This window comes from Rhinolophus sinicus, linkage group LG07 (genome assembly GCF_036562045.2).
Source record: "Rhinolophus sinicus isolate RSC01 linkage group LG07, ASM3656204v1, whole genome shotgun sequence".
In the NCBI taxonomy this organism is placed as follows: domain Eukaryota; kingdom Metazoa; phylum Chordata; class Mammalia; order Chiroptera; family Rhinolophidae; genus Rhinolophus; species Rhinolophus sinicus.
The window spans coordinates 26,992,576-27,408,948 of record NC_133757.1 but is presented as its reverse complement, the minus strand read 5'-3'; the positions used below and the strand labels follow the sequence as shown (position 1 = coordinate 27,408,948).

The following is a 416,373-nucleotide window of genomic DNA, read 5'->3' as shown; positions in this document are numbered from 1 at the left end:
AAGATTCATATAACCTATGTAATGCGTTTAGATGGGTGTCTGGCCATCGCACTACATAAATGTTTGCTACTATCATTATTATACTGTGTACCAGCCAGTGTGCTTCCTGGATATTTTCTCATTTGATCCTCATAGCCTTATAAGAGAGGCACTATTACTAATCCCTATTTTTCAAGCAGGAAAACTGAGGTGTGGTTTAAGTGGTTTGCTCAAGGTCATACAGAAAGCAGTGCAATCAGGATTTGAACCCAGGCTCAGTGTTCATTCATGCAACACACATTTATTCAGGAGTTGCATGGCAGACATGTGCTGGGCCCTTCGGTCACTGCAGAAAACAAGTAGGCAAAGCCCCTCTCCCATGAAGCTTCCTTTTTAGTGAGGGAGACAGACAAAGTGAATAAATAAACATCATCTGTAATGTGAAAAGTAGAGTGAATAAAAGAAAACAGGGTAATGTGCAAGGGGAGAGAAGAGTACCTTGTTAGATTGGGTTCAGAGCTAAGCACTGTACACCATCCTGACCTCCTCCAGCCCCCTCAGTGTTACAGAAAAGGAATCGGAGAAGGGAAGCTGCTTGCCCAAGGTCACAGAGCCAGCAAACAGCAGGCCTGGAACTTGCTCCCTCTACACCTAGCTTCCCACCTCCCTACAACAGCCCTGAAGTTAGGGCAGTCATCCTTGGCCTGAAGACAACTAATGTTGGTCAGCTGCCCTTGGCAAGAGACGTCAGCCAGAGCACGTTCCAGGTTAACAGGCTGTGTGTGGCAAGGTAAAGACAGGCTTTGGTGACTGCACAGGTGATGGCAAACGCATCTGCTATCATTCTGAGATGTCAGGGAACAGGAGCAAATCTTTTGCTGAGCACCTGTTGTCCTCTGCTGTGTAAAGAAAACATTTTTCAGAAGAGTCCTAGCTGGCTGAGAGCTTACTCTACAACTGAAGAGACAAGACACCACTACAAACCTACTCAATCTAGGGAGCCCTCATCCCACGCCTCTTTCCCCACTTGCACCTCATCCTGCTGCTTTGCAAAGCACACTGGACTAGGAATCAGGCTTCCCAGTTTCTACTCTATTAACTTGCTCTATGATCTAGGCAAGACAGTTCCTTCTGGGCCTATCAAGTAATAAAATGGCTTTTATCAAGCACGTCCAGTCTGCTACGCACTATTCGGTACTTGTGCTAAGAGCTTTACCTGCATTAACTCACTGACACCACACAACAAGCCCAGGAGGAAACACTATCATTATCTTGAGGTTCTCCACAGAGAAGGAAAATCACAGGTAGAGAAACTAAGTGAGCCGCCTACCTAGCAAATGCAAGGCAGCACCATTTAGAATAGCAAAAGAAAAAAAAAAAAGTCAAAATAATTCCAATATTCAATTGAGTGTATTGGATCAGAAAATTACAGTACAACCATATGACAGAATACCATACAGCCCATGCAGCCATGCAAAATGAAAGAGTATAACGACACTTATCAACACATAAAGATGCTCATAATAAATTATTGAATGGAAAAGTAGGTTGAAAACTAGTTTTATACTGCAATTCCATTATCTCTAAAAGTTCTAATGGGATTATGAGTATTTCTTGCTCATCTATATTTTTCTGATTTTTTTCCTTCAAAAACGTCTATCAAATTGTTCAATGAAAACCAAACAAAATAATTTTAAAATTAAAAACCAGAATCTACCCATGGAGATCAGATCTATAGGCAAGGCCATCCCTATAAGTGGGAAACTGCCTTGAGGAATCTTAAGTGAGGCCAAAGTCTTCGAGTCATCCCTCAAATGTTGAATTCCTCTGCTGGTTCCAGTCGGTATGACTGTTGCATTTCTCACTGTAAAACAGAACATTATCATTAGCGTTTGTGAGCTAACTAGAAAAATACTGGAAGGACAGGAAGGAAGAGAAGAGGGGAAAACAGAAAGAAAAATCCTATCCTTCAAGACTCATCACAAATGTCTCCTCCAAGAAGTAGTCAGAATCATGGTCTAATAACATTTTAACACTGAAAGCAACCCAAAAATCATCAGAGGTAATCGTGTCGATTCATTCTTATCTCCAATCACCAGGTCATCTGAGTAGTGGGCCCTGTGCTAGATGCTGGAGACACTTGGCTCCCTACCTCCCAAAGGTTCCCCGTTGAAGCAGAGACCACGGGAGAGCCAGGTCCCTGGTGTGCAATCTGTGCTGAGAAGGTCCCATGCTCAGTTTATGGCTCTGCTCTCACTATCTTGAAATTCTTCATTTTTCAACAAGAGGCCCACATTTTCATTTTGAACTGGGCCCTATAACTTATGTGGGCCTATCCTGGGGAGGAGAAACATCAAGGTCTTATCAGTGTATCAGTGACGGAGCCTGGAGTAAAAGCTCAAGGCTTTCCACTCTACATCCCAACGGTTCTCTTATATCAACCGGTCTCATTCCTGGGTCCCCTGGGAAATGTGAGCTCTCCTGCTTTCCAGCTCTACAGCTTCATGTATTCCTTTCTCGTGGAATTTACCATATTTGGCATTAACTCATGTATGTATGTGTGAAGCCTTAGTCCGCATCTTATCTCCCCACCAGACTGTAAATTCCATGAGGTCTTGGCTTGTGTCTGCTCATCTCAAACAGTGCTTAGCAGTGTGCTTTACACACTGTTTAAAAAAAATGTGCTTAAATTTAATCTTATTAGTAACTCCTTGTTTTCTCTTCATGTGCATGAGATTATTCCCAGTAGTCTTTCCACTGTTGGAGAGAAATAAAAATGTCAGGCAGGAGAGTCAAGCACACAAACCAGGATCATAAACGTGCTGGAGGAAGCATTCCCCAAGCGGGCCGTGAGTGTGAGGAATTAGAAGAGGGAGCAGGATTCTGCAGAGAACAGCACAGAGTTGTCATCCTCTCCTCTGTCGTCAGGGTCACACAGACTGGAAGGAGATGATTGAGATGGTGGTCAGCATAATGGTTAAGCCTGTCGGCAGAATCTTAGCTGCAACGTCTAAGATGGATCACTTACACAGGCTCTCAGATCCCTCATCTGTATCATGGGGAAAACACAACCCTCTAAGGTCTACTTGTGAGCTGTATGCATGTCAAGTGCTTACACACTGCCTCTCACATAAGCACTCAATAAATGAACAGTGTTACTAGGAGGCCAAGTCATGAAAGATGCGATCTTAAAATGTGTTGGTTTTGGTAATTTGTTTACCCAGTTACCCAAGAGATAGTCATTTGCAGACACATCAGCTGGAGAACACCAGGATGGAAGAAAAAAAATCAAATGAAACCAAGGGAATTATGAATCAAGGAGTTTAGTTGTTATATCACTAAAACCCTGGTGATCATTTGTACCTAATTTCTTTTGTAGCATCTTGAAGAATGTGACGCAAGTAGTGTAAAGAGCAAAAGTTCCTTAAAGAACCGATTTTCTTGTTTCTTACTGAGAAAAAGTGAATCTACATTCTCATGCTGTATAGATTACTGAGGGCACAGAACTGATTTAAAATCGTGGAACTCCAGATTCAAGAATTCCACATTCTGTGGAGGTCAATCCTGGGGATGTGGCTGTAGGGCAGTCCGGTGAGATGGTGGAGGTTGGTCAGGAGAAGTCTGTGGGGCCTGGTAAAAATGAGGGGAGCTGTGGGGATGGCTGTGCTTGGAGGCAAGGCCAAAACGAGTATTAATCTGTAACCCCAAGAGTCTAGTCACAGGCCTCTGTTTATCAATCTACGCGTATATATACTCACTCCAATGTGTCTTGTATTATTGCTTAGATGAAAACGTGTACATAATAGCATCCCAATTCTATACAATTGTACTGTATTTGACCAAGTGTGTAAGGTTGGACTTTGAGATTGTTTTATGCTATTAAATAGTCAAAGTAAGACATTTAAATGTTGACCTGGATGGACCTTTGAGAGAAATCAAAAGTACAGAAGACACTGCTATCCATTTCCACTGTATTAATAGAAAGACCTGCCTTAGGTCAGGGGGTGGGGTGGGGTACAAAAGGAGGGGACAGTCTGAAGGCAGCTGCCCCCTCCATTTTTTCTGACTGAGCAGGGGATTCATCAATTAGAAGATGCTGAGTGTAATTTAGAAGACTTACTACTCTGAAGTAACTTAGTTAATGAAGTATTTACCTGAGAAAACCATTTTTAGGATTGGTGGATAGAAGCCAGAAAGGACTATGCAAGGAGAGAGGAGAAAAAAGAGGGTGGCACAGAGAAGGAGGTCAGGGGAACGGCAAGAGAGAAGACGAGAGATCATTACACGACCTGAAGAAAAAAAATACTACTTCAGGCTACTAGCCTCACTAAACTAATGTCACCATAACAAGGTCAAAAAATCAACAACAATGTTGTTAAAGGGATAACTGACATGCTGGAAGGTGCTGGAAGCTTGTCAGAGGTGACTGGAAGAGTTCACTGAGGAAATTCATTACACAAGGCCTAATTGAGTCACATGGGTACCTTGGGACAGTTAATAACACTTGGTTAGCATTTACCAAGAGGAGATGCCCATTGCAGGGTGGAGAAAGGGCAGAGAAGCAAATGGCATCAGTGCCTATCAAGTGACAGCCCCGTCTCCATTACCTCAGCAAGTCTGTCCTATTCCCAGACAGGCTTGCCCTGTCTCCTAAAACTGTCTCCTAAACCTTCACTTACCTCGACCCACTTCCATGAATGGCAGTTTAGTGACCATCTCTAGTCACTGTGCCACACCCCTCAGGGTATCTTCCCACCTGCTTCCCCAGCTGGCTGAACCTCGTGGCTCTCTGTGACAGGAGGTCTGGGAAAGTCACCTATTTCCAGGGACATTTGGAGCGCTCTTAGATTTGAGATCTAAGCAGCACTTGCATGGCCTGTTTATCTGGCTCTGGCTGTAAGAAGGAGATAATCTGAAAGAATCATGTCCTACAGCCAAGGGAGTAAGGGCTAGTGGACTTAGTACAAGCGAGACGTGAACAGAGATACCTGTCTCCTTCCTTAGGTCAAATGAACCACAGGCTTCTTCATTTGACCTGACTAGAAGTAGAGCAGAACCAGGCAGCATGTCAGAACCAGGTTCCGAGAATTCGCTGTAGTCCAGGCTGCCACCTCCAAAGAAGGAGGGCTATTCATGGTGAACCCTCCAATAGAAGGGAAGTAAGGACTCTTGAGGGGCCAGTGGCATACCCTTTGTTTGACTCACTGTGACTCCTGAACAAGGCTCAATGGGGTAGAACAATGTAATTCTATCAGTTGGTATTCAAACCATAGGCTGCTCCACTCTTTGGTTCCAGACTAAGTGTACTAGACCTGCACCAGGGCTTCGAACACCCAGAGGGTTCATTGAGAGTGGGAGCAGAGTCAGCCAGGAGCCCTGGGATTGTGGGGAAAGAACTCTTAAATCATTCAACTAACCAATATCACGTGCCTGCTCTGTTCCAGGTCCTCTACTGGGGAACCAGAGAACCAGGACAGGACTTTATCCTCAAGACACTCACAATCTAGTGGCAGAGAGACCGATAATTATATAGGGAATGACAAGACAGTGTGATAGATACACTTCTTAAAAAATTATAATACAATTCACATTCCAGAATATTCACTCTTTTAAAGTGTCCAACCCAGTGGTTTTTAGTATATTTATAAGGTTGTGCATACCATCACCATTTAATTCCAGAACATTTTCATTACTAATATATTTTCTGTTTCTATAGATTTGCCTATTTTGGTCATCTTATATAAATAGAATCACACAGTATACGGCCTTTTATGTCCGGCTTCCTTCACTTAGCATAATGTTTTCAAGGTTCATCCTTGCTGTGGCATGTATCAATCAGTTCTTTGTTCCTTTTTATGACTGAGTAACATTCCATTGTACGTATGACCACAATTTATTTATCCTATCATCAGTTGATAGACATTTGGGATGTTTCCACTTTTTTGCCTATTATGAATAATGCTGCTAGGAACATTTGTATGGACATATGTTTTCAATTCTCTTGGGTATATACCTAGCAGTGGAATTGCTAAGTCATGTGGGATATGTAAGTCTAACTTTCTGAGGAACTGCCAGACTAGCTTGAGCCAGGTTTCTATTATTTTAACTGGCAGAGGCCAGTACGCCTTGCTGAATGAAAAGCATGGACCACTTTATTTTTATGTGTATTATTACTTTAAGTATTTTTATAAAAAAATATCTGAGGATAAGTATACTACTAATCATTTTAGACAATTTTGAAAATACAGAGACATTTGAAGGGGGAAAAAATGAAAATCATCCACATCCCTACTGCCCAAAGCCTACCATTTTGCTTCCTTTTTTCCTTTTAATCTTTTTTCCCCCTCTGTATACTTTTAATAAAGCAATGTCATATTGTATGTTTAGTTTTATATTCTGCATTTCTCTCTGGTCATTATATTGTAAGTAGTTCAGTATTCACTGTTTTATAAACTAGTCTTCAAATTTATTTCTTTTATGTTTTTCCTTTTAAAATGTTTTCTTTATGTTTCTTGCTTTTGAAGAGGGGGCTAAGGTGACAAGGGGGGGGACTTGAGGGAAAGAGGAGGGAGATGCCAAGGAGAATACATGAGCGAGAAAGAAAAGAGAGCAGAGACGACCCCTGTTTGCTTTCTTATAGGTCTGTATTTTATCCTGCCTGGTTGCAGAAAAAGATTTAAGGCACTGCTGTCTTTGTGGTCTTAGAACAGCTCTCCAGCCTCTTTTTCTGGTGGTGGTGGCTGCAGTGGCTGCCGTTGTTTCCCTGTGCCTGTGGCGGTGAAGCTGAGCCAGAGGCCGCTTCTGCAGGCTGCAATTCAAGACGCCCAATTCGCAATCCTAGCAAAATCAATCTATTGGAAACTAATGAGGCACAAATAGTTCATGCACTTTGAGGCAGATCTGCCAAATGAGATGAACGGGGCTCAATCAGCAGGGAAAATCAATGATGCAAAAATGCATTTCAGTCTAGCGTTACTTCCTGCTGGGGTGCCCGCAACATCTCATTCTATTGTTCTGATGCTTCTGTGGCAATTCTGGCTGAAGCTTCTGTAGGCCAGGCCAGGAGAACTCCCTCACCCAGGGTTTCATATGCCCAGGGGTTGGTAAATGCCAAGATTTGGTGATTGTAACAAAGAGGCCCGGGCAGCCAACATGTGTGAGAAGTAAAGACTTTCAGTTTTGTAAGCAAACACTAGCCTCTAATGTGTCCAAACCACTTTCTTTTAACAGGTCGTGTAATTAGCAAGGGACATAATTATAACTTTCCAAGAGGGTAAATCACAAAAGTATTGTGGCATTCATTCACATTTATAAAACAAAATATGGAGTGATAGTTTTAATATTCTTTCATTTTTTTTCTGCCACTAAGTTTATTTTCCCTGAAATATTCAACTTGTAAAATGCAATCATTGTGAAAAATTTAGAAACTATTGATAAGCAAACAGAAAAAAATTAAATCATCTCTATTACATTTTATTTATATCTTGCCAAAATTCTCTCCATGTAAAATCATTTAAAAAAAAATAAGACCATGGAATACATAGTGTTCTATAACTTTTTAAAAATTGTAACATTCTAAATAAGCCTTTTCAACAGTGTCCTGAGGTTGCCTAGACAGTAAAGCCTCCCTGTCAGTTTGGAGCCCACTTGGTCCTTGGGAGGCCTGATTATAACAGTTTGGGTCAAGGAAGTGGGGAAGAGACTAGGTAACACAAAGTCTGATCCCAGATATTGGGTGTCCTGCAGGAACTGGGGCTCAGGCAAAGAGCTAATCCTGACAGGCCTGGCCAGTCAGCTAGCTCCAAGACAACCATTAGGGATAAACAGCACCCCGATTTCTCCTGTGGGGTCAGCATTTTAAGCCCAAGGGTGGTCAGAAATCCAAGGGCACAGGCTAAAGACTCAAAGCCCAGTCTGACCAAGTAGGATTAGACTGAGGCCATTCCAGGGTCCTGGAAAGCCTGTCAATCACCTGAAGTAGTTGACTCTCTCCTCAAGAGCAAGGACTGCATCAATTTTTTGTCAGCAGTGTGGAAATTCAGTAGGTATTTGTTAAATAAAGGAATGATGGTTCTGCTTCTTGCTAATCATGCTTCTAGTCTTAGCTTAGATAGCATCTCCTCTGAAGAACAGATTGAAATAGGAACATCAGTCCAGATTAAGGGAATGGCCTGAAGAGAGTCATAGAGCTAGTCAAGTGCAAGATGCGTGAGATGAGACCAGAGGGTTTAGGAATGTGGGTACTGTAGTTTTAGGCATAAAGCTAGAGATATTAATTGGGGCTGGAGTGCCATGGCCTTGAAAGCTAAGCTCATGATTTCATCTGGTAGCCAGTGAAAAGTCACCATAGGTTTTTAAACAGGGGAGTGGAATGATGGAGGTGGCATGCAAGGACAACCTGTCTGGTGGCAGCAGCAAGATGGATTAGAGCCGAGAAAGGCCAGAGGCAGAACAACCAGTTGAGAGGGTACTGTAATATCTCGGTGGAATAAAGGCTAGAACTAGGGAGATGACTATGGGGAATGGAAAGGGAGAGACATTTTATTTATCTACTCATTCATTCATCAATCACTGAGAACCAGGAACTGTGCTATATCTGGGCACCAAACTCACAAAGGAAGACGTGGCAAGACTTGCCTTCTGCTGGGATACATGATGCCAAGCAGAAGGTAACCAAAGATGACTCTCCTAGATGACTAGGATTATGATGGTGCCATTAAAAGAAACGGAGAAGGCAGGAGGCAGTCCTAGTTGGGGCATCTAAGAAATAATTCAGAATATTTGATGCTCCCATAGCACAGAAAGATGGAACGATGCAGCAGGCGGGTGGAAAAGTAGAACTTGAGCTGGAGAGGGAAGTCAAGTCAGAAGGTGAGATGTGGGTACCTCTGTGCGGAGAGGAGCTTCAGATCCACAAGAGTCCTATGACTTAGGAAAGTCTGAAGCCGCCTGACTGAGCCTCATTCCAAGCTCAGAGCAGGGAAAGAACAATGTAGACCTGGTACAAAACCGCTGTCCCTTTCCTGTGATTCCTGACACCACGGCCACATCACACACATGGAGATGACTTTTCAGAAGTTGATTATTGAAAGCCTCCAATCTGACTCCTGTTTCACCTCTGGCTTGAATAGTGCTCTTCCCCCTCTCAGTTCGGAAAGGGTTACTGCAGCCAGATGGTAAACTGTGAACAGAAATAAACTCTTTTCACAAATAGGAAGTATATTTATATCCAATCCTATAATATCACTGCAGGCATAATTATAGCCAATTCTGTAATTGCATTGCAGGTATCAGGCATCAAAAACCAACCAGATGTGCCACAGAGACGGGGAAGATATGGCTGTTCAGACAGGGAGCTACAGGGCCAGCTGCCCTATGAGATGATTGGGTGACACAGGGCAGGGCTATTTACAGTTTATCCAGGGTTCTATCAACAAAGGCAGGGAGGGAGGTCATAATTTTGTGGGGTACACAGTTCAAACTCCTGTTTCAGTAGTACTGCATGCTTTTAGTCTTATTTCTTAAAAAAGTCTTATTCATTGTACAAGGTTCAGGAAATATGGAAAATTATCCATAATTCCACAATCCAAAAGTAGCATTGTTAGAGGGTATTATGCTAAGTGAAATAAGTCAGACAGAGAAAGACAAATACCATATGATTTCACTTATATGTAGAATCTTAAAAAACAAAATAAACGAACAAACAAAATAGAAATAAACTCCTACATACAGAGAACAAACTGATGGTTGCCAGATGGGAGAGAGGATGGGGGGAACTGAGTAAAAAGGGGAAAGGAATTAAGAAGTACAAATTGCCAGTTATAAAAACAGTCACAGGGATGTAAAGTACAGCACAGGGAATATAGTCAATAATATTATAATAACTACGTATGGTGTCAGGTGGGTACTAGACTTATTGGGGTGATCACTTCATATGCTATATAAATGTCTAACCACTACGTTGTACACCTGAAACTAATATAATATGGTATGTCAACTATAATTGATGTTTTCATTTAAAAATAAAGATGAACTGTGAAAAGAACAGCATTACTAACTTTTTTGTATTTCTCATTGCAGCATTTTATTTTGTGTATATGTGTTTTATATCATACTGTAAATAACATTTTACATCTTGTTTTTCTCGTTTAGTATTATGCATACTTCCTTATATCATAAAGATGTACCCAAAATATTATTTTAAAAGTTTCTATTTGTATATGCATATGATGGCAAACTATACATCAGTTAAAATGAATAAACCAAAGCTTCAATGTATCAAGAAATAATTCTTAATATAAGATTAATAAAAAACATAATTTGCAGAGTCATAAGTACAATTCAATTTTTGAGAAGTAAAATATCAAAAACAATATTATATATTGTTAATGTTATCAGATATGTAAAAAGTGTAGACAAACAGATAAAAGGAATTTTCTCTGGGGAAGGAGGAAAGCGGTTGAAATTAGGGAGGGGTGTGCAGAGATTTGGTTTCTATAATTTATTATTTCTTTAAAAAAAGATCTGAAACAAATATGGCAGTATCTTAAGATTTATTAAATCTTTGTGGTGAATCAATGTGTGTTCATTACATTCTCTCTTTCCTCCATGTTTGAAATATTATAGATTCTCATTTCTTAAATTAACAAACTTTACTTTTTGGAGCAGTTTTAGGTTTATAGAAAAGATGACAAAAAAGTACAGGGAGTTCTCATATACCTTCTCACCACACCCCTCATCACACACGCGCACACACACACACACACACACACACACACACACTGCTTTCCCTATTATTAATATCTTGCCTTAGTGTGGTATGTTTATTACAATTGGGCCAATATTGGCACATTTTTATTAACTAAAGTCCATAGTTTACATCAGAGTTCATTTTTGTGTTGCATATTCTATAGGTTTTGACAACTGTAAAATGCCACGCATCTATCATTACAGTATCGTACAGGATAGTTTCACTGCCCTAAAAATTACCTGTGCTCCACCTATTTGTTTCTCACACCTCCCTCCCTCCACCCAAACCCCTGGCAACCACTGATCCTTTTACTGTCTCCACAGTTTTGCCTTTTTCAGAAATGTCATATAGTTGGAATCATACAGTATATAGACTTTGCAGGTAGGCTTCTGAATAAATTATTTCAAAATCAACCATTTAATGAAGAAGACAAAACCACCAGGAATTTCACTATTTTGAGATAATTACTGTCAATCATGCACACAATGTATCTTTTTTCATGTAAATGGCATCATAGTGTGTAAAATATTGTTACCTTTGTTTCCTTCACAAAGAATATATTATGAAACTTGTGTGATTCAAATTCTCTCTTTTTTAAGGCCTTTAAGAATGTTTTGTGGTGTGGAATATTAAATCACTGAGTTAACCAATAGTTAAATACTATTGGACTCTTAGGCTGTTTTCATCTGTGGCAGGACTTTTTTGTAGACTTGGGGAGCCCCTCTTCAGCTGGAAAAGGCCCTTGAAGTCTCCAGAGAATTGGGAATAGTCAGCCTTCCAGATATGTGTCACCTGGACAACAGGCTTGACATTAGCTGTGAGTTCCCTCCAATCAGTGATATTGTTTACCTATTTTCCTGCTCCATTGCCAAACAGAGTCTAACGCACAGCAGGTTCTTGGGAGAACGTGGATCGAATGGATCCGAAGTGCCCCTAATCAATTTACCGTGGGGCCCTCTCTAAGGAAATTCCTGGACCACAGAGAGAACTGCCTTCTTCAAGAGCTTGTATTGTTCACTAGAAACCCAAGAAAGAGATCAGGGAGCCCTGTTTTGTAGAGCAAAGCTGCATGGGCGCCGTGAGGAATTGGGAGGCTGGGATTGGGTGGGAGCAGAGGGCTGTGGGCGTGTCTGCAGAGAGGCTCCAGCCGTGGGACAGTAAGAACCTGCCCACAGCCCAGCCCGGGGACTCCGGCAGTAAGTGACTGGAGTCTTGTGTAGTTGGAGGAAGTGCTCGTGCGCCCCTGAGAACATTGTTTTTTTCAGTCAGTTTAATCATACTGGTTGAGAACTTGGGGTCTGGTATGGGACTTCTGGTTCAAACCTCAACTCAGCCACCTCAGGATATTTGACTTTGGTTAAGTGGCTAAGCCATAACGGCCTCAGTCCCAAAAGGAATGAACACCACCTCAAAGAGTTTTCGGGAAGGTTAAATGAGATTATAGATGCAAAGTGGGAAGCAAAGTGCCTGGCACTTAGTAAGTGCTCAGTAAATGTTAACAAAACAGCAACAACATCAGCTGAGCGTCTGTTCTGTGAAAAAGTAAAGTGATCCGTCCGCAGGATCGTGAGATAGCCAACCCAAGAAAGTCAGCATGATGCTCACAAAAACACTTTCCTTCTAGAGAAAGGCCCAGCACATTTCACAACACCAGGCATGGCCTAGATTCAAGTGGGTGGGGAACTATAGGAGCAGGAAACAGAAACACCCTACTCGGTAACTCCAGAGGAATCAGAGCTACTTTAATGATTTTTGTAAGCTACCCACCAGTCGATGTACATTCCCTTGTTTTTATATTTATTTGCATATGTAGCCATCGCTAGCTCATACCTTTTGTTTGGTTTCTAAATCCAGCCATCTCAGATGGGTTTTTAAATGGACACATCCCCTAGTTCTACTTCCCAACCAATGAGGGGATATTTATCCATAATAGCCCTACATGTGCTCGTCTAATCTAAGAGATATTCCAGATTCCTCTCCTTCAGGCATTTCCAAGCAAAGCGTGTCAATTCCACCTTCAAAACAGATCTTAAATCTCTCCTCTTCCTGCTATCACCATTGCCACCTTTCTTCTTCCCTCATCTAGACTCCTGGCCCCTAACTGATCCTACTTCCATATTTCTACCATACAGTCTATTCTCCCCCAGGAACCAGGGTACGTTTTCAAAATGTAAATCAGATCATGACTGTCTCCCTGTGTTAGGCTGAGTTCCCCAGAAGGGGACCCTAGGACAAGGATTCATGAGCAAGTGTTTTATTTAAAAAGTGCCTCAGGAGAAACCAGTAGGGGCGTGGGGGAAGCTGCACCGGGAACCAGAAGACCCAAACAAGAAAGGTGCCTGGAAGCCTGGACTGCCTCCAGACTTGTTCCTCCTAAGAAGGGTTGGGCTTTCATACTCCCTCTCTACTAGCCAAGCCCTGGGCCAAGGAGGGCTGGGAGGCACTCTCTGAGCATATGAGCAAAGAGCTCCTGTGGCCCAGGGGAACGATGATGCAGGATCTGGTCCTTGTCGCACAACTGCACAGCAGCTGGGGACTGACACACAGAAACCGCAACAGGGATCCTTGGCGAAGCACTGGCAAGGTCCACTCCACTTCCCTCTCTTACTTCCTACCTCGGGTCCTTGTTCATTTCTTTCATAACATAGGTCATGATCCATAAGTAGTCTGTATCATTGTCTCTATATTGGCTTATTATCTGCTTCCCCTATGAAAATGAAATATCCAGGAGAGTAGTGAGTGTGTTTGTCTTGTTGCCTTTTCTATGCTGGCCCCTAGAATAGAGATGGCACATTGTGGGTTCTCCCCCAAAATTTGTAGGGATGGATAAATGGATGATGGCAGTTTCTACAGTGTCAAGCAGCTCCCCCCACTTCCAGAAAGCCTTAACTGCAAGTCTGACTCATGGCTGAGCTATAAGCAGCTTCTGTGTCACAACAACCAGTCTCCTCTCTGGAACAACTCAGGAGATGATTATGTCTTCTATGTCAGTCCCTCAAATATGCAATGTCCCACCTTTCCCTCCTCCAGACTAATCAACGCTGGCTTCTCCAAAGGTTCCTCATTTGATGTGGATTTTAGAGCCACTGGATCTATAATTTCACTAGTCTGATAAAATTCTTTTCCCCTACCCACACAACACATAACAATCCCTCCCATGCCACCCTGAATACACCCAATCTTGGAAGGTAAACTGGGTTAAGTCAGATAAGAATTTGGAGGAGCAAAGCTGAAGATTACCAGCCAGCGCTCCAGAGCCAGCAGGCCAGGGGTTGAATCCCAGCTTCACGTATTGTTAAATGACTGATTTTGGGCAAAACTTTACTTCTTCATTTGTATAAGGGGGGAAATAAGAGCAACTACATAACAGAGTTGGTGTAAGGGTTAAATTTAATAACACAGTGACGGTAAAGCACTTAGTAGAGTGCCTGGCACATCTTTAAGGACTTGGAGCTTCCCCAAAGCTGACCTAATAGGTCTCTGTGCCCCCACAAGCTGCTTTCCCCAGTCAAATCCTCCTGCTAACCCAGCTCCATCACAGACACCTCCAGACTCCTTCAGTCATGCTAAGGCTTCCAGGTCCTGTATCCAGATGTCTTCCTGGCTCTTAGATCTTCCCATTTTCTCATCCTCACTCTCTGCCTCCGGATTCCGCGTCTCTGTCCTAATCCTGGCTACTCATCCACATAGCCAGTCTCCCTTTCTCTTGTGCTTGTCCTTCTTGCTCACTTACTTCTTTCTTGCTTTTTGTTCTTCTCCCTCCATCTTTCTTTATATCATGGAAACTCTAACCAGTAAGGTTATTTTTTTCATTTTTCATTTTCTATTCTTCCTCCTACCTTGGCTCCAGATAGCCAAGAGGAAATGGTCAACCTGGGAATAGCAAAGTCGGGAAATGCTAGTTCTCTCACCACAGGCCTCTTACGCTACACAGGCCATTTTTCATCTGCTCCTTGCCACAGACTAAGTGGTAAAAATCAAGGCCGGAAGGAGAGCCACTGGCAGCAGTGAGGACAGAGAACAAATAGGAAGCTGTCTTTCCCGCTCATCTATATGGGTGTGTCTCACTGCTTTCCTAGCCCATTGCGTCAGTAACAGTTGTCTGTTACTTGTCTGTTACTACAGTAAGTTGTCTGTCTTGTTGCTGATTTTAATGGAAAGCCCTCTGATATTTTTGCCATTAATAATGATTTTTTTTCCCTAGGTTTTGTGCTCAATAGCCTTTATCCAATGGAGGGAGTTCTCTTCTATGTCTCGTTTGCTAAATTTATATAATATGTAGTGGTGGTTATTTAGCTTACGTTTCTAGGTTGGAAGCATAGCACTGAAAAATCAAGGTGATATGTAGGCTGGCTTGGGAGGTACCCTGGGAATAGCAGAAGAAAGAATTGAGGCCAAGCGGGCAGGCTGGGGGATGATGGAGCGTCCTGTCCCGCGGGATTGTCATGGTGTGATAGCAACTCCTCATACTCTGCTCTTTAACTGTGGCCTTGCGATTCGCACTCCACTGGACCTCAGAGGGTAGCAACGCAAAACTTGCCTCTAAAGTTCTCCTTTCTTCTTTTATTAACATAAATAAGCAATTCTGGATTTTCAAGAAGCGTTTGGAGCTTCTTGAATTGGAGCAGATAACTGAAACTCCATCCCTTTTCACGTGAAAGCTTTTTGGAGGTGGATCTGATTCTGGTTTTCCATTCCAATCAGCTGCTGTGAAAGCCACTTGTTCTTGCTGTGGGCAAATCAAGACTCTTTTTCTCCCTGATGGAAATTCAGGAAGGAAACCAAATAATTCCCAACAGAGACAAGAGTTGACCACAGTACCATCCAAAACGGCTTTTAAAGATTTCAATCTTGCATGTGAGAAGTTTGGCAGCCGAGGTTGGTTACTCGCTCTACATTGTCAGCTAGACAGAAGGCTTGGGAGGAGATGTGGTTCTGCCATTTTGACAGGAAAATCTTTTCTGATGGAGAAGAGGTTGCAGCTGAAACATTGATGAGGGGCACTTTAACACTGTAAAATTTCTCTGAAAGCGTTTGTGACAAGCATCCAAAATAAAATACGAAACACTCATAGGCAGATACTTCTCAATAAACCAACCTGCTCATACCGCAGGATTGGTGAAAGGAAGGGACCTTCTGACATAAAATTACCCAGTGAGGCATCTATGGATTGCTATTCTACCCCGTTATATGATAGCTCTGGGGTTTTTTGTTTTGTTTTTACCATGATTGATGGGAAATTGGCCACCATGTCCCTGGAAAACCAAGAGTTGACTGTGCTTTGTTTCTTTACTGAGTTTCACGCTTAACTCCAGAGAGTTGAGGAAAATAAGTGCTAAGCAACCTGTCATAAAGGGAGAATTTAAACAAACTGCTAATGTGTCCGACAGCTTTGGAATAGTCTCAGAGGTGGCAAGTAAATAAAATCTACGAAGAAAAATTGAAGGAACTGGTATAGCTCAGCCTTAAAAAGAGAAGGTGACAGGCTTACCTAGTAACTGTTTCTAGTACAGTAAATGAGACCATCTACACACTCCAAAGACACCTTCTGTGCGCAGCTGATGGTGGTGTACTGGAAAATCGCAGTGGGCTTAGCTTAGGAAAACTATGACCCAGTCTCACTCAGTACCAACAGGTGACCTTGGCAGTCTCCCTGTCTACCTCAGTTTCCACCTCTGTAAAAGTAAAAAGCTGGGTGCCTTTGGGGTTCCCAGCCAAGACTTCCTTTAAGGTTCACAAAGGAAATGTTTGGACATTTCGAACCACTCCAAAGATACAGTACTTTGAAATTATTACATAATAAATGCATCTATTTAGTGAGCAAAATCATTCAAACACGGAGCTCTTTAGGAAAAAGAACAATAAAAGAGGTGCTCAGTGAAGAGAGTTTGGGGACCAGGCTGTGAGACACTCTAGAGGAAGGGTGGTGCCTGTTTCATCTCAGAGAACTCAGCACTCAGTATAGTACCTCCTTAAATACTCAGGAAGTTTCAAACGTACGCAGATGCAGAGAGAACATATGTACCTATCACCCAGCCACTACGAACTCATGGGTTTAAATGTATATAAGGAGTTTGAGTTCAATGATGTTATAATCTTTATTGATTACCCCATCACTGGCCACTGAGATTGCGGGGTCCTCTAATGTGCTCCTCGGCCCTTTCGGCCCCACTCCCGTGGTGTTTGAGGTTTTTCCTTTCTTGTTTCTTTCCCGTTTCATTGAGATATAATTGACACCTAACACTGCATTAGTTTAAGATGTGTAACCATGATTTGATAGATGTATATATCCCAACATAATTACTACAATACATTAACATCCGTCATCTCACACAGTTATCATTTTCTTTCTCATGAAAACTTTTAAGATCTACTCTCTCAGCAGTTTTCAAATATCTAATACAGTATTATTAACTACAGTCACCACGCTGTACTTTAACAGCCCCAGCACTTATTCATTTTATAACTGGAAGCTTGTAATAGGTTCATACTTTCTGTGGACTCCGCTTCTGAGATACTGTCTCAGAGATAATGTCCTTCTCAGCAATGCCCTCAGACCACAAAAACAGGAGCCTCGTCCTTGGCTTTGCATATATACACTGAGATACAAAGTGTTGTTTCTTCTTTTTGGGTCTCATAGGAAAGTGTTCTGTAAGGTAGGTAAGGATTGTGTCAAGGAGGAAGGGGATGTGTGTGGGCTCAACTGGTCCCCTTTGGCCAAGGATGAGAGCGAGACTGCCAGTGAGTGGGATGGGGTGTGGGGGATGGGCGATCAAACCATAGCTTCTGGGGGCCGGCCCGGTGGCTCAGGCGGTTGGAGCTCCATGCTCCTAACTCCGAAGGCTGCCGGTTCGATTCCCACATGGGCCAGTGGGCTCTCAACCACAAGGTTGCCATTTTAATTTCTCGAGTCCCACAAGGGATGGTGGGCAGAGCCCCCTGCAACTAAGATTGAACACGGCACCTTGAGCTGAGCTGCCGCTGAGCTCCTGGATGGCTCAGTTGGTTGGAGCGCATCCTCTCAACCACAAGGTTGCCGGTTTGACTCCTGCAAGGGATGGTGGGCTGCTCCCCCTGCAACTAGCAACGGCAACTGGACCTGGAGCTGAGCTGTGCCCTCCAAAACTAAGACTGCAAGAACAACAACTTGAAGCTGAACGGCACCCTCCACAACTAAGATTGAAAGGACAACAATTTGACTTGGAGAAAAGTCCTGGAAGCACACACTGTTCCCCAATAAAGTCCTGTTCCCCTTCCCCAATAAAATCTTAAAAAACAAAAATAAAAACCATAGCTTCTGCATTGGGGAATCAGGGAAAGAGTACCTGCTTCAGGTTAAAGCTGGCCCCTCAAATCAACCCGAATGGGTACCTAGGCAGAACTGATTTCCCCGTGACTACCTCCTGGCCCATTCTCCCTCCCCCACTCCCTGCTGCACAGTTGGGATGGTGTAGTTTGGGAGGCACCTAGAACTGGAAAGTAAGGTGTGGGGGGCAAGGACAACCTGCCGCCCTAACTCTAGGGGCGCTTGACTGGGTTCAGTCCCTATTCAGGTTTTGGGTGCATCCAGTCACCAGCCGGGAGTCCTGGGCCTAAGGCCCGCCAGCTTCTGCCCTACCCCCTGCCCTAGGATATGACTCAGGCATTGGGAGCGACCCAGGCAGAACCTGGTTCCTTTAGCTTCCAACTCTCAATGAAGTGGGCTATGGAGGAAGAGAAAGGCTTGGTTGGGAGCATGGGACAGAGATGGGTGGACCTCGATTTATAGTTTTTAAAGATCTAGATATATGATACATGGGATATATGATACCTGGCACTTTTGCAAATGTCAGGGCAGCATTAGTCCTTCTGGCTGAGACATTCCAAGTCAGTGTTTGGATACCCAAAGAAGATGTAGACTTCATATTGTGTTTCCCTGAAAATAAGACCTAACCAGAAAATAAGCCCTGGCATGATTTTTCAGGATGACATCCCCTGAACATAAGCCCTAATGTGTCTTTTGGAGCAAAAATTAATATAAGACCTGGTGTTATGTTTGGGGAAACACAGTAGTTTAGCTCAGTCCCTTGCCCCAGTCTGTCCTCTTCCGTTCCCCGTCATCCTGGAAAACAGATTGCCTATGGCATTTCTGAATTCTGAGCATGCTTAGCATTTGGCTTGGGGCTGCTGCTTTTCATTTAAAGGTGGAAACCAGCAGTTTGAGAGGAGCATGGTGGGAGGATGAGACACACCTAGGGCTCCCCATCGTTCCCTGCTTTCCTCAGAAGGGTCCTGATAACCAAGGGAGATGCTTCTCCATTGCTACATCTGTATGACCTTGCCACAGCTGATTAATCAGAGTGTGGACACCTCTCCCAAATGCTCTCATCTGGAAACTCCAAAGAGAGAGATGCAGAGGCTGAGCATTTCTGAAACAAATCATATCAGTGGCATGAGGTCCATGGATGCTGGCCGCTGAGGTGTCTGGAGTTGTCCTAAGTCCTTCTTTGCCTTAATCTTCTTGTTAATCTCTTCCTTCAAATGGTGACACACTCAATAGCCTTCCAAAAAAATATTATTTTTGTTTATCAGTGTGAGCTAACCTACATCAGTTTCTATTGCCTGTATGCATACCCACAAACAAACAAAAAACCCTTAACTAAAACCATTATTAGAAGGAGCATTGGATAAGCCAAAGCACTTGGATTCACCCCTTTCACACTGACAACTCCATCCCTGTCATCACAGCTTCAAATCCCAGACTTATCCTCTGCCTATAACCAGAACTGAAGCAATAAGGTGAAATAAAAATTATAATGATGAAAAAATAATAATGATGGTAATAATAATAATACCTTTTTAGCACTTTTTATATCAAGAATTGTGTTAAGTGCTTTACATAAATTATTTTATTGGAGCTAATACTCAAAACAACCCTGGGTTCGTTAGGATGCTTTTGACTCTACATAAGAGAAATCCTAAACTCAAAATAGCTTAAGCATAAGGAAATTAGTTATTTCATGTGTAACAAGATGTCCTTAGCAAGGGCAGCCCCAGGGTTGGTTAAATTAGAGGCTTGATGATGTCATCAGGGACCCAGGTTCTTGCCATCTTTTTGCTCAGTTGGTTTGGGTCTCCAGACTAGCCCTCCTCCTGACTACAAAATAGCTTCTGAATTTCCAGGCATACAATTGCACATGATAATGGTTAGCAGAGGGATGGTCTCTTCCTTGTATCTCTTTTTTAAGTATAAGGAAAACTTTCCTAGAAGCTTCCAGTGGATCACCCCTCTCATCTCAGTTACTGGGACTCAGTCTTGCACTCATGCCTAACACAACCATTGACCAGGGAGCAGGATTACTCTGATGGGCCAAGTTCAAGAGTAATTCACCCTTGAGTTAAGAGGGGAAGAGGTAAAACACTCTGAAAAAACAAATGAGGCCTTTTTGAGCAAAGAAGAAAGAAAATTGTTAGGTACTTTACAAACAGCATCTGCTGCAAACCTTGTGAGATACACAGGAGACATAAAGTGACTTGCCCAAGGTCAAACAACCAGTTAATGGCAGATGTGGGATCTGGACTCAGAATTATCTGTGTCTAAAACCTGCTCTCTTAACCTATATACTCTGAGAGGCAGTCCTCACTAGATTCTTTTGCCTCTGAGGAACTCAAGTCACTAAGGCTATCCTGGGCATCTCATGAGAACTGGGGTGGGAGCTGCTAGTCATCAGATTCAACAGACCAAGCAATGGATCAGACTTACTAGCTAGTCCAGCATCTCATTCAATCTCTTCCCCCAGGGGGAATCTCTTCACTCCATTCTCCTTCTCATGAAGTGGAGAGGGAATTTAGAACAACGTAAACTCAGCGAGCAACAGGCATCAGTCCCAGAGTCCTGGCTTTCTAAGTGAGCATTATAAGTGAACAAACATCCCTTTCCATGTCCTTCCATTTCCCCTCTTATTCTGTTATTGCCCCCTTTGGGGAATTCCTTCTCCCCAACTTCAGTCATTTGGTTCTGGTGGGGCTTTCAAGGACAGTGCCAAAGGGTGACATCAAAATAGTGGACAAATGGGAAAGCACAGACACCAACCATTCAGAAGGGTCACTTGCCACAATGGTAAAGCAGGAGAAGGAGGCCCCTGGCTAAGTCAGCAAACCCTTTAGTTGTTGGATCATGGGGAAGCCAGGGTGTCTCAGGAAGGGCCAGATGGCTGTGGAGGTGGAAGATAGGGAACTTAGGAGGCTTGGGCCAGTAGGTATTTACCAAAGGGTATGGAAATATTTCATTTAGTAAATTCTTAATTTTGGATATTGCATTTATCAGTTCTAGAATGTCTATATCTGATTCATCTGATTCTTTTTTCAATAGAGTCCAATTCTCTGTTGAAATCTGTCATCTTTTCATATATTATGTTCTTTTCCTCTATTTTCTTTAACATGTTTATAATACTTATTATAAAGTCTTTGTCTGCTAACTTCAATATCAGAATCATTTGTGGGTCTGCTTCCATTTGCTGCTTTTTCTCTTAATTATTAGTCATACTTTCCTTCTCTTTGCATGTCTCAAAACTGTATAACAGAACCACAGAGGTTGTAGATGATGTTATTTTCCTCCATTGATGATTCTCTTTTTCTTCTCTTAGCAAATGTCCCATGGGGAAAACTGGCCATGTGTTTAGAGCCCCTCTAGATTCCAATGTTATGTTTCTCTAGATCACATTGACATTCAAAACCTCTACCAGTCTCTCTCTGTCCCCATTAAGACCTCATGCCCAGACCAAGTTCTATCCTAGGCCTGAACTAACATTTGGCAAATGTCCCCAGGAAAGAAAATGGTCAGAGATGATCAGCTCATTTAGAAAAGTTTCTTTCCTCTCCAGAATCTTAGTTCATTAATTTTAGTTACTGCTACAACTCTCCAATGTCTTTTAAAAATGTGATTTTTGTAAAGTATCCAATTTTTTCTAGCTATTTCAGCAGGAACATTGGATTACTACTACATATTACATCCTAGCCATTAGAAGTCCTATGAAATTATTTAAAGATTTACCCAAGGTATGGTCATGTAGGTATGACCTGAAATGTCATGATAGATGGCTGAATGAACCCAGTCATGCCCTGGCCCTCCTCTGTGTCTCACTACAGTGAGGACAGGTGGCCCATGTAGATCAACCAGATGGAAAAGCGCAGACAGTTCCTCACTGGAACTGGTGGCCAACAGACTTCTCATTTTTGCAGTGGGTGGGAAGTGGGACAAAGCTGTGAAGCTTCCACTGGTTATGTCCCATGCTCATGGAAGCAGCCAGTCTCCAGCAGGAGGAAATGAAGCCCTCACACAGAAAGGAGAGGCACAGGCACAGCCAGGGGATGGTGGAGTCCCTGATTCCTGTCACTCATGCTTACTGTGGTTTGCTTACTTGAGCCCCAAATTTCTCCTTTTTGCCTGAGTGAGTTCCAGTTTCTTGAGAGGCTAGGCCAGGTGTTTTTGTTTTTGTTTTCTGCCCTTGGGCTTTATGAGACACCTTATGTCTATATAATACATTATCTTTTTCTTCTTAAGCAAGGTGGAGGTGGTTTATGTTACCTGTAACTCAAACAGTCTTAACTAAGACTGCGTCTTTAATGATGGGCTGGTTTAGAAGGGCCTGGTGAAAGGTATCTCCCTCACTGCACAGAAGGAAGAGAGGGAGGATGGATGGTGATATTGCTGAGATCTCAGCTTTGGATCATGAATCCTCACCCCAGAGAGGGGCGGATGCTTCTGGATTCTGGACACGCAACCCACCATGGGAGGAACTTCAGACTTTCCTAGAAGACATCCAAATCAGCCTGCCAAAGCTATGCTCTTTCCCTTAAATCAAATGGGAAATTGCATTCTCACCCTCAACTATATTCATAGGTGGAGGGAACAGAAACAGGGGGATTCCTGTGTTTGCATATTTTACCCACCCCTGGGGCTCCCGACTTGCAGATGAGCCTCAAGTTTGCACCAGAGAGTAAACAAGATAGCTATTTGGACATCACACACCACTTTGCCAGTTTCCGTTCTCTTGAATTATTTACCATCTAATTGTCTGCATTGAAACAGAATCTGGAAACACAGAGTTTGCCATGTAGACTTAGTTGTGAGTTAGAGAAGGAAAACCAGAGTCCAGTGAAGTACCTGGAGCAGAAACGCCTCAGGATTTTCTGAAGTTCTTCAGCAAAGGGGCTGAAACCAGTGCAGCAGCAGACAGAGCCACAGGCTGGAGGTGCCCTGGAACTAACGAGTCCAGTCTCTCCTCTGAGGCCACAATCCCCATACAGGGCAGAGGCCTGGGATCCTGTCTGAACTTACCTCCTGAGCCTTGATTTCTTGTCTGCAAAAGACAGGCTGTAAAGGGGATGTGATGAAAAAGCAGCCTCTCTTTCGATTTAAAAGATTGTTATCACAAATTTATTTTCCCCATCGTACCAAGAATTTCCCAAAGGAATAAAGATTAGTAGCTATGAATACAAAAATATTCTAAAAATAATCCAAGCAGTAAAATAGAAACTTTGGAAAACTTAGAAGAGTGTAATGACAAATAAAACTCACTAGTAGCCTCACTACTCACTAAGAATTACTCAAAATATTTTGATACATTTTCTTCCAATCTTGTTTCTAACCTAATATATAGAATGTAATTGGGAAACATTAATTATACTGTTTGATAGCCTAGTTTTTTCTATCAACCCCATGTCAATAAATATTCTTTAAAAACAAGATTTTTAATGGCTAATTATTTTCAAATAGTTCACTGTAATGAGATACAAAATTCAAATATTAATTAGGGTTGCATGGATTCAGTTTGATTTCACATGAATATGTAATCGGGGTAGCGTGAAGGGTGCTGATAACAATACAGAGTCACAGACCAGACAGAGAGGATGAAAAACAGACCTAGAAGTAATTCTTCCCCACCAGGATGATTCCATGCTGCACAGTGAGCCCACACTACTGGCCCACGAACAGGAAGTGAGAGAAAGGGAATGATGGATGGATGGTCAAGGAAAGGGACAAATGTGAGCATTCAGGTGAGGGTCTGTGAGTGGGGAGCAGATCCTACGAAACTCATGAGCCTAGTCATGGAATTTATTAAGAACTGTTATTATGCTATTGCATATGCTATTACGGCCTAAAAACTATAGGCCAAGTGCCACCTTTATATTCCTTCCATTTCTCTAAATATAGTTTTTTTTCCTTTACATAGTTGAAACCTATAGTATGAATATTTTAAATATCTGTTGTTTTTTCATTTATACAAATTCAGTCTCTAGGTTTGATTTGTATGAGCTTTGGATAGAGGAAAAGGTATGGTGTATCAATTGAAAAAGACAATTTATTCATTTACTAGTTAGGGTCCTGTTTATACCACCAATTTTAACTCAAATCAATAATTTTGAAATTTTCAGAAAAAGTAGTCCACTTCATACAAATAATTTTGGGGATGGAGAATGAAGGAGGAGGTAAACACATACACAATGTGGAGAAGGCCAACACCTCCCTTTTCCTCATAGGCAACTAGGGGGAGAGCAAGGAGGTAAGTAAAGGCATGTCGGAGAAAGTTGGAGAAGCATCCACACCTGCTCATTATATCAAGTGTCTAGAGACTCTCTAAATAATTCAGGTGCAGTTGGCTCCCTCCAGGGGCAGGTGTTGAGGAGAGTTTCCAGACAAGCATCTCTTCTTGCAAAACTGGAGCAGACTGAGGATCTGATTACTTGAAAAGGGGTCCAGTTAGTCGCTATGGCAACCTCCTTCTTCAGCCTTACAACTGGCCTTGGACTAGGGTACAAGAACCTTCTGGGAAAAGACTACAGCTGCAGCCTGCTATGGTGGTTAGGAGCTTTAACACCCAGCTGTCTGGGTTCTAATCCAAGTTCCACCACTTCCTGTGTGGCCTTAGGCAACCTCTCTGATCCTCATTTCTGTACCTGTGAAACACGGATAACAATGCCCTCGCTCAGCTTGTTGTGGCATCCAATGTGAGGCTTGTATTATAGTACCTGGTACATGGTAGATATCTCTTAAGAGTGTCCCCACCTGATTTTCTAGGAAGAAATGTTTGAACTTTAAAGAGCAATGTCCAGAACTAAGCAAAAGCTCGTTCTTCGAACATAATAAATAATAATAGCTAACCGTTACTGAAAGGTTTACCACATGCTGGATATTATGCTGAGTGCTTTACATATAATCTCACAAAAACCCATATATGGATTAATATTATCAAAGTTCAGAGAAGTTAAGACTTTTCCCAGGTCAAACAGTTAGCAAGTGGAGGAATCAAGGTGCAAACCCTGTTCTGTGTCTTACCTCCCCCCCCCCCCAAAAGCCTGTGTTCTTACCTCTAGGTGAACGGGTCCCTGGAAGTTATTTACTGTCCCCGCTCTGCCTCTCCAGGTGAGCAGTCCGGGATGGCGGTGGGGTGAAGGGAGAACTGAGGGCCGGCTGACCTCCTTAGGTCCGTGGGGCCAGACTGCCCCCTAGTGGTAGAGGAATTTTGGGGCCAGATGGAATAAAGAGCGAGCTGCGACTCTTCTGAGGAGACAGTAAACACGCCTGCCTGGAGCCCATCTGTCTGGTTTGGTACCTTTCCATCGGCCAAAGGGTTTCCCCTAGAAATGGGGGTAAAATGGGTGGTAAAAACTGGGAGTTAAGGAAAAGAATTACCTGGGGGCAGAGCAGTTCTCAGACAGGTTAGGCTTTGAACCATTGGGAAGGTCTCTTATTTACAGCACTTGGCACATAGCAGGTGCTCGCTGAATAATGAATGAAGTTTTAAATCTCACTAAAGGGGAGTTCTGCCAGTAAGAACAGTTATACCGTTATTCATTGATTTTTGCCAGAAGCACTAGCAGACATTGTAATATGTAACCCACCTTCCACTCCAACAGACTCCAAGGGCATGTTCACATTCACAACTAGACGAGAGTGTTGAAACTCCTCAGGTTTTTAGAAATGAGCTGGGGTCAGCAATGATCAACCTAATATGATCATTTTAGGTTGCCACCTTCACACCAGTGTCCTTAATGGTTCAAGGATCTCAGAGAAAGCCCCCTACACCTCCATAATTTTGCCCAAGTAGTCCATTTCAATAGGTGGTCAATAGCCAAGCTATGGGAACAATCTAAGTGTTCATCAGTGGGTGAATGGATAAAGAAAATGTGACACACACACACACACACACACACACCAAAAAAGAAAAAAAAATCAAACTCATAGATGCAGAGAATAGATTGGTGGTTGCCAGTGACAAGGGGCGGAAGGTAGGTAAAATGGGAGAAGGGGGTCAAAAGGTACAAACTTCCCGCTATAACATATTAATAAATAAATCATGGGGATGTAATGTACAGCATGGTGACTATACTTAATATTCTGTATCGCATATTTAAAGGTTGCTAAGAGAGTTGATCTTAAAAGTTTTCATCACAAGAAAAAATTGATAACTACTGTGTTTCCCCAAAAATAAGACCTAGCCGGACAATCAGCTCTAATGCATCTTTTGGAGCAAAAATTAATATAAGACCCGGTCTTATATTAATTTTTGCTCCAAAAGACATATTAGAGCTGACTGTCCGGCTACATCTTACTTTTGGAGAAACACGGTATGTATGGTGACACGTTAACTAGACTTATTGTGGTGATCATTTCACAATATATACAAATATCAAATCATTATATTGTATACCTGAAACTAATATAATGTAATATGTCAATTAAGCCTCAATATAAAAATGGGTGGTCAGTGAGCACTTCTGTGCATGGTTCCTAGCTGCGCTCAATGGGGAATATAAAGACAGATATACCAGGTAGGTCCCTACTGCTAACTGTGGCTAACTCTAATAGAGCTTCTTTCATGAGATAGGTGTCCAATCCATTACCTGGTTCTCTCCTTATGGGTAGATGTTAGTCCTCTACTTATTCCAAATAAGGAAATGGAGGCTCATTTCAGTAAAACTATCTCAGCTAAGTTCACACAATTTATAGTTGGCAATGCAGGTTAATATGATTCCTGAGTGCATGCTCTTTCCACTCTGTCACTCGGGCTAATTCTCTGGAATAACAAGTTTCCTTTTCTAAAAGGCAAGTACTTCCAAGAGAATTACCCCCATCGAGCCATCAGTTTAAAAACAGATGGCTCTTCTTACACTTTGGTGGTTTAGCTTTCTCCGGCCTGATTTCCTACTGATCCTTGCTCTGTACTCTCTGGGGAAGGTCTACCACTCACTCTCTCCTCTCCAAAACTGCCCAGGAATTTTGCCTTTTCTCCATCTCTGACAAATCAATTTCGCTCTCCTCCATCCTACCACAAAACCAATCAATGAGCTCAAGGGAACAAAAGAACCTTCTAAGAAAATCCACAAAGCATTATGGGTAATTGTGGTAAACAGTGCTAACAGCTTGCCCAATAGTTATCCTTTTTTCTTCTTTATGAAGATCCTGGTTTTTGTTTGGGCAGGAATGTGCCCAGCTACAAAGTTGTATTTCCCAGCCTCCCTTGCATCTAGAGTCATCCACGGGGCCTCATCAAACAGTTCCTTCCCTAAGAGCCACATTGTTTAGGTGTATACATCCCACTCCCAGCTCCATGAATCAATTCGGATTTCTCCTCTACCCTATTTCCCTTCTCCCTTACCAACAGACTCTTACTCTTTGAATCTGCAATGTGCCCAGATTCCTTACAGATAGGGGAAGCCACAGGCCAATTCAACCCATTAGTTGGGCCTTCCTGGAAAGTCACTTAGAAGGGGCAGCTGGCACACACTCTTTTGCCCATAGTTCTTTCTCCTTCTCGCTATCTGGAAGGTAGTCCTGATGGTTGGGATACCACCGTCATGTGGATGGGGGCCTCATCCTAGGATGGAAGAGCAGAAACCAAAAGGAGCCCGAGTACCTGATGACATCATGGTGCCATCACCTCAGCCTACCTGAGATGCCTGCCTCCAGACCTCTTTTTACATAAGACAAAAATAAACTCCTGTCATGGTCATCCCTACCTGTTCAGATTTTCTGTGACATGCAACTCAAAATAATTTCTACATTTACTGTAGTGATTGATTCAGGACAGTTTAATAAGTGTGAGGCTTAGGACTTCTGTGTGCTTGAGGTGGGAGGATAACATTTCTTGATCCCACTCCAGCGCCCAAAACTAGCTTAAGCAAAAAAAAAAAAAAGAAAAGAAAAAACGGGAATTATTGAATTGAGAATTGAATCTAGGGGACTCTAGCCACAGATGGAACTAGATGAGCAGTCTCTATATATCCCGTGGCTCCCTTTCCTGTGGGGGCTTCTTACATAGGCTCTCAGTATATGGAAGGATGGATACCATCAGCTGCACACCTCTTGATACCTAGAGTTATAAGTCCAGAGAAATATTAATAGTTTATTTTTCCTAATAAGCACAGTAAAAATTCAATTCCGGTAGCATGCTGTTTGGCCAAGTTTAAGTCACATGCCCAGCCCTGAAACAATCGCTGTGAGTGAGGGAACAGAGTACTCTGACTTATCAGGCCCAAGTCACATGACTACCACTAAGCATAGTGAGGCGGGGAAGATCAGCATCCCTCCCTGAATCACAGAGACTGAGCAGAATCACTGCAAATGGGACACGGTCCCATAAACTAAGGGACATAGAGCAGACAAATAACCCCTTATGAGCTAGTGCTTGGCTGCCCATCTCTTTCCACATGAATAATTTTATAAACGTCCCCATAATGTATATATTGTGGCATTGAGACACTTTTGTCTACAAGTAACAGAAAACTTATTTTATTTAAGGAGGGCACAGCTCACAGTGGCCCATGTGCGGATCGAACTGGCAACCTTGTTAGTAGCACCGCGCTCTAACCGACCACCCATAGAAAACTTAAACCCAAGCAAACTTGGGTTGATAAATAAGAACCTTTGCTATCTTACATAATATCCCATTTGCGGGAATATCCCCTTAGTGGGAAGGTGGGAGCTTCAGGATTGGTTGGGTCAGTAGCCGGTGTTATCAGGAGTTAGCAACCAGGAAAAGGAAGTAGACCAAGATCATAGGGGGTTTCAGAATAAAAAGCCCCCTTCCTATAGCTAGGAAAAGCCAGTACGTAGTGGAAGACTGCCTAGGTGGGGATACTTGTGAGGCTATGGCTGCCTCTTGGCCCTCTTTGGGGGATCTATTCACTTTTGGTGGAAAAACAGGGAACACTGATAGACCATGGTCTCTAGAAATGGACTAAGGCTGAGGTTGCTGTATAGGGAAAATCGCCTTGTTGGGTAACTGAGCTTTACCTGTGTTTTCTAGACCAAATCCCATCCCCATTCCTTGCCCTAAGAAGGGTGGCTTCAGTTGAGATCATACCATCAGGCATCTGGGATATAATACCTTCCCATTTACCCACATGAACCTCTGCCCAAACTGGCATATTCACTGCTCGCTAGACTTGTCTGTCATCCCCACCTCTGGATGTTTGCTTGCACCAGTCCCCTGCCTGAATGCTCTGCCCACTCCTTCCTCCTATGACCCGTCTCAGAGGCCAGATCCAGGCCTGCCTCCTCAGTGGAGTCTTCCCCAAGGGCCCCAAGAGGCACTTTCTATTTTAAGACTCCCGGGGCATTTGTTGTCTGGTTGGGAGCTGATTGTGGTATTTGCCATACAGTTTCAGGCAGGACTTTGTTTATCGCCTTTTCAGGCAAGCTATGCCAGAATTCCCCATTCAGAGGCCAGGGCAGGCAGGGTAACTTGCCAGACCATGTAAGGATTTGGATGAGAGGTAGAGTTTAGAACCAGCCTGGGAACATGTTCCACAGGACACCATAAAATTCTTGTGCTCATAAAACATCCTCAGAGGATAAACATGTAAGGGAGTGCTTATTTCCTTGGAAGGGCCCCCATGAGACAAGAAATCTTTCAACTGCAGACTGTCAAGCACCAGGGACCCCAAGAACAGGAGCTGGATGGAGGGAGGGAGGTGAGGGGTTAGAGCTGTCAATGAAACAGGCGACCCCGAGACAAAGGGGCTGGCAGGGAGGGTGAAAGTGAACGAAGGACGCTGCTGTATGGGGACTGTGAGGACCGGAACATGGCATGCTCATGGCAATCACACCCCTGACTTCAGACCATCACTCTGCTTTCAGTCCTCAACTCTGGAGCCTCATCTCTGTATTTCCTCTCCTCCCTCCCAGTCCGAGTCCTTCCCCGGGGATCTGCCTGTGCTGCTCCCACCGACACTGCCAAGGTGGAGGGCCAGGCTGTCTCCCAACCAGCTTCTAGAGAAGGCACAATGTGTAAAAGTGGGGCTGGGAGGGTCACAAGGGAGGGAAAAGGAAAAAGGGGGTAACGGCCAATGGGGGAGAAAACTTGAATCCTGAACACAGGCTTTTCATACGAATTTTATTTTTTAAAAAGGGGGAAAAGAATCCAAAGTATTAAAATAATCCTCTAATTTTGTTTTGGAAGGACAGGATGACAAAATAATTCGTATAAAAATTTCAAGCGTAATTGCTGTAGATACTTCATCCTGAAACTCGCACCTCCTGTCTGCAGTTTCAGGTTCCAGCTACATCACGGGTAATGCCAAATCTCCTGGATCCAGAGAGGCTGCAAGCATCTGGAATGCTTATATTTGCTCCACAAATAAATATAAAAGGTTGATCTTACCAGCGGAAATGATTCAGTCCATTTCTGTGATTGTTTCTGATGAGAATGCTAAAAGAGCTGTCCCTCTTCTAAATTCCAAATCTTTCCTTTTCAAAGATGACTACGAGTGTGAAAGGAACTGTGGAAAGACTTGTTAGGTATGGCTGGTTCTAGTACCAACCAAATGCCAAGGGAGACTTTACCTCATTGAGGTGATAAAAAGGTCAGAAGGGGCCCTTTTTCCATTGCCTGGTATGTGGGGAAACCGCACCTTTCTGTTTCTATAGGTGAAGGGAACAGGACCGTGCAAAGTCCCTACCTGTAGCAAGTAAGCAAAGTTCCTATCATTAGCAATTATTTTCTATATTAAAAAAAGAAAAAAGGGTGAGCTGGAATGCAAGTCATTAGCCATGACTAATGTTGCCAATCTGAACCCAGAAGCATGTAGGTATACTTTCCACCAGGCAGACCCTTCCCGGAAGTGGGAAACCAGACTTGGCTCATCCCGAGATTGTTAAGCCAAGTTTAACTGAAGATCTCTAGAATAGTCCAGCTCTTCTCTGCATGCTTTCAGTTGGTGTTTCTCTGAGGAACAGGGAGGTTCTCGTGAAGGTATTTTAAACTTCCATGCTCGGAGAAATCTGAGACCACGTGGTCCTGCCCTCGCAGCAGCCACTTAGTAGTAAGTAGTCCCTCGAGTCCTACTGGTCCCCGGGCATGGATTCGTGATGTACTGATTCCCACTTCAGCTCCTGTGAAAAAGCATGGATGAGGATGTGGCTTTTCCTGGCCTTTGCTTTCTGACCGCCCACCAGCCCCATATCTCCTCATTCTCTTCATTTGGTGCCCTTTCTCCCTGCCGACTCCTGACCCATCCTCCCCAGGCCAGCTTCAGTTGCACTGTCCCCATAAATGTGTCCGCTAGTCGCCATAAATCATGATAAGCCCCCTTCTTCTAATGAAGCACAATGCGTGGGCCTCCCTTTTGTACTTTATCCCCAGTGTATTCTGACAATGCTAGAAGTGCTCTGATACCTGTTCAGTGTCTGGACTGTGTACCATAATTTGACATTTGGGCATTTTTTGAGGTGTACAATTCTTAGCACATCTCTTTTTGAGATGTGCCCCAGAATTCTTAGCACATAGGCACTCATTAGACAGCTACTGAACAGCTGAAAGAGTACTATTCATTTCCCATCCATCTTGCTTCAGGCTCAAGCGCAGGGACATCAGGGGTTTTCCTGGGTCTGCCTCGGTGTTCTCCACCATATACAGTGGAGGCAGGGGTCCCTCGTTCATCACAGTTTTACTGAGCACGTGTTATGTATCAGGCCCAGGGGATAAAGTGGTGAATAATCGATATAGATCCTGTTTTCATGGAGCTTTTACTCTTGTGGACAAGGCAGCCAAGGAACAGTTCAGCAATAATTTCATGTGGTGAATGACTGCACATGAAAGGATGAAGGTGCTGTGACAGAGTGTGTGGGGAGGGTGGCTACCACACTGTAGGGTGGTCAGGGAGCATCTCTCTGAGGAGGTGCCGTTCCACTGACACCTGACCAAGGAGGAGCTGGCTAGGGGAGGGGTGGGTAGAAAGACACTGCAGGCAGAGAGAAGAGCAAGGAAAAGACCTGAGTGGGGATGAGTTGGGGGCAGTGGTTGGCAAGGGCAAGTAGAGTGATGAGCAGATTCACATCTTGGTTTAATAACAGAGAGACCACGTGACTTTGGACACGTTGGCTAACCATCTCTCATGCTTCAGTATTTCATTGAAAAAAAATAAGGAAAACAATAGAATCCATTATGTAGAACTAAGTGAGATACTGCATATGATGCACGTAACACAGTGCTGGGAATAGAGTAAATGCTCAGTAAGTATTAATCGTCACTATTCATGCCTTTCACAGGAATTTAACTCAGAGTTTGAGCTGCTCTGAGAGGAGGATGGAAAGACAATGGAATCGCTTTTGTTCTCCTCCCCCCATCTTGGACTTTCACTTCAATGCTGGGCACCTCAGCCCTTAAACGTATGCTGCTATTTATTCTTCGAGAACGTGGAACACAAAGATCAGTGCAAGTGACGTGATAATTAAATCAAACCCCCAACATAATACAAACAGGGAACTAAAAATAAAGTGTCTAATGACTAAAAATAACTGAGTTAAAATTCCTTTCAATAATCTTTAACAACTCAGTGAGAACTATTTCTCTAGGCAGATTACTTATTCAAAAGTTCAGAGGGATTAAAATGTTTCAAGGGGTTGAAATACTTCTTGGATGTGTCATAAATGCTTTATTGGAGCTTTATAGAATGGTAATCCTAAAAACCAGAGAAGATGGTCTGAAAAATCCCTATGCTCTTGGGCATGGAGATTTTGTTATTAATGATGGAGGGGGAAGAGTGGTGTTTTTCTGAAGCTTTTTATTTCAGTCTGCTTTAGAAGTAAACCTTGCACCTCTGGGTCTACCTGTTTGTTTCTGATGCTGACATTTAACCCCAGCATAGGTCCTAACACCTTCTTTCGTCCTATCTTCATGGGGAATTCCTAGCTCTGAGGCAATCTGGCTCTGTGTCTACAGAAATGTCTGCAATGGCAGTGCTCTCAGGGACGTTGGCATGAACACCTGTCACAGCCTGGGTATGGAGACATGTGGTCTGCCCAAACAGTGATGGGCGCAACCCTGGCTTTGGACTTGCACAAATTTGGGTCTGCATGCCAGTTGCATGACTTTGGGCAAGTTACTTCGCTTCTCTCAATCTCAGTTTCCCCATCTACGAAAAAAGAAGAGTAGTACCCTTTGTAACATCTGAAATGCACAGAGCACAGGACTTCTACCAGCTCATGGTAGCTACTGTGTTTCCACCGAAAATAAGACCTAGCCGGACCATCAGCTCTAATGCGTCTTTTGGAGTAAAAATTAATATAAGACCCAGTCTTATTTTAATATAAGACCTAGTCTTATATTATATAAGACCGGGTATAATATAATATAATATAATATAATATAATATAATATAATATAATACCGGGTCTTATATAATAAGTATCATTCTTCTCTCTCATAAACCCACCCTCCCACAATTCTGTCTCTATCATCTTGATCAAGCATGTGACCATAAAGGAGAGTTGTCTCCTCTACCCTCACCATGCTCCTTGGACCACACAGTGATTCACAAGGGACTTCTACCTCCCAGGACCTGAGTCCTTCTTACCCAGTCCGAAGCGGTAACCATCAGAGAAGCGAGTACTGGCGTTCCAGAACACACAGGCACTATCTACGTGCTGGAGGAAGAACTCGGCTGTTTGCTCTGCAGCACAGAGAGGAAACTGAGTTAGGATGACCCACAGAGAACACCCCTGCTTCCAGCCACTCACCAGTGACTGACTGGGGCAGGGTCTAGGCCACTGAGGAGCTTCCCCACATATTAAAGATTCCCCACATACGAAGATTTGTGAGAAATCTAAAGAGGAAGGAGGCAAACCAGCTTCATCAGTCGCTGCTGTGGAAGGAGCAGTGGTCTGGCAAAGACTGGGTTGGAATCCAGACCACCCCTTGCAGATATACCCTTGGCGCTACAACGGCCTGTCTATACTATCTATTTATAAGCCACGGAGCCAGGATGCCTAAGTCTGAGCTCCAACTTACACCCACTGGCTGGGTGGCCTGGGCAGGTTTCCGAACCTCTCTGCACCCGAGTCAAATGAGAGTGACAACATTACCCAGCCCACAGGGCTGTGGAGAGGACAAAGTGGATTGATAGCCACAGAGCACTATTGCAGAGCCCAGCACATGGGATGCTCCGTGAATGTTAGCTGTTGCTATTGGTTGTGTTCTGATCCCCTCATAAACTGACTGTAATTCCTTGAGGGGGCCATCCTGACTTTCTTTGGAATGAATGAATGAATGACTCTGGAGAGTTGGTTCTGCCCTTAACCTCCTGAGCCTTGCTTTCCTCAGCTCTAAAATGGGTTTCTTCCCACAACCTGGAAAGATTGCTGTATGGAGTAAATGAACACCTCTAACACAGAGAGCGCCATCTCTCTGTGGCTCATTGTCTCTCCCCCACCTCCACTCACGGGGCCACTGTGCCAATATAATGAGGTAATAGACGTGAAAGCACAGCTAACAAGCAAAGGTGACATGAGGCGTTACCATTAGTCTGCTCAGATTGTTTTCCTGCAGACGAGGAGGGGCTGAGAGGAGAGGAACCACTCAGAAATGAAGGCAGAAAACGCGAACACCACACGCCTGAAGCATTTGCACACTGACCATTCTCTGTGACGATGACATCTGTATGGGAGCTGCCATACTTGTGAATGTGGTCGATGGCCTCCTGGACACTGTCCACCACTTCAATGCACAATTCCAGGTCGCCATACTCAGTTCGGAGGGACTTCACTTCAGAGGGGCTGAAGGTCAGATAGGAGGCGAACCTGGGGCCTGCGTGAATTTTCACCTGGAAAAGAGGCAGTCCAGGAGCAACACCATAAACACAGGTAAGCGTGCTCACACTTCCTCCTCCAGGACCAAACAGCGGTATGGACCTGAAGATGAGGAGCCTGCAGCGCCTGGGACCTGGACACCTGACCTAGTCCCTGCCTTGCTTTCAGAGGCAGCCGCCCGCCCTCCAGGATGGGACGCTCTGCTTCTGAACATGCTGACTGGCCACCTGCCAGCAATGGGCCCTCAGTAAAGCTGGAGCAGAGATTTCAGCAGGAGGCCTCTGAATGTTAAGAATGTGCAAGGCATTTATCAGGCTATCAACATAAGCCCCTGACTGCTGGCATTTTACTAACACAAACACTTGACTATAAAAACCCCACTGCCTGCAGATAGAACCCAGGCACTGGACTCATGCAAAGGGAGATGCCATGTACACACTTCTGTTCCCTTCACCCTGGAGAAGTCCTATGCGTGCTTCAGAGGAAAATAGTACCCGGCGGGTAACCACTTCAAATGGTGGTTACTTGTTACAGTTCCAACTTTGTCCTCTAGTCCTAGGTTCAGCTCAGCTCTAGCCTCTGAGGCTAATTCTGCTCCTAGTCAGAAGAATTTATGGAACCTGAGCCTGGTCACTGAGGGTCCCAGTCACAAGTCTGATCCCACTTAGGCCCTGTTCTCAGAGACCACTTCAGGCAGCGTTTGTGCCTTGATTCTTTGTGACTCCACTTGATTCTTTGGGACCCCACTTCCTCCAGGCCTGGCGTCCAACTATGTCCCTCAGGTACTGGAACCCCATCCCTGAGCCCCACCTCTGTGCAAGTCACCCTGCTGATTGACTTCCTACAGTACAAAGGTGCTGCACGAAGTACACATATTGACTCATTTTGATTTGGGGAATTTCAAGGCAACCTGGGGATGACTGAGGACAGAGTGGGTCTGTCTGAATCAGGAGGGGGGTTTTACTCCTGGCGAATGGAGAACTTTCCTCGTGTCCAGTCCAGTCCAGTGTGGTGCTTGCCAGAGGTACCCAATCAAACAGACCACAAGTGTAAAGGAACACAAGTGACTATGTGATCTAACTCTCTTTTAATTTGTGGGGTGCATTTTCATTTCCAAAACAACCCCTTCAGGTTCTCACTGGGACCACGTCACATTTATAAGCTGATTGGAACCTTCCTTTCCTGCAAAAGGACGGAAGGGAAGACACATGCCCAGGCCAAAGCAAACAAGGCCGGCAGTCACTTGTTCTACGGCTGTGCTAGCTTATATGATTCTGTGAGGGTGTGACGACATCAGATAGTAAAGCTTAAACTGTGTCCTAACAGAACATTTAATAGTCCACTTTTGTCTGGAGAGCAATATATTTTCTTCCTAAACTGTGTCCTGACAGAACATTGAATAGTCCACTTTTGTCTGGAGAGCAATATATTTTCTTCCAATTAGGAATTTACAATTGAACATACACGTATGTTGGAAACTTACTGGCGTTGGTTGTTTATAATCTTAATGCTAAGAAAATAATCTCAGAAAAAGAGGACATTATGGGTACAATTTGTTGACTCCCAAATATTACTGTATTAAGTACTTAATATTGGGAATTGAAGACATTTGTGGAGGGGTACATGCCATAAATTTTTGGTTTGAGAACATTTCTACACAGTCTTTTCAAATCAAATCCAAACAGGAATGTGTATTCAGAAACATAAAGTTTAAACTATGCTGCCTGAATAAAGGCTGCCAGAAATAGTCCATTCAGTGGGCTGTCATGTGATCTGTCTTATCTTTGAACTCTGTTAGTACTTAACACATTCCAATTTGTAATGCAGCTATTTATGTGTGGGTTTCTTCCATCTACTACACTGTCAGAAGGCAGGGGGCATGTCTTAGTCATCTCTGTGTACTTAGCACTGAAGTTTGTACATAGCAGATGCTCAAAAATATTGCTTCTTGGATTGCCTTAAATGGTATGGCAGCTGCTCCTGGTCTAATCCCACAGGCTTCTAAATCTCTACATGGAAGGCAGGAAGTGATGTATGAGTCCTGTGGACTTGTCTTACCTGTTCCACTCTCAACATATCAATGATCTGGTCAAACAGTGGTGTTCTCAGCAGATCGCGGTGGATTAACAGAGTCTCCAGAGCGTTACAGGCAGCTGGATATTCACATTTAGAGTCTCTGACTGAAAGGAGGACAAAGAATTGTTTCTATTGACATGATCCAGAGCCACAGAGAATCTGACAAATATGTTTGCCTGTAAAACAGGGGACCTCGTCCAGCTTACCTAGTCTGGTGGCTTTATCGACGCTGGCCTCTGCATCCACGTACATGTGGCAGATCCCTTCGCTGTGCCCCATCACTGGGATCCCCTTAGCGGCTTTCTGAATGTCTCTGACAAGCTGGGAAGAGCCGCGTGGAATGATCAAATCTATCAATTTGTCTAGGCGGCAAAGATCTTCCACTTCTTCTCTGGTATTCACCTGAAGAGGAGGGAGTCAAAAGATAAAGAGGACCTCTAACCTCACGAAACAGCAACAGCAACATCCCTTTTACAGGTGAATGTCTGCACCTCCTGAGAACGAAATCAGGCACTATGAAAACTTGTTCCAAAACAAGATCAAGTCCCTGATCACGGGAACTGACATCGTCCAGCAAATGCTTACCAAACACTGCACGTTCAGCACTGAGCTCTGCATGACAAACATGCAGGATCTGGTCCCTGCCCTCAAAGAGCTCAGTCTAGTTGGGAAGATAGGACTAAGACACAATTATCCATACGCAGGGCAGGTAAGTTTTAACGTGTCAGAAGAGGTACAAAGTGCTATCCCTGGATGTTAGAGGAGGCACCGATCATGCCAGGTGACGAGGACCACAAGAAGTGGCTGCTCTGGTGGTCCTCCAGCCATGGCCTTAATGACACGTTGGGTCTTGCTAGGGAGTCATGGTTCTTCACGATTTCTGCTGACACCCTCAACCCTGGGATGCTGACCAGACTGACTAAAGTGCTTGTGTCAGGACACAGATATGGGCATCTTTTTGTCTTCTTCATTTTTAATTTTCCCCTATATATTCATGTTACTTGTAATAGAAGTATCAATACACGTGTACAAAAATGTTCACAGCAACTTTAATTTGCATAGCTCCAAACTGGACACAACTCAAATGTTCATCAATAGAAGAAAGGATAAACTGTAGTAGTAGCTACATATAAATGGAATACCACACAGTGACGTAAAAGAAAACTACTGCTAGAAGCAACAATGTGCATGAATCTCATGGACATAACAATGAACAAAAGAAATACAACATAAAAGAGTGTGTTTTATGATTCCATTTACATGAAGTTTAAGAATAGGCCAAGGAAACTGAATGTGAACAAAGTAAAACAAGTGGTTACCTGGTGGTGGGGATGGGGCATACTGATTGGGAAGGACATATGGGAGCCTTCAGGGTGTTGGAAATGTTCTGTATCTTGATCTAGCTGGTGGTTATTTGTGTGTGTGTGTGTGTGTGTGTGTGTGTGTGTGTGTACACATATGGACAAAATCATACTTGTTCATATAAGATTTATATACTTACTGTATGTACGTTATACATCAATAGAAGAAGGGGAGGGAGGAAACCTGTTGAATTAAGCTAGGATGTGGTAGAGCTGGGATTTGAATCCCTAAAATCTGTGTTTTTTCCACCCAGTATGTTTCCATAAGAAAAACCCAGATTCTTGTCAGTGAGCATGAAATGCAGCAGGTTTGCAGACACACTCTTAGCAGCCAACAGAATCCTCAAATGTTAGAATGAGTTGGCCTCAATAAAAAGAGAGAAGATCTGGAGTCAGCCTAGGTCCAAATATAAACTACTATATAGACTATGTGATTCGGGGTGAGTTACTTAACCTCTCAGCCTACTTTTTTCCCATCTATAAAATGGGCCTAATAATTGATGGTATTTTTCTCATAGAGTTGTTGTGAGGACTAAGTGGTATAATGGGTGAACAGTGCCTTGCCCATAGTAGGTGCTGAATAAATTGTAGCTCTTACTACCTAGTTCAGAAACTCCATTTGACAGTTGAGTGTGAGACAATGGTTAAAATAATGACCATAATAGTAACAACAGCACAGCCTCATACTTACATGGTGTATAATGGTTTATGACAAACTTGCATAACATTTTTCTCATCTTACATGGCCTAAATCATTCTGCCAGTGAGCAGAACGCAGGCCTCACACTCTAGGCCTGGTATTCCTGCTGCCCTGGGACCTAAAGAATGAAAGGTAACAGGCATTCCTGTAAATCAACAGTGCCAAGACACACTGTATGAAAGTGGTCTTCCTAAGTCCAATGTCCAGGCATATAGGACTTGCTCCCCATAGAATCAAGGTTGCCCACAGAAGTGGCTTCGCTTTACATGGCCTAAGCTTTGCTTCAAATATCCAAAGACCTGACCTGGCCCCTCTGGGCTTGACTTGGCTCATTCCCAGGGACCTACCAACTGTACAGCCTCCTTGACTCCATGGATGGAGAGGGCCTCCTGGGTGAGGAGGTGAAGAATCCGGTTGCTATGTGCAGCCTCCTTCCCTCCTTTGAGTAACAATCCATTACCACTTGCAATAGCCAAGGCTGCCACCTGCAGATTAAAGAGGAGAGCAGTGAACCAAATGGAAAAAGCAATAATGTAATAGTAACGTTAGCACTCACTGAGCACTTTTTCTGTGCCACACAGTGTGTTAATTACTTTATAAGGCCTATCCTGTTTCATCTTCAAAACATTCTAGTGAACTAAGTACCTGTTTTATCCCCTGCTTTACAGATACGGACACTGAACCCCAGAGAGTTTGGTGACTCCGCTAGGTCACATAGCTTTTAAGTGGCAGGCTAGGAGCCTTGACTCCAGAGCCAAACCACCTGGATCTTAGGAACTAAACTATATGGCTTCCTTTGCATCATTAGCAAAATAACCTGAGTTAAATGGCTAGGGTTACGTGACACCCCCCTCCCCACTTTGGCCACAGTGGAGGACAGGGTGCTCAGCTGCCTCCTGACTTGGGCTGAGGCTGGGAGATGTCTCTAGCTAATTGTTCTGAGAGCTTTAAATGCCTGGTGCTGGGAACCTGGAGAAGACTAGAGCTCCCGCCAGCCCCTGCACAGCTGTGGCAGGGACTGCTGGGAAAGGAGCACAACTGTGCAAGGAGGAAAAGTGGGCCATTCAGCAGTCACCCGCTAATAGGATTAGTCAGCCTCTTAGAGCAAAGGGCTAATGACACTGACCTGATCATCCAAGGCTGAAGCTTAACTTCTGAATGCTCTCGGGTGAATGAAAATCTTCCTGTTTTTGTAACGCAGTGAAAGAAACTTTACTAAAAAACCTTGCCTGAATATGTTAATCTCCAGACTAGTGGCTCTTAATCCTTTTTTGTTCATTTCTTTTTTTTTTTTTTTAAGATTTTACTGGGGAAGGGGAACAGGACTTTATTGGGGAACAGTGTGTACTTCCAGGCCTTTTTTCCAAGTCAAGTTGTTGTCCTTTCAATCTTAGTTGTGGAGGGTGCTGTTCAGCTTCAAGTTGTTGTCCTTTCAGTCTTAGTTGTGGAGGGTGCAGCTCAGCTCCAGGTCCAGTTGCCGTTGTTAGTTGCAGGGGGCACAGCCCACCATCCCTTGCGGGAGTCAAACCGGCAACCTTGTGGTTGAGAGGACGCACTCCAACCAACTGAGCCATCCGGGAGCTCAGCGGCAGCTCAGCTCAAGGTGCTGTGTTCAATCTTAGTTGCAGGGGGTGGAGCCCACCATCCCTTGCGGAGCCCACCATCCCTTGCGGGACTCGAGGAGTTGAACCGGCAGCCTTATGGTTGAGAGCCCACTGGCCCATGTGGGAATCGAACCGGCAGCCTTCGGAGTTAGGAGCATGGAGCTCTAACCGCCTGAGCCACCGGGCTGGCCCTTTTTTGTTCATTTTTGTTGTTCATGAGTCCCTTATTAAAATAATGTAAACTTGCTCCAGATAAATGCACAAACACACTGAATTCTGCATACAACTTTTAGGATTCAAGGATTCTGTGACGCCATCCAAGGTTAAGATCCCGGGTGAGGCATTTTAGCGGTAGTTGGCTAAAGAGGAAACCTTTCTCCTTGTCAAGTGTCAGCTAAATGGATAAAAGGTAGGAGAGAAACTTCATGGAGACAGCCTACAGGACCCATTTTTACCAGCAGAGGGGAGTTCTGCAGCTCTCTGTGGAGCATTTCTGAGATAGGTCAGAAGGGGTCAGGTGCTATAGGAGTCCCTTGGTGAACAAGCTGGTTTTAGGTTATGCCAAGCAGTATCCTCTATGGAGCATTCTGGACTCCCATGGTCACTTAATGCCCTATAGTAAAGAGGTGCTGTTTTTTTGTTTTTTAAATAGAATTCTCTTTGCGACTTTGTGGCTAGTGCAAAGAAAGAGCTGGTATCATCCTACTGGATAGTCCAGTGGGGAAACGGTCGCAGATTTCTGGGAGAAAGTTTAGGGCAACAAGTGAGGCCACCCTCTAATGCCACCTTGCATTTCAGAGTATGGCTGCTTGGCAACACCTTTAACACATAGTTTCTCAACATCAGCCTGTGAGATGTCAGATTCCTTAGAGGATTGTACTCTAGTTTCCACTAATTACTAGACGTTCTTTTCCTAAGAGATGTACTTACAGGAAACCATAGGTAACACTGATAATAAAGAGGTCTTTTTCACATGGGCACAACCAGCTATGAGATGCAGGAGGCTAGCAGGTCTCTGTGGTCAGGGAACAAAGTGTCCCCGTGAGCTAAGACATTTGGACACGTGCTCTGGTACCACGGTATGGGAGAGTCATCTAGGTCCAAGACCCAGATCCGCCCTTGTAAGTATGACAGGAATATTAACATCTGTAAGCTTCAGTTTCTTCAACTATAAAATGGACACATGAATACTTACTTTAGAATTACTGAATGAATCAATAACAAATTACCTTAAGAACAATCTAAGAATAAAGTCTCAAAAATTATCTTTGGGGGAAATAAAAGATTAAAAAAAGAACCTAGGGCTGGTCTGGTGGTTCAGGCGGTTGGAGCTCCGTGCTCCTAATGCCGAAGGCTGCTGGTTCAATTCCCACATGGGCCAATGACAGATGGCTCAGTTGGTTGGAGCACAGGCTCTCAACCACAAGGTTGCCAGTTCGACATCTTGACTCCCGCAAGGTACGGTGGGCAGCGCCCCCTGCAACTAAGATTGAACACAGCACCTTGATCTGATTTGCCGCTGAGCTCCCGGATGGCTCAGTTGGTTGGAGCGCATCCTCTCAACCATAAGGTTGCTGGTTCGACCCCCGCAAGGGATGGTGGGCTGTGCCCCCTGCAACTAACAACAGCATCTGGACCTGGAGCTGAGCTGCGCCCTCCACAACTAAGACTGAAAGGGCAACAACTTGACTTGGAAAAGTCCTGGAAGTACACACTGTGCCCCAATAAAGTCCTGTTCCCCTTCCCCAATAAAAATCTAAAAAAAATAAAAAATAAAAAAAAAATAAAAAAAGAAAGTAAAAGAATCTTTGGGGAATTGATCTTGGCATTAGTCACATACCTGGGGTAGACAGTCAGGGCGAGATTCAAAGATGACCAGTAGAACTCCAATTGGGACAGTCACTTGTTCTAGTTCCAAGTCTTTTGCAACTCGGGTCCGGCGTAAAACGCGGCCCACACTGTCCTGTGAGGAGGCTGCAATCTGCCGCAGACCGATGGCCAGGCTGTTCAATTTAGATGTGGAGAGGCTCAAACGTTTCAGCAAAGGAGCTGCAAGTCTCCCTGAAGAGGTGTGAAGAATACATGATAAAGCAGTAGATCCGGGCAGGCTGTAACTGTTTTACTGAACAAGTGGCACTGTGTTAGGAGCAGACACGGAACTTAGTGGGCTCCTGAGGAAGATAATGACATGCCATTTATACAGCTTTTCTGAGGGGCACAGTTTGATGGTATGCACCATCAAACAAAGGTATGTAAAAGCATACTCTGTATGCGAGCAAGTTCAGTTCCATAAATTTATCATCTGCATGAGCAAACGTGCATGTAATGAGGATACTTATCATAGCGTTTTTATAATAGTGGGACACTGGATTCTACCTATAAATTCAGACAATGGGCTACAATCCAGTTATAATAAATACTGTGCCTATATTTACTGATATGGAAAGCTGTCCAGGATATAGTCTGTGAAAAAGGAAAACTAGAGAACAGCATGTATGATAGGATCCTGTTTATTAAGCATTACATGTATAAACATCTGCAAGGCATCAAAAACAGTAATGATCGCTGTCTATCTTTCTGCCTTATTTTAATCTTTTATAATCAATGTGTTATTTTTAAAATCAGAAGCAATGAAGATGGTTTCTTTTGAAATAAAAACTTAAATGATGGCAAAGTTCATATATAAAGTTTTCTTTAAACTTAAATACAACAGATATAGGGTGTGATTCTCTACACACACACATATTCATACACATGTATGTATATATACTCAGGATAACCATATGGAATACACATCACGAATCATTACTACGGTTAATGTTGAGATGAGATTATGAAAATTTTCTCTTTCTTTTTTATAGTCACACCACCAAGATAACAAAAAGATTTCTACTTTGGAGTGGAGAAACCAACCTTATATTAAGGAAAAACTTAAACCATCATCCTACTAACCAAATTATATCAATTAATATGTCTTTGCTTTTCCCCATGGGCTAAAAATCAAGTTTTAATTATAGTGCATGCTAAATGTTACAATCATTTTCCACCTTACAATGAATGCACATTTCCATGTTGCAAAAACTATTTTAATTACTAGTAAATATTTGAGTTAACATAGGTTAATGCACTTAACCACACTTATGTTATTAGACATAATAACATAACAACATAATACATAATAACAGGTTGTATCCAAAAATCTTTACATATAGAGCTGTTTTCTCCTCTTGAAACATTTTCTTAGGCTAAATGTCCTGAAATGGGCTTACTGAGTCAAAGGGGATTACCATACTTATATATACCCAGGACCTTGTTCTTAAGCCATTGTGTGTCCTTGTGAATTTCCAGAGACATAACTGGGATCAGAAGTCAGAGTTCTGCCAACAACTAGTTGTGTGACCTTGAACAACAGTTTTAACCTCTGCAGGTCTTAATTCTTTTAAATTAAAGAACTGGATAAGATGTCATCAAAGATTTCTTCCATTTCTGAAAATTTATTTTGTGAATTTCCAATACTGCAAAAATTCAAAAGACCAGATGTAAACTCTAAAGGAATTTCCAAAGCAATGGCTCAAACATGTTTTAAGGAATGAAAACACGTTCATATGCCTTGCAGGTTTCTCTAAAGGGAACAACACTAATTTGGATGTTTAATTTAAGGCATATTTATTTAAAAAAGGAAATTTAAAAACCCTTAACAATCAACCGATTATTTTAGGGTACAAAAGACAGAGAATTAGCAAAAGGGAGAGAGAGTCAGGGCTTGACTCTACCTATTCAGTTGTGTGCAAAGTGAGTTCAGCCGTCTCACTCACTCTACCATTAGCACCTCAAGGGCACTTCTCGATGGCACTGCTGCTAAGTGGGCAGACTACACACTGGTTAAGTCACTAGGAGATAAGCTATCCTTCATCCAGGCTGCACAAACTACTTCTGTAACGACTTCATACGCACAGTCATTCTGGGTTTGAATCCCGAATCTGTCACTGGTTTGAGGCATGTGACAACTTCTCTGTGCTTCAGTTTTCTCCTCTGTAAAACTGGGATAATAAGTAGTAGCTCCTCACAGGTGCTATGTTGTAAAGATAAAATGAGATCCTGTCTGTTAAGCGCTTAGCACAATGCCTGGCAACACAGACAGGCCTCAATACATGTGAGCTGCTGTTAGATAAATGTCTAAAATAGCGAGGTCTGCAATCTTTTTCTTTTTTGTCCTGAAATTGCCATAATAGCCATGGCTGTTGACCTGTGAGGAATGGAAACAGCCCCTTTGGGGGGTTGTACTGGGCAAGGGGGTGGAGATAGTATGTAAGTTTGAAACAGGCCAACGAACACTAGTCACCAACCCTCAATAAATAGGATGCAAAATATACAATTTCTTCTATAACAATGTTGACTTTAGGCAGACTATGATGTAAGAATTATTAGTAAAACAACGAATAAGGACCAAAACAAAACCCTCCATGTGTGTGTGGGGGGTATTTACCCTCTGCTTCCTCCAAGTCTTTTTTGTTGGCTGACAGGATTTCATCACGTTGGTCTGTCAACAGATCAGCCAGATGATGGATAATCTCTGCTCTCTGGGAAGAAAGGTAAAACATTAAACAAATAAGCAAACATGCTAATCCAAGAAGAATGCATACCTACTCCTTTAAACCTACTCTTCTGATTGTGCCGGGACTTACTCCTAAATCCAAGGTCACCAATGACGGAAATCTTACTTCGTATCATTCATTTCCCACCATTGCTCCTCTCATTTTTTCCTTCCTCTTTCCCTGCTAATCTCCCCCTATTTCTTCTTACCTCTCCTCCTCTTTCACCACTCCTGATTATTACGATTAGCAAACCATGGCCCAGCGATGGCGGAGGGGGCATGATGAATTACACAGTTCATCCATGAGACAGGCCCGGCACTCTGAATCAGCAGGACACACACATCTCAACACATTTAGTATTGCTAGCTGTACATAATTTATTTCCCAGGTAAGTTTTTACATCTAGCTTGTCTTATTTGATAATAAATGACTTATTTAATGAATTCAGTCAAAAGGGGGAAAAACCCAGCCCTGGATGCTTGGGGAGACCCCAACCCTTACCTACCCAGACTAGGAAATGTGGTAATTAATGAAGGAGTACAAGTGATTTAACAGAGAGAGAAGCTAAGCTCTTCCTTTGTTCTCCTTTCTCTACTTGGAGTTATTTTAAAATCTCTTTTCCTTTCTCAGGCCAAAGTACTCCTCAGAAGAAACCTACGTATATCACTCTCAAATCTACCCTTAAAGACAATCCTTGGGAAGCCAGCCCCCAGCTCCCACGTGATCTCCCCGCATTTCCAGCCTCATCGTGTCTCTACTTTGACTGACTGATTCGTTGTGGACAGGGCAGGACTACGACTACAGAGCAGGCTCCTGATAGGTCACTTAGGTGATCTGGATGGACTGGATGAGCCATTTTCCTCAATTTCCATGCTCAGTATGTGGCAGGATTAGGGAGCCTCCCTGGTCTCACCATTTTCATATTTTTGATCAAAACATCATAGTAATGAAAAGCTACCTTAGGCCTCAGCCTACAAAAAACAAAAAGGAAAATAAAATTTAGAAAAAGAAAAAAGGCAGAGCAAATCTGAATCAGACTTGTAACTTGGATACTTCTGGGGAACACAAGGAACAAAGGGGGAGATGGCAGGCTTGACTGTGGACTAAACCCCACAGCACGACTCACTCTGAAAACTAACAAGACTATGGGCAAGGGCTATTACCTGCTCTGGTTCCAAAGTGGCCAGCATCCTTCCTCCTGATCGGGCCATTTCTGCCTGCTGCTCAACAGTCGGGCCTGCCGGAACATTTGCAAGCATCAGATCATTGTCAGCTTAGTTCCCTGTCACTATCCCAGCACGTACACACGCTCATCACATGCCCAGGCTGTACACTTGGTGCCTTGGTGTGTTTGCGGCACAGAGATCACTCTGACCAATAAAACAGCAAAAGAATATACCAGATTAACTCAGGTATAAACACAACAAACTTGTCTGTTTCTGGGGTAGACAATGTAACTTATGTCTTCTAGAGTTCTTTTTAATTCCACTTTGGCTTCTATTTTCTAACGTGTCCGCATTTCTGAATGTAGATTACAATGCAATTCTACCTTTGTGAACACTTGAGAGCGCACATCATACCTTACGCATCTTTGCATCTCTAGTGTTTATTAGTACCTGGCATCCAGCATGGGCCTACCAAATGTTTCTGGAGACAATAGTTGCTTATATTCTCTGTCTTTAACTTAGTGCTTTTAGAAAGAATAGGAAGCCTAGTTAGGCAAGTTAAGTTTTACAAAAGCAAAGAAAAATCCAGTTTTGCAAATAGTGTTCAAAACAATACCCCATTTCATAATATTAGCACATCAATTTTGTGATCCCTGTTCCCACAGTGAGAGCTCAGCCTTCAGTCCCTTCAAGGCCATGGTATCACCAGCTATCATCCACAGACCAAGGGACTCCATGAAGAGCTACTGACCTGCAGGCTTTACTTCAGAAAAGAAGGTACCAACTTTCTTTCCCTCCACAATGTCTGTGATGACGTGCCCCGACACCTTTGGGTGGGTTCCATTGGCAATAACCACAGAAGTGCCACCTTGCAAAGCCCAGAGGGCTGCTTTCACCTAATGGGAGACATTGGATCCAAAGATGAGATTCAGACCTTTGCAGGGTCTAGTCACTGCACTTTAAACTTACAAAAAGATATAACATACAGTGTAATACTGAGCAATTTAAGTACATACAGGAATCTTTTACAATAGCTCAGAAGCTCTGAAAACACACTCAGCCCATGTACTCTTCCCAGCCCAACATTGGCACGTGCTGCCTAAAGACAAACCAATCTACCCTGTGTTCAGCGTGTCTTCTCTCCAAGACCCTGTACCAGGACTCACCACTTCTACATGGGACTTATTGTGCCTCTACTTAGTGTCTAGTCTGGTGTTTGGCCAGAGTCTGAAGCTGAGTACTCTTAGCTTTTGTAAATGGGGATTGTGTTCATCTCTGCCATTGCCAATATGCTGCTGCACATAAGGATCTAACTTCTTAGAACAATTAACAGGAGAGAAGAATTTTTGAAAGACTTTATCAAGAAAATATTGGAGCTGGTAACATCACAGGATTTAAGAATTATGAAAAATATATAAACTTTGCCCTTAAGGACTTTACAATATGGACATACTCTTTACATAATATTAATAAAAAGAATACAAATACAGCCATGACTAAATATAGGTAGAAAACGTGCATTATGCTGGTATTTATATGTGTACATATATAAGTGTATATGCCTAGAATCTGAACCATTAGCCCCCAAACAATTACAAAAGTGAAAATGACAAAATATTGTCTTGGTTTTATGATTGTAACAGGCTGTAAAAAGGCACCAGATTCTTACCTTGGCTTCCATGCCACCCATTCCCACTCTCGACTTGGTTCCAAATGTCACAGACTGCTGATCTCCGGGATAAAATATATCGATGAGCTTTGCGTCATCTGACCCTGGGGGGCTGTCAAAGAGGCCTAAAAAGTAAACAAGAGTCGATAAAACTGCTTCAATGGAAGTGAGTGTCCCCAAGACAGGCCTCCCAGGCACCTGCTAACCACTCTGTACTTGACTCATCCAGATGGATTCTGCTGTTTCACCAGCTCTAACCAGAAAAGAGAATGAGGGATCCGTGGAGTCCACTCACACTCAAAAACAGCTCCAGGAGGACTCACCTTACACACTTTTATAACAGGGCTTATTATATGAATGTTTGTCAGCATCAGAGCATGCGTACATCCTTAGCACAAAATTTATTAGCCCTGCCCAGAGTCTACCAGGAAACTGTCCTTACCTCTGCCCTTGCTACTTATGATGCTGACCCTTAAGGATGTAACTGAAAAAGATGAGCAGCTATTGCAGAAATAGTGCAGCAGGCATATGTTGTTTAAGGTGACTACGTCCCAGCAGGATGAAATGTGAAACAGATTCTCATTAACTGTCACTGTAACCTACTTATATGCCCCATGTTATGGGTGAGCCTTTGTGAAGGTTAGGCTGAGTCAGCAGAAGAGAACATGACTCTTACATTTATTACCACAAAGCCTATGTTCCTTTCATAACTGAGTAGAGTGACATAAAATAAGAGATACATCAAGTGTTACATGCATACCACCCAAGATTTAAGATCCACACAATCTCACTTTAAGCAAGTCAGAGCTTTGGAAAGGGAAAAGAGGGGCCTGAGAAAATGGAGTCACATCAAAGCCTAAGGGAGGAACGGCCTCTGGCAGGGGACTGGCTAAAGGACATTTGGGGCAGTGATGCTTTGGGTTTTAAATCACTGCTTTTCTTGTGCTAACACAGAACCCTTTGCTCCATTATTCCAAATCTCTAATATAGCCCTGCTATACACATCCTCTCCAGGACAGTAAGGGAGTCAGAGGAGGGAGGAAATCGGTGTCCAGTATAGAACAAGGCAGTGTTGAATTATGTGCAGCAATTACAGAGAGAAAAGGAACCTTTCGCAGCCTCTGTCCCACTTCAACCCAGCACCCCACAGTTCCCAGGATTTCAGGTGAGCTCTTCTTAGCAGGTATGTGCAATGAAGCCACAGACTTGGATTCTGAGGCTGTTTTGCTTTCATACAATAAACAGTATAAGCAAGGTTAGACAACTCTACGCCAAAACTTCTCCAGAGATGTCAAAGGGTTCCTAGCATTGTGATATATTTTCCCTTATGGCAGCTTCTCAAACCCATCAAGAGCATATTTAAAATACTCATATTGTTCTAAAAACCAACATTCAGTGGATAACCAATCAGAGTTAAGAGCATAAGCCCACTGATGATCAACTTTGGCATTTGAGACGGTAATAAAACTGTTTACTAGAGTCCAGTTCAAATTGGATTTTATATATTCATCTCTCATATTCACATCCTGCACCTTGACAGGCAGCACAGGAGGGAAGGGTGTAGATTTTTTAACTGAAAAGAGTTTAAGTTTAAAACTGTCCTCTGCCAAGTACTAGCTATGTGACTTGGAATATACCATTTAACTGGTGGGAACTTTATTTTTAATTTCTTCTTCTGAATAATTGGGCTAACCTACCTACTTTGCAGGGTTGCTACAAGGGTTGAATAAATTGACATTTATAAAGCACCTAGTATGGTATTTATGCACAGTAGAAATTTAACATAAAATCTGTTGATTAACCGAAATGCCTTCTTCTCCAGGGTGTCTCACTATTACCCAAAATGAGCCACTACTATCCTGAGATTTCAAATTTACAGTGGATAAACATGGTACTAAGACTTCTTGCAGGTAAAGACACTGACATGTAGTATGATATCTCTGACCTTCCACATGGGCAGGAGACTGATCAATCCATCTCTATCTGCCATGCCTCTGCTAGGCAGGCCCTGCCCTTACCTTACACCACTGGAGTGCAAACTGGAGAACATGTCCGGCCACGATAACCTGCCTTGGGTGTGGGCTGGGAACTAAACAGGGTTTTCTGACCTCCTGGGAATGTAATGGGGGAAATTGAGGGATCCTGTACATTTGGCCTATTTTGGACATAACTACCATGTTCCTTATGAGTCAAATGTAAATGGAAACAGCTTAGGAAAGTGATAAGAGTGAATGGAGAGTCAAACTGAAGCCAAGAGGGGCCCCCTTCATAAGGAAAGAGAAAGGAACAGAGTAACATATAAGAACATGGTAGCCATACAGCCTGGATTTTCTGGAGTGGCTCCAATTTAAAATAATCCGTCTCATAAATTACCTTAAAAACTGAAAGTGATCAAAAACACAATTATGTGTCACCTCACACCCACTAGGATGGCTATAATTGAAAAGGCAGAGGTAAGTGTCGGCGAGGATATGGAGACACACTGGAGCCCTCATACATTGCTAGTGGAATATAAAATGCTGCATTGTTTTTACCATTTTGGAAGTGGTTTACATGGTTCAATGGTATTCGTGGTTTGGAAAACAGTCCAGCATTTCTTTAAAGGGCTTAAATACAGGTAAGAGTTATACCACATGATCCAGCAATTCTACTCCTAAGTAAAATAAAAACGTGTTCACACAAAAAGTTGTATGTGAGGGAGGCCAGATGGCTCAGCTGGTTAGAGCACGAGCTCTGAACAACAGGGTTACCAGTTCGACTCCCACATGGGCCAGTGAGCTGCGCCCTTCACAACTAGATTGAAGACAACGAGCTGCCGCTGAGCTTCCGGAGGGGCAGCCAGATGGCTCAGTTGGTTAGAGCCCCAAGCTCTTAACAACAAGGTTGCCAGTTCAATTCCCGCATGGGATGGTGGGCTGTGACCCCAGCAACTAAACGGCGACTGCACTTGGAGCTGAGCTGCGCCCTCCACAACCAGATTGAAGGACAACGACTTGGAGCTGATGGGCCCTGGAGATACACACTGTTCCCCAATATTCCCCAATTAAAAAAAAAAAAAAGTTGTACATGAATATTCAAAGCAGCATTAGCATTGATGCTATTTATACAAAATGTCCAGAACAGGCAAATCAATAGAGACAACATAGATTGGGGGCTGCGTAGGTGCTGGAGAGTTTGTGGGGGAAGTGAGGAGTGACTGCTAATGGGTGTGGGGTTCCTTGTTGGGGTGATAAAAATGTTCTAAAATTGTGGTGAGGGTTGAACAACTGTATTAAGACACTAAAAATCATGGAATTGTAAACTTTAAAATAGGTGAATGGTATGGTATGTGAATTATATTTCCATAAAGCTGTTATAAAAAAATGAAACTACAGTGCCTGGAAATGACCCTTCAGCATTTAAACTGCATCTCCCAGACTCCCCCACCTTCTTCTGAGTCATGAAAACCCTTTGTCAGACCACATGGCTCAGACAATAACGGTCCATACTAAAAAAAAGATTAGAAAGACTCAAACAAGAAGGGAAACTCATGTGCTCCCACATGTAGTACAGTGGTACCTCAGTTTTCGAACGCCTCCGTTGATGAACATTTCGAGTTACGAACGCCATACATTTTATGGATCTATGGTATCATTAGATAGTAAAATTCACGCTAAATTTGCAGTTTTAGGGGTTGATTTTAAAGGTCTGGAACGGATTAATCCATTTTGCATTACTTTCTATGGGGAAACTGCACCTTGGTTTTCGAACGTCTCAGAACTCTAACACTCTTCTGGAATGGATTACGTTAGAAAACCGAGGTACCACTGTACTTAAAACAAAGGCTTGGTCAAGGAAACGGCATTACTTTGTACCTTCTACATCTGAAAGAACAATCAAGAGGTCAGTTTTCATTTCCACGGCCAGACGGGCAGCCAGGCTATCATTATCTTTAACACTAATAACCTGGAATGCAGGTAAAAAGTCATGAGTGAGTGAGCTAGACAGTTTAAAAAGAAGTTCACATCAGCACTCAGCTAGGATCTGGCAGGCAAAAATCAATGACCCTGAGTAAGTGGATGACAGCTTTTGCAGGCCCCTTCTGACTGTAAAACACCATGCCTACTGGCAATGCCCCTTTCCAAACATGCACCCTTCTTAAATCACTATCACACCTCACCCTGTTGAATGAAACCCTCTGGCTTCAGAAGAGCGTATGCACCACTGCTCTCGATGCCACCTTCTCTCCCAATCTCTGCATCTTGCTAAACGCCAAGCTTCCGGTGTTAGTACATGCAGCACAGCGTGGCATTAGTGCCTCCAGCATGCTGAACCCTTAGAATACTTTACCCACATTTACCCCCTGGAGATCACTATTGGGCTCAGCTGGGGGGACAACAGCATCGTTTGTGTTGACAATGGGGACGATGTTCATTCGAAGGAGCTCATGAAGTGTCCCATTGAGGTTCCTTCGCTTCTGCTCATCATGGAAATCCAAATTAGTCACCAAAATCTAAAAGGATTAAACAGATGGAAAATACAGGAAGGAGGAAAGTGATAAACTTCCCTCAAACAGCAAACAAAAGATGCTAAGGCTGGAGGAGTTCAACTTTAGGCTTCTGAGAGACGCTTATCCAGTTTCTTTTAGAGATGTGGAAAAAGAATCACTTGGAAGATTTATTGAAGGATGCTCAAGACTTCTTGCAAACATACTTCAATCCTCAGAGAGCTACCAAATTTCATTTCTTTCATAATAAAATTAATGTACCTACTTTAGAGAGATATTGGGAGAAGTAATGACTGCCAATAATTTCAAAAATATCTCTGTTATCCTAGCAGCTGATTCAGGATCGGCCATGAGAGGCACTGAAACATCTAGTGTGCGAGTGAATGAATCGTTTACCCTGCTTGGAGAAGTGTATGAGACAAAATGGAATAGGACTGTGCTGTTCTTGCTGTGCTGCCAACCACGACTGGAGTTAACAAAGACTGTATCTGAGCATGTGGGATTAATCTGAGAGGCTTATGGAAGGGAATCCTGCATAAGTCACAAAGTGGAAGAAGAGCTAGACATAACTGAGTTCAGGGAGGGGATAAGTACATGCTGCTGAAATGTGGATTGGAGAGCTGGGCGTGGGGGCTGGTAATCAGCTCTGCTTCCTTGCTTGAATCCAAGTATTTAGCAGTGTTTAGCAGGAGAGAAAGGCAAATGGGGATGATAGCAATGTAAAGGGAAAGAAACCTTGAAGCTCATGAAAAAATGGTTCACTGAAATCCCTCTGACGTTTAAGGAAGAGGGTTCTTGTGATGTAGAGCCAGCTAAGAAGGAAAGGTTGGAGGCAGACGGTCAAGAAGGAAGGTACTGAAGCCCTGAACTTGGGTTTGGCTATACTGAGAAGATAACAGCAGCCTGAATATGACATAAAAATGTAGGTGATGATGACAAAATAGTAACATGACTAAAGAAAATACTCATTTGATAAAAAGTTTACTGAGTACCTCTGAAATGCCAGGCCCTGTCCAGGCTGCTGGAATGGAGAAAAAAATGTTGATGGTTTGGGGAAGATGGAATCGGGCACATTTTTTTAAGGATAGACCATGAACTCCTTTTCAGAAAAGTTTAGACCTATAGGAAAACAGGTCAATGTATGGATTCTGGTCCTGGTGGTGAAAGTTCAAACAGTCAAAGTAAACACGTATAAGGAGAGGCAAGCAGGAGGTATAAAAGTCCATTGAAAACACCCGTTGCTCAAACAATTTAACAAACAAGAGGTACTAGGAGACAAGAGTACTAAGAGACAAAAGTATGTGCTTGAAGTACTGTATTTCCCCAAAAATTAATATAAGACCGGGTCTTATATTATAGTAAAATAAGACCAGGTCTTATATTATAGGAAAATAAAGGTAGGTCTTATATTAATTTTTGCTCCAAAAGATGCATTAGAGCTGATGGTCCGGCTAGGTCATATTTTTGGGGAAACATGGTAGGGCAATCTGTTAAGATGCAAATCAGTTTCCTTTCTATGAAGAAAAAATAAGCTGCTGTACTTGTTTAAGTCTTTAACCTGATAAACAACTTACTGGAAACTTCCAAAAGCCACTGAAAATGGTTTCCAAAGCAGGATTAGTAAAGAAAACACAGGATAAGGTGCAAAGGGACAAAATTTCTTGAAGATAAGCTCCCTGGGGACGGCAAAGGTGAAAGAGAAGCGTCCCATGGATGGATGCTTGTCAGAAGCTGGAGGGGGCAGAGCTCTGTCACATCACATCAATATTAATGGAAAACAGTAGCTGATGGGCACTGACTTTTAATGCAACTTTCATTAAAACAAACAAACCAAAAAACATCAAAGAGGGGAAAACCAGGTTTCTTTCTACTTAGTGTGTAGTTATTTAGTTGATTAAAAATACAATTAAAAATTATTCTTGAAATTTAGGTAAAGAAAAAAAAGAAGTAGAAAGGTTTTAGAACATTTGGGGTAACCACTAAAAATTTGTAAGTTCTGTGAGGACTAGAACCAGGGCTGATTTGTTCACAACAGTACCCCCAATGCTTAACAGACTCCTACAAGTGCTCAGTAAATATTTGCTGAATGAAAGCCAGCCAATAAATCTGCTTACCTGAATGTGTTTCTGCAGAAATTTAGAGAAAGCTGGCAATAGTAAAGACATGTTACGAGCCTTAAAGGCATTGAAGTCGTTAAGGTCCCTGAAAATGGCTACAAGAAATTTTAATGGGGAACCATTTTTGTAAGACATGAGTTAATTTTTTAAATCTTCACTATATAACAAGTAGTGCTAATGACTTGGTGGAATTTCTGAATGTTAGTAAAAAAATAAAAATAAATAAAAATTGCTGAATGAATGAAAAACCAACCAACCACCAGACCAGCATTCCTTTTCCCTTCAATGTTTAATAGATATCTATGATATGAGGCAACCGGGTGCAAAGTGAAGCAAGCCACCCAAGTCAAAGTTGCCACTGAAATAAAGACATTCAATTTTTCTGTCTTCAGGAGAAATGTTAGCACTTGTAGTAGTCTTAAGAGTTACTAGTATAGTAACAAGAGCTAACATTTATTGAGAGTGTACTATGTACCAGACACTGTATTAAATGCTTGTCATATATTTTATCAATAAACCCTTCCAAAAGCCCTCTGAAGTAGGCACTGCTATTCTCCTCATATTTCAGATGAAGAGACTGAGACACAAACAGGTTAGACTTAAAAGCTTCCTGCAGATGTCCCACCCAGCAAGTGGGGAAGCCAAGACTATCTCCTGGCAGGCTAGCTCCAGAGTCCTGCTTATAAGCCCCTTGCTCCATGGGAATCGTGGCTCCCACACCCCCTGCAAAGGCGAGCCTCTCACCTGGGCAGCACAGATGCTGTACTGCGTAAACATGGCTTCATACAGGGCCATCAGCCCACTCTGTCCAGCGGCTGCACAGGCTCGGGCTTCCAAGACAGGAATTGCCTGTAACACACCAACAAACAAGGTGTGGTTGAAAGTGAAGGAAGGAGGCCTGAGGACCCATTACAGGGAGTGGGGAAGCAGTACTCACCATCTCTTTCAGATGGTTCTGTCCTGAGTGCAGGGCCTGCCGCACGCTCTGAGACAGAAGGATTTCATGGCGTAAGCGTTGCTTGCCAAAGGCTACAGCTCCACTGGTCACCAGCATCATCTCTCGGCCCTGATTCTGTAGCACTGACACCTGACATTGAGGAAGGAAAACGCACCACAAGTCACTTGTAATTATCTCTTTCCTTTCTTCACAAGAAAATCAGATAGGGTGGACTACTGAGTGGATCTTAAAGATGACCAATGAGGTTTTTTTAAGTATCGTTATAAATTCATGGATTTAAACATATTTCATGTGTTTAAACTCATTGCAGTAATTCTCTTTATGATGTTAAGCTCTTCCCATCTTCGGCCAGTGGAAGTTGGCTCCTGCGCCCATCTAACATGATCAGATGCCCAGGACAAGACAGTTGACTCTACATATTAGTACTGCCCTGATCTAGAAAGCCCTTCCATTAGGTCCATGAGTGTCTCAAGCAAATCATTACCAGTTCTCCCTCCTGTTTTCATCAAGTTTCTCCTTCGCTCAGAATCTTCACTCTGCTTTTGAGATTGAACTCCAATTCCTCTACCTTGCTGCAAAGCCCTGCCTAGTGGAATGATCCACTTTATTTCCCATTCTCCTGATGAGATCACTACCGCCACTTACAAGCTCATGTCCTCCCTGGCCCACCAGCATGCCATACTCATCCCTGTCTTTGTGCCCCATCTGGAACCCACTTGTAGAGCCTCTTCTTTCCCAGAAGCATTGGGCTGCACAACTCCAGGGGCACCATTCACACTGTGCACTTAGCAGCATGGAACATTTCCCCTCTATTGGTGCAAATCAAACCAGTCAGAAAGGCCCAGGCTGAGTCCCAGCTCTCCTAGGAAGCCCCAAGAATAACTATACTCTCATCTGACTTTCCCATCTCTGGACCCATCAGTCACTGTCATTTGGGCCCACTCATCTGAATATTTACTGCCTTAAACAATCACCTAATTGTTTCCCAGTTCTGGCTCCCCAAGGGCAGAGACACAGTTAGAGGTCTGTTAAGCCCCTCACAATATAGCCCTCTGACAAATATTTGTTAAAGTGAATTGATCTGATGGATTCAATCTGGGAGGCAGATTTAATAATAATTGCTTAGTACAGAAAGTGTAAGAAGAAAATGCCATCAAGTTTTAGGTTAGCAGTTTCCTAATACCAACTGCTCAGTAAAGTTGTTTTTTTAAAACTGAAAATATGGTTATAAAGGATAGAGTTGAGTTACAGCTAGAACAGAAAAGCTCTAGCTTTATCTCCAGGATGCCTGGATGTCTGGTTTTTGACTCTTAGTCAGTGGGCAAACTACAGCTTATAGGTCAAATGTGACCTGCATCTGGTTTTGTGCACAAAGTTTTATTGGAACATAGCCATGCTCACTCATTTATATGTTGTGGCTTCACTTATAAGGTGGCTTTTGTGCTACCATGGCATAACAGAGTAGTTGAGACAGAGACCATATGACCTGCAAAGCCTACAATATTTCCTATCTGCCCTTTTACAGAAAACGTTTGCTGATCCTTGCCCTTGGCAGAGATAAGGGTAGTGGGATTTGTGACATGATGTTTCAAGTCCAAGACTCCCACTGCCAACTCCCAAGGTCAGTTTCTTTCCTGATAATCTGCAGTCAGCCTGGCTTGATTGCGTGGCCAGTGGAACATTACATCCCACTAGAAACTTTGTTTTGAGCTCTTCCAAAGCCAAAATTCCTTGCACAGATCTCCTGCAATTCAATCTGGAGACAGTGTGGTCCAAATCTCCACATAAAGACCCCAGGGGGTTCATGCATAGGGGCTTGTCTGTCTCTCACACCCCCAATGTTTGCTTGTACTCTCTCTCTGCTGTCTTGTATCCTTTGCCTTTAAATGAAAGCCTTACATGGGTATTCTCTGTGGAGTCTGGTCAGTCCTTTTAAATACTTGGACTTGGGAAATCTTTGCAATGATAATTCATATTTGTTTCGAGATTATTAAGCTAATTAAAAAAAAAGAAAAAGCCGAGCAAAATAAGAAAGAAAAAAAAAAGCTCAATATTTACACACATTCATCTGGGTTCTCAGCCCTGACTACATATTAGAGTCACCTGGGGAACTTTAAAAGCACGGGTGCTTGAGCCCCCTCCCAGAGAGATCTATTAATGGCTGGGTGTGGAGCTCAGGCATCTCCGGTCCTCAGATGATTTTCACGTGCAGCCAGGATTAAAAATCACTGATGTATATAGCTCCCTATCACTAAGGAGCCTGAGGGATGACCATCATGAGATCAGCTCTACTCTATGACATCCCCTTTGCTCGCCCTGGAATGCTATTTCCCACTGGCACCTGCATTAGGAAAGAGAGTTTCAGATGGGTTAAATCTATTGCACTCAAGTCAAGATTATTTGTGCAAGCTGATAAACCTGAACTGACAGCGTCAGAACGCTGTTTTATTTTAGTTTAGCAGAATTTTCCATCTGGGCAATTACCTGCTCAACAATAGATGCCAGGCGCCCCAGTGCCAGGCCACATTCATCTCCTCGGGTCACCACGGCACTTCCGAGTTTCACCACAATTCTCTTGGCATGTTTCAGCTCACTGCGGTGGGCAAAAGACTTGCCATGTGCACGACTGAGGGGTACAGTGATAAAGGGGATGGTGCTCCAAGAACGAACATGTCTGATGGCTGAAGGCTGGACACGATCTGTAGCCCCAAAACCAAGTCAAATGAAAAACAACAACAACAAAAAAAAAACAACCACACACACAATGTATTTTCTCATTAAAAAGATATATGAATAATATTAACCAGTCTAGTCACAAAAAAATAGCTTTCTCATTCTTAACTGAGTACAACCCGTTTATTAAAAGCCTCATCTAGCTTGTTTATCCTAGTATTGTGTGCAGTTTATATCCACTACACAGGTCACAGGTGAACCAACTACTCAACCACTGCTGGTGAAGTGTTTAAATGAAACAGTCTTTCCTGAAGACATGCTGGCAAACTATATCAAAAGCCTTAAAAATATTTGCTTCTTTTGATCCAGCAATTCCATGTTCATAAATTTATTTTAAGAAAACAATCAGATTGAGACAAAGAGATTCATCAGAAGGCTGTTTATCATTATTTATAAAGGAAAAATGAGCAGAGAAAGTGTCCAAATAAAAGCAGAAGGATTAATGAACATTTTTAGAATTTTTAATAACAGGAAAATGCTCATGATATGTTTGTCTCATAGACATGTCTAAATGCACAGAAAAAATATGGAGAAAATAAATCAAAATATATTTTATCTCTTGATGGGATTATGGATGATTTAATTTTCTTTATTCCTGTCTATGTTTTCCAAATTTATACAGTAAAAATGCACTGCTTTCATAATAAAAAAAAATGTGACCTTTAAATCACATTAAAAGAGAGAGAGTCTGATTAGCAAAGACAATTAAGAGTAAAGTAACTGGCATGAATAATAAAAAATTATAACTAATCTACCTACAAATTTTCTCTCTGACATGGCATGAATCCAGATGCCTGTAATAATGATAAAAGAAACTGGATAGCTTTCTGAAGGAACTAATGTTGGAATCATGTACTTTCTATACCTTTGGACATCGACCCCTAAGCAATCCTTTCCTGATTCCTTTTTCACGCAACACTATAGATTTCTAGGGAGGTAAAACAAAACAACAAACAAACACGATGATTAAAAAGCTGAAAATACATTCGCATAAAGCCAAAAGCATAAGAGCTATATACTGCCATCAGTCAAAAGACATTTTCCAGACTTTCTTGCTCAGCTAGATGTGGCCATGTGACTACATTCTGGTTAATGAGGTACAAGTGAAAATGTTATGTGGGACTTCTAGGAATTTCCTTAAAAAGAAAAGTGCTTCCTGAGTGAGCTCTGAACCCACAGCTACCTGATTTCAAGCTGCCGTCAGCCACATCTATTTGTGCCCATTCATGGCTGTTATTTGTTCCTAGGTAGTAAATTAAGGTTCAGCAGCTCAGAGGCCCCCAATTACTCTATATATGCAGAAACATTTGCCTCTTAAAATCTCTTCTGCTTACCCAAGGTGATGTTACCTATTGATGCCTTAATTACATTAAATGTGAGCCAAAAAATGTGAAGTCAAAAAAAGGAAAAGTGCTTCTTTCTCCCCTTCATCCAACCTGCTATTTGGAACATGGGTATGAAGGCTGGAGCGCAAACATCCATTTTAGATGACAAGAAAACATGCTAAGAACTGTGAAGCAAAAGGAAGGAACGTGGAAGCCTGATGATTTCACATAGTACTCTGGAAGCCCTGAACTGCCTCCCTTCTTTTAGGACCCTAGGCTTCTCTCAGGAGAAATAGAATTCTATCCTGTTTGAGTCATTATTGTTTGGGGTTTTCTGTTATTACATACACCTGACCTAATTGTAACTGACACAGGAGGAGACTGAGTGTACAGGCAGAGGGGCAGGCGAGGCCTGGACAGGGGAGGAGAGGCTTTCTGTGGATATGAACTGTTGACAGGTGGCCCCATTCACAGCAAATGGACCTTCAGCTGGTGGGATTCCCTGATCTTGAGAAGTGAAACAAGATGGGCAACACAGGTTCTCAGCAGGAATAAACTTTAGGCATCTCCCCCACAAGAGTTCTCTATGTATCTTTGATAAATATTCGAATTCATTACTAAAAGTAATCATTCCAAGCCACCGTTGGACCATCCTTCTATAAGTGTACTATTATGGAATAAATTCCTCCACTTGAATCAATCATTGTTACCTCCCTTTATTTACGGATTTGTCAGAATTTCTCTAGACCCACTGCCTCTATCTCCTGACCATTAGCTGCTAACTCCTCTAATTATAATCTAGCTTCTATCCTTTTTCTCTATGCTGTCACAATGGTTGGTAAGGCAGGCAGAATCTTATTCGTAGGGACCAGAAGATCACTGTGTGTTCTCCTCCGTCTCTGCCTCTCTCACACACAAATCTTAGAACATTTTTAATGAAGTAGTAAAGAATCCTTTCTTCCCTCTCTTAAATAACCATTTTGCAAACTGACTGTGTTTCAAGTCTGTTGGATATACCAAAAAGATATGGTCTTTTTTCACAACAGGTTTCCTGCAGAAAGCTGCTCAGTAAGTCCATCATCTGCGACAGAACTGGTGCTTCGCAAACTTGACAGACCCACAGGTGGGTGTTCTCTTCTTGCTTGGAAAGTCCCAAGGACGCAAGGACTGGTTTGTTGTTGGGGCTGAATTCCGTGGCAAGCTCCCTTTCTTCATTAAGTTCCTTAGTATAGGCACCCTGGCTCAATCTTCAGGGATGTCCTAAGCAATACACACACCTAAGTCTAAGCTTACAAGTTGTACACACAATAGTTCTGCCCTCGCTGATCTGACAAACGGGTATAGGGAGAGACTTACTCCCCTGGGGATCACACCTGGGATCATCAGTGGCTATTTGCAGAGCTCGGAGCAACACCCAAGTGTCACGTACCTCTTTGACAACTCTCAGGACATTTTTCTCTCTTATCCACTATAAGGCTTGTCTTGTCCTGAAAGTGTGCTGAATATGGGTGGCAGCCTGAAAGGGTGCCTCAGGGACACAGGTTGTGGCACACGCCATTCCAAGTGATCAAATGACAGAAACCAATCAGAACCTAGCAGGCCAGGTCGTATGAATGCGACTCCTGATGCAGCCTGTAGCAGGAGAGGGTGGCTTGGCTTGGTGCCAGGCAGTTGAAGGGTCACTCTGGCTACCGACAACTGGGTCACAGCAGATCAGGGCTGATGACAAGGTTCAAGAGGAGCCCACGACTAGGAACAAGGTTTCAAGTGAGTAAAAGCCCAGTTACGTCCAGTATGCTAGAGTACCAAGGAGACTTCTATGGGATCCAGGGCTTTTTGGGTCTCCTGTTCAACAATGCTTTTACCCTCCCAACTGACCCTGCCTGTCTTGGGGGCATTTTTAATATTCTGTAGTGTATTATACTTTTAATGGTCCATACTAAAGACTGAGAAGGCCTTGACTAGTTAGGAAAAATCCAAGGCTTCTGGATTGACAACCACTTCCCATCTTTGAAGGAAATTTTAGGCTCTAAGTCCCAAAGTAAGTCTGAGGGGTTGAGAGGTGCATGTGTGTGCACAGCTGGGGTGCTGGGGGTGGGTAAGGTTGCCCATATTCCTCCAAAGTGCCACGCATCATACTCCAAGGACGGAGAACCCTTTACCATGTCAACATCAGAGTCCTTATGCTCTGCAATCAATTAGGCTGTGTTCCAGGCCTGAACAAGAAGGGACTCGGACATGATTTCTCTCTCCCTTCCTGGCCTTCCATTTCCCTCTATGTTTGTATCTATATGCTTTCTCACTTTGCCTTTTTAGTTTCTTCTCTTCTGCTAACCTTGGTTTATGTACACAGGGTTCTAGACTCCAGAAAAATATGGGTACAAAAAGAGAAAAATAAATCTAGAGACAAGATCAGAAGTGCCTCCTTCTGTGAATGGGGCTATAAAAATAAACAATTATCAACAATAAAAATATTGAAGTGAATACTTAGTATACACAAGGAGCTGTTAACTGTTCATACACTTTCACAGGGCAGAAAATATGTAAAAGGACAAGTGCAGGCTCTGCAGCCAGACGGCCTGGGATGGAATCTCAACTCTTCCACTTACTTGCTGTTACCTTCCCTCTCATAGAGTTGTTGTGGGAGATGAAAGGGTTAACGCACAAATAGGGATCGGCACACAGTAAACACTAAGATACTACCTGGTATTATAAAAAAGTGTTAGCTACTACTATTATCATCGTTATCACCACCACCATCATCATCATCATCTTACTGAATTTTTGTAAGTTTTAAGCCTCATGACTTAGGTACTATTATGAGTTAGTTATTATTATCATTAGCCTCATTTTATAAATAAGGAAACTGAGGCCCAGAGAAGTCGAGTAACTTACCAACATTACTAGATTGGAAAAATGGCCACAATACTTGAAGCTTCTCCCATCAACAGGTAGAGTCTATTTTCCCACCCCTTGAATCTGGGCTAGCCCTATGACTTGCTTTGACCCAGGCAGTGTAGCAGAAGTGACACCGTATAAATTCTGAGCTTAGGCCTCAAGAGGCCTTGCAGCTTCCACACTTGCTGTTCTTGGGACCCTGCAAACATTATGTAAAGAAGCCATGGATCGCCTGCTGGAGGATGAGAGACCATGTGGAACAAAGACGATCTATCATCCCAACAGAAGCCCCCGGCCCTCAACAATCAGCTCTGAGCCAATGTAAGAACTGATACTGACACAGAACTACTGTGCAGTTGAGCCCGGTCCAAAATGCCAACCCACAGAATTGTGACCTAAATCCACAGCTGTTGTCACTAAGTTAATTACTAAGTAAATAGCAGAATTAGTTTTCAAACCCAGGGAGCCTAGTTCCAGACCCCGAACTCTTCTTTACATGAATGAGTGAACCCTTATACTCTTCCTTATATGAATGGGAAATAGAGATAATTCCAGATGATAATAAGCTTATTTGATTCATTGATAAGCAAGTCCTCTAGCAATAAGGTTTAGAGACAACTTCTGTTAAGAATTAGGTGTTATCAAGGAGACAAAAATCAAAACATAATAAACAGCCTTTCAACAAATGGTGCTGGAACTAGACATCCATAGGCAAAAAACATGAACCCTGACCTAAACATCATACCTTATATAAAAATTAACTCAAAATGATCATGAACTTAAATGTAAAACTATAAAATGTTTAGAAAACAACAATAACAACAAAAATAAAAAAACAGAAGAAAATCTTCAGAATCTAGGACTACACAGAGTTCCTAGACTTGACCCCAAAAGTACAAACCATAAAAGGAAAAACGGATAAACTGGACCTCATCAAAACAGAAAAAAACGAACAAACAAACAAAAAAAGCTTTCCTCTATGAAAGACCCTGTTACGAGAATGAAACAACAAGCTACAAACTGGAGGAAATATTTTCAAACCACGTATCTGCCCAAGGACTGGTTATCTAGAATATAAAAAGAACTCTCAAAACTCAACAGTAAAACCCCAAACAATCCAATTAAAAATGAGCAAACGACATTTCACTGAAGAAGATACACAGATGACAAACAAGCACATGAAAAGATGTTTAACATCATTAGCCACTAGGGAAAAGCAAGTCATAACCACAATGAGATTATCATTACATACCTATAAGAATGAATAAAGTAAAAAAGTGACAAAAATCAAATTTTGGTAAGGATAAAACAGAAAGTGGACCACTCATACATTGCTGGTGTGAATATAAAATGGTACAGCCACTCTACAAAAACAGTTTGGCAGTTTCTTACAAAACTAACTACCACATGGCCCAGCAATTGAACTCCTGGGCATCTATCCCAGACAAATGAAAACTATGTTCACATACAATCCTGTACATGAATGTTCATAGTGACCTTTTGCATAGCAGTCAAAAAAGGGAAATAACTAGATGCCCTTCAATGGATGAAGTGTTACACTGTGGTATACCCATACCATTAACTATTACTCAGTAATTAAAAAGGAACCAACTTATACACACAACTTGGATGAGTCTCCAGAGAATTATGCTGAGTTAAAAATAGCCATCCCCAATGGTCATATACTGTAGCATTCCATTTATATAACATTTTTGAAATGAGAAAATTGTAAGAATGGAGAACAGAGTCGAGGTTGCCAGGGGTTAGGGACAGAGAGGAGGGGGATGGCTAAAAGGAGAAACCTGAAGGATCCTGTAGTGATGGAAATATTCTTATCTTGACTCTATCCATGTCAATATCCTGGTTGAGATAGTGGGAGAAGTGGGTAAAGGGTCTAAGGAACAGCTCTGTATTAGTCCTTATATCTACAAGTGAATCTATTATTATCTCAAAATTAAATACTTAATTACAAAAAACATAATAAACAAAAACAGCATGTAAAAAATTTGGGGGGAATGAATATAGTAACACTTTTTTTAATTTTGAATTATTTATTTGAAATACTAAAAGTTGTATAAAATTAACGTATACACTTGATGAGTTTGGATATAAGTATATATCCATGAAAGCCCCACCAGATTCTATTCCATAAACCCACCTATCACATCCAAAAGTTTCACTTTATGGATAAATACAAACACTTAGAACATTTCACCAGTGTAGCCTGCTTTCTTGGAAGCTTCCTGTCTTTGTCCTTTCTGCCAAATTACTTATATTTTCCCTCCATTAAAACCTTGGTTGAAACATACTCCGACCAAACTTCCCACATACTTCTAAGTTTCCTGTGGTACATACGGTATCTGGAGAGAGCTGTGGATTGGGCCCAGGGCAGGAGACGCTGGTTGAAGGGCTGGAACCCAGAGCGGTAGACTTGACTCAACATGTTGTGATGTGGTCACTGGTCAAAGTACCTGCAGGACGCATTTTTAAAAAAATGAATAATGAAAAATACTAGACAGTTCATTTTATTTTCCTCCACTTCCCCACACTCAAAGTAAAAACTTGACCCTCCTACTTCAAACCCCTCTGTATTAGGGCAACTCCCACCTCCTCTGTATAGTGTAGAAAAGAGGGAAAAAAACCAAATGGCTCCTTCCCAGGCTCCACTCTACCCTTTTCCTAGACAGCTTTAGTTTTTATGTAAACATATAGCACTAAGGATTATGAATTTTTTTAAAAAAGATTTTATTGGGGAAGGGGAACAGTGTGTATTTCCAGGATTTTATTGGGGAATAGTGTGTTTTCCCAGGACCCATCAGCTCCAAGTTCAGTTGCCGTTTTCAATCTAGTTGCAGGGGGCGCAGCCCACCATCCCATGCAGGAGTCGAACCGGCAACCTTGTTGTTAAGAGCACGTGCTCTAACCAACTGAGCCATCTGGCTGCTCTGGATTATGAATATTTTGAGTGACAAAAAGTCTTTAAGGTATAGTGTTTACAAGGTCTGACAATTAAGTTCACGAACTCATCCTAGAAAAAAGTGCTACATACTTCATTGTTGAATATCACTACAGTCACCTTCGAAGTACTCCCCTTGGGAAGCTGTGCACTGACGCCAGCGCCTAGTCCACCCTTCAAAGCAATTTTGGAACTCTTTTTCTGGAATGGCCACCAGAACTGTTGTCGTATTACCCTGGATGTCTTGAATGTCATCAAAATGTCCTCCTGTTAGTATTTCCTTTTTCTTGAGGAAAGAAAGAAGTCATTGGGGGCCAGGTCAGGTGAGTAGGGTGTTCCAATACAGTGATTTGTTTACAGGCTAAAAACTCCCTCACAGACAGTGCTGTGTGAGCTGGTGCATTGTCGTGATGCAAGAGCCATGAATTGTTGGCGAAAAGTTCAGGTCGTTTAACTTTTTCACGCAGCTTTATCAGCACTTCCAAGTAGTAAACTCGGTTAACTGTTATGTCCAGTTCATAATGAATAATCCCTCTGATACCAAAAACAGTTAGCAACTTCGTTGCAACAAGTTTGCAAACATAATTGTCAGACCCTGTATGTATAGATACTAAGTCTTCACTATAATTCTTACACCATTAGTGAGCCTCCAACAGATCACAACAGAGCCAACATCCAATAAGCAGCCATGTCCATCTTCCTGCTATCACCCCCAACAGATCTCTGAAAACCACATATTTGACATGTCAGCATGATACTTGCTGACACAAGAAGAGGGAGGAAGGGTCAGAGGCTGCTGCCATGTCCTTCTTCCTGCTGTCCACAAGAATCTGGAGCACACTCCTGCATCCCTGGGAGGGAGTGGCAATGCTTGCAAATGGCTGGCATTTTAAATGTGGGCACATCCAATGAACGATGAATACATGGCTACAAACCTCAAAGGTGACAAAGGTCAATTTTCACCTTAAGTGAGCCTATTTGTTGTCTTTTTGCATCTAAGATAACATACCCTTGGAATGGCAGAGAAATCCTTTTTCCCCCGAGACCCACCTCGCCAAGGGGCACAACCCACCACACCAGAGCAGGAAACTACAAAATCCTTCATTGTTATCTTGTTCCCCAAATACCATCATTATGTGCTGTAAAATGCTATTAACTATCCTGTACCCACGAATGTAAAAGAAGTGTGTGTCTCCATTTTGCTTTTTATCCAATCCCAGAGATCTCCCCTTTTTGTTTTCTCCCACCCCCTTAATCTACAACCAATGGATTTCAAGTAATCTTCCTCCTTTGATTCGAGTGTATAAATTGCAAAACGGCTATTTTCCAGAGCATTTTCTCAATCCGTTGAGACTTTGCTTTGCGGTGATTGTTGTCAGTTTGGCTCAAATAAACTCTTATAAGCTTTCTCTTAGGCTGGATGTTTTTCCGTCGACGAGGGTAAAATAAACTGGGACATTAACATTCTAGTTCCATCTCCTTCATGAACCTTCCACAGCAGCTCTAGCATTCAAAATTGGATCTCATCCTACAAGTGAACTTTTTACCGATCCATGTGTTACTGTTGCTTTTCCCAACTGGATTATAAACTTCCTACTGACCGCATGGTCAACTGGATGGGGAACATGGACTTTGGAGTTGGAAAGATTTGGTTTCGAGCTCTGCACTTACTGTGTGCCTTATGGAAGATTACTTAATCTTTCTAGGCCTCAGTTTCCTCATTTGTAAACCAGGGACAATCACAGTAAGGACCTCATGAGATCACTGTGAAAATTAAATAAGACAACGCATGGAATGCCTGGTTGCAATAGATGCTCAATAAATGTCAGTTTTCCTCCTTCTGTCCTTTAGGCACTAAAGATATCTTACAACCATTTATTTCCTTCAGGACCTGTCACAGGCACAAAGGAATTCAATACATATTCTCTGATGAATATAATCACAAGTTATACTTATGGACTGTTTACCCTGCTCTTATCTAGAGTAATTTAATTGAAAGCTCTGAATGTTTAAGGTCACTAAGTTATTAGATTGAAGACTGACCTAAAAACCAAGCCTCCTGGCCTTTCCCCTGTACAGTACCTCTGACTAGCCCCCCCGCCCCCCACTATAATGAATGGTTCATCCTGCCAGAGTTTATTATGACCTCAAAAGCAGACAGCTGATTCCAGGGAGCAAAGGGTATCTGTGTCTGTGTCTAGACTCAGACTCAGCAGTTGAAACAAGTTTCCATGTTTTGACTCAGGATAAACCTCTTTATCGGTTTTAAACAGAAAACTCTTATCTTACTGATTTGGACGGAGAACTTTAGTCCCAACAAACTTCACCCAGAAACCCAGGCTCTGTATATAGTTCACTTAAAGACAAAGACAGGGTGATAAATCTCACCACCTGAGAACGGGATCATGATGGGGGTGGGGAATCTGGGTGCACATGATGTGTCAGGAACCATTCACAGACCTTGTGCCATACTGCCAAAGGAGGTCGTGCGCGGATTCCCCAGCTGCGGGGGTCCTGCCTGGTTTTGAGAGGACAGCGAAAGCCAGAAGGGCTGCGGGGCACTGCACACACAGGCCCCTGCTAGCGTGTGGCCAGTTACAAGCCAGGGTAAAACATCCACACCCAGGCAGGTGCACTGGCAGCTGGATCCGGACTCCCGCACCGAGAAGGGTCTTCAAGCCTCCACCTGGGGCAGTTCCTCCATTTGGATGTACACGTGGGCGGCCCAGAAGGTCCGGTGCCCGAATTCCCCCAAACCCTGAAGCCTCTACGCCCTGGCATATGGCACAGCGCCGGGGCCGTGCAGCGCTCCCTGAGCGGCCCAGCCAGCCTCCATCCCTCCGCACGCGCCCATGCCCACGCCCACTCGGGGGCCCGACTCCAGGCCACGTGGCTCCTGCTCCCGCTGCGCCCCTACAGTCCCCAGGGTCGTCCGCGGCCCGGCGCGCACACCATCTCTTGTCTCCGCCCGGGCGCCGCATCAGCCCCTGCAGAGGCGCCGGCGCCACGCCACCGCCGCCCGCCGCCTACCTGCCTCACAGCCGCCGCCGGGTCTCACTACCGCCGCCGCCGGCGTCCTGCCCCGATGGCTAGCTCTCAGTCTACGCGAAGCCGATTCTGGCGCCGCCTTAATTTTCTTTTTCTTCCGTCCACGTACCGCAAGATGACGTGACGTCAGCGGCGTAGGAATAAAGCCGGGCCCCGGGGCCTCCGCTGTTGACGTGGGGCTGCGGGCGGGCCCGGAGCTACGCTGCGGCAACTGCGTAGACCCCTTCTGAGAATCCCCTGCCCGCTCCACGTGGCGGGCCCCGCCCACCGAGGCCCCGGTGGACGCCGGGAGGAGGGGCTGAAGTTGTCCTGGTGAACGATCACGTCTCAGGAGAGGACCGCGGCCTACCAGTGTCGAAGAGCCGACCCATCGGACTTTTCAGGGAGGCCGAAAATTTGCCTGGATCCCTCAGCTGCTGGTAAAACCCATTAGGTGTGTGTTTTAGTGATCATTATATCCCAGGCACACCTCGAAAATAGGTTGGATCAATGTACAATTATTTACAGAGCCCACCCACACTCCCAGCAATCTTCTGCTGTGTAAGTGGGAAAATTTTGGCACTGTGATAAAATGATTTGCCCCCTAACTGTCTGGAGGTTTCCCTAAGGGTCCCAGCCCAACTCTCCTTCAGCAAGGGCATTGGTGAGAATATTGCACTTAAAAATACTGTTTCCCCGAAAATAAGACCAGGTCTTATACGAATTTTTGCTCCAAAAGACACGTTAGGGTGTATTTTCAGGGGATGTCTTATTTTTTCATGTACAACAATTACATTTATTCAACTACAGTCATGTCATGTTCTTCTGGAACATCTCATAATGTACTATCTTAACTGGGACTTATTTTGGGAGTAGGTCTTATTTTCTGGGAAACATGGTGGTTGTATTTAATCCCAGACAGCTGTAACTATTCCAGAAGTGAATGTGGATCCTCGCAAAGTTAGAGTTCAAACTCTCTTCTTCTCTCCTACTTGCTGTATATTGTTCCAAGGGTACGTTCCTGCTCAGGCTCAAAATAGTGCTGGGCGTGATGGGAGGCCAGGAGGGGTGCAGCACTTGAGTGGAGGTCGGTGACAAGGCAGGCCTCTTACCTACCCTTCTGTAGTAGTCCCTGAGGACGTTGCTGAGCCTATTCAGTTATTCCCTTCTTCATTAAACACTGGCAACTTTACATGCCAGGCATTCCCCAGGTATGTAGGACATCATTGTCCCCACCCTAGATGAGTCCACAGCCTTATGGGAGCGACAGATAGGTGAACAAATGGTTACAACATAAATGTGATTAATTCTAGAGGAGGGGGTGCCCAGGGATTCAGGCAAGTCTTTAAAAAGAGAGTAGACATTTGAATTATGCTTTGAAGGACAAGAAATAAGTAGTTCACCTAGAAGAGGGAGCAAGATCATATGAAGAGGGAATAGAATGTGCAGAGGCCTGAGACACCCTATAAGAGGCTGCATGTGAGACATGACAGGAGAGGTGGCTGGTCAGAGGCCACCATGCAAAAAGATTTCTGTGCCATGCTAAAGATTTTGAATTTTATCCTCAAAGAGAGAGAACCATGGCTTTTCATTTATTTTCATGGAATGGCATGATGAGATTTGCGTGTAAGAAATCAGTTAACGAGGAGTAGAAGCTGGGAGGTTGCTTAGCCTATTGCAAAGGCCCAAGAAATGATGGCTGGAAAAAATTGTCCAGCAGTGAGTGGGGAATATAAAGGAGGAAGAGCTGGCAGCAGTTACTACTTGGAAGTGAGAGGGTGAGACAAGGGAGGTACCTGCAAATATGGTGGTGCTGCAATACAGTGAGTTAGGAAATAGATGAGGGGAGCAGTTCTTTTAGGTAAAGGATGAGAACACCAAACGTGTTGAGTTTTGAGCACTTTGAGTTTGAAATAGGGTGGGGGATACAAAAGAAAACTGCCCTCCAGTAGCTTCATGTGGTATCTCAGCTTTTAGATTCTCACTTATCTTACTATAAGACCCGGTCTTATCTAACATGATATAAAATCGGGTCTTATTTTACTACAATATAAGACCAGGTCTTATGTTACTATTTGCTCCAAAAGACACATTAGAGCTGATTGTCCGGCTAGGTCTTATTTTCGGGGAAACACGATAGAACAAATTAGGTAACGTGGGTATAGCTAAAGCCATTAGAGGCAGAGACCTCCTTCATTCAGGAAGTCCTGTTCGTTCAGGAAGACATGGTGACTGCTTGACTGCCTTCCCTGCTAGAATATAAGCTCCTGAGAGCAGGGAAGTATATTCCTGGCACCTAACAGATGATATTTGATAAATGAATGAATTTGATTTCTTTGGACTTAGTTTTCTCAAATAAGAAATGGGCTAATAACACTGTCCATGTCTATTCTATATACTACTTGTCTGTAGGGTTCTTAAGAGGATCAAATATGAAAATCCTTTAGCATTGTCCCAACATTTTCAACTTTATTACTGTTATTTTATTTTCATTACTATTTTACTAGTAATATTCTACTCCAGTAAAGAGAAAGGAGTAGGATAGGTGACTGTGGATTGGGAAAACTCAAATACCAGAATTATCAGCTAATTTGCCTTTTCACAGAAATCAAGGAAATGAGTCAGCCACGGTGTCTTTCCTGCATGATTTTTTTTTTAAAGTGTTTTTTGATAGGAGGGATTTAACTTTTGTCTCAGCAAATGGAAGAATTGGACAGGACCAGAAAGTCATGTAGGAAGTGGACTACTTAGAATTGGACTATAAAAATGCAGGATTGAAGACGGCTTCTTTACATGCCATAGAGTACTAGTTTAAGTTATCTTAGTCTCAGCTTTAATTGCTAATAATAGAAACTTATTCAAGCAAGGCAATTTACTAGAAGGAATAACTTATAGTCTCCAAGAGCAAGAGATAAAATTGGGTCTTGTAAGAGGTGGTATAGGGTACTGTAAGCTGGGAACCAAGACTATCCTCCATCTCTGGGTCTCTTATTTACACTTCTTTTTACATATCTTTTTTTTCCTCCTTTTATGAAAATAGATTCTTCTTTAGTGAATATTTGATAGAGAATGGCTTCTTCAACCCTAAAATTTCCTTAGTGCCGATTCCCGACTGACTTCTAGACTTGGTCTCAGTTCCAGATTCCTACAAAGAAAATCTTACTGGTCTAATGTGGTCCAGAACCATTTTTGGTCATCAACAGTGGCAGGGAGAGGAGGGGGCATGCAGGTAAAGTGAACACGGAAACTGGGCCCACCCCTTCAGCAGAGTGTTAGTGATGGGAGTAGGCTAGGCGGGTAGACATATTACATGAGTTGCCAATGATAGGTCCAACACTTAAATGAAACCAGGTTCAGCCACACTATGCAACATCACTTTGTAGTTTCACAAACCAGGCTGTACTTCAGAAGCACCAGGAAAGCTTTTTAAAAATACAGATTCTTAGAGTCCCCACTTCCTAGCAGTGAATTAGAATCTCTAGGGGTAGGGCCCAGGAATCAGCATTTTTTATAAAGCACCCCAGAAGATTATGGATGTGACTGACATTTCAGGACCCCCACTTTAAAAAACAGGCACAGAATGCTAAACAAATACATCAATAAAAAAGGGAAGTTATTAACAAATAAAGGACATTCTTATATACAACAAACAAGTTCTTTCTGGATAGCAAATATTTTCTGATTATAAAAATTGGAAATGCTTATTAGTTTTTTAAAAATCCCCAATTTTGACGTTAGTCTTCCAGACTTTTTGTTTGCCTACGTACACATATGTATGTTTTGTTTTACAAAAATAGGACCACAGAGTGTATGTACTATTTTTTAGTCTGTTTTATTCAGTAAAAACAGATCATGAATGTTTTTGTATGGTAATAAAGGCAGGTTTACTGAATGTTCAGTGGTTGTACAACATTCTAATCTATGGATATAATTTAAATAATCCCTTATTGTTGGACGTTGCCCCCCCCCACACACACACACCTAGAAATGGTAATAGGAAATTATCTTTTAAAGTAGTTTTCTCTGAAAGGCAGACTCTCTGAGTTGGTCACGCAGGTAGGACCAAACCACGCTCACAGGCATGCGCTGCCCTTTGTAAGCTGCCAGTGCCGTATGCTAAACAAACAGATTTCATGCTGAACTCACTACTCATGTCAGTGCCCCACAAGTGGGATCTTCAGAGAGTCTATGTCCCAGGAAAAAAACCCAAGTCCTGTGATTTAAATTCTATTATGCTGTGTTATCAAAATGTTTTCCTTTTTTTTAAACCTCACATATATAGAAAAATAATCATGAGGCAGACCACATGTCAGTTAACTTCTATGTGCTGTTGGAATTAGAACAACAAAGCTCTCAATCAGTTTTATTTCTCCTTACCCAGTGGTGGGAAGGAAAGAGCAGAAATGAATGGTAGGGTCATTTACTAGTAGCAAAGAGGGTTGGGATTCCACATTCATTTTGGAAATTGAGTAGAAAGAATTGCTTTCCTCACGCATGCCTGGGCAGTGTGGTCCCAGGGAGAGGGGAGGAGCCAGATAAAATATATACCGGTAGCCAGCAGTTTTCTGTTCTGAACAGTCAGCTTGTTTAAAGTCCAGAGGGCAGCTATTCCCAAGTTCATCTGGGGGACAGTAGTAACATGTTCCTTTTGGTGTTGGGCCCAAGTGTGCCTGTGAGCAGATGGATGAAGGCTGTGCAAACCTTTAGCAGGCATAACACAAGCTGAAGGGCTGGAGGGGGTCTCTTTGTGTTCTTCCCTGTTTGAGAAGTACAGAACCTCGTGTGTACCTGATATTTTGCAGCGTTCTCAGCAGAGAGCTAGGGTGAATATTTTTTTATTGCTTTTCTGAAATCTCTCATGTACAAAGATTCCTTCAGTTAGGTCCTCTATTATCCTAAGTGCTCTATGGTCATTAGCCAACAGAAGTAGGCTGCTGCAGGACTTCCCATAGGGAAAACTAAAACCTGATTCTCCTTTTCTCACTCAGTCTCTAGGCTGAGAACTCCAAGTAGTAAGAGATACAAGGCAAGGATGGGAGCAACTGAGCCTTTCTGAGAGTCTGCTCCTTTGCTGAATGCCACTTTGAAAGGAAAGAAGAAGTCGAATGGCAGTTTCCAGTCCAATCTGGGTTGGCCCCGTGGAAGCTCTGGCTTCTGGGTAATGTCCACAAAGGTCACAATAGTTGTCAAAGATACTTCTTCTGTTACTTGTTGGGAATCCTGCAGTAAGAAAGTCCATGATAGGTCAGCACTTGGTACCCGTTCAAAAAGCCCTCCACCTGACTATTATTACTTTCCCTGAAGACTGAAACCAAATTGCTCTAAGCAAGAGATACCTTTTTTTCCCATATTGGTCCTATGTAGTTCTCTTTCTATGAAACACAAGGAAATGAGTTTCTTACAAACAGTCCATGACACCAGAACTGTGAACAGTTACATCTACCTCAAGACTGACTCTAGCTTCACCCAACTGGGCAGCTGCCTTGATATCAGAGAGGCCAGATGGCAAAACTGCTGCTACTGTGTGCTTAACAGCTCTACTTTATCATGTCCCAGGGGCTCCAGGCTCTGAAACGGTATACATGTACTAATGGAAGTAGCGACAATTCCATTCCTTCTTCAACTGCAGAAAGAAATTTGAAACTTCATGGAAAAAGCAAAGAACTCAGTAATGTAGATTTAAAAAAATCAGATTTACAGAATTTCAGGCTTTGAAAGCATCCTCCCAACCACCCACCAATTCAAGTTAAATAAAAAGATGCTCCCAGAAGAGACCCCGTCAAGCTGACTCAAGTGTCTGATCTAATAGACATAGCTTTTGGTAGATACAGTCGTGGCCTGATGACTGGAATCGTGTTTATCTAAAATGAATTCCCTTTGTTCTAACTGTGCTCAACAAGCAAACTTCTGATTATAATTTGACAGTAAATAAACTATCTTGTTAAACCAGCAATAAAGATTCCCTCCATTTACCTTCCTTCACTCTGATGCCACATATTATCTGCTGTGGTCTTTGACAATAAATACCATGCTAGGAACATAGTTTTGCCCAGAATAACCCTTCTAGGAACTGGGTTTTCTTTGTTGTTGTTTGTTTGTTTGTTTGTTTGTTTGTTTTACATGCATGTGGGGCCAGTGCTGTGATAATCTTGCATGTCATATTAACTCTTTGGATTCTTTTTTGTAAACAGTTAAGCTCATGAGGGACTTGGAATAAGAACTAACGTAATTTATGAGGCACCACATACATTACAAGAACAGCCAGCTTAGGCTGAAGCTGCCAAGGAAATCCTGATTCCAGCTAGGCATGGGAGGCTGGCTGAGACTAACTAGACAAAGAACAATAGTAGTAATAAACTTTCTTTGGACTTTAACTTATGAAAGGATCTACTGTTAGGACTTTTTCTCTAGGAACTTTATAATGGGAAGAGGTTATATATTCAGTTTTTGGAGCAAATCTTTGCAGTTGACATTATTGAAGCATATTGTTAATATTGTTATTGAATCTCATTTGTAGAACGCCTGATGAGCTATATTGACTGGAATGGCTAGAAATATTTTGGGATGGGAAATGGAATAGGGAATGGATTTTCAGCCTTGGGTTCAATATTCTCTAGGCGTTGATTTAATTAACATGCTGCTCTGACTCACTTCAGAGCCTTTAGGGGGAGGGCAAATTTTAAACTGCCTACTAGCAGTACATTTGGGAACTGTGGTTAGAACTGGGGTACTGGTGTTAGATGGAAGAGTGTAGTATATATTAATACATATTTTTAAGCCTATGGTAATGTTTCAATGGCTGGGAAACCCCACATGATAAAAGTTCTTTTTGAACTTTTTACAGACTAACCCAAGATATATACTCATCAAGAACTACTACTAGACTTGATTTTAAGATGGCAACATAAAGACATGTCTTCTCCCTCTGTATCTCAAAAGCACTCCAATCCAATAAGAAACAGATATAAAAAAATTAAAACTCCATCTTTACTGAAATGGAGAGATATCACAATATGTGAATATAGAAAGCAGATGGAGGCAAGGTTTCTCAGAGGGAAAGAAGGCCAAACCTAAAAGCCTTCAGAGACTAGAAGTAGATCTTTGTAGAATCCTGAAAGACTCAATAATAGGACATAACAGCAGGCAGGGATGAGGTAGGGACAGAAAATAGTTACTGAATGAAGCCCTGTCAGTACAGTCAAGCAACAACCCCTGCCCTACCTCAAGAAGAGACTGGACAATTCAAACCAGAGACATTCTGGATTTAGAGATGCTGGACACAGAAAAGAGCAAAGTGAGGTATAGAACTAAAAATAGGGAAATTAATGTGTATAACGAAATCCCTTTCTTTATCTAGCACCAAAATGCTGACGGGTGGTCTTTTACCCACACCCTTCAGTCAGGAGGGTCTTTGCTGAAGAAAATTAATAGTTCCAGCAAAATACGTAAAGATACTGACATCTGGCAGTTCCACAGCCCCAATTTCAGGAAAAGTAAAAAGTTTCACAAATATTTAATTCCTTGGCTCATCATGTACATTTATATAATCATAATGAAACACTCATTGATTTAATAAAACTTTTTGATATAACTACAGTGGGCAAGTAGGGGGAGGGATAGGAGGCGACTAACAGAGCTAAACTCACCTACCAAAATAGGAATTCAATAGATTATCTATAAACTCCTGATTCAAAAGATAACTATAAATATTGCTTAGAAATTGAGGGTAAGTACCAGAAAAAAGAGTAAGAGTTTAACAGGTAATTTCTGAAAAGCAGACAAGGGGGGATAAGATGGCAAGGGGGATATGAGACTTTTTTTTTGCTAAGAGATCCTCTTTTCTGGTATTTTTTCCCCTTAAAAAATATATGTATTTTGATAAATTATACAAAGATATATACCATTATTTAGCATTAGCCCAATCTGCAGGGGAACTCTGAAATACAAGGTAGGCTTCACAACGTGTGTTGTTCCAATCCAAGGCAAGGTAGTTGGGCTTTCATATTCTTTCACCCTTAAGTCACTGGCTAAGGGCCATCTATATTTCCAGGCACTCTACAGGCAAAATGAGTTCCAGTAGCTTGAGGACAGCCGTCCAAAACAAACAAGACAAAAAAGAGAATAAATTTTTAAAAAATTAAAAAAAAAAAAGTGTGTGTGGAGAGTTGGGGGTGAAAAATATAAGGGTTACTGCAAAATGCAAAATAATATTTGGTGATCAACAGGGTATCACGTATAAGATATAAAAGAATTGAATGAAATTCCCAAACTAAAAACGTATCCATCATCCTAATTTTCCCTCAAACTCCGTACCTAAGCAATCATGTCCTACCTATGACATCCCTAAACCTTCTGAACTCTTGTCTACTTCCTGCAGCCCTCACAACCCCCACCTGGGCCCAGGTCATCAGCATCTCCTGGGGAATTTCTAAAACTGTTCTAAGCTTCACCTCATTATTGCCCTATACCTTCCATAAGAACAGGGACAATGTTTATCTTGTTTCCCATACCTAGCACCCAGCATGGTACTTGGCCAAGAGTAAGCACTCAATAATGACTTCATTTTTGACAAATGAATAGAGGTATTTTTGAAGGCAGGAAACTAATATAAAGTAATAAGCGATAATAAATCACAAGGTAGGAAGGATGCCATAGCCATTGAAGAGCCAGCAATTACAGATCATCTTGACGCCTCATCCTTCTCACCACACTGTAATCTTAGGATCCCTAAAGGTTGTGCTTCATTCATTCATGTACTTATTTATTAATTAACATGTCAAATGAAGTGCTTATTCTTATATTAAAAATATTGTCTCCATAACTGTGTAGAGGTTTAGAATAAATGCAGGCTAGTAGATATTCCAATTAAATTAAAAGGAACTTGAATGCACTTGCTGGGTCACTAGGTAATACTGAATATTACTGACCCATTTTAAAATCTGTGTTTTAGTACCACATAAAGAACAAGCTTTCTTAGTTAAATTCAGTGTGTTATATTTGAATTCTAAAGTCTAAATTTTTCCTATTCGCATTTTAAGTTATACCTAGGCAAAATGTTTAGCATGTCCAGCAAAAACACTAGAGTGAAAAATCCCAAAAAAACAAATTCCCTCAAAGTCCAGTCATCTCATTTCTGTTATCAACACAATTAAAGGAAAGCATCAGCGCACAAACAGAAGGTTGGTAGAACGGGGCACAGTGTGGCCGCTATGTGGCCCAACCTCCCGGGGGGCTGCTGGGTGCCACGGGGAGGCGCGTTGGGGGGCGGCAAGGTGCAGGCCGAGAGCTACAGATCTCATTTTCTCTGTTCTCCTCCAGCCTCATCTTTGCCTCTTAGCTCGCCTGGATCTTGCCCCTGGGCTAAGTCAGCAACATGAGCGGCAACAACTTGGATGAGAAGGATGACTTTGATGAGCAGTTGAGAATGCAAGAATTGTATGGAGACACCAAGGATGGAGACACCCAGAAAGATCCCAGTGGAGAAATCTATTCTTTCGGGCAGCAACCGAATGATACCCCCTATGAGTGGGACCTGGACAAGAAGGCTTGGTTCCCCAAGATAACTGAAGATTTCATTGCTACATATCAGGCCAATTATGGCTTTTCTAATGATGGTGTGTCTAGCTCTACTGCAAATGTGCAGGATGTCAGTGCTAGTCCTTCAGAGGAACTGCCACAAAGAAAACCCCCTGAACCCATTGATTCCAAAAAGAAGGGAGAAAAGAGAAAGGCTGAATCAGGATGGTTTCATGTTGAAGAAGACAGAAATACAAATGTATATGTGTCTGGTTTGCCTCCAGACATTACAGTGGATGAATTTATACAGCTCATGTCCAAGTTTGGCATTATTATGAGAGATCCTCAAACAGAAGAATTTAAGGTCAAGCTTTACAAAGATAATCAAGGAAATCTTAAAGGAGATGGACTTTGCTGTTATTTGAAGAGGGAATCTGTGGATCTTGCATTAAAATTTTTGGATGAAGATGAAATTAGAGGCTACAAATTACATGTTGAGGTGGCAAAGTTTCAACTGAAAGGGGAATATGATGCCTCAAAGAAGAAGAAGAAATGCAAGGACTACAAGAAAAAGCTGTCTCTGCAACAAAAGCAGTTGGATTGGAGACCTGAGAGAAGAGCTGGGCCATCCCGAATGCGTCATGAGCAAGTCGTCATCATCAAGAATATGTTTCATCCTGTAGATTTTGAGGATGATCCTTTGGTGCTGAATGAGATCAGAGAAGACCTTCGAGTAGAATGTTCAAAGTTTGGACAAATTAGGAAGCTCCTTATCTTTGACAGACACCCAGATGGTGTGGCCTCTGTGGCCTTCAGGGATCCAGAGGAAGCTGACTATTGTATTCAAACCCTCAATGGACGGTGGTTTGGTGGCCGTCAAATCACTGCCCAAGCGTGGGATGGGACAACAGATTATCAGGTAGAGGAGACCACAAGAGAAAGGGAGGAAAGGCTAAAAGGATGGGAGGCTTTCCTCAATTCTCCCGAGGCCAATAAAGGTCTTCAGCATTCAAATTCCATCTGTGCTCCAGGGCCTTCTAGAGTAAGGCATCTTTTGGAGCACCCTAGCACATCTAAAATGAATGCTCAAGAAGCCACAGCTGAAATGGCATTTGAAGAACCTATAGATGAGAAGAAGTTGGAAAAAACAGAAGATGGGGAAGAATTTGAAGAAGATACTTCTGACAAAGATGCTGAAAAAAGTGGCCTTGAAAAAGAGGCTGAAGAAGGCTGCCTTGAAAGGAAGCCTGAGGAAGGCTGCCCCAAAAGAGAGCATGAAGACGACTACCCTGAAAGAGAGTCTGGAGAAGCCAGTCCTAAAAAAGAGTCCAAAGAGAATAGCCCCAAAGGAGAATCCAAAAAGAAGAAACTCAAAAATGGTTGTGAAGAGAATGGCCTTGAAAAGGAGTTTGAAGAAGATGTCTCGGAAAGCGAATCGGAAGCCTGCTCTGAAAAGCAGTTTAAAGATGGCTCCAAAAAAGAATTTGAAGAAAATGGCCTCAAAAAAGAGTTTGATGAGGATGGCTCCGACAAGGAGTTTAATGAAAATGTCCTCAAAAATGAGTTAGAAGAAAATGACCCTGAAAAATCAGAATTTGAAGGTGACAACTCTGATAAAGTGTTTGATGAGGAAGGCTCTGCGAGAGTTTGATGAAGAGTCAGGTGCAAAGGAAGGAGAGGAAGATGCATAAGAAAAAGTTTTTGGTGATGAGTCCAATGAAAAAGAGGACGAAGGAGATACAGATGAAAAGAGGCTTGAAGATGGTGATGAAAAAGGAGGAAGATGATGCAAATAAAAAAATGTTTGAAGACTCAGAAGAAGAAGTAGATGCAAAGGAAGATGAAGATATATAACAGATGACAAGATGTTTGAAGGTGATGAGTCCACCCAGAAGTTGGTGGATGAGGATTCCAGTGAGAAGTTGTTTAGTGACTCTGGCGAGAGGGACTGTGGGTAGTTTGGGGAATGTTCAGGAAGAAGGGCCCCTGTCCACTGGCAGCAGCTTTGTCCTCACTAGTGATGATGACGAACATGATGCTCTTTAATCCCTTAAAATAGGCTTTTGAGGGCAATTCCTCCATCTACATTTTGTCTATACTCCAGGGTAATTACCAGTAGTGTAACATGAACACGTGCATAGTGGTAGAATGCCATCTGATTAATGCATTGCCGTTTTCATTGTCACCTGTACTTACTGGTTTTAAATCTAAAATTGGCTGTTCAGTTAAAACTTCATAGTGTAATGTAAATAAACTGGATACTTGCCCTTTGTCAGATTGTTCAGTGCATGCACAATATGTTTTCAAGCATTCTGGTTGAAATTTATGATATTCAGAAATAAAAATAAGTTGTTAATATGCAGGGGAAAAAAGACAATAAAAGGAATGTGGCCAGGTCAGCCCATTTCTTTTACTAGGGATCCAGTTTTTATGTATGACTGATTTATTTCTACCGTAAGCTATAATATGCTGTTTACTTCAGAAATCACCACCACCAATTCTGTTTTAACATTTTGTGAGGTTTAGGGGATTTTTTTTTCCCTTCAATTCAGTTTACTTGCACCAAAATCCAGTTCCAAAATAAGATTTACTTTGTAACAACATGAAAAGTTTGGATTAGATTCTGTTTAGCTTTGGTAGTAAGAAATACACCCTACATAGTACTACAGTACATTTTTATAATCTCAATTTTTAAACCATTATATATTAATCTGCATGTCAAATCATTACAAATGAAAACTATCATTATCAGAAAAAAAGCTGTGGATACCATCTCTGTATGTTTTGTACCTACATGTTTTAGACTATGAACTAGGATAAATTCCTCTTTGGCTCAGGTGTGTAACTCATTATTGAGCTGAGAGAGTTTTTTTATTCTGTAATACATACAAGAACTTTGCCAGGTATGTGTATTGCAAATATTTTCCCCAGTCAGTGGCTTTTTTCTCCCATTTTTCTTAAGTGTCTTTTTGTTTCATTTTAACTTTTTTATTGAGCCATAATTTATATGCAGTAAATCTTAAGTGTTCAGTTAGTTTTGACAGTTGTATATGCTATGTAGCCAACACCCAAAACAAGATCTGGAATATGTCCATATTCTCAGAGAATTCCTTTGTGCCTCTTCCCAGTATAGTCCCTGTCCCTTTCCCAGAAGCAACTACTTTCTGACTTGTCACTCTAGTTTTGCCTATTCTACTTCATACAAATGGAATCTTACAGTGTATTTTTGTGTGTTTGTCTTCTTTCACTCAAGACAAATGTTTTTGTAATTCATCCACGTTTTTTTGTATACCAGTAATTTTATTGCTGAGTAGTATGGCATTGTGTGAATACACCACAATTTGCTCATTTTCTTGATGATGGATACTTGGGTTGTTTCCAGTTTTGTGCTATCATGAATAAGGCTGCTGTGAACATTCTGATACAAGTCTTGTTTTGGACATATGTTTTAATTTCTTAGGGGTAAATATGCAGGAGTAAAATTCCTGGGTATAGGGGAGATGAATTTGTAAAGACCAAGAGGTTGTACCATTTTTCATTCCTACTAGCGATGTATGGGAATTTCAGTTGTCCTATATTCTTACGACATTTCATGTTATCAATCTTTTTTATTTTAGCTATTCTAGTGAGTAGTCTATTGAATATTCCAGTGAGCAGTTATCTTATGGTTTTTAATTTGTATATCCCTAAAGACTAATGATATTGAGCACCTTTTCGTGTTTACTAGCCATTTGGTTTATCTTTTTTTATAAATAAAGTTATCCGTTCAAATCTTTTGCTCATTTTCAGGTGTTTTTTTTTGGGGGGTGGTGGATTCCTTGTGTTATTTATTTATAGGTGTTCTTTTTATATTCTAGACATGAATTTTGTTGTCAGACAATGCATTGAGAAATATTTTTTCCCAAACTATAGCCTGCCTTTTCATTTTCATAATGGTGTCTTTTGATGAGCAGAGATTTAATGATTTTTGTTTCCTGTCCAAGAAATATTTGCCTACCTCAAATTTGCAAAGATATTCTCCTATGTTTCTTTTAGAAACTTTATGACTCTGGATTTAAGGTCTATGATCCAGGCATAAATACTTTTTGTGTATGAAGTTAGTTGATTTACCCCCCATATGTTTATCTAGTAGTTCCAGTTTTATCCAGTTGTTCCCACACCTTTTTTTTTTTAAAAAGTCCTTTCCCATTGAATTGATTTAATTTGTGCACCTGTTTTTTTTGACTCTTCATTCTGTCTCACTGCTCTATTTGCCTATCCTTATATCAGTATCACACTGTCTTTGAGATTTAGAGTAAATCTAGAAATCAGTAGATTGAGTCCTCCAACTTTGTTCTTTCTCAAAATTGTTTTGGTTGTTCTAAGATCTTTGATTTTCACATAAATTCTATAATCAGCTTGTCAATTTCCACAAAAATGCCTGCTAGGGTTTTTTTGGGGGGTTGCATTTAAGCTACAGATCCATTAGAGATAGCTACCTTAATGCTGAGTCTTCTACTTCATGAACATGGTATATCTCTTCATTAATTCAGGTTCCCTGTAATTTCTCTCATTAATGTTTTATAGTGAAGAGGTCTTACACTCCTTTTGCTAATTTGTTCCTAAGTATTTCATGTTTTTCCACACCAGTGTGAATGAAACTGAATTCATCTTTAAAATAACATCTAGCTATTTTTAGATATTTTCCTAGTGACTTTAAGAAAGTTTATTACAAAAGTAGTAAATTAGATTGTAAAGAGTTAAAGAAAATAAGAAAAACACTATTTCTATCACTAAAAATATCACTATTAACATCTATGTCTCTATCTATACACAAGACATCCATATATGCATTGTTAACCAAATGAGATCAAATTGTACAGGCTGTTTTGTAATCTGCTTTTTTAAAAAGTTAACCTCTACCTTTTTGTGTTAGTAATATTTCTTTCTATCTAAAATATAGTACATATTCAAGTTCTCCCAACTATTCCAAAATGTGCTTTACAATTGTCCAAATCAGAATCCCAAAGCAAAAACATGAACTGCATCTGTTTGTTACATTCATGAGTCTCTTTTAATCTAACACAATAAGATGTGGTGATTTCTATTACGATGGCTAGAACTTATTTAACGATAAAGCATATTGTTAAGTGACTATTTAAAGGTACTTTTTCTTCAAATAAGTACATTATTTTTAAGGAAAAGTTAGCTTATGTATTAACACGGATTTTAGGAGAACTAGTGATTTACATAAAGTTAAACTAAGGAGAATAATAATCTCTGAAAAATAATGAATTATATATAACAGTTATACGCTGCTTAACAAAGGGGATGCATTTTGAGAAATGAGTCATTAGGTGATTTCTTTGTTGTGCAAATGTCATAGAGTACACTACACAAACCTAGCTGTTATATCCTACTACTGTAATTGTACCATGTTTCCCCGAAAATAAGACCTGCCCTGAAAATAAGGCCCAGTTAGGCTTGTCAGCCAGACAGACACATTTAGTACGTTATGACGGTATTCCAGAAGAAGATGACATGACTGTATTTGAATAAATGTAGATTGTTGTACATGAAACAATAAGACATCCCCTGAAAATACGCCGTAATGCATCTTTTGGAGCAAAAATTAATATAAGACCCAGTCTTATTTTCGGGGAAACATGGTATGTGTTACACTTTATACCACTGGCAGTACAATAGGTTTGTACAATAGGCAGTACAGTAAGTTTTACACCAGCATTACCATAAACATGTGAGTAATATGTTACACTATGATTTTATGAGTGCTATGAAGTCACTAGATGATAAGAATTTTTCAGCTCCTTTATAATCTTATGGGACCACGGCCATATACACGGTTGTTGACTGAAATGTCATTATGCAGTGCATGACAGTATTCTTCCAGATAATGTCCACATTATTTCTCCATATTTTCTTAGGGACATACATATATTGAAGGAGAAGCCAATGAAAAAATTTAAATCCCCTCACTTATTTTAAAGATGTCAATGAAATTATTGAGATTCTCAAATGAGTGAAGAGAACAAATATGTTAAAATTTGTGATTAAACATCATGTATCAGGGAGAGATCTCAAGTGGTTATACAGGTTAGCATATGGAATAATGAGCATAACTTTCAAAAGTTCCTTTAGAAAAAACAGGTAAGGCCGGCCTGGTGGCTCAGGTGGTTAGAGCTCCATGCTACTAACTCCAAAGGCTGCTGGTTCGATTCCCACATGGGCCAGTGGGCTCTCAACCACAAGGTTGCCAGTTCAACTCCTCGAATCCCACAAGGGATGGTGGGCAGTGCCCCCTGCAACTAAGATTGAACATGGCACCTTGAGCTGAGCTGCCGCTGAGCTCGCGGATGGCTCAGTTGGTTGGAGCGCGGGCTCTCAACCACAAGGTTGCCGGTTCGACTCCCTCAAGGGATGGTGGGCTGCGCCCCCTGCAACTAGCAATGGCAACTGGACCTGGAGCTGAGCTGCGCCCTCCACAACTATGACTGAAAGGACAACAACTTGAAGTTGAACAGCACCCTCCACAACTAAGATTGAAAGGACAACGACTTGGAAAAAAGTCTTGGAAGTACACACTGTTCCCCAATAAAGTCCTGTTCCCCAATAAAGTCTGTTCCCCTACCCCAATAAAATCTTAAAAACAAACAAACAGGTAAGATAAAAAAACCTGTGAACTAGGTAAGAATGTCTATAGAGGCTATTAAGAACCATAGAAGGGGGCAAAGTACTTCTATAGTATAATAATTCATTAAGAGATAGAAGCAAATAGTGGTTGATTGATCCTTGAAAAAGAAAAGACTTTAGTGACAGAAACTTTACTGACTGTACAATGATCAGGTCCACTGGTAGTGGTACTATTGTCCCTCCTTGGAAGAGAGGTCAGTTGATATTCTCCAAGCCATCAACAGAAAATAGAAATAGAACCCTTGTTTCACCAATCTAGCTACTTCCTAGCCCTCTCTTATAGCAGTTATTTCTAAATTCTAACACTGAATTATTCTTATTTTGTTTAGTGTTCTTTATCCTTCCTAATATACTGCCTATTTAATTATGAGATTGTGGCAGAAGTTCTTAGTCTGGCTTCAATAAATCAACAAATCCCTTGAACCTATATAAAGAATGTGTGTCTGTGCATTTTTCTAGTAAGTGAATAGCTTTCAACAGATTCTCAATGTGGGGTCCATAAGATTAAGAACCACTAACTATATTGGTAGTTTTTCTAGCACATGCTATTTGATTGAGATATTAAACACTGCCAACTTTCAATTATAATGAAAAGATGTTAAATAAAACAATATAATTAGCTTTAAATGTAGTCAGAGATGTATTCTCTAAAAGTATTTTTCAAATTGCAAACTGTGACCCATTAGCGTCTAGCATTTAAAAAATACGTTTACAACATACTAAAATTATTTATTTTAATGGAGCACAATCAACCAGGAATTGATGACTCCAAACTAGCTGCAGAAATAACTTTAAAAACAATCAACAGGCTCAGAGACTCTGATAAGTGTGTGACTATCACATTGAATACACAGTTACAGAAAATGTTTTCTGTGGTTGAATCAACCAGTACAGTAATACTGGTATGATAATTTAAGAAGAAATTAACCTATACCATAGTCGGTACAGGAAATTAAAAAAGCGGGAAAAAGAATACAGACTGTAGTCACCATGACAACATGCTAATTTCAGTAACCAGGCAGGGAGGATCAACTTGAAAAGAATGTCAGCTCACTCTAGCCAAAAATTGACTCTCAGAAGTTAAAAATGATCTGGTCATCAAATGGCTGACAGACACTCTAGGCTTTATAAGGCTTAGTGGTCCTTTATGAGCCATGACTTACCTGTCTGGACTGGCACTGGTATAGGAATCTGGCTCTTGATACATGAGCTTGTGGGTTGGACTGGAGGCCTATATACGCCCATAATACCTGGATCTCCAGGGAAACGGGTATGACACAGCAGGAAGTACAATGTGTAGCCTGCAGAAAGATAAAGAAGCATCTGCTTGAATCGCTGATGTTTTCTATAGTCAGTCACCATACATTTAGTAGCCATTATTTCTTAAACGTTATAAAATAACAGAAGGCTTAGAGAAAGAACACAAAAGTTCACACTAGACCACATTATTGTCCTTGATCTTAGGAAAAGTAATATTCTAAAATGGAAATTACTGATCAATTAATAAAACATGAGCCATGTACTATTTATAAGAAGTTCTCAGTGAGTGGGGCATAGTCAGGGTCATGGAATGCCAGAAGGAGAAACATCCATTTCTGCTTGAGGATGGCTTCATGGAACTGGAATGAGTAATATGTAATTGGGAGAAACAGTGATTAAAGGAAAATTCAGGCAGAGAGACATAAAAAGGTATACAACTAGAACAGCACATGATGCCATGGAGGGACATTCACTGATTAACGTGAATAATAGTTACTGAGTGTCTCCTGTGTGCCAGGCATGTCCGAGGTACTGGCCCTGAGCAGACCACGTGACTGAAGCAAAGGACCTGAACATAGGGACAGTGAAAGGCTAAGGAAGACATTTCAGCGTTAGATTAGGAAGAGAAACCAAGTAGTCTGCTTCTAGGAGGACTGATTCCAAGATGCAGGAAGGATTAATGGAAGTGAGGACATCAATCAGGAGGTTACTGTAACTTAGATACAAACTATCCTCAAATATGCCTTGAGCTTTTCTAGCTTCATACTTTATAGTAAGGCTTAGACATGGGTAATAACATGTATAAACTAGGAATAGAACCATATTTATATTTAGACCATAAATAGACCATATTTATGTTTAATGTATTAAGGAACTGTCAAACTGTTTTCCAAGTGGCTGCACCATTTTGCAGTCCCACCACCAATGTCTGAGGGTTCCAATTTCTCCTTGTCACTAACCGACCCCTTCCTGCATTCAGCCATGTATCACCCCAAACCACATTCCCTCAGTATGGCTTTGAGGTTTAAGAGAATTCAATTTGACTGCAGTTGCTTAAAGGCTGGATCAAGTATATGTGTTTTCTTATCCTCCCAAATCTCCTAAAAAGGAAAGAAGTATACAAAGAATAAAGTCATAATTGTGCTGAGAAAGGGAAACATGGCACTTTAAAAATAATCTCTAAGGGGAAAGGCCTTTCAAAATCAGAACTAAAACTCCAATGTTAAAAAAAAAAAAGACTGATGAATTTCACAACATAAAAATCAACTCTGCATGGCAAAAAACACCATAACCAAAGTCAAAAGACAAATTAACAAACTGGGAAAAAATATCTGCAAATCATACCACAGAAAAGAGCATATTTCTCAAATACATAAAGATTTCCTGTAAGTCATAAGACCAGTAATTCAATAAAAATGAGTAAGGGATATAATTAGATAATAAAGAATATACAAATTGTTGAACCATATGTCAAGAATACTCAACCTTGCTCAGAGAGAAAAATAAAACTCACTGGGATGCTATTTTTCACTTATCAGATGAGCAAAAATGAAACAGTTTGATAGCAGTATTGATGAAGGGGTAACAAACAGTCTCATGGGTTGTGGGACCATAAATTGGTACAATCCATATGGGGAATGAATTAGCAATACTTATTAAATTTTTAAATGCATGTAACCTTTGATCTAACAATTCTACTTCTAGGATTTATCACATAGGTTTATTCTCACATGTATGAAACGGTACCTGAATGAGGTTATAAAATGTTGCATTGTGTGTAATAGCAAAAGACTGAAAACAACATGAATGTCCACCAATAAAACTGGTTAAATAAATGAAATTATGGTTCATCTGTATAATGGAATATCATGCAACTATACTATGCAAAGAATGAGGAGGCTTAGTACGTACTGACATGGAACAAACTCTAAGATCAAGTGAAAAAAACCAAGGTGCAGAGCAGTATTTATGATATTATATCATTTGGACTTTAAAAAAAAGAATGTAAGAGTATTTACTTGTATGAGCATGTATTATCTGTGGAAGGAAAGAAATTAGTAACTTTGGTTGCATCTGTGGAATGGAAGAGCTGCCTTGGAGAGAAATTTTTATTTTGTACTTTTTGAATTTCAAACCAAGTGTATATATTACTTATACAGAAAAATAATTTAAACTTTTAAATAAAAAGAAATAAGATTAAAGGTACAGTTGACTAAAGTGAGGAGATGGGGGTAGGCAAAAGAAGATGATAGAATAGCACAGCAGATTTCCTTATTTTACTTAGACTGGAGTCTAGCGATATACCTGCTATACACGGATCTAGTGAGCCACCAGGAAAAGTAAGAGCTAAAATAGCTAAATGAGGTTACTTCTGGGGAGGGAGTGTCGAGGTTTTTACTTTTCATTCATACCATTCTACATGGTTTGAATTTTTAGCCTGTTAATGTATTTGTATTAAAAGTAAATGTAAAAATATGTTTTTATACAACAAACAGAAAGAACACAATTTCAACCTCAAAGAATCTATGATGACCAACATTCAAGCATATAAGAGAATATTTGGTATATAGATGAAATATATTAATATTTACTCTTACTATGAGTCAGGCTGATTTAGAACCACAGAGCATGGCCTTTATAAATTTCTACATTTTCTACCTTCAAATTTTTCCCCAAGTAAGGAAAATGTTAGGTATAAACCTAACCTGAAATAATGACATCAAAGGGGCATGATTTCTTACATCCTTCTTCTTAAGACAACTGCATTATCTTCCTTCTATGACAACCACATCATCTAGGGAAATAGGGTTGGTTTTAATTTTAATAACAGTAATTTACAAACAAAAGGGGAAAGTTGAGTCTCCACAAGATATATTTCTCTCCTTACTGAAACACTGCAGTTCCTGCTGAGGATCCTGGTCCATTCTCCCTTCTGGGCTGGGTTGGCATTACCAAAGATGGCAACATGTTCTGGTCTGGGCCTTCCATGAAGAGTCTGATACAGGTCCTGCTGCAAGCGACTGCAGTCCACATTTTTCAGCCTGAAATTAAATACCATGGAGGCTGGAGTCCAATGCTAACATAATACTGTAACCATCCTAATGTATGAATCCAAATGTTAGAAATAATACTATAGGGAGGGCCAGTTAGCTCAGTTGGTGAGAGCGTGGTGCTAATAACACCAAGATTGCCGGTTTGATCCCCGTATGAGCCACTGTGAGCGGTGCCCTCCTTAAAAAAATAAATAAAATAAGTATTAAAAAAATAATACTACAAAATAAATTGGAGGAAAATAATCCTTAGTAGGTGTAGAGGACTGTCAGAAAACTCTTAGCAATATTATTTAGATGAGACTATTCCTAACTAGCATTCTCTGAACTCTCATTCAAAATATAAAAGTTAATACCAACATAATCCCTACAGACAGAGACAAAACTGTAGGAATTGATGCAGAAGCAAAGAATTACCTGAACTTGCACCCAGACATTGCATTCACTCCAAATTGTACTTCGTGCCTCTTGACAGAGCAAGTTCCATCACCTTGGCTCTGTAAGAGGGTCATCTGAGGTGGAAAGTGATGGTCAAGGATATCATCACAGGAAAAAAAGTACGCTCTTCTTGTTTCCTTAACACTATATATATTTTATTACCATCATGATATCGTTCAAGTCACAATTTGTATTCTTCCTCCAGTAATTAAAAAACACAGAGATAATTAGTGATTTTCCAAAAACCGCACACCAGCATATAAATACATTAAAACAAAAATCAGTCACAATCCTCTCACCTTTGGGCAGTCTAACATAAGTTTTAAAGCCTTTGATTGCATCAACATTTGAGAACATAATATATTAATGGTTTGGTAAAGGAAGTCATGGATACCTAAAAAATGGGGGGACCTCAGAATTGGAAAATTCAAAAAATCAGCAGCTACAGTTTTCTCATGAAGCTGTAACAGGCCACCCAGCTCCAAGAAGGATACTTTGTGACTTAAGTCGCCAGTTAGAGCCAAGAGTGGCTTCCCCACAATATAGCCAGGATTCCCACTTCTAGGACCAGGGAGAGAAGCAGTTGTGCTCTGTTGAAAAGCCTGCAGAAAGAGTGAAGAAGAGTCACTATGGAGAAAAGCATGTTCTCTTACCTGTACTGCTTGGCTTCATGCCCTCGCTAAGGCAATACAGTAAGTTAGCTGCACTGAACAATCTGGCTTCCTTCCACAGTGTAGTATTTTGCAGAAATTTTTACTCCAATGACTTTTCCTGTTTTTCCCCCTTAAATAAGTACTGAGTGATCTGAATATTGAAATTCACTATATGCTGCTCTACCAAGGATTACAATGAAGGATCTATCAACCCTGTTTCTCAAAAATTACTATCAATTTCGGGCTATGTTCAGCCTGGCTGAAAGGAATTTAAACGTAATTTAGAAATATATTTTAATTAACTAAACATGTTCCAAAGATGAACTCTGAGAGACATGAGACTTGGATGAGGACTTGAGGGCAGAACTGGGAAGAAACCAGACTGTGCTGGGTTCAAAAAGAAGAAAGAAGTAGAAGAAAGCCTAAAGGTGGTGATCAAGATGAGAAACTTAGATTAAGTGGGAAATGAATAAAACTCTGAATGCCATCACATTATATTTTTTACATGTTCATGTTCATAAATACACACAGGCAAAAATTCATGCTCATTGTAAGCATGTAAGCTCAAAGAATACAGAAACATAAAGAGTAAAAGTAGAAAGAAAAAACAAACAAACAAAAAACACAACCAGCTGAATGCTCAGAAAGAGAAAAGCTAGTTAAAGAATTTCTGTGGGATGTTGGCTGAATTTATGATTCAAAATGACTATTTAAAAAAAGAGTTTGGAGTTGAGATTGAAGTCCTGCTTTGCTGGGGGCCAGATAGAGAATCAGAAAAAATGTTAATGAATAAATATTGTTGAATTCCTACCATTTGTAGTTAAATTCTGGGATATTAAACGTTAAGGCTTCAACTGACAGCTTGAACTAGGCCTTCATATTCTTATTCTATTTCACATGTGTTACAGAAGCAGAGTAACCATTTCTAACCCAATATTCCTTCCCCTCTCGATCCCATAGAGAAGGGCCCTAACCCTGAAACGAATGATGAAGTGTTGCTGTATGGAAGTGCCTGGCTCGACGGTCAGGTTGGTTTGTTCAAAACTGACAGAGACTTTCTGGATTCCAAAAGTCCCATTGGTCTCTATCTCATAGACGACCTGAAATACAAAAGTAGAATCAATTAATAAAAATTATTTACTGGGCCAATTATGTTTAAGACAAAAGATTTTCTGTCTTTAAGGGTTTTGTTATAATTGAATGAGGGTACAGCATGGTGACTATAGTTAACAATATTGTACATTTGAAAGTCGCTGAAAGAGTAGATCTTGAAAGTTCTCATTACAAGAAAAAAATTACTAAACTTTTGTGGTAATGGATGTTAACTAAACTTACTGTAGTAATCATTTCACAATATATACATATATCAAATCATTGTGTTGTACACCTAAAACTAATATGTTATATATCAATTATTATCTCAATAAAAGATAACTGAAGGAGGGAGGATAAACAAGTAACCTTAAAAATGCCAAACACAAATACCATGAAAAGACAAAGTTGACTTCATATTACATCTACACATTAAGAGAGACTGGACAGAGTTTTCTGAAAGTGTTAAGGGGAGAGGTGAGTTTACAGGAAGAAGTGAAAGGGAAGCAAAATAAGTTTTGATAGTGTGCGGAAAAAGGCTGAGTAGGGGCAGAGGTGATCATGGAATGGAAATATGGTTTACTTGGCTGTCCCCATGTCTTAAGAGGAATAAAGATAATTGCTGGAGATGGAAGTTAGAAGCAATTGAAGGTAATTGATTAGATTTTTGAGCATAGTCTTTAAAAATTATGCTTTATGATAATTCTTACGTCTGTAGGTTGATTAGAAGAGAGAGAATAGAGGAAAAGAAGTTGACTAGTCTATTTCAGATGTTCAGATGATACTGACTTCTTCAACAGAAGAAAATGTGGTCAGTAAGAACCATAATAGACTGCATATGGACAAAGAAAGAGGAGTCAGAAATAATCCTAATGTTCTGGACATGAAATACTGGAGGATGGTGGCGATGCAAATGACTGAACCATGGTGGGGGGTAGAGGATGGACTCCATTCTTGACATGTTAAGTTTCAGGTAGGGCACAAAAATTCATGCGGTCTGGTACTTAATGGAAGATGAAGCACCTCTGGTAATGCTGATCAACATACATCACTCCAGGACCTGAGGTCGGCATCCCTACCTGGGAAACAACATTCTGACAAGTGTTTCCAGCCAACAGAGGAGAATCAGCCTTTGAGACAAGTGTTACAGGAACCTGGAACTAGCCAAGGGAAAGAAGCAAATCAACTTCAATGGAAAGGCAGCATTTTCTCTTCTAGCTACATATCATGCTGAAATGAGTAGTTTTCATGTTCTACCATCACCTTTATCCTTCCATTGCCAGCCTACAACATAAGTTCAAGTCATTCTAAATCAGCACAACTAAGAATATATTTCTCAGAACATTAATTCTATTAGATATAAAGGTTCCATGGTTAAATAAGTTTTAGAAACACTGTATTTGATACGCGCCTCTTAGAGATTAACAAGGCCCTCTAGCATATTAAAGATGCCAAGAAGTCCACCCTAAATATAGTGTTTACCTTTATTTAACCCAATGTTTCCCAAACTTATCTAATACCTTTTGAATTCTTATTTCATATGATGCTTATTAATCATATAGCACATTAATTATATGGAAAACATTGTTTTAGATTCACACTTAACAGTTTGATTTGTCATACAGACATTTTCTTTCACTATTACAATCTAGACTGAAATTGTCTGAGATGCAAAGAGACTGAATATTCTCTCTACTTTCTTCTGATAAACAGCATCATACCTTCATATTCTGCAGATCAGTCATACCTCTTGGAACCTAGAATAAGAAAACAACAAAAAAATGACTATGCATATACGTTAGAGAAAAATTTCCAGTAGCTTGTCGTTTCACATTTAGGGAGTAGGGTGGGAATCAACATATTAGAATGATTTGCTTCCTCTCTTCTACCTGAGGCTTTACATTAAAATGCCAGGAGAAAAGCTGAGGGGAGGCTGGTTGGACTGCGATGCCCACCTACTCTGAACAGAGCTCTACTGAATGGCAAAAGCAAGAAGTTTTGGTGAATAGTGAGACCACCCCTCCCATCCTCCCAAGCCAATGTCATTAGCCTGGAGGGTGAGACTCTCTTATCTTGCTTATATAACCCAAATTCTTTCATCTTTCTTCAGATGATAGGGTTTTGTAGGCCCTCTGCCTTTTATGTAGCTCTTGGGCATTCTGACTTCCAGTTCAGTGCTTTTCCCACAACCCAAAAGTTGGAAGCTTGTTGACTTTAAACCCACAATGGTGACAGTAGGGAGAGAAGGGATACCCACCTTCAAGACTGTGAAATTATAGTAAGAGGCAGCATTGAGGGCTGGATCCAAGGTGCAGCTGTTTGCTAGGTCCTTGAAGAAATGAGCACAGGTTGTACTTTTACTCTCTAGGAAACCTTAGAACAGAAGGATCAAGGCAATGGTAAATGAGAAAGCCTATTTTAAATTGAACAAAAAGATTGGCACTTGTGCTCTGGACTCACCTGCAGGATTGTTCTCGGCACAGAGTCCCCCAGCTCCAACTCCTGCAGGTTGCCTCAGCAAGCTTATTACAGACCACTTGGAGAAGTAAGTCAAAATGGGGTCCCCAGCCTGGACAAAGTAGAACAGAAATGTATTCACAGTGAGACTAGACTGAAGTCCACCAGAAAAGTAAAAACAAAAATTAACTCAACAGCTTGTTAACGTAGACAATACTGCAATCCAAAAGAGCTAACAATGGTTTACCTAATTCCGTGTTTCCCCGAAAATAAGACCAAGCTGGACCCTCAGCTCTAATGCGTCTTTTGGAGCAAAAATTAATATAAGACCCGGTCTTGTATAATATAATATAATATAGGACCGGGTCTTATATTAATTTTTGCTCCAAAAGACACATTAGAACTGAGGGTCCAGCTTGGTCTTATTTTCGGGGAAACACGGTTGCAGCCGGGTACTTCAAAGACACCCGGCAGTTGTCAGCTGTGAGGGAAAAATCAAACCAAACAATCCCATCCCCTTCCCCAGGCTCACCCTGTAAAAAGATGATGGTGATTGTGTTTGGAATGTGGAAGTGAATGATTTGCCTTCAAATTCTGTAACCAGGGCCTGGAAGTTGCTTGCATTGACCTTTTGGAGCTCCTGGAAATAGTTTAATTTTGCTAAAATGATTTTTAAAAAGAAAAGGGATTTAGGTAAAGAAAGACATTTATTTTTAAATATCTTGCATACCAAGTAACTAATTTTTAAAAATATTTTTATTGAGGCATGATATATACATATCAAGGTGAAGTATACAAATGCACTAATCTTAAGTGTAAACTCAAAAGAATTTCTACAAATTTATATATTTTTATTACTACTACTCAGTTTACAGAACATTTTCCCAGAAGGTTCCCAATCAATACTCCATCTTCAGAAATAACGGTTCAGATTTCTATCATTTTCTAATTTATTTGTAATCTATTAAATGAATTATTGTTTTGGTATTAAGATCTGAGATAAGACTATGGCCAACGAATGCCAGTTAGTTCCAAGTCTCTGACACCAGGAATGTGTACGATTAGCAATTTGTGATGAAAAGGAGAGGCTCAATAATGCTAACATTTGCACTACACCAAGTGTGTCTCTAGTATAACAAAACAGTAGTGTTTCCATAGGAACATGGCAATATTTGATTTGTCCTTTCCAAACCCTTTTTTTGCTCTAAACTTCAACTGACCAGTCCTAGTAATAATGTTTCCATCTATCAAGTATATGGATTTATCATGTTTTATTCCTTTCACCTTATAATTCCTACATTCAAATTTCAGACACTCCAAAGGGGTACTTTCTATAACAACCCTACAATTTATTTTATAGCAATGTATAAATCTACCCAAGCTTCTGCAGCCATGTCTTTAGGGCACTGGGAGAGAGATGTAAGAAAAGACCTCTGGCATTGTCCCCTGCCCAGAGGGTGGCTGGTGATGGACAATACTCTGCTTCACCACCCAAGTCTTCTGCTAACTTGAAAAAGGAACATAGCAGAAACATGCCCTGTATGTATTCCTTTAATTCTTCAAATAATTATGGTCATTTGGACAGACTCAAATAGGTATCAAGACCTGCATCACTGAAAGCTAATGAGGATTCTACATGACAACAACTTGACCTCTATCCTCTGCAATCACAAAGTCTTAATTATTTGACTTTGCAGCTTTCTGATAGAGCTTGAAATGGAGAATACAATTCTCAATTCTGGGGACCTGCAGCTTACTTACTCTTTCTCTATCCTCTAGATACTCAAAGTGTGGTGCCCCAGCATCACCAGGGAGTTTGTCAGAAATTGAGAGTCTTAAGCCACTCGCCAGGCAAAGTGAGTCAGAACCTTCACGTTAACGAGCTCTCCCAGTGATGTGCATGCATTTTGGAGTTTTAAAAGTATTGCTGTGGCACAGGTGACACTGACACTGCTGGTTTGCAGACCACCTTCTTCTGCCTCTGATCTGAACCTTCAAACTTTAAAGCTTCCAGGAGCTGTTTAACATTTCCTCAGAACGCATACCCTGAAAACCACATGGAAGAAATACTTACCTCATAAAAAATGCAGTTATTTCTATCCTTGTAAATGAAAGAAAAGCTAAGTTAAGCTAAGAAAGAAGATAAGCTGAGATGGTAAGTATCCATCTGACTATTTTCATGGCTTAAAAGAAAAAGTTACCATTTTGATTCTCACTTTAATGCAGGGATATTGGTGCTAAGCAGGGATGATGCAGATAAGGAATATAGGCTAAGGATAATAAACTTTTATACAATTTCAAATGTGGAAGAAAGCCTAGAGGCCATCTGGCTCAATCCCATTAGGATATTTGAATCCTGAGACGTAAATGAGTTGCAAAAGGCCACAGAGCCATCTGGCAGAGGCAGGAGTAGATCACAGATCTTCTGATTCCTGGTCTCCACTGTACTCTGTCATGCTATACAGACTTTGACTAAGAACGTCTGTTATTGATGATCATTATCAGCAAATATGAAGCACAGAGTACAAACAGAGATCTGGTCCATCTTTTCTAGGTGCTGATAATTTACCTTGGAAGACACAATGTTCATATAAACATTCAAAGTATCCTATAGTTTCCAAGAGAGTGACTCTCAGGTGTTGTTGGAGGAAGAAAGTTCAGAACCACTGGTCCAGAAGCAGTGGCAGGATGGTATACGAGAAGCAGGAGGGGAGATTAAAAGGAGGGAGGACCAGTTGGATGCTAATGTAATAGCTCTAGAGCATAAGAAGGCTGCTGGAGCAGCCGCAATCTTATTACAAGTCCCCCCAAACTGAAAATTGGTTGTTTTCTGAAGTAAATATAGTTTTGCTATTTCTTTTTTACGTCAGATGAAATCAGGATGAATTAACTTTCAGGGTGTAAGGGACATTTAAGTCTGTTTTGTGTGAGAACATTATTTTGCTTCTTAGACATTAAAAAAGAGACATATAGCTCCATATCTTAAGAAATGTTACAGCTATCACCAGCATATTTCTAAGTCTATTTAAAAACCTTAATAACAACCACCACCTCTTATCATTATTGCACTATACAGTTACAGAGCACTTTCACATCCAGGGCCAGTGTTATTAATACTTTTGTCAGTTGAAGAAATGAGACTGGAAACTCTAAGAGATTTGCCCAAGTCTGTGCAGCTAGTAAGCACATGGAAAGGTCTAATACTCTTTCCCCAACACTGCTATCTCATAAAATAAAAACAAGGTTGGTACAGACTCATTTTTCAAAGATTCAAGTATTATTTGGTGGCTCCTATGTATCAGGTACTGGGGATTCACGGAGTGCTTTCATGGAGATTGTAGCAAGTGGGGGAATACAGCCTATCGGTAATTATCTGGGCTAACAGGGATGATTGAAGTTAAAGTTTTGTATGGGGTTTCTGACCCATAGCCAATAAGGGATATGAAAGTGCACATGTTCACTAATAAAAAGAGAGGGGGCAGGTGGAGAGGCAGAAGGAGAAGAAGGATGATAGAAATTCAAAGGAAAAAAAGTTTAAAAGACAAAGAAAAGGATAGAAACAAAGCCAATTTTCAATAAATGTTAGGCAATAACAACAGCCAACATATTTCTACTCACAGTTGTTCACATGGACACAAAATTGCCTAATTCCATTTGGATCCATGAAAACGCTTGAAGGAAATGGGGAATTACTCCTGAAGATTAGAGAGTTGTCCACACACACCCAACTTGAAGACCTGTGTGGAAACAGAATGAATAGACACACTTAGAAACACAGGGTTAGGTCCAAAGAAGGGTGCCCCAGGGATGTCAGTCAGATGCCAAAGAGAGGGCTCCTTGGGCAGCCATAGGACAACACGAAGGTTCTATTCTATTGGACAGGCTCGCTCTAGGGAATCTGAAGAGGGACGTCACTCCTCGGAAAAACCAAGGTAATTCCATTTGTAGGAGTGGAAGTGGGGCAGGAAGGCAGGAAGGCTAACTCTTCCTACTTCCAAATATTACCTATTCTAGGGCCCCACTCCCCTTTAGGATTCAACCTGCACAACGCAACTCACCTCACGCTGCCTGGAAGGCAGAAGGAGAAAACTGTCCTCGGATGAAGAAGATAGCAGTCCTTGTCGCAGCAGCAATTTATATCGCAGGTACCAGGAGTCAAGTCACAGACACAGATCGGCAAGACTGGGAAGGTACAACACAAAGCTGAGAAAAAGGGACGAGATCCTCCGATTCTTCCAGGTGCGAATTCCCCTCTTCTGACAGCCCCTCTCCTCACTTTGTGGCAATGCACTGTTGACAGAACTTTAGACCTAAGTCAGTCGTTTCCATCCCCACATCTCTTCTCCTCACCTGGGAAGAGGTCCGCGGTCCTATTCCCAGGCGCCGAAGGGGTGACGACAGTAGGGCCCACCGGAGAGCTCCCAGGCACGGCCCTGGGAGTTTCAGTCCCCTCGGTGGGCTGAGGTGTCCCATCCTGTGACCCTGGCCCCAGGTCCGAAGGAGTGGGCACTGCCCCTGACGGGGAGGAAGAAGGCTGAGGCCGAGCGCCCTCGGGGACCATCAGGAAGAGCACCTGCAGTAACATGAGCGGAGAAGCGCACATAGGTTAGTCGAGACTTCCAACAGTTTTAAGGTGGATTTCTGCGGTCGCCAGACGCGTTGCTAGAGGATTGAGGGGAAGGGAGAGTCGCAAAGCGTGTGACGTCATCCGCATGCGTCTGCTCATTGGCTCCTGGCTATAGCCGACAGCCTTCGGCCAATAGAAAACGGCGTTGTTCCAGGTCTTTTACCGTCGTGTAGTCTGCGCCTCTCTTCTTAGGCTTGGCCGGACACTGATTGCGTCGCTTGGCAACCGCCAAATTGGCGAAGGAGCTCTTGTCCCTTCTGTCCGCTAGATGACAGCAGAAGTTCAAGGCGGGGACCAGTAGAGTGGGTGCCGCGCAGAATTCGCGGCCCTGAGAACTGAGCCTTCCTGTTGATCAAGGGAAACCTCAGAGGCTGGAACGATTAGGTTGGTGCAAAGGTAATTGCGGTTTTTGCAATTATTTTAACCTTTTAAATCGCAATTATTTTTGCAGCAACCTAATAGAATTGCGTATTTTTCCCACTGGCTTTCTAAGCAAGGATAATGATCTCAAGGAGGAAAATACACGGAAGGTTACATACCTTAAAAAAAAAAGTCTCATCTAAATATTTTATTTTGGGGGGAAACAGAAAGATGCAGTTCTTTATATTTTAACATTGAGAAATTACAAAAAGATTTAAACCTCAATAAATGCATGAAATCATTAACTGGGGACTGCATATTTGTTACTAGAAAACGTAGTGAGAGGAGATTGAGAATGCAGTAGGGGAAAAGGTGAGAAGGCAGAATGAGTAAGTTAAGGAGAGACATTTTCTAGAAAACGAAGAGAAAGGAAGCAGTAATGGAAAGAGCCAAGGGATGGAGAAGAAAACTTTGTTTTTTACTATTATATATCATCACTTTTTGTAGTCTTCTTTAGGAAAGGAAGTTTTGGTTTTTCGTAGAGGTGGCGTGCCTCTTCTTTTTCTGTAGAGCAGCACTGTCCAACAGAACTTTTTGCTATGTTGGAAATATTCTATGTACTGTTCAATATAGCAGCTACAGGCTATACATGGCTACTGTGCACTTGAAGTGTGGCTAAGGGGACGGAGGAGCTGAATTTTAAAATTTTAATTAATTCAAAGTTAAATAACTGCATGTGACCAGTAGCTACCATGTTGGACAGTACAACTCTAGATGATCAAAATCTTGCTCCTGTAGAACCCAGTGTTTTCCTCAGTCTGCACAGTTCTTACATCAGGATTCTTTAAATTTGTTTCTTTTTGGGATATAATTAAGATCTGTTAAGAGTTATCTTAAATTTAGTACCTACTTACCTAAAATCTAGTCAATAACTCATTTTCCAAATGAATCACTTTAGCCAGATAAATTTTAGGACACCTGACCTTGTTCACATGCTCTAACAAGATATTGGTATTCCAATGTTTTGAAGTCAGTAGCTAAATACATCTTTGAGCTATAAATTTCTCAAATATATTTTCATGTGACTGAATGATGGAGTGCTATAAGAGATATTTTATTTGTGTTTGGGCATAAAACATTTATCTACCTTGTTAGTAATTTCTGTAGGAAAAAGCCGAGTTCTGATTATTCAAGTTATACACATTTATTAGAAAATGAGCTCCATGAAACGGGGTTTTATCTGTTGCATTCATTGATGTATCCCATGCCTACATCAGCACCTAGGACATATTAGATGTACATTAAATATTTTGTAAAATATTATTTTGTTGAACTCTTTAGATTTAACTCTTATGAATATTTAGATATTATATTATTTGATTGCATTTCTTTTTATAAAATTTCTATTGTACAATCAGAGACTATTTTAGTGTTCAAAGTTTGGAATTTACACTGTAATTCTCAATCAATGGTAAATTAATGATAAATTATTCCTGAATTTATTTGTGTTGGCAAAAGAATCTGTTGATTAAAGTAATTTCAGGTTTGAGTGTAAGGAAATTACATTTCAGGGTCATTCTGAGTTACTTTTTCTTGTTTTTGAATTTTAGAACTTTACAAATTTTTTAGAATACTTTTTTTCTTTTTGTTATAGTTGAGCAGAAATATTTGTATTGTTGCCATTATATGTTTGTAGGAATCTCTGTAATACAGAACTCTCAATTCTTTTGAGATCTAATATTAAAACCTGAAAGAATTTTAAGAAAGGAGAATGAAATTTATTCACATATGTCATGCAGATGCCAGTTTTAACATGGGGACCAAGTCTTCAATTGAAATAGCTTAATATGACATCACCTCAGAAGCAGAGATTTCCAAATTAGATCATCTGATACTAGCAGCTGTCTGTATTTGGTATTAAAGAGTTCAATGTGTGCTTAAAATTTTAGCAAAGAAATTGAATCAATGTGGCAAATGGGAGAACAAGTTATAGCCTCTCCAGAATCCTCTCCTTTCCAAAATCTCTAAAAATTAAAGGAAAGTTAGATGGGTACAGACTCTCATGTGCATCCATGCACATACCTTGATATTGAAAAACATGAAGGGGTGCTGTCAATGAACCAGACATTATAAGAATCCTTGAAACACAGAAGGAAGATGGGATTGTATTAAAGGTGGACAAATAAAAGTTGCATAACAGAGGCTTAATACAGAAGTGGGAGTGGCTCTTGGGAGTGTTCTAAGCACACAGAAAGAAGCTATTTGTATCAGTAGGGACCTTGGACAATTATGTGCCTTATTGATTGAAGTACCACTGTAGGGAGAGTTAGGTAGGTCAGCTTCTCTATCTTACTCCCACTTGTGCATGTAGTGGGTAGCAGAAGAACTTGCTCCTAAAGTGGGCAGGGGTAGTCCATGTAGACAATTTTGCTGAAATGGTAAGACAGTGTTCTGAATGGCTTTTGATGTCTGGGAGGAAGAGAGAAGCCCCACATCTTGAAGACTAGTGGTACTAGCTCACCTTGTCCAGCTGCACATCCAACATTCCCACCTCCACAAATCCTGGGGGCAGAACGCAAAGAAGAAAATCTACAAAAATAAAGGTTAAAAAGACATATTACCTTCAACAGATCAACAATAAGAGTCACACCTACTTTTAAAACAGAAATAAGGGAAACCATAAAAAGTGGAGTAGTGTCCTAAAAGAAGCTAGACTAGAGTTCTATACCGAGCAAACTAGCCTTAGAAAATGAAGATAAGATAAAAATGTGTTTGGAAAACAAAAGTAAGAGAAAAAATGTTACCAACATACTAACACAAAGAATTGTTAAAGTTTGGAAGTTATTTAGGCTAAAGGAAAAATGATCCCAGATGGAGGCACAAATAAATAGGATAAATTAAGAGCAATGGAAAGGACAAATACAGGGTCAGGTCAATATGTAAAACTCAATTGTATTCCTATATTATAACAATAATAAACTAGAAAATAAAAATTCTTAGATAAAATTTATAACAAAAATTAAATACCTATGAATAAATCTAAAACAGTGCAAGATCTCTACATATCAAATTGTATACTATTCGTATTTATGAGAGGAATTAAAGAAAACCTTAATAAATGGGCAACCACACCAAATTCATGGCTAGGAAACCTATTCATGAAAACATGTCAGTTCTTTGCAAATTAATATATAGATTCTGTGCAGTCCCAGTAAAACTTCCAGCAGTTTTGGCAAAAATTGACAAGCTGATTTCAAATTTATGTGTCAATATTAAAGGCCACAAATAGGCAAGAGATTATTGAAGAAGAACAAAGTTGGAAGGGCTTATCCCTACTATATATTATCTCTTACTATTAAGATAAAATAATTATAATGATAAAATGATATGGCTTTGGCTTCAAGATACACAAATAGACCAATAGTAAAGAATAGAGTCCAGAAACTGACCTACACATAATTGATAACAATAGTGATACTTTAGTGCAGTGAGGAAAGCATGACCTTGTCCATAGATTGTGCTGGGTCAATTGGATATTCATACAGACAACAGTTATTTTTTTACTCTAGCTGCATATCCCCAAACATCAATTTTACGTATAGACTTATATAAAATAGTAAAGCTACTGGATTATAACATGAGAGCATGTACTCATGATGTTGGGGTAGGCAAATATTTCTTAAACCGGACAGAAAAAAATCATTGATCATCAAGAAAAAGATTGATAAATTGTATCTCATTAAAATACAGAACTTCTTTTAATAAAAAGACACCATTCAGAGAGTAAAAGGCAAGCTTACCAATGTTTCCTTTAAAAAATAAGCTATTAATATGTGTAGAATCATTTTCATCAACTGATACTTTTTAAATTAAAATTTTAATTTTGTTATAAGTGTAAATTCACATGATGTTGTAGGAAATAATAGAGATCCTGTGTATCCTTTAAAGGTAGCATCTTGCAAAACTGTGGTACACACAACCAGAATATTGGCATTCATACAATTCACCTATCTTCTTCAGATTTTCCCAGTTTTACTTTTCATGCACATGTGCACGTGTGTGTATTTAGTTTTATGACATTTATCACATGTGTGGCGTCATGTATCTGCTACCACAGTGAAGAAACAGAACAGTTTCATCACCACAAAGATCCCTCCTATTGTCCTTTCATAACCATTTTCACCTCTTTCCTCCCACTCCCTCTCTCCAGGATGCATTTTTTAGACCATCATTAATTTTTGTGATAATAACCATGATTAAAATAACTATGTAATTTAAACAGTGGTTCCTAAGGAATTATCCAAGTAAATCAAATAAATAAATAGTGTCTAATGTTTAATAGAAAATGGAAGTTTAGTAGCTCTGGAAGAATTAATTAAGAAATTAATAAACAATGAATACATTATACAGGGAAGAAATATGTTTTCGCTTTGAAATCTTTAAAAAAATTTTTTTTAGCCATTAGTATTAATAGCAATCACTGTACTAATTAGACATGGCCTACCACTCCTAAATAGAAACTCATTTATGATGTTATTTTTTTCTTTAATGTAAGAGAGGTATCTACCTCTTCTCTTTTCTTTTTTGCTTTTTATTTCATCACTTGGAAACTACCCTAACTGCTGACCACATATCCACTCTCCTTTCTCTCTCAGACAGAACTCCAACTTTTTGCTGAGGACAATGTAGCCAAAAGATGACATTTCCCAGCCTCCTTCGTGCTAGTTGGGGCTATATCTTTAGGTTTGACCAATGAGATATACATTAAAAATTGATTGGATTTTGAGGAAATCTCTTAAGAAATAAAAGCTGTTCCCTTTTTTCCTTCCTTCTCCATCCTGCTGCTTAAATTTTGAGTGAGATGGCTGGAGCTTGAGCAGTCATTTTGGAACATGAGAAACATCCTAAGCAAAGGTAAGCAGCAAAATGGAAGAAACCTGGATCCCTGACAACCATGGAAACTTCATTCTACCCAGAACTTCCCACCACTGGACTTCTTTCATATATATGAGACATAATTTTATAAAAGACACCAGCTAGTTAAATCATAACATATTTCAGTGGCTTACCCATACTTGCATAATAATTAGAACTCTCAAAGACCGATTCACATGATTACTTTACATTCATTTACATATTTAAACTAGAATTTCTGCTAGAAACTAAGCTAGAGATTAAAGTAGAATTTAACCTATAAAAAACTAAAATCTCTGTGTTGGTATCTATTGTCTTTTTCATTCAATTTGTGATCTTCCTGTTTATTGGTATGATGAATGATTTTTGGTTAAAACCTGTACATTTTGGACATTATGAGACTCTTATCTTATTTAAACCTTCTATTTTAGCTAGCTCACTCTGACACTGCTTTGGCAGTGGAAAGGGGCTGCTGCCCCATGACTGCCAGGTGACAATGGAAGTCCAGTTCCTCAGCTGTCCTCTGTCAACATCAGAGGAAGTGGCACTGCTTGTTGCTGCTAGGTGGGGATGGGAGTCAGCTTCCTCCAAGTGTGGAATACGTAAGGCAAAAAGAAAACCCAGGGAACACACCACTGTGTCATTTCTAGGGTCCCAAGGTCCCTAGCTGGTCTGCCTTCTCCTATCTACCTTTTAGATTATTCTTATTTTTGACATACATAATGTCCAGGAATATGGAAAAATATATCTACTCCAAGTTTCTTGAAATGGAAGTATATATTCTTTTTTATTAAAGAGCAGAATTGCCAACTCCCTTATGCTGCCATAACTAGAAGTCCCTCTTTCTACTTTTGACTCTTAAACTTTATTTTCTTCTCTCCACTTTCATATTTTCTATTACTAGTTTAACGATTAATCATTTTTAGTGATCTAAGTTAACAAATATAATGTAACTTTATTCAAAGCATTCTAGTTAATATACTGGTGTGTAACAAACCATCCCCAAATTTGATGACATAAAAGGACAACTATTTTATTATCATTATGGATTCTCTGAGTCAAGAATTTGGAAAGGATACAGCATAGATGATTGATCTCTGGTTGATGATGTCTGGAGTGCCAGCTGGCAAGAGTCGGATAGCTGGGAGATACCTGAATGGCTGGGGTCCAGAATCACCTGTAGGTTTCTTCACTCATGTATCTGCTACCTGGGCTGGGAATACTTGAAGGCTAGGCTTAGTTGGGACTTGTTGTGGGGGGCGTCTGGCGGGGTCTCTGGTCCCGCTCCCCACATAAGAATGCAGGATATGGTGAGGCCAAAAAGGAACACCCACGGAGCCATAGATGGGGGGGTGGTCATACCACTATATTCTTGCTGGCGGCATCCGCCTCTCTGCAATCCGCTCTTGTTAGCTCAGCCACCATCTTTTTGCTAGCCCCCATTTTTTCTGCTTGCGTAGCCACAGCAGTTATATTAGTGGCCAATGGCTCACTGGTTACAGCTGACGGCCAACTAGCCACAGCTGAGGGCCAGTCAATCACAGTTGATGGCCATTTACTACCTGAGCCAACACCTTTCTATGTGAGGTCGAGAGCCTGGAAACTACTTTCTGGGGCTCTGTCTCCACAGGACTACTAACTGAAATATCTATATGTGGTCTCCTCCTATGGCTTAGGCTTCCTCACAGAATGGCAGCCTCAGGATAGTGGGACTTTTAAAATGGCAGCTCAGAGCTTCACAAACGAGTGTTCTAGTGAACAAGGCAGAAGCTGCATGGCCGTTTCTGACCTAGCCTTAAAAGCCAAGTAGAATACCTCCACTGTACTCTATTGGTTGAAGCAGTTACAAGACAAAGAGTATATGAACCTTCCACCTCTCCGGAAGATATATCAAAACTCTTGACGCCAATTTTTAAAACTTCCACAAAATGTATGCAAAATTTGAATATCTTTTTATACAAAATATATCAATTAAAGTAAATGTAAAAAAATATTCAATGTCTTCAAGAATTACGTTTCTTCTAATATATTCAAAGTTACCTGCTAAATTCAAAGGCAAGCATAACTACTAATGAATGAATATCAAAATTTAAATTTATTTAAATACAGTTGATACTTTTATTTCAGTTTTTTGAAATTTAATTCAGTCTCATTTAATATTTCTATAAACCTAAAACTATTTATAATTTTCATTGCTAATGTGAAGAATAGGCGTTTTGTTTCATGTTATATCTTGACTTACATATATACAAATTTAGGATACTATTGTTTTATATTGCAAATTGCTCCTCAGTTGCCACATGTAACTGTTGTAAAAACTGTGCTAAATTGTGAATAGTGGATATAAAGAGTTCAAGCAAATGAACACTCAGCTCTATTGGCAAATACTTCCTATTCAAAAATCTGTTGCAGTCATGGTATTCGAGAGGAAAGTTCTGATAAGCTAACATTTTTTTCTTACCTAATTATTTCTCCAACCCAAATTCTTTTCATACTCTGAAGCAATGTCCTTTTCTGATATCAGCAGCGCCACAGTCCTCAATTCTTCATCTGGACACAGTCATCTTTCATGGACACAGGGCAAGAGATGTGGCAGAGCATTTCTCAGGGGTTTGAATGGCACGAATCATAGCAGCAGATGTGTCGGGTTGTGAGTTGCTCAGTATCATCACTGAGCACTGGGTCCCGAGTGACAGACGGGCCCATGTGACTGTTACCAAATTCATCATGGGGGTTTCTGATTTATGGGTCCCTCTAGCAGGACTAGGGCAGGGGTCCCTTACATGAGTTTGAAAGTGATGACACTTTTCTGGGAGCAGGAACTTCAAACTTTGTCTGGTCACGCTCACTGCTAGCTTTAGTTCAGAGTTTGTAATCCAGGGAGTTTCCAAGAACATGAAGTTCCTTCAACAGTAGTGCCATATAAATTATGCCCCAGCTCAGGTTCAGGCATTGATGGGCTGCCAACTTGTCCCACATAGTGCTTAGTCCAAGGAGTCCAGTCAAATCATGGGATTTGTTTGGGCAAAATATGGAGCTCTAACATCTGGAGATGTAATCACACTTGGTACTCAGAATGTTTCCTGACCTTTAGATTTGAGTCATAGTCTTGGTACATTAAATTTTCTTATTTATTTGAAGGGAACAAAGGACTCATTTAATCAAGAGAAACTCTTGTATCAACAAGCTAGACAACCTCCAAAATGAAGACCTTCATTTGTATTTATTCTCTAGAAAGTTCTTTTCCATATCTGAGAATGGTGGGCAGAATTCAGTCTAGAGATGACCTCAAGGTATCTACCTCCTGTTTTCAAGGTGTCTAGGAATTTCCTCTGGATAACTTGTACGCAATTCATACTTCATAATCATGAATTTTTCTTTTAATTAATATTTGGTTTTTTTGTGGAAAGATTCTCTTACTAGTCAATCAACCATGAGAAGAACACAATCTCTCTACTCCCTTTCTCAGTATTTACTGGTTAGATCAATATTTATAATCTTATCAACATTTAAAATTCATTTAAGTGCAGGCATTTTCTTTTTTAAACCTAGAAATGGTATCTATTATTGTTACTTTTTTCATGGCTATTTACAACTAATTGTGGAGTAAAATAATTTGTCCAGGGTCAAAGAAATCTAAGGTATTAGCAGGCAGGTGGTAGCGTTATTTTAATTTTGATTGGGTATCTCTTAGAACCTTAAAAATAACACAAAAATAATATTATCTAATGGATTACTCCTAGCAATCTGATTCAAAAACCCAAAAACCAATCTGGAATTTCCATATTTGTAGTGACAGTTATGTAAACATCAGAGTGTTCACATAAGCATTCTGTGTAAATTAAATTGAGTGTCCCTTCCATTAAAAATGTTTTAAAATGCTAATATAAGTTTATTGTTGTTTTAGGTGTTATAAATTCAAGCAATCTTTAGCAAGTTTAGGAATATAAAAATAAAGGCTATCTAAGCCAAGATATGGAAGCCACCTAAGTGCCCATCAGTAGACGATTGGATAAAGAACTTGTGGTACATAGATACAATGGACTATTACTCAGCCATGAAAAAGACTGAAATCTTACCACGTGCCACAAGATGGATGGGCCTAGAGGATATTATGCTAAGTGAAATAAATCAGACTGAGAAAGACAAATACCATATGATCTCATTTATCTGTGGAATCTAAAGAACAAAATAAATGAACAAACTAAACAGAAACAGACTCAGCTACAGAGAACAAACTGATAGTTGCCAGATGGGAGAGGGACTGGGGAGCTGGGTGAAAAACATGAAAGAATTAAAAAATATAAATTGGTAGTTACAAAAGAGTCATGGAGATGTATAAAGTACAGCACAGAGAATATAGTTAATAATATGGTATAGTATAGTGCCAGGTGGGGCTAGACTAATTGGGGGATCACTGCATAAATTTATAAATGTCTAATCACTATGCTGTACACCTGAAACTAATATAAAATAATATTGAATGTCAACAGTAACTGAAAAAAATCATTAAAAAAGCTTATCTAACCACTAAATATTTTTCATTTTACTTGAATTCTCAGTTTTTCTCCAATACTCCTCTCTCTCTCTCTCTCTCTCTCTCTCTCTCTCTCTCTCTCTCTCTCTGTCTCTCAACACATATCAGATATTCTAGCATTTTAAATGGCATTCCTACCGATTATATTCAGAGAAACACAAATATGGACAATGAAAACGACCTACAGGGAAAATGGCTTATTTCATAGGGATTATTTTTGTTTGAAGTAGTTTCCTTTAGCTTTACTGGGAGGAGGGTTTATGCAAAAACTTTCTTTCCTGGAGTAGTGAGTCCTGAGCTGATGTATCTATTTTTCTTCTTACCAAAGTTCAGGAGGGAAATATCTGTTTCCTCAAGATGGTGTGATAATGGAGTATTACAGATTTCCTGATGTGAAGCAGTGAGGTAACAGCCAGAAAGCTAGTTAAAATAGAGTAGACTTGATTTAAGGAAAAGGGCAAAGCCTTTTCCTTCCTTACACTTTAAAATCTCCTGCTCCCACCCACCGCAAAGACTTGAAACAATAGTCAGTAATGAGACTGACATTTTACTCGTATGTTCACGCTTATGAAATCTTATTTTGTTTCCTTAATGACTTTGTCTCCACCTTCCTCTGCCTTCTTGTGTGAGGGTAACAACTGACAAATGCTTGTTTTCCTAGTGGTGGTACATTTAAAAACAAACAATATCCGCTTCCCAAAAGTTCTTTTTGAAAACTTTAAACCATCCAAATGAGTGACTACACTGGTTGGGATCTTAAGGTAGTAAGCAGTGTGATAGCCTTAAAGGAAATATTGTCTTTTGTATCATTAATTTCTTTGGGTTAGTGATATCCTGATTCCTGATTTGTAACAAGGCAGAAACTCTGAAATTCCCATTCAGGAACAATAATTATAATATTATTATTTCCTTGGATTTGGTGAATACACGTAGAAGATATTCTACCCAGTATTGCTTACTGTAATCTAATAATGCCTCCATTGTTAGACTTATTTTCTACATTAAGAGGGAAATGAAAAGAAAAAGAATTGTGAGCTTCAGCATAATTACTGGATCATCAGAAATGCTGACACACGTAAGGATAAAAGAGGAAGTGGCTAAAAGAGTAAAAGCACACTGTTAAAAATAAAAGGAAATAACTAGTGAGGAATGAGTGAAGAAACAAGATGAAGTCAGTATAGCTAAGCTGACTTAAAATGGAGTCTGTGTAGACAAGCTGACAAAACTGGTCTGAAGCGTGAGGAATAGATTTTAATTTATCTTGCCTGAGGACATAAACTTTTGAACTTTTCAGTCATGCTTCAGTGCCTGGAGATATAGATATAGATATATATGTGGATATATATATATATATATATATATATATATATATATATATATATATATATATATGTAATATACATATATATGTGTAAATCTATAGCTATCCCTCTAAAGAATTTAGGAAAGACTGTTCACATGTCCAGACCACCTGACGTACATTATCGAGGCCACTGGGCATCTGGAAGATCACTGTGTCAGATCAATCCAGAGGCTAAGAATACTGGGCTGATTCTTCTCAAGAATATATAATATTTTATACTGTAAGAACTCTTAGCTTTTCTTTCTTCTTCAGAACACTCTGGGTGTTGCCTACTTGTGTTTCTGCTTTTCATACCCCAAGACCCCGGAATAAACATTTGCCATTTATTTCTAGTCAGAGCCTCCTGACTCTTTGTGCTCAGTTGACACTAGAGAAAAAAATGACTATGACTATTTATTAGAAACTGTGTAATTAATTGAATGTAGTTTTTGAACAGTCTTTTGTGGGGGATTAGTGGTAAGAAAATAATTATATGTAATACATATTATTTATTTATAATCTGTCTCATTTAATAAAAAATTTGTGGTGGTAGATTGTTACATAAATGTCTTCCTAACTGAAAAAATAATGAAACAGAATAGTGGCATTTCCTTCCTTAATGTAGTTGAAAGTGACACTGCGTCTCATCTGTCTGAAACTGTGAAGGTACACCAACACCTCACATTTGTGATTTGAATAACCTTTGTAATTATAGAGCGTTTTCACAAGAGTTTTGTTAGGTCAACAGGACCTTATCCTATCATAAGGACCAGGAAGGAGCGTGCACTACTAAGTGAGTTTCCCAAAGTAGCATCATTCCTAATTATTAGAGCGAGAACTACAACTTAAGTCTCCTCTCCTTTCGGTGGCGCTCTTTCTACTGCTGGACTCACAGATAAGTCTTCCAAAGTGTTTTCCAATCATAACTTTCTTTGGTTTTAGTGAATACCAGGGGTGCCAAAATAATGTATACAAGTGGACACTTTGGTCAACATTGCTCAAATAGTAGTTCGCTGTAATCAGAATGTCTGGACGCTGATGGAGAAGTCAAACGTGAATTGTATTCATCTTCTGTTATCAGTACATATTGAATATTACAATTTTAATAGTTTTTTCCTTTCTTAAAATGTGTATACTCATACATTTCTTTGGCACCCTGTGTATATAAATGTATCACAGTATTTTTATAGTCAAACAGTGCTGTCCAAGATTTTAAACAGAAATTTGGAGAGTGGAAGGCAGATGAGCTGGACACTCGGTTTGCTCCGCAGATCCACTGTTTATCCTCCTCCATTCTACTTTGTGTGCTGGGAGGTCATCCAGAGTGACCTGCATAAACGGGCTTCTGGTTAGGTTCAGTAGGAGACTGGAGAGTGGGCGGAGAGCAAGGTTGGGTATTTAGTCCTCAGTTCCTTTCCTGCTGGGCCACAGGTTGGCAGTAGCTGCTATACTCCTTAACCGAAGGTGTAACAGACTCTGCGGCCCCCACTACCCTCAGTCCTCACCAGTCCGTATCCATCCACCGCGGTGACTCCTTCCTGTGTAAACACCTGCCACTCTCAGCCTGAGGCCTTTTTCTGGCCGAGGAAGCATGCCCCGCCCATGTACAGGGCAGGGTAGAAACGCTGGATAGTTGATATTCCCAGGGAGCAGCCCTTAACCAGTAATGTATGGAAATTGCTGGATAAACACCGCCACTTCCTCTCCCCTAGTTGGGAAAACTCTGAGCTGGTCTTTATACCATCTCCCAGAGAGGTTCCGATCACGACTGAGCCACAACTGCACTCAGCGCTGATCTGCTGATCTATGCACCCCGCATGCCCCTCTTCCCTGCCTTACCTCATCTACCGACCCTCTTTCAGTGCCTCCTGGGGTTGCTTCCTAAGTAAACTATTTGTGCTTGAAATCTTAGCTTCAGGATCTGCTTCTTAGGGACCCCAACTTAATACAGAAGCCACAGTTCTTTTCAGCTGTCTCCCATAGCCATGCTTACTCTGAGTTCCAGGAACCTTGATTTCCTCTTTTTGCCCCTTCAGGCCAGGCACAGTCCTGGATACCCACTGTTGCTAGTCCCAGAGTGACTCACCATCCCATGTACACACAGCTGCAAGACAGGCTGGGCAATGTACTCTCTCTGCTGGGTGGCTAAACAATGGATATTCTTTTAGTTCAGAACAAAATGAGAATAAGAGGAGTGAACATCTAGCAGTCTCTGCCAGAGGCACACTTCAAACTCTAGAATCTTTCTGAGACATATTTTGTGTTAATTAAATGATTGAAAACAACACTAATCAGGCCAACAATGATTACCATGCACTTGCCACTGTGAAGTCAATAAAAACCTCAGGGTTATCTGTGGGTTGCTCTTCAGGATGTTTGCTGTTTGAGAAGAGCTGGTTCTGCCCGGGCCATGCTCTTCTTGGAAGCATAGTTCTTGCAGTTTGTTTGTAGCACCGATATGATGACATGCTAACCTCATGCTTATTAGTTACAGCAAAGCTGCTCCACACGCAGCTGCCTCATCTGCTTTGTTTTACATCTCAGGCATTGCTGTGACAATATTTATACTCATTTGTAGCAAAAATAAATTTTCTTTTTACACGTCAATAAAAATTTTGGGGGGACTGCTAGGAGAGTTTTGATTTCTTGATTGCAGTGGTTGAGAATCCCCATGTTAGGTATTTTAGAGGGTATAAAATGAGTTATAAACAGTCCGTTTTTGAACGCCAAGTCTAGTAGTGATGGAGGGTGGGGTGAGGACTGAAGGGAAATTTGGGGAAGGAATGACAACACCAGTGTAACTGGCAGGACACTTCATTAAGATGTTAATTATTATGAGTTCCCAATCCTATCCTGGCTTATTGTTGAAATTACACAAGGTGCCCTGAAGCAATAGGGTAATAAGGAGGAAATAAAGGGGTATCATTGAAGGCCAGGAGAGAGTGGAAATTCTGCTCCGCTGAGGAGGGGATGGACGCTGGTGTGCCATGGGTAGTGGGGACCCTCTCTTGTTCTGCAGCCTTGTCCAGGTTGATGATGTCTCAGAAGGATGGCCATATGGTGCCTTAGGGAGGCTCCACTCCTGCCACCAGGGCTTCCAGCAGAGGCAGAGACCCCTCACCAAACCTCCCCCATCCCTACTTAGCTTTGGGACAGAAAGCCTGTCAAATTTCAAGACTGGGCAGTGAGAGCATCAGAAGAGATCAAGGGAAGAGAGAGACTGGAAGTCCTTTCCCCATTTTCTGATTCCCCCACTTCTCCCAGATTCTGGTGTAAACCAGGGAGATAAGGGGACTCCAGTCGTGATTGTGCTTGACTTTTTTGCCAGCTCAGGGGACTTGAGATGGATTTCAGTTGATATAAAGAAAACAAAGATAACAAAACTTGGACACCTAAATGTGGTGGTTTAAGACTGAACCTGCTCTATGAATAAATAACTGAGACAAAAAGCAGAATATGACAAGGGCTCTATGGGAGGGGAAGTGATGTAGCATAACTATAATAAAAAAAAATACCACGGGCATATTATTTGCTGTTTGGGAGCACTGTAGTTTCTTTTTCACAAAGCTTTTTTCCAGCTAGGCAGAGGAAGGAACTAGAGGGCAGTTAAATAGAGAAGGGGGGAAAATTATTTTCCTCATTGATTCTCTTCTAGTTTGCTCCTATTTCACAACACAAAGCACAATAACAAAAAAATTGTACATGTGGTAAATATTTATGTTAGTTGAGTATTAATGAAGTATTTTCCGATAATGCCCTCTACTTTTCCCTCGTCATATGTCACACTTGAGCACATCCTGTAAAATCCATGTTGTTCCCCCTCTGGGCATGGAGGCATAGAAAACACTGTCTAGCTTGCAAGGCATTATGGCACACAGTGTAGATCCCTTTGCTCCCCCACCGCTCCCTCCCACAGACACCCTTCTCCACCGGCAGCTTTCTCTTTGTCATTCCAGAGGCTTCGAGCGGAGACCTCTATGCAATTTCTATTTTTCCTGGAAGAAATTATGGCGAACAGTCGAGGGGGTAGGCTTAGAGACTTTTTCTATATATAGTCTGTATATCCTTGATTCTAAAACACTCGATAAAAAACAGAGTTTTAATGTTTTGAAATTCAGAATGTGTCTTGGCAATCAATGTCAAAAGATCTCATCTCTGTCTGTTTCCGGGCAGAACTGTAAGTTATGCTGTGTTTGTCATTGTGTACGAGCGTGCTTAGTGTTGCATGCAAGATATCTTTTTATCTGATTCCCAACTCAGATGAGTTATTTGTAACAGTTCTTAATGCAGGTGACTTTTAATTTAATTCTAGACTCCCAGTTGGCTTAAAACCTTTTAAGGTTTTAAATGAAAATTGCCTGTTACATGATGAGTGATTATTTTAAAAACAATAGGGATTATTACATATTTTGAACTAGATCAGAAAATTTGTGTGGCCAATTCATGCGTTGAGAAAGAATTTTACTTGGGAATGGTACATCTATTAAAAGCTTCTAGCTAAAATTTTCCCCTAAAATTTTAATGAAAATATTTACTATTTAGTGGAAATAATACAAAAATGTATAAAGAAAAACCAATAAACTCCTTTGCCTCCCTTCCATTCATTTCCACCCTCTCCGTTCCTCTCCCTGAGGAGAATCCTTCTGAAACCGGAGGCCAAACAAGACTAGTACAGCCTGCACCACTCCCAGGAGTTGGGTCCCAGAATAAGTGATTATTATCAGAGCACCGTTGGTCTGAGAAGGCAGCAGGTTAACACCTCCAAAAACTGCCTGAACATTCTCAGACCAGCCTGAGATATTTAAGGGAAAATCTGGACATTCCTCCAGAGGCCATGTGATGGTTCTGGGGGGTCTGCAGGGAGCCTTCCCTCAGGTGATGTGGCTCTTCAATATGGTCATTAACCCAGGAGCAGTGATGACAGTGACCTGGAAAGAATGCTAGGCCATAGAGAGAGATTGTGATCAGTGGGCAAGAGGTATTGTGATCTGTAAGCAAAGGGTATTGTGATCAGTAAGCAAGGGGTATTGTGATCATAAGCAAGCATAGATTTCAGGGTAATTATCTAAAGCAGGGAACTAGGACAGGGGATATTCCTAACTCAGGAACTGGGACAGGGGACATTCCAAGCTCAAACCGCAGGGAGGGTGTTGATCAATTTGTAAGCACTAGGGCAGCGAGAGACAAGGCCAGGGACATTGCAAGGCCTCTTTTATGGGGGTCCTAACTGGGCCCTGTTTCACTTCCATGTTTTTTCATGCTGATGCATGATATGCATATATAGGTTTTTGTTTAAAAATTGCAATGATTTTATACTAATTCCAAGACTACAGATTAGTCAGTGCTACGCTCACAAGCCCTTGGATCTCTTTAGTATTTCTGTGGTGTAGTTGCCCTCCCCACAGCCTATCCTTGTGTCTCTCTGTGAGAGGCCCTCAGGCTGCTGAGAAGGTGCTTTGCTCGGGCTCACCGGGAGAGCACCGAAGAATTTATGCCCCAACCTCCAGTCCCAGGCCAGTGCAAAATATAAACTCTAGCTCTCTTGTCCCCGTGTCAACAGTGTCAATCATTCCAGGTAATTTCCTGGATTTGTTTTGTTTCTGACACGCAAAACAATGCTACAATATGCAATTTTGTACAGATGGTTCCCAACTTACAATGGTTCAAAAGTGATATGCATTTAGGAGAAAATGTACGTACTTTGGATTTTGATCTTTTCCCGGGCTAGTGCTATGCAGGGTGACACCCTCTCTGTGATGTTGAGTAGCAGCAGCAAAATGATTTTGTCTAACTGTCGGCGAAAGTAAGTGTTCTGAGCACGCGTAAGGTAGGCTAGGCTACACTATGATATTTAGTGGGTTAGGTGTAGTAAGTACATTTTTGACTTATGATATTTTCAACTTACGATGGGTTTATCAGGACATAACTGCATTGTAAGTGAAGAAGCATGTGTACATGTATCCTTATGTATTTACCAAATATGGAGATTCTGGGTAAAAGGCATCCTCTTCTTGAATCTACTGAGATTGAGCTAAACTACTCACTACAATGTTCAGAGATAAAATTGTGGACCTAGGAGTCTGAAGAGGAATCTGAGGGAGGGAACTAGGCAAAAGAATTTGGTTCTTTCTTTCAACAAATATTTACTGATCTCCTATGATGTGCAGGTTCTATGTAGGGTCCAGTAGAGAACAAAGCAGAGGCTTTGTTCTTGGAGCGTGTGTGAGGGAAAAAGACATTAAACTATGATCTTATAAGTAAATCTTTGCAAATTGGGTAAGTGCTACGAAGAACAACACAGAGTGATCTGCAAGAATATAACTGGGGGGCTCAATTTAGAATGGCAGATCAGAAACAACCTCTCCTGGGAAGCGGCCGTTATTAGAAAATAAAAAATGTTTTACAATTTCCAATGTTTAGATTATTTACGCAATCTTAAAATTAACCCTAAAGAAGTTTATTTTATATTTATTAAACTTGAATAGACTTGAAACTGAGTTTTGCACCAAGTAGCAATAACTGCAGAACAGCCATCTTTTTGCTAAATTCCTCAGGAACTAGCTTGTCTTCTCCACTTCCCCTCCAGCCCTTCATGTTGATCTCATTTTAAAAATTGAGATAATATTTGCAAGGTGGAATTTTCTCACCTTCCAGCCCTACTTTTTCCCTGGCCCACATTGGGCTAAGTTGCTAGACGGAAGTCTTTGGTGAGGTGGTGAAAAGTGACAAAGACCCTGCAACTAAACAACAGGAGATCTATGAGAGGTGGCCATATTAGCAGGAGAAATGTTTGTCTTATAAATGTGTCATGCTGAGGTATCCGGAGGATCCAAATGCTACCACCACTCCCAGGCTGTCAGAGGAAAACCTGATGGAACTCAGTAGCTAAGGACTGACTGGGACCTCCAGAATAGGGTGAAAGGGAAGGGCATGAAATTAAGGAGACCAAAAAGACCGGGAGAACCCTGGTGTCCAGACAGTCCCTGATACACGGTAGGTGTTCAGTAAGCATTTGTTGAGCAAATGAATATATGAATGATGGTCATCGGGGGTAGATTGTACATGGACTGCTAAGCGGTCTCTTGGGAAAAAGAAGACGCTGTTTTGCATCAGACCTTGGACTCTATGTTTTATGATTAGATTTTTTTCTAGTTATAGCCTGTGCCTGTCTGGATTTCTGTATGCTATGGCTCAGGTAAGAATACATACTATCCTTTCTCAAGATCGGGGATATGTCCGATATGAATGAGGTAGGAGTTTAGGCAAATCCAGGGCCCAGGCAAGGTTGAATGCTGGGGCTGAGCGTCCAGGGCTGGGTTCAGTTTGTTTGACCCTACCAGCAGGCACTGTCTAGAGATGTAGGTGGCATCATCTTCAAGTGGTCGGTCAGTCAGCTGCCAACCCGGAAGTCCTGTGTGACTAGAGTCATGAAAGGCCAATGGTCAGGGGAATGCATAACCCTCCTGGTGACAGGGAGAAGACGTATGCTCACCTGAAACCGAAGTCTCAGCATAAGTAGGCTGGACATAATTTTGATGACTTCCTGGCTATTTTCAATGGCTAGCTAGAAGGGTAAGATGTGAAAAGGACCTGATTAACATTTAATTGGTCTTACAGAAATTTGAGGGAGATTAGGATAGCTAATCGAGGTCAGCTATTTATTAAGCACTTGTGCAAAACACTGGACTAGGTGCCCTGGGATATGGGAGGAAGTGTACGGGAAGGAGGGAAAAAGAATTTGCAGTCAGACTCAAGACTATGAAGTCAGACTCTAGAGTGTATCAATGAAACATATTACACATGAAAAGAAGCTAGCAATGCATGCCATTAAGCAAGTAATTTGTTACACATGAAAAGCTGGCAATGCATGGCATTAAGCAAGTTACAAATTACTTGGCACTTACGAAAGGGGAATTTTGTTCTCAGAATTTGGAGGATGGAGGGTTTCTGCAAGACTAAAGATTTAAGGTTTGAACTAGACCTTGAAGAATGAGCTGGGAGAACCACCTAGGTGAAATAGTGATCTCAAAAGTCTGAATGTCACTACTATCTTTTCCTGCTCTCCTATTTCTTCAGGCTCTGCTGGCCCCACTAGATGAAGGGCCTAATGTAAAGGAGAGCAGGGTGTCTGGCTTTAGTGTTGGCTCCAGGGTTTGTCACCCCCTTGCTCTCTGCAGAGGCAGAGCCATTCACAGTAACATGCGAACTTCCTGCTATAGACTGGCCTGGTATTGTGGGCTATTATTGTCTTCAAAAACTGGGTGTGTGTGTGTCCTGCTGTTAAGATCTTGAACATAAGATTCTAGAGGCCATGGTTCTTTAAATTTTTTCCCCTGCTTCCTATGACCAGCAGTGTCTGGAATTAGAAGACAGAAATGTATGCCTTTTGGAATCTTGAATGCTTTAACAAGTATAATCCTGGATACTGAGAGTTGGTTGAGTGTGGTAAATTTTCTTAACTTCAGCTTTTTTCTTCTCAGAACTACTTTAAGTTCTCTGGCAATGTTCCCATATAAGGGTGGCCCTCTGGAGAAGTGTAGGCATTTTCCTTCCTTTTATTATTCTTATTAATTTTTTTCAAGTTCTGGAGCTAGCATTTGCTAACTCCTTCCTGCCCAACCCTGGTCCCAAAGTTTCTGACTTCTCCCCAGAGACACTTATTTGGAAACTTTTTACACCAGTGAGAATTAACTTAGAGGCTTTTTTTCTTTTAGACCAATGGGAATATTGTATGTCATGGATGGAAAGATTTGAATAGTACCATTATCACACTGAGTCTATATAACAAGGTCATTTCCGTGTCTTGGCACACAGCCGGAGTTAACTTTGCTTTGCTGGATGTAGATACAATGAGTTCTGTTTGAACAAGAAATCATGTGTAACAAATGCTTTTGCAAAACCATGTCCATTTAGCAGTTACTTTAGTAAAGATATGCTTTAGCAAGGGGTTTTAGTACAACAACTGCATTTAAACACCTATATAATGTATAACAACATTTAAAACATAAACTTTTTTAGAAGAGATTTTGATTTACAGAAAAGTTGTGAAGTAGTACAGAAAGTTCCCATATACTCCATACCCAGTTTCCCTTACTATTAACAACTTAGAGTGGTGTATTTGTTATGATCAATGAACCAATACTGACATATTATTATTAACTAAAGCCCATACTTTGATTTCCCTAGTTTTTACCCAACGTCTCTTTTCCGTTCCAGGATCCCATCCAGGATTTCATATTACATGCAATCCTCATGTCTTCTTGGGCTCCTCTTGGCTGTGGCATTTTTCTCAGACTTTCCTTGTTTCTGAGGACCTTGGCAGTTTTGAGAAATACTAGTCAGTTATTTGTAGAATGTCCCTCCATTGGGATTTGTCTGTCTGTCTTTCTCATGATTATACTGGAGTTATGTATTTTGTGGAGGAGGACCACAGTGGTGAAGTGCTATTTTCATCACATCATATCAAAGATAAGTACTATCAACAAGACCTATCACTGTTGATGTTGACCTTGATCACCTAGATGAGGTTGTATTGGTCATGTTTCTCCACTGTAAAGCCACTTTCTTCCTCCCTTCCCATCTCCTCTTTGGAAGGTTGTCGCTGTGTGCAGCACACACTTAGGGAAAGCTCCATTCCACTTTCTAGAGGGCAGAGTATCTACCTCAAGTCTTTGTACTTCTTCTGAACGGGAGCTTTATTTATTTTTCTTTCTTTACTTATTCAATAATTTATATCAGCATAGACTCGTGGATATTTATTGTATACTTTGGGTTATAACTGGGTACTACTTTATTTTGTTGTTCAAATTGTTCTAATTTTGGCTATTGGGAGCTTGTACAGTGGGCTCCTGTGTCAATTTGATATACCCCCATCATTGTGGGTTGTCTTTTTAAAATTTTTTTATTACTTCCTCATTTTCTGGCACTACGAGATGCTCCAGGCTTACCTTGTATATTTTCTGCCCCAGTCCTAGAATCAGCCATTTCTCCAGGGAGTTCTGGTTCCTTGTATTGGAGAATAATTTTAGAACACAAAAATATGGGGCTAGGGGTGCTCATTGCTACTTGGGTGTCATTGCTTCAAGTGCTCAGAGAAAGGAAACAAATATTCTAAGCCTTGTATATACACAACTATAAATATTACTGTATTTATCCATCTGTATATTAAACTAAACATGAGTGCACACTGATGTCTCCACTTCTAATGCATTACCACATGGATCATTCTAGCCACCTCCCCTTACTTGTCTGAAACCTTCCACTCCAACAGGGAGAACTCTCACTCCTGTTGTCATCCATTTACTTAATGATTCGATTCCAGTATGCATGTAGTACTCTCAGAATTATGAACCTGTATTCCCATGGGAAACAGATTGATCAGGTAGAATAACATGGTTTGTCCAGTTCCTTTTGCAAAAAAAAAAAAAAAAAAAAGTCTTACAAACTTTGATCACTTCTTAAGTGCCTTAGGTCAGCACCCTTTTTCCCCAGCCACTTCAGGGAGGTTGTTTCACACATTTGTAATGCAGTTAGATTCTTTTGTCACAATCTACATTCCATTCTGTGATCCCTTAACCTCCAGTATGACATTTTTTGGTTTTGTTTTTTTTTACCACTTTTGGTAGGAACTTATTTACTCAGTGTAAATACTGTCTGTTTCCTTTTATAAGACTTGAAAAAATATCAAAATGGGATCAATGTATAGTTAATATTAACGATTCAAATACTTACACAGAATTTCCCTCTTAACTCTTTCACAAGTGTAAAAGAAATAGTGTCAAAATTGATCAGTGGCATAAATCCAAAAGGAAACATTTTTTCTGTTGAAAAGGAGGACATCCAGCTTGCAAAAACGATGGTCCCACTGACCACAAGACGTTCTTGGTTTCCCAGACCCAGGCAGATCAGTTACAACTGACTTGCTCTTTCTAGGCTTTTCCAAGCATCTTTAAGCTTCCCTACCAAGTCCTGTAATTGTTCCATGTTACAACTAAAGCTAATCTCTGCGTGGGATGAGAATCCGTGTTCTCTACGTTTAAGGTCACCAAATATACAGGTCTGTACATCTTAGGAAGTTAATTGGTTTTTATCTGATATGCCAAATGCCACGAAACATCAATTATATAAAGGGGGACTCGTCCTGTACTTCTCAGTAAGATTTCTAGAGAATTCTTATTATTCTCATATTCTGTGCAAAACAATTCTCTTCGCACTCCATCAAATGTACAGTCTTTTAGATAAGTGTTTAGAGTTGACTTGTCAGCTCTTTGCTTTCCTGCTTCCAGTATGTGAGTTGCAGCTGCTGTGTGGCAATGTTTAAACACCACTGGGTCCGTATGTTTCAAGCCTGGGTGATCTAACGCGGCCTAGTCCTCCTGGGCACCCAGCAGGCTCTGGAAAGCCACCCAGAGGAGAAGCATGAACGTACTAGAGTAGAAGGAGCCAGATCGGCCAGCAACTGGAAGCCTTTCTGCACACACGCCGAGTGTTCCTGTCAGAGGGCGCTGTGACCTTCGACTCATGCACCCCTGAGTGACTTTTTAAACATCTGTATACATTAAGGTTCATTCTTGGTCCTCTAAAGTTCTATAGATGTAACAAATGCATACTGTCATGCATCTACCATGACAGTATCATACTGACCAGTGTCACCACCCTAAAAAATCCTCTGTGCTTCACCTGGTCAACCTTTCCCCCACTCCAATGAATCTTTGGCAACCACTGATCTTTTTACTGTCTCTATTTAAATTTAACTTTTTAAAAAAATTTAAAACAGTTTTGGAGCTTTTATAAATTGATTGAGCTTTTATAGATAGTAAGTATCTTCTTTGGAAATAAACGTCTTTGACTTGAACCACGGTACAGTTATTAGTTACTGTTATGAGTTATCCTAGAGGTAACTGGTGGATTTGGGGCATGCCTCTTGAAGTAGCAATACAATCTTATCATTTTGAAAGGAAGTAACATTTCATGACCTCTGCCTACAGTTGAGGCATTTAGAGGAATCAGGCACTTGAGGTGGGGATAGTAGAATGAAGGAGGCAAAGAGGATGTTTCAACAGAAAATGTAAGATTTTAGTTCAGGCTGGGAAGGAAGAGAGAGATAGCAGTTGTAACCCAAGAGTGATTATGTTTCCGTTTTGAAACACTTGATGTAAACAAAGAAAATGCCTCTACAACACAGACTTCAACCAACTACTGGGATCAGGTTAGACGTTTACCTGTAGCTTAGGACCTTTATTTCAATTCTGCAAACTCCTTACTAAGTGTCTGCTCTGCTTGAAGTTGCTGTGCTATATGCTCTAGGCCAGGGGTGTCCAAACTTTTTTCAATGTTTTTTACCAAGGGCCATATGCGGTAAAATACACAAACAGCCGGGCTACTCACTCAAGGTGAAGTAAGTATTGCCTCACCTGGTTTATTTAAGTAAACTAAATATATTTTTGGAATTTGCTGTGGGGCAATTAACAATGGATTGCGGACTGCAGTTGGCCCACAGGCCGCAGTTTTGACACTCCTGCTCTAGGCCTACCTTCTTCCGGTACCACTGTTTGGTCACATACACATACTTCTCCTTTGAAGAGCTGGCCGTTCAGCAACATTCAAGGGGTTCCTCTCGCTCTGAGTTCAGGGCATTCCTCTCTGACTACCAAAACCACTGGCTTATCCTGGAAAAACAAAGACATGGGTTACCTACCTCAGGTCACACTTCACTCCCTATTCTGCTTTCAATATGGCCCCAGTTCCTCAGTTGCTGTTGAATATATAAGATCACTTTAGATTTGAAGAATGGGGTAGAGAGGCTCTTTGTGCCCACTGAAGCTTGAAGGAAGAAACTTCTGTTCTCATTTCCCTCCGGTGACATCTGAAAAAGAAATGGCAGCTATTGGAGGAGGGAAAAGTAAGAGACACAAGAAGACAAAGTATTGTTTAGTCTGAACATAGATCTAACATGTATTTGTTGAGTGCCAGCTATGTGTTAGGGTGTCTGTTGGAAGTTCTCACATATTTATTCTAACCCTTCCCCTACAATGACTTTATGAAGTAGATTTAAAGAAAAACAAAATCTTTATTTTACAGATAAAGTAACAGACTCAGAGAGGCTTACTAACATGTCTCAGATCACACAGAAAAGATTTGAACCTAGAATATACTTAATTCTAAAGCCCTGACAGCACATTAAAATCATCTGGGTCCTTTCAAAAATAAAATAAAATAAAAAACCTTGCCCAAACCCTATCCCAGACCAAATTAAATCCCAGTATCTAAGGGCATTAGTATTTTTGAAATGTCCCCAGTAATTATAACGTGCAGCCAGGGTTGTGAACCACAGTTCTGCTCTGAGAGACAGCACCTTTTCTCCTACAAGAAGGGAAGGGCCATTTTCTGAACCCATGTGTATTCTAAATACTCTCAGAGCACTTTTAGATCCACCCCAGCGCTATTTTCTACTCCTCACAGGGGTTCTTATCATCTCTAGATAAGTGTAAGTAAGCAGATGGAGTGGGGCAGAGGTTATTATTGATGATAGAGAAGTACAAATTCAACTGAGTTAATTCAGTCTGTTTCTCTTTTGATAAGACGTGTATGTAGTGCTGATAGATTGTCAAAGCACAATGTCAAAAAGTGTCAAGAAAATTTGATATGATTTACAAAATGTGCTGGTAATTTTCTTTGTCGAGTATTTATATACCAACACCAAATGTACTGACTTGGTTTATAGGGGGTTTAAGAAGATGGAGCTTGCGTCTATTGCTGGGGTGGGGGGAGGTCTATGAATTCCTGAGATTAGATTTGTCCATTGCAATATAAAATATATTAGATTGGTGAAAAATTGCGGTTTGAAACGTTAAAAAGAATTGCAAAAACCGCAATTACTTTTGCACCAACCTAATAACATTTTACACCACGATTTGTGAAGTACAGTGATTTAAATGCCTAGGCCTCCCTATCAATTATAAAACCCCACATTTTAGTCTTCTTTTAGCCTTGAAACCAACCATGAACAAGGACTGTTGAAAAAATATCAAAAGATCATAATGTTTTGAACACTGTATCAAAGAATATGAAGAACGTTTTAGTTATTCAAATATAATAAAAGCTGAATGGATAAATAAATGCGTTCTTGGAATTGATGAAACATGTCATTTTGTACAGTAAGTTTCCATGGACATTTATTTTAAGATACATAAAACCAGAGGACCTCCTTGCATGAGCTTTATTAATAGACTTCTGTTTTAATGGAGAATTAGAAACAATGTAGAGACCCTAATGCCCACACTCCACCTTATCCCACCAGCTACCCACACTTGAGCCCCCAGTGATGCAGGAACTACTGTTAGTATTCTGTCCAGTTTATGTAATTCCTGCTTGGTTACTGCTGGGTGTATGTCGAGTGCCTGAAGTTGTCAAACCACACTGTGGATATTGCATATGGGACAGAAAATCACACTGTGGCGATGGCCCTCCTGTTACTGAACACAAGGGGTGCGCAGCTTCCAGTGTTCCATTCAAGAATGAGACATGGTTGTCGTTAGGTAGTTTTATTTGCTTGCAGCAAGTAAAGGAGAGAGGGGATTCATATTCCAAACTCTGTCTCCCTGAAAGGAGGCTTAGCCATTGCTTATATACAGATTGGTTAATTACATATTGAGTTCTTCTTTGCAGTGGGCTACACTTACAGGTTGGGTTCCTGTTCAGCTCATCCTGTTTATAGCTGTGTCTGCAAAAGACTGTGCTACATTTTAACATTGAGCAAGAATAGCATTTAGTAGGAACTGCCCAGACCTTGAGACCTTTGTCTTACCTAACACTTCCTGACTTCTACACTTAAAGTTCCACAAAAAAATCTGAGAACATCTTGCTATTACTGCCTGATTATTGTCCTACAGACAAATTGCAGAATGATTATATATTTTCTGGCTTAATTGTGAGATAGGAAAGTCATAGGCAGTCAGGGACAGGACCGTGATAGAAGACATCAAGGCCCAGAAAAAGAGTTTCAAAGGTTTCAAAGTGAGATGGAAATGTTGTAGGCAGTCAGGGACACGGGCAGAGGACCTCAAGGCCAAAAAGAACAGTAGCTGACAGAAAAAAATGTAGAGAAGGGAACTGGGCGGGAGGGGCTACCACATCAGACGGCAGAGTCAGCCAAAGCACCAATCCAGGCGCAGGAGGGAAAGGGGGGTGCCCAATCAGCTCTTCAGGAAACAAAAATTGCAGACTCAAGGACATAGAGTCTCCGATGCAGCTTAGCCTGTGGGGCATTCCATTTTCGGGTCCCCCGTCTCTCTGGAGAGCTTTTGTCTTGCGCTTTACAATAAAACTGTGTACTGCTTAAATTTACTTCTCCATCCGTATCTTCATTCTTCTGTATCTCCATTCTTTGGTGGCTGCGAGATCACGATTCCGGGAAAACACACGTGGACACCCACGCACACCCACTCCACACCCACCCACATCAATTGGTGTAAGCTTTATAAGTTTGATCAATTTGTTCAATTACTTTTCTTTTTCTTGCAAATAATCTCTTTCATCTGACTATTTGCTCTTTAAATGAAATGCTCAGCCTATTTTGTGATGATTATCTTCCTAGATTACAGCATTTTTTAACTGAAACTTGCCATCCCTTGACCCCAAGCCAATTTTGTAAATGGCTACTCACTCAATAAATATTCAATCATGTTCTTTAGAAGCCTGGAATAACTCCCTGATATAACTTGCATATCATCAGATAATCATCTACTTTTTCACCTAAGATTCCCTTTAATCTGTTATTGCAGAAAGTTTCAAACAAAGTAGAGAAAATAGTAAATCAGATCTCCATGTACCCATTGTCCAACTTCAACAATGTTTCCCCGAAAATAAGACCTAGCCGGACGATCAGCTCGGATGCGTCTGTTGGAGCAAAAATTAATATAAGACCCGGTATTATATTATGTTATATTATATTATACCCAGTATTATATTATATTACCCGGTATTTATTATATTATATTATACCCAATTTTGTATTAAAATAAGACCAGGTCTCAGATTAATTTTTGCTCCAAAAGACGCATTAGAGCGTCTGGCTAGGTCTTATTTTCGGGGAAACTGATGGTCTGGCTAGGTCTTATTTTCAGAGAAACACTGTAGTCTTGGTTTATCTATACCTCATTTACTATTCCTCTTGTTGAAGCTAATCTCATGTTTCTTCTGTACAAATTTCAGTGTATATCACCAAAAGATAAGGACTTTTGAATAATACTATTATGCTTTAAAAATTAATAGTTTTTAATATTATAAAATATCCAATGTTCAAATGTTTTCAGGTGTCTCAGTTTCTTTTAAATTGGTTTGAATCAAAGTTTAAGATCCAGATATTACATTTAGTTGGTTTGTCTTTTAAATCTCACCTAGCTTACAGGTACCTCATCCTTTTTTCTTCCTTGCAGTTTGTTAAAAAATTGAGTTGTTTTATAGTGTTTCCTCCAGACTAAATTTTACTGATTGAATTCCTATAGTGTCTTTTAACGTGGTGTTCTGTGCTCTGTGTCCTATAAACTGGTAGTTAGATCCAGAGGCTTCCATATTTTCGGCAAGACTACTTCAGAGGGTACCATGTGTGCTTACCTTAAAAGGCCTGCAATGAATATTTGTACTTCCTTTAGTGACATCAGCAGTCATTGTTGATTATTGCTTAGCTTCATTACTTTGTTAGGTATTTGTACAATGATGATACCCTAATGCTATCAAATTTTATCTTTCATTATCTAGAATACTTTAAAGAGAAACTTTCCCTCATCAAATATTTGGTTGTCTTGTGGTACCCTTTGTGCAACAAAGGCATGTTGAGTATTGATACTTCCCCCTTTTATTTACTTGTTTTCAGAATAATGAATTGGTTCCAAAGGTGAACAATGATTTCTTTATAGTATCTCTATGAACACCTGGTTGTCGATGTATCTGATGTGTTTCAATCCATTTCAGTTATTATTTCTTATTGCTGCTCAAATTCTTACTACTTTGGCTAGTAGGGGCCACTTGAAGTTGGCTACTAAGTCCTTTTGACATAATCCTAGTAGTTTTCGATAGTGTCCTCACTTTCTGGTGTGACAAAATATTCCAGTCTCATTGCATACACTTCTTGCTTCAGACTTGGAGTCAGCCATTTTTCCAAAGAGCCTTGGTGCTGTTTTAGTGGGAAATAGTATTTAGAAATTACAATCTTGTGCTGCGGCAGAAGGTAATAATTCAGTAAAGACTTATAGGGAATAAGGGAATGAGCTGTGTGGATATTTGGGAGAACAGCATTCCAGGCAGAAGGAACAGCAGGTGCAGACTCAAGGCTAGTAGGAAAGTAGTAGAAAAAAAAAGTCAGAGAGATGAAGGGGAGCAGGCCCATTGAAAAGGACTTTAGTTTTGCTTGGAATGAGATGGGAGCCATTGGAGGGTTTTGAGCAGAGCAATGACATAATCTTTTGTGTTGTTTTAACTGCATCACTATGGGTTCTGGGTTGAGAATGGACTGAACAGGGTTAAGAGCAGAATCTAGGAGAAGTGTATCACAATAAACAAGGCAAAAGACGGTGTGGCTTGGACCAGTGTGGTAGCAGTGGAAGTAATGAGAAGAGGTCAGGTTCTGGATAGATTTTTGAAGATGGAAACCAAGTAATTCGCTAAAGAATTGGACTTGGATAGTGAGAAAAGAGGATTCACGTGTGACTCCAAGGTTTATGGTCTGAGACATAAATGAGATTGTAAAACATCATGATAATCTGATTGACATCTCTTCTGTGGGTCAGTGCTATGTTTATGGGGAGTTGGGGGAGGAGTGGAGAGAGGTCGGGCAAAGCCTCACAAGAACTAGATACTTAAGCTGAATGGTGAAGGGTATGTAGCAGCACCAGGTGACCAAGAGGGGAAAGAGCATGCCGAGTGGAGGGAACAACTTATGTAAATGCAGAGTCATGAAAGAACTATGGGTTTAGAATTAAAATTCGTTTCTGAGGTGCAAGGACCTATGGCAGGTAAGGAGTCTACAGAGGTAGAGAGAGACCTTACATATTCCATGATAGGAATGTGAATTTTATTTTATGGGTGATAAGGAGACTAGAATTTTTTAAGCCAAGGAATGACATTACCAGGTATGCATTTCACAAAGATCATCTGGGCAGCAAAGTGAGAGAGAGTGAAGATATAGATAGAAAAAAATGAAACTTCAATCATTCTAAGAATTTATCAAAGACCATTTTATCATTAAAAGAAAGATGGCTATCTTCACCTCTTTCTAACTGGTCCCTCCATCTCCCTGAGTGCAGTTTTTATTTTTTACTTCCTATTCCAAATAATAATAGTAATAATATAAATAATGGTATTTTTTTGTTCAGAAATAGGATTTATTAAGATAAATTCTCGGGCCCTTAAAAAGATGCACAAAAACCCCATTATTCTTGGATAAATGAGAAGTAACACTTACTTAACTATAGTGTTTTCATGATGCAGAGGAGGGTGTGAACACCAGAAAATATAATTAAATTGTAGTGCAGAGCATGTTACCATAAAAGCATCAAATCTCAAAAGGTTCATTAAATATGACGTGGGAGCTAAACCCATAATTTTACTACAGTATATTCAACTCCGATGAACTTCAAATTTTTATGAAGGACTAGATCTTGCCTCTTCTGGTTGAACCAGAAGTTGGGTACTTTACTCTTGACAAGTTCTCTTGGTGAAATTGAAAGAGATTGAGTCAATTGTCAAAGTAATTTTTCGTCGACGACGTGATGTCTAAGTATAACATCAGAGGAATCTTTGAATTTTAATTTTGTTTGAAAATAGAGAACTGTAGCCCCCGTGCCCAAAGCATGGCTTTCCTTGACAATGTTCAGATGTTGGCCTGTTTCTTTCACTTAACCCCTCACTCACTCTGGATCTTCCCCTTGATCATTTTTTTCTTCTTCTAGCGTTGATGGTCTGTTTTACCATTCTCTAATTCACAGGATGTTCGGTGGACATGCTCTTTTTCCAATTTTTCTCCAAAACAATGATGTCAAGACAGTCATAAACCCATTATAAAAATTGTTGATTTTTCCAAATATCCCATTATGTTACTTAAAAACAATTTTACTACAGTAGGACAAATATCAAACCAGTATTCTTTATTAGAGATGGAGTCTGAACTGGCTCTAGAGAGGGCGTCCATTGGATTTTTCATTTACTGTAATTAGTTGTTATTATAAATGCAAAATCCTGTAACTATGAACCATTTAGTAAGTTAGAGTCTTGTTGTACACACCCAGATTTCTTAAAACATCAAACATTTATTGAGCACATACTATGTACCAGGCACTGGGCAAGATAACAACAGAGATGCCTAAAGTGAAAAACACAGCCTTTGCCCTTACTAAAGTGCTATCGAAAGTACAGTCACGCACTGCATAATGATGTTTTGATCAACAACAGACCATGTATACGAAGGTGGTCCCACAAGATTACAATAGAGCTGAAAACTTCCTATCTATCTATGGCCTAGTAACCTCCCAGTCATAGAGACATTGTAGCACAAGGCATTCATTACTCATGTGTATGTGGTGATGGGGGTCTAAACAAACCTACTGCACTGCCAGGTGTGTAAAAGTACATGTATTAATATCTAGCATGTGCAATTATGTACAGTACATAATACTTGACAATGATATGAAACAACTGTGTTACTGGTTTATGTATTTACTATACTACATTTTTTATTGTTATTTTAGAGTGTACTCTTCCTACTTATAAAAAAAGGTTTGCTATAAAACCGTATGCAATGTACACTGGCAGCAGCCTCATACGTCTCGTGTTTACAGCGTCTCGATTGTGTCATTTTCTCGTGTGCTTGATTTAATCTTATGTTGTTTTCTATGGTAACATGCTGTACAAGCTTGTAGCCTAGGAGCAATAGGCTATACCACACAGCCTACGTGTGGAGCAGGGCATACTATCTAGTTTTGTGTAAGTGCACTCTATTTTTGCACAAGGACGAAATTGCCTAACCACACATTTCTCATAACGTAGCCTCATCATTAAGCGATGCATGACTGTATAATTAAGCATATATTTTCTACATAGTCAAAAACAATCTTCAATGGTCACAAATTTACTGGTTTTTAGAATTGTCTTTGGATAAAAATTCTCATGCTGGAGGAGCAACGTAGAAAAAGCATCAATGAGGAATCAGGAAACCAGACCTATGGTCCTGCTTTGCTGCTATTCATTCATTAAGTCAACTACTCATCAAATACTTACTGGGAGCCTACACAGTGGGAAAAACTGTTAGGTACTGGGAGCATGGTAGCAAATAAGAGAGAACAGCTACCTGCTCTCTTTCTGTGTAAATGTGAGTGTGTGCTTCACTTTTCCACATGTCTAACCTTGGTTAGACTATAGATATCTGAGGTTTCTTTCAAACCTAAAATGCTAAGCTTTCTGACACCCACCTGGAAAAGCTGCCCAGGCAGTCTTGGAACTTGAGGACTTACCTTACTCTGGTGGGTTAGCTCTTGTCCTGTTTTCAAAATAACTTTGTATACACAGTTTTAAAATGTTTTGGTTAGCCTCTCATCTGCATTTGGATTATCTTGGCAAAGCCTGGGTGTGGCACTTCCTGCTCAGAACACTTCAGAGGCAGGGGACCAGAGTTAGGAAAAGAGATGGACCACTTGCAGCTAGAGAGCTGTTCCCAGAAAGTAGCCTCCTCTATGGTTCCTTCTGTCCAGTAACACGACTTCTCTTGCCACCGATTTTGTCGCTTGGGTGATCCGTTGCTCTTCTTCAGGTCTAATAAGCTGTGTAAAGGGATTCGCTTATCAGGGGACGAGAGCTGATCAGCTTTATGGTGCAGGAAGCACTGTCCTTGCGTCCCACACTTTTCCCAGTGGGTATCAAGGTAACAAGTTTCATGTGTTCTGGCTTCAAAACTTACAAGTAAATAGCATTTTTGCTTGCAGCCAGGATACATTTTTCAAGGGGGGGAGAATGGATTTCTGTAACAGAGGAAGAGAGTGCGCGAGAGATATACGTTGTTTCAAGAATACCAAAAGTCACAACCTCGGGAAGCCTTCTTGTAGCTTTTAGGGAAATGAGCAGCTAGACTTCTCGACCAATCTGTCGTTCCTAGTCAATGCAAAAGACAGGGGCTGAGGTTGCTTCCGAATGGGGCCGGCTAATTTAGCCACTCCCACGAGCCTGAGGGTCGGTTATATCTCTGTTACTTGAATACCTCTCTGGCTGAAACGGACCACAGCAAGCAGAGGCTGAAAAAAAAGAGCAAAGAGGAAGAAAACAAAAGCTGCCAATTATGGAAGATGTAAAGGGTAAGAGCGAAATTGATTTGATCCGAATCCTTTAAGAACAAACCAAAAAAAAAAAAAAAAAAAAGAGGAAAAAAACCCAAACGCTCAGACTAAAAGCAAGTACTTGAAAGAACAAGAGGCAAAAAGCCCTAAATGAACTTTCCCACCCTCTCCTCCGGAGAGGAGGCAGAGAAAGAACTTTGGGAAACTTTTTAGGAAGCAAAGCCCCGCGCTTGTAGTCAAGGGTGGCTCCTGAGGCAGCTGAAGGGACTCATGAATATTCATTACCATTTGTATTCAGATCTGGTTTTTTAGAGGCAAATGACTTCTTCCGTCCACTTGCAGTTTAAGTGGCAGCTGCCTCATTTACAGTCCAGAGTCATCTTGCTTCGGGTCTGTACCTCGGCGTATTTGCTTGAAGATGCTGGGCACCGTGTTTAGATTTGTTTTGTTCTTGAATTTCCTGCGTGCTTTCCTGTTGTAAAATTAGCAGAGGCTTCTCTGCAGGGAGTTAGAGAAGTTATGTGGCAAGAGGCTGTCACAACAGGACCCCAGCGTACGTTTTGCAAAAGACTGAAAGTTTCCTGGGGTGTGTTGGGGAGTGTGTGTGCGTGTGTGCGTGTGTGTGTGTGTGTGTGTGTGTGTGTGTGTGTGTGGTGGGGAGGGTAGGATGGAAAGAAGGAGTGGAGGAGAAGAACAGTTTTATCTTTAAAAAGCAAGGCATATCTGACTGACTATATTTAGATTTTGTCTAAAAACTACAAGAGCAGCCTGGTTTGCACAGATGCTGTGCAAGCTCTGTCTTTTACCTCTTTTGGGCATTTTCTGCCTGGACCGAGAGCCCGCTGCTTGCCAGCCGGTGGGAACCAGGAAGAATCTGAGCAGCAGTGTGGGTGTGTAGGGTTGCAAACCTCTTCCATTATCTCTAGTTTTTAATATCCCCACAAGTTTTCTGTCACCTAGAACACGGAGGAATGGGAGGAGTAAGCAACAGATTGCTTAATAAGGGTAATAGTGACAGCGGTTAACGTTCACGAAGCCTTTTCCTCTGCGGGAGCTGTTCTCGGCATGTTACACGTGTTATTTATTCCTCACATCCACTTTTGAAATGAATGCTACATTCCCATTCCCACTGTGTAGATGATGGAGCTGAGATATGAGGAGACTCTCTTGCCTTGGGATCCACAGTAAGTGGTGAATTTTCAGGCTGGTGATTGGACGCAGCTTTCGTGGGCTTTTCTCCAGCACACTGCTGCTCCACTCCAGAGACTCACTACTGCCCTGACACCGTTAATTCTGGGTTTGCACATCCTTGAAGCCAGGGGGGAAATGATACTGATGACATCTCAAGTCTGGGAAGGCATTTGTGCCTTCCTATCTGGTTCACATACTTTTTTTTCATTTGGCGCTCATGACCCTTCTCTGTGGCAGAACCCCGGTATTGTCATTGTTGCCTTTTACATAAGGGAGAGAGTAAGGCCAGGAGGAGCTAGGTGACAAGAATCATACAGCTAGACTAGATCAGAAATCCCCTGGATCTGGTTTCCCTTCTAACCTGCAGAGCAAGCCCAGTCATTTCTGAACTTCTGTCCCCACCCCCAGCCACTTTCAGTTCCTGAAAAGACCTTGCTTCTTTCCTCTCTCAGACTGTTTGCAAGGAGTTCTTAACTCTGCCTTGAAGGCCTATCTGCTCTCTCCTGCCACTTTAGTCTGGAGCTAAGCTGTCTGGGTTTGAATCCCAGCTCCACTATTCACTAACCGTGTGCCTCAGTTTCCTCATCTGTTAAATGAAGAGAATAATAATATCTACTTCATAGGGTTATTGTAAGAACTAAATGAGGGATTTATGCAAGGTTTTCAGAATAGGGTCTCATGCATGTAGTATGTGCTCAGTAAATGTTAGGTGTCATGATCACTCTTTCAAGTTTCATCTTGGTTGCTAATTTCCCCTTTAAGCCTTCTCTAACCCTTCCAGCCTTAAATGAGGCTCTGTCTTGGATGTTTCTACAACATCTCACCACTTAATGCCGAAGGTGGCTTGTTGTACTTGTTCACATTCCTGCCCACTGTATTGCCTCCCCTTCCCCCGACTGTAATTCTTTATTCATCTTTGGATCTGCAGTGTCTAGAACAATGGCTAGCATATAATGGGCACTTAATAAGTATTTAGTAAACTAGGTATTATGTTAGTCGACATTAATCCAAGAGTCAGGAAGCTGGTTTAAAAGGGGACTTTTTTTCTTTTTTTTTTAAAGGAGGGCACAGCCCACAGTGGCCCATGCGGGGATGGAACCGGCACCACGCTCTAACCAACTGAGCTAACCGGCCACCACTAAAAGGGGACCTTTGAGTTTGCTGTAGCATTTCCACTAGAACATACAGGTCTTTTGTACCATCTATAAAGACGTCGCTCTAGGTGAATACACTGAAAAACAAAATGCATCCCTAGTAAGTGGGTGATATTTAGAGTAGATATGACCCCATGCCAGGGCACCCAGTTTGGCCAGTCTAGCTCTGGCTGAACTTCAGCCCCTACTCCCCCCTCAGCCAGGGGACAATTGGAGATTCAGATGCCGCATAGCACACACAACCTCCTTCTCTCTGACCAAAACATCTGGTTCTGGAAATAGTGTCTCCTGCAGCCCCATTTTATAGCATAGTCTAAGATAATGTACTCTAGTAATAGAAGAGAAACAAACACTATAGAGGTTGATCCTGGATAACATCATAAAGAACATTAAATTTATTTCTAGCACCCTCCCTTTCCTTTTCCTGGCATACCTTCAAACCAATTTGACAAATATTATTATGTGTCTACCATTTGTAAGTCCCTATGCCAGATGTGTGGGATATAAACAGTTTGCTCACGGTCTAGTGGGGAAGACAGACATATATACAACCAACTCTAATTGAAGCCAGACTTTGTGAAGTGCTACTAATAATAGCTAACATTGATTGAGTATTTATGATGTGCCAGGCACTGTAATTTTTATATGCATTATCTCGTGTCATCTTCACAATAAATCTGTGATACAGGTTTTTGCATCTTCCAGCTGTGAAGGGAAGTTACGTGGCTAAGGTCACACAGCTAGTAATAGGCAGAGGGGGAATTTAGACTCATATAGTTAGCCTGGGTTCCTAATGCATAAGTTCTCTTACCTCCCTAAGAGCTGCAATAGAAGTCTAAAGAAAATGCTGTGGGAAACAGAATAGGGAGTGATGATTTCTGGGAAAACTTCTCCAAGGATGGGACACTTGGGTTGGTCCTAGAAAGCTGAGTAGAGTCTGGTGCCCACAATAAGCCCTTCCCTGGGCCAGCAGTGCTTATAGACCTTTTCTCTCTTCTCCAAAGCCACAGCCTAGACTTAAGAGTAAGAAGCTCTTTCAACTTTTCCATTTCAAACAAGGAACCTATTTACATGTCCGTCCTAGAGATTTGAAGGCAGAAGTCCAAAGTTTAGCCCTGACTATGAGTTTGGGATTACCAGTCATGTAATCAAATAAACCATTACAAAGTAATTGGCAGCATGTTAAATGATTTCCTTAATCATGATTGTCATTAGGCACATGTGGTAAATAGTTTTTACAAATGCCTGTTGGTGATTGGTCTTGCTTTCACTTGTCTAAACTGCATTTTTTAAAAATTTTTCATTTATTTTGAGTGTGTTTTTCCAGGACCCATCAGCTCCAAGTCAAGTAGTTGTTTCAATCTAGTAGTTGTGGAGGGCGCAGCACACACTGGCCCATGCGGCGATCGAACCAGCAACCCGAGTGTTACCAGCATTACGCTCTAACCAACTGAGCTAACCGGCTGCCCCCTAAACTGCATTTTAAGAGTGTTTTCTTCCTTGTGTTGTCTTTTTGGTTGTTTCTGCACTGTCTTTAAGCAGTGATGGTGCCTAAGGGTGTTACAGTGGCATGTAATCCCACCTGCTATTTTGAGTTGGGTGGCGCTGGGCTTAGTCTGTGCAGAGAGAACATGAGACCTGGGACAAATCAGACAGGTTCTGTTCTTTGTGAGCTCTGTTCCCTGAAAAAGTTTGAAGTGAGGCAAAAATTGAGGGCAGCCTTGAATTTTGCTTCAAATTCAATCAATTTGAAGAAAAATTGATTCTTCAAATTGAGGGTTTGAAGAATCATCAAACCCCTTGATGGTTTGATGGAAGTACAGAAGAGCAGAGGTGCTAGCTTTGTCTTGGTGAGTGTGTGTGTGTGTGTGTGTGTGTGTGTGTGTGTGTGTGTTCAAAGGCAGTGTTTCTCAAACTTGAACATGCATGTATATCATTGGGGATCTTGTTAAAATGCAGATTCTGACCCAGTAGCTCTAAGGTGAGGCCTGAGATTCTGCATTTCTACCATTTCTCAAGTGAGGGTAATGCTCCCCATCCATAGGCCGCACTTTGACTAGCCAGGTTATAAGGTAATTGCAATGCCTTACTCTCAGGGCTTATTTTGGTACCAAATGACCAAGCCGTCCCCCAGTACGACTTCTCCCCTCCCCCTAAGCCACCACTTTGAGTCACTGATCAGCTCTGTCATTGCAGGATAATGTGAAGCCTCATTCATTCACTCATTCATTCATTCATTCATTCAGTCAGTCAATATATGTCCAGAATAGGAAGTTGAGGTCCCCAATTTGCCATACAAGAAACAAGTCTAAATCTTTATCGCACACAAACTATTATTACACAGAAAGGCCTTGTGTTGGGTTTCCCAAACATCTCCCCACCTTTTCTCCGTGGCTCCAAGTTTCTCTAAGCTGCTTTCATTCCCTGCCTCCAACCTGAGAGCAGAACATTTGGCTGCCTCCAGAACCCTTTGCTGGGTGTTTGGGGTGCCAGGGAACTGGGGGTAGAAGGGACTCAGGGCTCTGAGACAGGGAGCAGAGTGCCTGGGGCATTGTCTACACACTACAGAAGGTGGGACTCATCCCAGTTACAGAGAAGCAAAGTGGGTGCAGAGAGGACCAATGGAATTTTCTTTAGGTTTGGAAGATTGAGGGAATTATGAGGAAAAAAGAAGTTGTTGGAAAAAGAAGGCAGGGGAGAGTTTGCCTGACATGCTTTCCATCCTGCAATGTTTGTGCTACCGTGTTTCCCCAAAAATCAGAACAAGCCAGACAATCAGTGTCCTTTGGAGCAAAAATGAATGTAAGACCCAGTCTTGTTTTACTATGAGATATAACATATAATATATAAGACTGGGTCTTACATTCATTTTTGCTCCAAAAGACTCATTAGAGCTGATTGTCGACTATGTCTTATTTTTGGGGAAACAGGGTAGAATATCAAAATAACTTTAGAGACCCAGGAACAGTGGCAGTACCCGCCCTACATAAAGAGGTGTTTCCTTTTGATTCATAGGACGAATGTGTACAATTCCTTTCTGTCTGGTGAGGGTGTAAGTAATATGGCACATGCCCATTTAAAGAAAACATGAAAGTATAGATTAGGGGACAGAAGAAAAACAATCATTTGTGACAATACTCGTGTATTTCCTTGCAGTTCCTTTTACTCTGCCTGGGTTCTCTTCCTTTAGCATTTGCTTGACTAGGACCCTGACAAATTATGAGACAGTGTTGTGATCATTAGGTTGCATCTATGTACAATTTGAAAGCCTGGCTTTTAGTGTAGCAGTGAAGTACAGGTATTTTCCATCTTAGTTTACTAAATATTTATTTCCCATCGTCCTGGTTAGCATAATTTTTATAGTCACATAATTTATTAACAACAGTCCCCATGTTATTGAACATTTAGGTTGTTTCCATTCCCAATATACATCTTTGTGCATGAAGTTTTTCCATATGTAGGGTTGTATGCTGAAGATAGAATTCCGGAAGTAGAATTACTGGGTTAAAATTTGTAAATGCTTTTTTCAAGTCCTTGATTGCTATTGCCAAGTTGTTTTCCCCAAGGGTGGACCCTTCATGCTCCCACAAGCAGTTCCTGTTTTGCTGCATTTCTGACAGTTTTGGTGTTTTTGTTTTTAGAATAATTTTATTACTTTGATGTTGTTTTAGTTTGTATTTCTTTAATTACCAGTAACTTGGACATTTTTCACATAATGTGCTTCTTTTTTTGTATAGTGTGTGTTTACGTCTTTGCCTGTTTATTACTTATTTGGATTTTATGTTTTAAATTAATTTATATGAGCTCTTCCTAAAATAAAGATATTCAAGTTTTTCTGCCATATTTGCAATTGTTTTTCCGAATCTTCTCTTAGTGTTTTTCTACAGAGACTTATAGCTGTGAATGGATCCAATACATTTTTATCTGTGGTGTTGTAGTTCTCAAAGTAGTTCGATACTGCTTTTTTATCGTCTCTTTAATGCAGGATAATATATTTTTTAAGTTCCAAATGATTGTTATTTTTGTTTAAATCATTAATTTTAATTTTTATTTTATTTCATAATAGAGAATATGGCTTGATAATTTCTGAGATGTCTTTATACCTAAGCATACAGTGATTTTTATAAATCTACGAACACTTGAGAATAAGATATATTCTGTTTTTAAGATATAAAATTGGATATTTATAAATCTATCCAGTCATTTCAATGATATGGTAATCCCTCCCCAACCATAATTTTCTCCTTTGTGAAATAATAGTATCTATGCATTTACTTTTGCATACTTTTATTGATACCTACGAGAATTTCAGTTCCTGGAAAAAAATGAGATGTGAATCATTTTTATTGTGGCTTATTAGAAAAGGGAGGTAGTGATGGAGAGTTGGGAATATAAAAAGAAGGTAAAGTAGACGCAAAGAAGAAGTCCCAGGCAATGAAGTCTTGGGAAATATAAAAGAATATGAGATAAAATTCTCAGACTGCATCTTAGGCAGCTGAGCCTTGTACGGCTACCTAACTTTAGGAGGCATGGAATGGATGTGTGTGAGTGAAAATTACCAAGCCTTTCCCTCCCAAATACCATGGCAGACTCCAGGAGGCCAGAGCCAGGAGGTGGGTCTGAATGGCAGGATTTAGTACATAAGTGTTGGTCAAAATCTCTGAACCATAAAATTGGAACAATATTGCTCAGTGGATATAGACTCAGACATATGCACAAAAAGGCATCTGAAGTGATGCGTCATCCACAGAATAATTTTTTTAGGCATTGCACTGAAAAGGTAGGGTAGGGAGGGCCCAAAAAAGTTTCCGGTGAACAAGGGTTGGTAAATAGAAATTAATAGTGAAGTACTCATATTTTCTAATTTAAGCTGTGTAAAATGTCGTCCATTCCATCTTTTGATTAATCTCTTTTTTTATTGCTTTATTTTGGCGAGCTTAGAAATAATCATAAGGACTTTTTCATAGATTTACTTTCTTTTTCTTTTTTTCTTTTCTTTTTTGGTTGATATAGTAATTATGGTAGGCTGCAAAGATTATGGCCCCTAATCCCTAGAATTTATGAATATTATATGGGAAAAGAGTCTTTGGGGATGTGATTAAATTAAGGATCTTGAACTGGGGAGATTATCCAGGTGGGCTCTAAATGCAATCACAAATGTCCCTAGAAGAGGGAGATGACACAGAAGAAGACACTGTAACCACTGAAGCAAGATGCTGTGCTGTTGGCTTTGAATAGGAAGAGGGAGTCGCAAGCCTTAAATGCATGGAATGCAGTCTAGAAGGTGGAAAAGACTGGTCTTACAGATGTCTTGATTTCAGTCCAGTGAAACTGATTTCAGACATTGGTTGGACCTCTCGAACATAAAAGAGTAAATGTGTGCTGTTCTAAGCCACTGGATTTATGCTAATTTGTTATAGCAGACATCAGAAACCAATACAGTAAGTTTGTAATACATGGAAGTGGTGGTGGCTTTAGTTAATTAACCTACAGGTTTATGGTATATATTGGGCCACACACTGTTCTAATCACCTTACAGATAGTCACTCAGTTCTCAAACAACTATTTGAGGTTGGTGCTGTTTATTGTCTCTATCTCACAAATGAGAAACTGAAGAATGAGTAGTTAAGTGATGAAAGTCTCTCCATTAGTCATTGTTGAAGTTGAGAGTCAAACTCGTAGTTGTTAATCTTATTATTTCAAGGTATAATTCACATAACATATAATTCACCCACTTAAAGTCTACAATTCAGGTTTTTTTAGTACACAGGGTGCCAAAAAAATGTATACACGCTTTAAGAACGGGAAAAACTGGATTAAAATTGTATTACTCAATATATACCCATAACAAAAGATGAACACAAGTCATCTTTTTTTGGTACCCCTGGTATATTCACAGAATTGTGCAACCATCATCACATTCAATTTTAGAATATTTTATCACCCCAAAAAGAAATGTTGTATCCATTAGCAGTCATTTCCATTCTCTCCCTACCACCTCCTTCTCCCCTATAGCCCTAGGCAAACACCAATCTACTTTCTGTCATTTTGCCTATTCTGGACATGTCATATCACATATTCCATTGTATGAATATATCACATTGTATTTATCCATTCATCAGTTGATGGATATTTGGGGTGTTTCCACTTTTTGACATTATGAATAATGTTGTTATGAACATTCATGTACAAGTTTTTATGTGGACCTATGTTCTTAATTTATCTTGAATATACTCGTGTACCTAGAAGTGGAATTGCTGGGTCATATGTTTACGTTTAACCATTTGAGGAACTGCCAGACTGTTTTCCAAAGGAGCGACATCATTTTACATTCCCACCAGCGGTGTGTAGGGTTCCAATTTCTTCACATCCTTGCCTATACTTATCTTTGATAGTAGCCATTCTAATGAGTGTGCAGTGGTATCTGTGGCTTCGATTTGCATTTCCTTGATGGCTAATGATTTTGAACATCTGTTCTTGTGCTTAATGGCTATTTGTGTATCTTCTTTGGAGAAATGTTCATTCAGATCCCTTGCCTATTTTAATTGGTTTGGTTTTTTTTTAATTATTGAGTTGTAGGAGTTATTTATATATCTTAGATACAAGTCCCTTATAAGATATATATGATTTGCAAAAATTCTACCCCATCCTGTGTGTTGTTTTTTCACTTTTACAGTGGTGTTGTTTGCAGCGCATTTTTAATTTTGACGATGTCCAGTTTATTTATATTTTGTTTGGTTGCTGGTGTTTTTGGTGTAATATCTGAGAAACCATCGCTTAATCCAACGTCATGAAGATCTGCACTGATGTTTTCTTCAGTTTTATAGTTTTAGCCATTACATTGAGGTCTTTGATACACTTTCAGAAATTTTTGTGTATGATATGAGACGGGCTCAACTTCATGTGAATATCTAGTTCTCCCAGCATCTTTTGTTGAAAAGACCATTCTTCTTCCCAGTGAATTTTCTTGGCACCCTTGTTGAAGTTAGTTGACTGTAAATGTGAGGGTTCATTTCTGGACTCTCAGTTCTATTCCATGATCTATCTATATGTCTATCTTTGTGTCAGTTCCACACTGTCTTGATTACTATAACTTTGTAGTAAGTTTTGAAATCGGGAAGTATGAGGCTTCCAATTTTATTTTCTTTTTTCAAGATAGTTTTTGTTATTAAGGATCCCTTGAATTTCCATATGAATTTTAGGATCAGCTTGTCAGTTTCTACAAAAAAGTCAGCTGGAATTTTCACTTTATTTTCGATGTGTCCTTTGTAAAACACTGGCATTTTAAACCCAATTTGAGTCTGTTTTCATGGAGGAATTTAGTTCACACTTATTATAATTGCCATTCTTGTTTTGCTCTCTGGTGTTTAATGTTTTGTCATATTATGCTTTTCACTTCCCTGTGTCTTCCTTTCTTATTTTATATAATCTGACAATGTTAGGAATTCCAATATTGAAAATTCTTTTAGTCATTTATTTCACAGAGTTTTAACTTTTTATTTAGATATTAATAATCAAACTCACCACTCCATGAATTTAATTGACTTCAATATAGTTCTTTTCTCACTATGCCTTTTCCCATTCTTGAGATCTTAATTTTGGTTCCTTTCATAATGATCTGGTAGGAATACCAAAGTAATTTTTTAGAAAGGGCATCAGTATAGTAAGATAGTAACTTGTCTAAATACAGAAATCTTATCCCTCTCAAGTAATTGGAAATAGTCCTTCATTCTGTTGAGAAGTCTGATGCTATAAAGAAGTTTGAGGACAACTATTTTTCATTTTGAATGTTTTTTTCTGTTCTCTATTCCTGATATTTATAATTTTCACAATAAGACAACTCATGATAGACTTCCTTTCATAGATTTTTGCAAGAAATATTTAGGAGCAAGAAAGATTTCTTTTGTCATAACTTTGATCAGTATTTCTGCTTTGTTTGCTTTTCTTCTTCAGGGACCTATTATTTGGATCTCTTATCTTTGGGACCAATCTCTCCTTTCTCTTTCTTTCTCTCTTTCTTTTTCTTTCTCTCCCTTTCTGTCTTCTCTCTCTCCTTTCCTTTCATTTCTTCCTTCTTTTATTTTTCTTTGTATTCTGAGGTTATTTCCATAAGATTGTGCTCTACATCACTGATTCAGTTTTCCTCAATTATCTCCAATATAAACTTTCATTCAGTTACAGTGTTTTTAGTTTCCATGAAGTCTTTTTTTTAAATCTTAGTTTGCTCTCTTTTCACAGCAACATCCTCTTGTATCTAACTAAAAAAAATAAACAAAGAAATGTTTCCCTCTCATCACTGCATCATATCTATTTTGGAGACAAGCTTTTCCTCTATTGTTTTCTCTACTTGATTGCAAAATTTATTTGGTCTAAGGCCTTATCCTTGAAAGAAAAGCAATTCCTTTTGTATGTATTTGCAAGTGAATGTGTTTTTTACCTTATTCTAAAACTATTTAAGGAAGCATTAGGGGAGATTTATCCCACTCCAGTGTTGGAGATGGCTGGAAATTCATGGTCTAGCCTTGGCTCCCTCACATTCTGTTTGGATCCTGGAAGAATGCAATCACCAAATGCTAGATTCCCCTTCTCTGTGTGGGAAGACAATTCTCTAGCCAAAAAAAACATTGGAACCGGGAAAGACGGCAAAAGCCCTGTTGCCATATTGTCATGTTTCAGAGGCTAGAGAGGCTATGACTATCAGGCGTCTGTCCCCTTGTTGTCTAGAGGCATAAAGGCTTTTAGGAGAGACCCTTCTCTGGGCCCCTCTTCTTGCTTTTGCCTCTCCCCCACTGAGAGAAAACCTCTGTTGAACTGGGGAGGGAGCTCCTCTTCCATTTAGTGCCTTGCCTGAGTAATGCCTTTTGTTGGAGATCAGTTGTGAGGTCGCTTTATACTCATAGTAGACACATGGCTGCCAGTTCCCAGAGGCAACAACAAACACACAAACAAAACAAAGAAAAGCAAAACAAAACAACAAACCCAGGGCTTCCCAGAGTTCCCATCACATTCTGCTGCTCTTCTCCCGTAGTGCACTTTTGTTGTTCCCAACTTAATGGGTGTTGGGAGGGCCAGCTAAGTCTTACTCTGCTTACTTGGCCCTGGTCATGCTACCTTGTCTGAGAAGAGGTGATACTGGCCGTTAGTGCTATTTCTTAATTTTAATACATCAGCATTTAATTTGGGGAAAAAGAACCGTTTCTTTTAGGGTACAGATAAATAGATTTTCACAAGAATGTGGGAGAGTGTGGCAAAGTATTTTCACTTACGCTATCATCATATCTAGTGGTCATAAGACTTGGCTTTGTGAGAGCACTCGGGCAGCAGTCTAGGGAGTGAGCCAAGAAGTTGGTGAGCAATGGGAGGACCTAGTATTGGGCTCCTGCTATACTCCACTAGGTGAGAGACGATGAGGACCTGCACCTAAGGCATTTAGGGGCTGGTGGCAGGGAGATGGATGGGAGGGGCTGGATTTAGACACTATTTCTGAGGCAGTGTCTGAGGTAGAGGGCTAGGTAGTTTGTTGGGAGGTAAGGAGAGGGAGATGTCAAGACACCCTCAAGTTTAGATTTGCATGACTAGGTCAATAAATGTTTATATATAAGGCTGGCAATGGCGGGAGGGGGGGAATAGGTTTGGCAGGGGAGGAGGGAGAGTTCATTATGGCACATGCTAAATACAAGATGTTTATAAGACATCAAGGCAGAGATATTCTGTTGGTTGCTGGAAATTTGGGTCTGGAGCTTAGAGAGGTCTGGTGGACATTGACAGATAATGGGAGTTGGAGTTGGAACATGGAGCTAGTGGTTGAAAGTGTGAGCATGAATAAATCATCCTGGAAAGTGTAGAGAATGAAAACAAAAGAGGATGAACAATGGGACCTAAGGAAACACCAACATTAACAAAGGGATGGGAAGAGGAAGAATTTAAGAATAGAGATTCAGAAAGACTTTCCAGAAAGATAGGAAAAAGATGAAGAGAGAGCCTGCACCTCATAGCCAAGGAAGAGGATGTTTTTAGACTGGTTTCAAGAAGCACCAAAGTTGCAGAATAGGCAAGAAAAAAAAAAAAGAATAGATGTCTATTTTCTCCTCTTCTAGCCTAGCCCCTCCTGCCCGCTACCCCTGCCCCACAGTGTAACTGTATGTTTGGGAATTGGGATGCAGCTTATAATGTTTCCTACCCACAGCCTCTTTATGCACCCCACCCCCAGCAAAAACTCAATAAACTCTAATGGTACAATATGGTGATTGTGTTTGGAAATTTGGAGCTTATAAGTGTCCTTGGTGAAAACAGATTTAATAGCATACTTAGCCATAGTAAGAGGGTAAAGAGCAGAAGTTAAGACAGTAGGAATATTGAGCTTAGATAACTCAGGAAGTGAGTTGGTGGGAAGAAGTGGAGGGAAGGAGAGAGCTGACTTGAGATTTGAGTTGGATCAAGGGAAGAAGATTAAGGTTAGAATGAGCTTGCTTAGGTTTGACGGATAAAGAGCCAGCAGAAGGGAGATAGACTCGCTCCTTCGACAAATATTTGTTGAGCAGAGTATGTGTCAAGCACTGTTCTGAGCACTGAGGATACAGCAGGAAACAAAACAAAATCCTTAACCTCATTGGGCTTATGTTCTGGTGGATGGCTGGGGAAAGACAGACAATAAGCAAAAAAAAAAAAAAAAGGTAAAGTATATGGTATATTATATGATGATAAGTACTAAGAAGAAATTTCAAGCAGGGAAGGGAGATAAGTGTTGGGAGATTACAATTTTAGGTAGGATGGTAAGATAGAAGGTGATTTTGAAGAAAGACCTTAAAGACATGAAGAAGTCATTTGTGTGGCTATCTCTGGGAAGAACATTCCAGGCAGAGGGGCCCACAAATACAAAGTCCTGAGGAGAAATTCAGTGTTTAAGGAACAGCGAGGAAGCCAGTGTGGCTGAGTTGGAGAGAGCAAGGAGGTGAGAGTTGAGAAGTGGGTTTGGCTGAAACAGACCTTCTGGGGCTTTGCAGGCCACTCACTGTGTAGCCTTTGGCTTTTACTTATAGTGAAACAGGGAAACCAATGTGGTTTTGAGCAGAGGAATGACTTGATCCAATTCACTAGTTTTAATAGGATCACTCTGGCTGCTGTGTAAGGAATAGACTGAAAAGGGACAAGGGCCAGAAGGAGAGAAACTGCAATAATACACGTGAGAGATGATTGTGTCCAGTTCTCGGCTGTAGCAGTAGAAGTGGTGAGAAGTGACTAGATTTTGGATCTATTCTGAAGATAGAGCCAAGTGTATTTTCTGATTGAATCTGGGTGGGAAATAAGAGAAAAGGAAACTGACTCCAAGGTTTTGGACCTTATGAGAAACTGGTAGGATGGAATTGCTTCGAGCTGAGATGGAAAGAATGCAGGAGGAACAGGTTTGCGTGAGAAGATCGGGATCTCAGTTGTGAACGTTTTTGGTTTGAGATGCCTGTTTGATAAGAAATGCCTGTTTGACCTGGAGATTTTGAATTGAGCAGATGGATATACAAGTCTGGAGTTTAGGGGAGAAGACTGGGCTGAGAATACAAAATTGGGTAATCAGGTAATGCTTAAACTCAGTGAGACTGGATAAAATCACTAAGAGAATGAGTGTAGATAGGAAAGAAGTTTCCAGGACTGAGCCTTAGGATGCGCCAACTTTAAAGGCTGGGGACAAGAGGAGAAACAATTCAAGGAGAGAGAGAGGGTGAGAGGGAGAGAGGGACAGCTAATTTTGGGGTGAGGGGAAGGGGATAAACTGGAAGAGTACTGTGTTCTGGAAGCCAAGTAAAGACTATTTCAGGAGGAAGTGGTCAGCTGGGTCTAATGCTGCTTATGGGTCAAATCAGGTGAAATTGAGAATTGACCATTACATTTAGCACAGTGGAGACGGATGGTGATCTTAATAAGAGCACTTTTGATGGAGTGCTGGGGGCAAAATTCTCACTAGAATTCATCCTATTGCTTCTCCTTTCCTCCCTTCCCCATTCCCCTCCTCCGTCCCAGAACTAAGGAGGACGCAGTGACATCTGCAGAACATGACTGAGTGAGAGGGAAGCATGGTTCCTCAAAGGAAATTCAGAGCTCTAGTACCAGAAGGGGAAATGGACTCTTGGCAGACAGTACAGCAAATGTTCACTACAGCTAGAAATAGCCTATTTTTGTTCTGTGTATCCTATTTACAGTCTCCACCATCAGCTACCTGTGAAGTGTTTTAGGAATGGAAACTTTTAGGAAAAGGTGTATAACCACTGGTGCTGACAGGCTGTCCAGATTGCAAACATTTTCTGTCAGAGAAAACCCAGAATCCCTACAGAGCCAGGAAGTGGGTTTTTTACTTATCATGTTTCCCCGAAAATAAGACCTAGCCGGACAATCAGCTCTAATGCGTCTTTTGGAGCATAAATTAACATAAGACCTGGTATTATATTATATTATATTATATTATATTATATTATATTATATTATATTATACCTGGTCTTATATTATAGTAAAATAAAACCGGGTCATATATTAATTTTTGCTCCAAAAGATTCATTACAGCTGATTGTCCAGCTGGGTCTCATTTTCGGGGAAACACGGTATGTGCCTTTCTCAGTGAGCTCACTCCAGGATTTGGATTGTGAAGACAGCCCGAACCCTAGGCCCTACCTACCGTTGCATTCCCCAGACTTGTCGTAGGGTTTCAGAGGGCGTATCTGTTTGCAAAACCCAGTAATTTGGAGGACTTTGTACTTTAAGGGAGAACTAGAGTAGGGTCGTGTAGGAGTAGGAAATCACAATTTAAATTGGTCTAGGCATCTGCATTTGACATTTCAAAAAGACTCAATGAATGTTAGTCCTGGAAGGAATTTGAGTCTTCTCAAATCTCTTCATTAAAATACAATTAATTAGGGAGCATTTGAGATCTTGTTCCCCAGCATATGTCATCAGTTTGGCTCAAGTAAACTTATAAAAATTAAGAAAAAATAATTACATTTGCTATCTTTTTAAATTACACAAATAATACAAGTTTATTACAGAAAATTTGGAGTATATAAAGAGCAAATAAGAAAATTAGTTCTCTGTAGGTTCACCACTCATAACTCTTTATCATGTAAGTTCCCAGTCTCTCTTATTCTCCTACTTTTTATTGTTTGTTATTATTATTTATGGTCTAAAAACTTGGGGCTATATTATGTATACTGATTGCTATCTTCTATTTACTTTATAATTTGTCATGAAAATTGAATGGCTTTTATCATATGATTTTTAGCGGCTACATATAGTATTCCATCATTTGAACATATACCATATATTCATTTAACCATTTCCTTCTGTGGAACGTATAGGAAGTTTCCAAATATTTTACTATTATAAATAACTGCTTGTGGATGGATCTCAGTGTATGTTTGAAGATTTCTTTAGGATAAATTCCTAAAAGCAGAATTTCCAAATTGCTCTCCAAGTTACAGTAGTAAGTGACAGAAACACTGAAGTCTTGAGTTGAGAAGAAGTGTGCCCAAGCTGCACAGCTGGTTGGTGGCTGAGTGAGTTTTGAACTACAACTCCTCTGCCTTTTAAAAGACCCCTTTCCTTTATACCATGCTTCCTGTTACATTTATGCCTCTTGTTATTGATGTCCTGTAGGACTCCTTGGACCTTGATGACATAATTTTTTCCTGCAAACTCTGTGGCTCCCACTTATGCCAAGCTAGTGCTCTAATTTATCTGTGGGCGTGATCGCTGAACAATTAGAGACACAGTAGTACCTCGGTTTTTTAACGTCTCCATTGACCAACATTTCAGTTTATGAACGCCGTAAACTTAGAAGTAAATGCTTTGGTTTTCTAACACACCTCGGTAGTCGAACATGTCACGTGGCTTCTGCTGAGTGCAAGATCCTGAGGCCTAGCTGTCGGCTGTTTTCAAACATTTCAGAACTCGAATGGTTTTCCAGAATGGATTACATTTGAAAACCGAGGTACCACTGTACCTTTCTTTCGTGAGAGAAGATGGTGTCCTTCAGATACGTTTTCCCTTTAGGGCTATAAATGTTTTACCATTAGTCGAGAGCCACCACCCGTGGGCATTCCCTCATACACCTGAAGCATTCCTGAAGTTTCTCTGACTTCTTTTTAACCTAACTGGTTACATATTTTCTCTCCAAAATCCTACTTCACAGTAGTACTTCTCTACAGGTTTCAGTGGACTCCAGTGATTGAGTCCTTCTTATACCCCAGTTGGGGTTCACTTTGACTCACCCCAACCCATCTAACCAGGCTGACAGTGTGGGGGACGAAGAAACTTTCCTCTACACTTAGATAGTTTCTTTTGGCTAATCTTTTAAATAAATCGACACGAAATAGATTAATAAGAGAAAATAACCAAATTATATACATACATATGGGAACCCCACATAACATGAGAGAGGCAGAGACCCCACATACATGAGAGGTTCAGAGACAGAAGGTGAAAATGAGGCATATATGTCATTCTGAGGTAAGGATGAGATAAAGCATGTCAGGGCTTCAGAGAGGAGGGAGGTCATTTCTCAGGATGATAAGAAGAGCAGATATTCAGTAATTATATGTTTGCTCTGCCCTATAGGTAGGTCACAAAAAGTTATCTCTGGTAATAACCTTTATATTGGGCAAGGCCCTAATTTAAATTTTTTAAGGGAGACATAAGAGTTTCTCGTGAGCCTGCAGGGTCTCAATTGCCTTCAGCTCAAAATAATTTGTTTCACATGCTGAAGTGGCACATTTTGAGGAGGACTGTTCTGAACCCCTTCAGCAGAAGCACAGCTAGGCCTACACATTAAAGCAGGTTGTACTGATTGATGGCTTTTCCAAAACTGAGAAATGTTTAAAAGGCAATGACTCTTTGGCCATTTCTTCACCTATAATACCTTCTCCAGTTTTACACATGTGTTTCTTAGGTTGAACCATTTGAAGTTGACAGTTCTGTAGGTTAGAGATTGTCAGGTATTGTCAGTATCTTGTGATGCATCCTAATATGTAAAATGATCCTAGATGTCAAGAATATGCTATGCATAATATCCTAGTTTATCCTCAAGATAGATTCTGGAAGGCCTGCCATGACTCCTGAGTACCCAACCAGGGGTGTATTTCTCACATACCAAAAGGCAAAGTTTATTTTAAGCCTTAAAAATGTCCACACTCTGACCCAGCACATCTACTCTAAGAACTTAACCCTAAGTAAAGCACTGCCTGGATGTGTATATAGATGTACCCACAAGGATATTTATTAGGGCATTGTTTGTAATAGTGAGCAATTGGAAATAACCTAAAGTAATGTATATCCATACATGAAACAATAATCAAATGATATTGTAAAAGAATTTCCAAACAAGAGAAACAAGCATTGTTAAGAGAAAAACAAGTTATAAAGTTCAACAATAAAGACCTATTTTGTTAAAAAGAACTGAATAATTTAGACACTAATTATGCACAGGAGGAAGACTGCCAAGATATACAGTGCAATATTTTTTAAACAATTTTTCAGTTTTCAATTACAGTTGACATACAATATGATTTAATTTTAAAAAATTTATTTTTCAATTACCATTGATATACAATATTATATTTCAGGTGTACAACATAGTAATTATACATTTACATAACAGTGAAGTGATCACCCTGATAAACGTAGTACCCCTGTGACATTATACATAATTATCATTGACTATTAACTGAATATTGAATATTAAAGCATATTCCCTTTGCTATGCTTTACATCCTCAGGACTATTTTGTAACTACCAATAATTACAAAATAGCCATGGAGATGTAATTGTTAATTCCTTCCCCCTATTCACCCATCTCCCAAACTTCCTCCCAGCTGGCAACCATCAAAATGTTCTCTGTATCTATGAGTTTGTTTCTGTTTTTGTTTGTTCATTTATTTTGTTTTTTAGATTCCACTCATATAAGTGAAATCGTATCATATTTGTCTTTCTCTGACTTATTTTAATTAGCATAATACCCTCTAGGTCCATCCATGTCATTGCAGATGACAAGATTTCATTCTTTTTTATGGCTGAGTAATATTCCATTGTATATATGTACCACTTTTTCTTTATCCTTCATCTATTGATGGACACCTAGGCTGCCTCCATATCTTGGCTATTATAAATAATGTCGCAATGAACATATGGGTGCATATGTCTTCAAATTAGTGTTTTGGGTTTCTTCAGATAAATATCCAGTAGTGGAATTACTGGGTTCTTTGTCTCTTGTTATATAGCCTTTGTTTTAAAGTCTGTTTGTCTGGTATGAGTATTGCTACCCCAGATTTTTTGTTGTTGTTTTCATTTTCATGCAGTAACTTTTTCCATCCCTTTACTTTCAGTTTGTGTGTGTCTTTCAATCTGAAGTGAGTCTTATGTAGGCAGCATATGTAAAGGTCTTGTTTTCTTATCCATTGATCTGCCCTATGTCCTTTGATTAGAGTGTTTAATCTATTTAAAGTAGTGGTTGATAGATATGCAGTTATTGCCATTTTATTATTAATATATTTTATCTTTTCTTTTTTTTAACTTCTTAAAGAAGTCTCTTTAACATGTCTTGTAATACTGGTTTGGTGGTGATGAACTCCTTTAGCTTTTTCTTGTCTGGGAAACACTTTATCTGTCCTTCGATTCTAAATGATAGCTTTGCTAGGTAGAGTAATCTTGGTTGTAGATCCTTTCTTTTCATCACTTTGAATATGTTCTGCCAATTCCTTCTGGCCTGCAAAGTTTCTGCTAAGGAATCATCTGACAGTTTTATGGGAACTCCCTTGTAGGTAATGAACTGATTTTCTCTTGCTGCTTTTAAGATTCTCGCTTTATCTTTAAACTTTGGCATTTTAAATGTGATGTGTGTTGGTGTGGGCCTCTTTGGGTTCATCTCATTTGGGACTCTTTGTGCTTCCTGGGCTTATATGTCTATTTCCTTTGCCAGGTCAGGGAAGTTTTCCGTCATTACTTCTTCAAGTAGGTTTTCAGTTCCTCTCTTTCTTCTCCTTATGGTACCCCTATGATGCAAATGTTGGTATACTTGATGTCTTTCCAGAGGCCCGTTAAACTATCCTCATTATTTTTGGATTCTTTTTTCTTTTTGCTGTTCTGATTGGGTGTTTTTTGCTACCTTATCTTCAAATCACTGATTCAGTCTACTGCTTTATCTGATCTACTGTTGATTCCCTCTAATGTATTCTTCACTTCAGTTACTGTATTCTTCATTTCTTACTTTTTAAAAAATGTTTTCTGTCTCCATTTTTATGTTTCCTATCTCTTTGTTGAAGTTCTCCCTGATATCATTGAGCATCCTTATAACCAGTGTTTTGAATGCTGCATCTGGTAGATTGCTTGTCTTCATTTTGTTTAGTTCTTTTTCTAGAGTTTGTTCTATTCTTTCATTAAGGACATGTTTCTTTGTCTCCTCATTTTGGTTGCCTCTGTTTGTTTCCATGTACTAAGTAGAGCTCCTATGTCTCCCAGTCTTGGTAGAATGTCCTTATGTAGTAGGTGTCCTGGGGGCCCAGTGGCACAGTCTCCTGAGCTGGGTGTTCCAGGTGTGTCCCTTGTATGGGTTGTGTGTGCTCTCCTGTTGTAGTTGAGCCTTGATTGATATTGGCATGTCAGTGGGAGGGACTGACCCTCATGCTGATTTGTTGTGATGACTGGCTGTGACCACTGCATAGTGGTTGACCTTATGGAGCAGAATTCGCTTTAGCAGGTCGCTGGTGCCTGCTGAGTCTGTCCTTTTGGTGCATCATTTGTGGAGGTGGTTGGGTGGTGCTCTGGTATGGTCTGAAGCCGGTCACTGGATGTGTTGGTTCTGGGGCCTTTTAGGAGGTACTTCAGTGCAGGCCAAAGTCAGCTGCTGTCTATGTCCTGACCAGAGCCACTTGGTATGAGCTACAAAGTAATCTGCACATGGATGCCACTGTGCTGGGCGTGGTGGTGCCTGGGAGAGCCTAAGCTGTGAATTGCAGCCTGCTGCCATTAGTGCTGGGCTTGGGGGCTGCTTAGCAAGAGACACAGGGTACGTTCAGACTAGATGCTGCCTATTTGCGTTTGGTGAACCTTAGGGAGATTTTAGGAAAGTCCATAGAATAAGCCAAGACAGGCCATTTGTGTGGAAAATTCATTGGAAGCAACTTGGGCCCACAAGTTGCCTAGGGCAGGGTCTCGGAATCAACAGTGTCAGGTGAACGATGTTAGCTGGGTTGATGGAGACTCAGATATGGTGGCCAACTTCATGTGCAGGCTGCATGGAGGAAGGGCTCAACAAAGGAACAACAGCTGCTGCCAGCACTTATTTCTGGGAGAAATCTGCCCTTCCAGCCCTTGTTCTGAAGCCAGATAATTCAGTTCCTCCTCGTATGTCCCTGGCATCCCTCCATATGCTGACCCAGCATTGGAGCTCAGAGCAAGTGAGTACATCAGCAGGTAAGTCTGTGTGTGGCCCCTTTAAGAGGAGTGCGTGGGACTCCAGCAGCCCTCCACCCCACTCAGCCACAATCTCTGGTGGTTTTCACAGCAAGAAGTTATGGGGACTTCTCTTTCTGGTGCTTGAACCCGGGGCTGGGGAGTCTAGTGTGGGGCTGGGACCTCCACAATTGAGATATCCCTTCCGAGTTTTAACTGTCACATGTGGGTGTGAGACCAGCCTGGTCTGACCCCTCCGACCAGTCTCGACATGACTTCTTCTGTAGGTCCTTAGTTGTAGGACTTCTGTTCAGCTAGGTTTCAAGTGATTCTCAATGATGGTTGTTCTGTAGTTTAGTTGTAATTTTAATGCGGCCATGGGAGGAGGCTAGCACAGCATTTATGTACTCTGCCATCTTGACTGGAACTCTATTGTGAAATATTAAAAGGATTATTTATGAGTCATCAAGAGTGGATTTTTTCCTTTTTTATATTTTAATGTGTTTTCCAAATTTTCAACAGTAAGCATATAAGTTTTGAAACAATTAATTTTGTTTAGAAAAATCTGTCATGGAAAAAATTTAATTTTAAATGGAAAGTAACTAACCGATTAGTAAAAAATTAAGCACATTTAGAAAGAATATGCAAAACACAGTAAATTCCAATTAGGCTTATTTTTAATTTTCAAATAAAATTAGGATGTTAATTTACCACAAGTCTACAAACATAAGATGTCTCCCTCCTTTCTGAGAGCCAGTGCTGTAACTGAATATACAAAAATGAGATATGAATAACCTAGAAAAAATAAATTCTAAAAAAGAAAGAAACACACCTGAATTTGAAATAACAGGTGAAAATAAGAATGAAACTGGAATGAGGAAATTATCTTGGATGAAAAAAGAACATGTGTTTGCCAAACTGAAAACCATTGAGCTCTTGGAGTATCAACGTAGTAGTAAGATTGGCAACGATTCTCCTTTGTCTGCCTTGTAAATGAAGTGTCTCAGAACATAACAGCTCCACTAGAGGATATGAGGAAACCAAATAAGTCTCAAAGCAGAACAGACCTTGATAATTACCTAGTTCAGTGGTTCCTGAATTTTTTCATTTGATGAATTGGCATAATTTTTCTTTTAAAAAAGTCAATATTAACTTTTATCAAAGTAATACATGCACATAATTAAAAGTCAAGTTTAATAAGTCATAATAAAGAACTGCATTTGCTTATCCCATCACTTTCTGCCTTGTGTCTACCCTTAAGTCCTATTCTCCAGAGTAGCCACTTTTAATCTTTTTAGGATTTCTTCTGGCATTTGTTCTTTCACTGACAATTTAGGTGTTATCTATTGTTTTCCTACTGTATTAGAGTAGCTGAGTACTTTGCTTTCTGACATTCCCTCAGGGTTGCCCTCTCCACACCATCCCTATATAGTGCTATCACGACTTTTAGTTAAATCGATATCCAGTGTTTACTTGAGTAGGTCTAGGTTAAGTATTATTTGTGCCTTAGATTTCCTTTCTTGTATGACTTCTTACTTTTTACTGGCATTCATAAGGCCTCATTTCTTTATCTGCTTTGTTTTCTATGTCTCTATTAGTAATTCTCTTTTTGCAAACCTTTCAATATAATTTCCTATGTCATCAGTAACCTTTTCTTTTTGTCCCTCTTCTTTTTTAAAAACCTCCTTTCTGAATCTATTTTCCTGTTCCAGTTACTTTCCTGATCTGATGCATAGTTGTCTTCCTGGGCCTCCCTTGACCTTGCTTCTGTGTTGATTCTCAGTTTGTACATCTCTTCCTCTTTCTAGGTTCACTACCTCATTTGGGTGGAATTCATCTTTTAGTAATTTCCTGAGAAAAGGTGCACTGGAGTAAAAATGTTGAGGTCTTTGTGTCTTTTAGAAAATTAAAGTCTGATGTTCTTCTTTTTCCAAATTATTTTTGTCACTTGTTTCTCCCACCCCACCCTGTTTCCACTAAGCATTTATAATTTTTTTCTTTATCCCTTATATGCCAAAAATGTACAGTGATGTACTTTGGTGTGTGTTTATTTTCATCTATTGTGTTAAGCATTCAGTCCCTCTCATCTGTTGACTCAGATCTTTCAGTTCTGGGAAATTTTCTCATATGGTTTCTTTGACAATTTCCTTTCCCTGGTTTTCTCTGTTGTCTCTTTTTGGAAGGCATATTAGTCAGATATTATCTCTCTTGTATTAATAATTTTAATTTCTTTTGTTTTCTCTCCATACTCCTTGACAGTTGACTCTACCTTCTAGGATATTTCCTCAACTTTATTTTTCACCCTGTTTGTTAAAATTTATTTCAGATGTTATAGTTTAAATTTCAAAAGCTTGTTTTTACTTTCTGATAGTTTCTCTAAACAAAACTGTACACTTTCTTCGTTTCATAGATGCCATATTTTCTCATCTTTCTGAGAGTAATAATCGAAGTTTTTTCCCCCATTTCCTTTGTTTTGTTGTTGCTGCTGTTTTCATTTCTGTCTTTCAAGTTAAAGACTTTTTCACATATTATTGTCTTCACACAATTCTGTCAGGCCAATATTATTACCCTCATTTTATAGTTAATGGGTTTTAGAGAGTATATCATTGTTTCATTCTTCTTACCATGGATGTCTGGAAAAGTTATCATGGACCAGCCAAATCTATAGTGCAGCATTTTTTTTTTTTTCAAGGGTTAGGAAGAGGTAGGGAAAGCAGTTGCTTTTTTTTTTTTTTTTAATTGGGGAGTACTGGGGGACAATGTGTTTCTCCAGGGCCCATCAGCTCCAAGTTGTTGTCCTTCAATCTAGTTGTGAAGGGCGCAGCTCACTGGCCTATGTGGGAATTGAACCAGCAACCCTGTTGTTCCGAGCTCACGCTCTAACCAACTGAGCCATCCGGCCGCCCCTATAGTGCAGCTTTTTGATCAAGTTGGATTCTCTATTGATCCTTAAAGTCTCTTCTTACCCTCCTACACTTTACTTCCCCTAACCCCCAGAGGCAGTTGTCTTACCATATTAGACAGCTCTGTTAAAAAGATTTGATCTTTTTAATGTTTAATTGAATTATTTCTCCTTCCCTGCATCTTCCCTCTGCCATTAGTACTAGTTCTGCCCTCTGGGCCATAGAGATGGACCAAATTTAAATCCCCTTCCATATGCTATTCCATCAGATATTTGAAAAGATGCTGTCATGACTCTTCCATATCTGCCACTCCCCAGCCTGAAGAGGCCTAAACTCTCCTACTGTAGTTCACTCTTTTGTCAAGTTCTAGTCGGCTAACAATTTTGGAATGCTTTGAATCAGCTCCTGGCTATCAAGGTCTCACTTTACACGTGGTGTCTATAACTTAATACAGAGTCCAGATGTGCTTTGAAAGACTGAGACTTGAATGGGATACTGCTTTAACCTGGGAAGTTTCACGTGCTGTAAGATCTTTCCTAATAGGTGGTAGCTTTGATAAGTTTCTCATAAATTTTAATTTCTGGGACTATGGGTTGCTTACTTCTCCTTTCTTTCTTTTTGATTAGGGTTGTGGGTATGTTGTCCTTGTTGGTGACTGCTTTTACTTTTAATTCCTTTTGAAGACCAATTGCAGTTGACATTAGATATTAACCCCGAATAGAGGCACTAAAGTGATATTGAAAAATGGAAAAACCTTGTTAATGTAACATGCATAAATAAAAATTATCATGCATAAATAAAAAAACTGGGGTTTTCCAGGCACCATATTAAGTACTTTGTACACATCACTTCATTTGCCATTTACAACAATCTTCTCAGCTAGGAACTACTGCTACTCCCATTTTAGAGGTGAGGAAGTGAGGCCAATGCCATATAACTAGGAGGGCCAATGGTGTGATGCAGACTGACAAATGCCAGATTCAAGGCTTATAGAAATGAATCTCACATGTTACATTTTATGCAAATTATAGCTGATACTGTTAAAAGGAATTATCTAGTTGACCCTTGAACAACATGGGGATTAGGGGCACTGTTCCCCCCCCACACACACCGTCAAAAATCCATGTGTAACTTTTGACTCCCTCAAAACTTAACTTGTCCCTCAGTGTCTTTGGGGGATTGGTTCCAGGACCTCCCCTCCTTGAATACCAAAATCCGAGGATGCTCAAGTCCTTTATGTAAAATGGAATATATATAATATACTGAGGTGTACTACACCTTTCTCTTTTCTATAATAGAGCATACCAGACACAAAAACTTTCATTTGATAGGTCAAAGAGATGTCATTGACATTCTGAACATTAATTTTGATGGTTCTTTAAGAGCAAGGATTAGGTCTTAGTCATATTTATATATCTAGTACCAAGCACATTCCAGGTAATCAAATGTGATTCAAATCAGTGCAAGCACAAATATATGAGTACCGAATGAATGAATGAATGAATGAATGAATGAATGAAAGAAAGACGGCAATGAGTACTAAAGTCTTTAAGTCTAGTAAAGTTATTAGACCTGTTTGCCCCTACCTTAAGTCCTCAATAGACTGCTTTGCTTTATGAGTTCATATGTCTGCTCTTTGTAATTTTTTTTTCTTCCTTACTGTCAATGCTCTAAATGGAACATCTGTAGACATGAAATGTGCCTGTAGCTCTTGCAGATGCGAGAGAGTAAAAGGAAGTTGCCCACGGTAGATCATCGTATCCAAGGGAGAGGAATAAACTCATATTTGATTCAGGCCATGGCTGTATTCAAGGGCTTTGATCCGAAGTGTGAGGTCCAGCTGCAGGGGCATCTGGGGAATACATTCTTGGTCTGTGGCCAAGTCATTGGGCAAGGAGGTTTCTCTGAATGAGCACCAGGGAGGCAGTGGAAACTGACTTCAGATCCTACATGAAAAGAGTGGACTGAAACCAGTAGAGGGAGTCAGCCCCCTACCAATTTGGTCAACATTTGCGGTCAGGCTCCACTGTTAGGGTGAAAATGAAATGAAGACCAGGTCCTGGGAAGCCAAACTGTTACACACTCTGGGAAGGATTTGGCTAAGGAGGTTAGTCCAAATTCTCCCAGGAATGGGAGCAATCAGGGGTTTTCTGATGCTGTCCTGCTAGAGTGAAGAAGTTCCTAATATAACATACTCCAGGAATTAGGTGACGTTGATCCTCAGGAGACAAACCTATTCCACCTTCACCAGAGAAGGGCAGATCTGGACGGGCAGAAAGAGACAAAGTGCTATTGGAAGTTCTGTGAGTAGGAGCGTCTTTCTCTTTTGGACCTTCTGCCCTCTGAAAACATACTGCTCTGAACTGAAGGTAATACTGCAGAGGTAGTGCCAGGAAGGCACTGATTGGCAGGGGATCCATAAAGTACTTATGTTGTGCCAGGTCCATGGTACGTGCTTGACTTTCACTATTTCATTTACCCCTAAAACAACCCTTTTTGCCCCCATCAAGATATAGAGCATTTCCATCACCTCAGAAAGTTCCCTTATGATTCAGTATATACTATTTACTTACTTTTTGGTTGATTTATAGAATGAAAAACTGAAAATCACTTTATGGGTGGTACATTTCCTCCTTTCTGCATCACATTAAAGGTGAGATTTTGACCGACTGGGTAAGTGAATATGTCCAGAATAGAGAAAGATCCAGAGATCATGTCAATTAAAGAACATGGACAAAGGAGGTAGTGACAGGAATGTGACTGCTACTAATATGGCAGCTCCAAGGAAAAATTGGAAACAGTCAGGAAGTTCAGCCAAAGTATTTTAAGAGACTATCCAGTATTAGAAGAAGGGGTTATTATAGGATCATTTGGGGATGTCTTGGGTCTTAGGACAGAGAGCTATGAGCAGTGAGGATGTGAAGGAGGAAGAGAGAATATTCTTCATTGTCTTAGTAACTGTTCTACATTAGTTCATCTCAATTCTTCCCCATAGTCTTGATATTATTTTATCTATTTCGAAATTGATTCTCTGAAAGCTCTACGGCTGCTTTTTAAGCTCCCGGTCTTCTGTATCATAAATTGGTTTCCGGATTCTTGGATAATAGTAGGGATGGTGAGGTAGAGACAAAGAGAACATCTAGGATGAAAAGACGTGGGGCTGGAAGTGGACACCTTGGTTGAATTGTACATCCAGCCACATACAAGTTGGGCAAGTTCTCTTGCTATTTAGCTTCTGCTTTCACATACCTGCAAAATGGGATTATGTATGTATGTGTATCCTCTGTTGTCCTAGGGAGTTTCTCTGAGGATCAAAATGAGGGTGTGGACATAAATGTATCTGCAAACTATGATTGAGAATATCACCATGTAGTTTTACAAACATCACTATTGCTATTGTAACACTGCCATTTGCTGGACCCTGTTTAATTTGGAAGCTCCCTTATTCCCAATGATTTGTGTGGCCTTAAATGGAGGCTTTATCCATGATTTCTGAAAGGTCATCTGCCCCAGAGTCACATGAGAACAGAAAGCAAAACTTGTTTGTTAACTGGTTTCAAGTACTGTCAGCTTCAAATGGAGGTGTCTGGGAGCCCCTGGCTGGCACATCAAGGGGGTATTTCAAAGGAAAGAGGCTAAATCTTAACTAGACCTCAGAGCAAATGTGCACTCTTTTCTTTGCTATTCCCCTTTCTGAAAAGGAAAACAAATTCTACTGTTTGGGTGCATGTGAGCATATGTGTATCAGCTTGTTCCATTTTAGATATAAAATAATCTAACACTTCCATTTTTATATTATCTTCTATTTTGGGACTTTCACAGTATTCCTAGAAATTTTGTCCAAATAGCATTACACCTTCTCTATTTCACAGGCATGCATAAAAAGCCAATATTTATATTCTTCCTGGCATTCTAATGGTAGGAAAAATATCTGAGTTTATTTTTAGGGCAAGTCACATGGCAGAAAGAATAACAAATATTTGTGGTTGCCTTGGGAACCCAGCTTCTAGATATTACTGATTATGGGAAGGAGGAACAGATTTGGAGATGAAACAATTTGGTGACTAAGTAATAGAACAATAGGAGGCCCTGGAAAGAAGGGTGAAAAGAGGTAGATGTATGTAAAAATACAGGTTCCTAGTCCAATGTTTTATTTTTGTTTGTTTTTTATTACTATGTCCTGCCTTTCTGAGGAAGAATGTGATGGGATACTTTATATAACCAAGGGATTTTCTTGTTTTTTTGTTGGTTTGTTTTGTTTTAAAGATTACGGTAGCAATTTGACCATTTGCCAAATAGTCCTTAAGATAATAGGTATCAAAGGGAGGAGACACTGAAACCAGGAAACCCAGCCTTTTGTATTCCTGGATCTTTCTTGGAATAGCCTATCATATGTGACACCTAAAGATACAGTACCAGCAGCTCATGAATACAAGTTCCTTTGAATACAGATTTTATGGGAGCATAAAAATGTGGCTTGCTGCCAGCATTTCCAGCACAGACTCTCACTAGCAACAGTTTGCTCTGGCCAACCTCAGAGACACGGGGCTCCTTTGAGTTCTGATGTCTTGTGTAGAGAGTGTGGCTAACTGCAGTGTGTAGAGGCCTGGAAAAAGATTCTGGCTCTGCTCCCCAGTCACCCCAAGACCTTGGTGGACCTGGGAAGTGGAAGTTCTAGAGGTTAATACTTGGATGGCCATCTGATTGCACACTGCATCTGACTTGCTGTTCCCCCAGGAGACATTTGATGTACATTCACAACACTTACCTGTTGGAAAGCACCCCTAGGCCTCAGTGCTCCTTCCTCTGCAACTGGCAGACAATGAAGAAGGAAGGGAGAGAGGTACTTGTCGGGGGGAGAAGTAAAGCTGGAGGCTGGAGTGGGGTAGGATTCAAGAATCAGGGTCTGTTGCCACTCCATTCTATCCCGCCAAGATCTTGATGGGGTGTGTTGCAGGGAGTTTAAACCTGATGGAGTGTGTGTGTGAGGCACAGGTGACAAGACTGGGTTTGGTCAGCTGAGGTGATAGGAGTGGACAGGCCCACAAGGAAAAGTCAGGAAACACGGTGACAGGCTCTCTTGCTGCATATCTGCTGGTGTGGGCGCTCCTTTGATAAGGGCCTAGTGCCAGCTCACGTGACTAGTGACTGGACAGCCACTGTCGAGTCATCCTCTCTGATCACTCTTCCATTGTCAACACTCAGCTCTTCTCTGGTTGTACTCTGGCTGCAGCTCCTGCTGCAGTGGCGGGACAATTCCCGTCTGTTGTCTCAGATTGCATTCAAGAGGGTATCTTGTTCCAGACCAACTCTATTGATCTCCCAAAAAAAAGGAGGTAGCGCCCCAGAGTGTTCAAGCACTTGGATGAACCAACTTTCAGTCCTAATTCTGCCTCTTAACTAGCTGTATGACCTCAGGCAAGTAACTTCTCTGAGTGTTAGTTTTTCCTACAATGGGATTAATATTAACACTTAGTTTACAGCTTTGTTGTAAGAATTAAGTAAGATTATGCAAGCCCAGCCCAGACTCTGGTTCAGGCAGCAGTTTTCGGAACAATCTGCCGTGGTCAAGATCATAATAAGGTCACAGGACATGAATGTCGGCCACAAAACCCAACCAAGCACCTTATGAGGCAGAAACCACCCACAGCAACTTTTCTCGGAAGATGGCTGTGTAACTGGCCATGCTTGGCTGAAGGAAATGGGTGGTGGGGGTAGGTGAAGGGATAGAGGACAGAAGAGTTAAATGAGTGTCAGTTCCACCTAACAGTTAAGAGAGTAGAATTCCCAGAGTCGTGTTTGTGTTCAAATTCCAGCTCTGCACTTTCTGTGTGACCACGAGCATGTTACTAAATGTTCTGACCTCCAGTTTCCTCAAATGCAAAATGGGTTAATGACATCCACAGTGTTGTGAGGATTTCCTGAGTAAGGTGTGGAAAATGCTTAGCACAGTGCCTGGTACCCAGCAAGCACATACCCAAGGAGGAGAAAGACTGTGAGGATGATGGGTCTTTCCGGTCTACAGTCCTGCTACGCTGCTCTTCATCTGAGGAGGTGGGAGGACACAGGGTGGGTACTGGGTGAAACTGGGTGCTGGCAAAGTAAATGTGTCCTCTAAGCCTCTTTTCTACTTCCAGACTCATGTCCTCCTGTCCTGCTGCCAGTGCCTCCTTGCTGCCCTAAGCCCTTTGCTCCCCAGCCATCCCAAGGGGTGTTTTGCCCCTCCACTTGCTATACTACCTCCACACTCCTGTTCTTTCTGTTCAGCTTTGCCACAGCCAGTTTTGGGGAACACAGTCCATCTCAACAATTCACTCTAAGGGGCAAAGGACTACACAACTCCCTTTCACTTTTAAGGCTACTAGAGGTATTTCTTCTTTACTCCCCCAAATTGGAAATTAGTAGAGTGAGAAGCAATGGAGGGAACTTTGAGCCCAGGGACTCCCATAGTGCCCTGAAAAGTGCCTGAGAGACAAGCCTGGGGGAGGGGCAGGATCAGCAGGGGAGGAAGAAGGTGTGGTTTCCTCAGCTGCCCTACTTTACTCCCCTTCTTTGCCTGAGAAAGTGAACCCTGATTCTTGGGGCTAATGTTGCTCCCTAAAGAAGAGAGCAACTCAGGACTGGTAACCACCAAGGCAAGCTCAGTCCTAACTTCTGGCTCCCAAATACCCACTATTAGCAGCAAAAGCTGGCTCCTAAAACACCAAAAAAAGTGAGGAAAAATATCAGCAAATGCTAAAGTGACAAGAATCTTCTTATCCGCCCACTTATCTATCATGAGAAAAAAAGGAACTCTGGAAATTTGGAGGATTTAAACATTTTCAACACCACTTACAGACATAAAAAGCCTCTGGTTATTTGGGTATTGCACGTTGGAATATTTGATTTTACATATTGATGACAAATGAAGTTATGGCCTTGTGAACTACAATCATCATTACAATAAGCATCACAATCATAGAATTTATAGTGCATATGACAGTTTCTTCCAGGCCTTTTTTCCAAGTCAAGTTGTTGTGCTTTCAATCTTAGTTGTGGAGGGTGCCATTCAGCTTCAAGTTGTTGTGCTTTCAATCTTAGTTGTGGAGGGCGCAGCTCAGCTCCAGATCCAGTTGCCGTTTTCTGGTTGCAGGGGGCACAGCCCACCATCCCTTGCGGGAGTCGAACCAGTAACCTTGTGGTTGAGAGGATGCATTCCAACCAACTGAGCCATCCCAGAGATCAGCGGCAGCTCAGCTCAAGGTGCCATGTTCAGTCTTAGTTGCAGGGGGTGCTGCCCACTATCCCTGCGGGACTCAAGGAGTTGAACTGGCAACCTTGTGGTTGAGAGCCCACTGGCCCATGTGGGAATTGAACTGGCAGCCTTTGGAGTTAGGCGCATGGAGCTCTAACTGCCTGAGCCACTGGCCGGCCGGACAGTTTCCTATACATTATTTAACTTAATGTAATCCTCTTAACAACCCTGTCAAGTAGATACTACCGTTAATCCTCATTCCACACGTGAGGAAACAAAAGCTGAGAATGTGACTTATTCAAGACCCCAGATCTAGTCAACTCTAAGTTTTGTTTTGCTTTGGTTTGTCAATTTATGTAATGAGCTACCAACATTAGAATGAGGCACTGAAAGGTGCTGGGCTACAGACTTCGCGTTTTCCAATGTGAAGTATAATAAAGTATTAATTTCCAGGAAAAGAGCTGAGATGGAAGAAAAGGAGAGTAAATCTGTGATCCATTGATGTAACTTTTAGGGGAAATTTGATCAATTTAGTATTTCAAGCTTTATTTTGACCATCTTCATTTTTTTCCGAATCAAAGTTTAACTTATTGAAATAGATATACTGCTTCCACTCTACATAAACACGAAGATCTACGTGTCACAAAAAGCTTAGAAGGATGGGCCTCCTACTTGAATAAGGGCAGTGAAGTCTATCTCTTATTCAAAGACATAGATGTTTCAGGAGAGGAAGGGAATGTTAACGATATTGTTTGTTTGTATGAAAATTCAGAAGCATAAGATTGGCAGCTCCATACAGGGCTTTGGGTAATTACACAAAAGAGAGAGAGTGAAAAGGGCATTGTTGTAGTGGAGGTTTTGGGTGAAGTGTTTCTTTTACGAGTTATAAAGCAAGGACAGAAGCAAAATAGACTATGGATGGAGTATTTCAACTAAAGGAGGGCTTTGCACACTGGCTATGCAAATCAGTAGTATTTTGAAGACAGTGTACCACCTTGGTCTTGGGGAAGTTGCTTACCGTAGCCCATGTGCATTTTTCTTATCTGTAAAATAGGAACTAAAACAGTACTTAACTTATAGGACCTTGAAGAGTATTAAATGGAAAAAAAATTATGCGAAGTACATTGCCTGGCATGAAGATGGTCACAATAGATGTTGGCAACACTTTCTTCCATTACCCTCCACCCTAGCCCCTTTCAATTGTGAAATTCTGAAATACTTTATCTAGACATTTTCTGTAAATCTAGTTTTCCAAAAATAGAGTGTGTGAAAATTCTTGATTTTCTTTGAGGATACTTTTTACAAGAGATAGATATTAATGCCCTTCTTCATTGTTTTAATTATGAGTCAAAAGAAAGCTGTGATTAAGAAGGTAGTTCGGGGCCGGCCCGGTGGCTCAGGCAGTTAGAGCTCCATGCTCCTAACTCCAAAGGCTGCTGGTTCGATTCCCACATGGGCCAGTGGGCTCTCAACCACAAGGTTGCCAGTTCAACTCCTCGAGTCCCACAAGGGATGGTGGGCCCCGCCCCCTGCAACTAAGATTGAATACGGCACCTTGAGCTGAGCTGCCGCTGAGCTCCATGATGGCTCAGTTGATTGGAATGCATCCTCTCAACCACAAGGTTGCCAGTTCTATTCCCACAAGGGATGGTGGGCTGTGCCCCCTACAACTAGCAACGGCAACTGGACCTGGAGCTGAGCTGTGCCCTCCAGAACTAAAACTGATAGGACAACAACTTGAAGCCCTCCACAACTAAGATTGAAAGGACAACTTGAATTGGAAAAAAAAAAAAAAAAAAAGTCCTGGAAGCACACACTGTTCCCCCAATAAAGTCCTGTAAAAAAAAGAAAAAAAAGAAGAAGGTAGTTCATTTAGCCCTTAATAATCTCGAGGGCAATCAGATACATGACCTCAATTTTTAAGCAGGTAGAGATTTTTAAAAAATCAGAAAGATAATAAGTAAGATCTCATGGTCAGATTTGCTAAAGAACGTGGCTCAAAAGATATTAGACTCTGAAAATGAAATAACCAACTAAGTGAGAATTCTGATTATGTAGCTATAAGTAATTTTAATGGGTAAAAAAAGTAAAAAGAATTTAAAGCCCTTATTTGACCAGAGGGACTTTGATAAGGAGCTCAGAAATTATGGGTGTGTTTAATTTTATTTAACATATTTTCTAAAAATTTCTATGGTGACCATGACTTTAATAAAATAAAAAATATTTCCCTAAGGATTTGTACAATAGAGAAAAGAGATGGCAAGTAACTGAGAAGAATGTTTAGACACTAGGAGATGAGGCATGCAGGGAAAAATGCTAAAGATAACAAAAAAATGTTATTTTGGTTACGGTTCAGTACAAGAACATGAACAGGAAAAGGCAATGATAATGGATTATACAAAGAAATTGGAACCTCTGAACTTCTGTTTTGCTTCAATTTAGAACAATGCAGCTCAATAAATTCAAAATAAAACATATATCATTAAGATGTCAATGAAACAGATGGGAAGTTATTAAGAGAGCTCCTGACTTTTCTAAATGACTTTAAAGAACTTTACAGAGATGACGTTCTTTAAATTCTCAGAGTTAGTCATCTAAATCATAAAATATGGGAAAAGATGGATTTAGGAAACTCCACATGAGGTTGATTCTTGGCAGAATCTTAAAATAAATATGGAAATTTGTTAGCACCTAGAAAAAAAAAAAGCCCCAATCACTTGAAGCTGGCATGGATCTGCTAGATCAAGTTATATCAAATTAGGCAACCAACCGAATGGGAGAAGATATTTGCAAACAACACCTCCAAAAAGGAGCTAATATCCAAAATATATAAGGAATTCATACAACTCAACAACAAAAAAACAAACAATCCAATCAAAAAATGGGCAGAGGACCTGAATAGACATTTCTCCAAAGAGGATATCAGATGGCAAATAGACATATGAAAAGATGCTCACCATCACTAATCATCAGAGAAATACAAATAAAACCACAATGAGATATCATCTCACACCAGTTAGAATGGCTATCATCAACAAGACAAATAATAACAAATGTTGGAGAGGCTGTGGAGAAAAAGGAACCCTCATACACTGTTGGTGGGAATGCAGACTGGTGCATCCACTATGGAAGGCAATGTGGAGTTTCCTCAAAAAATTAAGAATAGAATTACCATATGACCCAGCAATCCCTCTCCTGGGTATCTACCCAAAAAATCTGAAAACATTTATCTGTAAAGATATATGTGCTCCGATGTTCATTGCAGCTTTCTTTACGGTGGCCAAGACATGGAAACAACCAAAGTGTCCTTTGGTAGATGATTGGAAAAAGAAGATGTGGTATATATACACAATGGAATACTATTCTGCCATAAGAAAAGGTGAAATAGTGCCATTTGTGACAACATGGATGGATCTTGAGATTATTATGCTAAGCGAAATAAGTCAGACAGAAAAAGTTAAGAACCATATGATTTCACTACTGATATATAAAATATAAAACTGAAAACAACAAAGGAACAAGACACACAAAGAAACAAAAACTCATAGACATAGATAATAGTTCAGTGGTTACTAGAGGGTAAGGGGGGTGGGGGGTGGGAAATGAGGGTAAACAGGATCAAATATATGGTGATGGAAGGAGAACTGACTTTGGGTGGTGAACATACAATGTGATATATAGATGATGTATTACAGAATTGTACATTTGAAACTTATGTAACTTTCTAACCATTGTCACCCCAATAAACTTTCATTAATAAAAAAGATATATCAAATTACCCCAGTTTGGAAGATGTGTAGGAGGATGTTAGAGTTAATGCATCTGGCAGTCTCTCAAATTCATAGGAATAGTGTATTTTCTTTTAGCAAGAGGTTCACAAAAATTTTTTGTCACCAAAACTTTCAAACAAAAACAAAAGGAATAGTATTAATAAACCTCTATATACCCATTCCCCATCTTCAACAGTTAGTATTCTGAGATTTTTGTTTCCTCGATTTCTCTCCCCTCCATCAAGTCTTTTTGTTGTTGGTATTGGAATATTTTCAAGCAAATCACAGCTATTATATCTTTTTACTTGTAAGTACTGCAGTATGAAAAAGATGTATAACAAAGTGTTTCATGATACGCTTAAAGATGAGTTGCAGAAATATGCGCTGGGTAAGAATGAACTAAAATAATTGGTATTAGCATGAATTATGCCTAAATCAGGGTGGCAAATGGTTTTAAATCCACCTTGAAAAAAGGTTATAGGGGAACATACTTCAAGGTTCTGTCATTTTCCCAGTCTTATATGGCACATTTTATCAGTGATTTGGATGAAGGCATAAAAAGCATGCTTAGCAAATTTGCCAGTAATACATCATTTTTAGTAAGTGTGCAATGAATGTATTATATAAAAGAATCAAGTATCATCAAGCTGGAACAATGGGCTAGGATCATAGGTTGGCATTTAAATGATACACACAGAGTAAGAATCCTGACTTGGAGGTAGCTCATGTGAAAAAGATCTGTAGGTTTTACTGGATCGCAATTCTCAACATGAGTGCCTAAAATAACTAGTCATAGTTAGGCAACATTAGTTAAAGTTAAGCTTCTAGATCAAGGATGTAGTAACTCCACTATGTCTATGGTATTATTCTCAGTTCAGATCAGTGTGTTTTGAGAGGGATATTAGCAAACTGGAGGGCATGTAGTAGAGGGTAATTAGGGTGACGTAAGACTTAGCAGTCGTAAAGAAATGCAAAGAAAGAATGATTAATGGAACTGGGATAATTTAGCCTCAAGAAAAGGAAACTTGAGAATGGGATTTATAAACTGGCTCTCTTTGGATGTGAAAAAAAAATTTTTTAATGAAGAAATAAACATACTCTGCATTGCTTTGTAGCTAAGAGCTGGGTTCAATGAGTGGAAGTTAGAACGAAACAAAATCTTGGGTCAAAATAAGAGCTTCCTAGCAATTAAGGATATCTGGCAATGGCCGGAACTACGCAGACATGCTCTTCTGTCCCCATCAGTAGAGAAGTTTACTGCAGAGGTTAAATACCTAAGAATCCTGTTACAAGTGGATTTGCCACTTTGAAGAAGTTCGAATGCTTGGCTGTACATTAGAACCACTGGAAGGGCTTTAAAAATGACCAACGTCTGGGCCCTGCTCCCAGAGATTCTAATGCAATTGCTCTGGATAGGACTGGAAAAAGTCCCAGGTGACATCCTGTGCAGTCAGGGCTGGGAAACTTGGAGTGGGTGAACTCTAAGGATCCTTTTAACTTAGAGGTGTTTGGATCTGAAAAAGATGTATCACTTTCCTGGGGTGTTTAAAAAGGTGGAATGGTGGGAGTCCGTTCCAGCAGTGAAGTCAGACATAAAGCCGAGCTCAGGGAAGAGACAATTGTTTAAGCGACACTGAAATTGCCAGAGGTTACCAGGAGAGAGTGCAGTTTAGAGGGAGGGTGCCTGTATAGTTGCAGACTGGGAATGGTATGAGGGAGAAAGTGCGAGGAAAAGCAATGGGGATCTCAAGAAAATGCTAAAACCAGGATGGTCCTGGGCAAACTGGGACAGCTGGAGCCCCTGAGTGCCCAAAGGCTCCTAAATGAGGGCAGCACAGGAAACCTTGCTTTCCTAGTCACTCCTCTTGCAGAGTGAAGATGTGTATACATCTGAATGCAGCACACTGGCCTCGTGAGCAAGCTGCAAAGATTACAATTCATATTCACTCGAGCTGCTTAGTCCAGGGATAGTGCCTTGCTTGCCAACCTGGCATCTTGCCAGGGTGCTGGTGTTGGGTTCAGTAGCTTTGGGGTGGCTTGAAATTCCTTACCCAACCGGTGCTGAATCCTCCTAAAGTGATTATGAAGCTTGTTTCTTTGAAGAACTCCTTAGCAATTCCCTTGCTGCTATTTCAGTCCCCCTCCCACCATTCTTTTGAATAATCCCGAAGGTGATTTCACAAAGCTGGCTGAGTTCCGGGATGGTGAACAACGGCTGTCTTTAAAAAAATCAGCTAGAGGTGGCTGAAGGAATTGCCTATGAGGAACTGACAGGAGGCGTGCTGCCCCCATATACCTTCATGATCTCTTTTTTATAAAAAAGAGAAGTACGGTGAGATACATTGATTTGTTTGCAAAAACAGCACAGAGAAAAATCCCTCTGAAATCATGGGAGAAAGCCTATTGGTCGTACTTTAAATATAAAGATTAATTTGGGTTAACTTCACCCACTGTACCCTTAAAACCAGCAGCAGCAACAGTGTTACCGGGCAACTTGTTAGAAAAGCAGATTCTCTGGCCTCACCCCAGACATACTGAATCAGAAGCTCTGAGGTTGGGGCTCAGCAGTTTTTATTTTAACAAGCCTTACAGGTGATTCTGAGCTGGTTTATGGTTGAGAAATGGATTACGGAAACTATGTCTTTAGAAGGTTCTCTAAAGGAATTCTCCAGAGTCTGCCCTTTGATGCAGGGCTGAACAAGAAAACCGCAAGCCAAAGAAACTTCAGTCCTAACCACTGAGCCAGGGTGGGGAGTGGGTTGACATTTGCTTAGTAAAATAGGTAAAGTGACAGGAGAAAAAAGCTAAAACAAAGAGTAAAATCAGGTAGAATCAGAATGTGGAAGCAGTGGCCAATCCAACTAACTCATGTCATTATAAAATTAGAAAGACACTCTTCAAATGACTGTGGTTACTAATACATACCTACATAAAAAGAAATTGCATGATATGAATGAATTTTTTAATATGCTGTATTTCGTTTCACCTTGGAGATGTGGCTTGTTGTGAAAACATTATGTCTAGTAGGTTCTGGCCAGTCCTTCATTGAAGCTCTGTGTTGACAGGAAAATAGAAACTTGCTGAATTTTAAGAAGATGTTACAATTTTATTTTCTTGAAATAAAGATGCCAAAAATGTGAAAAAAGTTATGATCTTAATCATAACCATGTCGACCAAAACAACAACAATAATCGTAACTGCAGTTACCATTATTGAATGCCTGCTGAGAGCCAACACTGCTGTGTATTTGGCACTAGGGATAAAGTGTGGATAATCAGACACTGTCCCTGCCCTTTGAACTAGTGGTTCCCAACCTTGGCTACACATCAGATTCACCAGGGAGCCATTAGAAACTAGGAATGCCCCGGCCCCACCTCAGTGATTCTGATTTAATTAGTCTAGGGTGGTACTCTGGAGTCGGTATTTTCACAAAGTTCTCTAGTGAATATAATGTGCAGCACATTAGACAACGACGGGTGTGGTGGAAGACTTAAGCATGGAGACAAGTAATTACAATGGCAGTAAGTGATATGAAGAAAAAGTTTAGAGTGCTGTGAGGAGGCCAGCTAGTGTGGGGTTCATGGAAGGAGTTTCCGAGGCATTGTTGAGGAAGTGACTTTTCAGCTGGGATCCGAAGGCTGACTAGAAAATAGCTAAGCAAAGGCAGTGGGAGGAGACTGTTCCAGGCAGAGTAAAAAAATTGCTCGAGGGCCCTGTGGCAGGGGGAGAACTGTGAAGTGAGGGCTGAAAGGAGGCCCTCCTTTGAAAAATCATTTGGCTGCTACAGTTTTATTTTCTTGAAGTTACGTGGTGAAGGCTCACAGATCCAAAAATTGAAAAAAGGGTGTGAAATGTGAAGAGTGAGGGAAGGGTGGTAATAAGAGGCTAAGAACCTGGGAAGGCACAGAACCCACAGGACCTGTGTGTTACATGAAGATGTGGGTCTTTATTCTAAAGCGATGGGAAACTACAAGTGTTTTATGTAACTAGTGGGTGATGTGATCACATAGACACTTTGAAAAGATAACTCTGACTGCAGTGTGGAAAGCAAATTGTCAAGAGGAAAGAGTGGGTGCAGGGAGACCAGTTAGGGGCCTGCTGTGGGAGGTGGTGGTGGTTGGAATAAGAAGAGGGCAATATGATAGAGAGGGATGAGGGCATCAGAATCTTTTGGAGGTAGAACCCCAGGACTTGACACAAGGCAAGGTCTCAGTAACATCTGCTGAATGAGTGGGTGGCTTGTGAAGGGCAGGGGTGAGGAAGGAAATGGAAGGTGATGCCATTGCTCTTTGTGTCACAACTGAATGATTAGTAAAGATATTCACTGAGCTATGGATGTTGAGCTACAGGAAGCTGGAGGAGAAACAGGTTCGGGGGCAAGGGACAGAGCATGAATTCTGTTTGGGCAGAACAGGTTTGAGGTGCCTATGAGTCATCCAAGCTAAAAGGTCTAGGAGGCAGCTGAAAGGTCAAGAATACATAACTCTGGACTGAATATAAGTTAGCGTATTTCCTACATATGGACAATAGTAACTGGGGCCATGGACCGGTTGGGATCACTCTAACCACTCTTTTCATACAGAGTTCACCATATCTTTACATCAATTTCCCAAAGTAAGCGATGAATGTTTTTAAAATTTTAGTCTAGAAAATGAAGATTTGGAAATGTTAAGTATTTTGCCCAAATCACACAGCTAGTGAACAGCAAGGTTGAGAGTCCATCCTATGGGATCATTACATAGTCATAAATCAGGAGATGCATTATTACTGCCTCTCTTTCATCAGAATGACTCATTTCGGAGACAATGCAGAGTTAACTGAGCTTGCGTAGAAAGGACGAAATGTGTAGTTCCTTCTATTATAAACACATCATTTGAGTCTATTATTTTTGGTAATTCAGTGAGAAAATATTCCATGGAGTTTATGACTAAGCTCTGGGATCCAGATTTTGGATTTACTGCCCAAACATCTGTCCTCTTCCTTCCTATAATACATGCAAACTGAAGCTGAGGTTGCCTGGCAGCTTACTAAAAATAGAACCATGGAGTTGAGAAAACGCATTCGTAATAATAAAATAAATCTCCCCCCTTTTCTTGATGGAAACCATTGTGTTCTAAAAATTCAAATCAATCTTGTCCATTCATTTATTCAACTGACATATGGAGTACTGACATAGGCCAGACCCTTTGATGATTTCTGGAGATCTGAAAGTTACACTCTGTTGTTAAGGTGCTCAGTTTCATAGAGGAGACTGGCCACAGGTGAAAATCCATTCAAGTATTGTGGGAGGGGTGCTATTAGACAAATGCAAAGGAGGGTATTTAGTGCATCATTAGAGGAGGGGCAAGAGACTTTCAGGAAGACTTTCTGGAAGTGGTGACACATAAAATGATGATCCTCAGCCTCAATTTCCTCAAGAAAGAAGCAGGAACATTGTATAAGGCACGAGGATATAAAGAAGGGCCAATTCAGAGACTAGCACTTTGAACTATACCTTGGTTAGGTGGGGACATAGCCTTAAAATGTTGGTAAAGAGTTCAACTTTTATATTGAGACACATGGGGATCATTGAAGAAGTTCACATGGGTGGGGCTGCATAATTAAGTTTGCATTGTTATATTGATCATGTTAGCTTCAAAGTAGAGAGTGGATTGGAAGGAAAAGAGACTACATATGGGACACCTCTACAGAAACTGTTGTAGGACTCCAGGCAAGAAATAAAGAGATGAACAAATGGATTTGAGAGATAGTTAGTAGGTAGAATCCACAAAACTGGGTGTTTTATTGGAGGAAGATGGAGTCTAGGGAAACTGGGGGCATGGTAGTGACCTTCACCTGAAAGATTATGCAGAAAAATTAGAGTGAGAAAGAACGTTGTTTTACACATGGTGAGTCTGGCTGTAGAACATCAAAGCAGGCATGTCCAGTAGGTACTAGAATTACAGATTGGGAGCTCCAGAGAAAGTTCTGGACTGGAGATATAGTCCAGGAAGTCATCACCATAGAGATTCAGGAGGCATCACCATTCACTTGGGTGTATGCATATGAAGTGAGAGGAGCCAAGCTTCCAAGATGGTGCACTGTGGAACATCTCTATTTAAAGGATATGAGGAGAAATAGGAGCCAGCAAAGTAGAGACCAGAGAAGGACTACTAGAAGAGCCTATTGTCATGGGAGCCAAGAAAAGAGAGTTTATGTAGTAAAAAGTTAACAGCACCAAATTCTACAGGAGGTGTAAATACTGAAAGGTGTTCATTAGATATTTGTGTGAGTGGCTTTAGTGGAATGGTGGGGGCAGAAGCCGGGTGTGGATCAAAGAATGATTGGGTTGTGGGCAGGTGGAGTTTAGGAGTGCACAGAACACAAGGGGAGAAAAAAACAACAACAAGTTACAGGAAATCAAATCGTGAGAACTGGTGTGGCGTGGATCAGCACACTGGGGATGCTGAGGGAGAGAACTGAAGGTGAGAAAAGTAGAAGGAACATACCAGCACCATATAAAACTCCAAAAAGAGATGATGTAGTCTTTCCCCACCCAGTCCTGAGAGAATAGGTGGAGGATGGGCCCAATAGTGTCTTCGTTATAAAAATTAACTATCCCATCCCTAAATATGGTCTACCAATGCGTCATTCCCAAAGGTCAGTTGTAAGCAACAAAAACTTTCCCAGAAGGTGGAGTAAATTTTTTTCTCTTTAAATCATGTGTTCCTAGAGTCTTTGGGTTTATAGGAATTTCTATAAAAAATTTCAAATATTTTAGCCACCATTTCCAAGTACCATAATGTATGCTTCCTCTTGTGGGGTATCCTGAGCTTTTGCTGAGGTGGATACATTTTTCCCTTTACTCAGGACATTATTGTACTTACAAAGAAGAAAAAACATATGGAAGCACTCTTGTCTTTTTTGACCCTCCAAGTCTGCTTCCTTGTCTTGTTGTACCCCTCCTACCTTGGTGAATCTGAGCAAATAAGAAATCAGACTGCCTGGCTGTGAGCAAGAAATGCACAGACCATGCTGTACATATGGTTCCTTTGGTTTCTGCATTGCATCTGTATTCTACAGGCAGCCTTTGTCTTACAGGGAAAGACAATCTATTTCACCATGTGGAATAAAAAGATTGATAATCCTGTGAAATCAAAGATGCTAAAGATGGATATATAAGGCACAATACAATAAGGCACTTATTGTTTAACAATGATCAGCTCATTTTTTCACTCTGTAGAAAAATTGTGGCAAGATAGTTTGGTGAATATCAAGTCATAGTTGGGGCAGTTAGTTTGATTATCTTAGAGGGGTCATCTTTCATTGCTATGGAGAAAGAACTTACAGGGAAATGTCATTCTTGAGTCCATGGGCCAAAGCACCTTCTCCCCCCAGACCTTGCTAGACACACTCCACACTGACCAAGCATTTTAGTCGCCCTTTTACTCCATGCAGAAGACTCCACCTCACCATATTCACATGTTCTTTCTTCATTCAGAGTACAACCATTGAGTAGGACACCACTTTCTTATTTGTAGTCTAGATTTGAGGAAATACTCAAGTCAAAAGACTGAACATACTTTTTAAAAATGTGGGCAATTTTGGTAGGAACTGCTGTCATCTGTGATGTGTTGGTCTTACTAGTTTTTCTCTAGGAAGACAGTCCTTTCTCTAAGGTGCAAGGACCTTTCTCTAACCTCTCCTGCCTTCCACCTCACTAAATGAGTACAGAAATTATGCTTTTAAAAAATCCAAGGGAGGGAGATCCAGTCAAGGTGGCAGAGTAGGTAAAGGCTGTGCTCACCTCCTCTCACCACCATATCAAAATTTCAACTAAACTACGAACAACCATCACTGAGAATTGCCTGAAGTCTAGCTGAACTGAAGCCCTACAACTACAGACATACTACAGAAGCAGCCACCTTGAGACTGTTAGTAGGGGCAGAGATAAGGAATGGCTGGTCCCACACCCATGTGTGACCATTAAAAATTAGGAGGGATATATTGTCTGTGAAGGACCCCCCTGGAGGAATGAGGGGTACCAGCACCACACCAAACTGCCCAGCCCAGCATTCTAGTGATGGAGAGAGACGTCCCCATAACTTCTGGCTGTGAAAACCAGCAGAGATTGTGGCTGAGTGAGACAGAGGGTGGCTGAGGTTCCCAGCGCTCCTCTTAAAGAACCCGCACACAGACTTACTTGCTGTCAGACTCACTTGCTCTGAGCTCTGGTGCTGGGGCGGTGGCTCAAAGGGCACCGGAGAAGTGCACAGAGGAACGGAGTTGTCTGGCCTTAGGGTGAGGGTTGGAGGGGGAGCTTTCTCTTGGACAGAGGAGCTGGTAGAAGCCATTGTTTCTTTGTTGAATCCTCCTCCATCCCAGTATCAGACGCAGGTGGCTGCCATATCTCAGAATCCATCAACCTGGCTAACACTTTTCACTGGCCCTGATTCCCTGAGACCCCACCACACCCAACTTCCGGGCCTACCCAACCTGCTACCAGGGGCTTTTCTGTATAAATGGCTTGTCTTGGCTCGTACTGCAGACTGTCCTAAAATCTCTCTCAAAGATTCACAAAAGTCAAACAAGCACCATCTGGCTTTAGCATATCCCATACCTCTGGCTGAGCAGCCCTAAGCCTGGCACTAGTGACAGCTGGCGTTGGTTTGCGGCTTGACCTCTTAAGGTACCTCCAAGCCCAGAGCAAGTGGTGGCCATCTGTGGATTGCTTTGTGGTTCATGCTAGGTGGCCCTGAGCAGGGCATAGACTACAGCTGAACTTAACCTAGGGGAGTGCCCCTCCCAGGACACCCCCATGCTTGCATGCCCAGTGGCCATCTTCACATCCAGCCTGAACATTAGCAAAAGGGCACACCCAAAGGATGCACTGGGCTGGCACCAGAGCCCTGCTAAAATGAATCCTGCTCCATAGGGTCAGCCCCTGTTCGACAGCTCCTCTACTGTAGTCATGAACCAGTCCTCATAATCAATCAGCCCAAGGATCTATCCTTCTCATTGACATGAAAACAGCAACCAAGACTCAACTACAACAGAAGGACACACACAACCCACACAAGGAACACATCTGAAGTACCCAGTTCAGGTGACCAGGAAGACTGTACCACTGAGCCCCACAGCACATCTAGTACATAAGGCCACTCTACTAAGACCAGGAGGCACAGCATCCCTACCTAATACAGAGAAACAAACACAGGGAGGTGGCCAAAATGGGGAGACAAAGAAACATGTCCCAAATGAAAGAACAAAGCTCCAGAAAAAACTAAAAAAATGGAGAAAAGCAATCTACCAGACACAGAGTTCAAAACACGGGTTATAAGGATGCTCAGTGATTTCCAGGAGAACTTCAACATAGAGATAGGAAACATAAAAATGGAGATTGAAAACATAGAAAAGAACCACCAAACTGCCCAGCCCAGTCAGAAGTGAAGAATATAATAACTGAAATGAAGAATACAGTAGAGGGAATCAACAGATTAGATGAAGCAGAGTTGAATCAGTGATTTAGAAGATAAGGTACCATAAAACACCCAAACAGAACAGCAAAAAGAAAAAAGAATAAAAAAAAAAAATGAAGCTAGTTTAAGGGGCCTCCGGGACAACATCAAGAGTACCAACATTCACATCATAGGGATGCCAGCAGGAGAAGAGAGAGAGCAAGGAGTTGAAAACCTTTTTAAAGAAATAACGACAGAAAACTTCCCTAACCTGGCTAAGGAAATGGATATACAAGCCCAGGAAGCACAGAGAATCCCAAACAAGATGAACCCAAACAGGCCCACACCATGACACATTATAATCAAAATGCAAAGGTTAAAGACAAAGAGAGAATCCTAAAATCAGGAAGAGAAAGGCTACTAGTAACTTACAAAGGAGCTCCCATAAGGCTATCAGCTGATTTCTGCACAGAAACTTTGCAGGCCAGAAGGCATTGGCAGGAAATATTCAAAGTGATGAAAAGCAAGGACATACAACCAAGATTACTTTACCCAGCAAAGCTATCATTTAGAATTGAAGGACAGATAAAGAGCTTCCCAGACAAGAAAAAGCTAAAGGACTTTATCACCACCAAACCAGAATTACAAGGAATCTTAGCGGGACTTCTTTAAGAAGAAGAACACACACACACACAAATAAAAATAAGAAAAATAAAATGGCAATAACTACTTCTCTACCAACAATTACTCTCAATGTAAATGAATTAAATGCTCCAGTCAAAAGATAGGGTGGCTGAATGGATAAGAAAACAAGGCCCATATGTATGCTGCCTACAAGAGACTCACTTCAGATCAAAAGACCCTCACAGACCCTTTCATACGTAAAGGGATGGAAAAAGATACTTCATGAAAATGGAAATGAAAAAAAAAGTTGGGATAGCAATACTCATACCAGACAAAATAGACATTAAAACAAAAGGCTATAACAAGCAACAAAGAAGGACCCAATAATCCCACTTCTGGATATTTGTCCGAAGAAACGCAGAACTCTACTTTGAGGGGATGTGTGCATCCCTATTTCATTGCAGCATTTTTTTTTTCCTATGGCCAATATCTGGAGTCAGCCTGGGTGTCTGTGGATGGATGAGTGGATAAAGAGTAGGTGGTACATATATTCTATGGAATATTGCTCAGCCATGGAAAAGAATGGCATGGATGGACCTGGAGGGTATTGTGCTGAGCGGAATATGTCAGAGAAAAACAAATGCAATGTGATTTCACTTATATGTGGAATCTAAAGACCAAAATAAACAAACAAACAGAAAAAACCTCATAGATACAGAGAACATTTTGATGGTTGCCAGATGGGAGGGGAAGGTGAAAGAGGGAAGGGATTAAGAAGTACAAATTGGTTGTTACAAACTAGTCATGGAAATGTAGGGTATAGCATAAGGAATATAGTCAATAATATTGTAATAACTACAAGGTGTGATAAAAAATACAGTAAATGTTTAAATAAAAGAATTTATTACAGTAAAAGACACATTGCCATTAATCCCCCTCAAAATACTCCCCCTTGCTTCGAACACACTTATCCCATTGCTCTTGCCACTTTCTGAAGCAGTTCTGAAAATCCTCTTTCATGAGTGTCTTTAGTTGTGCCATCGTGTCTGCCTCGATGTCCTGAATCAATACAAAACGTTTACCTTTTATGGTTATTTTGACTTTGGGGAAGAGCCAGAAGTCACACAGTGCCAGATCCAGTGAATAAGGTGGATGAGGACACACCGTAATGTTTTTATTTGACAGAAATTGCCATGCCAGAAGCGATGTGTGACATGGAGTGTTGTCATTATGGAAACCGTTTGTCCATGTCTCAGGCTGTTTTCTATCACATCATTTCCTAAATGCTCATAAAAATACTCACAAGGACTTCCAGAACTGCTTCAGAAAGTGGCAAGAATTGTGAGAAGCGTGTTCAACGTGAGGGGGATTAATGGCAATATGTCTTTTACTGCAATAATTTTTTTTAATTTAAATATTCACTGTATTTTTTTTTTATCACACCTTGTATGAGTATCTATGGTGTCAGATGTGTACTAGATTTATTGGGGTGATAGATGGGAGGGAGGTTGGGGCAGGGTGAAAATGGTGAAGATATTAAGTACAAATCAGTAGTTACAAATTAATCATTTGGATGTAAAGTAAAGCATAGGGAACATAGTCAATAACATGGTAATAACTATATATAGTGCTATACATAGCTCTATACAGGCACTATATATAGTTATTACCATATTACTGACTAGTCAGGGGCATCACTTCTTAAATTATATAAATGTCTAACCACTATGTTGTACACCTGAAATTAAAACTAATAATGAATGTCAGCTGTAATTGAAAAATTAAAAGGGAGTGGGGAGGTGAAGGTGAATAAGAGGTTCAAATTTCCAGGCATAAAACAAGTAAGTCATGGGGATGTAATGTACAGCATAAGGAATATAGTCAATAATATTGTGATAATGTGGTACAGTGTCAGATGGTTGCTGGACTTATCATTCTTTAGGTATATAAGTGTTGAATAACTATGATGTACACCTGACACTAAGATAAAATTGTATGGTAGCTGTATTTTAATAAAAATCTTTTAAAAATCAAGGGGACTCTTAGATTGTCCCTCCCAAATATCAGTTGTATTCATCGCAGCCTTGACAGGAATTAGATACTAATTAATTTAAGATTGAGTTTTCACATGAGAATCTAACGTGCAGATACTCAGTGTGATGGTTGAAGAGAGAGCCAACAGCTTAGATACCAGACGATCTGTGGCAAAGTTACCTTGGACGTTTAGAAACTTGATCATACCTTATCCAGAGAGGTATTCCATCTTGTCTTGCCATATAACAGCAGAGGTGCCAGATAGAAGGTGCTAGATTTCCCTTAAGTCAAAGATTTGAATTTACTCAAAGCCTGGGCAAGTGAGACCTTGTTTCTGCCCCAAAATGCACAAAAGAGATGACATTGACCTGGGAAGAAAGAATGAATGGGTACACAGCAATGGCTACTTGGACTAATCAAGTTGGTGAGTGGCTGTTAGGGTGGTAGAGTGGGCAGAGAAACAGCAAAATCAACATCAAGCCACAAGTGCACAACTTCTCATTTACCCAGTGCCCATCTTTTAGGCTCCTACCATCTTTGCCACTTTACTCCAAACTGGAAAACCTCTTCAACTCAACGCCTTTGGTGTTTTAGAAATTTTAATTAAGAATTTTAAATTGCTCAGAGAATTAAAGGAAGGAAGATAGGGGAGGGTGAGAGGAAGAAGAAAGAAGGGAGGGAAAAGAAGGAGGGAGGAAGAAAGGTCACATGGTAAAATATTTTAAGAATTTCTCTGTGCAGAGGGAATTAACATACAGGCCTGGGACGATTATCAATCATTGGGACGACCTTCTTGCAGCGTTGGCCGGTGACTAGAATCTGGGAGCTTGGATTTCAGAAGGCTTCTCACTGTTCTGAGAACTGACAGAGATGGCTTGCTGTGCCCGGACTGTTTGTACAGGTGGTGTGGTTTGTGCTGGGCACCTGCTTTCCTTCTGGGAGTCTGGAACATTGGGGTATACTGGTGGAAGGTGCCTATGTGACTGGTCCCCAGTGAAAGCCCTGGGAGCTGGATCTCTAGTAAGCTTCCCTGACAGACAACACTTCACATGTGTTGGCACAACTCATTGCTGGGGGAATTAAGTGTCCTATGGTCTCTACTGGGAGAAGACCCTTGGTAGCTTGCACCTGGTTTACCCCAGACTTTGTCCCATACTTTTTTTCTTTGCTGATTTTGCTTCATACTCTTTCACTGTAATGAATCTTAGCCATGATTACGATTATATGCTGAATGCTGTGAGTCCTCCTAGCGAATGTATAACCTTCCAGAGATGTCTGTGCCTTTACCAAGTGGGAATATACTGCACACATTGTTTCACATATAAAATGTTTTGAAGACAGTTGGCATCAACATTCCGGGAACTCAATCTTTTCCATGCCTGCACAGTGTTACGTGTTTATATATGCAGACTGTACTAGAATTATATATGCAGCTGTACTAGAATTTATATATGCAGACCTCAATGAAGGGACCTTTAGTCATTTTCAGTCTGGTGATTATAAATAATGCTGCATTGAATATCTCTGTACATGCATCTTTTCATACATTAGTAAGTATTATCAGCAGGTAAAATTTCTTGAAGTAGAATTCTTGGGTCAAAGGATATTTGTACTTTGCTCTTCAATAGATATTGCAAAATTGCCCCCCACCAAAGAGGTAGTATGAATTTTTACTCCCACCAACATGTAAAAAGTGCCCATTTCTCCATATCCTTGTTGATATATACAGTTTCTTTATTGAATTTTCAGTAAAATTCACCTTTTTCAGGTGTACAGTTCTATGAATTTTCATAAATATATATAGTTATCTAATCACCACAATCAAGATGTAGAGTATTTCCATTATTTCAAAAATTCCCTTGTGGCCCTTTATGTTTAATTCTTTGTCTCTGAACCTTTGCCCACTGATCCAACTTTTTGTCCTTAGTTTTGCCTCTTGCAGAATATCGTATAAATGAAATCATACAGTACATAGCCTTGTGAGTCTGGCTTCTTTCACTTAGTATAATGCTTTTGAGATTAATCCATGTTGTCGCATTTATTAGTTTATTCCCTTTTCATTTCTGAGTAGAATTCCATTGTATGATTGTATCACAATTTTGGTACATTCACTAGTTGATGGGCATTTGGGTTGTTTTGAGTTTTCGTGATAAATAAAGCCATTAGAAATATTTAGGGATAGGTTTTTGTGTAGACATATGTCTTTACTCTTCTGGGGTAAACATCTAAGAGTGGGATTTTTTTTGGTCATAGGGTAAGTATGTTTAAATTCATAAGAAACTGCCAAACTCTTTCAAAAGTGTCTGTGCCATTTTATATTCCTGGCAGCAACGTACAAGACTTCCAGTTGCTTTGTTTCCTTGTCAACATTTGGCTTTGTTGGTATTTTTATTTTGGCCATTCTAGTAAGTGTGTAATATTATCTATTTCTCAAACTTTAAAAAATTGATATTCTGAAAAGTGCTAAAAGGTCTCTCATTTTTTCATTTTAAATTCTTTAATTAAGGGTAATTAGAATACATTTAATATGTTGAGAATATGTTTCTTTTTTTGAATTGCCTGTTCTTTCCCCATTTTTCTATTAGGTGGGTTGATCATTTTCTTAATGATTTTTAATGACTTTCTATATTAAGAAAACCAACTATTTCATGGTTGTTGAAGACATTTTCCCCAGTTTGTTATTTTTTACTTTGTTTATGGCATATTTTGCTATAGAAATATTTTTATGTTGCTTCTGACTTTTGTACCTCATGGGTACAAAGATGAGGACGTAGAAATGAGAGAACTTATGAACGTAAGCTGCAGAAGACAGGAGACTGTAAGGCTAGGTGACCTGGGTGAGTCAGTTCACTCCACCCCCACACTAATAATATATGACCAGTACAGATTTTCTCAGTCTTTCTCATTGGTTACAAATAACCAAGGCTTGTTGAAAATGCAGCTGCTTTGAGAAAGTGTAGAGTCCCCAGGGCACAATTCTTCAATTTCAGATGTGGTAGAGGATTCATTTAGTGGAAGCAATGTGCTTATTGAAGAGACCATCAATACACGAGATTGTTACGCTGTTGGCTGGAACACAGGGAATTCCTGTCTGCAGTCTCAGTGATATCACTTTGACGGAAACAACCCTTCTTCTTGCCAACCCTATACTTGAATATGGGATTCCACAATGACCACAAAGACCTATTGTGCTCCATGTACTCTACGGGCAAAAACATTTAGGAGAGGCCAGAGGGGTGTGCGTGAGGAGGTAGATGGTACAATAGGAAGAAATGACGAGAGTGAGGGAAGGGGACCCTTTTGTTTTCCTTATTTCCTACCTACAGAGCAGAGCCCCTGTTGGCATTTGATTTTTGCAGTTATTAACATTTTTAGAGGCAGGCACACCAAGTGCAAAGTCAGATACTTGCTGTTAATTTGAGAAGAGCACAGCTCACAGCAAGAAGAAATGTGAAGTAGGGAGTGTGGAATTGGCAGGATCTGATTTGCAGGAAGAGTTTGCTCTGCACACCCACCCACGATTCTACTGCCTGGGTGTCCTACACAAAGCTGGGCCTCTGCAGAGTCCACCCACGATCAGCCAGACTAGTTTAAGATAAAGGCACCCCTTTTCTCACTAAAGAGCTGTGAATTCTGAGAAGCAGCTAATTAACATTTCAAAGAGTAGAAATAAAATATCATAAATAAAAGCAAATCACTTCCTCTGAAGTCTGTAGTTCAAGAGATCAGTGGAACAGGAGATGGATTATTTTACTCAATTACTTGTCTCTCTACCTCTCTTATCATTCCCCCCAATACACCTCTCTCTTCCCCTCTTATTTCCTGACTGTCTTGCCTGTGTCCATCTTGTTTTCCCTCCCTTTCCTTTGCCTTTTGCCCTTTAATGGGTCATCACTGAGGACTTGAAGTTCATTTTTCGCATTTGTGTAATTATTGACAGTGTACTGACTTCCTTGATTTAAAAGCAGGCAGGGAAAAAAAAACAAACCCACCAAATTAAATTGCTTTATTCTCAAACTTGACTCTGGATTTATTAATTGAGAAATCATGGGGGGGGCTATGAAATGGAATAAGATCTTTCCCTTTGAATAGAACTTTGGGTGAGTTATTTTGTATTGGGTCAACTGAGAACGAATGAAACTGAGTAATTTCTACACGTCAGGGCCATGGTTGAGGCAGTGGAGTTGAGAGACTTGGGTCAAATCCTTGCTCTGCTGTTTGCAAGTTATGACTTTGAGCAAGTCCCTTAACCTCCTTGAGAATCAGTCTAAGCCTCTCTGCCACTTGTCTGTAAGCTTCTGACTATTAGGGACCAAAGACTCTGCATTTTAAAAGGTACAAGATTGACTGGCGTCATCAGTGACAACAGTCCAGAGAATCCCTCCAGCCAAATCATCAAAGCCAGTCACTTCATTTCTGGATGATGAGACTGGCTCTCACATATGGCACTGCTACCATGTGCCAGGCACTGTACTAAACCTCAGTCGTTATGGGATACGGTAGGGCGGAGGCAAAAAGCCTAGCCTCTGGACCCAGAATGCCGGTGTTTAATTCTTGGTCCCAACATTTACATCATTGTAATGTTGGGCAACTTACTTAACCTCTCTGTGACTCAGTTTCCTCATCTGTTGTATGACAATAATCATGATAACGGTACCTGTAATTGTGACCTTATTTGGAGGTAGCGTCTTTGCAAATGTAATTGAAGATCATGAGATGAGATCATTCTGGATTTAAGGTGGGCCTTAAATCTAATGACTGGGGTCCTGATAAGTCAAAGGAGAGGGGAAAACCCTGGGCAGAGAGAGGCAGATACAGAAGTGATGCAGCTGCAAACCAAGGAATTCCAGGAGCCACCAGGAGCTGGAAAAGGCAAGAAAAGAACCTTCTCCAGAGCCTTTGGCCCTGTTGACCCCTTGATTCTGGACTTCTGGCCTCCAGAATTATGAGAGAATAAATTTCTGTTGTTTTAAGTCACCAGGTTTGTGGTAATATATTGTGGCAGCCCTAGGAAACTGATGTAGGTGGTAATAGTTCATTTACCTCATGGGATTGTGGTGAGGGTTAAATTAGTTGCTATATTTAAAGTGCTAAGAGCAGAATCTGGAATACAGTAAGGATTCCAATTATAGGCTGTCAGTGTCATTAATCTTGCCTAGTAACTCTATGAAGTAGGTACTATTAGGACACCCATTTCGCACGTGAGGAAAAGGAGGCTTGACTGATTTCGCTTGAGCCACCACCCCTCAGAAGTCTGTGGAATTTGCCTTTCTGCTGATGGATCCTGGTGACTGTTGGCTTGGCAACTTCTCATGATGATACTTTCTTGGTCAAGTTCTCTAGTCCTGAGCTACCAAGAAGACCAAAAGGTATAGAGAAATCTTCCCATGTGATGGTGTTTCCTCCTCCTGATGCCTCTTCCCAGCCCTGGTCTTGGCACAAGCTCCACTCCAGCAGGGGCAGGCTCTCTCCAGACCTGGCTGTCCTATGACCTGACCTCATTGGGGTAGCTCAGTACTTCATCACAAGAGGCAGGGGTGTGCTGTCTAATAGGCCACACCCTCCATCTCCAGGGACTTCAAAGACTCTGATGGTTCCTTGCTTACTCCTATTTTGCAGTAAACTTGTAGATTACACAAATTACTAGAAATAAGTCAGACCACTTAGAGTAAGGGGAAGCTCTCATCAGAACCTGCAAGGCCCTACAAGCAAGGCAACCAGTTATACCACTGACCGTCTCTTCCTCTTCTTCCCCTCATCACTCTTCCAGCCACACTGGCTTCCTGGCCAGGCAGTGTCCCACCTCAGGGCACATGCAGTTCCGTGGCCTTAAGTGCTCTTGCCCTAGAGGTATGCATGCTTTCTCCTTATTCCCTTGACTCATCAATTTCACCATCTCAGGTGGGAAAAGCTTAAATTTCTGAAGGGCTGAGAAGTCCAGGTAGACCAGTGTGGCTTTCATCTGGCAGTAGGAAGCTGCCTTACATTCCTGATCAGGAAGAGCTCTGGGAATGTCAGTTATGGAAGATTTCTGCAGCCACGTGAAGGATGGATTCTGGTAGGGACAGGAATTAGAAAGTGTGGGAGATACAAGAAAGGGCTGTGGTAGAAGAGGTGGGGGGGTGACTGGAATGGGGGTGGATATCACCATAGAAGAGGGTGGGTCTCAGGCACCTGGAATGAAGCAACTGAGAATGAAGCAACTCTGAAAGCCCCTGAGTATGAGAACAACTTAAATATGTGTCACCAAGAACTGCCTGATGGAAGGGAGATGGCAGAGATGGTGAGGAGGCTTTGACTCTGGGAGTTGGGAGAATGGCAAGGCCAGATTAGCACCAGTCCCCTGAGCTTCAGTGATTGTTGTATCACTGGGCTGTGTAAACACAGGAAGGACCACAGCACTACACTGTTTATTCGCCATTGCTTATCCATGTTTGCTGTTTTGTTCTCTATATGACAAGCCAAGCACAGTCCGGATGTGACCCATCAGACATTGGAAACAATTTGAATCTAGTGAGTCACACTGGATCTGCAAAGTAAAACTTTTATTTTTGCCTGAAAACCACCACATCTGCCAACACCCCAAATCTTTTTATTAATGGAGTAAAATTTTAAGATATTACATCTTTGGTATCATGACGTTGAGATGCTGGGATTTCTCTGTACAGTAGAATTTTGACTAAGGATAAAATTAAATAATTTTGATCTTCACTTTAATAGGATGCTAACTTCACTTTTTAATAGGATGTCATGATGGCTGTTTCTGTAAGACTAAAAAAAAAAAATCTTTTTTGCCTCTGACACAGCTAATTGGCTTGCAATCAGTCTGTGTTTTCTCAAAGTTTGGGTTTCCTTCAGTTTTCTGTCTCTGTCAAATGAAGAGCTGAAGGTTCTACCTGGCTCTCTCACCTTAAACAGAAAATCCTTCTCACTTGTCACATGAAAGGAAAAAAATGGGAGAGAAGTGGTAGTCTTGAATTCTCCAGTATAATGAGACAATTCAAAGGAAAACACAACACTTTGCCATTAGATATTTTTGGTAAAACTATTTTCTTGAAATTGTTTTCACACTGTATGATAGAAACCACATTTCTATGATCCACAAGGCAAATGAAGGGCTTTTCAGAGGGAAGATAGTCGTGAATTTTCCATAATAGAAGTTAACTGCAGCAGTCAAGGCTAAAAGAGCTCTGAGGGCCCAAGAAGAGGGGGCAGTAACTTAAGTGCTTCCCTTTTTATGAGCACATCCTGAGTAAGCCCTCTTGGACCTCCATGGCTAGAAACCACTTCCTAAGAAGAGTCTGGCTTCCTGCATGTGATAAGGGCTTTTTGAAAACTACCTGCCATAGTCCATGAAAAATATAGTATTTTAATTATTCCTTCCTGGGTAATGTAGTTGGTTACAAGAAAAACAAACTTAGCCGTTGTTTTTTTAATAAAACTTCTGAAAATTGTGTATGAAAAATTCCTAAACTTTCTCTCTGATCTAAGTTCTTTCTCTTAACATTTCTTTAGTAAGAAGAATATAATGAAAGGCTTGAATATATTGTAATAATTTGGATATCATCACAAAAACTGGGCAAATGGGCAAAAATATACTTTCAATTGTTCAGGGATAACAATAAATTAGTAAATATTCTTATTAGGAAAAGAAAGAAACAGTCACACCCAGCTGTTTCCCACCTCAGGACATTTGCAGTGGCCGTTCCTTTTCCTGGAATGTTTTTACTCCTTCTTATAGGTGGTGTTTTCTTATCCTCCAATGTCACTTTCTCAAAGAGGCTTTCCTGACCCTCAGTTGAATCCCTCCAGCCCAACTCTGCTACATGTCACGGTACCACATTCCTTGGTTTTAATTTCTTCTTAGCATTTATCATGACATGAAGTCATTAATTTATGTACTACTTATTCCTAGTTTATCTGTCTCCCCCACTGGATTGTGAACTCCAAAGAGCAGGAACCTTGTCGGTCCTTTTCACTGGATGCTAAGAGTAGTGCCTGGATAGATGTGGGAGGAAAATGAGACAGTAAAGTTGTCATACTTATGAAAACAAAAGAACTAAACAAGTAGAGAGTTTGAGGGAGTAAAGCATTTTGAAATTCCATCACAGTAGAAATACTGCTGCAGTGTGCTGCCCTTGGGTAGTATATTCGTAATTGTTCAACCAAAGCACGTGCTTGTCATGAGCTGTGCTTGTCAATATCACAACTTTGGGAACTGAGGTAGGCAGTACCTAAGGGGCAGTATTTAGGGGGCTCTTTTCCAGATTCCAGAGCCCTGGCATCAAACGGAACATTTTGCCACACCAGTTGTAACAGTATGTTTTGGCTTCAAGGTATTAAAATCCTGACTCTGACTGGGTTAAAGCATAAGTTTTATGGGGGGATTGGATCAAGGTTTGTTGTTTTAGAAGCTCAAAATGCCGTCAAGGACTCAAATTCTCTCATTCTCAGCTCTGCCATCATTTGATGTCATTCCACCCAGACAAGTCTGAGGAAGAGAGAATGCCTCCTTTCTTTTCCTAGACTTGCCCCAGCAGACTTCCTCCAGGGTCTCATGAGCCATTCTGGGGGTACATAACCATTCACTGGTGAGGAAATGAGATTATATAGAACAATCAGGCATGTCCCTGAGCTGGGGGTGTGTCCCTTTCCCAATGAGGCATGTGGGTTGCTTGCAGGAGTGGCAAGCATCTGAACAAAATTGAGATTTTGGGGGGAATGGAAAAGGCAGGAAGTGCTGTATACTTTATCTACTGTTCCTTTGTTTGGAAGCAGTAGATAATGGTGCAGCTAGAATGTTTTCCCGTAAGTTTTATATTGTTTGATCTGATGGGTAAAGACTAGTTCAAGATTCTAGAGGTTGGTGCAGACTGGAGACCCGTACAGTAACAGTCCTTGGGAGTAAGTCCAAGCTTCTGCTTAGGAGCTTGAGGAGGGGCTCCCATTTTAGTGTACGGCTGCTGCTGCTGCCCAAGATGGGACGCGGAGGCGGCGGCTCAGGCTCCTTCTTCAGCTGTTTTAATCCCATGCCCTGTCCGTAGAGAAGGGCAATCTCTTTTGGATAACCCATCTCATTTCCACATGCACCTTTATTACAAGGTGTGATAAAAAAATATGGTGAATGCTTAAATTTAAAAAAAATGTATTACAGTAAAAGACACATTGCCATTCATACCTCTGAAAATACTCCCCTCAATTCGAACACACTTATCCCATCATTCTTGCCACTTTCTGAAGCAGTTCTGAAGTCCTCTTTCATGAGTGTCTTTAGTTGTGCTGCCATGGCTGTCCAAATGTCCTGAATCGATTCAAAACATTTACCTTTCATGGTCATTTTGACTTTGGGGAAGAGCCAGAAGTTGCACGGTGCCAGATCCGGTGAATAAGGTGGATGAGGACACATTGTAGTGCTTTTATTTGACAGAAATTGCCGTATCAGAAGCGATGTGTGACATGGAGCGTTGTCATGATAATGAAATTGTTTGCCCATTTCTCAGGCCATTTTCTATCATTTCTTAAAGACTCTAACAAACCCTTATAATATTCAGAGTTCACTGTCGTGTTCCTGGGTACAAACTAAGCTCGCACAGTTCCATCAAGGTCAAAAAGCAATTAACATCATCTGGAAGGCACTTGGCAGCTGCATTCACCGTATTATTTGATCACACCTCATACTTTATCCTATCCTTCTTCCCCAAAGCCTAAGAAAAAAGTTTGCAGATAGTTTGGGAAGTTGAGAGAAGAGAGTTATTAGAATGGAGGGAATGGGGCAACCATTCCATTTCCTGTTCACCTGCAGCTATATGCTCTGTTTATTATGATCAAAGTAACTTTTGCCTTTTATATAATTCTCCTGGAGCTTTTTTATGTCCCACAAAAGGTGAGACTAAGAACAAAATAGTTGAGATAATGCGAATGATGAAATATTCAAAACTCCACAGCCTCTACACTATTACTAATTAACATAAAAGTGTGGTTGAAAAGCAAAGGGTCTGTCAAGCCAGGAAATGTCACAGTTGTGGAATTTTGATGTTTGATGATATATTTTGAATACTTTTTCACATCTTAAACATTTTGAGTTAGGTTTTTAAAAAGAGGAGGGCTAGCCTTGATTTTTGTTACTTGTTACTTGTACATTGATAGACCTGCATGTCCTATTAATATCAAACAACCAGCCAGTTTGGGTTTCTTTTCTGTCCTCATTCCATTTCTGATCACTGATCTAATTCTGCCCACTTTCCTTATGACAGCCACTGTCTCAGTCTTGGCCCTCATCCCAGTAGAGACCTCCTTTTGTTCTTGAGTTATGTCCCGATTACTTTGCAAGTGCCTCATAGGTAAGGATTAACTTTTTAATCTATCTTTGATGTTTCCAGATAGCAAGCAATAGACTGTACAGAAAGGGGAGAAAAATCAATGTTTGTTGATTTCTTGTTGTTGATTATTTTCTCTTTTGCTTTTGATTTTAGATTCTAAACTGAAGAGATTTTGTTCCAGAAATATACTGATCATCCTTGGCTTTTCCTCTGTCATAGCTGTGATTGCTCTGATAGCTGTAGGGCTGACCCAGAACAAACCATTGCCAGAAAATGTTAAGGTAAGTCGTGCGTGTGTGTGTGTATGCGCTCGCTTATGAGGGGGCCTGAGCAGGGTGGAAAGAAAGGTTATAGTAAATCAGAGTATACAGGAGTTGAGGTTCTGACAGCCCAGGGGAAAGTAAATATCCAATATATTAGGGGAGTAAAATGGAAGCTGATGCTCCTTCTGGAAGAGGGGATGCCTTGAATCAATTAATGGTGGGAAGATAATTGTCTTTACGATTGTTCAGCAAATTAAATAAATAACAGAAAGAAAGACTTCATTCACCACATCCAGATCTGTGTTACAGCGCGCTGTATTCTACTATTTGGTGCTATCTCTACTTCTTACTGATTGTTTCATTGTGGATGTGTCACAACACTATACTCTTTGTTCTTCTTATTCCATCATTATCGCTATCACCAAAATAACAAAATTTATCAGACAGTGCTGTATAAAGCGCATTGGAAGTCAAAGATTGTGGAGAAGACTTGTTGCTCATCTTCAAAATATTCAAGAACGCAGCAAAATCAATTTTTAAAAACCCCAGAGAACACATACATATATCAGCTATAGTAACTTGAAATGAATTCATGGATGGACAGATTTCTTGAGTTCCACATTTGAAGAGCTAGTCAATATCTCTAAAAATAATTAGGGTCATTAGCTCTGCTGTGATTTATTTCTGCTTCCTTTCAAATTCATCAAAGTAAAATTCCAAAGACATGACTATCTCACAAGTACCTTGTAATATGGTCATTATTTTATTTAATCCTTTAATTAGAAAGCATATGGTAAATTTGAATTGTAAATACACCATTTTAAAGTTTCATTGAAATTACAGTAAATAAATTTACAAGGGCCCTGAATATACCAATATGCTAATGACACATATATATCCAGAAGTTAACTTGACCATGGAATACATGTGCAGAAGTATATTTTCTTATATTTGAAGATATTAAACTGTGCGCCTGGAAATATGGATACATATGCCAGGCTGCTGAAACTTTTGCCACCCGCCCACATCCGTTGCTGTATACAGAGGCCTGGATGTTACATTAGCATCTGTTTACCACACAAGTTCAGTTCACTGGGGCTGTGCACAGCAGCCCCTTTGTCAGCACGGAAGGCTGATATTATCTCATTGTCAGTGGTTTCTTGCCTTTTAATGTTGAGTGATGTCGGCTCTCTTGGCAAAACTTCACTCAGACTTGAAGCCTTGTGACATCTCAGCTCTGCTATTTGTTTGCCAGTTGCAAATGTACACGACTGCCTTCTTGATTTGAACTTTTTACATGTTCATTATTGCATCACTGTAGAGGGGGGCTGCCTAGGAGGCAAAATCCATGACCGACTTGAGCTCTATGTTCCCAAAGAGTCCTTGTCATGAATGACCTTCACTCATGTGCAGTGGTCATTGTAAAGTCTGTTGTGATTCATGTTGTTGTGTTGACCTGGCCAAGGGGAACAAGGTCTTTGGCATTCTTTAAATAAAATGTACGAGTATGCGAAGAGTAGACACTGGCATCTGAAGTGAATCTTTATAGCAATCTCACTGGTTTGTTTTACACAAAGATCATTTTATATATGCAAACTAGCCATTTGTTGAGGGTCTGCACTAATTTTAGTAAGATTCCTGGCATATACTGAGAGCAAAAATATTTTAGGAACTTGTCTTTGGTGATGGCTTTCAGTTATATATGCTGTCCAATTTGATAGTCATTAGCCACATGGAGTTCTCTCAAGTTAATTAAAATGGAATCAAATAAAGAATGTTTTTCTTCATTTGCACTGCCTGCATTTGAAGTGTTCAAGCCTCATGTGGCTGGTAGCTGCTGACCTGGACAATACAGACACAGAGCATTTCCACTGCTGCAGATATTTTATTAATACATTTTGTATACTAACTTAAAGCCCAGAATTTTTCACTTAAAGCTCATCTCAATTCAGACGAGTTACATTTCAAGTGCCCAGTAGCTTCAGATGGCTAGTGGCTGCCTGATTGGACAACACGGGTCTAAAGATATGTCCCTGACATCATGGAATGTTTTGAAGCCTTCGAAATGGATGAGATCATAGGAAGGAGGTAAAAAGTGAGAAAAGAAGAAGGCAAGAACCAAGGCCTGACGAATTCCATCATATTAGAGGTTGAATAGTAAAAAACTTCCTCCTAAAGCATGGTGATAAATTGCTTTAGAGAGTGCTTTGCAGTTTATGAATCCTTTCTACACACAGTTCATTTTCTTCTTCCCAGCAGTGCTGTGAAGAATGAACGATTATCCTCATTTTCTACATAACAAAACGAGGGTCATTGAGGCTCTCTTGCCCAAGGTGGAGGTGGGGCTAAGATTAGAATGCAGTTTTCTGACCCAAAGATTAATGTTATTTCTATTTGCCTTAGTTTTTCCAAACAACGCATCCTAATAATAGGAATTGAATACAGGATGTTTATATTGGGAGGTAATCCCAAAGAAACAGGGAAAGAGGGAAAGCCACCCAAAAAGGGTGTTATGAGCAGATCGCCACACTGGGCACCTGAGGCTTCTTCCAACCAGGACCCTCTGAAGAGCTGTGGAGAAAGCATTTCAGAATCGTGTGCCCTGGGGATTTATCCCCTAGTTCTTGTCCCCTGTTGGTTAAGAGTTGCCCCATCAGGTGTTAACTCCCTGGCACTTCTGGGTTTGCACATGTATCAGAGGAGCTATGTGGGTACCACAGGTTAATTACTAGGCAGCAGGAGAGAAGATTTCGGGCGGAAATAGAGCAATGAGAAAGCATACCTAGCTGGGGCTGAAGTGAAAGTTGGCCAAGAAGATGTGAGGTGGCCACAAGAGGTATCTGAAGCATCACTGCTCCTATTGCTTTTTTGGAGGAAGAGAGTCATTTGTACAAATAGTTTCAATACAGCAGAGACATGTTAATGCAGAGATAGAAACACAGTGCTTTGGAAGACCAGAGGAAGGAGCCACCAATTGCCCCTGGTCATGTGAAGATATCACAGAGGAGGTGACCTTGGGGCCAAGGAATAAGGAACACTGAGGAGTTTGCCAGAAGGTAGGACAAAGGTCATATCATTGTTGAAGAGTGGCAGTTTAAAATAGCAAGCAATCCCTGGGGAATCATTAGCAGTTGCAGTATGGCTGGAATATTGAATATGGGGGCAGGCAGGAATGGTGGGAGAGGAGACTCAAGGCTGAGCTTAGTATGCCTGGCTTAAGAGTAAGCATATCATCCATTAAACTACAGTAGTGCTCAAGATTGGCTCCATATGAGAAGCACTTGGGGAGCTTTTAAAAAATACTCATGTCTGGGCCTTACCCCAGGTCAATTAAATCAGAATCTCTGGAGAAGCCAGGCACTGGTGTGTTTTAAAAGCTTCCCAGACAATTCTAATGAGTAGTCATGATTGCAAACCACTACTTTGAAGGTTCCAGACAGGGAGGTGATGCCCAGATTTGTGTTCCCAAGATTCCTGTTGGCCAGAGAGCAGATTACAGGAGGAGGGACCAGTTAGGATGCGCCTGCCATGGTCTAGACAAGACAAATGAGGCTGGAATTAAGGCATTGTCTGTGGGGGGAGGGGAAATGTGAGAGACACTTAGGCTGACCAGGTTCCTTAGCGGACCTTTTAAGATCAAGTTGGAGCACCTTGGGAAAGTAATGCTGAGAACAACCTCTGCATGCTTCTGTTTAAAGAGGGTGGTGGCTATAGCCTATTCTGGTGAAACTTCATAAATGGAAAGTCTTTCAGCTGACTCTCCACCCACTTCCTCTGATTCTTCATTTCTGTCCACTTGCCGGTAAAATTATTCTGCCCGTCCAGACACAGCACGGGGCCATGGACTCACACTGCCTGGAATTGAACCCCAGCTCTGCTCTTAGAGTTACAGGACTTAACCTCTTTGAGGCTCAGTTTCTACAATTATAAGATGGAGCCAGTAATTGAGATCTCACAGATTACTTTTATGTAAGAATGAAGTGGGCAAAAAGTAACTGTGAAGGGTGAAGCAGGAGGCCTGGCCCACTGTGCACACATAGTGATTGGTAATTCATGCGTTACCATCTTTGCAGCCTGTCTGCCTGATGACAAATTGCCACTTGTTTGTGTCTCTGTTTATTCCCAGCTGACCTATCCTTGTCTAACCCTGCTCAGGTCAAGCTCCAGTCCTGATGATCCAGTCTTATCACCTTGTTGTCTGGCCCAGTTTGGGTTCAGCCTTGCAGGGGAGGTGGTGGCCTTATGCCTGGGCCACATGTGACAAAACACAAGAACTCCTTATTGTACTGACGTGTTTTCTCCCCAACCACCTACATTGTAAGCATATCAGGACAGGGACTGGGTTTCATTTGTCTTTCATTTATTTTATTATTCATTCCCTCAATGCATTCATTTAACGAATAGTCATTGACCCTCTACTCTACTTTAGGCCCTGGGGATATAGCAGTGTGTGAGACTGGCAAAGTCCTTCCCCTCATGGCGCTTATAATCTAGTGGAAGAGATCATCATTAATCAAATAATCACAAATGAATGTTAAATTACAGCCAGCACAGTATCTGACTTGGGTGGTTACCTCATAGAAGTTTGCTGACTCAATGAATAGAGTGAACCTCTTAAACAGGTAAATCTGCTCCCCCCTTCAATGTGAAGAGCATGTGAAGGACCGACCTGACAGCAGGGTTTGTCAGTGTGGAAGGTCCCCTAAAGATCCTGGTTCCCGAGTCTCATTCCCAGAGGCTATCTACTCAGTTCCAACCTCCAGGTTGCAGGGCCTGGGAATCGACACTTAACAGGCATCCTGGGGCATTCCCATGACATGAAAGTCTGGGAACCACTGCCCTGGAGATATGCAATGACCACTTAGAAAAAAACGTGGGCCTTAATGAAGAAGCATTAGTGGTACGGAAGTGTCCCCTGAGAAAGTGCCTTTGTCCTGGTGAATCTGGGTAGGGAGGTAGCTTTGAGGCCTGCTTGGTTCACCACTTCCTTAATTGCCTGCTCATCATGGAACAGTTAGAGAGTTGTCAGATATTCCTGTTAGCACGAGCATTCCATATTCTGGCACACACACAGCCCCACAGGGTTCTCTCAAAGGCACCAGACTGACCCAATACCAAGCCACATGCCTTCATGAAAAGCTGCCCATTTCTGTGAAATGCCAGCTCAGGGACCAGATGGCTTTGATTTCAATCCCAGATCTGCTACTTTTTAGCTATGAGACTTTGGGCAAGTAAATTCCTCTCTCTATACCTCAGTTTCCTTGTGTAAAACAGAGACTGTACCTATTTTGAGGATGGTTGTGAGAGGATTAAGTGGAAGAGTACCAGCGACTCACTTGTCAGAGTGCACAGAACATCAGAAGGCCTCAGTGGGTCCAGCTGTCAATACTGCTTTGAGGGGGATGAGTTCCAGGCGAGGCCCTTACCTGTTAGTATGTTATGGTCACTGAGCTGGTGCTCCCGGAATTTCCAGCTGCTGCTAAAGGGTCATGGCCTGTCCCCATGCATCTGCTTTTTTCACAAGGAACTAAAGTACTGTTCTTAGTTAGATAAGCATTTGTGATTTTTATCCTTTTGTGGAAAATTTGGAAGGATTTGGTCCAATTTTCAACCTCAAATATCCCTGGAAAATATCTATATTATTTTTGCTCCACTGGATTTTAACATCTCATTTAAAGAACAGCACCTGGAGATGGATGCTACTGATGGTTTCACAATGTGAATGCACTTGATACGCTGAAAATGGTTAATTAAAGATGGTAAATTTTATGTTCTGTGTATTTTACTACAATTAAAAAGATAAAAACAAACAACAAAACTGTGGTTTGTATTGAAGGTCTAGTAACGCCAATTAAAGAAAAAAAGGAAGAAAATGGTCTCTAATTGTTTGCAGGCCCTGCCAGCATGGCTGTAGCTAATGGAGACCTGATTTGTTTATAGAGTGCTCGAGTCACATTCAAAAGCATAAGCTTTGTTTATTCAGAAAGACTCACTGAGACAGACTGATGAGGTTGCTGAAGTGACAATTAAAGCTACAGGAACTTTTAAGAAAGATTCTGAAGAACCATTATGTCTGAAGGGACCAAGAGAAGTTAATTATCATACTGTTGTCCATGTTACCTGGCTTATGGGGTTTTTGGGCGGTGGTGGTGGTGGTGGAACTCAACCCTAATGGCACTACTTTGCATGAGGTTGTGAATATTGACCTCTTTTAGGACTAGAAGAAGTTTAAAAGCCGTTTACTTCTAACCACCTTCATTCATTCATTTGATTCAGCAATTGTCTGTTGAATTCCTTCTTTGTACCTAACATAGAGTAGAATGTACCATTGTGGATGCTGCATATACCATGGTAAGCAAAACAGACCTGCCCTAATGTAGCTTCCAGTCTGATAGGGAAGATAGACATTAATCAAATAGCCACATAAGTATGTAATCACATATTGTGGTAAATTCTGTCTTTAGAAGAAAACTACAGGCACTTTGAGACATGGATTAGGAGAGTAGAATCTAATCTGAGAAGGTCAGAGAACGCTGGGATTTCAGGTGAAGGGCTTTCTGGGCAAGGGCTCTCAAAGGAAAGCTGAGTGGCCCATGAGGAACTGAGAACAGGCCACTGTGAGGGTGGGTATTTTCTGAATGAGCAGACTCAGAGGACAGGGTTAAACATCCCACTTCTGCAGAGCCAGGAATAGAAGTAGGTCAACTGATGCTCCAGTTTTCTCTTTCTTTCTGCATCTAGGGAGACTTATCCAGAAGCCTGGGCCTATGACATTTATGCAGGTAGAATTATTTCCATCCTAAGGAGGGATCTCCCCAACCTCCACATGGCCTCCAGTCCCTGTGAGCTCAGGGTCTGTTGCCACACAGATCTCTAGGTTTTCACCAAGGCCCCTACATTGGTGTCTCCATGAACCACGCCACGTCATTGTGACACTATTTTCCCCCCAGACCACTGCTTCTGTTCACTCAGCATAGCTCGTGAAGATCAGTTATGGTAAAATTATGTGCCTGATCAGAAACTAGCTTAGGACTAAGTTGTCTGCGTAGTAAGATTACACCTCTATAAAAGTCACCACACATTTTAAAAAGCCTACAAAGAAAGAAACATAAATAACAATGATGTCTCGTTCATGGAATCTTAAATGTCTTAATTCCTTTTCCTTTCATTTTCAAGATACTATTTAAGAAACTGTTAGTACTCTTAAAATAGAAAGTAATATTGAAATAATAATATTAAGGAAACATCAGCTCTCTTCCTCAGCATGCACATCTTTTTCTTTAATGGGAAGGACGTGCTAATGAGAGCTTTTAGAAATGTTTTATATATGAGCTACAGAGAAACATTTGATAAGGTGACAGCTTGGCAAGGCACAGCATTTCTCAAAGCATTTCTGCAGGATATTTTATGTAAACCAGAATTCTGTAGTCACTGAGTCTGGGGGATACCGGCTCAAACAAGGTTAAGTGAGTTTCCCTTCTGTCAGACTTCCCTGAAGCATTCACTACCTCTCAGGTTTCATGAGCTCAGGAAGGGGAGAGAGCACACAGCATTCCCCAAACTTCTGGGAAGGTTTATTTGCCCAGATCCATGCAGGCTTAGTGCTCTCTGGGACATGCATTGGAAAATGCTGGTGTGGTGAAGAGAACAAAAGATGGTGGCTACCTGGGTTCTAGATGGCTCTCCTAAGGTACTAACTACCTGTATCTATCAGGCAAGTCCTTGAATAGTTCTGGACACAGTTTCTCATCTACAAAATAAGATTAGGTGGAATGAACTTCCAGCTCTAAAATGGGCCAGCTTGAAAAATGAGTGAATATGCTGACAGTTTTGTAACAACGAGGCAAACTCCTAAAATTCTCAACCTAAAAATTTTCAAACAATCCAGCTTTATCTGTCCCTCAAGCAGCAAGCAATGTCAGTTTTTTTGTTCTGCAAGCCATTTTAGAAGACAAAAACATTTGGCACAAGGGCAGCTAGCATTCCAGTCTGCTGTATACACAAGGTGAAATGTCCTCAATTCCTCTGTGAAAGTCCTGCTCCCTCTTCTCAAATACTTGCCAAATGGAAGGTAGTAAAAGCTTTCATTTCTCAACCACCTCACCTGGTAGAAGCAATGCTGGTTCCTTTGTTCTACTGGATGAGTGACTTTCATGTCAACAAAATCAGACTAGAACGTCCTGATTCCAGATAAAGACTGCTTGTTGCTGCTGCCTTGCTAACTTTTATCATATGCTGCTGTGGTTGGAACATTTTCTGGCAGGAAGATTTCAGGGTTCCTGCTAGGAAACAACAGCATTTTGTCCTGTGTAACCCTTGAGCCTCTTCCTCCACTCCAGGTTTCCCACGGATTCAGTCTCCAGACCTCAGTCAGACCCCTCTCAGCTCACAGCGGTCACCACCTACAATTAGCATCTCCTCTCCCCCCACCCCACCCCGTGAGTAATAAGGCAGAGAACACTGTGGAGTTCAAGGATTCTATGCCGCAGTGATACCCCCTGGTCTGTGGTGAAATGGAGTAAAATTTGACACCTCAACAGACTCTACTTCTAGCTATTCCCAGTCGTCCAGGGAGGTCTCTTGAATCCTCATTCTTGTCTTCCTCTCTCCCTGCAAGACCTTAGGTTTGTAGCATGTGATAAGGCAATATGAGGAGATATATAGAAAACAAATGCTGAATTGCGCATTACCAGTGGCAGCGCACGCCGGGTATGCCACAGCTCAAATGAGCAGCAAAGTGTGATGAGAGTAGCTGGCTTACACTTTAGAAGTGCTTCCTCTGTTTCACTTCCTTTTGCTCCCTGTTTGCTTTCCTCCGTTTTTCTCTCTAGTATAGGAATGATAAATAAAAAGTACATGTGCCTCTCACAGGCCCATGGCAGACATTGTTAGTCAATCACGGTATTTTTATCTTTTTTGATTAAGCTCAGGGATATAACCAAAGATAAATATCAATCGATGAAAATGGGCATTTTCCAGTCTACTCCTGAGTAAATACCCCCAAAGAAATGAGAGCTCTTGTCCACAAAATGAAAAGTACGAGAATGTTCCTGGCAGCTACATTCCCAATAGTCCCAAACTGGGAATAACCCAAATATGCATCAACAGTGGGGTAGATAAAAATACAGAATATGCATATAATGAAATACTCTACAGAAATGGAAAGGACGAACTACTAATACACAGTTTGAATGCATCTTAGAGACACAGTGTAGAGTGAAAGAAGTTACACATAAAGGAGGGACACTATGTCAGCCAGTTTATTTCAGGTTAAAAACAGGCAAAACTCATTCATGGTGATAGGAATCAAGATGGGAGTTCCCTGTGGGGGAAACTGACTGAGAGGGGCACCAGGAAGCCTTCTGGGAACCAGAAAATGTTCTGTATCTTGACACTGGTGGTGGTTTATACAGATGCAAACATTTGCTATGATGCACACCTAAGATTTACATACTTTGCTATAGTTGTCTTTCATTAAAAGCTCCTAAATGGGACACGAATATGAAAACTATTGCCTAGCCCTTGCTTCTACATTTCTCTGTGTAAGGAACATAAGGTCTGATTCAAATCCAAGCTCTGTCACCTATTAACTGTGTCCCTTGAGTAAATTACATAACCTCTTTGTATTTTAGTTTCTCACCTATGCAGAGGGGATAAAAATAGTACCTAACTTACAGCACTGTTCTGAGGGTTAAGTCAGATAATTCTTATAAAATGCTTCATATACCACCTGCCTGGTACATTCATACTCATGAAATGTGAGGTGGGGACTTTGTTCTTCTCCATTCTCCTCTGATCGTCTAGTTTTTCCTCATGCTGTCTTTTTTCCCTTTCCCCTCCATATTCTTTCTTCCTGTATTCTTCCTTTCAGCTCCCCTTACTTTTTTTTTAAGTCTCAGGTGTACAAAGCAACATAATAGTTAGACATTTACACCCCTCACAAAGTGCTAATCCTCCCCCAAGCTACTACCCCTCTGAGGTCTTATATTAATTGTTACAATACCATTGGCTACTTCCTCATGCTATGCTCCACCTCCCGTGACTATATATAAATACATATATGTAATATACTTACTTACAGTTGACATAACAATATTATTCTAGATTGTGGAAGGTGCCAAATGGGCACTGGGCTTATCCAGGGGATCCCCTTACTCTTAAGAGCCCCAAACATGAAGTTAAAGTACATATCTCTTAAAACTTACGGAATACAATTTATAGTTAAAAAGCAAGTTTAGTATTTTCCTTGTCTCCTAAAGCCCAGACCAATTAACTTAAATGTCTGGGGGAGGGACATAGGCATCAGTAGCCGTTGAAGCTCTCCAGGTGATTCTAATGATTTTGAGGATAGACGTTTGGGAACTACTAAATTAATGGCTTTCTGTTCCCTCCATATTGTCTCAACCACTTTAGCCTATGGTCTGAATTTTGGCTCAGAATCACCTAAGAAGCTTCTAAACACTGATGCTCAGACCCCACCCTCCATAAGGCCTGGAAATTTCTGATGTGTAACCAGCATTGAGAGCCACTGTGCTAGAGTGGTTAGTGTTTGGGTAGATCTCGTGATCGGGGGCAACTCCAGACGCACCCCCCACCCCTGCCCTGCACATTCCTCTTGAACTAAAATACTTTCTCTCCTGTTTCTGGAAAGCCCTGTCTTTGTCGTTTTTTCTGTTGCAAGCTGAAATGGAAAAGAACAATGTAATGCTGATTAAGTTCTTGGTTTGTTTTTCCCTCAGTATGGGATTGTGCTGGATGCAGGCTCTTCTCACACAACTTTGTACATCTATGAATGGCCAGCAGAAAAGGAGAATGACACAGGCGTGGTGAATCAGATAGAAGAGTGCCAGGTACAAGGTAAGATGAAGAAAAAGGGCAGGGTGGACAGTGGGATATGAGAGTTACATGGCCAAGTGGAACACATGAAAAAAAACAAAACAAGTGAAGAACATAGTGGAGATGCTATTGTTATTTTATCATTACAAAAATAATATTGAAATCAGTCCTTAATGATCAAGCCCTTGAAACATAAGCAAACTTAAAACTAATTGAGTAATAGTAACTCCCATCAACGGGACACTTCTGTGTGTCATGCACCAACCTAAGTACAAAAAATGTTCCATTTCATCTTCATGATCTCCCTTTGAGATATTATTATTCCTTTTTTTCTTAAATGAGGGCACTGAGGTTGAGAGACATTACGCCACTTGCTTAAGTTTGCTTGAGCTAGTAAGTGATGGAACTGAGATTCAAACAGAGATCTATTCAACTTCAAACCTGTGTCTTAGCCAGTGATTCTCCAATTTGAATTGGCTTCAGAGCCACAGGGAGGGTTTATTAAGGCACAGATGCTGGGCCCCACCCATTCTTGAAGACCAGGCTTTTTGAATTAAAACAGCTATAAATTTAAGGTGATTTTTTCTCATTACAGTTAAGTAACCAGGCTGTTTAAAAACCTGTGAATGATATGGATAACATATCTGGATAATTATCTTTAAACCAAATCCTCACTATAAAGCATTGACAGTGAAGATGTTTATCTTAAAGTGAACAGAAATTGTTAAGTGTTAATTTCAAAAAGTTTAAGTAATCTTGGCTCTAATCTTCTCCATAGCAAAAATTAGTTTTGTTCTAAAACTGGAAAAACAGTTTTACTAGGGAGGCAGGTTATCAGAGTGGAAAAATCACTGAGGAGATGTGGATTCTATTCCTATTTCTTCTGACAAACGAGGAAGCTTGCTTCAGAAATTTTAGGGGACTGTCCATCATCACATAGCTGGTTAGTAGCAGTTCCTGTCTTTTCAGTAAAAGCCAATGTGCCTGGTGCTTATTTTAATTTTCGTTTTTAAATGTCATCTTTCTCCTTTTATATCTCCCAGGAATTATTGTTAATTACATCTTTGTGGAAGAAATATAAAAAGGTAGCTCCATAGAGTATCTATTTATAAGATTCTCATTAAAATCTGAGAGAACCTGTTAGGAAGGTTATGCAATTGAATGTGAAAATTGCACCATCAAGTGGCAAAATTGTTGAACAGCAGACAGACCCAGCCTGAGGTCTGAAAATAAGTCCTACCAAGGTTATTATGTTGGTTCAGTGATTACCCTCTAAGCACAGCAAACTAATATATATCACATCAAGAAATTGTATTCTTGAATTTTATCAAAAGACACAAGTATTTTGCTGTAATAGTACCAAGGTATATTCTATACTTTTAAAAACTATTGTCATCTGCTTCTACATCTTTTCTTAGGTCCTGGAATCTCAAAATATGCTCATAAATTAGATGAAATAGGCACTTATCTGACTGACTGCATGGAAAAAGCCAGGCAAGTGATTCCAAAGTCCCGGCACCAAGAGACCCCTGTCTACCTGGGAGCCACGGCAGGCATGCGGTTGCTCAGGTATAGCAGCACGTAGGGACCAAGAGCTGCTGGGAGTTAGGTCTGGCAGCGCAGGAGCCTCTGAAGTCATGGAAGAGAGGGCCACACTTCCCTAACATCCCAAATTCCGAATATCCTAAATGTCTACACCTAAGAAAGAAAATCTCAGTGAGTGGGTCAAACTCCCAAACTCTTAGTATGTGTAACTTTGGGAGGTTAAGTATGTTTTAAAAAGCCCTCTTGTCCTTTTCCCCACAAGGAATTCATGGGGGCGAGAGAAAGGATGAGCCTACATATTCTGCGATTTGGGGCTACAGATTTAGCCCCAGATCAGGGGAGACTCACAGATGTCACAAGACACAAATAGTCACAACTAGCACATTTTATTGGTCACTACTTAGTTCTTGTGTGCATTATTCATTTGTTTGTTTGTTCGTTCATGCATTCATTCATGCATTCATTCATTCATTCATTGTGCACTGACCTCCTACTCTGTCCCAGGATATGGAAGTAGGTGATTTCAGCCCTCAAGGAGATCAGAGTTTCAATACAGGGTGATCAATTTTTTAATAGAGGAATGCGCAGAGCTGCTACAGGAAGGAGCACACTTTGTCTTGCCCAGAATGGGAGGAGGTCAGGAGGATTTGCCAGAGGAGGGGACATGTGAGCTGAATCATGAAGGATGAACTGGAGGGTGGGGGAAGGGCGTCACAGGCAGAGCATACAGCATGCGTTCCATAACCTACGTTTCTTTGGCACCTATTGTGTGTCAGGCACTGTTCTAAGTGGTGGGGATACAGTGAAGAGGACAAAGTCCCTGGCTTCCTGGAGCTCTGTGTTCTGATAGATGTGCAAAGGCAGGAATGTGTGAAAGACTGGGGCATGTTCAGAAGACTGTAAATAGTTCTGCGTAGATAAAACACAGGGTGCATATAGTAAAATAATAATAATAACAACAATAGCTTGTATTTGTTGATGTCTTACCGTGTTTCCCTGAAAATAAGACCTAGCTGGACAATCAGCTCTAATGCGTCTTTTAGAGCAAAAATTAATATAAGACCCGGTCTTATATTGTATTATACCTGGCATTATACTATTATTATATTATATCATTATATTACATTATATTAATTATATATTATGTTATATTATGCTCAGCCTTATAGTAAAATAAGATTGGGTCTTATATTAATTTTTGCTCCAAAAGACGCATTAGAGAGGATTGTCCGGCTAGGTCTTATTTTCAGGAAAACACAGTGCTATGTTCTTATCAGTGTGCTTTAATTTAATTATAATAACTCGATGAAGTAACAGGTATTAGTAACTATTGTTAACAAATAAGGAAGCCATGGCGTATAAATGTTAAGTAACTCATCCAAGGTCACACATCTGGTAATGGTAGAGCCAGGATTCTGAGTGGGATTCTGAGAAGGCAGGATCTAGATTACAAAGTGCCTTGTAGGCCATGCTAGGGAGTTTGGAGTTTATCTGGGACATAATGGAAAGCCATTAAATGATGTTAAACAACTGGTAACACTGGTAGACAAGGTGGGTTGGAGGAAAGGAAAACGAGGGAAAAGAGGCCAGTTGGTAGGGAATGGAAGTCATACAGATGCGAGATCATAAGGGTCTAATGCCAGTTAGAAGGTAGCATCCTCTGCCCCAGAGGCTCTCAATGTCGAGTAGCTTACATCTTGGAAGCAATTACATCCCATCTTCATTATAAAGTTCCTGGAAGATTCCTCCTTTAGGTCTGAAGGTCTCAGACCCAAGAACTGAAGCACTAATCAGAAGGATTTTTTTCCCAGTCAGGCACCAGTGGAGTTGAGTGTTTGTCACAGGACATTTGCCACCTGGCATCTACTAGAGCCCTAATTAAGAACTTCAAGCAGAACCTTGGTCTGTAACCAGCTAGGAGCCACTAGCAATGGCTAATGTAGCACACATTAGCTCTGGGCATGGTGATCAAACAATACCCAGCAACGACCACCACAGTAATTAAAATTTAATTACTTTGATAATCTTTTGGATCCAGAGACTAACAACGAAAATGGCATTTTAGGAAAACCAGCCTATTCAGGGATTGGAAGGATTTGGATTTGGAAAGAGGGGGCCCAAAGATATTTCTACCTCACCCAAAAGGACAGCCCCTCAGACAGCCATGTGTGGGTATCTCCATCTCTCTTCTTTATTCCAATGAGTTATGATTCCCGTCCTGGGACAGCTGACTGGAAGCTGTGGCTGAAATGGGTAGGTGTAGTTATTAAAACAAAACTGGTAACCTCAGCTCTTCCTTTGTGTAGCGCAGAAAATGAACGGTTGGCGGACAATGTCCTGGCTAGGGTGAAGCAGAGCCTCGACAGCTACCCCTTTAACTTCCAGGGTGCCAGAATCATCACTGGCACAGAAGAAGGTGCCTATGGCTGGATTACTATCAACTATCTGCTGGGAAAATTCATCAAGGTGATTATCTCACAGCACCCATGGGGGTGACTCCCTGGGAGCCAATGCCGTTGCTATCTCAGGCAATACTTGGATTGCTAGCCAGAGTGAATGATGGATGAATGAACAAATTAATTGACCCCCACACTTGCAAGTGTTACCAGAGGTATAATTCTCTTACAAGAACTTTTACTATTGGAGAATAAGGAAGACATACCTTCACTTCAGAGAGACATAACGAAAATTTAAAATCTATCCTTAAAAATAAGAATAGCTGATATTTGCCTCATGCTAAGTATCTTGTGCTATGCTAAGCACTTTTCGTGTGCTGTATGATTTCATTTTCAGAACAACTGTATGAGGTGTTCTCTCAGTTTAGAGCCCCAAATTAGGCCTAGAGAAGATTAATTATCCTGCCCAAGGTTACACAGCTAATGAGCAAAAGAGTGAGGATTTGAACTTGAGTTCTTAAACACTGACTGTACTGCTTCTATATTGCTGCAGTTTGAGCTATGTCTTTGAAACCCCTCTTTTCTTGCTGTTGATTTGATGTATATCCAGGAACCACTAGAGAGCTTTGTGTCACCCTTATGCTCCTGTTCCTTCACATTAGGAAGTCCCGGAGTCCAAGAAATAGTGTGAAAAAGGGGATGTCCAGAGGCTTCTACCACTGGTAACTGTACTCTCTTTCAGAAATTGAGGTGGCTCAACCTGATGCCAAATGAAAATGATAGTCAAGAAACTTACGGAGCTTTAGACCTCGGGGGAGCCTCTACACAAATCACTTTTGTGCCCCAAAACCAAACTGTTGAGTCTCCACAGAATGCTCTGTACTTTCGTCTATATGGCAAGGACTACAGTGTATACACACACAGCTTCTTGTGTTACGGGAAGGATCAAGCTCTCTTGCAGAAACTGGCCAAGGACATTCAGGCAAGTATAACTGAATCCAGGCCTGCCTTCCCCACATCTGGGCTGCCAGCCCCCACCTCCTGTTGTTTTCTCTTTCTACTTCAGTAATTGATCTGAAGTTGATTACTGTACTTTCCAAACCTTTTCAGACAGTCTAAGTACATCTGGTAGACCCTTATGAATCCTCCCATCCAGACATCACCTCCTATGTTTGTTTACTGCACTATCTCCAAGGACACGACTCAGATCCTTTCTTGGGGAATAACTTCTCACTCCTGTGGGGTTGACAATGAAAATTACGTGCCAGAGTATTATTGCAGGGGAGGGTGTGTGCAATTTATAACCTCTTTATCACTTTTTAATCTCCATTTCCTACAAATCACAGAAAACAGAGTTGTTAGAAATAACCTGGAGAGGAGGAGAAGAAAACACTTCAGGGGAAACACGAAGTTTATTGATTAACACTTCAAATCTTGTCCCCAGACGCTTTCTGCATTTTGAAGGGAAGAAAAGTTAAACATACTCGAAACCATGCGAGTACCAGACACACCCTGATAAACAAACACAGAGCAAGGATGTCACATCCAGATGTTCCCTGTCTCCACTGAAAGGACAACCAGTTCTCTGCTCTCCTCTAAAGTGCACTCTGGTTCTCAGAAGCACTGTCCATAAGATGACTACCACTGGAGAAGGGGCTGCTGAAGGATGCCTACAGAGCCCCAACGCTCCATTAAGCCTCTAATCCACTGTAGTCCCCTTTCTTCTCTGGAACACATTGGGTGTGGGTTAAAAACCCATTTGGATACTCCTGGCTTAAATGATCTAAAGCATTTCCAGCTCTTGGCACTTCTGACTTTTTCCTTGGAGGTGGGTGTGGGGACACAGGCCGACTCCTGGAGAACTACGCCACACTCAGAATTTTGAGAGCTTTGAGAGTTTTCCTTGTGAATCTGCTTCTGACTTACGTGATTAGAACTAAGCATGAGGGAATATTCCAAATTCGTGGCATTTCTGGGCCCAGCTTGAACTCTATTAGCTTTCTGTGAATAGAGAGAGTTCATTTATATCTGATACCACTTCTAGTGCCTGTTATACAAATGTGACTATTCCCAAGGCGGAAGAGGGTGGGTCAGAGGCATGCTGATGCCAGAGCTGAGTGCTGGGAGGTGGTACAATGCCTACACATGAATGAAGTCAGACAGCTGCTTTTGTACCCAGAGCATTTGTATGTGACCCCTTCAAGTGATTTTTCTATTCAGGGTACAGATGAAATCCTCAGGGACCCATGTTTTAACCATGGATACAACAGGGTCATAAATGTAAGTGAACTCCGCGACAGCCCCTGCACCAGGAAATTTCAGACGACTCTTCCATTCCAGCAGTTGAAAATCCAGGGCACTGGAAACTTTCAACAATGTCAGCAAAGCATCTTTAAACTCTTCAACACCAGTTACTGCCCTTACTCCCACTGTTCCTTCAATAGTATTTTCTTGCCTCCACTCCACGGGCAATTTGGGGTAAGTTTGTGAAATGATAAGGTATATTGGTTGGGATGATGTGGGCTGGAAATTATAGAATGTGTGCCTACAAAGAGTTTATATAATAGGATTTATTGTTCTTTCACATGATAATAAGCCTTGAGGTAAATAAATCAGGGTTTGTTCTTCGGCTTAATAATGTGAGGATTTGGGATCAGCTTTTCCATTATCTTCTTATGGTGTTAAGATGGCAGCTATGCTTTAAGTGTTATGTCTTTACATGGAAAGCCAAAGCAGGAAAAAAAAGAAGTTTCTCTTGCACGTCTGCAAAATTGTGTTCAATTTTGCAGAAGTGCAACAAACATCTTTATAGATGCCATTGGCTAGAATTTGGTGCAACATACACCTCTAAACCAATCTGTGGTAAAGGGGAATGGATTACTATGGTTGGTTTAGACTAATCATTGTTTATGCTCTGGAACTGGGGAGTCTTTCCTGAGCACATAGCTTTCTCCTACCTGGGTAAAATCAGGAATCTGTGAGCCAGAAGAAGGGGGCTAGCTGGTTGATAGGCACCCATTAGGATCTGCCATATCTGAGAAGGTGGCTTTTTAGATGTCAGAGAAGGAGAAAACAGCAGTTAGATGTCTTGACTAAGGTTTTCTTCTATAAAGACATTTAGGACATAGAAACTTAGGAAACACTGAAGATAGCGTCATTTGCATTACATTTTGAAGAGTTGGGGGACTATTTGAACCCCAACTCCAAATTCCTTCCTTTCTTAGTTAACTCCAAAATAAAATATTTGAGCAGAGGAAGAAGTGCCCCTTGATGTGCTTACTCATGTTTTGGCCCTGGAGACCAAGCATTACCGTCATCATAGTTTAGTAGTGTATTGCTACCATCAGTCTGGTGCCACTTATTGACTAAGCACTATACAGACATTATCTCACCAAATCACTTAAGATATCATTTTATCATTCCGAGAAATGTCTGCCTTCACACTCTCCTTTTTTCAGAAAACAGATCAGTATGTGAGGAGGGAGGTTTAACTCTCCTCCAGAACCCCAGAAGGAGAGTTTCTCCCAAGATTTCTGGTTCCAGCCCAATGTCACAGAAAGAGCTCCCTGGAGAGAGCATAGGCTCTGTAATCATACCTGGTTTTAATCCTGGCTTTGCCACTTATGAACTATGTGAGCTCGTTATCCTTTGGTCTCTGGGAAAACAACAATGGGCAAGGTAATCTGTGCTCACCTGAACCATTGCCCAGACCACAGCTTCCCCTCCCCGCAAGGTTCCTGAGGGAAATACATGGCAAGAAAATGACTGGCAAAGTAATACTTGGTTACTGGTTGGCTCTAAACCCAAATTCAGAACAAACTAGAACCTCACCTAGATGCTCTATAGTTGAGCTGGCATTGGGTGCCCATGTTGGGCTTTTTTAGGCCAAGGCCCTTGCCTTGGATCCAACTACTAGAAGAGAAAGGAGGGTGCCACAAAGGGACGGACGGTGGCCAGGGATGCTGGGGACAGCCAAGGGCTCTTTCCATTCCAGTCACTGCTGGGAAGTACGTCTGAAGGAAAAGGAATATACACTTGGCTGTTGACTTTTTAACTTTTCTGGAAGTGTTGCCTTCTGGGAAATATGGCCCAATTCTTGCCTTCAAGCTTGAGTAAATGCTTCCTACTTGAGTGGTGGTCATGGTGATGGAATTTCTTGCCTTTAAATGTGATTCCTACAACCAAGGTAGGGAGAGGCTGAGTTGGGAAGGGGTGGAAGAGCCTTGAACTTCCCTGGAGGGGGAAGTTTTGTTTTGTCCCTCAGTCTCATAGAAATTGTTCTTCTCACAGCTTTCTGAATCTCAGTTTGGCAGTCTCCTTAGATTAGCTCACTGCCTTCCTCTGAATAGGATCTTTCTTCTCTGAACGTAGCCCTCAGGATCAGTACTGTACCTATACCTCTATTCCTGCTTTGGCAATTTCTTTCTGTTTAGAATTTTTTTTCCATCCCCTCTGTAATTTCTCCCTAAATCCTAAAGATTTTTAAAAATCTGTTTTCTCATTTATAAAATGAGGACAGAAATACCTATATCTTTGCTAGATATGAGCGATAAGCCAGACAAGCAGAGGTAGACTGATGAGTGTCGTAACAAACAGGCCTTTGGGAACGGAGGGTCTGATTTGTAGTGTTTGCCAGTTGGCATGGTGTAAGCACTCCCACAATGGCCTGTTTTAAGCTATTAACATGATATCAACTGGATCACAATACTCCTGGAGTTTTAACAATTAGCTCTCATGAGTGGGTAAGCACCAGTCTCAGCATATGGCCGCAAATAACGAAGCAGCGAAAGAAAAACTAACATATCGTAGCACCAGGTGGGCCCTTATAAAGGTTAGTTCTTTCTCCTAACAGGTCTTATTCTAGGCTGTCACTCCTGCAGGAAGTTCCCACTGCAAAGTCCTGCATCTTGAAGCATATAACTATATGCAACACAAAAACCCAGTTGCATTTTCATTATTTCCAAAACCAGTTAGCCACAACAAAAACAGTTAGAATTTTCGCCACAACTGCATTCAGCCCCGATGACATAATTCTTAGTTTGTAAGTTGAGTATTAAAAACTGTCACTACTCTTGTCAGTTTGGCTACACCGTGGCTTTGGTTGCTGGACAGAATCCCATTTGCAGGCAAATTAGAAACGCCAAAAAAAAAAAAAGAGGGAACATCTGTGGGGAATTAATTATGTGGTAATTTAGGAATTTTTAAAAACATCACATTGTATCACTTATATAAACAAGAAAGGGTATAAACAAATTCAATAGGGAACTGGCATTGCAGAACATTAAAATGTATTTATATATGTGTACATACATATTCATGTGTGCATTTGTGTGTGTTTTTAGCCCTGAGCTTCCTAGTAGCCACGGGGGGGAATAAAGCATAATCAGATACATCATTTTCATTATACCTAGCACAGCAGGTGGCTGCTGGCTGCTCACGCTCATGGCAGCGCCAAGGAGAGCTGCTGTTCATAATCTTAGCTGTAGAGGGCACAGCTCACTGGATAGAACTGGTGACCTCAGTGTTGGGAGCACAGCGGTCCAACCACCTGAGCCACCAGGCTGACCCCTGACAAAGGAGATTTTATTAGACAATGGCTTTGATCGTATTTTTTAAAACTGCAATTTAAAATTTCTTTTAGCAACTTTAACGCAGAGGCATAATATTAAAAAGTGATAGCAATTCTGTGATGGACTGAGGCGGTATAGGTTTTTGATATTCATCTCAATAGAAGGAAAGAATTCAGAGTAGCTGGAAGAGGGGAGAGACATAGTGTTCAAATCATCTTCCATAAATATTGATTATCTAAGCCAACAATTGACGGAAGATGAGGGGCTGACTTTTTGAGGCTATGTTCTCTGAAGATGGCCTAGAGTGCTCCTCTTCTGAGCTGTTGCTTAAATATGGACCCACAGGTTCTACACACCAGTCAAGTAAAGGTTTACACAGTAAGGTTGATTCCTAATCTGGAATTTAGGGAGCTGATTGCAGATTTTGACCTCAGTGGGAGGGCATGCCATCTGCACCTAAAGGCACAGTCAGCAATTCCTAGAGCAAGCCAGTATTTCCCGCAAGGGCTGCCTTTGGGTCAGTTCTGGCAAAAGAACATCTGATGGATTGAATCTCCAAAGTCCTACCCCATGAGTAGCATCAGGATGACTTTTTTCTTAAAGATATTTAAAGAGTCACCTACCACTGCCACGGGGCGAACCACAGCCACTTAGTAAACCATCTGGTTTTGAACAGTGTATCTTCCTGGGGTACTAAAAGAAGAAGGTAGTTTCTGTCACTCAATATAATTCTTAGGATTAAAGGTGGGAGCATTATGAATAAGGTTAAAGTTCCTTATTCATTACACAATATATGTAAATCTGGGGGGAAAATTCACACTAAACCTTATCGTTCCATCCCATTATCACTTATTTTTCTGGGTTCAATTCCAGTGCATATTGGTATAAGCAATATCCCACTCTAGGAGAGACTTTTCCAAGGGATTTCCGAGGCCAGCTTAGATAGTAAACCCAACCAAGTGGATTTCTGAAGAACATATACAGACATGAAAACTACCACTTAGGCCCTGGCACATGGAAGACTTTCAAAAGAGATTGACAGGTAGATGGAAAGAAAAAAAAAATGAATATAATATGAATAAACTGGTCCTGGAGCCAGAGGGGAGAGGAAATAGATGGCCTTATTCTAGAGCTCAACTGCCTAAAAAAGAAAGATGAATACGGTACATTTCCAGCTCAGACAGCAGGTTTCACACTTGATTCTAATTCTAAGACTTTTTCTCTACTATGCTAATTCTGTGTGTGTGTGTATTTTTTAATATATGTATATATACACATATACATACATGTGTATGTATACACATATGTGTGTATGTATACACACGTATACATATATATAAAAGTAACATGATTATCTTAGAAATTTAAAAAAATATATAAAGGAGAGGGGATTTCAAATATTCAAATTTGATTCAGGTGTTAAACAGAAGGCCATATTTATTTTAATTTCTATTCCTTATATAATAGTATTAGTCCATGATTGCATATTGTTATTTGACTCTATTTTGAAAGAGGGCTCTCAATCATAACCTGCAGAGTCAAGACAACAGCTAGAGCAAAATACTGAGGCTGTCTAGACCAATCATTCTTTGTGTGTGTGAGTGTGTGTGTGTGTGGTAAAATATACATAATATGAAATTTACCATTTTAACTACTTTTAAGTGTACAGTTCTGTAGAATTAGTACATTTACATTACTGTGCAACCATCACCACCATCTGTCTCTAGAACTTTTTCATCTTCCAAACCAGAAACTCCTCCCATTAGACAAAACACTAACTCCCTGGTCCTTTTTCCCCTCAACCCCTTGCAACCATCATTCTACTTTCTGTTGCTATGAATTTGACTATTCCAGGTACCTCATATAAGTGGAATCATATAATATTTGTCCCCTTGTGACTGACTTATTTCACTTAGCATAAATATCCTCAATAGATGGGTCATTCTTAACTCTTGAAAGGATTGCAAGACTCTTTGAAGAATGTGATGAAAGCTAAGGATCTTCGAAGCAGGAAAATGAACATATAAAGGTATGCCGAAATATTTGTGTATAATTTAAAAGACATTATATCATGATCCCTTGAGGTGAACCTAGGAACTCCACATTACAGCCCTTAATCTAGAACAAAAACTACATAGAAACTAGAGATTAAAATAGAACTATGAGCCCAAGCAGGGCAGTGGCATGGAGTGAATGCCACCCAAGTGTCAGAGGTCAAACCTATTTTGAAGTATGGGAAGCAAATACAGACACCTATGCCAGAGACAAACGACCCTGTAATTGTACTCCTGTCTCTAAAATGCTTCCTCCCAGGGCAGAGCCCACCTCAGATCTGATAATACAGATTAGTAAAGCAAGTTAAAATGAGTAATCAAGTTAGAATGGGGGGTAGGGGAACATATCAAGTGGTTAGTTTGGAGGCAGAATCTTGAGACTGTAATTCCTGTTCCTTCTATGACTATAAATGCTTAACTGAATCTTTTTTCCAAAGTACTTTCAATATGTTTTTGATTTGATCTTTGGAAAATGATTTAACAAACCCTTCTTCTTCCTTTATGGATAAATTTGGCTCTAGGTTAACTTTCTGGATTTGTTTCCCTGGTAACCTGATAAAGGTGGAATGTCAGTTACATTACCAGGCAACAGTTCTCATGATAAAAATGACCCCGAAATAAATTGCATCTGGTCTGGAAGAAATTATAAATGAACTATGCCTTCTTTGCGGGCTTCTCTAATGTGCATAAAGGCTCTATGTATGTGGGATCTGTAACAAAAGGCTTTATTTTTATAGCCCTTGGTACCATCCATCATACCATGTTATTTGTTGGAGTTCTGCTGCCTTCCCCAAGAGGGCAGGGATTTTCATCTGTTTTGATCACTGCTTAGAACAGTTGGTATTCAGTAAATATTTGTTGAATGAATGAATGAATGACATGCCGTGAAAAGTCAAAGAAGAGGTGGTATGAAAAAATAGGGCTATTGATTTTGGCAGTTAGGAGCTTACTGGTGATTTTAATGAGTACAGTTTCAGAAGCCGTGTCAGAGTGGACACAGGGCTCCCTGGGAGATACTCCGAAGTTGAAGGAGCAGGGAGGAAGGTGGGTAATTGATGTCACAAAAGCAAGAAAAAAATCGTGAGAGGACAGACTGCTGTACTGAAACCAACTCAATTAAACTGAATAGGAATGCATGCATTGCATTTCTACGTAGGTTAAATGCACAAATTTCGGCAAGAATGTGTAGTCCTTACAGGGCGACATTTCTGTCTCCCCACTATGTCCTGTGGCCCTAGAAGACAGGGACAGTGTATTTTCTCATTTCTGGGCCTGCCAGAATATTGCATATTCTCAGTAAAATAACTTGAGTATTTGGAATATTCTAGGGAGAGGACCAGCATTCACAGACGCGTGGAGGTGGGAAATAATGAAGCACGTTCAGAGACCTGCAAGTAGTTCAGTGGGTTCCCACGGGGACCAGGCAGGAGACTTGCCTCTCATATTCTAGAAGCTTTTCCCCAAGCTTAAAGACAATCTTTTTGATCTTTAGATGACTTTGAGATTTATAATCTATGAACTCATACATCTGTAGTACAGGAAAATGGTGGTGATTTTAAAAAGACTGAGGATGAAGATATGGTTCAAGGGTTTGGAAAGAAAATTCTAGGCTTTGGAAGAAATGAATAACAATGTTTGGGTGGGCATACATGAGTAATGACCATTTCTGAGACTCATAGAAAATAGAATGTATTTTAAGCTCTAGGGTAAAAAAAAAAAATTACCCCCTACAGTTGTAAAGTGACCCAACCTTTTGAAAGAGAATCTGACAAGATATGTATGGATATTTAAAATATGTTCACCTCCATTTTTAAAATTGAGGTCTAACGTAACGTCAGTAAAATGTGCATATCTTAAAAATAATTTTTTATTTTTCAGTTACAATCTTATATTAGTTTCAGGTGTACAACATAGTGATTAGACATTTATATAACTTACGAGGTGGTCATCCGATAAATCTAGTACCCATCTGTCACCATATATAGTTATTACAATATTATTGACTATATTCCCTACGCTATATTTTACATCCCCAAGTGTGCACATTGCAAGGCCACAGCTTGATAGTTTTTAAGGGATACACCTATGAACCCATCATCTAGATGAAGATATAGAACATTCCCAACACCCTAAAAAGCTCCCTTGTACACTTTCCCAGTTGATAATCCCACTTCCAAAGACAACCACTACTCTAACATCTATCACCTAGATTAGTGTTGCCAATTCTTGAAATCAGTGTGTACTTTTTTTCCTGACTTCATTCATTCAGTATTGTCTGAGATTTATCTATGTTGTTGCATGGAACAGTAGTTTATTCTTTCATTGCAATGTAGTATTCCTTTGCGTGAATACACTGAAGTTTATCTAGTCATTCTATAGTTAATGGATATTTGAGTTGTTTGCAATTAGGGGCTATTTTGAACATTTTTTCATGTCTTTTAGTGGATATTTCCACTTATAAAATATGTTTACCTTCTGATCAAACATTTTATCCCAATAAATTATCCCAAGGCAAAGGTACAAAAATGCAAGTACATTGTGGCATATTTATAACAGTGAAAAATTAGAAAGCCTAAAAACTCATGAATATGGGATTATTTAAATAAATTATGATAGGTCCATACATAGTAACCTTTTATAGTCACTTAAATAAGTAAGGTAGGAACTTACCCATGATGTATTATAATCAAGTGAAACAAAGCAGGATTATAAAAAAAGATTGTATCTAGTATGATCACTTTTAGGTAAAAATAAATTTTAATATTTTACATACAAAGTTGGCAAACTTTCCACCGTGCACTTACACAGTGGTAAGCACATGGTAGAAAGTTCACAAACTTCATTGTCTGACCTTTGTATATATTTGCTGAAGTTATTAAACAGTACATCATTAAGTGTGTTTTTCTCTAGGGGATGGTTAGATTAAGGAGAGACCTTCATTTTTAACTGGTAATAATTAAATTCTATACAATAAACACGGGTTACCTATTTTGAAGGAAAAGAAATGAAGAGGGCAACTTTCATATTTTGAGAAATGAGTAACAGCAGGATTATGAGATGCTAATTGGAAGCTTCTGAATGTCAGGAAAAAATTTTCAAGAGCCTATAGCATGCAAAGCTTTGGGGGAATGGGGTGGCATGGACTAGGAGGCCCTGCTTACTTGATTGCTATGTATTACATTGAAGGCTTAATATTTTGCTAAATTTACCTACTTTTAGTAAAATTTTCTGTTTGTTCCTCCTCCTCCTCCTCCTTTTGAAAAATAATTTTTACTTATTTAAAAAGCAAATGTGACACCTTAGCAAAAGCAAGAGAATCTCTAAGTGCTTAACTCATCAAGCCTTTTGCAGGTAGAATGAGCTCTAAGATTAATTTCAGACAGTCTTTTTAAATATAACAATTTAAGGAAATATTTATTATAAAAATTAATAATGCTAATTATAAAAACTAATTACAAAAAGTTTAAAGAATCAATTCTATGTTGTCTACAAGATCCAACTATATGCTATCTATAAGAAACTCACTTTAGATTTAAGGAAACACATAGGCCAAAAGTGAAGATATAGGAAAAGATATTCTATGCAAATGGCAACCAATCAAAAGAAAGCAGAAGTGGCTATACTTACATCATACAAAATAGACTTTAAGTAATTGTCATAAGAAACTAAGAAGGACATTATATAATGATAAAGGGTCAATTCACCAGGAAAATACAACAATTATAAAATATATGTGCACCCTAAATCAGAGCACCTGAATATTTAAAGCAAACATTGACAGAACTGCTGGGAGAAATAAACAGCAATACAACAATAGCAGGAGAGTTCAATACCTCACTTTAAATAATGGATTGAACAACCAGACAGAAAATCAAGAAAGAAACAGCAGATTTGAACAACACTATAGACCAAATTGATCTAACAGACAAATGCAGAACATTCAACCTAACAGCATCAGAATATACATTTTTCTCAAGTGCACATCTAAGTTAGGTCACATAGTAAGTCACAAAACAAGTCTTAACAAATTCAAGAAGACTGAAATCATATCAGGTGTTTTTTTCTAACCACAATGGAATGAAACTAGAAACCAATAGCAGGAGGAAACTGGAAAATTCACAAATATGTGGAAATTAAACAACGCACTTTTGAACAACCAAAGTCCTCAAGAAAATATTAGCAAACTGAATTCAACAGCACATTAAAAGGATCATATATCATAACTAAGTGGGATTTTTCCATGGAATGCAATAGTGATTCAACATACAAAAATCAATGTGATACACCATATTAATAGAATGAAGGCTAAACATCAGATCATTTCAACAGATACAGAAAAAGAATTTGACAACATTCAACAGTCTTTTATGATAAAAACTCTCAACAAACTAGGAATAGAAAGAAATTACCTCAACACAATAAAAGCCATATATGAAAAACACACAGCTAACATCATACTCAGTGGTGAAAACTGAAAGATTTTCCTTTAAGATCAGGAACAAGGCAAAGATACCCACTCTTACCACTTCCACTCAACATATTACTGGAAGTCCACCCCAGAGCAAATAGGCAAAAAAAAAAAAAAAAAGAAATAAAAGGCAACACATCATAAAGGTAAAACTAAAATTGCCTATGTGCAGGTGACATGATCTTATATAAAGAAAACCCTAAAGACTTCACACACACAAAATAAACCTGTTAGAATAAATGAATTCAGTGAAATCGCAGGATACAAAATCAATATATAAAAATCAACTGCATTTCTATACATTAACAACAGACTATCTGAAAAAGAAATTAGGAAAACAATCCCATTTACAATAACATAAAAAAGAATTCTTAGTAATAAACCAAGGAAGGAGGTGAAATACTTGTACACCAAAAACTACAAAGTATAGATGAAAGAAATTAAAGAAGATAAATAGAAAGACATCCAGTGTTCATGGAAGACTTAGTGTTGTTAAAATGTCCATACTACCAAAAGTTATCTACAAATTCAATGCAATCCCCATCAAAATCCCAGTGGCATTTTTACTAAAATAGAAAATACAATTATAAAATTCAGAATCACAAAAGACCCTGAAGAGCCAAAACAACCTTGAGAAAAGAACAAAGCTGGAAGTACACTTCCTGATTTCAAAATATATTAAGCAATAGTAATTAAAACAGTATGGTATTGGCATAAAGACAGACTACATAGACCAATGGATCAGAATAGAAAGCCCAGAAATAAATCCACACATATGTGATCAACTAACTTTTGACAAAGGTGCCAAAAATACACAATGACGAAAGGATAATCTCTTCAATAAATGGTATTGGGAAAACTGTATATCCACATGTAAAAGAATGAAATTGGACTTATATCTTACACCATACACGAAAGTCAGCTCAAAATGGACTGAAACTATAAACCATAAAATTCCTAGAAGAAAACACGGGAAAAGCTTCATGACATTAGTCTTAGCAATGATTTCATGGATATGACACCAAAAGCCCAAACCAACAAAAGCAAAAATAGACAAGTGGAACATCAAACTAAAAAGTGTCTGCACACAGGACAGATCCAAGATGGCAGAGTAGATAAACACTATGCCTGTGTCCTTCCATGAACACATTAAAATTACAACTGAATTATAGAACAATCAACCTGGAGAACCATCTGAAGTCTAGCCAAACAGAAGTCCTATAACTAAAAATATAAGGAAGCCACAATGAGACTGGTACGACGGGTGGAGGTATGGAACAACCCCCAAACCTCCCCTTGGTGGTTGAGAATCAAGATACACACCTCGGCCACGAAGGCTCCCCCCGGAGGAGCGAGAAACCCCAGCCCCACACCAGGCTCCCCAGTCTGGAGTACTGGTGCCGGAAAGAGGAGACCCCACAATATGTGGCTGGCTGTGAAAAACAGAGGGGATTCCAACTGTTCGGGTGGGATGGAAGGCTGCAGGAAACCCAGACGTCCTCTTATTAAACAGCTCACTAACTCACAGGCACTCACCTTGGGCTCCAGCGGAGGGACAATGACTCAGGGGGCCTTGGAGATATACTGGGGCCAGACTGAGGAGTATGGCTTCAAGGGGAGGGCTGTCGGACAGTTGGCATTTTCCTAGTGAGAGGTTCTCCCGTGCAGCGGGCAGTCGGCCGCCATCTTTCCTATGTTAAGCCCGCCCCCACAGGCCAAATATGAATCTAATTGGCCTGGTGAGCTCCACTGCTCCACCCTGCTGACTCAGCTGGGACCCTGCCCCACCCAACTCATGTGCAAGCCAAGCAAATAAGTCATGGGGATGTAATGTACAGCACAGGAAATATAGTCAATAATATTGTGATAGCGTAGTGTGGTGTCAGATGGTTGCTGGACTTATCATGGTGATCACTGCCTTAGGTATATAAATGTTGAGTAACTATGGTGTACCCCTGAAACTAATGTAATATTATTATGTTAGCTGTATTTTTAATAAAAACCTTCAAAAGAAAAAAAGAAAGCAGTACAAAAAAACACTTTATAATTGCCATTCAGAGATAACTCTTAATACCTTTGTATAGAATTTTTCAGTTTTTATTTATTAAAAAGCCACATAGAATAGTTTTTAAAGATGGGATTTTTGTAAACTCTTCCTCTCTCTTCTCTTTTCCCCATCTTTCTTTCTCCCATCTCTCCTGGCGCTCTCATTAAAATGATAGAGAAAACTATAATAGCTACCAGCAGTTCAGAAATGCACGTCAGCAGCAAAGTGACTCCTCTTCCAGGATCTGAAGTACCAAAAATCCCATTAACTTACTCAACAGAGATTTCTAGGCACCTTCACGAGGGGTACGGCCTTCTGGAAAGTGAGTCGGTGTCTCTCTTGTGTTGGACACAGTGCAAAACTGCATTTTTCCCTTGCAGGCATTTTCAGCTTATTACTATGTGATGAAGTTTTTAAACCTTACGTCAGAGGAACCCCCCTCTCAGGAAAAGGTGATTGACACAGTACAAGAGTTCTGCTCTCGGCCTTGGGAAGAGGTAAGTGACTAGAAATAGCAGCTGTTACCGTGGCTGTGTGCCCTTGACAGCACGGAGGATGTGAGTCTGCCCTTCAAGTTGTGCTAATTTGATCAACATCCAGCACATGTTAGAGAAACCCAAATGGGGCACTCAGTTAGGAATGAGTTCATAGGCATTCCTTGATAACTTAGCATACAATGGCTTAAACAAAAAGGGTCTTATTTTTCTTAACTAATACGAAGTCTGGCAGTAGGCAGCTGTTGGGCATGGAGTCAGTAGCTTGACTCTATGTCAGCTGTTACTGCTTCAGTTCTGTTGTTATGCCTATTTCCTCATGGACACAAGATCTAGCTTCAGGGATCACAGCCATGTTCTAGGTCAGAAGAAGGGTAAAGCCAGATACATCTGTTTCTTTTCACAGGAAAGTGAAAACTATTCCCGAAACTCCTCAGCAGTTTCTCTTATATCTCATTGGCTAGGACTGGCTCGGAAAGCAGGGTGCAGGCTCAGAGCTTCAGATCCATCATGAGCTGCTTCCTGGAACCGGGCACATTGTTGCCCTCTCCCCTCTCCAAACCCCCAAATCAGAGTTTTATTAGCAAGGGAGATGGGCAATGCACAGAATCTGCCACAGACACCATTGCGGTAAGACCCTTTCTCTACTGCCCAGGTCCAAGATACCTCCTACTTATTCATAAATTTGGAGCACAAATTTTTTCTTGTCTGAGGCACTGAGTCATTCAAGATCTGGTGCTATTTGATGAAAGTTTTCCAGGAAGCAGAGAGGTATGAGGTCTACTCTGGTTAAAAAAGACAGATCATCTAGACATAGTTCAAAACAGCAGCTGTTTTAAGTTGACACAGTTGCAAAAGTGAACGGTGCTTTCATTCTGAAAAAATGCTATTAATTAAAAATTGATGCTGTTCTCATTGGCACTGATAAGAAGGAAGGTTGTGCAAGGGCCTGGAGGTTTGGAATTCTCCCGAAGTATTTTGTCTAACACATGAAGGAATGGTAGACAGGGTTTTTGGAAAGAGCCACTCAAATATGCCTGTGGGGACAGAGTCCCAGAGAGCAGTTTCCAGGCTCTCAGCCTCACGTGGAAAGGTGCTCACTTGGTAGTAAATGGCCATCAACTGTGATTGGATGGCCATCAGCTGTGGCTAGTTGGCCGTCAGCTGTAACCAGTGAGCCATTGGCCACTAATATAACTGCTGTGGCTACGCTAGCAGAAAATGGGGGCTAGCAAGAAGATGGTGGCTGAGCCTGCAAGCAGCACAGTGAGAGTTGAGAATTGTGTGGCTCCTGTTTCCTGGTTCTCCAACCCAGCTGCCAGCGAGAGTATAGTGGTATGACTCCCCTACCTATGGCTCCGTGGGTGTTCCTTTTTGGCCTCACCATATCCTGCGTTCTTATGTGGGGAACGGGACCAGAGACCCCGCAGGCCGCCCTGTGTAACAATGCCTCAGCACTACAGTTTACAAGACACTTACGGGAGGTATTTTGCAGTTGGTGGTAATCTGTGGAGGAAGATGGGCATCTTGGAGTTAAGGGAACTTGAGATCAGGCCTACGTGTGGCTTCTGAGGAAGTAGATTCAGGCTGCTCTTTGGAAAAAAAAAAAATTACTTCTTGTTCAGAGTGAAAGCTGTCAGATTTTCCTTCCTTACCCTCATCTACTTTTTTATTTCATCAGAATACATTAGGTTGGGAATCTTACAGTGTGCAGACCTGTAGGTCTGCTCAGATACATCACATGAGGAATTGCTCAGAGAACCCTGGAAATAAGCTCAGAAAGGCCTGCATTTGGGAGAAATTCTGAAACATTTGGAGGGGGAGGTATGGGGGAGGAGGAAGTGTGTATGTGTATGTGGGAGCGGCGGGGGGGGGGGGGAGCTGCAGGTTGGACCCAGACTCTCACCTACAGCTAGATTGTTGAGATGGGTGTTATGACCTAGTGTTCATTTTTTCAACTGCATTGTCCATCCGTATGGAAAGCATAGTTTTGTCAAGTACCCTGTTATAGGGTGAGTCTTTTCTTCTTTTCCTGACAACCTCAACATGAGGAAAGACTGCTACCCCAGTATGACTGTTGGGGAATGTCCCTCCTAGACACCGTTGGCAGACAGAGAACTAATGACTCTTCATTATATATGTGCTGAAAAGTGGGCAGATGCTTTATACATACTATAATTGTGCTGCCCGTCCCTGCTTTGGCAGGGGAAATAAAATGTAAAGGAGGGCGAACCATGGCCCCACTGGGAGAGCACATAGTACCAAGTCCACAAGCATTAACATGAGAAATTCTGAGGTAAAAAAGGTGAAGGGATTAAGAAATACAAATTGGTAGTTATAAAATAGTCACAGGGTGTAAAGTACAGCATAGAGAATATAGTTAGTAATATTGTAATAACTACGTATGGTGTCAGGTGGGTATTAGATTTATTGGGGTGATCACTTTATAAGTTACATAAATGTTTAACCACTGTGTACACCTGAAACTAATATAATATTGCATGTCAACTGTGATTGAAAAAAATGATTAATTCTGGACTGATAAACCAGGTAGATGCCATTGGTTTCTATATTGTTGGCTGCTAGCATAATTAACCCTCAGCAGGTTAGACTGCATAGCCAACGTACAGCTCCCCAGAAGGAGAGGGATAGGAATGTTGAAGAATTCAGAGAAACTAGGCCAAAATGGCATCCCCCCAACAGATAGGCCAGCCTTCAAGAACCTATAGGGTTGTAGCAGAGGATTCTTGGAATTCTGTGTCCCATAGTTTTTCTGTTTGACAAGTCTGCCAAGACTACATCAAATGGGAGAAGTCTTTCCACAAAGGAAGAGCAGAGGCAGTTATCAAAAGAAAAGGGTAGGGACCTGGACAAAGTCAACTGATGTTACTCTAAGTTCTCAGGAGAACGTCAGATGCAGAGGAGTTGATCAAAGATTAATTTCAAGGGCTGTGATCAAAAGACAGGTTCCAAGCTGGGTCACTCAGAGAATTCTATCAGAGCAGGACAAGGCAGGTGAGGTGTGGACTTAGCCTTCCAGAGACTGAGGGCTGGCAGGAGCCAAGTGAGAAACACTCTAGCAAGTAGTTAGGGTTTAGAGATGGGATGGTCCTTGTGAGGGGAGAGAAATCTGGGCAAAACTGGGGTGGGCAGGCAGCCAAAAGGGCCTACATATAAAATATCTAGCGTAATTCCTAGTACATGATATATGCTTAACAAATATAGAGGGTGCCAAAAAAATGTATACACATTTTAAGAAAGGAAAAAACTATTAAAATTGTAATACTCAATATACACCAATAACAAAAGATGAATACAAGTCATGTGGATACATTTTTTTTTGGTACCCCCAGTATTAGTTCTCTCTGCCTAGGTTGTCTGGAGGGACTATCTCAAGGACTGAGGAATGGGGCAACAGGAAGAACTCTGGGCTAAATTACAGATGTCATGGCCTGTTGCCCTCTGAGGGAAGGAGAGGAGCAGAGCAAGCTGTGGGCATCTGGGCACATATATTTCCAACAGCTAGGAGAGGTAAAGGCAAGGGCTGGCAAGCAGCCCTTAACATCTTCACTTAGGAATAGGGTAAGTAAACACATTAAGGACTCAAGACCCCCTTGCATGATGCCAAAAAAAAAAAAAAAAAAAAAAAAAGGTGAGGTAAGGACAGAGGACAGGTGAGATGTTGAAAATTTCAGCAGTCCTGAGCAAAGTGCTTCCTAAACTGTGTTCCAGAGCTGTTTCTCAAACTTCATTGTATATGTGATCACATTCTGCATTGGTGGTTCTGGGTGAGGACTAACCAGCTGCTAGGAGATGCTGATGCTGCTAGTCCAGAGATGAAACTGAGTGGCTTTTTATGACACCGTTTCCTTAAGATGCTTAGAGACTCTGAACCAAAGGCTCTGGTCAAGAGCATATAGAAAAGTGATGAAACAAAATGAATGGATTTGTCATGCAAGGTTTTTCACACCTTTAACATGCTAATCTGATTGTGAAACTCGAGTTTCACAAGGGGTGAAAAGGTATACTAAAATTCCGTGTTTCTGACCTACTGGACAACAGAAATGACTTTTTTCCTGTAGTACTTATTAATATATCTCATGGAACCCTGAGAAGAAGTTCCTCAAACAGACCCTAAACTATACACCTCTGCACCCACTGCGCACCATCCCCAGAGCCCTCTGGAAAGGCCAACTCTCAGGTCTGTGTGAGCTGGGGCTTTCCCCTTTTGACTAACTAAAAAAGAGGTTACAGAGAGGTGCTTGTTGTACAAGTATGATACGTCCTTCACTTCACTTCCAGCTGAAGATACATTTTCGTGAAGTGAAGGAGAAGTACCTGAGTGAATACTGCTTTTCCGGAGCCTACATTATCTCTCTCCTTCAGACGGGTTATCACTTCACACCTGAGTCCTGGAAGAATATTCATTTCATGGGCAAGGTAATTTGGGTACCTATTGGGTTGGGGGAGGGGTTGGATGGATGACAGAGCAGCTTTGACCTTGAAAGAGGTAGGAGTCAATCTGGTTTAAGTTGTGGCCTGAAGTCCTTTCTACCATTTCACCTCTAACCTAAGCTACCATTTTTGTGTCAAACCCTCCTGGGTCTGTCTACCAGCCAGTTGTGGCTATCCTACCTAAGGAGAGCTACCTGCACGCTTAGCCTCTCCTTTCTGGTAACATAACAGTGACGAACTCCTTGTAAAACAAAACATGAGATATTAAAGTAATATAACAGTATTTTAGTAGCCACAGTGATTTTGTGCGCTGCCTTAAGCATTCAGAATCCCAAAGGCCCCTTCCATGATTCTGGAAAGGGTGATCATGGTTTCTCATAAAGGGTGAAGGCTTTGTTGGTTGTAGCTTCAAGGTTGACCAATCTGAAAGCTCAGTGTGAAGAAAGGTATGAGTGGCTGTGAATAGGGGTCTTCCCTTAAAAGCCAGCCTTAGTGGGAATCCTAAGGAAGCAACCTCACTGTTCTTTACCATAGCGCCACCTGCAGGTACAGGAAACATTTACATGGGCTGCGTGCCTCATGGGCAACTCATACTTGAAAAATATCAAGAGCCCTGTTTCTCTACCTTTTAAGCCCATACTCACTAATGGCAAAAACAATCACCCCCTATATTAAATATGGTGATTTCAAGCAAAACAAAACCTTGAGGCAGAGGAGGATGTAGCAGCCTTGAGGATACTAGTTTTGTTACGCTCTTTTCAAGACTGATCTTGCAGATTCAAACACAAATCTTTTCCTTGTTTTAATACCCCCGTCTTCCTCCCATTCCATCAGTTTATTTTGTCTGTTTGAAGGATACATCTATATCAAGTTTATGAGTGATCTGTATTCTCTGAACTCCAAGGAATGATCCAGTATTTCTGAACCCTAGGTGATAACACAATTCTGGAGCCTTCCTTGACACACAGCTAAGGTTCCTATCCCCCATAAAGGGAAGTGTACAAACTATTAATTCCCAGTATTGGCAAGGGGTCAGGGGAAAGGAACATTTCCACCACTGCTATTGGCTGGAATGTAAATTAGCACCTCAGGGGAGATTGTATTGGCAATAAATATGTGCTAAGTCTTAAAACATGCACTTCATTTTATCCAATTAACTCCATTCTAGGATTTATAACTAATTGGATAAAGTGAGTAAAAATGAACTTATAAGGCAGTTCATGCCAGGGATGATGTTACAGAAATCCTTTAAGAGACATGGGATGATGTTTACAAGGTATTGTTAAGTGATTCTACATAAAATTTGATTCAATTTTTGTAAGAAAAAAACATCACAGAGACGACTGAAAGGATATGTCACAAAATGATAATAGTAACTTCTGAGTGGTGAAGTATAGATGGTTTTTATTTCCTTTTTTAGAATTATCTGTACTTTCTAGCTTTTCTACCACAACCATGCATACAACTCAAGTAATAAAAAAATTTTCAAAATTATTATTCATAGACTACCTATATTCCAATAAGTTTTGAGGCAGCTGGAATATATTCCTGGGAACATGAAAGGGTCAGAGCATGTTTTATCCTTTAATGAGAATCCTTTCTCATGCATATGCACAGTCTTCCAACTTTCATAAAGTGAGATTAACTTGCTGGGATTATTCTCCAGTTTTTCCCTAGTTGAATCATAAAAAAGTCCTAGTTTTACATGGATGAGATTCCTGACACCAACATAGATGTAAAAGGCCAGGGACAATCATTCTCTTAGCTTTTGCCTGCTTCCTGTCACTCCCCACTGCCCTCCTCCCCTCTCCCACCCCCACTTTCACAGAAACAAGAGGAATGCAAATCTCTAAAGGCCTATTTAAATTCTTCTAGGCCGGAGAATTGGGCAGTCCATCATCAAATTCCTCTGAATTTTGGGAATATAGTAATAAGGCTCCAAACTCTCCTTCATCACTGGTTCCTGTTCATTTTCCCCACAACCAAATTCCCCGTTTAGAAGGTAGAAGTAATCCAGGTAAAGAACTGAGTGTGATGCTCTCCACCTCCTGGTGGATCAGTGTGACGGACGGGGTTGCTCGAACGCTCATGCTCATGTAGCCTCCGACCAGAAACAACAAACTTTCCCCACTATTTGCAGATCCGGAGCAGTGACGTGGGATGGACTTTGGGCTACATGCTGAACCTGACCAACATGATCCCAGCGGAGGAGCCGCTGTCTGCACCTCTCTCCCACGCCACCTATATCTTCCTCATGGTCCTCTTCTCGCTGATCCTGGTTGCAGTGGCCATCATAGGCCTGTTCATCTTTCGCAAGCCTTCATATTTCTGGAAAGATATGGTATAGCAGGAGCAGCTGAAATCTGCTGGCTGGAGTGAGAAAAAAACTTGCCCAGGGAGCCCTTTCCTCCACAGGTCATCCTTCCTTGCTCACCAAGGCCAATCTTGACCAGTATGAAGATTCCTTGGCTTTGCTGACGCCTTTCCTTGGGAGGTATTCACCACCTTCTGCCTCAAGGACTTCCCGGCGGACGTTGTCTCTTTCTAGAGTCTTTCCCAACTCCCCCTTTCTCTTTTGTATGCTGTGTTTGTGTAGGTCTTAAAAACCTGCCACATTTCATGATCTTTGCTTTATAAAAGAACAATACTGGCTTTGTCCAGAAGAACAGAGTCCTGAGTCTGAGAAGTTACACTGGTTAAAAGAATCTGAATCTCAGCTGTACTCTTACAGACACTTTCTCGTTTCCCGTTTATTAAGAAAGCCATACAATCAATGCCTTTGGAGAGGGCAGACACACATCCCATTTCCAGCCTGCTCTCTGCATGGGAGAATTTTCTATTCTAGGCAAATATGTGCTAGGGCCAAAGACTCGAGGAATTTATGTGCTTGTGCAGTAATACAGTACTTAGTCCAACTCATAATGGGGCTATGGATGAGTCACATAGTCCTAGGTGATACCAAAATGCTACAGAGTGGAACGCCCAGAGCAGAGATTTTTAAAAAGCTGATGTACATATAGACACTCAGATAGCACGGCGTACTACATGATAGGTGTGTACATGTCAGGAAGAAAGATATACTTACAACGCAGGTTTGGGAAAATGCATCCTCCACTGCATTTATTGGGGTTTTGTTTTTATTGTAGTAAAATACATATAACATAAAATTCACCACTTTAACATGTACAATTCAGTGGCATTTAGTGCATTCACAGTGTTGTGCAACCATAACCACAATCTAATTCCAGAAGATTTTTATCACCAAGAAACTGGCTGGAAACAAGACCATTCCCGGCTGGCTGAAACCACAAACCTTTCAGTTATGCTAACCAATTGTACCACAAAGATGCTATTGGGTTTTAAAGCCATGCCGTATCTTACTGTCCCAGGTTTTACTTTAGTGAGGAGAGCTACATTAGTGTCGAGTGGCATGCCTTTTTACTGTCACTTGCCAGGACCCAGGTCTGAAAGTGTTGATGCCATCCATCATACACGTCTGGGCTCTATGTGCTTATTCCATGGAACATTTTTCAGCTATGACCTTGTCACGGAAATATGAAGAGGCCCTGTACCTCCTTCCTTTAAGGATTGCTGTAAGAGTTAACTGTTGCACAGGATGGACTGGTGATGTATGACTGACCTTGCCCCAGGCTCTCCATCTCTGGATCTGGGGACTGACAGTCGGGTGGATGCATGGCAGGGGGAGGTGGAGTCGAGGAAAAGCTCTCCCATATATAGAAGCCAAAATAATTCAACTTAATTAGGGTGTGTGTGTGTGTGAGAGAGAGAGAGAGAGAAAGAAAGAAATATAAAAGCTTCACCATAATAAGAAATAATACAATGTTAAGTTTTGAAAAAGTATACTTCATTTTAATTTTGTATCAGTCAAGACCTCTGTAAGAAAAATATGGTACAATCAAACTGAGTAACTAAGGAGAGTTTCATAAAGTGACTATATCTAAAAAATTAACATTTCAACATGTAGTTAATATAAAAATCATGAATGAGATGTTACAGCACATCTTAATCAGGACTAGCTACATTTCAAGTGCTCAATAGTCACACGTGACTAGTAGCTACCGAATTGGACAGCACAGGTCTAAAAATACATTCAAAGCTACAAGGACACACACAACAATCCTCTGTCCTTCTCGAGGGGGTATTTTTTTTTTAAACAGTTACAGATGCTATAACATTCTTGCTATTATTTATTATATATGAGTTTAACATTATTCTTAAACAAGCTTTTAAGATCCCGGCTCTGAATTTCACTTTCTCAGGTTTTGTTGCCTTTTTTTGTGAAGGCAGAGATGCCTGTTATTCAGGCCAACATGCCTGATGAAAGACCTTTGGAAAATCTGGATTCAAAAATAATACAAGACAATTTTGATACTTATATTTTATAGTCAAAATGTAGATAAATGGTGGGCAGTTTTTAAAGCGAACTACTCAGCACCAATTGCTGTTTTTCTTGATGGTAAATCATAATGTTCTCTCAGCTCTGCAAGCTATAGGCATACCATAACTGTAATCAGTAGCTTAAAAATATGACCTTTTGTGCTGTTCCCTATCTCTTGAATTTTTACCTCTATAATAGTCAACTGAACCATCTTCTTGGAATACACAGGAAGGTGAAAGTCCCCGTGAAGAATATGCTGTGAATCTGCTCTGTCTCCTGTAGTGAAATTCATCTGAAGGATGTATTATTCTTCGACTATCTTCTGGATGGACCAGTCTAATAATATAACAGAAACAATTTATTTTTAAACTTTTTATTATTAGAATTTTCAAACACAAGTAGAATAGAATACACATCCATGTGCCCATTACTTCATCAATTATCATCATTTTGTCAATCTTACAGAAACAAGTGTTAATTATAATCACAGACGGAACAGGATTCAAACTTTATGGAGGGCAATGTGCAAAAGAAGTAAATGTGTTTTTAGCAATGGTCAAATGATGAAGTTAGGCAGAATCCTTGCATGATGCAACATGGTAAAAGTAAACAGATGGTTATGATCCTTAATACTATAGAAGAATGCACTTTGCATGGAAGGAGGGATACATTTGATAGGCCCCTCTTCATCCTGCTGGGAGAATTAGGACCACAGCAGCTATATGTACCTATTCGCTTTTAGATGATGAAGTTAAAGAGAGGAGCAGAATGACTTTGGTGTAGCAGCAAATCGATGGCTTATGTTACAATCTCTTCTAGAAAAGTTCTTTGCAACAGAGAAGCTGAAGAAGGCTAACAAATCACCTATTTTAAAGCTTTTTGTTTTTTCAAAATTTTTAAAATTTTTGTTTTTAATACATATTTAAACCTAAAACCTCTCTTTTAATAAACATCTACTAAAATATACATTTGTGAGATAACTCTAGCAGGGTTTTAATGTAAATGTTCGATAGTGTCTATAAAGAACTCTATTTGTTTTCCTGCTATACAATCCCTTCTTATCCAAATTGCTAATATGCTGCGTTCTGAGGCCTGTCAGTTGTGGGTAAGTTAAAAGGAAGAGAGCAGGAGGAATCCTGACTTGGCTGTCACCTGCCTTCCCCCCTACCCCCCACCCCACACACAAACCAAGGTCTCTTTTGGTTTATCTAAACTTTTCCTTTGGGTCTCTCCAATTGACCAGACCACCTTTGAACCATTTGAACCCTGTCTACAGTAGCTGAAGAAGTTAGGGAAGTAAAAAAACTAATTTGAAACAAAATCTCCAATCTAATTTCTGTGTAATTTAATACAAATCAATATGTAATATCCTTTTATACTGAAACTTATTTTGCATAGGCTACTTGTAACTTTTACCCCACAAGTGGTACTGAGTGACAAGATAGGAGAAAAAGGAAGCCGATAAAAGGCTTTTTCTTTTATATGCTCTCTTTTGAATACTATAATCCTCCTAACCCAGACCATCATCAGTAATAGAGAGGTTGTCCTCAGGGAAGTGAGAGATTTTTACTGACCAACCTTGTCTTTTATCTTGTCCAGTGAGAAGACAGTGAGCTGGGGTCAGGATGTAGACTCAATCATGAATGGAGCTAAGTTATCATAAAGGAAATGAAACCTAAATTTCTGGCTTAACTGGTATCGTTAGCCACAGGAAACCCGTGCAGATGAACTGATTAACCAGTTTTACAACCCCAAACCATAGGGAGAGGTGCCAGTCCTTTCAAAAGATTGTGCCCAGGACCTGCAGAAGCTGTATATAAACCCTGAACACATGTGAATTCAGGAAACACTTGTCTTTTAACATGTTTACACGTCAATGGTAGCAATTAGGGACAAGTTTGAAAAAGCTGGTTTCACAGCTAAATCAATATTTACCTCTGACTTCTGCTTCTGTGATTATCAGTGCCATATTTCCTGTGAAGTGAACAAAGTAAGGAAGATGGATTAGATGCTGGTAGAAAAGTTAGTAGAGAAAAAAGAATAGCTTCCAAAGCAAACTAAGATAGGTCATATTAGGTTAGGTGAGAGTTCACATCGATCCAGGTATATGTGTAGGATAAGATTATATAACTGGACAAAACATTGTGAATTAGGAGGAAGGCACACAACTTTCTCTCATTATATGTCTTCATCTTCTTTCTCAAGCCTTCTCTGTTCTATGGTCTTATTTTTTATTCACTGCTGCCTTTCCCTGGCTTCTTTTTATTCCCCCCCACCCTTTAAAGTATCCTTTCTTCCTCGTCTTGTTTCCCTTCAGGATGTCATGCTTCACCCTTCTCCTTGCTTTGTACTTCAGTCTCACTGGGGCCACTGCTCTCCTGATGCTCCCATCTATCTAACGGCACAGATGAGAAAGTGCTGAATGACAGAGAAGAGGACTACAAGTTGTGTATATTAAAAAATAATTCTGTAGCACATCTAAGAGGTATATTTTTTTTTTTAAATACTTGTCTAAAAATAGTGGCATTTCTGTGAAAAAGCTGTTTCTGATATTTTTTACTTCTAGCTTATGGTCAAGAATTAAACCATTTAAATCTAATTTGTTGTATTTACTTCAATCCTGGGGAATAACTTAAAAGGAAAATTTCTAATTCATAGCAATCAAAATAAATCTTGATTATACCTTGAATCTATACAAAAACAAATCTGCATTTTAGTTTTGGGTGATAATTTATACCATTTTTGAATGTTTATTCAAATACCCTAATTTGAAAAAAGACTGTTTTGTTGGACTCAACTACAGTTCTTTCCAAAAGGACTCATCTAAATACCAATCAGGATTTATGTTATGAAGTGTGTGGTCCTGAAAAGATCTAGGTTTCGGTAAGGAAGCTTCCTGTTTAAAGTCCAAGTCTTCCACCAGAATCTGTTCTTGTGGTTCCCTAGGTGGGAAGTAACAGTAAGATACTTGCTTTGGTCCAGTTCCACTGTTGAAATCAAAATCTCTTAACTGCATTTGTTTTTGAAACTTTGGAAAGGATGGTAGTCTTTGTTCAAAATCTCTATTAACACATCTTTTCAATGGCATTTTCTCTGAGAAATCACTGTTGGAATGGTCATGTAAAGGTCCCAATGTGTGCTCTGATACTTCATCAGTATACTCAAAATCTTCCAAATTCATTTCATCATGAGAATAGGGACGATGGAAAGGTTTTTGCCTTTGAAAACCACCTCTACTGAGGTAATTAAAACCTCGTCTAGGCAACTGGTCCTGGTACTCATGGCGGTTATGGAAAGATCGTTGTTTTTGTCCCTGACTTCTATTAACAAAATCAAAATCTTGAGATGGAAATTGTTCACAAAAAGTATCATAGGCCTGATGATTCTGAACAGAATGTCTCCTTTTTCTGCAAACTTTGCTAACAAAATCAAAATCGTCTCCAGCGTCTGCTTCATGGAAGTCACTGTGAGGCTGCTGATCATGAAATGCTCTTCGTCTTGTTCCAGGTAACTTGTAATCTACTTCCTCTTGGGAGAGATCATAACACTGGTGATCACCAAAAAATGAACATCTTGGTCCTGGTCCTTTGTCATCAAAATCCCAGTCTCTCAGGCGTCTCTCCTCTGGCACGCTGTCACTATACCGGTGTTTATAAAACTCCCCACGCCTCTGCACGGGTTCATCGCTGACATAATCGTAATCTTTTATCAGCACACCATCATCTCCAGGGTGCTGGTCATTAAGAAGACTGGACCTTTTCCCAGACCTGTAGGGGGAAAAAATGGTATAAATCCTTAGGATTTAAAAAATAAATACAGAATAAATGTTAGGCTATTAGCAAAATCTCCTTTTACTCATCAGGACATAAATTTACTGTGATGTCCCCTAAACTGGGTTGTGCCTCATTTTCATTTTTCTCCTTTGTGTTTGCTTATGAACCCAAAACTCTCCCCTGCAACTATCAACTTGTAAATTTCAAAACAAAAGTGTGTTCATGTTAAAAAGAATTTTTCTTTTTCCTAAAAACTGGTGAACAACACATTTCACATCATCTTTTCATTTAAAGGAATGTGTCATACATAACCAGATAACTTTTGCCACAATTCATCTGATGGGTTAAAGAAGTAACCTTACAAACACCGCTGATGACACGCTGGATTATTGTATTAACTTCCTATCAGAAGAAATAAAAACATGTTGATTTTTATATAATTTTACATCTAAAAAGGATTAATAGATCTTATATAATATTTCATATAAATATTACATTTGGGCTGTTTCCGGTTTTTTACTATTATAAATAAAGTTGCGCTGAGCATTCGTGTCAGGTTTCTGTGTGAACAAGTTTTTATTTTTCTGGGATAAATGTACAAGAGTGCAATTGCTGGATCATGTTAAATCCATTTTTAGTTTTCTAAGTAACTGTGCTAAACTGTTTTATAACATAAAAAACACATCAACTTGAAATAGAGTTAAAAAGAGGAATAGATAGCCATAGCATTTAGAATGAAAAAAGATAACTTATTAAAAACCCAGGATAAGATACTATAATTGACCATAAAGTTAGCACTTTGCTTTTTAGCCAACAAGTTCTAACTTTAGAACTTGTTTGTTTCATAAAAGTAAACTTCTCTTTGTTAGAAAAGCAAAATTTTCTAACTTTTGTTTCATAAAAGCAAACAAAAGCCAAGCTAAACAAAAATAAAACAATAACCTCCACCCCACATATTGTCTGAAAAACAAAACAACAGTTTCTGGTACTAACTTCTAAGAGAGATTTTCACAAGGATTTTTCATAAGGAACAGGAACAAAATAGTTATTTTGAATTGTGAAGATAAATGCTTCCCAAGAATGGGCATAGAGATTAAATGAGTGAATGAGATTATGTTAAAGCAGATATGAAAGGCCATGGTAAGCTGAAGAGCTCTGTGTACCCCCTTATATATTTTATGCATATCCTATGATGCCTGCTAATGTCTAACACAATGCCTAGCATTGCTTAAATATTCCTCCTCCGGGGGAGTGAAAAATCAGAACTGTTCAGGTGGCAAAATGCTTCATGTTTTGAGGTAAGGATTGAGGCTGGAAGAAAAACAAAGTGGAAGAACAGCCCATGAATGTCTACTCTAACTTGTATTAACTCAGTTCATAGTAGATAATCTCAATTTATTGAAAATAATAGTTACATACTATTTGTTTTTTGTTGTTGTTTTTTTTAATATAAATACTAAATATTCCTTATGGTTTAAAACAATATTGTGTATTCAGAGATTAGGTTATAGAGAAAAATGCCAGTAGAGAGGAGTGCAAAAACTTTTTTTTGTAAAGATAGAGAAAAAAGGTTTCAAGATAATTTTTAAATTGTCTCATCAGTTTATAAAGATATATGTGTGTATATATATATATGTGTAAGTCAGAAAAAATTCTAGTATATATTTATGTGATACGCATGTGTGTGTAATAGAAGAAATTCTAGTATCATATGACACCTTTGATTTAAGCTTCAGATATATTGATAGAATAAACAAATTATTACTTAGAATCATAGCTTTTTAGATTCTGAAGGGATCACAGAGATTATCTAGTTCAATATTTGCCAAATAGTTTGGAGAATAATGTTAATGCTTGTTCTGTGGGGGGAAAAAGAGAGTTCTGTGCTCAAATACGTTGGGGAAATGCTGGGTTAAATAACATTTAATAAATTTTTACTTTGGGAATTCTACGGGTTAAGCTAAGTTCATGGTGATATGTGCATTTCCAAAACTTAATTGATTAAAAAACCAAAACAAAAAACCCAACCTTTTCAGTCTTATAAAACTAGTTTTATATGTCCTTAGAACTAAACATAAGAAAAGCTAACTGATCTGGTCCAATTTCTTTATTTTATAAATTAAACAACAGTAGCCTGAAAACGTTAATGTCACTTGCTCTAGATTACATACAATTTATAAGTGGCAGAGCTAAGAGTTGAATGCAAATTTCCTGATTCCCAGTTCTGTGGGTTTTTTTCCCTACTCTACCACCATTAAGGAATTTGTTTCTTAACTTTCATAAAATGTTTATCTAAAATTATGTTATTTTTACCCATGAAAGTCTTCATTTGGGTGCCAATCCCTGGATTCTTCCATAGAATTAGGTGGGGGATTTACATCTTCATCAGAATCCCAGACATCCATTCCAAGATTACTAGAGGAGAAATATCAGTAAGAAAATTTAAATTCAATCAGAAACAGGGTCATAGGCTTTTAAACACACAAGCACAAAATAAGGGAAAAAAAAAAAAAGCAAATATGCACACTGCATTTTGGAAAAATCTACAGATATTTTGCCATTTTGCTTTAGTGGAAAGAATGAAGCTTAAGAACCATGAGGTAAAAGGTCAATCAGTCAAGTAAAATCTGAGAGGATTTTCAACTGTTAGGATGTAAACATTATCTCCAATGGCCAAGAGATCGTAAAAATTAAGGGCTTAAGGAACAGGCACTATAAGGAAAGGTTAATAGAAGAGATAAAGGGGGAGTGGGAATAAGGTCAGGGGTATTCAAGTACTGAACATCAGATTTCCCTAACTCCACTCTTCCATGTACCTTCTCTGAGGACCCATACTTTCACCATACAAAATTCCACTGTTGAATGCCTTGCTCCAGCACCAGTCATCAATTCACTCATTCATCCATTCAGCAAGTATTTTTCAGGTGCCCAAAATGTGCCAGGCAGTGTTTAAACACTTAGAGATGCATCCTAGCCCATCTTTTAAAATTTATATCCAAGTGACTTGCTTGCTGCAGTTTTTAAATAACGTGGACATAGATTTTTCCCACCAAAGAAAAAGTCCTCTATGATACATCGTCTTAGTATCATGAAACAGTATAGACTTCAAGAAGTAACTGCATCTTTTATCTATTTACTATTTACATAGTGGCTTAATATCCACTATGCTGCTGTTTCTAAAAGGCAATCTCAAAATATTACCATAGATCCATAGATTATGATCGACAGCTGCACTAAGGAGGCCAACCATTTATTTACTTAGGGGGATATTTTTGAGTTTACTCAGCTTGATGGCAGTCCAGGAATTAGGGTTAATCATTTATATGGTCTAGCACATTGGTTCCCAATCCTGAGAAGCTTTCAAAAGTCAAATTCCTGATTCCTCTCCCCTGATACTAAACCTATTAAATTAGTAGCTCATATGGTGGGGCCTAGGAATCTGTCTTTTTATAACATTCTCTAGCTGATTCTGCTGTATTGCCAAATTCAGAAACTACCATTCTAGAAGAGGCACCCCAAGGGCCTCTTCTATGATAAAGGTGACTGACTGATATATTTAAAACTTTTTCAGTTTAAAATAATTTCTGCCATGTACTATGAGGCCAAATTTAGGAGATGACAAAGTCTGAATTTTTGACAAATACAATGGCAAGATTTGTAACTAACATTCTTTAGGATAATTTTCCAAAACTTCTGAATATATTGAACACAAAAATTAGTTATGGCCATCAGACTGTCTTAATGATATATCAATGAATTCTTTTTTAGTTTCTATATTTAACAATGAGAGTTGTAACAAAGGTTATACTTTAAGAAACCTGCAAAGGATAAGAGAGAAATTTTACTAAAGTAATAAGATCCTTGGATAAGATACAACTCACAATAGGGTTTAAAATTTACCTTCTCATGGGTTGCGTTTTGAGATCCGCTAAGTATACACATCCATCTATTTGATGACCACGGGCCTCACCAAAAGCTAAAAGCAATCAATGAAGAATATTGATCAAATAAAATTAATGAGATAAATTATGTGACAAGATCCTTAGATTTCTCTAACCAACTAGCAGATTATGTAACAAATTGATTTATTATAGCAGCAGTGATAAGATTCTAAAAATTTACAGTTTTCTTGTTTGTTTTCGTAAAGGGATATAGTAAAAATCTACTTAAAATGTATTAAGTGGAAAATGTGCTAACCCTAAAACAAAATAACTTAGAATAAGAAAAAAGCATTATTATCCATATTTTGCTGCATATTCATTTACACGGCACTAGATGTTTTTATAACATTGGTCCTTGATTTTAGCTAAACTTTATAAAAATACCTTGAATTGCTGTATCTGGATCCCAGCCTTCCACATCGATAAGGTACCTGAATAAAAATATCATTTCAATTTTACAAAATAAGTGAGGCTGAATTTTAAAATTTTCCTCTACCACCCATATCATTCTTACCTACATATAAGGTATCCTGTTCTGTTAATTCCATTAGTGCAATGAACTCCAATGAGTTTATCTATAAAATGTAAAGAAACATTAAAGAGTATGAAAAAAATAAGAATAGTACAATAAAAAGCATGTTTTATACACAACTTATAATAATTTTTAATAAAAATATCTATTACTGATAGAATTCTTAGTCATTGTATTTAAATCTAATATGTCAAAGGGACACTATCAAAGATTCAGGAAAGAAATAGGCTTTCTTTGTTGACTATAGTTTTAAAGATGAATTTTTTAAGTTAGTCAAATGAAAGACAAAGTTTATATCATGTTCATGAATAACATGCTTCAAACATTATTCAGAAAAAAATGATTTAGAACTTACTTCTTTCATCTTAATTGCTTTTACATTCGATCAAACGTACTAATACTTTCTGATTACTAGAAATATCTATGACACCATTTCTCTTTTGAGGTACATTATTACCACAGCTGAAGAATTAAAAGATGAATCTACTGACCTTTGTGAATGGGCCAGGAACCTTTTTATTCATGGTCGGGGTGACTTATCTTAAAAAGTTTCCCTGCACATGAGGTTAAAATTTGAATACTTTCCTATAGAAGGTGCGTTTTGAAAGGCATATTCATCTCCTGGTTATCGTTCTGAGGCAATTTTTCAGTAAGATTCATGCTCTAGGTTTTTTTTCCCCCCTTCACTTGTATTTATCTTACATTCACCTTTTCTACCCTCCTAATCCCTAGTACTATTCCTTCTCAAGAGTTGATTTGCCACCTCTCCACAGGACCATGTCTGAAGGTTCAGAAAGCATTATTTTAGTGTCTGTTAGGACACTTTCAACTGACAGAAAAGTTACAACTCACCGTTCCAGATCTTTAAATTGCTTTCAAATACCATAAATTTCTGTGTTAACATATTTAGAATGGGTTTATAATAAGGGATTTTAGAGACCTGTTTTCATTACTTATTTTGTGTTTCGAACAAAATAGAATTTATTTTTCTAGAAAATAACAGAAGTAATTTATAGTATTTTTATATGTGAAAGAATGATCACTATTAGACTTAGAAACTTTTTTCTGATATGTACGTGTTTTTTCCAAATATCCTTATATGGATTTATAACAAAAAAATTAAGGGGGAGGTTTTCACTTGAGCAACGATGGTTGAGGGAATTCCAGTTGAATCTGCCCAGCAACTCAATGAGTTCAGAGTCTAGAAGGTGAAGACACGCAAGTAAACAAAGCATTTATCATAAGACTCATAATAAATGCACACAGAGGTGCTATCAGAGTATATAAGAGCGAACCCTTAATTTCATACTGGGGGAAAGAAGGTTTCAGAGGGAATGTTTGAAAGAAACATTTAGATAATCTTCAGAAATATGAGGAATCACCACATGAACAAGATGGAAAACATTTCAGTAATAGTACATGTAAAGGCAAGGAGTATAATGTGTGGGAAACAGACATGTGAAGTATATGTAAAACAGACTTATGAGACTGTTAAGAAAGGAGGTCAAGAATCAAGCCATGAAACATCCTATGTCCCCTTAAGGAATCTGGTGCTTATTAGATGGGATGCCACTGAAGGACTCAAGGGAGTGACCTGATAAGATGTGCATTTTAGAAAGGTAAATTGGAAGTTTGGGGGAATGATTGGTGGGAGGAGAGGCAAGAAATCTACTTAGGAGGCCATTATAATAATCATAATAACTAAGATCAGAGAGGATGGGAGTAGATCTGGAGAAAAGAGAGAGTTCAGTTTTTGACATGTTCAGTTTATTGGTGCCAGATGAACCCCTTGGTGAAGATACTAGATGTCTTTGAATACGGACAGGGCTCAGTGTTCAAAGGTCTGCGCTAGATACATAGATTTGGGTACCTAAAGTTTAAGCCACAGGAAAAGACGAGACAAAGTGAATTGAGTGAAAAGAGAGCTTCGGACAGATCTATTTTTTTTTTTTTTTTTTTAAATCAAACCATCTCATTGAAGGTCTTGGGGAAAGAGTCTAAGGGCTGAGAAGACAATGAGATCTGATGTCCTCAACCAGACTGGGATCTTCCCAGCTTTGCAGTTGCCAAAAGTAGAACAGAATCTTGAGAAACACTAGGTATTATGGATTTGAATGGAACAAATAAATGAAAAACAAGACAGCTAGAAGACTAAAAAACATTTAGATAAGTAGAAGAAAAATAAGAAAAACAGTATCGTAAAAAGAAAAAACTTTTAAGGAAGGAATGAACAACAGAAGTTAAACATACAGAGATTCAAGCAAGGTAGGGATGGGTTGTAGAAATCAGATTAAAGGTGGTAAGAATTTCTTTAGTGAATGGGAATAAAAGAAACGGAAACAATGAGTAGAGAAAACTCTTCTTAATTAAAAGCATAATCAGTAAAGGAAGGGAAACAGAGTGAAAGACTAAATCAGGTTGCAAGATGGAGAAGAGGGTATTACTTTAAGATAGTGGAGACCTGTGCATGTTTTTATGTTGATATTATAGAGATGAGAATAAATGAAAAAATGTCCTGCAGAAGGCAGGATTGGAGAGAATGTCCAGTAAAGGTAGAGAATTAGTTTGCTTTTCTTAAGAAAGCAAAGGGAAGGAAGATTATGAAAATACAATACAGTAAGATAAGCGAGGAAGGGATATAATACTTGATGTCCTCTCTTTTCACTGAGAAGTGGGAAGCTATATTACTGCTAAGAACGAGGAAAATGAATATGGTACAGAGGCAAGATTTGGAAGCAGACAAGTGAGCTGACTAGGGATAGGGAGAAGACTGCAAAGCAGCATTGAGAACCTAGCTGAAACCCTTAATCATCAATCCATGCTAACACCCATCCACACTGTGGAGGTATTTTTTTCTAACATGCAAGAGATGAGAATGAGGACTATACATTAAGCCAGAGTTGAGTATTTCCATTGGAATTTAGAGAATATTTCTTCAAGATCTATCGCTGACTAACTTTGGCGATAAGGATAAAGAAGGGATGTATATCTTTTCAGTCCATACACGAAACTTTTTTTTCTCTACTTGGTTTTTAAAATTAAGAGCCTAAGATCAGATCAATGTTCTAGTGTCTAAAGCATCACAAACTTTCTGGTATCACAGACTAAAATGCAACGTTATGCTGCTTGGCGGAACCCAGTAAGAACAGGGTTCATTCAATCTGTCTCCCTAATATAAACAGTTGAACTAACAGCACTTAGTGCCCCCTCCCCTCTGCCTAATCTTTGGAGAAAATAAACTAATGAAGCTCTTTTCGATTTGCTGGGACAGAGTAAAATGAGAAGCCCTGGGTCCAGAACAAGGCTGCTGTGGTTGACATCGTAACCATTCTGATCAGCCTAAAACCAGGAAACCAATTCTACTTCCCAGGCTCTTACTAAACAGCTGGTTAAAGAGCAGCCATTAGCAATGCATCTGAAATAAGTCACTTCCCAAGAAGAAGTAGCCCTGGTCTTTTGAAATTCTTCTTCCCTAAGGCCAGGAGACTAGGTAGGCACTACAAATTTCACCCTTTTCTTTCTATTCATTCACCCCTCCCCCCACCCAAAAAAGGGTTTCTTGTCTCTTTTACATTTCTGGATGTAAAAAAAAATTGCTTATTTCAGGAGATTCCTGCAGATAGGTAAGGGAGAATTGGCATCTGTTGTAATTATTTAGCCCCTGTAATTCTTTCTGTAACAAGCAGATACAGGAAAAGGACAACTATGATGTTTATCCTTTAGGATATGTTTGTCCATTATTTGTAAATACAATTATATAATGATGCTGTCGTTTAAAAGTATCTCACAAGCATTTTGCCAAATGACTAAATATTCTTCTTTTACTTGGGCTTTAACATCTGCCTAGTATATACCATGTGTATGTACATGCCATAATTTATTTAACCAATTTCATGTTAATGATCTTTTAGGAGCTTTCCAACTTTTCAATATTATAAACATACCAATGGACATCCTCATAAATACACGTTTACATATACCTCTATTTATTTAGGAAAGACCCCCCATCTCCCCATAGATTCATGGAGTTAAAAAGGTTTTTACAAGTTTTTAAGTTTTAGCTTTCTTTTCTGTATAAAGCCAAATTGTACACCGAAAAGACTAAGATGTACCTTACTTTATGATATACAGTCTTTCAAGAAAAGTTATTTCTAAGTCAATTTTTAAATACTGACTTACATTTTTATGTGTTCTCAGGGTATCAGCATATAAGGAATGCTGTAGGGGATCTATTTGAAAAGCAAATACTCATCTCTCAATGTACCATTTCTGTATGCTTTACTTTCCCTAAAGCAAGTTTTCTTAAAATAAGGGACATGCACACATTATAATGGGAAATCTTTGATAATGTCCTTTCAACTTGAAGTATTTGAGCAAAATACGTGTATCACGTTTAAGTGATCTATAATAATTTTTACTAAAATAATCTTTATCAATCAAGTAAAAACAGTTGGATTCTATCAAACATTGCTAATTACCATTTTCTGCATTTTCCCAAAGGAATTTTCTCACGCACTTTTTGAACTGCAGAATAGTAGTATTATCAGGGACTTCAAGTCCAACAGTGTAAAGTTTTTTATAATGAACACTTTTAGGTAAGTCCTAGAAACAAAGGAAAATAGAACACAACAATTACAAGTTATTAAAAACAAATTCTTCAACCCAATAAAACTCATAATTCAGTATTTTAAAAATAGGGTACAATGATTACATTGAAGGCACACTTTAGACCAATTTGTGTAGAACTCTTGAATACTACATGAAAGACACTAAAAAATAAGCCCAATTCCCAGTGGCACATGATAATCATGAGTTAAGGATTCAAATGATTAATCAGACACAGGGTCAACCTAATATACAAACTTAGTGTTAACTCCACAATTGGTGTTAGGATTCCAGATGTCAGCTTAGGTTATGTTTAGTAAGCCTGTTTTAAAGTGCTTACATGTTTCCCTGACTGATTTAAAATTATGCAAGAGAATCTACAGAGGGTGCCAAAAAATATATATACACGTTTTAAGAAAGGAAAAAACTACATTAAAATTGTAATACCCAATATATACCAATAACAAAAGATGAATACAACTCATGTGTATACATTTTTTTTGGCACTCCCAGTATAAGTGAGGCTCTAAGAACAAAAAGGACTAATTTCATCATTTAAGTAAAATCAATTAATCAATTAACAAGACTCAGTTAAAGAATACCAATGTTGGCAATGAGTGTAAATGTGTAAGATCAGATCTTAGGAGCAGATAATATATTTGGAAAACCCAGGGTAATCACCCTTGAACATTTACATGCTGAATAAAACAACTGGTTATATGTGCAGCAGTTCAGCAGTGGCTGTAAATACTAGGCCTTGAAGAATAGGTGGATTTTGGGCAAGGATGGAGAGAAAAAAATTCCAAGTTTATGGAATGATTTGAGGCACACAATCAAGAATGAACATAGAATGTTCATGAGATAGTGCAGAGATATACCTAATTAGAGGAGATGGTATGTTGTAAGGGACTGAGAAGAGTTAAGGTGAGAGGGGGACCAGATTAAACTGCGCCTCACAAGTTGGGGAGAGGAATTTACATGTGATACATTAAAAACAGGGAGGAGGGCAAAGAGAATGAAGACTTTTTTTAGAAAGAAACTAGAACTGGCATGAAAATTTTGTTTAAGGACAACTAAGAATGGAAAAGACTAGCTGCTGAGATATCAGGTGAAACACCTAGAGAATCTGAGATACATTTCACAACGAAAAATCTACAGGTTTTAGTCCTTGATCTGACGTAAGGTACCAGGACAGAAGACTCAAGGGATTAAAACCTGACAGGCTGAGGAGAAACAGGGCAGCTCGAGAGAGTGCTAATTTGTATTTTTGGGAAGGGGTGGTGTTTAAAAAATGAATGTATGTTTAGTTTTATGTATGTTGAACTATGATATGGCAGCAACGTATCCAAGACAAAATGTCAATCAGGGTAAATGAGAGATGACATCTTTGATGGCACCAATCCAATTGAATAGCAAGGTTCAAAAGTTATTTTCCTCTAGAGCAAGGTTTTAAAACTCTTGCTCACTAAGATTGGGGATGGGGGGTGGGCAGGGAGTACTGTCCCTAAGATCAGGGATGGGGCGGGGGGGACTAGAGGATGATGATGAGGCCTAGTGGGTCCTTAATCTCCTACTTCAATCAGCACAACTTCGTTTACTTGCTTCATATAATGGACTTCAGAGCAAGGTTTAATGGAAATGATTTTGATGCTAAAGAAAGTTCGAAAAACACTGTTGTGGAGTAACACCTGTCTCATGTTTTTTCCTTTTCTTTATCTTTTCCTCTTTTGCTTTCTTTTCCATCATACACTCTTTTCCTTTCTTTTGTTTTCTGTTCACTTTTTGCTTTCCTTTTCTATGTCCATCTATTAATACATTTCTTACTTCTAGTTATTTTGTTCTCTTAAAATAATAAAATTCCATTTTTCTTCTCTTTGCACAATCCAAGATTTTAGAAAAGAATATACTGTATGATTATATGAAGGATTTAGAAGATTTCTAAGAGATTACACATGGTTAATTCTGAAATTTATATTTAAAAAATCAAGAGGATATCTCAATTCACTTTCCAAACACAATATTAAATCTTTTCTATTTTAAGACCTATCCATGATAATGAAATACATTTGTAACTTTACCTTCACTTCATAATATCTTGTGGTATATGTTAAATCGATAATTAATCCAAGCTCCACATTTAGTGCTTTTATTGCACTAACCAAGTCTTTTGGTGTAAACTTCTGGGTTGGAGTAAGTCTCTGATTAACTGCCTATAATGAAAATGAACAATAAGGTTACATGATAAAGATGAAATGTAAATACTTAACATAAAACAAAGGAGAAAAAAACATAAGGCAAAAAGAATCAGTGAGAATTTTCATAGCTTTAGGAACACTGACAAAGCTGTTAACAAATTAAGAGCTGTAAGAAGAGCCTAAACATATTTACATCTTTTGCTTCAGTGATTTTACGTCTAGGAAATTATCCTAAGGCAACTATTAGAGATGTGGGGGAAAAAGAGATTGGGTATCAGAACATTCACTGCACCGTTATTTATAATAGTAAAAATACTTTGTACAAAGGGTCCAAAACAAAGGGTTATATGTAAACACTATAATTTGGGAAGCTTTGAAGAGCTATAGAAAAATATATGTCATTATATCTCCTTAGAAGAATTCGAAGAAATTGTGAATTCCCGGTTATTTTCTTGGAGCATGTTCAGCTTCCCAAAACAACTAAGGGTTTCTTGGGTCACCTAAGCTGAGGAATGAAGAACCTGCAGAGAAGTCTGATCCACCAGGCTCTGCATCAGATCTCCACAGATGTATAAAATACACATGCTTTATTTCTGTAAAATAGTTTATAACTCTTAGAGCAGTGCTGCCCAACGGAAACATAAGCCACATATGTTTTAAAATTTAAAATTTTCTAGTAGCCACACTCAAAAAATAAAGATACAGATGAAACTAATTTTAACATGTTATTTAACTCAACATATCTGAAGTATTATTTCAACATGAAATTAATAAAAAATTGAAATTTTACTTTGTTTTCTTTTTTACTAAGGTTCGGTATCTACCTTGTAATTTACACTTACAGTACATCTTAATGTGGATTTGCCACATTTCAAGTGCTCAATGGCCACGTGTGGCTGGCTGGCTACCATATTGCATAGCACAATTTTAGAGTATTTCTGATCTCCAAAGACTCACAAGGCCTATAGGCACTGGTTCTGCAACTACAACAAAAAAGAACTAATTAAAACTCTCTACACTGAAGTTTAGTTTAGAATCTATGGGAGGAATTTCCTGAAGAACTTCTGCAGGCTATGTTCATCTTCAGAAATTCAGAAAGTACTTCATTCAATTAATATTAATGGGTTTGGTTCTAATAAAATTCTTCCCAATTAGCAAAAATCGTATTTATTCTGGTTGACATCTGTAATTTTCTGTATGAGGATATATTTCCTTCATGTAAAAAAGAAGTGTAAATACATTTGTTATCTTGTGACAGCACTCCTTCCCTCTTTCCAATAGGATAGACAGCTGTGATATTGTGGGTAGAACTCTGGAGAATCATAAAAAGTGGGTACAGTCACAGTTCCACTATTACCTTGTTGTATAATCTTAGAGAAGTCACTAAAGTTCTCTGGGCCCTGGTTTATACATCTTTAAAATAAGGTAGATTGACTCCATCAGTGATTCCCAAACCTAGATGCCCACTGTAATCACCTGAAGAAACTTAGAAAAAACAAAAAAATTTCTAGACTGCACCCTGAGCTACTGAAACAGTTTTCTGTGAGGTGGAGTCTGGGCACTGTTTTTAAGCTCACCTGGTGATTCAGAGGCCACCAGAAATGGTAGTCTTAAGACCAGCATTTGGAAACTACTGCACTGTTTACCCTGAGATTCACTTTAGTTCTAAAATTAACTATGCATCCAGGTAGATAATTTCCTCTTTCAAATATCCTAACCTGAAGTCGTAAGGCTGAATTAGCCAAAGAATATCATATCCACTTTCTAATAGTTTGAGACATTTAGAACAGACATCTAAAATGAAATGAGGCTTACTCTTTTTCTCTATGTGTTAGCTTCACTCTGCTTCTAAACACTGAGTGATCTTTAATTCAAAGACCAAATATAAGATCAGAAATTAAACTAGTTGCAAATAAACGTAGCTGCAAATGAATGTATGAAGCAGATGTTTCACTCTTGAAGTACCAAGAGCTGAAAATACATGACTTGAGAGTATTTTCTAAGCCCTTCCTACATCTATCTTTCTTTCTAATATCTTTCTTCCTGCCTCTACCCTATGAAACAAGTTATTTGGGAATACACTTTCCTCAGAGTTATCCAGACTAGCTGATTTACATTTTGAACTTCTTTGCTCCAAAGGAAGAGAAAAAAAAAAAGCTTCTATATCTTCTCAAAGCTGATCAATCATCTGTCCTATTCCCTCCAACTGTCCAGAGCTTACAAAGACCTGCAGAACATGAGGTAGTACAGTTCTGATGCCTATTAATATGACCTTAGGTGAAGGCAAATACCACTTACAGGAAGCTTAATAGTCTAATCACAAAATAATCGCATCAAGGGATATAACCGAGGTCATTAGCTATGCTAACTAGAAGAGAAAAAAACCCACACAAACCCTCAGAAACAGTTCAAAGTCTTGCATGCTGTTCCTGTAGCTGTTTGTCAGTGCCATGTCCATTACACTTCAGCATGTCACAAGGCATGTTGCAGCATCCTATTAAAAGCACCTCTGACTATCCACCTGAGGGCTTTCTCTGGTCTGTATGCACAGCGTAGCACAGAGAAGTTTTAATGGCCACAAGAAAAGATCTCAAAGATAGATGACAGTCTGAGGAAAATTACCCCTTAGTTGGATAACTCTGAGGTGTATTCTGAACTGAATTCCCTAAAAGGGATTGAGCTTGCCCAGAGTGATAACCTGGTAACACATCCTTTACTGGCTTCCTTCACTTTCCTGTTTCACATCGTCAAACTCTCATGATGGTGCTTGCTGGGATCACCACTTGAAATCAAATCCTTTTCTCTGGGTCTGCTTCTGAGGGAACCCAAATTAAGGCCATTTATACAATTAGAATCTAAAATACAGGTGTGTCTATAGTGAGTTACATTTAAAGCACACAAACATTCACACAAGGGAAGTTACAGAATGCATACTATTGGGACAAGGTCTTTGTGATTAAGATCAGAGGCTTAGAAACGATCGGACCACCCTGGGCTTGAGTCCCAGTTCTGTCACTATTATGTGATTTGGACAAGTCACTTTTTTAAGCTTCAAGGTCATCATCTGTAAAACAGTACTTACATGATAGGATTGTTATGAGAATTAAATGGAATAATGCAAAAACGTTTAAAACAGGCCCCAGTGCATTCTACCTTTAAAATAAATGTAGTTAAGCGTATTCTTACATTGAAGTGGAGAATGGGAGTCTGCTTCATTAAATGAGATATACTGACTGAACACTAGTCAACTGGAAAGGAACTCTAGTCAACAAGAGGACACACATGATATATAGGCCACAAAGTGGAGGAATGTAACTCCTTGTCACCAAGGACTTGGCACATTTCAAAAAGGATTGTCCCGCTTTGGTCTACTGGAATTTTTTTTTGCATCAAATCGAATGTTAAATAAAATATTAACCGTGAATGAAAAATAATTTTGTAGTAGAGTTATCATTAAAAAAATCTCACAGGATTTTTCAATCAAATAGTAATCAGAATGAATCCAAGATTCTTACAATATAATTACAACATTAGAATTATTAGGTTGGTGCAAAAGTAACTGTAGTTTAAAAGGTTAAAAAAGCAAAAACCGCAATTACTTTTGCACCAACCTAATAAAAGGGATCTTGGAACTGAGGCTCTGATAAATTACTTGTCCAATGTCACAGGCTAAATGCCAGTCAATATTTTAATCCAGAAATTACCATCTTTAAACAGCTCATAATACCAGGCTGCATTGCTTGATTAAATACTCATTTTTCTCCCAGATACAAAGGTTCTAAGTTTCCATGTTTATATTAAACAAAGAAGAACACAGAATTTTAAAATTGTTGTCAAATGTTATATATGGATTATCTGGAGGTAAATCTATAATTTTGGTCAGTCTATAAATTTATCAGCATGTTCCTAAACTGCTGTTACTGCTCTTCAGTGGTATGCAAGTAAGGATAGTGCAACAGGTTTGCTTTTTGTATTATGATTAATAACAAAAAACTGCAGTTAACACAATGTACTACAAAGCCAAATATACGTTTTAAAAATTAATTCAATTTGGCAATAAAAATAAAAGAACTTCTAGTACATGGTACAACATGATGCACATTGAAATCATGCTTAGAGAGAGTAACTAGTCACAAAAAGGCCACATACTTATGATTCCATTCATATGAAATGTCCAGAAGAGGCAAATGTATAGAGACAGAAAGTAGATTAGTGGTTGGTTGCTGGGGGGGAGGGGGGAGAAAATGATGAATGACTGCTAATGGGTACAGTTTCCTTTTAAGGTGATGAAAATGATAATCTGGAATTACTGGTGATGATCACACAACTCAATCAATGTATTAAAAACCACTGAATTGTATACCTTAAAAGGGTGAATTTTATGGTTTGTGAATTCTATCTCAATATATTAAAAAAGTAACTTAAACACCACTGAAAAAGAAACATCCGAGTTAAATTAGGCAAATATAAAAGATTAAGACTTGTGTACTCACACTTTCCCAAGGTCAAGAGAAAGCAAGAGAAAATACAGCTGCCATAATTCTGAGGCCATCTAAAACATGGCATGGTTTCAAGCATCTTTTGATTTTTTTAGGAAATGCTATACAAAGAATTTGACAAATTGATAAAAGAATGTTGACTGTTTATGGAGGTAGGAACTAAAGAATTATCCCTCTTTTTTTTCGATTATAACTTTTAAATAGATATAATATAAAACTCAAAATATTAGTAACATCAGGATTAAAGATCTTTTCTTTCAAGAGTATTTAATCTTGTTAAGTCTGTTTTCAGTAAAATAAGTTTAACCATTAAAAAGTAATTGAATTTGGCAACAAAAAGAAATGAAGTGTGATACATGCTATGACACGGATGAACCTTAAAAACATGATACAGAAACCAGTCACAAAAGACTGATACTGTATTATTCCGTTTAGATGAAATGTCCAGAACAGTTAAATTTATGAACACACAAAGGAGACTGGTGGTTGCCTAGGGGAAAGGGGGTGGGAGGAAAGGAGAAAGGGGAATGACTGCTAGTAAGCATAGGGGTTTTTTTTGAGGAGGTGATGAAATGTTCTAAAATTGTGGTGACAGCTGCACAACTCCATAAACATATTAAACACTACTGAATTGTATACTTAAATAGGTGAATTTTACAGTATGTGAATTATATATCAATAAAGCTATTATTTAAAAATTAATTCAAAACTACTCCCTTACACCAGTAATTAATAACTGTATGTGTGAAAGGTTTGTTACCTCCATGTCAAACATTTGCTGGAAACTTGCATGCAAATATTTTCACAAAGGAAAGCATAACATTAAATAAGCATGGATTACATTAGTCTCAATCCCCCTTATTAAATAAGAAAATAATATACATACACCCTTTAAAGGAACTTTAAAAGCAATAAATCGGGTTCCAGGTAGAGGATGTCCAATTGGTGTCACAGTCCTCCACCTGCAATGAAAAGAAACAACTACAATTAAAACAAAAAGGTTTTAATGACTCAAGATGGTAAACAAAGAAATCATTTTTAAATAAATAGAGACTAATTTGTTGGTTAGTTGCTTTCTTAGTTGAAATTTAATTAACTTCTTCCTCCCTCAAAAAAAAAAAATTAAGGTTTTACGTATGTACAGTACTTCTACAATAAACAAGGAAGCATCCATTTCCTGGATACACTTTCAATACCCCAAATGATATTTTGCTATTTTTTTTAAGTCTATTTAGGTCCTATTACCATATTGAGCAACTTGTCTCATTCTAAATATGTCATGTTTTCTCTTGCTTCTTCTGGCCTTCTGCATATACCCTTCCCTTAGAATAAAATTTCCCCAGTCGCTCCGGCCCACATCCTCTTCACGTTAACTTCATTGATATGTCACCTTCCCTCATGAACCACACACCATCCCTCTTGAACCACTACCATTTTTAGATTAAAAAAAAAATAGGTTTGTGGTCTTTTTTTTTTTGCACTTTTTAAACAAGGAATTGGCCTGCAATATTATTCTGAGTCCTGATACACTATACTTCGCATACCTACATAAAAAATGAGCATAAATGAGAAATATAATCAAATTTTATCTAAAAAAATATCTAACTCCACATTCAGTATTTGGTAAGACAATTTTTTTTTGCAGTTGAGAGTTTTATTAGTCCCATTTTATAGACAAGAAAAAAAGACAGAAAGATTAAGTAACTTGTGGTGAGTCAATTTTTAAAAAGAACATCAATTTGGTATTTTAAGTTTTAGACTATGATACATTTAAGTTTAAGAAATTCCTATTTTAAGTAGAGACTATCCAGTCTGAAGAACAGAAAGCAAAAAGAATGAAGAAAAATGGGACTCCTCAGAAACCTGTGGAACACTGTTAAGTGCACTAACATATACACAAGGTCTGACAGTTAACACTTTGTAAGCTGGCATTTTCCCGCCAAATCGCGTCGTAACGCGTGGCTTTTTTGACATTTTCTCACCAAAATTAGACTTTCCATAAAATATTCATATCTTTCGATCTATTTGATATTTTTCTATGAAACTTTCAGTGTTTTAGTTTAAAAAGAGGTCTCTATTTATTTACTTTGCAAAATTTTTGCCGGTTCCAACTAGAAGCGATATGACAAGTTTACTCGTTTCCCACAAACAATGTGTTAAGTTCGCAAACTCATCCTAGAAAAAGTGCTATGTACCTCATTGCTGCATATCACTATGGTCACCTTCAAAGTACTCCCCTTGGGAAGCTATGCACTGATGCCAGCACCTAGTTCACCCTTCAAAGCAATTTTGGAACCCTTTTTCTGGAATGGCCATCAAAGCTGTCATCATATGACCCTTGATGTCCTGAATGTCATCAAAATGTCTTCCTTTCAATATTTCCTTTATCTTAGGGTAAAGAAAGAAGTCACTGGGGACCAGATCAGTTGAGTAGGGAGGGTGTTCCAATACAGTTATTTGTTTACTGGCTAAAAACTTCCTCACAGACAGTGCCGTGTGAGCTGGTGCATTGTCGTGATCTAAAAGCCATGAATTGTTGGCAAAAATTTTAGGTCATCTGACTTTTCCATGCAGCCTATTCAGCACTGCCAAATAATAAGCCTGGTTAACTGTTTGTCCAGTTGGTACACATTTATAATGAATAATCCCTCTGATATCAAAAAAGGTTAGCAACATGGTTGAAACAAGTTTGCGAACTTAATTGTCACATCTCGTATGTAATGGGACTCCCAGAAAGAGAAGATTAAAGGGCCAGAAAAAAAATTTAAGAAATAATGGCAGAAAACATCAAATTTGATGAAAACCTTCAATACCTGAGAAGCTTAACAAACTACAAACAGGATAAACTCAAAGAGATATACACCTAGACACATCATTGTTAAACTGTTAAAAGACAAAGATGAAGGAAAACTCTTGAAATCAGCAAGAGAAAATGACACATTACATACAAGGGGATCTCAGTAAGATTAGCAGCTAACTTATCAGCAGCTCACAAGGTAGTAAGATGACATTGAAATGCTGAAAGAAAAAATACTGTCAACCAAGAACTCTATATCCAGCAATACTATCCTTCAAAAAGTGCGGCTAGCAGTAGTCCTTTGCTTTGCAAGAACAGAAATTTGCTTTTGATAATTTATCTAGAATTGAAAAATTTGTTTCTCAAGTTTTTAAATACAATATAATGCCACCAAAACCCATTAACAAAGGAATAATGTTGGAATAGGTTCTTTTCTTTAGAAATTAAAAAATGATTTCTAGCCAAAGTCATTCTAAATAAGAGTTCATTTTCACCTTTAAAGAACTCATTAACTCTTATATTTTTGCCTGTGACATTTTTATAAAGTAATTTCTTTGATGGAATTTCCTTGTGGAGTAAGATGACCTTGAATACTTAACATTTATCCATTCCTCAACAGCACATCTAATTCACCATTACAAATGACAGTCAATTATGACTATAATTTTATAAACATATTCATCGTTGGGTTTGACATCCAGCAGGGAGCTGTTCCTTAGCATCGACAATACAAGGGAACCATACAGAAGCAATTTTAGACCATCTGTTAATACTGCCAATATGACTATAACATACACTTTTTTCAATTCATTTATTTTCACAACTAATGTTTCCATAATGGTACAAATAATGGTATCTAAATAAACTGGTACTTCATTTACATGATCTATTCAACTACTTTTAAGAAAAAAGCAAGTGTATCTATCTATATTCATCCCCCACGTTTGCTTTTGGAATGCAATACTTTTTGGGTTTTGGTTTTTCAGACAGACAAAATTTTATTAAGCTCCTAGGGTACACAGAAATCTTTAGAGTATACTGTGTAAGTCCCAAAGCCACTTGCTTACAACACTCTTGGACAGAGTGTAGGCAATTACCACTGCAAAATTAAACAAACAAATAAAAATACAGACTGGATGAAGAAAACCTCTAATGTCCTGTTTGCTACCAACAGCATCAATAAGTTGTCAAGCTATCAATCATTCATTCCAACCATGCAAATGGATGAAAATACTAATTTGGGGTTAATAGAAGTTAGGGACAGAAGGATGTTATAGACAATGTCTGCTAGAAAAATCTTCTGTCCACCTATTCATATACTATAGTACTATATTTGAAGATTAGTTTAAAATGCCATTTCTTTCTTAAAGTCTTCCTTTATTACAAAACTCCCCTATGACTTAACATCATAAAGAATAAATCAAATTAACCTCATGTGATTCCTGATATGGTATTGTAAGAAAGATAGAACATCACAAACGTAGTAATGCTGCCAAAAATGCTTAAGCTGAATCTAATTAAGAAAGCAATCAGCAAACTCAAATTGAGGGTCATGTGTAACAAATTGCCTATACTAGGGGTAAGCAAACTTCTTAAAAGTTCAGACAGTAAACATTTTAGGCTTGTGAACCACACAGTCTCTGTTGCAACTACTCAATTCTGACACTGTAGTGCAAAAGCAGCCATAGATTCATGTACATGGCTGAATATGGGTGTTTTCGAATACAACTTTATTTATAGAAAGAGTTGGTCAGCCCAGCCATAGTTTGCTAACCACTGGCCTAGATTCTGAAAAAATAATAGTATCATTAAGAAGACTGTTCTAGCTAGAGACTAAAGAGACAACTAAATATATATATGACCTTTTGGGGATCAAAAACAAAATCCGTTATAATTATATTGGGAAATCTGAATATAGACTATAAGAATACTATATCAATGTTATTTTCCAAAGTATGATTATTATGTGTGGTTATACAGGGAAATACCTGTTTTTAGGAGATACATGCTGAAGTATTTAGGAGTGTACTGTCCTGGTCTCTGCAATTACCTCAAATGGTTCAAAAAAAAAAAAAAAGTGCGTATGTGTATGAAGATCAAGCAAATTGTGGCAAATTAGATTCCAGGACAAAGGTTATACAGCTGTTTACTGTATTAGTCCAACTTTTCTGAAGGTCTGAGATGTTTTTAAATAAAATTAATAAGAAACAAATGATGGTACAATATATAACAGTAATGCTCTACCTTAAAAAAATCCCTTGAGTTTTTCCTTCTCTAAACTGCCATTTCTATTAACTCAACAAACCATATAGCTCAGCAAGCTATTATGTCTTAATATCTAAATTTTTTTCTTATGAGTCTTATCCCCACAGGAGATACTATACATACTCTGATTTCCTTTAAGACCGAAAGTAGACCTTATGCTTCCTTTATATCCCCAAAGAGCGCTTGGCGTGGCAGTGTGGGTACCGTGTACGTTCAATGAACTCTCAGTTAATAAAAGATGTATTAGGATGTGGCCATAAAAAACATTATTAACAATGATTTCCCTGAGCCATAAACCCCACTAAAAAATAACAAGTAGCTTTATCTTACTTGATTAAAATAATATCTATACCACATACCAAATAATCAAATAAATAAATGCAATAATTCTAGGAGACATTAAACAGAAAGTTATAGGAAAATAAGTGAAAGTATAGATAACTGAGGTAATTTCACTCATACTGATTAGCCATCTGTGGAACCACAGCTCAACCACATTCTAGTGACAATTATAATACAAAATAGTAGTAAAAACAATTTACATTCCCAGACTTCCAATTTTTTCAGAAACTTTCATGAATCGTATCTCATTTCTCCTTATATAACTCTATATGAGATAGACAGAGTAGACACTTTTTAGAAGAGGTACTATTTATCCCCATTTGAGATATGAAAAATATGAGACCAAAAGTTGATTGGAGTTTCCTAGTATCCCAGTGAACTAATGGTAAAGTCAAAACTTGAATCTAGGTCTTACCACTTCTCCTCTAAGGCACATTCTATATTTGGGGCAAAAAACACAGGAAAGTACTAGGAAATTTTTTGCTTAGGAATGAAAAGGGGGATGGGATTTGCCCTTGAGCTTTTAGCTTTTTAATGAGAACAATGTACTCCACAGGCAATGAGAAGGAACTGAAAAAAGATGAAGTCATCACCCCATGGTGGAAATTTAAGCTTTTTAGAGTTTCTTCCTGATTCCTGTGCTAGTCTCTTAAGACACTATGTTTTATTCCATTTTTAAGAAATCCTCCACACCAGAACCTTAGCACCGACTCCTATGAAAATAAAATTTGGTTATAATTTGCATTCATAAAGGCCATGTTTTTAAATACCGTGTTTCCCCGAAAATAAGACTTAGCTGGACAATCAACTCCAGTGCGTCTTTTTCAGCAAAAATTAATATAAGACCCGGTATTATATTATGTTATAGTATAGTATACTATACTATATTATATTATACCACCAGGTCTTATAATGAAATAAGACCAGGTCTTGTATTATTTTTTGCTCCAAAAGATGCATTAGAGCTGATTGTCTGGCTAGGTCTTATTTTCAGGGAAACATGGTAGGTTTTTACCTACCATACTAGATCCTCATCCTCATTACATTCCTATGTAAATAAGCACACATTTGTTCTTATTCTACAGAAAAGGAAATTAAAGCTAATCTTCATAAAATTATTTACCCAAAGTTATACACATAAGTAGTTGAAAAGGTAAGATTGGAACAGAATCCAAGTACTTCATTTCAATGATTTCTAACCTTTGAAACTTCAACATAAAAACAAAAAAAAATGTCTTAACCCTTTTATATTACAGGAGCGGCTATGCTTTTAGAAAGAGGATTTGTTCTCAAAGGCACGGGAAATAAAGGCAAAAATAAATGAATGGGACTATGTCAAACTAAGAAGCCTCTGCATAGGAAAAGAAACCATCAACAAAACAAAGAGACAACCAACTGAATGGGAGAAGTTAATTTGCAAACAACACCTACAATAAGGGGCTAATATCCAAAATAAAGAACTTGTACAACTCAACAACAACAAAAAACAAACAATCCAATTTAAAAATGGGCAGAGGACCTGAACAGACACTTCTCCCAAGAAGACATACAGTCAACATACATGAAAAGATGCTCACCTTCACTAGCTATTAGGGAAATGCAAATCAAACCACAATAAGATACCACCTCACACCTGTTGGAATAGCTATTATCAAAAAGACAAGTAATAACAAATGTTGGAGAGGCTGTGGAGAAAAAGAAACCCCATACACTGCTGGTAGGAATGTAAGTTGGTACAGCCACTATGAAAACCAGTATGGAGGTTCTTCAAAAAATTAAGAGTACAATTACCATATATGACCCAGCAATCCCTCTTCTGGGTATCTACCTAAAAAAATCTGAAAACATTTATCCATAAAGATATAAGTACCCCTATGTTCACAGCAGCATTATTCATGGTAGCTAAGATATGGAAACAGAAGTGTCCTCCAATAGATGACTGGATAAAGAAGATGTGATATATATATGAATACTACTTGGCCATAAGAAAAGATGAAATAGTGCCATTTGCGACAACATGGATGGATCCTGAGACTATCATGCTAAGCGAAATAAGTCAGACAGAAAAAGTCAAGAACTACTATATGAGTTCACTCATATGTGGGATACAAAACTGAAAGCAACAAAGGAACGAGACAAACAAAGAAACAAAAACTCATAGACACAGACAACAGTTTAGTGGTTACTAGAGGGTAAGGGGAGAGGGAGTTGGCAGAAGAGAGTAAAGGGGGTCAAATACATGGTGACGAAAGTAGAACTGACTCTGGGTGGTGAGCACACAATGTGATATATAGATGATGTATTATAGAAATGTACACTTGAAACCTCTATTATTTTACTAACTAATATCACCTCAATAAATTTAATAAGATAAAAGAAGGTAAGAACCACTATGACTTTTTTCTCCAGTGTTTTACCCAAATAACTCATAATTTAGCATATAAATAGATCAATTTCCATCTGAACAAATATTGGATCACCGGTACCAAGGGATGTTTTCTAACAAGGCAGATTATTAGGAAAATTGAAATCAGCCTTAAAGTCAAGACTTTATCTGTTAAGTTTTGAATCCTTCTTGAAACCCTGTACATTTTCAGTCAGCACCACTTCCTTGGCTAAAATGTTCCATAAGTTTTCTACTCCCTGCAGCAGTGATGGAGAAAGAGAAGCCTAATTCATAGAGTAGGAACAGCAAATGCAATGAGAGCTGGCACTCTAGGACGGATGGATAGTGAAATTCAGTGATGCGAGAATACATGAAAGTGGTGTAAGACTAAACGGAAAGGTAGTTAGGTCTCCTCCCTTTCCTTAGATCCTCAAATCTCATTGTTAACCTTAGTGATTGAAACGACTTTATATCCATCTCTTCCTTTTTGTTTTGACCACTTTGCGCAGACCTTACCACTTCACCCTGGATAACCATAGTGGTCTCTCATCATGTGTCTCCTGAGCCTTTCCGATTCTCCCCCATTTATTCCATCCTATACCTCACTGGTAAGAGAAATTTTCTGTAAACACTGTCATTACTGCTGAGACTCTTTCAAGGCCCTATTTCATCCAGCCTTATCCCACATATTGCCTCTGACGTTTCACCACGGATCCCACATGAAAAATGTCTCTCAATCCAGCAGTTCTCCTTAGAGTCCCACAAATACATCAAGTTCATTTATCTTTTCCTGTTTTGTCCCTTTCCCTAGGCTCGCTGACCATCTTCAATGGGGCACTAATAACATTTTGGGCTGAATAATTCTTGGTCGTGGGAGGTTGTCTTGTGCTTTATAGGATGTTTAGCAACATCCCTGGCCTCTATCTAAATGTCAGTAGCACCCTCCACCCCGAATTGTGACAACCAAATATTTCTTCAGACATTGTCAAATGTCTCCTGGGGGACAAAACTGTCCCTGGCTGAGAACCACTGATCTGAATCCAAGTCTCACTTCAAGCCCTAACTCACGTCCTATAAGAAACCTCAAATCAACATAGCTCATAGCCATCTTTCCCTTTTCTAAACCTTTATGAAATGCTTATTTGCTGCAAGGATCATTTTTTTCCCCACTGTTTCTTGACAACAGGTTCCATCAAAACTAAATTTCATATATATTATGTCTTTGCAACTGAAATCAATTAGGCCTGGAAAAATACCATATACTAACAATTCCAAATGGTAGAACATGTTCATATATCCTCAGAATACAACTATACGAAAAGTTGTATTTTTTTAGAGCTCCTGAGAAAGCTGAGAATTAACTCATCAGCTAATGTGGTAATTCATGTAGCTATGTAAGTGAATAATCAGACAGAGGCATCAAATCTTAATTGCACTTTTTAAACTTATTCAAAGCCATTTCAAAAATAGGATTTCATTCTACTTTCTATCCATCTACAATCTAGTTATCAAAGGTTTTGGTTAATACTTCAGTAACTTAACATTTTACACTGAACTGAAATGCCAGACATTTAACTTAATGTAGTATATATTTCACTTATTTCACAAAGGGTTTTAAGCCACTGGTAACACAAATTAAAGTAGAAAATCAAGAATATGTAAACAACAAAAACTATAGATCATAAAGGTCAGTTTAGATATTCACCTTTCAGCTTCTAAGAAGCAAAAGCAAAAAAAGAGAAATCATTTATACATTTTACAATATTTATAAAATATTAAAAAGAATCAGGCAATATCAAAAAGAAAATATTTTCTGTTCCTAAATCCTAAAAAAAATAAAAAAATAAACTATATAACTGTGCACAGTGACATTTAACATGTTTGAGCACGACTCAGTGAAAATAATTCGTCAATGAATTAAGATAATATAGTCCATGTACATAAGTTTTGAGTGGTTCCGCTTGATCCATCAGGAGGAACGGATGGACAGCACAACCCTGAAATGATCTTCCGAAATAATGCTTCTTTCAGTCAAACTTTTGAGAAAAAGTGAAGAAAGGACAATTCTGGATCCTACTCTCTCCCAAGAATCTAATGTGCTGGTATTTTATATTGCTTGTTGGCAATGGGTCCATACAAGTTACAGGCTTTATCTTCAGACCACAGATATAAAGAGCCAAACCCACAGCATTCAGCACATGCAAATGGTCACTATTTTTTCTTAAATCTAGACAAACAATAAGATTGGTCCCTTGCTGAGCAAGTTAAGGAGCTAGAACTGTCTAGAGAGAGGACAAACCCACCTGTGTATTGTAAATACTTAAATAAGTACCTGAGTTCTATCCCAGTAAATCTAAACTTCAATTAGTTTCTGTCCTGATTGCTATATAATTTTGGATCAATTTGCTTTTATTTTTTAAGTAACAAAAAGGAAACACAAAAGATTTATTGAAAGCTATCGATTTTGGTAATATACTAAACACAGTTCCTTTCTTATTTTGGAAGGAATATTTCTCTTACATCCCCCTTCCCCCCCCCCCGTGTGTGTGTGTGTGTGTGTGTGTGTGTGTGTGTGTGTGTGGTGCACACCTGTTCTACAGAGAAAGAGATGGGGAAGTAGATACTACTAGTTTCTTAGGTTAATATAGTGAAACTTCAATTAAAATGCATTTTCCTGGATTCCTTTATAGAGACAGACAGAAACTATAACAGAGGAATCTGCTTTAAAAAAAAGCACTCCTGGTAATTCTGATATCGGTGGTCCAAGTTCTGCAAAAAAACACTGAAAATACAAGGTCCATGGACAACTAGCACATGGCCAGGTAGAACAGTCCATTCTAGGCAGAAGGAAGAACAGAAACAAGGTATGAAGGCATCAATGTGTATGACGTGTCTGAGGAATAGCTGCTCAAGTCCCTTAACCTTACTGGCCCTCATTTTCTGCAGGTGGTAAATGAAGAGCTGGACCACATTGTGTCTGAGGTCCTTCCCAAAGTTAGTATTTGATCATCATCCAAAATATCCAGGAATTGTGGTTCACTGTTACCTAAAGATACTGTGCTAATTACTACTCATTTATTCACCCAAACTTACTAAGTACTAATGAACGAAAAGATTCAGTATTAGCCTTCAGTGTTTAGTCTGATGGAGAGAAACAAGTAATTACCACACAGTGCCGAAAGAGAGGATAATTGGGATGGCATCACAAAGAAAGTAATGCTTGAGCAGAAAGTTGAAGAAGGCAAGGGACAGCATTCCATGCAAAGGAATGGAGGCATGACGCCACATGCTCTGCCCAGGATACAGTGAACAGTTTGGAATGGTTTTAGTACAATGTGCATTCTGGAGAGTGGTAGAAAAATGAAGCCTAGGAAGAAAAGACAGGGTTCATATGTCATGCAAGAGCTCGGATTTTATCATATGGAGGAATTGAAGGCAGGGGGTCAGGCCTCCATTTTTGGAAGACAGCTCTGGTGATAGTATAAAGAATGAACCAGAAGGGGACAACTTGGAGATAAAAAATCAGTTAGGAGGTTACTGTCAAAATAGGACGGCTGCTGAAGCAGAGCAATGAGGACAAAGGTAGGCTGGAAAGAGCAGATGTTTAGGAGGCAAATTCAAATAACCTGCTGACTGTGTGGGGGATGTTACAAAAAAACGAAACTTCGGAATTGTTCTGAATTTTGACTTGGGTGAGTGAATAGATAGATACTGGCTTTGTTATAAAAATAAAGAGAATAAGTTTTGTGAAGCAAGGTTGGCTTTGAACTCTACATATTCTGGGTGCTTTAAGGGTTCACAGTCTGGAGCTTGGGTAGAGTCTGGCCTAAGGATAGATTTGGGAGTCATTATCCTTCAGATGGTAGTTGAAGCTATGAGACTACTCAAGAAAACAACACAAAATGAAAAGAGACAAAGATCAAGGACAAATCCCTAAAGAGCAACAGCTAAGGGGCAGTCAGAGGAAGAGTTTTTGTTTGTTTTGTTTGCTTTTCTTAAGACAAACTTAAACAATGTTTATATGCCAAAGAGAAAAAAATGACTAAAAAGTCATAGGGAAAAAAAAGGGATTAGAGCAAGACGCCAGAGAAACTAATACAGGAAAAAAAAATGCTCTAAGAGGTGGGAGAACAACAAAAGAAACTGATGTTAGGGAAACCAAGGAAAAAAAAGTTCAACATTGGAAAGTGGTCTATAGAGCCAAGGTCTAAGAAAATACACTGGGTTTGGCAATTAGAAAGTCTTAGGTGACATGACAGGTGATAGAAACCAGAACATGGCAGGTGGAGGTGTTAATAGGTATGCTGGAGGGGGTTACTCTTTCTACCAGTTTGGCTGTGAATGAGAGGAAAACAAGGACAGCAGAAATCAGAATGTAATCCTAGTGGAGGGGTTTTCTCTTTTTTGTTGGAAAGGGAAGGTGAAGCCAGGAGGGAGGGCAAGGGTATATGGAAGATAAATGAAAAACAAGGTTAAATGATGAAACAAGCCCCTGGGGAAACGGAATCGATGGGATCTAGGACACACATATAATCAGCTGTGAAAAGGTATAATACCCTTTCACCTGAGACAGGAGAGAAGACTATTGGCTGATGAAATTAAGTTGGTATGGCAGTCAGTGTAGCAGTTCATGTCTGAAAGTCTATTTGCTCTGAGAAAGCAAAACCAGCTGCCAAAATACAAGGTCAAAAGTGGGATAGAAGGTCTAAGGAGTGATAAAAGTTAGAATAGTAGGTGTGGATGAGAAAGGATGGCTGAGCTACATTACAAAGCATGACATACTGTCATGGCAATAATCTGGTTATGTGATTTTTCACTACTAGAATTGTTACATGTGTGTGGATGAGTTGAAAAAGCACATGGCTAAACTGAACTAGAGTAGAGAGTATACTGAACAAAAGTGGGACAAACACAAGGCAAGGAAATTTTAGATACTGGTGTGAGTAAATGAACCAAGAAGTGTGGCTAAACAAGGAAGAAAGTTAATCTAGGTAGAGGTTACTGCTGATGAAATGGCAGTCAAGGGACAGGGTTTTCATGAGGTCAGGGATTAAGTATACAAAAATGAGGAAGAGGGAGAGATGAAAGGACAGAAGGATGAGAGGAGAATGCTAGAACTTAGGATATTTAATTTGGAACAGTCTTCGATACTACGGTTCAGCAGTCAGTCAGTCATGGCAGTAAGTTAAGGGAATTTGGGGTGCTGGACCTGTGATGCACATGACTGCTTTAGTCTCACCGTGATCTTGTAAGAACTGAGTAAAAAAGATTGAGCTGGGTGCTACATTCCTTAACAAATGTGAGGGAGCGGCCAAGAAGCTGGTAAATGACAGTGAAGAGGAGAGGTAAAAGGTATAAAGGAGCGTTCCTGTTACATTTTACAAGGGTGGAATGGAATGGCCAAGCAATGGCAAGGAAGAGATGGAGAACGTCGATGCCACCTATGGTATGGGGGTGGGGGGCATCGCTTTCACTGTGGTGAACTGCGAGGAAAGCAGTGTATTCAAGGGAGAGCCAGGTTCCAAATACCAGGAAAGTTCTGTGAGAAGATGAGGATATAAAGGAGTTTTATTTACACATATGTGGGAGCCCAGAGGCAAAGTTAATGTCTTCGGAAGAAAGCTGATAATGAGACGATCAACAGATGGAGAAAGTGTGAGGATTAGCCTATGGGAAATTATCTGGGTGGTTATCAAGTATGATAGAAACTAGAGGCACGGTGGGATTTATTGATTTCTCAATCTTAAATGAAGCCCTCATAATACTGTTTCAGTGCCAAGCTGTCAGAGACGCTGGGACTTTATTTGGCTATTGAGGTTAAACGTAAGTATTAGCTTTTGTAACTGTATTATTAAAAAGTAAAAACAATTCTAAGAAACTCAGGTAATTAATGAATCTCAGAATGAAAAGATTAATGTTTATACTCCTGTCATTAATATGTACATTCAGAAAATAAAACTAAAGATTAAAAACTCATGAGTGACTCACATAGGGTGACTGTAAGTTTCAAAGGAGAACTATAGGGTACCCCTTGAAGCATGAAAGAGTATTGAACATAATCTCTTAAAGATTATTTTAAATCTCTAGATACTATGTTTATAGAATACTGCTTGAATATATAAACAGTTCTGAATATTTACATTAAAGAGTGAGGCACCAGCTTAAATTCACCCAAGGTTTGGCAAGAATAATATATGATAATACTGTGTTCCCAATTTCAAGATTGAGGGACTGTTGCCCCTACCCCCATGCACAGCTATAGCAGCCCTTTCCATGGCAGACCCTCTGGTTTTGTGACAGAAAAGCTCTGAAAAATGAGCAAATGGGTAGAGTAGGCGGAAGACGTAGTAGCATGGGAATGAAGATCCCAACTGTTTTGGATACGAATATAGTGGAACAAGGGGTAAAAATCTTCAGTGTGGTTACTCTGTCCCAACAAATAGATACCCACTAGGACTCATACATGACAATGCACAGAATTTTACTTGTAAAAGAGACTGGATCCAAAGTGTAACCACCAGGAATTGCTCTTATAAGAAAGGGAAGTTTCTCAAAGATCAAAAATAATACATAGAGCTTAACAAGAGTGTTCCAATGAGATCAAATGAGAACATATGAGATACATTTCTAAAAACTTGAGAAATCTCTGAGAAAATGAATTATTTCAAAACATAAAAGCAGACCATCTGACTCCAAATTCAGATGACTGCAATAATTCAAATTGGATGCATTCAAACTAAGTTTGTTAAGCAGCAGGATTTAGCAAAGGTCATTTTTCACCCTCGTTATCATATTTTTTCTCTTTTACTACCATCATCCCTACCCCTACTCTCCCCCTCAAAAAACTCATGTCAAAATAGTCCATAATTTTAAAAGGCAATTGTACATTTTAAAAATGCTTTTCTAAATCTATCTCAATCAGAATATCTCTTGTCGTCTGTGGCCATATATATTTCTTCTCTTTCTTAGACCAAACAAAACAAACGCTTTAGGAAGAGTGGTCACTGGGAGGCAAAAGTAAATCTTTACCTTCAGATAAAGGAATGTTTAATGGTTTTACAATTCACAAAGCACTTTCATATTTCACTGTCACATTCACCATAATCCCAGATGGGAGGTAGGACAGGGAATACGGTGATCATCCAGGTTGTTCAGATGACAAAATTGCAGCTTACCAAGTTAAGGGACTCTAGGGACATTTGAGGTGGATTCACGCTGACATCATGGAAAATAACCGTGAGTCTCAACAAAACAGTCCTTCACAGCACTGTCTAGTTGGACTCAATATGACATTTTCTTCTGGGGACAAAATCATAAATTAAGGTCCTTCCTCCCTCTTATCCTTTACAGCTGAAGTCGCAAATCCAAATGCCAGGCAGTTTGACATACCTAATAAAACATGCCCCAAATAAAGAAAGGATCAAATAGTAAAAGGCAACTAACACTAAGCCTCAGCTGGAGAGGCTAGAGGTGGGATAATCAAGTGGAGGGCTGGAGAGGTTTTCTCTTCATAGAGAAGACGGCTGCAAATCAATTATGAACAACTATTTCCTTGTATGACTGCCACGGACAGAGCTAGTTTTCCTAAGTCTAATTTTTCAAGAAATATAATTTTTATGTGAAACCTCCTGACCTTTAAATGACAGCAACTTGAAATAAAAAAAATGAATGAATCAAAATATTTTTGGCACGAGTTTTGGCCCACTAGTTTGTGACATCTGCTGGACTGACACTACTTCTCTCTACTTCCCCCCCAAACCACAAAATGTTCTTTAAACTTGAAAACAGGGTTGATTTTTCTTTTTACTCTTCTCAACTCCTCTAAAATACCAAGTATTAGATCTCAAATTCCATACTACCTCCATTTAACCTGTTCATTATTTGGGTCTCTATATTTCTTAACACTTAGGTGTACTTATAATAATACATCTCAGGAGATATGTGCTAAATATATTTTTCAAAACTTACCACTATAATAATTGCAGAAGTTAGGTGTACCTAAGGAACACCACCGATTACATATTTTCACATGTTATTTAAGAAAAGTATTTCTGGACTTTTTCATTCTTTCTCCTCTATCATTGTCCCTAATTCCTATTACCAGAAGAGCCCTAAGAAAATCAAGATGGGAAACCCAGCAAGAATTTTACTGTGAATGTTAACTGAACAAAAATAACCTTTTAGATAGTCCACCAAAAAGAGGGTTTATTCGGGGAAAAAAAACAAGACCCATCACAGCAGTGTGGGAACTTGGAACTTCATCCGCCACCCAAGAGCCAAATAGCCGGATCTCCTAAAATGGCTCCCATATACATCAACACCCCCCACCCGCCTCAGGAAGTTAGAACCATAAAGTTTAACAGGAAGTAGGGACTAGAGAGTAACAGGAAGCTCAGCTCCAGCCATAGACCTCCCAACTCCCTGGTCAATTTCCTTAAAGGGCCAGTTCGCTTTTATCAAGAATGACAATTTGGCCAAAAAACTTCAGGCTTGGACACATTCAGTGGTATGTAGTTACTTCAGATTATAAGGTGAGTAGAACTTCTGAGTTTTATTTCTACTAATGCCATAATTTACCTACATATCATTACTGGAACATCATTTTTGCTGCAGTCTCTTCACTTCCACATCTCCCTTTTCCCAAATGTACAAAATTTTAAACAGTTTGAAGTGCAAAGCACAACGCCTGACACAGAAAACAGTTAACAAACATTTGTCAAATGTTTGAATGAATGAAAGTATCCATAACATTGCCGCGCTGCTTTCCACACTAGCAAGTTTACTAACTTCATCCCCGCCAGAGATTCCCAGAACAATGTTCAAATCACAGAACATTTTATCTCACTTGGGGTGAGTCATTGGGAAAAGAAAATAAACAAACGTACGCGGTTTCGTTTATTAAGCAAAGACGACATGACACAAGCGAGCATGCCCTCTTTTAAGATTTTGACAGTATTAAATTGGTTACACTAATAGCAAGCTCCGTAAAGAAAAAGACCCCCTTGAATATTTACGCCTCTCTTTGGGATGCCACACGCAAAGCACCTGAACTCAAAGAGCCCCTCTCCTCCCTGCAAAGAAGAGCGGCGGGAAATAGGTAGCAGGTCGCGTGGGTCGCCCCGAGGGTCGCCCCCAGCCCCTCCGCGCCCCGGCCGCTATGCACGCCCGCCAAAGGCTACGGGGCGCACCTCGACAGCGCGGGCGACCGCTCTTCCACAGTGGGCTCGGAACCATCCTCCCCCGGAAATACCCGCTTATCTGTCAACGCCGGTTGTCGCTACGGACCCACGCCGACCCGAAAGATCACGGACAATACTCACCCATAGGGGATACTATTCTTCTTCACCATGACGAGAGAGGTACGAATGGGGCTCCCAACGACCCAGGCCACACCGCTCTCAGGCCTCTTCCAGAACAGACCCCAGAGCAGCTGTGGCCACTGGGGCACACACCCAGGTGGCGGGTGATCAAATTCGGGGGCTCCTGCTAGGCGTATTAGGCGAGGACGAGACTGACGGACTTCGGCGCTTCAATTTGAGCCACAGACCCAGGTAGCGTCGCCAGACGAACACACGTACCGCACAGATTCCGGAAGGCGCAAGCTCCACGCATGCTCGGGACCCGGCAGGCTGAGGGTCCGCATCGCGCATGCTCCTGGACCGCCTTGACTTCAAGCCCGGAGGAGCTAGCGCGAGGCGGGCGGCGGGCGGGAGGTGCGGACGTCAGGAGCAGTGCGATGCCGTTGGCGAGCTCTCCTAGTCCGCGGCAAGTGGTGCGTCCTGCCTTCGCTGCCCAAATATAACCTAAGTGCACTTTTCATCCAGGTGAATGTAGTACTGCCCGTTAAAGCCCCCGACCCTTCCCTGTCTGACTCCAGGATTTTGTTGGGTTGGAGCCCTGCTTTTTGGAAAAAGCAAGCGGAGTGGTTCAGGTAACCCGCTCGGGCCGCTGGGATTTGTAGTCTCCAGAGCCTGACCGACCCGTTAGTCACTCCCTTTGGGAATTGGGTAAGGAACCACCCCATTTTACAGCATTCGAGAGCAGTTCTTTATTTGAGCCCCTACTGTGTGCTTAAGCACCTTGCTAGGATTGGGGGAGGTTAAGAGGTTAGGTGAGCCCTTGCCCCAGCTCTTGTCCTCACTTTAGGGTAAGCAGAAAGATGAACTTGGAAAATGGGATGTAATGAACAAAAATTGTGAATTCAAAGTGCTATTGGAGGTCATAGAAGAGCCAGAGTCGGGGGGAAAAAAACCTCCCTGGAAGATGTGGGGTTTGGAAAATGTAATGCTGTAGGTTAGGGGGAAGTTGGAAAAAATCAAAGGATGGAAGTGGAAGACAAGTGATCTGGCTGTAGTCGAAGGTTTATGTTGGAGAATGATGAGCAGAGCTTAGGTGGGAGAAGTGGACACAAGAGTCTTTTGGCCTCACTTTCAGAAAGGGCTTCCATTTTGAGTTTCTGTCCAGTGGAGACTAAAGTACGGGCACGGAGATACAGCTTGAGGTTTAAGAGACAACATAACAGGACTTGTGTCGTTTCTAAATATCATGGCTGATGTTGCTCCATTAATTAATATATTCTTATAAATCCTGTAGTTAACTTGTGAATAACAAAATTACATTGCATTGTGTGTGTTAGATGTAAACTTTCAAAAGATACTACAGTTGCTGTAACCTATTTGGGCATTTATTGAATATTTAGGTACCAGAAGTCTCAAGGGAAGTGGACCCAAATCTTTCTTAACCTACAGGAGCAGGTTATGATTATTTGAGACTTATTACTCTGAAGAGCAGTGGATGGTTTAATTTTAATGTCGTTAGTTTTTAACATAGTTTAAATTGACGTATATAAATTCACTGATCGGAAAACACTTTGTCAGACCACTTGTTCCTAGGCTTTCATTTTAGAAAATAGGATCACAGTTAATGAAAAGACTAATTTTTAAACTTGTCAGGTAATGGAACACCTAGAAGTCATGATACTTTTTGTAAAATACTGTGAAATAATGCTACGTCACAATTAATTGTAGATTTTTTAAAAATTCTGCTATCCATTGCCTTAATTTTATCATAATTTTGCGTGAGACTTTTCATTTTTTGGCATAGCGTCCCAATTCAATCAAAGAAGTCTGGAAGAGCATGATTTGAGAAACACTGCTATAAGAGAATTCAGAAAAGTTTCATCGTACTATGTGACAATAGATGAACTAAGATAAAGGTAGAATTGGATTTTGGATTGAATTCAGTTCTACTAAGGGAAGGAAAGTGGATTAGTACATTTGGAAAGTTTTCTAAAAGCAGCTGAGTGAAAACTAAAGGAAAAACAAATTTCTAGTTAGCTCATAATTAACCAAAGAAATTTTATTGTATACCAAAATATGCACTTTGTGACCATTCCATACACTAGAGATTTTCTATAATTTTGTTTTGCTAACACTCCTGAAACCAGATGTCGTGTGACCAAAGTAATCAAGGTGATTGAATATTAAATTTACACACAAAATAAAATTGGCTTTAGGAATTTTCATTTGAGGAATCACTGTAGTCATAAAGGCACTGCTGGATTAATTTGCAGAACCCAGAGATTTCTAAATGCTAAGAAAGAGGCAAACATATACATAAAATTGCCTTCTGTTTGCTATGGATCAGAAAAGCTGAATAAACAGTATGACTTTAATTCTCAGGCTTTCACTATGGACCTCCAGGTTCTCTGATACAAAAATAAAAATAGATAATCCTGAAGTTCCTTATCTTTTAGAACAACTTTAATTGAGAGAATTGTAAATTAGCAATATCCTTGGAAAGAAGATTGGGTTAACTGTTGGATCCAGTTTTCTAACACAGAAAGTTGAATTGCTGTAAGAAGGTAAAAATCTGAGTCATAATTTTTCCTTACTTCCACATGAGATTTTCAATAGAGCAAATGCAATTTTCATCGACATCTTCAATTTTATCTAATATTTTGTATATAATCATTTATCTTTTATCATTTATGGAATGATAAATTAACCAGATTAGAAACATCTCCAGGTATGTAAAAAACTGATTTAATAATTCCTTCTACGATAAGGTTTTTATCTGATAAGTTATTATAATTTAGTTGTCTATATGATGTGCCACTGCTTATGTTTTCTGTAGCTCAGCAGATAAAATTTGCAGGTGTAGGCATCAGAAAGCCAGGTATTGATTTTAAGTTTCTTTTAGAAGTTCTTGCAGAATGGAAAGTAAATTCAAAATTCTCTTTTCCTGGCATCCTATTCCTGTTGTGTCTAATTTTTGTATGTAGGTCGGAAGAATCTTAAAGGTGTTGATTCTTTTAAACAATCATTAAATCAATCCCTTAAGTGCCTTTTTTCCTGATTAAACAAAGAATTTAGCTGACTTAGACATTATTCTCTTCTGTTCTTCTGTTCTATTCAGTATTTTTAATCACCTGGGCCTGTCACCTGAATATCTCATAAGTATCCATAAGCAACATTGGAAAACTGAACACATTAACCCCTACCCCAACTACCTTCCTACATTTACAATACTCTAAATGAGGCTACTTCTCAGTTACTCAAGTAAAAACCTGTGAGTTCTTGATTCTCCCCTCACTTTGTGCTACACATTTAACTGCTCACCAAATCCTATGAATTCTACCTCTTTATTTTTTGTAATTCAAGAATGGTTTATTATTAGAAAATAATAGTATTATAAATGGGTTATAAAACATGGTTACCTTTTCTACATTTTATTTTTTAATTTAAGTATAGTTGGTATGCAATATTATATTAGTTATATTACTTTTAGGTATACAATATAGTGATTCAACATTTTTATATCTTACAGTGTGATCCCCTTACTAATTCTAGTAATACGTCTTTCTCCACCCTTTATTCCCACTTCCGTGTTCTTGATTCAGATCTCTAGCATCTCTCATTGGGACTGTTATAATGGCCTTTTAACCAATCTCCCTGTCTCCCGAGAATATCTCTCTGTTTAATCAGATCTTGGGTGGGATCCCATTTATTTTCATTGAAATTATTCCTAGGAATTTTTTTTAAAAATTTATACTGTTATTATGAAAGTGATTTTTTTCTGTTAACATGGGGAAGCTATTAACTTTGACATATATTCTCGTATTCTGCCACTTTCTAATTATGTCTAAGCTTTTTTTACTGAGTATCGTGGGTTTTGTACATATAAAAACCTATCCTCTACAAACAAGGATGATTTTATCTTCTCCTTTCCAATAGTTATACCTCTTCTTTTACATGTCTTATTATATTAACTAGAAATTCTATTAAATACTAAACGTGATCAACTACTACATACTAAAGGTGAGAGCATATTTCTTGATTTAGTTTTCAGTTAAATTAAAAAATTTAACATACTTTTTATCTCAAGTATTGTAATAGTTTTCTTTCAGTAATATATATCATTTTGGGGTTTTTAAAAAATTTTTATTGAATTTATTTGAGTGACGTTACTTAGTAAAATTATATAGGTTTCAAGTGTACAATTTTATAATATATCGTCTATATATTGCATTGTGTGTTCACCCAGAGTCAGTTCTCCTTCTATCACCATATATTTGACCCCTTTTACACTCTTCTACCACCTTCCTCTCTTACCCTCTGGTAACCACTAAACTGTAGTCTATGTCTATGAGTTTTTTGTTTGTTTGTCTTGTTCGTTTGTTGTTTTCAGTTTTATGTCCCACATATGAGTGAAATCATATGTTTCTCAACTTTTTCTGTCTGACTTATTTTGCTTAGCATGATAATCTCAAGATCCATTCATGCTGTCACAAGTGGCAGTATTTCCTCTTTTCATACTGATATATCATTCTTAAGACTATTTCTTATTTATTTAGAAAGTGGAAATGAAAGAACCATCATGAAAAAGAACTCAAAAGAAAAAAGGAGATACTGAAAAAAAAAAGTAAGGTATTAATAGAGTTTATAATATAAGGATGTTGATTACACTAAATAGCCCAATTATAAATGAAGGATAATCCTGAAAAATGTGATATAGTTGGTTCTATATATAAATCATACAGTTCGTATGTTAAAAAATAAACAATAAGAGAGCTTAGGGATGAATTATACTCTTGTTTGGTCTGTCAGTTATGTAATAAAGAGCACTAGAGATGAGTTATTATGCATTTACTTATTTATTCCCTTACTTAAATATTAATTTATTTACCTGTTCTCAGCAAGCCAGAAATCCATTCCCTGCTTTGCTCAAAATAAAATGTTTTTCTTTTTTTTAGTCAGTGAGTGAAACATGTAGGACTGATATCTACATGTCTCTTCAAGTAATTCCAATTAAGATTCGGTTTTTATGCCTGCCTTCTAGATGGGGAGGGGAAGTAATAAATCCTGGGAATGCTGGCTGAGATTACTGGGAATTAAAGGGAGACCTCTATCAGTCATTTGCCAGGCTTGGTGTTCTATCACACCTTCAAGGGTTACTGTTCCTTGGTCAAGAGTAGAATTAGGTTTGTTTTTTTTTTAGATTTTTTTTGTTGGGGAAGGGGAACAGGACTTTATTGGGGAACAGTGTGTACTTCTAGGCCTTTTTTTTTCCAAGTCAAGTTGTTGTCCTTTCAGTCTTAGTTGTGGAGGGCGCAGCTCAGTTCCAGGTCTAGTTGCCGTTGCTAGTTGCAGGGGGCACAGCCCACCGTCCTTTGTGGGAGTCAAACCGGCAACCTTGTGGTTGAGAGGACGTGCTCCAACCAACTGAGCCATCCAGGAGGCAGCTCAGCTCAAGGTGCCATGTTCAATTTTAGTTGCAGGGGGCGGAGCCCACCATCCCTTGCGGGACTTGAGGAATTGAACTGGCAGCCTTGTGGTTGAGAGCCCTCTGGCCCATGTGGGAATCGAACCGGCAGCCTTTGGAGTTAGGAGCATGGAGCGCTCACCGCTTGAGCCACTGGGCCGGCCTAGCCTTAGGTATTTTTAATTGTGTTGAGGAAGATGCTGAAGGTTTAATAACAGAACATCTTGGTTCCTGTTGACCTTATTCAGTAGTTCTTAAATATGGTGTAAGAACCACTGGTGGAGTTTGAAATTGTTTCAGACTGGCTCTTTTTGTGGTGATAATGTCTTTACTGAGATCATGTCAATACTCCACTTTGGCGTTCGACAAATCCATGTATTTACTGTGATGGGAAAGCTGATGTGTGTGTCCTCTTGCTCTTTCTACTGCAACGGCACCTTACTTTGGTTAGCATGTACAGTTGTTATTTACAGAGTCTTTTATTGTATTATTTCTTAAACTTAAAATGGAAAACAAACTCATTGATAATGTTCTAAACGAGGATTTAACATTGGTAGTATGGTTTAATTTTACAATACTGAGGTTTAAAAAACTGTAAAAGCAATACATGATCATTTTAACATATTGATAATGGTAGGACATTCAATTAGAAATACTTGTAGACAGCTGTACCTACGGTTTTTAGGACAGCAGTCAAGGTTGGAGACAGATTTAGAAAGCCATGGGAATACATGCACTCTCCAAAGCCTTGGAATGTGCCCACATTTAAAATATGAAAAGAAATGTGACCATTGAAGGATACAGGGAATAAGTAACCAGAAAGGTAGAAGGGTAGAGAACAAGGATACAGAAAGTTTTCAGAAAGTAAAGGTGCCCAACCTTATCAGATGCTACAGCGTAATCAGGTCATAGCTAACACTGTTACAGTGTTGAGTTTCAAAGTATTTTCATATGTCTGATCTCATTTGACCCTCCTAAAAGATGCGTGAAATAGGTAGTATATGACCACCAAGAGCTGGATTTTATCATTAAAAGACCTTTTTTGGTATTACAGTGAGCAATTTCTTAATTTAAAAATTTACCATATATAAACAGCTCATACTAATTGATAAAAAGATGAAATTTAAAAAAAAAACAGGCAAAGGATATGAATTGCCATTTTAAAGGAGATGACTTTCAAAGGGTTGATGAAAATTTGAAAAGATGTTCAATGCCCAAAACAAAAAGATGCAATGTTATCCTCCCTCACTTTTTTGCAGATGTCGGAAGAGACAGATAACATTGCAGTTGAAGAAAATGTTGATGAGCATCTCCAGAAAGGTCCTCAATAAGTATACCACAACTCTGATACTGTTGGTTTTTACTTTTAAAAGATGTAAATGACTAATCATATCCTAGGGTTTCAGCTAGGAACACAAGTTTATTAAGAGATGAGTTCAAACAGAAACTAAACTTCCTAGATAATACAAGATGAGCGTAAGAAAGTAACTGTAGTAAAGTTTATATATGTAATAAAACTTGTTTATTAAAATTTTGTTTTCTCTCTCTCTCTGCAAACATGGAGAATCCACTAGTGCTTGAGACTGTGTTAGATCATAAAGATACATAGATACAGAACCTGCTTCAGGAAGCTCTAGATCTCAGGGAGAAAAATACATAAATAATGGTTGAACCCTGGTTCATTCATTATTATTGAGCACCTACTATGTGCCACTTGCCATTCTAAGTTCTGGGAGTAGAGTATTAAAAAAACCAACTAATAATTTTTAAATTATACCAAGGAATACTGCAGTTAAGAATGAAGATTCTAGGAGCAGCTAGATGGCTCAGTTGGTTAGAGCACAAGCTCTTAACAACATGGTTACTGGTTCAATTCCCGCATGGGATGGTGGGCTGTTCCCCCTGCAACTAAAGATTGAAAATGGCGACTAGACTTGGAGCTGAGCTACGCCCTCCACAACTAAATTGAAAGACAACAACTTGACTTGGAGCTGACGGGCCCTGAGAAACATACTGTACTCCAACGTACCCCAACAGAAAAAAAAAAGAGTGAAGATTCTAATGACCTATCGTGATTTAGCTTTATACTTACCCTTTATTTCCACCATCCCTTATGCAACCTTTAAGTACTCAGAGAAGGGAAAGAAAAATGCAAGGCAAAATGACCAAAAGGTCGTCCGTTTTCTACTGTGCCTGGGACTGCACAACCTTTGTCTTTCTCAGTCCATCTGGTGGATGAGCACAAAAATAACACATGGCCTGGAGTGCATGCAACAGCTCGAGTCTTCTTTATACCCACAGGACTGTTTCATTTCCTCTAAGAGCTGGCAGAAGTAGAGGTCAGCAAATTTTACAAAACTGACATAAGTAGTTGAAATGGGTACCTGTAGACTTACCTTTTTTCCTTTCAGATTCCTTTCTCTCCAGTTTAATTAAGTTGAAGTAACCTGGCTTTAATATCTGTATGTTCTGTAGAGCAGTCGTAATAGAATATGATTTTCTCATGGAATTTTTTCCCAAAAGGAAAATGATAAAGGTTTGCTTTTCTGAGTTTGTGTTTTTGTTTTATTTTTTGCCTGACTATTAAAAAGGACTCTAGCCAAAAGCTGAGGATACACAGGGTAGGGAAAAAGTGACAAAAAGAAACGAAATTCAGTCCTGACCATAACCAGATGGAAAAAGGGCAAGGGACACTCATTTGTCTTAGGTTCTAAGGTCTCATGGCCAATGGCCCAGTCTTCATATTTGTCATGATTCTTAAAAATGCATGAATTTAAGTATTTAATAAGTACTTTTGCTGCTATTGCTGTTTAACTATAGTGTCACGAACTCTATATTATGTTGGCTTTATGACAGACTTAAATGCAGAAGAAAATCAAAACAGACTAAAAACGTTGAAAGGCAAAGTAAGAGAAAAGCTAAAAAATGCTAAGGTAATGCTTACTTTTTTCTTTCCTGTTTTCAAATTTACTGTTTAAATGCAACATGTATCAAATTAATTTTTCATTGTTACCAAAAAAAAAAAAAAAAAAAGCCAAAATTCAGTCTTAATATAGCTCCTTAAATCTAAAACCTCAAGTTCTTTTCCCCCAAACCTAAAGCCAAGCAAAATTAAGTGATTTGGTCATGGTAACTATATATGCCATCTCAGGGGAAAATATATGTACACTTTTTAAAAGGAAAACATTGATCAGTCTTGGTTTTTATCCAGTTTGAACAAAAAAACTTTTGAGCACAATTATATCTATATCTGTGAAGGTGAGATTTTTCTATACCATTTATTTTATGCTGTATTTCAGATTAATCAAAGTGAAAAGTCTTCAACTCATCTGCTCACTGATAATAGGATATATCAATGGTCTAAGGTGAATAACTTTTTTTTACTGTTAAAAACAGCTTTATTGTGGTATACTTTATATAGCAAAAATTCACCCATTTGAAGTATATGATACAATGATTTTTAGTAAATTTATAAAATTACGCAGTCAAGTCTATAATCCAATTGTAGACAGCTTGATACAAATAGGATGTAAGATAAGCTTCATAGTTTATATATATTTTTTAATTTTTGACTCCTGATGACTATGAATTTTACTTTTTTTTAGAGAATTAAGTCCACTCTCAAACCTCCCTAAAAACAGTTCCTTTTAATATATGTGTGAGAAAGAAGTCATAAGTGCTTTACATTGAAAAGATTCAGGTTTTATAGTATTGAAAAAATGAGAACTTATTTATCAGCAATTTTATAACTAAGAATATGTCACCTTAATACTTTTAACTACCTCTCTCTCCACAAAAGACTGTAGAGAGGATGGGGTGGTTCTTGTGTGCGAGCACACACATACATGAGTGCACTCTGAAAATGGAGAGAGAGAAAAAGAATTTGCCCTGAGCCCACATTTTGATCAAACTGTAAGGCAATATTCTTAATACTCTGACTAAAATGAAGAGATATTTGGGGAAGATGGAGAAGTTTGGACTGTGTTCTGTTTTTTGTTGCAGTTACCAGAACCATAAAAACAAAAAATTCATGAACCAGACCTCAAGTTAAATATAACTTGATTTTGTCTCTCTCACTGCTCCTTGCTCATGAATAAGATAACCGTTACTATTTACCATGTTACAGAAAAGTTTTTCTTTCACTAAGAAGCAGAAAAAGTATTCATTTCAACACTGAATACTGGTTTACCATTGTTTAACCCACAGACTAACGTCTCATTGGATGCAGGCCTTTCATTTTTCACTCTGAGTGGTGAAGAAGGCTCAGTTTGGGGCCAGTCTTCAGAGCAGGTTGGATTTGTTTCCCTTCTTCCTTCATTCTCTGGAAAAAGAACTCTTTATTAAAGGCAAAGAATGAAATACTTGGATGAGATGAAATTTTTATTTTTGAGTCTCCTCTTCTCTTTGAATTGAGAATCTGTTCAGAATAATTCCTAACATTTATTGAGTGCTTACTGGATACCCAATGACATACTAAATTTTTAATGTGGATTGTATCATTCAATCCTTATAGTAATCCTGTGAGGCAGGCATTATTATCATCTCTTTTTATAGGTGAGGAAACTGAGGTACAGAGAGTTAAACATTGACAGAGCTGAGCAGTATAGTCTGTCAGCTCCAAAGCCGTGTTTTCTTTTCCTTTTGTTCTTTCTGTCCAAGTACCCCACGTTGTTCTTCATAATCTTCATTACTCTCCATGGAGTCCCTATTGTTCATTCCTCCTGGTCCCATCCCAGAGCCTTCCAATTTCTGTCACTTCTTCCCAGTTCTTCTCAGACTCCTCGGCCCCTTGTTCCCTGGTGGCCTTTCCTCCAGTACCAGTCAGTCTCACTAGTCTTATCCCATGTCCTCCTGGTTTGTTAGTCTCCCTCACTGGATGCACTATCTGCTCGTGTTCCTCTAGATTCTCCAATTCCTCTCGACCTTCAGATCTCTCCACAGTTTCCTTGGGTCCCCTCTTCTAGTACCTCCTATTCCCCAGAGTTCTATCTTTGGACACCTCTTAATCATTTCCAAATTCCTCAGATCCTCCTTTGGAGTTCCTCTTGGACCCTCCATTTGCCTTCCTACTTACTTCCCATTGTCTACCATTCCCCTTTCTTTGCATCCTGCTCAAGTCCTTTCATTCCTTCTTTGTTGTTTTTTCCCAAAAAAAGGGCTTTATCTTTTAAAACTTTAAACAAAGTGTATACATTATTTTAAAAAATTGTGCAGAAAACCCTGAGGAAGAAAATAAAAATCATGTGAAATCCCATTGCCCCAATATAAACCACTGTTACCATTTTTCATACCTTTCTCTTTGCTTACGCCAGCACACACACAGACGTTCATATAAATAGAATCAGTATGCCAGTTCCCTTTTTCTGGTTGCTCAGCCAAACCTTGGTGTCATCCTTGGATCCTCTTTTACTCACATGCCTCATATCCAATTAACCACAAATCCTGTTGGTTCAACTTTCAAGTATTCAAGAATCCGATCCACTTTTCACCACCACCACTGGTGCAAGCCTAGTCTAAGCCACCATAACCTCTCATCTGGGTCATTGCCATAGTCTCCCTCTGTTTCACTCTTGCCCCAACATTCCACTTTCTATGCCACACAGTAGTCAGAGTGGTCCTGTTAAAATCTAACACAGGCCATTCTTTTGCTAACCCCTTCTAATGGTTTCCTGTCTCACTCAAAATAAAAGCTAAAGTCCTCCCAGGACCCTCCAAGGCCTACATTTCCCTTCTCCCACCCAACCTCACTGGCCTTCCTGTTCCTCACAGCATGCTCCTGCCTCAGAGACTTTGTACCTTTTATCTGTCTAGAAAGCCACTCCCCTATCCTCATGCTCTCTCCCTCACTACCCTGGGTCTGTGTTCAAATGATACATTATAAAAGGTACTGTGCCTGACAATCCTATCTAAAATAGCACCCCCCAACCCACCCATCCCAGCCAACATTCTCTGTCCCCTTACTTGATTTTTTATTATAACACCACCACCCAGCACATATATCTATGTCTGTTTTCTTCCTGGAACACGTAAGACACTCAATGAATATTTGAATGAATACTGAATAAGTGAGTTGTCAAATGTGCATGCTCTGCCAAGTCATCCAACCTCCCAGAGTCTCATGATAAGGGACTAAGAAATGAACTTTTCTGGGAAAACGAGAAGGTCCACCCTGCACTACACCAGGGTCGAGTGCTGTGGTTATGGCTGCTTTTCGTTCTCAGAGGGCAGGGCTGAGAGAAAACAGGTCAGTAGGAGAAAAAAGCTCCCTGAGTATGAGGAAGGTCCCCGTGTAGATGCAGGTTGTTTATAGAGTTGTTTGGAAAAGCCGTGTGCCTTGCACGTGGTGACTTTGGGCCCATAGGAAACTACTGTCCTCATCACAGGGAGGAGAAAGCTACTGTTTTATGGGAGGCGTTTGACTGTAGCCCCTCCCTACTGAGAGAAAGGGGAGTCCTGTCCCAAATACGTTGTCTGAGCAACGCAGAGTGAGGCCCAAGATTACTTTCAGACAATTGTGCTTATCACACCACAATTAACAAGGCATGTTTCTATGAGAAGGGGGGTTCTCTCTTTTTTACCACACCATACTCAGGTGTGTTCATCCAGACTTATGCAGGGAGGGTACGGTGAATGCCTTCTGACCACATGCTCCTTGTCACACAACAAGCTCTGCTGTCAGCTGCACAGTAAAGACCAAGAAGGTGATCTGGAATAGCAGCTAGCCTTAGATTAAGTGAGAAATAGTTGGTCAGATGGGGCTTATATTGGTTGAGATCACAGTTTGCCTTAGGCTAAAAATATAGGCAAATTGAATAGGGTAGGGTTCTCAGAAGAGATCTACGTGGTCATTCAAAAAGGCTTGGGTTTGACATGAGAGCCTCCTGACATACTCATCCATCAAGGCAGACCTTAGCTCTGAAGGCAAGTTGAAAGCCTTGGCCCACACCAGGGGTGCTATAAAGGAAAATTGATCATGGGAGCTCCAGCTGGGACAAACAGCCCCTTTTGTCTGTGACTGGAGTCTTCAAAGAAATCTCCTGTGTGGAGATCCCCCAGATCTTTCTTCTAGATGTCAGTGCCATACCTTGTTTGAATTCTGAAAAGGATACCATAAAGATTTATGGATATAAAATATTTTCTTGATTTCATGACCTGTAGGAGAAAGGGTATGATGATATGATGACTTGATATGAACGTACCTAATGCTTAACTATGTTAATTTTGACCTTTGATCAAGGTCATGTAAATTTCCCTATTCAAAGGAATTCTGTGATTAATTCTTTTTATTTAATTATTTACCCCTAAATATATGTTTTTAAGAATTGAGGGATTTTTTATTTGCATGATTCACACACTCTGTTTCCTTCTCTCTTTCTATATAGATGGATTTCAAATTAGACAATAAAGTCATCCAAAATAAATTCTTGATTTTTTTTGTGTGTGAAGAGACTCATGAAATTTCTGATCATGATATTAAAATATGCATTTTAATATTTAGTAACATATCTGTTTCAATATTCAGATTGTTTGTAACTTTTACATATAGCATATTTTAGAATTTCACTATAGTAACTCTGCCATAGACTTTTATGTTGAATCTTTTCTTTCTTTTTTTTCCTTAAATACCATCCAGAGAACAGCATGGCTGCTCCACAATCACTTTAAGTACTACTGCTTTCTGAATGGTGAAAAAAAAAAAAAAAGGTTTTAAGACCATATGACCCGATGTCACTGGACTTTGCCCTACACTGTGAATTCTCAGTAATTGAAATATTATAGTCCAATATTTCGGATCATTTTCCAGAGGAGAGGAGAGGCTTGAATTATAATTCTATTTCAGTTGTCTTTCATTGAGAATTGCAAGGAAGGACTGTAGAAAAATCATATTGTATAATATCAAGCCTTAAGTGAGTTCCTTTACATTCAATGAAATTTCATTATAACACTGTTTCAACTTGATCTTGACCTGGATCGCATGGATCAGGAAGACAATTCACAGCCAGGTTCCAGTACATTTCATTTATATGTATATTAATCACTGGAGACCAACATGATACTTATTTTTCTTTTTGGTATTCAACAGAGATCAGTAGATGATAGTTATCCCAAACATATTTCACTTGGCGATAATTTACAAAATTCTGCTGAAGGCCAAGATGAAGATTGTATGGAAGAAGTAATTTTTCCAGATTTACTTGAAATAAAAGCTGCTGAATACGAAGACGGTCAAGAACAAATTAAAAAACAACAGGCAAATATTTTTGTGCCAAGTAGTTCTCCAGGTAAAGTTATTTTATAATAAAATATTCAAGTCATTAATGAATCATATTAAAGGAGATTAGCTTCTCTGTAATACTGGATAGATAAAAAGTACTGATCTAGAATTATATAATGTTTTCTATATTTGTTCTTCATAGCTTCTCTGAGTTTAAGGGAATTCGTTAAAAGAACTCATTCATTATGTGTGTGTGTATATGTGTTTAGACTTTCTGCTATACCTTAGTGGTAGGGTACATGATAGTTCCCTTTTGCTTCTTGTTTGCTCAATACCAGTTTAATATCTTGGACTTTAAAGTAACATATAGGTTTTGTTATTAAGTGATCAACCAGCGTAAACTGCCAAAAGATATGATACCACGCTTTTTAGAAGATGAAGGATTCTATATTCAGAGAAAGCCAGAAATATATAAAAAGACCTGCAACAAAATGGAAAATCGCCTGCTTAAACTAGAAGAGGCAAGTTCACCAGCTAACAAACCTCTCACTGATAGTATGTGATACTTGTTTTCGATGTAATCTTTAATTACTATGTTTCTATAAATATTTTTGATAGGGAATGTTTTGGTTTGAACAAAGTGCTGAAATAAAGTCATTACCTTCACCTGTTAGACATTCATGGAATTTCAGACTAAATGTAGACAAGGAATCTTTAAATCCAGCACTAAAGACCATATACAGGAAGGTAACCAACAACAGCTTATTTGTAATTATTGTTAGAATTCTTGTAATATCAATTATAACTTATATTTTCATGGTGTTAATTCACCTTCCAAAGTCTAGTAATATAGTGGTAAAACTATTATGAAATGTTAAATAGCCATTAAAATTATGTTTTGAGGAATATATATAATGCTATAGAGAAATTCTCAAAATAAAATGAAGTGAATAAAAGCAGAATGAAAAATTATATATGATCTAATTTTATAAAAATAATGAATTTATCAATGCATGGACAAGTACACATACATATATGTGTATATAGCTAAAAAGACTGGAAAATATATCAAAGTTGATAATTATCTATAGATAGCAGGACATAGGATTATTTTTATTTATCTCAAGATATAACACAAATATTTTAACATAATTATCAGAGACCTTTGCTCTTGGGGTGAGAGGTTCTTGAAACAATGGAAGTTTGTTGAATGAGTGAGTACTTGAATGAATGAATTAACAAAGAGATGATAACAAGTAAATGAAAAATATACAATTTTGGGAGAAATATTAACCACCATCCAGATTAACCTTTGTAAACATCCAGAATCACAAGTTGGAAACCACTAGGCTGAACAAGTAGCTTTTCCCTCCAGTGCATCATCCAAGCGCAATTTCAGTATTTGATGGACTCTTACAGTTGGGAATAAATGTATATATCACTTTACCAAGCATCCAAACTGAATATTAAAATTCATTCTGTAGTCTGTTAAGGCAGGTAATATTCTGGAGATTATGTCAGAGAAATGCCTCTGCCTGCTTTTCCCTACTATCTTCTCTACATTTTTTATTCTGCCCAGCCCAGCTTTGGAGGCAATGCTTATTTGGGGCTTTTCACCAGAATAAATAAGAGAAGTGAAGGAGAGATAATAGCTGCCTGATTATCAAAGTCCTCTCTTTGCTGCTGCCTCTGCCAAGTACTTCAATACCCTGTTGTCTGTAGCTCTACTCCCCCGGGTCTTATTTGCTTGTTATTTGCTAACTAGTTTTGCCTGACGTTTGACTATGCCCTTTACTCCTTCCAGCACTCTTCTTATACATTTGCCGAGATTTTACACATGTCATCGGCTTGAATATTTTTGTGCTTTTATCAAGCTTTGATTCATTGTTGCCGAGATCTTTGTGCTTTTGTTCTAACATGATTATCTAGTTATAGATGTTCACTTAATCACCAGTGTCATGGAGCATACCACCTCCCAAGAAAATGCATTCCAGTATTAGCCAGTTCTAATTATTCATTGTATTGTGTGTTGAATTAAAATCTGTCTCCAGGATCACTATTACTCATTTGACCTTCATGGTCATAAGAAACTCATGAAGTACTTTATTTATGTGACTGCTCTTCAAATATTGGAAGCCTAAGGTCACTTCTACTTTTAGCTTCAGCTCTCCGTTCTAAACTCATTCCTTTGACTGCTGTTAGATATTCCACCATCTCAAATACTTTTCTCTAGCTTCTGAGCACCACAGTCAGTCGGACAGGACCAAGGGCAGAGGCTTATGTCGCTCCAATAGAAACCCAAAGAAAGTAAGCAACACAGTTATGCAACCAGTGCTGAATCTGCTTAACAAGACAGGTATCTCTAACTTAGCCACTTTAATTTCCAAAATTTCATTTACAGTTTGGTTGTTTATTTCCTTGGTGGTTTAGTTTGACCAATTTCCTACCAATTAACTAAATCTTATAGGTAGGATTAAGAGCAGGTTTTCTCCTCTGAGTTGGCCCTTACGTAGAGAATAGAGACAAGATAAGGATAAAACAAAACAAAAAACCTTTATAGCTGTTCTCTTGCCTCCCCTCAACCCAGTGAGGAAAAAGGGGAGGATTCCTAGCTCGGAGAGAGTAGAGAGGAGAGATATAGACATCATACTGATGACATACAGTCCTTGAAAAGCACTGGATCTGCCACACCAGGTCAGGGGTGGGACAGCAATTGTTTCAATGTAACAGCAGGTGTAAAAACAATGGCACAGACTGGAGAGCCTCTCCTATTACACCAGACTGATCCAGAGAGAGGGCTCCTGCTCTTCTTTTTAGGTGGATGCAGCCATGGCTTTTATTGGGAATGGCTAAGTATTCGTGAATTAGGCTATACATGCGAAGTAACCTACTAGTCCTCTCAAATTATATCACTAAAAACCAATCACACGCATATGCAGATATATGTGCTTAAATTCAAAGTAGTGTATTAAAACGTAGTTGAATCATTTTACATATAATCTAAAGCCTACAGACTTCAACTAATTTAGGGGCAATCTGGTATCCAAATGGAGATAGTCTCAGGAATAAAGAAAGATTTACTCCTTATGAGGTAGCATTTGCTTAGAAGGTCCAGGCCTCTCCTAGGAATTTTCCAAGGATTACCAACATACTCACCTCAGAAAAACGTTTTAGTAAGGGTTTAACTCTGACCCACAGCTGACTATTATATCATCATGTAATTGAACTATTGACTCAACAGTTCTAAACACCATTTGTCATACTGTTCCTATGGGAAATTATCTGGGGGCTTACAACTTGATAGTCCAACCTCTATGAGCACACAATAGTAAGGTAGATGACAATAATTTCTAGCAAGACAATTACAATGATGTCATATAAATATATGAAATCAAGGGCCATAATAACTTCAAGGAAGAAGAACCAAGTTGCTTTTTGCCTTTCTATACCTGTTAACTTTCTTAAAATTAATATGTTACTTTTATAAGGAAAAGTTACTTGTACTTTTAAAAGAAACAGAATCAAATTAATTTTGTGTGCATATTTTCTTTAAAAGGCAGTGAAATCTGATCTAAAAAGTTCTATTGGGAAGAAAACGGAAGGTCAAAGAGAAATGTACCAATTAGATCTCAACATTGTGGGTTTGCAATTTAGCCATCATCCTCTCTTCAGTGAAGAACAAGTATTATGTGCTAGGCTGCTCCAACTTTATGAGTGTTTTCAAGACAGGCAGCAACAGAATTTATCTCAACTGCTTTTGGAAAAGGTGAGAATGGCTTCATTATATTATTGGGCTGAATATTTAATATTGAAAGAGTAAGCAAACTTCATTGTACAGAGCAAGTTATCATAGAACATTTTTCCTTAGCACTTTAAATACTTAACCAATTAGAACAATGGTTGATTTCAGTTTTTCTGAAAAGAAACTGTAGAATTTGGCCAGGGAAGCAGCCTCAAAGATATTCTGCAGGATATTTAGCACTTACAAATCATTTACTGTGATCGTTATTCTTCATCCTATGACTCAGAAAGAATATTTGAAATGATTACTATTTACAAGAGCCACATGGCTGTTTTAAGTCTTGTAATAGAATATTTTGATAAAAACATTAGCGATCTTGAGGTACCAGTCAAGATGGCAGAGTAGGTACCATGTTTTCCCCAAAATAAGACCTAGCCGGACAATAAGCTCTAATGCATCTTTTAAAGCAAAACTTAATATAAGACCTGGTCTTATTTTACTACAATATAAGACCTGATCTTATACAGTATATAGTAAAATAAGACCGGATCTTATATTAACTTTTGCTCCAAAAGACGCATTAGAACTGATTGTCCGCCTAGGTCATATTTTCAGGGAAACAGAGTAAATGCTATGCTTCCTTCCTCTCATGACCACATCAAAATTACAACTGTACTACAGAACAAACATCATTGGAAATCACCTGAAGTCTAGCTGAACTGAGATCCTATAACTAAGACATATGGAAGAAGCCACATCAAGCCTGGTAGAAGAGTCAGAGATGCAAAAGGGGCTGGATCCACACCTGTGTGTGGCAGTTAAAATCAGGAGGGATATCTTGGGTGCAGATGTCCTCCTGGAGGAGCAAAGGGTTCCAGCCCCACACCACGTCCCCAGCCCAGGGTTCTAGTGCCAGGAAGAGAAGTCCCCACAACTTCTGGCTGTAAAAACAAGTGGAGATTATGGCTGAGTGAGACAGAGGGCTGTTGGAGTCTCAGGCATTCCTCCTAAAGGACCCAAACACAGACTTACTTCCTAACCGACTCGCTCTGAGCTCCAACTCTGGGGCAGCAGCTCGAAAGGTGCCAGGGACATACAGTGAGGAACTGAATTGTCTGTATTCAGGGCAAGGGCTGGATGGGCAGCTTTCTCCCAGATACAAGTGCTGGCAGAAGCCATTCTTCCTTTGTTGTGTCCTCCCTCCCAGTGTGCAGATGCAGGCAGCCACCACATCTGAGTCTCTATCAACCTGGTTAACATTGTTTTCCCTGCCCTGGTGGTTCTCTGAGATCCTGCCCCACCCAACTCATCGGCCCACCCAAGCCACTTCTAGTGCCTTTCCCATAAAAACAGCCCATTTTGGCTTATGCTGTGGACTGTCCTAAAATCTCTCAAAGATTAACAAACCCCAAACAGGTAGCATCTGGCCTCAGCATGCCCTGTACCTCTTGCTAAGCTGCCCCAATCCTGGCACTAGCAGCAACCAGCCTTGGTTGGGGGCTTGGCCTCTCCCAGGCACCTCCATGCCCAGCATGGATGACCTCCATTTGTGGATTGCTTTTTGGTTTATGCCAGGTGGCCCTGGGTCGGGCACTGGTTGCCGCTGAGCTTGGCCTATAGCAGGGCCCCTCCCAGGAGGCCCCGGGGCCAACATGTTCAGTGGCCAGCTTTGGACCAAGCTGGAGCACCACCCAGCTGTTTTCATGGGCAAAACAGCCAATGGGCAGACTGGGCAGGCACCAGAGCCCCACTAATTTGAATCCTGCAGTATAGGGTCAGCCCCTGCAAAACAGCTTCTCCACTGTAGTCACAGCCAGTGACTACAGTCACAACCTATCAGCCCGAGGGTCAATGCCTCCCACTGACGTGCAAATAGTAACCAAGGCTCAACAACAAGAGGAGAGCACACACAATCCACACAAATGACACATCTGGAGCACCCAGCTCAGGTGACCAGGGAGGCTGTGCTACTAGGCCCCATAAGACACCTACTACATAAGTCCACTCTATTAAGACTGAGAGACATAGCAGCCCTACCTAATACATAGAAACAAACACGGGGCAGCCAAAATGGGGAGACAAACATGTCCCAAATGAAAGAACAGAATAAAGCTCCAGTAAAAGAACTAAACAAAATGGAGACAAGCAATCTACCAGATGCAGAGTTCAAAATGCTGGTAATAAGGATGCACAATGATCTCAAGGAGAACTTCAACAAAGAGGTGGGAAGCATGAAAATGGAAGGAGAAAACAAAAAAAAGTAAAGCATTTAAAAAGTCAGAAGTGAAGAATACAATAATTGAAATGAATATTTTAGAGGGACTCAACAGAAGAGGATCAAATCAGCAATTTAGAGGATAAGGTAGCAGAAAACAATCAGAACAGCAAAAAGAAAAAAGAATCCAAAAAAATTAGGATGGTTTATGGGGCCTCTGGGACAGCATTAAGCATACCAATATTCGCATCATTGTGGTGCTGGGTAGGGACGGGGGGAGAGAGAGAGAGCAAGGAATTGAAAACTTGTTTGAAGAACTAATCAGGGAAAAATTCCCTAACCTAGAGAAGGAAATAGACATACAAGCCCAGGAAACACAGAGAATTCCAAACACGATGCACCCGAAGAGGCCCACATCAAGACACATCATAATTAAAATGCTAAAGCTTAAAGATAAAGAATCTTAAATGCAACAAGAGAAAAATAGTTACCTACAAGGGAGCTCCCATAAGACTATCAGCTGAGGGGCGGCCCGATAGCTCAGTTGGTTAGAACACAAGCTCTCAACAAGGTTGCTGGTTCAATTCCCACATGGGACGGTGGGCTGCGCTCCTTATAGCTAAGATTGAAAACGACAACTGGACTTGAAGCTGAGCTGCGCCCTCCACAATTAGATTGAAAGACAATGACTTGGAGCTGATGGGCCCTGGAGAAACACTCTGTTCCCCAATATTCCCCAGTTTAAAAAAAATTGGGGAAAAAAAAAAGACTCTCAGCTGATTTCTCAACACACACTTTGCAGGCCAGAAGGGATTGCAAAGAAATATTCAAAGTGATGAAAACCAAGGGCTTATAATCAAGAATAAGGTATCATTTAGAATTGAAGGACAGTTGAGCTTCCCAGACAAAAAGCTAAAGGAGTTTATCAGCACCAAACCAGTATTACAAGAAATGTTGGAGGGACTTCTTTAAGAAGAGAAAAAAAATAGATTAAAAATATGAATAATAAAATGGCAATAACTACATATCTATCAGCAATTACTTTAAATGGATTAACTGCTCCGATCAAGAGATAAGGTGGCTGAATAAGAAAACATGACCCTTACATGTGCTGCCTACAAGAGACTCACTTCAGATCGAAAGACACATACAGACTGAAAGTAAAGGGATGGAGAAAGATATTTTATGAAAATGGAAACAGAAACAAAAAACTAGGGTAGGAATACTTATACCAGACAAAATAAACTTTAAAACAAAGGCTGTAACAAGAGACAAGGACCCAGTAATCCCACTTCTGGGTATTTATCCAAGGAAATCCAAAACTACTTTGAAGATTTGGTCTTTCATATGAATCTTAGAATTAGCTTGTCAAGCTCTGTTTTAAAAATCCATTACCATTTTTATTGTGATTGGATTATATTAATATATTAATTTTGAAACAAATTTATCTTTATGAAAATTGGGTTTCCTCATCCAGGAATATATCTTCCCATTGTTGAGGTCCTCTCTTTTGTCTTCCAGTAAAAGTTTTTATCAATTGACTCTAGTCTTGGAGTTTCTACAAACTGCCCCTAACTATAACAGATTTCTCTGCACATGTTGTAGAGTATAGTTTCCTCCAGTTTTATTTCTTTGTGGGTATTCTCTGTGGATATTTCTCTGTTTTATACTTTCCTCAGTATATTTTGTTCTATTGATTGTCTTTTTTTCTACTATGCTTTTTTTATTGAGAAATATAGGTATAATTACAAATATACTTACATAGATACGGATGTGATGATGGAAGTGGATAAAAACAAACATATCTTTTGTGTAACCATGGGATTTTAGGTGGAAGAAGGTAGATTCCTGTGCTCAATATGCCATCATGATTTATTGGCGTATCTCTATATTAGCTGATGAACTGATTATCTAAGAAGGTTTAAGGTATAATGTTTATATCTTAGATAGAGGTTCTTATTGTTTATATCTTATTGAGGCTCTTCTCAGTTCTGCCCCAAGGTGCGTATAAGAAACATATTTTGGAAGACAAGACAGTAATACACAAAAAGCTATACACTTGTGCTTCTACAGGTGAATTAGAATAATGGTAACAGATGAAAGAAATGTACAAAAAAAAATCTCTTTTCTTTGTTGTAGCTTAAAGCACTGACACGTGCTACCAAGTTGGCAAATGATAATTTGGAAATAAGCCAGCTGACCAGAAAATCTTTACAAGATTATTATTGGCAGATAAGGTAGGCTTTGAGCCATTCATGTGCCCATCAAGCATTTACTAAGCAACTTCTTTAGACAGAGTACTATACTTGCTATAGAAAATATAAAATAAGAAAAAGACAAGATTCCTACTCTTTAGGCATTTACAGAAATGGTTCCTACCTTCCCTTAAGATCCATTTTTGTGTGTGTGTAAAAATATTTCACAGAAATGTCACATTAAAGTAGTTATAGTTTTAATATCCATTGATTAAAAAAAAAACACATGTTGATTAAAAACTCTGAGTTTACCAATACTTTTCAATTGACTTGTATTATATTAATCTCAAGCGTTTGTATATATTTAAGAATTAATCTACATAAACACATGTGCAAGATGTATTATTAATTCAGTCTAAAGACAATGTTTAGAGAGCATATAGATTTAAGGACCCCTGTAAAAAACATAGTGTACAGGTTGGGAACTATTGGCTTATGGACTAGTTGGGAAGAGAAGTTAGAATAGTATGAAACAACTAGAAAAATGATTTCAAGACAAGACACAATTATGTGTCAAGGAATCTCCAATAGAAGAAAAGCTCATTGGGAGGTACTTACTGAGTAGAAAATTCCACAATGCACAAAGATGTAACAATTGTCTATATATGAAAGTAATTTGATAGTTAAAGAACACAAAAAAATATTACTTGAGAAGGTTGACATATACCTTGCACAGGGCCTGGCATATAGTGAGTGTTCAATAAATATTGAATGAATGAGTGAGTGAATGAATGAATGAATGAATAGAAGCTATCAGTATTTACAAAACAATAAATTATAAAGTTAAATAAAGTTGAAGGCAAAGAACAGATGTTGGCATAATGAACACAGAACAAGTAAACTTTAATACAGGAAAAAGAAAAGTCAGCGTTACATGGGATCTATTGATTAAAAAAAACACATGTTGATTAAAAACTATTGAGTTTACTAATACTTTTCAATTGACTTGTATTATTTTAATCTCAAGCGTTAGTATATATTTGAGAATTAGTCTGCATATACATATGTACAAGATATATTATTAAGTTAGTCTAGAGACAATGTTTGGATAGGGGTCTACTACTGTGTGTGTGTGTGTGTGTGTGTGTGTGTGTGTATGGGAGGGTCACTGAAGAGATCATTGCTTTTATTAAAACAGAAAAAAAGCAATGTAATAGATATCCATTCAGAAAAAATTTCAGAGTTGTGTTGAAATGCTTCAAAGAGGAGATTTTGAACATTTGAAAAACAATGTTTTTGTTAGAAAAGTCATGTGTATGAAATACCATTAACTAAGAGTGGTACATATGTATTCAGCCTTTAGTGACTATATACCAGATGCCTAGTATCCACAATCAGCTGGTACCCAGGAAAGAAATCTTGCAAGTCATTTGTGACCCCTCTCCTTGCTTCTCCTCTCATCCCTCATATTCAACCAGTAACCATTCCCGGTGATTCTGCCTTATTTCAGGTGCTTCTCTCATAGCCTGACTATTCAAATAGATTTTTCTAAATAAATAAAACCACGTTAGTGGCTTTCTACTACTTTTAAGATAAAAAGTCAATATCTTTAGTATGACCTGTACAGCCCTGCATAATCTGACTCCTGCGGACCTCTCCAGCCTACTGTTAGGGGTTCTCTGCCTTGGAGCTTTATAGTCCAGGGCCCTAAATGGGCTATGCTCTCTAACATCTACCCTTATATATCTTGGTTTTAATGCCTCTTGTTTCGAAAAGTTTCTTTCATCATTTTCTGCCTGACACTTAGTCAACATACACTTTTTATTCAATTTCATCTTACTTTCTCAAGGAGGCTCTTACTTTGCCCATTAGATTAAATGAAATTCTCTTTCTTTTATACTCACATAGCACTTAACACGTTTCCCCTTTCACAATTCTGATCACATTTGTAATTATTTGTTCTTTTTTCCTGCTGGGATATTAGTTACCAGCAACTGAAATATTTCTTGCCACATAATAGATAACTTCGTATTATGTGTTTATTGATTTGAATTGAGTATCACATACTCTAGGAAGTCTTTCCCTACTATTGCCTACCATTCTCTTATTTATGCTCACACTCTAGCTTGTGTAGACTTCTGTTGTAACACCTTTAACATTTTATAGCATTGATTAATTTACATATCTATAAACTTTAACCCAGAGAGCATGTCTTTTATCTTTGAACTCCCCATCCCTTCACCAGCACAGGCCTGGCATGTACTAAGCACCCAATAACAGGCCTGTGTTTCTAGCAGTATGGTAGACTACATTTCCTGAATGACCCTTCTAATGAAAACAACTAAAAATGTCTGATAAAAATACAAATATTTTTATCAATATATCGCTGAAATGGCAAAAAATATAAGAAATCTGCAAAAACCCAAAAGAAGGTGAAAAGAGAAATCCTAAAAATTAGCATAAAGCTGACTTTTACACTGAGGATATTTGTTAAACACTAGTAACCTTGAGCTGTCATTCAGATGGCTTTACGGAGTGCTGAATGTAGAAGATAAAGCCAAGTTCATCTTAGTTGTAAAGTATAATAGGAGATCACTGTAGAGACAGGCGTTAAACTTCATGAAAGGGAGGACTATAAAGGGGATGACAAAGAAACTTAATAATCTTTTAAAACAATATGTTACTTGAGTATTCAAATAATGGGATCATTGCCCCATCAGGAAAAGTATCTCTAAATTTGAAGAAATGGTTCTAATTGTTAATCTGAAAATGTATAATAAATATACTGCAGTATGTCCAGAAAATCTACAAATATATGGATTTGAGCAGAGCAGTTTTGCATAGTGAAAAATCTTTAAGTAATAAAGGAATGAATCATTAATGGAATTTCAATCTCTATATCAAGATGTGGGTAAAATGAAAACAGTATCATGGGGTGGGGGGGGCCCAGAAGAATTAGTGTAATACATTCTTTCAGGCCATTTTCAATGATTTAACTATTTCTAATCTACCAATATATTTTTTATCTACAATTATTGTTGTAGTAATACAAAACAGCTCTATGACTTAGAAAGGGAAAAGGACTCCTCCCTACTACACAGTATATTACAGACTTGGAAACAGATAAAATCCCTTAGACAACAGCAAGGGTTTACAAGCACCCCAATAAAGTTACAGTTTCAGAGGTGAGTGGCTGCTCTTTTGGTTCTTGTAGCTGTCCTGAGGAACTGCCCATGAGTGACTGGGAATTCATAGTAACTGGGAGAAAATCAAGAAGCTAGACAACTACTTGATGTAGTCAACAAAGGATTTGTATATATAAACAGTTCTTACAACTTAATAAGACAACTCAATTAGAAAATGGGCAAAAGATTTGAACAGACACTTCACTAAAGGTACATAGCTGGCAAATGAACACATGAAAAGATGCTCAACACTATTTCATGTCAACAGAGAAATGTAAATTAAAACCACGATGGGATATACTGCACACCTATGAGAATGGCTAAAATCCAAAACAAAACAAAAAAAGAAAAAGACTAACAAATGCTGGCAAAAATGCTGAGCAACAGGAACTCCCATCATTGATTGCTGGTGGGAATGCAAAATTGTACAGTGACTGAAAATAGTTTGTTTGGCATTTTCTTATAAAGTTAAACAGACCCAGCAGTTATACTCCTAGGTGAAACATAAATCATAAATACATGTCTAGTAGAGAAGAGAGTTAAAATTAAAAACTTGTTATTGAAATGGTTTGTGAACTCATAGTGAAATAGCTGATTCCCTCTTCACTACCCATTGTTCTGAGTTTTTTTTCAGAACTATAAAAGATTCGTGTAATTTCAGGTAATTAAGAAAGATGTTTACTTTGTTGATTTTTTGTGTGTTTCAGTGGTTTTTAATGAAAGTGCTGTTGGCACGTTCTGAAAAAAAAAAAGGGTAGAAAGTGCTTTGGGCGCATTATGAACCTAACCCAGCATGAAACTTTGTTTATCTTAGACTCCTAAATTCATGTAAATTTGCTGACTTGCCTCTGATCCTCTAAACCAATCTGGTACACCCATGCATTCTGAATCCCTGAGCAGAAAAGGAGAGCCACAGATGCCATAAGCTTCTTCATAGCAGCACCCCTCAACTAATATTGCCTGCTCACCACCTACTCTTATTCTCAGTCTAACTCCAATCCCATGTGCGGCCCTGTGAATTTATTCGTCCTGATATTCAACATTCAGCTTACCCAGTGGCCTTGGGTTTGGGTTTGGGTTTGGGTTTGTCTCTGCAGAGAGACTCCTGAACCAAATCCCACAGTGTTAACAATTAGGTTGGCCCCAGCAGGGCTAACCCCAACTACCCTATATTGGGGCGTTTAGCTTGGGAAGTTAAAATATTCTGATCAACTGAAAAAAGCCATATGTTTGAAGATCCTCCTGGGAACTCTCTTTGCTGGCTGAGTTTACCACTTGTGATCTCACAATGAGCATGGTTCTTGGAAGCCTAACTGAATAAGCTTGAAACCAGGCCTATAGGAAAGGTCTGGGACCTAGACACTAAGCTCAAGTTGTCTTTTCTTCATATATTTGGTTTTGAATTTGATAAGGCTTTGAGATATCCCTAAATAAAACAATTAAGTTGGCAGCTGGATGAATGGTTTGTGCTAGAAAGAAAAATGTGGAGGTCTGTGTCATAGTAATAGTGAGTAAGGCCCTATTTGTGCGTGAAACTGCTTAGGGATAGAGAAGAGAATGAGATGAAGATTGAATCTTGAGAAACCACTTTGGCGTGGCACAGGAGGAGAAACCAGAGGAGGAACAGAGAAGCACCAGTTAGAGTGTTTTGCCACAGAGGCACAGAAAAGGGAGTATTTTAAGATGGAGGGAGTGGTTAGTAGTGTGTAATGCTTCTGAAATATCAGTTAAATCCAGGACTAAAAATGTTCATTGGATTTCCTCACATGTGGGTTATTGATCTCAGCTAGAGCAAGATTTATGAGGTGATGGTGGCAAAATGAGATAGCAAGAAGTTGACGATATAGCCCTTTCTTCTCATTCAGGCAATAAACTCTCCTTGTGAAATGTTACCAACACTGCATTAAACTTAGAGAAACTGGCCGGGCAATTAGCTACAGATTTATTGTTTTTTGGCTACTGAATACAAACCACGGTGATAAATAGCAAAGAAAACCCAGAGTCCTCTATATTTTCTTCATTTCTGTTCTTCGTTAGGCACCGACCTGAACAGGATCCAGATAACTGTCAAAGGGACTTTTTAAAAGACAGAGCAAGCTATACAAGCAGGAAAATCCACAATATTTAGTAATGTTGGGACCTTCAGCATTTCCCAGAGCTACTGAATGGGAAGGAGGAAGCTATGAACCCAAGATCGCTGTCTCAGTAATCTCCCCAAAAAGGGACTCTGGGTATTAAAGCACCCATTCCCTTAACTTACTATACACTGAAATAACCTGGGGGAGCTTTAAAAACCACTATTCTGATTCAGTTGGTATCAGGTATGGTCTTCATGTCATCAGTTTTAAAAAGACTCCCTAGTGATTTAAATGTGATTAAGTGTGAGAGCCATTGTATTAAAGAACAATAAGTTAATTGATGTTCATATTGATTACCCTGAATCAGAGGAAAACAATAATACTTATTGAGTGTTTGTTGTACTTCAAGCTCCAGACTGAGCACTTTACATCAATTAATGCATATTGTCCTCATATCAACACAGTTTTCAGATGAGAAAAGTAACTGGCCCAAACTCCATAATGTCAATAATGAGTCTGGGTTTTCAATACAGGTAGTCTGGCCTCAAGCCTGTACAGGTAATATCCATACTAGGTTCACTATATTTTATTTCAGAAGGCAAAAATCATATATTTTTAAACCAGCTTTAATGAGAGATAGTTCGCATGCCATATAGTTCACCCATTTAAGTGTACAGTTCAATGGTTTTTAGTATATTCACAGAGTTGTGCAACCCATCACAATTATAGCTTTCCAATACTTCCATTATTTCTGCTTTAAATAATTCTATTTATTATTAATTAGGATTAAAATGAATAAATTTGATGAACAAAAACAACAGCTGTCAGAAATGTGTGAGACTGAGAAGAAAACTGAAGGAAAAGCATATAAGAATGGGGAAAAACAGGAGGTATTTATATTGCAAAACAATATTCAATTCAACTAGTTATAATATTTGTTACGTAAGATATGAAATCTTGGTATTTGTAACAATTACCTAACAAAATTACAAATAATAAGAAATGAAAGTTTAATTTTAAGAATAATTGTACTAAGCAATGAATTTACTGTAAATTACATATTTGTTTTTTGGTTTCTAGAGCCTCCCATATTTAGCTTCAGAACTTGAAGAAACAGATATTGAAAGAATAAAGCCAATCACTTTGATGCCACAACTTTCTTTCGCTGCAGAATTAACAAACTTATCCAAGTGTTCACTGTAAGTGTTTCTATAGGATATTTCTTCCTTATATATTGTCTATTAATTGTATTGTTCTTAATAATATTAGAATTCTTGAGTGAGTTCCATATGCCAGGCACTTTGTTAAGTCTTTTTTTTTTCATACATTTGAACATTTATTCGCTACCATAGGTCTATGGTATTATGCTCATCTTAAAGATGGAGAAATTTGTGCTTATGGAAGGTTAAGTTACCATGGTCATATCACTGAAGTGGGACATAACCAGTTTGATTTGATGATTGTTTTTTGTTTTGCTATGGTAGTAATTTTTGTTCATGTGTAGATAGATGGGCTATGAAGCCACTGTAAACAAGGTTATACACCCTTGCTTGCTAACAGATCCCCTTGCTTTCATAAAACACTGTATTCTGTATTGGGAGGTCCCTCCTAGCAATTTTCTACTTAGACACAAACTTCTTTCCTTCCCACTTGTTACTTCTTCCTTGAGCTATAATGTTTTCTCCCTATTCCTAGGACATTTTATAGAAAAACAGATATCATACAGATCCCCATTTCTCCTATCTTTAGGCTGATGGATCTATCTCACCCCCTTAATGAGGATATGTCAACTTAGAGCACTGAACTCTAACTTCTCAACATCTGTGTCCCGTGGGACACTTTGTACCAATTCATCTTTAAGTATTGTGAATGTGCATCATTTAGTACCGTGTAGGAAGACAGTGGGTGTCCAGTAAGCATTCACATACATCAAATGAATGAATGGATGAAAATGAACATAAAAATAGCAGACACAAAGGCACAATTATCACTACCCTCTGTCTGACCAGAGAAGTGCAGCAGTGAAGGAATTCTTTATTTGTCCTACATCTACTTCCAAAAAGGGCCTGAGATAATTTATTATGTAAGACACGCATACAAAAGGACCATCTAAATGAGGATAAGAGAACAAGAGCCATAAAATGGAAGTTGGAAGTAAAGAGGAAAAGAGAAGGAGGAAGATATTTGTGCTGGAAAGCCTAGGCTGAAACTTAGTGGAAGTCCAGGCAAAAGGAAATATGATGCTTTATATCTGTTCAAAGCTATTGCTATCATGTGACATTGCTGTCATTATCCGTTTAAAATGTCCAATTGGATAGTTAACTCTCTAGAAAAGAATAATATAGAACTGATGTCAAAGATAGAGATGAAGGGAGCACAGAGCTTAAATAATAATTAAAAATAGTTTATAGGTGAAGGAAAAAAACAACAACATTTCCTGAAGATAAATGTAATTCTGAAATTAATGAATTTTCATCATTGGTTCATGAGCTCATTACTAAAACAACTTTTACAGGGCAACATGAAGGGCAAACTTTATTTGTAAGATATTTCTCTAAAGGTAATTGGGAAGATGGTGAGAAGAGGCCAAAAGGGAGATAGGAAGAATAAGTAATCTTTTGTACCTGAACCTTCTGAGAAGGTTACAGAGAAGATGGCCTCATATGGGGGCAGGGAGATTCTGGACCCATAGGACGATCAGTGTGGAGAACAGAGTGGATTTTATATTTCAACCAGGGCTTATCTACCAACCAGTCTTCTCCCTTCTGAAAAAGTGGATCAAGTCTTAAACATCATTAGATCAGTTCCTTTGTAGCTAAAATGATATTCAATAAATGTTGATTGAGGGAATGAATGAATGACTCTCTAGGAGTTTCATATCACTCAAGGGGTCATTTATTCCCCCAACAAGTGTTTTCATAGAAGCCCCAGGAAACTAACCTCTCTAGCTTGCCTCTCTAATCTTTGGGTTCAGAGAATGAATGTCTTGGAGAAAAACAGTAAACAACCTAAAGCTTAAAGGGACTTACAAAGACCTTTAATAAGACACAGCGAACCTACTGACTTAGAGCCACCTCCTTGATGTTATTGGTGTGTGTGTGTGTGTGTGTGTGTGTGTGTGTGTGTGTCTTTTAAAAGTTAGAAAACATTTTTAAATTTTTTATTCAAGCTCCCCTACCCTTTAAGTCCCTCAGTTTTCTCCTTTATAAGACATCTTATGATGGGTAAGTGCTGTAATCTCTTTAAGCTATACTTTAATAAAATAAGTAGTTGATTGATTTACAGAACGTTGATTTTAGTTCTTTCTCTATTTTTTGAGTAAATATCTCTCTTTGAAAACATTTGACTGGGTAGGAGAGGTTTTTACACATATTGGCAAGTGTTGTTGGTCTTAAAAATACCATAGGTCCTCTCAAACGGTCATATTTTAACATGCTAAGGTGCATTTTGAAATGAACATTTTATATCCATTTTGCTTTTCAAAGGTCCTTTAAGGGTTTATTTAATTTTTAGGCACGAACAAAAGAGGAGAACCAAAATTCAGAAGCTTAAATATTTTGTTAAAATATTATACAACGATAAACAGGTTTCTTGCACTTCAGTATCGCCTCTACAGTTTGATTTTAAAGTCATGTTTCAGCAAATTTTCAATATTCAGTTAATATATTGGCCTGAAACAATTTGCTTGGAGGTATGTCATTGTCATTTACTTTTATATCTTATTTTATGCCATACATAATTTTAAATTTCTTGTTAGCCATTGTTATATGTGGTAAGTTACTTCTTTTACATTAAGGAATAATTGATCTATATAGGTGGATATTTGTAAATAATATGTATATTTGTAATTCACCAATAGTCTTTTATGCTATAAGTACAAAATTATTTGATTTGTGGTTGGTCTAAATACTTCTCTCCTGCTATAATTCCCGGCAACCCTGGATGTACAGTGTTACTATTCATTTGCTAGAGAGGTGGGAGAGGGTTATTTACGCTATACTGAGTAGTTCAACTATTGTAAGTATTGAATGATTTCTCCAAATTGCCCCAGCCCTGACTTGGCGATTGCAGTCTCTTGCTGTATTTGTTCTTCTTTTTCTGAATTTGGGATCTATTTTACAAATCCGATGAAAGAACATATAACAGACTCCTGATCCCTGTCCAGAGACCCCACCACGAGAACTCCTGCGCTAAAGAAAATAGGACAATGGAGAAAAATTAGACACAGTAAAGGAGTCTAGACAAGAAGTCTTGATGGCTAATATGGGGGTTAAACTTGCATTTAGACCTGAAAGAAAAGTTATGAGAGAATAAGATTTGTAGTTGTGAGGGTGGGTGGAATTTGAGGAATGGGGAGAGGGTTATAATTACAAATCTAAATCAAAGTTAATTTTACAATAGCTGAAATAATTTGTTCTGTCCCTGATAAGAGGCTGTTTTTCATTTTGATCATCTGTGCTATCAAGCGCTAAAATGTATCATCCTAAAATGTACATCTGTTGAAATTCCTATTTAAAAAAATATACTGCCTATACTTTCCTGCTATTATACTTAAAATAAATTGTGATATAATAATACAACCACTTGAGGTTTAAAATGTGTCCCCTTCCCCCTGTAGATAAATGTGTATTTTGAATCCTTCCTCATCCCATCACTTAGCACATAATCCTAACAAACTAAAAGGCTGGGAAATAAACTAATCTAGAATCTAGGTAGGGATAAATTGCACCATTAACAAATGCAGAAATTGCAAAATAAATTTATATGCCCTAGCCTAACAAATTCTAACCTGCATTTCTAATTTACTTCTTACCATTCCTCTTTACTCAGTTCTTCACTTCGGCCAAACTGAACTGCTTGTTTTTTTCCCCTACAGCGTTGCAATTTCCTACTTCTGAATATTTGAATATTCTAATTTCTCCATCATAAAGCCCATTTTCATTCTTGACACTCCATCTCCACCATTCAGTAGTGTTGATAACTGCCATCAGGGGATAAGGCTGTTTCCAGGGAGACTTCACTAGGTGGGATTCTCAGCCTTTACATTTACTGCTTTCAAGGATCTGACTGACCTCCCGCCCTGCAGTCTCAGAAATTGGGTCTGACAGTCCCCTGAGAATGCAGCTACATACCTTAAACAAATTTACAAGGCTGGTATGTGACATCAGAATGCCAACTCAACATTTGAAAGTATTTATCAGTTCATTGTCTCTCTTTAGTTAGACAATATACTGATTTATAATAAGGAATTTCTTTTACAGGCCTGAATACTCTTTAAGTCCGTTAGCTATAAACCCTACAAACCTTTCAGCGTTAGGGATGCCTTTGTCAAAGAGACCAGTGTGTTGGCTTAAATTCACTTTTACAAGGGCAATATTTAGATCACCATAAAAAATAGTTGCCTCTTTGACTTTCCTTTTTCTCTGCCTTCTTGGTTAATCAATCATCCTTTTGATTTGCACACTTTTTTCTTCTCTTTCAAGGGGTATTTCACTCCTCCCTTGATTTCCAACTTCTTAGAGTACATATAACTTCCCCCAAACACCAACAACACAGTATAGGTCAAAATAAGATTTTTCTATTGAAAAAATTTTAGGTTTGAGTTATGGCAGTGATGGAATTGTAATAAAAGCACAGCATACAGAATCGAAAGACCTGGGTTTAGTACCCGGTGGACACGTATGGAACTGTCTACTCAGCTCCTCCCTTGCTCCTTCTGGGACTTTTCTGCCCTCCTCCCAATCCCATAGTTTGTTTAACTTGTCCTTGGAGTCTATGAGCCAATGAAGCTCCTTTTTTCCTGAGTAATTCAACGTGGGTTTCTATCACTTACTATAAAAACTAATAGAGTTTCATACAGAGAGCCCATTTCCTCATAAAATGGAAGGAGTAATACCCGTTTCCTATAATTTTTTTATCAGGTTTAAATGAGATTAAAAAAAAACTTTAAAAGTGCTACACAAAAGTAAGTTTTGGGGTATTGTGTTATATGTATCTGTATCTCAGAACTGTGTTTATAATCCTTTTATTCAATTTATCTTCTTCGAGACAAGTAAAAAACATTTTGTTTTTAGGGACATATGACTCCACTTTTCTCATAATCATGTGGATGAAATGCTATAGAGAAATACCTATTTTCTAGTATTTAAAAAAAAAGAGTACAAATGTGTTCTTGAGGGTCCTTATTTTAGTTCTTTTTAATTTTGTATTTTCAAGGAGCTATCAACCATTTCTTTTATTTTTAGGTCTATGAAATAAATAAAAGGACACGCTTACTGGCAAAACTGTATATACCTTTACCTAACATTACAGAGCTGAAAAACAAATCTGTTTTGGAATATGTAGAGTTTAGCTCTGATGAGCGGGTCATACCTGAGTATGGAGAAGTAGGAAGCAGTAAGTTTGTTAAACATGCTTCTTTCCCCTTATTTCCTTCATGAGTTCCATAACTCTGGGTCATTTATGTGAGTAAATAATTCTATATTTACAGTATTAGGTTGAAAATGTATTAAGTTCCCCTTTCAGATATTAAATTTTTTTGAACTTTGGCTTGAATCAGATCTTTGGGAAATCTAAAATTTGGAATTAGCATCTGTGCTTTTCCTGGGTCATCTGAGATAAGAGCACTGTGTTCTCTGGAATGTGAGCTCTGCTCCTGAGTCGACAGACTGATCAGCCTCTGCCTCTCCTTTAGTGAAGCCTAAAGATGCTCCAGGATGTGTTGATTCATCTTTTAACTGAATAGGGAAGGGAGGAAGCAAAGGAAGGAGAGAAAGGAAGAGAGAAAACGAGAGAGGAGAAAAGGGTTGTTTGTGTTCACTTGTTTTTCAATTGGTATTACTCCTCATGCAGTTAAGTTTGTTAGTACGTCTGTAAGAAGACCGATGAAATTCTTCTCCTTCTCCCCCAGAATCTTTCTCTGTTTGAAGCAGTCTGCCTTGCAGTATCTCAGATGGGAGATGAGGGAGAGCCCTAAGATTAGAGTCTAGGGTCAACACAGAACTTCCTTTGTGTTCCTGGGGTTCCATAAGTAAAAGTCAGGGAGGAAATCTACAATGTGTTCAAACTGCACACTTTTGTAAAAAACTAAATATTTTTTCATGAATTTTATAAACAGATGTGCCTTTTCTTCTTGCGGGTGATGGGACTGAAGAACTTTGTCTTTTGACATCAGGAAAACTAAGCTATTCTCTATCATGGGCCTTAGATGAAAATGGTATTCCTCTGACAGTTGTGTCACAGTCGTTAAGATCTGCTTATTGCAGGTAATAAACTTTTATGGTTGAAAATCATGCCAGTCCTCAGCAAAGCATCACACAAAACCTGTGTCTATAAAAGGGAAAACTCTAGCAGTAGTAGGAGCAGTTTATTTGGATGTTTATTTATCTTTTATAAATATATAAAATATGTATTTTATTTATAATTACTAAGACAATAAGTATCTTTATATGTAACAGACTGTATTGCTTCAATGTTTAGGGTTATAGACTCATGGAGGATGAGAGAGGCGGTTCCATAGCCTTTAATTTATAAGCAAAGGCCAAGACTCCCAGGGATTTTATTTCTGGGGCCTTCATACCTCCCAGCCATTCTGGATATAAAAATAATCATTTATGCATTATCCATTTGCTGGAAAGAAAATCCTGGAAATTTTATGCTATGTCCCAGGACTTACTAGAGGAATTGGGACGAGTTTTTAGATCACACCCACAAATAGGATTACCAGAAATAAGTACAGTAAAATTCTATAAAAATGATAATGCTGGCTTATATGTATATTATACTGTTTGAGAAACACTGTAAATATAAAGGGCCAAGTAGATCATTTAAAAATTAGTGAATGACGATATCAAAACGATGGCCTTTCCCCTCCCCATCTAAACATGTATTTTTAAAAAAACGTTGCTATATAACATTATAGAAAAGGCAGAAAAATGTTGAGACAATAAAACTATTGATGGTTGCCAGGGGTTAGGAGGAGAGAGGGATGAAAAGGTAGAGCACACAGGATTTTTAGGGCAGTGAAATTTTATGGTGTTGTAATTGTGGATACATGACATTACATATTTGTCAAAACCCATAAAATGTACAACATCAGGAGTGAACCCTAACATAAACTGGACTGAGTGATGATGATGTGTCAGAATATGTTCATGGATTGTAACAAAGGTAACTCTTTTATTGCACTGTAATATATGGTGCAGGATGTTGATAGTGGGGGAGGCTATGGATGTGGTGGTGGGGGTAAGGGACATGTGGAAACTGCACTTTCTGATCAATTTTGCTGTGAACATAAAACTGCTCTAAAAACGTTTATTTTAAAAATATAGTAAATTAAAAAAATAATATTGCTATACATAATTTGGATTAAAAATGAAATCAAGGGGCTGCCAGATGGCTCAGTTGGTTAGAGCACGAGCTCTGAACAACAGGGTTGTCAGTTCGATTCCCACATGGGCCAGTGAGCTGTGCCCCCCACAACTAGATTGAAAGACAACTACTTGGAGCTGATGGGCCCTGGAGAAACACACTGTTCTCCAATAGTTCCCAATTTAAAAAAATCAAAACTGAAATTAGAGACTATTTTTAAAATAACAAGAACACTATATATAAAACCGGTGGCATATGGCCAGAGTCACAATAAGAGTTCATAAAAACTTTTCTTGGTAAATAAAAAGTTTTCGAGGGGGAAAAACAAACAAACCTAAAACTAAATGTTAGTAGCACTCAATAATTGATGTTGAGGAAACTGAACTGGTGGATGTACATTACTTATCAAGAAGTTTAAAAATAAAAAGAGGCTGAAAATAAGAGAGACAACAGAATCAAAATATGGATTTCTAAAAAAAGTGGGGCAATTTTTGTCTTCTTAAAAGAATCAATGAAAGCCATGGAAAAGGAGCCAGAGAATATGTTAGAAAGAGTATGAGGTCCTTTAGAGCCAGAAGATATTGAACCAGAGTACAAGTGAATAGCTATGTTTCTTTAGAAAATGAGATATCTCTTCTTCAAATCAGAGAATGAGTCAGAAATCACTATAAAGACAGAAATGTAATTTTTGATGGATGTCCTTGTTTTGCTAAGTAAATGAGGTCATCTTTTTAGAGACCTTGAGAAGGGCATTTTAGGAGAAAAATGGACAATGAATACATATAATTCATTTTGGAACTAGATAATAAACTTTTAATATCCTGACCCATTGTTTTATTTCTTAGTATTTCCCTAACATAGACCCCACTGCAACTATTCCCAATCTTGGCCTCATTATACTCTTTGCTTTTTTTCTTGGAGTCAGATGTTTATTCTCCTTGCTCTAAAGCTAACTTTTCTATAGGTAATTTTGAACTTTCTTTTGTTTCCTTTAGGATTCTGCTGACATATTTATATCCTTTTTTTACATTATCTTCAACTTTTCCATCTCTCTATACTGTTAGTTTTTTGTATTGAAGAAGTCTTCTTTGTTTTTTAAAACAAAGGAAAATCTAAGCAATTGATTAAACCCTGAAAACACTATTTGGCTGTTTTTGTTTTTTTCCTGCCTAAGCCCTCCTATATGTGGTTATTAGTCTGCGTACATTTCTTCCTCTTATTCCTGAAGGCTACCAGTGACCTTCTGACCATATTCATTGGCCTGTCCTGATCATTTTACTTCTTTAAGTCTCTTCTCTCTTGAGTTCTGTGATGCTGCACTTAGCAGGTCCAGTTACTTGGGAACTCAGCTTTACAAAAGATTGAAAGCAGTTCTGTGAAAGATTGGGACAAATGACAGGTTTCAACAGGGAATGAATTGCAAGAGTGGTTTCCAAAGTCCAGAGCCCTTTCTAAAAGAAGTTAAGTCAAACTTTACAATTGTGGCCTCTGAGATCAGATGAGGAAGTTACAGAACTCTCCTCTATGGTTGTGGGAATTTAAGGGCTTGTGCTGAGCCATGGTTCTAGGCACCTGGGATGGGTGCTCCAAAAGGCAAGACTGACTTGTGAGAGTCAGAGCATGGAGCCAAAGAAGATCCAAAAGAAAGTATTCTTTTTTTCATTGACTTACTCATTCATTCATTCATCAAATATTGACTGCTGGAGATAAAGCAGTGACCAGAAGAAGACCTTAGAATGCTTTAATACTACATTAAGCAAACCTCTCCAATCTTAATTATTATTGTCTAGAGTTTTCAATTAACCCATTTTTTAAAACATAAAACAATTTTTCTTACACTTACTAGTTAATTAATTTTTCTGACTTAATTAATTGACTTTTATGTTTGCCGCTATTTTTTATCTACCACACTTAGATTCTGGATTTACTTTTCTTGCTGAAAGCCTACTCTTTTAATGATTCTTTCCATCAGTTTCTGTGGCTAGCAATTTCTTGAGTCTTTGTATGTCTCAAAATATCTTTATTTTGTCTTCATTCTTGAATAGTAGTTTAGGTGGGTATAAAATTGAGGCTGTATTCATTTTTCTTAACACTTTGAAACTATAATTGCATTATTTTCTGGGAGTTATCATTTTTGTTTTAAAGTCTGATATTGGTCTAAATGTTGGTGTTTTGTAGACAGTCTGTCTTTACTCCCTGGTAACTTTAATAAAATTTTTTGCTTAATTCATAGAGATAGGAAGTCAGGGTCTGGGGGGAGGGAGGACTGGTGAGCTATTGTTGAATGGTACAGAATTTCTGTTTGGAATTGTGAAAACATTCTAGAAGTACATAGTAATGGTAATTTTATAACACTGTGAGTATACGTAATAACACTCAATTGTTACTTGATTGACATTTGGTTGTGGAGGAGGAAGTACAGATGACAGAAGGATTTTGCCATAGCCCACAGATGAACACACCTATAGGGGCAGCTAGAGGAATTAGTATAGTATAGCAAGGGCAGGAGATGTTCTGAGTTTGTTACTTTCCTTGAAGCAGAAATCATGGGACTTTGTTGAAATCGAATTACAATTATTTTTTAGGCTCATAATGGAATAAGTTTCACTCCCTAATCTATTCATTAACATTTATGCTTTGCCTCAGACCTTATTTTCTAAGGGACCTGCACTAAGACAGAGAAGGAAAATTTGTTACATGTTGGTGCCACAGGTGGCAGGCCCTAGAAATCTCTTATGACAAAGACATCAAAATGGGTCAAATATGAGGGCAGAAACGGGAATTAAATTAAAGAAAGGAAGAATACTCAAACTTTACTTATTTGTAAATTTGCTTACATTTTTATCAGGCATTGGCTCTGTTAGCAATACTTTCCAAAGATGTCATAGAAATAGGAATGGATGTTGATGGCAAGTAACGAAAAATATGTGTCCATTTTTCCTCTAAGACATTATTGAATCTGAGTCAGAACTGTGTTTCTGGAATCCAGTGGATAGACTGGAACTTTTCCTAAGTGCTTTATAGGAAAGATCTTAGAAATAGTCTAGCCCCAAATCTTCTAATTACCCTTGATGAGAGAGATTATCTATGAAGGCAGAGATTAAATAACTGGAATAATTAATAGCTATTAGATACAATTACTGTTGAATTCCTTCTGCTCTTAGCCTATAGCTAGGTCACCAAGGATGCATTATAAGTCTACCCTATCTTTTATAGCTCTCTGTCTTCTGAAGATGACCTCATGTGACCAAACAAAGATGCTTTTAGCACCTACTTCTATCATTATTATATCACTTTATATTCTAGTAAATATATTTATATTTCAACCATAAAGATATAGCCTAAAGATTCTTTTTTTTTTTTTTTAAAGAAAAAAAACCTTTAATTTTAAATTCTGATCTAGGCATAAAATTCATTTTTTATATCACGGTTAAATTTAGTACAAACTATAAAAATGTTAACACTGACGTTTCAACAGGAATCTATTAAGATCCCTTAGAAAAATTATTTAAAGAAACAACAGCAAGTCATTTACTGCTATGAGGTTAATACATTAAAAAAAACAAAAACATTCACACATTGTACTGAATTTATCAGAAAATAATTTTAGCCATAATACTTCTCATAAAATTAAAAGTTGCGTGTGACTGTATAGCAGTTACAATTTGCAATGAAAATACTAAGCCAAATCTTTTTTATTTAACCAGAACAAGCCTAGTTTTAAAAGGACACCAACGGTGAACGGAGTAGGTGTATCATAACTTAGCTTAAATTAAAGTGAGAGATGGTAAAAACTAGATACTTTCAAATTTGAATTGCACAAGGAAAATATCAGGGGAAGAAAACATTCAGAGCCATAGTTATTACTTTAAAAAAATATTAGATTATTTTTATATTAAAAACATTAAATGAATCCAAGCCAGACAGTACGGAATTTTTACACCAACTTTTTTTGTATTTCAATGTTGTTTATTGAGGAGTGAATGAGACTACTGCCAGACATGCCAACGACACTTCACATTCAAGGGCTGGAAGCTGAAAAGCTTTCCAAACTAAGTCACCACATAAGCCTTCTGGGTAAAAGAACCGAAAGTGACATCAAATATGACATCATGCTTGTATTTTGTCTTCAGCTTTTTTCAATTTTTGGATCTACTAGTTTGCTGGGTAGGCTTCCTTCTACCCTACAAAATAACTCACACTCCAATTAATAGAATTAACACTAGGTGTACAGCAATTTGTTTTAACACACATCTATTTTGAGTAACAAATCTTAAAGCTGTTTTGTCTTAAATTTCCTTATGTCTAATGAGAAAAATTAATTTCATTTCCCTTTCACCTTCACATGGTGGGATATACCAATAGAAAAATACTCTTCAGTGCTACTGTAGGGAACTTCTTCAGTGGTCTGATAAAATCCATTGAAACACCATTCTGAAACCCAGTGCTTCTCTTCCTGCTGTTGTGGCTTTAGAGAAGAATGGCCTACACACAACTCTACCGTTCTCTTTTGCTCAAAAACAAACAACGAAACCTAAACGAAAGGGTAAACGTTTATTTGTAGTTAGTTTTCTGGTGATGGTAGTAAGGCCCTTCAAGCAGAGTTCAGGAGCTCCTGGATGGCCGCCTGCTGCTCAGGACTGAGTTGAGCTATGCATTCAGTCCACAATCCTCCAGAAGTCTGTACTTGGCGAACTACATTAGCCAGACGTTTGGCACAAGGATCTTCATGTTTAATTGCCTCATGCATTTCTCCTTCTGCAATTATACTGAATATTTTGGGCAGATTGGTATTGTTTGGGCCAAGAACAATTGGGTGATTACTTTCTATCAGGTCACACAGGTAACTGAAAGTCTGAACAGCTTCTTCTTTATCTTCATGTAGTGGAAGCCAAGACAACCAGTGCGGTAGGACTTCTTCCACGTTCACACAGTCGGACTTGAACTTCATAATTTTCCCTACTGCTGAGATGCAGTTCTCTGTAGCATTGACATTTTCTTTGGTCTTAGAATCGGCAGATTGAATAACTCTTACCAGCAGAGGAAGTGCTTCTGTACAAAAAGGACGATAGTTATCTCCACCATACTGTGCCATGACTCCCAGGCCATACGCAGCTGCTTGCCTGACTTCTGCGCTGTTGTCACATACATATTGCAGCATTGGCCTTAAGAAATATTCTGCATATTTAAATGAGGCTGGACTACAGTGTTCTATAACATCATCAAAGATGCACAATCCCCACTGTCTGTCTGGCCATGGTCTATGCGGACAAATTAGGTTGACAATTAACGGAAGCAGTTGTTCAAACCATGGTAACACCTTTTCCTTGTAGCTACTGAATATTGAGTGTAAAATGTCTGACACTTTGGTCAGAATATAAATATCATTATCATCCTCATCTTGTAGTGACTCTTCCACCTGCTCATCATAGTCTTCGTCTTGTCTTTTAACTTGTCGCAATTCTTGATTTTTAAAATGTTCTTCGAGTTTAGCTTTCAGTATACCTCCCAATTCTTCAAAGTGTTCATTATTAAGGCATCCATCTCCCATTACTTCAACGCACTTTGCAAAAGAATGCATTATTTCTGAGAGGACATCTGAATCTGGTTCTGTGCCAATGGCCTTGGTTAGAGCATCACACATAAAATGCCACATCTGTGTGAGATACTCAGGACCACGAACTCTTGCACATTCCAAGAGAAGAGGCATGGATTCTGCTGCTGCCACTCGAACACCATCGTGGAAATAAAATTTCAGTAAAGGGACCATCAGTTTGACAACCTGTTCGGTGTATTCCACAAAGCCTTCCTTTAACTCCTTAGCATAGCAAACCAGCATCTGACAAGCAGTTGACTTTTCTTCCAATCCTGCAGTTTTAATACCAAAACTTTGCTGGTCGCCAAGGTTCACAAATTCCCAACCATCATCATCACTCATGTTCTCCATGTCTTGGGTATCTAAAAGGGCTACTTCAGGCTTAATCGAAGCTGTCTTCATCAAAGGGCCCATAACCACTGGAAGGTACTGCTGAAATTCTTTTCCAAGGATTTTGCACATTCTGGCCCATGCTGAGATCATGTAAGATATCTGAGGATCGTCATCTTCCATATCACTGAAGTCTGTCTGGGTCTTCAACAACAGTTGCATCACATCTGATGCATCTTGCATGAATTTTTCCTTCCCAACAGCCAGACCAATGAGACTGATGCATTCAATAGTTTTTCCTCTGAGAAGTCTCAGTTCTTTTTGAACTGCATTCTCAACAATGTGCTTTAGTGATGGCATAAATAAGTCATAGTAGGGGACAAATTTTTCCTCTGCAGTATCTGCAACTGATGCGATAGATGTCACAACTTGTTCCAAAACTAACTTGGTACCTTTTTGAATCAACTCTTGGAGTTTAAGTACCATGATGGAATGCAGATGTTTCACCAGATTATCTAAATACGGAATAAGCAGCGACTTGGGACAGTCCTCAGTAAAATTAATGAGAGCGGCAGCGGCGTGGGCCTGCACGCGTTGGTTGCCCTGGTCTTCCATGGTCTGCAGCAGAGCTGCAATCACCTTTTCATGGAATTTCTTTTGGAAACCAGGTGCAAAATCTGTGGCCATCTGTCCCACGGCATTACAGGCTGCATACCTTACTCTTGGATGAGGATCCTGAAGAAAAAGCAAAACAAAATTTACTATCTCATTTAGAATTCCTTCCATTTGCTGGTGGCATCCTTCGCCAATGGCAGATAAGGCCATTAACCCTGCATGCCGGTATTTCCAGTCAGGATTTTGAAGCATTTGCATAATGTGTTCCTTGATCATTGGCAGAACGAGCTTTCCACCAAGTCCGCAAGCCATTCGGTCTAAAGCACTCTCGCCAGCAACTGCATTGCTGTCAAAATCGTCGTCTTCCAACTCGTCCGCATTGGCCCAATCCTTATCCTCTTCCAGGTCAACCATCATTGCTAACATCTGAGGGATAGTCTGTGCAACAATATTGGTATGTTTTCTTAACATAGCAGCTGCAGTCTCAGAGAGGGTCACAATTACTTCGAGGGCAAGCTGGCGCTGCATATTATTGAGGCTAGGCTAGTGTCTCCACACAACTTCAGACTTAGTTGTAAAGTAGCTTCCAAGTGAGGACGCAAATATTTTGGAACAGTATCTGCAATCTCAACAAGGGATTTTAGAACTGAATCATTCTGGTAGCACGAGTCATTTACAGACTGTAAGAACCCAGGTAACAAGTCTGCAAAATGTTTGAACAGAGTAACATTGTGCTCATTTGCAAGTATAAAAGCAGCTGTAGCTCTAGCAGATAATGTTCTGATCGATGGATGTTCCTGACCTTGCATACACTGAACTAACATCCGTTTGATGATGTCTAAATAGTGCTGCTGCTGGTTCCCAAAAATTCCAGGAAAGTTCCAGAAAATGTGAAGGGCAGCTTCCCGCAGTCCCATATTTTGAGAGCTGACTGAATCAAAAAGGAACTTCAAACCTTCAGGCCATTGGTTGTTGCCATCCTCATCTATAAGATTCCTGGCCAGCTCTGCAGCAATATCACAAATTTTTTTCCTCATACTAGACTGTGTTTCCATTTGAATAATCATTAGTAGTTCACTCTTGATGGCAGTCTGGACATCAGAAGGAAGAGTTGGGTAGACTTCATCAAATGCAGAGGACAAAAGACGTCTTAGCAGCACGGCAGCCATCTGTCTAGCCTCCTCAGCAGCTGCTGTATTTCTGATAGCTTGTAAGAGGAATGTGATCTTTGACTGGCCTGGGATATTCTCATAGGTTTCCTCTGCCTGTTTCCGGACCACATTGTCGGGGCTGAGCAGGTTTCCCAGAAGCAGGTAGAACTGTTGCTGCTCCGCCGCGGCCGCCGCCATTGCGCTAGGCGTGAGAGAGAGAGCGAGAAGGAGGGAGGGGAGACAGAAGCTGTGAGGCGCGCTGGCTAAAGATTCTTTTTATATTGTGGATTTTATTAATTTTGCTTAAGCAAACATCTTGGTTAAATTTCAATGTTGTGCATCCTATGGGAAGAAAATATTTAATAAATTACTGTGGTCAGGGTTTACAGAATACATCTAATAAGCACTATTCACTTCAGCATCTACTCTGTTTTAGCTTCTACACGGAGTGGAGATAGCATAGATGAATATTTACAAACTTTTTACCCTCAAGAAGCTTACTGTCTCTTAAGGGAGGGGGTAGACATGTATCAAAATGCTGTGATACAAGTTAGAACATGAAAAGAACCAGAAAAGAAAGCACATCTAAACTTCTATTTTATCCTTAAATGCTGGGGATGGATAGGTTTTATCTTTAAATACCTGAAATGGGTAGGTTTTGCCCTGTATAACAGATGGAGGAGTAGAACCTGCATATTGGATGCAAATTCACCAACTAGTTTTCTCTGTGTTAGTGTGTTAAGGAATGTAGATGCAAGAAGTGTTCCTGAAATTCCATGGCTCGTTAATACACAGAAGCTTTTTCAGTGGGCAAATGAAGTCAGAGTTGACCCAAATAATCCAGAACATTCTGATTTAATGGAATTTATTATGGTAAGTTATAGCAAATATCAATACTGTAAATACATTCTATTTCCTGAGCTCTATCGCCTTATACTCCTCCATAGTAGTTATTCATTCATGTGTTTTATCCTTCTTTGTGGAACTACAGCTAATAAATCTTTGTCTCTCTTATGGCAACTCGCACTCTTCCTTGCATGGACCATGTACTTTCACTTGCATTTATTGAATAAAGCAATGCATAAATAGATATTGCAGTTAAGTTTTCCTAGATCAGAGTTTTCCAACTGATGTGCTGAATTACTTATAAGTATAATGATCCTCTCTCAACTCTTAGGGCAACCAGATGCACACAGTCTCATATTTCAACCCAGTGTGCAACACCAATGTTTTCATTTTCTTTGTAAGTTATGACCAGGAAAAGTTTGGGAGCCAGGTAGGCTGGATTCTGTATTTTTTAGCATCTCTGTACAGATTCAGTTGCTCCATTTCCTTATTATATGCCAACTCCCACATTTCACAGTTGAGGGGGAAAAATAGTATTTTGAAATAATTCTTGAATTTAGAAAAAATTAATATTTTAAGTAAATATTACTTTATGTTTTACAGTACATGAAACACAAAGGGCAAGATATTCCTAAGTATTTTCGTCTTGAACAGTTGCAAGATGAATTTAACTTTGTTTCTGAAGAGGAAATGAAAAAGAGTAAACGTTTCCAGATATTGCAACTTAGAAATGCAGGTCTATTAGATGTTTTCCCGCTGCAGCAAATACCCCTCTATGACAGAGAGATTCCAGATTTACTCTTCCAGGTACGTAGTTTCTATTTGAATATGACTTATTATATGAGAAGTTAATATTTTGCTACTTTAAATCTGCCTTGATTTCTTTTTTCTTTTTTTTTTAAACCGATAATCTGTAGACAGATTCTCCCCCATTCTTTCTTTAGGCATTAAAAATGTACTGATTTCCCAAATTCCAGAAAGTCCTTACCTAGATTTTGCAACTTAGTTGTTGTACAAACAACTTATTTCACAGCCAAAATCCTTTAGGTATATTGTACATTTATGTAAATACTGTATTTTTGCTATTGTGAAATGCATCACCAATTTAAAAGCACCTTATGGAGATGAGAGAGAGAAACACTACCACATTAAACTTACACATTGATTGTAAAGCACACCTCAATTTCAGGAACTTTAAAATGTGAGGGGGGAAAAAAAGAAAAATTAGTCTTATGCTGTGTGGGGGTGGTGTGCTGGAGCTTGCCATCACCAGCCATTGGGAGCCTGTTGCGTGCCTCTTCCCAACTCCATCTTCAATGACTTCATGGTGATTGCTTTAAATTTGTTGCTGGGGGAATATATACACCATAAATCAGTAAATGCTACAAATTGGGGCTTGCCCTCCCATTCCCAGAGAACTGGTTGTTAAACATTTACTAGTACATCACTAATCTCAAAATAGTGGATTGTAAGAGTTAATTCCTGTAGAAATAACCAGTTGTAGTAGCCATAGCACTTGAGTTTGCTAAGTAAAAGATGGTTCAAGAAGAAAGGTATGTAAGCACAAATTGTGCTGTCAGTGTATTCAGACTCCATATGTTAGGAAGAATGGATTAAAGATCTATAAATGAAAAGGAGAACTTTAAACCTATAGAAAAGCAAAGAATATGACATTGGAATAGACATAAGTACAAAAAAGCAAGACTGATACATCTGTGTATAGTAAAATTCAAACTTATGTTTGCATGCCATGTAACTGGCAAAGGATTCCATATAATCAAGGAAATGATCGAAGATATGAATGGCCAATTCACAGATGAGGACCCCTGAGTAGTCATTCACATGGAAACATGCTTAATTTCACTAGTAATCAAAGAATTACACATTAAAACAACACTGAGATGCCAGCAGATAGGCAAAAATAAAAACAAAACAAAAAAACCCTGACACTTCCACATGCTGCTGGTCTAGAGCAATGAGCTCTCTATCCTGGTGGCAATAAAATTTAAGTTATACTTTGGAAAGTGGTTTGGCAACAACTGTTTTACTTGTAGAGGCTATAAATGAACCCAGTCTCTGGGTATTACATTCTGCAGGAATTCTTGGCATATGTACTCAACAGGAGTACAGAAAGTTCATTGCAGTATTGTGTTTAATAGTTTTTAATTGTAAAACCCAGGAATAATCAATGTCCATTAGAAAATGGCTAAATCATGGTATATTTGTAGTATTTGGCTATTAAAATGAATTAATACAAAGTACGTGTGTTAATTTGACTACATCTGAAAAACAATGATGAATTAAGATGGCCAAGTGACATGTGCTATGTGATAAGATTTGGTAGTTTTAGAACATGCAAAACAAAGACTGATGTATACACAGATACTAAAAGTGTGAAAGCATGTAAGAGAATAATAAACACCAAAATCTGGCTTGTTTACCTCTGGAGAGATGGGAGGAAAATGGGATTGAGGTGTACACAGGGGACCCTTCAATAGTATCTGTAATGTGTTACTTCATTAAAAACCATCAAATGTGAGAAAGGTTTGGATTAATTAAAGCCAAGTGATGGTCATTCACACATTTTCGATATGCTTGATAGTTAATAATAAAAACAAGTATTTTAAAAAGAAAGAAAATGTTTCAGCATTTTGGATTTTTCCGGTGATGTAAACTGCATTGAAAAGAAGCATTTGAGGTTAATTGTGGAATTGAAGGAGTGAAGGGAGAAACTAGAAGGGACCACCCTCACATCCACTGGATGATTGGACTAACTTTCAGATGTAATTAGCCAGAGATGCAGAAACATACAGAGGCAGGGCAGGACATAATATAGGACAGCTGCAACGAATTTTGATGTTGGTTTTCCCTGGGCTCTGGTACCCTGATAGGGAGTAAGCTTCTTGTGACATGCCCACACGGAATAGGGGTTTGCCATAGCTAAACAAACAAAACAAAACAAACAAAAAACCTGTATAACATAGCAAGGTTTCCATCACCACCCTGAAAAGAATTAATACTTACATGGTAAATGCACTTCTATTTAAAGGAATGTTTACAAACATTGGACTCTTCTGGTTCTTGAACCCAAGTCAAGGTTACTAAGGCCATAATCATCCTTCAAGAGAAGAAATAGAAGAAATACAGCACGTGGCCAGGTGTCACTGAGCAAATTCTCTATCTCCAGCTTTCCCACATTTTGGAAACCCTATGTTTTATACTTTACCCCTTGACTGTGATTCAATACCCTATTATCTGTATGGCTCGGAAACCGAGTTTAATGTAAAGATCATGATCAAAAATATTTTTCTTCATGGACTCCTACACAAATATTACACTTAATGGAAACATCAGTTTCCCCATTACTTTCAACAACATAAGGATGCCCACTATCATTTCTTCCAGTAAGTGCCAATGCATTAAGCTAAATAGGAGGAAAGGAAAAGAAGGAAGTTAGAATTGGAAAAGAAGAGCCGAACTGTCCTTGTTTGCAGAAAATACATTTGTCTTCATGGAAAACAAGAGACTCTACAACAAACTGCAACAACTAATAAATTCATTGAATATAATATCCATCTTTAAAAATAAATAATTACTTTTATTGCAAAAGGAAAATTGTACCTCCACAATGGAGAAATGTAGGTGTCACCATCTTGACTCAATGATCCGACTTAATCTTACTAATTGTGGACAACAGAATAATGGCTCCCTAAACATATCTACTCTCTAATCTCCAGACCCTGTGAATATGTTATGTTACATTACTGAAAATGGGGAGATTATCTGGGTGGCCCTAATCTAATTATATGAGCCTTTAAAAGCAGACAAATTTTTCCAGCTGGCAGCAAAAGAAAGCTGCAGCCGCAAGAGAAGTCAGATTCCAATTATGAGAAGGATTCAACGTGTAGTTGCTGGCTTTGAGATTCAAAGGCCAACTGCAAAGGCTGGAGAAAGGCTCCTACCGTGTTTCCCCGAAAATAAGCCCCAGTTAAGGTCGTCAGCCATACGGACACATTTAGTACTTTATAATGATGTTCCAGAAGAAGATGACATAACTGTATTTGAATACATGTAGATTGTTGTACATGAAAAAATAAGACATCCCCTGAAAATACGCCCTAATGCATCTTTTGAAGCAAAAATTAATATGAGACCCGGTCTAATTTTCGGGGAAACACATTAGAAGATAAGGGTGGGCCCCAGCAAGGAAATGAGACTTCAGTCCTATAACCACAAGGTACTGGATTCTGCCAACAATCTAAATGAGCTTGGAAACAGATTCTTCCCAGAGCCTCCCAATAAGAACTCCTGGCCAACACCTTGATATCAGCCTTATGAAACCTAGAGCAGAGAAACCAGCTCTTGACAACCTGGACTTCTCATCTACAGAACTGTGAGATAATAAATGTGTGTTTTTGGAAGGCACTAAATTTGTGATACTTCGTTATGGCAGCAATAGAAAACTAATACATTAATAAAGGACAACCATACATTATTGCCTTTTAATATGATACAATTTATGAAATATGCAGTATATATGAAGTACTCTTGCCAAAAAAAAATGTGTAATCTAAATTAAATTAAGACTTTAATTTGTTTACAAGAAATATGAAGAATAGAGAAACAAGTTAAAGGCCCCATAAGGAAACCGTCAGCCAAATTTGGAATGTGGGACAACTAGCTATCCAGTACAACAACTATTTTGATCTCCTAAAAATGTCATCATTTTTTAAAAAGTAGAGTATTCTAGATTAAAAGGCAGAGTATTCTAGATTAAAGAGACTAAACAGATTTGACCAAAGGCAATACATGATCTTTAATTAGATCCTGGTTTGGGGGGAAAAACAGCTCTTGGTAAAATTTGGATATGGGTTGAATATTAGATTATATTGGGATATTGCTAATTTTCTTTATACTTATGGTATTGTGGTTGTGTAGAATTATGTTTTTAGGTTTTGGAGATTCATGCTGAAGTATTTATTTAGGAATAAAGTGTCATGATGTCTGTAATTTATTTTGAGATATTTTAGCCAAAATAAATAAATAAATACAAGAAAGATTAAGTAAGTACAGCAAAATATTAATTATTTAATCTAGAGGGTGGGGATATGGATTTTAACATTTTTTCTAATTTTCTCTGTTTGAAATTTTTGAGGAAAAATTAAAGATAAAAAAATAAAACTGCATTCTATACACCAGTCAAAACCCACTAAAAATGTAACTTAATAAAGATACCCCTTGCAGTAGCAATAAAAACTCTAAGATACATAAGAATATATTTAACAAAACATGTGTAGGAACTTAATGAAGAAAATTATAAAACATTTTGAATGATGTGAAAAAGAACCTGAATAAATGTTTACTGATAGGAAGCTCAACATTGTAAGATGCCAGTTTTCCCCAAATTAATCTGTAAATGTAGTAAGGCAGTTCTATAAAACGAGTGAAATAGAACAGAGGGCCTCAAAGCAGACTTATTATGCATATAGAGAGACTATATATTTGACAGAGATATCATTACCAATCAGTTGAAAAAGAAAGGACTATCCGTTAAGTGGTTCTGGGGTAATTAGTCATCCATGTAGAAAGAGCTAAAATTAGCTTCAGACCTCACAAAAGAAAGAAATACCATGTGAAATGAAGATTACATGTGAAAAGCAAACTTTAAATGGATATCTTAATCTTGGGGTGGAAAAGTATTTCTTAAACGAAACACACAATGCATAAATTATAAAGAAAAAGATGAATAATTCGATAATATTAAAATTAAAACGCCACAGATTAGGACAAGATATTTGCGATACACATAACAAAAATTAATATCCAAAGTATTTTTTAAAAATTTTTATTGAGGAATATTAGGGAACTGTGTGTTTTTCCAGGACCCATCAGCTCCATGTCAAGTCGTTGTTTTCAGTCTAGTTGTGGAGGGCGCAGCTCACTGGCCCATGTGGGAATCAAACTGGTGTCCTTGTATTATGAGCACTGAGCTCTAACCATTGATCCAACCGGACGCCCCAATATCCAAAGTATTTAACTCCTATAAATTAATACTTTAAAAAGTAAATAAAGTGATAGAAATATTAATATAATATACTCTTAAGTAACAGTCATTACTTGCCAACAGAATTAATTTCAAGATTTCTTGTGAATAATTAGAAGAACAAAATACTTTCCAATAATAGAGTGTTTGTTGTAATGTGACTGAAAGTTCTAATTTATTATTTTTGTATAGTCTTTAATATCTACAATGGAAAATGATTTCCATGTGCACTAGCAATGTATCCCACAAATGCAGATATAACAGATGCAGATTTAGTCTAAACTATACAGGTGAAACATCCCGACAAATAATCTTATCCCAACTGCTGGATGTAAAATTAAAGTAATTGATGATAGTCAGTACATATTGACTAATTACTATGTGCCATGCCCTTTTCAGATTTTGTTTCAGTTTGTCTCATGACAATCCTGTGACATAAGTGGTATTATTATTATTATTATTATTATTATTATTATTAGAGGAAACTGAAGTCTGCAGCAATCAACTTTTTCCCAAACCACACAGTTGGTAAACGGCAGGGCCAACTTGACCCCAGGACTGTGTGCCTCCAAAGCCCATTCTCTTAACCATGATATTCTGCTACTTCCCATTTGTTTTGTTTTTAGTGATTGCCAGGTAAATGCATGCATGAAGAATATTTTTCAATCTTCTTCACATTTTCTCATAATTTCCCCAATTACAAATTTTTCTCAGTCATTGCTCTATTTTAAAAGATGAATGAATCTCATCCTAGGAGCAAACAAAATACAATCATTAACTGTTCTTAAGCTAATTCTCAGTGGGAGAATCTGAAAGAAGTGTTTCTTTCTGTCAATGCCAATGTGTCCTACACATGAACTATTAACTATTTCAAAACTGAAATGAATAGTTATTATTTTATTGCTGCATGTCATACCTGAACTCTTTTAACATTCAAGAAGTAAAACTAATTTCATTCTCTGTTTAGGAATGTGAAAATGAGATAGAGAAGGATATGTCCATTTCAGATGTGAATTCTATTATCGCACAAAGGATTAATTCTGCCAATTTTCTGAAAAAGGTAGCAACAACAAAATAGTATTATCAATACGTTTGCATTTACTTTTGTGAAAACTGGTCTGCTGGATGTATGGTACTATACTCTTTCCAAAGAGTCAGATGGTCCAATCTACTTACTCATCACCTCTTTCTGATCACTGAGGGGTTTTCTCTTCTGTTCACTTCCTTTTCAGAGTTAGCTACTTACCATCTGTAAATGTACACTGTTTATCTACATTATTGGTGCACAGCAAGCTCGTTATTAATGCACATTCCAACCTTTTCTGTTTAACCATGAACATTGAAGACTTCCCGTCGCTCTTATTTTATTAAATTTATTGGGGTGACAATAGTTAGTAAAATTATATAGGTTTCAAGTGTACATTTCTATAATACATCATCTATATATCATATTGTGCGTTCACACAGTATATGTCAGTTCTCCATATATTTGATCCCCTTTTCCCTCTCCTACCACTCCCTCTTCCCTCCCCCACTAAACTGTTGTCTGTGTCTATATAAGTTTTTTCTTTGTTTGTCTTGTTCCTTTGTTTTCAGATTTATATCCCACATATGAGTGAAGTCATATGGTTCTTGACTTTTTCTGACTTGCTTAGTAGCATAAGAATCTCAAGATCCATCCATGTTGTCGGAAATAACAGTATTTTTGACCCTAAAAATTCAGTTTGAGAAATATGCCAGCATTTTGCCAGAATCCTTACTTTTACTAGTAACTCATAATGTTGTAGACCACAGCAGTTCAGGGGACAAAGGGATAAAGGAGCTTAAAGTCGGGATAGGATTGACTCAAAGGAAATACAGAAATGTGATCAAGATTCATACCCATTACAAGTGGCTTTTACAGAAATGCGTTCACAGGGTAATCATCTCCTTTGGGGAAGACTGGTTCTGTCCGTGTGTGCTATGAGTTAGGTGGGAAAAGAGATAAGAACAGAGTTTAAAATGACATGAGAGGGATGTGGAAGGACCTTAAAAAGTAGAAAGAAAAAACTTGCTTTAGTGTTATTAATATGAACATAGGAATGATCTTGATAATGGAAGCAAAGAGAACCATAAATTCATTTATCCAATTCCCCTTTCCATTCATTGCTTGCAAAAATTAGAGGTAAAAACTAGTGGCACCAGTAGCATTGTAAATATCTGATCTTAAAATATAAACTATACATTTAAAAAAATTTTTTTTTTTGTAGATGAGAAAGTTGATCATGAAAAGAATTGTCAAAATTAGCAAATTTAACTTATCAGATATTGTGGCTGATTATGAAGAAATTGTATCTACAAGGTACATACTAAAATTATTATTAAGTATGAAATATAAAGCTTTAAGCTAATACCTTCAAAGTCCTCTAATAAGTTCTTTATATTAATTACGTTACATGTCAAAAGATGCAGTTACGCAGCGTGAAGTGAAATACAATGACTTAACATATACTTGGTCATTTTAATATTGCATTTTTGACATATCTGTATATGTGTTTTTACTTGTATAGTATTTTAGTTTTTAACCCTCTCCTTATTGATAATTTTTTTAAGGCAAGAAAAGAAAAAAATAAATTCTTTTGTGCCAGATTAGTTTTTCCCTAAGATTTTCCTGTCCTGAGACAGCTGGTGGAAAAGTCATGGCTGGTAGCACCACACACTAAGCTTGTCATCTATCCCTTTCAAAGCTGAATCCTCAGCCCTACAAGGGCACTGTGAGCCACAGGGAGCAACTGCGGGAGCCCATGGCTGGAGTAACTCAATTCTCATACTGTTCTTATCTGTGAAACGTAGGGGGAGGAGCAGGAGAAAGGATGCCATGTTTCTGGGAAACTCCTTGGGCCACTGGCAGGTTCCTACTATTACCAATAAGGTTTTAATTGGTTTAGGATGCTGAAATCTATTGTGTTGTATTTTCATGCTTTGGGGGAAGTGGAGGTGACCATAAAGCTATAATTTCATGGATTTACGTTACCAAGATTGGCAGCATGTGTAACTAACTCCTATTTCAGATCCATGTTAAAAAGTTGAGTTTCTAACCACATTTAAGAGAATGATTCCTGAAAAAAAAAATTGTGAAAGAACATCATGTTTCGTGGAATTACCTCTCCATTCCCTTATCTTTTCTTGGACCATATACCCAAAGAGCGTGGAGCAATCATGTTCCCTCTTAACATGAGAGTGAACATAGCATCTCTTATGCTCAGAAAGTGATTCCTTCCTTGGGTTTAAAGACACCTCTGTCTCCCCTCCACGATGGAGAGAATATGGCTCAAAGTAAATGGCCTTATTCATAATAATCAATGTAAAAAATTGATATCTTTTAAAACTAAGTTATCTCGTGTATATGCAGCTGATCACTTTTACTCTTTAGCCAGCTGACACGTGCAGTTTGTAAGCTTGTTGAACGACGAAAGAAGTTAAAGCCTCAGAGGGAAGAAAGGAAAAAAGTGGTAGCACAGACTATTTGTGATGGAGATGTTAAGATTCTTGTCCGAATACTGAGGGCTTATAATGTTCCCAGCAGGAAAACAACAGTTACTAGGTAAGGCAATATGCACAAAGCTTTAGAGTTGCAAAAGATCTACCTTAAATGTAAATTTCCACACTGCCCAATTTGTAAAACTTTGCATTTTCTGAATGCTCCATATACAGAAACTAAATGAAAGTTGAAATCTTCATTTGGATAGTCAAACTTACTGTCATTGCCATGGATTAAGAGTTTTCAGAAGTTTGAGATGGACTTTAACACATATATTTTCAGGTGCTATGTCAAATAAATGCCTTTTGTCCCTATTCCCTATTGTACAAACTTGGGAAGCCGCTGTTGCCAATTGCACTTTTCCACTGACCCCTCGCAGTATTGGAAGCAGAACACTGGGGAGAGCAGCCTCTGTTTTGGACTTGTCATTTTTAGATCACTTCTGCAAAAATCAGATTTTATCCATCTCTTCTGCATGTACTCAAGGGTTTTATTTGTGTCTTTTGGGCAGAGGATAGGTGGGGCCAGAATGGGTATCACCATAGGGTGGCCAAATCAAGGCATCGTGAGTATTAAATTCTGTTGTGTATTTAGTGTATCATGAATATTCAGTATCTCTCACCTATTTAATTTCATGTATGGTTCATATGTTATGGATATGTAGTACCCAGGTACCTCAAGAATATTAAGTATCCCTCTTTAAGTTTAACATATTTGCTCTACTTGCTTGTTTGCTATACATCTTGTGAAGTCTGCATATAAAAAACAAATAGTTTACTTACCAGCTACTAATCTCTATACTAAAAATTTCTTAAAGGTTTTGCCTATTTTTGTAAACTACAGCCTTGTTTATTAACAGAATTGATATTCTCAAAACAAATGCACATCTCAGAGGCTGTTTTGTGAAGTGACATCATAAAATCACCACCATTTTCTATAATCATCAGTTTATAAAAGAAAGACTATTGCAACACCAAACATAGAAAGGATGTAATCTTCAAGTATCATTTGGCTTACTTTTCTCCTTTTGCTGAGGACCAGTGAATACTTTATCATAGAATGGATCCAATCCATATTTCAGCATTTAGAGGCCACCCTTCCACAGCAAGGATCATCAAATGTTAAGCTCTAACCACCTATGACATCGAGAACCAGAGCAAATGTTGTAAAATCCAGAGTAACTGGATTATATATGTCCATAAGCAGAGGCAAAAAGCTGCCACTTCCACCAAAACTAATATTAAAATTAATTAAAGTGTGTATCTCTCTGTTGATTTTCCTGCAGAGCCTTGGATATGTCTACTTATTTGGTATCATCCATATCTCGCCTCAGACGTAAAGAAACAATCAAACTGGTAGCCTCCGATGAGATCTTAAATGAGGTAAGTATTTAGCACTTCTATAAAGTGCAGTTTTGATTCTGTTTGCCCTGAATTGCAACTGGAGCCTAATTGGTCTCTATCTCTAATCTCTTGGGCTTCCAATTTACTTTCCATAGCACAGTGAAGGTGCTCTTTTTATAAATGTAATTCTAACAATTTCATTACCTGCTCTCCTGCTCTCAGGGTCCGTAGAAAAGTTACAGGCTCCACAGAATGCCTACAAAAATCTGTAATGAGCTGACCCTTACTTACCAGTCAGCCACATCTCTTTCCACCCAACAGCAGTGTCATACTACTACTTGTTTTAGAATGCCTAGGTACATGTCCCTTCCTTTGCCTGAAATGGCTTCCACACAGCTTCATATTATTGGCCACAGGAACTACTATTTCTAAACTCAAGCTCAAGCAGTGTTTTTTTCTGTGAAGCTCTTCTTGTCCTCATCGCAGAAAGTTAATCATTCCCTCTCCTGAGTAATGATTGTATCTTGATTATATGTTTTATTTTATTTCTCCTGTTTCATATGGTTTACCTGTTTATTTTCCCCTCCTAGACTATAAACTTCTTAAGGGAAAGTTCCGTTTATCTTTGGATCCTATTAAAGTACCTGATTTGACTAGGACCAATAAATGTTTATTAAATGAATGAATGAATAATAGGTGTTTGGAAAACTGGAAAAAGTAAGCCATCCAGTTGTCAGCCACTAACCACGTAATTTCCTAACTTCTGCCTTTTATCAGATATATAAACTATTACAAAAATCTAGTCAATGTTTATTATGTGTTTCAGGATACTGTACACCCTTTTGTGGAACTTTCCTTTCAACATACTGTGTACCAAACCAGTACTGCAAGTGGATCTCATCCATGCTGGAACGAGGAAATTAAAGTAGACTTTATGTAAGTTGGAGTCCATTTTTCTTCAGCTCCTAAAAAAAGAGTGCTAACAAGCTAACACCGTTTGTTGAGGAAATTTTCCTTTCCACATTGTGATTTCCTGGCACCCTTGTCAAAGATCAGTTGACCTGATGTAGATGCAAGGATTTATATCTGGGCTTTCTATTCTATACCACTGGCCTTTATATCTGTCTTATGCCAGTACCATACTGTTTTGATTACTATAGCTTTGTAATATAGTTTGAAATCAGGAAGTGTGATGTGTCCAGTTTTGTTCTTCTTTCTCAAGATTCATATTTGATGCTATATAAATATATAAATAGGTTTTTGTTATTGGAAATAAAGTGCACTGATTAAAACAAATTTGAAACATAGAGCTTAAAATTGTTCTCTAAACTCAATTAGCAATTTTCAGTTCTCACTTCCCATATATCGTTAGCTCTCACTGAAGTGAAACCTATATAAGGGACTAGCAACCACATCCATTACCAAAGTCCTTTCTCTTTTCCTTGTGCCCTTTCTCCCTTGTCCTTCCCATCTTGTTCAGCTCCCTCAATTTTCTACAGATCATGTGGTTCCTGACGATTTGCATGGTTCTTTGATGGCATCACTCTGACTTTGTAACTCCTGATTTTCTCCTGGTTCTCGCATGCCAACCTCTTGGTCTCTGGCACCTTGGGCTTCTGGTGTTGCTTTTCCCTCCAGCATCTGTGTTCTTGACCTTGGCTCTTTGTGAGTGGGTCCTGATTCTCAGGATGAAACAGTGTGTCTATTCCTTTCAATTTCCAGTCACTCTCTTTCCTGCAAGATTATACAACTGACGTCCTGGCTATAGGTTCTAACCAGGAAATTCTGTACTCATTCAGTCACTTTCCAAACAAACGAACAGCCTCGAGGTCCCAGATGCAAGCTGTGGGAGCACAAAATGACCAACTACCAGTGTCTTCCTCAGTTCTTCCTTGCTAAAGAGCTTTGACAGGATTCCCTTACTCCAATACCTATCTCACTGAATAAAATTGTACCATGTGAATATTCACAGCTGCCACATCTCAAAGTGAAAACCTCCAGACCCTAACCAAGATTTGCAAGGAGAAAAAGACTGGTTTATGCCATTGTTTCAGCTTGGGAGTAAAAAAACCAAATAGAGCAGTATACCTTCGAATTTTACTAGCTCAGATGGTATGGATACTTTTGCTATTAGCAGAAATCAAGTCTATTCTTCCAGATTCCACACAGGCTCAATGGTATTTTCAGAGTCTTTTGCCAGAGTTCTTAAAGCAATACCCTTATTATTTGGTTGCCTGTCTGGACATTGTACTTCTTGTTTTGCCTTGTTCTCTGATATTTGCTTACCCAATCTTTTTTTACTCTTTGTGTGTGAAGAGGAGTATTGGTTGAAAGGGAAATCAATTATATTGTATAATATTAAGTAACTAGTATATTAAAATATATTTGGTTAAAAGGTTTATAAAGCTATAAAATGTGGTTATGTGTGTGGAAATATTTGGTATATTAATTTAGACACCAGAGTTAGAAGAAATATACCATATTAAATAAATGGATTTAGGAGAACATAAAATAGCCAATAAGGTAAATAAACTTATAAGTGAACTAGAGAGAAGGAGGCTGCAGAGTATTTGCATTCTTGAAATTACAGCAGTGAGATAAGCCAAGAACGCATTTAGAATACAACCAAGTGGATAGAGGGTTCAGCTAAGGCAAAACCAGTCAGCCACCGCTTTTTGTTGCTTCAGATACCAGGGCCTGTTCGTTTCCCCACATGACATTTTGGTAAATAGAAAGCACATGCAAATAGGATAGACGGTTGGAGTAGAATACAAAATACAAGATAATATAGGACTTAAGTGATTTAAAGTATATACTAAATTGACACAGTGAAAAATGTCTTGAGGATGTCAGTTACCATCTCTCCTGCTAGCATAGTATCATAAATATTCATTGCCTCCACTATCCTGTCTTAGGCATTGCAACATGTAAAGGAACTCTTGAAGGAACAGGGTAGGGAAGTCAACTTATCACTTAGAAATATAAGGAAGCTTCAACTTAAAATTATTCTTGAAACTCAACTGTCATTTTTCGGTTGTCACTGTGTCTGTAGGTCTCAGAAAGTTATACAAACTGTTGGAGATCCTTTGAAATAGTAGCTGCTTTCTTAAGCAACAAGTTTCAACAAATAATGTCATTGGCAGTTGGTATAGTGAAAAGAGCCTGGCCTTTAGAGGCAGTCACAATTGGGTTCAGTAGGGCTCTTTCACTTGCTGGTGGCATTAGCTTGAGCAAGTTATTTAACTTCTCTGAGCTGTTAGAAGTTTGAGATTCGATGCACAAATTGGAGGTGAGAGTGGAAGTTCATTGCTGGCGACATACTATACCATCCTTTTTGCTACCTCCAAAATGTATCCAATCAAGAAAGCCATCAGCAGACAGCTTGCACTGTCTATTAACTGAACTCCACTATCCCAGTTTCTGGTTGGAGAAAATAAATGTGGGAAACAGAATAAGTTTCATGGTTAAATAGTTATATCTTTTAACTGAGAGCAAAAGAGCAGTTTATGTGTTGACCTAGGAGACACTAGCAGAATTTAAGATAGTTGGAAAATCTTAATGCACCATACTCCAGATAATTTGTTTGCAATGAGTGGCTGTAGTAGAAAGTCTTTCTGCTTGACATTTAAACATTTTTATTTTTCATGCCAGTTATCTTAATACATAAATAAAATGAATTACAAAGCACATGCTGGCTTTAATGAAAGATAGCAGTCATCTTCAAAGCACATAGTTTTTTCTTAGCTTATACTTTATAAAAGAACACAGGTAATTATAAAATCTTTTATAAAAAATGCTCTCATAAAATAAATTAAGCATCTAAATATGTTCTTTTTATTTCCAGTTCACCAGGACATGATTATAGCTTCTCAAGCTTATCTAAAATAAAAGATAATGTATATATCAACCTTTTTGATGAAAGTATTATTGAAAAACATGAGGTAAAGTACAATAATTATAATAATGTTGAAATAATTCTAAGGTCAGACTGAATTAAGTCTAGTAACATATTTGTAAATTCGCTTTTAGATACAATATCTGTTTCTAACATTTTCTGAGAAGAATTCGGGGCAACTTGAAATAAAATCAGACATGACAAGTCAGTTCAAAAATAATAGAGATCATAAACCACATATAAAAGGAAGAGTGGTAAATATACCAAGAATTTTGGAGAAGTAGATGTCTGCAATTGAACATTACATTAAAATGTGAGCTTCCTGATAGCCAAGATAAAAAGATAACATGGGTTATATATTTCTCAGTGTCTGATCAAAGAAAATAAACCACCTCTGTAAAAGAGACCAAATTATTCCTAGGACTAAAAACCAGTTCTATTGAATCAAATTTTAAAAATTACTGAATATCTTTCTCATAGATATATGAAAGTTCCTAACACAATGCTTAGTGCCATAGCAAGCTCTAACATAATTTCCTTCCTGTTGAAGTTGCACTAAAAGTGTAAAAATGCATATCCATTATACCTCCTCCCTTGGACCTCTGATTAAATGCTCTAATATAAATGTCTATCAAATTCTATGGCAATTCTATTGAAGGAGCAATTAATTCTACTTGGAGGGATTGAGGATTGGACTCAGAGAAGTTGAACTAGACCTTGAAGTATGGTTCAGCAATGAGCTTTCTGTAAGAACTACTGAGAAACATAACGACAATGTTTTCCAACCTGGTTTTCCAGGAGATAGGGACATACATTCTTTTTAAAACACTTTCTATCAACTCTTGATAAAAGTTGAGGGTAAAATATTAAACAGTAATTTGGTGATGGCTATTCTCCAAGGAGTTAAACCAAGGATAGTTTTCTGATTATCTAAACTGATAAAGGATAGAGTTTAGAAAACCCAAAAGAATGCCTAACAAACTTTCTCTCTCAAAAGTGGATTATCTCAATGGTCAGTTTGACCAGAAGTGAATAGCAGTTAACAATTAAATTATTGCAAGTGCTTTGTGTTGTTATTGAATGAGTTCCATATGCTTTCGGTATCAAACTTATAAGTGACAATATTGGCATTGCTCCTTAGAAAAGGCAGGGTTATATTGTTGCCCTCCTCTCATGGACTGGGTTCCAAGGTAATTATGGTCCAAAACATTCCACTTTCTCATAAAAGACCAGTGCTAGGCTGAGCTCCAAGTTGACCACCCCGTTGGAAGAAGGTTTTGGCCTGTCATTGATCACTATTCTTCAGAAAGCAGTTTTTCCTATGCCTCAATTTTCCTCTTTTCTCTTTGTAGTTTTTATTTTTGTTTGTTTGGTTTTTTTTTTGGCTGTCAACTATTTCTTACTTACTGTGGGTCTCCCCTTCATTAGTTATTTGCTAGCAAGAAGCTGAAGACTTGAAAGTCCCACAGATATATGGCCTATTTTTAGCCCTGGGGATGCCAGAGCTGGGCTGAACTGCATTTGGAGCTGGCAAAGTTCCAGATTTGGAGCCTACGTTTGCTGAAATTAACAAAAATCCTGGTAGTCACAAAAAAATAAACTAATCTAATACTTGGTTGTTAGTTTAAATAATTTTTAATAAAAAACAGTTATTTTTCAAGATTTTAAAATTCATCAGCATGCAATTTTCAGCATAGGTTTTTATAATTTTTGACCTGCTGTTACCTATTCTCTTCTCATTTCTAACTTTATCCAAATGTGTCTTTCCATTTTTTCCTGAATTAATTTGGAAGATATTTGCCTATTTTTCAAAGAACCAACTATAGAAATTGTTCTTAAAATTTATTCGTTTTGTGTTTTCTAACTCATTTATTTCTGCTTTTATTTTTATAATTTTTTCCTCTGATTTCCTTAAGGTTATGATGTTTGTATTTATTTTGGCCAAGTATGTTGAAGATCTAGTTTGTTCAATCTCTCTCATAAACAATGGAAACAGTTTAAGACTATAAATTTATCTCTAAAAACATCTCAGACTGTTATCTTTTATTTTAGGTTACTTATTTTTATTTTTATTATTTTCTATATATTTTTATTATGTTTCTAGTTTTCTTGACCTAATATTCTTTACTGTTTTTACATTTTCAAATGTTTGAATGACTTTAGTGTAAACTTTTTATTTTGAATTCTGGTTTTATTACATTGTAGCCAAAGTAGCTTTTGTAGTTTTTAATAATTGGTACTATGATTTTAAAAAACCCTTTAAAGTGTTTTATTTCTGAGGTTTAATTTTAATTAAATGCTTTTTCTAGAGTTTACAAACCACTTCAGATAAGTTTAGATTATTCAGATCCAAGAGACTCAACCCCAAATTGCTGAATTAAATGTGTATTGACAAACTCATTCTGGTATATATTTTGTTTCCTCTCCAAGGGAGAATAAATAGTAGAGACAACAAGCTAAAAGGGAAAAAAATGCCATTGCTTCAGATCAAGCAACCAAATATTGCTAGCATCACCCAAGAAGCCTCTTTTGTGCTCTCTCTAAGCCACTTCCTTCCCAGGAGTAACTACTGTCTTCTAACAGCATAGATAGGTATTGCTGATTTTTGAACTTTATAGGATTGAAATCTCATACAGGCATCCCTTTGTGGATGGATTATTTCTCTTTACATTGTGCTTGTGGGAGTCATCCATAAGGTTGCATTTAGCAATAGCTCACTGATTCTCATTGCTCTATATTATATTGTTGTAGGAATATACAACGACTTTTTTATGCATTCCACTGTTGATAGAAAATTCACTTCTTTTTAATTTTTGGCTCTTATAAAGAGTACTGATATAAGTATACTCGTACATGTCTTTGGGAAATATATCTATGCATTTCTGCTGGATGTATACTTAGGAGAGGTATTGCTAATTCTTGGATCGTGCATATGCTCAGCTTTAGTAGTTCAATGCCAAGCAGTCTCCAAAATGGTTGTGTCACTTTATACTTCCAGCAGCAGTTTATAAGAGTTCTAGTTGCTCCAAATTCTTGCCGTTACCTGGCATTGTCTGTTTTTTGTTGTTTTTTCCTTCCATTTCAGCCATATTAATAACACCTTGTGGTTTTAATTTGCATTTTCATGGTAACTACTGAAATTGAGCAACTTTTCTATTGTTTACTGGCCATCTCAATAGTCTCTTTTGTGAAAGATTTGTTCAAATATTTTGCCCATTTTTTCATTGATTTTTTTTTCAGGTGTACAAAACAATGTAATAGTTAGACATTTATACTCCTCACAAAGTGATAACCCCCTTCCCCAATCTACAATCCCTCTGACATCGTATATAGCTATTATACATATATATATATATATATACACACACACACATATTTGTGTGTGTATACACACACACACACACACACACATTTGCCATTCATTATTATTCAGCTTCAGGTGTACAGTGCAGTGGTCAGGCATCTACACCATCCATGAAGTGGTCTCCCTAATAAGACAAGTGCCCATCTGACACTCTACAAAATCTTTACAACATTATGATTGTATACCCCAAACTGTCTTTCATATCCCTGTGGCAATATTGTCACTACTAATTTGTACTTTCTGATCCCTTTACCTTCGCCCCTATTCCCTCCACCTCCTCCCATCTAGCAACCATCTGTTTTTTCTCTATATCTCTGAGTCTACTTCTGTTTAGTTTGTTCGGTTAGTCTGTTCTTTAGTTTCTACATATAAGTGAGATCATATGGTATTTGTCTTTCTCCATCTGACTTATTTCACTTAGAATAATACCCTCTATGTCCATCCATGTCATTGGTAAGATTTCATTCTTCTTTATGGCCAAGTAATACTCCATTGTATAAATGTACCACAGTTTCTTTATCCAGTCGTCTACCGATGGGCATTTCGGTTGCTTTCATGTCTTGGCTATTGTGAATAGTGCTGCAGTAAACATAGAGGTGCATATAGTTTTTTTGAATTAGTGTTTTGGATTTCTCTGGATAGATACCCAAGAGTGGAATTGCTGGGTCAAAAGGTAGTTCCATTTTCAATTTTTTGAAATACAGTTTTCCATAGTGGTTGCACCAATCTGCAATCCCACCAAGAGTGCATGAGAATTCCCTTTTCTCTACATTGTCACCAGCACTGTTGTTTGTTGATTTATTGATGAGGAAGTAAAATTGTCATTATATGCAGATGACATGATACTATATGTAGAGAACCCCCAAGACTCCACCAAAAAACTATTAGAACTGATAAATGAATTTAGTAAAGTAGCAAGATATAAAATTAATATTCAGAAATCAGTTGCATTTGCGTACACCAATAACAAACTATCAGAAGAAGAAATTAAGAAAATAATCCCATTTATAATTGCTTCAAAAACAATAAAATACTTAGGAATAAATTTAACTAAGGAAGTAAAAGACCTGTACTCAGAAAATTATAAGACACTGGAGAGAGAAATTAAAGAAGATACAAATAAATGGAAACACATACAACACTCATGGATAGGAAGAATTAATATAAAGTGTCCATACTACCCAAGGCAATATATAGAGTCAACACAATCCCTATCAAATTACCAGTGACATTTTTCACAGAACTGGAAAATATCCTAAAATTTATATGGAACCATAAAAGACCCCAAATAGCCACAGCAATCTTGAGAAATAAGAACAAATCGAAAGGTATCACACTGCCTGATATCAAATCGTACTACAAGCCTATAGTAATCAAAACAGCATGGTACTGGCATAAAAACAGACACATAGATCAATGGAACAGAATAGAGAGGACAGAAATAAATCCATGCCTATATGATCATTTAATCTATGACAATGGAAGCAAGAATTTACACTGGGGTGAATACAGTTTATTTTATTTATTTTTAACAGTTCTTTGTATATTCTGGACATATTATAAGTATTTTTCCCACTCAGGCTTGTCTTTTTTATTTTCTTAATATGTCTTTTGATGAACAGAAACTCTTGATTTAATATAGTGCAATGCAATGCAGTGCTGGTACTTTTTTGGTTCTCTTTAAGAAATATATGCCCACTTAACATCATGAAAATATTAATCCTGTGGTTCGTTCTAAAAGCTGCATACTTTACCTTTCAAATTTAGATCTAAAATCCAACTAGAATGGATTTTTGTGTTTCTGTGAGGTAGCGGGTCAAGGTTAATTTTTCTCCCATAAGGCTATTCAGTTGATACAGCAACATTTATGGAAAGGATAATTACTTTCCCCACTGCACTACAAAGTCGTCCTTTGTCATAAATCTCCTGACTGTGTAAATGTGGATTTATTTCTGCACTCTGTATTCTCTTCTATTAGTCTGTTTATCTCCCACTGCATCGATACCACACTGTCTTCATTACTAAAGCTTTGTTATAAATCTTGGTATCTGGAAGTCTAAGTCCTTCAGCTTCGTTTTTCTTCCTTGGGATTGTTTGGCTAGTCTTAGCTCTTTGCATTTCCATATAAATATTAGAATCAGCTTGTTGATTTCCATAAACAAGACAAAACCTGCTAGGATTTTTATTAGGGTGGATTGAATATATAGATCAATTTGATTAGAATTGACATCTTTACAATATTGATCTTTCCAATCCACATACATGGCATATGTCCTCTCACCCCCTTTAATTATTTCTGTATTAGTCAGGGTTCTCCAAAGAAACAGGATGAACAGGATATACAGAAATATACAAGAGAAGATTTATTATAGGATTTGGCTCACAGGTTTATGGAAGCTGAGATATGCCACAACATGCCATCAGCAAGCTGGAGAGCCAGAAAAGTTAGTGGTATAATTTAGTCTGAGTCTGAAAGCTTGCAAATGGGGAGACTGCTGGTGTAAGTCCCAGAGTCCAAAGTGCTACCCCCACCCCACCTGGAACCAGGGGCTCTGATGTCTGAAGGCAGGAGAAGATGGATGTCCCAGATCAAGAAGAAAGAGGGAATTTGCCCTTCCTCCACCTTTTTGTTCTACCTGGTTCCTCAGAGGATTGGATGATCACCCACATTGGTGGGGGCTGATCTTTACTTAGTCTTCTGATTCAAGTGCTCTTTGGTAACATCCTCACAGACACACCCAGAAATAATGTTTTACCAGCTATCTGGGCATCCCTCAGCTCAGTCAAGTTGACATAAAATCAAGTGTCACAATATCTTTTCCCCAGTTGTCACCATGATGGGGCTTAAGCATGTCCTAGAATCAGTCATAACATCCTAAACAGACCAAAATGATTCATTTCTCTTTGCACATAGTTGGATGGTCTCTTGTTTAACAGGAAGGCCTGTTGTTTACTTCTTTAATTACAAAGTCCTAGAAGTGTAAGGCACTGTGGCCCAAGCTAAAGTGGGGATAGGAAAGCAAGGAAATCAAACCAGTCTTCCAAGTCTGAAATTCCCATGATAAAGGTGATCAGGACCTTGGGGAAAATAAACAATCTGTAAACTAGATAAGAAACATGACTACCAAGCAATCAGAGTTGGTCTGTCAGTGCAATCATTTCTCAACAGAGAAACCTTTCTTAGAAAATGAACTGGGCTCAGAATGGTAAAACAGAGAGAACTGAATTTCATGGTCTTTAAGGGCTTAAGTTGAGGCAGCTTTGTGGGTCACCTTTTTCCTATAGACATGCCGTGCTGTTCAGTTACTTAGCCATGTCAGCAAACCTGCTTATTTTTGACCATTGTTGTATCAACCATACAATTTCTATTCCAAGTCTCCTTTTCTAATTGACCAAGCATCCATGATGACAACCTCCTCTTTGAATGTGTTTTCGTTATTCAAAAATATTTCACTACCATTTAACATCTTAAGACGTTGATAATGGTGTTGATGTATTGGGGGTTAAGTTTAGATAAGTTTCATTCTTTTTTCTATATTCTTTAATGTATTTTCAAAGTTTGCTGCACTGAGCAGTATCTACTATAATAAAAATACTACATTAAAAATGTAAGTAGCCATAACTCTGTCATAAACTCTACAACAGGTTGTTATTTTACTTTAAATAGTCAATTATCTTTTAAAGAACTTAAAAGTGAGAAATTTATCTTTCCTATGTAACCTTTGGTTTCTTTTTAAAAAGAGAATGATTTTTTATACTTAACCTACAAGTTTGTGAAATTATTCATGGCATGATATAAAGTAAGTCATAGAAAAATTATTTATTTTAATAGGATCACTGTTTCAGGAGCTGCGGTGGTCATTCATATGTAAGAAAGAACTGGCTTGGATCCATTGTCTTCCCTTTCTCTGCTCTTCTGCACCAGCCTGAGGTAATAAAAAATGATTCTTCGCTAATTATTCTAAGTTTTTACCTCTGGCTAATAGAAACATTTACTGATGTCTTTGAATCAGAATCTGTGATTGGAAAATGTTAGGTCAGTTAGAGTGATCTTGTATTTGTGATCCATTGGGGGTGTTGGAATGTTTGAAGGTTTAGCTGTCTCTAGAATAGGACACCCACAAATTGTTTTCTTAAAACTTTAAAGTGTTTGTTGATAAAGAATAGGAAAGCTAGCCTTAGGGCTTAAGGTAACATTTATATTTGCGTATAACAGTGTCATAGGACCAGATTCGCAATGTTCTGATTAGTGATGTTGCTTTGTGAGCATGAGTTCCAGGAGCTTCAGCTTCTCAGTGTTGTTTATTGTTAATGGTGAGATTGATGACTAGGACCTGACCCGGTTATACTTCCAGAGGGCTCTGCTCTTGGGTTATGTGGCAAGAATATGGCTACTTGAGCAACAAAATACGAAAACTCCAGCCTAGACTCCAATTTGGGCTCTGTTACTTACTTACAGGGGTATGCCAGATAAAGAAGATTCAGAAATGAATTTTCTACTGCAATAGAGTTCACTGTCTATAGGAGAAAACTCACATTTCAGTACAACCTCATAATGTAGTGTTTTGATAGGGGCATGAGATCGATACATGGTCCAGTTGGGAGTACCTTCCTCTTCCTGGTTTGGAGGGGGAAATGGGGTTGCTCAGAGGGGTTGGGGGTGGGTAAGAGGAGAATGAAAGATCAGGGAAATATTTACACAGGAGATAACTTCTGAACCAAGTCCTTAAAGAGGAGTTTGTCAAGAAAACGAGAGCATTTGACTCCGAAGAAATTAATGTGTGTATTAGTACTGCATTCAGCCGTATGCCACAGAAAACCTAACACGGGTGCTGTGAGGGGTCTATTTCTCTCACCTAAAAAGATATCTGGATGCCAGTGCAGCAAGCAGCTCAAGAATATCTCCAAGAATCCAAGCTACTTTTGTCGTTCTGTTCCACTGTCCCTGTCATGTGGCTTTTATCCCCATGATTGCAAATTGTTCACTGCACCACCAGCCTCGTATTCATGCTGCAGACAGGAGGCCGGGTGGAGCTCGGAGAGGCAGTGCCTGTGTCAGGAGAAGACGCTTCACTAGAAAAGCCCAGCAGACCTCCTACCTTTTGTTTATGTGACTTGGCTGTCATGTTGCCACCTAAAACTGTTGGTAAGAAAGAAGAGAATGGCTATTAGGCAGGGGAGTAAAAGTATCTGCATAATATGCAACCACAAGTTGTCACGAGGCAGCATGCTGTATACATAAGTGCAGCAAATAAAGAGCAATAGAGATTTCAGTTGTTGGAGGTACCGGGCTTCCTACATTTGTAAAGCCCTGCACATGCTTCTCAGTCTCCACCGCGCTCAAGGAGAGAGAGGTAGTTAAAAATATGAGCTTCAAAGGTGGACAAACCTGGATTGTTGTAACAAAAGCTCCTTCCTCCTGTGGACCTGTGGGTTGTCCTTCCTTCTGTTACATTTTTTTCTCTTTCTAGACCCAATGCAAAATGTAACATTGTCTGTTAGCATTTTCTCTGAGCCTGAATTAGAGCATTTATCATTCTGTTAAGGTAACTTGTTTTCTCATTTCATCCCTCTCTTACTCCTGCCCTCTTTGCATAGTACATATTAGATAGGGACCCAGGGTGTCAGGGCACCTGTGAACAGGTCAGCATGGAGAACCTGATCATCCTTGCATAAGTACATAGTAGGCACTAGTGGAACCAACACGTATCTATGTAAGCCTGCTTCCTCCTGTGGAGAAGACTGAGTTGGGCTATATTGTATTTGACTGATGTTTATTTTCATCATGCAGAATCCATTATATTGATATATTCTTTCAGATTAGTGGAACATTTCAAGTAAATATTCCACCAGTTTTGCTGGGGTATACTTGGAGCAAGACTTATGTGTCTCCCAAAGAAGATTATAATGGGCAGAATTTAAAAGATTGCACCTTCTTAAATATTTTTGCTACCATTGAACCTCAAATAGCATATGTCACCTGTAATCCAGGACTAGACAAGGTAGGTTTTACATTGAATTATTTTTACATACATTATCAAAGATGCGTAAACTATTTTAAAAACCAATAATAATAATTTCAAAGCTGGCAAGAATGAGCATTAGTTCTTGATGTTTCCCTGTGGGAACAATATGGTACAATGTTGAAATATTTTAAACTTGATTTTAGTTTTCAGATCAAATAGATGTTTTGGAGAGAGCCCAGAGTTTTAGAAAAAGTTGTAAGGCAGTATTTCCCAACCGAAGAATCACAACTACCGTGTTTAATGATGAAGGGATACAGATCTTAGTAACAAGATATATCAGAGCATTAAATCCACCTCAACAACTCCTGGATCTATTTCTTCATGATTCTAACACAACACTCGTAAGTCACCTTTGTTTTAGTAGCTTCATTAAGATATAATTTACATACCATATAATTCACCCATCTAAAGTGTACAATTCAGTGATTTTTAAGTCACAGAATTGTGCAACCATCACCATAGTAAATTTTAGAACATTTTCATCACTCCAAAATTATATTTAACATGCTTACTTTTTATTAACTTCAAGTATAACTTTCTTACTAAAATTATTTCACCTTCAAAGACAGTTTCCTGAGAGAAAACCATCTATATTGCAATGTGTCCTCCTGAGCCCCCAGATGGAAGAAAAGGTTTCTTCCTTTGTTTCTCCCCACTTGGACTAGAGTCCTTGTGGCCACACCAGCTCACGTGACCGTACTGGCTTCACAACTTTTCCGTCAAACTTTGAAAAATGACATGGAAACATATCTTTGACTTCTAGGCAAAATAAAAATGTATGTTCCAAAAGGGGTTGTATCCTTCTTAAGGATTGCTTCTCCCAGGATTGCTTCTTCTTGTATGTGGGGATGAAGAAAACTGTATTGTGTTTTTCTGTGTAAATTGCTGACGTAACACTCCCCACCCCATCCCTATGTGGCTTTATGCATATCTATTCACCAGCTGACAAAAGAGACATATACTTAAAATTTAATTCCATAGACAATGAAGATTTATTCATTATAGACTCAATAGAGGATATAGCTCCTTCCATTTTGAGAAAGGAAATCAGAAACATAAGTCTTCCCTTTAAAAAAAAGAGTAAGCTTTGATTAAAGGGCCTTATGAAAAATCAGTTATACCTTTTGTTCATTCAGGTTTTAATTGAGTCAATTGGCTCTCCTCTGAATATTTATATTATTTGTCCATTATAAAGCTCCCTCAGGTGGACTCTTCAAGCTAAAATCCAGATTTCTAATTTAAATTGTCTTTTGCTACACTCTGCTTTTCCATCTTGAGTTTCTTCCTACCTATGCTTCTTGACACCCAAAGTCCAAGGAGATAATAATGCTCTTAGCTTTATTTCGAAGACAATATTTGTCTTTTTTTAAAATATAAAGTCCTGGTTTCTTTGCTTATCAATAACTGTGAACCATGACAGGGTACAGATCATAATAGTGCATAAATGGTGGCTATTGTCAATTAATGAAAATGTTAGTGAACTTTCTGTGTTAAGTCATTGTTTATTTATTTGTATCTCTTTTTCCTTTCCTACTTGAGTCTGAGTCGTTGTCTCTAGCCGTAGAGGGGGAACAATCCACAGTATAATTTCTATTGTTTGAGAAAGCAGGCTAACCCAATATCTTCCTACTGTAGCAGCTTATAACAAGTTTTAATAAAAATAATCTGATAGATTTTGAATCTAAAAGCAAATCAAACTTTTGCTATTCTTCAATGTCTCTTTTCAACTTTTAACAGTTATATTTGATCCTATATATGTAATGTATCATGTTTAAAATTTTAATAATTTATTACAATGAAATGTAATGGCTAACAGGCATACTCTGGAGTCAGGCTAACTTGGGCTTAGTCTTAGAGAACCCCCTATATTGTTAGCTGTGTGACCTTGGGCAAATTATCCTCGCACTCCAAGCTTGTTGATGCTTCTGTAAAACAAAAATCATAATAGTATATACTTCAGAGGCTTGTAGGATACACAAAATGTGATAATAAGGCATATAAAGCACTGTGCTTGGTGATGGACAAATAGTATGCACTCAGTAAATATTAGTTAATATTATTCTAGGACCTCATTGCTCGCTTTGTATCTTTGATTCCTGTTATGCCTGATACACTGGATGAAAATGATGGTTTTGATATATGGATGACATCAGAGGTAACAAATTACATTTTATAATTAAAACTGGTAGTATTTTTTACTTGCTTTTCTTTTGAAGAAACCTATTTTATAAATGTCTAGTACTTTGCCTTACGAAATTTGAAAGTATTTGATAATCTAATACATCATTTTCAGCTCTATTAACAATCCATAGAAATAATTCTGCAAGACCAAAAATCTTACTCCACATTATAACTAGTAGCTCTTGAATGTTTTGATTCAACAGGAATTTCAGGAGTACAGTATTATGACAATCTCTGGAAAGAAATATGGCCTATCACTATGGAGCTTGTCAGATCCTAAAGTCTAGGGCAAATGTCACCACCTCCCGGAAGCTTTTCCCAGTCTCCCCACATCTGAATGAAGAATAGCAGGCTCTTTTTTTTTTTTTTTAATTGGGGAAGGGGAACAGGATTTTATTGGGGAACAGTGTGTACTTCCAGGCCTTTGTCCAAGTCAAGTTGTCCCTTCAATCTTAGTTGTGGAGGGCGCAGCTCAGCTCCAGGTCCAGTTGCTGTTGCTAGTTGCAGGGGGCACCGCCCACCATCCCTTGCAGGAGTCGAACCGCAACCTCTTGTGGTTAAGAGGACGCGCTCCAACCAACTGAGCCATCTGGGAGGCAGCTCAGCTCAAGGTGCCGTGTTCAATCTTAGTTGCAGGAGGCACTGCCCACCATCCCTTGCGGGACTCGAGGCATTGAACTGGCAACCTTGTGGTTCAGAGCCCACTGGCCCTTGTGGGAATCGAACCGGCAGCCTTGGGAGTTAGGAGCATGGAGCTGCAACGGCCTGAGCCACTGGGCAGGCCCAGCAGGCTCTTTTTTAGCACTTGGATTGTAGTTCTCTTTAGGTTGGTTGCCAAATAAAATACAGGCCCCATGTAATGTTTGTGATATATATATATATATATATATATATATATATATATATATATATATACACTAAATATGTATATATACTAAAATATTGTTTGTTTACCTAAAAATTCGAATTTAACTGGGCATCCTATTTTTTCCCCAAATCTGGCAACCCTAATTAGAGCACTTCTTCCATTCCACCTTGTTACCTTTAGTTGCTTATATATGGACATGACACCCATACTCTGTACGTATACATCCCAAATTTAATCTCTTTGAGTTAATAGGAAGATTTAATTCTTATTTATTTTTATATTTATCACTTGTACCCTTTAAATCTTTAAGCAAGCATTATATAAATATTTTTAACTGGAAAATACTAGCATCATGGGAGCCTAAGAGGGGACACTTTCCACCTAGAACTGACAGTTCTGGCACTTACCTAGAATGTTTTAGAGGCTAGATTTGAGCTGAACGGGATTTAGTGGATACAGGGCTAACTTCATAGATCAGCTACCCTACCTTCTGCTAAGTGAGAACAAGGGAGACACAAGCATGTGGTTCCAGTGATTGAGTGATTCAAATCTGGTAGAACTCAAAGAGGTGTCATTAGCTCTAGACTCGTCTGGGACTCTGAACCAATCAGAATGTGTTCAGAGGTATTATGATCCTGCAGAATATTGAAAGACAACCTCTAACTGAAAATAACCATAAAAAAAACATTCAGGTAAGTATTCCCTCCTCCCTCCTCCCACCCGACTCCAAACACTACCCATAACTGAGAGGTTACTACAGGCATGGGATTTCTCTTGGCTAATGTCTTCCCATTAACATGCACTCTTTGGCCATGGGATGCCCATGAGTATATGACTAATTAGATTGTCACAAGACATGAGTTATTTTCTCCTACCTAACATACAGTCTTTGGAGTCAAATAAACCTTGGTTCAAATCTTACTTCAACCACTTAATAGCTCTGTATGACCTAAGATAAATTATTTAGCTTCTTTGTACCTTAATTCCTCATTTGTGTCATATAAGCGTTTTGAAAAGATAATATACACAAGGCATCTGGAACTCAGCATATTAGTTACCTAATCTCATCCATTCCTTTCTCCTCTTACGAAATCCAATCAGGGGAACCTCCTTGGTCTGACATTAAAGACTACTCATATTCTGCCTTTCACTCTTTTGTTCACACTTTTCTTTCAGAGGAGCCATGTTATCATCCTCCCTACCTTCCATCCCTCACGATCATGTTCATCCAGTATGTACTAATGTGGCCATATCAGTTGTTAAAACGATGAAATGAAATTTACCAATCCATATTGATTGGTAAATAGTCACTTCCAAGACCTCCTGAGCTCCCTCTCCCCTATCTCCTCGGCTACCACAGCCCCTTTTCGGGGACTATAATGAGATGGAAAGCACATGTCCCATCTAAATGGTGCAGCTGCTACTCATCAATAACAGATTATTGCCATAAGAACATGTGGGCCCATATATGTTGTTCAGTCTTTTGATTTTTTTCAAGAGAAGCCAGAAATCCACAGTTTTATATGAGATCTCCCAATTTTTAAAAACATTCTGGGGGCCAAACAAAACACACCTAAAGGCTAGAACTAGGTCATAGACCACCTCTGCTGTGCTTTTTATCTCCTGCTACAACTGCTTTAGTAGGTACCATATATCTGATTACACCCAGCCCAACTGTTCAGTTCTTTGGGTTAAAGAAGTTTCAGTCTTTCTTCCTGATTGGGTTCCAATTAAGATCTTTTCTTTGAGTTGAGAGAATTGTATTAGTACAGGCAGAGTGTAGCCCCATTGACCAAAGGATCCCTTCCTCCAAAAAGGCTATGTGATTTCCTACCAGATGAGGTTCCTTAAAATACCAACCCATATGTCCCTGTTTGCCCATGGCAGATTAATATTTGTCCTAAATAAAAATGTCCCATTTGGGGTGATAAATTATTTGGTTATTTACACAGTATCCCATTAACTGCCCCATCGTAAAGATAGGCCCCTATGTTCCAAGTTAATGTTCTCTCTTTCTAATGCTCTAGTGCCAGAGATTTTGGCATTGCAACCATCCTAGCATTAGTTGTATGTACCCCCTCGCCTATTTTATTTATTTACATTCTTGTTGCTTTGTTTTGCCTTAGCACTGCATCAGTTTGGCTCTTGGAAGTAAAGAAGAGCATGCCATACTTCTCTGTAATTTCTTTCTGTATTTCGGAAAGAAAGCTTTGGTCCTCCTGGGAACCTCAATGTTAGAAGTAAGTGCTGGAGTTAATAGTTAAATACTGTAAACAAAACTAATCAGCTATCCCTGCAAGTTTAAAAGCCTTCAACCCAAAGTTTCCAGCTTTTCACAAGCTAATTAGCAAATTCTGTGGGCAAGCAATTATTAAAAGGATAATGTTGGTTCATCAAAATTTATACCAGGTAAAGAGTGACTTCCCTGTTTTTCTTCTTTGTAAAATAGTGCTAATAATAGTGCTACCTCATGGGGTTACTAGAAATATTAAATTACATAGTAAATATATGGCACTGAGAAGAGCACCTGGTTCATAGTAAATGCTCAATAAATGGTGGTAGTGGTGGTGGTGATGTATCACTAGTTTAGTAGTAGTTGTAGTGGTTGTTAACCCCATCTCTATCATCATCTTTATATGTTTCTAATACTATATTTTAAGATCCTTAAGAAATACTTCTCCGGAATTCACCAATGTTCAGTTTTTAATTGTACAAGAAGTGGGTCAGAAATTCATGTTTACCTACCTGAAATTTTTACAACTTAGTTATATACGCCTGTATTCATACATCCAGAAAGCTGTCTTCTTTTGGACTGTTTCTATTTCAACCTGAATATCTTGATCAGTGTCAAAATTTCATGTACTGTTTTATAGTTTTTGTGATGATCACTTATTTCTCTATATTCCCTTGGCATAGCTTGTTATTTCTGTTTCACAGTTGTGTTAGCTAAAAGCCTATGGTTGATTTCCAGTCAAGATGGTGGAGTAGATAAATGCTGTGCTTGCCTCCTCTCACGATCACATCAAAATTACAACTAAACTACAGAACAACCATCATTGAGAATCACCTGAACCCTAGTTGAACTGAAGTCTTCCAACTAAGATCATACAGAAGAAGCCACCTTGAGATTGGTAGGACAGGTGGAGATGCAGAAGGGGCTGTGCCCACACCCACGTGTGACCTTTAAAAATCAGGAGGGATATCTCAACTGTAGAGATTCCCCTGGAGGAATGAGGGGTCCCACCCTCACACAAGTCTCCCCAGCCCAGGGTTCCAGTGCTGGGGAGAGAAGTCCCCATAGCTTCCGGCTGTGAAAAACAGTGAAGATTGTGGCTAAGTGAGATGAGGGTGGCTGCAGTCCCAGGAGTTCCCTTAAAGTGCTATCTTATGGGGCACATTGACTTGTTTGCTGATGGACTCACTCACTCTGAGCTTCACTGCCAGGGCAGCAGCTTGAAAGGCACCAGGGACATACGGGGATGAATGAATTTGTCTGGCTGCAGGGTGAGGGCCAGAGAGGCAGCTTTCTTTCAGACAGAAGTGCTGGCCGAATCCATTGTTTCTATATTGAGCCCTCTACCATCCTGGTGTGCAGATGTGGGCACTGCCATGCCTGAGTCTCCATCAACCTCGCTATTACTGTTCATTCACCCTGCCCTGGTGATTCCCTGAGACCCTGTCCCACCCAACTTTCAAGCACACCCAAGCTACTTACAGTGGCTTTTCCATACAAATGGCTGGGTTCGGCTTCTGCTACAGACTTTCCTAAAATCTCTCAAAGGATCACAAAACCCAAAAAAGGAGCATCTGGCTGAGCAGCTCTAAGCCGATCATTAGCAGCAGCCAGCCTCAGTTTTTGGCTTGGCCTCTTGAGGCAACTCCCAGCCCAGTGTCAGTGTCGGCTATCTGCACATTGCTTTGTGGCTCATCCCAACTGGCTCTGGGCAGGGTACAGGCTACAGCTGAACTTAACCTGTGGTGGGGCCCTTCCCAAGAGGCCATGGGACTGGCACGCCTGGTGGCCATCTTCAGATAGAGCTAGAGCATCACCCAGTCACCTCCAAGGATGACAACCCAAAGGGCAGAGTGGGCCAGAACTCTGCTAAAGTCAATGCTGCTCCATAGGGTCAGCCCCTGCATAGCAGCTCCTCCACTGTAGTCACAGCTAGGCCTCACAAACAATCCGCCCAAAGAGTCAATCCCTCCCATTGATGTGCAAATATCAACCAAGGCTCAACTACAACAGGTGGGCACACACAACCCACATAAGGGACACACCTGGAGCTCCCAGCTCAAGTGACCAAGGAGACTGTGCCACTGGACCCCACGTGTCACCTACTGTATAAGAACAGTCCACTAAGACCGGGAGACATAGAAGCCCTACCTAATACAGAGAAACAAACACAGGGAGGCAGCCAAAATGGGGAGGCAAACATGTCCCAAATGAAAGAACAGAACAAAGCTCCAGAAGAAGAACTGAAAATGGAGACAAAGAAATAAACAAAATGGAGACAAGCAATCTACCAGAGTTCAAAACACTGGTTATAAGGATGTGCAGTGATTTCAGGGAAAACTTCAACAAAGAGATAGGAAACATAAAAATGGTGATAGAAAACATAAAAAAGAACCAGTCAGAAGTAAAGAACACAATAACTGAAATGAATACATTAGAAGGAATCAACAGCAATTTAAAATATAATGTAGGAAAAAACACCCAATCAGAATAGCGAAAAGAAAAAAGAGTCCAAAAATAATGAGGAGCCTCTGGGACAACATCAAGTGTACCAACATTTGCATCCTAGGGGTACCAGAAGGAGAAGCGAGACAGGAAGGAATTGAAAACTTATTTAAAGAAATAATGACACAAAACTTCCCTAACTTGATGAAGGAAATAGATATGTAAGCCCAGAAAATGCAGAGAGTCCCAAACAAGATGAACCCAAACAGGCAAACACCAAGACACATCATAATGAAAATGCCAAAGGCTAAAGACAAAGAGAGGATCCTAAAAGCAACAAGAGAAAAGCAGTTAGTTACCTACAATGGAGCTCCCATAAGACTGTCAGCTGGTTTCTCAACAGAAACTTTGCACAGCAGAAGGGATTGGCCCAAAATACTCAAAGTGATGAAAAGCAAAGACCTACAACCAAGATTACTCTACCCAGCAAAGCTATCATTTAGAATTGAAGGAGAGATAAAGAGCTTCCCAGACAATAAAAATCTAAAGGAGTTCATCAACACCAAGCAAATATTACAAGGAATGTTAGAGAGATTTCTTAAAAAAAAATAAAAAAAAAAAAAAAAAAAAATATATATATATATATATATATATATATATATATATATATATATATATATAGAGAGAGAGAGAGAGAGAGAGAGAGAGAGAGAGTAAAATGGCAATAACTACATTTTTTTCAACAATTACTTTCTATGTAAAGGGATTAAATGCTCCAATCAAAAGATAGGGTGGCTGAATGGGTAAGTAAACAAAACCTTTACATGTGATCTCTACAAGAGACTCACTTCAGATCAAAAGACACACACAGACTGAAAGTAAAGGGATGGAAAAAGATATGTCATGAAAATGGAAACAAACAAAAGCTAGGCTAGCAATACTTATACTAGACAAAATAGACTTTAAAACAAAGGCTATAACAAGAGACAAAGAATGACCCAGTAATCTCACTTCTGGGTATTGATCCAAAGAAACCCAAACCGCTACTTCAAGGGGATGTGTGCATCCATTTGTTTATTGCACATTGTTTACAATACCCAAGATGTGGAGGTAGCCTGGGTGTCCATCAATGAATGAATGGATAAAGAGGAGGTGGTACATATATAAAATGGAATATTATTCAGCCTTGGAAAGGAATGGGTTCTTGCCATCTGCTGCAGCATGGATGGTCCTGGAGGGTATTTTGCTGAGTGGAATACGTCAGACAGAGAAAGACAGATGCAATGTGATTTCACTTATATGTGAAATCTAAAGAAGAAAATAAACAAAACAGAGACAAACTGATAGATACAGAGAACATTTTGATGGTTACCACATGGGAGGAGAGTTGGTGGGGGGGTGAAAAAGGGTAAGGAATTGAGAAGTACAAATTGGTTGTTACAAAGTAGTCTGGGGGATGTAGGGTATAGCATAAGAAATATAGTCAATATTGTAATAACTCTGTATGGTGTTAGATGGGTACTAGATTTATCAGGGTGATAGACGGGAGGGGGTACAGGGCAGGGTGAAAAGGTGCACCAATTAGCAGCACCAATTAGCAGTTACAACATTTCACGGGGATGTAAAGGAAAGCGTAGGTAATATAGTGAATACTTTGATGATACCTATGTATAGTGCCAGGTAGGTACTAGTCAGAGGATCACTTCTTAAATTATATAAATATCTAACCACAATGCTGTACACCTGAAATTAATATAAAATACTGAATGTCAACAATAATTGAAAGTCTTTTAAAGGGAGGAAAAAAGGTGAAGGAAATAAGAGTTTCAAATTTTCAGGTATAAAACAAGTAAGTCATGGGGATGTTTTATACCTGAAAATAATGTACAGTATAGGGAATGTAAATAATATTGTGATAGCATGGTACAGTGTCAGATGGTTGCTGGACTTATCGTGGTGATCATTGCTTTAGGTATGTGAATGTTGAATAACTGTAGTGTCCACCTGTAACTAATATATTATTGTATGTTAACTATATTTTTTTATAAAGCCTATGGTTAATTTCCCCATATGATCCCCTGCTGTAGTTTTACGTGCCACTAGATGGCAGTAAACAGCTAACAGTATTTCAACAAACTTTTGCCTTTGTACCTGTGAGTCCAAGGCAGGGGTGGCTGCCCTCAGTTGTTTGACTTCAGCTCTGTTGAGGTGATGCCTCCTCTTTACTGTAAAGAAGACGAGCACAGTGATGAAGAGCAAAAGCTTTGGAGTTAGGAAGACTAGGCTACAGAGAACAGTGTTCAGAGTATGGGTTTTAAAAGAGAGGGTTTTAAAACCCGGCAATACCTTTTATCAATGGTATGATTTCATCCTTTTTTCCTTTCTGAGCTTCAGTTACCTCCTCCCAAAACAGGAATAATGCTATTTACTATTACCTGAAAAATGGGCATAATAATCTTCCCTACCTGACAATTTGGAGTAAATCAAAGTGAGAAAATTAGTGTGAATGCTGAATGTAGTACCTGGTATACATAAATATTTAATAAATGTTAAATAGTTATTATTATTATTGTTACCTGAAATTTTTAATCTTTTCTAAGAAAGGTTTGTACTTCAAAAGGTATGTGCAGAGAAAAATAACAACATAATGACGACTTTTATTCCTCAAATGGTTTCTTGTATACTTTCTCTCTAGCTTCTAATTCCAGATCTTGTTCTCAAAATTATTTTAATGGCTTTTTAACTTCACTTGGCTTTTTCAGAGCCTTCAGCAAGTTTCAATTCCCTAACTCTGTGTGGTGTTCACTCTGTGCCTTGAGTATATTCTAGTCAGAGCAGGGCTAGTCCATATAGCACCACTGTGTGAATTATTAATAGATAAAAGTGCCCCTACCTCAAAGCACTTTAGGCATAGCTGTTGGAAAATTGTCATAACGTACTGATTTTGTTAGAATAATGTATTTTACTGTCTCAAAAATTCTCTCATTTGAATCCTCATGCTAGCCTGGGCCTAAGGATTTCTAGAATGAGTGCTGGCTTTTTACCTTTCTAAAAAATTTTTAAAGTCCTAAAGAAGGCTTTTAGAAATCTAAGACATCACATACTTATATTGTAATTTTCACATATAAAAATGTGTTACCTCAACCAACCCCCCACCCAAAGTGACTTTAACTCCTTCTCCTCATATAGGGGCCTGTGGCCTACGTATTAACCCAAGAAATTGATGAATATTTGCTTTGGAATCCATTAACTGGGCAATGTCATAAGCAGTTTGACCCATTTTGTCCTTTACAAAGTGTAGACTGTTTGTTTGATGATGGAAATGTAAGTATATGGGGGAGGGGGTGGAATCTTATCTTGAGCTGTCTCCTTGAGTCAAAGCAGTGATCCTCCACCCTAGCTCCGTACATTAGAATCATATAGGGAACTTTGAAGAAAATACAAATGTTTAATTAGAATCCCTGGGGCGTGGGGCCAGGGAAATCTTTTGTCCCTAAAGACCTTCCCAGAGGTGATTCTGTAGTCTCTAAGGATGAGAATCAGTGAGCCGTCTAATGTTCACCTAGGCCTGGAATCTCTTTACCTCCTACTTCAGAAGCTCCCTTGGCTCCTGCCACTTCATTGGGTAGTAGGACTGTAACATTTTGCTTCATCCTAACCAGCTACGGGCTTTGGGCTCCTATGGGCCTAGACTGATTTTATGGTAATGTTTTTATAGGTCTGGTTTAATATTCAACAAAATAATACACCAATGGCTGTACATTTTGACTGTTCAAAGGAAAGTTTCTGGAAACAGTTGCTTCCAAAAAATTTTCGAGGGACACAAGCACACAGCATACAGGTAAGTCATATTTTTGCAGGTGTGTAAATATGAAAGTTACCATTGATTCTAATCTTTACCAGTTTTGACAGCTCTTGTTATGTTTATATAGCTGATTGCTTATTCAATTATTTGGCAATATCAATAAAATCTAGTTTTCTCTACCGTGTTGCCCAAGTTTGGGCCACTCTGATCTCTTGCAGAAAAGAGGAATTGAGGAAAAGGTCTCATCTTAAATGTAATGTAAGTTTTATTTAAGTACAATATATATATATAGAAAAGTGCCCAGAATACTAATTCTGCATATGCAGTTTGGAAATTCTGCTTCAGTATAATAGCACTTGGAAATATTTTTTCTGCTGTGAAACATAATGTGAACTCAGTAATGCTGATCTTGCCGAGTCCTTAGAGAGTAACTGTAAACCTAATGAACAGTAGCACTGGCTAAATCTTTGACAGAAATAGTTCTTCTCCTGAGATGCTCAGAAGAGAATTTTAGCAGCTAGAAATAATTAAAATGAAGAGAAAAAATTTCAAATGAAAGGTGAACCAGAAGTCACGTGGCGGTCACGGGAATCACGTGACATCACTCTTGGGTCATGTGGGAATCAGGTAGCTATCCAAGAATCATGTGCAGGTCACTTGGAGTCTATAGCTCATTGAACTTTTTCAAAGTGAATATATATACCTGTGTAGCCAGCATGAAGTCTCTCTCTCTCTCTCTCTCTCTTTTCTTTAAATACAAATTTTACTCTAAATAGCACTGAAGGGTAATTTGTCTTTAGTCTCTTAAAGGGGCAGCAAAAAAGGGAAATTCCACCATACATCACTCCTTAAAGACCTCTCCTTATAGAACCCACACATCGATATTATACATAAAGCACCCCAGGTGATTCCTGGGGTGCAGCCAAGGTTGAGAACCACTGACCTAGTGCCATGTATAGTAATATGAATATTAAAAAATGTAATGTTAAGGACAATAAAGATGTGAAAGAAAACATACAGTACAAAAGCATTTACAGGAAGTTTGAAAACTATATGTTTATATACGTGTATATGTACAGAGTTTGCCAAAAAAATGTATACACATTTTAAGGAAGGAAAAAACTGTATTAATTGTAATACTCAATATATACCGATAACAAAAGATGAATACAAGTCACATTTGACTTCTGCAGTTACAAGAGGTGCTCAAAGTGGTTACCATCAGCATCCAGACGCTTCTGATTACGGCGAACTACTGCTTGAGCATAGATAAATCTCTTAAAATGTGTATACATTTTTTTGGCACCCTGGTATATATAGATATGTAGTGACAGTATAAAAGCGTTCATAGAAAAGATGATTGCCAAATTTTGGTTGAAGGTTGCCTTTTGGGAAATAAAGGAATGAGATCAGAAGCAGTATATGGAGTACTTCGAGTCTATCTGTAGTGTTTTACTTATTTAAAAAATCGAAAACGTAGAAAGAATGCAAAGATTAGATTAGCTAGGAGGTAGGTGTGTTGGGTTGATGTTCATTACAGTATTCTCTGTGCTTGCCTGTATATTTGAGGCAGTTCACAATATCAAAAAGAATGCATGTGGTTGTGGGGGTGGGGGGAATCAAACAGTACAAAGCATATAAAGTAAAGAGTGTCTCCCCTCTTCCACATTTTTTTCCCACTCTCTAAGAAATAACCACTGTGCATCCTTTTAAAATTCTCCATGCAGCTGCAAACATTTATTTATATGCTTTATACATTTATATGCTTCACATATTTATATGTTTCCTGTTTGTGAAGTCATTTTAAAGAAGGAAATGTGCTTATCTCTCTTAAGCAAACCACATTTACTACATTCACAGGCCAATCTTGCTTTTCCCATCCCAAAGTTGTGAGTGAAACATTGCTGCCTCCAAGGGAGAGAATGATATATTTAGAGATGAGGGGTTTTGTTTATATTAATCACTCTATGATTCATTCTGGTAATGTTTATTGAGTGCCGGCTATGAGCCAGTGCTGTTAGGTGTAGGCACCACAGGGAAAAATACATGTCTCAGTGTTCTTGGCGCTTGCATTCTAGCGGAGGAAACAGCAGGAAACAAGCACTTGTAGTGCAGAGTGATAAATGCTATCACAGAAGAAATGAATATGCTTTTGGGGAGCATAGAACAGGAGGACCTGAGGGGAAGGAGAATTGCATTGGCTTCCTGGAAAAAAGGGATGAGCAATACAGGGAGGAAAGGTGAACAGGAGCTGGGCTAACATAAGATCAAGGAGGAGAATGGTTGCAGTAGAGAGTGGGGGCAGCAGGCCTGAAGACGTGCAGTGGGGAGGAGATGTCTGTCAAGATGCTGGAAGGCCAGCTTGGCTGCTGCCAGGGCGTGAGCAGAGATGAGCTCCAATGTGAGCAGAGTCCTGGTCAGGATTTGGGCCTTTGTCCTCAGGGCAGTCAGAAGCTAGCATCACCAAGGCACGGCTGCCATGATCAAAACTGTGTTTCTAAAAGCCACTCTGGCTGAGGGTGGAATCTAAACTTTTTGCCAGGTGAAATATAAAGTATAAAACACATAGTTGCATTTGACTTGTATCTCTACTAGTTTCTTTCCTGTAGGTTAATGTCCCTTGATCTGCCGCCGTGCCATACACATGCTAGAATAGCCACTATCCATAGTGAACACTGTAATTGAGAACACAGGTTTAAGTGTGTATAATGAGAATGTGGGGATTCAGAGATGAGTTAACAGGGAAATCCTCTTGAAGTTTTAAAGGATATGAGTTCCCTGAAAGAAAGCGGCCTTTGCCAGAAAAGGAAAGTGGATTAACACCCCATAAATTTATCAAGTCAATGTAACCCAGGCCTCTATTTCAGGCCTGAAGGCGGCCTAACTAATTCTCAAGGGTTACCTGGATTGGGGGTGGGGAAAAAGAGGGAAGGGGTTGGGGGGGTCGTGGTTTGGAGGGACAGACAGTGGTTGGTGACAGCAATTGGCGTTCAGTCTCTCTGTCCTGTCTGGGGTAGTTGGTGGCCCCTCCAAGATGATGCTGGAGTTCATATTTCCTTTTTCCAGTATTTCCTGTCTCTAGTATCTGCATGTTCTACTGTGGGAAACTCCCTGTTCCTGACCCTATTCCCTGATCTAGTGGTTCTCCAGCCATGGCAGGCATCAGAACCACCTAGACAATAGACAACTTGTTGAAACACAGATTACTGGGCCTAACCCCCAGACTTTCTGATTCGGTGGGTCTGAGGTAGGGGCTGAGAATCTGTGTCTCCAATAAATTTCCACGTCCGAGATTGCTGATCTGGGGGCCATACTTTGGGAACCACTGATTTAGACCCTCACCTGACAGACTGAGCCTCTTGAAATCCTCCTGAAATTTTCTAGGACCTAGCAGCGTCCTAGCAACAAATGTTGCCCCCTTTTTAAATCACAACCCTCATTCCACTCATGAGGAGGCAATGTCTGTTCCTGTCTCTCCAGCTGCCTCTGTTTCTCAGCTCAGAAATAATTAAAGTAAAAACTCTAAATCTAGCCCCTCACTCATGTCTGTGTGACCCCTGCAGGAAGGGAGTGCTGGATTTGGAAAAGGGCTGGGCTTTAGGAGTCCTCCCCTCTCCCAGCAAATCTTGCTTGTGGGGAGGAACAAGGTAGAGCTTTGTTCTCTGCTGTTGGTCGGGTGCCTGGAGCAAAGGCTTAGGGATATGGAGATTGCAGTGGACTCGTGTGTGTGTGTGTGTGTGTGTGTGTGTGTGTGTGTGTGTGTGTGTGTGTACAAACACAAAGACCTGGCTGAAAGAAATGAATTCTCAATAACAGAAGAAAGATGATAAATCATGTTAAAAGAGTAATAATAATAACAATATCTGATGTTTATGGAGCGATGTATGCCAGACTTTACGTGTATTATTTTAAAATCTTCACAAAACCCCAGAGAAGTAGGTACTATTATCGTCCCTCTTTTAAAGATGTGGTAACTGTGACTCAGAAAGGTTAAGTAACTTCATCAAGGTCACAGTTAGTAAGTTGAAGAGAACTGTGCAGCAGCTAAAGATTATCTGGTAGGTAGAATCAATAGCATGTCAAGTGCTTGCTTAAATAAATGAATTGGGAGCAGCAGATCTGTCTTACTCAAGAAAAATAACTTTTGTAAATCCATTCTTCCTCGCATGCTCTGGTGAAGTAGTATTAAATTCAAAGGAAACACTGTGATCTATGTTTTACCTTTGTGCCTCTGTGATTCAGTGCTTTTGCCACATGAGACAGGTTTGGGTTCCCCAGGTTTGGGTCACCCACTCCAGGGGTGACCGTGATGTAAATATGGCCTCCCTAGAATCTTTTCTAACTTTCAGTTATCTGTATTTCAGCCTGAAGAAATATTTTATTCTGATACTAATAAAAGCATGGTAGAAGATCTAAAGAACAGGTATGATCTATAAAATTATATTATGATTGCTGTGTTTTCTCCCTAATCTTTCATTCAGTCCTCTAACCCAGGCTCTCAAAATGCCTATTAGATTCAGCAACAGCAGCATGAAATGGAGATTATAACTCGTTACTTCCAGTGAGTCGTCTTTCTCGACACATGCATGGAAAAGCAACTTCTCTGCCGTAACAGGCCAAGGGAAAAATGGTTGCCTCTGGAAAACATTGTGGGCTACTGTTAGGAAGTTCTCAACACAGACACCTGTTTAGCCTGTAGTTAAAATAATAATGCAGTAGCTAAAACTTCTTGAAAGGATATGAAGGTAAATGGCCCATAACTTGATAAAAATATCCAAGTCAGGTGATAGACACACACTGTTCCTCCTATCACTCCTACTCCAGATATGTCAGAAGCTTCTAGATCTGCCTGCCTCCGGTGACTCATGCTGACAGCAGACTGGCGTGTAAACCACTATCCAACTAATCAAAACAGAGCATGACAGAAATCATTTTACCACTTCCTTCTTTCACTAGCACATAACCCCGCCCCCTTTTATTCTCCTCCCTCCTCCGCAATTCTTAACAAAAAAGGATGAAGTGAAGTTGGGAAATGGTTTCCAACTTCTGGTTTTCATCAGAATTGCTTCCTGAACTATTTAAATATGCAGGTGCCAGACCTATTGAATCCATATCTGGAGGTGAAACATTTTGATGAAGTGCTAAAGATAATTCTGTTGCATAGTTACTACTGAGACTCTGCAAACTCCCCACTACTCAGTTACACGATAGACTTAGCCAAGAGGGACTTGGAGCCTGCACAGAAGACAGGCTTCCCAGGAGGGGCCGCTCAACCAACCCACACTATGTTCCATTTCTCTCCTTCCTTGGAACAGTTCATCACCAGGCAGTATTTGAGGGGCTGGGTATACAGGCAAACACCCCTGCCCTTATGGAGTGTACAATCTAGTAGGGGAAACTGATCAACATACTTGTCAGTCCAGTGCCTCATTTCCTCCCAACTCTGCTTGCAGAATTAACTGAATAACCCATCCCTGCTAACACTATCCCAGACCAGATAGCTGAATTTTTGTAAAGACAGTCTCTTGGAAACTCAATGTCTTAAGTCAAAGGAGGGTCTTGGAGAACAGAAATGTCAACCCAGTAATCACACAGTAGGTGTCAAATCACACCCAGCAGGAAGTCGCCTTCACACAAGTAACTGGAAAAGAGATGTGCCTTTGAGATCTAATTGTTGGCTATCACGGGAGGCTTCTTGCTTTCCCAAGCCAATCAAGAGCCTACTTTCCCCAAACTTGATTAATGTAAATGATGTCCAATATCCCTCCTCACAGCGGTCTGGTTTCCTTCTAAATTAAAAAAGTATCATTCTCATGCTTGAGTAAAAGTGATGAAACTCTTCACATTTATTCAATGAGTTGTAATTTTTCATAAAAATAATCTTACTGTAGGATCGAAAGGACTCTGAAATGTAAAATTATGGAATGGCGATCTAAACAGCCAACACGTTGGAATCAACAGTGTACTTTTATTTTGCAACAAATTCTTCCTAAGCTAGAACTTGGCACTGGAAGCTTTGTTTCATCTGAAGCAGAGAATGAATTTGAAAGACTACTACAATTTTATAGGGTTTGTATATGATTTAATGCATTAATGACATTTGTTTTATCAATGCTGTTAATTGCTAGATAATAGTAACTTTAAATACCCCTGAAATGCCTTTTATCTTGATCCTAGATGATAGGTGCTATGGCATTAAAATGCATTTATTTATAGACTGAGAAATTTAAAATGTAGTAAACAGCTATTACCATAACCACATTGCATGACATTTTCTTGGAATCAGTTGTATGTTTCACTATGTGTATACCACAAACTTTGGAAGGAGATGTCCAAAAGGAAACCACCTATAACTGAGAAACTAAAAAAAATGGTCTCTAGGTGGTTGTAATAGAATGGATTGCCTGTCCTTGGTTCTGGGCAAGAGGACACTAGGCAAGCTTTAATATCTTCTATATGCAAATTACTCTCAAATTTATACATCCATCCTTAGCTTCTCTCCTGACCTCTTATATATTCACCAATACATTTGACATCATCCTGGATGATAAAAGGCATGTCAGACTCATCTAGTCCATAACCAAACTTGGTGGGCATTTGGTATATTGTTAGGGTCCTCCTTTTCTTCCCCTGCGCTACCCCGACTTCTGGGAATCCTCTTACCGCCTTCTCCCTGTGAACGGGTCCAGTGGGTTTTTGAAAACCCCAGCCTCCCAAGGGTGAGATTCCTTCCCCCTACCATCTCATAGACTAGAAGATGTCTCCTAGGGAAACCCTCTGAGAGAAGAAGGGAAGGAATCTGCTGGGAGTTGAGTACTTACGCAGCCAGAGAGGGATCTGCTGGTACTATTCATTCATGAATTGGGAGGAAGTTGTTTTGTTTTGCTTTCTTTTTAATAGAATTAGGGGTAAACAGGTAAGCAAAACATAGTTAAATATAAGCCAAGCTTCAAAACTTGGAGTCCCTTTGTAAAATTGTCTATTTAATTAGACACAATCATAAACTTGCACTAAATCCTGCAGCTTTGGGTTCAAATCCTGGCTCAGCCACTCACTAGCTTTGACCAAGTTACCTAACTTCTTTCCACCCCATTGGGCAAGATAAACAGGGATAAAACAGTCATCTGTTGGGTGGTTGTGGTGAGGATTAAGTGAGCTAGTCTTTACATCCCAGCCCCCAGCACGTAGCAAGTATTTAGTAAATGTTACCTATTATTTGTGTTTTGTGTGCATTGTGCTGGCCACTGAGGTTACGACAGTAAACAGGACAGATACAGTATTGTGCATTCACAGAGACTATGGGCTGTTAGAGAGACAGACCAGAACACATGTAATTGCAACACATTTTATTAAGTAAGCTACGGAAGGACAGTGTATTATGCAACCACATGAGAAGAGCACATGAACAGATTTAAGAATCAGGAAAAGCCGCCTGAAGTAAACAATCTGAGGCCTGAAAGAAGTTTATGATTTGTCATCTGTGTATTTTAATAGATAATTTTACATAGAACCATGTTCCAAAATACTTCAATCCTGTCTCAGTTATGACTTAATAAATATAAACTGAATCAATATTAAGTAAATTCTTCCAAATACTCACTTAAATCCCTCATTTGTAAGATGAAGTAATTTCTTCGTTGGCAGTTTGCTATTCTAGAAAGGTGCTATTCTAATGAAATGTTAAGTGTGTAGGCTCTTGAATCAGTCAACTGGTTCTGCTCCTCTCTGCATAAAGTAGAGATTATAATACCATGTTTCTCTGAAAATAAGACCTAACCAGAAAATAAGCCCTAGCATGATTTTTCAGGATGACATCCCCTGAACATAAAAACCCTAATGCGTCTTTTGGAGCAAAAATTAATATCAGGCCTGGTCTTATTTTCAGGGAAACACAGTAGAAGCTCCCTCATAGGGTTGTTTTAGGATTAAATATGTATACAAAGCATTTAGCACTGTACCTAGAACATAGTAAACACCCACAAAATAACTATTATTATTCTATGACTACCATTTCTTTGAGGCTCTGTAATCTTTTTGCATACACTAATTCCCAAGTACTTATATGATTGTAATGTGGGTTTACATGTTATTCTGTCTTTTGGTCCAGGTTGCAGGATTTCCTATTCAGATGCCATACACTGATGTACAGTCAGTTATTGATGCTGTGTACCAAACTGGAATTTATTCTTCTGAATTTCCCCAGACAGAATTCGCTCTAGCTGTCTACATTCACCCATACCCAAACAACATATTATCTGTGTGGGTCTATTTGGCTTCCTTAGCTCGACCATAGTGAAAGGAAGAAGGGGAAAGGAAAAGTTGTACTATGGGCCCCCGGACAAGAAACAACCAGAACTTTTCTGGTACTTTGGGATTTTGCTGCTTATCCTCAAGTTCATCTAAGTGTGAGCTGAGTTTCTGGTTCACTCACTACTTGAGTCTTTGAAGATGAATGCAGATGACCTCCTTACCAAAGACCTTTTCAAGGAGGACTCTTCAGGAAATCTGGCTGCCTTGGGTCACTACACTAGGTCTTATTTTGGGAAAGAAGCAATTCTGGCCTCTCCCTCCAAAGCCAGTATTACTCAAATTGTGGGCCCCATGCCACCTCCATCAAAATCACCTGGAGAGCCCTGTTGAAAATGCAGATTCCCACAACCCAAGACCACTGAATCAGAACCTCTGGGGGTGGAGCTCCAGAACCCATAGTATTTTAAACAAGCTCCCCAGGTAATTCTGATGACCTGTTAAGAATGAGAACCCTGCCTTGTAGAATGCTGTAATTACTAAAGTGAGGCTGGTACGAATGTTTAGTGCTGGTTCTGATGCATTTCCAGAAAGAAGTTATTCCAATAGAAACCCTAAGGTCATTGCCTTTCATAAGAGAAAAGATAATTTCACTGGTTAAGAACAATGGGAAAACCTGCGATGTTGGGTTGAGGGCTGAGGTCAGCTTCTAGGGGCTTCTCAAAAGTTTTTACTTGGGATGCTACTGACGTGAAGTCCTTTTAGCTCCAAGGATTTGATTTGTAGGGGACTCCCAGGAAACTCTAATATGTTTCCCTGATTCTGTGACAGAGGGAGAAAATGGTCTTACCAACTCTCAGGGCTCCTTCTTTCTTGAGTGAACAGCTCCCCATTCTGCCTCTGGCACTTTCCTGCTGCTTTCCTTTCCCAGTGCCTGCCCCATGGAGGCCCATCTAGATCCTAGGAACCCCTCAAGAAAAAGTGGACAGAGATCTAAGTAGGAAGCACTGTACTTCAATTTTTTTATTGTTCTTCATTGAGAAAAGTATTTATAGTTTATTTAAATGTTATATAACAACTTTTTAAAAAAAATATCAAAGGACACAATTTTCCAAAAGTTGATGAGAGTAGTTTTTATATGATGTAAAGGTAAGAGAAAATTCACCTCTCGCATCGCAAGAGCACTGGGGATTCATGGGGCACATCCACAAGCAGAGAGCAGGGTCCTCAAATTCATCCTCAAGGACCCCTCAATCCATATCTTCTCCCTAATATGCCTGCATAGGCTGGTGCCAGAGAAGGCCTTATTTATTTGCAGTGATGTTGCTTAGACCAAACTGTAGATTACTAGAAAAGTAAAAAATGGAGGGATGTGGGTGAGGAGAATGTTTTTCTCTCCAAGGTTAAAACCTAATTGTGTGTGTCTTCTGGCATGTATAAAAAAAAACACTGATCAACATTTTTGTTTTTATTTGAATGCTTGTGTTTAAATGATGTATGAAGTTTTGTTATTAATAAGCCTCCCACATTTATTAGGGTATCACAAAATGGTATCTGTTGGAAAGACAAGGTTGTCAAAGAAATGCTGCATCCATACAGTTCATTTCTGTGGCACTTTGAGTGTTTACATAGCTATTTATGTTAGTTGGTTATGGTTTTAGAATTAATAGACCACTTAAGAGTATGGCAGTATGTGTTCATAGACAAGCACAGAAGACTTTTCTGTGTTATATGCATTTTTAAAATGTGTGTACTGTATGGTTTCTCAACTAAAAGTTTTTCCTGAAAGTTGTAATTGTCTGCAGTGAACTGTTTTTCATTTGACTGTTTTTAAAATACATTATTTTAAATGTAACATATATTTAAAGTTCTTCTAATCATTCCACAAATAATTACAGAGCATTCGTAACGTACCACATTTCAGAATGTGATGGAGTAAGCAATGAAAAAGCAAAGCTCTTACCCCTGTGAAGCTTGCATTCTTAAATTGGAAACAGACCATAAGCAAATAAACAGTAAATAAGGGAGATAATTTCAGGGTGTTAGGAGTACTATCAGGGAAACAAACAGGATGGGATGGTGGAGAAGGACTTTGGTGGGAATGGAGGATATAAACAGAGTAGTCAGGGAAGGACTTTCTGCAGAGATAACGTTTGGCTGAGATTTCAAAGATGATTTATCGATTAGAGTTGCATTCAGCTATATGTAACAGAAATCTAATCACAGTAGCTTAACTAAATACCGATTATTTTTTACGTAATTGCCAAGTCCAGAGGAGGCAGTCCAAGTCTGGTGCGGTGGCTATATGAGGTCACAGGTGCACTAACCTTCATCCTGTCTTCATCCATCTTCTTGGCCATCTCTAAGAAGGCTTCTGTCCTCTAGTTCAATGGCTCGCAAATTTCAGCCTGCATAAGAATCACCTGAAGAGTTTGTTGAAACACATTGCTGGGCTCTAGCCTCAGCGTTTCTGATTTGGTGGATCTGGAGAGGGGCCTGGTAATTTGCATTTATAACAAGTTTCAAGGTGATGCTGAGACTGCTGATCTGGGAACCACACTTTGAGAACCCTGGCTGTAACCGCACAACCATTTTCATGGCAAGAAAATGTAGAAAGGGTAGGGGGAGACAGAAGATGCAGCTGGTTTAGCCCTTTTAAAAAGCTTCCCAGGAGGCCATACCCAGTAACTTCTACTTATATCCTATTGGCAAGAACTGTATCACTCCAAGCCACAAGAAAGGTATTTTAAATGGATATATTGCTCTCCCAATAAAATCAGTGTTCTATTATTAGTGAGGAGGAAGGGGAAGGTGGCTATTGGGTAGGCCTCTGTGGCTTCCCAGATGAGAGGAAGCTAGTCATGCAAAGACCTGTGGTATTTCAGACAAAGGAAGCTGCAGTTGCAAAAGCCTTGAGTCCAGAAAGAGACATATAGGGAAGGAAGAATCATAAGATATAAGGTTGGAGAGGTAGACAAGGAATAGATTACATAGGTCATAGTAAAGAGTTTGGATTTTATTTAAAGCACAATAGCAAATCATTGAAAGGTTTTAGGGAACTGAATAAAATAACATTTTCCTTTTTTATATTTGAGATGGTTTTTTAAGTTATTTTTACAGATACTCATTTTATATAAGTGCATAAATATGATCATATTTTTAAGTGCAGGTTTTATTTTTATTTTCCTTTTTTGCTTGAGTCCCTGTCCCACTGTTCGCCTCACCTCTACCTAAATTATTCACCCCACCCAGCCTCTTACCTACCAAGTATGTATCCCTTCCACTTACCAGTCTTCTCAAATATTCATATGCATACATATATATATAGATATACGTGTATACACATATTTGCATATGTTCCTGTTTGTTTTATGAAAATGGGGCCACATTATGAGGCTATTGCTAGTGTAACATAACATACTGTTTTACAGCAAACTTTTTTTATATACATATAAGTAGAATACACTATAAAATGTTAACAAAGCATAGTAAATATATGAATCAGCAATGTCATGTATTATCACTTATTATGTACTGTAATAACTGTAGGTGCTATACTTTTATGCGACCGGCAGCACAGTGGGTTTGTTTACACCAGCATCACCACAGACATGTGAGTAATGTGTTGCTCTAGGAAGTTAAAACAGCTATGTCACTAGGCGACAGGAATGTTTCAGTTCCTTATAACTTTATGGGACTACTGTCATATATGTGGTCTGTCACTGACTGAAATGTCAATAAATGGCATGTGACTGTACATGTACAGAGAGATTCATTATAAAGAATCGCTTTATGAAATTATGGAGACTATAAAAGAACCAGTCAGAAATAAAGAATACAATAACTGAAATGAAGAATACCGGAGGTGCCCCAAAATTGTATACAAGTGGACACTTTGGTCAACATTGCTCAAGCAGTAGTTAGCCATAATCAGAAGTGTCTGGACGCTGATGGCAACTGTTTTGATCACCTCTTGTAATTGCAGAAGTCAAATGTGTCTTGTATTCATCCTTTGTTCTCAGTATATATTGAGTATTACAATTTTAATACTGTTTTCCTTTCTTAAAACGTGTATACATTTTTTGGCACCCTGTGTATATTGGGAATCAAAGGTAGATTTAGATGAAGCAGAGAATCGAATCAGTGATTTAGAAGATAATGTAGCAGAAAATACCCAAATAGAACAGCAAATAGAAAAAAGAATCCAAAAAAATTAGGATAGTTTAAGGGGCCTCTGGGACAATATCAAGCATACCAGTCAAGGGGATCACTTCTTAAATGATATAAATGGCTAACCACTATGCTGGGCCCCTGAAATTAATATAAAATAAGATTGAATGTCAACTGTAATTGAAAATTTTTAAAAGGGGGGAAAGGAAAAAGGGAATAAGAGGTTCAAATTTCCAATATCAAACAAATAAGTCATGGGGATGTAATATACAGTACAGCGAGTATGGTCAATAATATTGTGGTAGCGTGGTACGGTGTCTGATGGTTGCTGAACTTATGGTGATCACTTCTTTAGGTTTATAAATGTTGAATAAGTATGGTGTACACCTGAAACTAATATAATATTGTATGTTAGCTATATTTTAATAAAAACCTTTAAAAAAAAACAACTGAAAATGGATGTAACCAAAAATGTGTTAAAATTATAAAGAAAATGAAGGCAGGAGGAAATGTGTGAGAAGTAATGTAAAGCACCTGAATCTTTATTTTCCAGGGCAATATGTAAATATATCTAAAAATGACAAAATCATAATATAGACATGTTATTTTGAAAGATGATAGCAAATATTGTGAGAAATAGCTAAAAGAGTTCAAAGTGGTGAACTCTTTGGGACTTGGGAGGGACTGAAACAAGGAACTGTTGCTTTTCATTATTCTTTTAGAAATACTTGACTTCTTATTGGGTGTACATGAACTACCTTGATGCAATATAAATTTAAAACCTTTAAAACTGGACAACGATCAAAGCTTTATGGGGAATATTGGGCCTCTTTCCCTACAGACTTTGTAACGTGTGTGGCAAGAGCAAAGAACCTATAATGTTAAAGTCAAAAGCAATCTCAGTCATCTCTGCAGAGGACCCAGTTCACTTTACAGATGATGATCCTGAGTCTCAGGGGAGGGAAATGACCTTCTAAGGCCCCTCCACTAGGAAGCAACAAATCAAGAACCAAGAACCAGAGCCCAGGGCTTCTGGCTTCTAGTCCTTTGCATCCCGTGGAATACAAAGAAGCCATTGAAAGGAATCCTAAATGTTCTCTTATGGAATATTCACCAGAATATATAGTATGACAAAAGAATATATAGTATGACAGAGAGTGTAAAGTGCTACCGTTTGTGCACAAAATGGGGCAAGGGCATTATGTACACTCATGGTGATAAATACCTGGATTTCCCTGGAAGCGTACAAAAGAAAATAGTAATACATAATGTTGCCTCTGGGAAGAACAGGGATGGGGAGAGAAAGGGGGTTGCTAGTCATTGTATACAGTCTTCCACTGTTTGAATGTTTTACCTTTTTCATGCTTTTGTTTTTAAAAACTAAACAATTTAAAAGCAGTGGCTTTTCACTACCTAAAGTTTAGTGAGTTAGAAAAGCTCTCCAGAGAATCTGGTCCCACCCTCATCTCTTGCCAAACTTGTCTCGAGCCTTACGCTGCAGGCCCACTACACTCTGGGCAGTTTCCTTACTCTGCTCATTATGCAGAAATTCTGCCTTTTTAATTTCCATCCTTTTGTACCTTTGCTGATCACTGCTTGTGAGACTTGGAATGTGTTTCCTGTATCCTCTTCACTGGCATACTACTGGCCTCCGTGTTCATTTCCTGCCTTGTTCCTTAGGGCCTTTGCTTTTGCTGTTCCCTCTGCCTGCAACACTGGCCACCAGATAGCATATTCACTCAGCTCCCTCAGGCCTTAGCACGCCTCACCTTATCATAAAACAATGTCCACTCACTTCTACTTTCTGTTCTCTTTTTCTGTTTATTTTTCTTCACAGCACTTGTCACTATGTGACTTTGTTGTTGTTGTTCATTTATTGTATTTCTCTCTCCTCATTAGAATATAAACTCTATGAAAGCAGCCTTTATTTAGGAATTAACCAAATACTGAATTCTGTCCACCTTGCCCTAAAGGCATGAAGAAATCATAATAAACCTGAATTTTGTATTTTAGGGACTTACAATCTAAGACATACTGGGCAAATTATATATATTCATACACAGACACATTAATCTATAAAATGAATGAAAATTAAGGTATTTTCATCATAAGTCAAATCCAAAAAATAGAGTAATTTCTGAACAAATATCTCCCAGTGAATAACATCTTCAAAGTAGAAACCATGAGAAACAACCTATTCATTACACTGATGATTATAGTCTGTGACCCATTTTTTCTGAAAGCGTTCTTAAACAGGCCCGTTTAAGTTATTGGGAAGCCAAATTATTGTCATAAAGTTGCATAGTGCACATGAAATGGAACCTGAGGAGGTAGGTACTACTTAAATGCCATTATAAGTGGCATGGAGCTTTTAGTCTGATGTGTCCATCTCCTCTCTAGGGAACCCCTGCAACTGAGATAGGCCAGGGCAGCCTCTCCCTGAACAATACCGGGCTAAGCTGGGCTCTGCCAACTTCTGCTGCTGAGAGATTCCCTTGTCTTGCCATCGGTTCCTGTAGCCCTGCTGTCCTACGCATAAGCATTGTCTCCCATGGCTCACATACAGTATCTGTTCTTCAAATGTATGAAGATTTCACTGTGAGAAAACTCAAATTCATGTAACATACATTCATCACTATAGTAGCTCTTTATCATGCGTCTATTGGTACAAGGGATTCTAAGTAAAAGGGGTAGGATTCCGTGATTTAATTTTCAATATTAAAGTATTATCAGGAAAATGAGGATGACTGTCCTGGGCTGATTATCCACTTCTGTTGTGATATTGCACCAAACAGGTTAAGATACAATTAGATTTCTGCTAATCACATTTCAGGTTCCACATTAATTGATGTTGGAGTGTTTCCACGGTTTTGTAGTTTCCTGATTTACGACCATAGATGGTTAATTACATCCACTATAGATTTGACAAGCTAGGTTACTAAAGGTAATCTTAACTCCCTTCAAAGCTTTTGGGGATCTCTAAAGCACAGGAAATAAAGAAGGGGGGAGAGATTAATTAGGTTTCTAGATGAAGGAGTGGGTTTTGAGATGGAGCTTAAAAGACAACAAAATTTCAAAGAGAAAGCGCTTTAGGGGCTGTTGAAATGACTAAAGCACATATGGAGGGACTGATAATCCCACTGAGCAGCCCATGGGATGAATGGGGCTGTGGTAATGTGAAACGAGGCAGACTGAATCCAGGCTGTGAAGGCTTTTAAACGCCAAACTGAAGCATGAGACCTTATCGCAGAGCCATCGAAGGTTCTTAGCAGGTGAGTGGCATGACCGAATTGGCCACCGGAATGATGATCAACGTTATAATTTCTCCAGCGCTCTCTTCCGACCTCTGCCCACTCCTCAGGCAGGCTTCTTGGTAGGTGGTGTTGGGGCTCTCGGACTACACGAAGCGCGGAATTGTGCCTGGAAAGCTGGGTCTGCTGCCCCGACCCGGCTGGGGCCCGCAAGCCATCTCTGCACCTGGGCCCGGCTCGGCCGCCGATTGGACGGCTCGGGGTGACCCTGCTGTATCGCGAGACGAGATTGGCAGCCGCTGGGCCGCATGTACCCCCGCGCTGGCTTTGTACGCGGAGCCGCCTGCCGGTCCTTTAACAATGGGCGGCGCGAGCGCCCCGGTGCTGGGCCCGAGCTGAGGCCGGCGCTTCGCGGCCGACTGTCCGCAGCATGAGCGGGGCCGGCATCCCCCGCACGTCGGCGGGGCTGGGGCTGTGAGGGCCGCGGTTCCGGGTAAGGGAGGCAGCCGTGGGATCGCCAGGCCTGGGCGCCGGACACCGGACCCGCCCGGCCCGGCCTTTTGTTCGCCTTTCTGGGACCGCGCGATTCGGTGCGCTTCTCAGGACGAAGAGGAAGCGGCCTGGTGCGCGCTGGGCCCGGCGGGGCCGCGGGGAGGCTCCCGGGGAGGAGCGAGCGCCCGCCCGTCCGCAGCGGGAACTCGGGGCCGAACAGGCATTCGTCTCCGGGTCTCTCCTCGGGAGGTTTTCACCTAAGTGGGGCTGTGACTAGTGTCAAGTCTCTCCTCTCCTCAGGGCGGCGGGAGAATTCGAAGCTGGGACGCTGGGAGCCTGAAGCCGGTCTCCCACCTCCAGCTCTCCCGAGTATGCACCTGGGTCCGCGCGGTGGACACTCGGGCCCCAGTTGGTCCCCTTTTGCCCGGCACCCTCCGGCAGTGTACAAAATAAGCCAGTTCCTTCTGACTGGGGTAGCTCAGGCCTTCTGTCTGGCGTCAGGGAATTGGTTTGGATCGTCCGGATTGTAGGACGAGTCAGGTGAAGATGAACAGTCACCTAAGGTGGCCTGAGGTCACACCCCCTCAGGGTGGGGGTGCGAACGGTCGTGTGGAGGAGCTGGCAGTGACCGCGTCTGGGGTGTGTCTTACAGACTGAAGTTGCTGCGTCTGGCCAGGCGCGCCGCCCGGTCCCATGGAGCTGGAGGGGCAGTGGTGGCGAGGACAGCTGGCTGCCGATATTCATCAAGCGCTTCGGTACAAGGTAACCTTGATGCCCAGACCTTTCCATTTGGTGTCATGTACCAGTTAGAATCTCGGCCCCCAGGAAAGTCAGGTTCTTTAACCACCGGTTTCCAGACCAGAGAAGGCGAGTTTGCTTATTTGCTCAAGATTAATTAACTTCTTGACTTCTTTCCTGGAATGTATGAGAATAACCTGCAACTTCCGTAAGGAGGGGGGTGGGGCGTAGTTGGGAGGACGAAGGTGTGAAGGGACATTCTGATGTTCTTGTTTCCAGGTGGAACGTGGATTTGATACTGTATTTAAAAAGATATGTGCGCTGGCTTTTTATTGGACAGAGCAGCCTTGTTCTGTAGTTGCTATTGCATGCCACTGTCTCGTAGGTCACGTTGTAAATAAATCCCCCAGCCTTTCCACTTGCTGTGAGAGTTTGGACATATTACTTAATTTTCTGTTTCTCAATTTTCTCATGTGCTATGAATAATAATAGAATGTGCCTTATGCAATGATTGTGGAGATTACATGAGTTAATACTGTACATGTGCTTAGAACAGTGACTGGCATGTAGTAAGCACTAAGAAAATGATAACTGTTGTTATTCTGTACCCTTGAGGCCCCCAAATTTGGGGCTATTCAAAAAGCCTTAAGGTAGAAGGAGTTGGCTACTGCTTTCAGCTAATATCAAAGGCAGAAAGTAGACCTAGTATACTTAATAGATATTGGGGGAAATACACTTTTCTGGCATAGTGTATTGTTGCTCTGAAGTAACAATTTTACTCTGTATGTCTGTCTCAGCTAATGTGCCAGCTCTGCCTCTTTGATAACCAGAAGAGAGACCAGATCCAAAATTATCTCTATCTTGACTCAGTTTCATAATGGATAAAGAGAGCCGTTTGTTAGGTATAGAAAATTAGGAAGAAGCAAAACAGCTGACTCTTTAATAAAAAGAATGCTGACTGTTGGAGTTAAGAAATCCAGGGATGATAATGAACTAGTATCTTGATTTTTTTTTTAAACCAGGTTAAATATATTAGAAAATCTAATTCTGACTTAAATTGTTACAATTATAGCCTTTTCTACGGTTTGAGATTTCTAAATGCAGCTTATTAATTCTGACATTCAGTCTCTTGGACACACTAAATATATCTCAGTCTCCTAAAAGGTCATTTGTACCATAGAAAAGTCTCAACTGTGGAATGGTTCTCTGAAATGTTAAGTGTTGCAGGTTTTCCATCTTGAAAATTGTCCAGATACTTTTTGGAGGGCGGAGAGCAGATGTCTCTCAGTTTTAAATGTTCTTTTCTGTCAGCTCTTTATCTCTTTGGTATGTGATGAAATTACATATATATTTTTTAGTGACATGAAACTTAAAAGGTTTTTCTTGGTGATTTCCATGGTTTTTGATTCTTACATTTTATGTGTAATTTTAATCTTGATGATGACCTGAGTTCATTTTGTCAGTTGAGGTTCGAAGTAGATTTTTTTTCCCCCTGTAGATTTGTTGAATGCTTTTGTGTATTAGGTTCTGGGGAGGATCCAAGGAATAAGGCACAACTCTGTAACTACAGTTGCTTATAACTATCAGAGAACAAGATAGTGCAGACTCTGAAGGAATGCCATTGAAAGTTATCTTGGGCCATTTGTGGCATGCTACCCTGGGTTCTGGGTTGTCTTTATTTTATCTTTAAGCATTTTGTAAGCCACATATCTTGTGATGTCACACAATGGCCACACTTTATAAAGAATTTGTTAATCAGTAAAACTTGAAGACGTGAAACTGGAGAGACAACTGTTTGTAGTACATTGAAGTCAAGGAAAGTTAAAATGAACTTTCCTCTTACAAAATACATCTTAATTCCAGGCTATTAATTAGATGATTTAGTTGGATAATGAATGCTTATTTATTTACCATATTTGAGTGTCTACAATGTACAAGGTGCTATGCTAGATATTAGAGTGAATGAAACGGATGCGATCCTTGCCTTTATGGAGTCCGTCTCATATAATTCAGAGAATCTAAACTTAGGTCTTTCATTGGACAGTTGCTATTCGGATACTATGGACGGTGTTCTGTGTTTAGATCCAAGGTTTGTGGAAGAATAATTGGTGTGACTAGCATTGTTTCTACTAGGGAAGAGTGAAAGTTACAACAAATGGAAATCCTCTTCAACCCCAAATGGCAACTATACTGTTTTTATAAAATACAGTTACCTTTCCCTTACACAGCCCTCCAAAAAAACCCTACAACGCAGCTCTCCTCTTATACCTTATGTCACCTCTTTTTCTTCTGATTGTTTTACTATATATACTAGTGTCTTAGGATGCTTGGGGGAGTATTTTCAGGATCTTTTATGACATATGGAAGCAATGCTAGCTTTGTGAGAAATGTTAAGAAAATAGCCCACAGAGTTGTACTTTCACTTGTGAGTATTCCTTCTACGTCTTTATTTCCATCCTGTCTGGACAGTTAGCACATTCTGGGAAGGGGATGGCACTGGGAGTGGTGAGCTAATGAAGACTTGAGACTGGAGATGGAGATAACAGTTGAGGTCTGACTGCGCTGTGGACCTGTGGGAGCCTGCGAGGCCAATGGGAACAAGAGTGTTCAGTTCTAGGGCATCAGGAATAGACATGAGGAAAAAATGGTAAGCTGAGAGATGCATAGGTCATTGTCTCGTGCATGTGTAATTGGACAAAGAGCTAAATCTGACAGCCTCCGGTAAGCATTTGTACTTTACCATTTAAAATGATAAGAAGAGAATGTATTGGACACATTGTTTAAAATCTCCTAGGAATGGCCCTAGGGGTTCTTTTTAAAAGTCCACCAGTTTTCACAGCTGTTTCCCATTGAGTCTTTAAGACCCTGTTCAGGCCTCTTTTGCAGAAAGCCTACTTACGGGCTTTGTTTTTTCCCAACAACCCATCCTCTGAGCTGGATTAGATCTCCCTCCTCAATGTTCCTATAATGCCCTGTGATTACTATATTATATTCTAATAATTTCGGTGTTTTGGTTCACCTGCTACAGAGAGGCTTGAGTCTCTTATCTGTGGGGTTAGCACAGTGTCTGCTACATGGGAAATGCTCAATAAATGTCACCTGATGACCAGAAAGAAAGGTGAGGTTTGAAATTGTAACTCGTTTACACCATTGTGAAGATCTACAGAAATGGTAAACGAGAAAAGAAAACCCCTAGGGGCTGCATGGAAAATCAGCATATTCCTTTTATTTGGAGAAATTAATTTTTTTTCTTCAAAGTGTCAAGCCAGCTAAGCCAATGTTTTCTTTCCTCAATAGTATTTGTTTATGCTTTTCTCACTTATACAAAAATTAAAAACATAAAATGGCCCATTAATCTATGTCCCAAGTAACTACTATTAGAATTTTTTTAAATTTTAAATGATACATGCATATGGTTAAAAAAAAATTTCGGATAATGTAAAAATATTAAAATGAGTTTTCCCCAACCTTCACTATTTCCTGATCCCCTGAAGTTACCACCATTATGGTTTTTTTTCCTGAAAAGATACCCAATAAATTAGTATATCTGCAAATAAATTGTTTTTTGTTCTTAATACAAGAGGTCATAATATATAGTCAGTGTTTTGTACCTTCCTCCCACTCCAACATCACTTAGTTTATCAACTTTTCCCCCATCAGCACAAATAGGTCTGTTGCCTTTCAGTTTAATGTCCATAGTGAATCGATGTCCCATAGTTTATTTAATCAGTTCCCTGTTAATGGACGTCAGGCTTTTTTTTTTAATTACACTTTTTATTTTGAGATCATTGTAAATTCACATGCAGTTGTAAGAAATGATACCAAGATATTCCCTGTATCCTTCCTCCAATTTCCCCAGGGTAACATCTTGTAAAACTATAGTATGATTATCACAACCAAGATACTGATGTTGATATAGTCAAGATACAGACGTTTTCTGTCACCACTTGGATCTTTCTCCTGTTACCCCTTTATAGCCACACCCTCTTCCCTCCCACCCTCTCCCCCACCTTAACCCTCTTTAACCACTAATCTGTTCTTCATTTCTATAATTTTTTTCATGTCAAGAATGTTAATTATATCAATGGAATTATACTGTAGGTGACCTTTTGGGATTGGCTTTATTCACTCAGTGTAATTCTCTGGAAATCCATCCAGGTTGTTGGACATCAAGCTTTTATTCCATTATCTTGCTATTAAAAACAGTGCTGCAAAGGACCTCCTTATATATAAATTCCTAGGCCTAGTGTGCTAGTTTAAAGGATCTCTGCGTTTAAAAAAATTTCATATTACCTACTTGTCCTCCAAGAGGTTATATTGTAAACCTGACCAATAATATGTGGGAGTTGCTATTTCCACTCTTGATACCATAAACAAAAAAATAATAAAATGTAATCTGGTAAGTGAAAAACTGTATAATTCTTTAATTTTGAATGGGATAAGGCATCTTTTTATATGTTTTTGGCCATATTTTTTTTTTTCTATGAACTGTCCATATTTGTTGCCTTTTTCTTTTGATTTGTAAGAGTTCTCTAAACAAAGAAATTAGCTCTTTATCCTGTCAGAAATATTTGGTAAATTCATCTGTTCTCCCTATTTAAAATGCCCTTGTTATCAAATAGATTCTTCTATCTAAGAAAAAGGAATGTCTTTCCTATGCAAGTCTTCTATATTCCTTCAAAATTTTAATGTTATCTTCATATAGTGTTGACACATATAGATTTATTTCTAGGTGTTTTAATTTTTATAGTTACTGTATATGGAATCTTCTCTTTTCTAACCAGCTCTTAGTATACAGGAAAGCTTTTTTTCCTTTAATATTAATTTTGTAAACAGCGTCCTTACTGAATTTTTACTGTTTCTCTTTATTTTTTCTGTTGCTTTTTGTTTTTTTATGTATATATGAATTCTACCATCGAAAAAATAATAACTTTTTAAATGAAAGTTATTGTTCCTTTTGATTGTTCCTTTCCAATAATTAAACCTTTTCTTTCCCTTTTCTATTTGGATTGGTTAGTATTCACATAATAATGTTAAATAGTATTGCAACGAAGGCACTAGAATTCTAATCCTTTATTGTTTCACCTCCAAATGAGATGCTGGCTTTTATACTTGAGATCTTTTTACCTCCCTTCCTTCATCAAAGAAATATACACCTGTTATTTTTCACCTTTGTCCAGATGCTATTTTGGCATCTATATGGATGATTGTGCACTTTTATTTGTAAATTTTTATTGTGATTTATATTAATAGATTTTCTACTATCAAACCATCCTTGCATTCCTGGGATGTAATACAATTGATGATGCATTCTTTGGATACACTACTAAATTATATTACTATCATATTTTATCTATGATTTTATATCTTTTTAAGTTATATTGATATGTAACTTCCTTTTTTGTTTATTGTTATAAAATGTGCATAACGTAAAATTTACCATTTAAGTCATTTGTTTTCCCCTATGCTGTACTTTACATCCCTGTGACTACTATTTTGTAACTACCAATTTGTACTTCTTAATCCCTTCACCTTTTTCACCCAGCCTCCCAACCCCCTCTCACCTGACAAACATCAGTTTGTTCCCTTTATCTACGAATCTGTTTCTGTTTTGTTTGTCTATTTTGTTCTTTAGATTCCACATATAAGTGAGATCATATGGTATTTTTCTCTCTCTGACTTATTTCACTTAGCATAATACCTCTAGGTCCATCCATGTTGTTGCAAATGATAAGATTGCATTCTTTTTTATGGCCAAGTAATATTCCATTGTATATACTTACCACATCTTTATCTAGTTATCTATTGGGCATTTTGGTTGCTTTCATATCTTGGCTATTGTATATAGTGCTGCAGTGAACATAGTGGTACATATATGCTTTCAAATTTTTAAGTGTACATTTCGGTGACATTAAATATATGATTCACATATTGTGCTACCATAACCACTATCTAGCTTTAGAATTTTTCATCTTCCCAAACTGAAACTTCATACGCATTAAACAATAACTCCCCATTCGCCCTGCCCTCCAACCCCTAGTAACCACAATTTTACTTTCTATCTCTATAACTTGGACCATTCTAAGTACCACCTACAAGTGGAATCATGTGATATTTGTCCTTTTGTGTCTGGCTTACTTCACTTGGCATTCTGTCTTTAAGGTTCATCCATGCTGTAGCATATGTCAGAAGTTCATTCCTTTTTAAGGATGAATAATAATTCATTGTATGTATATACCACATTTTGTTTATCCATTCATTCGTTGATGGACTTTTGGGTTGTTCATTTCCACCTTTTGGCTGTTGTGAATAATGCTTTTATGAACATGGATGTACAACTGTTTGAATCCCTACTTTTAATTCTTTTGGGTATATACCTAAAAGTGGAATTGATGGTTTATATGGTAATACTACATTTAATTTTGGGGGGAATTGCAGTTCTGTTATTCACAGTGGCTTCACAATTTTATATTCCCAATAATACACAAGAATTCCAGTTTTTCCACAACCTTGCCAGCATTTATTTTCTCTTTGCTGTTTTTTTGTTTTGTTTTAGCATACTTAATGGGCATGAAGTGGTATCTCATAATGGTTTTTTATTTGCATTTCCCTAATTATTAGTGACATTGAGCATCTGTATATGTGCTTATTGGCCATTTGTACATTTTTTTCAGAGAAAGGTTTCTTCAAGTCATTTGCTTATTTTTTAATTGATTTTTGTTGTTACTGAGTTGAGTTGTAGATATAAAAAAGTTCTTTATATAATCTGGGTATCGATCCCTTATCAGATAGATGTATGATTTGCAAATGTTTTCTCCCGTTCTGTAGGTTGCCTTTTCACTTTTGATAGTATTTTTTGATGCACAAAAGTTTTTAATGGCAATGAATTGTAATTTATCTTTTTTTTTTTAACCTGTGTTTTCGGGTCATGTCCATGTTACTTCCTTCTATTGTGATACCTGTTGCATTTATTATTGGTATTATGCTGATCTCATAAAATGGACTTAGAATCTTTTCACTTTTTCTATGCTCTGATATACTTTAATAGTATGGAAACTTTCTAATTTTTAAAAAACAAGTTCATGTAATTCTGAGATTGAACAGTGATGATGGGAAAATTTTTAGGTGTATGAGAAGAAGATAGCAAAGGAGAAATCATAAAACTGCTGAAAGGGAAACATAATTAGAAGGTACTAGTGGATGAATACTAGTCTTTACCTTCCATATCCCTGCAAGTATTACATAGTATGTGACATTCTGGGAGCATGTCCACTTAGCTGTTATCTCATAACCAAAAGCTTTGAGCTTCTTGGAGGGGTATGTATGTGTGGTAATTTTTTCTGGAAACACCTGTAGAGAATATAGGATTCCTTTATTAAAAATTTTGTTTGAATACATCCATTTCATAGTGTAAGAAACACCTATAATTGGTCACGTCAGAGGTGGTTAAGAATAAGGAGAAAGTTTAGTTTAAATTTTAAATGCCATTTATTATTCTTCATCCCAACTTTTTCATTTTTGTTTCACTCGGGAAAAGTTTGCTAAAGGCACTTATAACACTAATATATTGAGGAAAAAAGTCATCTCTGCATTGTGGGAATACTTCTCCTGCAGGCTGTTAACTAAATGTCATTGCTCTCAATTTAGGAGCTGAAGTTGCCCTCCTACAAAGGCCAGTCCCCTCAACTAAGTCTCAGAAGGTATTTTGCTGACTTGATTGCCATTGTGAGCAATCGCTTCACACTCTGCCCTTCTGCCCGACATCTTGCTGTCTATTTGCTGGACCTGTTTATGGATCGATATGACATCTCCATCCAGCAGCTTCATTTAGTTGCACTTTCCTGTCTGCTTCTAGCAAGTAAGTATGAATCTGATCTACATAATTGGAATTTTCTATTGTTTATAATAAAGTAAATGTATGTAGAACTCACTAAAATACCACCAAATTCCATTCATACCAGTTTACTAGTATAGAAAATTTATGTTGAAAGCGCTCCTTGGCACAATGATTATTAACCACACATTAAAATGTGGCTCTAGAGCCTTTTAAAAATATATGTACCTAAGCTTTACATCCTGAATATTGTGATTTCAAATGGCTGGGCCACTCCAAATCTACTGACTCAGAACCTGTCATGGCGCCTGAGTGTTTTTTAACGTTGAAAGTTCCAAAGGTGATTTTGATGTACCTTTTCAATTGAGAACCATTGCCTTAAAGCAGTGGTTCTTGTCCCAGAGCAATTGTGCCCCACAGGGGATACTTGGCAATGTGTGGAGACGGTTTTGGTTGTCGTCACAACCTGGAAGGATGCTACTAACATCTAGTGAGTAGAGCGTGGGATCCTATTAATCATCTGCAGTGCACAGGACAGCCTCCCACACAAAGAATGATCGGACCTAAAATGTCACTGGAGCTGAGGTTGAGAAACTGTCTAAAAGGTACCATACTGTTGTATTGTTAGGATAGCGTCTACTGACTCCGTAGTGAGTTGGCTTGAAGAACTGAAGGTTCACATGCAGCTGCTACACACAAGACAGCTTTGCTTATGCTGTAGGCACAACTGTGTCGTAGGCTGCAAGGTGGGATCTGAGAGAACCGTACTCCTGACCCGTGCACAGTGTGCTGGTGGGCCTTTGGGGGCCTCTTTGTGTTAACATCTTTAACTCATTTCACTGTTTGTTAGTACCCCAACTGAAGAGAAAGAGGGTGAGCAAAGGAATTGAAATTGAGTTTTTCCTCTGTTAGTAATGTGAAAAGATTGTATTTGATATTGAAGTTGAATCCATTATGTATTTTTATATTATGTCATTACAATGGAAATTTAAGCCCCACTTCGAAGTAGTATGCAGAAATACCCTCTGCCTATACCTCTAACCCCTACTTGAAGATTTGGGATCCAATGTGGTTGCTCCTTAAAGGACATTTCCCTTACATCCTGCCACCAGAGGTCTTTCTAAAACCCCTTTGTGCTTCGGCCGCAAATAAACCTAAAACCAAATGCAGGCACGTGTGGTGTCTGTTCTGGTACTAACTTTGCTCAGATTTTCTTGTCCTACCCTTATTCTTCCTTTGATCTGATGACCTCAGCTACTTATTTTGTCTCCTTAAAGGTCTTTTTTGTAAGTTAGTTTACATCCTTTGTAGAGCAGGCTGAATATAAATAAATGCAGCCCCAGTGATGACTTCCCACTATCTGTGGAGGAGGGTAGAAACTCCTTAATGTAACGTTTAGAACCTTTCATCTGGACCCAGCCACCTTTCCAGTCTCATCTTCCAACCCTTTCCCCATATACCTTGAGCAAAATTCTTCCCAGAGTACTATTTCCTAAAAAAAAAAAAATCTACATTTCTCCTTTATTGTCCTCTAAGGTCCAGAGATCTCACCTGCTACCCCTCCACCCAGAAAGCCAGAGAAGTAATGTTTGTACATTTATATTTAACCTTTAATTAAGGTTTCATCTTCATAAGCAGTCATGTGTACAATTCTGTATGTTTTGTCACTGGCTATGAAGCCCTTTCTGGTTTATTAGTTTGCATAGGATTGGGAAAACTCATACTAGACACATCAGATGTATGAGTCCACAAATGGAATAGTTTCTTGTTATCCTACAGAATGTTAGTTTATTATGGAATAGGTTTATAGTAGAGAGACACTGGGAATCAGATATGCAAGTTAGGTTGTTTTTAAAACTTGGAATCATTGATGAAAACTAATTTTTTGCCTGCTGTGACCATCACTGCTATCTTTTACTACCGCCAAGCTCATCCTGCTGTATGCCTGCGATTCTTAAAGTGCCGTGGGAGCCAAATGGAAGACTCCTGTTGGTGGACTGTGAAATTCTGAATAATGCCGTCAGTTCACAGACTGACTGACATTTGTGACTACTTACTTACCAGTAAGCTTACTTACAGGTAACTTAGAAAATGAATTAGGGGGTTACTAAACGAGATGTTCATAAACAACCTGTTACCACCAGAGTTCACTAAAAACTGGAGCTGAATAGTGTAGTGAGGACTCTGGCCACCTGCGGCGCTTGGACCTGGTTCCAAGTTCCTGCAGGTCCTACAGTTTGGGAGAAAGGGTACTTTGTGTGCCATCTTAGCTTAGTTGGAATGAAGTTTTCAATGTTTTTTATTGTTAAATAATCTCTTACTGTTGGTTTAAGGTCGTGGTCAGTTTATTTTATTGAATATTATTTAATCTGTGTGGTAATATGTAGCTACTTTTTGCTTGTTTTCGAGGAGCTAGGCTTTAGGATTTGTGTTTGCTGTGGTTCAAATATGAATTGTTTATCAGCTATTACTGGAAGAGTCGGATACCGCCTCCCTTTGTCCTAGCAACACCCCCTGGCCCCTCTTTCCCTGAGAGAGAAGAATGCTTTTACATTGTTCCTTCTCCCCTGGAGAGGGAGAAAATGTGAGGTAGGTTTCCCCAGGGTCTCAGCCCCTCCCAAGTAGGCGTTGGTCAAAGAGTTCAAGCTGTCGGTTCTAAATGAGGAATCAAAGAAGCTGGCTCTTAGTAGATGGGTGCAGTCTCTCCTCACTCCAGTCTGTAACTTCACAACAGAAGTGCTGAGGATGCTTATAAACTGGTAGCCTGTTTTCAGTATCTGATGATTGTTTTAAATTTGTGGAGTTCATTCTAGTGTCTCTTACATTCTTATATTCTGTCTTCTTACATTTGGAAATCAATGGCAGCTCTCCAGTTAGTTACATAAACTTTATTCAAATAATGCTTCTGTCCTCACAGAATGATTGAATGCTATATGTCCCCCTCACCCAGCTGCTCCCTGCTTTGGAATGGGCAGCCTGTTGTATAAAAGTGAAGAACAGCTTACAGCTGACAGGACGGGGTGAAAGTTGGATTCCATTTATTAAATAGGTTGGGAGATTATTGGTAGTTTGGTGAAAGATGGAGCACAGCTTGTAAATTCCAGATACTAATGTGTATCCAGATCCCTGAGCGTCTACACTGTTAGAGGTAGGAAGAAAGGGCTCACAGATGATCTAATTGGAGGGAGGTGTGTAGTATTGTAGAGCAGGGATTATAGTGATGCATTGCCTAGGTTTGAATCTCTTGCCAGCAATATGAATTTCAACAACCCTTGAGTCTCAGGTTACTTCTCTATAAAATGAAAATAAAGACACCTCTCTTAGAAACTTGTTGTAAGGATCCAGTGGGGTGATATATTTAAAAGCAGGTAGGAAATTGAAACATAAACGTTAGCATCACAATGAATAATTCTTCCATAAACTGTTCTATAATCTTTAGTCTAGGTCTCTAGCCCTAGGGTTCTGGGTCATTCTTGAAAAGACTGATTTATCCTGGGAAATTCTCAAATTCCAGCTCTTTAACATGTATACTCTGGCTTCCCTTGGCTTCTGTGATCATCACTGAACTGTGAAGAGCATGGAAGCAGTCTTGGAGATGAGGCATTTGATAATTTGCATAAAGTCTTGGGTAGCTAAGAAATGATCTTGGAGTCAAGATGAAGCCAAAATGCGATTATAGACTTTTAGTAGTAAAAATTTGTGACAACTGCTTGTTTCTCCTTGCTTACCAATACTGGGTTGACAAAGCTTTTTACTTTACTAACTGATAGGTGAAAAATTGTTATCTCACAGTTGATTTACATCTCACTTTTTAATGAGAATAGAACTTTCTTTTTTTCCCCCCTATGAATTGCCTCTTCCTCTTCCTTATCCATTGTTCTATTAGACTGATAGTCTTACAAATCTGTGAGAATTCTTAGTATGTTGCGGATGACTTTCTTCCTACTTCGTAATAAAAGAATAGAATGTAGGTGGGCAGAGCTTATGGTGACATCTGATCCTTGCCTTAGTACCACATGCCTGCCATTCACTACTGGCTTTGAAAATTTGCTGGTTTCCAGGGCTGGTTTGAACATTTCCTATAAAGGAAAGACAACCTAATGTTTTGTTTCTGTGGCCTCTCATTCTTTATTTTCTGGGAAGCAGATGTGAATTTCCTGTGCCCTTATTTCCTGTTTGGGGCCTTTATCAATATAATCACATGGCTTCTGGTATTTCCTTTCAATTGAAGAAACTGAGCTTGTGATCTGTATGTGGTATTGTGGGTAAGTTGATTTAAAATACCCACACACATAGCATTCAGCACAACAAAAACTATGGCTATGAATGCAGGTATTCATTGATGCTATCACACATTTTGAAATTCTTTAATATCCATGTATCTGAGTATTTATGTCCCTATATATAATGAAAAGATTCCAAGAAACTTAAACCTGAATTAAAATCCCAAATATGATTATTTATGCAGTTTATATTTAATGTTGTGAATCAAGAAGCAAAGGCTTTCCAACTTGTAGTAGCCAAGTACTTTATAAATATAGAAACCCCATAGATGCTTAATAATATACAAGTCTGTCTTTCTAGTAGTTGTTGTCCCTAAATAACCCCATTTAATACTTTGGTGTAGCAGTACAGATTGGGGACTTCAAACATAAGTGTTTCTTTTGGCTTCTATTTTTAGTTTGGCTCAACTTATTTGACCTTAGATGAATTGGCAAACTTGGTTTCTTAAGCTTGAAATTGGTCATGCACAATTTTGTTTTCATGTTGAAAGTTTCAAGGAGATAATATGAAACATTCTTGATCCTTGAATTAAACAGTGAATTGTGATGTATTAATTTCTTCTGGGGAACTTCAAGCATGATATAAATAAACTCATTAATTTTTACCATATTCCTTTGAAGTATATTGCCAGTGTTGCTGCTACACAAATGGCAGGGCACTTTGAAAGCTTTAATGACTCATCCAGAGGTACTGAACTAAATTCCTAGGTCATTCTCCTTCTGAAGAATTCCACTCTGCTATACTGAGAGCTGTGTGTTCCTTTACTATATCTTTATGTAGTGATGATGCTAGATGGCTATGCATAAAGACCACTTTAGTGCTTTGAGCTGTACTAAGTATATGCTATTGGCAAAACTTGTGAAGTTCACCTTTATGTGATTTAAATTGAAAGTCTGAATTATACAAGTTTTTTGGATCAACTCCTACCTGCTGCAATATTTAGTTAAAAGTGGTTTCAATCTCAAGAAATTCAAAATTTTGGGTGCAGAAGAGAAATTATATGCTTCTTTGGGCTTTCTCCTTCAAGTTATTGTCTTACAATCTCCTGGCATAGGAGACAAAACTTTCTAGCCCAATTTCCCCTTCCTAAGCAAAGACCAAGGTAGTCAGCAACGCTTTTTCCCCAGCCCTAAGGAGGCCGACTTGAACAAACCCCACCGGCTCCAATACGCTCAGCATCTGGGCTGAGTGACCCTGTCCACTACCGTTTGTTGTAGCAGCTTCAATGTGTAACGTAAACCCATCTCTTCTGGAAGAGAAACTGCACAGGGAAACTCATCTGGTTTCTACTGCTTTGGCAATCATTCTGGCTCTTCGAAAAATGTTTTTAAATGGATAAAATACAATTATAAGGTTTCCAAGGAAAACAAATATATTGAAATAGTTATCAAAATAGTAGAACAAGAAATTTTATATAGTAATATGTAACATTCTAACAACTATCATTTTGAACAAGTGTAAGTATAAAAGCTATTGTGAAGAATCCATAATTGCATTAAGGTCACAGTGGCTTAATGCATTAAGATTTTAAACCTTAATGTAAAATAGAATGTAATACTAGGATGGTAGAAGGCTTTAGTTATAATTTCCTTTCTTCTGTGGACCACTATGGAACAAAGACCCAAAGAGACTTGAAGACAACTCTTTGATTCTATTGCTGCATCTGGAAAATCATAATAGTACTTGATAGTTTGAATGAATTTTCTCCAGCCATGAGTTCTAGAAATACCTAAAATGAAAGAAATGTGTATGTGTGTGTGTGTACATACATACACATGCATATACACGTACATACACATACATAGTTACATATATGTATGTGTGTGTATATGTATATATGTATATATATATATATGTCTTTAGAAATTAAAGTGTAAGATAGTACGTAATCTATAGAAAAGTTATTCTGAGGGTGGAGAAGAAATCTTGTTCCTCATCTTGTGCATGCGGATGAGTATTTCCTGGAAAGAAGTGAATGCCTAAAATAATGAACTTCTGTTATCAGATTGTCTTTACTCCTATTCTCCTTTGAGTAATGGGACATAAAAGTGCATGTAAAGTATTCCCCACCTCTCCTTTTTTGGAACATACATAGCTAGGTTTTTGTTTGAATTCAGAAGAAAAGGGATAATAGATTTTTCTGTGGAATGAGAATGCTTGTGATACATATTCACCCAGTTTTTTTCCCCCAAGCTTCTCTCTCTGTAATTGAGATTGTGTTGAAAATATGCCGAGATGAAACACTTAAAGCTTGGTTATTTTTGATTTCAGATAACTCTGTGACATTAAATTCTGTAAGCTTTCTTCTATTTGAAAATAATTCTCTTCCACCAACCACCAGCTGTCCCCACAAAGAAATTTCCTCAAAATATTCAGCTGATGAGATTTGAGAGTTATTTTTTCATTGGCATATGTGACTTTTGTTGTTACACAATAGGATATAGATCAAAATATCTACATGTTTCATTTTGTTTAGGAGAGGGTGAAGGGTGAAGGGTGGAGGCACTTGGAGAGAAAACGTGCAAATATGAGAACCACAGAGTTCAGGCACAATCATATCTGCCCAAGGTAGGGGAAAGAATGTCTTTGGATCTAAATCTTTGCAGTAAGACAGCAAATCCCATTTAAGTGACTAGACCTATAATGATCTCTTGCCTAACATTTTTTCTCATTTTTTTTTCTGTTTTCTTAAAAGGTAAATTTGAAGAAAAAGAAGATAGTGTGCCTAAGCTAGAGCAGCTCAACAGCCTGGGTTGTATGACTAATATGAATCTAGTATTAACAAAACAAAATTTGCTACATATGGAACTATTATTATTAGAAACCTTTCAGTGGAACCTCTGCCTTCCAACAGCTGCCCATTTCATCGAGTATTATCTCTCTGAAGCAGTACACGAAACAGATCTTCATGATGGCTGGCCAATGATTTGCTTGGAAAAAACTAAACTCTACATGGCCAAGTATGCAGATTACTTCCTGGAAGTATCTTTGCAAGGTGAGTCATTATGCAGCCAGTGAGTGACTTGTGAGCTTGTGACTTGTGAATTCTGTTGCTTAAGTTCATTTTTGATGTCTCCACAGATTATGCCTTTCTAAATTATGCACCTTCTTTAGTAGCTGCTGCATGTGTGGCTTCTTCAAGGATTATCCTTCGTCTTTCTCCAACATGGCCTGCAAGACTGCATCGTCTTACTGCTTACTCCTGGGATTTCCTAGTACAGTGCATTGAACGGTTATTGATGTAAGCCTCTTTGTTCTTGTGTTTGTGATTTCTCATTAATATTTTTCTTCATGTCTCAGGGGCCCTAGAAGCAACTTCTCAAAAGCACAGGGTATTTGCTCTGACAGCTACTGGCTGCCATGGTCAAACCACTGTAAGAGCAGTAATCAGTAGAAGGGGAGTCCCTTTTGGCTGTTAATCCAGGTAGAAGTTGTCATTGCTCGTGTGATTCTGAGTACATGATAAGGAAAGGAGCTGCTCTTGTGTGAATCCAGGATCAGGTCAGGCAAATCTTGCCTCGTTCTTCATTTCCACATCTTTGAATTGTTGGGCCCCAAGATGTACACAAAGTGGCAGCCACATTTAAGTGCTTATTGTGGACATACCTCCAAGCTGGACATAGCCCTTAACACTACCAGCAGCCAGTTTCCTAGGTTTGTACCAAGGGAAGGAGCTTTTAGAAGGATAAGAGTGAGATCTCACTGTTGTTGAAATGATGGGGCAGTGGGGCACTCCATGAAGTCAGCTATTGAGGAGTTGGGGGTAGTACATGACATTCTCACAAATTCTGCTCAAGTAACATTATTAGTTTCCTTTCTCTCCATGTTGCAGTGCTCACGATAATGATGTAAAAGAAGCAAACAAACAAAGAGGACAGGCAGGACCTCAGCCCGCACAGCTAAGTGTGTTCCAGACAGCTTCCCAACCCTCTCGGCCAGTTCACTTTCAGCAGCCTCAGTATCTCCATCAGACGCATCAGACCTCACTGCAGTATCACCATCCAGTGTCTGAACAACCAAGCTGTCAGCAGGTGGTATCTACTACGCACACCTCGTCTTACACATTACACACATGTCCTGCTGGCTTCCAAACTAGTGTTCAGGGCCTTGGGCACGTGCAGACTGGTGTTGCAATGTCACTGGCAATACCAGTAGAAGTTAAGCCCTGTCTAAATGTTTCGTATAACCGGAGTTATCAGATCAATGAACATTACCCTTGCATTACTCCATGCTTTGAAAGGTGATTTTATGCAAAGGTAACACCTGATCCAGACTGTTCTGTGACTTGAAGCTCTGGGGCAAGCTTTTCGTAAACTTCTCTAAAGGGACTCACATTGCATCAGAATGCTTCAGATACCAGCGGCAGGAGGATGGAATATGCCTTTTCATGCACCATGAATACCTGGGAGGACTAAGCAAACACTGCAAACACTTTAAAAGTATGTATATTGAATTCTGTTAAATCCCTATATGACAAAAGTTTCAAGCCCCTGCTGATGGTCCAAATATTTCAAAAATATTCAATACAGCAGAAAATTTGGACAGACTCTTAATTCGCTGTTTAGAGATTTGACCTGTGGTGAGCTCTGGGCCTAATGTTGACTTATATGTCAGAGATTAATGTTTGTCTGTGGACTTGCCAAACAGTCTTTTTATGAAGGAAAATTACAGTATTAATTTTTGAAGAGGTCCTTTTTTTTAATTCTGCAGTTTTGAGTTATATTTTTGATCTACAAATGAATTTTTTGAGTAAATTTAAACTCATGAATTGCTGTGCTATACCAGATCTGTGCAGTAAAAAAAATTTTTTAGGTGATTCTATATAACTTCCTATCACACATAGTATAGGTGTCTGGATTTATGTACTAAAATTAAGGGTGGAGTAGATCTCTTATCTTAAAATCATGGTCATAAATTGTTGTTGTTTTTTCCCTAAGTGATCAACCTCAAATCTTTAGAATTAAAACATTTAACTCAGGGAATTTGTACTACTTGGAAACACTTAACTGTAATGCAACATGTTTTGGGAATGTTATAGTATGAACTACCTTTATAACGTAGATTAAAATACTCCTTCTAGGATGTGTTTTCAAATGAGAACATAATCGTAGTTTAGAACGAATGAAATGGTTTCTATCATTCATAATACATGTATAGGTTTTGCATTTCTCAGTGCAATCAATGATTTATACTCAGATTTCATTTTACTCTAAAAAAGTTTTTTCAAGGGAAGGCATAACTGTAAAATGTCAATACTGGAATAAAGTCCTGTAGGTTTATTTTTAAGTGGAATGTGGCCAGGGTAGTTCTCAGGTTGTGCTATAGCAGCACTTTGTTATGTGGAAGACAGATTTTATAAGCACCCTTTGAATCCAGCTAGTCAGTACTGAATACTAAATTTCAGTCGCCATTTTCATCAGATTGGCCCCAGAACTGCCCTCGGACATTTCACTGTACTGGTAATGAGTGAAAACAGCAATAATAAGTCGTTACAACTAGGGCAATTTGGGGGTAGATTTTGGAGGGAGTAAACTTAAAAAGGAAAATGAAAAAAAATCGTAATAACTGAAACTGTATACATTGTGCTCTTAACTGTGGGAGAAGAGAGATTTGGTGAAGGGAAGCTTTCTGATTTAAAAATTAGTAAGGTGTGTCTTTTTGTTTGTGATTTTTAAAGATAGCACTTGAATAGAAGGGAAACTGCATGGCAGGTATGTGACTGCCATAATATGCATTGAAGACAAACTTACTATTATAAAGTTGTTGTGGGTATGCAGCAGGAGTCTCAGTAATCAAGCCAAATGGCTTCTGTTAGGAAGGGAAGGGACTCAATACAATAATAAACCGATCCAGATGGCTCCAGTGGATAAATGTGGGTGGGTGGCTTCTGCCAGCGTGAATTCTTAGAGAATGTCTTTTCCTTGAAAGAAAGGTAACTTTTATAATTAGAATACATAGGGCATGATGTGGATTTATTAGTCTGGTAGATAAAAACAAAAAACCACTCAGGTAAGAACACTCACTCATGGCGATTTTCAAGCATGAAAATTGTTTTCTGAAAGTTATCATCACTTTTCCTCTTTATAGAAGGCTGCTAATTGGATTTTGTAGTTCTTACCTCAAGAGAACTTGAATTATTTGAGGAAAAGTGGGTTCAAAAGAGAATACATCTTTCACATTCACGTTCAGAACCCAGCAACCTGGAGTCCAATTTTCAGTATTTTAACTACCTCATTAATACTATGAATGTAAGATATTGGGATAGAGATCCCAACTTGAAACAACAACTGGTGCCTATGGTAATTTAATGTCTTGTCAAATGCTTTTATTGATTGGTTTAAATGTCATTCTTATAATAGAAGAATATGCCTTTTTAAAAACCTTATAATAACACTTTCCCAGTTTATATTTAAAAAAGCTAAAGAACACTGGATTTTTTGGGGGGTAGAATAAAATAATTAATTGGTTACTATTGCTGCATACCCAGGGTGGGGTGGGATGGGGTGGTTGGAGACCAGAACTATTTTTAAAACATTAGGTTTCAGTATAACTACAACTCACGACTGCTAGCTTTGGGTGATGTGGGTGGGGGGAGTTATGTGGGTTTTGTTTTGTTTAATTTATTGATTAGTCTTTAAAGTAGATCTTTTTTTTTTGTTTTTTTGTTTTTTTTTTTGAGATTACTGGACCATCATTAAATGTGTACTGTGAAGAGATTAATGATATGTATAAAGGGCTTTACCAAAGTCCACTAAATAAACACTACTCAAGTACAGACTGCAAACCAAAATGTATCTGTTATAACATTAATTGCAAATGGCAAGTATGGTGCTAAAGTCTACACCAATGGAATTAGATGAGTGCTATGCACTTAATTTTAAAATAAAACTAGTTTTCAGTAAAATGGTTTTGGTGTTTTGTTTTAAGTATAAATTTGATGTATACTCACAGCTTCATTGAACTTGGGATCTTATTTACTAAGAGCCCTCCAGACATAGAATGTTACTGCAGCGGTGAGAAACATTTGTCCGTTCATTACGTTGTCTATACTGAGCATCAAAGCCCACAAAAATATATTGGGCACAGCTTTGGGCCTTTTGAGCTTAAAATCCGTGCTTAAAATCAGTTGTTAGTACATTAGCAATTACAGTTTATAATTTATTAAGCAATGCAAGCTTCAGAAATTTTGAAGTCTGGTCTCAAGGAAAAGTAGGGACACAAGGTGGTCAAGGGTGTGAGAAGGAACAAGGTCAACAGTGAGTGATGATGGTCTGTTCACCTAAGTATAAATGTTATTTGCTACTTAATTTAACTTAAAACTTAAAAGTAGATAGAATTTGTTTCAAACAATAAAATTTTAAGAGTTGTACATGTGAATTAGGAATTCACACTCCTGAAAAAGCATTTTTTAAATTAGTCCTGTGTATTGTCAGCTTCTCTGGCACAGTGGGAGGGTTTAACAAGATTGAAGAGAGTGGGTTAGTATACAGTGTTGTTTAAGCCTTAACTTAAGAAAAAGCAACAAGCATTCCAAACCAGGACAGGTAACTTTACACTGAGGTGATTGTGAACCCCACGTGACAAGTTTTTAGTCATCAATTGTCCTCATGTACATGGTAAAAGGCTGACCTTCCTAGCCTCTAGCAGCTTGTATTTAGTTTGTTACGACTAGTACACTTGAAGCAATTGGAATGGTATAGTCTGGAACTCAGTTTAAGATTATGTTCATTTGGGGAATCTCTCAATATCAATTTTTAAATTCCGTAGATTAAAAAAAAGGTAACAAATGCCGTCATTTGAAAGAAAGCATCAAAACCAGGCTCTGGCTTCCTGTGGGAAGGATACCTGCTGTTACCCTACCCCACTGCCACTGTTTTATTTATTTTTTCTTTTAACTTTATTTTTTAGAGCAGTTTTAGGTTCACAGCAAAATTGAGCGGAAAGTAGAGATTTCCCATGTACTTCCTGCCCCAACATGTGCACAGCCTCCTCCATTACCGACATCCCCACCACAGTGGTGCATTTGTTAACAATTGATGCACCTACATGGACATGTCATCATCACCCAAAGTCCAAGGTTTATGTTAGGATTCACTCTTGGTGGTGTACATTCTGCAGATTTAGACAAATGTGGAGTGGCATGTATTCAGCACTATGGTTTCATAGTGAATATTTTCACTGCTAAAATTCCTTTCCACCAATTCATCCCTCCCCATGCTATCCCCGCACACCCCCCACCACCCTTGGCAACCACTGGTCTTTTCATTGTCTCCATAGTTTTGCCTTTTACAGAATGTCATACAGTTGGGATCACGCAGTATGTAGGCTTTTCAGATCAGCCTTTTTAGCTCAGTAATATGTACTTAAGGTTCCTTCATGTCTTTTCATGGCTTGATAGCTCTTTTTAGCACTGAAAAATATTCCATTGTCTGGGTGGACCACAGTTTATCCATTCTCCTATTGGAGGACATCTTGGTTGTTTCCCAATTTCAGCAATTATAAATAAAGGTGCTGTAAACATCTGGTTTTACTGTGGACATAAGCTTCAGCTCCTTTGGGTAAATACTGGATCATAGGGTAAGAGTATGTTTAGTTTTGCAAGAAACTGCCAAACTGTTTTACAAAGGGGCTGTGCCATTTTGCAGTCCTACCAACAATGAATGAGAGTTCCTATTGCTCCACATTTGCACCAGCATTTGGTATTGTCAGTGTTACAAATTTTGGCAATTCTAATAGGTGTGTGGTCATATCTCGTTTTAATTTGCATTTCTCTGATGACAAAGTATGTGGAGCAACTTTTCATATGCTTACTTACCATCTGTGTATTTTCTTTGGTGAGCTGTCTGTTAAGGTCTTTAGCCAATTTTTTTAAGTCAAGTTGTTTGTTATCTTACTGATTTTTAAAGAGTTTTTTGTATTATTTTGGATAACAATCCTTTATTAAATATGTTTTTTGCAAACATTTTCTTCCAGTCTGTGGCTTGTCTTCTCCTTCTCCTGACATTATCTTTTACAGAGAAGAAGTTTTAAATTTTAAGTAAGTCCAGCTTATCAATCATTACTTATAGAATGGAAATACAGATACTAAAAGTCTGGATAAATAAATAGAGAATTGAGGGCATTATACAATCAGGGTGTTACAAAGGTAACTTGAAATAAAAATAAAACCTTCCTAATTATCAAAAGAAATATATATGGAAAACAAAGCAAATAGTCTATTTAGTAAAATATTTTTAAAAAATATAAATACAGAAAGCATAATAAAATAATATGACACAAGACCAAACATATCAAAAAATGTAAGTGGGCTAAACTCAGCTATTAAAAAGAATTTCAGACTGAATCACAAAGCAAAGCTCAAATCTATGCTATATAAAAAACAAAAATGATTTAGAAGGGTTAAAGATAGAAGGATGAGTAAAGAGAGTACTCAAACAATAAGCAACATCTTAATAACAGATGAGGCCTAATTCAGGCCCAAACGTATTAAACCAGACCAAAAAAGGGGGAGGAGGGGCACTCTATAACGTTAAACTTAACAATTCATGATAAACAGTTACGAATATCTGTGGATCAAATAACCTTGCAACAATATTAAAAACAATAGAGGATATAAGCACCTACCTGTCTATGTGCCTAAGAACGGAATGCCCTGACTGGTCTCTGCTATCTGCCAGCTAACCTGCAGCTCACCCAAGGAAAACTAAATCCTTGGTTTCCAAGCTGCAAAAATATTCCCATTTTTGCCTTCATTAGATGAAATTAATCCATTACTGTTTTCCCTTGTGCACAAATAAGCACTGTAGTGTACTAATAATTAACTATACCTAATTTTTCTTTGATATTAAACTCTAATGTGAACTTTCACAAATTTTATGTAATAATCCATAAAGAAAACAGCAATAAATCCCAAAAAGTAGGATTAATGTCAAAAACACTCTCATGAAAATGCAGTGAATAAAAAATATATATAACAGGACTCATAAAAATCCCAAACAATCCCTTCATCAAATAAGAAATCCAAGGGCAGCTGGGTGGCTCAGTTGGTTAGAGCGTGAGCTCTGAACAACAGCGTTGCCGGTTCAATTCCCACATGGGCCAATGATCTGCACCCTCTACAACTAGATTGAAGACTGAACTGCTGCTGAGCTTCCAGAGGAGCGGCCAGATGGCTCAGTTCGTTAGAGTGCGAGCACTCGACAACAAGGTTGCCAGTTCAATTCCTGCATGGGATGGTGGGCTGCACCCCCTGCAACTAAAGATTGAAAACTGCGACTGGACTTGAAGCTGAGCTGCGCCCTCCACAACTAGATTGAAGAACAACAATTTGGAGCTGATGGGCCCTGGAGAAACACACTGTTCCCCAATAAAATTTATTAAAAAATAAATCCAAACCAAAATTTCAGAGTATGTAGAAAATCACTATAATGAACATTCTACACATTCTAGGATAAAGCTGAAACAGTGCCCAAAAGAAAACATCCAACTGAAAAAGTCTGAGAAAGAACAAGTAAACGAAACAAAAACAGAAGGAAAGAAAAAAGCAGAAATTAAAAGAGAAAACGGGCTGTCCTGGTGGCTCAGGCGGTTAGAGCTCCATGCTCCTAACTCTGAAGGCTGCTGGTTTGATTCTGACATGGGCCAGTGGGCTTTCAACGACTGCCCACTGCCAGTTCAATTCCTCGAGTCCGCAAGGGATGGTGGGCTCCACCCCCTGCAACTAAGATTGAACAGGGCACCCTGAGCTGAGCTGCCTCCCAGATGGCTCGGTTGGAGTCCGTCCTCTCAACCACAAGGTTGCCGGTTCGACTCCCGCAAGGGATGGTGGGCTGTGCCCCCTGCAACTAAGACTGAAAGGACAACAACTTGACTTGGAAAAAAGTCCTGGAAGTACACACTGTTTCCCTATAAAGTCCTGTTCCCCTTCCCCAATAATAATAATAATAATAATAATAATAATAATAATAAACATAAAAAAAGAGAAAACAAACATACATGCATGCAGTGCCGTTAGACAAAAGAAAATAGAGTTTAAAAAATTGGAAAGGAAGAAGTAAAATTACCACTATTTGCAGATAATGATTGTAAACCTGGAAACTCCAAGATTATAAACTGGAAAACTTTAACAAGTGAATTCAGTAAATTGGCTGGATACATAATTAAATAGCTTTCATATATATACACAACTATCAGATTAAATAAAAGATATACTCAATTATAATGGCCACCAAAAGAAGACAAAATGCCTAGCAATAAATATAAGAAATGTGCAAGATCAGTATGAAGAAAATTTTTAAATGCTTGTGACACAAAAGAATACTTGAACAAAGCATACCATATTCTTGGATAGGAAGCGTCAACATCATAAAGATGTCAATTCTTAATCTATAAATTTACAATTTCACAAGCTAATTTTTAAAAACCAGCAAGAATAATTAGGAAATGCTGAACTCTGACATTAAACTATAAACCTGCAATAAATAAAACACTATGACACTGACAAATGAGTTGACAGATAATTCAATGAAACGATTCCAAAATAAAACCTAAACAGAAATAGACTCAGAGAACAAAACAAATTCCAAAAATAAACCTAAACATATATGGAATTTAATATGTGATAAATATGATACCTCAAATCAGTGGAGGAAAATACACATTACTTAATAAATTGAGTTGGGTCAATTAGGAACCCACTTGGAAAAATAAAACTGATCCCCATCTCAAAATTTTAAACTTTGATGAAAGGAATCATGGAAGAATTATTTCCTAACTCTGAAGAAAGGATAACCTTTCTATGCATAAGAAATCTACAAGCCTTCACACACCATATAAAAGAATAAACTCAAAATGGATTAAAGACTGAAACCATAAAACTCCTAGAAGAAAACATAGGCAGTAAACTCTTTGACATTGCTCTTAAATACACACACACACACACACACACACACACACACACACAAGGGGTGCTGAAAAAATGTATACGAGGTCTGGCAAATTAAGTTCGCCGAACTTGCCACTGTGCCAGTTACACTGGCAGCTCTGTACAAACAGCTCGGTAAGGTTTCCTAACTTTGGTATATCAGTGTTTTACAGTGTTCGTGCCAATGTGTGGTGGTGTCTTGCTGAGTGGCGTTCATTATTGTTGTTGCATGTTTCTGTGTGCCGTCGTGAGAATGAGCTTGAATTAGAGCAACAAACAAACATTAAATTTCTTGTTAAACTTTCAATAGTGGAAGTGAAATCAGGGACATGTTAGTCCGAGTTTATGGGGATAATGCCATAAAGAAAATGGCAATGTACACATGGATTAAACATTTTTCTGAGGGGAGAGAATGCATCACTGATGAAGAGAGGTAAGGGCAGCCAGTAACGAGCAGAACTGACAGAAACATTGCAAAAATTTGTCAAATTGTGCGTGAAAATCGTCGGCTGACTGTGAAAAGCATAGCAGACCAAGTAAACATTGATAAACAGGAAAAATCTTGACTGAAATCTTGGTATGAGAAAGGTGTGTGCAAAAATGGTTCCGAGGAGCTCACCGATAAAAAAAAAAGCAAAGGAGAGTCGAAGTTTGCCAAGACCTTTTGGTGTACCAATATGACCCTAAAACAAAGCATCAAAGTGCACAATGGAAGTCAGCCAATTCTCCATGACCAAAAATGTTCCATCAGTCCAAATCAAAAGTCAAAATGATGTTGCTAACCTTTTTTGATATCAGAGGGATTATTCATTATGAATTTGTACCAACTGGACAAACAGTTAACCGAGTTTACTATTTGGAAGTGCTGACAAGGCTGTGTGAAAAAGTTAGACGAAAACGACCTGAACTTTTCGCCAACAATTCATGGCTCTTGTATCACGACAATGTACCAGCTCACATAGCACTGTCTGTAAGGGAATTTTTAGCCAGTAAAATAACTGTTTTGGTACACCGTCTCTATTCACCTGATCTGGCCCCCAATGAATTCTTTCTTTACCCGAAGATAAAGGAAATATGGAAAGGAAGACATTTTTATGACATTCAGGACATCAAGGGTAATACGACGACAGCTCTGATGGCCGTTCCAGAAAAAGAGTTCCAAAATTGCTTTGACGGGTGGACTAGGCGCCGGCATAAGTGCATAGCTTCCCAAGGGGAGTACTTCGAAGGTGGTGATAGTGATATTCAGCAATGAGGTATGTAGCAGTTTTTCTAGGATGAGTTCACGAACTTAATTGTCAGACCTCGCACATATTTTAAGAGATGTTATCTATGCTCAAGCAGTGGTTCGCCGTAATCAGAAGTATCTGGACGCTGATGGTAACCACTTTGAGCACCTCTTGTAATTACAGAAGTCAAACATGATTTCCTTTCATCTTTTGTTATCGGTGTATGTTGAGTATTACAATTTTAATACTGTTTTCCTTTCCTAAAATGTGTATACAATAAAATATATGGTGATGAAAGGAGAACTGACTCTGGGTGGTGAACACACAATGGGATTTATAGATGATGTAATGTAGAATTGTACACCTGAAATCTATGTTACTTTACTAACAATTGTCATCCCAATAAACTTTAATTTAAAAAAAATGTGTATACATTTTTGGCACCCTCTGTGTATGTGTGTGTGTATGTGTGTGTATATATATATATATATGTATATATATATATATATATATATATATATACACACATATATATATAAATATATAAAGTGTGTATGTATACTTTTATGTATATAAAGTATGTATATATATTTTTATATATATAAAAGTATATATATATATATACTTTTAGTGCTTTAGATTTATTTTGTAGGCAAACACTATTGAAGATTTTTTGATTGGAGACTGAGGAAAGATAAGGCAATGCCACATTTTAAGCAGATGAATCTAATTAGTATCAGGGTCTATTTAGTAACTTTGAAACTTTCTGTTTGCAGGCTATGTGGGAATGAAAATCCCAGCAGGGATTAGAGATTTGCTCATTGAGCATGAGGACAAGAAAAGACGAGAGATTAACCTGTTGAAACCTGCAGGACTGGGCACCACCCAACCTTTCTGCTGTTGATGACTTGAGTCTCTTCAGAGAACCTTCAGTGGCTGGTCATCACCTCTGGGACAGTGGACGGGGTGGATCTGTGTGTGAGTTGTGGTAAGGAATTTTCGAGGGTGAGGCTAGGCAAGAGCTGCTGCTTTTTTTGGGGATGGGGCTCCAAATAGAGCTCAACTACCTGGCAACTGATAGGTGCCTACAACAGCAGAGTATCAGAAGACTGGCTCCTATCTGGAGTGCCTACGCATTTTTTTATTAGAACAAGGGGAATTTGTTTATAACGCTGTGGGGACAGATTCAGGAGTGCAGTTCCCAGGTTCTCGACCTGACGTGGAAAGGTGCTGTCTCAGTTATTAGATGGCTATCAGCTGTGACTAATTGGCCATCAGCTGTTACCGGTTAGCCATTAGCCACTGATATAACTGCCGTGGCTAAGCTAGCAAATGGATTGCAGCTAGCAAGTGGGGTTGGTTCGTTGGCAGAGAAGCAGACGGCAGGTTGTGGATCATGTGGCCCCTGCTTCCTGTGTCTCTAACCCAGCAGCCAGCGAGAATATAGCTGTATGGCTCCGTAGGTGTTCCTTTTTGGCCTCACCATATCCTGCGTTCTTATATGGGGAGTGGGAGCTGAGACACCGCATGACACCCGGCATGACAAAGGCCTAAGACTTAATATAGCTCAGAGATCAAAGATCTACATTGTTCTCTAGACCAAAGATCTAGAGTATTTTTTCAGGACATTTTCTCTTGCATGAAAGCAATTAAGACACAATGTAAGAGCAAGAACCAAACATTTGCATAAACATTCACATGATTTCACAGTACTTTTTTTTCTAAAGGTCATCTACTAGGGAATCAAGGAGAGTGGAAGATATGACCAGAGGGCAAGAGGTGTTGTAAGAGAGGTGCCTTGAAGTCCAAATGTTTTCAAGTACAGTTCGTGTAAAAGGACACAGTCTTATATTAATGTGTGCGTTTAGTTCACAGAGTTTCCTCATAGTTTTAAACTTATTTGAGAAAGTTTATGAAATATAAAGGGGGAAAGTATTAACTTCATGTTTCATATGATAAAAACTGAAGCCCAAAGATTTTGATTGTTCCAAGTCACAGCTAGTTAGTAGCAGAGATGAGAGTAAAGCCCAGATATGTCACCTGTGGTGCATCTATGAATTTTAACGATTTTTATATTGGCTGCAATCTGAAGGGAGAAAAGAATAAAATTGTTTATTTTATATTGTTCAGTTCTTCATAGTTGTAGAATCTTAATGCTGAAACATTAAAAGTCATCTAATCCAATGTTCTAATTCAGAATTAGTAGTTCATGAAATCAACTTAGTGGGTCACAGTCAGCAAATTGAATAAAAAAGAACAAAATATATGAGTGCCTTGCCCTAGTAGGTATAAGTGTTGTTTCATTAAACTTACTTCTGATTCTAGGTCGCAGTCAAAAAAGCTTGAAAACACTACTTAATACCAGGTTCTTAAAGAACAGAGTGCGTAAGAATCGTCTGGACTTCAGGACCAAAAGATTCTGATTCAGTAAATCTGGAATGGGAATCGAGAACCTGCCTTTTAAAAAGGTACTCTGGGTGATTCTATTCTGCTGCAGATGCTCGTGAGGCTGTACTTTGAAAAACTATGCCACGTATAACGCAGAAACAAAGCAGTTTTACTGTACAGGCATATCTTCTCCATGAAGGCTCCCGAGACGGTAGGTGACATTCTTTTGCCATGACAACCACCGCAGTACAGAAGTGCAGGGCTCAGCAGCATGTGCCTGCAGACTGCAGCCACGGCCTTATACTGGCCTGCAGACTGTTCCTGTACCTACCTGCATTCCTAGATATTAGGGTACTGCGCTAGGGACTTGTCCAGGGCGGGTGACAACCACAGCTAAGGTCTGGGTACCTTTCAGTTAAGAGGCATCAGAAGTGAGCTGGTGTCAACATGTGTCTTCAAGTGCTCTTTGACCTCGGTTATTCTCACACAATTGCTAATACTTTTATTAACTACTACAAAATTAATAGGCTTCAGGCACTGTGCTTGGCATTAGAGGGAATACAAAGATGGCTGCGCCAGAAGTCTTCATAGACAGACACCACCACTACTCTCCATCCCAACACTGAAATAAAGTGACTCAGAAAATAATTTGTCTTTGCTTTTGGCAAAGATGCCTCATGGATTTCAGATCCCTGGGAGGAGGCTAGTGATAATCTGAGATGATGGGACCATACCCTCCAATTTCACCCCTTTCTTCCTTCTTGCACCCTACTGAGGGAAACACTGTTCATGTCGTTAAGGGACTAGAGCCTGTACTGGTCCTCTTATCAAAGCATTCCCAAATATTACGTCATCCTAGGAACCATGATCTCCAAGAAGTATTGAGAAATATATACTGAAAGGACTGTTTGGGTACGTGCTGCAGTATTAGCAATTAGTGCATTTAGGAAGACTCGTGTTTGCAGATATTCCTCCCCGGAAATGCTAAGTGAAGGCAGTCTTTGTATTATAGAGGCTCAAAGCCCTTCCTTAGTCACAAATCACTTTAGGGTAGCCCACTGGGTAGGCTTAACTGTTTCAAAAACCATTAATTTAATTTCACAATCCAAAGGATGTTTGTCAAAGGACTTAACACAGTTATTGCCCGGTAGTGAGGCTATGGATGATTCTTATTTTTTCCTTTATAGCTTTCTCTGTGTTCTTTTTCTACAATACATATGGATTGCTTTTACAATCGGGAAAGATACATTTTGTTTATCTTGTTAGAATAAAAAGTTTCTCAGATGAGGACACTGACTTCATCATGCCTCAGAGAGGTTCTAGATGAAAACCTTAGTCTGTGCAGGTTTCTTTATAATAGGATCCTATTCTCAATGCTCAAAGATTCTGTATTATTTAGCAGCAAAATAATACAGGACCAGCATTTTGAGAAAGACATTTATTGATTCAAAAACTGGAATACATCAACTTCACAATAAATCTATTCATTATATAATTTATAGATGTTCCAGGTGACCCTAAACATTTACATTAAAAACCAGAGGTCTCGGCTAACAGACAATAACACCTGCAAAAAAATCCTCAAGAAGATGGTGACGTTTTTCCATTTTGGAGAGAACACATTTTCAGATAAAACAGCTTTGCAGAGGAGGGGAGTCTAACAAACAGTCATGTGTTCTCACTATTTCCACAAAAGCAAAATAGTTTTTGTCAACTGTCAGGAACATGATAAAATCATAGTATATAAATTGCATAAACAAACATGTTTTATTTGTTCTATAACAGTATGAAAGGATGTTATTTTCACAGAAAGGCTTCCCCCTCTAAATCCAAATAATGTAATCTAAGGCCCCTGTTCCCACCCTAATATGCCCAAGCTTTTGGGATGCCCTATTCTGTGGCCATTTGAACAGTAGTGTGCTCAGTAGAAGTCATTCCTGTATGACTGTCTCCATGACTTTCAAAGAGCTCCCCATGTCTCTGGATACTCTTATCATAGACAATAAGTCAAAGATATTATTAGACCACTCAGAATAAGATTAGGTCCATCATGAAATCCTTTTGAGATGGTGAAACAAGGCTCCATCCATTCAAAATGTCACCATTATCAATTTTCTAAAAGTTTAGTGCTACAAGCACTGCAGGGGTGGGGGGGACTCAAAGCAAAATATTTAAAATAAGCATACTTATTTATTTTGAATTTTTACTGACTAGTAGGGTAGAAAAAGCCCACGCTGACCTTTTGTTCACCAAAGTATTATCATCACCAAAAATAGAATTAACCTCAGAATCTGACCCAGAGTATGGAAGAGCATTGCAAAAAAGATCTGAAATGACAATATTCTCAAGATTTGGGGCACGATACTTTTGTCATTACTAACAAAAGTTTCTACTGATGTACTAAGACTCCTTGAATTTTAAAATCTGGTTTCTCTCATTGTAACTTAAACATCCTTGCTTCATAAGGCACCTCTCTAGGGCTCAGAGAATACCTGGACAGGGCTGTGGGTAAGTGAATAACACAGACTACGTTACCTACCCCTACACCCATGCTCTCATTCAGCCTCAGTAACAGAACCCAAATTTTCAGCTGGGTGCATGGTCAGTTAGCTAAAAGACTTTCTCAGTCTCCCTTTCAGTTATATATGGTTATGTGACTAAGTTTTGGCCAATGAACTATAAGTGGAAGCATTGTCTGAGACTTCCAAAAAATCTCCTTTAAAAGGCAGGGGGAGAAATATGTCCAAGGTCACATAACCAGTAAGTGGTGGAGATGGGATTCAAACTTACAACTCTGTGATTCTACTGTACCCTCAGTGCATGGTGAAATCTTCTGAACCATCTACAGCAGAGTTTGGCAAGCTTACACCTGCAAGCTAAGAATACTTTTTACCTTTTTAAATGGTTGAAAACAAATCTACAGACTATTTTGTGGCAATTTTTAGGGTCCATAAATAAAGTTTCATTGGAACACAACCACACTGATTCATTTACATATTATCTATGGCTGCTTTTACAATGACAGAGTTGAAGAGTTGTGACAAAGTGTTTACGGCCTACAAAGCTCAAAATATTTATTATCTGGCACTTAACAAAAAAAGTTCCCGATTCCTGACTAGAGAAAGGGAAGGGATTTGGTACAAGCAGGATGTGTGGCTGGGCAGGGATAGTGTAACTCTGGTGGCCGTTCTAGAAGTCCAAGTGGGCCAGTGGATGAAACATCACATTGCCTAGCAAATATCAGTTGCTTATAAATATTTGTTCACTTCACAAAAAAATATAAATATGGCCAATAAGCTCATAAAAATATCCTCAGCATCAGTAGTCATCAAAGAAATACAAATTGAAACTACAATGAGATACTACTACACACCTACTAGAATGGCTGCATAGTGTTGGTGAGAATATGGAGCAATAGGAAATCGAATACATTGCTGGTGAAAATGTAAAACAGTACAACCACTCTGGGAAGACAGTTTGACAGTTTCTTATAAAGTTAAGCATCCACTTACCACAGGACCCAGTCATTTCACTTCTAAGTATTTACCCAAGAGAAATGAAAACGTATGTCCAGCAAAGGCCAGCCAAAAACTGGAAACAACCCAAATGTCCATCAATAGGTGAATGGATAGACAAACTGTGGTGTATCCATCCAGTGGAATAGTACCAAGCAATGAAAAGAAACAAACTACTGATCCAAGAACAACATGGATGAACCTCAAAAACATGATGCTGAATGAAAGACCCAACTGAGAACACATTGTATAATACTTTGTTTGAAACTCTAGGAAAGACAAGTTTCTTCCACAATGATAGAGCCGCGTCTCATGGGTGTTACTTTCTCAGTGGTTACTTGGGCCAGGGACTTGGGTGTGGGGAGGACTGAGTGAAAGAGGCGCAAGGAAACCTTTTATGTAAAGGAAATGTTCTATATCTGGATTGTGACAGTGGTTACACTAGGTGTGTATACATTTGTCTAAATTTATCGAATGTGTGCATTTTATTATATGTAAATTATACCATAATAAATTTGATTTTTTTTTAAATGGGCCCACTGCTTCAGAACCCAATGATGGGGAGGGCACTGATGCTGTGTATGGCTGTGAATTCATGCAGCCATGAGAAATCCACATAGGATGGGAGAACAGACATGAAGAGGTTACCTGCCTGACAGAGGTTTTTCTGAACCTATAAGAAGTGTTCTCAAAGTCCTCTTTGTGGCTTCTTGTCATGAGGCCTGTTTACTTAAGCCATGGAAGGCCCAAATTTATCTTGTATCAAGGTTTACGAAGCTCCTGGAAGTGAGATCTTTAATACGTGGATTTCTTTAAACTGAATAAGAAGTACTAATATCCTCTTATTCAATTTCTCTGAAGATACAAATCAGCAAGTTCCCTACTTTGATTCTTCATTAAGCCTAGCTAACACTTTCTTTAAATGTTTCTGTTGAATATAAAATGGTGGAGACTGCAAAAGAAGCACATTTACCAGCACTAAAAATGAACTCAGTTGGTTTGATCTAAGTCTCTGTGGGAAATTCGATCCATTAAGGTAACTGGACCTAATCAATCGGAAATCATGATTCACTGCCAGCAGTTAAGTCTGGTTTAGTCCCAGCTAAATCAAAGTGGTCATTCTTCCTCATAAAAAGCATGTTAGCTGCTTGGAAGTGAAAGAGTAACATTCCAGCCAATCAGACAAAGTTCAATAAAATCAGCATCTGAAGTCTCCTTTTGGGTAAAATTTGGACAATATGGAAGGCTATGCCCTGGCCTCTGAAGGTATGCAGAGATCCAGGCAGAATGGTCTTATCTGGGGATGGCCAGATGGAGCAGGTAGTGCCTGAGGAATAACAGAAAAGCTCGAGGCTCCTCCAGCAGGAAGCCTGGAGCAAAACCCAGAGATAAGGACTGTGAAGGCAGTCACCGAGGGATTTAGGTAACAGTGATGTCTATTTGCAAGCCTTTCCAGAACAAAGAGAGGAAAGACCACTTTATTTTGCTTCTCAATTGGGTTAGAAATAAAAAAATTTTTTTTTTTTTAAATACCAGTTTCAAATACAACCAAGATAAATCTCTGAAATTACAATAGAATATGATGACTCTAGTCCTAAAACAATGAGACAAGTAGGAAAACATCTTCAAAGAAAGAAAGGTAGGATAATGTCTGATTTGGGTTCTTTAAGCCAATTGTGCAATTCCAAGATAAAGGCCAGGACCCTGATCCGTAATAGGAAACAGGAAAGGGGGCTTAATGTAAGGCCTCTCAAGAGATTCACATAACTGCAGAAGAGAATGGGATTTATAAAGCTATAAATTGAATCTATTCAGTCTAGAATTCAACTGAACAAAGGTTTCAGGTCCTGGGACAAAAAGTCTTCGAAAGAAGTCAACAAAGAATGAAGAATTAGTTCCTAAACAAAGGAGCTTATGAAGACCCCTGGAGATAAGAAACAGTGCCAGAGCAGGACCCTCAAAAGTGGTGTCAAAGTTAATTTCAAAGAAAAAAGTGCAAAGCTTGTAAGCCGACTATATTTTCAGAAAGTTGCAAATTATGGAAGAAGCAGTGATGTAGCAACTGAAAGCATAGGGTTCAATTTGCAAAGTGAATCAAAAAGAAAAAATAAACAAATGGGACTACGTCATACTAAAAAGTTTTTACACAGCAAAGAAAACCATCAACAAAACGAAAAGACAACCTACTCATTAGGAGAAGATATTTGCCAACATACAACTGATAAGGGGTTAATATCCAAAACGTATAAAGAACTCATACAACTCAATACCAAAAAACAAACAATCCAATTAAAAAATGGACAGAAGACCTGAATAGACATTTCCAAAGAGGACATACAGATGGCCAATAGACATATGAAAAGATGCTCAATGTCACTAATCATCAGAGAAATGCAAATTAAAACCACAATGAGATATCATCTCACTCCTGTCAGAATGGCTATCATCAATAAATCAACAAACAACAAGTGTTGGCAAGGATGTGGAGAAAAGGGAACCCTCATGCAGTATGGGTGGTATTGCAAATTGGTGCAGCCACTATGGAAAAGTTTGGAGGTCACTCAAAAAATTAAAAGTAGAACTACCTTATGATCCAGCAATTCCACTTCTGGGTATTTACCCAAAGAAATCCAAAACACGAACGCAGACAGATATATGCACCCCTATGTTCACTGCAGCATGATTTACAATAGCCAAGATATGGAAGCAACCCAAGTGCCTATCAATAGATAACCGGATAAAGAAGATGTGGTACAATATACAATGGAATATTACTCAGTCATAAAAAAGAATGAAATCTTACCATTTGTGACAACATGGATGGAACTAGAGGGTATTATGTTAAGTGAATGAAATAAATCAGACTGAGAAAGACATACCATATGATTTCACTTATATTTGGAATCTAAAAAACAAAATAAATGGACAAACAAAACAGACATAGACTCACAGATACAGAGAACAAACTGATGGTTGCCAGAGGGAAAGGGGATTGGGAAGCTGGGTGAAAAAAGGTGTAGAGATTAAGAAATACAAATTGGTAGTTACAAAATAGTTACAGGGATGTAAAATAAGCACAGAGCCTACAGTCAATAAATTTGCAACAAATATGTATAGTGCCAGGTGGGTACTAGACTAATGGGGGGAAGGGATCACTGCATAAATTATACAAATGTCTAACCACAATTCTGTACACTTGAAACTAACATATAATAATACTGAATGTCAACTGTAACTGAAAAAAAATAATTTAAATAAAATGTGTGGTATATTTTATGTCAAATTCATTTGTGGAACGAGAATTAGTTATCTTTTTGTTATTGTCTCCATAATCTCCCCCTGCTTTTAGTGTCCACTGCTTTGATTATAGGACTGTTAGAAGGTAATAGAAGCATTGTAGTGGATTCTGGTTTCGCCTATCCTGGCATCCATTTCCCCCTTTCTCCTAACAAACTTGATTTCTTGTGTGCCCCTCCCCCACAAACCATTGGACGCTGACCCTTAACTACAGAAATGGCACTTAGAGGTCTAAGAGTAATTCATTCTCTTTGCCAGTGTGCTTGGTTCAGAAATGGGCATAGACCATTGTGTTGTTTGAGGGTAAGATACTGTTTGTTGATTTTCTCAAATATTTTTCTGATGATACTTTACATGTTGTTGGCTTTTCTGGCCACAGCAGAACACTCAACTGATTATCTCCAGAGAACAGTCTATAATTCCTTTACCCCCTTCCTGGTTCTAACTGAAAGTACAGATTTCATTAGACATACTATAAATGTAGTTGGAATAATTTTAGTTATGTTACCTTACATTTGCCCACCCCAAAACTTGAACACTTTGCTATCCATTCACAGTTTCAAAATATCTTTCAATTACAGTTTTTCCTCATTCATAACTCAGATACATTTAATACTGTTGGTACATTTGGAAGGATGGCATGCTTAATCACCTCCAGAATACTCCAAAATTTAATAAAGATATAACATTTTTCCAACTTTTGTTAAAATGAAAATATATATGAAACAGTGTTCCTATACTTTGGCCAGTTTGAAAAATAAAACCAGTTTGATTTCTTGTTAAAAAGTCTATATGCCAGTATTTCAATTTTTACTATACCTCTTCAAGGAACAAAATATACTCCACACTTGATGACAATCAATAAGTGAGCAGAAAACATAGGGAAAGAACTACTGTTTTATAACAGTACACTTCTGAATACAAGAAATATTAGCTAATTAGTTTTGCACTATTGATATTAATTTTGTTATAAATTTAAGACAAAATATTATAAATTTAAGACAAACACAATTTTTTAAAAATGTTGTATCTGTAATATGAAATGAAGATTTGTTTAATTCATTCAGCAAATAATTTACTGAGCATTTACTACATGCCAGGCATTGTTCTGGGTATTGGGATTCAGAGGTGAAAAAGACAGACATGGTGCCTACTTTTCCACTACCAAGAAGCTTGTTTTATTTTGAATCATTTACACTAAAAAATACATGAACCAACAATAAAAGGTTATAAAGTCACGTATGTCATAGAGTCAGGGTTGAAAGCTCAGAAATCACCTGCACATTATTTTACATTTTGACATCTCTGACATCAGCCACATCTTACAGTGAGGTCAGCCAGGCAGCTATAGAGATGTGCATCAAAACTTATAGAAAGAGGAGCGGCCGGATGGCTCAGTTGGTTAGAGCACAAGCTCTGAACAACAGGGTTGCTGGTTCGATTCCCACATGGACCAGTGAGCTATGCCCTCCACAGCTAGATTGAAGGCAATGAGCTGCCGCTGAACTGCTGAAAGGGTGGCCAGATGGCTCAGTTGGTTAGAGTGTGAGCTCTCAATCTCAACAACAAGGTTGCCGGTTCAATTCCCGCATGGGATGGTGGGCTGTGCCCCTGCAACTAAGATTGAAAACAGTGACTGGACTCGGAGCTGAGCTGTGCCCTCCACAACTAGATTGAAGGACAACAACTTAGAACTGATGGGCCCTGGAGAAGCACACTGTTCCCCAATATTCCCCAATTAAAAAAAAAACACAAAAAACTTATAGAATGAGTGTTGGTGTTGGAAGACCATCTGGAAAACAATGGTGAAGGCCACCTTTTAAGGATTCTTGAGAGTCAAGACTCGATAAAAATATAGTAATTCAAAGTGTTCATTTCTCACAGGAGAGGAAAATGAAATTCAGAGAGGTTAAATAACTTGCCCTAATTCACAAAGTACGGTAGGTAGGCCTAGAGCCCAGGTCTGAGTTCCATGCTTATGTTTCTTCTACCAAAGTCTTCAGCACCTAGAAGGAAAGGCTCTAGAATGTGGCTCTAGTTTTGGGACCATGGGCTAGGAACTTAATCCATTTGCCACAGTTTTTCCATCTGTAAAACAGTGAGTTTAATAGATCTAACTCACGAGGTTACTGTAAGTATTGAGATAATGTATGTATAGGACTTAACACAGATTGACTTATGGTAAGTGTTCCATAAAAATTAACTTGAGTTCAAACTTTACATTTGGTAGGAAATAATTTAAAGTGATCACCAATTACCCCGCAAATATTGCTCACTACATGAAGCCTACATGTAGTTATTTGAGTAAAATACTGGAAAACTAAAAAGACTGGTCAAATGTTTGAACTGATTAATACAATTAAAATTTCCACCTTAACAATGTTTTATCCAGGTCCACATGGTATTGTGCTAAGAACCCAGTAGACCTACCTGCAAGAAAACATACAAAAAGTAAGAATCAAGGCTATCTATGACCATCAAATTACTATGTATTCCTTATGTGTAAAAATGCATTTATAAGTGGAATCTCAAATAACACATCAAAAGAAAAAATATTTAAAATGTGTAAACAGATAATTTATTTTTGCTTTCTTTAAAATACTATTCCAACCTGTATATATTAATGCTAGTACAAGAACCACAAGTTTTGGAGGTTAAAATGTTATCAGAGGGAGACATGATTTGGCCAGAAGAGTAGTAAGTGTTCATGAGTAATATACTTATTACTTTAAATATCGTAAAGCACTTTCTCATCCATTATCAACTCAGTGCTTTGCATAGTAAGTAATTGTATAAGCAAATTTCAGGTGTTTTCTAATTATTTTATTTTCTGTTTAAACAATGGAATGTGCTGTGAGGTGGTAAATGTCTACATTTTTTCTTTTTTTAATCCTTTCTAGGTCAGCTCTTCTAATTTTGAGAGTTTACGTGAAAATCCAAATTATAACGCACTATGTTATGTAGTCAAACTTGTTTTAAATATTAGTTCTGTATTTTTGTTTCTAGAAAAAAAAGTAACATCTGTCTGTGTGTTTTTCATTATCACACTTAAAAATTAACTACTAGGAAATGTTAGTGAATCAACTCACATTTGTTCCTGTCTCACTCGATGACAAAACCTGTAGGACACCCTGCAATAAGAAAAACTAACTCAAATTAATATATTAATATTGACATCTAGAATTATTGTATTTTCAGAAGCTGCCAGCAAGCCTTATCATGAGGTACAAATCTGGTGTCTTCAAATTTTGTGAGGACTGCACAGTAGAAAAGTTCAACAATTTCCTCAGAATTTTAAATATTAGCTTATTTTCTCATACCAGTTTTTAAAAAGAATGCTTTTGGTAAAATCTCACCATTATCCAAATGTAAACCTTAAAAGAAAACCCACTGCATGACTCAAAAGCTGAGTTTTCCCAATTAATTCTGAAACTTAAAACTAACATTATCAGTTTGCAATTTTTTAAAAAACCCAATCTCATATGCACTATACAAATCCTAGATATTTTCCAGGGTCAAAGTCTACTGTTGATTATGGTTGGGTCGGCTGGAACGAGCCCTATGGCCAACTCAGGCCCCACGGTGAGGGGCATCTCAGCGGAAATGACCAGGGACCAGGCTCGAGCCGCTCAGTGGGGAGTCCCGGGATCCTCCACCGCCCGGGAATCTCCAGCGCGCTCCACCTCTCTCTTGGTCCTGGCTGCCTGCCCCCCTTCCTTCCAGGTCGGCCATTCTACTGCACGACCAGCTCCAGGGATGGGAGGAGTGACGGTACAAAGACCTGGCACACAAAGAAGGTCCGGGTAGGAAGCGAGGCCCCACCCTGCCAAGAGGAACGACTCCTCTAGAAAAAACTTGGTGGCAAATTAACAGGAAGCGCGGAAGCGCAGTTCCTAGGACAGTTTGGGGACATCTTGCTGTCCAGCAAGCTCATCTTTTAGTCCTTTGGACAGTCCCCCTTGAAGCCCCAAGCTCTGAGGGCTCTCCGGGTAACTCTTGACTCGGTCTCCATTGCGGTCCCTCACTGGTGGCAGCCATTATAATTGCATCCGGGTATTGGAGGAGCGGTGGCCGGATCCTTCCCGGAAGTGACGCGAGGGCAGAGGGCTCTGCGATCGGCTGAGGGAGACTGAAGTGCAAAGATTCCCGGAAGCAGGGCCGGTAGGGACGCTGGCAGTGGCTGGGAAAGGTTCGGGACTTGATGACAATCAACTCGTTATAATACGTTTTTACGTATCAAGCATTGTGCTTAACACCAGCGTTGCCATGTCAGTTAATCCTTTTTTCACAACAACCCCAGGAGAGAGAGATTTCCATTTTATATACGGAGAAACTTAGGCTAAGAGAGAGCCAGTGAGTGATTTGTCCAAGATCCTAGAGCTAGTATTTGGTGGAGCTGGGCTAACTCTCAGTTTGGCTGCAGAACCTGTGCTTTCAACCTCCTCCGTGTGCTTCCATTTGGAAAAGTCCAAACCCCTGCTGCTTGGCATCCTGGTAAGCCACTTCTGCAAGGGCGGTTCACCTTCAGCTCAAAATCCCGTTGCTCAGGGAATGAGGCCAGGCCACAGCCCCTGTGCTCTGAACACAAGACCAAACTCTGCATGAGGCAAGCTTCCCTTAACACAGTGACCTGAAATTTCACTTGGTTTTCTGCCCCTTGACTCTGCAGGGTTCTTTCTTGCTGCCATCACAGCGCTGGTTAACTGGGGAAACTAGCATTGGCTGTTGTTGGGCTCTGGGAAACAGTTTTAAAGTCCTGTCAGACACTTGTAAAGAGAAATATTCAGACAACTCGGGGCCTGTCATTATCGTAAAATAAAGTCTTTGGCCTTAACGAAGAACTGACAACTATTATCTTGGACTTTTCTACCAAATCAGTTATTTTTTTTCAGTTTCCATTTCTTTAGAATAACTGAGAACCAATCCTTTAATCCATGTCTACATTAATCAGCGTTCAAATAATGTGTGACTAGCTACTAAGGTTATAGTTTTGTAAAAACAAAAATTATGCATAGAAAAAAGTACTTAGAAACATCAGATTTAACAGTTATAATATTTAAAGAATGCCGTTTAATCCTTTCATTTGTTTTCTTCTACTTTGTATTTTCCATATCTGCTGTAGTATTTTAATATAGAAAATAAATTGACAATGATAAAACATTCTTAATTGCCTGCCATTATAATAAAGACAAAGGCATGGTGTCACATTTGACAAGTGACAATCCTTGATACAAATCACATAGAGGAATCCTGTTTGTTTGGAAAAGCATTGGGTTTTTTGTTGCTGTTATCAGAATAGAGTTTGGGGTCAACAATCCTTACAGGAAAAATGAACAAGTGAGTAAAAATATATTGATGTTTAGCATACACTTTTGTATAAGAATATATGACAACCAAATGTTTTTCTTCTAGAAAAAAAGAGGGGAAGGGGATTTGAGGCACTTGAAATTCAGGATAACAAGTATAGAAAGATGTTTTTATTCTGCCTTGTTTGGGGTACAGCTATAAGCGATTTATTTTGAACAGCAAAATAAAAGTTACATTCTCTATTTTATCCCTATTCTATATGGCACTGCTTGTATTTATGATATTTGATGTTAAAAAAAATTACAAAGGATTGGTTACTCAGAAAAGGTGTCTTTATCCTTTTTTTTTTTAATTTTTTATTGGGGAATATTGGGGAACAGTGTGTTTCTCCAGGACCCATCAGCTCCAAGTCGAGCTGTTGTTTTCACTCTAGTTGTGGAGGGCGCAGCTCACTGGCCCATGTGGGAATTGAACCGGCGACGTTGGTGCTACGAGCACTGCGCTCCAACCAACTGAGCCAACCGGCCGCCCTTCTATATCCTTTTTACAGATAATGAACCCAAGTAGTTGTAAGAACCCTTTGTGGCTTCTTTCACTTAGCATGAGATTCACTTAGCAAAAGGCCAGTACATCAAGAATGAAATGTAATCACTTCTTGGCCTTTTGGCTAAGATCAAATGGAAGAATAAAATGCTGTTTAAAAACAAAACGAAACAACAGAATTGGATGATTATGTCCATAGAATTGGATGTTGGATCGTCATAAAATCCAGTGATCCCCTCCAGAAGGCAAAGCTGTTTTATAATTCCTTGAGGGCTTTAGTTATTGGAATGAGTTTCAACTGTGAACACATAGTAATAGCTCCAAAATAAAAGTTATTTAAATATGACATAAATTTATTTTTTTCTTTCAAGAAATCTGTATGAATTCAGTTTGGGGTTGGTATGGCGATTCGTGGGGTGAGGAATTCCAGACTCCTGCTATCTTGTTGCCCCACTATGTGTGGCTTCCATTTTCCAAAGTCACTTCATGGTCCAAGATGGCTACTAGAGCTCTAGCCATTTCAATGAACAGGAAAGATGAAGGGATTCAAAGAATAGCACACCTCTTCCATTTAAGGACAATTCCAAAGGTTGTACACAAGTCTCTGCAAGAAAAGCTGGGAAAGGTAGTATATATCTTTTTCTAGTTCACCAGTACCCAGGTAAAACATTTGAGATTCTATTACTCTAGAACAGAGGTCAGACAACTATGGCCTATGGGCCAGCCACCTATTTTTATAAATAAAATTTTATTGGGCAACCCTGTCCACTATGGCTACATATCTTTTTAAAAAACAGCTTTATTGACATACACTTCACGTGCCATACAATTTACTCATTTAGAGTATACAATTCAGTTGCTTTTAGTATATTCACAGAATCATACATCTAGCACCACAATCAATTTAGAATATTTTTATTGCCATGAAAAGAAACCCCATCCCCTTAGCTGTTGTCACCAAGTTCCTGATCTCCTCCCACTCCCAAGACCTAGGCCATCACGAATCTACTTTCTATCTCTAGATTACCTATTTTAGACTTTTCATATAAATGGACTTATACAATATGTGGTCCTTTGTGGCTTCTTTCTCTTAGCATAATATTTCCAAGGTTCATTTTAATTGTAGCATGTATTGGTACTTAATTTCTTTATATGGCTAAATAATATTCCATTGTATGGATATACTACATATTGTTTGTCCATTCACCAGTTGATGGACACTTGGATTTTTTTCCATCTTTTGGCTATTGTGAATAATGCTTCTATTAACATTCACCTACAAGCTTTTGTGTGGATGTATGTTTTCATTTCCCTTGGGTATATACCTTGGAGCAAAATTGTTGGGTCATATGGTTACCCTATGTTTAACCATTTGAGAAACTGCTAGACTATTTTCCAAAATGACTGCACCACTTTACATTCCCACAGCAGTGTATGAAGGTTCTGATAACTCCACATCCTCCTCAGCACTTGTTATTATCTATCTTTTGTATTATAGCCCTCCTGGTGATTGTGAAGTGATAACTCATTGAGGCTTTGGTTTGCATTTTTCTAATAACTGAAGTTACTAATCATCTTCTCATGAGCTTATTGGCCATTTGTATATCTTCTTTGAAAAAATGTCTATACAGAGTCTTTCCACATTTTTAAGTTCGGTTATTTGTCTTTTTATTATTGAATGGTAATAGCTATTTTTATACATTGTAGGTGTAAGTACCTTATCAGAAATATATTTTGCAATTTTTTTTCTATTCTGTAGGGTTTTTTTCCCCCCTTTCTTTTTGGTACCCCTTGAATCGCAAAAGTTTGCAATTTTGATGATGACTATCTATTTTTTCTTTTGTTGTTTGTGCTTTTGGTTTTGTGTATGGCTGCTTTTGTGCTACAGTAGCAGGGTTGAGTAGTTGTGACAGAGACCCTCAGAGTCATATAACCATACGACAAGCCTAAAATATTTATTATCTGGTCCTTTAAGAAAAGAAGTTGCTACCCCTGCTCCAGAGGTAGAAGAGAATGAATATATTGGAGAACTGCTAGCAGTCCGTGTTGTGAGGAACATATTTGTGTGAAAACCTTTTCTAAAGCATCTTATACAGTAATGTGCTAAATATTTCCAGGATGCCTTTTCACTTTCTAATAAAAAGCCCTATTTTTGCCTCATAGCTGTTGAAAGGGTGCCAACCACCTCAGAGATTCTAGATCTTCTATAGCTTCATTGTTCTTCCAGAACTTTTAATCTTTTTTAATATTGATAGAATCATTTACTTTACCATGGTAACAGCAGAGAGAGAACTGGGACCCTCTTTATGGTGATGAACTGAAAAATTACTACCAGGGTAGCACATTATCATTTCTTCTCATCTCAATTCACATGGGTACAAGACCAAGCTCAATCACACTAAATATTGGGAATGGCACCTGGATTTATTATAGTCCATTTCTATCCTTTCTAGAACTAGAGCTGATTAGAGAGATGTTTGGATCTGAGCACATGTCTCCCAACACATGGACACAGTTTTAAAGATGGAAGCAATTACACACAGCAAAAAACGGAGATCAGCAACAAAGAGAGAGAACCCTACTGTTACTCCAATTATCTCCAAGATTGGCTCTATCCTTCCAGTATCTAAGGTTTGCTTATGTGATTAAATAAATCCTTTTTATTTGACGTAGTTTGCCCTGGATTTCTGATATTTGCAATCAAAGGAGCATCAACTAATACAGAATGTGAGCCTCCTAAAACAGTTGTGCAGCCATTGTATTATTCATGCTAAAAGGAGGTGACTATTAGAAATAAGCATCTGAAAAGTACAATAAGCTGTTTATTATCAACTGTTACAGAAATGAATAGGAACTACTTATGTCCATTTTCTCCTATTCTAATTGGGCACATAGCTAGACTATATTTTCCAGCTCCCTTGTTTCTAGGTGGAGTCACATGACTAGATGTCACCAATGTAAGAAATTATGTGTCATTTTCAGGTTGAGATAAAAAGTAGGTGTTGGGTTCTTTATTCTTTCTACTTTTCTTTTTATGAAGGCCAGATGTGGAGAATTCAGAGTACTCTGAGCCCCTCAAGGGAGGTAGAATCACTGGATTTAAGAAACCTCGGTCCTTGACAGACTGCGAAGAGCAGAAGAATCCCTTCACCCTGTTTGTTAATCCACGTTGGACTGGGACATGAGAAAGCAATAATCCTTTATTCTGTTAAGACAAGAAAGAAAACAAACTAGCAAGTAGCCTACTCTGACTAATACATCAACAGATTAAAACACTCCCTTACGGATTTTGATGAGACTGACTGATTTGAGCAAAAATATCAACCATCTAAAGAAATGTGATTAAGATTTAACGAAGATTTATTGAGAAAAGACATAGTACTTCAGTTATTGACAGTCTCTGTTTAGTTACATGTCAGTTCCAAATGAAGTTTGTGGAAAGCTTCTCAACAGTGCTAAAAGATGAACTGTTACCTGAAGATTGTGTGAACATAAAGATATGGATGATCTAAAAGACAGTCGATTACCCTGATGACAACGTGAAAGTTTTCACTGTGTGTGTTTGCTGCTGGAATCTCTCATTATTCACATTATTCTAAATGTATTGTTGACACAAGAAAACTCAGAGTATAGCAGTTTGAATGCCATATACGCGGTTCTTTACAAATCATTTCCCTTAGTACTTCCTCCCTCATGTAGGACAATCTACAGGTAAATGCACAGACTCTGGATGATTCTAAGAACCATCAATAAAGCTGCAGGGGACAACTTTCTCTAGTGTTTAGTCACCATCTCCAGCTCTAGATTTGGGTAGCAGAAACACAGCCGTGAGATACAGTGAAGCTGACATTCAAAGAGAGGCCAAGATAAGAGATTCATGGAAAGAGATCTGAAAATTTTGGTATCTCTCTTTCTGGGAGTTTCTGAGACCCAGTATCATTCCTGCCTTTTCAATAGTCATTCCCTTCCTTTCATTACAAAGGATACCATACCTTAGTAGTTTTCCAATATTTTTCAGACTAGTTCGTTTAAAACCAAAAGAAACACTCAAGCATATATGATTGTTGCAAAAAAAAAAATTATGAAGCAAAAAGTAAGATGTTTATTTGTCCACTTTAGTAATTCCCTTTATACTGAGTTAACTACTCTTAACAATTTACTTAATATCTTCCCATATTTTTTCTAGGCATATTACTCATATTAAATCATATCACTCTATAACTTACTTTTATTTACATTTTACTGTTTTACTCAGCAATATGTTGTGGAATTCTTTCTATATTAAGACATATAAAATGCACTTAATCTTTTTAATAGGTGCATAATATTCTTTTACATAGTTGTGCCCAATTTATTTAACTAATTTCCTATTAGTGGATATTTGAAAGATGTTCCCAATTGCATGGTATTACAAAACACAGATACAAAATTCTTTCGTTCATTTATTAATTCAGCAAAACTTGTTATGCCCATATTATGTGCCGAGGACTTGAATGGGCCAAACTGATTCCTGCAGTTTCTGTTTGTGAGGAGGGGAAGAAAACAAGAAAACACATAAATATGAACTAAATAATTTCACTTAGTGATAAGTTCTGTGAAGACAATAAACCATGGTGATTTGATCAAGAGTGAAAAGTGTGGGTGTGGAAGAACTTCTTTAGATAGGTGGGTCTGGGTCGTTTCCACAGGTGACATTTGACCTAAATCCTGAGTGATACAAAGGAACAAGCCCCATGAGATCATGGCAGGAGGACCACCAAGAGCAAAGCTTCTAAGGTAATAACAACTTGGCAGTTTAGAGGAATAGAAAGGAGGCCAGTGTATCAATTTTAGTTCTCAGTTAAAATCAGTGGAAAACAGTGTAACAGTTTAAGGAGAAAAGGAATTACTGAAAAATACTTGGCAACTCAGAGAATCTCCTTGTGAAGACTGGTCTGCCCAGAAGCTCTCAAAATCCCACCACAGAACTGGTCTGGCGGGAATATCACTGCTGTGACTGCTGGTTATAGACATTGTCACTTACACCAATAACAACATTGGCACACTGGCTCTAAAATTCTAATGTACCACCATCCCTCCTATTCTTTTGCAACACCAGGTTCTATTTAAAGCCTGCAGAAATGCATTGTACAGATCCTCTCTGTGTCTTTGCACATCTGTACCGATATTTCTATTGACTAAATTCCTAGAAGAACTGTTTGGTTTAAAGAGAAGCACATTTATATTTTTGACAGGTATTGCTAAATCATCCTCTGTAAAGTGTAGTGATTTACACTCCCACAAACAGTATATGAGTATGCCAATTTCCTCAAAGCCTTGTCAATTCTAGATTTGTGTTTTAGAGTAGTTTTGTAAAGCTGGAAACACATGGACTTGATTCTGGTTCCATGACTTAGTAATTGTGTGTTACTGAGTAAATGAGTCCATTCTCTGGGTCTCATTTACCTTGTATATATGACATGGAAATGGCAACCATGTTGCTGACACTGATGGTTGTCCCTTAATATCCATTTCCCCCTTCTTCTATACTTATAAAATCCCAATTTTTAGTTAGATCCATAGCTGTCCAGAATCAGCACTAAGTTACTAGTTTCTCTTAGTCATAGCTAGTATCAAAATGTGCAGACTGGGTGTCAGCTTTTGTAAGAAAAGCCTGGAGATAATAGTGAAGCACTTTTTACAGAAATGATGCATCACATTGTTTGTGCTACAGAGGATGACATTAGAAAAAATCATGTGTTTATGCTTCTGAGTTAAAGTGACTGAGAATAGGACTCTGTGAAGAAAAAACATAAGTACCTTAAATGATTTATTTTGCTTACATGTTCCTTTATATATATATGCACAGAAGAGATATATAATTGAGTTTATGTCTAAATAAAAGGTTCTATTTCAATAAGTACACAATAAAAATCCTAAGTGATAAGAAAGCATTGTCACAATTTAATGGGAAGGTTTTTTTTTTATATTCTTAGATTCAATTGAAAAATAAACAGTATTAGTCTCAGATACCCATTCTTGCCTTCTATAGTAATAGAACATTCACATTTAATGGGACACAGGGCTTCCAAAAATAAAGATTCAATCTCCCTTGCAGTTAGGTCATGCTACTTAGTTCTGGCCAATGAGACATGAGCAAAAGAGATGTGTGCAAATCCTAAATCGTCATGCCCTTAAAAGGAAAAGTTGTGCCTTTTCCTTTTCCTTCTCCCTTCCTTACTGACTGGAATCAAGATACAGTGGTATATCACTTTGGCCATAAACTAAGAGTAGCAAACTAGAAATGACTGATCAATGAATGGAAAGAATTTTGTTCCCTGACACTGTAAGTCTCCATACCAACCCTGCATTGCTTAAACCCAGTTTTGTTATATGAGAAAGGAGTAAATACCTATCAGCTATAGACCGCTGTATTTTTGGGTCTCTATAACAGTAGCTGAGCTTATATCCTAATGAATACAACCCAGTTCTATGAATTGAGATATGAAATGAGATAATGTATGTAAAGTACCTAGTAAAGGTGTGTAATAAATGTGTGGTGAAGTACCTTACCTTAAAGTCTCAAAACAAGCCATGGCAGATTTTGAAATTTAATTCAATTTTTCTCCTTTACGCATTCAATAAACACTTATTGAGCACCTACAATGTGCCAACTACGGTGCTGGACCCTAGGTACAGAATAGGGAACAGATATTAGGTTTGTGCAAAAGACATTGTGGTTTTTTCAATTTTTAACCTATTAAACAGCAATTACTTTTGCACCAACCTAATGCAAAAATATATAGTCATAAAATAGTCACAGTGAAAAGCCGGGTGCTACAGTACAGGTGTTTACTCTCCAGGAGCAGGTCTGGAGGTGGAGGAATATGTCTGATGTTACTGGGTAGCAGAGAGGAGCAGCCAGAAAATAAGCAATTCAGATACCCAGATTGGTAGCCTACCTTTGGCCCACTGCCCTCTGCGTGACACAGACCATACCCTGAGCAACTTGTTTTCATCTCTACCAAGAAGAAGGCTGCACTGAGGACTAGCAGGAAATCACAACCACAAAAATGAGTTCACATTCAATTATCATTAGCCATTTAAGGATTGTAAACTCTGAAAGAAAAAATAATAGTAAAACTCACATTCAATGAAATAACTAACAACTAATAAGTAAAATTAACATTCTCAGATAAGAGAGTATTTGATACAGAAAGCAAGAACAAATAATTTTTCAAAAAATCAAAGATTTTAGAAATGAAAAATATACTCATTGAAAATAAAACCTCAGAACATGGGCCAAAGAGAAGACATAGCTGAAGGATGATGTTGAAAATTGGTATGTTCAGCAGCAGAAAGGGAATAATAGGAAGAAAGATAAGAAGAATAGGTACTCTTATAGAGTGCTTACTATGTTCAAGGCATTGTTCTAAGCTCTTTATAGATCTAAAACTCATATCATTCTCATAACAAGCCTGTCAGGAATGTGCTATTATTATTCTTATTGTACTGATGAGAAATATAAGGCACAGAAAGGATTAATAACTCACTCAAGGTCACATATCTAGTAAATAGGAGAGTCAGGATTTGAACCCAGCATCTGATTCCAGAGTACATCTTTTAAACACTAGGCTATACTGGAATAATAGAATGTTTAAATGAAATATTGAAAGAGATAAAGGATCAATCCAAAAGCATTAGCATCCATGAAGAATTCCAGGAGGAAAGAATATAGAGATGGAGGAGAATAAATAACAAATGAAAGACATGAATTCTTAAATTGAAAGTATCCTTTCTAGTAGGAGAACTCTGACATATTAAATGTTTTACTGAAGCTTGGACAAAATGTAGTGAAATTTTAGAAAATCAAGGATGCAGAAACAATCCTAAGAGAGTACATAATAATTGTGCCCACCGATAAAAAAGTAACTAGTATGTGAGGCAATGGATATGTTAACTAGCTTCATTGTGGTAAACATTTCACAATGTATACATTTATCAAAACACCATGTTGTACACCTTAAATAGATACAATTTTTGTCAATTACACCTCAATAAAGCTTGGGAAAAAAGAGGCAATCCCAAAAGTTAGCCTACTAAAAGAGATAACCTACAAAAGAAATGAGAATCATTGAAGTCAGATTGTGATCAGCAATATTGGATGCAAGGAAAAAAAATGCAGCAATGTCTTCAAAATGTTTAAAAAAGAACTGTGAACCCAGAATTCTATTGTTAGTCAAAGCACCTTTTTTTCTTTTTATTAAATTTATTGGGAGTGACATTGGTTAGTAAAATTATATAGGTTTTTCAAGTGTACATTTCTATAAAACATCATCTATATATTGCATTGTGTGTTCACCACCCAGAGTCAGTTCTCCTTCCATCACCATATATTTGATTCCCTTTTTATTCTTCTACCACCCCCTCCCCCCTTACCCTCTGGTAACCACTAAACTGTTGTCTGTGTCTATGAGTTTTTGTTTGTTTGTTTTGTTCATTTGCTGCTTTCACTTATATCTCATATATGAGTGAAGTCATATGATTCTTGACTTTTTCTGTCTGACTTATTTTGCTTAGCATAATAATGTCAAGATTCACCCATGTTATGACAAATGGCAGTATTTTATCTTTTCTTATGGCCAAGTAGTATTCCATTGTGTATATATACATCTTCTTTATCCAATCATCTATCGAAGGATACTTTGGTTGTTTCCATGTCTTGGTCACCATAAATAGTGCTGCAGTGAACATCAGGGTACATATATCTTTACGGATAAATGTTTTTAGATTTTTTGGGTAGATACTCAGGAGAGGGATTGCTGGGTCATATGGTAAGTCTTAATTTTTTGAGGAACTTTCATACTGTTTTCCACAGTGGCTGTACCAATTTACATTCCCACCAACAGTGTTGCGGGTTCCTTTTTCTCCACAACCTCTCAATACCTGTTATTACTTGTCTTATTGATAATAGCCATTCTAACAGGTGTGAAGTGGGTGGAATCTCATTGTAGTTTGATTTGCATTTCCCTAATGGTGAAGTTGAGCATCTTTTCATATATCTGTTGGCTGTTTGTATGTCTTCTTGGGAGCAGTGTCTGTTCAGGTCCTCTGCTCATTTTTTAATTGGATTGTTTTTGTTGTTGTTATTGTTGTTGAGTACTTAAAGCCTAAAACCAAGATCAACAGTACTTCATTTTTGGGTGCTAATGTAAATAATATTATGTCTTTAGTTTCAAATTTCAATTGTTCATTGCTAGAATGTAGGGCAATTTAATTTTGTATATTAATGTGTACCCTGAAACTTTTCTATAACCACTTATTAGATAAAGGAGGGTTTTTTTTGTTAATTCTTTGGGATTTGCTACATAGACAATCATATCATCTGCAAACAAAGAAAGTTTTGTTACTTCCCTCCCAATCTGTATACTTTTATTTATTTGTATTTTTGTCTTATTGCATTAGCTAGAACTTCCGGAAGGATGGTGAATAGGAGTGGTGAGAGGGGTGATACCTGCCTCATTCCTGATGTTAGCAGAAAGCATCTAGTTTCTCAGCATTAAATATAATGTTAGTTACAGGTATTTTGTAGATGTTCTTTATCAGGTTTTAGGGAGTTTCCCACTATTCCTAGTTTGCTGAGAGTTTTTTAAAATTATGAATGGATATATTTTGTGAAATACTTTTTCTACATTCATTGATATGATCATATGATTTTTTTACCTTATTGATGTGATGGATAACAATTTTAGAATATTGAACTAGCATTGTATACTTGGCATAAATTGCACTTGATAATGGTGTATATTTCTGTTTTTTCTTCTTAATTCAAGTGGAAACTTGTTTATTTATTAAAGTTTATTGGGGTGACAATGGTTAGTAAAGTTACATAGGTTTCAAGTGTACGGTTCTGTAATACATCATCTATATATCACATTGTATGTTATATATTGTTGAATTCGATTTGCTAATATTTTCTTGAGGATTTTTGCATACATGTAGTGTTCTAGTCTTGTAATGTCTTTATCTAGTTTTGGTATTAAGGTACTTCTGGCCTTATAGGGTGAGTTGGGAAATGTTCCTTCTGCTCCTATTTTATGAAAGAGATTGTAGGGAATTGATATCATTGGTATCATTTCTCTCTTAATGTTTTGTAGAATTCACCAATGAAACCATCTTGATTGACTTTCTGTTTATTCATTATTGATTCAATTTCTTTAATATATATGGGCCTATTCAGATGATCTATTTCTACTTGTGTGAGTTTGGTAGATTGTACCTTTCAAGGATTGGCCATTCATTTAAGTTATCAAATTTGTAAGCATAGAGTTATTCATAATATTCCTTTATTTTTCTGAATCCCACAAATTTTAATGTTATGTTTTAACTTTCATGTAATTAAAAATATTTTAAAATTTCTCTTTAGACTTTTTCTTTGACCCATGTGTTATTTAGAAGTGTATTGTTTAATCTCCAAATATATTGGGGTTTTCCAGCTGTCTTTCTGTTATTGATTTCTAGTTCAATTCTGTTCTGATTTGAGAGCATACTTTGTATAATTTTTATTCTTTTAAGCTTATTCAGGTGTGTTTTATGATCCAGAATGTGGTCTATCTTGGTGAATGTTTCCTGTGAGCTTAAAAAGAAGAATATATATTCTGTTGCTGTTGGATTATGTTTTCTATAACTGTCAATTAAATCCAGTTGATGGATGGTGTTGTTCAATTCAATTCTATCTTTACTCATTCTTTGCTTGCTGGATCTGTCAGTTATTTATAAAGGTATGTTAAAGTCTTCAAGTGTAATAGTAGATTATCTGTTTCTCCCTCATGTCTGTGACACTCTGTTGTTAGTGTATACTAAGTGTTCCGTCTTCTTGGAGAATTGACCCCTTTATCTTTATGTACCACCTTATCACTGATAATTTTCCTTGCTTTGAAGTCTGATTTGGCTGATAATACTATAACTACTTCAGCTTTCTTTTTGATTTGTGTTAGCATGGTGTGTGTGTGTGTGTGTGTGTGTGTGTGTGTGTGTGTGTCTGTGTCTGTGTTCTAACATGTGTAAGTCTCAGAAGGGGAGGAGAAAATAGAATATTAGCAATGTTTGAGGACATATTGGCTGATATTTTTCCAAAACTGACATAAGCTATCAAATTTCAAAGGAGCAGTAATATGAGTGACTAATGACTTTAATGGAATCAAAGGAAGCCAGAAAGCGATAGATCAACATCTTTCAGTTGTTGAAAGAAACTATTCATAAATCTAGAATTCTATAACCAGCAAAAATGTCCTTCAAGAGTAAAGAAAATTTAAAAATTAAAGCGAATAAGGACATTTTCAGACAAAAAAGCTGAGAGAATGTATTTTCACCAGACTTTCAGTAAAACAAATAATAAAGGAAGTTGTTCAGAGAGTAGATGTACTTCCAGATGGAAATGTGAAAATGCAGCAAGGAATAAATACTTTTGTAGGTCCTTCCCACATTGAATATAGTTGGCCTCTGTAACCAAGAGGATATTGTGGAAATGAGGGAGTGTGACTTCTGAAACTATCTTATAAAAGACGATGTGGCTTACATCTTGTGTTCTGTTGGATTACTTGCTTTTGTGGAAGCCAGCTGCCCTGCCAGAGGGGCATGCAACCAATCCTATGGATAGGTCCATGTGACACTGCATTGAGTTCACCTGCTAATAATCAGCACTATTTGCTCATCAGGCTTGTGAGGAAGATACCCTGGAGGTATATCCTTAACTCTTGTCAAGCCTTCAAACAACTGCATTATTAGCAACCATGTTGACTGCTATCTTATGTGAAAACTTATGGCAGAAACACATAGATAAGCTGCTCCTAGATCCTTACCACAAAAACTGTGTGAGATAATAAATGTTTATTAATTTCATCTGGTACGCTTTGGGGTAATTTTTTATACATCTATAAATAGCTAATGCATGAAAATTTTTCAACACTGAAGTTTTTTTGTTAAAAAAGGAAACCCACAAGCAGGATAAATACAAGAAAATTGTATTCAACACCTAAGAACCAAACTACTAAAGTCGAAGACAAAGGAAAAAATTTTAAAGCAAAATTGTCTTCTTACAAAGAATCTAAAAAGACTTAATACCTTCAATGGAACGATAAATTGGTAGATGGCTGTGACTTCTCAATAGAAACAGTGGAACCCAGAGATGACATAGAGATATCTTCAATGTGGTTCAAGAAAATAACTGCCAACCTAGAATCCCATATTAAACAAAAATATTCAGTAATGAAAGTAAAACAAACATATCTACAGTCAAACAAAAACTGAAAAAAATTGTATCAACAGCAAATCCACACTAAAGGACATAAAGGGTATTTCTTTTAGGTAGAAGAAAAAGGATCCCAGATGGAAGCTTGTAGTTGCAGGACATTAAGAAAACAAGCAAATCTGAATCAATTATGTCTGTATAAAACAGTAATTACAATGTCTTTTGGGGTTTAAAATATAAAGAGAATTAAAATTCATAAACAATAATAACACATAAATCAGGAGAGATGGGATTGAACTTAAAGTGTTTTTATTGTCCAGGAGAAGGATAAAATACTAATATATATTAGGCATTAAGAAATCAAAGGTGGATAAGGTAAACTATAGGTAAAGCACTTAAAGAAGAGGAACGAGCAGGTTCACTCCTAGGTATATAGCCAACTTTGATGGGTGTACATGTGTAACAAAAGACACATAATATGAACACTCATAGCAGCATTATTTATTATTACCACAGATTGGAAACTGTCCAACTGTCTATCAAAAATAGAAAGGATAAATACATCATGGTATAGTCATACAAGGTAACGGTTCACAGCAATTTAAACATAATTAATCTATTGCTACACAAGAAAATGATGATATAATATTGAATGAATAAATACACAAAAGCACACAATCATACTGTATGGTTTTGCTTATATAATGTAAAAAGAAAAAAGGCTGAACTAATTTATGGTGAATAGACATCAGGAAAGTGATTACCTCTGAGGAGGGGAGAGTGTGTAATGATTGGGAGGAGGCCTGAGGGTAGTTTCTGAGATGCTGGCAATTTTTCCACCTCTGTGGTGATTACATGGGTGAATTCACTGAGAAAATTCATTGCACGATACGTTTGTGATTTGTTCACTTCTCTATATGTTTTGTTGTATTATTTACTTAATAATTTAATTTATATTTTCTCATTTTTTGGAACTCATTACATGGATGTTAGATTTTAATTTTTTATATTTTTTAATTCTGATATTTTTCTATTTTGGGGAGACTTTTTTTACAATTTTATTTTCAAAACTGTTTATTGAATAATTTAGAGCATAGTTTTAATTTTCAAGAGCTTTTCTTGGCCTCAGGATATCCCCTTTTCATAGTACTTCTGGTCTTCTTTCATAGATGCAATATCTTTTCTTATCTATCTGGGGGTATTGTAGTTGTTTATTATAGCTTGCCTCATAAACTCTTTCTTCAGAGTTACTTTTCCTGTTTTTTTATTTTTTTTAATTTTTATTGGGGAATGTTGGGGAACAGCATATTTTTCCAGGACCCATTAGCTCCAAGTCAAGTTGTTGTTTTCAGTCTAGTTGCGGAGGGTGCAGCTCACTGGCCCATGTGGGAATCAAACCAGCGACCTTAGTGTTATGAGCACTGCACTCTAACCAACTGAGCCAATGGGCTGCCCCTTTGTTTTTTCTCACACAAAAAACTGTATTCTTACAGCCTTTTAAAAACATGTCTGGTTATCCTTGGGTCCCTAACGTTTATATTTAAGTAAGGCAATTCATTAAACATTTTTTGGGTTGGTTATTGACTTTATTGTGGCCTTTATTGTGGACTCTTAGAGTTTTATTGAAAGACCCCCTAAATGTTAATTTCTATGAGTGTTTTTATTAAGTTCTTCCATTTCACTCGAGATGGGGGAAAAGCAGTGGTGTAATTTCAGTCTACATGTGGGCATTTTTTCATTTACATCTATTGAATCTCTACCATTTGTCCTGAAGACCAGTTCCTTTTGCATATCCCTGGTTCCTTGTTTTTGAGAAACATTGACAACATTGGCAAAAATTAAAGTGAAGACCTGTGGTCTATAGATACAGGAGTATGTCTCATTCTCGGTTGATTTATTCAGCAAATGCAAAACTGATTCTCAGGATAATGCCTCCCTTTTCTTCTGTAGTCTGGCTGTTCCTCTAGGTTTCCTCTCCTGTTAGGAAATCAATGAAATAAAAAATGACTTTATGCAAACTTTGAAAAATATTTTACTATGGAACATGTAAAAATGTAAGGCATACATAAAAAGTAGACAGAATTTTATAGTGGTTTCTCTGTACCCATCTTCCAGGGTCAACAGTTATCAACTCAGGCCAATCTTACCTCATCTCTACCTTTATCTACACCTCTACCTCTTTACTTTGAAGTAAATCTGGGACTCACTATCAATTTCATCTATAAATCTTTCAGCATATATCTCTAAATGATAAACTTTTAAAACATAACAATATATTTATTTCACCTAAAAATTAAAAAGATAATTCTTAATATTATCAAATAGCCTCAGCCTTCCGATTTCCAACTGTCTCATATATGTGTATGTCATAAATGTGTTTTTGCCTGTTTGCTTGAATCAGGATCCAAGTAACTACCACATAAAGTGACTGAATGATGTGTACAAATATGTTAGGTCTCTTTTAATAAATTGGTTTCTCTTCTATCTCTTTTCAGTTTGGTTGAGAAAACAAATCATTTGTTTTGTGCAGTTTCCTAAAGCTCATTGCTGATTTTGTACCCATGGTGTAGTTTAATATGTTTCTCTGTATATTTCCTGTAAGATGCTAAGACTACTTTGTAGGCACCTTTTCTTCTTCCATGATGCCTGGTTCTCTCTCTCTTTTTGTGATATTAACAGATGCCAAACATCTTTAATTGCCAACTAAAAGTTATCTATCCTTCCTCCTTGCTAGTTATCTACTATTTTTTCTCAGGTGGCAGTTTGCTCAGTTCCAGGGTATAAATCATGGTTGGTTTAAGTCAATCACAACTATCCAGTGTTCCATTGCCATCTCCTTTGGTCTGGAAGAGAGTACATTACTCAGTTCTGGCCAACAAAATATAAGGAGAAGATTTTGGAACTGATAAAATTTCTACATCATTTCAATGATTTCTTGTTTTATATGCTATAATATCTTCCCTCCTCTTTTTAAGTGTATTTTGTATGTTTATTTTATTCTTTGATGTAATAATTCTTCTTTAGGTTGTATATGTGCTTTGGTTTGATATCTTTCCGTTGATTTTCCTTTGTGTGTCCTGGGAGCTTATGCTCTTCTTTCAGGTAATGTGTTATTTTGTTTTGTTTTGTTTTAATTAGCAGTACTGGTATTTATTTTTTAAGAATTTTTTTATTTTTCAATTACAGTTGGCATACAGTATTTGTTAGTTTCAGGTGTATAACATAGTGGTTGGATATTTATTTAACTTATGAAGTGATCACCCTGATAAGTCTAGAACCCATCTGACACCATGTATAGATATTACAGTATTATTGGCTATATTCCCTATGCTGTACTTTACATCCCCATGACTATGTTTTTTGTGTTTTTGATCAGATTGAAAACCAGGCCCTAGTTAATGTGTGTCCATTAGTATATGTTTCTTGGTGTGTGAGTTTAAGGAGAGAGGAATGAGACAACCCTAGAGCTAAGAGACTAGGTGTCCCAAAGCGACTGCTGATTACTGTTGCCAGTGCACTCAGCCCATCACATCAAGAGCAATTATTTCCTTTTAGCTGATTAGCTTCATGTTCACCATAATAATTATTGTTCCTGACTTTCTTTCTATTAAAGAAAGTTTAGTTTCTCTGAGCAAGAGCAAGACAGGTCAAACATTTCTGAGATTATTTGCTCTTAACAGGTAAGATTTCCAGTTTTCCTTTATCAGTACAGTGACCAAACAATTATTGTACGAACTGGGACACTTTTGACTCTGATAGAGTGAGAGCTAGGGAAAACAGGTATAAATCAGGGCTTTCGTGGGCAAACTAAATTGTATAGTCCTTCTACTTAACATTGATAAACTTTGTGTCTGAAAGTAAGGGCATGTAGTTGTATCATCTAGCACTTTCTAGTCATTCAGAAATGTTTATTGAATTCTGGGCCACTCTCGTAATTTATGTTGTGGTAGTATCATCATCTATCTCCTCCATCTGTCTGAATCTATTCTGCCTCTATTCTCATATGAATCCTAGATGTGTTTTTGTCTACCTTTATAGTCATCCATATGCTCTCCTCTGTTTTCAGCCTCCAATTGGATACCTCTCCATATATAGTATATTAATAAAGTTTTAGAATAGAGCTTTTCCATCTTTTTTTGCATTCTTTCCTCTTGAACAAGTTATGCTCTTCCCATTGATGTACAAGTAGTATACTCTTAAATCCTGTTCTGTCCTAGCTCTTCA

The 416,373-nt window shown here is 39.0% G+C and overlaps 6 protein-coding genes, 1 long non-coding RNA gene, 1 other non-coding gene and 3 pseudogenes across 18 annotated transcripts; 6 read left to right on the top strand and 5 right to left on the bottom strand.

Annotated features, from left to right (window-relative positions):
- Positions 1-30,089: 30,089 nt before the first annotated feature.
- On the bottom strand, positions 30,090-68,618 carry ALDH18A1 (aldehyde dehydrogenase 18 family member A1). Of its 5 annotated transcripts, none has more exons than XM_074339311.1 (18): positions 68,474-68,618; positions 64,843-64,958; positions 58,016-58,230; positions 55,511-55,660; positions 55,318-55,422; positions 52,310-52,462; positions 51,825-51,915; positions 47,971-48,095; positions 47,053-47,197; positions 46,299-46,372; positions 45,027-45,120; positions 42,381-42,601; positions 39,284-39,421; positions 37,082-37,277; positions 36,858-36,979; positions 34,510-34,813; positions 33,569-33,664; positions 30,090-31,106 (listed from the first exon to the last, which is right to left on the bottom strand). In XM_074339311.1, the coding sequence occupies exons 2-18, from the start codon at positions 64,928-64,930 to the stop codon at positions 30,925-30,927; spliced, it is 2,499 nt and encodes an 832-aa protein (XP_074195412.1). In that variant the 5' UTR covers positions 64,931-64,958; positions 68,474-68,618; the 3' UTR covers positions 30,090-30,924. The 5 variants fall into 5 exon arrangements, with proteins under 5 accessions (XP_074195412.1, XP_074195410.1, XP_019580318.1 ...); XM_074339309.1 differs by having other exon boundaries at positions 52,304-52,462; positions 68,474-68,617; XM_019724759.2 differs by having other exon boundaries at positions 34,627-34,813; positions 68,474-68,617.
- On the top strand, positions 54,547-54,676 carry LOC141572970 (small nucleolar RNA SNORA33). The gene has a single exon (XR_012498559.1). It is a non-coding gene; the product is annotated as a small nucleolar RNA SNORA33 (small nucleolar RNA).
- A 32-nt stretch (positions 68,619-68,650) lies between the features above and the next one.
- On the top strand, positions 68,651-81,761 carry LOC109443877 (17S U2 SnRNP complex component HTATSF1; annotated as a pseudogene).
- Positions 72,284-98,323, bottom strand: TCTN3 (tectonic family member 3). 2 transcript variants are annotated; one of them, XM_019724760.2, is made up of 14 exons: positions 97,977-98,323; positions 97,685-97,808; positions 97,245-97,363; positions 94,159-94,286; positions 93,630-93,738; positions 93,427-93,542; positions 92,891-92,926; positions 92,249-92,329; positions 91,052-91,177; positions 89,919-90,026; positions 89,404-89,498; positions 88,824-88,977; positions 85,840-85,977; positions 72,284-73,690 (listed from the first exon to the last, which is right to left on the bottom strand). In XM_019724760.2, exons 1-14 carry the CDS (start codon positions 98,227-98,229, stop codon positions 73,451-73,453), a joined length of 1,827 nt encoding a protein of 608 aa, XP_019580319.2. In that variant the 5' UTR covers positions 98,230-98,323; the 3' UTR covers positions 72,284-73,450. The 2 variants fall into 2 exon arrangements, with proteins under 2 accessions (XP_019580319.2, XP_074195413.1); XM_074339312.1 differs by having other exon boundaries at positions 97,685-97,816; positions 97,985-98,323.
- A 21,991-nt stretch (positions 98,324-120,314) lies between these two features.
- LOC109443861 (COMM domain-containing protein 3) lies at positions 120,315-120,974 on the bottom strand (annotated as a pseudogene).
- Positions 120,975-130,598: 9,624 nt separating this feature from the next.
- Positions 130,599-228,942, top strand: ENTPD1 (ectonucleoside triphosphate diphosphohydrolase 1). The gene is made up of 10 exons (XM_019724764.2): positions 130,599-130,744; positions 187,970-188,097; positions 198,819-198,936; positions 200,334-200,484; positions 202,767-202,926; positions 203,599-203,838; positions 205,077-205,334; positions 217,376-217,492; positions 221,792-221,929; positions 224,085-228,942. Exons 1-10 carry the CDS (start codon positions 130,729-130,731, stop codon positions 224,289-224,291), a joined length of 1,533 nt encoding a protein of 510 aa, XP_019580323.2. The 5' UTR covers positions 130,599-130,728; the 3' UTR covers positions 224,292-228,942.
- LOC109443880 (uncharacterized) lies at positions 225,788-263,286 on the bottom strand. Its single transcript, XM_019724763.2, has 11 exons — positions 262,999-263,286; positions 246,775-246,850; positions 241,273-241,404; positions 239,068-239,191; positions 234,572-234,632; positions 234,442-234,488; positions 234,017-234,092; positions 232,430-232,531; positions 229,316-230,110; positions 228,279-228,317; positions 225,788-226,679 (listed from the first exon to the last, which is right to left on the bottom strand). Exons 1-11 carry the CDS (start codon positions 263,025-263,027, stop codon positions 226,484-226,486), a joined length of 1,677 nt encoding a protein of 558 aa, XP_019580322.2. The 5' UTR covers positions 263,028-263,286; the 3' UTR covers positions 225,788-226,483.
- An 81-nt stretch (positions 263,287-263,367) lies between these two features.
- Positions 263,368-352,808, top strand: CC2D2B (coiled-coil and C2 domain containing 2B). The gene is made up of 34 exons (XM_074339306.1): positions 263,368-263,502; positions 267,534-267,601; positions 269,701-269,761; positions 271,298-271,374; positions 271,741-271,806; positions 272,648-272,731; positions 276,525-276,723; positions 277,041-277,177; positions 277,275-277,403; positions 280,213-280,422; positions 284,753-284,850; positions 287,853-287,993; positions 290,856-290,961; positions 291,152-291,270; positions 293,585-293,762; positions 296,317-296,467; positions 297,189-297,336; positions 306,868-307,006; positions 307,583-307,786; positions 313,990-314,082; positions 315,272-315,363; positions 316,435-316,605; positions 317,828-317,924; positions 318,712-318,821; positions 328,991-329,075; positions 330,964-331,146; positions 331,314-331,511; positions 333,236-333,325; positions 336,346-336,459; positions 342,087-342,221; positions 342,616-342,738; positions 347,067-347,125; positions 348,594-348,771; positions 350,810-352,808. Exons 3-34 carry the CDS (start codon positions 269,701-269,703, stop codon positions 350,993-350,995), a joined length of 4,161 nt encoding a protein of 1,386 aa, XP_074195407.1. The 5' UTR covers positions 263,368-263,502; positions 267,534-267,601; the 3' UTR covers positions 350,996-352,808.
- LOC141572916 (importin-5 pseudogene) lies at positions 302,373-306,391 on the bottom strand (annotated as a pseudogene).
- Positions 342,621-393,974, top strand: CCNJ (cyclin J). Of its 6 annotated transcripts, XR_012498477.1 has the most exons (8): positions 358,724-358,863; positions 359,515-359,624; positions 367,248-367,458; positions 374,414-374,713; positions 374,800-374,959; positions 375,551-376,157; positions 385,647-385,858; positions 387,196-393,974. XR_012498477.1 is itself a non-coding variant. In XM_074339307.1 (6 exons), exons 2-6 carry the CDS (start codon positions 359,556-359,558, stop codon positions 375,960-375,962), a joined length of 1,152 nt encoding a protein of 383 aa, XP_074195408.1. In that variant the 5' UTR covers positions 342,621-342,738; positions 359,515-359,555; the 3' UTR covers positions 375,963-378,622. The 6 variants fall into 6 exon arrangements, 5 of the variants coding, with proteins under 5 accessions (XP_074195408.1, XP_074195409.1, XP_019580325.1 ...); XM_074339307.1 differs by lacking the exons at positions 358,724-358,863; positions 385,647-385,858; positions 387,196-393,974 and adding an exon at positions 342,621-342,738 and having other exon boundaries at positions 375,551-378,622; XM_074339308.1 differs by lacking the exons at positions 358,724-358,863; positions 385,647-385,858; positions 387,196-393,974 and adding an exon at positions 347,103-347,125 and having other exon boundaries at positions 375,551-378,622.
- Positions 393,975-397,541: 3,567 nt separating this feature from the next.
- On the top strand, positions 397,542-408,352 carry LOC109444136 (uncharacterized). Its single transcript, XR_012498476.1, has 3 exons — positions 397,542-398,564; positions 402,374-402,551; positions 402,961-408,352. It is a non-coding gene; the product is annotated as an uncharacterized LOC109444136 (long non-coding RNA).
- Positions 408,353-416,373: the final 8,021 nt, after the last annotated feature.

Excerpts from the sequence above, each read along its gene's own strand:
- ALDH18A1 (XM_074339309.1), bottom strand. The coding sequence starts at position 64,930 with ATGTTGAGTCAAGTCTACCGCTCTGGGTTCCAGCCCTTCAACCAGCGT. Across the intron at positions 52,463-55,317 it reads ACAGCATCTGTGCTGCCCAG|ATTTTGGTGACTAATTTGGA; the intron begins GTGAGAGGCTCG and ends TAATCCTTTTAG. Across the intron at positions 45,121-46,298 it reads CCACTTTGGAACCAGAGCAG|AGAGCAGAGATTATCCATCA; the intron begins GTAATAGCCCTT and ends CTTTCTTCCCAG.
- TCTN3 (XM_019724760.2), bottom strand. The coding sequence starts at position 98,229 with ATGTGCGCTTCTCCGCTCATGTTACTGCAGGTGCTCTTCCTGATGGTC. Across the intron at positions 92,927-93,426 it reads ATAATTTCACAGTCTTGAAG|GTTCCAAGAGGTATGACTGA; the intron begins GTGGGTATCCCT and ends TTCTTATTCTAG. Across the intron at positions 89,499-89,918 it reads CTGGCGACTTAAGTCACAAA|ATGACCCTCTTACAGAGCCA; the intron begins GTATCCTTCTTG and ends TTTCCACCTCAG.
- ENTPD1 (XM_019724764.2), top strand. Across the intron at positions 202,927-203,598 it reads TGCTGGGAAAATTCATCAAG|AAATTGAGGTGGCTCAACCT; the intron begins GTGATTATCTCA and ends ACTCTCTTTCAG. Across the intron at positions 203,839-205,076 it reads AACTGGCCAAGGACATTCAG|GGTACAGATGAAATCCTCAG; the intron begins GCAAGTATAACT and ends TTTTCTATTCAG.
- LOC109443880 (XM_019724763.2), bottom strand. The coding sequence starts at position 263,027 with ATGGTGAAGAAGAATAGTATCCCCTATGG. Across the intron at positions 239,192-241,272 it reads CAAGATATTATGAAGTGAAG|GACTTACCTAAAAGTGTTCA; the intron begins GTAAAGTTACAA and ends CTTTGTTTCTAG. Across the intron at positions 228,318-229,315 it reads AACAGTGGAACTGGACCAAA|GAAATATGGCACTGATAATC; the intron begins GCAAGTATCTTA and ends TTCACTTCACAG.
- CC2D2B (XM_074339306.1), top strand. The coding sequence starts at position 269,701 with ATGTCGGAAGAGACAGATAACATTGCAGTTGAAGAAAATGTTGATGAG. Across the intron at positions 333,326-336,345 it reads ATATATGGATGACATCAGAG|CACTGCATCAGTTTGGCTCT; the intron begins GTAACAAATTAC and ends GTTTTGCCTTAG. Across the intron at positions 347,126-348,593 it reads GTAGAAGATCTAAAGAACAG|GATCGAAAGGACTCTGAAAT; the intron begins GTATGATCTATA and ends ATCTTACTGTAG.
- CCNJ (XM_074339307.1), top strand. The coding sequence starts at position 359,556 with ATGGAGCTGGAGGGGCAGTGGTGGCGAGGACAGCTGGCTGCCGATATT. Across the intron at positions 359,625-367,247 it reads ATCAAGCGCTTCGGTACAAG|GAGCTGAAGTTGCCCTCCTA; the intron begins GTAACCTTGATG and ends CTCTCAATTTAG. Across the intron at positions 374,714-374,799 it reads CCTGGAAGTATCTTTGCAAG|ATTATGCCTTTCTAAATTAT; the intron begins GTGAGTCATTAT and ends ATGTCTCCACAG.